Source organism: Culex pipiens, chromosome 1 (genome assembly GCF_016801865.2).
Source record: "Culex pipiens pallens isolate TS chromosome 1, TS_CPP_V2, whole genome shotgun sequence".
NCBI classification, from domain to species: domain Eukaryota; kingdom Metazoa; phylum Arthropoda; class Insecta; order Diptera; family Culicidae; genus Culex; species Culex pipiens.
In genome coordinates this window covers 30,049,296-30,485,463 of record NC_068937.1, presented here as the reverse complement: position 1 = coordinate 30,485,463, position 436,168 = coordinate 30,049,296, and the positions used below count along the sequence as shown (strand labels likewise).

Below are 436,168 nucleotides of genomic sequence, written 5' to 3'. Positions count from 1 at the left end.
GAGTTTGATTGTTTCACTAGTTATTGTGGAGATAGTAGAGTTTCTGAAAAGGAGTCATGTAGAAATGACACGTTCAAAGACAAGATTGCATCGTAGAATGATGAACTGCACTCGACACCGAGCTTGAAACAGTTAACGTTATTTGCCATAACAGTCGTTTTTAAAGCATGATAGGTCAAAAAAAACGTTAGAGAGGATGAGAAGCGTTATGCTGTTTATGTTAGCGGAATGGTTCTATGAATTGGTGTTGTTGTAAATTTAATAAAGGTTGATGAGTCAAGCATTTAGCAATGTAAACAGTTAAAGGCAAGTATGCCGTTACAAGTTGGCTGACAAGCTTCGCAGCACAGAGCAGGAGGTCTATAATGTGATTAAAATGGCACGATGAAGGTTCAATAAAAATAAGGTTACAATTATTGAAGGAGCTCTTGCTGAATTAGAAATAAATGAGATGCGGCGAGCATGTTATGATATGTGATTTTGATCTTAACAAATGTAACGACTATATGCAGTAACTCAGGATTTGTGAACAAATTTTGCCAAATTTATGTAGAATGTGCGAATGAATAACGGAATAGATGTTGCAACAGTTGGAACAACTGAGTACTGAAGTTTCAACACTTATTTTGTGAAGGGGATGAAGGTTTTGGTAACTTTTCGTAAACAAGCTCGAGAAGGATGAACAATTGTAATATCAGTGAATGTGAAGGATCAGTGGAAGCAACACACATTTAGTGTCTTTTGTGTGAGTAACCGAAGTTCACGCGTGGAATGTTGTTTGGAAAATTGATTTTGACTTCTAGTGATTATAGTTGTTTATTGTAGAAGATGCAATGCATAGATTGTTTTGAAGCCCACAGATTGTTTGACAGATTGTAGATTCTTCTCACAACCACTATACATCACATTAATGCTTATGCTTATGCTAGACGGTTAGCCCAACGTGATTTGAAATAAAAAAAAAGTTTCAGCTTGTCAACTGAGGAAGTGCTTCTGATACGAGAGTTTACAGACAGCTGGCTAACAATTATGTTTAGCTATGGTTTTGTTAACTAGTTTTGCGTCATTGATACATGCCGTGACTTGATTATGAATGCAATAATGAATGCAATATTTGAGTGTATTTTCCGTTTCCCTGGAAGGTACACGACATTTCAGAATGTGCCGTAGACATTGTTGCCAGATGCTTTTTCTATTTCACAGAAGCAGAAAATCACGAAGTAAAAACAAAAGCGCGGTATGGGATTTGAAACGCGCATTTGTCGAAAGTGCGGCTCGCCATTCGAGGCTGGTTTGCCGCGTGTCTTTTTGGGCAAAACGGTCAATATCAAAATAGAAAAAAAATCTCTGGAGAGTTAACTATATTGCTATCGATAATAGTTGCCAATGAAAAGATTTTTTTATGGTTTGGTTGGGTTTCTTAATGATTTGAGAGACATGATCGTTTTGGCAGTTTAATTCTTCCAATCATGTTTTGTTGGTTAAAGATTTGGTTGAGAGAAGAACGTAGAACGTCACTTTTTGTGACATTCGTACTCCGATTTTAGACAAACTCTTTAATGAATTTAGTTTAAACGTCCTAGTCAAAATGCTGCCCGCATCGGACGTTTATCGAGACATTTACTAGACATCTATCGGTAATGAACTTTTGGCTAATTTAGTTTTGCCAACGAGACATCTCATAGACATCTACGAGCCCGTCGTGACTGAAGTAGAGCATAAAAAAAGGATTAATTCGAGCTGGATTTTGCTTGAAGGTAGTCAAAGAATTTAACATAAAAAAAAATCGTGTTGGAGAGAAGTGTACAGGATTACAATGACTGTTTGTTTGCTTATTAGATTTTGAATTGAAAGGAAATGTGAAGAATAGTTTATAAGTTGTTAGTATTGCCAAGAGTATTGCCCTTATTTCTAGCCAAACAATTATAGTCCTTTGTTATAGTCTTCTTTATTTAGTTTTACAATATATCCCTGAAGCAAGTTCGTGGAGAGTGTGATAATGTTATATTTTTGAAGGTACGTTCAAGAATAGAGTCATCTGTAGATTTGACAGTTATTTGTTTTTTATTAAGGTAAGATGGGGGTGTAGGGTCCTATGCGATGCAAGTCACCGAACTTGTATTTATATTTCACCACACCTTGCATGCATATTGCGTTTGCATCACACCTTGCGTGCAAGCCTTTGTGTTCGATTCTGACTTAAGAGCGCGTGGTTATTTAGTCGAGAGAAAGCCACCGGCCGGAGCGGACAGGGAACGACGACGCGAACCGATGGTTAGCGGGCGGACGGGTGGAAGGCCATCGGTGACAATCGGAGTGAGCACAGGAAATCTAGGACACTACACCTGCAGCTCTTCCTAGTCCAGCGAAAAAAACATCGCTAATTCTAGCGAAGCTGATCCAACAAACAGAGAAGATTTTCACTAAACCAGTAGATTTTCAAACGGAATCAAACAATTAAGACAGCTTCTGGGTATATACAACCGCATCGACTCCATAAACAACTTCCAATCATAATTATAAAAAAATACAATCTCGCCTTCAACTTTCCTAAGATTTCTTGACTCCAACTCCAGGTTCCCAATAATCAAAATTTGTCACTGTCGCAAAAAAAAAACAATTTTTAATGATCGATAACAATACTCTCTACTTTTGGGGAACAGTAAATTGGTTCCACTTTGACAGTTCAAAATTGAGGCCGTTTTGCGAACCACTATTCAGCACCCAGGTTGGTACTAGCAATGGTGGCCGACAGCTATAAAGTCCACTTCGTTTTTATGAGCCCTTGAGTAATATGTGTGTTTTTTTGTATTCCGGAACTTAACGAAATCAGACGAAATTTGTGTCCAAACCCATCATATCACATATCACCCATTGTTGGAAAAGAGTGAGGAAGGCACCAACCACATAGGTGGATTAAGTTAGTTTTTTTTTAAAGAAATAATGCAACCATCGTAAATCTAATCTAATCTAATCGAACACAAGCGCAGCCAGTCCGAAGAAAGCATCCTGGAAGAACTTGCGGTTAGATTACGCCCCAAGTCCTTTCTTGTCAATATTAATAATTGCAGTACATCCGAGTTACCCCGAAAATGTATAGCAAAAATTAAAGCGGCCAGGCCTACTGCGTTGCATTAACCGCAGAGACAGATTCTGTGAACGGATCACATTTCACAGAATCATCAGGGGAGGAAGGATGCGTGGACATACCGTACCAAACGCTCCGAATCAGTTAGGTGTAATGTGTAAGTGTAAATTGGCAAATTATTATATTTTCAGGGGGGAAGGGGAAATGGGAAAATTGGGTTTGGAAAATCGGGATTGGGGAATGAAAAAGTGGGAAAAGGGGAGGAGGGTTTATTTAATTTATAATATTATAATATAGGGAAATATAATCAAATATCAAATAATGATGGAAAGCTCTCACCAAGAAACAGCAAATCTTCAAAAACACAGCCAGGTGGTGGTGGTGTCCCGATAGTCTGACCCCAGGATCTTGACAGGACACAGGCCGGTCGGATGAAGTGGAAGCGTTCCTTTAGCACCGAATATGTCAACTCCCAACAAATATTTTCGGATGTTTCGCTGGTTTAAATTGCACATCCAGGATGGTTGAATAGACTCTACCACAGTCTCTTGAAAAAGCATTCGCCATATCCTCCGTAAATGGATTTGATGGCGATCAGTTCCGCTCAGGTAACGGCCTCCTCCAGCTTGGTTAAGCCCTTCCACTTACTTTTCGTGTTCCTAATCCTTGGCAGTTCCGAACGATTTATTGAATTTTCGACGAAATTCACTTCGACAGCGACAATTAGAAACAAAATTCCCTTTCAGCACAAAAAATCCTTATAAAAGAATGCATATAAAGGGAAAAACCAAAATTTGGCAAAAATGACGCGGAGTGAAAAAGTGTTCCCAAGAAATAATGCAACCATCGTAAATTTTATAAATTCAAGTGAATATTGTAAGATCAGTTTCTAACTGGACTCGGTCGTTGGAAACGACCGTCGCGACGCGTCGGCTCAACGACCGACGAAATAGGCGGCGGGCCAGATGCGGGCATAAAATTGTCAAAACCTCTCCCCCTCACTTCCTCTTACCATCCAGCTGCAGTTTGTTGACAAACAAACGGAGCACGCGGTCGCATGATAGTCAGAATTAGGAATTTGGTTAAAAATGAAACTTTTTTCAAGAAAAATAATATTTTTCCGACCGAATAAAAAAAAATGCGAGCATGTTCAGACAATTATTCCTGATTGATTCCTGATGTCAGAGAATTGATTAAAAATCAAAATTTTAATCCGTAATTTTTCTATGAATTGAACTTTTTCACTGCAATTGGGAACCCCTAGGTCTATCCACGACCGTTTCCAATGACCGTGAAAAGATGCCAGAAAATCCAGCTACCAGCTAAATTCACAATAAAAAACATTAAGAAATATCACAAAAAATATATACACACTTAAAAATATATTTTTTTAGGTGACGAATGATCACTTTTTGGTAAAAGTCACCTCAATAGATATAAGTTGTACACAACTAACTTTGAAAAATATTTGTAACCCTTAATGCAAAAAAAATGACAAGCCAACATTTTTTCGACGGATCAACTATGGTCCTCTTGGAACGAGCTGTCATGCAAGAAGGACCGTGAAGTTATTTTTTCAAAATTGATTTAAAAATCCATATTAAATCCTTTGTGGTTGTACAAAGGGTCATTGTACTCAGAAAAATAAGTTTTATCACTGTAAAAAATAATATCACAAATATAAGTTTCATTTAAGGACCCAATTGTTAAGACCGGTTTAAAAAGATCAGCGTTGTTAAATGGTAAGGTTATCGCCGATAATTTAATCGTCTAGCGATTACAATAATGTTATACTTATTGCCAGAACGCTAACAATCGAAGTGTCATTATAGTTATCAAAACATGATTTTAGAGTAAAATACTAAAAAAAAAAATAAGCGTGGTTCTCGGATGTATTAAAAACAAAAGTATTTAATTTTGAACGCATCAACCGGAATGATTTTCTCTGGAATGATTTTCTCAATGAACATGATTACAAATCGGAAAACGGAATGCATTTTCGGATTCTTCGGACAATTTTTCACTAGGAGAAGGTAAACGAAGTAATAAATAATAAAAATGGTGTGTTTTTGAAACATAATTAAATAAAATTTCCAAATTTGAGGGCATTTTAAGTAGAATAAATTTCATACAAATTGTGAAAATTTTTGATTCGTGCTTCAAATTTAGTTTGTAATGCAATATAATTTTACAAACAAAAATATTTTAAACAAATTTCAGGCGAAATTCTGACTTTTAAATAATTTTACCTAAAATTTATATGTATTTTGTTAAAAAGCTTATAAACTTAGTTAACTAAATATAAACATTGTTTTTTTTTTGTTAAAACTATATCAGCAACCTTAGCGATGGTACATTCGACGCAAAAATAAAATTTGAACACCTTTAACCTGATTTTAACAACAAAAACTATGACTATCAAAGTCACCCCGGTATTCAAAATAAAAAATTTCAACGCAACTATTTTTTTAAACACTATTGAAAAAACTTTTTTTCAAAAATAGTGCATGGACCTTGTGTGGCCTACCCTAGTACATGTTTTAAAAATAATAGTCTTGACCCTTACCAGATGGAAAATATTCAAAAAAAATAAAATCCTACCAATGTCACCCCGGTTTACGGTGCTCCAATTTTGATCTGATGTTAGCTCGAATTTCAATCAATTTATTGATTTATTTTTCACTTTAAATCTCTACTTCTAAAAAGTTTTCTTAAATCCGTCTTGCAGATTTCTTAAAGGTTTTGATCCCGGGAACATTTTTGTACAACATCGCAAAGTGCTAGGAATTAATCCCGAAAAGATACAGGTTTCAATTTTTTGACCATGTTTTGAAATATTTCCTAAAAAAACAAAAAAATCTAAAAACAGCTAGGATCAATTCCTAGCGCTTTGCGATCTTCTACAAAGATGTTCCCCAGATCAAAAGCTATAAGAAAAAAAATTTATAGGGTTTTGGGAAATTTTCTCTAAGAAGATGTAAAAAGCGAACATTCCTCATAGTAGAATTTTCTGGGGTCATAGTATTGTAAAGTTCCGGTTGATGTGCTCGAAATTAAACACTTTTGTCTTTTTCATATATTCGTGAATCACGCTTATACCCAAATTGCTTGTTACGAAAATTTAAGTATTTAAAATAGGTATTTTGTAAAATTATATAAATTTTGCAATAAAAACTCCAATGTAGTGAAAATCTGTACGCATTTCACATTATATGTTCCCATATTGCAAATAAAAAAAACTATTTTAGAAAAATGCGGTATTTTGTCGTAATTTGAGTATTTTATCAAATAACTCAAATGTATCAAAAATCTTTATAACATTCACGTCGATTGACATCCATATTGCAAATTATGAAAATCAAAGTTTTTTTTTTTAATTTCTGAATCAAATGTATGATGAAATAACTGAACTATTCACCACTTTATTATTTATTTTACGGTTATATCATAAATTAGGAATAATCTAAATACCAACAACTAATTATGTTTTTAGAATGACAAATAGAAAGTTTAAATGTCATTCTAAATATAAGTTTCAGGTCTTAAAAAACTTGTGATAAAATTCAATGTATTGAATAAATTTAAGTTTGAAATAAACGAACATAAAAATTGTATTAAATCATAATTAAATTCTAAAACCAATTTGCATTGTTTAATCACAGATTCAATTATAAAAAAAATGGTTTACAGCCAAAAGAAAATATTTATTTCAATATTTTACTCTAGTTTTGAAATTTTAATCAGTATTGAAATGATAGAAATTTATTTGAATACGAAGATTCCTCGTCAACCAGCAGGATTCAAATCAAAAGTGCTCTGATTTAGCTCAAATTTGGATAGGAGTTCCTTAATCAAAATAATTATAGTCCTATTTTCTTTTTTCTTATTTTTATGGTTCTAGCTGAAAGAGGGTTGTCTTCAAAACTGAGTTTTCCAACGATTTTTACATAAAACAAATTTAAAAAATCATATCTTTGAAAATATTGAATCAATTTAAATTCACCACATTGCAAAAGAAAGGTGATTATTTTGGCTTTAAATGAATAATACTAAGATTAAAAAAAAATCCATAGGTGCAAATGAAAACACTCTCAAGCTATGTTTTTTTATGAATTTCAGGATGTTTAAGGTATCTCCAAAAATGGCAAATAACAATCAACAGGATTTCGAGATATTTTTTGAAAAATTATAGGATTTCGGATCATTGATTGAACTTTTAGCACCATGCGGCTCCACTTTCCAGCTAAATGTACTGGAAATTCATTTTTATGGAGAAGCATGGTAGTTTTGGCTCGATTGTAATACCAAGATACAGTAAATTTTAGAGTAAATTTTCAAACCAATTTGCCCAATAAAGCAATTGAAAATTTAATCTAGAATAAAAATTTTAGGATCTTTGTTCTGGAAACTCCTAAGAGATACCCCTGGCTCGATTCTTTAGGCAAAAATAAGTAATGACGACGAAATTATCTTCTCCTTTTCTTGTTCTTCCCGTTCTCCCATATGTCTTCAAAAAATGTGAAGACCCTGGTTTTTTTTTGTTTTAAAAGAAACCTAAAAAGCAAATTTCAAAAATGTTGTATTTCAAATAAGAATACTATAGGGTGGTCCAAATCTGGGTTCCCCACACACAGTAAAAAAATCATGGTAATATAACGATTCGAAATCCGGACACTTAGTAGCATATCATTTTTGTCATAGCTGGCAAAAAATTATGTAATAAGTTGGAAATGTAGAAACATCATTAGGATGTAGTATAAACAGTCAGTTTCAAGAAAATGCATGCAAAATATGTCTTTTCTAACAATTTTTCATCAGAATTTTAAAATTAAAATGACTTGTTGTGCTTCGAATCCCGGACACTGTTAAAAGCTGATTCGAAATCCGGACACTTTTGCTTCGAATTCCGGACACTCGATTTTACTTATGAATCGCACAAATTTGGACTGAAATGTTAGTGAATGGCATTCTTTAGGTCTCAAATAAGCTGTTTACATCAAAACAATCGATAGTTTATATAAAAATTTGCTAGAATTTAAGGAAATCGAAACCATAAATTTCTGCTTTGCCTTCCCGGTGCTTCGAACGCCTATGAAATATTTCAAGTGAAATGTTTCAATTTTTTGGTAAACTTATAATTTTATTGTATTTAATTGTTTTGGCCAGGGCTGCGGAGTCGGGTCATATTTCAAACGACTCCGACTCCGACTCCGACTCCGGCTTTCTCAGATTAGCCGACTCCGACTCCGACTCCGGCTCCGGCTTTCAACAAATGATTGGCTCCGACTCCGACTCCGACTCCGGCCTACCAACTCTAGCCGACTCCGACTCCGACTCCGACTCCAGCTTTCAAGAAATGGTTGGCTCCGACTCCAACTCCGACTCCACATATTTTTAAACGTTTCAAAAGTTAGTTAACTTTTATTTTTAAAACATTGATAAATAAGATTATTTAAATGCTCTCTAAGCGTCGTGTTTCCTCAAGGAAAATAAGTTCGAATCACAAAACGCAAAAAAAGTTTCTAGGTTACAAATTTCATACATTATGGAAACAGAAATCAAAAAATATCTTAAGTTTTGAAGCCATTTTGAGAAGAACAGTTTTGTAAGTAAATTTGGATTTATTTACTTAACCTCAAATTTGCAATTAATTTATTCAAAGCTAATAAATTTAATGAATAATGAATAATTAAAAGAAACCTGGCCTTAAAGATCGATTGAACAGTTAGTCAGTTGTCTTTATTAACGAATGAACTTGCGCCTCCATCAAAATATATGAAAAAAACATAAAATAGAATAAAAAACAAATATCCAAGTAAAATATTTTCTAGGTCACGTATATTTATTTTTTTAAAGGTACATTGATTTGCAATGATAAGCACCTTCTGTCATATTGGCGTGGGACATACAGTATGAGAAAATTTAGTACCGGTTGATGATATTTGTATTTTGTTTTTTTTTTTTAAATCATAGGTATTTGAAAAATAAATTAAAATCTTATATTTTTTTCTATACATTTTATATTAGTTCCTTTTTGTATCGAAATCTTGAGTTTGTTCAACGCTAATTTGCAACGACATCAAAAAAGTTTATCTAAGATCAACATCAACATTCAATGATTATTTCAAAATTAGTTGCAACTTATTTTGATAGTTTTTGTTATTTTCAATTATTTTAAATGCAACACATGTACTCAGTTATAAACAAAATGCGCATGTTGAGGTCCAAGTAATAGATTGTTATAATCGTTGATTATTTGTTAGAAGAGTTATACTGTCATAGACACTTTTTCGATTTCCAAAAACAGTGATCACTATTTTTAACCTTTTTATGTACCTCGTATTTTTTTCCTGAAAAAAAGATTAATTTAAAACCTCCAAGACATTCACTATCAGGTTAAAAAATGACTGTGTGTGTACTTTTGTTTAGAAAGAACTGGATGAAATTTGGTCAAATTTGAATTGAAAAGGCACATAAATCTAGGCAAAAGGAAGCAGCCAAGAATCAATTGGATATGTCTGACTAGAGGAACTATACTCTTTCTCAGCCTATTTCTATTATCGGCCTATCAGCACTTTGATCATGAATTACAGCTTTCATAAAGTGCTTTTGACTGTTCCAAAGTAATAAATAGCTCAAATAAAAGTGAGCAAGCAACTGTCCATTGTTGATACATCTCAAAATGTTGATTTAATAGCGGAAAACGGCAAAAGTGATGAGAATTGGTCGATCGGCTTAGAGTGATTAAAATGGGTATATTTCCCCTACATAACTAATATTTTTTATTATTTTTTGAGTTATGATACTACATACTTGCGTAAGAGGTTATCATTTAGTGATTATAGTGAAATAACACAATTAGAGCTTTCCAATCACAATAAAAGCTTCAAAAACATAATGGCTTCTGATAAATCTCTTAAAAAATGACGATGCAGTGCATGCGACGCAAAAAACAATTAAAAATATAAGAAGTTTTGCAAATTAAGCTGTTTTATTGGAAATACTGAACAATAAAAAAAATTTTTGTTGAATTTAAGATAACTCCGACTCCGACTCCGGGTTATCAGAAATGTTCGGCTCCGACTCCGACTCCGACTCCAGCTCTTAAAATTTAGCCGACTCCGGCTCCGACTCCGACTCCAGCTGTTCGAGATTTGACGACTCCGACTCCGACTCCGACTCCAGGTCCCCAAAAAGACCCGACTCCACCGACTCCGGCTCCGACTCCGACTCCGACTCCACAGCCCTGGTTTTGGCATTAAATACAGCGTTCGAACAAATTTTAAATAAAAGTTGCTGTTGAAATTCATCAAATAACACAGTTTCGACATTCACAATGCGAACTTATATCCAAATAATTGATAAAAAAAGATGAAGTGTCCGGGTTTCGAAGGGTCCGGGAATTCGATTCATGACGTTAACATCTGGGAAGGGCTACATCTTTTATGTCAGAAAAAATGTGTAATTTTACCTATGAAAATATGTAATTTTACCACTTTTCTGGTGGAATATCACTTTTTCAGTCCAAAATGAGGTAAAATTACATCATATTCAAACTTCCAAAATTACACCTTCCAAATTTACACAATTTTTTACTGTGTAGTGCTATCCCCCAAAGTCATGAATTGACTTATTTCTAGGCTAAATTGCAAATTCAAGCTCGGCCAAAATTCTCAAAATTTCACACGTTGAAGTTAAGTTATCAACTGACTTTTGAGTTTAAACTTAAATCCAAATAAATAAAAATAAAGAATTCCAAAGTAGAATTCCATCAAATTCCACGTTTTCAGTGCCGTTTTCTCATCAGCATGTGGCAAACTAGCGCACCCTGTCCCCCCTTCTTCCCCCCCTCCCCTCGCAACTCGTAGGCGATTTTAAATTATTCAGCAGATTTATGAACACCTGCCACCTGCCTGCGTTCCATCATCCTTCAGTCCGCCCCTCATCAGACGGCGGCGAGACCCGGAATCGAAGTTTGTATCACGATGTCTGCCAGCCACGCCCGGCTCTGCCTTTTTGACTTTTTGAAATATGTGCATAAATGGTTCACAGGAGCAGCGGCAGCTTTCATATTTATGAAGAATGCATTGAATATAACGGGCCAGGGCGTTTTCTTTTGCCCGGGGTTGGTCTTTTCCCGGTGTCCGTTCATTTCGAGAGTTTCTGCAGGTGGTAGTTCTGGGCCGGGACTTGATTTGAGCTGCAGCAACTAAATCAAGGCGCAACCCTGCGACAAACAACATCAAATAATTTATTCTAATTGGAGGAGAGATGCAATTAGAAGAGCATTGTGGAATTCGGGACTTTGTTACGATTCGGTAGCAAAAAAGATACAATTTGCAAAATTTTCAAAGACATTGAAACAATAGAAAAGATGATTGTCTGAAACGGAGTCAAAAGTTTAAATTACTTAAAGTGAAGCCGTCAATCATTTTCAAAGAAAATTGATCACTAATTACTTTGTGTTTAGTTAAATTATACGAATTTGTGCACCATAGAGAAATTCTCTGAGATTTCGGTCATTCGATTTTTTATTTGTGTTTTTTAATCCGGCTGACACTTTTTTGGTGCCTTCGGTATGCCCAAAGAAGCCATTTTGCATCATTAGTTTGTCCATATAATTTTCCATACAAATTTGGCAGCTGTCCATTAGGGTGCCCAGAAAAAATTACCCCCTGCTCCACAAGCGGAAAACGGGTTTTTGGGTTATTTTAAGCATCTGTGCAAATTTTGATCGGCAATGGTTGAGATTAACCCATTGATAACCGAGTCTAAAGTTAGTGAAAAACAAGTTTTTCATACAAATATTACTTTTTTAAATCGCTAATAACTTTTCAGGATCGAGTTTTACAGCTTTGGTATGTTCTACAAAGTTGTAGAGCATTAAATTTCCAATGAGAATCTCACTTTTGGGAATATTTTGATGAAAGAAGCGCACCGTGCAGACCAAACCGTAAGAAAATTGAGTTTTCCATACATTTTTTCGATTTTTCCCATACAAACTTCACCTTTGAGTATCAATGAGTAAACGTTGACTCATATTTGGCCCAGAGTCCTAAAATAGCTCAAGGAACAATATTCAGCTTGTGGAGCGAGGTTTTGAGAAAAAGTCCCATATTCTGGGCACCCTACTGTCCATACAAAAATGATGTATGAAAATTCAAAAATCTGTATCTTTTGAAGGAATTTTTTGATCGATTTGGTGTTTTCGGCAAAGTTGTAGGTATGGATACGGACTACACTGGAAAAAATGATACACGGTTAAAAAAATTTGGTGATTTTTTTATTTAACTTTTTATCACTAAAACTTGATTTGCAAAAAAACACCATTTTTATTTTTTGATATGTTTTAGAGGACATCAAATGCCAACTTTTCAGAAATTTCCAGGTTGTGCATAAAATCATTGACCGAGTTATAAATTTTTTAATCAATACTTATTTTTTCAAAAAATGGACATTTTGGTCGCAAAAATTTTTCAACTTCATTTTTCGATGTAAAATTGAATTTGCAATCAAAAAGTATAATTGTGAAATTTTGATAAAGTGCACCGTTTTCAAGTTATAGCCATTTTTATGTAACTTTTTTCAAAATAGTCACAGTTTTTAATTTTTTTAAATTAGTGCACATGTTTGCCTACCTTTGAAATTTTTTTTTGAAAAGCTGAGAAAATTCCCTATATTTTGCATCTTCGGACTTTGTTGATACGACCTTTAGTTGCTGAGATATTGCAATGCAAAGGTTTAAAACCAGGAAAATGGATGTTTTCTAAGTCTCACCCAAACAGCCCACCATTTTTCAATGTCGATATCTCAGCAACTAATGGTCCGATTTTCAATGTTAAAATATGAAACATTTGTGAAATTTTCCGATCTTTTCGAAAACAATATTTTCAAAATTTTCAAATCAAGATTAACATTTCAAAAGGGCCAAACATTCAATATTACGCAAATACAAATACAAAAAAATCGAATGACCGAAATCCTAGAGAACTCTACTCTACTATTTTTTTTCAAAAAATCGAAATATTTGTCGAAATATTGGCTTTATATTGAATGTTTGGCCAAATGGTAGGTTGTTTAGGTGAGACTTAAAAATCATCAATTTTTCTGTATTTAATTTTTTGCATGGCAATGTTTCAATAGCAATATTATTATTTTTTTATTTACTTTATGGCAATATTTCAGCAACTAAGGATCGTATCAACAAAGTTCGAAAAAGCAAATTATAGAGAATTTTATCAGCTTTTTAAAAATATTTTTTTTAGATTGGGCAAACAAGGGCACTAATTTAAAAAAATGAATAACTGCGACTATTTTCAAAAAAGTTACCTAAAAATGGCTATAAATTGAAAATGGTGAACTCTATCAAATTTCCCAATAGTACTTTTTGATTGCAAATTCGATTTTACATCAAAACATGAAGTTGAAAATTTTTTCGACAAATATTTAAATTTTCTTGAAAAAATCAGTATTGATTAAAAAAAATAACTCAGTCAAAGATTTTTTGCGCATTCTGGATATTTCTAAAAAGTTGGCAAAAGATATCAGAAAATGAAAAAAAATAAAAATAGTGTTTTTTTGCAAATCAAGTTTTAGTGATAAAAAGTTAAATAAAAAAATCACCAAATTTTATTTTACTGTGTATCATTTTTTACAGTGTAGTCCTTATCGATACCTACAACTTTGCCCAAGACACCAAATCGATCAAAAAAATTCCTTAAAAAGATACAGATATTTGAATTTTCACATATCATTTTTGTATGGACAGCTGCCAAATTTGTATGGAAAATTATATAGACAAACTAATGATGCAAAGTGGTTTCTTTGGGCATACCAAAGGCACCAAAAAAGTTTCAGCCGGATTAAAAAATACAAAAATTATAATTAAACAAAGAAGACCGATTTCGTAGCGAATTTCTCCATAATAAATAAGCATTTGCCCTTGAAATAATTTGATAATTGAATGTTCAGTTGAAATATTTTGGACGTTGTCCTTTTCTTTGAAAAAACAAATAAGAAAAGTTTTAAAATAAAAAAAAAACATCAAATGAAGCTTAATTGTTCCAACAAATAAAGCTTAATTAAAATCATAATTCATACGCTAATTAAATAATATCTCTCTGCTCATTGCTTACCAATTTGCTCAAAAAACTCTCGAAAGCTAAAAAGAGCATCAAAGAGTTTATCTTCAGTAACTGAGATTTAAGTCCGTTTCTCTCAAATTTCTTCTCCGTTCTCTCGCTCTCACTCATGAAAATTCTCATAATAACATATTCCACTCTCGAGCAGTTTTTCGTCAATTCACGTTTACGTTTTGTTGTTTGGAATGAAATTCCCACCGCGAAGGCCAAGTGTATGTTTTGGTTGTCGGGAATTTTTCGAGAGAATGGCAGCAGTAAAAAAATATTTCTGCAATGTAACCAAACACAGATGTTCATTAGGGTGACAGGGGAATTTTTAAGTTTATGCACTTTTGCTTTTCGTCCTTTGTCAAAATTGTGTAATGTGGAGCTTTTTTTCAATTTGAAACTCGATTCTAGATATTTTTGAAACTTTTGCTTGTCACCCTAATATTGCCACAAATATTTGCCTTAATGGAGGAAAAAATAAGAATTAAGAAAAGTGCGCGCAAAAATGCCATCGACCGCAAACTTATTTTTGGAAGCAACCAATTGTTTACTTTTTCCGCCCAAAACTTTTCTCAAAAAGCTACAAAACATCTTCAAAAAGATGCCACAGATTTTGACATCGTAATCAGCAGTTCTGCCACGTGACTTGAAAATTTAGACGAAAAAAAAACTTTTTCCCTTCAACATTCCCACCACGTGACGGCAATGATTTTTCAACTCGATGAATTCGGCTTTCGCCGAAAATAATTAATCGCTCGGAGCCTAGAGGCAGATTGCGCGGTGACTGTCACGCACCCGCGGGAAAAGTTTTCGCACCAACGCCGGAAGCAAATTTCACGATCGGTTTGCTTTTGCGATTGCGAGTGCTGGGGGAGGAGGCGCTTTGAAGATTTTGGGCGTGAAAGTTTTTCTCCTGACAAGGATGATTGAGCGGAAAAGAGCGACGAGTTAGCGATTGAAACAGTTGTCTCATGCTGAGTGAACGGGGGGAAAAGACAGCTTGAAGAAATCGTCGTATCTTGAGATTTGTCTACCAATGAAGATGATTTGGATATTTGCTCTATTTTGAGTTAAAAAAATAGGTTGGTACAAATATTTTTAAAAGATTTTGTTTTTGTCAGGGTCCACAATTTTTTTTTCAAAAATTTTCAAAATGTCAATTAAATGTTACGCAAACAGCTGAAATCAATTTCATGTTTGAGTTTATTAAAAAATCTATTGAAATTTTTTAAAACTTTCGACCGGTGCGATACGGACCCTTTGTTACGATTCGGCAGCAAAAAAAAGCAAAATACTGATACAATTTGCAACATTATCAAAGAGATTGAAGCATCTGAAAAGACTTTGTCTGAAACGGAGTCAAAATTTAAAAACACTTGATATGAAGCAGTTTGATGGTACCGCAAAAAGTTTTTTTTTCGCAACATATTTTGCAATTTTTGATACTTTTTGTTGTTTCTAGGTGTTTTCTAACCTTCTATTAATATTTCATTGACTTAGAAAATTAGTGATCTGATTCTACATGAAAAAAATAAACGATATATTTCATATATTTCGATTTTTTCAATAATTCCAATGAAGTATTCAATAAATGTCCAAATTAAGCTGAATATTTCAAAATGTCTTGAAAATTATAAACATAAATATCAAGAAATCAACCGATTTCTTTGACAATTGCACAAATAGCACGATTTTATCACAAATGGCAATTTTCTATAAAACTTTAATATAGTTTAATTTGTTTAACTTTTGAGCAACTCTCCACAAAATACCGGAAATCTTTATTTTTTAATTTTCTGATTGATATAATGTATTTGCACAATGGTAGGCTAGCATAGCATAGCATAGCATAACGGGTCTGCACCGCGCTGTAGGGCAGGGGTGCTCAAAGTTTTTGAACGGCGGGCCAAATTGGAAGCTCAAATGAGCTGGCGGGCCAAAGGAGAAAAGTTCAAAAAAATAATGAAAAAATTTCAATTAATAAAATTGAAAAAAAAAAAACGTCTGTCGGTTGAAGCTTTTTTTTTAAATTAAAGGTAATTTAAGAACATTTTCGTTATTTTATATTTGTTATTCAATTGGTTTAATTTCATTAAAATCAGAAAATCAAAAAAATGCAAAACAAATATTATTCATCCGATTTTCATTGCAACTTTCGTGCCTCAACAATCAATGAAATCAATACAATAAATCGTGATTTCCCAAATATTCTGAGAATTAAAAGGTATTTAGTTGAATGCACTTCTATTTCATCTGACTTTGTTTTGATTATTTTCTTAAGTTTATTCGAGAAGGGGTCACACAAACTTTTGGAAAATGCGTAGTTTTTTTTTTAAAATATTGTTTAACTTTAACGATAAATCGTGGCTTAAAGATTTTTCAATAAAATTTCAATAAATTTAATTCTGGTTTAATCAGATGTTAGGTACTCAGATTCATAACCCACACGTTATGAGTTCAAATCACGCGGTGGAAGGTTCTAAGTGCGAAATAAGTTTGAGATCCAGATAATAACAAGTCGTACGTAATGATTTTTGAATAATTATATACCTATGTTTTAATTCTTTACAGTTTCCTGCTTTAATCAAATTCAAATTCAAATTCGAACGTTTCCAAAAATGTTTGATGAAAATTTGGCAAAATTTATTTTTTTAATCACATTTAAACGAGTTACTTACATTGTTTCAATAAGAAAGATTGCTCAACTCAATATTTGTTTCATATAATCGGAATCATAGTATGAAATCATTAATTTTGTATTAAAAAAAATTAAAATCACTTACAAATGCGTCAAAGGGCCATTTTACATGATCATTCAAAATGGGTCCGCGGGCCACCAAAAATCACCTCGCGGGCCACGTTTGGCCCGCGGGCCATACTTTGGTCACCCCTGGTAGGGGGTGCCACAATGGTCAATTCAATATTCTTAGACAATTTGATTGCTGCCCGGTACAACCAAAAATATCTGAGAACGTAATATATTTGCAAAATGGTAGGTTTCACAGAAAATGAATATCTCGATTTTCATATATTTTTTTAAATCAATTTCACAAAATCCGTATTTAATTTAAAAACCCGCAAATTTTGAGCCAGAAAGATGTGCAGACCAACTTTTTGCCATTGAGTAATGATTTAAAAAAAAAATGGAAGATTAACTCAAAGTTTTTTTTTTGGTTTTTATGTAAAGTTTGCAATCAAAAATTAGTTTTCAGAAATTTTCAAAAAAGTGCGACGTTTTCGAGGTATATAATTGCAAAAAGTTCGTTTCTAACTAAAAAATTCAGTTTATGGGTGTGCATTTCTAGAAATATTTTTTTTCGAAAGGTTCAGATGACACAAAATGGCTTCTTTGGTAATATGGAAGTCCCCCAAACTGTTAAAATGTTTAAATGTTAAATGTTTCGAAGGTTTTTAACGATAAAATTTTCGAATTTGTCGGACGATAGTTTTGTTTAAAGTCTTCTTGATGCTTTCACTAACAATGTATTATTTAATAATGTAGTGAGTTTCAAACAAGGTTTCAAAGCATAAACCAAAACAAATCACATTTTCGCTTGTGTGCTATCTTGTGATACGTCCTATCTTTTTACAGTAGACGAGTCACAATATAGCACATAAGCGACGATATTTTATCGGAAATACTCAAATATTTATGATTTGCAATATGGGTATCAATCGATTTGAAATTTGGCATGCATCTCTACTATTTTAGATTTCTTTTGTTAAATACAAAAAAAAATGACAAAAAAGCTTAATTTTTGAAAATGCTCAAATTTTCATAATTTGCAATATGGGTATCAAACGATTTAAAATTTTGCATACTTTTTCACTGATTTAATTGATTGAAATACTAAAATTAAAAAAAAAACTTTTTTTAAGAACAGTCCAGACTAGTTTGCCTGGACCAAATGGTTTTTCTCCAAACTTTATATGGAGGATTAGTGTGGTTCGGTTCTCCTACATATTGCATGCAATTTTTGGGTTGTATTCAAGAGCGACGAACCTTAATTCTCCAAACAAACTTTGGAGAAAACCCATTCGACCTAGACAAACTATTTTTGAAAAAATTAAAATGCACGTGATTCTGGGTATACCAAACATAATGCTTCCCCTCGAGTTGAGCCTCCGCAGTAATTTTTTGTCATTTTTTGTAGGTCAGTGTAATCGAATTCGGAACGAAAAATATGTTTCAGGTTTTCTTATATTTTCTTAGACATAACATCAAACATGAATTCGGCGACCCAATTTTAATCGAATTTGGCTGGTTGCCTTAAAAATAACCAAATGCATTTTCTTCAATATTTCATCACTTCATATTTCATCAGCTTGAAAATCTAAAATAAGACAACGAAAAAAAATTTTTTTTTTCGTTGTTCGATTATCCGAAGTAAACATTTTCCGAGGCCTTCGGATAATCGAGTCTGAACTGTACAGAAATTTTTATAGTTCGCAATATGGTTTTTAAACGATTCGATGTTTCGAAAATTCGAAAGTTCTTGAAAATATATCAAAAACCCCGATTTAATCCCACCTGGTGTGAGATAGAGCCTTTCTTACTAAAGAATATAACAATGGTAGAACTTTTTTCAATTCATAACATCGACTTTGTTTATTTATAACGTCAGCACAAAAGAAAGTCTTATGATGAAAGCAATGTATTATAAATGATATGATTTCCAAAGGAAATAAAAAACGCAATTTTCACCAAAAGAATATTTTCAATCGTACAATATGTTTGTAAGTTTGTAATCAAACAAGCGTTTATGACAAACGCGATCATAGCAAGCTTCCCATGCGCCAGTGACAACGCACACCGCGGTTTTGGTTTTTTAGCTTCGGTACGAGCCCTTTTGTGTGTTGGTATTGTCCGTTTTTTTCAAAGGTACACGCCGCGCGGCATTTCAGAATGCGATTTTTTGCCCGCGAGCGAGAAGAAGCACTAGTTGGCAACGAAAAAAAACAACAACACAACGCTTGAAGTTATACCTCTACACCATCGCCTCTTTAGCACAAGGCGCCGTGTGCGGTGAGCGCGAGTGTGGAGAGGAAAGGAATATAAGTTCTCTCCCTCGCTCGCTTGCGATCAAAGCTTTCCTTTTTCACCCAACAACAAGAAGCAAGCCAAGAACTTTCGAAGAAGATCCCCACTTTCTAAAAAGATCCCCACTCTCTAAAAGCTCTTTCAAATTCACCTCAATGTTTCTCAAGATTTAAATCTTTTGCCTCTGATCTAGATAAAAAAATTAGTTAGGACACAAACCTCTAGACCACCACACAACAAAAATAAATGACAGAATTTAAATCGCATAATGGTCTCATGTCGCAGGTTTCAAAACAAATACTGGACAGTTATGCATATAATGATAATACTAAAGAGCCGAAAAATATACGATATCTATAGTAGCAAATGAAAATCGATAGGGCACCCAACACATATTAGAGTATATTGGATCCCAATAACAAGACGCGCCAGCAGTACGCGCCAGCATTAGAAGCTCAACTTGACAACTTGTCGACTTGGCGACGATGCGTCTAAAATCGATGCAGTGTGATTTTTTGACGATTTTTCCGAAGAAAATTCATGCTTTATCGACATATTTACGAAGATGGAAATGACGCCCTGCCTTAAAGTAAAACCTATACCTTTCTTTAGTAAGAAAGGCAAAAAGTAAATCGTTCTAAAAATTGATCGGGATTGCCGATCGATGTCGAATTTGTTTCAGATGCTCACTCATGGTCTGTACTATGAATGTAGCAAGAAATTTCGAATAAAATCAGAAATGAAAAATGTTGGCGAAGCTCATTAGGTGGGCTTTTACCTTTTTTTAGAGATTTTTTTTCTTATGGTAGGTCAATCAAACGGCTCTAACTCCAGAACCCGATTATGGATCTGGATGAAAATTTGGGAGGTTGCAGAGCTCGAAAAATGCAATTTTTGAGATAAATAAAAGATATGAAAATGAAAAATTTTGACCATATTTTCATTTGAAAACTGTGTATTTTGTTGAAAAGTCTGGCCGCATCCGAAAACAGATGGATATTTCGAAATTCGGTCTCAAAATGACCTTTGTGCAGCACACCAGCTTTCAAATGCACTTGGTACAATCAAAATCGAAAATAGGGGAGCCGAGGACTACGCGACACAAAATTTGGCAAAAATTTTACCACACACGGACATCACTCGAACTCCACGGAATTTATTTTCTCAAAATTCGAGGGTTGGAGATAGGCGAGTTCTGTCAAGGTGAATCGATAGAGCGTCTAAAATCGATGCAGTGTGATTTTTTGACGATTTTTCCGAAGAAAATTCATGCTGAATCGACATATTTACGAAGATGAAAATGACGTCCAGCCTTAAAGGAAAACCTATACCTTTCTTTAGTAAGAATGGCAAAAAAATGATTTATTTGTTTAATAATTTTCTCCTTTTTTGGTTCTTCCGTTCAGGTCAGGATCGAAGATCATTAAAAGTTCCTTTTTTTAATATTCAATGCCTTTGTTTTTTTCCTCAAAAACATTAAAAAGTGAATAAACGATCTCCATGACTACATTGTATTTCATTACGCCTGAATGCTTGCAAAAATCTTAATAAAAGCTTTTAAAAGATAGTATTTAAAATAAAAGCGCCTGTGGTCGAAAAGCAAGGATTTGATTGGGTGTTGATTTACTGTCAGTAAATCAGTTAGTCAGTTTGAGTCAGCAAATCATTCGGTTTGAGTCAGTCAGTCAGTAAGTCAGTCAGCCAAGTAAGAGTTTCTTGAAAGCTTCTAAAATCACCGCCAGCTTCCCTCAGTTGTCGATCATTACCGTCAAGTGACAACCTGCCCCCACTCTTAAACGATACCATTTGTCAAGCCACACTCCTGCAGCTGTCAAAACCACCCACGCCGAGCTCCTCCAGCTTTGACTGCAACGGTGCAGTAATTATAATGCAAATCTGGATGCCACCCCAAAATCCGGAAACCGCTGGCGACGGCAACCATAAGTTAGAATTATAATGGTGTCACACAGAGCGAACGACGAGAACAGAACCCCTAGAGAAGTAGCAGTCGGTTCCCGCTTCCGGCCAGACAGTCGACAGCCGGAAGTGGCACAGTAATTAGTTCACCACACCGGTCTTCTGGTCGCTTTTCTGACAAGGTGATGCAGTTAAAGGTGGGAACAATCGAGTTGCATGCGAGAATGTTGCGTGCAAGTTTGAGCTGTCATCAAGAAAGGTTCTCGCAAACATTTTTTTTGCAAGATCGTTCGACCCTACACGTGCCACCTTCACTCTTAATTATCTTGACCTTAGTCAACGTGCAAGTTAGAGAGGTCTAATTTATTCATGGAACTGGTTCCAGGAGTTCCGGAGCCGAAAAAGTATTTCTCTCTCGGAAGGTGACATTCGCAAACGGAACGCACCAGCAGAGGGACTAAATTAAAGAGCTGCCATTAAATTTCATTATATTTAGACATCATTCTTCATTGCGATCGCCCTGGAAACAAAAACAAGGGTTTGGAGACTCGTGTCAGCGCAACTTTCCGTTGACACACGGCGGGAAAAATGTTGTACACACGTCCGCGCCGTGTTTTTCCGCCATGAAGGGTGGGGAGTTGGGCCGGGGGGTCGTAAATCAAATTGTTAGCCTCTTCCGGGCACGGAATTTGATTCATTTTGGAGGGTTGAGCAGCGCCTTAATCTGGGAACCATTTTTCATGTCACCGGGAGGCTGGAATGTGACAAACAAGGGAGTTCATTAGGGAATGGTTATAAATTTGGATTAAAAGTTTACTGCCGTCGAGCCTGCGACGTTTCGGATGAGTTTATACCAGTTTTTATACAACGCGAGCTGTCATCCTAAATCTTTGACAGTGCGCCTCAAGGCCAATTTCGTTTGCGTCATTCTCTTTTGTGTCGTCTTTCGCACCAAATTGATTCCAAGCAAGAGCTATCTTTGACTCTGATGGTAAAGTTACGGGTCTTACTTCTGCATGGGCATGACTTAGCTTCAATTCCCATTGGTAACTACTTAAAAAGTTTATTTTTGTGACAACCTTCATTGAAAACAAACATTATCTACCCTAAATTAACCCAAATCACGACCCGTCCAACTATCCCTTCCCCCAACATTTCCCAGATTTTCAACGCTATCCAATTACTGGATCAAGCTGAAAGATTATCTGTTTGCTTTCGTTTTAACTTTGTCCCCACCCGACTTGTCTCTGCCCAAATTCGACCCCGATTCCCGCCTCTTTAGTGCCCTCGATGAAAAATCCATCAGAGCACAGGCCGACGACGTGACTTCCCAGCCTGATTGCCTTCTTTCACTGACTCTATAGTACGGCGCACGAAGGCATGTCCTTTGAACAACAACAACATCGCCCTAGACACACAGTCAGGACGTCCAGTCTACGACAGCACTTGAAGGCCTCCTTGCTTCAGGTTTTTTCTTTCGTCTTTTTTCGCTACGAATCAACAAGAAACAACGCCAAGTGAAATAAATCTGATTGAAAATCACCGAGTCCTGATTAATGTCTGGCTCGGCCTCATTATACGCAATTTCATTACCGGGGAAGAGGCGCTCTCCTTCGACGGTCCTGGGCGGTGATTTTGAGAGGCTTCTTTCGTTTTTTTTTACCGTGAAGTAGGAGATGACAGCTAGATCAGTCACGGACCGAGTGAAATTAAATTTACTGGCGATTTTGTCGTAATCATGTTTTTAAAGTGTTTCTAGGCGACACGGGCGATTGGGATCAATTTGGGTTCGATTAAATAAGTTTGTTTGTACTTGAAAAGTAGACTGAAATCACAACATCAGCTAAAGCAAACAAGGAGTTGTCCTTAAGTGACATAGCCTTGCAAAAAAAAAAAACTTGAGGTTAAATTTAATAGCTGCAGTTTTTATTATCAATTCACGTCTTCTGAATATTCAAAATTAGGCTATGCCATTTTGAAATATTGATAAATGTGGTAAAGATTAAATTTTTAGAACACTTCCAGAGTTTTTTTTTAAGGTTCTAAACCAAATTTTCAATTTTTGCTTTTTAGGTGTTTTTGAATACCAAGGCGGTGCTAAAACACCCAAAAAGCAAAAAATGAAAATTTGGTTTATAGGACCTTATCAACAAAAAACTCTAGACTTGTAATGCAATAGAACAGGGTTGCCAGATTAATCTTTCAAACCTTTCGCCCCTTTTCTAACCGACATATTTCGTTGCATTTTTGCTTGCCAGATATTTCCCGATTTTAAATCGTCACTGGAAAGATTTTTTTTTTTTCAAAACATAAAAACCTACATTAAATGGTTCCAAAAAAGTCTCTAAGGATCTTTTATAAAAAAAGAAATCAAACAATAAAAAGCTGAGGTATTAAAGATTCAAATTTTTTTTTCTTAAGGGTTGCCAGATAAATCTGGCATCGAAAAAAAAATTTTGATCGAAAATCGTAAAATAAAATTCTGCGTTACCTTTATGGATAAGCTAAAATGAAAAACCGAATATATAAAAAGTGAAAATATAAAATTGTTTACACATTTGCAGTGTTGCAAATGAGTGATAGAAAAGCTATCAATTGATTATCTCTGCACCAAAAACATCCGAGAGTATAGCGGCTGTCACTATAGCTTGTGAGATCTCTTCTTGTGTCTCGTGATTCCCAGCGATGTCATTCTCTCTCTATCACTCCTCCCCTTTTCCTCGACTATGCGCTCTCACCGCTGAGTCTCTCAATCTCTCCGAAAACTGCAATGAGAGAACGCGAGATGGCGATTAGGAGCCGACCACGCATGACGTCCCGTTAAACTGCGTTTGCGAAATTGGTGTTGTGGCGGCTTTTGTGGTTAAACCAAGGGGTTGGAAACTCTTAGAGCTATAATTATTACGTTAACCAGTATATCAAAATATATGTTAGTATACTTATTATTTCCTTTGCATATCGCCAGTATACTTACCAATATACTGAGAGTATCTTAATATACTAACAGTTTATTGCTTTTAGGTTAGTATACTAACAAGTATACTGGAATATCGTTAGTATACTCAGTATTCCTAAGTTATATTAGAGTTTCCAGCCCCTTGGGTTAAACGCTGTTGCGGTAGGATGATCGTGGAAGCGGGAATGAGAGAGAAAAGGAAAATGTCAATCGCGAGTGGGTAAACACGAAAACGTGTTCGGCTATGTTCGGCGCTGAGAGTTTCAATGAGGAGAGAAGAGCAGTTGTATTTGAGGCATGATTATTCAGGCGGGATAATTGTAGTTGCTGAGAGCTGATATTTTGATATTTTAACAACCCTGCACATTTGTGGTAATTACTTTGAGGATAGTGGCTTATCAGATTTTTCCCGATTTTTTGCCAGATTGTTTTCGGTTCAGAACTGGTAACCCTGCTTACAATGTTCATATTTTTTAAGCACAGAAAACAATTTTGTTTTAAATATTTGGCCATAAAATTATACTTTCATCACTGAATTCAGTTGAATTTATAAAATTCTGCATTTTTATTTTTTTTTAGTAAGTTCAATATTCAATTATTTAAATGGAAATAAAATGAAATTGATTTTTATCAAACAAATATTTGCAATAATGACCAAACTCGGTCATAACTTATTCCGGTAAAAAAGTAACTTTTTCCATTAAACATTACATTATTAAAAAATGAAAATAACATTGAGAAAACAAAAGTTTTCCTGGAATTCAAATCTGATTCTTAATTAATTGTGATAAATTTTAAAATTGGGAAAATACGAATTTAGTAGAATATAGTGAGCAATTGCACACAGGTTTAAAATCCGGTAAAAATTAACGAAAAATAAACTCTATTTAATTTACAAAAATATAATTCTAATATCAGTAACTTATAATATTAAAAAGTTTACTTTCAATCGTTTCATTTGAAAACCTCAGATTAAAATAAATAATAAATAACAATAAATTAATGATTTAAATAATGAATGCAATAAATTTGGGATATCAATTTTAAATCAATTGTTTCCCATTTGTCTCTATATCAATTGAGTTAATAAGTTTTATAAAGCTTAGCAACACAGCAAATTTTAATGCATTTTTTGTGCTTCCTTATTTGCCAAATTTGTTTTATTGGCCAGTATAAGAAGTCATTTGAAAATGAATGCTTTTAGTTTTAACAAGTTAGTAGAAATTCAACAAATCACAAATGTTTAAATTTTTGAATGCTGATTGCTGATATTTAAACATATTATTTTGCGAAAGATTGATTGTTGTCATTGTTATCCAGAATATAACATTTTATTGAAACCCCTTAACTCTCATCTTCAGTCAAGGAAAATTTCAATTTAATTTGTTTCAAGTCGAAGTTCAGGGAAGACAAAATCTTCAAAAAATATTTGCAAAGCACTTATTGATAATTAACAGACTTGTTTTGCTAGAAAATGAATATATATATATATATATATATATATATTGTTCATTTAAATTTCGCAGCTGCTAATATTTTTAGATGTTTTTGTCTAAAATGTTTTAAGAGCTACACTAATTTGATATTAATTAGGGTTAGTGAATTTTCACGATTTCGCGGACATCATAAAATTCGTGAAATTTTGAAATTTTCGTGAAATTCTGTGAAATTTAAATAATTTAATTAAAAATTGCAAGATTTAGCAAATATTTTATCCACTTTTTATGCCTTTAATTATAATATTTTTCCAGAGTTATACCAACTATTTGAAGAATTGAAAGGGAAAAATAAATTACAACAAAATGGTAACATTATCAACTCAGTATTGAACGTGATAAAAACTTGGATGAAGTAAATAAGAATCAGTAAAATTAAGAAAAATCGGATTCATATAGCTGATTTTGGCTTTGTTAACTTTTTTGTTCATGCATAATCGGTATGTTTAACGTCATGATTCGAATTCCCGGACGCTTCGAAACCCGGACACTTCATCTTGTTTTTTCAATTATTTGGATATAAGTTCACATTATGAATATCAAAACTGTGTTATTTGATGAATTCCAACATCAAATCCATTGTTTGAACGCTGAAGTTAATGCCAAAACAATTAAATACAATAAAATTATAAGTTTACCAAAAATGCGAAACATTTCACTTGAAATATTTCATAGGCGTTCGAAGCACCGAAAAACAAAAGCAGAAATTTATGGTTTCGATTTCCTCAAATTCTAGCAAATTTTTATATAAACTATCGATTGTTTTGATGTTAACAGCTTATTTGAGACCTAAAGAATGCCATCCACTAACATTTCAGTCCAAATTTGTGCGATTCATAAGCAAAATCGAGTGTCCGGAATTCGAAGCAAAAGTGTCCGGATTTCGAATCAGCTTTTATCAGTGTCCGGGATTCGAAGCACAACAAGTCATTTTTGTTTTAAAATTCTGATGAAAAATTGTAAGAAAAGACATATTTTGCATGCATTTTCTTGAAACTGACTGTTAATACTGCATCCTGATGATATTTCTACATTTCCAACTTATTACATGATTTTTTGCCAGCTATAACAAAAATGATATGCTACTAAGTGTCCGGATTTCGAATCATGGCGTTATTCATAATAATTCATAATATTTTTTTTCATCAATATTTTTTCTAATTGTCGTATTGTAATTGGTTTTTAAAAGACTGCTCAGCTTGTTTCAAATGCATTTGATTTAACAACAATAAATAGCAAACATTCTTGTCAAATTAGCATTAACTGGTCAACTCTCGATGAGCCGATATAAATTGTTTTTTTTTTTCAAGCAAATAAATAAACATATACATTAAATATATATTTAAGTTTTTTTAATAATCATTAAAGAAGGTCAAACGTATTCAAACATAGTTTTTTATGAGTGTCAATTTAAAATTGATGAAGAAATATTATAGTTAATTGAAGAATAATAAATAATTACGAATAAAAAGTGCTTTCTGTAATTTGAACTTAAAAGTTATTAACCCTTTTTTCACGTTTCGTGAATTTTCCTTGAAATTTAGAGTTTTTGAATTATGATCTCCGTGAAAATTGCAATTTTAAAGGTGAAAAATCACTAAGCCTGATTATTTCCTACAATTTTGCTTCGAAGTCATTGAAGAACCAATGGTTGCTGTGATAAGGCCTCTGAAAGAAAAGCAAGGGATATCTCAGAAAATATGCGTTCATTTTCAATGTCAAAAAATGAAATTAACCAAACATATCCAAAAATGGGAATTTTCTAAAAAAAATATTTTGTTCATTTTTTTTTTGCATAAAAAAAGCTTTTCCCGGCAAACTTCGTCCCTCCCTTTTTTGGTTTCTTGACGTTTTAGCTTGTTAGCTTATGTGATCAAAATTTGATTTTACGCAACCTTTCCTATACAATCTGCTGATTTTCCGGAATCGGTTCCAGAGTGGCCAAAGCTGTCACTTTTTGGCGTAAGAACCTTCCTTGGACTTATACGAACCCAACGCAACAAAAAGCACCTCGATCCGACGCTCCGTTTTGAACTGATTCGCGTTCGAACAAAACCATCGAAATTTTTTATATATATAGATGTTGAAAAACCAGGCCAAAAAAAATATCTAAATTTAACAACAAACTTTAAAATTTTAATATTTTTTTATTAAAGTCAAAACCAAAAAACAATCTAAAATCCCTATTCATTTGTAGTGTACAAAAAAATCGCAGAAAAAACTTGCAATAAATTGGAATATCCCTTAAATTGTTTTGGCTTCGTTTTCTATGGACTTATTTTATTTTGTTGTCATGTTTTTTTTCTTTTTATGGATAAAATTTTAATGAATTTAATTTTCAATCCTCTCACCGCTTATCCTGATCGCGAAAATTTTATTCTCTTCTCTTTTTCAAAAATCTCTCCTTCTTTTTTCTCACATTTCTCACAAATTCACGCTCCCACGATCCCGCGCACGAAATCCCTCACTCAAGACCACGGTGGTCGTGCTGAGCACGTCGCGCACGGGGCACTCTCAGTTCGATGCCGGGTTTCGTGAACTGTGCCGTTTCCGAGGCGTGCGTGCGTGCGTGACGTGACGTGACGTGTCGCGGGGCCCTCCAGGCTCAATTGGAATTTAATTAGCTCTCGATAGCCGGTGCTGGTCGTCGCGTGCCAATCCACTCCAGCTGCATTCCAAAATTTTGGCCTAGATTAACCCTCCCACGTCGGCGATGCGATCCGGATTCCATCCCGGACACCGGCCATCGACTGCAACGAGCGAATAATTGGAATATTTCCGTTGGGTTTTTTTTTGCATGAAAGTGTGTGGTTTTAGAGGCGAAACCAGGTCAGTAAACTGGGTTGCAACGTTAAAGTAGGTAAATTTAAGCTTAAACAAAATTTCTCAAATATTACATTTTTGTAACTCAGTCACTCAGATTTATTTAAAGAAACATTCAGAACTAAATCTTTCGAAATTTGAGTTAAAGTTTTGCACGAGGCCATTTTTTGGCAATTTTGCAACCTAGTGTACAAAAGGAGTTCACGATTTAAATCAGCCAGTGTGGGTGAAATTCTAAGGTAACTTTTCAAAAGGACGTAACCACAAAAGCAAACAAACATTTCATCACGTTCACAAATATTAATGTTTTTACTGAGTGACAGCGGTTTGATCTGTTTGTTTACATCCAAGGTTACGCCCTCTTGAAAATTGCCAGCTGAATTAATTCAAACTGCTCCTACGCACGAGTAGAATCGAATCAAAACATTCAGCCAAACCCGCGAAGGTGGTTCCGAGAAGCGCATCCAAGTAGACTAGTCTGGCGATTGCTTTGATCAGTGATTGAAAGTGATTTTCACTCTGACGCATCGAAATTGACCGCGATGACAGACAACTTTTGTGGGGTTCGAAAATTGATTGATGTTTACTTTGTTGTTGTTGTTTACACTGCAATCTGCGTCAAAATGCACACTGTGACGTCACGCAATGCTTTCACTTGCATGTCAAAACAGTAGTGCAACAATCCGGCGGCGTTCCTAACCTCAAAAAATACGTCGACCTCCCTGAACCGGACGCGTTGGCCCCGATCCAAGCAGGCCGAAACGTCGTCGTCGTTTGTAGCGAAAATAAAGTAGGCGAGCCGAGAAAAATCTAACCCCCAAAAATAACCATTGGCGATTTTCCCTGCCACTGCAGCAGTGGGTCTTTCCGCCCGACGGACAGATTTGTATTGTGTGTGTGTGTTTGTGTATATTTTTGCGCTAAAATTAGATGATAACAAAAACGCGCGCGTGAAAGAACACGCACACACACATGCGCGCTTTTGATGGTGGGCGAAATGAATGAATGGAAGTTTCTCACCTTGGTTGGGGGACGGCACGAATATTTGTTTCTAACAAATAGATTCGACAAAACAAGTTTTTTTTTCCTGGTTCGGAAAATTATGGCGCACTTAACATTGTTTCTCCTCAATTACCAGATGACGAGTGACACCTGGCTTCCGACAGAGGTGGCAACGGCTTCTTCAAAGGTTGTTGGAAATTCGAAACATTGTTTTACTGTTTTTGTGGTCAAATCATAGACGCTGACCAACCTTGTGACCTTGTCAAAAATTGGCCGGTAGAACTTACTGTAACAGGTCATATTTTTTTTTATTTCATGAAATTTAATACATCGCATGTTAACTAGGCTCAAATTAGCCAATCGGGGCCGGCATTTACAAAGCGGATTCAGTGGCAGTTTCATTCTCAACTTAACGTTAACATATTAAGGTTAATGTTAACATTCCATAGGTCGCCTCCCTAAGGTGTCGTCGTGATAAGGTCCAGTTTGTGACGATACACTACCTTCCCTTTACTAGGCAATCGATTCCAGAAGGGAAAAGATCGCCAGTTGTGTTGGTCCGAGCCGGGATTTGAACCCCGATCTACCGCTTACGAGGCGGAAGCGTTACCACTGGGCTACGTGGCTCGGTCAAATTGCATGACTCTAAACGTTCCAAAAATTATAGCTTCGTGAAGTTTGATACTTCGCATATTTCGGAATTGTCCACCGGTAATCAGTTCCAGAGTGGATGCCATGATGAACGTTAGTACGACCTGAATTATCATAATTTTCAATTTGATAAAGTTTGATGTTGCTTATAACGTTATAACGTGATTTCTTGCATTTCCTGGGAGTTTCCGCCAGTGACCACCGGTAATTGGTTCCAGAACATGACGAGTTTCCAGTGATTATTAATGGAGTAAATCCAAAGAATTCCAAAACTCTACTAGATTACAAGAAATACGAAATTGTGAATTGATTATTCAACATGAAGATAAATATACACCCAAAACTGGCAGCGCTAGTCCGAGAGAATGATGGTCTCGAGTCGAGAGAATAGTGGTACCATTCACGGACGCAGAGAACACAGCTCGAGATGGGCGATAGAACTATTCTCTCGAGGTTCATTTGCAAAAAAAGTTCATCCGTCAAACAAAAAACCAAAAGTGTCGACAACGGGAATCGAACCAGAGACCTTTGACAAACCAATCCAATGACTTAGCTGCCTCGGCCACCACAGCTTGGTGACCAAGGAGAAGTCAGAAGTCGATGTATGACACTTGTTGGAGATTTATTGATTCAACTAACGAATGAACTCATTTGTTATGATGGTGTGAGTTGGTACCATTATTCTATCGATTTTGGCACTGAGCCCTCAATAAATTTTGAGAGAACGATTATCTCGACGGTATACCGTCAGTGAGGGTGACATTGGGTCTGGGGGTGAGATTGGGTCAAAGTGATTTTTTACGGATTTTACAATTTCTCAGTTTTTTTTTTCTCAATGAAACTAAATTCTGTTAAAAGGGTTGTGTAGTGGACATGACACGGATGACTAAGCAGAAAAAATCTCGCTCCTTGAAAAAATCCTGTCATTTTGGTAGCTGTCTAAATTTCAATTACATTTTTGGCTTAAAATGACCTCTTGGAAAATCAACTTTTCAATATTTTTGTTGGAATTGCTCGAAAAGTACCTAAATGTTTGAAAATCTCTACTTCAAACATTGTAGCATGTCAATACGATTCCCTCGAACAAGAAACACTGTTGAATGGCTTGTTTTTACCATATCTTTGTATTTATTTGACCCAATGTCACCCCCTCTAAGGGGTGAGATTGGGTCAATTTTCAAACGATTGGCATTTAAGGTAGAGTTCATCAAATTCCACCATATTTTGGGAAAATGTTAGTAAACTATCTAAGAACAATTCTACGTTAAAAGATTTTCGATGTTATCTAATTTTTTTTGTTATTAAGAATTTACGAGAGATGTATCGTTTTTTGACCCATAGTCACCCCTACTGACGGTATGTCTTTTTTAAAGTTCAAAATTCATAGTCATTTTTAAAAGAAAAAAATATATAAAAAATATAAAAATTGAAATTGCAGGCCATGGATTCAACATTTGAATGTAAAAAAAGATTTAAGATGCATTTTACACAATTCCAGTTGTTTAGCAATCATTCCTTTTCAAAATATCTTAGTATTGACGTAAAATTTTTTTTTTCGCGAAAAAAGACCTTTTGCAGTTCTGTACATTGGAATGTCACAAAAAATCAAATATTGTCAAGCGAAACCAAACATGCTAAATATGATTATAAACGTATGGAAAATGCATTTCTAATTGTTTTAAGGTGAAGCCGTTGATCATTTTCGAAGAAAATTGATCATCACTCTAAAATTCTCTGTATTGAATTCAATGTAACGAATTTCTGCACCAAAATGAATAAGCATGTGCCGGTTGTTGCCTTCTTGGAACCACTGAAAGAATTTTTGGTCTAAATCAAATATGTTTCAAAATTTATATAATTTTGTGGTACAATCATTGACGTCCTAGTTGACAATCATTGATTAATGACGATTTCCATAACTTTGCAAGGAATGGGATAATCGTTACCAAAAGGAATCAGCATGTGTAGGGCACTATTCTAAACAACTTGTAGAAGAAATTTTGTCAAAATATTGATAGCGACGCAAAATTTATATCTTTCAACGAAAAATCATGGCAATGATGGAAGTCTTCACGTTAATTTGATAAGACTACTTTTTCATTTATTATTTTGAAGTTTTCTGAAAAAAATCTGCCCCCTGATTTTTAGATCCGATTTAGAAAAGGAGCATTGCAAGTTATTTACAACAGCCTAATATGAAAAAAATCGATTACAAATATTTAAATAAAAAAAAAAACATTCAATTTCAAGTTTCATTCAAGTTAATGTTTCCGGCCCATTTGCAAAATTTGGCGAGATTTTTAAAATAACGTAATGAAAATATTTTGCATTTGAGAAAAAGTTAAATAATTCAATTTGCTCAATTTTTATTTTTTACAATGTTTGATTTTCTAAGTCTAAAAGGATGAACTGTAGAATATTTTCTCACAGCAATTCCATTTCAAAAGAGCCTAAACCGAAAAAAAAGTTTTCCGATCGGGCTCAAATTTTTTCTGGGGGTTCCTTGGCCAGATATAGATGTTATGATACCAAAAGTTGCGTCTTTCAATTACGAAACATCTATAGGTCATCGCTGAAATTTTAAAGTTATCGCAGTTTTAGTGAAAAAAGTTGAAAATTTTCCGATTTCGTCATTTTTCCGTTTTTGCGCGTGGCGCGTCGAAAAACTCAGTTTTTATTTTCAAAAAATCATATCTCCGAAACGTACGGTTCGACATCGCCAATTTTTTGATATGTTATGTGAAATTTTCCGAGGAATCCGATAAAAATACATTCAGACATAGGCTCTTTGGTCCAGACACGGTCAATACGCCATTTTAAGTTTTCATGCGACTTTTTCAAATGTTAAGCTATATTTTTGAATCTTTTGACTATTTTTCCCAAATAGCAAACTCATCATCTTTCTTTTGCGTCTAAGACAGCTAAAATCGGATGAAATGGCGCGGAGATATGATTTTTTGAAAAAAGAGGTTTTTGCGAAAAATGACGAAAATTGCCATTTTTCGAACCACCCTAGCAAGATGTAGGTCACCCTAATGGCCAAACAAAAAAATACGGGTCTAATTATTTTGGCCAAGGAACCTCCAGAAAAAATTTGAGCCCGATCGGAAACTTTTTTTTCGGTTTAGGCTCTTTTGAAATGGAATTGCTGCTCAGCTATATGTTTTCAGAAATAGGAATAACTGGACACTTTATCAATTTAAAATTTGATTTGGCTTTTTAAATTTTTCAAAGTACAAAAATTTTTTTTTTAAAAAATAGGTCAATTTTTTCCTGTTCTTAATTCTCTGTACTAGAACTTTTTTTTTGAAGTTTATGTCCCATGTCTTTGGCAGAGATCATAGGAGGGGAAGGAGCAAAAGATAAATAACAAAATTTCAGAGTATGACTTCAAAATTTTTAAGAAAAAAATGATTTGAGTTGTATTAAATATACAAGATAACAGCTGGATGGCTACATTACATTAAAAATTTACTTACACAAAAAAAATATTAACTCTTGCTGCTTTTCTTGATAAATTTGGGTAGCTTATCGACTGAGGAAATCATTTAGTGACGGTTTTCGGCTTGCAGTTAACTATTTTTTTTGAAAAATGTTTTAAAAATTGAAATGATCCCCAGCGAATAAAAAAGGAAAGCCGTTTCTGATTAGATCGCTTCCAACTATTGGTAGGTTGTAATGAGGCCTAATTGTGACCAGAAAATTCCAACCAACTCTACAACTTATATTTGAATTTTGTGGAGAAACATAAGTTTAGATTTTTTTTTCCAAGAATTTTCAATTAGTTTATTTAATCTTCCGACCTTCAGCCGTTTCAATTTTTTTATAACAAAACTGAATCATGCACAATTTTAATTTGTTAGCCGTTATACAACAAATGCACATAAAAACAGTTTTAAATATTTTTACTTCAAATGCAAATTAGTTGTAAACACCAAAATTATGAGAATATACAGTGGACTCTCTCGTTGTCGATATTGAAGGGACCGTCGAGAGCGGGAGTTATCAAATTATAGAACGAAAAATCAAAGCAATCTATTTGAAGGGACTGAAAAATTTATTGACAGCTGGAGCAATATTGATATCGAGAAGATCGACAGCCAGAGAGTCCACTGTATTCATTTTATAGCTTGACCCTAGTAACATTTTTAAGAGGCAGTATTTGTAAATATTGCTCGGTTTGTTCTAGAGGTCGTATCGAGGAGCTCCGATTTGGATGAAACTTTCAGCGTTTGTTTGTCTATACATGAGATGAACTCATGCCAAATATGAGCCCTCTACGACAAAGGGAAGTGGGGTAAAACGGGCTTTGAAGTTTGAGGTCCAAAAAACCAAAAAAATCTTAAAATTGCTCGCATTTCCGTAAAACTTTATCAATTCCAACTCTCTTAGATGCATTCGAAAGGTCTTTTGAAGCACTTCAAAATGTGCCATAGACATCCAGGATTGGTTCGACTTTTTCTCTTAGCTTTTGCAAATTACTGTCAAAAATTGATTTTTTTAAAACCTTAATATCTTTTTCCAACAGCCTCCAACACCCATACTCCCGTAGGTCAAAAGATAGGTAATTACATGGACTATAAGCCTACGGTGTTAACTTTTTGGCCAATCGCAGTTTTTCTCATAGTTTTTCGATTTTTCTAGAACAAACATTTTACAACGTTAGTTTTTGCCCTGTAGGCCAAGAAGACGGCACTTTTTGGTCTCAATTTTGTCATATTCGGAATCCTCGGACAATTTCACGTAAGTTAGAAGTATTGGAGTAGTAAATTTGATTGGAAAAATTGCCATTTAGAATGAATTAAAATATTTTTTAACAATTTGTTGGATTAGGGGTAAAACAGGTTTTCGCCTACTTGATACAGCATTTGACGTATTCATCACAGGGGAAATAAGATCCATTTCTTTTTTCAAAAATGTTTTATTTAATTATTTTTTAAATCCAATTTACAACCCCAATACTACTAACTTACGTGAAATTGTCCGAGGATTCCGAATATGACAAAATTGAGACCAAAAAGTGCCGCTATGGCGGCCTACAGGGCAAAAACTAACGTTGTAAAATGTTTGTTCTAGAAAAATCGAAAAACTATGAGAAAAACTGCGATTGGCCAAAAAGTTAACACCATAGGCTTATAGTCCATGTAATTACCTATCTTTTGACCTATGGGAGTATGGGTGTTGGAGGCTGTTGGAAAAAGATATTAAGGTTTTAAAAAAATCCATTTTTGACAGTAATTTGCAAAAGCTAAGAGAAAAAGTCGAACCAATCCTGGATGTCTATGGCACATTTTGAAGTGCTTCAAAAGACCTTTCGAATGCATCTAAGAGAGTTGGAATTGATAAAGTTTTACGGAAATGCGAGCAATTTTAAGATTTTTTTGGTTTTTTGGACCTCAAACTTCAAAGCCCGTTTTACCCCACTTCCCTTTGTCGTAGAGGGCTCATATTTGGCATGAGTTCATCTCATGTATAGACAAACAAACGCTGAAAGTTTCATCCAAATCGGAGCACCTCGATACGACCTGTTACACATTGGTGAAAAACTCGCTCTTAAGCTAACAGGTTTTATGATGGGTATTAACGCCCTCATACAACATACAACATAAAATGTTAAAAACAAGTGAAAAATATGTATTCCGTATTGATTTGATTTTTTAGTGTATGTATGTATGTATGTATGATCCCCATACCCGCAGGCAACTTGGTCCTGGAACACATGTGAGCGCTAGGTGAACAATTCGATCATCTTTTACTCCGTAATCTGTACACCCACGTGCATAAGTTTTTTTGCACGAATTTTAATGCTACAAATACCGGCGCATAAGATAAAATGGTTTCCCTATTCCCTCCCCAAGCGCCGGAAATTTGTAGCGGGTGTAGGGACACTTTGCATAGACGCCCTTGCTCCCATCACGTCACTGAGGGTATGGAGCGACGAGAAATTAATAAGCATGCCCCCCCAGTCGAACCTTCATTAGAGAAGCAGGCAATCCACAACTCACAGCGAACGACCGAGGGAACACCCTACCGCGTATATAATAATAACGTGTTTTATGTATTATAAAGGAAAGCTCTCACCAAATGACGAAGTCTTCACATGTGGATAAGCTTCAAAATTGCCAATCACGAAGTCTTCAACGTTAATCCTTATAAAACTTGGATATCTTTGGATACACATTCTTGAGTTGCTATTAAAAATAAAATAAAAACAGCATTAAACAAACAAATGCAGATAAAAACGAACATTACATTCTGAAGTTAGTTGAAATTGCAGAGAGGCTGAATTTTTTGGATAAATATTATGGAACTGACCTAGTTTTATGCAAGGAATTAACTATTTTAAATGGATAATCAATAAAATTAAATTTTCAATAATCACGTAAATAAATAAGGTACAGGTACACTTTAGTAAAAAAAAACAATAATTTATACAAAAAAATGCAAAAGGATTATTTTTTTAGTCGTTCATTAGTACAAAGATGGATAGGAAAAGTAATTATTTACAAAATGGAATCGCAAAAGTTTTTAAAGTTTATAATCAGAAACTTTGAACAGAAATTTGTGTCAAACCATGAAAATCATAAAACACAAACAAAACATTTAAAATGCCTCAACTTATTCTTTAATATTTGATGAATTCATCGAGCAGCATACATTTTCTGAATAAATTACTCTGTGCATTTTTAATATTTATATTGAATATTAAACAAAAAAATAAAGTAAATATGATTTTCTTTACTGTCACTAATATTCTTAAATCTTTTTTAATTGTGTAAACGTCATTTTTTAACTTAGAAAATCTATGAAATATAAAAAAAATATATTTTTTTGTAATAAGGTGTAACTTGAACTTGAAAATTAATCATTTCAACTAACAATATTCAACAAACAGAACAAATGTTGAATTTATGAATTATTTTCGTTGAATGAAGTTGAATTTTCATTCATTAATATTAATTCAGTTCTCTTAAGGATCATTGCATTTTATCAATTAATTTATCAATTAAAATTTTAGCAGCATGTTCCTGAGCAAAATTAAATTACATGAGAAAAGGAACAAACTCACCGGGAAGGTTCAATCCATGCAGTCCCATTTTTCAATTCCAGGGAGAAAAGTAGCAGATTTGGACCCTTTCTTGATTTTCTTCTGATGGTGCCAATGAAATTCCAACAATCCACAGCGCTGAGGTGGGGAGGGTGCAGGGAATCTTGATCTTCCGAAAATCATCTCGAACTGGAACCACAATTTCGTCAAATCCAAGCATCTTCAGTACAACGGAGTCTTGATTCAGGAACAAATCCGGTATTCCAGAACAGGAACCATCACTTCCCGAAAACCGAAATTACAATTCAACGAAAGGGTTACAAAACGCGGAAGTGCCAGATTTTTTAACTGAAGCAAAACACGAAAAAACTCAAAATTTTTCCCGTATTGATTTGATTTTTTAGTCAATTAAAAAAAAATAACATTTAAAATGTTTTATACGAATACAAGCCTTACCTGACAAACTTCGTTTTGTCTTTTTTTGTTTCTTGACGTATAAATTGTTTGCTTATTCAGCCTCCTGTGATCAAAATTTGGGTTTACGTACATTTTCCCATACAATCTGCCGATGCTCCGGAATCGGTTCCAGAGTGTCGAATTTTTTTATATACATGATGATGAAGATAGAAGATAAAATATAGTTTACACACTAAGAAAATTTGAATATTACGTTTAACGAATGTAAAAAAAACAAAAATGTAAATAAGATAATGATGTGAACTTACATTCTATTTGACGCGAAATGTCAAAATTTATAGTGGAAATCTCAAGCACAACTTGTGATGTGATAATTAATCAATTTTGACCTAATTTTACATTTTATTTAATGCACATAACTGGAGGGTATTTGAGGATGTAACTTTAAATGTAATGTAATGTAATGTAATGTTACGCGTTTTTTCTTACACGTCAAAACGTCAGCCACAAAGTCGTCCATCTTTGGCATCGAGAAGTTTTTTTCTCTGAAGGGCTCAAACAATGTTTGGAATTTGAAGACCAAGACGGCATAATGAAAATTGCTAACAAAGGTATGTTTTATTGTTTGCGGTCGGATCCCGACGGAAATTGCAGCTGCTGTGCTTATTTTTCTTTCTGGATGTCGATTTTTATCCCGAAGAGCTGTCGTGGTGGAACCAAAAATGGGACGTTCTCAGCAGCCAAAAAAGCTGCTCCAAAGCGGCGGCGGGCTAAGAAACTAGAAGGTTTTCTCGGTCGTGACGGTATCCAATTGGGTTTGGTGAAGTGGAATGAATAGTCAGGAAGAGTCAGTGTTGTTCTTTAAAAGTGATTCGCTATTTTGTGAAATTATTGAAAACAACCAAATTTTGATTCTTGAAATTTTGATGATTATTGTATCGTGTAATTGACAATCTGAAGTATATTTACGTCTTTTTGACGCTCTACATATGTGCATCATATTAAACGGAATATTACACGATTTTTTGCAGTGTGTAGTTATTGGCCTCAATCGAGCACAAAAGGATGTGATTCATGTAATAGCTTTTCTTGTGATCTTTCGTTTGATGTATTGACCGACTGTAAATTTTAAAGTTTTATATCAAATTTTCAAAGAAAAACATTGATCCTTTAAATCCACTAATTCGGAACACTTTTTTCTTACAGATGTTAACAAACTTTGGTTCTCTCCAGGAGTACATTTTTTTACAAAATAATTACTTTACACACTGAAAGTTATGTTTTATGAATGGTCTGTTAAGTTTTTTTGTGTGAAAATATCAGTTAAATTCAGGTGTTCCACGATTGTGGGAGGCACAATAACATCCCACAATTATGGAAATGACAATTTGGACGCAGTGTTTGGCTGCTCTGAATAAAATAGTCTTGAAATGCAGTTTTTTGTTATAAAAGTACTACTTTTACTTGTGAAATAGCAAGAAAATATCCAAATAAAGGTCATTGAATTGTGGGATGACTGTGAGACCTTTTTTTTAAAAAAAAGATCTAAGAATGTTGATTTCGAGTGCTGTGTGCATTTTAAGTATAATGACCCTTATTTTCGGTAATTTTCAAAAGAAAATGAAGTTATTTTCTTTCAAAATAAGACACATTTTATAGAGCAATTCCACCTCAAATCAAGAATTTTTCTGGTACTTTTGTACCCGACCCTCTCCGATTTCAATGAAACTTTTTAGACAGGTTTAGGTTTCTACCACACTGAAAAAAATATTCCCTTTTCAGTTATTAATAATGTAATTAAGCTTATATCTGTAAGCCCTTACATCCAAATGAAGGCTGTCAAATGCAAACTTATGGGAAATTGGACGAGCTTTCCGGTAAAAATATTTACGAGACTGAAAAACCAAGTCTGTCATATAGAAATTGCCAAAACCCATCAAAAAACCTATATTTTCATCATTTTTTTTTTTAAAACCGCTGTATCTTCCCAAGGATTGGACATAGGACAATGGTCAATATGGAGACTTTTATGTAAAATTGTCTGGGGAATCGATTCCCACTATCGGTTTTTGAAAATTTTGACGTTTAGACCACTTTAAAAAAAAAACAGTTTTAGTAAATGATTTTTGTATTTTTTTAGAAGAGACATACCATCCTGCATTTTTCGTCAGTCTTTTGGTAACATCTTAGGCTATTCCCTCAAAAATTTTGAACTAAAAAAAATCGTGACAACACCTTTAAATTTATGTTTTAGACTTAAAAATCGAAAAAACTCATAGAAGTGGCGTGTATTTTTGTTTCAGTGTATTTTTTTCAGAAAGCCCGTCCAATTTCCTACAAGTTTGTCTTTGACCACTTTTTGATACGATGCAACGGCTTCGAGATACAGTAATTTTTAAATTGCAAAATACAAAAAATATTTAAATACCTTACGCCCTTCTCAAATGTTATTTTCGAGTACTATTGGCTCCATATACACAAAAATGGCTTATATAGGCCTAGGATAACATGTCTAAAAAGTTTCATTGAAATCGGAGAGGGTCGGGTACAAAAGTTCCAGAAAAATTCCTGATTTGAGCTGGAATTGCTCTATACTTTACTAGTTACGCACAGTTGACGTTTGCTGGGGTAGTCGAAAAATGTTCACAAATCACTTTGTGCATTGGACAATGCTTCAAGTTAGTACTTTGTTGTTGTTGTTGTTGATTTTATTAGGGGAACTTTAACCCTATGGGTCAAAGACACAAACCAACAGGTCGATTTTTATTGAAGACATACAAACAAAGCTTATTTTTACACAACAATGAACAAAAAACCTTCATTTTCATTCAATTCTTCTAACTAACTACAAAGTCCACACCTCGCAGATCATCTCAATGACATAATCCTGAAAAATGCAAATAACACCTTTCCGCACCTCATTTCTCACTGTCCCGCCATGCTCCGAACGTGGTTCCAACGGGTAATTAAATTTTCATTTGGCAAGCAAGATTTTTGCTCCCGGCCGGCCTCGACCATCATCACCATCTGCTTCTGCTGTTCTTGCTCTCTGTTGTTTAACTCTGGTGACATCAGAACCACGACATTTTCGAAGGTTAATGAATCACGACTGTAGTGGCGTGTCTAGCGTGCCACCGCCAAACATATATTTTCTATTTTCGTCCCACCCCGATTATTAGTTAGCCTGCAAGTTCATTACCGCGAGACTAACGAACGCGACATTGTTGTTGTTTTGCAGGTCGAGATGTCGTCGTCTTCGTACGCGAGCGGAACGCCACTGGGAAGTTCCAGCAGTCCGCGGGACGGGAACAACAACTTCATGGACGGCGCCGAGAACATGCTCAAGCTGGCGCTGAAGAAGCCCAAGGCCTGGAAGTGGGAGCTCACGACGTCCAGCTCGTCGCCGGGGATCGACTTTCCGAAGATCCAGCTGTTTGACAGCCGTACTGGGGAGCTGATGATCCAGGTCGACAAGCCGGACTGCGTGGTGAAGAGCGAGCAGCTGGAGGCGGGGTCGGAGCGATCGCGGAGTTCGCAGGGTGACGGAGGGAAGAAGAGCGGGAAAGATCAGCGGTATCGGAGGTCACGAAGCTCGTGCATTCGGGAGAAGGTGGCGACCTCCGGGGAGTATCTGAGTGATGTGTTTGAGCAGTTGCAGAACAAGGGACTGGGGTACAAGCTGGCGACGAGTGCGTCGCAGTATCGAGTGCAGGAAGAAGAGGAAGAGGATCGTTCGCTGCAGAAGAGTAAATCCGCTAATGAGGTGAACGGGGTGAAGAAGAAGATCCGCAAGTCGACGTCCAGTCGATCGAGTTCGATACTAGGAAGAATCAGTGAGTTTTACAAGAGTTCTACGGAAGAAGAACCTGTCGTGGTGTCGCCACCGCCTCCAACTCCACCTCCAGCGATTCCGGAGATTACGGTAGTGGAGGAACCTCCCGCGCCGGAACCCCCCAAGAACAAGATATACAAGCTGGTTCGCAGCAACGCCGGCACGCTCATAGTCCGCGAGGAGTCCTTCCACACTAACCGGAGTCTGCGACGCCGCAAGCTGGAAAGCGAAACCACGATCCCGGAAGACGAACCCCACACAGAACAGCGCGTCAACCTGCCGGTGGACATTCCGACGCCCAGCTACGACACCACGATCAACGAGATCGACAAGCTCATTTCCAAGGTCATGCTCTCGCACACGCTCCAGTCGGTCGAGGAACCGCCGAAGCACTCGTCACCGGTTCGGATCAAGCAGAACGAGGCGAAAAAGCGGCGATCGCGAAGATCGGCGAGCGTCGGCAGTGCTGCCAGCAGAAGTGCCAGTGGGGGAAGCCGACGAGGAAGAAAGAACTCGCCACGTGTGACGGTACTGCCGGGAAGTTCCTCTTCGGAGGAGGATGCCGTTTCGCTGGCGGAAAGCCGGTTCGGATCGCTGAAGCGCCGGGGACGGCCCAAGTACAGGAGGCCGGCGGCAGTAGCAGCGGAGGAGAACGCCGTGGAGCGGAGCAACGGGCAGGAAACAAACGGTGAGTGGTGTTGTTCACCATTCGTAGCTGTTTGGAATGCATTGTAGTAAAACTGGTGTAAATATTGGATGGATTAATCTGTAACTAATCTGATTGTTGTAAAAATGTATAAAAAGAAACTTGCAAATTATCCAGCAAACAAAAGTTCCCTTCCAGACAATAACCCAACTTTCCAACCAGTTTGATGAAATCTCCCAGCCCTTAATCCGTATTACATTCCCGAGCTCAAACTGCACTCTCTTTTTTCTCTGCACCCTGTTGTTGTAAGTGGTACTTATTTCCTTGCATCAAAACTTTAATAGGAATTCCCGGTGACTTCCCCTCCGGAGCAGCCCCTGATGAGAGTATCATCAGCTGCTGCTTCCATCCGGGACACGACCTGCGGGACGAGCTGTGGAGTAGTTATTACGAAGAAATGCGATGGAATGCTTTCACAGTCTGGGATAATTTCTGTCGAGTGCAGCTTGGGTATCCCACCAACCCCGACAGATCCGAAAGTTTTTAATGAACTGAATCAGTCTGGTGGCGATATGCAAAAAATATAGCATGGGTATTTCTTTTTTACTAGCATTTTCTTGGTTAGGATATTCAACTCAATAACTCTATATAAATGTTAATTTACGATTGCAAACGCAAGATGTCATGCCATGTTAAAATTTTCAAGAGACTTTTCCAAAAAAAAATAAATACTAAACACTAAAAACTAAAAATTAAAAACTTAAAACTAAAATCTAAAAACTTTAAAAACTTAAAAACTTTAAAAACTTTAAAAACTTTAAAAACTTTAAAAACTTTAAAAACTTTAAAAACTTTAAAAACTTTAAAAACTTTAAAAACTTTAAAAACTTTAAAAACTTTAAAAACTTTAAAAACTTTAAAAACTTTAAAAACTTTAAAAACTTTAAAAACTTTAAAAACATTAAAAACTTTAAAAACTTTAAAAACTTTAAAAACTTTAAAAACTTTAAAAACTTTAAAAACTTTAAAAACTTTAAAAACTTTAAAAACTTTAAAAACTTTAAAAACTTTAAAAACTTTAAAAACTTTAAAAACTTTAAAAACTTTAAAAACTTTAAAAACTTTAAAAACTTTAAAAACTTTAAAAACTTTAAAAACTTTAAAAACTTTAAAAACTTTAAAAACTTTAAAAACTTTAAAAACTTTAAAAACTTTAAAAACTTTAAAAACTTTAAAAACTTTAAAAACTTTAAAAACTTTAAAAACTTTAAAAACTTTAAAAACTTTAAAAACTTTAAAAACTTTAAAAACTTTAAAAACTTTAAAAACTTCAAAAACTTTAAAAACTTTAAAAACTTTAAAAACTTTAAAAACTTTAAAAACTTTAAAAACTTTAAAAACTTTAAAAACTTTAAAAACTTTAAAAACTTTAAAAACTTTAAAAACTTTAAAAACTTTAAAAACTTTAAAACTTTTAAAACTTTTAAAACTTTAAAAACTTTAAAAACTTTAAAAACTTTCAAAACTTTTTAAAACTTGAATAAATTAAAAAAAAATAACAATTTGAAATGACTTGAAAACTTGAAAAAACAAATAAAAAGGAAAAACTTGAAAAAATTGGAAAAACTTAAAGAAACTTCAAAAGATAGGAAAAACATGTAAAAACTTGAAAAACCTGAAAAAACTTGAAAAAACATAATAAAATTGAAATCAATTGAAAAACTCGCAAAAAATTAAAAAATTGGCAAAAATGGAAAAACTTGGAAAAATTTTGAGAAACTTGGAGAAACTTGGAGAAACATGAAAAAACTTTCAAAAACTTTAAAAAACTTGAAAAAATTTGAAAAAACTTGAAAAAACTTGAAAAAACTGTTAAAACATCAAAAAACTTGTAAAAACTAGAAAAAACTTAAAACAACTTTTAATTTTTTTTAAACTTGATAAAAAGGAAAAAAATAAAAAAAAATTAAAAAACTTTAAAAAATTGGAAAAACTTGAAAAAACTTTATAAAATTGTTTTTTTTAATTGGGAAAACATGAAAAAACTTTTAAAAACTTGATAAAATTGATTGTTTTTAAATTGGGAGAACATGAGAAAACTTTATAAAATTGAAAAAAATTTAAAAAACTTGAAAAAACTTGAAAAAACTTCAAAAAACTTCAAAAAATAGGAAAAAAGTGTAAAAACTTGAAAAACTTTTTAAAACTTGATAAAATTGAAATAAATTGAAAAAATTGGAAAAAATGGAAAAAATTGGATAAAAGAAAAGGAAAAAATTGGAAACACTTGAAAAAACTTGAAAAAACTTGAAAAAACTTGAAATAACTTGAAAAAACTTTAAAAAACCTAAAAAATTTAATGATAAAATGGAAAAAATGAAAATATTGGAAAAAGCTTGAAAAACTTGAAAAAAGACTTTTGAAAACTTGATAAAATTGAAATAAATTGGAAAAAAAAACTTGAAAAAAATTTAAAAACCATGAAAAAACTTGAACAACTTGAAAAAACTTAAAAAACTTGAAAAAACATAAATTGATTAAATTGATTTTTTTTTAAATTGGAAATAATTGAAAAAAACTTGAAAAAATTCAAAAAAAAAATGAAAAAAACTTGAAAAAACTTGAAAAACATGAACAAACTTGAAAAAAACGGGATTTTTTTTTATACTTGAAGAAACTTGAAAAAACCTGAAAAAAAAACTTGAAAAAACTTGATCAAATTGAAAAAAAGTATAAAAATTGAAATTACGAGCCATGGTTTTAAAATTTTAATGAAAAAAGTCTTTAGAAATGCATTATACACCTGTCCAGTTTTTTTGCCATCATTAGTTTCCAAAATATCTAAGTATTCACAAAAATTTATTGTTTTGCGAAAAATATTTTTTTTGTGGTGCTGTACATTGGAATTTCATAAAAATGCAAAACAAGCCCAAACATGCTAAATATGATTTTCAATGCAAAAATGCATTTTAGCTTGTTTTCAGTTGATTAGACTCCTAATTTCATAGATTTTGAAGTTTTTGGAAAAATATTTTTTTTTGCAATTCCGTCGTGAAACTACTTACTTTTCCTGTCATTCTTGAACGACGAAATAGCCTACTTTTCTGTACCAAAAATAACAGAATCGAATAGCAACACTTTTCAAAATAAATGCTGAAAAGTTCTACTTTTCAGCACTGAAATGGGTGCTGAAAAGTTGAACTTTTCAGCACTTGTTTCGAAAAGTAACACTTTTCAACATTTTCTTGATTTAAACGATTTATTGACAAAATTCATGAAAATTTGACTTAAAATTTCACTCAATGGGTGTTTTTCGGAATTGCAAAAAATGTTGTATGGAACTCGTTGCAAAACTTGATTTTTTCAGCACTCTTCGTATTTATCCAACTCGGTGAACCTCGTTGGATAAATGTACGACTCGTGCTGAAAAAATCCTCTTTTTGCAACTTGTTGCATAAACTACTATTTTGCCCCCTGATTTTTCAGACCAATTAATTTGAAAAATATTTGCAACGGCCTAAAATTGAAAAAAAAACTTGAAAACATTGGAAATAACTCGAAAAACTTGAACTAACTTGAGGAAACATGAAAAAACCTGAAAAAAATTAAAAAACCTGAAAAAATTGAAAAAACTTAAAACAAACTTCAAAAACTTGAAAAAAGTTGAAAAAAAATGAAAAAACTTGAAAAAAATTGAAAAAAATGAAAAAACTTTTAAAAGAATCATGAAAAACTGGAACATTTGACAAAATTGAGCCTTACTAAACTCTTAATAAAACTTGAAAAAACTAAAAAAATTGAAAAAACTTGAAAAAACTTGTGAAAATTAAAAAAAAAACAAAAAAATTGAAAAAAAAACTTTAAAAAATATCATGAAAAATGAAAAAAACTCGAAAAAACTTGAACTAACTTGAAAAAACATGGAAAAACTTGAAAAAAAATAAAAAATTAAAAAAACTCAAACAAACTTTAAAAACATGAAAAAAGTTGAAAAAAAAATTAAAAAAAAAATAAAAAATTGAAAAAACTAAAAAAAAAATGAGAAAACTTTTAAAATAATTATGAAAAACTGGAACTCTTGACAATATTGAACTAAACTAAACTCTTTTTAAAACTTGAAAAAAAATTGAAAAACTTGAACAAACTTGAAAAAGCTCGAAAAAACTTGAAAAAACTTGAATTTTTTTTTCTAAAAAACACCTTCAAAATCTTTATAAAAAATCTTCAAAAACTCAATCATGGAAAAACTTAAAAAAAACTTCCTGAAAAAACCTTCAAAAACTTTATAGAAAACCTTCAAAAACTTAAAAATCTTTAAAAACTTAAATATCTTTAAAAACATAAAAAAAAATCTTTTAAACTTATAAATCCCAAAATTTGAATATCTTGATAAAAAAATCTAAAAACTTAAATACCACTAACTAAACAAATAATTTTGAATGTTTTTGAGGTTTTAGCTTATTTTGTTTAAGTTTCTGCTGTCATTATGTAAAAAACATTTTTCATGGGAATCTCAAATATCACCAATATAATTTTTCATACATTTTGGATCAAAAAAATTGACGTTAAAATCTTTGAAGCGGTGATATTTTTTTAAAATTAATTATACTTTATTGAATCTTTCTCATAACAAAAGTGGTCAGCTCTTCAGGTTTAGTTTGCTTTTCGTGATTCCAACGCTGTTCATTTTAATAACATTAAAAGTATATGATTCATTATTTTTGTAACACTAGGTACAATGAGAATTTTTTTATGAAAAGCAGTGGTATTTATTTCGAACAAAATTAAAATCCTTCGTTTCAATAAAGTAACGGATTCGAGTGGAAGGAATGACATTCTCCATAAAATCTGTAATTCACAGACAAAAAAAGGCAAGTCCTTAAAAAAATTCAAAAATCTGTATCACAGGCTCTTTTAAATTACTTATTATTCAAAATTTCAATTCTTTAGCTAAATAGTGACAAACAGACGAAAAATAAGATACAGAGGAAATAAAACTCTAATTCCGGCCATTGGCCACTAAATGTTTAGACCAATTCGTTAAACTTTTTGTTGAAGCAAATGACACTACACTAGTCGTTATGCCACTGCTTGATCACCTGGAAGAATGCATCCTATTCTCGTCCTAAACTCCCTCCCAACTGTCACTTTCCATCTCGTCATCTCGTCACTGGTGGGCCAAGTTTTCCCCCGAGTGATGGTCCTCCAAGAACGGCGCATGCAGAGGGGTAAACCGGACAAAGTTACGAGACACGGAAGCATGACATAAATAATTTATCTCAGGACCTCTCCACTTGCCCTTCCCCTGTGTGAGTATCAAGAAAGTGGGTTGTTTGGTAGAATCATCGTCGCCCCTCCTTCCTCTCTCTCTGACTTCCAGGAAAGTCAATGAAATGTAAATGAAATCGGCCAAGAGCAGTTCCCAGGAATCGACCAGCAGCTTGGTCGTCAGCTGGGTGGGGCAAAATGACGATGATGAGGATACACTCTTCGCCAAATTTGTGGCCGTGATTGAGGACACAATTTGATTTGCGCATTTTTGATGAGGAGACAAATGTTGGCGGCGGTGGGGTAAATTTATTTGATTTTGTGGCAAGATTTATTTTACTGTGTAGGAAAATGGAGGAAGATTCTCACTCGGAACAAGCTCGGTCAGCATGTGAACATGAGCAATTTACAAGTGCTGGCTGGCGCAGAGGATGGTGCGAGAACTTTGCCGAGATGAACGTAAAGTATGAAATGTTACCCTCTTGAGAGTGGAATAACAGTGTTGGTTGCAAATTACTTCGATTCTAACAAGATTGCTGGTGAATCACAGTCTGATAGGAGGTTAACGGAATGCTAAGGCTGGTGCTATCTTATCTTCAGGGTTGCCAAGTCATAATTGAAAAAATCTGGCCCAGTTCAGAAAAAAAATCTGCCAAAATCTGGAAACGAAAATTAAACAATTTTCAATAGGGAAGAGAAGAAAGGATATGAATTTATTCTAAAAATTGAAGTATTCAGATGGTAAATATTTTTATCGGTCCTAAAAAGGTTGGATTTACGTTTTCAATGAAATAAATTCTTACCAAATTTTGAGATTTTTTGCTAAATCATGCCAAAATCTGGCACAGATCATGATTAATCTTTATTGTGGCTAACTCTTGAAAAATCTGGCATTCCCAGATTTATCTACTGCATCGAAACATTATTGGAGTAAACAAGTGAATAGATGCAAAATAATATTTTTTATCACATATTATCAGCATTTTCAAACATGCTTAAATATTCATTGAAGTTTACGTGGCTCCTCCATTGCCTTGAAGGGCTCTAGTGCTAAAAACATTTTTTTTGTCAGAAAAACTTTCAATATTTCAATATAAATAAGCGTGCAATCGACGATTTTTTTCGAAAAAGCACTTGAGCAGTTCTCTACGGAATCGGTCGTTTTTCTTTCATTTTAATTTTTGTATTTTTTAATCCGGCTGAAACTTTTTTGGTGCCTTCGGTATGCCCAAAGAAGCCATTTTGCATCATTAGTTTGTCCATATAATTTTCCATACAAATTTGGCAGCTGGCCATACAAAAATGATATGTGAAAATTCAAAAATCTGTATATTTTGAAGGAATTTTTTGATCGATTTGGTCTTCGGCAAAGTTGTAGGTATGGATATGGACTACACTGAAAAAAATGATACACGGTAAAAAAAAATTTGGTGATTTTTTATTTAACTTTTTGTCACTAAAACTTGATTTGCAAAAAAACACTATTTTTATTTTTTTTATTTTCTGATATGTTTTAGAGGACATCAAATGCCAACTTTTCAGAAATTTCCAGAATGGGCAAAAAATCTTTGACCGAGTTATGATTTTTTGAATCAATACAGATTTTTTCAAAAATTCGAAATATTGGTCGCAAAAATTTTTCAACTTCATTTTTCGATGTAAAATCGAATTTGCAATCAAAAAGTACTCTAGTGAATTTTTGATTAAGTGCACCGTTTTCAAGTTATAACCATTTTTAGGTAACTTTTTTGAAAATAGTCGTAGTTTTTCATTTTTAAAAATTAGTGCCCATGTTTGCCCACCTTTGAAAAAAATAATTTTGAAAAGCTGAGAAAATTCTCTATATTTTGCTTTTTCGGACTTTGTTGATACGACCCTTAGTTGCTAAGATATTGCCATGCAAAGGTTTAAAAACAAGAAAATTGATGTTTTCTAAGTCTCACCCAAACAACCCACCAGTTTCTAATGTCGATATCTCAGCAACTAATGATCCGATTTACAATGTTAAAATATGAAACATTCGTGAAATTTTCCGATCTTTTCGAAAAAAATATTTTCAAAATTTTTCAATCAAGGCTAACATTTTAAAAAGACCAAAAATTCAATATTACGCCCTTTTGATATGTTAGTCTTGATTTAAAATTTTTGAAAATATTTTAAAGATTGGATAATTTCACGAATGTTTCATATTTTAACATTGAAAATCGGACCATAAGTTGCTGAGATATCGACATTAAACAATTGTGGGTTGTTTGGGTGAGACTTAGAAAACATCAATTTTCTTGTTTTAAAACCTTTGCATGGCAATATCTTAGCAACTAAGGGTCGTATCAACAAAGTCCAAAAAAAGCAAAATATAGAAAATTTTCTCAGCTTTTTTAAATTATTTTTTGCAAAGGTATTATTATTATATTTTTGTATGGACAGCTGCCAAATTTGTATAGAAAATTATGTGGACAAACTAATGATGCAAAATGGCTTCTTTGGGCATACCGAAGGCACCAAAAAAGTTTCAGCCGGATTAAAAAATACAGAAAAAATCGAATGACCGAAATCTCAGAGAATTGCTCACTTTCCTGTGTTGATAATTATTTTTAACATGATTGAACCAGTTCAAAAATATTTTGAAGTTTTATAAAATTCTAATACTAGTTCTGTTTCCACCAGTCAAAACAAAATTCATGCCATTTCAATAACAAATATTGTTAAAATAACAAAAATATTAACAAAGTTTTGTTCGAAGAATAACTCAAAATGTTGTTAGTCTGTTATTAAAATAACAATCCATCCTCTTGAATATTGATTGATTTTCGTTTCCGTTTGAATAAAAGTTTGAACATTTGACTTAACTTTATTTTACGTGAATTGAAAAATTGATGAATAAAATTTCACAGCATTTCATTCGCCATATTAGCTCATACCCCAGAATAACCATTCCCCAGAAACCTTTCTTGTTTTTGTTTGATTAGAAGAGTACACTTTTATAAAAATAATTTAACTCAGATTTACTTTTCTTTTCGGTACCATTAAATCATCAAGTCCCTTATATTAAATCTTAAAATTTTCTAATCTTTTAACCCTCTACTGCCTAAATGTTTTTTTCAATGAAAAATGTTTTTTTATGCGAAGTTTTAGATCGAAGTCCGCCTAGAGGCGGGGTTTGGTTGTAAAGGGTTTACAAAAATGAGTGAATCTTTATGAATAACATAATTCTCCTTTAAACTTATTCTTAATTTTTATCATTCAAAGCTTAGTATTGTGAGAAGTATTGTAAAATGCATTGTTAAAACGGTTTGGGACCTGTGCATCAAAATTTCACAAAACTTCAAAATATTTTTTAGACTGTTTCAATCATACTCAAAGTGATTATCAACTCAGGGAAATGCATTTTAAATTGTCTATTTCATTGAAAATTAGAAGTTTTAATGGAAAAATATTTATTTTGCCCACTGTAGTAAAAAAAATGTTTTTTTCCGTTTTCACCTTTTGGGACCATCCATAAACCACGTGGACACTTTTTTGGTAATCTTTTACCCCCCCTCCCCCCCTTCGTGGACAATTGTCCATACAAAAAAAAACTTTTTTGTATGGATCGTGGACAATCACCATACCCCCCCCCCCCCCTAAAGTGTCCACGTGGTTTATGGATGGTCCCTTTTCACTTTTTGTGTTTTTGCAAAAAAATCCAGTTTTTATTTTCAAAAAATCATATCTCGGGATCCTGTTAATGCACACCTCCCATTTTTTAGTATGAAAAAAAAAGTGAAATTGTCCAAGGAATCCGATAAAAATATTTCAGACATAGGTTTTTGAGCCAGACACCGCCAAAAAGACGTTTTAAACTTCAATTCAACCTTTTATTATGTTAGGCTAGGATTTTCGATCTTCAAACTATTTTTCCTAGAAAGACAAACTTATCACCTTTCATTTGCGTCCAGGACAACTGAAATCGGTTGAAATGGCGTGGAGCTTTTTTTGCCAAAAAATGACGAAAATGGCAATTTTTGGGACCACCCTAGCACGGTGTAGATCACCCTGACGGCCAATCAAAAAAAAAATACGGATCTAATTATTAAGGAATCCCTGGAAAGAAGTTTTTTTCAGTTTAGTCTCTTTTCAAATGGAATTGCTGTATATATATTAAATTTTACCAATTTTCAGTTATGCAACTCTAAACCTAAGGTAATTTTACAATTGGACGTAACTTTGAGCGTTTTTCAAGCAAAGTTACGGCCTTTTCAAGAAAAAACTCAGAAATGTAACTCTGGAGCACTATTTGAAAAGGGCCGATAAGCATTTCACAAAATTCAAAGTGTAACAACAAGTACTGACATCTTCAGCTACCTTCCAACACTGTGGCGTTTGTTTTAAAAATAGTTGCCTGTTGTCTTGGAACATGCCAAACAGTTCCAGCTGTCAAAATACTTATGCGCCTTTTTTAAATGTTGCTCCAGCACTGTGGTACAACATAAAATTCTGGTGAAAAAATGTGTTAATTAAATTGTTAATAAATCAAAAACAAAATTGAGCAATTCACTATTCTTGGACATAAAATTGGAAAATAACGTAAAAGTTTGAAAAAATATTTGTTCATTCATTGTTGGATATTTTATGTAATGCCATAGCAAGTGTATAAATAAAATATTTGAGAAGAAATATAAATTGAAAAATATTGTAATACCGATTTTTAAGTTAATAAACAAACAATATTCTTCGTAATACTGAATTTAAAGTTGGTTCACAGCAAACAAGAATCGAAATAATTTCAAGCAAAACAATGTAAATTGGCAAATATCACAGTGTAAACAAAGTGTCTATCTTTCTCAAGTCAGTTAAGCAGGATAGGCCCAATTACATTGTTTTGCTTAATTTGACAGTTGACAAGTTGACAGAAAACTTGAAACAAACAAGGAAACACAAATTAAAGAAGCCAAATGGTTTTTAAAATTGATATTTATTAACATTCCACCAAAACCATACAATTTCCATAAATTCCTCCCCAGCTACAAGCCAATTTCCACGCTGCAAACCCAAATCTAGTTCCGTTGCATCATCAGCGTTATTGTTGGTTCCGTTCCGTTCGCTCCGTTCTCCCTAAAACCTTCCATCATCAGCTGGAGTGGTAGAAGTTCAGGTTCGAACACGGCAGAATTTATGCTCGCACACGCCTGCTGCCTCACAAAAACCGTAACACCGAAACTGTCACGCTTGTCTGATTCTCCACCCAAGCAAGCCACACTACCTTCTGTGTAAAGTAGGGAATGATATTGTTATTGCTCTCACTCTCTCACACAGTACAGTACCTCGGCCAACTTGGATAACTTCACCGACGACGAGCGCCGTTATCACCGTTTCTCTGTTTTGCTCGCCGGCTTCGTCGCGGAGAACGTACTCACCAGCAGACCGTATCGCACCCGAAGTTCTGCTGGCTCGAAAGTGATCTAAAAGTCGGAACTCACCAACACTAGCGCGCAGCGTTGTTAGGTTAGGTTCGTTTTGTTTTGTTTGCTGCTTGACGCGTTGTCTAGGTTCTGGGGCCGCGTGGGTTCCCCCCGGAAGGCGCCGCCATCGATGGGTGGCTCTCGCGTGTGGCAGGTGTGAGTGCCCGTGTGAGCCCTTCCGAAGGGGCCAGCCCCGACTTGGGACAGTTCGTTCGGGACTTTTGACGTGGTCGGTCGCAGTAGTGTCGCGTGCTATTACCGGTTTGTTCTATCGTCTACACTTCTATTGTTTCAAGTGGTGATCTAGTGTGCGTGGTAGGTTCGTACTCAACCAGCACGGTTTCGGCTAATCGTAGCGTGCTTGGATTTTCGTGGTTCTAGCCGGTCGGAGTCGGAGAGAGTTCTATGAACGGCTGACCTAGAGAGCTTCCGTTACGCAACGCGGTCACGCTCCGTTGGTATCGATTCGCGGCGGGGTCCCTGGCCCTGGCTGGTGGGCGTGCGAGGTCGGTTCGAGGATTTCACCGGTCGTCGTCGTCGTGACAGACGAAAGCGTGTGTTGAAGCAAATTTATAATGAGCTTAGTGCGCGGCGCTGCACTAAAACGGCATATGGGGCTGATTTAGTGCTAAATGTGTGAAAAATGGAAATCAATTCGGCAAATCAAGCTGTGTGTGTGTGGCATGCTATTGATCAGTGTGTGGTGGCCTTTTGCATCAAATTAGAGTGAAATGGAAAATCGGCGAATTAAATGTTGGCAATTTAATACCCGGAGTGTGAAGTTTGAAAAAGTGCATCGCTTTTCGCGTTGTGTTCAATAAAATGCTGACGGCGAACAACAATTTTTCGAACGAGCAGGGTTCTGTCGGTCCAAGTTTTGTGAATTATTAGTTTTGGTTCAACGAGGGGGGAATAAAGAGAGAGGGAGAAGGCGAGGTGGTTTTGTAAGAGTGAAAAGAGTGAAGGGGAAGGGAGAGAGGAGTGTGTTTTTAATTCGTTTGTTTGTTGGAGACATGAAGGCGTGACATCTGGCCGGTGGATTTTTCGTCGTCGTTGTCGTCTGAGTGGAGATTGTTGGAGTTTTACAGTTTTTTTTTGTTGTTTTCTGCTGAGTGGAACGATTTTGTGCAAGTTTCGCGGGAGATTGGTGCAGTTTGCAGTGGAGCTAAAAGTAAGTTTTTATCGTTGCTATTTGGGAGTTTTGGAAGTCGAATTGACACAAAATAAATTTATAAGTTGGATAAAATCTGAGGAAAATTTGCAGGATTTCTTAATCGTTCATCTTTCACAAGATAGTCTTTAAACTTGCTATAAACACTAATAGTTGAAAATAAGAAATGTTTCATTTTTTTCTTATATTGATTTAAAATTGAAACAATCCAAAAGGCATTTTGCATCAATGCGTTTTTAAGATTTTAACATTGAAACAAAAAATTGGGAAAAACACCATATTTTGTCATTCATGGTCATGGTTCAATTGTATAGCTAGAAAAAAAGTTGAATTTCGCTTGGTCGGTCAAGTTGGGATATTTAGCGTTTGAATAACCCTGAGATTTTTTCAGCGTTTGTAGTGCTAGATCTCCCCTTCGAATGCAATCTGGCGCATAAAATGTGGGCTACGATTTAAAGGAATTAGAAGCCTAATCAAGTGACAACAAATCGAAATGCATTTTCCTGCGTGTAAGATCATATTTAGCATGTATCCCAAGCAACATTTTAGGCTTTATCAAAGCTGTCACAACCGCTATAAAACCTATCAGCCAAAACCAACATTAAAACCACTTAGTCGTAACAGCCTCCCCAGAACCCCGATAAACCTCTGTTAAAACCCAAAAGAACCTCCGCAACAGGTTGTAACGGCCTATTTATAAAACCTACAAAGGAGTTCAAGGCTTTTCAACTGATTTTTAACAACATCCTCAAAGCCTTGATAAAACCTAGTCAGGAGTTAAGGAAAAATGACATTTCATACGTCTTCAAACGTCTTATGTCAAATAGGTTTTATTTTGGCAAAAAATAAGTCTTTGGCTTGCCAAATATTAAAACGGAGATGGTTTGCAAAAATGGCGGATATTGGAGGTAATAAAAATAATTTGAAAGCTTATTTCACGCAATTGGTGGCTCAAATTCAGCTGCGGTTTAAATTTTATTGATAAATGTAGGGGAGATAGAGCCAAAAAAATCAACTCGTTTCATAAAAAAATCATTATTTGTAGTCATGGTTTTTAAAGTTAAAAAATATTGCATTGCAATTCTTTGAAAAAATGCACAAATTATTTATAAACATCTGTCGCCATATTAATTATATCATTAATTCAGCACAAATGAGTGTTTTCGTCAAATTTAAATCAAATTTCTCAGTTCTTTATATTTTCAACCAAGATGGTGATCAATTACATTCAATCAGACCACGCGTTTTGCGCCATATTTATGCATTGCTAATTAGGGCATCTCCAACGCGGGTAGCAAACATCGAAGCAAATCAAATTTGCACCCGACGTCAACCCCACCGCGGTACCTGTCGCGGTAGCAAATTTGCTCTCAGTTCTTCGAGATTTCACTTTGCTACCCGCTTTTCAGCCTGTTTGCTACCGCATCAAATAGAATTATGCACGGAAAAATCGAATCAAGCTAGAAAAATTCGAATCCAGCACGGAAAAAAATAAAAAAAAAAAAATTTAAAAAAAAATAAAATTTAAAAAATTTCAAAAAAATCTAAAATTTCAAAAATTTTAAAAATTTTGAAAATTTCAAAAATTTCAAAGAATTCAAAAATTTTAAACATTTTAAAAATTTCAAAAATTTCAAAAAATTCAAGAATCTTAAAAATTTCAAAAATTTTAAAAATTTCAAAAATTTCAAAAATTTCAAAAATTTCAAAAATTTAAAAAATTCAAAAATTTTAAAAATTTTAAAAATTTCAAAAAATTCAAAATTTTTAAAAATATTAAAAATTTCAAAAATTTCAAAAAATTCAAAATTTTTAAAAATTTCAAAAATTTCAAAATTTTCAAAAATTTTAAAAGTTTTAAAAGTTTCAAAAATTTCAAACATTTCAAACATTTCAAAAATTTCAAAAATTTCAAAAGTTTCAAAAATTTCAATTATTTAAAAAATCTAAAAACAAATAAAAATTTCAAAAATTTAACCAGTAATCAAATCTGGAGTTTTTTTTAAAAGGGTCCAATAAACCAAATTTCGAGTTTTTGCCTTTTGGGCGTTTTTGAAACCGCCTTGAGTCAGGGGTATTAAAAAACATTTCGGTAATTCGGTAATTTCAGAATAAAACAAATAAAAAATCCATCAATTTGAAAACAAAATTTTAAAATTTAGAATTTTTGACTTTTTTTTTCAAAATCAAATCAAATTATTCGCTCTACAGCATTGCCTTGGCGTTCTCGATTGCGAGATTCCTACTCGAAACTAGGTGTCCGAAGGATTGGTTGTTGAGGCAACTGCAAACCTCTTTTTACACCTTAGCTTCCATCAACCCCGGGATTCGATGGATTGTTAGTCCAACTGCCTACCAGCGACTCCACCGAGGCAGGACCCAGGGAGACGACTCCTACACCTGGACTGAGCTAACGACCTAACCTTTTAGGTTAGACCGGGGCCAACATTTACTTCCCCATCCGACGGAAGGCGTAGTCAGACAAATCTCGTCTCGAAAAATGCCACCGGGACCGTCTGGGATCGAACCCAAGCCGACTGGGTGAGAGGCAACCACGCTTACCCCTACACCACGGTTCCCGGCTTTTTTTTATTTTTTTAAATTTTGGTACAATTTGATTTTTTGAATTTTGGGATTTTTGAAATCCAGTTTTTTTTTAATTTTTGTTCATGTTTGCTCTCCCCAACCAGAGCAGACATCCAAAAATCTCCAAAACACGCACTCGAAACTTTGCTCCCGGCTTGCCGGTACTTGTCGGGTATCAGAAAATGAGTACCCGACAGGTACCGACACATATTTTTCTTCTACAGATGAACTTGAGATCAAATTAGGTACCTGCTTTGCTACGCGCGGTGGGAGACTCGGGGGCAAACTCGAGAGCAAATTTAGTGCGAATCAAAGCGGGTAGCAAATGGTTGAACTTTCAACATTTTCAAAAATGAAATCTTTTGAAATTTTCAAAAGGATTAAAATGTTTTATAAACTATTAGCATTTCTAGGCATGAATCAACACATAATTATTGATTTTGAAGGTAAACGAGAGCAAAAAATGATAAAAACTCATATTTGCCCCCCGCGGTGGGATTGTTTCGGTGGCAAATTTGCTATCCTAGTGATGGGGATGACGGAGTTTTTTCAAGGTGGCAAATTTGATCTCGGTATTCATGAGCCGGGTGCAAATTTGATTTGCACCCCAGCGGTGGAGATGCCCTTAGCCGCGTTAAAAGCTTTGTCAGGAGCTTGTGGTTTTAATTGAGCTTTTTGCATGCCTAATGGCACTTGACAGCTAAAACACCCTTGGTTTTATAGAAGCAAGCGATAAAACCGTTTGGCATGACATTACCATTGGGTTTTCAAGACTCTCTTGAAGCTTTCATAAAACCTTATCAAAACCCATTTAGCTTTTATTGTCACAAGGTTTTATGTCCGAGGCATAAAACCCTGTTAGAACCTATTAATTAGCTCTTGCTTATTGGTTGCTGTGAATGCCCAAATAAAACTATTAAGCAATCAAGATGCTACCATAAAACCTTAATGAAACTAGGTGTTGGCTAGTTGGTTTAAAAACGTTACTTGGGATGGGATCGATCAAAAATATTTTCAATATTTGTGGAAATTTTCGGCGAAAAAAATCTCTTCAATAGGGGAAGGTGGGGCAAGACGACCATATGGGGCAAGAGGAACAATCGCTCCTACGGCCGTAATTTTTACAATTTTGATTATTTCCAGTATGAGGAATTGTTGCTAGCAATGCAATTAGCTGATTCTATTACCACATAACCGTCAAAATGACGTAAACGCCACGGGGCATAAGATTTAATGAAGTTTTTTTCAAAACCTCTGTTTTCTTATAATATTTGGAAAGTACAAAATAAGGCTTAGGGTTCGTTTTAAGGCTCATTTTATCAAAATGCTATTTTTCCTAGATCAGTAGTGTCCCTACAAATGACATGCCACTATTACAAAGTATGATTTAACTTTTGGTTATTTTTGTTGAGAGCTTTTAAAAAATCTTGTTCAGGTGGGGCAAGTGTACCATATGGATTTTTAGTATGGAAAAATTACGAATTGCTGCAAGAACATATTTTATTGGGAAATAAATACATGAAAGTACTTAAGAACTGATAAACAATCGTTAAAAAAAATTGTTCATACAAAGTATAGTGATATTACTAAAATTTACTATTTATCATCGAAGTAGTATTTTTTTTCGCAAAAAAGAGTAAATTTTTTAGTAAAATATTATTATTTAATCTAAAAATGAAGAAACCATTCAAATACATTATAATCTGATGTATCTAAGTGATAACAGTTCAATTGTTAGCAAATTAACATGTTTTTTCATGCATTGTTCCTCTTGCCCCAACGGGTTGTTCGTCTTGTCCCACTAGTGGAGTAGAACGTACGGAAAATCAAAATTTTAAAATCAATTTTTCACATTAAAAAACAGGATTTTTTAAAAACTTGTTTTAACAAAGTCTTAGTCAAGACCTAGAATAAGATGATTATAATAAAATCCGACAGATTTTTTAACTTTTAATGGGTTATAACGAGCATTTCCTTAGCTTGTTACACTTGCCCCACTTTCCCCTACTGGGAAATATTTTTTTATAATTTTCAGCCATTTTATGATGTTATTTCCGATATTCAATAATAGTAGGCCAATATGATCTATACAATTTCAGCGTATTTAAAGAATATGCATTTCGAAATAACGATGGATTTTGCTGCTGATGACTGTTAAGTATCTCTGGGCCAATTTTCAGAAGGTTTGCTGATGTAGTTCTCGAGATACAGCCAACTTAAAATATTATTTCCGGCTTTTGTTAAGAACATCATTAAAATCTATGCAATTTCAGTATTTCAAAGAATATGCATCTCAAGATAATTATGGATTTGGCTTCATATGATTAGCAAGTATCTCTGGGTCTTGTTTTAGAAGCTTTGCTGATGTAATTTTCGAGATGCAGCCATTTTAAGATGTTATATCCGATTTTCAACGAGAAAAGGTCGGAAATAACATTTAAAATGGCTGTATCTCGAGAACTACATCAGCAAAGCTTCTAAAACATGACCCAGAGATACTTGCCTGTCATCAGAAGCAAAATCCATCATTATCACGAAATGCCAAAATTATATCTGTATCATGAAAGACAACTCCTACACCTAGAATGACCTTATGACTTGACATCGGGACATTTAACTTCTCCATCCAAAGTACCTCGACTCGACTCAAGAAACGCTTAACGGGGTCGATTGAGATTGAACCCAGGCCAACTGGGCCACGCTTACCTCTATGAAAACAAACAAAAAAAAACCGGGGAAGTTTCCGTTTTTTGGTTTGCGAACTTTGATTCAACGAATTTCTCCATTCGAAAAGCTTTCGAATGTGCAAAATTATTCTAAACTATGATTTATTGCAAGCTTTTAGATCGAAACCCGTTAATATGCATTAGACGTGATCCTACTAATAAAAAACCGAAGCACTAAAAAATGCATACAAAGACAAACAAAAGAAGTTAAATAAATTGTAGAACAAAACTTCTTCAAAGTATTTTCTAATCACGAGATAAATATCGTTAAAGTTTGTTTCGTAAAAAAATTATTCTGATAGATTCTAGGCCCAGTGAAAAAAAAATTCTAACCCAAAAATGATGAGCTCCTCGTCACAGTGTCCTGATGCAAACAATGATCGAGCTCGAGCTGTCATAGCCCCGCAAAATATGTTGGCTGACATATCGGGTGGTTTATCAAAAAAAAAAAAAAAAAAAAAAAAACACTTGCTATAAAGGGATAGCAAAATCTGATGCAAAAAAACCCCCAGCTGCCTTGTGAACATACTTTGAATGTGTTTGTTGGTAAATTTTTGACTAGAAAACTTTTGACCTAATCTAATCTAATCTAATCTAACACAAACTCAACCAGTCCAATGGAAGCATGCTTGTGATTAGATTACGCCCCAAGCACTTTTCTTGTCAATATTAATATTTGCAATACATCCGAGAACACCCGAAAATGTAATGCAAAAATAAAAGCGGCCAGCCCTACTGCGTTGTGTTTACCGCGGAGAGGATTCTGTGAACGGATCACATTTCACAGAATCTACAGGGGAGGAAGGATGCGTGGACATACCGTACCTAACGCTCCGAATCAGTTAGGTGTGGTGTGTTAGTGTAAATTTGGCAGATAATTATATTTTTAGGGGGGAAGTAGAGTTGGACAAAATGGGATTAAGGAATGTGCAAGTGAGGAAGGGGTTGGAGGGCTATTTACTTTATGGTTTAATAATGAAGGGGAATATAATCATTAAGCAAATAATAATGGGAAGCTCTCACCAAGAATCAGAAAATCTTCAAATCTTCAAAAGAAACAGCCAAATGTGTCCAAATCGGCAGCTCCTGAGTTCTTATCCTGATCAAAAGCCGCATCGAATCAGCTAAGATCTCCTCGTCATCTGCGCGGTTCAGGCTCTATCCAAGGTAAGCTACATCTTCCCGGACATGCAGCTAAGCAGCAACAGCTCCTGGTTCTGCAACTTTTACACTACAACTCACAAGTCGAACAGAACAAGCCGATAAGACTTTTTCCTATTTGCAGACCTTTTGAAATGATGAACTTTGAAAATTGAAACAATAGTTTCAGAGATATCAAAATCCAAAATGAATTCTTTTGACTTAGGAGATACAAGGACGAAGAAAAAAGTCGATTCACAAAACGGAGAGAACTACTTAATTAATAACTTTCATAGTATAACCACAGTATACTGATATCTGCCTTTAAAAAAAAGTTTTTTCATCATTCATTATCCAACGAGCCTCTGCCGGAGTTTATAAATCAACTACTATAAAAAAAAACAACTTTTTGCAGGATTGATTGAAAATCCACATTATTTTGAAGCTCATTATTCGCTAATGAAAACGAACCGTCGCAGTTCGTTTTGCACCGCTCTGATAAATAACAAGATTAACATGCCACAATGTTTTTTTTCCCCAGCCCTCCGCACACAACTACTAATTGATGATTTGCAAATTACCGGTTAATGAACACTGCCGAAATTTACGCAGAATTAATTCCCACAACAGAGTGCGCGAAAATTCGACTACTCTTATTGGCAGATGCGTATGTGTGTTTATGTAATCAAATGAGGACTCGTGTCTTCTCTGCTACACAACTTGTTTGTGGTGGTTTATCTGAGGGTATAATTAAGTGATAAATGATATTTTCCCGCGCGCGCTTTAGTTCTGAGCATGTTCATAATGTGGTACAGTCGAACCCCGATAGTTGGACTGCTTATTAGGTTGTGTTCCAGATTATGCCAAACAATCCCAGTGTGCCTGTACTTGTGCTGTAATTTGTTGTTTCCAAGCTGCGAATGTGTGTGTTTGTGACCCACTATAAATCAGTGTAATTTGTCAGAGTGTGTTTGTGTGTGTGCGCGTTTGTGTGAAAGTCTTCGTCGAACAAGCTTCGCAAGGGAGTATCTTGTCCCCCTGATGAACGTGTGATTAATTATTGCGTGATATACTTTTTCCTCCCACAGTCAGATGAGAGTCGGGAGGAAGTTGTTTGTCGAACCGGGATTCCGAGATTTCTGGATTTCCTAGTTTTCCCCATGGATAATTTCTGAACGGGATTGTCAACAAACAAGCGGCAACTTCCCTTCTGCGTCAATCAACGCTACTCAGCTCCCATCCGGATCTGGGAATGAGTGCGAGTTACTGATGGGAGATTGATAGCTTTTCAATGAAACAATATGTGCTTTGTTGATAAAATAAGCCAACTTTGCATTGCTCGGTGTAAATATTGACTGAACACTAAACGAGTCCGTGTGCGGCGTGTGTTTGATCCTGTCAGTTAGCAGGGATTATTGTTTATCTCTGATGCATGGTGGATACTCATTTTTATAATTTCAAATTATCGAGCATAGTTAACATTTACGCCAGTTTATATTTTGTGTATGCGATGTTTGAGTTTAGTGACAAGTGAATAACAACATATTTATTTTTTATTGTATTGAGCAATTCTCTACGAAATCGGTCTTTTTTAAAGAATATAAATTTTTGCATTTTTTAATCCGCCTGAAACTTTTTTGGTGCCTTCAGTATGCCCAAAGAAGCCATTTTGCATCATTACTTTGTCCATATAATTTTCCTTACAAATTTGTCAGCTGTCCATACAAAAATGATGTATGAAAATTCAAAAATTTGTGTCTTTTGAAGGAATTTTTTGATCGATTTGGTGTCTTCGGCAAAGTTGTAGGTATGGATATGGACTACACTGAAAAAAAAATTATTCACTGTAAAAAAAAATTGGTGATTTTTTATTTCACTTGTTGTCACTAAAACTTGATTTGCTAAAAAACACTATTTTCAATTTTTTATGTATATGTTTTAGAGGACATCAAATGCCAACTTTTCAGAAATTTCAAGAATGGGCAAAAAATCTTTGAAAAAGTTATGATTTTTTAATGCATACTAATTTTTTTAAAAAATCGAAATATCGGTCGCAAAATTTTTCAACTTTTTCGATGTAAAATCAAATTTGCCATCAAAAAGTATATCAGTGAAATTTTGATAAAGTGCACCGTTTTCTAGTTAAATCCATTTTTAGGTGACTTTTTTGAAAATAGTCGCAGTTTTTCAATTTTTTAAAATAAGGGCACATGTTTGCCCACCTTTGAAAAAAAAAATATTTTTGAAAAGCTGAGAAAATTCTATATATTTTGCTTTTTCGGACTTTGTTAATACGACCCTTAGTTGCTGAGATATTGCCATGCAAGTTTTTAAAATCATTAAATATGAAGTTTTGTAAGTCTCACCCAAAACAACCCACCATTTTCTAATGTCGATATCTCAGCAACTAATGGTCCGATTTACAATATTAAAACATGAAACATTCGTAAAATTTTCCGATCTTTTCGAAAAAAATGTTTTCAAAAATTTTAAACCAAGACAAACATTTCAAAAGGGCCAGAAATTCAATATTACGCCCTTTTAAATGGTTGTCTTGGCTTAAAAATTTTGAAAATGTTTTTTTCGAAAAGATCAGAAAATTTCACGAATGTTTCATATTTTAACATTGTAAATCGGACCATTAGTTGCTGAGATATCGACATTAGAAAATGGTGGGTTGTTTGGGTGAGACTTAGAAAACATCATTTTTACTGTTTTTAAACACTTGCATGGCAATATCTCAGCAACTAAGGGTCGTATCAACAAAGTTCAGAAAAGCAAAATATAGAGAATTTTTTCAGCTATTCAAAAATATTTTTTTCAAAAGTGGGTAAACATGTGCACTAATTTTGAAAATTGAAAAACCGCGACTATTTTCAAAAAAGTCACCTAAAATGGATTTAGTTTGAAAACGGAGCACTTTATCAAAATTTCACTAAAATTCTTTTCGATTGCAAATTTGATTTTAAATCGAAAAATGAAGTTGAAAAATTTTTGCGACCAATTTTTCGATTTTTTTAAAAAATCAGTAATGATTAAAAAATTTATAACTCACCCAAAGATTTTTTGCACAACCTGGAAATTTCTGAAAAAATGGCATTTGATGTCCTCTAAAACATATCAAAAAATTAAAAAATTAAAAATAGTGTTTTTTTGCAAATCAAGTTTTAGTGACAAAAAGTGAAATAAAAAATCATCTATTTTTTTACCGTGTATCATATTTTTTCAGTGTAGTCCATATCCATACCTACAACTTTGCCGAAGACACCAAATCGATCAAAAAATTCCTTCAAAAGATACTAATTTTTGAATTTTCATACATCATTTTTGTATGGACAGCTGACAAATTTGTATGGAAAATTATATGGACAAAGTAATGATGCAAAATGGCTTCTTCAGGCATACTGAAGGCACCAAAAAAGTTTCAGTCGGATTAAAAAATACAAAAAAATTGAATGACGGAAATCTGAGAGAACTGCTATATTGCAAATTAATACAATGGTAATATCTGATTCAGACTAAATTTTAAATTAAACACAAATAAAAAATCAAATTATTCGCTCTAAAGCATTGCCTTGGCGCTCTCGATTGCGAGATTCCTACTCGAGACTAGGTGTCTGACCAACTGTTTGAAAATGATCACTAGGGTTAGTGAAATTTCACGTTTTCGCGGACAGCGTGAAATCCGTGATATTTTGCTTTTTCCGCGAAATCCCATGAAATTGTATGTTTGTGTGAAACTGTAACGATATTTCTCAAAATAATTTATCAAACTCAAATTGGAATGAAAATAATCTTAATAATTACTGCAAAGTTATGCGGTTTAATTACTAATATAAGGTTAGTGATTTTTAATGATTTTGAGTAAAAAACAACAAAATAATAAATATTTGATCCAAAAAGGCTATTTAAGTTAATTTTATTATTTTTCAATTGAAATGCTTGATATGAATCATTTGAAGAATGTTTTTTTCAGTTTTTAAGAAAATAACTAAATTTAGTAATATTTTGAGTCGTTGTAATACACAGTCCTGTTTAATTTTAACAATATATGATTATTTGAGATGCTTTTTTTTTGTTTTCTGTTCTCATTTTGAATTAAAAAAAAAAACGATTTCGTTAAAAATCATATTATTTTTGACTATTGATTTTAAATTAAGTTTTTGATAAGAGAGATGTAATCATTAAAAAAATATTTTAAATGGGCTAACTCTCGCAAAAAATTCAAATAATTTTACTCATTTTGGCTGAACAAGATTGTTTAATCATTCTTTGATATGAAATTTAATAAAATGCAAATCAACAAAAAAAAAATTATTTTCAAAATTCACATTGAAAAAAATCAGTTCAGTAAATGAGAAAACGCATACCCTACATTTTGTTTCAAAAAACATAAATAGCTCATCAGTAAATCAGGTGGAAACTTTTTTGAAAATAAGGAGAATTTCGTTTTTGTGTCACGTTCAAATAATGTGATTTTTTTTAGTTTTTTGAAGAAAAATATATACTGAAGCATGACAAGTAGTTTCTGTGATTAAAACATAAGTTTTTCAGAGTTATTTTAACATTTTTCATGTTCCGCGAAATTTGCGTGAAATTTGGTGTTTTGAAATTGAGATCCCCGTGAAATTTAATTAAAAAAAAGTAATACTAAAAAACCCATGTTTAAGAATTATTCTGACAAAAAAGTTAAAGTGGAGCCTAACATTTCAAAAGGTCACATAACTTTTGTAGTTGGTCGTCATCGATCATGGCCATTCATGGTCACCCGCGACAGACACGGACGACGAAACAAAGAGAAACGCAAAAAGTAACTTTTTCAAAACTTTTTTTCGTAAAATCGCGATAACTCGTGATGTTTATAAGCAAACCCCTTATGTCTACATATCAAAATTTTTGTAATTGTTTGTTCTACAACTTTGTAGAACATTGTTACACTCTAAAAAATAACCCTGCAAGGTTAGAAAAAACACGAAATTTTAAAATGAAAAATTTTGTTCTAAATGAAAAAATGACCCTTCTGGGACAATGTAGATTCGAAAAGTACATTAAATTTCCCATAAAATGACATGTTCCAAAATTTTTTACAGTCAAGTAACGGAAAATGGGAGAATTTTTAAAACTTTTTTAGTGTTTTTTTTCGATGAAAAATACGTCTATTCGGAATTCTGAGTACGCCATCAAATCGGGCGTCTAATTTTACATAAAAGTCCCTTTGACACCAAATTTCTATCTCATCACCGTTTCAGGCTGCAAATTGTTGAAAACACCTCTTTTTTCGCATGTTCAAAAATGGAAGGGGTCGTACCGCCCCTCCGTCACGAGATATCAAAAAACGGACCTCGGTTTCGTGATCAGGGACAAAAGTTACCCCTTAGGACAATGTTTCACGCAAATCGAAGAGGGGTCGGGGCAACTTTTCCCGATTTCGTGTGAGTTGGTAGAGAATTACCCACATTTATTTCTTTTTAGAAAAAAAAAAATCGAGTTTTTCAATCAACCTGAATATTTTAAGAGACGATATCTTGAAATGTATTAGTCCGCTTATCAATGTTCAATTTAGTCACTCGAAAAATATATTTTAAATATTTAATATTTAAAAACAATTGAAGTGAAGGTTTAAAATATTAAAATTGTTTTTTTTTAGCAAATTTGATTTTAAAATAAAAATATGGCTTTTTGGTGAACACATCTTTTTCGATAGCAAATTTAGTTTTGTTCATCAATTTTTTTTTATGATTTTGTTAACATTTTAAATATATTTTATTTATTTTTATTTTTTTGAAAAAATCAAAAATACCTTTGTGAATTTAAGTTATAAAAAATACTTTTCAGAGCGAAATTTTGTTTTGGGCTGAGATTTACACGAAATCATCGTATGACACGAAATCGATCACAAAATATTCGTGCATTTTTTTAAATGTTTAATTTTTTAAATATTATAATGTCTGGAGTATCTTGTATTGCATCGTTTACAACAAAAATAAGTCTGAAAACTTAAAATTCAGTTCTTTGATTTGAATTTTGATATCAAGACTAACATTTTGAATGGGCGTAAAATCGAAGGTTTGGCCCTTTCGAAATGTTGGTCTAGATTCCAAAATTTTCAAAATATTTTTTTCCGTAAGAATCATAAAATTTCATAAATTTTGTTATTTTCAACATTGAAAATTGGACGATTAGTTGCCGAAATATTGGCATGAAACTTTAGGGAAAGTTTGAATGAAATTCGAAAAATCTGTATCGTCTTAGGTACTATACGATTGCAAACTTTATATTACATTTAAATGCGAAGTAATTTTTTTTTACTGGAATTTCTTTTTTCTCAAAAAAAAAACATTTTTATTTAAATCATAACACGGCGGCAAACTATTGTCCATACTATTCTATAGTTAAAAAGTTGCGGTTTTTTGTCCCCTAAGAGATTTTTGGAAATTAAATTTTAATAAAAAAATAATATAAAAATCGGGTTTTTTTTTATTTTTTCTGAATAGTCCTCATCAATACCTAAGACTTTGTCAAAGTCGCCAAATTGATCTGAAAATTCCTTCAAGAGTTTTACGGATTTTTGTATATTTACATAGCATTGAGTAGCCACCCTGTCAAAATCAGACTAAATGTATATCAACTGTACAAACTGTTTGTAAATGCTAATGAAAATGTGATTTCAATCGATACTCTCAAACTAGCTATAGATAAAGTTCGTGTGTTTACTGTACAAATAGATCGATGTGTAACACAACGCGCGTGTGTGCTAATTCGTTTGATCAACCCCTAGTTGCCGTGGCTGCATGCAAAATGTACGTTACTAAACATCACTGACCTCTGGCCTTCCTTCCCCCCCTGTGGAGCCTGCCTGACCTGAAATCCATCTTCCTTTATCCACAGCCCACCAGAATCAGCCCCAGCGAACCTCCTCACTGCGCATCGAAGAATGCTCCAGCACGCTTTCCAAATCTTCTTCCTCCGGAACTTCCCGCTCTAGAAGCAAATCTTCATCGACTTCCATTTCCACGCTGTCACCTCCTTCGGATGTCGGAGAGCCCATCAACGCGGAGTCCGCTGAAAATCCCGCAACACACCAAGCTGCGATCGCCACCCTGCCGGAAGTGCACTACGAGCGGTTGAACTCCATCGAGCAGACGGCACAAGTCACGGAGATCCTGAACCCTCGAGGAAGCTCGTCGGCACCAGCTCCAGCTCCTGAACCTCCTCGAACCAGATCCAAACTCCACCCGGACAACTTCTTCAACTCCTACCTCGCCGAACTGCGATCGCTTTCCGCAGCAACTTCCACAATTTCAACGGAGTTACCGCGCCGTAACCACCTTGCGACTTCGCAATCGGCCTCCTCCCTCGTTCCGCCGGTGAAGCAGCAAAAGCAGTACGGAAGGCGCCACCATCGCTCCAGCTATCTGCAGCTGTTGCCATAAATTATCGCGGGGAAGACTGCTTTTCTTTTGTTTTCTCCAGGAGAAGACACACACACCGTCGTCTTGGGGAGTTTAATTTATTTTATTGGGCTTCCGCTTTGGAAATTTGTCGCCGGAAAAAGGGCGCTCGCGCGCATGAATCAGCGAGGTTTGGAAGTTTATGAATGTGACATATATATGTTTGCCCGAAATTGGAGGATTCGTGCGATGGCACCAAGCTAATTGAGATATTTTATTTCTGTTTAATGTAGCAAATTCGACATTTATGAAGCTTATGTAATAAAGAGTCCAATTTTGGTTAAATAATAAAGCATGATGACAGTAAAAAATTGTGAAAATGTTATGATTTGCATTATTTAAGGTACACCAACAGACATTTCTGTTTACACTTAACTTAGAAATTGTGGGCTTTAAAAACTATAGTTTTGAGCAATTCTCTGCCATTTTGGTCACTCTTTTGGTACCTTCGGTAAGCCCAAAGAAGCCATTTTGCATCATTATTTGTGTGTTTTAGAGGACATCAAATGCCAACTTTTCAGAAATTTCCAGGTTGTGTAAAAATTTTTTGACCGAGTTATGAATTTTTCAATCAATACTGATTTTTTTAATTTTTTTTTTCGAAAAGATCGGAAAATTTCACGAATGTTTCATGGTTCAACATTGTAAATCGGACCATTAGTTGCTGAGATATCGACATTAGAAAATGGTGGGTTGTTTGGGCGAGACTTAGAAAACCTCAAAATGCATAAATGAACAATATATAGAATTTTCTCAGCTTTTCAAAAATATTTTTTTCAAAAGTGGGCAAACATGTGCACTAATTTAAAAAAAATGAAAAACTGCGACTATTTTCAAAAAAGTCACCTAAAAATGGATTTAACTTGAAAACGGTGCACTTTATAAAAATACTAAAATACTTTTTGATTGAAAATTTAATTTTAAATAGAAAAATGAAGTTGAAAATTTTTTGCGGTCAATACTTCGATTTTTTGAAAAAAATAAAAAAAAATCAAACCATCCACATTAACGACCCCCGGGTCTTTTGTGGTCTCTATTGCAAGTTTCTGCTCGAACCTAGGAGTCCGAAGGCTTGAATGGGGAGAGCACCCAAACCTCTTTTACTCCAAGGAACCTTCCACCCCAGTGTTTGAACTGACGACCTTCGGATTGCGAGTCCAACCGCCGCCAGCGATTCCACCGGAGTAGGCTTGGTTTGGTTTGTTGTTTGTACTTATGGCATGGAGACGACTCCTACATCTGGAATGACTTAACGGCCTAACAACCAAGGCCGGGACCGACATTTTACTTCCTCATCCGATGGAAGGTTGCAGCAGATGGGAATCGAACCCAGAATCATCCGCTTACAAAGCGGACAGCGTAACCATTCGGCCACGCACTGCCACTAAAAAAATACATAAATTCAAATTAAAAAGTAGACCGATTTCGTGGAGAATTGATCTTTGTAAGTTTTTCATAACTTTTGTTTAGAGATCAATGTTTTTGAGGTAAAAAATATGGATATTATATCTTTGGAGACTAAAGTTCAGGAGTGTAATCTTCTGATAACCTACAGTTTGGACTTAAAAATTTGGGACTAGATCGCAACTTTTGAGCCATAGATGGACAAAAATTTTGTCGCAAAGATATGATTTTTTTGAAAAACAACTTGTGGTATCTTATCGAACGCAACATTTGACTAAAATGTAAAACAGAATTTCCAATCGCAAAAAAACTTTCAAATTTTATTTGTAATTTTATGGTTCAAATAGTAATATTTATTTGAGATTTTTTCTGAAATTTTCGTTTTGGACACTCAAAATCGAACAATTAAATGCTGAGATACTCTAAATCAAAATACATTATTTTGTAAAAAAAAACACATAAAAACAGTTAAAAAAATTTGAATTTCCCATATTTCAAATTCTAAAAGTTTGAGTATTTTCGAGAAAATACTAAAACGAAACTATTGGCACTACGCCCCCCGGGGCATGGCCTTCCTCTAACGTGGGATTTCTGCTCCAGCGCCTCTGACGAGACAGGAGAAACCGGGACCGACTTTTTACTTCACCATCCGATAGAAGCTCAGTGGATAAGGCGGGAATCGAACCCGCGTCTCATAGCATCATCGGGATCGGCAGCCGAAGCCGCTACCCCTGCGCCACGAGACCCACTATAATACTATATTTTGTGAAAATTTAAGTATTTCATTCAAAAAACTCTAAAACAGTTGAAATACATGCAAATTTTCGTATCATTTTATACCCATATGAGCAACTCTCTACGAAATCTGCCGATTTCGACCATTTTTATTTTTTGTATTTTTTTATTTGACTTAAACTTTGTGGGGGCCTTCCCTATGACCAAATAAGCCATTTTGCGTCATTGGTTCACCCATACAAGTCTCCATACAAAAATGGTATGTAAATATTCAAACAGCTGTAACTTTTGAGTGAGTTTTCTGATCAATTTGGTGCCTTGGGCAAAAATGTAGGTATTTTTTTGTCCTTGGATGGCCCACCTCTAACCCATACACAGTTTTTGTAGCATGGAAGGTTTACGAGCAGATATCTTTCGATAATTCGTCGTTCGTGTTTTGAGAGTGTCCTTTAATCTTAACTCTACTTCCGTGTATGCCCATCCTTATCTCTCGTATCTTATCTCAAGGCGCTCTTACAAATCCTATGTCGAGTCTTTTATTAATCAGATTGCAGCACTTTATCCATTTTGGGTATTGGAACCATTTGCTATTCCACACGCATATGAGCACATAGGGTTAAACCGCGGTATTGTTGAGGACTTTTGAGAAAAAAAGGTACACGGAAAAAAAATTTGCAGATTTTTTTATCAACTTTTTTTTCACTAAAACTCAATTTCCCAAATTACGTATTTTTTGATTTTAGAGATTTTTTTATATGTTTTAGGGGACAAAAATCAGCAAGTTTTGAGCCATAGAAAAACATGGTCAAGAAATCTGCCGCCGAGTTATGAATTTTTGAAAAAACAGTGATTTTCGGAAAAAATCGAAGTTTTATGCAAAAACAAGTTTGACATTACTTTTCAAAGCAAAATTGAATTTGCAATCGAAAAGTACTTCACAGATTTTTTTTATAAAGGGCTCCGTTTTCAAGATATAGTCACCGAAAGTTTGATTTTAGCGAAATATTTGCAGTTTTTCAATTTTTAACAATAGTGACCATGAGTGACCATTTCTAAAAATACTTTTTTTTGAAAAAATCAGAAAATTTGCTATAAAATTGTCTAAAAGACATTGAAGATTGGACCTCTGGTTGCTGAAATACAGCGGCTAAAAGAAACACGAAAATTGAAGTTTTCTAAGTCTCACCCAATCAGCCCACCATTTTCTAATGACGATATCTCAGCAATTAATGGTCCGATTTTCAATGTTAATACATGAAACAATCGTGAACAACATTCCGATCTCTTCGAAAAAAATATTTTGAAATTTTTTAAATCAAGACTAGCATTTTAAATGGGCGTAATATTCAATATTTGGCCCTTTTAAAATGTTAGTCTTGATTTAAAAAAATTCAAAATATCAATAGATCTAAATCTCCCAATCTTAAGCTTCCATATCATTAGCTTCCAAATCTAAAGTCTCCAAATCCTTATTTTTCAAATTTTAAGTCTCCAATGGCATACATGTTTGAAGACCGAAAATCTGGATGATTGAGATGAACAAGCTTAAATTTGTTTAGATTTATTATTAGAGACTGAGAAATATAAGAGATATATAAATTTGTAAAATCAAGTTTCAGATAACATCAAATATATCTCCCAAGACTTATTTTTTTTTTAAATTCAGGATCATAAGTCTATGTGGAGTTTTAATACTTGTGTAGATTTGATGTTTCGTAGACTTCACGGTTGACGTGGTTTTGCCTTGATGATCTACCATAATCAATAGGAATTTTATCAAATTTCGGAAAACAAACTGGTGCTCGACATCGTCTAGCCAAACACCTAGGACGTGCGTCCTCTCTCCACACCCGACACTAGAGCTATTCGCGTGCACGAGTTGTATTAAGTACGCCATAAAGTAGACCGCGCCAGAAGCCGTTAAAAGAGTCGTCGTCGTCGTCGTCATCGTTCTAACCTAGCCCGCGGGATGACGCTGCTGCCGTTGGTGGTGCTGGTAATCGTCGTCATCATTATCATCATAATCATCCAGCCATCAAGAGTCTCCCCTCCCCATGCTTCCGAAAAATACCCGGACAAGGCGCCTTTTGGCGCAGAAGAGTTCACGCAAAGAGATATCACGTCCCCCTCTCTGGTTTTCCAGACTTTGTAGGACCTGTCGGTTGTTGTTGATCTGTGCGAGTGCCAGAGGCACGTGTGAGTGTGATTTTTGTGTGAATCGTCATGTTCAGAGTCGTTTGTTAGAGTAGTTTGGGGAACGTGGCGTAAATTGCAGCAATTAAGGCGCACTACCCGCGCGCGCGCCATCTATTGCCGGGAGTCGCAACTAGCGTGTGGTGTGATTAAAAATGCGCCTCTGCCGCGCTTTGATTTGGTCTTTTGCTCTCTTTGATTGTGTGAGGCAGTAGCACACATACACACAACTGTGAAATTGTTGAGCGTTTAAGAGCTTGAGTGCGTTGATGGCTTTTGATGCAGTTAAGGAGCGACGCCGAGTGAGTCTGAAGAGGTTAATTGTTGGGAAGCTGGATTTGTTTTCAGTCTTTGAAAATTTTCATAATTTTCATAATTGAATCAGACAAAATGATACTTGGAAATTTCCACTGAAATTTGCCTTTCAAATCTGCACCTCTTCAGTTGTACTAAAAGGCTTACCATAAAATACAAGCAAAACATCTTGTTTTTCTCTTCCTGACTCAGAATTTTCTTTGGCATCTTTCAATGAAGCCCACGGCATCGTCGTCGTCGTACACGAAGCCATCCAATATTCAACCAATTTTCGTTCGACCTGGGCTTTCTTGCTCCCACTCCCGTACCTGGATCATATCACAGTCATTGGCTCCGAGGTTTCGAATTGGAAGGAAGTAATCTCTCCTGAGATCCGACACATTCACCCTCGCACACACCTTGTTTTGCAGCAGCACCGTACAGCGCGAACGCACGTGACTTTGGTTTTTCCCACCCCCCCCCAAAACCACCCATTCGCAGCGACTTTTCCATTACCCTTTCCAACGTTGTGAGCGAAAAAAAACATATTCAATAAAGCCATTCGAGAATCTCCCGATCAACCCATTCACACATACGGCACACTTACAAAAATACCAGCATCACATAAACACACACACACACACACACCACCACCAACAACGTACAATAAAGTCAAATAACAAACAATCTTCCGGGCGTGCAAAACTTTCTCACCTTTGGCTGGGTGGGGAGGGGAGGTTGGGGAAAAAATGGCTGTACCAGTGCGCCAAATTCAATATTCACCTTTCCCCCTTGGAAGTGGGCTCTTACTGGTTGTTACACACTGCTTTATCCTTTAAGGGTCCAATGAACTGTTTTTTTTTAAATTTATTGTCACACAAATTCTGCGTTTTTTGAGAGCATATATTTTTCAAAATTGACTTTAATTAATTAAGGTTTGCTGATAAAAATCCAGGAGCTTTATAAATTTTCTGCTTGTTTTTATTTTTATTTTTTTGCATCAAGATAAACCAAATAAACTAAAATTAAATATAAATACACATTCGAGAAGTCATCTTTTTTCCCAACAGCACACAAAGAAAAGATGGAAACTTTCAAATATATTTGCAAAGGCATGATTGTTCAAAAAACGAATTCAAAGTTCAGCTAATTTGTGAAAGGAAACTTTCAAAAATGTTGAAAATAAAATCTATTTTTGTTTTGTGCTAATTTATATTTCTAGAATATTTTATTATTATTTTGGATTTTTCACTCAAAATGTATCTTTTTTTGTAAACTTATCTCCTGAAAATACAATTTTTTTCGAAATATTTGGTATTTTATGGGAACGAGAGAATACGTGATTTATTCCAAATACATTATAAATAAGCATGTGATTTTTCTTGATAAAATTTTAAATTTCGCTGAATGCCAATCACAAAACATCACGAAACCCTAAAACTGCTTATAATAAATTTGAACTGTTTTTTTTTCAAAGAAATTAGTCTTAAACAAAACTTATTTACAAAATGACAATATTCTGGGACACAAAATATTCACTACACAACATTTTGATAAGTTCAAAATTTGAATTAAATTTTTTTTTTGAGGTTTCAGTAATCCAAAATACCAGAATAGTATGTCGAAATATCTTCAAAATGGAGCACATCTAAAACTATTTATTTGTTAAAAAATAAATAAAGTAAATTAGTTGAATGGCAATTTTCTGTTTCGGGACCATCCATAAACCACGTGGATACTTTTTTGAAATCTCAGCCCTCCCTTTCCCCTCGTCGTGGACAATTTCCATACAAAACAAATCTTTTTTGTATGAAGCGTGGGCAATCGCTGCCCCCCCCCCCCCTCTCCCCTAAGGTGTCCACGTGGCTTATGGATTGTCTCTAGGTTATCTTTAGAATAAGGAAATTTTACTTGGCAGCCACCGAACAGTAAGTCATTGTGACCTTTCAGTTTGACAGAAATGCTGTTTCCTGACTTTTAGGCAATGGGGTTGTTTCACTGCCGAATTTCAGCAAAAAGTTATTTACCTATTTTGCATAAAAGGCAGTCCAAATGTGGTACGTATTTTTGTTTAAATTATCATGAAATTGATAGAAATTCACAATTCTTTTATCAAAGATTTCATGATTTGAAGATACCAAAAAGAATGATCATTTTATTTTGAAATTATTCATTGACTTTTTCTCTTAAAAACACATTATTTTCTTAAGGTTTATATCAAAAACTTGAACTTCCAAAATACGTAAATTTATGATTTAATTATTTCATGTTTTATTGCGAATGATTTTTCACAAAAAAAAAAACACAAAAATCTGAAATTCATTTTTACTTTGAAAAGCTTGACATTAATTAAAAAAAAGTTTTGCAATGTTTTTATAAAGCTGTTTTTAGGACATAAAATAATCACTTCAATTTTTTTATTAGTTCAATATTTCAATCAACCGTATTGAAATCTATTCTTACTATCACGCTTAGGAGGCGGATTCTTGTCGCTACGATAAGAACGATACACATTATAAGGTGTTACGTCGATTCCGTTTTTCCGTATTGAAATCTACGGCCATCTAAATTTTCAAGAGATTTCAGATTTTCAAAAAACCAGAACAATATGCCAAAATATCTTCAAAATGAAACTCAACTGCAACTGTTTAGTTTATTGCAAATTTTATTTCATGTCTTTGACTAAACAAAAATTTTTGTGTCTAAAATCGTGGTTTAAAAGCACTGAAACCAATTTGTTTAAAGATTTTTATTTTGAAATTTCGCGATATTTCGCGGTTTTGACAAAATAACACCTCATAGAGAATTTTTTTTCGTGGATTTCACGACATGGCAAACATTCACATTTCACTAGTTTCAAATTAAAGGATTATTGTGAAAAAAAGATCATTGTTTTTTTTTTTTAATTTTTTTAATAAGGCCGTTGCAAATATTGTTTGAAGTTTATGTACCTCGACTCTGACCAATGTCAAGAAGATGGGGGAGGGGGGGGGACCTGCCATTTGAGATTGTTTTCAGTTGATTAGACTTCTATTTCCATTGAAATGTGAAAACGTTTTTTGAAAAAATATTACTTTGTTAGTGATTTATTTTATAAAAAAAAACTTTTTGAATTGTTTCAAAACTAAAGCAAGTTTCAGGTTGATTTTTTGAACTGTGTTCAAATTTTCACAAGTCAATGATGATGATGATGGTAGTTTGGCCAATTTGAAAGTGATAATGTATTGCTCCAGCTTGAATTCACAGTACAGGTTTTATAATCCGAAATAATCGGATGAATCTCAATTCGTATAAATAAAAAACTTCGGATAATCTAATCACATAGATGACATTCTCGTTGCCTTTATGCACAAATATAACACCAAAAAATCTTGGATGTGAATGTGGTCGTTTCTTATTTGTCATTTTCTTTGAATATTCACTTTTACCGAGTTTTTGCATGTTTTTGATTTTTGAACATGATTTTCAAAATAATTGCTTTTCACTAATCGTTTTTTGTGAGTTAAAAAAAAATTAAAACGTGAACAGCTTTGAAATAAACAAAATAAAAACTGAGTTTTCGCATTCACTTTAAAACATTTTTACAATGCAATTATTTTTTTTTTCAATGTTTTTGTTTTTGACTCTGGCAGTTAAGGTGGCACGGCACGGCTATCAGACCGTTTAGAGACAAAATGATTAAAGGCAATATGAGCTTGGCATTTCGGTCAACTAGGTTTCCTATACTGATGAGCTACATCATTTGGAGTGTAATATTGCATAAGATAAACTAAAATGCAACATTTTTTACACACCGGTGTTTGTACGCAGTTGAGGTACATTGTTATGTGAGCAATTCAAACAATATTAAAAAAAAAATTAAATCAAGACTAACCTTTCAATAGGGCGTAATATCGAATGTTTGGGCCTTTTGAAATGTTAGTCTTGATAAAAAAAATAAAAATATTGTTTTCGAAAAGATTGGAAAATTTTATGAATTTTTCATGTTTTAACATTGAAAATCGGACCATTGCTTAGATATCGACATTAGAAAATGGTGTGTTGTTTGGGTGGGACTTAAAAACATCAATTTTCCTGTTTTTAAACCTTTGCATGGCAATATCTCAGCAACTAAGGGTTGAATCAACAAAGTTCAAAGAAGCAAAGTTTAGAGAATTTTCTCAGCTCTTCAAAAATATTTTTTTTTCAAAAGTAGGAAAAATGGGCACTAATTTAAAAAAAAATAAAAACTGCGACTTTTTTGAAAAAAGTTACCTCAAAATGGCTATAACTTGAAAACGATGCACTTTATCAAAATTACTTTTTACTTTTTGAAGTACTTTTAGATTGCAAATTTGATTTTACACCAAAAATGAAGTTGACAAATTGTTGCGACCGGTATTTCAATTTTTTGAAAAAAAACAGTATTGATTCAAAAATTCATATCTTGGTCAAAGATTTTTTGCCTATTCTGGAAATTTCTGAAAAGTTGGCATTTTATGTTCCCTAAAACAAATCAAAAAAAGATAAAAATAGTGTTTTTTTGCAAATCAAGATTTAGTGACAAAAAGTTTAATTAGCGGAATGCAGACTGACTTTGCCGAAGACACCAAATCGATCAAAAAATTCCTTCTAAAGATATAGATTTTTGAATGATCACATATCATTTTTGTATGGGCAGCTGCCAAATTTGTATGAAAAATTATATGGACAAACTAATGATGCAAAAAGGCTTCTTTGTGCAAACCGAAGGCACCAAAAAAGTTTCAGTCGGATTAAAAAATACAAAAAAATCGAATGACCGAAATCACAGATAATTGCTCATGTGCAGTATAATTCTTGGATTAGTTTTCAAAAGGATGTACACCATTACCTCCAACACAAACATTTCCAAACAAAAATTCATTTGTTTTCACGACATTTGAAGAACGTGTAGGGGAAATATACCATTTCCAATCAAACACCTATCTTCGTCATATGAAGAGTTTGATACTCGAAAGCTCTAAAAATACTATTTAGGCTATAAACTTTCCAGCAACAGCACCGCCTCGAGTAAGCACGCAAATGTATGCTACTTACTGGCCAAAAAATCAAATTTAATGCACTTTTGATCATAATTTCTATTTTGCGAGACTTTTTCTCATCATTTTGTTGGCACGCACAGTGAATATCGCCAAAATCAACTTTTCACTTTCGCTTACTTTTTCACGGCACTTTCAATACTAAACTGCCCCCAACTTTCGGCAACATGTTCTTTTGCACATTAGTTAGTCACTCACTTGAAAAATAATCACGAAACATGTAAATAATTAGCAAGCGCCATAAAAAAAACAAACGCGCCAAGTCGTTTGACGTTTGACTTTTGACGACCCATTCCAATCGAAGGCTGAAGAAAACCGAGCGAGAAGCTAATGCAAATAAGGAACAAAAGGTTGCCACCAACACCACCAGCAGCGCCTGTTGGAGTGAGCCAGTGATGCCAGGAAACTTTCTCTATAGGTAAATGCCACTTTTCGTGAGTGTTCGCTTTTAAAAAATTTCATCAATTTTGGCAAATAGAAAAATGGGTGTTGCCCAATTCATTCTCGTTTGATTAGAATACATTTGGGAAATATTTTTTTTCAAATGCTTTTAAAAAGAATAGAATAACTCTACTCGTTGGTGTACTTGGTTTTAGTTAATTTCAAGGAACACTCCAGATTATCCAGCATCTTATTCTTAAAGATTACTTAAAATGTATCATTCAAGGGCCACCAAAGGGTTACGAAGATTTCCCAAATGCCCCCATCTTTGCAAGTTTTGTTGGAACGATACTACTTTCCACCCTTCATGCCTGTGGATGCGAGATTCAATCAGAAGGGCTGGTAAGGAGGGGGAAGCTTTCATCATCAGCCAAAGCTTCCGGAGCCAACTTACGGACCTTCTACCAAGGTGTTGCGTAATGTTTGTTTGTGCCTGCCTGGCTGGACCGAACGACTCTGCTGTGGGTGCTGGGCCAGGGCGCAAAAGCAATCATACAGGACGATGAATATTTCAGCAGCGCCAGGATTTCCGCCAATCACTCGCTGGATTGGCATGCTGCTGGACTATTGCTTACTCGACGAGAAGTGGCTTTTGTTTGGGGGTGTGGGATTCGTCAGGACTTGGGACTGCTCTGTTGAGCTGTCAGACCGTGGCAGGTTTGGGTTTTGCTGGTGGTGGTCTAGTCAGTGAGAGGTGCTTTTGGAGAACATTTTCTGCTGTGAAAGGTATTTACGAGGGAGGCTTTGAGAAAATTTCAAGTCAGGATTGATGTAGTGCCATCAGAGTTACGATGTTATGGAAATATTCTCGAATAAAGACTATGAATGCCTTCTCTCTGTTCATAAACACCATCTCAAACCGACACTGGATCCCTCAGCGTTAAGCTGACTCTAATTATCTTGCAAATAAAGCAATGATGAGGTGGAAAATTTCATTACGTGACCAAATTGAATTAAGTTCATGTCGTCTGGACGGTCTGTCCACCCGGCCAAAGCCAAATGGGATAAAGTTTGCCAGTCTGCCATCATCCGACCGACAGTGATTACCATATCAACTCAATTAAGGTTAAATGGTTATTACTAGTTTGCGGTGGACCTGCTGCACTGCTGGGGCGACCCTCGCTTTAAGTGCAACGGTCGGAGAAGAATAAAAAGCGCACATAAATCGATACCGTTTCGTGGGATTTCACGCAAACCAAAAACTAATGGCTTTTCCCCGAGAGTCTCGCAAATTTCTTCTTCACACAAAAGAGTGGGAACATTTGCGCTCGAAGAACCTCGGCAAGAGATCTCTCCTCCTTGTCCAACAGAATAACACCTGTCGACAGGGGTTTTTTTGCTTCCTTTCTTGCAAGCAAGGTAGGATTACAAGCCGGCATGACGTTTTACATTTTCCACAGAGTTTGCGCTGCATGGCTTCTTGGCGAAGAAAAGTCTGGAAAACAACCCAAGCAAATGGACTTAAATTCTCTGTTGTATTGTATTATTAAATTTCATAATGAAAAAGAATTACACTCTAGAAAAATATTGTTTTTTTACATGTAAAACCCAATTACTAATTTTAAATGACGATAACGCCCGATTTTCAATATCAAAAAATTAAAGTGCCGGAAATTTTGCGACCCCTCGAATAAACATCATTTTAAAAATTTTAAATGAATTTCGAACATCTCCAATGTTCGAGTGGATTTTATAATTCTGGGGAAACATTTGAAAAGAGCGTATAAGTATTTTGACAGCCAAAACTATTTTGCAAATTCCGAACCAACAGGTAACTATTTAACAAAAAACGCAGTGTTTAAAGGTAGCTGAGATTTTTATGCAACAAGTTGCAAAAAGAGGATTTCTTCAGCACGAGTCGTACATTTATCCAACGAGGTTCACCGAGTTGGATAAATACGAAGAGTGCTGAAAAAAATCAAGTTTTGCAACGAGTTCCATACAACATTTTTTGCAATTCCGAAAAACACCCATTGAGTGAAATTTTAAGTAAAACTTTTAAGTATTTTGTTAATAAATCGTTTAAATAAAAAAAATGTTGAAAAGTGTTACTTTTCGAAACAAGTGCTGAAAAGTTCAACTTTTCAGCACCCATTTCAGTGCTGAAAAGTAGAACTTTTCAGCATTTATTTTGAAAAGTGTTGCTATTCGATTCTGTTATTTTTGGTACAGAAAAGTAGGCTATTTCGTCGTTCAATAATGACAGGAAAAGTAAGTAGTTTCACGACGGAATTGCAAAAATGCTTATTTGCGCTTTTCTCGGGTTAAATTTGAATCTAGAATTTTGAAATATTTTATTTTTTTTTGTTGACATTGAAACATGATTTATATTAGCTAAGTTATCGTAACTTAAAAATCCAAACTTTGATATTTTTAAGCAAATTGGTCACGGTAAAAGAAGTCACGCTATTCGAAAACGGTGTCGTAATTATGTAGAGTATATTCAACATTGTTATATGACCCATTCTCACCCCAGAACCAATGTCACCCCTGATGACGGTACTTTTCGAATTTCCATCCACAAAGTAAAAAATATGTTTGGCCGACTTTTTTGCAGGTTTTTTTTCACAAATCATATTGGAAAATTGGCAACACTGTCAAATGAATTTTGACCAACTTGTGCCACTGCAAAAGATGTCATTTTTGGTCATCTAAACCTTGATCTGGGTAATTCTCTACCAACTCACACGAAATCGGGAAAAGTTGCCCCGACCCCTCTTCGATTTGCGTGAAACTTTGTCATAAGGGGTAACTTTTGTCCCTGATCACGAATCCGAGGTCCGTTTTTTGATATCTCGTGACGGAGGGGCGGTACGACCCCTTCCATTTTTGAACATGCGAAAAAAGAGGTGTTTTCAATAATTTGCTGCCTGAAACGGTGATGAGATAGAAATTTGGTTTCAAAGGGACTTTTTATTAGACGCCCGATTTGATGGCGTACTCAGAATTCCGAAAAAAACGTATTTTTTATCGAAAAAAACACTAAAAAAGTTTTGAAAACTCTCCTATTAACCGTTACTCGATTGGAAAAAAAATTGGAACATGTCATTTTTTGGGAAATTCAATGTACTTTTCGAATCTACATTGACCCATTTAGAACAAAAATTCATTTTAAAATTTCTTGTTTCTTCTAACTTTGCAGGGTTATTCTTTAGAGTGAATCAATGTTCTACAAAGTTGTAGAGCAGACATGTTCCAAAAAAAAAAAATCAGTCGAGTAACGGTGAATGGGAGAGTTTTTAAAACTTTTTTAGCGTTTTTTTGGTGAAAAATACGTTTTTCAGAATTCTGAGTACGCCATCAAATCGGGCATCTAATTTTACATAAAAGTACCTTTGATACCAAATTTCTATCTCATAACTGTTTAAGGCTATAAATTACAGAATTACCCATCTGAGAAAAAGTCCAATTTAGAAAAAATGTGTACAGTCATGCCTCGGTTTAGCACCGCATATGGGGGATGCAAAATCGATGCGTGCATAATTGAGGCACAGAGCTTTTGAGACATTGGCTATAATCGAATCGAATCATGTAAACATAAAAAATAGTGTTTTGGAATCGGAATGGTGGCAACTATCCTGTATTTTGAAAATGCAATTTTTTACTCTAAAAAAACCTCAAAATATTTGTTATTGCAATACGGGTATCAATTGATCGTGTTTTTTCATACGTTTCGAATGTCATAATTTTTTTTGAAAATACTAAAAAGAATTCACAAAACTACGTATTTTCGAAAAAATACTCAAAATTTCACTTTTTCACAATATGGGTATCAAGTGATCGGAATTTTTTCATACATTTCGAATGTTATAACATTCTTTTTTTAATACTCAAAATTTTCACAAAACTACGTATTTAAAAAAAACAATCAAAATTTCAATTGGGTAACAAATGATAAGATTTTTCTCAAATATTTCGATTGTAATAAATATTGAAACTTTGAAATTTTGATTATGGGTCATTCCACCTGAAGTGTGCAAGAAAAAATGCAAATTTGAAAATTACCATCTCCAATTATGCTCAAATTTGGCAGAGCTGTTGAGACTATCAAAACATGAAAAAATGCCGAATTTCATCCAAATCGGACCACCCCCTCCATTTTTGTACCCTCCCAAAAAATCGACTTTTTGGCGATTTTTGAGCAAAACCCCTATCTCCAAACGACGATAACTCAGGAACCGCAAATCATAGAGGGTCGATCTTAGACTCAATTTTGAAGGAAATTGGACGTAGAATGCATTTCCGTGATCAAAATTTAGATTAAAATATGTTTTCTACCTGTATTGCGCAATTGAAAACTTTCAATGGCCGTATCTCAAAACAGCCCTATTTATTTTTTAAATTTGACCTCACCATCGTATTCCCCGGCCAATTTTACATAAGAATCACATATCGACAGAAAGGAATATGTTTCGTTCCAGCGATATCGAATTTTAAAGTTTTAAGTATTTGAGATTACCTTAATTAGCTCACGGCGTGTTTTCTAGAACAATCTTATCAGGAAAAAATAGTCATCGCTACATTCAAATGTGTCTTATAGGAAATTTTCTCAGCTTTCCAATGCTTCTAAGAGCGAAATGTTTCATCGGGAAATTCCTGAGATATCTCTATTTTATTGTTTTTGGTTTTAAATTCCTTTATTATTTATTGGAAACTTTATACAAACAGTTCAGGAAACTTGTCAAATGATGTGTTTCATGTGTCTTTTACTCATCAAAATGTGCAGAATAAGACAAAAAAAACTTTGTAGAAGGTTGCAAACCGCTAATCATTTTGCAAATCATGTTTTGTCTAAGTTTTTGAATATATGGGATTTATTCAGAAATTAAAATCATAAAACAGAGTAAAAATATATTTTGTACAAGAATTATTTGATAATAACATAATTTTTGTGTACAAATAACACGTGTCTACTCTGATTTAGCTTGTTCAACCGAAACTATGGCAGGTTTGTGATTGTTAATGGTATTATTGAATTTTAATGAATAAATTTGAGAGTCTTATAAACTTCTAAAATATTGCTAATCATTTAATCATTTAATACAAAAAAAAACTAAAAAAATCATTTCATACTAATGAAAAGTATTTCTCCTAAAGCTCGCAACAGTAATTTGCAGTTTAATTTCTAGTATTAAACATGTTTTGTATCCATGCAACTGTTTAGTGTTTGATTAAGGAAATATTATATTTATTCATAAAAATCTTGTAATACCCTATCAAACTCAAACCTGTAGAAATTTCGGTTGTATCAGCTAATTCCAAGCTGGATCAGAGCAGACCGGTGTTATTTGTACACATCAATTATATTATAATCTATTTGTTCTTTTAAAAATAATATTTCAATACGATTTTATTATTTTAATATTTGAATAAATCCCACATATCCAAAAATTCGGTTAAAACTTAATTTTCAAAATGTTTAGCGGTTTGCAACCTTCTACAAAGTTGTTTCTTGTCTTATTCTGCACATTTTGATGAGTAAAAGACACATGAAACACATATTTTGACAAGTTTCCTGGACTGTTATTTAAAAGTGTCCAATTAATAATCAAGGATTTTAAAAGAAAAAACTTAAAATAGAGATATCTCAGAAATTTCCCGATGAAACATTTCGCTCTTAGAAGCATTGGAAAGCTGTGAAAATTTCCTATAAGACACATTTGAAAGTAGTGATGACTATTTTTTCTCCTTAAGGTTGCCCAGAAAACACGCCGTGAGCTACACTCGCAGCATCTGCTAGAAGCACTCAGTCGTGCTGATCAATAATTACTACCTGGTTATTTATTGAAATAAGATTTCATCCCAAATAATCATTAGCAAATTAGGCAAAAATTGAATGTACACCTCTGTAGGAAACTGCTGCATAATCTTAAATTTAAAAAAAATATACAGTGAATTTGTATGCTAGCCCACAGGACAGAGCAAGAACGACACGCAATACAGGGCAGAATGGAATTCCCGCAGAGCTAGCAGGAAATTGATACATTCTCGTGTTAAAAATGAATTAACATGAATAAAACTCTCTTGAAGCATTAAGGAGGAGGATTTCTGGAAAGAATAAAACTGAAAAATGTAAGAAAATCGCAAAAATTAATCTGATTTAAAATCTGATTAAGATCGAATTCAGTTGTGTTGATTCGACACCGTCTGAACAATATTATTTTTCTTTTGTTTGTCAATCTTTTCGAAATCTTGGAAGACGATACAGCTGCTGTCCACATGTATCAGAAGTATATGGCTTTGTTTTTGAAATTAAATGTACCAGAATTGAAAAAAAATCATCAATTATTCAGATGAAACTGGCTAACAATATAAAAATCGGTTTAATATGATCAATCTCTCAAACCAAAAGGCAGATATTGGGGGTTTTGCTGAATGGCACTATTTCGCTACCGCACATGGCAAAAGCTCTAGAGCCCATGAGAATTATTTCATCTACTACAGCCAGCTCTACATTTGTTCTCGCTTCATATAAAAGAAGAAATAAAAGGAATGATTTGATAAAATGGAAAGAAATGAGGAATAAGGAAAAATATAAAAATTATAGATAAATAATAATAAATTTTTGAAAATTGTATTTCAAAAACTCTGTAGCACTTGCAAATGAATATTAAAAGTTTAAATTTTACTTCATATGGTTCAAAGACACTGAGATCAGGATAAACAGTGCATTTAAAACTACCCAATACATATTCCTTAAACCAAAATAGATTGTTCAAGGTATTGATTATCTCAAAATCGTATAAAATTATAAAAATAATTCATCTTACAGAACACCAGGCAGTAATTATTGATCAGCACGACTGAGTGCTTCTAGCAGATGCGGCGAGTGTAGCTGATGTAGGTAATCTCAAATACTCAAAACTTTAAAATTCGATATCTCTGGAACAAAAAATATTCCTTTCTGTCGATTAGTGATTCTTATGTGAAATTGGCCGGGGAATACGATGGTGAGGTCAAATCAAAAAAATAAATAGGGCTGTTTTGAGATACGGCCATTTAAAGTTTTCAATTGCGCAATACAGGTAGACAAAATAAATTAATCTAAATTTTGATCACGGAAATGGATTCTACGTCCAATTTCCTTCAAAATTGAGTCCAAGACCGACCCTCTAAGATTTGTGGTTCCTGAGTTATCGTCGTTTGAAGAAAGGGGTTTCGCTCAAAAATCTCCAAAAAGTCGATTTTTTGGGAGGGTACAAAAATGGAGGGGGTGGTCCGATTTGGATGAAATTCGGCATTTTTTCATGTTTTGATAGTCTCAACAGCTCTGCCAAATTTGAGCAGAATCTGAGATGGTAATTTTCAAATGCTGTTCCGCTTCAGATGGAATGACCCATACTGTTTTGAAAATATGTAGTTTTGTGGAAATTTTGAGTATTTTCAAATAAAAATTGTTATAGCTGTCGAAATTATTAAACAAATTTCGATCATTTGATACCCGTATTGTGAAATACTGACATTTTGAGTGTTTTTTCCAAATCATGTAGTTTTGTAAAAATTTTGAATAATTTCAAAAAAATAAAATTCGTTATTTTGTGAAATTGATTTGGTTTTTCGAAAAATCTTGTTATTATATTCGGAATTTATAAAAAAATCTGATCGTTTGATACCCAATGTAAAAAAATAATTTTTTGAGTATTTTTTCAAAAATGAACGTAGTTTTGTGAAAATTTTAGTATTTTCAAAAAATTATGTTATAACATTAGAAATGTTTGAAAAAATACCGATCGTTTGATGCCCATATTGTAAAAAACTAAAATTTTGAATATTTTTTTTTCAAAAATACGTAGTTTTGTGACCATTTTCAGTATGTTCAAAAAAAATTGTATGACATTCCAAATGTATGACAAAAACACGATCATTTGATACCCATATTGCAATAAAAAATAGTTAGGTTTTTTAAGAGTAAAAATTGCATTTTTTAAATACAGGAAAAATACGAATTTTGTAAAGGTACAGTCATCTCACATATTCGGAACACCCACAAATTCGGAACACTTTTATGATAATTTGTCAATAGCATGCCAAAAGTAGCTTGTCTGTCGTCCTTACTATTTTTAGAACCTTTATTTATACATTATCTTGCTATTTCACTAGTAAAAGTAGTACTTTTTGAACAAAAAACTTCTTAACAAGAATATTTTGTCCAGAGTAGCAAAACACTGCCTCCAGATGGCCTGTTTCATAATTGTGGGATGTTATTGTGCCTCCCACTATTGTGGAACACCTGAATTTAACTGATATTTTCAGAAAAAAGCCATCAAACCATGAATAAAACATCATTAAGCTTGAGTTTCATTGGTTTCAGTGTGAGAAGTCATTATTTGGTAATAAATATGTACTCTTGGAGAGATCCAAAGTTTGTTTACATTCGTAAGAAAAAAGTGTTCCGAATTTGTGGATTTCAAGGGTCAAAGTAATTCTTCAAAAACTTCATATAAAAGTAAAAATTTGCAGATGTTCGATACAGCATTCGAAAGATCGCAAGAAAAGCTTTCAAATGAAGGTAAAAGCGAATCATTAAGTTCAATTATCGATTTGCTATGATTTTTTGAACATTGGCCGATCTGGAAATCGTTCCGAATATGTGGGATGACTGTACCAAAAATTTTTCAGCCGGATTAAAAAATACAAAATTTGAAATTGAAGAAAAAATACCGTTTTCGTAGAGAATTGCTCATTTATCTTGTTTAGTTTATGTTTGTTTTTGGTAGTATTTGGCTTATTCTAACACCTCCTGTAGTTACATTTGGCCTTTCTAACTTTTTTTTTATGTTTTTACAGTCACTGTAATAGAATGGCACCATTATCATTTAAAATGTAAAAAAATGTGTAGAGGCATAGTCTCAGGCTTTTTGTCACTTAAAATATAGGAAATGTTAGAAAAAAACACAGCGAAAGTTAACCTCTAATAATGACATTTCCAAAAACATTTACAAAGTCACATTAAACAAGTCCAAACCTGAAATTTTCTAAAATTTTAAAAGTTCTTCTTTCCAATGTTTTTTAAAGATCAAAATTGGTTAAAAAACGGATTTTTGGTTGGGTTGTAAATGGGTCAAATCAATACACCCAATTCATTTCAGCCCCGGAAAGAACGGTAAAAAATCAAGCTTGAGAACCATGCGAAATGTGTGGACGCTTTGCATAGTAGGTCCAAAATAGGGCCATATACCCTAAGTATTTTTGCCTTGTATCCTTTTCTGCCGTTTAAATTTTCTGCCATTTAAATTTTCTGCCATTTGACTCATTCTGCCGTTTGACCATTTCTGGCAAATAATTTTCTGGCGAATGACTTTTTCTGCCAAAAGAAAATTCTGGAGTTTGATTTTCTGGCATTTGACTTTTTCTGGCGTTTGGTGTTCTGGAAAACAACATTCTGGCGAATGACATTCGGGCCTTCGGCCCGACCCCGATTTTTGGCACCTCTGAAGATATGATGTTATGGGGAGGACTTGTTAAATTCTTCTGTCACCGTGCCTTCCAAGCAGCGTTGCTGTGAAATGGGGGTCTGATAAGCTATGAAGTGCAACTTTTTTTATTTTGAATTTATTCAGTCAATTTGATAACTTAACAAAGATTTCTCAGAGAATCGCTAAAAAAACAAACTCGGTACTTTCCCTGCATGTACATTTATGCTGTACTCCTCGATATTGCAAACTTCACGTTGACTTCTCATATTCCCGGCGACTCCAGAAGCTCGTCTTCTCCGAATCATCTCTGAACGAAACCACCATCGAGGTTGACGGCGGGATTAAACGTACAGCAAACCTTCCGAGAAGGAACATACGACTAGGGGTGGTGTGGTTTTTTTCAGAGCTTCTCTCACTTGAGAAACCAGCATTCTGGGCAAATGTTTGCTGTGTTGGGTTCAAGTTTTTCTTTGTTTGCTAACTTGCATCGGATCAACACAATATTGTACTGTGCAAACAAAGATGCTGATGGACTCGAGTGTTTGCCAGGTTTGCACGAAAATTAAATTTGAAAATATTGACTTTGAGCAACTGTTTGCTGCAGGGGTTTTTTGTTGGCTCTTGTATTTTTCTCTAAAGATTTTCAAGTATTTTGTTTAACTTTTGAATCATTTTTCTTTGCTATTTCTAAAAATCCACTAGTACCAGGCATTCAAATATTCTATCACCACACCTCGGTCTGATTCCATTTGAAATTTTCATCCTCTCAAACAAGGAAACCAACCCCCTCAAAACATAAAAGGACTCACCGTCACAAATCCCGCAAACCGGTTGCGGTGGGTCAGTGTGTCCCTTTCTCTGTCCCAGGGGAAGAGGAAACTCAAAGTAACAACACACCGAAGGGAGGGGTGAGGCAGGGCCAACATGACATTGCACCTGGCCTGAACTTTGCGGTAAATCCCTGTTCTTGCGATTCCTTCCACACTCCCGGAGGGGATTCCCACCGACATTGTGAAGCTTTTCGTTGAAAGCTCGAGGCGGAGAGGAGCAACAGCTTCTTGGACATTGGGATACCTTTGAAGGGGAAGGGGTCGCCTTTGGAAGCTTTGAGGGGAGTTGGGTTGGTCTTTGCATCACTTTATATTGTCGTAATTTTTGGGGTGAAATTGCGTTGGGTGTGTTTCCATAACATTCTGAGGTCGTCTGTTTTGATTCAAGCAGTTGAAATTCATACACCCAACTGGCGGTCGCATGATTGTGATACATGGCGGCATGAAAGTATATTAGAATCTGCATGAAATCTGTCCTCATGCATTTTTTGCGATATAGGGGTATGACATTTTTGCCCGTTACCGACAATTATCGACATTACCGACGGCTGATTGATTGTATTGCAGAAAAAAAATCTTAACAGAACGAGGATTGAACCATCAACTTTTAGGTTGCTAATCCGACACGCTACCACTGCGCCAAAGACGCTTGATGAATTGTTAGGGACAAAGCGCGAACATAATGTTCTCTCTGGAGTGTTGCTCGGGGACGCGCCAGCTTTATATGTGTTGGTGAGATTTGCAGATCGCTGACATGTTTACACGCGGGCAAAATTGAGCTATGAGCTTGCTGCAAAAAATGTTATAAAATGTAACATTTTCTGTAGCAAATCTCCTGCTGCAGATTTTGAGATATATATTTCTTTTGGGTGTATAAGGAAAAATATTTCATGCAGTTTTAATTAATGTAATGTTTGTATCTTTTGAAAGTTGTGAAGAATTGCTTAAGGTAGTTCAAAAATCCTACAAAAAATAAATACTTTTCAAATGCATTAAAAACTATAAATAACTGTTAAAAAACCACCCAAAAAATTAATCTCCTCACAACTATTAAGAAATATTGGAACTCATTCTAAACCATTTTAATATATTAAAATCTGTACAAATTTCTTAATAAACTTTTTGAGACCATTCAACTCTATTAAAAAACAACCAAACTGTTTAAAAATATGCAAGTCCATCCAAAACAGTTATCTGTTCAAAGCATTTAATAACCAATCAAAACTTGTCAAAACTTAGGAAAAGATTCAACTGTTGAATACAATCGAAAGCTTCTGAAACCTGTTCAATTTTATTTAAAAGTTGGTTTCAAATTCATCAAAATTATTCAAAGTTCAGCAAAACTATTCAAACTGACTGTTCAAAACTATTCAAATAACATTCAAAGTTGTTTAAAACAATTCACAGCCACTCAAAACAGTTCAAAATTATTAATTTTTATTAAAACCCATTGAAAACAGTCAGTTAAAAATTATTCATTGTATTTATAACGTTTCAACACAAACAAAAAAAATCTACTCAAAACCATTCAAAACTATTGAAACTGATTAGAAACATTTAAAAAAACTATCATCAATTGTAATTTTTTTTAATGAACTATTTAAGGTCATTTAAAACCTATTAAAAACCATTCAAGCTGTTGAAAACTATTCAATCCCATCCTTAACCTTTCAAAACTGATCAAAATTATTCAAAAATTCTCCAAAAACTTTAAAAAATATAGCAAAGTATTCAACTGTTCAATACTATCCAGAACTATTGTAACTCATTCAAAACTTTTTTAAATCGTTCAAAAATATGCAGAACTATTAAAGCCCATTGAAACAGTGTAAAAATAGTTTAAATATTTAAAAAATGTGAGGAACTTAAACAACCATTAAACAACTGTTCATAATTATTCAGAAGTGTTAAATAAAAAAAAATGTTCAAATCTCTTCACAACTATTCAAACTTATCGAGAACTATTGAAACCCATTCAAAACTGTTTCAATGAAATAAAAATTAAAACTGTTAAAAACCATTCAATTTTCAATTCAATTTGTGTTTTTATTAGGATTTTGCAGTTCTGTTCCAGGAGGTCAATTCATAAGCCTTTGCAGGGAGATACATATTTCTATGTTTAGATTTTGCTAGCTGGGTGCTTTTTTGGGAAAAATAAATTTTGAGAAAACCCTAGATCTAAAAACAATTCAAATGATTGAAATTCGTTCAAAATTGTTAAAAAATATTAAAAATATTATTATTATTCAAATTTTATTTTCTGTTCAAAACAATTCAGAACTTTTGCAATTAATTCAAATATATTTTAGAACTCCTGAAACATGTATCAAATCTTTTTTTCTTCAAGATCTATTTAAGATTATTGAAAAACTATTAAAAATCATTCAAGCTACCGTCATCAGGGGTGAAATTGGGTCTGGGGGTGAGATTGGGTCAAACAAAAATGCAGAAATTTGTATGACCCAATCTCAACCCCTAGACCCAATGTCATCCCTGATGACGGTATTGAAAACTATTGAAAACCATCAAGAACTGTTTGAATCTGATCAGAACCGTTCAAAACTGTCCAAAACTTTTCAAAACCAAGGTCGTTAATCGATTGAATTATCGTCGATAATTTTATCATCTAACGATAACGATAATGGTTATAGTTATCGTAATTCCGATAATTCTATCCGATAACGGACGATGACTCATTTTTAAAATCTTTCTTAAATTGGCTTAATCCATCAATATCATGTTAAATTTTCAATCCATTTGCTTATAATGATTTTTTTGGTAATGTAGTAAGTTTCAATGCATAAATACAATAAAATACAAAATACCGTATTTTTTTAAGTACTCAAATTTTCATAATTTGCAATATGGGTATCAACGAAGCAAAGGAGAATGGGCAAATTTGTATGGGAGCTGGTCCAAGGATGTACACGAACGGGACCAACTTTGTTCGAAAGATCTCGCCGAGACATGAAAAAAAGTCTTCTGGACCAACTCTCTAAACCCCGGGGTTCAAAAGTTACATGCTGTTGAAGTTTCATTTTTCATCATTTTTGGTTAAAATGTACAAAAAAACGATTTTTTGCTATTTCTAAAATCATTTATAAAATCTCTGTTTCATTATGGATTTCGATTTTCTTGACTTCATTCGACGCGTATCAGCAAAAACTATTAGTTCTGATATGTCTTAGCATGATTGAAACATGATTTCTCTTGTTTTTATGCGTTTGAACCCTTTGTGCAAGAGGCATCACATAGAAACAAGTCGGAACTTCAAGGTTTTGAAACCAGATCCGACCCAGACTGCTTCAGTGAGTATGGAAGGCTTCAGTGCAATGTTGTAACAACTCATTGGGATGGTATGAGTCCTCCGAGAATTCCATGAAGTTAAGACCGGTGAGTCTACCGCCGTAACAAGCAAGATGTCGGCGGTTTTTGACCACGGATCAAACCCGCATGGCTTCAGTGAGTATGGTAGACTACTATGCTGATGTGTTGGAGTGTCCTGGGTTCTCCTAGGACTCCCTGGAGTTAAGATCTGTGGGTCTACTACCGTAACAATCCAAATGTCGACCGGTTTTGACAACGGAACATACCCGCATAGCTTCAGTGAGTGCGGTAGACTACTTTGCTAATGTGTTAGGATGTCTTGGGTCATCCAAGGACTCCCTGGAGTTATGATCTGTGGAGCTACAGCCGTAACAAGCAAGAGGTCGTCGGTTTTTGACCCCGGAACATACACGCATAGCTTCAGACAGTTTGGTAGACTGCTTTGTTAATTTCTTGGGATGTCTTTGGTCATCCTAGGACTCCCTGGAGTTTAGATATTTGGGTCACTGTAACAAGAAAAAGGTTGATGATTTTTAACCGCGCATCATAACCGCAAAGATTCAGTGAGTATGGCAGACTGTATTGCTGTTATATTGGGATGTTCTGGACCATTCCAGGGAGTCCTTGTAACAGCCGTAGACCTACAGATCATAACTCCAGGAAGTCCATGGATGACCCAGGACATCCTAACACATTAGCAAAGTAGTCTACCACACTCACTGAAGCTATGCGGGTATGTTCCGTTGTCAAAACCGGTCGACATTTTGCTTGTTACGGTAGTAGACCCACAGATCTTAACTCCAGGGAGTCTTAGGAGAACCCAGGACACTCCAACAAATCAGCATAGTAGTCTACCATACTCATTGAAGCCATGCGGGTATGATCCGTGGTCAAAAACCGCCGACATCTTGCTTGTTACGGCGGTAGACTCACCGGTCTTAACTCCAAGGAGTTCTCGGATGACTCAGACCATCCCAATAAGTTGTTACAACATTGCACTGAAGCCTTCCATACTCACTGAAGCAGTCTGGGTCGGATCCGGTTTCAAAACCTTGAAGTTTCGACTTGTTTCTATGGGATGCCTCTTGCACAAATGGTTCAAACGGATAAAAACAAGAGAAATCATGTTTCAATCATGCTAAGACATATCAGAACTCATAGTTTTTGCTGATACGCGTCGAATGAAGACAAGAAAATCGAAATCCATAATGAAACAAAGATTTTATAAATAATTTTAGAAATAGCAAAAAATCGATTTTTTGTACATTTTAACCAAAAATGCTCAAACTTCAACAGCATGTAACTTTTGAACCCCGGGGTTTAGAGAGTTGGTCCAGAAGACTTTTTTTCATGTCTCGCCGAGATCTTTCGAAAAAAGTTGGTCCCGTTCGTGTACATTCTTGGACCAAATTTGCCCATTCTCCTTTTTACTGTTGTAGATTTTTCTGAATGAAATACTAAAATTTTCACAAAATACCGTAACTTATCGAAAATACTCAAATTTCTATAATTCGCATACGATTTGAAATGTTGCTTGGATTTTCACAGTTTAAGAGTTTTTTGAGTATTTCCTTCAAAAAAAAAAAAAAACTCTAAAACAGAGAAAATGCAGATAAAATGTCGAATCGTTTGACACCCATTTTGCGAATTATAGAAATTAGAGTACTTTCGACAAAATACGGTATTTTGTGAAAATTTGAGTATTTCATTCAAAAATCTCTTAAACAGTGAAAATGCATGCAAAATTTCGAGTTGTTTGACACCTATATTGCGAATTATAGAAATTTGAGTATTTTTGAGATAATACGGTTTTTTTGTGAAAATTTTAGTATGTCATTCGAAAATCTTCATAACAGTGAAGATGCATGCAAAATTTCAAACTGTTTGATAGCCAGATTGCGAATTATAATAAAAATTAGTATTTTCAAGGAAATAAGGTTTCTTTTTTAATTTTAGGTATTTCATTTAAAAAAAAACTCTAAAAAATTAAAATGCCTGCGAAATTTCAAATCGCTTGATATCTATCCATATTGCGAATTATATATTTTTTTAGTATTTTTGAGAAAATACGGTATTTTGTGAAAAGTTTGCTATTACATATAACAACTTTTAAACCCATATTGCGAATGATAAAAATTTGAATATTTTCGAGAAAATACGGTATTTTGTGATTTTTAAAGTATTTTTACTTTGAAACTTATCATATTATCAAAAAAAATATTTTCTAAACGGAAGCTTGAAAATTTCAAATAATTTGGTTGGATTCAGTAAATTTTAGAAATATATTAAACATAAGTATCGTCCGTTATCACCGATAGATTTATCGGAATAACGATAATGATAACGAAATAACTGTCGAGAGCTGTCGTTATCGAACCTCGATTATTTTATCGTTCACACCCATAGTCAAAACTATGCAAAATATTCAACTGTTCAAAACTATCGAGAATGATGAAACCAAAATTGTTCAAAATTAATTAAAATTATAAAAAAAATTTAATACTATTGAAAACCTTTCAAAACCATTCGAAACTATTCAGAACTACTTAAAACGTTCAAAACTGTTCAAAACTATCCAAAATTATTTGAAGCTTTTCCAAACTATTCAAAGTAGTATCAGTTTATTTTTTCAAACACTTGAATGCTGTTCAAAACCTTACAACCAACCTTTCAAGAGTGAAATAATGAATTCAAAATTAATTGCTAAAAATTAATTGTTCAAAACTATTCAGAACTATTGAAACTCATTCAAAACTAGTCACAACCATTCGAAACTATCCATAACTTTTGAAACCTATTCAAAACTTAAATACTATACAAAAAAAAAACACACATTTGAAAATCATGAAAAGGCGTACGATTTTATTTAAATTCTGCAATAATATTCAAAACTGTACAATAGTATTAAAAATTGCTTTAAACTATTCAAAGTGCTGTAAAATTTGAAATTTTGGGGTTTGTTCTTGAAAAATAGTAACAAATTCAATAATAAACAATTCTTTCTCTGGAATTGTTTAGTATTGATGACGAAATATAAATAACCATATAATATAAAGTAAAACAATGGTTGCTGTTTATTCAGAAAATACCACCCAAAAACCAGTTTTCCACCATAAAAATGAACAGTTGTTTTCCTCGAACAAGAAATCCCGGGCAGAGTTAGTGATACATCTCCCGTTTTCCAATCCAGCTGCCGTCCATCCAGCCGTGATGCCGACAAGTGATGGCAGCATGATTGTCAGGTTTCGGAAACTCAGCTAGAGATGTTTTCCCCCGGAACAGGACAGGCGTGTTCCGGATCGGAGCATCGGATGATTGAAAGTGAATCTCGATCTCGTTGTTCAAACGTCTTCAAGGGAGGGTTTCGAAGGCTGATTGTGAATAATTGATTTCCTGTGGAGATTCAATAACCTTCCAAGAAATTAAAAAAAAATATACGAAAAAATAAAAAAACAGAATTGAATAAAAAATGGAAAAAACAGAAGAACAGAAGAACAGAAAAAAAAGAAAAACAGAAGAACAGAAGAACAGAAGAACAGAAGAACAGAAGAACAGAAGAACAGAAGAACAGAAGAACAGAAAAAAGTAGAAGAAAAAGAGAACAAAAAAATAGGAGAACAGTTTTTTAAGAAAAGAAGTAAATAATTAAAAACACAAACAGAATGAAACTAATATCAGAAGAAAAGAAAAAATATTTTTGAATGTTCTGTAACATAAATGACTAACTAATAACCCTTTGATCGTACAACAAATTCAATAGTCAACCCCCTAAATGTCACACGTCACGGCGTGTTTTCTGGGCAACCTTAAGGAGAAAAAATAGTCATCGCTACTTTCAAAAGTGTCTTATAGGAAATTTTCTCAGCTTTCCAATGCTTCTAAGAGCGAAATGTTTCATCGGGAAATTTCTGAGATATCTCAATTTTAATTAATTTGTTTTAAAATCCCTAATCATTCATTGGAAACTTTTAAATAACAGTCCAGGAAACTTGTCAAATAATGTGTTTCATGTGTCATTTACTCATCAAAATGTGCAAAGATAAGACAATAAACAACTTTGTAGAAGGTTGTAAATCGCTAAACATTTTGAAAATGAAGTTTTAACCGATTTTTTAATATATGGGATTTATTCAGAAATTAAAATCATAAAACCGCATTAAAATATCATTTTTACAAGAACAAATAGATTATTACATAATTGTTGTGTACAAATAACACCGGTCTGCTCTGATTCAGCTTGGAATTAGCTGCTACAACCGAATTTTTTACAGGTTTGAGATTGATAGGGTATTACAAGATTTTTATGAATAAATATCATATTTCCTTAATCAAACATTAACCAGTTGCATAGATACAAAACATGTTTAATACTCGAAATTTAACTGCAAACTACTGTTGCAGGCTTTAGGAGAAATACTTTTCATTAGTATGAAATGATTGTTTTAGTTTTTTGTATCAAATGATTAAGGAATTACTAATATTTTAGAAGTTTATTAGACTCTCATCTTAAATCTCATCTCTAAAAAAATAAATATTTCTTGATTTTTGTTCTAATAGTTTCGAAAAGGTTTTTGTTTGATTCTTTTTGTAAACATAATATTAAAAAAAACAAGTTTGTGACAGTGTTTTCAGCATTCTGAATTGGAAGACTCGAGTTTTATTGCTACTTTTAAGTGCATTTTCAACAGGAAATATTTTGTAAAATTTTATCTTTATTTTATACTCATGAAAATATGACTTTTGAAGCTTGCAACAGTAATATGTAGTACATTTTCGATTTTAAATCATATTTGTATTTATGTTCCTGGTTAATGTTTGCGTTCGTTCTACAAAGTTGTTTCTTACCTTATTTTGCACATTTTGATGAGTAAATGACACTGGAAACACATCATTTGATAAGTTTTCTGAACTGGTAGTACAAAATTTCCAATAAATAATAAAGGAATTTAAACCAAAAAACTTAAAATAGAGATATCTCAGAAATTTCCCGATGAAACATTTCGCTCTTAGAAGCATTGGAAAGCTGAGAAAATTTCCTATAAGACACATTTGAAAGTAGCGATGACTATTTTTTCCTGAAAAGTTTGTTCTAGAAAACACGCCGTGACGTGTGCAACTATCGTTCGATCTCAATCGTTTTAGTGTTATTTGCAGTATTATGTACACCTATTGCCGATAATGGGACTTGAAATTCACACTCCCCGTCCTACTCAAATGCGTAAAAACCCCACTCCAAAAAGGCTGGATAGGCTGTAAAGTGGCAAATGGGGAAAAAGCAGGGTGTCAACCACCTAGGAAAAAAAAAATGGAGGAAAAAGCCATTTGATGCAATTTATTTTTACGCAACCTCGAACGCGTGAAGCAATTTGTCCTGGTGGTGGCGGCCGCGACAATCCTCGACTACCCAGCACAGTTTAACCCTCTGGGACGCAAAACATGCAGCACGTACACACACATGCACGGTCCAAATTACCAACCAACTCACCCAACTCGAAATTCTGCAAAAGGTGGCACGTGGCGCGTTCACTAATGCCGTTATTAAATTGATGAGCTGGGTCAGGTGATTCGGCGTTCCCAGCTGGAAAAAGGACACTGGGATAAATTTGAGTTTTAGTTTTACAGGATAAAATGTTGGTTTTTCAAGTTATAAAATAATTCAAATTTCAATTATTTAGATTTTTTTGAAACATTTTCTAAATAAAAAAAAACAAGATTTGTCACAGTGTCTTTTAAAATAAAGGTAGCATACCGTGCAAATGAGTGTTTCCAAAAATCAAGGCTCAAACAAGGCGAGGCGCGCGGAGGAGCACTGATTGTTCGGCAGGTGTTTTACGACCAAATTAGACTACACTCGAACACACTTTGCTGGGTCGCGTTGTTTGACACCGAATCGCGCTTGAAGCAGTTTGGTACATTGGTTAAAATGTGTTTCACTTTTAGCGAGCTGGTGCAGTCATTCCGGGGACAATGCGAAGTGAGCGGATTGCGCTGATGGTCGTATTGAGGAATACTGCAAATTAGGTATTATTTTGTGGTCTTTTCTGAAAATGTTGCAGCTTGGAGGGATTAAATTTCCCGAACGTAGAACAAACTCTAAATCATGACACCTGAAGCTTTTTTGAGACCATTCTTGCGTTGACGAAATTAAGATATAAGTTTTGAATGTTCTATCATTCAAAATACACGATATCTCAGTTTATCAACACACCAACGAGTGTAGAGAATTTGGAAATTGCACAATTTTAACATCTGTCTATTAGTTCCCGTGATCAGAATGAGCTCAAATTTGGAGTAAGTGCTCAAAAAATGAAGTTGATCCGATTAATATTTTTAAAGATATCGTCAAATAAGTGAGTGTCGGTCAAAATCGTACGAAAATGTCAATAACTTTGAAACGATAACAGGAAGCTAAGTTTTTCAGCATCTGAAAGTAGACATTCTGTACACCAGCAATTTGAATTTTGAGTTAGGTTTGAGCAATCGTGCAATGTCACATACGTTTGACCAGTACTGTAAATACTAAAAATGCAAAAAGAAAAACATAAAACAAGAGCAAAAAATGACGAGGAATTATATATGCGAAAAACAAATTACGTCTTTGGGTAAATTTTGCGATCCACTGAGCAGTGTTGCCAAATTTTAGAATATTTTTTTTAAGTATTTCTTAATGATGTAAAGTAATTTTTTGAATGAAAAATACGCAGTTTTCACCTTGTTTGAAAATATTATTTCGGAAAATTCCCTCGAATTTGCTTCAAAAATATTAACACTAACGCTTAACTTAACTTAACTCAGAATTGAAAAGGCCCAAAATATTATTTTTTAATTATTTTTTTAAAACTGCAACAATTCAATTCACTAAAAATAATCTTATTAGTAGAAAATCAATTCACAATTTTGTATTGCTTGTAACCTAATGTAAATTTGAAGTTTCTTTCAATTATGGTTTACATTATAATTCATTTTGATGTAAATAGCTATTGGTGGAAACGCTAACTTGGGTAACATTTAACTTTTTCCGAGTTCAAAGATGCTATTCTACATCAGAGCAATTCTCTACCAAAACCGGAATTTTTTATTTGGCTCAAACTTTGTGGGGGTCTTCCCTATGACCAAAGAAGCTATTTTGTGTCATTCGTTCACCCATACAAGTCTCCATACAATTTTGGCTGCTGTCCATACAAAAATGGTACGTACATATTCAAACAGCTGAACTTTTGAGTGAATTTTCTGATCAATTTGGTGTCTTCGGCAAAGATGTAGGTATTGTTGAGGACTATTGAGAAAAAATGGGTACACGGAAAAAAATGGCAGATTTTTTAATCAACTTTTTTTTTCAAAAACTCAGTTTCCCAAAATACGTTTTTTTATTTTCGAGATTTTTTGATATGTTTTAAAGGACAACAACCCGCAACTTTGGAGCCATAGAGAAGTATGGTCAAAAAATCTGTCGCCAAGTTATAAATTTTTGAAAAAATAGTGATTTTTGGAAAAAAAAATAGAAATTTTATGCAAAAACGTAATTTTCTAATGTAAAGTTGAATTTCCAATCGAAAAGTACTCTACAAATTTTTTGATAAAGGGCTCTGTTTTCAAGATATATCCACCGAAAGTTTGATTTTAGCGAAATATTTGCAGTTTTTCGTTTTTTAAAATTAGTGACCATGAGTGACCATTTCTAAAAATATTTTTTTAAGTTTAGAAAATTTGCTATAAAATTGTCAAAGGAACATTAAAGATTGGACCTCTGGTTGCTGAGATACAGCGGCTTAAAGAAAAAAAAACGAGAAAATTGAAGTTTTCTAAGTCTTACCCAAACAACCCACCATTTTATAATGTCGATATCTCCGCAACTAATGGTCCGATTTTCAATGTTAAAACATGAAACATTCGTTCCGATCTTTTCGAAAAAAAATATTTTGAAAAATTAAATAAATCAAAAGTAGCATTTTAAATGTGCGTAATATTCAATGTTTGGCCCTTTTAAAATATTAGTCTTGATTTAAAATTTTACAAAATATGTTTACTATGTTCCATGTTTTAACATTGAAAATTGGACCATAAACAGCAAATTTTCTAAACTTAAAAAAAATATTTTTAGAAATGGTCACTCATGGTCACTATTTTTAAAAATCGAAAAACTGCAAATATTTCGCTAAAATCAAACTTTCGGTGGATATATCTTGAAAATGGAGCCGTTAATTAAAAAATGTGTAAAGTACTTTTCGATTGGAAATTCAATTTTACATTAAAAAAATACTTCCAATTTGTTTTTGCATGAAATTTAATTTTTTTTTTCCAAAAATCACTATTTTTTCAAAAATTCATAACTCGGCGGCAGATTTTTTGACCAAGTTTCTCTATGGCTCAAAAGTTGCGAGTTTTTGTCCCCTAAAACATATAAAAAAATTTCGAAAATCAAAAAATATATATTTTATGAAATTGTGTGTTTGTAAAAAAAAGTTAATTAAAAAATCTGATTTTTTTTCCGTGTACCTATTTTTTCTCAACAGTCCTCAACAATGTCTACAACTTTGCCGAAGACACCAAATTGATCAGAAAATTCACTCAAAAGTTAGAGCTGTTTAAATATTTACGTACCATTTTTTTATGGACAGCTGCCGAAATTGTATGGAGGCTAGTATGGGTGAACGAATGACACAAAATAGCTTCTTTGGTCATAGAGAAGACCCCCACAAAGTTTGAGCCAAATAAAAAAATACAAAAAATAAAAATGGTCGAAATCGGACCACAGGTTTTTTTTAACTTCGAAATATTGTAATCCTTGAGTAATTTTTCAAAAGGACGTAACATTGGATGAAAACGTCTAATATTACGTTCTTTTGTAAAATTACCTTAAATTTGATTGCGTGGCATGTGATTAATAGTAGGACCAACCAAAAAAAATCAAATTATTCGCTCTACAGATTCCTACTCGAAACTAGGTGTTCGAAGGCTTGATTGTTGAGGCAATTGCAAACCTCTTTTTACACCTTAGCTTCCATCCACCCCGGGATTCGAACTGACGACCTTTGGATTGTTAGTCCAACTGCCTACCAGCGACTCCACCGAGGCAGGGACCCAGGGAGACGACTCCTACACCTGGACTGAGCTAATGACCTAACCTTTTTTAGGTTAGTCCGGGACCAACATTTACTTCCCTTCCGACGGAAGGCGTGATCAGACAAATCTCGTCTCGAAAAATGCCACCGGGACCGTCTGGGATCGAACCCAGGACGACTGGGTGAAAGGCAATCACGCTTACCCCTACACCACGGTCCCGGCAGTAGGACCAACCAATGTTTGTGTAATTGTTACGTCATTTGTGGATGGTTCAAAATGTTATAACAAAAAGCCAAACATCCGATTATTGATTATAAGCAATTCCAGCTCAAAACAGGAATTTTTTAGGTACTTTTTGTTAGACCCTCTCCAATTCAATGAAACTTTGTAGAGATGTTATCCAATGCTTATATAAGCCGTTTTTGTGTAAATGGAGCCACTCGAATATGACATTCGAATATGACAATTGAAAAGGGCGTAAGTATTTTAAATATTTTTGTAATTCGGAATTAAATATTTCTATACCTCGAAATCGTTGCATCGTATCAAAAACTGGTCAAAGACAAACTTGTAGGAAATTTGACTGGCTTTCCGAAAAAAATACACTGAACGGAAAAAAAATACGTCACTTTAATGAGATTTTTATGTTTTAAAGTCAAATTTGAAGGTGGGCCCATTATTTTTTTTTCGTTCAAAAAGTGTGAAGTGTGAAAGTAGCCTAAGATGTTACGAAAAGATTCACGAGAAATGTAGCATGGAGCAACTCTCCAAAAAAAAACAAAAATCATTTATTGAAACGTCAAAATTTTCAAAAACCGAATACGAGAATCACTGCTCTGGACAATTTTACATAAAAGTCTCCATAATGACCATTGTCCTAAGTCAAATCCTTGTGAAGTTAGAGCGGTTTTATGAATAAAAATGTTGAAAAAATTGTTTTTTTTTTTGTTGGTTTTTGACAATTTCTATATGACGGACTTGATTTTTCAGTCTCGTAAATATTTTTACCGGAAAGCTCGTCCAATTTCCCATAAAATTGTTTTTGACCACATTTCAATTGGAAGTATGGGCTCACAGATATAAGCTAATTGCATTACTCATAACTGAAAACAGAGTTTTTTTTTCAGTGTAGTTCAATGGATGGTAGTAACCTGGATATTAAATAAGCTTGAATCATAAAAAATGAGTTATTTCGGAAAGGGGTCCAAGACAATCTTATGGGAAATTGGACAAGCTTTCCGGTAAAAATATTTAAGAGACTGAAAAATCAAGTCCGTCATATAAAAATTGTCGAAATCCATAAAAAAAATTTTTTCAGCATTTCTATTTTTAAAACCGCTGTAACTTCACAAGGATTGGGCTTAGAACAGTGGTCATTATGGAGACTTTTATTTAAAATTGTATGGAGAATCGATTCCCGTATTCGGTTTTTCAAAATGTTGACTTAAAAAAAAAACAGTTTCAATAAAATGTTTTTGTGTTTCTTTAGGAGATTTGCTCCATCCCGCATTTCTCGTGAGTCTTTATGTAACATCTTAGGCTATTTTCACAAAAAAATTGAACGAAAAAAAATCGTGGGCTCACCTTCAAATTTGACGTATAAACTTAAAAATCAGAACAACTCATAAAAGTGACGTGTATTTTTCTTTCAGTGTATTAGCATTTTGCATTCTTATTGAACAGCTGATATGTGAAATGTTGCTTGTTCTGATGCGTAATTTGTGAATTGTTTTGGACAACAAAAGACAACAAAATGTCCTGTTGAGAATCTCGACTTAAAAATATCAGTTTTTTTTGTAGAGACTTACGACTTTTTATGGATGGTTATTAACTGTTATTTCAAAACAAATTAGTTTCAAGAACAGATTTGATGCATTTTTCGTAAATTTATTCTTAAAAATTAAAATTACAAAGAAATCGATATAAATTTCTCTGGGAAAATTGCAATTTCTGACACAAATTCGCAAATAATTGTGTGATAATGCTCTCAATAAGTTCAAAAGATGGGTGGAAAAACGCGAACCAAAAAAAAATCAAGTTTAAATTTAGCTCGCCCATAAATCGCTCAGCCGTCTAGACTTGCAGGAGGCAAATTGGGGAAGCCAAAACAGGGGCCTGCCAATAAAAAAACAAATTGCCTGGTTATTTACCAAATCGTCCTAGAGGTCGCGGGGTCTTTCTTGTGACGACACCGGTGTTGCGCGGTTGCAGAGTTTGAGGAGCATATAAAACCTTATAAACAACCGTATAAATGTCGAATAAAAAACAATTCGTACTTCTACGGTGTGGTTTTGTTGCTGCTGAAGAGTTCAATAAAGTTAGACTAAACACACTCACACATACACAACATTATAAATTCGCAAACAGACGATAAACTTTTGCACGAAGCAATACATCAAACTCGTGTGGTTTTCGGCGTGAGTAAGGGAGTCGATTTGGTAGGGATATCGACGAAACGGTTTGTTGGAACGTGGTTTCGTAGACTACGATAAGGCGTTCCGATGTGCAGCAATTTTGGTGGTTTCGAGTTGAACGGTTCGACGGAAGGAAGAAGAAAAAGTTCTTAGAAAACTCAATTTTGGATCGACTTCTAGTCGGCATTGTTTAGATGGAGCCATAGATATTTGTAAAGTGTTTAAAAAAGTTGAAATTTTTGCTTTCTTCTGCTGTTCAAAATACAATTGGATCATCGAAAGAAACGAATTCTTCAAATATGTCGATTTCAAAATTCAAATTCCCCTCAGAATCATTCTTCCACAGTTCTGCCTTGTCCTGCCGAAACCATCGCCACATATGCAGACTTGTTTGATTTGCCATATTTACGTTTCAGTTCACCACGACCGGTTCGAATTTTCAGATTTTATGAATTCCAAGCACATTCGACCGGGGACGGACCAAGAGGTCGTCAGAACAAAAGTGAAGGAAAAAAACTATTCCCAATCGAAAGCCTCCTGCCAGTAGGTACTTCAACTTTTATGTCACCCCGATGTCAAGCTAACAGACTCGACTCTGCCTTGTTTGGCCTCACTAGGGTAGTTTGCCAACTGTGGAAGGTTCGATCATTTTTGTTGTTTTTGGTACAGAAATTGACGAAGCTTTCCATATTTTTTCGGGGTTAAAACTGTGATGAAAATTCTGGTCACGCACATGCGACAAGCTTACCTAGTGTTGACATTTTTGGGCTTTTTTTTGCTAGTAGGGTCGACTTCCTGCAGCAGTTCAATAAAATTTAAGTGATTTTTGGTGGTTTGATTCCGCGAGAAGATTATTGTCGACGTTTAGTGAAAATAAACTCGATAAAACAAACTCACTGCAATTCAATTTTCATTGAGTTGAACAAATTTTCCTTACCTTTCGCGATTTCATCGACCCAACAGCAAACCGTACCAAACTTCTCCCAAACTACAATTCCAGCCCACCAGAAGTAATTGTTTCCCCCCGGAACCCAAGTGCCCCCTAAACAAACCAAACGTAATCAGTAGGCTTAGTGATTTTTCACGCTCGAAAATTGCAAATTTCACGGGGACCTCAATTACAAAACACCAAATTTCACGCAAATTTCGCGGAACGTGTAAAAAGTTAAAATAACTCTGAAAATCTTATGTTTTAATCACAAAAACTACTTTTCATGCTTTATTATATATAAATCTTCAATAAACAAAAAAAATCTTTCATAAATTTGAACGTGACACAGAAAAAATCTCCTAATATTAAAAAAAAAACTTCCACCTAGTTTATGGATGAGTTGTATATATATTTTGAAATAAAATGCAAGGTATGCGTATTCTCATTTATTGAACTGCTATTTTTTAATATTCGACTTATGAAGTTAAAAAGTTATCACTGATTAGCTTCAATTTATTGAATTTCATATCAAAGCAAGATTTAACAAGCTTGTCCAGTCAAAATGAGTGAAATAATTTGATTTGTGCTAAATATTACCAGTTTTTTATTATGTTTTCATCTCCCTTTTCAAAATTTCAATTTTATATCAAAAGTAAAAAATAATATAATTTGTATCGAAATCCAAATTTTTAATTCAAAATTAAAACAAAAACAAAAAAATAGTATATTTTTAAACTTTCACGGGAATCATCCACCCAAATAACCAAATATCGTTAAAATTAAACAGGACTCAGAAAAAAACTGTAATTTTTTTTAAGTTGATTTCAATGCTTTCATTTTATTTTGAATAAAACAAAGCATGATTCTTTTAATTTCTTTTGAAACTATACCTTTCAAATAAAATAGCAGTAAAATTGTTATTACAGCGAATGAAAATATTACTAAACTAAGTAAGTTTCTAAAAACACTGAAAAATCTGAACAATTCTTTAAATGGTTCATATCAAGCTTTTCAATTGAAAACTAATAAATTTTACTTAGAAAATCTGTGTGGATGAAATATTTACTATGTTGTTTTTTTGAACTTCAAACATGATTTCAGGAAATTGATAAATATCGCGAATTTCACGCCGTCGACGAAATCGTCAAAAATCACTAACCCTATGTTAGTAATTGAACAAGTGTATTCACTCACTTAATTCTACAGTAGTTCATAAGATCATGTTATATATTATTTATATTATTATTTATCATGATAAATTATTTTGAGAAAAATCGTTACAGTTTCTCACAAACATAAAATTTCACGGGATTTCGCGGAAAAGGCCAAATTTCACGGATTTCACGCTGTCCGCGAAATCGTGAAATTTCACTTACCCTAGTAATCAGCATGCAAAGCAGAGTCGGCTACATCGAAATTGCTTCATTTATCAAGGATCTACAGTGAGCGTGGTGGTGCGTACCCTCCAGGGAAAAATAAAGAATCGACCCAGTGCTTTGCATTAGGACTACAAGTCAAGACCCGGTGGCTCTAACCTCTCGGGGAGAAAGTCCTGATTCGTTGAAGTTTGCGGTAGTGAGGCTTCCTTTTTGAGGTTAGATTCAGGCAGCGTTTGGGGGTCGTGTAACGTGGACTTCATTTTATCGATAAAGCTTCCTGATGATGGTTGTAGTACGGAGTTGAGTTACTCAAAGACTCGTGTTGCGAAAAACAAACAGTAGTTTTCTGATTAAATATATTCGGATTTTTTTTTACTTGAGACAGTTATTTGAAAATTGCTCCATTTGACCTATTAACAAGGGTGACCAAAGTATGGCCTGCGGGCCAAATGTGGTCTGTGAGGTGATTTGGAATACTCATGTAAAATGGCCCTTTGACCAATCTAAAAAAGTAATTTGTAATTCTAAAAATTATGATTTAGTTCAAGCATTTTTTATGAAGCTTTGTACAAATATTTTGTAGTTTGATTGAGCGTTTAAACAGAATGCTTATCTGAGTTCAGAGCAGTTCTCTCAGCTTTCGGTCATTCGTTTTGCCTTCCTCTCCTTACTGAGGAAAGGCTATAAAATCACTCGAAAAAGGAACTTCTTAATTCGACCTCGTACCTTCACGTATCGACTCAGAATCAAATTCTGAACAAATGTCTGTGCGTGTGTATGTCTGTAAGTCCGTGCACCGAAAAAAATGCACTCGATTATCTCCGGACTGGCTGAACCGATTTGGGCCGTTCTGGTCTCATTCGATCCGTCTTAGGGATCCACAAGACCTATATTAACTATTATGAAGTTTTGTTAAGTATTTCAAAAGTTATGCTAAAAAACAATTCTGGCTAAAGTTTGAAAGATTGCAAAAAGGGTGGTTTTTGTAAGAAAACCCGTCTGATCATACATTTTTAGAAAGGTATTTGAAAGACCTTGCTAATGAGCCCAATACATTGAAGATCTGATAACCCTATCAAAAGTTATGAGCACCTAAGTGTCATTTGTACACATTTCAGTGGCCGGATCTCAAATATTTTGATGAAAAAGTTGTTCGGATCTATCCGGAGATCTGGCTCCCAGGATTTTGTTGATTTGAAACTTCCGGGAAAAATGAACAGATATATTTTTTACCGCCTTAAGGCTTAAAAAACTTTAAAGTAGTATAACTATTGAAAGTGAACAATTTTCATGAAACAGCCCCGTAGGTGCTGTTCTAATATTACGTCCAATGATTTTTGGGATTCTAGACCCCATACTCCATGTAGATATGTTGTAAAAAGTAAAATTTAGATAAAATGTGTAGGTTTGACATTCTTACCACAGAAACAAATATGTACATAATTGTGAGGAAGGCACCAACCACCATCGGTGGATTAAGTAACGTTTTATTAGTATTTTTTAATCCGACTGAAACTTTTTTGGTGCCATTTGAAGCCATTTTGCATCATAAGTTTGTCTTTATAATTTTCCATACAAATTTGGCAGATGTTCATTAGGATGTAACAAAAATGACTTTTTGGCGGGCATCCAAGGGTTTGTTCCGGTGGGCATACTAAGCCCAAATCCAAAATATGAGCTTGTTTGGACGTAACAGGAGCTGGCGCTTTGCATTTGAATTTTAAATGGGATTTTTCGAAAATTCGGCCCCGACAAAAAAGATATGCGTCACGCCTCGCGACGCCATTTGATTTTGCCGGGGTCGATTTTTCGAAAAAAAATCCAATCTTTGAAGGTCTGTACTGAGCTCCAGTGTGCTCCAAACTTCAATGTTATGTATACCAAAAGATGCGCAAGAATCTGGCCTACACGCCAATGATGTTGAAAATAAACGCTTTAGTAGCCAAAATGCCACAACATGTGACATTTTGAAAAAAAAATCTTTTTTTAAGGATTAAATCCCATTTAAAATTCAAATGCAATGCGCCAGCTCCTGTTATGTCCAATCAAGCTCATATTTTGGATTTGGGCTTAGTATGCCCACCGGAACAAACCCTTGGATGCCCGCCAAAAAGTCATTTTTGTTACACTCTAATGTTCATACTAAAATGATGTATGAAAATTAAAAAATCTGTATCTTTTGAAGGAATTTTTTGATTGATTTAGTGTCTTCGGCAAAGTTGTAGGTATGGATACAGACTACACTGAAAAAAAATGATGCGTGGTAAAAAACAATTGATGATTTTTATTTTCACTTTTTGTCACTAAAACTTGATTTGCATAAAAACACTATTTTTAATTTTTATTTATTTTTTCATATGTTTAAGAGGTTATTAAATGCCAACTTTTCAGAAAATTCCAGAATGGGCAAAAAATCTTTGACGGAGTTTTGATTTTTTGAGTCAATACAGATATTTTCAAAATATCTAAAATTGGTCGTAAAAATGTTTCAACTTCATTTTTCGATGTAAAATCGTATTTGCAATCAAAAGAACTTCAGTAATTTTTTGATAAAATGCACCGTTTTTAAGTCATAGCCAATTTAAGGTAACTTTTTTGATAAAAGTTTCAGTTTTTCATGTTTTTTAATAAGTGCCCATGTTTGCCCACCTTTGAAATAGTAGTTTATGCAACAAGTTGCAAAAAGAGATTTTTTTCAGCACGAGTCGTACATTTATCCAACGAGGTTCACCGAGTTGGATAAATACGAAGAGTGCTGAAAAAATCAAGATTTGCAACGAGTTTCATACAACATTTTTTGCAATTCCAAAAAACACACACTGAGTGAAATTTTATGTCAAATTTTCATGTATTTTGTCAATAAATCGTTTAAATAAAAAAAAAATGAAAAGTGTTACTTTTCGAAACAAGTGCTGAAAAGTTCAACTTTTCAGCACACATTTGAGTGCTGAAAAGTAGAACTTTTCAGCATTTATTTTGAAAAGTGTTGCCATTCGATCCTGTTATTTTTGGTACAGAAAAGTAGGCTATTTCGTCGTTCAAGAATGACAGGGAAAGTAAGTAGTTTCACGACGGAATTGCAAAAAAAATATTTTTTAAAAGCTGAGAAAATTTTCTATATTTTGCTTTTTTGAACTTTGTGATACGACCCTTAGTTGCTGAGATATTGCCATGCAAGTGTTTAAAAACAGGAAAATTGATGTTTTCTAAGTCTCACCCAAACAACCCACCATTTTCTTATGTCGATATCTCAGCAACTAATGGTCCGATTTACAATGTTAAAATATGAAACATTCGTGAAATTTTCCGATCTTTTCGAAAACAATATTTTCAAAAATGTAAAATCAAGACTAAAAATTCAAACGTGCCAAACATTTAATAAATTAAATAAAATATTCAATAATAAATTCAATACGCCCTTTTGAAATGTTAGTCTTGATTTATAATTTTAGAAAATATTTTTTTCGAAAAGATCGGAAAATTTTACGAAAATAAAAAAATAAAAATATTGTTTTCGAAAAAAACGAAAAATTTCACGAATGTTTCATATTTCAATTTTGTAAATCGGACCATTTGTTGAGATATTGAAATGAGAAAATGGTGGGTTGTTTGGATGAGACTTAAAAAAACATCAATTTTACTGTTTTTTAACCTTTGCATGGCAATATCTCAGCAACTAAGGGTCGTATCAATAAAGTTCTAAAAAGCAAAATCTAGATAATTTTCTCAGCTTTTCAAAAATTATTTTTTCCAAAGTGGGCAAACATGGGCACTAATTTAAAAAAATTAAAAACTGTGACTATTTTCAAAAAAGTTACCTAAAAATTTAATATTTTGAAAATGGTGCACTTTATTAAAAATTCACTCAAGTACTTTTTATTGACAAATTCGATTTAACATCGAAAAATGAAATAGTAAAATTTTTGCGACCGATGTATCGTTTGTTTAAAAAAATCTGTATTGATTCAAAAAATCATAACTCGGGCAATGATTTTTTGCCCATTCTGAAAATTTCTGAAAGTTGGCCTGTGATGTCCTCTAAAACACATCATAAAAATAAAATAAATAAAAATAGTGTTTTTTGCAAATCAAGTTTTAGTAACAAAAAGTGAAAATAAAAATCACCAATTTTTTTTATACCGTGTTTCATTTTTTTCAGTGTAGTCCGTATCCATACCTACAACATTGCCGAAGACACCAAATCGATCAAAAAAATCCTTCAAAAGATACAAATTTTTGAATATTTACAAACCATTTTTGTATGGACAGCTGCCAAATTTGTATGGAAAATTATATGGACAAACTAATGATGCAAAATGGCTTCTTTGGGCATACCGAAGACACCAAAAAAGTTTCAGCCGGATTAAAAAATACAAAACAAAATCGAATGACCGAAATCTCAGAGAATTGCTCCCCTTTTACACAGAGTTCACACACACTACCAAACGTTTGTTTTGATAGTTTGCGTGAGCGCCATATTAAAAGTGACAGTTCGTCACTTTTTCGTTTGGCTTTGACCAACCAACGGGGTACAAACTTAAAAAAGGGTCAAACGAAAAAGTGACCAACCACCGGGGGTTGAGTGTATTTTACTTTGTTTTTTAAGTGTCTAAGTATTTATCATTTAAAGCCCAACTAATTGCTTTTCTTTTGAAACGTGGCGAGCTTAAATTGGTTTAACCGTTTAGGTGATATGATTTGTTTTAAAAATGTTTCGCCTAGGACCACCCTAGTCACCAAGGTCTAATTACTCCCATGCCAAATTTTAGCCAAATCTAAGCACTTTTGATTTTGAGCATGTTGGTTAATCGTGGAATTGCTGTATGATGAGGATTAAACATAAATGCAAATTTCAACCTCTTGAACGGTTTAAGCTTTCTTAAATTTCAATCCAAAAGCATCAATTTCATGAAATGTCCGCACATCTACGAAAATCTGCCAATATCCATCCTTTCGGCTCAGCAAAGAAATGTGTCCTCTCGACGACACCGAATCTGGGCCATCATCATCGACGACGCTCAATGGGCTCCACAGAAAAAATCCATCGACGAGGAGGAGGACGACGACGAAAAGGACCTCCAGAAATCGATTCCAACCATTTGTCCTTTTGTTTTTTTTTCGTGCTCTTATTTCCAGAATGTGTGTAAAACTGTCTGCGAGAGGAGGCTGAAAAACGGCCCCCGATTTTAAATCGTACGTTTTACGGTCATCCTTGTGGACCCATTTTTCCGACGTTTTTTCTAGACCAAAGTGGCTGACAGAAGGCACCTCGTTTTTCACATCTTTTTTTGTCAAGACTACTTTCTTCGAATGTCCTTTTTCTTCGAAGCTCTGATGACCATTTGAGAGGCAGTTTTTCCGGTGCTCGAGCTTAGTGTTGTGGATAATTTATCTGCTATTGATTGTGCTGTGTTCTTTTCAATTTTCGAAGCAAAAAAAAAATAACTTGAAAAACTTTCGACGTTCGTTAAGAGTTTATTGAAAAATTCAATTGTCGCCCTGGTCGAATTTTCGGCAGATTTTTTTTTGTGTATCGCCGGCTGCAGGACGTCACAGGACAGACCTTTTAATTATAAATGGTTTTCCTCAAGTTCTGCGAGTGACACGTTGAGGCGGGGGAGACAAAACTGGGTGTGTCAGAAGGCGTAAATTTAATGAAATTATCACTTGTTCTCACTTTTTGTTTCTCCCTTGCAGGGATCAATTCACTTTTAAAATATTTTTTTCTGATTTCAAAAAAAATCGTAAAAATACGGCATTGTTTTTTTTACTTTATGATAAAAATCATAACATTTATTAAAATATTAGGATGAAAGTAAAACTAATCGAATTTTTTGACAGTGTTCAGACAAGCACCCGGAAAAAGTCCCTTTTGTTGTGTGCTGACGTCGTCGACAATAATGGTGGCTTCTATTGTCTGCGAGATCGGCGTCGTCTGCGGCAAAAAGGGGGTGTGAACTCCACAGGACTTTCACCACCAGCAGAGGGGCTTCAACGTTAGCGAAAGCCATCCCCCACTTTGATGCAAGAAGTACCCGGTCGGCCGGTTGTTGGTTAGCGGAATAAAATAGGTTATGTTTTAGGAAATAATAAAAAAAAAGTTCGGGACGATGGACACATTCCGTAATGTTGAAATTTTGTATTTATGTAATAACGTTTTGTTTTAAAACCTTTTACTAAGAATCGAGTTTTGTTTTTTGAATATAGATTTAAATATTTTTTTTAACTTAACATTGTGAAACAAACATCGATAAATGAATTTAATTTAGATTTTCGAATTATATAGAAACAGTAAACAAAGAAGGTGTATTTCAGGACACGATTTATTTTCATTATTTATTTATTTATTTGATACCTGCTTTTTGATTCAAGTTGTATAGGCGTGATTAAAAAATAATTTTAATGTGAAAATGTGTGTATTTACCTTAAAAATGTGTAAATTTCCATCTTCTATACAAATCACTTTAGCACAAATGTAGATGACAAAAAATATCAATGGGTTTTAAAACATGGAATTATTGAACTACCCAAGTAACATTTTAGGCTTTATCAAAGCTGTCACAACCACCATAAAACCTATCAGCCAAAACCAACATTAAAACCATTAAGTCGTAACAGCCTCCCCAGAACCCAGATAAACCTCTGTTAAAACAGAAAAGGACCTACGCAAAAGGTTGTCTCGGCCTATTTATAAAACCTACATAGGAGTTCAAGGATTTACAACTGAATCTTAACAACATCCTCAATGCCAAGATAAAACCATTGTTAAAACCTAGTCAGAAGTTAAGGAAAAATGAAATTTCATACGTCTTCAAAAAAAAGTCTTTGTCTTGCCAAATGATAAAACGGAGATGGTTTGCAAAAATGGCGATGATAAATAATAGATGTTGGAGGTAATCAAAATAATTTGAGTGCTTATTTCTCGCAATTGGTGGCTCAAATTCATCTGCGGTTTAAATTTTATTGATAAATGTAGGGGAGATAGAGCCAAAAAAATCAACTCGTTTCATAAAAAATCATTATTTGTAATCATAGTTTTTCATGTTGAAAAATATTTTTTGCAATTCCGTCGTGAAACTACTTACTTTTCCTGTCATTCTTGAACGACGAAATAGCCTACTTTTCTGTACCAAAAATAACAGAATCGAATAGCAACACTTTTCAAAATAAATGCACTCAAATGGGTGCTGAAAAGTTGAACTTTTCAGCACTTGTTTCGAAAAGTAACACTTTTCAACATTTTTCTGATTTAAACGATTTATTGACAAAAAAAAATATGAAAATTTGTCATAAAATTTCACTCAGTGTGTGTTTTTTGGAATTGCAAAAAATGTTGTATGGAACTCGTTGCAAAACTTGATTTTTTCAGCACTCTTCGTATTTATCCAACTCGGTGAACCTCGTTGGATAAATGTACGACTCGTGCTGAAAAAATCCTCTTTTTGTTACTTGTTGCATAAACTACTATTATTGCAATTCATTGAAACAAATGTTTAAATTAATTATAAACATCAATAGCTATATTAATTGAAAAAAATTTCTCAGTTCTCCATTTTTTTAAACCAAGATGGCGGTCAATCACATTCAATCAGAACACTACACTGAACAGAAAAAAAATCATGGTAATATTACATCTGAGAAGGGGTACATCTTTTATATCAGAAAAAAGGTGTAAGTTTAACTCTGGAAATGTGTAATTTTACCTCTTTTCTGGTGTAATGCCACTTTTTCAGAATAAATTGAGGTAAAATTACATCATTAAAGAGGTAATATTCAACCTTCCAAAATTAAAGCTTCCAAATTTACATTATTTTTTTCTGTGTGAAAAAGAATGAAACAAGGTCATAAAAATTGTGATTTTTTATTTAACTTTTTGTTACTAAAACTTGATTTACAAAAAATACTATTTTTATTTTTTTTTTTCATTTTCTGATATGTTTTGGAGGACATCAAATGGCAACTTTTCAGAAATTTTCAGAATAGGCAAAAATCCATTGACCGAGTTATGAATTTTTTAATCCACACAATATTTTTTTTCAAAAAATCGAAATTTTGGTCGCAAAAATTTTCAACTTCATTTTTCGATGTAAAATCAAATTTGCAATCAAAAAGTACTTAAGTACAGTTTTGATGAAGTGCACCGTTTTCAAGTTAAATAAATTTTTAGGTTAGGTTTTCATTGCCATGCAAAGGTTTAAAAACAAGAAAATTGATGTTTTCCAAATCTCACCCTCATTTCAAAAGGGCTCAGCATTCAATATTACCCCCTTTTAAAATGTTAGTCTTGTTTTAAAAAAAAATTAATATTTTTTTTTTCGAAACAATCGGAAAATTTCACGAATTAGTTGCTGAGATATCGACATTAGAAAATGATGGGTTGTTTGGAAAACATAAATTTTCATGTTTTTATACATTTGCATGGCAATATCTCAGCAACTAAGGGTCGTATCAATAAATTTCAAAATGCAAAATATAGAGAATTATCTCAGCTTTTCAAAAATATTTTTGTCAAAAGTGAGCAAAAATGAAAAACTGCGACTATTTCCAAAAAAGTCACCTAAAGATGGCTATAACTTGAAAACGGTGCACTTTATCAAAAATTCAGTAAAGTACTTTTTGATTGCATATTTGATTTTACATCAAAAAATGAAGTTGAAAAATTTTTGCTACCAATATTTCGATTTTTTGAAAAAAATAGTGTTGATTCGAAAATTCATAACTCGGTCAAAGATTTTTGGCACAACCTGGAAATTTGGAATTGGAATGTTTTAGTGATAAAAAGTTAAATAAAAAAGTCACCAAATTTTTTTTACCGTGTATTATTTTTTTCCAGTGTAGTCCGTATCCATACCTACAACTTTGCCGAAGACACCAAATCGATCAAAAATTCCTTCAAAAGATACAGAGTTTTAAATTTTCATGCACAATTCTTGTATGAACAGGTTCCAAATTTGTATGGAAAATTATATGGTTATCTAACGATACAAAATGGCTTCTTAGAGTTAACCAAAGGTTCCAAAAATGTTTCAGCCGGATTAAAAAATACAAAAATTAAAATTTAAGAAAAAATACCGTTTTCGAAGCGAATTGCTCTATTGACAATTGTCCAAGAAGGGGGGGAATTACCCCTCAGACAAATCTAGATCAATTTTTTGTCAAAGGGGGTGCACGGGAACCCCGACCCCTTGGTACCACCGGTGGTAATGATATTGCTATTTTGTTGTTTCACATTGATATGATTTTTTACAAATTTTTTAAATAAAAAATAACCCATTATTGTGACGCAAATTTGGAAGCTATTTCAGTATTATTTACTATTTCATTTTTTACTTTTTTACCTTTTGAAAGGACTGAAATATAAAATTTGGTGCTTTTGGTAAATTTTTACGCGTTTTTTCCTGTTTTTTACGCTATTCAAAATCATTAAATTTTCCTTACAAAGTTTGTTCAAAAACAATTAATCTGTCATACACCATAGCTTAAAAAATGGAATGGATTGTTTGACCCTTTTGAAATGTTAGTCTTTATTCCAAAAATTTCAAAAATCAAATTGGAGATTGTCAAATTGTTTAATCAATCTTTTATTTTTCAACATTGAAAAGTGGACCATTAGTTGCTGAGATATTGGCATTAGAAAATGTGAGAATTTTCGGATGAGACTAAAAATCATTTCAGTTCAAATTAAAATTTAAGTTGCTATATTTTGAAAATGGTTCACTTTATCAAAAAATCTGTTGAGTAATTATCGATTATAAACCCGAGCAGACGGTAATAACTTTGGAATAAAATTTTTTGATAATTGAAAATAATAGGATAATAACATTTTAGGTTATTAAAAACAAGTTTTGTTATTCGTCGTTATGATTTTTTTTTGTTATTGGACTGTTTTTGTAATAACAGACTAATAACATTTTTAGTTATTCTTCGAACAAATCTCTGTTATTATTTTTTGCTATTTTAACAACTAATCCGATCATCCCAATAACAGTTGGAGTTTTTCTTCCATAACAAAAAATGTTATTCCAAAGATGTTTCGGCTTTCAATCAATTTCAATCCAATAACAAATTTTGTTATGATAACATATCCTGTTATTAAACCCTTATGCAAAAATTGATTTTTAAAGAAGATTCCATAGCACTTTTTGTTATTTTAACAGTATTTGTTTTTGAAATGGCATGAATTTTGTTATTACAGTCTTCACAAGAATTTAGTTTTACAATGAAAACTGGTGTTTTTTGACTCAAATTTTTATTTTTCCTAAAAAACACAATATTTCAATAAATTGCAGCTCCACGGCAACAGTTTTGCCCATACTTTTAACATATCAAATCAAAATTAAAAACCTAAAAAATTGATTTCAAAATTGGCAAATAAAATTTTACGTATCCATATTTTTCTGAATTATCGAATTATTTACGTACCATTTTTGCAAGGACAGTAGGGTGACAAGAAAATTTTTAAATTTTGGATACTCTTAAGAGATACTTCCTGGCTCGATTCTTAAGGTGAAAATAAGACTTTTTTTTAGCGAAATCGGTTTAGGTTTATTTTTTCACAGTTACTTATTTTTGCCTGAGAAATCGAATCAGGGGGATTCATGGAGTCGATTTTTTCTATTGTCACCCTAATGGACAGCTGCCAAAATTGTATGGAGCCTTGTATGGGTGGACCAAACTCGAAAAATGGCTTCTTTAGTCAAAGGAAAGGGCCCACAAAGTTTGAACCAAATTAAAAAATATAAATAAAATCCATTTCTGGTTTTGGTGAGAATTGCTCATGTGCTTTATTGTACAAATCTTGCAAGCGTTCTCAGAGAACTGTTTACAGAGAAATGCCAAAATATCCCAACAGTTTATATTTGATTGCTGATTTTTAAACGAATATCGTTTCCTAATTTAAACCACAAAACACATTTTCAAACTCCCTTAACACGTACTACCTCGACATTCAATTTTCAACCTTTAACGGCGTCTCCTCCTCCTCGCCAAAATCCCGGAACCTACGACGCACCAAAAGGCTTTTTATCAAACGCGTCGCGTACCCCCCGGCCATTCCAGTCACGTACTCCATGTCTGGCCGTCCGTCCCCCGTTCGATACCTGTTCCCAACCCGATATAGTTTTGGCACAGATAGTCCTTTGTTGTTGTGCGGCTTCTTCGCAGAACACACACGTACTAATCGAACACTTGCTTTGCCATGTGTTTATTGGTGTATCACCTTCCCTTAAGGAAGAGGTGAAGGAGGGGAGGGGGATCAGGGGGCGGTGTCAGACACGTGGGCTTGTGTTATCTTGTTGGAGTTGGGAAGCCTCTGTACAAATTGAAGAAGGCACTAAGTGAGTACTTAGAACTTGGGACAATTTTTGAGATGTCTTAGAAACTGTTGGAAACTTCTGTGTAACATTTATGTTACTTCTATTCAACAAAACATAGAAAACTTATAAAACTTTGAAAAAAGTGAAATTTTGAAAACCCAAAAATTGCAGCCTCCAAAACTGTTGATTTCCTGTTACAATAGTTTTGTTAGACTTGTTGAACAAAAGTTACACAAGTGTTTCAGTGAGATATTTCATTTTTTTGCGCTTCCTGAGGAATTGAGGCTCCCCAACCGGGACCACCTCGCTCCCTGACGTGTCCGACTTGGTGTTGTCAACTCGTAAATTGCCTGTGCCGTGTGGAATGCTCAGCGGTGGCACATTCCAGACCAGAAGGCCCGGGTCCTGACACCAGGTTCGGTGACCAGCCCGGAGGGCAGGGGAAGATTTATAAACACAGGACACAGAAAAGGAGTTGCTGCCGTCTTGTCTTCTGCGCTCCTTAAGCTTTATTGTGAACCCAGCTTAACGGCCTTTCCGCTTGTTATCGATGACCAGAATTTGCTCGCTTTGTCCAAGACTTCCGGAGCGATTCGTGCGAGGTCTTTGGATGTCCGGAAAGAAGCAGTTAATGTGGCGATCCAGTGATATATCAATTGGAATTGGCGTTTAACTTTAGGAGGGGCTTTTCACACTCTCGGTCATTTGGGCTATTAGCACAAACAAGCTGTAATTGGTAGAATTAAATTGTACCAAGAAACGAAACTTGTTCGTAAATGGTAAACATTTTTGTTTCAAATAGCATCCATAATACCAAGTAGTTCAACCTGCAGCAATATCCGAATGTCTGTCACACTTTCACCAGGTGTAACAGCATTTTCGAAACATCTGCCCCAGACAGGATGACCACCAGAAAATGGCATCGTTCCACCTTCTTTTTTCCCGGAAATGTCCCACCCAACGTTGCCAGATTATTTTATGGGAAATCTGTATTTTCTTAAAAATTAATCTGTATTTTATCTGTATCATGTCTAATTCGAAGCCATAGAAGATTTTTTTTAAACTTTTCACAACAGATTTAAGCTTTTTAATCATATTAAAGCATAATTCAATTGCTAAATTATAGAAATTTTCAAAATAAATCATTTTTAAAAAATCTGTATATACAGATTTTTGTGATTTTTGGGATCAAAAAATCTGTATAATACAGATTTATCTGTATATTTGGCATGGCTGGTCCCACCATCAATTGTAATTTCCTGTTTTGGTCTGCTTCACAGCTGGCGCTGTGCAAAGTTCAACCCAAACTAGGATGAGGATTTTTTTTTGTAAAAAAGAGACACCAGGAAAACAACACTATTTGTCTGTTTTCCGGGTTGCGAAAAATCTCACATATGTGAATTTTTAAACACGCAAAAAAATATGTTTGATGGTGGTTTAGACTCAAAACTTTACATGAGAAATAATAATCTTCCTAAACAACAGATTGAACTGCCCACTATTCGCCTCTCATACGTTCCAATATCTGCCAAATAGTCATAAACATGGCAATGTACGCTCTCCTCTGCAAGCTTTGAAAGCTCCGCAAAAAAAGGAGCTCCATCGTCCATTTTACTTTGGATGACTATTCCCCCCCCCCTTCACTTCAACACATGAACGGTCATTTGGCCATTACTTTCGGACCCGCTTTGGGAAGCGGGCGACGGCCAGCAGCTTTGGGCCTTATCTCGACCTCGTCAGGCGGACGCGAGCTGCTGTCGATTGGACAGGACTTGTCGTCAGTCGTTGAATGTTATTGCTCCTGCGTCAGGATTTTTTTTTAGTTTTGAGAAGAAAACTTTGCTTGAAAGGGGAAACTAGCAGTGGCGGTTAACTGTCAATGTTGGTTTTCAGTTAAATTTTTATGTGCGACTGGTTTGGTCAAAATCGGTTCAGCCAGTGCTGAGAAAACTGAGTGACATTATTGGTCACATACACACACACATACACACACACATACACACACACATACACACAGACATTTGTTCAGTTTTCGATTCTGAGTCGATATGTATACATCAAGGTGGGTTTTCGAGCTTTAAATAAAAAGTTCAATTTTAGAGCAGGATTATAGCCTTACCTCAGTGAGGAAGGCAAAAAGGTGAACAATATCAACACAATTTCGCTTCGTTTGATACCCATATTGCATATTATGAAAATTTGAGTACTTTTGAAAAAAATACGGTATTTTGTGAACGATTTGGAGTATTCATACTTTGAAACTTACTACATTTTCGAAAAATATATTCTCAATGAGAATATTGAAAATATAATATAATATGATTGAATAATTTAGATTTTAGAAAGATTTGAAAAACGAGTTGTCGTACATCATCGGCGATAAGATTATCGCCGATAGAATCATCAAAATGGCGATAACAATAGAATTATCGTTATCGAGCATCGATGATTTTATCGTTCACAACCTTGTGTAAAAATGACTTTGCAAAGTTACATAAAACACGAAATTATTAAAAAAAAACTTGGTTACTTGGTTAATTTCAAAAGAACATTGAGTTTTCACGAGTTTTTATAGGTAATTTTTTTCTCTCGAAATTCGCTTTTTTCTAGATTTTAGGTTTTACCTGCTTTCCTTTTTCCATTTAGGTTGGTCATACTAAATGAATACCGTAAAATGGGGTGACTTTAATAGCCCGGGGTGACTTTGATAGGTTTTTAAAATGCCCATCAAATTAATTGTTTAGATATTTGAGAATTATGAGTATGCAAGCATTAAGGGAGCTTATTAACGAACACATAAGCAAAAATGTGACTGTTATATCAAAATTAGTGGCCAAATCAAATTTCTATCAATGTCACCCCGGGCTATCAAAGTCACCCCAGTTTACGGTATGTTAGTATTCGGCCCGTATCTTGTGAAAAACAAATTCTGATCAATTTGATGCCTTCGGTAAACTCGGACATAACATTTGAAAAATATTTGCAGCGGCCTAAGTTGATTTCAAGAAAAAAACTTTAAAAATACAATTTGCCCCAGATGCCGGTAGTTACTTTTCCCGTCATTCTTGAATGAAAAAACGGGATATATGCGTTTATCATATCGATTCATCAACGGTCTGATGGCCAAGCGGGCTACGGCGCCAGTCCGTACTGTTGGTGCTGGGTTTGAATCCCATCGGTAGCAACTTTTTTTTGTGTTTAAAAAAATTATACATGCTGTGTGTAGTATTTAGTGTCTTTTTTCCACACAACCATATTAAACCCTAATGTTTTTGCTGTGTAGTTTGTGCAACAAGTGGCAAAAATTAGATTTATCCAGCACGAGTTGTATATTTGTCTAAAGAGGTTCACCAAATTGGATAAATATGACGAGTGCTGGAAAAATCATGTTTTGCAGCGAGTTGCATACACAGATTTTTGCAGTTCCGAACAACATGAATGAAATTTTAAGTCCATTAGCAGTGTTCACGGATATATTCCCTGAAAATTTGAACTTATTTCTTTAAGGTTAAGATGGAATTTCAATCAACTGAATGATTTATTTTGCACTTTTTAACTTTTCTTCTAGATTTCTTATAGGTTTTGATCCTCACTTTTGTCTTTTTCATACATCGGTGAACCACGTTAATGTCCATGCGTCAAAACAATGTTGAAAAGTATTACTTTTCGAAACAGGTGCTGAAAATTTTAATTTTGTACCACCCGTTGGATTGCTTAAACTTCCAGTAAAAAATATTTTTTAAAGCTTACTTGAAGCTTGAAAATATTGATGGTTGAATATTACCTGTTAGTTGATGTAATTTTTCAACAACATTAGCTGAATAAGTTTGATGACACATAGAATGATGACAAATTACATATTTTCAGTGGTATTTTTAAACATTTTTTTTGACACAAAATCTGTCAACTTTAACAAATGTAATATTTATTACCTTGATTTTTGAACTGTGTAACGTCATGATTCGAATTCCCAGACGCTTCGAATCCGGACACCTCATCTTGTTTTATCAATTATTTGGATATAAGTTCACATTATGAATGTCAAAACTTTGTTACTTGATGAATTCTAACATCAACTTTCATTTAAAGCTTGTTTGAACGCTGTAGTTAATGTCAAAACAATTAAATAAAATAAAATAATAAGTTTACCAAAACTGTGAAACATTTCACGTGAAATATTTCATAGGCGTCCGAAGCACCGGGAAGACAAAGCAGAAATTTATGGTTTTGATTTTATTAAATTCCTGCTAATTTTTATATAAAATATCGATTGTTCTGATGTAAACAGCTTATTTGAGACTTAAAGAATGCAATTCACTAACATTTCAGTCAAAATTTGTGCGATTCATTAGCAAAAACGAGTGTCCGGAATTCAAAGCAAAAGTGTCCGGATTTCGAATCAGCTTTTAACAGTGTCCGGGAATCGAAGCATAACAAGTCATATTAATTTTCAAATCCTGAAAAAAATTGTTAGAAAAGACATATTTTGCATGCATTTTCTTAAAACTGACTGTTTATACTACATCCTGATGATATTTCTTCATTTCCAACTTATTACATGATTTTTTGTCAGCTAAAACGAAAATGATATGCTTCTAACGTCATGATTCGAAATCCGGACACTTAGTAGCATATCATTTTTGTTATAGCTGGCAAAAAATCATGTTATAAGTTAGAAATGTAGAAATATCATCAGGTTGTAGTATAAACAGTCAATTTAAAGAGAATGCATGCAAAATATGTCTTTTCTAACAATTTTTCCTCAGAATTTCCAAATCGAAATGACTTGTTGTGCTTCGAATCCCGGACACTGTTAAAAGCTGATTCGAAATCCGGACACTTTTGATTCGAATTCCGGACACTCGATTTTACTTAAGGATCGCACAAATTTTGGCCGAAATTTTAATGAATGTAATTTTTTAGGTCTCAAATAAGATGTTAACATCAAAACAATCGGTATTTTGTATAAAAAATTGCCAGAATTTAAGAAAATCAGAACCAAAAATTTCTGCTTTGCTTTCCCGGTGCTTCGAATGCCTATGAAATATTTCAGCAAAAATGTTTCACAGTTTTGGTAATCACATGATTTAATTTAATTTAATTGTTTTAGCATTGCCCACAGCGTCCAAACATATTTGAAATGAAAGTTGATGTTAGAATTCATCAAATAACACAGTTTAGACAATAATTATGCCCACTTATATCTACTTATTTGTTAAAACAAGATGAAGTGTACGGGTTTCGAAGCGTCCGGGAATTCGAAGCATGACGTTAAGTGTCTGGATTTCGAATCATGACGTTACCGCTTAAATCGAAAATGACTTATTTTTTTCTAAATGAAATGCAATGTTCTGATTCATAGTCATTTTTTAATTATCGAAAATTCTTCATTTTTTTCTTTTTAAGAATAATTCATCACGAAAATAGAGTCCTTAAAAAATATTTTCGAAAAACTTTCTACACCGTCTTTTTTTGCCCTGTAGACCAACAAGACGGCACTTTTTCGGCCCACTGTTGACATATTCGAAATCCTCGGGAATTTACACGTAAGTTCGAATTATTGGACATGATTGAATTTTCAATTGAATTCGAAATTGAGTTCAGATTGAGTACACATTGTCCAATATTTGATGTAGAGCGATGTTTGAGAGATTGTTACTCCATAATTTGTAATAATTTTAAATTTAAATGTCTCACCTTTGCATTTATTTTTTTTGATTTTGACAAAGAACTTTGTCCTAAGGTTTTTATACGTGGTGTCAATCCAAAATTTTCGCGAAGCGAAAACGTTACGTGACGAATTCCCCTCTCGGCAAATTTCCCCTCTTTTTGGTGCACGCTGGTTGGATGAACGAACGTTTCCCAATCAGTCAATCGAGAGACGTGAGATTGATGTATCTAAAATCACCCCCACTCCACCTCATAATTTTCGGATCGTCGACGAGCCAACAAAACTCGGCTCGGTCGGTCCCGAAAATTCATTCTATTGCTGGACGTCGACGAGAACACATCAGAAGCAGATGGCCTGGAGGTCCGGGAGCAGATGGATTGGAGGCAAGGACCAGCTAAAACATGCCGGTCGCGTGAGTCGATCATTGGAACTGGCCACCACCTGGAGTGGCCGGAGGCCCCGCGGATGTTCCGATGGGGGGACATTTTCCGGACCGTAAGAGTTGGGGCAATATGGGTATTAAACTTTATGGTTTTTGATACCGGACATGAAATTTGACATTTTGGCAGTAGTGGCCACAATCCGGAGTGGCCGGAGGCCCCGGGGATGTTCCGATAAGGGGACATTTGCGGAACCATAAGAGTTGGGGCAATATGGGTATCAAACTTTATGGTTTTTGATACTGGACATGAAATTTAACATTTTGGCAGTAGTGGCCACCACCTGGAGTGGCCGGAGGCCCCGGGGATGTTCCGATAAGGGGACATTTGCGGAACCATAAGAGTTGGGGCAATATGGGTATCAAACTTTAGGGATTTTGATACTGGACATGAAATTTGACATTTCGGCAGTAGTGGCCACAATCCGGAATGGCCGGAGGCCCCGCGGATGTTCCGATGGGGGGACATTTGCCGGACCGTAAGAGTTGGGGCAATATGGGTATTAAACTTTATGGTTTTTGATACCGGACATGAAATTTGACATTTTGGCAGTAGTGGCCACAATCCGGAGTGGCCGGAGGCCCCGGGGATGTTCCGATAAGGGGACATTTGCGGAACCATAAGAGTTGGGGCAATATGGGTATCAAACTTTATGGTTTTTGATACCGGACATGAAATTTGACATTTTGGCAGTAGTGGCCACAATCCGGAGTGGCCGGAGGCCCCGCGGATGTTCCGATAAGGGGACATTTGCGGAACCATAAGAGTTGGGGCAATATGGGTATCAAACTTTATGGTTTTTGATACCGGACATGAAATTTAACATTTTGGCAGTAGTGGCCACCACCTGGAGTGGCCGGAGGCCCCGGGGATGTTCCGATAAGGGGACATTTGCGGAACCATAAGAGTTGGGGCAATATGGGTATCAAACTTTAGGGATTTTGATACTGGACATGAAATTTGACATTTCGGCAGTAGTGGCCACAATCCGGAATGGCCGGAGGCCCCGCGGATGTTCCGATGGGGGGACATTTGCCGGACCGTAAGAGTTGGGGCAATATGGGTATTAAACTTTATGGTTTTTGATACCGGACATGAAATTTGACATTTTGGCAGTAGTGGCCACAATCCGGAGTGGCCGGAGGCCCCGGGGATGTTCCGATAAGGGGACATTTGCGGAACCATAAGAGTTGGGGCAATATGGGTATCAAACTTTAGGGATTTTGATACTGGACATGAAATTTGACATTTCGGCAGTAGTGGCCACAATCCGGAATGGCCGGAGGCCCCGCGGATGTTCCGATGGGGGGACATTTGCCGGACCGTAAGAGTTGGGGCAATATGGGTATTAAACTTTATGGTTTTTGATACCGGACATGAAATTTGACATTTTGGCAGTAGTGGCCACAATCCGGAGTGGCCGGAGGCCCCGGGGATGTTCCGATAAGGGGACATTTGCGGAACCATAAGAGTTGGGGCAATATGGGTATCAAACTTTAGGGATTTTGATACTGGACATGAAATTTGACATTTCGGCAGTAGTGGCCACAATCCGGAATGGCCGGAGGCCCCGCGGATGTTCCGATGGGGGGACATTTGCCGGACCGTAAGAGTTGGGGCAATATGGGTATCAAACTTTATGGTTTTTGATACCGGACATGAAATTTGACATTTTGGCAGTAGTGGCCACAATCCGGAGTGGCCGGAGGCCCCGGGGATGTTCCGATAAGGGGACATTTGCGGAACCATAAGAGTTGGGGCAATATGGGTATCAAACTTTATGGTTTTTGATACCGGACATGAAATTTGACATTTTGGCAGTAGTGGCCACAATCCGGAGTGGCCGGAGGCCCCGCGGATGTTCCGATAAGGGGACATTTGCGGAACCATAAGAGTTGGGGCAATATGGGTATCAAACTTTATGGTTTTTGATACCGGACATGAAATTTAACATTTTGGCAGTAGTGGCCACCACCTGGAGTGGCCGGAGGCCCCGGGGATGTTCCGATAAGGGGACATTTGCGGAACCATAAGAGTTGGGGCAATATGGGTATCAAACTTTAGGGATTTTGATACTGGACATGAAATTTGACATTTCGGCAGTAGTGGCCACAATCCGGAATGGCCGGAGGCCCCGCGGATGTTCCGATGGGGGGACATTTGTCGGACCGTAAGAGTTGGGGCAATATGGGTATTAAACTTTATGGTTTTTGATACCGGACATGAAATTTGACATTTTGGCAGTAGTGGCCACAATCCGGAGTGGCCGGAGGCCCCGCGGATGTTCCGATGGGGGGATATTTGACGAACCGTAAGAGTTGGGGCAATATGGGTATCAAACTTTATGGTTTTTGATACCGGACATGAAATTTGACATTTTGGCAGTAGTGGCCACAATCCGGAGTGGCCGGAGGCCCCGCGGATGTTCTGATGGGGGGATATTTGACGAACCGTAAGAGTTGGGGCAATATGGGTATTAAACTTTATGGTTTTTGATACCGGACATGAAATTTGACATTTCGGCAGTAGTGGCCACAATCCGGAGTGGCCGGATGCCCCGCGGAAGTTCCGATGAGGGGACATTTTCCGAACCGTAAGAGTTGGGGCAATATGGGTATCAAACTTTATGGTTTTTGCATTTGCCGGACCGTAAGAGTTGGGGCAATATGGGTATCAAACTTTATGGTTTTTGATACTGGACATGAAATTTGATATTTTGGCAGTAGTGGCCACAATCCGGAGTGGCCGGAGGTCCCGCGGATGTTCCGATGGGGGGACATTTGCCGAACCATAAGAGTTGGGGCAATATGGGTATCAAACTTTATGATTTTTGATACTGGACATAAAAATTTGCATTTGGCCATTATCTGAAATTAAGCAGTTAAAATATATTGCTTATTAGGCAGGAAGTAATAAATAGATAACTGCGATGCACATTTTGTTGTGCCACTGCGAAAATCTGTTTCTGGAAATTTAAAATAACTATCTCGTAATCATTAAGAGCACTGTAAGGGTAGTTTTTAGTGTCTGCTGTTCAAATTTCCTTTACTGCCGCCGATTGCTTGCAACAGCCTTGCAAAAACATTCCCGCATCTTGGTAACTTTCGAGTGGTGAAGGAAAGTAAATTGATTTCACTTCGATTTCTATTTCAGCTCCACTTGCAATTTCCGTCCCCTTAGTTCGATAGGACGGTTATTATAAGAGGGGAATTTGGACCGGACATTCTAATCGAAAATTTCAACAATCATCTTGCAAAGTTCTTTGTCATACCGGTCATGTGTAACATAACCAGCTGCACCTTTTTTTCAAAATTTGTAAAAAGGCTTTATTTGATTAAATGTAGAATAAACGTTATACAAAGTATTCTAAAAAGTTTAGATTCCACGGTTCAAGTTTTCCCAATGCAGTTTTTTATTACTTTTTTTTAAATAATTGTTATTGTTTAATTCATATTTGTTTTTCTTATCTGTCTAGCTGACTTAATTATATTACAAGTAACCCTCCAAATCATATCCACAATAAACGCCAAACATTGTCCCACTTGGCCATCACTTAGCGGTCCTCTGCGAATCTCAAACGACAAAACAATTCCGTGTATGATCGCGCGCGAGTAGGTGGTCGGTGTTTAATCGAGAGGAAATTCCATAAAACACAAACAGGGGGCCCACACAACGGCTTTCCACCCACAGCTCGATGACCACCCACTGGGGAGCCATAAAGCGTTATTGGAGGGAACGAGACACAGAGAGATACTGTTGGTACTGAATTGTTTTGCTGTTAGGGAACTCCCAAACTTGGCCATTTGTTGAACCGGCTGGGTTGCGCGGGGGGGGGGGACACCACGGGACATTTGATTCAATTGGCCAGAAATTGGTGGCTAGTTATTCGTTTGGAGCGATTTGTTAGGAAAGAGTCATGGGGAGGAATTGATTGCAGAGGGTTTTTTCTGAGTTATCGAGTTTCATGAGTTTTATTTTGTAGATTACAAACTTGTTTATAGTATTCTCTAGGAGTCTAAGATTCGATTTTTTATCTATAAAATAAACAAATATATAAAAATATTACAACAAAAATATGAAATATCACAAATACATAAAGAAAACTTCAACCATAAATTTTCCGTGAAAAATTGCGACCCCTTCGATTGCATTGAATATTGGATCGAATTCCATCGCTGTTTGCCGGCTTCCAATAAAACTGTCGAATTCACTTCATTAACTTCGCCCCTGCTGAAGCCCTCACCCCGATATCGATGTAAATTTCGTGTAATATTTCATTTTAAATTCCCGAGCATAAATTCTTCTGCTTTTCCATCTGTCCCAACCTCCCCAGGGGATAAAGCTCCCATATTGTTCACCCCGAACCCCTCTCTCTCTCTGGGTTCCCATGATCGATCGCCAGGCACCCTCCATTTTTTATTGCCCTACTTCTGTGTTTGGTTGTCCTGTCGAATTACAGCAGCTGTCAGGTCGATTCCGACTGAGAGGTGACATTTTTCGCAATTGGGAAATCGTTTTTTTTTTTGGAGTCGAATTATTTGATTGGAATTTTTGTTGTTTTTTTTTATTTCCATGACAAAAATACTTCTCTTATTCTGCTATGTGAATTAATCAACTTTTTAATCTTCCTACAATTCAACGATATCATTAGGAGTCAATTCACAGTTCCGCGAACAGCATCAACTTGGGTGGCACTCCACCTTAAAGTGACTTCCACAGAACATCTTCTCTCTAGATTTAATTTCGATTGGGCGAAAGTTTAATTTCCGGCGAAAAAGCCTTCTTGCCGAAGCACACTTGCTCACTTTTCTAAAAGTGTTCCCTCTTTTTTTTTCTTTCTCTTGTTCCAGGTAGGTCGTCTATTCTACGTTAGTTTTCCAACACCGTTCTGACTAGTGCCGTCATCAGGACAGTCACCACCACCGGACAGGATCGGACTTCTTCCACTACTACAAGGTAGGTGTGACACGAGAAGATCGGGTTGGCCGGGGTTTCGTGGGTGGAGGGGGAAAACATTGGAATTTACTGGATTATTTGTAGGGCGGCAAGCAGTGAAGAAGAAAACACAAATGATAAATTTTGTTTTTTGGTCACATTTTTGACAACTGAGCAATTTTCTACGAAATCGGTCTTGTTTATTTCCATACAAATTTAAAATTCTGTATCCTTTGATGAAATTTTTTGGTCAATTTGGTGTCTTGGGCAAAGTTGTAGATATGCATAAGGGCTACACTGAAAAAATGATACACGGTAAAAAATGGTGATTTTTTATTTCACTTTTTGTCACTAAAACAAGATTCGCATGAAAAAAAAAATACCTGAAACTTTGCCGAAGACACCTAATCGATCAAAAAAATTCTTCAAAAGATACAGATTATTGAATTTTCATATATCATTTTTGAATGGACAGCTGCCAAATTTGTATCGAAAATTATATGCACAAACTAATGATGCAAAATGTATTTTTTTTTAAATACAAAAATGTAGAAACTTTGCAATTTTTGATAGTTCAGTCGGCTCTCTGGCTGGCGATCTTCTCGATATCAATATTGCTCCAGCTGTCGAAAGATTTTTCACTCTCATTAAGTAGCATGCTTAATTTTCGTTCTATACTTTAATACCTCCCGCTCTCGACGGTTCCTTCATTATTGACAACGAGAGAGTCCACTGTCAAATACCTGCAATGATGTACAAAGCATTTTGTGATAATTTTCGCCAAAAATTTCAAAAATCAAACTTGAATTTGAAAATAAAATAAAATTTATTTGTTTTGCCCCTGTCCCTTGCCTTGATCAAAAAAAAAAGAAGAGGGGAGCAACTCTCTACGAAATCGGCCGATTTCGACCATTATTTTTTGTATTTTTTGATTTGCCTCAAACTTTGTGGGGGCCTTCCCTATGACCAAATAAGCTATTTTGTGTCATTGGTTCACCCATACAAGTCTCCATACAATTTTGGCTGCTGTCCATACAAAAATGGTATGAAAATATTCAAACAGCTGTAACTTTTGAGTGAATTTTCTAATCAATTTGGTGTCTTCGGCAAAGTTGTAGGTATTGTTGAGGACAAATGAGAAAAAAAAGGTACACGGAAAATAAAATTTGCAGATTTTTTTAATCAACTTTTTTTTCACTAAAACTCAATTTCCCAAAATACGTATTTTTTGATTTTCGAGATTTTTTGATATGTTTTAGGGGACTGAAATCCACAACTTTTGAGCTATCGAGAAACATGGTCAAAAAATCTGCCGCCAAGTTATGAATTTTTGAAAAATAGTGATTTTTGGAAAAAAATCCAAATTTCATGCAAAAACAAATTTGAAGTTATTTTTTAATGCAAAATTGAATTTGCAATCGAAAACTACTCTACAATTTTTTTGATAAAGGGCTTCGTTTTCAAGATATAGCCACCGAAAGTTTGATTTTAGCAAAATATTTACAGTTTTTTGATCCTTAAAAATAGTGACCATGAGCGACCATTTCTAAAAATATTTTTTTTTTGAAAGGTTCAGAAAATTTGCTATAAAATTGTCTAAGAGACATTGAAGATTGGACTTCGGGTTGCTGAGATACAGCCGCTTTAAGAAAAAGAAACACGAAAATTGAAGTTTTCTAAGTCTCACCAAAACAACCCACCATTTTCTAATGACGATATCTCAGCAACTAATGGTCCGATTTTCAATGTTAAAATATGAAACATTCGTGAAATTTTCCGATCTTTTCGAAAAAAATATTTTGAAAAAAAAAATTAATCAAGACAGACATTTTAAAAGGGCGTAATATTCATTGTTTGGCCCTTTTAAAATGTTAGTCTTGATTTATTTTTTTTCAAAATATTTTTTTCGAAAAGATCGGAAAATTTTACGAATGTTTCATGTATTAACATTGAAAATCGGACCATTAGTTGCTGAGATATCGACATCAGACATCGATTGATCAGAAAATTCACTCAAAAGTTACAGCTGTTTGAATATTTACATACCATTTTTGTATGGACAGCAGCCAAAATTGTATGGAGACTTGTATGGGTGAACCAATGCCGCAAAATAGCTTATTTGGTCACAGGGAAGGCCCCCACAAAGTTTGAGTCAAATCAAAAAATACAAATAAAATCCATTTCCGGTTTTGGTAGAGAATTGCTAAGGAGTTTTTTTACCTGTCTAAATTCATTGATATTTTGGCATTTTTTCACTTAAGCGTAACTGTAATAATAAAAAAATCCTTTTTATGATACTTTTTGTTTAGAAATATTGAAATTTGGGCTTGAAATTTAAAATTTGTTATTTTTTTTTTGTTTTTATCATGATTTATTTGTGCTATGCTTGATAATATGTAATGATCAAGCATTATAATTGTAAGGATATTGTTTTTACAAAGAAAAAAAAACTGCTTTTGCGATTTTTTGCTATCGACTAAAATTTTGAATCGATTATTTGTGCAAGGAAGTCTTTTAATTTTTTTTTATGGTAAATGCCAACCCATTTTTTTCTTCAGATTATGGCTAGCACTTGATGCGGGCTTAAATCATAACAAAAGACTCATTTGAATAGACAGCAGTGATATTGTCATGTCTAGAATAAGTTGAGGAAAATGCAAAAAGGTTAATTTTTTTGTAGCAATTGTACAATGTCCCATCCCTGAGGGTTCTGGAGCACAAAAACTTCTTAGCATGGGGGCTCCCAACGATAAATTGTCTAAACAAACAGGACCGTGAGCGGGGGATCCCCACGTTTCTTCCTCCCCTGCAGATTCAGAACAATTTTGCTGTTTAAACATTCGTGTTCAAACTCAATCCAATTCAACGAATTATCTTTGCGGTTAACTTTACACAGTTGGCCTGGCCGCTTTAACGTTTGTGATGTTTCAACGCAATCTAATGCAATGGGGCACTGCAAATGTTTATAATGCCCTCGAAAGACTGGTTGCGCTAGGGTTAGATTAGATTAGATTAGATTAGAAAAGGTTTATTTTTTTTGTAACCGCATATCGATTAGAAATGGAAAATAATTGGGTGGGAGCAGAAACATTTTTCAATATATTTTTGCACAGCAAAGGAAAAAATATTAAATTTTCTCAGCATTATTAAGAAACAAAAAAATAGTTCGCAAACAGTGTACTCCATGTATTTTTAAAACTTTTCAAAAATCACTACCTTTTCAAAAAAAAATAACTTAGGTAAGGTTTACCATGCACAATATCACAAATAATATCACTTTTAGTTCACTGATAAAAAGTAAAGTTATTTGAAAATATGTCTTTTTTTTTCTTAATAGTCGTGATCAATGCTTGAAAAGAAATCTGTCACAAAATGAAACTGCTCGATATTTGATAGAACTTTCTGTCACCGATCATTTCCGAAAACGAAATTTGAGCGCTGACCCAAAGCGCCTATCATGACTGACATTGCTTGGCGACGGTTGGTGAACGTAAACACAGAGACGAAACGACGACAAATAAGCACCACCCGAACGAGACAGCGTGCTCTTTCTCTCGTTTTCGCCTCTCTCTTCCTTGTGTTTGCTGCGTGGTGACAGAAATCGCTTGAAAGCGACCATTGGAGAGATGATCGGAATCTCGGTAGAATGTCAAACGATCGTGCTCTGAGCGAATGTGCTTCTAGAGAGAAGTCACTGACTGTGTAAGTGACTTTGCGTAGCACTCACCCGTTTGTGTGTGATACGATCGAAAGTAGAATTTCAAATTCAGATTGTCGTGGTGACATTGGTCCTGGTCACATTCATTTGTATTTCCAAATGAATGATGCAAAATTTCATCCAAATAAAAAACAATATTGGGATAGCTTGAAAAAAAAAATCGAAAACCAAAACTGTTCAATCCATTAACAACAACCACGGTGTCTTCGAAAAAGTTGTTCCATTTAAAGAAGATTCTTCATCTAAAAATTGATAAGGATCAGATAATATATTGAACCTCTGTAGGTAAAAATCTGATTCTCCATGTATTTTGACGATTTTCCCCATACAAACTTCAAGGAAAGTGGTCAGAATGAGCTCAAATTTGGAATTTAGCCTGATAATCTTTTAATATCTGAGCCAGAGAATGGTAAATCTTTACTCTGGCTGACTTTTGAAAAATATGGAAATGTCAAAAAATCAAGTAAACCTTTCATTCAATTGAAATGTAAATTTTCGTGTACAGCAATCTTTTCGAGTGCTGCCATTTCTTCAAAGTAAACAATTTACAGGGTTGCCAGAACAACACATTTCACGATTCTTCGGATAAGTTTTCTAATATCTATTGAAAACACAAAGTTAGACAATTTTGAATGTTATTTTCTGAAAAATAAAAAATAGGTTCACAAAAAAAATCTATTTAAACCAAGTTATAAACCATTTTATAAACTTTCTGAACATTAAACAATTTTGTTTTAAATTGTGCACTAAGGTTTCTCATCACTGACTGCCCTGTTTTCCTGCAAACACTGTCCCGGAATTGCCTTGGCTCGTTCGGTACGTGTTCGAGTGGTTAATCCTTGATGGGAGGATTGAAACCCAGCATGGTTGAAAAACGGGCAAAAAATCCATCCCACACTCCTCCCAACACAACCAGCTAAGAAAATGCTAATCCCTCAACCGAGTCCTGCAGGAGGTCCTCCGACAACTTTACAAGGAATGAATCAATTTTCCCTGTGTTTTTTTATTCATCTCTCTTGATGTTGATGGCAAAACATGCCGGGATCTGGACCACAACCGCAATGCTCTCTCTCTGACTTTGGATGAGTTTTGAGCGGTCGGTGCTTGTTAAACGATTTCGAGATTTTCTCATTGAACCACAGAGCTTGAGGTCTATCTTTTTGCGAAACTTGTGATGTCCGGTGGTGGGCTTTGAAGGGAACAACCAAGGGGGGTGTGTGGTTTCCCACTGTTCCCGGAATGTCGGTTTTCATTTCGTTTTCATGTGTTTGGGAAAGTTGGACGGGATGGGAATTGACAGTTCAGTTGGACGAGTTGACATTGGACGAGCGAAGATGGAATTTATGTTGGATAAATGAGTTTTTGACATTCTCACATTTTTTTTTACGGAAAAGAATCGAAAGATGAGAGATGAGAGATGAGAGATGAGTGATGAGAGATGAGAGATGAGAGATGAGAGATGAGAGATGAGAGATGAGAGATGAGAGATGAGAGATGAGAGATGAGAGATGAGAGATGAGAGATGAGAGATGAGAGATGAGAGATGAGAGATGAGAGATGAGAGATGAGAGATGAGAGATGAGAGATGAGAGATGAGAGATGAGAGATGAGAGATGAGAGATGAGAGATGAGAGATGAGAGATGAGAGATGAGAGATGAGAGATGAGAGATGAGAGATGAGAGATGAGAGATGAGAGATGAGAGATGAGAGATGAGAGATGAGAGATGAGAGATGAGAGATGAGAGATGAGAGATGAGAGATGAGAGATGAGAGATGAGAGATGAGAGATGAGAGATGAGAGATGAGAGATGAGAGATGAGACATGAGAGATGAGAGATGAGAGATGAGAGATGAGACATGAGAGATGAGAGATGAGAGATGAGAGATGAGAGATGAGAGATGAGAGATGAGAGATGAGAGATGAGAGATGAGAGATGAGAGATGAGAGATGAGAGATGAGAGATGAGAGATGAGAGATGAGAGATGAGAGATGAGAGATGAGAGATGAGAGATGAGAGATGAGAGATGAGAGATGAGAGATGAGAGATGAGAGATGAGAGATGAGAGATGAGAGATGAGAGATGAGAGATGAGAGATGAGAGATGAGAGATGAGAGATGAGAGATGAGAGATGAGAGATGAGAGATGAGAGATGAGAGATGAGAGATGAGAGATGAGAGATGAGAGATGAGAGATGAGAGATGAGAGATGAGAGATGAGAGATGAGAGATGAGAGATGAGAGATGAGAGATGAGAGATGAGAGATGAGAGATGAGAGATGAGAGATGAGAGATGAGAGATGAGAGATGAGAGATGAGAGATGAGAGATGAGAGATGAGAGATGAGAGATGAGAGATGAGAGATGAGAGATGAGAGATGAGAGATGAGAGATGAGAGATGAGAGATGAGAGATGAGAGATGAAAGATGAGAGATGAGAGATGGCAGCTGACAGATGATAAATGAGAGATGGCGATTCATCATCAAGGCTTAAACAAAACCATTTGCTTTGCATCCAAAATAAATTCATGAATTACAACCAATCAGAAAAAAAACATCACAATTTTTCCTCATCACACAAAAAAACGTGATGAATGTTAACAAGAGATAATCTCTGCGGGATCGTCGGGGCCAACCAACCAAGCTGGCTGCTCTTTTTTGACAAATGTATCCATTTTATTTATTTCTCTCGCGCCGTGTCCAACACGGCAAAGTGCTCAATTTAAATTTCATACACACCATTCCTGCTGCTGCTCGTTACTCGCTGTAATGAACCCAAGCCCGTTCTCTTCAATATTTGCATATTTGTATAATTTATGGAGCAAAAATGTAATATTGTGACACGTGTACTCACGCGTGTAGTGCAAATAGAGGGGAACGGGCAATGTACCAAAAAGAAAAAAAAAAAGGGTTAAAACCAATTCGTTACATTTTCCCGCATCTGCTTTGGATATCTCACAAAGTTTTCGGGGTGGGGTGGGTAAATTTGTTTCAATAATAATTTTTGAGTAATGTGCGACCGTGATAGCGTGGATGTAAACGGGGTTTTGAAACAATATAAAAACGTAGCTTGGAACTTTAATCGAAAATGGGTTTGCGAAAAAAGAGAGAGAGCAAATTGAAACAACTGTTAGTGTGTGTGTGTTTATTTGATCTTGCTTACATGGTTGTTGATGGAATAGAGCAAAGAGTAATTTTTATGCAAAATGCACTGGTGGAAAAATAAAAGAAATGCTCATTACATTGAACATTTATGTTTTTGGTTATTTTAGAACAAGTCTACATTATCTATCTAGTCCTTTTTTATATATATTTATTGACTCATATTTTCAAACTACTTTCAGACATTCTGGCCATTTTATATTTTTTCACTTTTATTTTTTTAATTTCTAGCCTTCGGTGATTGATAACATAAAAACAAATTATTATTTGATGATCTATCACCTCAGAAAATATTCGTCTTGACACAAATAAAATATTTGCTTTAAAACATATTTTCGATTTTTTTTATGTTGGTATCAAAGTGTATATAAAAATGCGTTCGCATTGCAATTTCATTTGTGCTCTTTAAAATTATTTAGAAAACGAATAAATAACATATTTTTTTAAGGTTCTTACATTAGAAAAAAAGCTATCTCATTTTCATGCAATGCAAACATTTAACAAAACCAAACAAAGAAAAGATAAATGCAAGGATGAAAATTCCACATCTTTTCCATTATAATATGGTTTGCACTTAGAACCCATTTTGCCCGTGGATCTGTTTAGGTATGATTCTATAAAATGGCCTATTGGGCCTGTTGGCGATATTTCACAAAGTTGATCTTTTGCACTATGCTAGCTGAGATTCCTTTCCAGATTGTAAAAGAGAGCATACAGGTATCGAAACATTATTTACTTCCAAAAATCACAAAAATATCTAAGTTTTCATAAAATTATTTTTTGATCAAAAGTAAAAAAAACATATTTAAGAGAAAATCAGGCTAATTTCTACAGTTTTACTTCTTTTTACGATAAGTGTTCCCAAAATTCAAAATTTAGCATTTTCTAAGAATATCGGCCACTGATTATTTATTGTATTTTTTTATTTTAGTAACACACTAAGGGGTCCTTTTCAAGGATCGAAAAAGGCCATTTTCATAAGAGTTTGTTCAAGTTTTCGGTAAAATTGTTATCATGGACAAAAATACTAGTTTATTATTCCACTTTTGAACACAAAAAATCGCACAAACACTATTTTTGAAATTTGTTATTATTGATATGATTCAGAGGATCAAAAAAGGCAACTTTTGAACAATAGCCCAGCAAAGGAAAAAGTTATAATCCTAATTGAATTTTTAATTTATCAATTGAATTATTCCTAAGTTTGTTTTTTACCGGAAAATGTGCAATTTTCGAACTTTTCAATAGTTCCCATGGCTGCCTGAAAATATAATTTTTTGAATAAAATATGACAAAAATGTTTTCATAATTATCGTTTGCAAACTTTTAAAACTTTCAATATTTTTTCATTTCAGTCTAGCTCAGTATGGTTAAATACCATTACATCAGTATTTGATTGTTATTTTTCAATAAGCAAAAAAATAAAAAAGCTTTAACCTTTCAATGTCATCCCGAAAATTATTGTCATCCCCGTTTATATGGCTTTTTAAACATATTTTTTTTGTTTTGATAAAAAAGGCTCTGCACATCGTGACTTTCTCAAGCATAGGGAAATATTTACCCAAATACTATACTTTTCAACAGTATAAATCGACTGTTTGGTGAACATTAATGTTTCGGGAATTTCAAGACCAGATTTGCCGCAGCAAATGGAAACATTAAAAATTGTTTCTGCATTACATCAGAATCTCTGAGTTAATTAAAACCATATTTAATAAAAATTGAGATCATTTAACCCTATACCAACCATTTTTTTTCCAAATTTTTTTTCCCGTGTTCAGAGGTCATTTTGAGCAACTTTTGTTTTTCGGAAAACTTTATTTCTCTTGTATTATATTTTACTTGTTTCATTTATAGTATTTTTATTTGCATTTATCTTGTAAAATACATGTTTAAAAACACAAGTAAAACTTCCAACCCATATTTTTTCTAAAATTTGAAAAGTTCTTCTTTCTAATACTTTTTAAAGATCGAAGCCCGCCAAGCGGCTTGTAGAGGGTTAGTTGACTGCAATTGTTTTTTTTTGCTTTATTTAATCAGAAAAATCCAGATACAAACATTAATAATCATTTTTGAATTTTCTTTTTTTGCCAACAATATCAATGAAAATTCTCTTAATGTAATATAACATCCTTGCATTTATCAATAACTTTCATTTCAATTTCACTGAATTATCTTTGAAAAAAAAAATCAATCATTTTTTTCTGAGTGCACTTTTCCCTTCCTCCCAAGCTGCCAAAGGGTTATGGATAGAATAAATAATGTAACCGATGGAGTCTATGAGCCGGGCCAACCCCGTTCTTTGCTGCAGCTGCATTCTGTCGCTCCCGACCCAACGGAAGCACACTTCACTGAACAGGAAGGGGTTTGGAGGAAATGGAGGATGTTTGGTGAAAATAAATATTCACTACCCCCTGCAGGCGGGAGGTAGCTGGTGGGACTGGAATCCCCAATAACTGTGCACCAACCACACCACACCATCCAAGCCCGGATTGTAAACCATAAATGCTCCATGCTGCAGCTGGAGCTCCACTTGGTCGTAGAGAATAAAAGTGCACTGAGGGAAAAAACAGGTGGAAATTTTGCTTTTCGTTTCTTTTTTACGATAGAGTTAAAAATTATTCAAAAACGATTACAATTACGAATTTTTCAGTGCATTTTTTTAACCTCTTTCCTGTATGGCAATCGGAGGGGCTTTGCATGAAAATTATTTCCTCCCACCTCCTCAATGTTTGATTGTTGTTTTTGTTGCATAGATGTTTATATTGGCAAGATTTTGCTCGCGTGTGACTGTGTGTGTGCTTGTTGCCCTCAGCTGGAATATTGTTTTATGTTTTCAGTCTGGAAAGGGCAAACATATCGAACAACAAAAAATTATGGTTCTCAAACCAAGGAAAAATGCAATCGGATGCTTTGCAGGATTGTCACGTTCGCCGGAAAAAAATGAAAAGGCAGGAAAAGCTGGGAAATCATTCGACCTGGAAAACCTGTTGTTAGACGATTGGGGACCCTTTCCTAGAATTTTCTTGACAAGGAATAAAATTGTAAAATTATTTGTCACAATTCCCAAAACTCTTTAAATAGCGAAAACCACACTAAAAAAACATTTGCGGTATTCTTATTGCCTTCCTCATGAGCAAATCAAAAGTTGAAAACTTTTCAGCAAATACTCAATTTTATTCCCAGCTCGGGAGTAGTGGTTGCTTTTTCCAACAAAAAAAGAGGTTTTTCCCGCCTTCCCCTCCGAAACAACTTCAAAAACGTTTGCAAAAGGTGCAGATTAGGCAGTGCAAATAAATATTTCCCTCGCTTTCACCCACTGACTGACTGACTGGCGCAGTTTGGTTTCCACACGGATTAAATTTCTGAGAAAATGCGGAAGTCAAATGAAAATCCATCTCCCTAATTCAGAGCTGGAAGAGCTGTTTGTGAAGCGCTCGTGATATGTTGTAGTGGGAATGTTGCTTTGTGAAAGAAATGCTCTGTGGAAATTATTTCAGCGAGAACTGTTTTGACGAGTTGTTTGCAAGTTTCTACAAAAAATCTCAAAAAGAATTTGAATCGTTATTCTAAATCTAAATAAAATCATAAAATCATAAAATCATAAAATCATAAAATCATAAAATCATAAAATCATAAAATCATAAAATCATAAAATCATAAAATCATAAAATCATAAAATCATAAAATCATAAACTCATAAAATCATAAACTCATAAAATCATAAAATCATAAAATCATAAAATCATAAAATCATAAAATCATAAAATCATAAAATCATAAAATCATAAAATCATAAAATCATAAAATCATAAAATCATAAAATCATAAAATCATAAAATCATAAAATCATAAAATCATAAAATCATAAAATCATAAAATCATAAAATCATAAAATCATAAAATCATAAAATCATAAAATCATAAAATCATAAAATCATAAAATCATAAAATCATAAAATCATAAAATCATAAAATCATAAAATCATAAAATCATAAAATCATAAAATCATAAAATCATAAAATCATAAAATCATAAAATCATAAAATCATAAAATCATAAAATCATAAAATCATAAAATCATAAAATCATAAACTCATAAAATCATAAACTCATAAAATCATAAAATCATAAAATCATAAAATCATAAAATCATAAAATCATAAAATCATAAAATCATAAAATCATAAAATCATAAAATCATAAAATCATAAAATCATAAAATCATAAAATCATAAAATCATAAAATCATAAAATCATAAAATCATAAAATCATAAAATCATAAAATCATAAAATCATAAAATCATAAAATCATAAAATCATAAAATCATAAAATCATAAAATCATAAAATCATAAAATCATAAAATCATAAAATCATAAAATCATAAAATCATAAAATCATAAAATCATAAAATCATAAAATCATAAAATCATAAAATCATAAAATCATAAAATCATAAAATCATAAAATCATAAAAACATAAAATCATAAAATCATAAAATCATAAAATCATAAAATCATAAAATCATAAAATCATAAAATCATAAAATCATAAAATCATAAAATCATAAAATCATAAAATCATAAAATCATAAAATCATAAAATCATAAAATCATAAAATCATAAAATCATAAATTTTGGTCATTAGAACAATATTTTGGATTAATCCTCCTCAAATAAATGTTTACAGTGATGGTATGTCAATCAAGGTTGTTAACGATAAAATTATCGAGGCTCAATATCGATAGTTCTATCGTCGATAATGGACGATAACTCATTTTCAAAATCTTTCTCAATCGATTAATTCAACAATATCATGTTAAATTTTTAATGCTTACACTAAGAATAATTTTTGAAAAACTATTAAATTTCAAAAGAAGCAATATTTAATTTAATATTTGCTTTTTACATTAATAGGGTTTTTTGTTTCACAAATTGCCGTATTCTTTCGAAAATACAAAATTTTCATAATATGTAATATAGGTATCTAACGAACAGAAATTTTGTATGCTTTTTCAATTTATTAGAGGTTTTTTTTTAAATTACTAGAATTTTCACAAATCACCGTATTTTTTTAAATTCTCAAATTTTTAAAATATGCAATATGGGTATCAAACGACACACAATTTTTTATTTTGCATGAAGCATGCAAAATTTTGATTCGTTTGGTACCCATATTGCATATTATGAAAATTTGAGTATTTTTAAAAAATACGGTAATTTAAGAAAATGCCAGCATTTTTCAAAAAACACAAATAAATTGCAAAGCATTCAATATTTCTGTTCGTTCGATACATATAGGGGAACTGGGGGTAAGACGGCCAGGCGGGGTAAGACGGCCACCCCACTGTTTTACTAAGTATACTAATGAATATTACTAAAATGTTTAGCAATACTGTTCCTCATGCTAAATAATGCATAAGGAGTCACCTTTGCCAAAAATATTGTTTGAAATAGTATAAAAATAGCTCAAAATAAACAAATAATTTTTGAACTTGAAACTGGATGTAATTTTCATGAATTACAACTTAGGCATTTTTGTTAGATAACAATATGTTTTCCTGTCTTTAAATATTTTTTCATGTTAAATTGAAGTTTTCCCTAGATTATGTCCCTCGAAAAAGTTTAGAAAATGCGATGAGCTATTTACAAAAATTGTTTTAAAAAATAATTTATTTGGGGGCAAGACGGCCACCTCCTCCGGGGGTAAGACGGCCACCCGTAATTTGTAGATTTTAATTGATATAGGTTATATTTTTGACGGTTTTTGACTATTAAGACATATTTGTAGATAAGGAAAAGCATTTTCAAAAAAACTATCCATTTTTAATCAAAATCAAACATTCTTTACTGTGATATAGCAAAACTCATTGAATAGTATGAAATCCTATCAAACTTTTCATAAAAATCGCTAATTTAATATTGTTTACACAATTTTGATTTACTTATTCTAATCAAAATACACAAACTAATTATTTTGCATCAAATTGTGTTTGTTTTGTAGTAAAAATTCACAGTTTTTCATAAAATGTGGTCGCAATAATATGAAATTCACTGAGCCAAAATATGAAAATTTTTAAACAGCATTTTTCTTCACATTTGAAACCAAAATAGTTATGATGTTCAGAGAAGTCTGTTCAACAAACCTTGTAGGAATTTGGGTGGATTTAGCAAAGTTATTAAGTTAATTTATAGCACTGGCCGTCTTACCCCACATGGGTGGCCGTCTTACCCCGCGTATTTCATATATATACGATTTCAATTATTTTTTAAAAATTCCTGAAAAGTATTGAAAATTGGTTTTTAGACTAACTAATTTATGTCATTTCTATAATGGACTAGTAGTAGAACAATATGTACGTAATTTGAGATCAAAATAATCTGTTGTGTAAATTTTATTAGACTTCTCCCTTAGGGTGGCCGTCTTACCCCCATCTCCCCTATTACATATTATGACAATTTGAGTTTTTTCGAAAAATACGGAAATTTCTTAAAATTTTGGAGTTAAAAAAACTTCAATGTAAGGAGAAAAAGCTTTCCAAATTTCGCTTCGTTTGATACTCATATTGCATATTTTAAAAATTTGAGTATTTTCGAAAAAATACGGTAATTTGTGAAAATTTTAGTATTTAAAAAAATATCTCTTATAAATTAAACAAATATATTTAAAAAAAATTGTTGGAAAATTTCAAATCGTTTGATACCTATATTGCAAATTATGCAAATTTGAGTACTTTCGAAAAATACGGTATTATGTGAAAATTTTAGCATTTTTCAAAAATATTTTAGGCCGTTGCAAATATTTTTCAATGTTCCCTTCCCTTCAAAATCGTCTGAAAAATCAAGGGGCAAAAAAAATATTTTTTTTTCAAAAAACTTTAAAATTTTAATGAAAATAGAAGTCGAATGAACTAAAAACAATTTGAAATGCATTTTCCTGCGTCAAAAATCATATTTAGCATGTCTGGGATCCATCAAAACAATTTTTTTTTTGTAAAATTCCGTTGTACAGTACTGCAAAAAGTTTTTTTTTGGCGAAAAAAAAATTCGTCAATGCACAGAAAAAAAAAATTATGGTAATATTCATCAGGAAATGGTGACAGATTTTGTGGCAAAATAAATGATAAACTTTACCCCAGAAAATGATGAATTTTTATCAGTTTTTGATGAATATTCATCAGGTTCACATTTTTACACATTTTTTATGTAATATTACACAAATAAAGAGGTAATATTCAACCTACCAAATTTTCAACATTCCAAAATTCAACTTTTTTTTTTCTGTGTACTTCGATATTATGAAAACTAATGATTGCAAAAAAACTGGACAGGTGTAAAATGAAATTTTAAACACTTTTTTCATTCAAATGGCTTGAAATTTCAATTTTTAAATTTTTAGTTTTTTTTTTTTTTTTTTTTTTTAGTTTATTGTTTATTCGTCAAGCTTATGTAGACTACTTACAATTTTCTTACATACTAGATATTATTTCTATTGTACAGATTTTTTCGTAGTTCCGGTTTAGACATGTCGAAATGTATGTACTGTGAATTTTCATTATAAAAGCGCATCATTTGATTTAATGGCGAATTTTTTAAATAATTTGTCGTGTATGCAGTTATTCTAAAAAGTGGTGAATTTCTAAGAGTACGGCTTGGTTCATGAATACTATTGCGTATTACTGAAAATAATGCTGCTGACTGTATGCGTTGAGAAATAATGTCGTTGATGAAAGAGAGCATGGCAAATTTACGACGTTCTTGTAATGATTGTATGTTTATGAGCATGCAGCGTGCTTCATACGATGGGAGAGGAAATGCAGTCCAGTTAAGTTTACGTAGTGCGTACAGTAAGAATTGTTTTTGGACAGATTCAATACGTGCTTGGTGTACGGCATAGTATGGATTCCAGACGATACTACAGTATTCCAAGAGTGGCCTGACATACGTTATATAGAGTAATTTAATAGTATACGGGTCCTGGAAGTTGAATGCAAAGCGCTTTATAAAGCCTAATGTACTTTTTGCCTTGTTTATTATTGTGTTATAGTGTTCTACAAAAGTTAGTTGTGAGTCTAGGATGACACCTAGATCACGTACTACTTTGCATTTTTCTACTGGTTGGTTTCCTAATAATACTGTTATGTTTGGTGTTTCATGTTTTCTGCTGAAGGCAATGGAATTACATTTCTTTACATTCAATTGGAGTAGGCTTTTACTACACCATGTGTAGAAAAGATTAATTTCGTTTTGGAATACATGACTGTCATTGGCATTTCCTATTTCCATATACAATTTCATGTCGTCTGCATATACAAGTACGTTAATTTTTTTAAGAATGAAGGAAATGTCGTTTACATACAAGATGAAAAGAAGAGGTCCTAGATGGGATCCTTGCGGAACCCCAGAGGTGACGTGAATTGATTCCGATAGTACATTTTGGAAGCGAACAATTTGTTCGCGCTTAGTCAAATATGACTTAAGCCATTCCAAAAGATTCGGTTGAATTCCAATTTTCTGCAGTTTGAAGATTAATAATGGTATGTCGATTCTGTCAAATGCCTTACTAAAGTCTGTGTAAATTGCTTCTACGAAATTGCGATTATGCATTGCATTCAGTGTAAAATTTACAAATTCTAAAAGGTTGGTGCTAGTAGAGCGGCCTTTAAAAAAGCCGTTCTGTTTACATGTGATGCGGTTTTTTACTTGCTGAAAGATTTTTTCATTTATAATAGATTCGAAAAGTTTTGGAATGCAAGACAAAAGGGCAATTCCGCGATAATTACGTATGTCTGATTTTGGGCCTGACTTGAAAATAGGCACCAAAAAAGACTTTTTCCATGTTTGTGGGAATTTTCCTGTATTTATTGACATGTTGAAAAGATGATGCAGTGGATATGTCAATTCTTCTGCAAGGTTCTTTAGGAATGCAGGTGCTATTCCGTCGGGTCCTGGTCCTTTTGATGAGTCTAAGTCCTTCAATGCCTGGCGTACTTCCGTTTCTGACAAAGAATTGACTGAGACGTCATTTGGAAATTCCGGTATATATGAAAAGTAGTCGCGGTCGCGGTCTTCTTCGGAAAATGAGGTGTATACTTCTTTGAAAAATTTTGAAAAAAGATTGCAAATTTCTTTTGAGTTACTGCCTACATTTTCGTCCAGTTGCATTTGCGATGGGAAGTTACTACTTTTGGATTTGGATTTTACGTAATTAAAGAAATTTTTCGGGCATGATTTGACTTCAGATTCGACTTTACTATTATATTCTTCGTTGGCAGAATTGAGTGCCGAAAAAAAATGGTCGGAAATATTCAGATAATTCAGAAGATTTGTGTCATTTGTATTGTTTCTGTATAGTTTGTAGGCTTTTTGTTTTCTATTTTTTAAATTTCTTAGTTGTGGAGTGAACCACACTGGGTATTTATTGCCTGTGTTATTACGTCGTCTTCTTCTAGTAGGTACGGTTTCAGATGTTATAGTGTTAATTTCCGTATAGAATTTTCCTACTAATTCGTCGACATTTCCTTCATTATTAAATAAATTTTGCCAGTCAATTGCAAGTAGTTTACGTTTGGCTTCTACAAAGTTTGTTTTATTGTATTCCAGGACTTCTTCATATTCCCAGTCAATGGGCAAAGTGTTTTTATGGACATAAATAGAATATTCAATTGCTGTATGGAAGACTTCATTCTTCCAAAGGGGGGTTACAGATTCTTGTACATGAAAGTCTTCAATACAGTTAGTGAATAAAAGGTCTAAAAATGAATTTCTTTGGTTTTTTACATGATTGATTTGGAAAAGTCCATAATTTGCAATATTGTCAAAGAGAAAATGCAAAGTTTCATTTTCCCCAATGACTGGGAGAAGAATTGCTTCATTTTCTTGGTCAGATATAAATTCGACTTTGCTTTGATTAAAGTCGCCATAAATGTGAAGTTTTACTTCCGGTTCCATTTTTGATGTTATGATTTCTACTGTTTTAAAGAATAGTTCATACGACTGTTTATTTGCATGGTCCGGCGGAAAGTATACTGATGCAAAAATGTGTACTTGGCCTGCAATAGTGGCTTTGGCCCAGACTTGTTCAAATTGAAAATGTTTTTCAGTTACAATTTCTTTTGGATTAAGTCTGGCATTTATGGCTAAGAGGACGCCGCCTCCTGACTTTTTCTGACTGAGATTTAAATTTCTATTGCCTAGGAATACAAAATAATTGTTTCCAAAAATTTCTTCAGGGTGGACGCTTTCGTCCCAGTTAGTTTCAGTTCCAAGAATAATGTCGAAAGAATGTGAGAGAATGTTTAAAGAAATTTCCTTCATTTTGCCTGGGCTTTTCATGCGATTGAAATTCTGACAATAAATTAGAATTTCATTCGCATTCTGTTGTTCCGTTGAAGAAATTTTTGGAGACATACTTAAATTATTAATAGTACTTACTGCCTCTTGCGAGGGTGTCATTTCTTCTTCCGTGTTAGAAGGCGTCAATGCTTGTAAAAATTCGACGATGTAGTCGGCAGGTAAAATTTGTTGGCGGCTTCGCGCGAATGCTGCAGGTATTGAAGTCTTCTAGTTGTTACATATTTCCTGTAGGTTTCCAGGTCGGTGAGGGTTTGCTTAGGTGAAATTCCAATTGTTGAGTTGTATTCCATGAAGATGTTCATAAGATGTTCAGGTTCAGTAGGCAGGCCATTGGATGCAAAAAAGACATGCATGCTGGTTAGTGTTAGTCCGTCTATGCAGACGTCCGGTTTTTGGTCCTTCAGATACGCCAAGTATAGTCTGAGATTGTCATAGACTTTAATTTCGCGGAGTCTGGCCAGCAGGAAACGGCCATCGCCGACTGCAGACTGTTCAGTTAGGCGTACTATGGGCGGCTTCATTGGGTCCAGACAGAACATACTGTCTGTTACTTCAGGAGTTTGTGATGACGTTTTTGCTGGCTGCGGCGTGGTGGCGTTTAGAGGTGGGACGATTGGCGTTTTTTCCTTCCGGTAGGGGTTGATGGTTTCCCCTTTTCGGAAGTTGATGAAGTTTGAATTCGATGTAGTTGGAGGTTGGCCAGAAAATTCGACCCTTGCCTGGTCTAGAAGTTCCTTGTCGGACAATTTGGTTGACGAATGAGTGAAAAAGTTGCTGCTACTTGCGTTGTCCTGGTCGAATTGATTGTCCTTTAAGTTAAAATGTGGCGTACTTGGGTTTCGGCCTGCGTCAGAGTTGCAGTTGGTCTGGTGCTGTTGCCGACGAAGATGTTGATGTGATTGTTGTTGCTGCAGGTGTTGCTGTTGCCGGCGTTGCTGATGATGTTGTTGTGATTGTTGTTGTTGCTGGTGCTGAATTTGTTGACGATGTTTTCGGTTGCGGCGACGTGCTTTTTCGGCTTCCTTTTCCTGAAGACGGCGAGTCCGCTGCCTGGCGTCGAAGTCGGTCCAGTCTGGCTTCCAAATTTTTTTGCTGCCGATAAGTCGCCAGCCAGATTCGATTTCCAGTACGGTTTGTTCGTTTAATTCTTCTGCCAGTGATTTTTGCCGGACTTCAATTTCATTGTCTTGCAGTTTATTGATGGATGAAGTGAGGGCCCTCACTTCATCGTGGACGGCTAAAATTATGTCCGAGGGGCATTTTTCTGCTGAGGCAATTGTTTTAATTATGTCATCCCGGTGGGATGACGTAATTTCCTGGATACGGCAGAATGATTCAGCGAGTTTTTGATTCTGGTCCGAGGTGGTGTCTTCAAATGCTTTTCTGACTTCGTTTAAGGGGAAGTCCATTGCCGGTGCCTGTGTTAATACTGCCGAAAGTATTCGACTTGCGATTTCTGCAGATTTCTTAATTTCTTCCTGCAGGCCTATGATTTTATTATGCAGTTCATTAAGGGCTTCTTGGTTTGTCTTGTCATTGGTCTTGATGTGAGTCAAGATCATATGACTGCCTTCTAAATGATGCTGCATTATTTTTCTAATGTCGATTTCCATATGTAGGTTATTTCGACAAAGGCTGCATATAGGAAGTACATGTAGTTGCAAGTCGTCTTCGGAGTCACGCTTGACCCCAATACAGGCTGCGTGAAATTTTCGATTACAAATGCCCGTACAGTTCCAGAGGTGTTGTTGGTCGAAGGGTGAAGAGCACGTCGGCACATAGCACTGCATTTTGCTTACGTTTGTTAATAAGTGCACACGCGACGCGCGACAAAAAAAATAAATATGTTTACGTTTACGTTTGTGGACTGGGTCAGTGAAGGTAAATAAAAATAAAGTGTAGAGCGAATTAAAAAACGCGTCCGTCCGGTAAAAAGACTCAACTGCAACTCATTATTAATCATTATTATTATCGATAGACGATAATACTATCGACGATAATTTTACCGATTAAAAACCTTGAAGTCAATCTGTGACAGCAAACTTCAATTGGAAAAGCTTGAAAAATGATCTTGTTCCTCACAAAAAGCTCACTTCTTCCCCCCCAACAAATGTCATCCCGTAGCCCAGATTCCAAACAAATTACCTCCGTCATTGCACTAAGCTTCCCCGACACATAGTACCTATACTTCTGTTTTGGGGGGCGTTGTAGCCTGTCACGAAAATCGCCATAAATCGTGCTCCATCACAGGATTCGAGTGACAAAGAGCAACAACAAAAAAAAAGAAGAAAATCTCAACTCACACACACACACACATCAACAAACACCGAACCCAAAGTGAATGTGTCACTCGTCCTCCCACGTGACCACGTCTTTGTCCAGCGATGACCGACCGGCTGTGTTCGAGCGAAAGACCATCATCCATCCATCGTCGGGGGATGCGATTACGTAATGTAATCTGATCTCAGCTCGGGAGGGAAAAAATCTAAACGAGGAAAAAAAATCGTGCTACAGAACGGTCAAAAGAGCATACTCATCTGAATATATTGCATGCAATGGGCGGTAGGGTGGTACCTTGCACGTGCAAGTCTTGTCCCGTAGTGTAATACCGCCTTGACTGGATTTTTTTCAATTTATCTTCAAACTTGTCTTAAGTAAGTTTCAATTTTAAAACATCAATTCTCTACAAAAAAAATATTCGGACCGCCCTAATCAACTACGTTGGAAGCAGGACTAAGCCCAGTAACATCGAACCAGTGATACGAGCTTGGTATTCGTTAGTGCAGCGCAGCATTAGCAGGAGAGGTCATGGCATAATTTCGGACTGGAGCAAAGAGGCTTCCGCCGTGGCGTCACAGGATTTCGGTGTGTGACAATGGTGTGTTTGTGTGTGTCTGTACTTCCTTCCGTCTGTCCCAAGAAGGACAATGACCACGGTGACGGTGGTGATGATGATGGATAGAGCGCGTCACTGGTGTTTCAGTAGGTCATTCTTTGTAAGGAGGAGTCTTTTTTTGGGATAGTCTGAATGTTCAATTTTGTTTCTTTTTATTTCGAAGATTAGGTTCATTCATCGATGCTTAAATCTAATGTTTACAGACTTACAAAAATCTGAAAAAAAAACATATTTGAGAAAAAAAAAATCACACTGGCAACCCTGCTTAAATTTACCATTATTTCAGTTAAATTTTCAAAACTTTTTCTAGACAGAATGTTGACAATTTAGATGCAAATTACTTTGTGACACATCTTCTGTACTTTCTGAAAGGTATTCGGATGAACTTTCCGATGAGTCATAAATAGGGCTAGTGATTTTCACGGCAATAATTTTGGAATTACGTGGCATGCAAATTTAATAACATTGGATTTTCACGGCAATTTCACGGTACTTAAATTCTGCCTAAAACTAACACAAAATGTGTGTTTTCAACAATGATTGTGTACAGGAAAATTACTTTAAAAATTGTAGTTGTTTAAGGTACAAAATTTAACCCCCTGACACAAAATATTCATGACAGTAAAATGATGAGCTCAATTTTGTGAAATTTTGCTGCATTTTGAATAACAAGATTTACGTTTCAGCAATCCTATTTTTACAGAGATATTAGAAACTATACTTCTTTAAATATCTTAAAACCCAAGATGCATTTCATAAGGGCGAAAGCGAATATAAGGTCGGCAACAAGGGTACTGATTGCTCCAAAACGAGTCATTCACTCGCGACCTCAAATTGAAAGCGACACTGCTCTGACCGTTTTCTACCGTTAGTCGCTTCCACAGCAATCGTTACAGAATACTCTCTCTTTGCTCTCCCTCTAACTTCAAACAGGTAGTAAAGCGAATGGTTCAGAGAGACCGATTGCATTTTGTCGCTCAGTCGTTGAGTCAAAATAGTTCGCGATCGGCTTTGTTTTACTCCATCATTAAACTGCTTATAATCTATGTTTTAAAAAAGCAATTTCCATCATTCCAAATACAAATTTACGGCAAACTGTGATAGTGCTGGCCAAAAGAGCGCCGATCTGGTATACTTTTAGACTCTCTCCTCTCTGAACGTATTCGTGTGTGACTCGGGTCGACGGACGGAGTGGGCAAAGAAATTCACAAAGTATTTGTGTCGCTGTGAGAAGCGATTGAGCATGTCACTGGCAGCCTGAGTGTAGTGTTCGCTCGCGACAAGTTGTGAGCTCCATTCGGCAAAGATTCGCTCGGCGATGAGTAAGTAATTTCGAGACATTTTATTTTAAATCTCACTTTAAGACACACAACTTAATTTTTTTTATATATTGTCGATTATCAAAATTCATCGAGATAAAAAAAACTCACTTTGGGCAACCAAGCATTTTCTTTGCAGCTCAATTTTGTCATCGTAAAATGCTATAAAGTGATATGAGCACTCACTCAACCATTCGCGAGCAAACACGACTCGCTAGCTGTCAGCGTCTTAGTCAATCGCTTCAAACAATGATACAAATACTTCGAAAATTTGTCTTTGTCTTGAACAGAGTCAGAAAAAATATGCTCAGAGAGGAGAGAATCTAACAAAATAGCAGTGTGGCACTCTTTTGACCTCAATTAGAATGTTGCGTAAAAAAAATCAAAATAATGTTGATAACATTGTTTTAAGCTATTTCTAAAATAGTCAACGCAAAGCCGATCGCAGATTATTTTGAGTCAGCTTTAAGCGACAAAGCGCATTCAGTCTCGCTGTAAGCTGTTTGACCCGATATAAGTGAGAGGGAGGGCCAAAGAGAAAGCTTTTTTCCGTAGCGAGTCAGTGTGGAAGTGACAAACGGTAGGAGAGGATCAGAGCAGTTTTGCGTAGCGTTCGATTTGTGCTCACGACTGAAAGGTCTGTTTTGAGCAATCAGGACTTTTGGATATAATGGGTGATCCAAGGTGATGGTGATGACAACTGAAAAGAATTTAGTATTTTATATTAAAAATACAATAATTTGCATTTTTTTTTGATAAATATATTGCAAATAAAAAAAAAACAGAGTAATTCCAAAACAATTTGTGTTAATTTGAACATTTTATAACATAAACTAAAAACTAGTGGAGACTAATACTATGTTTTACTTCGTTATTCAAATAACTTTTTTAGATTGTATTTTCAAAAAATACGGCATTTTGTGGAAATTCGAGTCATTTAGGTCAGCAACACAAATTTAGTATGAATTTATAAAAAAAATAGAAATGTATTAAACCCAAAATTCGAATTGAGCCATTCTCAAAGAAATCAGTCTTTTTTTAATTTTAATTTTTGTATTTTTTAATCTGACTGAAACTTTTTTTTGGTGCCTTCGGTATGCCCAAAGGAGCCATTTTGCATCATTAGTTTGTCCATATAATTTTCCATACAAATTTGGTAGTTGTCCTTACAACAATGATAGATGAAAATTCAAAAATCTGTATCTTTTGAAGGAAGTTTTTGATCGACTTGGTGTCTTCAGCAAAGTTGTAGTTTTGGATAAAGACTATATTGAAAAAAAAAAAAAAATTATACACGTAAAAAAATTGGTGATTTTTCATTTAATTTTTTGTCACTAAATTTTGATTTGCATAGAAACACTATTTTTAATTTTTTTAATTTTTTGATATGTTTTAGAGGACATGAAATGCCAACTTTTCAGAAATTTCCAGGTTGTGCAAAAAATCTTTGACAGAGTTATGAATTTTTGGAATCAATACTGGTTTTTAAAAAAAATCCAAATATTGGTATCAAAAAATTTCCACCAAATATTTCGATTTTTTGAAAAAAAATAGTATTGATTCAAAAACTAACTTAATCCACCTATGTGGTTGTTTCCTTCCTCACGTTTTACTAACATTTGGTGATATGATGGGTTTGGACACAAATTCTTTCTATCTTCTATATATATATCCAAAATTTCGACGGTTTTGTTGGAACGCGAATCAATTCAACACGGAACGTCCGATCGAGATGCTCTTTGTTGCGTTGGGTTCGTATGGTAAGTTCGTGAGTCCAAGGAAGGTTCTTACGCCAAAAAGTTACAACTTTGGCCACTCTGGAACCGATTCCGGAAAATTTGCCGATTGTATGGGAAAGGATAAAATCAAGTTTTGATCACAGGAGGCTGAATTAGCAAAAAAGTCAAAAACGTCAACAAACGAATAAAGGCAGAACGAAGTTTGTCAGGAAAGGCTTGTTTCTCAATAAAGAAATACATAAATGTCACTTAAGCGGTCATAACTTGAGATTGAGCGTTGTCAGATCTTCAATGTTTTGGACTCATTAGAAAAATCTTTTGATTAGCTAACCAACGATCGGTCGGAAGAAGGATCCGGACATAGTTTACATACATTTAAGTGAGATCCGGCAACAAAAAAGTACACAAATATCACTTAAGTGCTCATAACTTGAGACAGGGATGCCAGATCTTAAATGTATTGGACTCATTGGAAAGGTCTTTCGATTACCTATCCAACGATGGGTTGGATGATGGATCCGGACATAGTTTACATACATTTAAGTGAGATCCGGCATCAAAAAAAGTACATAAATATCACTTAAGTGGTCATAACTTGAGACAGGGTTGCCAGATCTTCAATGTTTTGGACTCATTGGAAAGGTCTTTTGATTAACTATCCAACGATGGATTGGATGATGGATCCGGACATAGTTTACATACATTTAAGTGAGATCCAGCATCAAAAAAGTACATAAATATCACTTAAGTGGTCATAACTTGAGACAGGGTTGCCAGATCTTCAATGTCTTGGACTCATTGGAAAGGTCTTTCAATTACCTATCCAACTAGGGTTGAATGATGGATCTTGATATAGTTTACATACATTTAAGTGAGATCCGGCTTCAAAAAAGTACATAAATATCACTTAAGTGGTCATAACTAGAGACAGGGTTGCCAGATCTTCAATGTTTTGGACTCATTGGAAAGGTCTTTTGATTAACTATCCAACGATGGGTCGGATGATGGATCCGGACATAGTTTACATACATTTAAGTGAGATCCGGCATCAAAAAAGTACATAAATATCACTTAAGTGGTCATAACTTGAGACAGGGTTGCCAGATCTTCAATGTTTTGGACTCATTGGAAAGGTCTTTTGATTAACTATCCAACGATGGATTGGATGATGGATCCGGACATAGTTTACATACATTTAAGTGAGATCCGGCATCAAAAAAGTACATAAATATCACTTAAGTGGTCATAACTTGAGACAGGGTTGCCAGATCTTCAATGTTTTGGACTCATTAGAAAGGTCTTTTGATTACCTATGCAACGATGGGTTGAATGATGAATTCGGACATAGTTTACATACATTTAAGTGAGATCCGGCTTCAAAAAAGTACATAAATATCACTTAAGTGGTCATAACTAGAGACAGGGTTGCCAGATCTTCAATGTTTTGGACTCATTGGAAAGGTCTTTCGATTACCTATCCAACGATGAGTTGGATGATGGATCCGGACATAGTTTACATACGTTTAAGTGAGATCCGGCAACAAAAAAGTACACAAATATCACTTAAGTGCTCATAACTTGAGACAGGGTTGCCAGATCTTCAATGTATTGGACTCATTGGAAAGGTCTTTCGATTACCTATCCAACGATGGGTTGGATGATGGATCCGGATATAGTTTACATACATTTAAGTGAGATCCGGCATCAAAAAAGTACATAAATATCACTTAAGTGGTCATAACTTGAGACAGGGTTGCCAGATCTTCAATGTATTGGACTCATTAGAAAGGTCTTTTGATTACCTATGCAACGATGGGTTGAATGATGAATTCGGACATAGTTTACATACATTTAAGTGAGATCCGGCATCAAAAAAGTACATAAATATCACTTAAGTGGTCATAACTCGAGACAGGTGAACGGCCCGAGCGGTTTAGGCTTTCAGGATTTTTGTGATATTTACTTGTAGAGTCAAAACAGATCAGTAAACATCACTTATCTGTATATTACACTTTTTGAAGATTACATTTTTGCGGTAACACTTTCAACTTCTACGCGCACGATCACATCACTCAACTTTTTGTTGCTGATTTCGTTAAGACTTTCGTCGAGCCAATTCTCTACGTCGAAGCCAGACTTGTCCTCCAGACCTCTTCGCCGAGCCATGCCAGACCCGAACTCCTAAGTCCCGGGTGGACTCTTCACGGCGGCTAAGTCCCGGCGGACTCTTCACAGCGGCTAAGTCCCGGCGGACTCTTCACAGCGGCTAAGTCCCGGCGGACTCTTCACAGCGGCTAAGTCCCGGCGGACTCTTCACAGCGGCTAAGTCCCGGCGGACTGCGGCCTCCACCGCTAAGTCCGGCTGGACTGGGGCCTCTGCTACTGGTGGCTGCTGGCGGGTCCGGCTGGTCTGGGGCTTCTTCAGGATCTGGAACTGGACTGGGCTTGAACTGGCTGGAACTGACTGGAACTGACTGGAACTAACTGGAACTAACTGCCCTCCTCAAGAATTTTGGGGTTTTTATAGTCAGTCCCCGAAAACTCTACTAAATTTTGTTCTACTAAAAGTGGTCCGTTTCGATGAGAAGCATCGATGAACCTCATGAATTAAATTATGCAGACCTCTGCAATTCTTCATGACTCTCCGTATGGTGTAGTGAGTACACCTCAAAATCGGAAGTCATGGGTTCGAACCATTGTCGTGAAACTTTAAATTATGTTATTGGAATATCAAAATTATGTTCCTAAAACATTCTCAAAATGTTGGTCAATAATGAGAAGGTCGAATTCTCCATTGAACAAACATGCCAATGAATTTGGTTAAGCCACACCCTCAATTTCCCCTGTGTAATAACATCGCACATTCATAATTGAAAGCTTAACCATTTTTTTGATTGCCTAACAATTGGCGAAATTTAATAAAGGGCTTTTCAGGTGAGGATGACTCATGATCCACACCTGTACATAAGCTTAATTATTTGTCGCGCAACGCGAGTCGACGGGTAAAATTATTTATGCTTGCGTAAGCGCGCATGGTCAGAACTGTGGTGAGGATCGAAAAATGGACAAATTTAATGATTTAAATTTGAGGTCGCTGCATTCCCCCACACTTACCAGCTAGATGTTTGTATTCTTGAAAAGCATTAAGAACATCTATCGAAAGTTATTTGTTGGTTGGAAGAATATTCCCAAAATTAATAATTTGATTTGTGAAAAAAGTACTTTGCAAAAAATCATAAAAAAAATATAAAAGGCTGGCTATAAAAAACTGATTTAAAAAAACATTGGGTCGGTTAAACTCCCCCACACTTATCAGCTAGATGATCGTCTGAAAGAAATGATCATCTATGAAAGAATATTGTCGGGTGTAGTGATCGCGCGGTTTACAATTTGTTTTTCTTGTGCTTTCTTGTAAATTGTTTTATAATTATAATTGCTCTTTTGAAAATAAATTTTTTTTTCATTACTCTTTTGATCTTCTGTCCTGTTAAATTACCTGAATTACCGTTTTGAACTTCTCTATTAAAATATTTTCGTTGAAACTGATTTAAATAAACTTGCATTTGAAATTAATTTTTATTATTTATCCTAAAAAAATCATTGCATTTTTCCCACTGTAAGCAAAATTTGTTGTTGTTGTAGAACTGTGTTGATCGGCTGGTTGTTATCGTCGTCGTCTTCCATCAAAATCGTCTTTATCGTGAGGCTATTCATTCCACAGTGACTTGGTCAATTGATCAGTTTTCGAGGCTAAGGTGTTGAATTTCGTCGATTAGTGCAATTGTCGTTTCCATCATGAATTATGCTTCATAACCCAGCTGTGAGTTGACTATGGTCAGTTTTGAGAGTGCATTGACAGTTTTGAGAGTTCATTGACTTCTCATTTGGAATTGATCGTAAATCCAATATTTTTTTCAAAATTGGACTTTTCCAGTTGCTTTGCATCTTTGACATTCTCAAATTATTTACATCGGTTGGTGTAATTTTTTTTTCAAATGTTTAGAACATGTTGTTTGTCCAAAATTGTCTTTTCGTGTAATTTGCAACTTTGGCTTTTGTAAATTAATGACATCGGATGATGTTATCATTTGTTTATCATGATCTTCTTCTTTTCAATAGTTTCAGACGTGCAGTATGATCTCAACTTGCATTTTTGTTCCATAATTGATGTTTCGCATTTCAATCATCTTTACTTCGCTTAATTCCACATTTCGATTTAGTAATTTGTTTTACGTGAATGTTTCGTTACTAAACTTGCGTTTTAATTCGACTTGATCCTCATTGATATGACCTTTTACAACAACATCAACACCGTTACCTGTCCAACCTCCCGCATGACTTTGCCACTCACCATCTTGCCATCACAAACTTCTGCATACGAACGCGTAGAACTTCTCAGCATACGAACGCGTCGATCATCCTTGTGTCTCTGCCATACTTCAGTTTTTTAGTTTTGTTTCTCCCACACAAATTTCTTACTTGTTTTCTTCGCATGAATACTATTTTATAATTTTCAGGAATCTATCATTTAATTTATGTGCAAAATTGAATTTAAAATTTACTTACAATTTTATAAATCTTGTTGATATTTTTAAATGAAATCAGTTCTATTATTTTTAATACAAAAAGAAATCAGTTCTAATTGACTATTTTTTTTTTATACTTGAATAAAAAAAAATTACTCTATAAAGTTTTTCATTGATCTATACATCCTATCATCTTGTCATTGCAATACTGCGCATGTTAGAATATCCTTTCTGTTATATCAACTTTTTATGAAACTTGTCTGTCACTTTGTGTTTTCAAATTTGTCAAATCCATTCAATCAATTTGTTTATTTGAGCAATTCGCAATAAAATGCTGAATCATTATGATTTTTTTTTTATCCCTCTGAATTTTATCAGTTTAAAGGTGTTTTTCCCCTTGAAGCATTATTTTATCCCTTGATTTTCCCTTGAAGCGTTATTTATCCATTCCCTTTAATTTTCATTTGACTATCCCCGTAAAGTGCAAATGTTTTGAAATGTTTTTAACATATTGAATCCCCCCATGGATTACAACTGTTTGAAGCTTTATTCGACATAAAACTCTCCCCATAGAGTACAATTGTCTACTTTTTAATCCCTTTGGCGTTGCTTTATCAGTTTATGTATCCCTAGATCGGAACTTATACCGTTCTTTCCGGTCTTTTTAGATTCCCCACGATGTACTCACAAATTTTACCCTTTCTTGAGCTGTAGTCCATATTCGTCTTTGCAAGCGTCCTTGCTGATATTGTTGTCTTCTTGATTGTTTTCCAATGGTTTCCTGTAAATCCTTCGTATTAGCGTATAAAAATCTGAAAATATATTCTTAATCCATTGTTAAGTAAATTATAAAACACAAGTTTACATTCAACATTCATTCTGGGTGGCCTTCCCTTGTCCAATTATTCTCACACACACTCTTACTTGCATACATGTTGTTTTGAAACATTTAATAATCACACCATCTTCATTTGCTTGTCGTTGAAATTTCGTTATTGTTCAGTCCGTTTGATTTGTTTTTATTTGTAGTTAAAAATTGCGTCATTGTTTTTCTAATACCCTGTTAACCCATTTTAGCTCAATCAAGTATGTTCCCAAAATTGCAACCCAACAGCTTCTTAATTGTTTTAACGTGTTTCATTACTGCTTCGTTATTATTTTTTATATTTGATCATAATCGCTTCACGAGTTTTAAAAAAAAAATGTATTAGCTCAGTACTGGTATTTTTCTTAATCTGTTTCTTGTTTAAACCCCATCAATTCAATCATTTATAAAAATTATCTTTCATCCCCAATTCATAACATTCTTGTTTGCGCATTTTTCTGATAATAATCATTCATATTTTGTTTAACTCAACATTAATTCATTTATCATATCAAATCAATCATATATTCTTTTTTTTCATGTTTATTTTTCTATATAAAAAAAATCGGTATTTGTAACACATTTGTTTTGATTCATTTAGTTCTCTTGATAACAATCGTTTTTTTTCTAATTCATCAATCATATCAATTCAATAAGTTTTATATTATTATTTTTTTTTTGTTCAATATACATAAATAATCCCGTGTATAAAATAAATATTTTCGTTCATTGTAGTATTTTGTTAATAGTCGTTTTTAATGATACTAAGTCATTCATTTCATTCATCGTAATTTATTATTTAATTTTATTTAATTGTACTGTAATTGTCATTTAAAAATATTTTATCTAGTATTGGAGCATTTAATTTTAAGGTATTTTCAATATAAATTGTTAAAAAAATGTTAAATGTATTTTTATACGGGTATATTCTGAACTATCATTTAGTGTTATGTTAATCATTATATTTTCTTAGTCTATTATTATGTACATCTTCAAATTTGTTTCCATTTTTAATAGTGGTCGTTTGATCGCTGTTAAATTTAACGATATCATAAGGGCCTCGCCACTTATTTTGTAACTTTTGACCAATTCCTGTCTGTACCATTTGTACCAAAACTCTATCTCCCCACATTGGTACCCAATCATTTGTCTTTTTGTCATAAATTTCCTTTCTTTTTTCTTTTGACAATATTAAGTTGTTTCTAGCAGTTTCATGAGCATCCTTGAATATATCTTTCATTGAACAAATATAGTCGTCATAATTTAAATCTGAATCATTGATTTTATAAATTGTGCTTGGTATAGTAGCTTTTCTTCCATACAAAAGTTCATAGGGAGAATATCCAGTTGATGAATTTTCTGTAGTGTTGTATTCAAACATAAAATATGGTATTAATTCATCCCAACATTGTGGATCTTTGCCAATAAAATTTCGTAAATAAACTTTCAACTCTCTATTTGATCTCTCTACTAAATTAGCTTGAGGATGATATGCACTTGTAACAATCTTTTTAATGTGTAATATTTTGCATGTGTGTTGCAATAATTTGCTTACAAAGTTTGTACCTCGATCGGTTACAACTTCTTTAGGAGCACCAAATTTACAAACAAAGTTTTCGACAAAAGTTCTAGCAACAGTAGTACTTTCTTGGTTTTCCATGGGAGCTACAATCAAAAATCTTGTTAAATCATCTTGTATCACAAGTCCACAATTGTTTCCATTATTAGAAATTGGTAACATAACCACATCCATATAAATTTTATCAAAGGGTTCATACGATGTTGTCGTAATTTTCATTGGCATCTTATTTGCTGGCCATATTTTATTCTTTTGACAAGAATCACATTGCTTTACATAATTCAAAACATCTCTTCGCATATTTTCCCATGTAAATAGAGGACTCATTCTTTTTATCATTCGTTTACCTCCGACGTGACCACCCAACGGTGCGTCGTGAAAATCGTTAAGCACTTGATCTCTGTCTTCTGGCTTTACATAAATTCGTTCATTTTCTGTTGCATATAGTGTAAATGACTTTGAAAGTTTCATTGCAAAAAATCGTAATAAGTTTAGTTCCAACTCTGTTTTAAATATTCTATGAGAAATAATTTGTATAACTGATGCATCTTTAGCAAAATCAGGATAATCTTTAAAGCTTTCAAATAAACCATCGAAAAATTCTTCATTCTTAACTGCTGAACGATATGTTCCATTCAAAATTAAACCCCAAATTTTCTTTTGCGGGAATACAAATATATTTTCTTTGGTGTAATCCTTAATACCATGTGGAAGGTCAATGTATTTACTCAATTCTTTGTGTACCGTAACACTGTTTAATATCATAAATGTAGCTTCGGCTTGTTCAAATGGTATAATATTTTTAGAAAATTTTAAAACGTTAAAATCGATATCTGTATCTTGGAAATCCTTGTAGGTAAATGTTTTATCGTTGCTATCATCGTCATTATCTAAATTTATGTCAATTTGTTGAAGTCCATTCATATTATTATTCCAATTAGTATTGTTTCTAGATGAATTCTGTCTGTTTGGAGTATTTGTTGAGTTTTGATTATCTGAAATATTTTGTCTATTTTGTTTTGCTTGTTGACGAGTTGTAATTGCTACTAATTTTGATGCTTGTTTATCATCTGCATGATCTTCATCATTATTTAAACGTGAGAGAAAATCTGCAACCACATTTTCCTTTCCTTGCTTGTAACGAATTTCACATCCAATGCCTTGGATTTTTAAACGAAGCTTTGTCAACGTTGGTGAAGTTTCCTTCAAATGCCATAGAGCTACCAATGGTCTATGATCTGTGTAAACGATAAAATCTTGGTTATAAATAAAATGTTTGAAGTGGTCTACTGCCCAAACAATAGCAAGTAGTTCCTTCTCAATAGTAAAATAGTTTCTTTCAGCCCCGATAAGCGCACGACTTGCGTAAGCGATGGGGTGATCATTTGACTTCTCATTAGTAAGAACTGCTCCGATAGCATAATCGCTAGCATCAGTTGTCAAAACAAATTTGTCATTATAGTTCGGTCTAACTAAAACTGGTTCTGAAATTAAATAGTTCTGTAATTCTTCAAAAGCATTTTCACATTCTTCTGTCCAAATAAATTTCACATTTTTCTTTAATAATGCATTAAGTGGCTTACGTTTATCTGCAATGTTTGGAATAAATTTTCCATAAAAATTAACAGTTCCCAAAAATGATCTCACATTTTTAATCGTCTGCGGCCTTTTCATGTTTTTGATTGTATCAATATTTTCACTAGTTGGTCGAATACCTTCTTCACTAATAATATGACCTAAATATCTGACTTCTTTGTGTAAAATTTTACATTTTGATGGTTCAACTTTTAAATTATGTTCATGTAATGCATTCAAAACTTTATATAAATTTTCATTGTGTTCTTCGATAGTTCTACCGAATACAATAATATCATCCAAGTATACAAACGCATTAACTGGTTGTAATTCGTAAATAAGTGTGAATGTAAATTTTTGAAATGTTGATGGACTATTTTTCAGTCCCATTGGCATTCTTAAAAATTCATAATGTCCTAGAAATGTTGAAAAAGCGGTTTTCGCAGCATCCTTCGGGTTAATTGGGATTTGATAAAATCCTGATTTCAAGTCAATGGTTGAGAAATATCGAGCTTCTCCAATACTGTCCAAAATTTCGCTAATAAGCGGTATAGGATACACAAATGGTTTAGTAATTGTATTTAGGTCTCGAAAATCCACTACAATTCTGTAGCGTTTGTTGCCTTCGGCGTCTAAGTCTTTCTTTGGGATGCATAATACCGGTGCATTCCACGGACTTTTACTTGGGCGTATTATCCCTAATTTTAGCATTTCTTCCACTTGTTCTTCTACGTGTTTCTTGGTAGCTTCAGGAAATCTATATTGTCTTTTATTAATTGGAATTTCAGTTGTTGTTTCTATATCGTGCATGGTTAAATTGGTATAAGTCAACTCGTCACCCTCTAAATAAAATATTTCATTGAAATCATGTAAAATATTATTAATTTCTTGATTGATATCACCTTTCAAGTGGTCTGTTTTAACCAATTCATAAATTTTTCTCATTCTGTCGTTGCCTGTAAGTTTCTCATGCTTCATGTTTTCAATCACATCATAATCCCGATCGTTTTCTAAATTCATCTCTTTTGGGTAATCTTGGTTATCATCATCAATTTCGATTTGATCGTCATAATACTCATCAATGCACGGTTGGATTCTGCCATTGCAGCCATTGTCATTATCATAATTATTATTTCCATTATTTTCATCGTAATTTGTATTAAAATTGTCATAACTATTTGCTTCAATACCTGCCATATTTACTTTGTTTATATTTTCAATGTCATTGATTCTAAATAAATTGGTCATTTCATGATTATTATATTGCATATTATTTGTGTCAGGCGTTCGTAAAACTATGTTGTCGAAACTTTGACTAATATATAAGGTGTATTTCTTTAGAAAATGTGCTCCAAGAATTGCATCATCAGCGAAATGCTTCAAAATGTAGAACTTTTCCTCGTATTTTGAATTTCCTATCAATAAAATCATATTTACAGATCCTACTGTATCTTCTGCTATTCCATGAACCCCTCTAATGGAAATTCTATCGTTGAAATCAATGTTAGTTAAACGCATATTACTAACCACATCCCATCTTACAAAATTGTTACATGATGCGGAGTCAATTATAAATTTGTGAAATTTTGTTGGCCTTGCCAATGTAGCAATATTTGCATAAAATATTGAATCATTATTGAAATTGATTTTTAATGTTTCATGTGGTGGAATGTATTCGTTAAATTGCATTTTAAAATTATTTGGAATTTGATTTTTATTGCGTCGACTATTTGTATAAGTTCGTTTAAAAGTGCTCTTTGCAGTATTCGTTTTATAACATTCATAAAATTTGTTAGCTTGATAATTATTTCTTTGATAAAAATTTGTATTTTTATTGTATCTGAAATTTCTGTTTTTTCTGTCAAAATTAAGGTTTGAATTTGCTGTACTAGCAAGTAATCTTTGCTCGAGAGTTCTTAAAGACTCTCGATCAATTCGTTCATTTTCTAAAAATTCTAGCAAATTTTCCAGCTTCATCTGACGGTTATTCGTGGCAATTTCTTTGATTTCATTATTTATAATTCCAACTATAAAGTGGCTTTTTAAGCAATAAGCTGTATATGAATTTTCGTTGTAACTTTGATCAATTTTTATGATTTCGTATTTTATGTCAAGAACTCTTCCTGCATATGATTTAAATGATTCATCCCGTCCTTGTTTCAGAGTTTCAATTTGTTCAATTATACTACCAAAAGTAGTTTTGATACCAAACTCTCTAATTAAATTTGCCTTGGTTTCTTCCCAAGTGCTTGCATAAATTCGGTTAATACGTGCTGCTGCTTTAAATTTTAGTTTCATAAAAACAATATTTAAAAATTTACTCTGATCTTCGCCTTCAGGAATTTGATCAGCATAATAATCTATTAATATTAAAAATTGCTCCAGTGAGTCTAATGACCCATCAAATTCTGGAATAAGCTGGATTAAATCCGTCATCTCCAAATTCGCCATCTTTAACGGTGCACATCAACAAGAGCTTTTGCACCAAGATTTTTGTTACAGATATTTTAGTATTTTCGAAACTACGGGAACTATCGATATAATGTTTTATTCATCCCCTAAAGTACTGTCTACTAAGTGATTTACAACAAAATTTGCCTGTTTTTACAATCAGATTTGTGCAGGATTGGGTCCGTAAGTTAGTCAATTTTGGCATAAGAAGACAACAACTTCCTTGGTTGCTGTGCGTGTTTTTAACTATTTACATCAAATTTCGGTATAACTTTTGTTTACTCACCCTAAACTGCCAGTTTTCCATGGTCGTCTTCTTGTGTGTCCGATGCGGCCGAATTTCGTCTCCAGTTGATCCAGATGATCTCGTCATTGTTGAATCCCTAGTGTTGTCCATCGTTGGCCGGTTTTGAAATTTTCGATGCTTCTGCCATTGGTCGAGCCCGTGTTGGTTCCATCTCGTAATGCTGCACATTTGCTTCCATCTTAGAACTCCTCACATAACATTTTTTTCAATTTAACGTTTTTTTTTTCACTATTTTAACTGTTTGTTACTTCGCGACATCATTTTGTTCATTAACTGCACACATAGTCACATTTTCAACTCTCGGTTTTGTCCAATCATAATGGCGTGTCCAAACACACAAAGCGTTGCTTTCCGCTAGTCACCACCTGAACGGCCCGAGCGGTTTAGGTTTTCAGGATTTTTGTGTGATATTTTGAAAATAGAGTCAAAACAGATCAGTAAACATCACTTATCTGTATATTACACTTTTTGAAGATTACATTTTTGCGGTAACACTTTCAACTTCTACGCGCACGATCACATCACTCAACTTTTTGTTGCTGATTTCGTTAAGACTTTCGTCGAGCCAATTCTCTACGTCGAAGCCAGACTTGTCCTCCAGACCTCTTCGCCGAGCCATGCCAGACCCGAACTCCTAAGTCCCGGGTGGACTCTTCACGGCGGCTAAGTCCCGGCGGACTCTTCACAGCGGCTAAGTCCCGGCGGACTCTTCACAGCGGCTAAGTCCCGGCGGACTCTTCACAGCGGCTAAGTCCCGGCGGACTCTTCACAGCGGCTAAGTCCCGGCGGACTGCGGCCTCCACCGCTAAGTCCGGCTGGACTGGGGCCTCTGCTACTGGTGGCTGCTGGCGGGTCCGGCTGGTCTGGGGCTTCTTCAGGATCTGGAACTGGACTGGGCTTGAACTGGCTGGAACTGACTGGAACTGACTGGAACTAACTGGAACTAACTGCCCTCCTCAAGAATTTTGGGGTTTTTATAGTCAGTCCCCGAAAACTCTACTAAATTTTGTTCTACTAAAAGTGGTCCGTTTCGATGAGAAGCATCGATGAACCTCATGAATTAAATTATGCAGACCTCTGCAATTCTTCATGACTCTCCGTATGGTGTAGTGAGTACACCTCAAAATCGGAAGTCATGGGTTCGAACCATTGTCGTGAAACTTTAAATTATGTTATTGGAATATCAAAATTATGTTCCTAAAACATTCTCAAAATGTTGGTCAATAATGAGAAGGTCGAATTCTCCATTGAACAAACATGCCAATGAATTTGGTTAAGCCACACCCTCAATTTCCCCTGTGTAATAACATCGCACATTCATAATTGAAAGCTTAACCATTTTTTTGATTGCCTAACAATTGGCGAAATTTAATAAAGGGCTTTTCAGGTGAGGATGACTCATGATCCACACCTGTACATAAGCTTAATTATTTGTCGCGCAACGCGAGTCGACGGGTAAAATTATTTATGCTTGCGTAAGCGCGCATGGTCAGAACTGTGGTGAGGATCGAAAAATGGACAAATTTAATGATTTAAATTTGAGGTCGCTGCACAGGGTTGCCAGATCTTCAATGTTTTGAACTCATTGGAAAGGTCTTTCGATTACCTATCCAACGATGAGTTGGATGATGGATCCGGACATAGTTTACATACGTTTAAGTGAGATCCGGCATCAAAAACGTAAATAAATATCACTTAAGTGGTCATAACTTGAGACAGGGTTGCCAGAACTTCAATATTTTGGACTCGTTGGAAAGGTCTTTTGATAACCTAACCAACGATGGGTCGGGTGATGGGTCTGGACATAGTTTACATGCATTTATGTGAGATCCGATTCGCAACTCTGACGCTTTTTTAATACGTAACTTTTGAACTACTTATCGGATCTTCAAACAATTCAATAGTGCAGTATGGGGCACCAAACCGGATGGAATGCAACTAATTTGACTCAAATCGGATCAGCCAGTGCCGAGAAAACTTGGCAAGAATTTTGAGCACCAAGGAGAATACGCACACACATACACACACACACACACAGACATTTGTTCAGTTTTCGATTCTGAGTCGATAGGTATACATGAATATAGGTCTACGAGCTGTTTTTCAAAAGTTCATTTTTCGAGCAGGATTATAGCCTTACCTCAGTGAGGAAGGCAAAATTCACAACTCGTTCAATGTTTTTTTACACAACCTGAAAATTTCTAAAAAGATGGCATTTTATGTCCTCTTAAACATATCAAAAAATAAAAATTGTGTTTTTGTTTGCAAATAAAGTTTTGTTTTTTGGCTTTAGTTGATGTTTTTCGGTGAGAAATGAAACAAATTTCTTCTTCTTCTTTACGTTTCGGCCTACTTCTTGGTTTCGGACACGATCCAGACACTCCAGCAGGAGTAGCATGGCCTGGAATAGTTTTTGTGTCTGAAGATGGCCGAAACCAAGAAGTAGGCCGAAACGTAACGAAGAAGAAGAAATTTGTTTCATTTCTCACCGAAAAACATCAACTAAAGCCAAAAAACAAAAATTCTCGGTGACCCAAACTTTCAAAAATCAAGTTTTGAGTGACAAAAAGTTAAATTAAAAATCCCGTAATTTTTTACCGTAAATCATTTTTTTTAGTGTAAAACTTATCCATACCTACAACTTTGCCGAAGACACCAAGTCGATCAAAAAATTCCTTCAAAAGATACAGATTTTTGAATTTTCATCTATCATTTTTGTATGGACAGCTGCCAAAATTGTATGGAAAATTATAAGCATAAGCATAAGCATAGGTGCCCACCCGCAGTTGCTACTCCGTTATTGACCAGGACCTCCAGAAGTTACATCCACGAGCCGTGGAAGATAAGTGGGAGCTATCTTTCCTCGCTTCGCAACTTCTCAAAGGCCCCTATCATGCTGATCAATACCGGTGCCGGCCACGACCAGTGTTAGGGTCACGGGGAAGTGGATGGGAATGTTAGTCCGATACTTGAGTGATAGAGACCGCCCAATCGACTGCATCTCCGACAAAGTATCACATGAGTTTTGAGGGGGTTAGTAGATGGGTATGAGGTCAGGATTCACGAGTGGCAGTGATGTGACCATGAGCATTTTGTTTATCGGTTGAAATTTTAAATCTTAGGCAGCCGGCTGCGGAAAGATAGATAATTGATTATTTAAAAAGTTTTTTTATCGAACGCGTGCCAGCCGAGCAGTAGTGCTATGGGCTGGACTTATCAGTATATTTTTACAATTTAGATAACGCGAGCAAATTTCAAAAATAGTAAATAAATGACGCTTTACTCTTCATAAAATCGATCGATGCCAGTTGGAATAAATTTTTACGATCATTTACGATGAAAATTATCGCGAAAAGAACAGGACTGCGCGTCCCCTGAAGCACTGCACTTATGATGTCCAATAAGTTATAATAACCAATCACCCCATGCACACAAACAGCGACATAAAAGAAATTAAAATGAGCATGCAAAAACAAGACAGCGCGTCCGCGTGGTCAGCGCACTAATGATGCCATTATTTAATTATACAGTCGACTCTCTGGTTGTCAATATCCAAGGGACCGTCGAGGAAGAGAATAATCAGTTTACAGAACGATGCAAAATGATTGAAAATATGTTTTTCTTGGTACCCAGCTATGGGAGAGAATCATGGCAACGTCCAGCAAACAAAAACAAATAAATGTCAAACACCCTTCAAAGCTTTGTTTCGCAAAGAAAAATGTCTATGCAAGCCATGAGATAGTGACAATATTGACAACCGGAAGAGATTTTTAAAGCAAACAGAATCCAAGGGACCGTCGAGGAAGAGATCCTTCAAGCAAGAGAAAATATCGAGGAATAAAGCCAATCGAAGTATGCAGTTTGAAGGGACTGAAGAATTCATCGATAGATGGATCAATATTGATATCGAGAAGATCGACAGCCAGAGAGTCGACTGTAATAACCACTCACCCAAGCACACAAACAGCGACATAAAAGAAATGAAAATGAGCATGCAAAAACAAGACAGCGCGTCCGCGTGGTCAGCGCACTAATCAGCTGCCAAAATGGTATGGAAAATTATATGGACAAACTAATGATGCAAAATAGCTTTTTTGGGCATACCGAATTACAAAAAAAATGGAATTACCGAAATCTGAGAGAAATACAAATTATTAAAAAACTACTTGTGGATAATCTTATAAGCTTGCGACATTATCAAAAATAGTTAACTCTGAAAATAAATTGTTCGAAATTTTTATAAAAAAAAAAAATACTTTCATTATTAATTGCGGTAACGATAAAAGTATCGTTCCGTTGAACGATTGACACCTTGAATTTATTGCGTGTTTGCAGATAGCCAGCTGAAGCCAGGTTTTTGGAAAAGTCATTTTAAAGTGAGAAAAGCAACATTACTTCAAGTGGAATTCACCAGCAAACGCTTTCTCTATTGAATAATCTTAAACGCAATTCTCCAAGCATGCACGAAATCTTACCAACCGGGATCAAGCATGGTGCCAGCCACTATCCGTCCCGTACACACTTCAAGCTTCACAACCCCGGTCCTGATTTGACTTTCATATGGACAGCACCAGGCGAGGGAACCGGGGTCCTTGGCCGGCGAGTACTACAAACCCATACGCCACTTGCAGGCCAGGCACTGCTCATAAAGTGGAGCAGCAGCAGCAGCAGTGGTGGCAGCCGTTCGGAGTCCGGAATTCCCTTCGCCCATAAAGCAGACGACTTTCGACTTACGGAGGGGGGCCAACCGGGCACGATGGCAAGGTGCCGGGGGTGGCGAATCATACGTCATAAAATTTAACGACCTCTTTTTGCCTGCTAGGACTTCTTTTGATTTTCCGATGGCTTGACTTTGAAAGGACTTTCGAAGTGCACGCAAAACAAAAATAAGGCAAAAAATAGTTTTTTTTATTTAACAAAAAAATGATTTAAAGCAACTTCACGATTTTGTTGACTTAAAATTGTGTTGAAAATGTTTTATGCAATTTTCAGCGTGTAAACCTAGTACACTTGGCCCGCCAAGTCAACACTGATTTGGTCGCCGAATTGCGATTCAATCGAGATATGACACCGCCATGGCCATCCGAAGCGCCCGGGTGAAACACTCTCAATGGAGTGGAAAAATTTATGGCATTTCTGGTGAGGGAGGGCGGGGGGAGCTTTCACGAGCAAGATCTGTTGAAAGCTGGAAGAAATGTTCGATATCCCGGAATGGCCTAGAACTGCTTTCGAGAGCTTTTGGTCCGTCTGATGTTCAAATATTCAACACGAGCTTGACCGGAAAGGATCGGGAACTTACGGCGAAAAGATGCAGGCTAGAATAGTGATTATTCGAGAAATGGTTGCTGGCATTGATGAAGTTCAGGAAGTTGCTAACAGCTTGGGCTACGAAAATCGGGTTTAATGTGCTTGAACCAGCGAATCGAAAATTTTGTAAAATTCTTTGATTTAAAACGATGCTCAAGTTGTTGAAATTGCAGAGGTCGTGTAGGTTGTTGATGTTGCTTTTGTTGCGGTTATTCAGTTTGTTGAGGTTTTTGCGGTTATTGAGATTGTTGAGTTGTTTTGGTTGTTGTGGTTGTTGAGATTATTCAGGTTGTTGAGGTTGTTGAAATTGTTGAGATTGTAGAGGTTGTTGAGGTTATTGAGGTTATTAAAGTTGTTGAGGTTATTCAAGCTGTTGAGGTTTTTTAGGTTGTTGAGGTTGTTGAGGTTATTCAGGTTGTTGAGGTTGTTGAAATTGTTTTGATTGTAGAGGTTGTTGAGGTTATTGAGGTTATTAAAGTTGTTGAAGTTATTCAAGCTGTTGAGGTTGTTGAAATTGTTGAAGTTATTGAGGTTATTGAAGTTGTTGAGGTTGTTGAGTTTGTTGCGGTTATTGAGATTGTTGAGGTTGTTTTGGTTATTGAAGTTGTTGAGGTTGTTGAGATGGTTGAGGTTGTTGAAATTGTTCAGGTTGTTGAGGTTGTTGAGGTTGTTGAAATTGTTGAGATTGTAGAGGTTGTTGAGGTTGTTGAGGTTGTTGAGGTTATTAAAGTTGTTGAGGTTATTCAAGTTGTTGAGTTTATTCAAGTTGTTGAGTTTATTCAAGTTGTTGAGTTTATTCAAGTTGTTGAGGTTATTCAAGTTGTTGAGGTTATTCAAGTTGTTGAGGTTTTAGAGGTTGTTCAGGTTGTTTAGGTTGTTGAAATTGTTGAGATTATAGAGATTGTTGAGGTCATTCAGGATTTTGAGGTTGTTGAAATTGTTGAGGTTATTGAGGTTATTGAAGTTGTTGAGATTATTCAGGTTGTTGAGGTTGTTGAGGTTATTGAGGTTATTGAAGCTATTGAGATTGTTCAGGCTGTTGAGGTTATTCAGGTTGTTGAGGTTGTTGTAATTGTTGAGATTGTAGAGGTTGTTGAGGTTGTTGAGGTTGTTGAGGTTATTGAGGTTATTAAAGTTGTTGAAGTTATTCAAGCTGTTGAGGTTTTTTAGGTTGTTGAGGTTGTTGAGGTTATTGAGGTTATTGAAGTTGTTGAGGTCGTTGAGATGGTTGAGGTTGTTGAGATTATTCAGGTTGTTGAGGTTGTTGAGGTTATTCAGGTTGTTGAGGTTGTTGAAATTGTTGAAGTTATTGAGGTTATTGAAGTTGTTGAGGTTGTTGAGTTTGTTGCGGTTATTGAGATTGTTGAGGTTGTTTTGGTTATTGAAGTTGTTGAGGTTGTTGAGATGGTTGAGGTTGTTGAAATTGTTCAGGTTGTTGAGGTTATTCAGGTTGTTGAGGTTGTTGAAATTGTTGAGATTGTAGAGGTTGTTAAGGTTGTTGAGGTTGTTGAGGTTATTAAAGTTGTTGAGGTTATTCAAGTTGTTGAGTTTATTCAAGTTGTTGAGTTTATTCAAGTTGTTGAGGTTATTCAAGTTGTTGAGGTTATTCAAGTTGTTGAGGTTTTAGAGGTTGTTCAGGTTGTTTAGGTTGTTGAAATTGTTGAGATTATAGAGGTTGTTGAGGTCATTCAGGATGTTGAGGTTGTTGAAATTGTTGAGGTTATTGAAGATATTGAAGTTGTTGAGATTATTCAGGTTGTTGAGGTTGTTGAGGTTATTGAGGTTATTGAAGTTGTTGAGATTGTTCAGGCTGTTGAGGTTATTCAGGTTGTTGAGGTTGTTGTAATTGTTGAGATTGTAGAGGTTGTTGAGGTTGTTGAGGTTGTTGAGGTTATTGAGGTTATTAAAGTTGTTGAGTTTATTCAAGTTGTTGAGGTTATTCAAGTTGTTGAGGTTATTCAAGTTGTTGAGGTTTTTGAGGTTATTCAGGTTGTTGAGATTGTTGAAATTGTTGAGATTGTAGAGGTTGTTGAGGTTGTTGAGATTATTTAGATTGTTGAGGTTATTCAGGTTGTTGAGGTTGTTGTAATTGTTGAGATTGTAGAGGTTGTTGAGGTTGTTGAGGTTATTGAGGTTATTAAAGTTGTTGAGGTTTTTAAGGTTATTCAGGTTGTTGAGATTGTTGAAATTGTTGAGATTGTAGAGGTTGTTGAGGTTATTGAGGTTATTCAAGTTGTTGAGGTTGTTGTGGTTGTTGAAATTGTTGAGGATGTTGAGGTTATTGAGGTTATTGAAGTTGTTGAGGTTGTTGAGGTTTTGAAGACTTTTGCGGTTTTTGAGGTGTTGAGGTTGTTTAGGCTGTTGAGGTTAATAGGTTCGTCGAGGTTGTTGAGTTCTTAAGTTTGTTAAGTTATCTCGATCCTTATTTGAAATTCATTACAAAAAACTGTTCCCCAACACCCTCCCTCCCCGCCAAAATTCCCACAACGCCCGTTATCACTCAAATTAGATCTCCGCTCAGGATAAACAATAAAAATTATGCCGCAAAAATTGCCTCATAAATGGTTTACTCGTTAAATCAAGATAAGCGGCAAGTTGGTAGCAGTAGCAGTGTGGCATGTAGCCAGCAAATATTTTCCTCCCACAGGCCACCCGTCCCTGCTTCCGATTCGTTCCCTAAAAGCAGAGTAATGTGCCAGTAAAACAAGGCTCATAATCATCAAGTCAAGTCGTGGTATTTTTGCCCGAGTCACGAAGGCTTTTTGCCAAGTTTTTCGGGGTTGGGGTTGGGGTTGTTGAGACTTACACACACATGGTTCATTTATTTTTGTGTACATTCCGGGGATTGGAACTACCAGGAGGGAAATTAGGTTACCACAAGGGAGGTTTTACTTTCCTTTTTTGTTCTGGAACTCCATCATTTACATCATCACAAGGTCGATTTATTGTTTTGAGGAAGTTTATTGGATTCTGCTTGTGACAGAAATGAGAAATTGAATTTCTTATATTTCGTGAAAATGGCTTCACAAGATTCTTAAAGCAACAATTTTCCAACTGTGCTCACTTTGTTAGACGCTGCTCCTTTAGCAGGCCATCTGTTGGCGTTCTTGTGAACTTGTTGAGGGCAACATAGTTGGAAGTCCTCCGGGTCGCTATCCCCCAACTACATGGGACCATGCTGCACCACTTCAGTGCACCATTTCACGCTGGCCACTTCTGCCGACTACGACGTTCACAGATGACATCCGATGTGGTGGGTGTGTGCGGAGCGGGCTCTTTTGATGGATGTTGGCCATCCGTTGTGGATGACGAGCTATGTGAAGTTATGGTCATGGGAATGAAGGCCTGCACGATGAGGAAGACATATCTGTAATGGCATTTTTCCGATGGACTTGGCGATGACTTAAGGTCCAAGTAGCAGTTGATTTTTTTTAGACGGTATGTCCACGCATTCTTCCTCCCCTGTAGATTCTGTGAAATGTGATCCATTCTCAGAATTCTCTCTGCGGTAAACACAACGAAGTAGGGCTGGCCGCTTTAATTTTTGTGATGCATTTTGGGGTATTCTCTGATTTACTGCGTTTGTGTTAGATTAGATTGTTTATTTTCAAATCCTGTAGTTTTTTGTCTATGTTTGCTATAATTTTCACTGTTCTTTAATTTTCTTTGAAATTCCTAAACCTTATATTGTTTTAAAATTTTGAGGTTCTTATGACAATGTTATTCCTGTTTTGTTTTATTTGTTTATCTCTTTTCAAAATTCAATTTTTATTTTTCAATCAATTTTCATGTGCTGTATTTATTTCATTCAAGAAGTTGTGTTTCTTTCTAATTATTTTTTAACCTTCCTACGGTAGTGGGGTCCTTTTCGGCTTTTTGAAATTGAAATTTGCCATATTTTTTATATTTATATGTTACAGCCTTGAAATTTTCTGAAATGCGAACAACCCTTAGGGAAGCGTCAATAAGAAAAGTTAGTTTAAAGCTATTGGGGTCCTTTTCTACCCCAAAATTTATAAAATCGCTAAAAAAAATCTAGATTATTTCCGGTTCTTAGCGTAGGGTGCCCCCTTTCCGAATCTGACCAGGAAAACCGGATGTGGTCACCGGGAATCGGCTTCAACCGGAAAAAAGACCTTTTTGAGACCTCAACTATGACGACCTGTATCTCCGACAAAATTTCAACCAATTAGGACGGTCCGGGTGTCATACTTTGACAATAAATATTAATATCAGGGTCAGGTGCCCTACCACTTCCGGATAACCGGAACATCCGGAAAGTACATTTTTTACTGTTTTTCACGTATATACGATGCCATCACACTCATGATAGTTGAAACAGATCTATTAAACTTACTAAAAGCACTGAACACGACTGCCAAAACCACTCTGGAGTGTTACTGGCCACTTCCGGCAAACCTGGAACCGGTTCCCGGGCATCCAATCAACGGTCAACTTGACTTTTTTTTTTGGTGAAAACCCATCATTTTGCACATCAAACTTCCGTTTTTTCGCTGATCCATCCTGGCCAATTTGGAACCGGTTACCGGTGGACCCTTTAGGACACTTCCAGAATATGAGAGAAACCCCATCATCCGACATATCAAACTTCATGAAATTGAAAGATACGTCAATCTACGGTCATGCCGTTGTTTGCTAACCCATCCTGGTCAATTTGTAACCGGTTACCGGTGGCTCCTTGGGGACACTTCCGGTGTGTAAGATATAAAAAAAAAATTCTCAAGTTCTGTTAGCTTTTGTTTTATTTTTGCTGGAATTTTTTTTTTATAAATATTCACTGTATTTCAAAATTTTTTGCCAAACCTTATTATGGTTTTTTTATTTATTAGGCCGTTGCAAATATTTTGCAAAGTTTATGTCACCCCCCTTCAAAATCGGTTCGAAAAATCAGGGGACAAAAAATATTTTTTCAATAGACTTCAAAATTTTAAAGAAAATAAAAGGCTAACCAACTGAAAACAATTAGAAATGCATTTTCCTGCGTTTTAAATAATATTTAGCATGTCTGGGATCGATCAAAAATATTTTCAATTTTTGTGGAATTCCAATGTACAGCACCGCAAAAAGTTTTTTTTTCGGCGAAAAAAAAATCTCTTCAATACTTGGATATTTTGAAAACTAATGATTGCAAAACAACTGGGCAGGTGTAAAATACACTTTAAAATACTTTTTTTTTCATTCAAATGTTGAGACCATGGCTTGTTATTTCATTTTTTTCTGTGATTTGTAACTTGCAACCGTGAAAAGATAGAAATTTGGTGTCAAAGGGACTTTTGTGTAAAATTAGACGCCCAATTTGATGGCGTACTCAAAATTCCGAAAAAACGTATTTTTCATCAAAAAAAGTTAAAAAATAGTTTTAAAATCGCTGCCATTTCCCGTTACTCAACTGTCAAAAATCGTGAGACATGTCATTTTATGGGAAATTTAATGTTCATTTCGAATCTGAAATAATTTTTCATTTTAATATTGTTTTGTATCGACACTAACGACATGTCTCCGATTTTTACTTTAGGGACGACATTCGAAAGAAACGACGACTGTTGGTATCCAACTGATCCACGAAGCGAAAAAAAATCACCGGGCTCCAGGCGGGACTTGAACCCGCAGCCTCCTCATTAGTACTGAGACGCACTGCCAATTGTACCACTGAGGCCCTTGAGATTCTAGATGTCTCAAGCCACCTTAGTGCTACGTGTGACAATTTGGTATCTTTTCCAGCCTGAGAACAGTAGACTTAGATCGCTTTGTGTTCAGTCGGTATCGTCATCATCGTCGTCTCTTTCTGGCGAATGCCGCTGAGCAGGAAGAGTGAGACGCCTGGAGCCCGGTGATTTTTTTCGCTTCGTGGATCAGTTGGATACCAACAGTCGTCGTTTCTTTCGAATGTCGTCCCTAAAGTTTTCATTTTAAAATTACGTGTTTTTTCTAACTTTGTAGGGTTACATTCTAGAGTGTAACAATGTTCTACAAAGTTGTAGAGCAGATAAAAACAAAAATTTGGACATGTAGAATTAAGGGGTTTGCATGTATTCTTTACGAGTTATCAGAATTTTACCAAAAAGTTTTTGAAAAAGTTATTATTTTGACCATTTTTGACCAGTCTTTTGAATTTTTAACCCCAAAAACGTGTGCTTTTGATAGTATTATTTTTGGAATGTTCAGCTGATTTTGCATAAGAATGACCCCTTGGACGATTTTTGTGACTCGTGCATTGCGAGAATCAGATTTTTTTTCAAAATAAATATTTCTGTGGTTAGTGAGTGTATCCGGTTTGTTTGTTTTTTTTTTCGAAAAATCCCCACATACAAGCAGTGCACAAGCCACAACAATCGTCCAAGGGGTCATTCTTATGCAAAATCAGCTGAACATTCCAAAAATAATACTTTCAAAAGCACACGATTGAATTTTTGGGGTTGAACATTCGGAAAACTGGTCAAAAATGGTCAAAATCATAACCTTCTGAAAAAATTTTATTGTAAAATTCTGATAACTCGTAAAGAATGCATGCAAACACCTTAATTCTACATATCCAAATAATTGTTTTTATCTGCTCTACAACTTTGTTGAACATTGTTACACTCTAGAATGTAACCCTACAAAGTTAGAAAAACACGTAATTTCAAAATGAAAAATTATTTCAGATTCGAAAAGAACATTAAATTTCCCATAAAATGACATGTCTCACGATTTTTGACAGTTGAGTAACGGGAAATGGCAGCGATTTTAAAACAAGTTTTTAACTTTTTTTGATGAAAAATACGTTTTTTTCGGAATTTTGAGTACGCCATCAAATCGGACGTCTAATTTTACACAAAAGTCCCTTTGACACCAAATTTCTATCTTTTCACGGTTGCGAGCTACAATTCACAGTGTCTTAGTAAAAAACAGAAAAATGAAAGGGGTCGTACCGCCTCACCGTCACGAAATATCGAAAAATGGACCTCGGATTCGTGATCAGGAACCAAAATAACCCCTTAGAGCAAAGTTTCACGCAAATCGAAGAGGGGTCGGGGCAACTTTTTCCGATTTCGTGTGAGTTGGTGGAGAATTACCCATTTGATTTTTTTCCTTTATTCAATCTGAATCAATGTCGGAATTTTCATCAAAATGTAATACTCAATTTTCATCTGAACTCTAACTAATTTTCAGTTCAGTTTCAGTTCAGTTTCCAGTCGCAGCTTCCTTTTCGAATCAGCTAATTGAATCAAACGGGGGAAAACGAAGAATAAGATATGTCATACATTATCATTTCACTAGCAATCAGCTGAACAATGTCAATCGCAGGACAAAAAAAGAGAGGGAAATCATCAATCATCCGGAGAGGAAAACTAAATGTGCACTATTATTCAAATTTCATTTCACCACACAATGGAAATGGGAATCGCTGAAAAGGAAAGTTCCAGGGTAAAACGTGCAATTGTGACCATTTTCCTGATTTGAGCAGCAGCAATTGTAGTTAAGTGATCAAACTTAGACTCTTCTACCCTAGAACTTGTGACAGCTGAAGGCAGAATCATCCCAAGTAGTAAAAAATACAGAAAAATCTCCCCGCTCTATCCGGTACGATGCTCGTCGTCAGCGTCGTCATAAATCATGTGACATCTATATTTTTGTCCCCCCAAAAACAACCCTGTGTCCTGTGTCCCGAGGACTTGCGAGTACAACGTCCCTGGAAGCAATACATCTTTTTCACAGCGAACCAACCAACTTCTAGCCGGGCGAACTAGCAGCTTATTTAAAACACCGCCAGGCGGCAGCACTGAGCGGCGAGTTTCACCACACAAGTCCAGTTTGCTTGAGGGAGTGAAAGAGAGATGGAGCACATGTAGTGTCTGATGGCTAGTGATTTATGCGATTTGATTTCTGAGCTCGCCTTGTTCGGGATAAGGACTTCGTGGGGACATCGTGGGTGTGACATTGTCCAGTTGGACGGAAAATGCAACTGACTTTAAGGGCTGGGGTTGCCAGAAATTCAAGTTAAAATAATCCTTATTTGCTGCTGACATTTATATCCGGACGCAACTCTCTGCACTTAAAAAAATCAAAATAAAAATTAAGTGCGTAAATATTCACTTTAAAAAAATCTCTAAAATTAATCAATATAAACTTGCGAAAACAAAATCTGACATTTTCAACTGTTACCAAAATAACAAGATGGCACTAACTGGCAACACTGCCTCTTCTCGTTTTCCACTAGACATCAAACATATCGTTTTTAGGACCCTCTGGGCTTTCCTCGCCAAGTTTCTCAGTAGGGGTGTATGTGCGAAAGCGAGTAATGGGTTGGAATAGAGTTTCCTGTCCTCACTTTGAGAAAATTCCGCTGGTGTAAGCGAATAAAAATGCGAAATTTCAAAGTTATTCGAAGCAAAGGTTATTTTAAACGGGAAAATGGCATTTTTGATGTCGATTTTAATTTTTGCTATGTTTGTATGGGGATATCTTAAAGTTTGTGGTTTTCAAAAGAGTCTCACCCAGTAATAAATTGTGTAAATTTGGAAGGCGTTATTTTATCATTACCAGGGTGAGTTTTGAAAAATTCTGAAGATCCACCGTGACCTCCGACACTAATTTTCGTTTTTCTCCAAATTGAAACAAAATTTCGTTTATTTTTAATTTAGAGCACGTTGAAGGGCGTGTAAATGAACAATCTCAAGCATTTTTGAATATTTTGTTTCGTAAGTAGGTCGAGTACCGTTGCAAAAAGAGCTTTTTTACCAATGGCTCTTATGTCTTTTTGTAAACTAATTCGAGATTGCCTCTATTATGATGCAATTTTACCTCAATTTAGACTGAAAAAGCGGTATCATTACACATTATCAGAGGTAATAGTAGTTTATGCAACAAGTTGCAAAAAGAGGATTTTTTCAGCACGAGTCGTACATTTATCCAACAAGGTTCACCGAGTTGGATAAATACGAAGAGTGCGGAAAATATCAAGTTTTGCAACGAGTTCCATACAAAATTTTTTGCAATTCCAAAAAACGCACACTGAGTGAAATTTTATGTCAAATTTTCATGTATTTTGTCAATAAATCGTTTAAATCAAAAAAATGTTGAAAAGTGTTACTTCTCGAAACAAGTGCTGAAAAGTTCAACTTTTCAGCACCCATTTGAGTGCTGAAAAGTAGAACTTATCAGCATTTATTTTGAAAAGTGTTGCTATTCGATTCTGTTATGTTTGGTACAGAAAAGTAGGCTATTTCGTCGTTTAAGAATGACAGGAAAAGTAAGTAGTTTCAAGACGGAATTGCAAAAACATATTTTTTTTACCCTTTCCCAGATGGAATATTACTATGATTTGTTATGTGAATGCCATGCATAAAGAATCAATGGAAATATTTACTACCATGATTTTTTTTATTTCTCTTTTATTTTTATTCTGTGTTTTTTTGGTATTAAATTGATATTACCGTTAACCGGGGTGACTTTGATAGAATTTCAATTTGTTTTTAGAATATTTTCCAATAGGTAAGGTTTTTCTCAAGATTATTATTTTTTAAACATGTACTGGGGAAGACCACACAAAGTCCATACACTATTTTGGCAAGAAAGTTTTTTTAATAATGTTTAGAAAAATAGTTTCGTTAATAATTCTTAGTTTTAATTCCGGAGTGACTTTGATAGTCAAAGTTTTTCTTGCTAAAATTATATATAAGATGTTCAAACTACCACTAAAGTAGCTGATATAGTCTTTAAGAAAAAAAAATCAATGTTTATATCTAGTTAACTAAGTTCATAAGCTTTTTAACTAAACATATTTAAATTTTAGGTAAAAATTGTAAAAAGTCGGAATTTTGCCTGAAATATTTATAAAACTCGTTTTGTTTATAAAATTATACTGAATTCGAAGCACGAATCACAAGTTTTCACATTTTACATGAAATTTGTTCAACTGACATTGCCTATAGATTTGGAGATTTTTTTTAAATTTTGTTTCAAAAACACATATATTTATCATTTATAAACTTATTTAACCTTCTCCTAGTAGACCAATGAATTCGTAATTGAAAGACGCAACTTTTGGTACCCAGACATGTATAGATCATCGCTGAAATTTTTAAGTTATCGCAGTTTTAGTCAAAAAAGTTGATATTTTGCCGATTTCGTCATTTTCCTGTTTTTGCGCGTGGCGCGTCGAAAAACTCAGTTTTTAATTTCAAAAAATCATATCTTGTAAACGTACGGTTCGACATCGCCAATTTTTTGATATTTTATGTGAAATTTTCCGAGGAATCCGATAAAAATATTTTCAGACATAGGCTCTTTGGTCCAGACACGGTCAAAACGCCATTTTAAGTTTTCATACGACTTTTTCAATAGTTAAGCTAGATTTTTGGAACTTCTTACTATTTTTCTCAAATAGCCAAACTCATCACCTTTCTTTTGCGTCTAAGACAGCAAAAATCGGATGAATTGGCGCGGAGATATGATTTTTCGAAAAAAGTGGTTTTTGCGAAAAATGACGAAAATTGCCATTTTTCGAACCACCCTAGCACGATGTAGGTCACCCTAATGGCCAAACAAAAAAATACGGGTCTAATTATTTTGGCCTAGGAACCCTCAAAAAAATTTTGAGCCCGATCGGAGAACTTTTTTTTCGGTTTAGGCTCTTTTCAAATGGAATTGCTGTATAAATATGTTATGATTCTGTTTTGTAATTGAATTGAGTTGAATTTTTTTATTTCTGTTTTATTGTTTTGTCATCTTTTGAAAATAATGGTTCAGTTTTATCAGACAGAATATTGACACTGAACCGGGCTCTCGAGTATCTCTTCATTTTGTTTGGTTTGTTTTCCTTTTCATTTTATTTAGTGTGGTATTGGTTTAAAAAGAAATAATCAACTTAAGATTGTTTTTCGTTATTTTTATATTTCGATTTCTGGAGTTTTTTTTTTAAAAGGTCCAATAAATCAAATTTCCAGTTTTCGCGTTTTGGTTGTTTTTGAAACCGCCCTGAGTCAGGGGTATCAAAAAACACTCATAATTCATAAACTGATTTTCACAGATTTAATTTTTTTTTTTAATTTAGTTAACCAAGGTCATAAGTTTTTTAACAAAATACATATAAATTTTAGGTAAAATTGTTAAAAAAAAAGTGCGATTGTCCAGTTTGGTGAAAACTGCGACTGGACATATTAATAAACAACTGCTGGTTGCCTAGTTTTAGGAAATTTTGTTGTCTAAAGTGCGAGGGAAAAGTGCGGGCCAAATCCAAGTTACAGTGCAAGGATCAATAAATATATTTCTTTTATATGAACAATTCTCTACGAAATATCTCAGCAACTAAAGGTCGTATCAACAAAGTCCGAAGAAGCAAAATATAGAGAATTTTCTCAGCTTTTCAGAAATATTTTTTTTAATAGTGGGCAAACATGGGAACTTATTTAAAAAAATGAAAAACTGCGACTATTTCGAAAAAAAATAACATAAAAATGGCTATAACTTGAAAACGGTGCACTATATCAAAATTTCACTAAAGTGCTTTTTGATTGCAAATTCAATTTTACATCGAAAAATAAAGTTGAAAATTTTTTGCGACCAAAATTTCGATTTTTTGAAAAAATCAGTATTGTTTAAAAAAAATCATAACTCGGTCAATGATTTTTTGCACAACCTGAAAATTTCTGAAAAGTTGGCATTTTATGCCCTCTAAAAAATATAATAAAAAATTAAAAATAGTTTTTTTTTGCAAATCAAGTTTTAGTGATAAAAAGTTAAATAAAAAAATCACCAATTTTTTTTACCGTGTATCATTTTTTCCAGTGTAGTCCGTATCCATACCTACAACTTTGCCGAAGACACCAAATCGATCAAAAAATTCCTTCAAAAGATACAGATTTTTTGAATTTTCATACATCATTTTTGTATGGCCAGCTGCCAAATTTGTATGGAAAATTATATGGACAAACCAATGATGCAAAATGGCTTCTTTGGGCATACCGAAGGCACCAAAAAAGTTTCAGTCAGATTAAAAAATACAAACATTAAAATTGAAGAAAAAAGACCGATTTCGTAGAGAATTGCTCAACTGTAATATCTTTTTTCCAAATATTCTCAAATGCTTCAATATATTGTACATTTCTACAATGTATTTTAAAATTTTGCTTTTTTCGACAAAGTTGCTTTTTCGTTGAAAGATATTCATTCAAATGGAAATCGTGGAGGAGTTTGCATCTGCCTGCAAGGAGGACTACAAAATAAACCCCAACCACCCAATTTCGCTGTTTCGCCCCCTCAATAAAATTGTGCTGAATTTATGTGGGAATGCATTTCTTTGGCGAAATTCTCGCCATTACTTTTGCTAGCTCAAAAGAATGCAACCGAAATGCGGCGAGTTGTGCATCTGTTGCAAAATTTCCCCTTTAGCAGTTTGCAATAAAATCTCCGCTCGCATCATTATTTCCAACCAAGGATTTTCCATTTTTCAAGGCTCCTTACCAAAACGAGGGAAAAAATCTGGAGGAAGAAGGGTGGCAACTTTTGGGAAATAACGGAAATTACGACTAACGGCCAAAGTTTGCACATTAAGCAGAAGGTTAACTAGGGTTGTGGAGGTGGGTGGTGAACGTTCGGTATCAATTTGTTCCGATTCTGGGCACGGCCCCCGGGGAAAGATGGATTGGTGTTTAAAGTATTTCAGAGTATTAAGAAGAAGCGTTGAAATTACGATAATGAGCGAAAGTTATCGGTGACCGTCCATTACGGAACTGATCAGCCGGAAACGAAGTTGGATATTTTTGCAAAAAGTTAAGATTGATTTGGAATGGATGTGCTATCTGCACTGACTGATTGTTGAATTTTTATAACATTTTTCTTTATTAATTTACTGCTATAAAAAAATAGCAAATAAACCATAATATTTAATTTTTGGTTATATTCTTTCAATTTTTTTTAAAAATCATATGCAAATAAAAATGAAATATTAATGTAAATCTTCGTCTTTTCCAGGTACGTTAAAATTATGCTTTCGATGTAAGTACAAAAGCTTATTTTCTACATTTTTAAACCCATCAATTTTGCAATCCCCAATTCCAGCTCAACAATTCTACCCTTCCTGTCCTGATCCGTTTAATCAAAATTCCATTTACATTTAATGGATTCGCCCGTAATCCTTTAACTTTAAACCCCACCAACAACGGTCACCAACCCGAACCAGAAGCCAATACGCCAGATTGATTTCCCTATCCCGTTATTTTTTTTCTCGTCCTGATCCTTCCGGGTCTGAAATCCGGCTACTTAAACGACTGAAACCAGCTGTGGATTCGACCATCCAGAAACAAAAAAAGGAAACGTTACGAAAACCTTTTGTTTTCCGATGGAATTATGGCCAAAAAAGGCAAATCAATCGTTGGACTTTTTGAAAAACGAAATCTTGAAAAGTGTGACTGAACAAACTGAAAAAAAGTTAAAAATAAATAATAACAGAGCCGAGGGAAAACAAAAACGAAAAAAAAGGCTGCCCATTTTTCCTCTCACCGTGAATAGCTTATTATTGTGCGATATTCCCCCGGCTGAAAGCTCCGACCCCGGTTCGGTGCACTTTTTTTTTCTTATTTTCTTTGTTGTTCCTTCAAGAAAAGCCAAAGAAAAGCGTTTTTCTCAGGCATGGGTGAAAAGTTTTCGCAGTTTGTGGAGGGCCCACTTTAAGGCTTCAATAATGATGCGATATTATTTGAGAAAAAAAGAAAGCAGAAAATTTTCAAGACCTTTTGTCAGACTAATTTTCCCGCTTTGTTTGCCCTCCACTCGTTGGCCTTTGTTGAAGTTCAAACTGCCCCCCTTCCAAAAAACTGGTCCTGGGGCCGTCATTACTGCATCGTTATGGTTTTGACTTGTCCGCGACGACACGTGTTGTTGTTTGCCTTCGTCATTATGTGTCGCCGGAGACTTTTTTTTGAGAAAAATAGTGACTGGAAGCAGCAAATTCTATATCAATTTGGCGCTTACGTCGCTTTGCAAAATTATGGCTGGACCAGAGTGACTCAAGAACATCTGTCATTTTTCAAGTTTCAAAGCAAAACGAAGAGCTCATAGATCAACTTTTTAGAATAATTTCTTAAATAAACTTTTTCTTAATTTAATTTCTTAATTAAACTTTTAAGAATAATTTCAGCTTAAGGGCCCCGTTTCATGGCCAAAATAATGACCCCGACGAAATTGGTCAAAATTATACCATAGTTCTAGTCAATTTTAGCAAATTCCTTTAGGGGTATATCAAATATTTAAAAAGATCAGCTTTCAAAATTTCAACTTTTTAGAATAATTTTAGCTTAAGGACCCCATTTCATGGCTAAAATAATGACCCGACGAAAATGGTCAAAATTATCCCATAGTTCTAGCCAATATTAGCATAGTCCTTTAGGGGGTATGTCAAATAATTTAAAAAAAAACAACTTCCAAATTTTCAACTTTTTAGAATAATTTTAGCTTAAGGACCCCATTTCATGGCCAAAATAGTGACCCCGACGAATTTGGACAAAATTATACCAAAGAACTAAACATATTTAACAAAAGAAAAAATAATAACAGATTGTGTTATGGACACTCAAAAACTTTTCCATTTGTGCGATTTATGGTAATTTTATTTCTAAGTCAGAATACCAAACGAATAACAAATCTTGTTATTAGGAGAGTTTTTGAAATGTATAACATTTCCTCTTATTAGCGTGTTATTAAATATTCTCAATATAATACCACTTCAATACCAAATCTTGTTATTTTATCAGAAACTGTTATTATTTTTTCTCCTTGAAGTTGAAGTTCAGGATAAAATAATAACACTTTTTGTTATTTTAACAGGATTTGTTATTGAAATATTCTTAATTTTGTTATTACCGTGTGCCCGGGAAGCTTTCGACGGCTTTACAAATTCTTAAGTAAGTTTGATGTTCACAACGCTAAGCAATATGTCAATAACATATTATTTGGAGAGCTTTTTGAAAGTTAAGTGAAGCTTCAGAATGCTTCAAAAGGAGACAAAGGTAAATGTTGGTCGTCGTTGATCATGGCCGTTCATGGTCACCCTCGACAGACACGGACGACGAACAAAGAGAAACGCATAAAGTAACTTTTTCAAAACTTTTTTTTCGTAAAATCACGATAACTCGTGATGTTTTTGAGCAAACTCCTTATGTCTATATATTAATTTTTTTGTAATTGTCTGCTCTACAACTTTGTACACTATTGTTACACTCTAAAAAATAACCCTGCAAAGTTAGAAAAAACATGAAATTTTAAAATGAAAAATTTTGATCTAAATGAAAAAATTACCCTTCAGGGTCAATGTAGATTTGAAAAGAACATTAAATTTCCCTCAAAATGACATGTTCCAAAAAAATTTACAGTCGGGTAACGGAAAATGGGAGTATTTTTTAAACCTTTTTAGTGTTTTTTTCGATGAAAAATACGTTTTTTCGGAATTCTGAGTACGCCATCAAATCGGGCGTCTAATGTTACATAAAAGTCCCTTTGACACCAAATTTCTATCTCATCACCGTTTCAGGCTGCAAATTATTGAAAACACTTCTTTTTTCACATGTTCAAAAATGGAAGGGGTCGCACCACCCCTCCGTCACGACATATCAAAAAACGGATTCGTGATCAGGGACAAAAGTTACCCCTTAGGACAAAGTTTCACGCAAATCGAAGAGGGGTCGGGACAACTTTTTCCGATTTCGTGTGAGTTGGTACAGAATTACCCCTAGGTATAAGTTGTTTTTTTTTAAATTTTTTGTTATTTTTTAACATTTCTGTTAATTCAAAATAATAGAAAACTCAAAATGGCAGTTTTTTAACCGATATTGTTGAATTTATTGTTTCAGGTCTTTGGAAAAAATGTACTTGTGTTTTCAACAAAATTTTAATGTTTTGTTTCTATAATGGTGGCAAGTAAACTGAACAATTTATGTCACGGTGTAATTTTATCTTTTTAAAAACTAATTGTGGCTAATGAAAAAAACATTAAGAGCCAGAATTTCAACATTTCATTGAAAAAATGTAAGAAAATGTTTTAAGCATCCATAAAGTTAAACGGCAATCATAATTTTCAAAAAAAATTAAGTTTCGACTAAAAATATTTTTAGCGAAAAAACATTTATTCATCCAAAATTCATTTATTGAAAACAATTTGAATTTTAATGAATTTTGGATGAATAAATGTTTTTTCGCTAAAAATATTTTTAGTCGAAATTTAATTTTTTTTTGAAAATAATGATTGCCGTTTAACTTTAAAGAATTTTGCTCAAATAATTCTAAACGCTGAGGAATTAATTTTTAAATGATTTCAGATTCCACTTAAATTTCCCTTAATTTTTTGAAGTTTTTATAAAAATATTTTGCTTCTGGTTTTTCGAGATAAATTTTTATCGATGGGGGAGGGAAAGGTAAGTCGACAAAAGAACGTTTTATAATTATTTCCAATTTCATGAACGGATGTTCATGATTTTGGGAAATCTGTTTTCTCCGTGTAGTTAGGCCGTTGCAAATATTTTTAAAAGTTTAGGCCCCCCACCCCCTTCAAAGTTGGCCTGAAAAATCAGGGGGCAAAAAAAAAATTTCGAAAAACTTCAAAATTTTAATGAAAATTAAAGTTTAACCAACTTAAAACCAGTTAAAATGCATTTCCCGCGTTTATAATCATATTTAGCATGTTTGAACTCCTTTGAAAATATTTTAAATTTTCATGAAATACCAATGTCCCACAAAAAAAAATGACTCGATATTTTCAAAACTAATAATTGGAAAGCAACTGTACGCCTGTTAAAAGCATTTTAAAACACTTTTTTCACCCAAATGTTGAAACCTAGGCTTGAAATTTCAATTTTTATATTTATTAATACAAAAAAGTGGGGCTCTAACTGTTTTCTATTTAGAGTTATGACAGTTTCCGTAAAAAAGTCTAAGCAAAAAATGTTCACGTGTAGTGGACCCTTAAAGCAAAAGCTTTTTGTAATGATTTTGTGTTAAAAAAAAGTGTGATTCTACAACTGGTGAAATTATCATAATTTTCTATTAAATTGTTTAAAAAATTATTAAGGAAACGAATACTCAATGGTGATCCATCCGATTTTCAACCATTCAAAATTCATTTTTTTTTTACTGTGTACAGTCAAACTTCTTTTTACGTGAATTTTGGTTCTTGCGTAAAATAAATCGCGTAAATTAATTCGCGCTATTTTGAATTGCTCGCGAAAAAAGAGTTTTCAGTATTGTTTAGTTTTATAAAGTATTATATTTTTTAGTAATAATAATGTAATTCCAGGTTATTCAAAATAGTTTCAGTGACCTACGCTGTATATTCTACAGCAGGTTTGGATGTTCTGGGTTATCCAAGAACTTCCGGAAGTAATGAACTGATTATCTACCTGTTCAAGAAGGGTCTGTACCAGTGTATCCACCATCGTTATAATTGCAGGTAGCTTCCGTGACCTACGATGGTTACCTTGTGATCTGTTAGAATGTACGAGGTCATCCAAGAACTCCCAGAAGTTATGGCCTGGATATCTACCTGATCAACGGGGGTCTATATGGCTATATTAACCATCGGTTTAGCTTCAGGTAGCTTCAGTGGACCACGATGGACATCCTGTGGCATGTTGGATTGTTTTGAGTTATCCAGAAACTCCCGGAAGTTACCTTCACACTTAGGAGACCCGGGAGGCGGTGTCTTGTCGCAAAAAGAACGATACACGCCTGTGGATCCGTTGACGAAACCGCATGGTTTAAGAGGGCCACATTATAAGGTAGGGGAACTATACCCTTTCTCAGCCTATTTCTATTATCGGCCTATCAGCACTTTGATCATGAATTACAGCTTTCATAAAGTGTTTTTGACTGTTCCAAAGTAATAAATATCTCAAATAAAAGTGAGCAAGCAACTCTCCATTGTTGATACATCTGAAAATGTTGATTTATTAGCGGAAACAGCAAAAGTGATGAGAATTGGTCGAATGGCTTAGTGTGATTAAAATGGGTATATTTCCCCTATTACGTCGATTCCGTTCCCGGAAGTTATGCCCAGGATATCTGCCTGATCAACGGGGGTCTGTATGGCTATATGAACCATCGGTATAGCTTCAGGTAAATTCCGTGGACCACGATGGACATTCTGTGGCATGTTTTGGGTCATCCAGGAACTCCTGGAAGTCCTGGCCTGAATATTTTCCCGATCAACGATTAAATGTACCATTGGAATTAGCATTCGCATTTGAGGAGGAGTTCCTGGATGTCTCAACATAATCTAACATGTCGCAAATTGTCCATCGTGGTCCACTGAAGCTACCTGCAGGTATACCGATGAATAATATAGCCATATAGACCCCCGTTGATCAGTTCGATATCCAGGCCATGACTTCCGGGAGTTCCTGGATGACCCAAAACAATCCAACATGCAGCAGAGTGTCCATCGTGGTCTACTGAAGCTACCTGAAGCTATATCGATGGTGAATACACCGGTACAAACACCCGTTGAACAGATAAATCAGAACATCCCAATATGATGCAGAGTATCCGTAGGTCACCGAAGCTACTGATGGTAAAAACCCTGATTTTGGTCCCCGTTGAACAGGAAGATATGACCATAAAGGTTAAGAATTCCGACAGTTTAAGGTGAAGCTGTTGATCATTTTCGAAGAAAATTGATCATCACTATAAAATATTCTGTATAAAATTTAATTTAACGAATTTCAGCTCCAAAAAGAATCAGCATGTGCCGGTTGTTGCCTTCTTGAAGCCACTGAAGGAATTTTTTATCTAAATCAATTGTGCTTCAAAATTTATATAGTTTTGTGGCACAGTCATTGACGTCCTAGTTGGCAATCATTGATTAATGACGATTTCCACAACTTTACAAGGAATGGGATAATCGTTACCAAAAGGAATCAGCATGTGTAGGGCACTATTCTAAACAACTTGTTGAAGGAATTTTGTCAAAATATTGAAAGCGACGCAAAATTTATACCTTTGAGCGAAAAATCATGACAATGATGGAAGTCTTCACGTTAAAATCGGACTGCGTTATTTTGAATTTTTCGCGTAAAAAAACCGCGTAAAAAAAAATTCGCGCAAAAGGAGGTCGCGTAAAAAGAGGTTTGACAGTACTGAACATGCCTATGTTAAATAATAATAGGAAGTTTTTAATAATATTTACAATTTTGACGCCTGATTAGCTTTTCAATTAATTTAGTCGATTTTATAGTTCCAACCAGCCGTGCCAGATATACAGATAAATCTATATTTTCCATATTATTCGACCCCAAAAATCAAAAAAATCTGTGTATACAGATTTTTAAATGATTATATTTAAATTTTTTAACAATGTAGTAATTGAATTATGCTTTAATATGATTAAAAATCTTAAATCTGCTGTTAAAAATTTGAAAAATGTCTTCTATGGCTTCGAATTTAATATGATACAGATAAAATACAGATTCACTCTAATTTGGCGATTCTTTTTCAATCGCTCTCTTCCTCTTCCCAAAACTGAAATGTCACTTCCCAAATCCACGTGAAGGTCCCCGTCGTCTTTCCGTAAAAAAACCCCGGTTATCCCTGTGAAGCCCTCTTCACCCCGATTTTTTCCCCCTTGGAAGCGCTCCAGGATGCTTTTTCATCCCATCTCGTTTTTGTTTTTTGGAAGGAAGGAAGCTCGTTGAAGCGGGTGGATAAGGATGCTTCCCCACATTCTGACAGGTGCTGTCAGTTTGAAGCGTGGAAGTGGAAAGTGCATTTGAGGTTTGTTTTATTCTTTTTGTTTGTTTCGGTTCTGTGAAAAGGTCTTACCCCTGTCATGCGGATTGAATGATCTCGGGGGAGAATTTTTGAGATAGGTTTGAAATTTAAGAAAATTAAGACTTGCATTTTGAAAGGCCTTTTAATTAAACACGACACGGTGACCGACTTCTTCTCCGTCTCGGGAAATAAATTAATTACATGCTTCCCCGTTTCCATTCCATTAAGGTCTAATTTGGTTATCATTTTCCCGTTAGCCGGGAAAAACTCTCCAAGCTAAACAAAAATCAGCCCAATGAATGCAAATTATACGCCCCCTGCCCCCTCACAAAGTCCAAACCCCCAACTTTGCTCGCGCGTTGATTCTTCCTGCCTTCCATTCGTCATGATTCGTTTCTTGCCAAATATGCTCTTCTCCTGGGTTGCTTGCTGTTTCACACCTGAATGCTTCCACCTTCCAGCTCTTTTGGGGCGAGGTTTTGTTTCAAGCTCAATTAGCTGGTGAGTTGGCTGCCGTTATAATTTAGTGTGCAAAATATAATAATAAAATAATATTGTTAGTGCGAGGGAAATGTGCCAGGAAGTTCATGAAAAGAAACAACGTAAACTGGAAACACTTCAATACACAATCAAAATCCTTCTGTTTTTTTTTTGTTTTTCTGTTTTCTGTTGTTCTGATTTTATGATTTTATGATTTTATGATTTTATGATTTTATGATTTTATTATTTTATGATTTTATGATTTTATGATTTTATGATTTTATGATTTTATGATTTTATGATTTTATGATTTTATGATTTTATGATTTTATGATTTTATGATTTTATGATTTTATGATTTTATGATTTTATGATTTTATGATTTTATGATTTTATGATTTTATGATTTTATGATTTTATGATTTTATGATTTTATGATTTTATGATTTTATGATTTTATGATTTTATGATTTTATGATTTGATGATTTTATGATTTTATGATTTTATGATTTTATGATTTTATGATTTTATGATTTTATGATTTTATGATTTTATGATTTTATGATTTTATGATTTTATGATTTTATGATTTTATGATTTTATGATTTTATGATTTTATGATTTTATGATTTTATGATTTTATGATTTTATGATTTTATGATTTTATGATTTTATGATTTTATGATTTTATGATTTTATGATTTTATGATTTTATGATTTTATGATTTTATGATTTTATGATTTTATGATTTTATGATTTTATGATTTTATGATTTTATGATTTTATGATTTTATGATTTTATGATTTTATGATTTTATGATTTTATGATTTTATGATTTTATGATTTTATGATTTTATGATTTTATGATTTTATGATTTTATGATTTTATGATTTTATGATTTTATGATTTTATGATTTTATGATTTTATGATTTTATGATTTTATGATTTTATGATTTTATGATTTTATGATTTTATGATTTTATGATTTTATGATTTTATGATTTTATGATTTTATGATTTTATGATTTTATGATTTTATGATTTTATGATTTTATGATTTTATGATTTTATGATTTTATGATTTTATGATTTTATGATTTTATGATTTTATGATTTTATGATTTTATGATTTTATGATTTTATGATTTTATGATTTTATGATTTTATGGTTTTATGATTTTATGATTTTATGATTTTATGATTTTATGATTTTATGATTTTATGATTTTATGATTTTATGATTTTATGATTTTATGATTTTATGATTTTATGATTTTATGTTCTTTTTTGATTGGTTTGTTCTTTTTTCAATCAAAATTTTTTGATTTAAATTCTTTTAGCACCATCCAACTCAACTTTAAATTTCACCTTCAACAAAACATGGCAACTCTCTTCAACTTTCTTTTCGGCCAAACTTCAAGCCGTATTCCTAGAGCTTTATTTTTGTTCTTCCAACGAAAACCAAACAAAAAAATCAAACAAAACAAAGTTTCTGTTTAGCAAACGTGTTCCGCACAGATCACGAAGCAGCAACATCAGCAGCAGCAGCTCTCAAACTTTGGGTGGAAAAAGTGAAACCGAAACCGAATTTGGAAGATGTGTGGTAAAAGTTTCCACCAGAAAAAAGTAAAGGCCTGCACGATGAAAAGGGTTTTGGCGGAAAAAGGAAATCAATAAAAATAGCAACAACAGACTGGCTGGTCAGGCATTTCAGAAAGTGGAAAATAAACTTTGAGATGTTTTTTTTTTGGATGTGGAAAAAGATGAAAGAGGTTTTGGAGTTCTGACTGATGCAAAAGAATTTGAGTTTGGGAATTTCAAGAATATTCCTCAATTTGAGGAAGGTATTTTTTGTCTGAGCTTATCACAAAACACATTAAGTTGAGATTGTAGAAATAAATTTTCCCCAATAACATTCCAGAAGAAAGCGGCATTCAACAGCGATCGGCAACAATGTCTCCCTAATGGCTTCCCAAACGATCGCTCATTCTTTCTCGCTGATTTTCCCCATGCATTGAAACGCTTTATTTATTGGCTTCAATAATAATGCCCATAAATATCGCGACGACTATAAAGCGGCACCCGAGGCAGGCATTATAAAAAGACTGTTCCCCACGTAAACAAGTCACATTATTTGGCGACGCGAAATTTTCTATTCAAAAACGGGGAAAAATTTGCGAAGGTGCAAATATCTTGATGTGAACGTGTGTAAACACACACTCCTTCTGCTCGCACACACTCAATTGAATGTTTAATGTAGCACGAACAATATCGCAGTGGCGAAAATTTGCACCAAATTGAGCCCAAAGTGAACATTCAAGAAGCCTTCCTTATCGGTGTAGGTGCACTGTAACAAATCTAGAAGAAAAAAGGTAGAAAAAAAACAGAAGAACAAAAAAATAAACACTTAAAAACAATAGAAAAAAAAATAAAAGAACGAAAAAGAAGAAAACAGAAGAACAGAAGAACAGAAGAACAGAAGAACAGAAGAACAGAAGAACAGAAGAACAGAAGAACAGAAGAACAGAAGAACAGAAGAACAGAAGAACAGAAGAACAGAAGAACAGAAGAACAGAAGAACAGAAGAACAGAAGAACAGAAGAACAGAAGAACAGAAGAACAGAAGAACAGAAGAACAGAAGAACAGAAGAACAGAAGTACAGAAGAACAGAAGAACAGAAATACAGAAATTCAGAAGAATTGAAAAATAGAAACACAGAAGATTAGAAAAAAATAGGAAAAAACAATCTTTCAACAATTCTTTCAGTGCCACTTTCCCGTAAAACACGAATTTTCCCCTCAATTTTCCAGCACTTTTCCCCGCTGCAGCAGCAGCACTTCAAACGAAATTCACCCACTCGAAAAAAAACTGTTCGGGGTAATAAAAGGCACTGAAAAATTCATATAAGATATTCACTTGAAGCGCGCGCTGCCTGTGACAACACCCACGTGGCATGTGTGTGTGTGTGTGACTCGAGGAAATTCAATTTTCGCGCTTTGGCAGATTTTTTTCTTTTGTGCCCAAAATTTTGCCTTGCGGGAACGCCGACGACGAATGTCAGCAGTTTGCTTTGGCAAGTGCCGAGATTTTCGCAAGTTTATGTGAGGATGTTCGAGTGTGTGTGTGTGTGTGTGTGTGTGTGTGTGTGTGTGTGTGTGTGTGTGTGTGTGTGTGTGTGTGTGTGCTGAATAAATGTTGAAAATTGTCCTCGCGTTGACAACGTGCGATTTTTGTGGATAGAAACACAGAGTCAAAACACACAAACTTTGAAAAAATGTTTGCATCAACCTTATGTAATTGCATTTTTTTGCAAGTCTTTGTCCCTCCTCCCCCTTCTCTACCTTCAAAATTTCCACAAAAGACCAGGGAACAAAAAAAGTTACAAAAATTTAAATTTTCAGTGAAAAGATTTGTACAATCAGAATGCTTTGTTTAACAGTTATTAATTATTTCATTATTTTGAGGTACCAGATTGTATAAAGACGCAAAAGTGTAGTAGAGCAATTATCAACGAAATCGGTCTTTTTTCTTCAATTTTAATTTTTTTATTTTTTTATCCGACTGAAACTTTTTTGGTGCCTTCGGTATGCCCAAAGAAGCCATTTTGCATCATTAGTTTGTCCATATTATTTTCCATACAAATTTGGCAGCTGTCCATACAAAAATGATGTTTGAAAATTCAAAAATCTGTATCTTTTGAAGGAATTTTTTGATCGATTTGGTGTCTTCGGCAAAGTTGTAGGTATGGATACAGACTACACTGAAAAAAAATGATACACAGTAAAAAAAATTGGTGATTTTTTTATTTAACTTTTTATCACTAAAACTTGATTTGCAAAAAAAACACTATTTTTAATTTTTTTTTATATGTTTTAGAGGACATAAAATGACAACTTTTCAGAAATTTTCAGGTTGTGCAAAAAAATCTTTGAGCGAGTTATGAATTTTTTAATCAATACTGATTTTTTCAAAACATCGAAATATTGGTCGCAAAAATTTTTCAACTTCATTTTTCGATGTAAAATCAAATTTGCAATCGAAAAGTACTTCAGTAAAATTTTGATAAAGTGCACCGTTTTCAAGTTAAATCCATATTTAGGTGACTTTTTTTCAAAATAGTCGCAATTTTTCATTTTTTAAAATTAGTGCACATGTTTGCACACTTTTAGAAAAAATATTTTTGAAAAGCTGAGAAAATTCTCTATATTTTGCTTCTTGAGACTTTGTTGATACGACCATTAGTTGCTGAGATATTGCAATGCAAAGGTTTAATTGATGTTTTCTAAGTCTCACCCAAACAACCCACCATTTTTCAATGTCGATATCTCAGCAACTAATGGTCCGATTTTCAATGTTGAAATATGAAATATTTGTGAAATTTTCCGATCTTTTCGAAAACAATATTTTCAAAATTTTCAAATCAAGACAAACATTTCAAAAGGGCCAAACATTCAATATTAAGCCCTTTTAAAATGTTAGTCTTGGTTTAAAATTTATGAAAATATTGTTTTCGAAAAGATCGGAAAATTTCACAAATGTTTCATATATTAACATTGAAAATCGGACCATTACTTGCTGAGATATCGACAATAAAAAATGGTGGGCTGTTTGGGTGAGACTTAGAAAACATCAATTTTCCTGTTTTTAAACCTTTGCATTGCAATATCTCAGCAACTAAAGGTCGTATCAACAAAGTCCCAAGAAGCAAAATATAGAGAATTTTCTCAGCTTTTCAAATATATTTTTGTCAAAAGTGTGCAAACATGTGCACTAATTTAAAATAAATGAAAAATTGCGACTATTTTGAAAAAAGTCACCTAAATATGGATTTAACTTGAAAACGGTGCACTTTATCAAAATTTCACTAAAGTACTTTTTGATTGCAAATTTGATTTTACATCGAAAAATGAAGTTGAAAAATTTTTGCTACCAATATTTCGATTTCTCGAAAAAATCAGTATTTATTAAAAAAATAATAACTCTGTCAAAGATTTTTTGAACAACCTGGAAATTTCCGAAAAGTTGGCATTTTATGTCCTCTAAAACATATAAAAAAAATAAAATAAATAAAAATAGTGTTTTTTTGCAAATCAAGTTTTAGTAATAAAAACTTAAATAAAAAAATCACCAATTTTTTTTTACAGTGTATCATATTTTTTCAGTGTAGTCCATATCCATACCTACAACTTTGCCGAAGACATCAAATCGATCAAAAAATTCCTTCAAAAGATACAGATTTTTGAATTTTCATGCATCATTTTTGTATGGACAGCTGCCAAATTTGTATGGAAAATTTTACGGACAAACTAATGATGCAAAATGGCTTCTTTGGGCATACCGAAGGCACCAAAAAAGTTTCAGTCGGATTAAAAAATACAAAAAAAATCGAATGACCGAAATCCTAAAGCTGCTCAGTAATAAAATATTTTCATAAATTCATTAATATTAAGCGATTTTTTTAAAGTAGCATATCTGTTTTATTTAATAAATAGAGCTTTTTGTGAAACTTTTTGCTTAAATTTTTTGAAAATCGGGTTTGGAAATTGAATACAGTCACTTCGGATAATCGAAACACGAAAAAAATATGTTTTTCGCTGTCCAATATTTGATTGTCAAGCTACCCATAAAATGCTCTAAAATGATTTAGAAATTTTTTAATCGTAGATGGCCGGGCTGAAATATTGAAAAAAAAAATGCATTTTTTTTATTTAAAAGGCTATCAATATTCAAACTTGACTGAAATGGGGTCGCATAATTTAATTTGTCTTTTTTAAAACTAGTGATTTTTTAAAAGTTTTTTAAATTTCCTGAAAAATCCAAAAATAAAAAATAAATTATAATACTTAAAACTTTTGCTTAAAAAATCTGAAATCCGGTTTTTAAAATTTAGTTTTTTTTGCTCAAAAATTTTATATATAATTCGTACTAGCCTTATGCTTTCTTGTTTTTAACTAGTAATTTTTAAAAAGTTTCTAAAATTTCCTGAAAAATCAAAAAAATATTTTTGGATTTAAAACTGACTTTGGTAACAAAGAGTTCTTATGTTTTTTTTTAAAAAAGTTGCACCGTTTTAGAATTTGACTCATTTTTTGCTTAAAATTTCAAAAATTGCATTTTTGAAAAAAAAAACTTTTTCATTTCTGTTCATCTCTGAAAAAAAAACCATATTTGTAGAGCTCAAAACTGCTCAACATTTTTTTAGTTTGTAGTTTTTCTAAGTCGTACCCATTCTGCCCTAAATATTGATCGATTATATCTTGGAAGCTATTGAAAAAATTTCGGATTTAGTGTAAAAAGTGAAATTCGTGTGAAAATTACGACTTACATTTCCAAATCTGTAAATATTACAAAAAAAGTTAAGACAATTTCCCACAAGTTTAACTTTACTTGAATTTTTGGGTGGCCCCATCATGGCCCCCATGTGATCTTCCAATATTTGCCATTATTTCAAGATTTTAAAAAAAAACATTCGAATTTGTATGGAAATGGGTTAAAAATACTTAACTATTCTTTAAAAATAGAACTGATTGTTTGGACTAATTTGAAGGCAAACATTTTTTTTTTTGCTAGACAGGGATATATCTTGTTCTTCATAATGCAAATTGACGAAAATTATTATATCATTTACTAGGTTCTTGTATTTATTTGTATAAGTAATTTTTGACTTTTAACTATTCCTATGTGCTTTTTCCACTGGTAAAATTGTTACAAATGAATCATGTACAAAAGAAAAAATATATGACATTAATTCCAACTAAACTCAACATCAAATCCAATTAGCACACAATCCTAATTGAATGGAAGTTAAACTTTGCGGTTTCCCCCCCAGGTACTGTTGAACGGTTTGAGAGTCTCCAAACAAAACTCCAACCGTAAACATTCGTAACCACAGCGAGTCCCTCTTGGACTGGTCAGCTGGTGGCGCTGATGGTCCTCGGTGGGATTAGAGCACTGGACCACTTCCCAACACGAGGGAAAAGGGATAATCCTGGCCCACTCCCCAGCAAAAACAAACAAAACTCTCACACCAAATGGTGGGTGTGTGGTCAAAATGGCTAATTACTATTCATTAGCTACCGCACGGGAGTTGCTACCGGTGGAAAATTCCTTTCCATGGAACTCCACTCTCTCGGTGGTATTTTGTGGAAGGTTCTGAGTAGGTGGCCACCCACTTGACTAATTTTGGGGAATCCTTTCGCCCGCCGGGATCGATACAGATCGTTGCTGGCTAATGAATTTCAATTTAGCTGATTAGAATCTACGGTTTGCGTGGGAGGAGGTTGAAGTTAGAGCTTCCTAGGAATATTGGAAAGAGTATTCATAGGTCATTGCAGCTTTTCTGTTTATTTAATTCAATAAAGACAAAAAAAAAACTCTCGGATCATTTAAAATAAACAATTCAAATAATGTAAAATTACATTGAAAATGTGTAAACTTACACTTTTCCATGTGTAATTTTACATGTTCTACGTAAATTTACGTAAAATTACATCGAAGTAGAGATAACCATTGAATACACTTATAATTATTTTCAACACTAATTTCGATTCAAAAAAGAGTTTTTCTTATAAAATAATTATAAAATCACTCATAACTTGACGATTATCTCCGGTTCAACTGGGACATATCGCTGCTTCTGATATTTTTGATAGCGTCTTTTAATATACCTTTTTTCCCGGCATCGTACACGTGTTGTCGAAACCATACTTGATGAACTTTTCGCAGAAGATTGTGAGCTATTTGATGCCTTTCATAATCCTCCTCCCCGAAAAAGCTCCCGCATCGAGTCAATCAAAAAGTTCTCGGAACCAAGTTTATTTTCTATTTCGCTCACACTGTGCACTGTTAGGTTTATCGAATGATCTTTTCCAAGAAAAGAAAGAAGAAAAAACCGTCATAGCTCACAACCCAGGCCAAACCCACCCCGTGGTAGGAAATAGTTCTGATGCGGGCTTTGCGATTAGTTTTCCTCTCTCTCTCTCTGGACTACTTTGGCAACCATTTACACTCCAGCAGTGACCGCCGTCTCACCATGGTGTCTCAAAGTTGTCGTGTGGCGCCACCTAGCTTTTTTTATTCACTTGGACAATCTAACTTCTAGGGACCCGCCCAAAGTCAGTTCCGAGCCTACTTTGCCATTAGAACTTCATAAATATAATATGCCTTCTCACAGGCCGCGTCCCGCGTCATAGGTCACTGGTCTAAGTCCCCTTAACAGAGCCAGGCCAAGTGCCATACCAAGTTTCGTCCCGAGGTGGGATAATGGCTTGCCCAGGGGGGTAGGAATTGTGGAGGGTAGGTTAAAGTTGTCTGTTATAAATCAACTAAAAACTAAAACCTCCAACTTCCAATTTCCAACTTCCAATTTTTAATTTCCAACTTACAACTTCCAATTTCCAATTTCCAATTTCCAACTTCCAACTTCCAATTTCCAATTTCCAACTACCAATTTCGAACTTCCAATTTCCAACTTCCAACTTAAAATTTCTAACTTCCAATTTCCAATTCCAATTTCCAACTTTCAACTTCCAACTTCCAACTTCCAACTTCCAACTTCCAACTTCCAACTTCCAACTTCCAACTTCCAATTTCCAATTTCCAACTTCCAATTTCCAATTTCCAATTTCCAACTTCCAATTTCCAGTTTCCAATTTCGAACTTCCTATTTCCAACTTCCAACTTCCAATTTCCAATTTCCAATTTCCAATTTACAATTTCCAATTTCCAATTTCCAATTTCCAATTTCCAACTTCCAATTTTCTACTTCCAATTTCCAATTTCTAACTTCCAACTTCCAAATTCCAATTTCCAATTTGCAATTTCCAATTTCCAATTTCCAATTTCCAACTTCCAACTTCCAGCTTCCAATTTCCAACTTCCAATTTCTAATTTCCAACTTCCAACTTCCTATTTCCAACTTCCAATTTCCAATTTCCAACTTCCAAATTCCAAATTCCAATTTCCAATTTGCAATTTCCAATTTCCAATTTCCAATTTCCAATTTCCAATTTCCAATTTCCAATTTCCAATTTCCAATTTCCAATTTCCAATTACCAATTTACAAATTTCCAACTTCCTATGTCCAACTTCCAATTTCCAATTTTCAACATCCAATTTCCAATTTCCAATTTTCAATTTCCAATTTCCAACTTCCAATTTCCAACTTCCAATTTCCAACTTCCAATTTCCAATTTCCTACTTCCAATTTACAATTTTCAACTTCCAATTTCCAATTTCCAATTTCCAACTTCCAATTTTCATGTTCCAATTAACAATTTCCAACTTCCAATTTCTAATTTCCAACTTCTAATTTCCTATTTTAAAATTTCGATTTCCAACTTCCAATTTCTAAATTTCTGACTTCCAATTTCCAATTTCCAACTTCCAACTTCCGATTTCCAACTTCCAATTTCCAATTTTCAACTTCCATCTTCTAATTTCCAACTTCCAATTTCCAATTTGCAACTTCCAAATTCCAATTTCCAATTTACAACTTTCGATTTCCAATTTCCAACTTCCAATTTCCAATTTCCAATGTGCAACTTCCAACTTCCAATTTCCAATTTCCATTTCCAACTTCCAACTTCCTATTTCCAACTTCCAATATTCTATTTTCAATTTCCAATTTCCAATTTCCAAATTTCCAATTTCCAATTTCCAATTTCCAATTTCCAATTTCCAATTTCCAATATCCAATTTCCAATTTCCAATTTCCAATTTCCAATTTCCAACTTCCAGCTTCCAATTTCCTACTTCTAATTTCCAATTTCCAACTTCCAACTTCCAATTTCCAATTTCCAACTTCCAAATTCCAAATTCCAAATTCCAATTTCCAATTTCCAATTTGCAATTTCCAATTTCCAATTTCCAATTTACAATTTACAATTTACAATTTCCAATTTCCAATTACCAATTTCCAATTTCCAATTTTCAACTTCCTATGTCCAACTTCCAATTTCCAATTTCCAACTTTCAATTTCCAATTTCCAATTTCCAATTTCCAATTTCCAATTTCCAATTTCCAACTTCCAATTTCCAACTTCCAATTTCCAATTTCCTACTTCCAATTTACAATTTTCAACTTCCAATTTCCAATTTCCAATTTCCAACTTCCAATTTTCATGTTCCAATTAACAATTTCCAACTTCCAATTTCTAATTTCCAACTTCTAATTTTCTATTTTAAAATTTCGATTTCCAACTTCCAATTTCTAAATTTCTGACTTCCAATTTCCAATTTCCAACTTCCAACTTCCGATTTCCAACTTCCAATTTCCAATTTTCAACTTCCATCTTCTAATTTCCAACTTCCAATTTCCAATTTGCAACTTCCAAATTCCAATTTCCAATTTACAACTTTCGATTTCCAATTTCCAACTTCCAATTTCCAATTTCCAATGTGCAACTTCCAACTTCCAATTTCCAATTTCCATTTCCAACTTCCAACTTCCTATTTTCAACTTCCAATATTCTATTTTCAATTTCCAATTTCCAATTTCCAAATTTCCAATTTCCAATTTCCAATTTCCAATATCCAATTTCCAATTTCCAATTTCCAATTTCCAATTTCCAACTTCCAGCTTCCAATTTCCTACTTCTAATTTCCAATTTCCAACTTCCAACTTCCAATTTCCAATTTCCAACTTCCAAATTCCAAATTCCAAATTCCAATTTCCAATTTCCAATTTGCAATTTCCAATTTCCAATTTCCAATTTACAATTTACAATTTCCAATTTCCAATTACCAATTTCCAATTTCCAATTTCCAACTTCCAACTTCCTATGTCCAACTTCCAATTTCCAATTTCCAACTTTCAATTTCCAATTTCCAATTTCCAATTTCCAATTTCCAATTTCCAATTTCCAATTTCCAACTTCCAATTTCCAACTTCCAATTTCCAATTTCCTACTTCCAATTTACAATTGTCAACTTCCAATTTCCAATTTCCAATTTCCAACTTCCAATTTTCATGTTCCAATTAACAATTTCCAACTTCCAATTTCTAATTTCCAACTTCTAATTTCCTATTTTAAAATTTCGATTTCCAACTTCCAATTTCAAAATTTCTGACTTCCAATTTCCAATTTCCAATTTCCAATTTCCAACTTCCAACTTCCGATTTCCAACTTCCAATTTCCAATTTCCAACTTCTAACTTACAGTTTCCAATATCCAATTTCCAATTTTCAACTTCCATCTTCCAATTTTCAACTTTCGATTTCCAATTTCCAACTTCCAATTTCCAATTTCCAATTTCCAAATTCCAACTTCCAATTTTCAATTTCCAATAACCAATTTCCAATTTCGAACTTCCAATTTACAATTTCCAATTTTCAATTTCTAATTTCCAATTTCCTATTTGCAATTTCCAACTTCCAACTTCAAATTTCCAATTACCAACTTCCAACTTCCAATTGTCAATTTTCAACTTCCAATTTCCAATTTCCAATTTCGAACTTCCAACTTAAAACAATTTCCAACTTTCAACATTCCAACTTCAAATTTTAATTATTATTTTGTAATTGGACAAAAACACGTTGACTTACCTTTCTAGCAAAACGCCAAGTTTCTACGAAAGCACTGCACAAAAATGTGAACTTCATATTTGACCAGCGAGGAGTCTATTTGGAAACCAAAATGTCTCTCTTCTAATAGCAAAAAAAATAGCAAAACTGCAACATAAAGAAAGAAAAGGCCAAAAGAAAATCGACACCAAAGCGAGCGAAACGAAAATCGAGCCGGCCAAGTGGCACGGAGATAAGAGTCATTTTGCTCTTGGGATAGGTCATGAGAGAGTGCTCGCTTTTATGGCTCACTTGAAGCGCTAAAAGGCCATGCACAACTACTCAGCTTTGAAAAAAGTCGTGAGAATGGCTCAGTTTTCAAGTCGTTTTATTTCACTCTGGTGTTCTGGAGGAAAAAAAATATCTATTTTTATCATTTTTAAAGCATTTTTTCAGGGACACCCTCGTTTGCCACTTTGTATACGCACTTAGTCATACTGCTTAATAGTGCCTTTGACTTTGATATTGGATTCGAAAATAACTCGCGTGAGTTGGGTGCAAACACACACACACTCACAGAAATAGCTAACGAGTGTGCTAAAAATGAATTTTGCCATCATCATGTTGCACTTGAATGTAAAGTAAAAGACCAGCAACAACCACCACCATAGCGCACTGCCACTTGGGTCATAATTCTCTCTGCATGCCGTCAGCTGAGCCAAAGGTTTTGCTGTTGTTGTTGTTGCTGAGTCAACTTGTCAACCGTGGTTGTTCTTGTTACTCAAATGTGTTTGGATTGGCAATTGGGTTGACGGTGTTTTAGGTTTGTTATTGTATGATGTTCAAGCGCAAATATTTTTATCAAATTTCATAATTTTCCAAGCGTTACTTTGTCCAAAATAGCCGTTTTTAAAGCTATTCCATATAAAAGGTAAACTTTAACTTTTAATAATGCCCTAAACATAAGATAAGACACTTGAGGTAGTCTTAGTCAAGTTAGGGTGGTTCCAAAAACTTTAATATTCTTGAAAATGCTAACAAAAAAAATATAATGCAGTCATTCCAAGTCAAACAGGAAGGATCCAAATCAAAAATGTTCCAATCAGGCAATTTTTTTTTTCATGGGAATTCCTTGGGGTAAATTATATCCGTCCTTTTTTTTGTGACGATTAGAGTGCTCCTATCTAAAATAGAGTGTCCCAAAAAAATCCTTTTTGTCCATTTTCGCGATACAACATCCAACTTCCAATTTCCAATTTCCAACTTCCAACTGAGAACTTCCAATTTCCAATTTCCAACTTCCAACTTCCGATTTCCAACTTCCAATTTCCAATTTCCAATTTCCAACTTCCAACTTCCAACTTCCAACTTCCAACTTCCAATTTCCAATTTCCAACTTCCAACTTCCAACTTCCGATTTCCAACTTCCAACTTCCAATTTCCAATTTTCAACTTCCAATTTCCATTTCCAACTTCCAAATTCCGATTTCCAACTTCCAATTTCCAATTTCCAACTTCCAACTTCCAACTTCCAACTTCCAACTTCCAATTTCCAATTTCCAACTTCCAACTTCCAACTTCCAACTTCCAACTCCCATCTTCCAACTTCCAACTTCCAATTTCCAACTTCCAACTTCCAACTTCCAATTTCCAACTTCCAACTTCCATTTTCCAACTTCCAATTTCCAATTTCCAACTTCCAACTTCCAACTTCCAACTTCCAACTTCAAACTTCCAACTTTCAACTTCCAATTTCCAATTTTCAACTTCCAACTTCCAACTTCCAATTTCCAACTTCCAACTTCCAACTTCCAACTTCCAATTTCCAACTTCCAACTTCCAATTTCCATTTTCCAACTTCCAACTTCCAATTTCCAATTTCCAACTTCCAACCATCCATTACATTTTCGCAAAAAATATATCGCAAAAACTCATATCTCCAGATCGGCTGACAAAAACGTAAAAATGACGAAAACGGGTAAAAGTCAACTTTTTCCACAAAAACTTCGATAACTTTGAAATTCAAGCGATGACTTATGCTTTTAAGGCACTTAAATCATACTTCAAAATCATATTAGGCTGGTAAAAATTTTAATAAAAGTTTTTGTCAAAGTTGGTCTGCAAAATCAGGGATCAAAAAATATTATTTCAAAAAACTTCAAAATGTCAATGAAAATTTACGTGCAATTAGCTGAAATCAATTGAAAATGCATTCCCCTGAGTTTAGAATCATTTTTAGTATGTTTGGGTTTATTCAAAACAGTTTGCAATTTTTGAAAATTTTCGAAAAAGAAGTTTTTTTTTCGTTCTAATTTTTATTTTTGTCAAATCTTACATTTTTTGAAAACTTATTGCCAAACAACTGAGCTAGTGTAAAATTCATTTTAAAAAAACACCTTTTCATTCTTATTTTGAGAATATGGCTTGTTATTTCAATGTTAATTTTTTTTTGCAAAATGCAGCAACGAGTGAATTTTTGTAAATTTTAAATTAGATTTAAAATTAAAATTAATATTTTTAAAGGCTGAAAATTTTTAAGATTGAAAACATAAAAAAAAATACTTCTTTTCGATATAATTTTACCATAATGCATATGGAATATGTAAAATTACAGTAAAAAGATAAAAAATTACATGTCATTAGAGGTTTCTTTCACAAAAAAAACTCTCAATATTCCTTGATTACCAATATAACCATTGATTGTGTGTAAAATTACACAAGTTGCAGGTGATTTTTGACTTTTTTTAATACAAAAAATCAGTCCACATTCCCCCATGAAATTAACATAAACCTTTAATAAAGTGTAAACAAGAGAAAATCCAACAAATAGTAATGAAAAAATAAACGTCTTTATTGACAAACGTTTATTTTTTGGTAAAATTGTAATAAAGGTGAGAATTTTACCTCAATTCAATTAGTTAAAAAGTTTTGTTTATGAAAATATCGATTTATATTGCATTTTCAACTGAGACTTAAAACTATCAGTCAGGTTTACGGTACGAAATGTTCATATAGGAAAAATGTGGACCGTTTTTGTGGATCAGAAAAAAAAGATGTAAATTTACATAATTTTCATGTAATTGTTATAAGCAATGTTTTGTAAAATTACACCATCAGATTATACATCTTCAAATATTAGTTTAAGTATAGAACCCGTCACGGCTTGAAAGAATAAAGAATATTTAAATTTTAAAAATAATAATTTATACAGTTACCAATTAATATTATTGTAGCATCCCTATAATTTTAAACCTCTTTTTATAAGACTATTGAAAATTAGATTTCAAAGTTTGGGGGCCAGCCTAAAACTGATTTTTTTAGAAGCAAGAGCTTTTATTATGTTATATGATATTTATTAACAGTATTTATTATTTTACAAACTTTTTTGATAGCAAATATTTGTATTGTCAAAGCATGATACTAACCCAATTATTTTTTTTTTCTATTTACAGGTAATAAAGTTTCAACTTTGCGTCAATTGGGGAAGTGGATTCTGTACACAGTCAAGTAAGAAATTAGATTTAATTATATAAAATTTAAGTCCAATAAATTTGGGAATATGAAAAAAGATTATTATTAGAAACAAGGCAAACACTTCAAAATGTGTATATCTTTTGTTGACATAAACAAAACCGTTTAATAACATTGGCTGATATTTTGATAAATTTTTAAGTACACAGAAAAAAAAATGATGGTAATATTCATCAGGAAATTGTGACAGATTTTGTGTCAAAAAAATTATTAATTTTACCTCTGAATATGATGATTTTTCATCAGTTTTTGATGAATATTCATCAGGTTCACATTAAAAAAAAAATATGTGTATTACTCAAAAAAGAGGTATTATTCAACTTACCAAATTTTCAACATTCCAAAATTCAACTTTTTTTTGCGTTTCATAAACCACGTGGAAACATTAAGATGGTTCCTAGCTTGAATTAAAAAACATCCTTAAACATTAAATCTCAACCTTGTTTTTACAATAAATAAGAATAATAACTTAATTTGTAGAAAACTAACAACCGCTCCCAACCCTATTGCACAAAAAAAAACAAACATTTTCGCTTAAAAACACAAACTGACACACACACACACAGTTTGCACTGCGCGAAATGTAGTGCATTTTTGCAGCTTGTCCCGTTTTGTTTTCGCGTTCGCTCTCATTTTCACCCTCTCGTCTCCACCTTCTCCACTTGCTCACGGGTGCTCCCAGTTTTCATCACCTTCGGAAATCACCTCCGCTGTAGGAGCGAGAGAAAGAGGGAGAAACAGACACACAGTGTGGGTGGATTGTAACGTGTGACTTAGTGGTGCAAAAAAAAAGAGAAAAAGAGAGAGAGAGAGAGACAAAGAGAGAAAAGGCGAAAAAAATGTTTAAACAAATTGAAGGAAATTAAAAAAAATTCGGAAGTTTGCATACTTTAATGATTTTTTTTTAAATTTTGCACAGTATTAAAAAAAATAAAAAAAAATGTACTCCAAAAATCATTTAAAAAAAGGCAGGACTGTAAACAAAGTTTGATAAATTCGGCCAAAGATGTTGTTCAACTCTTGACTTTTTTTTGATAAGGTCCTATAAACAAATGTAAACATTGAGTGTATCCCTTTCACACCTTATGTCAAAGTCGATCGGAGTAAGCGGGATACACTCAATGTTTACATTTGTTTATAGGACCTTATCAAAAAAAAGTCAAGAACTGTAAAGAAGCGTAAATTGCATATTTCAGCTACTTTTGAATTTGCGAAAAATAAAGTTTTTTATTGTTTAATTGTTTAATTGTTTAATTGTATAATTGTTTAATTGTTTAATTGTTTAATTGTTTAATTGTTTAATTGTTTAATTGTTTAATTGTTTAATTGTTTAATTGTTTAATTGTTTAATTGTTTAATTGTTTAATTGTTTAATTGTTTAATTGTTTAATTGTTTAATTGTTTAATTGTTTAATTGTTTAATTGTTTAATTGTTTAATTGTTTAATTGTTTAATTGTTTAATTGTTTAATTGTTTAATTGTTTAATTGTTTAATTGTTTAATTGTTTAATTGTTTAATTGTTTAATTGTTTAATTGTTCAATTGTTTAATTGTTTAATTGTTTAATTGTTTAATTGTTTAATTGTTTAATTGTTTAATTGTTTAATTGTTTAATTGTTTAATTGTTTAATTGTTTAATTGTTTAATTGTTTAATTGTTTAATTGTTTAATTGTTTAATTGTTTAATTGTTTAATTGTTCAATTGTTTAATTGTTTAATTGTTTAATTGTTTAATTGTTTAATTGTTTAATTGTTTAATTGTTTAATTGTTTAATTGTTTAATTGTTTAATTGTTTAATTGTTTAATTGTTTAATTGTTTAATTGTTTAATTGTTTGATTGTTTAATTGTTTTCAAAACTCAAACCACTTTACGGTCTTCGGCAAACTAAAACCGCGCATACTTTACCGCTGTTTATTTGCCATGCAGTTTTACAATAGTGGAGCAGCAAGAAGAAAAACGAGAGTCTTCGCCGTCGGTTCCGAAGAAAGAGCTCTAATTTTCGTGCTCCCGAACACGACGACGATTAAGCCACCTTCGCAGAGTCGTAAAGCCGGCTCTGAGCCGAAGAAAAAGAAGAAGCCGAAGACGAAGAGAGTGTTTAGAGTGCGCGCGGCAAACCGGGCAAGAAACAGTTAGACCGCTTACACCGTCCGGAACAGGTCGGTCGCGAGCGCTCGCGTTCAGTGTGTCGAAAAAGCCGAACAAGAACAAAAGCAACAAAACAAAAAGTCGGAGTCGTGAGTCACGTTCGGGTTGCTTCGATCTCGCGCGGGTGCATCGCGGCTGCGTAAGCTTGTTTCGTGTTTTGGGATTTGATTTGTTTGTTTTGTTTTCTACGTTTGAAAAGAACTTTTCAGCGGTAGCGCAATCGGTAGAAGGCCGTGAAATATTTGCTTTTTTATCGCGGTCTGGTGAGTCAAACTGTCAAAGTGCGGAACGACGATGGGTGACGAGGGGTGGCACGGGTGCGAGAACTTGGTGGCATTTGAGGATTTTTGTTATTTGGTGGACCCCTCGGTAAAGAACGCACTGTAACGAGTGATGCGTTCAGTTTGCGGCTCGGAGTTTGCGGGTTTATGCAATCGGAACTGACCCTGCAAGTCCCGGAACGAAACAATTGTTTTATCCAAAAGATTTTGACGTTTGGACGTCGGCCATTGCCAGATTACAACTCGGAACTAGGTGTCCGAAGGCTTGATTGTTGAGGCAATTGCAAACCTCTTTTTACACTTAAGCTTCCCATCTACCCTGGGATTCGAACTGACGACCTTTGGATTGTGAGCCCAACTGTAGGTTAGAATTCAAAACCTAAATACCTGGCTGCGACAGGGTGACCACAAAAATGTTTACATCTGAAATGGACCGGCAAAGTGCTGTTTTGGAATGCTGTGTGTTACCGTGTGCTTTGATTCTTAACGACACAGGGCCCGCATCGGATTTGCACCCAAACAAATTTCCACCGACGAACGACGACGACGACTGATTGATGAAACTGCGTGCGGTTTAGGTTTTGCGGCGGAACTGAATTCGATGGATGGTTTCCATCCACTTTGAGAAGGAGGGGGGCTTAGAATTTCAGAATGACCCAGATTTTATCGAATGGGGTTTTATGGTGATTTGCGCAACTGTTGTAAGAGCTACATTTGTTCAAGAGTTAAATTTATAGTCAAGAAGATTTTTTAAATTTTCAGTTTTAAGAATGTTGATTCCCCATTTGGAAAATTTATTTAATATTAATACTATCCCATTAAACCCAACCCTTGGGTCAAAATCGATCAGGAATCAAAATTATACCACCTGCCAAATCCTTTGATCTCCTTCCGCAACTGGTCACTGATCCGTAACCGCGTCCAGGCCGACCACCGTCAGGATCCAATATTTCCGGAAACAATATCCACTTTCCGAATTTCTCCTCCCAAAAATAAAAGGGCAAAAAAAACTTCGTCAAAGCCAGATATCCCAGTGACGAAAAAACCTTTATTCCGAAAAGTGGGCAAAAGCAATCAATTTCTGCCTTTTTTATTAGTTTTCCAACACGCTACACTCACTCCCCCATCGGAGCCGGGCAGAAAATCCTAACCGAACTGTTGGGCGACCTTTATCGACTCCGCTGGATGGCGACGGGTTTCCGTTGATTACTTTTTGATTCAGAAATCGAGCAGTTATGCTGACAGTAAAAAATCATTAGAGAAATTTGATTTGGTTAAAAATCACACTCGAAATTGCATTATCTTAGACAGAACTATTTTTGAATTTGTTTAAATTGAATAATAATCAAAAAAGGAAAAAGAAACTAAAGTTCTCCGATAAGGCTCAAATTTTTTCTGGGGGTTTCTTGGCCAAAATAATTAGACCCGTGTTTTTTTTGGGCCATTAGGGTGCCCTACATCGTGTTAGGGTGGCTCGAAAAATGGCAATTGTCGTCATTTTTCGCAAAAAAAACACTTTTTTCAAAAAGCATGCTCCGTGCCATTTCATCCGATCTTAGATGTCTTAGACGCAAAAGAAAGGTGATAAGTTTGGGTATTTGGGAAAAATGGTAAAAAGTTTCAACAATTCAAAAAGTCGTATGAAAACTTAAAATGGCGTTTTGACCGTGCCTGGACCAAAGATCCTATGTCTGAAAATATTGTTATCGGATTCCTTGGAAAATTTCACATAACATATCAAAAAGTTGGCGATGTCGAACCGTACGTTTCCAAGACATAATTTTTTGAAAATAAAAACTAAGTTTTTCGACGAGCCACGCGCAAAAATAGGAAAATGACGAAAAAGAGAAAAAAAAACAACGTAATCGCAGTTATCGCAGTTTTAGTGTAAAAAGTTGATTTTTGCCAATTTCGTCATTTTCTTGTTTTTGCGGGTGGCGCGTCGAAAAACTCAGTTTTTATTTTCAAAAAATCATATCTCGGAAACGTACGGTTCGACATCGCCAATTTTTTTAATATATGATGTGAAATTTCTTCTTACAACGCCATTTTAGGCTTTCATACGATTTTTTCAAATGTTAAGCTAGATTTTTGAAACTTCTAACTATTTTTACCAAATAGCCAAACTAATCACCATTCTTTTGCGTCTAAGACAGTCTAAGACATCGGATGAAATGACGCGGAGTATGATTTTTTGAAAAAAGAGGTTTTTGCGAAAAATGACAAAAATTGCCATTTTTCGAACCACCCTAGCACGATGTAGGTCACCCTAATGGGCAAACAAAAAAATACAAAAAAATAATGCGACAAGATAGCACGACATCGATGAAATGAACAAATCTTGGTTTTAGTAATATTTTTGTGAGCTTTTTTTTCAAAAACAATTCTTTACATGTTGTTATAAAGAAAATCGGATTTTAAATAAGTTTTTTTAATCAATCTTTTTTTCATGTATGTGATATTTCGTGGATCGCCAGTTCATATCATTTTTCATACAAATTTGCCAACTGTCGATATAGAAATGGGTTGTAAAAATTAAAAATCTGTAACTTCTGAAGGAATTTTATGATCGATTTGGGCAAAGTTGTTGGTGATTTTTATAATCACTTTTTGTCGCAAAAAAAAAATTCAAAAAAACTTTTTTTCTTTTTTTATATGACTCAAAGGAAATCAAATGCCATCTTTTCAGAAAATTCTAGAAAGGACAAACATCTTTGACAAAGTTATGTTTTTTTTTTATTTTAGTCAACGAAAAATATATACAACACATTAATTGGCATTATTTTTATGTTTAATTTAAATTTAAAATCAAATAATATTCCAGTTGATTTTCAAGTTTTCGTCTATTGTATAGAATCCTCTTTTTTTTAATAAAGTCGCATTTGTTTTTAATTTTCGGAAAAAGTGCCCGTTTGGGCGTCTGGTTGTTGAGATATGGCCATAAAAAGATGAAATAAAAAACAGAAGAAATGAGATTTTCTCAGTGTTGCCCAATTAGCAGTCGGTTTTTGATCACTGATGTCTCTGGAACTAATGCAATGTTCAATTTTTGTTATGTTATTAAAAACGTTACTTAATCCACCGGAAGGTGGTTGCTGCCTTCCTCCTAAAAGCCTTGCAACCACACACTACGAAAGCTTTGGCTAACGCTTACTTAGTAAAGACACTATACATCTGAGTGCTGCCATCTAGGTATGATAAATTTAATGAACCATTTGAAAGCACTGCAGTGTTTGTGTGCGTGCACTGAGCGTAAAGTTCCGACAGCTATCCGCCGGAGCTTTCAAATTATGTAAATAATGACCCTTTTTAGTATCAACCAAAACAGTTTTTCGAACATATCTTTTAAAGTACTGCACCAAGCCGGATGAAATTTAAAAAAGACTTAAAGAACCTGAAGGCAAATCCAAAAACATAGATCCGGACAAAATCGGTCGAGCCAGTTCCGAGAAAAGTGAGTGAGAAAAAAAATTCTACGTCCATCCACACGCACAGACATTTGCTCAGAATTTGATTCTGAGTCGATATGTATACGTAAAGGTATATCTGGGAGGCTTATTTAAAAAGTTCAATTTTTGAGTGATTTTATAGCCTTGCCTCAGTGAGGTGAGGAAGGCAAAAAGAGATTAAAATTTCATAGAATTTCATTTCATTTTAATCGATTGTAGCTCTTTATGACAAAAATTAAAGAATATTAGTTAGACTTTCATGGAAAAATAGTAAAAAATTGGTACGGAATTTTAAAGTTTCATACGACCTTTTCAAATATAAGGCAGGTATTTTCGGTTCTCAAATCATTTTTTCTTGAAAGCTCATTGACTCAATTTTATTAAAATTTGAGTTTCGTCCAAAAGATTTAAAATCAGTTTGAACGACGAGGAATTGTTATTTTTGGAACCACTCTAACTTGGCAGAAACCAATGCAAAGTAGAAAATAAGTTTCTTATTATATAGGCAGAGGAATTCCCTTACTTATTTTGAGGGAATTTTCTGATCAATTTGGTGTTTTCAGCAAAGTGTTAGGTATTGTTGAGGACTATTGAGAAAAAAATGGTAGGGTAGGGTAGTCATCAATGAGACACTTTTGGTTTTTAACATCCAACGATTTTTGTATTTTTTTTCTCAGCATGTTTTAATGAGCTTTTTGTTGCAATTTCTTTTTTTTAATGTGTTCTAACATTGACCAAAATATGAGATCGATCCGACCTCTACAGTCAGAGCTATCCAACTGTCTCATTGTAGACGCACTTGGCAGGAACAATGAGACAGGTGGGGAATAATGAGACACTCTACGAAAATCAATACTTTTCTTGTAAAACATCATGTTTTGGTATTGTTCCATTGCAGGTGACTTGCCTTGAACATTTTAAAGCAATTTTGCCAACTTGAAACTTCAAGTAACAAAAGTTATACTAAAAAGTATTTAAATTTAGTAAAAACCATTTATTTATACCAAATAACTTTATATTTTTGGCTAAATGAAGTCAAAACTCAATAAATATGCCAAAAATCACTTCCAATTCATGTTTTCAAGGATTTCCCTAGATTTTGAAAAGTTTAATGTAAAAAAAATCAAAGTGTCTCATTGTTACCCATGGGCTGAAAAGAGTGGGGAACAATGAGACAGCCCTGGATTCTGGGTATATTCTTAATTTTGGTCAAATCTAATGAAAGACCATTGTAGCCCAACTCATGCCCTATGAAATGACGAAAGAAATTTGGAGAAATATTTGTTTTTGTTTTATTGGCAGCTTATGGGCGAAACTTTGCAAGGGAGCGTTCATAACCAAAGCCACTATTATGGCAGACGTGTATCGTGTAGACACACCTTTCCCCAAAATATGAGCCTGTTTGGTTGAAACTACGACTTGTGAGAGCCATTTTATCATTGTTCCCCGTGTCTCATTGATGACTACTCTACCCTACACGAAAAAAAAGCCGATCTTCAAATTGAATTTTTTCACTAAAACTAAATTTCCCAAAAAACATACTTTTTGGATTTTCGAGATTTTTTGATATATTTTAGGGAACAAAAACCCGCAACTTTTAAGCCATAGAGAAGTATGGTCTAAAAATCTGCCGCCGAGTTATGATTTTTTGAAAAAATAGCGATTTTTGGACAAAATCGAAATTTCATGCAAAAACAAAATTAAATCAAATTATTCGCTCTACAGCATTGCCTTGGCGTTCTCGATTGCGAGATTCCTTTTCGAAACTAGGTGTCCGAAGGCTTGATTGTTGAGGCAATTGCAAACCTATTTTTACACCTTAGCTTTCATCTACCCCGGGATTCGAACTGACGACCTTTGGATTGTTAGTCCAACTGCCTACCAGCGACTCCACCGAGACAGGACCCAGGGAGACGACTCCTACACCTGGACTGAGCTAACGACCTAACCTTTAGGTTAGACCGGGGCCAACATTTACTTCCCCATCCGACGGAAGGCGTGATCAGACAAATCTCGTCTCGAAAAATGCCACCGGGACCGTCTGGGATCGAACCCAGGCCGACTGGGTGGGAGGCAATCACGCTTATCCCTACACCACGGTCCCGGCTCATGCAAAAACAAATTTGACTTAATTTTTTTATGCCAAATAGAATTTGCAATGGAAAAGTACTTTTTTTTTATTTTTTGGTAAAAGGCTCCGTTTTCAAGATATAGCCACCGAAATTTTGATTTTAGCGAAATATTTGCAGTTTTTCGATTTTTAAAAATGGTAGCCATGAGTGACTATTTCTAGAACTGTTTTTTTAAAGTTCAGAAAATTTGATATAAAATTGTCAAAGAGACATTGAAAATTTGACATTTCGTTGCTGAGATACAGCAGCTTAAAGAAAAAGAAACAGGAAAATTGAAGTTTTCTAAGTCTCACCCAAACAACCCTCTATTTCCTAATGTCGATATCTCAGCAACTAAAAATTTTGCCCTTCGGTTTTTTCGGTTCATTTTTCGGTAATTTTTTTTTATAAAATTTCAATGTTTTTTCCAAAAATCAAAAGTTGCGGTTTTTGTCCCCTGAAACATATTAAAAATCTCGAAATTAAAAAAAAAGAAAGGGAAATTGAGTTTTTGTGGAAAAAGTCAATTAAAAAATCATCTAATTTTTTCCGTTTACATATTTTTTTCTAAATAGTCTTCAACAATAGCTACAACTTTGCTCAAAACACCAAATCTATGCAAAAATTCCTTGAAAAGTTGACGATTTTCGAATATTTACGTACCATTTTTGTATGGACAGCTGCCAAAATTGTATGGAGACTTGTATGGGTGAACCTATGACATAAAATGGTTTTTGGTCATAGGGAAGGCCTCCACAAAGTTTGAGCCAAATAAAAAAAATACAAATTAAATCCATTTCCGATCTGGTAGAGAATTGCTAATGAGAACTGTTTGATTCTAACTAAACACAAATTGAATTGAATTTAAAAACAATTCATTTGTAACTTTAAGCATTTTTCCTGATACAAAGTGTAAACTAAAAGGACATCGTTATTCAAACAACTATTATATAAGAAAAGTAAAATTTATTTGAAAATACATTTGACTCAAAAAGGTTTTTTAAATAATACAGCTTAAATTGCGAATATTTTTTTAATTCTCCAAATCTTTTTTTAAATAATACAGCTTAAATTGCGAATATTTTTTTAATTCTCCAAATCTTTTTTTAAAAAATGAGTAATCAGGGATGTAAAATGTTCACAGCTATGGTAACAGAGTTTGACGAGTTTGTATGGGTGAACCTATGACATAAAATGGTTTTTGGTCATAGGGAAGGCCTCCACAAAGTTTGAGCCAAATAAAAAAAATACAAATTAAATCCATTTCCGATCTGGTAGAGAATTGCTAATGAGAACTGTTTGATTCTAACTAAACACAAATTGAATTGAATTTAAAAACAATTCATTTGTAACTTTAAGCATTTTTCCTGATACAAAGTGTAAACTAAAAGGACATCGTTATTCAAACAACTATTATATAAGAAAAGTAAAATTTATTTGAAAATACATTTGACTCAAAAAGGTTTTTTAAATAATACAGCTTAAATTGCGAATATTTTTTTAATTCTCCAAATCTTTTTTTAAAAAATGAGTAATCAGGGATGTAAAATGTTCACAGCTATGGTAACAGAGTTTGACGACTTGCGTTTTTGCCTTCCTCACCTCAATGAGGAAAGGCTATAAAATCACTCGAAATATGAACTTCTTTATTAGACCTCGTAGACCCACCTTCACGTATACCTATCGACTCAGAATCAAATTCTGAAAAAATGTATGTGCGTGTGTATGTCTGTAAGTCCGTGCACCGAAAAATATGCACACGATTATCTCCGGATTGGCTGAACCGATTTTGACCGTTTTGGTCTCATTCGATCCGTCTTGGGGTCCCACAAGACCCTAGTTAATATTATGAAGTTTTGTAAAGTACTTCAAAAGTTATGCTAAAAAAAAGATTTCGAATAATGTCCGGAAGATGGCAAAAAGGGTGGTTTTTGTAAGAAAACCCGTCATGCTATATATTGTTAGAAAGGTATTTGAAAGACCTTTTCAACGCGTTCAAAAGATTGAAGATCTGGCAACCCCATCAAAAGTTATGAGCACTTAAGTGTTGTTTATGTACTTTTTGGAGGCCGGATCTCAAATATTTTGATGAAAACGTTGTCCGGATCTATCATGCGACCTGTCTTTGTATAGGTAATCAAAAGACCTTTCCAATGAGCCCAAAACGTTGAAGATCTGACAACCCTATCAAAAGTTATAAGCGCTTAAGTGTTATTTATACACTTTTTTTAGGCCGGATCTCAGATATTTGGATAAAAATAAGTCTTATTTATACTTTTTTTGAGGCTCTGTAGTGTATTAACTTTATGAATGTAAGGAAGGCACCACCCACCTAAAGGTGGATTAAGCAACGTTTTTTATTTCAAAATTCCTAAATCACCAACGAATTGAATTGTTAAAGCTTCTCAATTCAATTCCGAAAAAATCCTTTATCGACAGAAAGCTTTCCCTTCCCCTTCCCTCTCTCTCTTTTCTCTAACACCAACCACAACCAGCATAAATGAATAACAAAAAGCTCGCGAAAAGCCCCCTTCTGGCAGTACCAAGCCTACTGTTTTGTCGAAAAACCCCGAAAAGTGCGAGCGCGGAAATAATTCAATCAATAGAAATAATAAAACAGCAAATTGGCAATCCGTTTGGGTGGGTTTTCCTGTTGCCTTCCCTCGTCGCCATCGTTCACATGGATTTTTGTGTAGTTGATCTTTTTTTTTTCAACGTAAAATTGAGAGAGTTGTTTTTGTTGGTTTTCATTGATTTACTCTCTAGTGGCTGGCAGAAGCAACAGCAGTTGTGGGTAGTGAATTTTAGAGGAAGTTAGTGAAGTGTGAAGAGAATTGGTGGTGAAAAACAGAAAAAAAAATCGAATAAAAAATTAGCTGAAAATTCGACACGTGCAGGCAAATAAATCAATTGCAGAAAGGAGGAAAAAAAGAGCTGAAGTCGGGAAATTGAATTAAATAAACTAGAAAACGAAAGTGGAGTGTTTTTGCTGTTGGTTTTGGTTTGGCAAATAGCAACGGAAACAACACATTTCGCGGCGTTTAGTGGGATTTGTTGTTACACATCTGGAGCGCGGTTGGCTGTTGTCGAGGAGAGCTGTTGCTGCTGCAAATAAAACAAGTGTTGATCTGCAGTTTAAGTCAACAACAGCGGAAAAGCGGAAACCTTCGATGAAATCATGGGTAAATATGAGCAAACTTGTTGAAAGAAACTTAAGCAAAACCCGGGCAGACGGTAATAACAAAATCAATAATATTTCAATAACAAATCCTGTTAAAATAACAAAAAGTGTTATTATTTTATCCTAAAGTTCAACATAAAGAAGAACAAATAATTACAGTTTCTGATAAAATAACAAAATTTGGTATTGAAGTGATATTATATTGAAAATGTTTAATAACACGCTAACAAGAGGAAATGTTATACATTTCAAAAAATCTCCTAATAACAAAATTTGTTATTCGTTCGGTATACTGACTTAGGAATAAAATTACCATAAATCGCACAAATGGAAAAGTTTCTAAGTGTCCATAACACAATCTGTTATTATTTTTTCTTTTGTTAGATATGTTTAGATCTTTGGGATAATTTTGTCTAATTTCGTCGGGGTCCATTATCTTGGCCATGAAATGGGGTCCTTAAGCTAAAATTATTTTAAAAAGTTGAAATTTTGGAAGCTGATTTTTTTAATTATTTGATATACTCCCTAAGGGACTTTGCTAAAATTGGCTAGAACTATGGGATAATTATGACCAATTTCGTCGGGGTCATTATTTTGGCCATGAAATGGGGTCCTTAAGCTAAAATTATTCTTAAAAGTTGTAATTTCGAAAGTTGATTTTTTTTAATTATTTGATATACCCCCTAAAGGACTTTGTTTAAAATGGTTAGAACTTTGGGATAATTTCGACCAATTTCGTCTGGGTCATTATTTTGGCCATGAAATGGGGTCCTTAAACTAAAATTATTCTAAAAAGTTGAAATTTTAAAAGTTGATTTTTCTAATTATTTGATATACCCCCTAAAGGACTTTGTTTAAAATGGTTAGAACTTTGGGATAATTTTGACCAATTTCGTCAGGGTCATTATTTTGGCCATGAAATGGGGTCCTTAAGCTAAAATTATTCTTAAAAGTTGAAATTTTGAGAGTTGATTTTTTTAATTATTTGATATACCCCCTAAGGGATTTTACTAAAATTGGCTAGAACTATGAAATAATTTTGACCAATTTCATCGGGGTCATTTATTTCACCATGAAATGGGGTTTCAAGCTAAAATTAATCCGATAAAATTTACTTTTGAGAGTTAATTTTTTTATATTCCCTAACGGAATTGATTTATTTATTGAGAATTTTTGAAGTGTGAATAACAAAAACTGTTATTATTTTCACAGAGCCAGGAAGTTGGAGCTGACGTTGAAGTTCGAGCTGGAGTGAGATCTCGGAGACTGCATCGGATTCAGCAAATTTTCAGCAACTTTTACTTGGAGTCGGAGTCTCTGAAGTCGGGTATTTTTGGAGAGCTGAAGTCGTCGTTGACGTCATATCCTGCATCCAGAGTCGGAGTTGTCTTCAAGTATGGATTCAAAGTCGCTTGGAGGTACCCAACTCTGCAGCCCTGACTAGTACAGAGGAGTTATGGCAACTGCAGGTTTATTTGCAAATTACAAATAAACCAAAACAATAACTTTTTTTGTTATGGAGACATACCAGTTCAATAACATTTTTTGTTATTATGCTGCTCCACCTCTCCGCACAAAATAACAAATCTTGTTATTCCTTCATGATTCCTTCTGTGTTATTGGTTTGTTATTGCAATAACAACATAATAACAGTTTAAGTTATTCTTCGAACAAATCTTTGTTATTGATTTTTGTTATTTTAACAACTAATCCGATCATCCCAATAACATATTTCGATCTTCTCACAATATCAAAAACTGACCTTCCCAAGTTATTTCCGTCTGCTCGGGAAGAGTGATTTTTTCTATTTTTTCGAAAAATGTCCAATCCCGAGCAGACGGAAATAACTTGGGAATAACATTTTTTGATATTTGAAAATACTAGGCCAATAACATTTTATATTATGTATAACAAGATTTGTTATTCGTCGTTTTGATTTTTTTGTTATTGGATTGTTATTGTAATAACAGTAACTCTTTTAGTTATCCTTCTAACAATTTTTTGTTATTATTTTTGGTTATTTTAACAACTAATCCGATCATCCCAATAACAGTTTGTGGTATTCTTCCATAACAAAAAATGTTATTCCAAAGTTGTTTTGGCTTTCAACCAATATCAGACCAATAACAAATTTTGTTATGATAACATAAACTGTTATTGAACCCTTATACACTTTCTGTTATTTTAACAATATTTGTTATTGAAATGGCATGAATTTTGTTATTACCGTCTGCCCGGGATATGACCTCAAAAATAAGTCATAAACCAAGTCTAAACTTTGTCATAATTTCACTGCCGGCCACTAGTCACAAATCTGAGCGCACTAAATCTCTTCCTAACAAACAGTATCGTGTTACAAAATGCATTAAAGTGCTTCGAAACGAAGTGTTGCATACCTTCAGGGGGGTGGAACCGAGCAGGGCAGTAACCGGAGCCACTGAAATTGAACTGCGAAGCACCGACTTCAAAGACGAGTTGGCGTGCTGTGAACTGAGCTTGTTTCCTCTTTTTTTCTCTCTTTTTCTTTAATCGGTTTAAAGGAACTTGCACTAGTTAGTTCGGTTCAGTCCGGGAGAGTGCATTTCTAAGAGAGGTGTGGGAGTACGAGTTAATTAGTGCATTTTGGGGGGTGAGTTGCAGATGTGGTTTTCGGATTTGGAAATTGCTCAGAGTGCACAGACATGGGAGTTTGCAAAGTTCCCACGCTATACACGTGGTAAACTTTGCCAATTATTTTGAAGCTAATATGTTTTGTAGTTGTTTCCAATTTATAGTGTGTAAGTTGTTGCTAAGCAAGTTTAATCGCGATTTTGCTTTTAAATTCTGATTTTCAAAAAAAGTTGCAACTCGTCATCGTTCATAAACAAAATTGCAATTTTTTAACCAGTCCTTGATCCAATTAATTCAAAACTACCATAAATTCCACTCCTCCCAGTTTCAACAGGCAATTTTCATCATCCCCCAAAAACTAACGATAACTGGCAGGGCTCCGCTCACTCGCTACTCCACCGCCACCGCGAACCGGATGACGTGATTTAGAGTGGAAAACTTTTCCCCCGGTGCACACACGGTGCACTCACACGGATGTGTCAGAAGTGCCTCTCTCTCTCTCCTCCACAAACTACCCGCGGAAGCGCTAAATTGAGAGATTAAATGCTTTTTCGCGCCCACCAGCAGCGATTTCGGTGAAGTTAAATTAATCTTTCAAGTGTTAGTTTTAGCTTCAGGAGAATTTTTGAAATTTTCCATGGAAAAAAAGTTTAATTTTGAATTATGCAATTCCATTTGCCCAACGAGGTTAACGAACGTTTCATAGAAAAATCCTATCGTATTTGGGTAATCGGGAAAAGTTGCCCCGACCCCTCTTCGATTTGCGCGAAACTTTGTCCTAAGGGGTAACTTTTGTCCCTGATCACAAATTCGAGGTCCGTTTTTTAGATATCTTGTGACGGAGGGGCGGTACGACCCCTCCCAGAGGTGTTTTTCAATAATTTGCAGCCTGAAACGTTGATGAAATAAAAATTAGGTGTCATAGAGACTTTTATGTAAAATTGGACACCAGATTTGATGGCGTACACAGTAAAAAATTGTGTAAATTTGTATGGTGTTATTTTGAAAGGTTGAATATAACCTCTTTTATGATGTAATTTTACCTCAATTTAGGCTGAAAAAGTGACATTACATTAGTAAAGATATAAAATTACACATTTTCAAAGGTAAAATTACACATTTTTCTAACATAAAAGACTGCGCGTCCCCACTACCAGCGCACTAAACTGAACAACACTCAAAATTTTTTTTTGTAAATTCAAAAGCCAAAAATATAAAAATCTAAAATGTCATGTCAATGTCAATTTGAAAATATCCTTCAAGTTTCATGCGTTCTAAAAGTTTGTTAAAGTTATAGCATTTAAAAATATTTAAAAATTGTAAAAAAGTAGCAGCCCAAAGAATACAAAATCTAAAACAAACACAAAAATCATAGTTCCAATGATTTTAAAAATAAGGATTCTAAATAGAGCAATTCCAGCCCAGAACAGGATTTTTTTAGGTACTTTTTTCTCGACCTTCTCCAATTTCAATGAAACTTTGTAGACATGTTATCCTAGGCATATATAAGCCATTGTATATGGAGCCAGTTACACTCGATAATGACATTTGAGAAGGGCGTAAGTGTTTTAAATATTTTTGTAATTCGTAATTGAAATATTGCTGTATCTCGAAGCCGTTGCATCGTATCAAAAAGTGGTCAAAGACAAACTTGTAGGAAATTTGACGGGCTTTCCGAAAAAAATACACTGAAAGAAAATAACACTCCACATTCATGATATTTTTTGATTTTTTAGTTTAAAAATCAAATTTGAAGGTGAGCCCACGATTTTTTTTGGTTTAAAATTTTTGTGAAAATAGCCTAAGATGTTACAAAAAGATTCACGAAAAATGCAGGATGGAGCAACTCACCTTAAAAAAATACAAAAATCATTTACTGAAACTGTTTTTTTGAAAAGTGCTCTAAACACCAAAATTTTCAAAAACCGAATATGGGAATCGAATCTCCAGACAATTTTACATAAAAGTCTCGATATTGACCACTGTCCTAAGTCCAATCGTTGTGAAGTTACAGCGGTTTTAAAAATAAAAATGCTGAAAAAATTGTTTTTTTTTTTATGGTTTTTGACAATATCTATATGACAGACTTGATTTTACAGTCTCAAAAATATATTTGCCGAAAAGCTCGTCCAATTTCCCATAAGTTTGTCTTTGACCACATTTCAATTGGATGTATGGGCTTACAGATATAATATATATAAGATATATTTGTATTTTTTTAGGTGAGTTGCTCCATCCTGCATTTTTCGTGAATCTTTTTGTAACATCTTAGGCTATTTTCTCAAAAATTTTGAACGGAAAAAAATCGTGGGCTCACCTTCAAATTTGACTTTTAAACTGAAAAATCAAAAAATCTCATAAAATTTGAGTGTTTTTTTCTTTCAGTGTATTTTTTTCGGAAAGCCCGTCAAATTTCCTACTTTGACCTCTTTTGACCACTTTTTGATACGATGCAACGGCTTCGAGGTACAGCAATATTTGAATTACGAAATACAAAAATATTTAAAACACTTACGCCCTTCTCAAATGTCACTATCAAGTGCAACTGGATCCATACACACAAAAATTAGTTATAGAAGCGTAGGATAACATGTCTACAAAGTTTCATTGAAATCAGAGAGGGTCGGGAACAACCGATTCCCTATTTGACATAGAATTGCTCAATATTGTTTGAAAATTATAAAAAACTTGTGAAATTCTATTTATTTATAAAATTTATAAAGCTCAGTAAAAAGTCAATTTTCAAAATTTAAAATTTTGCAAATATTCTGGCAATAACTTTGAACAAAATCTAAATTCTTAGTTCTTAAGTCAAAAGCGCTTAAAAAATTCAGGGTGCATTTTTTCATCCAGAGTTTCAAATGAAATTTAGGGAAGATTGCTGAAATCAATTTAAAATGCATTCCTACTCAACTGTTCTTCGCATGTTTCAGTTAGTTTTTAATCTACGGCACATTACAATTTTTTTATAACTTTTTTCGTCGAATCTGTCATTTTTTGAAAACTAATGATTGCAAATATACTGCATAAGTGTAATGCATCTAACAATAATTTGTGTGATTAAAATATCGAAATTCTAGTTTGTAAATTATTTCTTAGTACTAGATATTTTTAAAATCCTACCTACTTCAGAAAATTTAACATTGAAATGTTAAAAGAATTTAAAATAGAAAGAAAATCTAGTAAAATGTCATGCTAGTTCAATTGTTTTGCCACTATCAGTTTTTCAAATATCAGCAAACATTGTCATCGGCCAAATTAAATTGTTTTGCTAGAAATAAATTTCGGAGTTTTTTTCAAACCAGGTTTCTTAAAACTGTTCAATTTCTAAGAATCTTTAAAAGTATGGAAATTTGAGTTTAATTTTTTAATTTAAAAAAATCAGAAAAAAATCCAAAAGTTTTGAAAGTTTGAAAAAAAATTAATGATGGAGCATACTTTGGCATTTACCCAATATTTGATCTTTTAAAAGATTTTATAAATTTTAAAAAAATATTATGCAACTTTTTTTTAATTTTAAAGTTTTGAAAAATCTTGAAAATTCAGAATAAAATTAAGTTTTCAAGACATTTTTTTTGTTGTTTTTTTTTAAGTTAAAATCGATGATATTAACAAAAATTAGTACGATAATACAAAATATTCTTACAATATATTCTTCTATATTCTTGTTTTATTTTTTCCTTCATGAGCTTCTTTAAAGTTTTTCAAAAAACACAGACTCACAAAAAAAACTATCAATGATGGATGTTTTGAAATGCTCTCTATTTTTTTTTTATCGACTTCCTGTTTTATTTATTTTTTTTAAATCTCTTATTTTTCATCAACATCTCCTTTAAAATTCTTTTACCAAAGTTTCAAAAATAAATCATTTTAGCGTAATTCCATGTTCACGTTAAAAGTGAAATATCACAAAAGTTCCGAGTCGATCCTTTTTCTGTGCCATCAATGCCTACAAGTAGGATACAACTTTTCCGAAAACACCAAGTCGATCAGAGAATCTTCTTTTTTTTCATTCCTCTACAACCAAATCCCGCCTCTAGTCGGGCTTCGATCTAAAAATTCGCCAAAAATCAATTTTTCAACCAATGTTAGATCTTTAAAAAGCCTAAGAAAAGAAGAACTCTTCAAATTTTTGAAAATTTTAAAGTTGGAAGTTTGGCTTGTTTTATGTGAATTTGTCAATGTTTTTAAAAATGTAATTTTTAAGGGGTCAACTTGAACTGTGTTTATTACTAACATTTTCTTATATTTGAGGTAAAAGGAAGTATGCAGTATTATTTTTAGTGTCCCAAACTATGCCTAAAAAAAATAAAATTTGGGCTGTATTTTGATTAGTGATAAAGTTGATCAGTACAATTTTTAGAAATGACGAAATCGGTTTATTTTATAAATATTTTTTTTAAATTTTAATAATTTGAAAGTGTGTTAAACAAAAGTAATCGTTTAAAAAGGTTAAAAAAAAGGTTTTGAAAAGATTTCTATTAAATTTTTATCGGCATCAAGTTTTTTTCTTTTTCAAAAACCGGCATTTTCACCAACTCTGCCAAATGATTTCAAAAAATTTTAAATTTCGACCGGGATTTGATCCCTAAACCTTTCTTATAGTAAGACTGAAGTTTGTAAGCTCAAAGATGACGAAAAAGTTAGGCTCAATTAGTGAAGAAAAATGTCCAAACTCCAGTTGGCTTAATTTATGCAGTTGTCAAATGCCGGACAAGTCATTTTTTTTGTAATTCCAAGATCGTTCGCGCAAATTCCATAATTGAAACTAATCGCCCGACGCTACGAATCATCAAAGTACATATTACGTCAGATTAATCGTCATAATCTCCGCACCTTCAAAAGATATTACCCCATTTGTAACTAATCCCCATCATTCGTGTGACAGCTTGTACTAATACCACCTGCACCGGTTAAAGTTTTCAGCATCCGTTAATTATCGCCTCATCGGGTGTGTGTGGCAAGTGTTGCCAGCTTCACGATTACGTTTTTTTTTTTGTTGCATTACGGAAAGTTCAAAGTTGGCCCCTTTTTAATTGGGGCGATTAGGGTGGTTCGCTATCCTCCTCTGTCAGCTTTATTTGAGGTTATAAAATCGCTTTCCAGTCAAAATTTCTACCGAATTGGGGTTCAATCTTTCCGTGGTTGAGGTGGCCGGCAGCACTTTCCTGTGATAATTGGTTCGTTGTTTGCCCAAAAGGGCGTCAAATTGGATCACGATAAACTGGTGGAGGGTGTAGTAGACGGGGGGGATGTTGGTGGAAAATACCCTGATTGCATCCTTCGGCGTGGCCCGTTATAACCCCTTTAATTAGCGCAGATATTGTGATGAGCGTGCTTTTCGCCTCAAGTTGAATTAAGGATGGTGGAGGGGGAAAAAGTGCTGGAAAGTCCCTTAGAGAAAATTAATTATGGCGGTTGATGGATCTGGAGATCTCCTTGAGCGACGCAGATGGGGTGATGAGGGACGCTTCGCGGTTCGTTGCGTTCTTAAGCAGGGACCGTTTTATTTATTGACAAACACTTTACGTTGGTTAGTGAAGCATGTCTTTGAAAAGAAAAAAAGTTGTTGAATTACGACGACAATTGCGCAGTTAATTGGAAAGCTTTAATGTCAAGGTATATGGTCTTTTCAACAATTTAAAGCTTTTTTTGAGTAAATTTTGATGAAAATTCCAAAAACACTTTATTCAAGCACTTCTCGACACGATTGAGCAGCTCTCAAAAGCCCCCACTGATTGGTTTGGCTAATTTCCCCGTCCCCCGCATCAACACCAGCAACCTCAAAACCCGCGATGACCACCGGCGGATTTACGGCAAACCAGCGCGATTCCATCGTCATCCCAGCACGCAACCGCGCCGGCACCACGCACCATCATAAATAACCTCAATTTTCCAACGGCTTCATCGTGTGGTGGTGCGTTATTTTTTTCTCACTCTCTCGATTTTCCACCCAGCTATTGCCGAGCTAGGAAGGAAGAGATTTTCCCTCCGGCACAGGCTCAGGCGCAAAAATCGTAAATTCTAGCACAAACACCAGTCGGAAGTGTAGTTTCTCTACCTACTAGAAAGAGGAAGGAGACTGAATGAAATTTCGTCGGTTGTGTGGCGTTCTGACAGATTTCACAAAAAAAAGTGTTTTTAAAAAACCATTCAAATCAAACTGAAGCGTTTGGTACGGTATGTCCACGCATCCTCCTCCGCTGTAGATTCTGTGAAATTTGATTCTGTTTTAGAATCCTCTCAGCGGTTAACAAGATGCAGTAGGGCTGGCTGATATGGAGACTAACAATCGAATGCCAAAAGGTCGAATTTGGATCTTTGTTTTGCAATTATGTTGCGGCTTATTTTACGAGTTTTTTATTCTTTTAAACTTGTACAGTTCTATTAATATTTTTTCTATTTTTTCGAACAATTATGTTGTTGGACACAAAGCGTTATTCTCATGGGTTCAAAAAAATTTATCAACCAAAAAAAAGTGCCGGTATCGAGACTCGAACCCAAGACCTTTGACATATCGAATCCGCGCCTTTGCCGTAACGGCTACCGCAGTTCGATGACTATGAGATGGTCATTTGCCAATATAAGCCACTTAATAATGGGATGAACTGTATCAATGATCAAATGAACAAATGAATTTTATGTAGAGCTATTCTCTCGACTTTCTATTGTGGGTGTATATTATGTGTGTTTATTAATGTTTGAACATGACTAATAAAGGGTAATTCAAAAAAGGCCAATGCAAAATTTATTAAACGTTTTTGTGACCTCGACTCCCTTCGAAATTTCTTTAGAATAAATCAAGGGGCAAAACAGTAAGTGTTGCATAAAATTATAATTTTTATTGAAAAAACATGTACTGTCGATCATGCTATTAAGAATACATTGTATCATAGTTATTTTGTATTTTTTTTCTTCAATTTTGTTCTTTTTAAATTTTTGAATTTTGAAATCATATATCGGAAAAACGATGAAACTGAGAACAAAAAATCATGTATTCTTTTTTTTTAAATTTGTTGAAAGTAGCACAGCTGTCATAAAGTACAAAATATTTGTTTAAAAAAATTTGAAAGTAAGGTTGTAAGGTTAGGGTGAAATTAGATTTTTTGTTGCACCCGTCTTGACCAAAGCCGAGGGACAAACTCTTTGAAATAAATATGTATAAGCGTGATGATAAACATTTAATTATGGAGATTTTTAATTCCTTAAAATGAAGGAATTTTATGAGCTTTTTTTCTATTTTTAGTAATATTTTTTCGCAGTTTTTTTCCATTTTCAAATTATGAGGAGGTTTTCTAATAGTTTTATGAGAAATAGTTTTATTCAAACAGTTTTAAAACGAAAGAAAAATCTCGTTTTTTATATGACATTTTATCAATTAAAGTTAAATTCTCGAAATAAGTATTTTTTATTTCTCGAGATGTTTCAATATGATTAAGTAGAATAAAAAAGGCATCTTTTACCCTGGATTTGAGGGATGGTTCAAAATCTTGTACCTACCGGATTAATTACTTTGAATTTTTTAATAAAGTACACCGTTTTCAAATAATTCGCATCTTAGAGTATTTTTTTGAAAAAAAAAATGAAAATGAATAAAAAAGTTGCAATACAAAAATACTGCACGTAAGAAAAACAGTGTCATAAAATTAGTCCACAATTTTCAACTCGCGATGTATTGGAAAATTTTGTTTCGATTATCAATGTAAAAAAAATGTAAAATCTAGGATAACATTCTGAAAGGTCTTAAAACATTTATTTTGGACATTTTCGGAAATTGGGCTACATTTTCAAATTTCTTTGAACAAAATTCTTTAAAATAAAAAAAAGCAGAACGTTTTTCAAACGTTTCATTTTCAACATTAAAAATCGATCCAAACGTTTTCGAGATATTGCGAGTTGAAAAATGAGGGTTAAAAAGGCAACAAAGTCAAAAAAATGTTTCCCAGTTTTTCGAAAAACTTTTTTAATGGGGTTGGGTTTCCATCATAAAATATTTTTGAATTGCAAAAAAAAAAACATTGTTTTTTTTTTCAAAATAAATCTCCTTAAAATGCCTTTCACTAGGAAACAGTGCATTTTATTAAAATTGTAAAAAGTCATTTTATATTGCAAATTTATCTTTGCACTGAAAAATAATTTTTGAAATTTTGTTTGAAAATTTACCAAAACCTACCTTTTTTTTCAAAAAATCATATCGACGATACCGGATTTTGCACCATCCTAAACTCTAGCGCAAATGTTGCCTTTTTAATCTACTAAGAAAAATAATTATACAGTCCAGTTTCGATTATCCGAAGTTTCGACTATCTGAAGGTTTGTATGTAATTTCGGATAACCGAATCATGAACAAAAAAAATCGTGTTTTTTAATCTTCTTACTTTTAACATAAAATTCAAGTTCGGCGACCTATTTTAGTCAATTTTCAATGGTTGACAAATTATTAAATTAAATAGTGCATTTTTTCAATAATGCATCCCCGGCATTTTTGCCGCCTTCTTGGATTAAAAAAATCGAAATCACTCTAGAGTAGTTAAGGGGTCAGATTTAGGCTCAACAATCAAAAATAAGACAACGAAAAAATTTTTTTTTCGTGATTCGATTATCCGAAATAAAATTTTACCAAGGCCTTCGGATAATCGAGTCTAGACTGTATGATAACTTTTGTTGATAAAATGTAAAAAACACGTTATTTTTTCCGTTGAACTACTTATTTTTCTATAAGAGTTAGGTTTTGAATTTCCCGGGAAATGTTTTTTTTTAATTCCCGGGATCCCGAGATATTTTTGAAATAGTTTAAAAAAAAAAATTTAAATACATTTGTAGAGTTTTTAAAGCTGGAAATCATAGAATAAGTTGATCTTCATGAACTGGTGATAATCTCCACTACAATTTAATCTTGAAATCAATCGAAAATATCAAAGTCAATATGGTTTTAACAGCTGTCCCAATTCATTATATTTGCCCTGATTTGCCCCGGATGCCAGTATCTTTACGGAAAAAAAGTAAATTCCTGAAATCGTGAATTGTGTATTTTCATGTGTATAGTGCAAATGCACCATGCTCATGAAAAAAATCTTTTATTTTCCTAAATTCATGAACACTGTTCACGATTTCCGGAATTGTTTTTTTTTTCTTTGTAAGGAAAACATATGAAAGTTTATTTGGAAAAAAAAATGTTGAACATAAATATAATACCGAACCTTTAGAAAATATTAAGAATATAATTAAAGAGCTAGACAACTTGTGGATCTTAACACGAACATTTTAACAATTTTCTTTAATAAGCCAAATTTGTGCAATTTAAGTGCTTTAAAATTGTATCGATTACTAAGTATTCAACTGTTCCACTATTTTCACAATCAAATCTGAATTTTTTTTACCAAAACATGCATTTTTCATTCAATTTCGGGTTAACCGGGACAAAATTTATAAGATCCCGGGATTCGGAATTTTCCCGGGAAGGACGCACTACAAAATAGCTATTTAGACATTTACCATATTTTTTTACATTTTAATTACAGTTAGATGTACTAGAATTTTAATAGTTTAAATAACTGTTTTTGTATTTTAGAAAGATACCATTTTTTTTTCGCGGCATTTGCTTCCGAAGAGCACAACGGAGACCACATGTGTGCCCGGGTATGAATTATGAGGGGCCAGCGTGCCACGTCTGTATTGGCTCCGTACAAATTTGAAACTGAAGATCATGAATCACTCAGGGCATGTTCGGCCCAGCTGGCTGGGAAAATTGTTTTCTCGTGAAACGACGTTGCTTGATTTATTGGAAATTACAAATAGTTTACCATTATTTCATTGTTTGATAGATTCCATGTAAAATTAGTCTGCAAACGCACATTGAATTTCCAACTCACCGTGCTAATTATCGAATTTATCCAACACCTATAGAAATCAGTCATATATATTATATTTCATTACTATCCTACGCTATAATAAGCCCAAAACCGCAACCAATCCCGCGTTTAAAATAACACAACAAAGCACTGCATGATTGTCGTCCCATAAGCGGATTATGTGATGATTCAGTCAAACTCAATTAAATTTAATTAATTCGATGGAGTTTTAGCATACTTGATAACCACCTGCGCAAAAATTGCTCTAATTAACAAATGGGTACTTTTTGAGGCAATTGTTTTGCAGTTAATTTTCAACACTTTTTGAGTAAAAAAAAATTAAAAAAAAAACGAGAGGAAAACGTTCGGCAATGTCCGAGTACCTTTCCTGGAAGAGCTGGCAAGCCGTAAATTTAATCACTTTCTCCGCTGCAGTTGGTTGGCCCGTGCGTGACACAATCGAGCTTAACTCACACAAGCCTACGTAAAACCTACCCAAAAAAAGTACTTCTCGAATGAAATGATTGGTTAAATAATCCTAGAAAAAAAAAAACTGGAATTGTTTTTGTTTTTTCTTCTGATTTCACACATTGACGTGTTGGGTGGGAAAAACTGGGATTTTTCCACCCCCAAAATGGGAACCAGTTGGTGTTGATGGTGGTAATAATAAAGCAAATTTGCGCAACAAATGCGCCAAACGGAATAAAAAATTGGTGCCAGAATGATTTTACTTTTATTATTGCTTCAATTGCATTTCATTTCCTGTGCGTGGGCGCGTTGTTTGGCAAATTAAGCCCGGTATTAATTTGAAACATTGGGTAAGCGAGCCCTTAATTTTATTTGGGAGTGTGTAACATGTAAAACCAGGGATTTTAAAATCACACTTGTTTTTATATTTCGAGTCTATTTGAGGATTGCCTTTGCTTTATATTACTTATTCAATGTCGGTGAATAAATTCTTTTGGTTTAACATATTTTCAGTTCATTCCGAACATAATCCAGCACTTTAACCTTGATTTTTAGGTACCGCTAACCTGAGTGACATTGATAACTGAAGAGATTCTGATAGTTTAATTTTTTAATTTTTTCTAAATTAAAAGTGCAAATTACCATTACGAACGTAATGTTATGGAATTATTATAATGTTGGTAAAGAAGTTTTCAAAGCATTTCACGAAGAAGTTTAAATTGTTAGTTAACGATGATTACGTAAAGTACAGAAAACGAAGTTGACTTTTTAGCTGTCGGCCACCATTGCTAGCACCAACCACTAGTGTCTTCCTTTTTATCTACAAGGACTTCGCCGCCCTGGGCTCCTAAGTGTATGAAAGTATGGCACGGAGCGACGGCGCCGAATACCCATATTCACACAAAGAATTTTAGAGCGCCCGCCGCGGGATTCGAACCGGCGACCTCTGGATTGTGAGTCCAGTGCGCGGTCCGATTGATCCACACGGACCAAAAAAAGCGTAAAGTACAGTCAAGATTCAATTATCCAAATGCCTTGGCAGAATTTCTCTTCGGATAATCGAATTACGAAAAAAAATTGTTTCGTTGTTTTATTTTTGATTGTTGACCTTACGTATGACCTCTAAACTACTCTAAAGTGATTTAGAATTTTAAAATCCTAGATGGTGGCTAAAATGACCGTGATGAAATATTAAAAAAAAGCATTTTTAATTTAATAGGCAATCAAACATTCAAATTTGACTCAATTGGGGTCGCAGAATTCAAATTTGATGCTAAAAATAAGAAAATTTAAAAAATACGATTTTGTTTTTGCTCTTGATTTGATTATCTGAAGTCCCATCCAAACCTTCGGATAATCGAAACTTCGGATAATCGAGTCTGGACTGTATTGATAAATTGGATAAATTTAATAATCACAAAGTTTGTTGATTTTCTCATAAAAATGTGTATGATCGAGAAATAAATTGCATTTTTAGACTATTTATGGAGTTTGATGTCTCCACTGTCGAGTTACGCTTCGATTTTTTTTTCATGGTTATCATTTCCCATCGCTTTATTATAGTGCAATTTTCTGTAAAAGTAATCTTTTAATTGTTTCTTACATGTGGAAGTTGTTCAAAAATTTAATAACTTTAAAATTAAATCAATGAAGAAAAACAGACACTAATGTAGCAATTCAATACTGTTAAGACTCAAATTAAAAAAAAAAACAGTTTTAAAAATTTCTGAATTCAAAACATCATAAATTTAAAATTTAGAAATTTTTTTTTAGTTTAACATTTTAAGTTTTCTTAATTCATAATTTCTGTAATTCTTACATTAATTGATTTTAATGTTCTTAAATTGTTAAAATCTCATTATTTTTTTTATTAGGTGCTAAAGAAATATATTTAATCTTTCAATACTTAAATTCTAAAGCGCCGCCATTTTTGCCATCATCTTAGATCAGTCAACTTTGGAGCATTTTTGGCGTCATTTTTGGTTAGAGAAATTTGAGAAAAATAACAATTCGTGTTTTGATTAACTTGGCTTGACTGAAACTTGGCCAGGACTTTGGATATTCGAGTCCTACACACTTCTCAGTTGTCTATTTTGAAACTTTTAGTTTTAATCATTTTTGAGCCTTAAATTCTGGATTTATTTTTCAAATTTGACTGTTCGAATTGTGATTTAAAGGAATGTATTTTTTATAAATCATAAATATTTGTTTTACGTATTTAATTTTTTCACATTGCAGTTTTTTTGAATTTAGAATATTTTAAAAAAATGAATTTTGAAATTTAAAAATAATTTCTAAACATAGAATTTAAAAATTAACCGCTTTTCAGTTTACGTATTTTAAATTTCTGAATATCTGATTTTTTGAATTTTCCTGCCTAATGATCAATGTTTCGATTTTTCCCTTGTGTTTACTTTACTTATTTTTGCCGATTTTAGCGTGACGTATTATATGGATGATGCCTTGGCCGTCTCTTAGGCGCTTTAATATGGATTTTGCTGTTTCTTCTGAGCTCCGTACTGAGCTTTAGGTTAATTAAGTCAAATTTGAGGATTCTCACTAAATAATCAGAAAAATTAAAAAAATCTGATTTTTAAGCGTCATTCTTGAAAATTTTTAAACATTAAGTATCACAAAGAGCTTTACAATTATAAAGATGCCAAAATATAGCAAAATATCAATAAATATATTAACATATTCGTTTTTTTATAGTTTTACATCTTTTTATATCTTTTTGGTCTCAGAATTCAAATTTAGTTAAAAGCCTAAAATATCCCTATTTCATTTAGAAAATCTAAAAATAACCGTTTCATAATGTATTCTAAACAAATGTTTACATCGACTGAAAAAGTTTTTACGTGAAAAAGTATATTTCTAGCAATTATTTTTTGTTTGCCTATAGAGGATTTGCAGCAAAGCCAAAAAACACATGCGCTACCTATGAACAAGTAGCGTAAACCTATGATTTTTCGAAAAAATGTGTTTTTACCTTCAAAATCAACATTTTTATAAAACTTATTCCGGATTCGGATGAGAAAAATTATTTCCAACAATTTGGTGTACAACATTCCAATATTTGTTTGATTTTTCTATGAGAAAATTGTAAATTTAGTAAAAGATAGTTATTTGGACTATTAGGCAACAAAGTCTGTCAAAAATCAATAGAAATTGTTGAATATACGTTAACACATCTGTTATCAAATATATAAATGCTTATTTCGTTGATATATACCAGGAAACTAATTTTTTCGTGTTCCAAAACATGTTTTTTAAAGAAAAAGTTCACAAAATTTTGCGCGCCCAAAAATTGATGTTCATTACTTTAAAGCAAAAATTTTTTCTCGTCTTTTGCAATTAGTTTCATTAGGATTGATGCAGGATATAATGAGAAATAAGCGATTTTGTTCTTCAATCCAGCAGAAAGGAATACGATTTTTGGCAAGTAACCTCATTTTGGCGCCACCTACATTTGAAACACAGTCGCGCTGCAAAACCTCAATTGATGCTAGCGATTTTTTTTAATTTTCGGAAAAACAATAAAATTTGTAGCGATGTATTTTTGAGCTTCTCTCTTTTGTTTTATAACATCATTAGACTTGATTGTCTTCAGATTGTTTACAAACAACGATGTTTGACGTTTGAACTGAAATTCTTTCCGATAATCTTGACGCTCTTTTTTCGTTATTTCGCACAAGAGAGAAAAAAGCTCTCTTGAATTTCTCACTCAGTGAGAGCGCAATGAAATTGTTTTGACGAAGATTCATCCCCCTTCACTGGAAATGATAATAAGGAAGTGCAATGTAAGCACGTAACCACAAAGTAAACTTTATGGCAAGAAACGGCGAAAAATGAGCGCAAAATAATGAGCGATTTTCTCAAAACAAACACTCGCTAATAAATCACCCAACCTAATAAAACAATCACAGAACCAACCGAAAGTGCACCAATACTTTCGCGAGTTGCGCAACCTTGGCGCTAAAAAAAACACAAAACTAATAAATATGTTTTCGCTCAAGATGCAGCAGCGTCGTGTTCCCAAGCCAAAATTCCGATACTGTGTTGTTCCATTAGACACACAGTACTCTTACATCGAAGAAAAACAATAACAAAAGGGGTTAAAAAAGCCCTAATAAAACCATCAACTCAACAGAAGCGTTTGTTGGTGAGAGAGAGGAGAGATCACCGATCGCGCGCATCACTCAAGAGAGTGAGAGAGCGGGAACAAAAGAATGCTGTTTGAAAAACAATGAAACTGAAAGTTTTCACGCCGCCGGCGTATGATGCTAATTATTTTTCTCACACATGTGATACCTAGAAGAAAAGAAGAAACAAAAAGTGGTGTTGGAGAAGAAAGAGACGCAACAAAAAAGAGAGGTTGTAACTAATTCTGCATGAATGGGCCGAGCTTTGCGATTTAGGAAGTGAATTTTAAAGTGCACACATAATCATCACACGAGAGTGAGTGAGTGTGCGAGTTAAGATGAGATAATCTCGTGAGAATTTGCGCGTGAAAGATCGCGACTTCAACGAGTGAAGAGGTAGTGCAGCTTGGCAATTGTCAAACGCAGGGAAAGTGTCAAAGGAGGCTGTCAACAATGTTGTTGTTGTCTTTCACTTTCTCCAGGAACCAATCATAACAAATCATTGACCTTGTCATCACTTTCATACACTCAAAAATCAATTAAGAATGATGTTTTCATCAATTTTACAGTTAGCTTGATTGCACCATAAAACTTATTTTTTTCAGTGTTTACAAACACTGTTCATCAACGAAAAACGACAACAATCCTAATGACATTCGAAGTTTTCTTTCAAAGGATGGAAAAAATCATTGTCCTCATCCGTTTTGACATTTGACGTTTAACCTGTCAAAAGTGCTAAACATTAATTAAAATTTCACCTTTGTAAACAACAATAACCCCTCTGCAATTAACTATAATCACCACAAGGGAGCAATAAAAGGTGAAAATGTAATGTAAACAACACTTGCCGGGATGTGCACCTTTGCTGTTTGTTTTTGTCTTGTGACTTTTGACAGGTAATAATGACAGAGAGAGAGAGGTGGGCGAAAGTTGGCGTGGGTGATGAAAGCTCACGCTCCACCACGGCTCACTGGACACTGCTGGGGCACTTATTACCGGCACTATGTTGCGAGGGAAGTTGGGGAGGTGTAATTAACGCGCGCGCAAATTGCTGCGGCTAAGTTGGTCGGACGTGCGGGTAAACTTAAATGGTGTTGGTTTTATGGGCTTTTGGGTGAGAGAAATTTTGAGGAAATATTTTTCTGAAAATGGAGTATATTTTATCAGTTTAAAATGTTCGAAAATCAGTGGGCATACAATCTGGAATCAACTGAAAACTGCACAAAATATGTTGCAAAACTTTTCTTTTGTTTAAAATTATGATCAAATTACATTGGAATTTGCTACCGCAAATGGTGAAGAAAAAAATGAGAACTACATTTTGTTGTACTTTTTCTTCCAAAATAAGCCTGGAACTTTAAATTAAGATATTTTAAATCCCTCAATTTCAACCTCCAACTTCAAAACACTGAAGAGCGATTTTCCACGAATCCCGAAAATTTCATTTTATTTTATTGGTGTTTTTTTGTTGTCTTAGGCAATGCTGTATGTATTGAAGAGGACTGTTAAAAAAAGTATATTAACAGAAAAAAATAGTTGCCAATTTTTAAATTAGTTTTTTTCACAGAGCATCAATTTATTTTTTTTTAAGTATTATGTACTATACTTTTAAACGAAAAATCGAATTTTCAATCGAAAAGTTCTTTACAAATTGTTGATGAAATAGACCGTTTTTGAGATATGGCCACTTAAAGTTTAATTTTATCTATAACTTTGCAGTTTTTAGATTTTTTTTTTAAATTAGTGACCATAACTGACCGCTTCAAAAAAAAAAAACATTTTTTTTTATTGAAAATATCAAAAATTCTTAAAATTGTGCCCAAGAAGCATTGAAGATTGAAGCTCTGTTTGCTGTGATACAGCGGATTTAAGAAAAAAAAAACAAACAGGAAATTTCACCCAAACAGCCCCCCATTTTTTACGCTAGTATTTCAGCAAGTAATGTTCCAATTTTCAGAAAAAAAATAATTGCCGATTTTTAAATATTTTTTTTTTCACAGGGCATCAATTTCCCCATCTTTTTTTTAATTTTTTAAAACACTTTTTAATGCAAAATCGAAAATTTCTTTTCAAGAATGTTGATGAAGTACACCGTTTTTGAGATATGGCCAGGAAAAGTTCAATTTAATCTATAACTTCGCAGCTTTTCGATTTTGAAAAAAAAAATGAGAAGATTCTGAAAACATGACATACATTTAAAAATTGATATTAATTCAATATAATGCTCATTTGAAATGCAAGTCTTGTTCTTTTTTGCCTTTCTTACTAAAGAAAGGTATAGTGTTTGCTTTTGGCTCCGACTCCAATTCAAGCTTCGTTCTCAAATCATTTCTCGAGAAATATAAATTCGAAAAATTTGCAAAAAATCATGGACGATCGATTTTCGACGCCCGATCGATTGACAATGACAGAATTGGTCTACCTCCAATATCCGAATTATGGCGCTTAATTTACTGTAGAGCACGCGTGACGTCCGTGTGTGGTAAAAAAGTGCTCAATTTTGTGGTAGGGGGTTTCTCAGAGCCCACATTATGGATTTAAGCTCTCTTGGGCGCATTTGAAAGGGGATGTGCTGAACCTGAACCAGTTCCATACCAAATTTGAATTTATCCATTTTTTATGGGAACTCGGAGTGTGTTTTCACTAAATCAGGCGATTTTCAAATGAAAATTCGGTCGAAAATTGAAGTATTGAAATCGTTTATTTATCCAAAAAATTGCATTTTTCCAGCCTTACATCCTCCCAAATTTTCATCCACGTCGGTAATGTGGTTCTTGATTTACAGCTTGTGGACTAATTCACTGTGAGGGGGAAAAACCCCTAAAAAAGGTAAAAACCAACTTTCACCAAATGCCAAAACTATTCCTTTGGCATTTTATCTAATTTTTTTTCTCCACATCATAATTTAGACCATACTCGATGATCTGAAACAAATTTGACCTCATTCGGGTTTACCGTTCTGATTTTAGAAAATTTCCATTTTTGCCTTTCTTACTAAAGAAAGGTATAGTGTTTGCTTTTGGCTCCGACTCCAATTCAAGCTTCGTTCTCAAATCATTTCTCGAGAAATATAAATTCGAAAAATTTGCAAAAAATCATGGACAATCGATTTTCGTCGCCTCGTCGCCTCGTCGACAAGTTGTCAAGTTGAGCTTCACATGCAGACGCGAGCAATGCTGGCGCGTAATGCTGGCGCGAATAGAGTTTTGATACTAGATTACCCCCTTTTAGTGCAAGTTGCTTTATCGATTGCTCGTTCATCACATATCGCCTATCATTATTTTCTATGCTAAGCTTCAGTGAACGCAAACTTGACGCAAGCAGCTATCTGTTCTGAAGCCTCATGCCCATTCTTTTGCCTTTTTTTTTTGTTTTGCTCATTCTCTGATCGAACTCTGAGCGAACGAATTTCTGGGAAACGTCTAAGCTTCCCATGTGCCAGTGACAACGCACATCGCGGGTTTGGTTTTCTAGCTTCGGTACTAGCCTTTTTGTGTATTAGTATTTTTGTGCATCGTACCAGCGCACCAAGGTGGTGTATTCGGTACGTTTGCGTTTGTCGTAGTGAAGTCCCACCGAGCGCTCAGCCGTTGTATGCTTCCCAATCCCAAAAACGCCTAAATGCATACTACATACTCATGCATACTTATTGAAAGCTCACAATTTTGCATAACGCCTAAATGACAGTTTAGTGAATTACAGTAGGCGTTTCAAAGCTTTCAAGAACATTTATGCGGCTTTACCGTTACATCGTTGTTTACAACACGGAAAATTCTCGGGTGTTGAAACACTTTCTGCTAGTCATTTTGTAACCACTTTAACGCATTGGAGCAAGACGGAATTATTTTGTTTTCTCGTTAATTCTTGATATTTTGAAAAGTGCAAAAAAAAAACACTCAGAGAATACGAACAATTTAGCGATATGCAGAAAACATTACGAACATCGCAAATTGTGAGCTAATTCTCTGTCTCAAAAACAATGTGTTCTGATTTAAAAAATCGAAAATGCTTGTGTGCGAGCACAGCTTACAACCGGCCATGGCAAATGGGGCAAAAACCAGCGCTTTTCAGTTATATGAAAAAATATGGTTGAGTTTCGAATTGTATTATGAATGGACCATTCTTTATTTTGCTATTTCTTTGAAAAAAAAATCAACTGCCGTTAACTTCCTTTTGTAAGAAAGGCTCTATCTCACCCCAGGTGGGATTAAATCGGGTTTGTTCTTTATTGTGTTTAAGATTTCGAATAAATCACAATTTTTAATCCAATTTGATTCAATTTGATTAAATCTCTTCTAAATTATTTCTTTTATTTCTATTATATGACATGACTAAAAAGCTTAAATTTTTTTTGAAGCTGTCTAATAAACGAAACGAAAACAAATAAAATGATACCAGTCAATGTAAAATTTTGGATACGTTAATTTCGTGTTTTATTTAAAACATATTTGAGTAATTATCTTTAACGGTGCACATCAATAAGAGCTATTGCACCAAGTTTTTTGTTAAATACATTTAAGTATCTTCAAAATCACGGGAACTATCGATATGATTTTTTATTCATCCTGAAAAAAAAAAAAACTATATTTCCCGTAGTTTTGAGGATACTAAAAAGTCTGTAGCAATAATTTGGGTGCAAAAGTTCTGTTTGATGTGCACCCTTAAACAGCTGTCTTAATTCGTTAAATTAGTCCTGATTTTCCCCAAATGCCGGTGTTTGATGGTAAATAAATAATCATGATATTTTTTTTCAAATTTTGAATCATAAATATAAGTAAATATAACACTTAGTTTTTTATATATTTAAAATTAAAAAGAAAATATTTGAAGGCAATTTCTGGATCCCTAAATAAGAATTTTATCAATTCTTCCCTAATAAGTATAACATATGCTGATATACCTCGAATACAATATTCAATGCTTTAACACTCTTATCGATTAATAAGTATTCAATTGTTTAAATTTTCCAGAACCAAAACTGAATTTCCAGACCAAAATTTATTTTTTTCTCCAATTTCGGAAATTCCTAGCACAAAATATGAACAAATCCCGGGATTCAGAAATTCTCGGTTTTGGAAAAATCCCGGGAATTCCCGTGACAAAATTCCACACACATGCACACATATTTTCGATTGCAACTGCACTTAAAATAATTTTGGTTTAGATTTCTAGATTACATTTTCAAAAGGTCATATCTTCATAGGAAACCCATGACTCATAGGTTGTTTTGAAAATTTACTCTTGATTTATATTTAAAAAAAAATATTATTCGAATAATCCGAGCTTGGCGGTAAATTATTTGTCGCAATTCACTATCACTCAAAAATTGCGGGTTTTAGGTCCCCTGAAACATTAAAATAATAAAATTTAAAAAAAATGCGGATTTTGGCAAATTGATTTTTGTAAAAATATGTGAAATTAAAAAATTGGCTTTATATTCCATGTGCGTACTTTTTCTGTATAGTCCTCATCAATACTTACAACTTTGTCGAAGATACCAAATCGATTAGAAAATTCCTTTAAAATATACAGATTTTCGAAGATTTGCGTACCTTTATGGAAGGACAGCTGTCAAAATTGTATGGATTGAAGACTGTTATGGACACAAAATGACGTCTTCGGTTTTAGGAAAGTCTCAAAAAAGTTTGAGCCAAAATCGGCCGATTTCGTAAAGAACTGCTCTAAATTTTTAGATATGGTAGAAATATTTTTACAATTTTGATTAAACTAATAATTTTAAACATTTTACAGTACATATGCGAACATTTTCGAAGTTTCATTTTCGATAAGCGAGCTTGGTCTGTGTTGATTTTTTTTTTAATTTAATTTTATTTTAAGTTTACTTTTTTTCTCTATGTGCTAAATTTTAGTATAAACTTCCTTGTCAGATATAGTTAATTTACACCGTATTCTTCAGAAGCTATTCGTAAAACGATCTTTTGATCAGGATTGTGCAAATCTTAAATAACATACAATTTAGAATTTTCAGACAACAGACAACAAGGTACAGATTTTTTAAAGCATCAGATTAAAACAGATTTTTTATTAGAAACCTGCCTAAATTATAAAATAAGTTGTATGAAGACTGTATGCTTAAAGAAATAAGGATGCAAAAATAATATTCATTCTAAGGTTGATCTAGAAAAATTAAAAAAAAAATTAAGGAAATAAAAATCAACAGCTGAAAACTGCAATCTACCAAACTTCCTTTTTCCCACCAACGCTCCGTCGCATGTTCAGCTTATATTTTTCCAACCCGTCACCTCATCAATCCGTCATTAATTCACTTCCCACTTGTTTTATTTTTATCATTTCAATTTTCCTACCCACTTTTTGTTTCCGCCAAACAAAAACGCTGCCCTCCCACATGTGCTGTGTGTGTTGTATGTTATCCAAAACCCGAATCAAACCCTATTTGCAAAACAACAACCCACCTCCCTCTTTTTGCACCGTTCACCCGTTCACACGAGAACCTAATCCCCCTCATCTTGATGGCCCCCCGAAAAGTGAGTAATCACCCCCGCGTCACATTTTCCCACCCGTATGGGTGCACGAAGAGAGACAAAAACATGAAATTGTTACGAAAAGTCGTAATTTCTAATTAATTTCAATTTAATTTTGTTACTATTTTCAGCAACACAAATTTTAAGCTAAATTTTAAGTTTTGTAAAATTTTCTGAAATTGTACTTTTTTCCGTGAAATTTTCTCAATTTCTTCCCTCCGTGTCTCACGAAACCAAACAAACGCTAATTTTTGTACATTATTTTGCTGCCGTTTTTTTTTTGTTCATTTTGCTTCCGCTGTCGTTTGTGGGTGGCCCCAATGGGTGCCCTCCCCCAACCTGCCCCTTCTCACGAGGGGTGCCCAAATGGGCTGCACGAAAGCCAACTGTATTAATATGGTAATAAAAATTGTGCTCACGCGAGCCCTTAAGTTTCAACGGAATGAACACGACCGAAAAAAGTTGTCTCGAGGAAACTTGGACAAAACAGCAAAAAAAAACACAATTCTCGCCGAAGGAAGTTTATAAATTTGGACTACTTTTTCATAATTATCCCCATTCCCGTCGTCGTCGTCGACGACGAGATTGTGGAAAGCATGTCGTGCGGTGGTTCACCAGTTGGAAGTTGTTATTTCTTTCTTTCATGAATACTTAACGAAACTGGAACTACATGTTATTTGCTTCCGGTTTTTGTTGCCATTGCACAAAAAAATTCACAGTAAAAAATGTGTAAATTTGGAAAGTGTAATTTTGGAAGGTTGAACTTACCTCTTTAATGATGTAATTTTACCTCAATTTAGACTGAAAAAGTGACATTACACCAGAAAAGAAGCAAAATTACACCCTTTCAGAGGTAAAATTACACATTTTTCTGACATAAAAGATTTCCCAAGTAACAATTTAAGTTTTAAAACGATCTAGAAGAGATTATTAAGAGTCGTTGGCCAAAAATGGTTATAAAACATTTTAGTTCTACATGCTGTATTAAACACGAGTTAAAGCTGAGTTAAGTGCAAAGTGGACTATTTTAGGAGGTTATGAAGATCAATTTTCAAGGATGTTTTAAAACGATATAATCTAGCAGATAAGTTTTAGCAATGTCTTCAAAGACTCTTGCTGAATTAAATAAATCTTGTGTAAATGATAAATGGTTTTGGAGTATCCTGGAAGACTTCTTAGCGACTGTAATAAATCAAGATATAAATGGAACAGCTCTTGAAGAAAACCAAACGTGCCTTAACTAGATCTTATTGAATTCAAAAATATTATCATCAAAACCATTCTGTCTTATGGTGTACCCTACTTGATAAACAAGTATTAGAAAATTATACAAGACAAAAATTTACAAGGAAAATGCTATATTGAAAAATAAAACATGCATAATTTAGTGAACATATCCAAAAAGTTCATGCCATTAAAAAATGATCGAATAATTTTTCAAGATGCCTCGAAAAAATACTGCTCGCCTTGTTGAATCTTTAAATAACCTACAAGATTTTCATGCCAAAATACGTTTAATTTCTGATATCTCTCAAATATTCAACATGGCTGCGATTTTTTGCCCAATTTCTTGCCTCTCAATATGGCGAAAATCGTTAAACCATTCTTTTCTTGATTAAAACCATGTTAAATGTAATTATTCTAAGCATGCTCTTGGTGGGGACTTCTGAAGAACTGTAGGAATTGTGAAAGACTTGATATTGCTTTAACCAAGGCTAAATCACACGTTGCACTGGCCGTAGCGCATGCTTGTATCGATGGTGGAAAATAGATCCGGGTAGTGAAAATTTCTGGACCAACACGGGAAAAGGGTGGACAAAAATTTCGACTGTGTAGCTAATTTTCAGGTTCACATTACTCGGACACTCAAACAACAGCAATCCTCTCCAGCTTTCTTCCGCAAAGGGGATTTAGATGAGTAGTTACCTGTTGTCTAAGAACTTTAATAATAATTGTTCCAAATTTGCATGCGCCCTTTTTGATTGTTGCTGTAGATTTGATCATAATTTTCTCTCTAAATAAATAAACACAATAATAGCTCTGTTTTTTATTCATATAACATTAACAATACTGCGGAAAAACATACTACATGACAAAACGTATTCCAAAGTGTCAATTATTTGGTTTGGCTTTATTTCGTCACATATTCTATATTTCACTTTATCATGAACATGATCATGGTTTTCGTCACTTTTTCTTTATTTCACATACACATTTACAACGTTTGTCATAGGTTTCATCCGCCACAGAAAAAATAATCACAAATAACACTTTTTATTCTCTTATTAATCGATCACCTAACCTCTAAACTGCACTGAACAAACTGAGCGTAGCAATACATGCAACAAAATATTCATGGTTTTAATTAAGCCATTTCTAAAACTGAAGAGTTTTAATCTTATCTTCAGGAAGCCGTTGTGAATTTAAAACATTCTTGAACAAATCAACTTATTCTTGGACAAGAAAATGCCGTTTTGGAAGTTGAAATAGTTAATTTGAACGCTAGTCAAGTTAATAATTTAAAAAAAAAAACACATTTGCTGCCTCGTTAGTTTTCATCCAATGATGGATTACGAATCAGCATAGACATTGCACAACACTAATTTTCTTCAATCCTCAGAAAAAATCACAAACTAGAGACGGCATGGTTCGACTGCTCCTTGAATAATTTTAACCGCAAACAAATCACTTTTCGCTTTAAATGGTTTTCACAGAGATAGCAACAATAATGGTAACGGAATTTTTATTTCATAATCTGTAAATTCACACAAAATGTCTCCTGCAACTGCGCTGCTGCTGCTGCTCCATGATTGAAATGTTGCTTTTGACAGCTAAAGTCCTACGGTTTTGGAACATGCAACTACTAGCACAATTGGTTTTAAGATGGTTTTATTTGAGTCACTAGAAGAATGCTTGAAAATCTTATTTAAACTAATAAATAAAACTGTTCCGACAGTCTTGAAAACCTACTAGAAAAGTTTTCAAGATATCTTGAAAGAAAAGCGATGATAGAACTTGATAGGATAATTCAAAGTTGTTATAAAACTTGGTAACATTTTCCAAAGCTTTAATAAAACTTGTGAAGAGTATTAGGCAAATCGTTTGTTACTTGGGTTACCCCTTGTCAGATGCAATATTACCATGTTTTTTTTTTTTTGCTGTGTTTTGTGAAGTTCTTAAAAAAGAAAAGAATTATTAGAATTTGTTAATATTTAGTAAAATTCATTCAAAGTTTTTCACATTTGATCTCTAAAATTCTCCATGGTTACACTTCAAAGGAAATCCCTTTCCTTCTCTAAAAATCTAAAAAAAATTAGAAAAAATCGCAACCTCCAAACTTTGTCCATTTCCAGGAGCAACCAACAGCAAAACAACCAAAATCGGAAAAAAAAATCTGCCGAAATCAACGCAATACAGCTAAACACAAAGGATTCTTTTGAAATCAGCCTTTTTAGGAGACCATTGAGCTAGAAATCCAACGATGAGCCTTACACGAATCGAAAGGAGCAACGCAAAAAACGGTGAAATGGCACTTTGGAAAGCAATTCAGGTCAAAACGTACCAATTTTCGGTCGACCACTTTGAACCAATCGAAAGGAGACTGAAATTGTGACAGAAATTGTGACTGAAATTGCAACTCAAATTGTGACTGAAATTTTGACGGAAATTGTGACAGAAATTGAGACTGAAATTTTTTCAGAAATTGTGACTGAAATTTTGTCAGAAATTGTGACTGAAATTTTGGCAGAAATTGTGACTAAAATTAAGACTGAAATTGCGACAGAAATTGTAACTGAAATTGCGATAGAAATTGTGACAAAAATTATGACTGAAATTGCGACTGAAATTGTATCCGAAATTGTAACTGAAATTTTGACTGAAATTGCGACTGAAATTGTGACAGAAATTGTAACTGAAATTGCGATAGAAATTGTGACAGAAATTTTGACAGAAATTGCGACAGAAATTGTAACTGAAATTGCGATAGAAATTGTGACAGAAATTATGACTAAAATAGCGACTGAAATTGTACCCGAAATTGTAACTGAAATTGCAAATGAAATTGTGACAGAAATTGTAACTGAAATTGCGACCGAAATTGTGACAGAAATTTTGACAAAAATTTTGACAGAAATTGTAACTGAAATTGCGATAGAAATTGTGACAGAAATTTTGACAGAAATTTTGACAGAAATTGTAACTGAAATTGCGATAGAAATTGTAACAGAAATTTTGACAGAAATTGTGACTGAAATTGCTACTAAATTGAAATTGCGACAGAAATTGTGACAGAAATTTTGATAGGAATTATGACTGAAGTGGCGACTGAATGTGACAGAAATTGTGACAGAAAATGGGACTAAAAACTAATGTAATGTAATTGCGACTGATATTGTGACAGAATTTGTGACTGAAATTGTGACATAAATTATGACAGATTTTGTGACAGAAATTGTAACTGAAATTGCGACCGAAATTGTGGCTAAAACTGCGACTAAAATTTTTACTGAAATTAAGAATGAAATTGTGACAGAAATTTTAACTGAAATTGCGACAGAAATTTTGACAGAAATTGTGACTGAAATTGCGACCGAAATTGTGACTAAAATTGCGACAGAAAATGGGACCAAAATTGAGACTGTAATTGCGACTGATATTGTGACAGAATTTGTGACTGAAATTGTTTCATAAATTATGACAGAATTTGTGACTTAAATTATGATTAAAATTGTGACTGAAATTTTTGATTAAAATGTGACCGAAATTGTGACTAAAATTGCAACTGAAATTTTTACTGAAATTGCGAATGAAATTGTGACAGAAATTGTAACTGAAATTGACACAGAAATTGTGACAGAAATTGTGACAGAAATTGTGACTGAAATTGCGACTGAAATTGCGACTGAAATTGTGACAGAAATTGTGCCAGAAAATGTGACAGAAAATAGGACTAAAATTGAGACTAAAATTGCGACTGAAATTGCGAATGAAATGAAACTGAACTGAAACTGAACTGAAACTGAAACTGAAACTGAACTGAAACTGAACTGAAACTGAACTGAAACTGAACTGAAACTGAACTGTAACTGAACTGAAACTGAACTGAAACTGAACTGAAACTGAACTGAAACTGAACTGAAACTGAACTGAAACTGAACTGAAACTGAACTGAAACTGAACTGAAACTGAACTGAAACTGAACTAAAACTGAACTGAAACTGAGCATGAGCATGAGCATGAGCATGAGAGACCACCCATGGTTGTCCTTCTCCGTTGCTGAACAGGACCGAAATATCCTATCAATACAACTGACCATACGCTTAAACGATCTAATGGTGTTTCCCTTATCAACAGCATGTATGAATGCGTAGAAAAGATAAAACATCAAGATCATTAAAACTAGATCTGAAGCAAATAGGTTATAGTCATTGGCCACCAACGGCGCCCGCCATGTCAGTTTGTAGATCTCGGGGGGATTGGGACGGGAATGTTAGTTAGCACAGGTTGCTACAAAGGGTGGGTTCTATACGATATCCACACCCCCACGTGTGCCGGAAAACTACTTCTACTTGGGATTTTGTTAGTGGGAAAGGGTAATGGCCAGGATTCATCATAAAGGATGATGATGCGACCCAATAATCAATAAATTTTGTTTAATGATGTGATGTATTATGCATTCTCAAGGCAAACAGTCGAAGGATGCGGATGAGATTATTCCCGGTTATTTGGTGTTGAGTTTAGCATAAATGATTCAATCTTAGACAGCCGGCTGTGGAAAGATAAAACCAAATAAAATGCGAAAACGCGAAACCGCTCGGACCGAAAAACACACACAATCGGGGGAAAAAAAAGACGGAAACGGCAACGAAAATCCGGCTTGCTGACCGCGACGCGAACCGTTCAAATTCTCCAAAGCAACTGTCAAACATCCCGAAATCACCCGGGTCGAAATACACACACAATCGGGGGGGGGGGGGGGGGAAACAGAGACGGAAACGGCAACGAAAATCCGGCTTGCTGACCGCGACGCGAACCGTTCAAATTCTCCAAAGCAACTCTGAACTAAAACTGAACTGAAACTGAAACTTTTAATTTTTAGTTTTTAGTTTTTAGTTTTTAGTTTTTAGTTTTTAGTTTTTAGTTTTTAGTTTTTAGTTTTTAGTTTTTAGTTTTTAGTTTTTAGTTTTTAGTTTTTAGTTTTTAGTTTTTAGTTTTTAGTTTTTAGTTTTTAGTTTTTAGTTTTTTAGTTTTTTAGTTTTTAGTTTTTAGTTTTTAGTTTTTAGTTTTTAGTTTTTAGTTTTTAGTTTTTAGTTTTTAGTTTTTAGTTTTTAGTTTTTAGTTTTTTGTTTTTAGTTTTTAGTTTTTAGTTTTTAGTTTTTAGTTTTTAGTTTTTAGTTTTTAGTTTTTAGTTTTTAGTTTTTAGTTTTTAGTTTTTAGTTTTTAGTTTTTAGTTTTTAGTTTTTAGTTTTTAGTTTTTAGTTTTTAGTTTTTAGTTTTTAGTTTTTAGTTTTTAGTTTTTAGTTTGATCATAAATGATAAATGATAAATGAGAAATGAGAAATGAGAAATGAGAATTGTGAATTGAGAATTGAGAAATGAGAAATGAGAAATGAGAAATGAGAAATGAGAAATAAGAAATGAGAAATGAGAAATGAGAAATGAGAAATGAGAAATGAGAAATGAGAAATGAGAAATGAGAAATGAGAAATGAGAAATGAGAAATGAGAAATGAGAAATTAGAAATGAGAAATGAGAAATGAGAAATGAGAAATGAGAAATGAGAAATGAGAAATAAGAAATGAGAAATGGGTAATTCTCTACCAACTCACACGAAATCGGGAAAAGTTGCCCCGACCCCTCTTCGATTTGCGTGAAACTTTGTCCTAAGAGGTAACTTTTGTCTATGATCACGAATCCGAGGTCCGTTTTTTGATATCTCGTGACGGAGGGGCGGTACGACCCCTTCCATTTTTGAACATGCGAAAAAAGAGGTGTTTTTCAATAATTTGCAGCCATGAAACGTTGATGAGATAGAAATTTGGTGTCAAAGGGACTTTTATGTAAAATTAGACACCCAATTTGATGGCGTACTCAGAATTCCGAAAAAAACGTATTTTTCATCGAAAAAAACACTAAAAAAGTTTTAAAAATTCTCCCATTTTCCGTTACTCGACTGTAAAAATTTTTGGAACATGTCATTTTATGGGAAATTTAATGTACTTTTCGAATCTACAATGACCCAGAAGGGTCATTTTTTCATCTAGAACAAAAATTTTCATTTTAAAATTTCGTGTTTTTTCTAACTTTGCAGGGTTATTTTTTAGAGTGTAACAATGTTCTACAAAGTTATAAAACAGACAATTACAAACATTTTGATATATAGACAAGAGGGGTTTGCTTATAAACATTACGAGTTATCGCGATTTTACGAAAAAAAGTTTTGAAAAAGTTACTTTTTGCGTTTCTCTTTGTTTCGTCGTCCGTGTCTGTCGCGGGTGACCATGAACGGCCATGATCGATGACGACCAACTTTTTCAAAACTGTTTTTTCGTAAAATCGCGATAACTCGTGATGTTTATGAGCAAACCCCTTATGTCTGTATATCAAAATTTTTGTAATTGTCTGCTCTACAACTTTGTAGAACATTGTTACACTCTAAAAAATAACCCTGCAAAGTTAGAAAAAACACGAAATTTTAAAATGAAAAATTTTGTTCTAAATGAAAAAATGACCCTTCTGGGTCAATGTAGATTCGAAAAGTACATTAAATTTCCCATAAAATGACATGTTCCAAAAAAATTTACAGTCGAGTAACGGAAAATGGGAGAATTTTTAAAACTCTTTTAGTGTATTTTTCGATGAAAAATACGTTTTTCCGGAATTCTGAGTACGCCATCAAATCGGGCGTCTAATTTTACATAAAAGTCCCTTTGACACCAAATTTCTATCTCATCACCGTTTCAGGCTGTAAATTATTGAAAAACACCTCTTTTTTCGCATGTTCAAAAATGGAAGGGGTCGTACCGCCCCTCCGTCACGAGATATCAAAAAACGGACCTCGGATTCGTGATCAGGGACAAAAGTTACCCATTAGGACAAAGTTTCACGCAAATCGAAGAGGGGTCGGGGCAACTGCTGTATGAGTTGGCGGAGAATTACCCAAATGAGATTTGAGATTTGAGAAATGAGATTTGAGAAATGAGAAATGAGAAATGAGAAATGATAAATGTTAAGAAAACTCCTCTTTTAGACAGAAACTGATCGTACCACCCTACTTTTCCGGCCTGCTAATGACGGATGCTGGTACAGACGGCGTTGGCACGTGGTTCCGGCATCGATTACGCTGATGCCAAAGCTTTTGAAGTTCCGCTCAAAGGAAACTCGAGTGGAGCTAATCCTCCCCCGTTTTCTCTCACAAACCAAACTAAATGTTACGCTTTTCGGCGTTTCACGACGTGGCTTTCAAGAAAAGGGAAAATTTAACTTTGTGAAAAGTGTTTAAACTTGGTAAATTTAGAAGGATTAGCGAGGCTGGCAGTTTGCGAAGCAAAGTTGATTGAAAATTCTCTTCGCGGAAGAATTGACGGATCCTAGCCCGAGAAACTAACGTAAATCTGCTAATGAGAATCGAACCGCTGTCAAGGGCTCCGCAAACTTGGGTGGAGCTATTCGCAGATGCGTGAAATTGTAATCCCACTTCTTTGCCTTCGATAAGTGGAACACAAAAAGCTCTCACTTTTCGCGTGGAAACTAATCCAACTTTTTCTTTCTTCCTTTCAGGACCATCAACCGGTAAGGAGATGATGACTTTTCCCTTTGCAGCACAAGAGTAAGTTTGTTTGCAGCAAAGAAAAGTGGGGAATATTAAATGTGGAGAATAATCTTTTCTACGAGTTTTTTTTTCTTTCTTTCGATATGGCATGCAAAAAGGGCGGAATTTTCCTGTCCAGTTCATCAAGTTCTCACCTTGGGTGGAACGAGAGCTTTGCATCTCTAAAGGAGTGCTAACGACTTTTGCATCCTTTCAGGTGGAATTATCTCCACTCATCTGTGTTTTGTGCCGAGGTAACGAAGTTTGTTCTATTAGATGAGAAACATTTGCTTTGTTGAGGTTTTGTGAGTTGAAATTTTAATTTGTTTTTTTTTTTTTCATTTTGAAAAGGAATTCATCTAAATTTAAAGCTTGGATAAACTCCAAAGTCCTTCAGTTTATGCAACACACAGAGACACACTCATTATCCGGGAAAAGTCCCATCCATTCGACGAATGTGTTTCAGAAGCATCCACTTCCGGTTTCCGGAAACAGCAGCATCAGCAACACCCACACATGCTTTACATTTCACTCACACCAATCATTAAAATCAACATTTCAAGCACAATATTGATTCTTGCTTTCGCCTGCAATTTTCCCACCCCCATCGCCGCCCCTTTACTTGCCGGGATTTTCCGTGCAACCGATTGAATGTAAATACTAAGGAGAGGAGGATGCACTTTCCCAGCTTTTCCAGCTCCCTTTCAAAGTGTTGTGTGTTTTGAATCGTTGTGCCATAGCCCGGCTCCATTTCTCCGGGTGGAAGATGAAACTTGTGCTGTTTCGCAAAGGTTTCTTGAAATAATCGTTTCTGTGAACTTTGCAGTTCCCTCTGAAAGGGGGCTTCTTAACCCTTGGCAATCCAATATCTCTAATTAAAAAAAATAAATTTAAAAACCATAAACAAAAAAAATTAAAGCAAATCTCATTTATTTTTATTTTTAATTGTGCATTTAAGGGTTAATGGGAGCCAGGACGGCTGGCTACCAGGGAACTCTGTTGTTCTGTGTCTTGTGAAGCTGCAAATAAGCAAAACCCGGACGACTCCACAAACACTTATTCTCACACACAGACAGACCGACTCGTAATGAAATGAGCAAATTGTGCATCTCAGCGGAATGTTGTACAGCAGCTCTGGAAGTTCCGGATCGTGGGGACACTTGACAGAAGACGGTTCTCGTGACACACACGCTGCAGATTACGACTCGCAAAACTGTTGCTAGTTACTGCTGATGTAGTTACGACGAAGACGACGATGTCGACTGCTTAGAGTAGGAGATGTACTATTTAATTACCTTGTATTGGATTTGCAAAGTTGCGTTGAGCATTTTACAGGCGAAACGATGCTGAATCACATCTGAAAATGTTTGTATCATGTGTGGCGAAATTGTACTTGTGATAATGTAATTATCGAGGAACTCAATCAATGGCATGATAGGAGCAGTTATTTACCTCCTGTACCCACCGACTGTACTCGGTAATCACTTAAATTTTAAAGTTACTGCAGATCTTTGGTCCAGGCACCGTCAAAACAGCATTTTAAAGTTTCATACAACGTTTTCAAATGTTAGGCCAACTAATCACCTTTCATTTGCGTCCAAGACTAATACAATCAGTTAAAATTACACGGAGTTATGATTTTTTGAAAAAAAAACTTTTTTTTCGAAAATAGACGAAAATAGGCAAAAAAAATAAGGACCTAATTAGAGAACCCCCAGTAAAACAACAGACTTCATTAAATAAATTTTTGCCAAGTTCATTGTCATATTGGTCATGTGTAACATAACCACCCGCACCTTTGTTATTCAGATGATTATTTTCATTTCATGACATTTAAATTCTACAAAATGGTTTTTAAAATACTAAGGTGAAGGCACATCAATCAAGGTACTCGTCGTGGTAGCGAACTTGCTCTCAATAATTCATAATTCTACACAGTAAAAAATAATGTAAATTTGGAAGCTGTAATTTTGGAAGGTTGAATATTACCTCTTTTTTATGTAATTTTACCTCAATTTAGACTGAAAAAGTTACGTTTCACCTGAAAAGTGGTAAAATTACACATTTCCAGAGGTAAAATTATACCTTTTTTCTGACATAAAAGATTTTTTTTCTGTTTACTCTGCTTCCGGTTTGATGCCGCGATTAAATGAGTGTTGCACGTTAAAATCTAAAAGTATTAAAATTGCAATTGAAGACATAAAAATTAAAAATATAAGATTCAATTTTTTTAAATAAAATAATTAAATTTAAAACCTAAAATCAAAAAAAATCAAACTCAAAATAAAGAATTTAATAGGAAGTTCAAATTCTTCTATCAAATTCTAATCAAATGTTTTGAATGTTATCCCATTTCTGCTAAAAAAAAGTAATCAAATTCTTTTGATATTACAGTATTATTCTATGAAAAATATATTCCACTCTATTTTATTTAATTGAAAATTTATTTAAATTATGTTAAAATTCTAATCAAATTATATTGAAAGTCGTTTTAGCTTCTGTAAAATTACTTTTCAAAATATATTCAATTTTAAAAATAAAGTAAGATTGAACTTTTAAAATAAAAATATAAAAATCGATTAGCAAAAAAAAACAAATTCATAATTAAAAATTTAACATCTAATTCAATGTAATTTCCATTCAAAATCTTCTCTCCAAATGTTATTTAAATTCAATTCCATTTCTGCTTAAAAAATAAATTCTATTGAAATTGCATCAGAATTTTATTGAAATTCTATTCCAATCTATTTTTATTTATTTAAAATTTTATTTAAATTATTTTTAAAATCAGTTCAAATTATATTCAAATCCTTTTAAGCTAATTTTGAATTTAATTAAAAATATATTCAAATTCAATTTCATTTTTTCATTTTTTCAATCTATTTCAATTCTGTTCAAATTTTGTTCAAATTTTAGTGAAACTCTGTTAAATTGTGTCCAAATTCTTTTAAATTGGATCCAAATTAAAGTGAAATTAAATTTAAGTTCTATTCAAATTTAGTTCTAATTTAATCAAATTCTCACTAAATTTTATTCAAATTGTAAAGAAAATAAGTTCATTTGGATTTTTTTTTTAAATATTTGGACTGATTTCATTGAACATTATCGATTTTTCAAAGCTTTCTGATCTTTAATATTTTCAAGATTGTCCCTATTCCGAACATTTTTTTTATTGAATGCATAAATATGCCATAATTCAACAGTATGTGTTGCTCGAAAAACAATTAAATTTGCCAAACATTTGTTTTTGTTTACTCTTAACATTTCCAGAACATTATTGTAATTTAATCTGTTAGCACAAGTGCTTGCAAGTTTGCAAAAAATAATCCATTTGCTGAACAATTAAAAAGTATTTGTCTAATTAAGTGTCTAATTGAAGCAACAACATCATCATTTATTTTAAGTTATAAGTTAGTCAAAGTTATACCGCTTTAAAAATCATGTTAATTGTAATGATCAAACAGGAACAAAATATTTTGAAAGGACATTAAAGTTATCAAAACATTAAACGCTTAATTTTTTTATTTTATTTTTTCGCTGATCCATAAACACAAATCATTTTCATTACATAAATTTGCTAAAATCTTTCAAACGAAAAATTTTTAGTTAACGAGAAAAAAACCTCAAAAATCATATCATCACTTTAAAATAATTGTTTATAAATATTATGGAAACCTGTTGAGGAAGCAAGCTCAGCCCTTATGATTTTTTTTAATATAAATTTTTGTTTTTGTTTGCTCTACAGGTTTGTAAATTATTTCTCAATCTCAAAAAACAATCCTCCAAGGTAACAAAAATAATTTAAATCAAAATGTTATTCCAAATGAAAAAAAAAATCTTGGTTATTGCAGATCTGTATAGAACATTCAATTACCCTGATCCTTTTTAGGCCTGACTTTTTTTGAAAACATTTTTTAAAGTTAATGATGGGAAAAGGATTCTTAGGAACAGGCGCAAATTATAGGCTTGTTTGGATATTTTTTATTTTTGGGTCATATATGACCCGTTAGGTCTGAAAGGGTTAAGTGAGACGAGATTTTACAGTTAGGCGGAGAGGGGGTAATATGCACCCCTGGGGCAAAATGCACCCCCTGCTTTTCTCGATATTTGGAAGAATTTTCCGGGGAAAATCATAGAAATTGGAAGCTAAACATTGCTAAACCATGCTGGAAAAATTTGAGCATCGCATAAAAAAAACAGATTAAGTTATTTCCAAAACTTTAAAATGTTGTGTTTTCATCTAATTTTCATTGAACTTTCATTATGATTTTTGGACAATATAAAGAGCATTTATTGATATTGTAAGTGTAGAGGTTTATAGTTTTTGCCATAATCTTCATTATTCTGTAGATAGATGAGTCCAAAAACATCAAAAAATGCATTTTTAATTAAATTTCCTGCAAAAAGCGTGGTCGGGGCAAAATGCACCGCTGTAAAGCTCCTTTGTAAAAACAGCGGTGTCATCTAGTGGTGACTAGTGAAAACTGCTTTTACCCGGTGCATTTTGCCCCGTTGTTGTAGTGCATTTTGCCCCAATGTTGCGGTGCATATTGCCCCGCATGGTTGTTTGAAATGAATCAAAAATGTTTTTAGAAATTTGATATTTTCGAACAATTTTGTGTTTTTTAAAGACTTTTTTCACATGGATGTTGAAGAATAATAGTTGTTTTAGAACATCGAACAAAATTCTTCCACAGTAATGCTGTAATGGTTGAAAAATCACAGTTTTCCCTTAGGGGGTGCATATTACCCCCTCTCCCCCTAATAGAAAACAATTAGGGTCCCACTTTTTGTATAAGGTCCTGTAGAAATGTTATGCAAAGTTGACAAGACCTAAACTGTTCTGAATGTTTCAATGGTTTCTTCAAAAAGCGAAAATTAAACTTGCGAAAATAGCAATTTTTATATTTTTTAAAGTTTATGTCTTGATACTTTGATATTTTGAAAACTAATGATTGCTAAACAACTGGGCTGGTTTAAAATGTATTTTCAAACACCTTTTTCATTGAAATGTTGAAACCATGGCTTGCAATTTCAATTTTTGTATTTTTTTGCCCCCCCCCCCTTAAATTTTCAGTCTTATTTGAGGTAATATTAAATATTAAAAGAGATTATTTTTAATGTTACATCTTCCGAATTAACACAATTTTTTAATGTGTTGTAAGGAGAGAATGACGTCACGTTCATTATGCATAAAAAAGCTAATTAAAAGATACTGTTTATGAAGGAGGAAACAAGAGTCAGAAATATTTTTTTTGCGTTACATCATAAGTTATCATAACGCAAAAAATGTATTTTGTTGTGATTCATAACAAAATAATCCTTTAAAATTAAATAAAAATGAAAATATTTTTTCTTTACTTAGGCCGTTGCAAATATTTTTGAAAGTTTATGTCGCCCCCCCCTTAAAAATTGGTCTGAAAAATCAGGGGACAAAAAAAAATTTTTACAAAAACTTCAAAATGTTCATGAAAATAGAAATCTAATCTACTGAAAACAATCAAAAACTAAGTCGTATCAGGGTGTCAAATTTCTAGCGCGAAAATACATGGGACTTTCATCTTCGGCACTTGAGTGCCCATTTACTTCACCTGTTCGCCCTGAATAGGTCAAATCACACACCCCACACCAAACCGTTTGCCTATTGCGCGCCTAAAAGCATTGAAAACCAATCTGCCAGAAATAACACAGTGTTCGGGTGCTACAAAAACAGCCCTTTCGGCCACCAAAATACCTCTCCAAAAACTAGCTTCGACGCATTCCTCTCCGGCATACCGTGCTATGAACTCGCGAGGACATTCCCCAAAAGTGGTCCGGTCTTCCTCCAAAGTCCACAGAGAAAGAGGTGTTCGCGTGAAAAGCCCCACGCCTTTTTGCGATTCTTGCCAGCCTGAGGGGTTGGGGTTTTGCAGTCGAAATCAGAACCCGCTTGGTATTGGGCAGATAGGTCAACCGACCTGGCTCGGCGTGGACCTGCACATGGTCGTCGTCGTCGATCAACGTCAAGCTAACTGATTGTTGGTGCAGAGGACTTGCCGTCCGGTCGACGCGTAGAGCGCGTTTGACGAAGAATCAGAACTACGGTATTTGGACGAGCTGCCCCCCTCCGGGTGGCAAATAGTTTCGAAGGTAATGTGTCGAGTTGGTGAATTGTTGGCATAATTGTCTTTTTTGAAAATTTTTCGATTTTAATTTGTTGTACAAGGAATGAGAGCAGATTGCAAAGTTTAAGTTCAACTGAAAGGGTTGCCAGAAAAAAAAACAAGCTGGAAAAGTATTTCAAATAACTTTCCAACAATGTGCAGAAAGACGTCCACACTTGATAATGTTTTATCAATTTCAGCTAAGATTCGATATCATGCGACAGGGTTGCCAGGTATCAAAATTTTAAGTTAAGTGGTTTTTAAATACAACTATTTTTGGAAGTCACATTCAACATTGAAACCATCTGGAATTCAAAAGTTATGAAAATTTTACTTTAGTGCTCATAAGTATATACAGGGTTGCCAGATTTTCAATATTTTGTCTCCAAAGATCTTAATTTTTTGCATAATTTTGAAAATCATCGAAAACTTAATAAATTCTTACGGAGCATATTCTTATTACTTATTCAACAATTGTCTTTTTGAGTTATTTAAAAAAAAAATTGAAACTATTGTGAAAAGACTGCATACCATCGTCACTTTCCGATTGCAGTTTCGGACCCCGTGGCCACTGACAACGATGACGCCTCCGCCATCATCACCAACCAAACCCGCGTCGCTCGGGAGGGCGTTTCTGTTTGCCAAGGAATAAATCAGCACTATTATTTAAGTTTAGTGCAAATAAATGGAACTGTCAGCGACAGATTGTGCGAGCACTGAGTGCTGCTTTCACGCTTTCAGCAGATAGACGGGGCAAATTGAGCCAATTCAACAAGAAACGCAGAAATTGAACTTTGGCGCGCACTTTTCGGAGATGACAAACAAACCGGGTTCCACCACTTGCACTTCCGGGACATTAAACGATTTTAGAGCATATCTCATGGCCACGCCACGTTGGTGGGGACCGATTTGTTTGTGATTCAACGCTCCTCTCTTCCGCTGAGTTTGATTTGTTTACCGAGCACGGTTGTTTCCGGTTAGTTTTCAGAGGAGGAAAACAAATCTTCTTGAGTGGCTTCCGGCGGAAATGATTCAGCGTGACAGGATAGTTTTGATTAAGTACACTTATTTTTAATTGTTTTTAGTTTGCAACTGACATAAAATGTTCGGTAAATTATTATCACTCGTTCAAAAAATAAACAGTTCTTTTTTATTTACACATAAATAAAACTTAAAATAAAGTTTTACCAGGCCAAAATTGAAAATATGTTTTGCATATTTTTATCAATTTTATGTAATATTACACTCAGAAATATGTATTTCGCACAAGGGTGATGTGCATGTTTTTGCATTGTAAAAATCGGATTTTTTGCTGTGTTATTAAAATTTACGAATGATAGTCAATCTTTGAATTGAGCAATTCTCTACCAAAACCGGAAATGGATTTTATTTGTATTTTTTTATTTGGCTCAAACTTTGTAGGGGCCTTCCCTATGACCAAATAAGATATTTTGTGTCATTGGTTAACCCATACAAGTCTCCATACAATTTTGGCGGCTGTCCATACAAAAATGGTTCGTAAATATTCAAACAGCTGTAACTTTTGAGTGAATTTTCTGATTAATTTGGTGTCTTCGGCAAAGTTGTAAGTATTGTTGAGGACTATTGAGAGAAAAAAATAGGCACACGGAAAAAAATTGCCGATTTTTTTATTTACTTTTTTCAACAAAAACTCAATTTTCCAAAATATATATTTTTTTATTGTCGAAATATTTTGATATAATTAAGGGGACAACAACCCGCAACTTTTGAGCCATAGAGATAAATTTACATCTGGGAATGGGTTCATCTTTTCTGCCAAAACAATTCCAAAATATGTACCCATTCCAAGATGAAATTTTACCTCAGAAAATGTGTAATAAAGTCGACTTTCTGGCTGTCGATCTTATCGACCTAGATATTGCTCCAGCTGTCAATAAATTGGTTAGTCCCTTCAAGTAGCAAGCTTCGATTTTTCATTCTATACTTTGATACCCCTGCTCTCGACGGTCCCTTCAATATCGACAACGAGAGAGTCCACTGTTTTACACATTTTGCTTATTTTTACCTTTTATAATGTGTAATTAAAATTTTGCAGAATATTTGAAGTAATTTTTCATAATTAATGAAGTATTATTTAACCTTCCAATTTTTCAACATTTTCAAATTTAAACTTTTTTTTGCTTTACTTCCATATTTATACTTATTACAGTGCAGCTTGCTAGAAAAAAAAAACATAAAAAGTTTAAACTTACCGGAGACATACACAGTATGAATACACAGTTATAAATAAAATCTGGGGATAGTTACCGTAAACCGGGGTGACTTTGATAGGATTTCAATTTGTTTTTAGAATATTTTCCAACAGGTAAGGTTTTTCTCAAGATTACTATTTTTAAAACATGTACTGGGGTAGACTACACAAAGTCCATGCACTATTTCGGAAAAAAGGTTTTTTCAATAATGTTTAGTAAAATAGTGACGTTAAAAATTCTTAGTTTTAATTCCGGGGTGACTTTGATAGTCATAGTTTTTCTTGTTAAAATCATATTTTAGATGTTCAAACTTTATTTGTACGCTAAATGTACCATAACTAAAGTAGCTGATATAGTTTTTAAGAAAAAAAAACAATGTTTATGTTTAGTTAACTAAGTGTATAAGCTTTTTTTTTTTTTTTTTTTTTTTTTTTTTTTTTTTTTTTTTTTGGTTCACTCGTACCCTTTGTCGTGTTCGGTCCGTTCGTTTTAGCGTCTTCGAATTAAGTGATTTTTTTTGGGTGTTCTTCGCGTGATTATCCATGCATTTTTGGTTTCGTTTGTTCGGCTTACTCCGGACAGTGTTGTGATGGCGGAGTTTATCTGATTTCCGGCCGCGGAAGCTGTGAAATCTTTGGTTTTGGGGCGAATCAATCCGGCATTTTTGCAACTCCGATGACATCGTTTGCTGCGGGCATGTGTCTGTGTTAGTGCGATGCAGTGAATAAAACTGAGTCGGAAAGAGAGAGCTGAGAAATAATCTGACAGCATCACTCGTTGAGTTCATTTCAAGGCTGTCAGTGTATTGGTGTGTGTCAGTGGCATGACAAAGTGCGAGGGGAAAGCGACTACAGCGCTTCACGACGGTTTACATGTGTACGAAAGAGAGGGTAGAAATTATGTGCGGAAGAGAAGAAAAAAATGCACACAAGCATGGTGATGAAGGTTTGTGTGAGGAAGAGAGTGATACCACCCTAAAGATGTGTGTGCCGAGAATCGACCACGAGGTTATGCGAGCTCATGGCTTTCTACCTAAGGTACTCGCGATTGAGTGTGTAGTAGTGCGGTTGTCAAAATCGTTATCTCTGACTCTCTCACTCCACTGACACTGACATTGTTTATGTTTTGATTTTCCTGGCACGGTCCATTGTTCGTTTGTTATTGTTTTGGTTTTAGTGGCACGGAGTCATGCACTCACACTAATGCAAAGGAAGATCGCGAGTACCTATGATATACAGCCTTGATGCGAGCTGTTGCGATGCGTTGACGTAGTTATCCTTCAAATGACGTCATACAGCCGACTTTCCCGTCAGTTCCGAGCTACGTTGCTGGCTTGGGACGTGACGAGTGAAAAGACGGCAGAACCTGCTAGGACGACAATGGATTTGGACGGCGCAGGGAGAACTCGCTTTAGCTCGTTTTGTGCCACAGTTTTGCCCCGTTTCGTGTTAGCATGCGGGGTGGCAACGATGGATTTGGTTTACACATAACGAATTCGGTGAGCCCGTTCTGGATCAGTGTTTGTGTTGGTAAATTTATGTAGCATGGATGCGATTGGGTGAATGTGATAGTATGTGTTTACAAAAGAGCTTTTGACCAAATTTTAACTTAAATTTTTGTGGGATAACAGACAGAGTTATGACAGTTTTGTTGATGTGAAAAGGTTGGCTTCATTTAAAATGAGTGTTAAAAAATTGTGCATAGTGTACCCAATTTTTAAAGGTCGCGAATTTGCTTATCTTTTAGTTTTTTAGTTTTGGTTGAATATTTGGTTATTTAATAATTCAGTTTTTTTCCGTGCTGATCGTTACCAGAATGAATGCCAATATTTTTATAACTTTTCTAAAAATTGTGTAAGTTTAAATGAAAACGTGTTACTATTCAGATGTTGCGTACGAAGTATTTTTCAACAAGTATTGATGGATTGTTTAGTCTTGAGGCAGCTTAATGGTTCCATATTTTCAAGGCTTTTCGTAATTTTCAAACCCGTTGTAGTATTAGCATAAAACTGAAAGTTGCTGATCTCCAAATCGAGGAAGCATCAATGTGTGTGTGAGTGAGTGAGTGAGTGATTGTGTTTTGCCTGTATATTTTTCAGCTTATAATAATTTAATTATTGTATTGATTTGAAGAAAATAATTTAAATATGCTGATTAATCCCATTACACTAAAAATAATTGTTAACTAAGTATGCTTTTTGAACCGGTCGTTTAAATGAAACATCTAAATCCTACATACAAAATAAAACAAATGAGTGAATAATGAAGGTTTACTCGTGATCGCTGTAAGAGTTTAAAATCAAAATATCAATTATGCGTTAAATCATTTACAACCTCGAATTTCGCTTAAACATATAATAATTTAAAGGAAAATATAAACTTCTCTCTACTCTTACAGTTGATAGAATGAGTTTAACAACAGACATGTTAAAACTGTGATTAATCAGCATTGCTTTTATCTGAGAAAATGGTTGGTTTAGTAATACGTAATTTAGTCAATTTAATCATGCACGGCTTCGTCGCGTTGTTTCTGCCGTGGTTTAAAATATAAAAAATATAAATCATGCATCTTTAACACTATACAATCACAAGTATAAGTTTAACAATAAAAAAAACTAACTCTACTTGATTCGCCCGCAATACCTTTCGGGGTATATCCTAGGGTTCTACCTCTCCTACTAAAATTGAGTCCAAAACCTCCCTACAAACATCTATACCACTAAGGTGACGTAGGGGTCCCTGCGCACTTTAGATAGGTGTTTACTAACATTCCTTCATTTCCCTGAGGATAGCTTGGACCCGGCGTGGACCCCCTTATGCCCTGGGCTGTATTACACACTCATCAAAAGATGAAGACATGGTATCTCCCGTGTTGGATTATTGTTCCGGATGAGGGTCTAACACAACCAGACCAAACAGTGGGATAAGCGTTGTGGAGCCTTCCGGTGGTGGGGCGTCCTCCAAATGCTAATGCTAATGCTAAGTGTATAAGCTTTTTATTAAAATACATATAAATTTTAGGTAAAATTGTTAAAAAGTCGGAATTTTGCCTAAAATTTGTTAAAACTAGTTTTGTTTATAAAATTATCGATTTATATTGCATTTATACAAAGCACGAATCACAAGTTATCACATTTTAAATGAAATTTGTTCAACTGAAATTGCCTATAAATTTGGAGATTTATTTAAATTGTGTTTCAAAAACACATATTATTTATTATTTACAATTTTGTTTAACCTTCTCCTAGTGGAAAATTGTCCAAAGAATCCGAAAATGCATTCCGTTTTTCGATTAAAAATCATGTTCATTGAGAAAATCATGACACTTTGAGAAGTTTAAAAAAATGACTTTCATCAACATTTTCTTAACTATAGTTAACTAACTTTTTAAACTTGTCAAAATTTTATGAAAAGTTCTTCTTGAGGTACTTTGAACACTTCTCTACCACGGTCAGTATGTTCCTAAACCATTTCTTACTTATTTTAATTGTACTCTTCATTTTGCGGAAAAATCGCAAACCTTGAGTCACCACGGTTATCAAAGTCACCCCGTTTTACGGTAATTCTCTACCAAAACCGGAAATGGATTTTATTTGTATTTTTTTATTTGGCTCAAACTTTGTAGGGGCCTTCCCTATGACTAAATAAGATATTTTGTGTCATTGGTTCACCCATACAAGTCCATACAATTTTGGCAGCTGTCCTTACAAAAATGGTACTTACATATTCAAACAGCTGTAACTTTTGAGTGAATTTTCTGATCAATTTGGTGTCTTCGGCAAAGTTGTAAGTATTGTTGAGGACTATTGAGAGAAAAAATAGGCACACGGAAAAAAATTGCCGATTTTTTTATTTTCTTTTTTCTACAAAAACTCAATTTTCCAAAATATATATTTTTTGATTATCGAGATTTTTTTATATAATTAAGGGGACAACAACCCGCAACTTTTGAGCCATAGAGCAGTATGGTCAAAAAATCTTCCGCCGAGTTATGATTTTTTAAATAGTGATGTTTGGAAAAAAATCGAAATTACATGCACACAAATTTTACCAAATTTTTTAAAGTAAAATTGAATTTGCAATCGGAAAGTTTTAACGAGCTATAATTTTAGCGAAATATTTGCAGTTTTTCAATTTTTAAAAATAGTGACCATGAGTGACCATTTCTGAAAATGTTTTTTTTTCGAATAGTTCAGAAAATTTGCTATAAAATTGTCGGAGAGACATTGAAGATTGAACCTCTGGTTCCTGAGATAGGTACTGCGGCTTAAAGAAAAAGAAACAGGAAAATTGAAGTTTTCCCAGTCTCACCCAAACAATCCTCCATTTTCTAATGTCGATATCACATCTAATGGTCCGATTTTCAATGTTAAAACATGAAACATTCATGAAATTTTTTGATCTTTTCGAAAACAACACTTTAAAAAAAATTTGAATCAAGACTAACATTTCAAAAGGGTCAAGTTGTAGTTGCTGAGATATCGACATAAGAAAATGGTGAGTTGTTTGGGTGAGACTTGGAAAACTTAAATTTTCCTGGTTCTTTTTCTTTAAGCCGCTGTATGTCAGCAACCAGAGGTCCAATCTTCCCAAGCGAGGGATAAGACACAGTAACCTCTTGGTAAAAAAAGGAAAAATGTGTAAAATTTCACATTTTCTGAGATAAATTTACATCTGGGAATGGGTTAATCTTTTCTGCCAAAATAATTCCAAAATATGTACCCATTCCAAGATGTAATTTTACCTCAGAAAATGTGTAATACAGTCGACTTTCTGGCTGTCGATCTTCTCGACCTAGATATTGCTCCAGCTGTCAATAAATTGGTTAGTCCCTTCAAGTAGCATGCTTTGATTTTTCATTCTATACTTTGATACCCCCTGCTCTCGACGGTCCCTTCAATATCGACAACGAGAGAGTCCACTGTTTTGCACATTTTGCTTATTTTTACCTTTTATAATGTGTAATTAAAATTTTCCACAATATTTCGATTTACAACACCTTCAAATTTTATTTTTTTTACTTTAGTTCCATATTTATACGTATTACAGTGCAGCTTGCTAGAAAAAAAAAACATAAAAAGTTTTAACTTACCGTAGACATACACAGTATGAATACACGGTTATATAAAAAAAATCTGGGAAAAGTTAAATCATTTATTTCAGAATATTTATTATCAATTATCAATGTTTTCACAAATACAGTTAACTACAAAGCAAAAAAAAGTAGTAATCCAGCTGCGTGTAAAAGGTCTGGATGTAAAATAATTTTTTCTATGTAATATTACACCCTGAAATATGTAGACCATCAGTATGGGAAACCAACTTGACCGAAATGTCAAGCTCATATATGCGTTTATCCTTTCCATTCTTCATCGGTCTGATAGCCGAGCGGGCTAAAACGCCAGTCCTTCCTGTTGGTGCTGGGTTTGAATCACGTCGGTTGCAACTTTTTTTGTGTTTCCAAAAATTGTACATGCTACGTGTAATATTAAGTGTCTTTTTTGACGAAGGTTATGTGCATGCTTTTGCATGCGATTTTACCATCCGGTTTTTTGCTGCGTAACTTTTGATACTTTTTCAAAAATGGTTGAAATCGACTTCCTAGGTTCTTTGAACACCGAGCTCAGTAATCATTCCGTTTGTATTTTTTTTTATTTTCCAAATATAATCTTCAACCCATCAATGCCACCCCGGCTATCAAAGCCACTCTAGTATACGGTGTTTACAACTCGTTTTTTTAGTTGAACACAGTTGTAAAAATCATGATAATATTGCACAGTGAAAAAAAATAATTTACGGTGGAAAGTTTTCTCGGTTTCGATGAAATTTTACGTGGAATACTTCGAAAAGATGTAAATTTACACATTTTTTTGGTATGAAGAAGACATGTGTAAAGTTACATATTTTTAACGTATTCCTCAAATATTGTTGTAACATTACATCGTACATTTTACCAAAAATTGTTTAACCCTCTACAACTTAACCACGCCTTTAAACGGGCTTCGATCTAAAAAATCGCCATAAAACAATCTTTCCAACCGATTTTTGATCTTTAAAAAGCATTGGAAAGAAGAACTTTTAAAATTTAAGAAAATTTCAGGGTTGGAAGTTAACTTGTTTTATGTGACTTTGCCAATGTTTAAAAAATATCATTTTTTTAGGGGTCAACTTTGGCCGTGTTTTTTACTAACATTTACTTTATTTTCAGTAAAAAGAAGTATGCAGTAATTTTTGTAGTGTCCCAGACTATGCCTCTACGCATTTTTTTTTGCAATTTAAATGATGATGGTGCCATTCTATAGCAGAAAATGTGAGAAACATGCAAAAAATTGAAAAAGTGACTGTAAAAACGTGAAAAAAAATAGAAAGGTAAAATGTAATTATATTAGGTGGTAGAATAGGCCAAATACTACCAAAAACAAACATAAACTAAACAAGATAAATGAACATTAAAATACTAAAAATAAAACAAGAAAAACATGAAACAAGAGAAGTAAAGTTTTTCGTAGAACAAAAGTTGCTCAAAATGATTTTCTGAATACGGGAAAAATAAATATCTTCGAAAAAAAAAATTTTGGCAGTAGAGGGTTAGTGAGTGCATCTGGGTATGGGAACAGATTTGGAAACAACAAAATATGTAGAATTGCTTCGAAAAATGTGGAAATCTGTATCTTTTTATGTGTAATTGCAATTTTCCCAGATGTTGCTTATTTCATTAAGGTGACTTTAACCATATTTAATTTAATTATTCGTCACCTATTTTCAACAAGAATCTAAGTAAAATTGACAACGTTGCAAAATAGGTTATATTTTATCAACAAAAAGTCAACCGCCCAAAATTAAGCTTAAAACGATGATCTAGAGGTTTGTTCAAATATTACGTCCAGTGGTTTTCGGGATTTTCAGAGCCCCCTCCCTTTTCCTTTTACTTAAACACGGCCTGTCACAAAACTCCAGTTCTGAAACTTAGTTCTGATATTCATTTCCATATCTATCAGCACATATTGTGTACAGTGCTTAAGGTTTGTACAACATTATTTTGTATATCCCCTTTTTGACAATTATTTGTTGTGTGTACTGTTATCAACAACCAATTTTAATGCTTTACAAAAATACTATTGGTGGAAAAATCAAGAAAAAGAATGAGCAATTCAATCTTCGTGGTTTTTTTTGGAACACAATGAATTCATAAAATGTTGCTTCATTTGACCTTTTTAATCTTCCCACAAAGTGACCCACGAACCAAGCTCCGTTTTCCCATTTAATATTCCCCTCTCCCCTCCTGCACCCCCACTCTCCAGACACCACAAAACTGTCACGCAAAGCCATAACCAGTTACCAACCACCCATCAGAGTCCATAACTAATCATCCCGTCCAAAGTGCTCTCTGCCCGCTGCTACTGCACTATACTAGCACTATAGAGTGCCATCCAACCAGTTATTGTCCATTGTCCACACTCAAGTTATCTCCGGTTCCGGCTATTCCAGCTCGCCGCTGCACCAAATGTGATTAAATGTCACCCCGACAGAAAAAGCGCAAGCTCTCTCGGCTGACAGGAGAAAAAAACTGACACCATGTCGTCATGTCATCGGCTAAACTATGACTACAAAAGTGCTAAAAATATAGGTATTATAGCAGGAAGAGTGGAGAAAAGAGAGTGATTCCCCATCCCCTTCCCAGCTTGACGGGGACGCTTTAGTAAGCGCGATTAGCAACAAGGTCTCTAAACTAAGGTTGGCAACATGTTGATTTTATTGGTTTTGGCGAAACTGTCAGTGTCAGTAATCTGTCAGATTGACCAGTCTTGTCAAGGTACAGTGACTTTGCTGAAGGTTAGACACTTTCAATGGATTTGATTTTTTTTTCTAACCTTACAAATTTTGTAACCTTGCAAGTCATCTGTCATTGAGGTAAACACACTGAAAAAAATACTTTTAAATTTAAATATAATTATTTGGATTATTTTGAAGTCAAATTGAGCTATAAAAAGTTTCGCACAAAAATTCTCAAAACATCAAATTTTGACAGTTCTTTTCCAACACACCACATGTCACACCATGTTCAAACACGTGATAACCAGCAATGATAACAACCCGAACCCATCATCCGTCACTCGCCAGAAGTTTGGTCAACCCGGCCAAAAGTCCGGTTTGCACACATCACTGCAACTAACGGGTTAATGCAGTTGACAGCGCGAAGGTGGGAGGTAGGGATGAATCCCCCCCCCCCTCACTCAAAAGTTCCCGGGAAAACATCACCGCCCCTTTTGTTGAACCAATTTCGAACCCCACTTTGTAAGCTGTCATGTTCATGTGGCAATTTTGGGGGATGATTTATGAGGTGAGCTGGAAGGCGATAAAATATTTGACGCGCGACCGTGGGAGGCGAGTGCCATGACGACACTCGACAAGGGGGAGGGGAAAGGATAAACATTGCAATGGGGGAGGTTGGGGTGAAACGGGACAGCATAACAGCGTGTAGCTGCTGCATAAACAAGTGTTCTGAGGGAAGGGAGAGGGAAAGCGGTGGGAAAATGTGAGGAAAAAGCTTGAAAAGGGTAAAATTTGAAGTTTTAAAGTTTTCAAAATAGATTCACTAATAAAATTGAATACTTATTTCTATAAGAAAAATAATTTAATATATAGTACTGGTTTATAAACATAGTAGAAAACGATCAATTAAAATGTTGATAATCATTTTTTTAGAAAAAAAAAATTTAAAATAAAAATTTAGAAAAAATGGGCGTTAGAAGTTTAACTATACTAACACGTTTTCCATGGAAGTCGTGCAGTTTTAAATAAAAGTAAAAATCTCGAATTTTATGGAATCATCACAGCTATTTATGGAACTTTTAATTGTCAGATGTCTAATTTCAATTTCAAGTAAAAATTATATGACAATTCAAAAAATATTCTGGTAATCTGGGAACACTGCAAAACTATATATTTTTATTTAACTGAGAACCGCAATACAAACTGGGCAATAAGCATACTTCAAATTTAAACATCGAAATGGTTGGTCGTCAGAAAAAGTTTCAAAAGACTACTGTTTTTTATACTTCTAAATCTTCTTAAAATTGTTCTTGCAATTTTAAATTTAGTCTTATTTATACATAAAATAAAATAAAATTTCAAAATGTGTAGATTATGAAAAAAATTAAGGAATTTTTCAAATTGATTATTCTGGATTTTTTAATGACTTTAAAAAAATCATTCAAATGTGAATGACTTGAACTTGAATCGCATTTATGAAAAGTAGACGTATTTTTTTGGGCAAAATTGGCAACACTGCCTCATGATAAGTGAAAATTGTTTTTTTTTTTATTCTAAACTTATTTTTATTAGGTCCTCTTAGGTGCTACAACCAGGTTAGGACCGAGGATCGATCAACTTCTTATATAATAATACACTTCAAAAACAACTCCTTAGACTCCATACTTGGAAATCTAAGTGAAAAGTAAAAGCTATTGAAAATAATTCAATAAAAGGATGTAAATGTAAAAATCACCAAAAATCAAAAACAGTTCATTAAACTGCAACAAAGTTCACGAGAGAGAAAAGGTTAAAAAAATAATAATCGAATACTTAAAATATTCAAATATTCAAATATTCAAATTTTCAAATATTCAAATATTCAAATATTCAAATATTCAAATATTCAAATATTCAAATATTCAAATATTCAAATATTCAAATATTCAAATATTCAAATATTCAAATATTCAAATATTCAAATATTCAAATATTCAAATATTCAAATATTCAAATATTCAAATATTCAAATATTCAAATATTCAAATATTCAAATATTCAAATATTCAAATATTCAAATATTCAAATATTCAAATATTCAAATATTCAAATATTAAAATATTCAAATATTCAAATATTCAAATATTCAAATATTCAAATATTCAAATATTCAAATATTCAAATATTCAAATATTCAAATGTTCAAATATTCAAATATTCAAATATTCAAATATTCAAATATTCAAATATTCAAATATTCAAATATTCTAATGTTCAAATATTCAAATATTCAAATATTCAAATATTCAAATATTGAATATATGAATATTTGAATATTTGAATATTTGAATATTTGAATATTTGAATATTTGAAATATATTTCAAATATCAAATATTCAAATATTCTAATATTCAAATATTAAAATAGGTAATAATACCCGTTTTGCCAAATCATTTGTAAAAAAAATTACATATTGTAATACTTGAGTATTGAAAAATTTTCATATGAAATGCTAAAATTTTCATATATTTAAATGCTGAAATATTTAAAGTTTTAAATTGAGGAATATTTAAAGAATTCAATGATTTTTTAATTTTAAAGAGGTTCAAATAGACTGAAAGAAACTCAAATAAATTCAAAAAATCAAGGAGACTCAAACATATTGAAAAAGGTACAAAGAGTTTCCAAAAAAATGTAAATGTTTCAAATAGATACAAAAAGTTCCAAAGATTAAGACAGATTAAGAAATTCAAAGAAATTTATAGGAATTCAAAGAGATTCAAAAAGATTGACAGATATTGAAACAGATTGAAAAAGATTGAAAAAGATTTAAAGAGATTCTGAGAGATTAAAAAGATTCAAAGAGATTGAAAGAATCATCAACTCAAACGTCGTTCCTTAACCTAATAAAAAGTGTTATACTAACAGGCTATCGTTTCCAATTAATTACAAATTACAATTACAAAGAAATTGAAAAAAAGAGTCATAGATATTCAAAAAATTCAAAGAAATTCAAAGGGATTCAACGAGATTCAAAGATATTCAAAGATATTCAATGATATTCAAAGATATTCAAAGATATTCAAAGATATTCAAAGATATTCAAAGATATTCAAAGATATTCAAAGATATTCAAAGATATTTAAAGATATTCAAAGATATTCAAAGATATTCAAAGATATTCAAAGATATTCAATGATATTCAAAGCGATTGAAAGAATCATCATCTCAAACGTCTTTCCTTAACTTGATACAAAGCGTTTCCAGTAAATTACAAATTACAACTACAAAGAAATTGAAAAAAGATTCAAAAAGATTCAGAGAAATTCAAAAAACTCAAAGAGATTCAAAGAGATTCAAAGAGATTCAAAAAAAAATCAAATATATTCAAAAATATTCAACGAGATTCAAAATGATTCAAAGAGATTCAGAGAGATCCAAAAAGATTCAAAGATATTCAAATAAATTTTAAAATGATCTTAAAAAAGATTCAAAGAGATTGAATGAAATTGAAAAAGATTTCAAAAGATTCAGATGGATTCAAAAAGATTTAAAGAGATGCAAAGAGATCCTAAAAGAACCAAAGAGATCCAAAAATATTCAAAAAGTTTCAAAGATATTCAAAAATATTTAAGATTATTAATATAAAATTAAATTCAAAGAAATTGAATGAAACTGAAAAAGACTCAAAAAGATTCAGATGGATTCAAAAAGATTCAAAGGGATCCAAAGAGATCCAAAAAGATTCAAAAAGATTTAAAGAAATTCAAAGGGATAAAAAGAGATTCAAAGACATTGATAGAGATTCAGAAAGATTCAAAAAGATTCAAAGATATTTAAGGAGATTCAAAATGATTCGATGAGATTCTTAGGAATTCAATGGGATTTAAATTCAAAATTTTTATTTAATCAAATTCAAAATGATTGTACGAAAATTAATCAAAAATATTAAAATTTAATAAATGAGACGTTTAAAATCTTATTTTTATTATATTTCTTCAATTTAGACCCAACTTTACCCTACCGTTTCAATGCAATCTCGATGCACTTTCTGCGTGCACATTAAGCTGGGCACCACTTTTGACAGTTCACAAAACCCTCCTTTCCTCGTCATACTTGCCCTTTTTAAATCAACCTCCCCATAAAATTTACTTCCAAAAAGTGTGTGTGAGTGTGTGTGAATGATGGAACCATAAAAGCTTTGCAGTCCATTTGTAGGACCCCTCGGCAGGTTCAAATTTATGGTGCACTGCGTTGCACCTTTCGACAGCTTGATGGACAACGAATCAATAATTTTGACTTGCTGGCCAACCTGCACCGGCTGAGGTGCAGACCCTTAAACGGAAGTGCTGCCAAAATCAAATTTAATGAAGATTGCAACCAAATTTGGGCGACATTCCGGTCCCTTCTCCCAGTTTTTTTTTTTCGTAATTTTTTTATTTCGTTTTTACTCCCACGTGATGAAATTAACCAAGAATAAAAAAAAGAAGAGTGGGTAAAAGTCAGGGAAAGTGGCAGCTATGGATTGACGAAGGTAGTTACAGGGAGAAAAGAAGTTTTTTTCGGCTATGTTCTGAGAAAGCAGTTTTGCCTTCTGAGAATGCTTTGAAAGTCGATTTGAGGTGGTGTTGGGAGCAAAAACATGAAAAGAGATTTTTCTTTTCAGAAAAATAACTGTTTTGGTAACACTTTTGGAATGGGGTTTCCTTTCCCCATGATTCAGAAAGATATTTAGGAAGAATTAATTGAACCGATTCCTGGAAGTATTAACATTGAGCAAGAAATAAAATGTTTAAAGAAGTGAAGAAGTGAAGAAGTGAAGAAGTGAAGAAGTGAAGAAGTGAAGAAGTGAAGAAGTGAAGAAGTGAAGAAGTGAAGAAGTGAAGAAGTGAAGAAGTGAAGAAGTGAAGAAGTGAAGAAGTGAAGAAGTGAAGAAGTGAAGAAGTGAAGAAGTGAAGAAGTGAAAAGTGAAGAAATAGACAAGTTCATAAGCAAAAAGCTGGAAAAATCAGACAAAACCAATAAAAATAAAACAAGTCTGCTGATCCCTTCAAATTTGTATCAAGCTCAGCAAAAAAAAAAGAAACTGACAGCAAACGACCAAAACGACATAGTCGCCATTATTCGACTCGATTAATTTCGATTGAGCTTTCATTCAACCACACACACACACAATACACCAGCAAGTGCAAAATAATTGCCCAATATGAGGGTGCTCGGAACTGTTACTGTCTGTCCAGTGTGTTGTGTGTGTATGTGTGCGTGCTCAAAATAGTTCGTTATAGAATGACACGAGAAAAATTGCGCTCTCCTATCGCGATATGATAGTCTAGTAGGGTAAATGCAGCAATTTCTGACAGTTCTGAAAAGTTTAATCAAAATTACTGACATAAACACTACATTGATCATATTTAAACCAACTCTAAAAAAAATCCCCAAAAAAACAACAAATAAAAAATGCGCCCAAAATTGGTTCACTTACCCTCTAGCAGAAACCGGACGACCCTTACGCTCTGTCTCTCTATCGCCTGATGGCAGTTCATGTTTGATGGCTGGTACCCGTTGTGAGGAAATTAAAACGATGCATTTGTAGAAATTGGAATCGATTGTGGGTTTCGTGCGAAGCACGATTGCGTTTTGTGTGACATGAAAAAGGAGAGGAGCGTCAATAAAAGGTGCTACGAAAATGACAAAATGAGAATGATGAGAAAGAATAGAAAGAAAAGAAAAATTAAAAAAATTACAAAAATGAGATGAGAAAGATGAGAAAGATGAGAAAAATGAGAAAGATAAGAAAGATGAGAAAGATGAGAAAGATGAGAAAAATGAGAAAGATGAGAACGATGATAAAAATGATAAACATGAGAAAGATCACAAAGATGAGAAAGATGAGAAAGATGAGAAAGAAGAGAAAGATGAGAAAGATGAGAAAGATGAGAAAGATGAGAAAGATGAGAAAGATGAGAAAGATGAGAAAAATGAGAAAGATGAGAACGATGATAAAAATGATAAACATGAGAAAGATCACAAAGATGAAAAAGATGAGAAGATAAGAAAGATGAGAAAGATGAGAAATATTAAAAAGATGAAAAAAAATATTAAATTAGAAAAATATTTAAAAAAATTAAATTAAGACAAAATAGAAAAATAAAAACGAAACGAAAACGAAACTATTGGCACTACGCCCCCCGGGGCATGGCCTTCCTCTAACGTGGGATTTCTGCTCCAGCGCCTCTGACGAGACAGGAGAAACCGGGACCGACGTTTTACTTCACCATCCGATAGAAGCTCAGTGGATAAGGCGGGAATCGAACCCGCGTCTCATAGCATCATCGGGATCGGCAGCCGAAGCCGCTACCCCTGCGCCACGAGACCCACCCAGAGAAAAATAAGTAAAATTTAAAAAATTGGAAAAATTAGAACAATTTCGGAAAAAAATAAAAATTAAAGAAAATTTAAAGTTTAAAAAAGAGGAATATTTTAAAATACTAGAAAATTTAGAAAAAAGAAAATTAGAAAAATTAGAAGAAAATAGAAAAATTAGCAAAATTAGAAAAATAGAAAAATTAACAAAATATGAAAAAAAATGAAAAATTAAAAAATTAAAAAAAAATAAGAAATGAAAACAAAGTTCAAAAAAAGGAAAAATTAAAAAAAAATGATGATGAGATGAGAGATGAGAGATGAAAGATGAGAGATGAGAGATGAGAGATGAGAGATGAGAGATGAGAGATGAGAGATGAGAGATGAGAGATGAGAGATGAGAGATGAGAGATGAGAGATGAGAGATGAGAGATGAGAGATGAGAGATGAGAGATGAGAGATGAGAGATGAGAGATGAGAGATGAGAGATGAGAGATGAGAGATGAGAGATGAGAGATGAGAGATGAGAGATGAGAGATGAGAGATGAGAGATGAGAGATGAGAGATGAGAGATGAGAGATGAGAGATGAGAGATGAGAGATGAGAAATGAGAAATGAGAAATGAGAAATGAGAAATGAGAAATGAGAAATGAGAAATGAGAAATGAGAAATGAGAAATGAGAAATGAGAAATGAGAAATGAGAAATGAGAAATGAGAAATGAGAAATGAGAAATGAGAAATGAGGAATGAGAGTTGAGAGATGAGAATAATATTGAATGACTGAGATAATTTTTTTAGAAAAATGATTTCAAGTCACAACTCACGGACGACCCCCACCGATTCTTCAGACCACAATCCGTCATTTTGCACGTCCTGCCACAAGAAACATGAATGCGAGCTGAGCTGGCCACAAAAGCTGGAACCATGACTGTCATATGACTGTTGACATTCGATAGCAAGGCTCGAGCGTGCGCGCCGCCAATGACAAATCGTTGACGCCCGGTGGTCGCGGTTGGCGGCCTCATCTGCTCCGTGACGCATTACCTGTTCCGGAACCACCGAAAAGAGCCGACCGGCCGGTGTTTTGCGACTGTTCGAAGGTTGTGGTTTTTGCGGGAAGAGGTTGCACTAGTTGAGTATTGGCGTTCACCTGACGATATTGGGACGAATTTGAACCTGATGTGCACGTGGTCAAATATGGGGGGTCGTATTCCGTGGATTGAGTTGGCAACACTGAAAAATTATAAATTATTAAAGGCAAATTTTCTATAAATATTTTAAATGTTAGGTAAGATTTATGTTCCAAATAAGAAGAAATTAAAACAAATAATAATGACTTCAAAATATGCCAACTCTATTTTTCCAGTGTTGCCAGCTCACCATGTATAAAGTGGCACTCCGAACCAGACCAGATGAGGATGATGATGATGCACAGTGGTTCAAAAGCCTGTTTTGACGAACTTAATTGATTAGAGCAAAAAGTAAGCATTTTCGTGCTTCGACATGTTCTACAACTTTGTTCAGCGTTGTCATGGCCTACTTTTGATGAAATTTGTTTTTCAAAATACTCATCACAGTAGGCTATGGAATTTCTAACTTTTGACAGTTAAGAGATAGAGCTTTGGTGTCTTGGGCAAAGTTGTAGGGCTGAAAATTTCCACAAACTTTGTCGAAGACGCCAAAGCTCTATCTTTGCGTTGAATACCAGTTTTGGAACCTTTTTCATAAATCCCTGCCAAAAAACAGTTTTTTGACTAAAACTATGTTGAACTTTGATTTTAGACGATTACAATGTTCAGAAGAGTTGTCAGTAATATCAAAACAAACAACTTTGTCGAAGACGCCAAATTGATAGGAGCTATATGTGATGAGTTATAACAAGATTTCGTGATACTTGGGCTAGTTTTCGAGCTCGGTATACAAAGCCTCGAGCAAATTTGGGCAAAAACCCATACAATAGGCTTCAAGTATGACTATTCCACTACAAAATGTCGGGTGAATCATTCGTCCGAAGGTTTACGGTCATAGATTTCCGAGCATTTGAATTTATTTTATTTTTGATGACTATTTAAATGCATTTAGGACACTTTTAAGGCACATAAGCCATTTTTGCGATTTATTCGGACACACGAGGCGTGTAGGCCAGACTCTTGTGAAAATTTTGATGTATTAGAAGTAGGCCAGACTCTTGTGAAAATTTTGATGTATTAGAAGTCTGTTTTTGAGGCTATCCAGTGTTTTTTTGGGAATATCTTCGAGAAAAAATTCCTTCCAAAAGAGCTAATCGGCGAATCGAGACATCTAGTCAACGTCATAACGTTAGTGCTGCAAAGACAGTAATTTATTTGAAACATTCATATTATTAATTAGCCAATAGGTTCCAAAGATAGACTTCCAATACATCAAAATTTTCACAAGAGTCTGGCCTACACGCCTCGTGTGTCAGGAATAAATCGCAAAAATGGCTTATGTGCCTTAAAAGTGTCCTAAATGCATTTAAATAGTCATCAAAAATAAAATAAATTCAAATGCTCGGAAATCTATGACCTTCGGACGAATGATTCACCCGACATTTTGTAGTGAAATAGTCATACTTGAAGCCTATTGTATGGGTTTTTGCCCAAATTTGCCCGAGGCTTTGTATACCGAGCTCGAAAACTAGCCCAAGTATCACGAAATCTTGTTATAACTCATCACATATAGCTCCTATCAATTTGGCGTCTTCGACAAAGTTGTTTGTTTTGATATTACTGACAACTCTTCTGAACATTGTAATCGTCTAAAATCAATGTTCAACATAGTTTTAGTCAAAAAACTGTTTTTTGGCAGGGATTTATGAAAAAGGTTCCAAAACTGGTATTCAACGCAAAGATAGAGCTTTGGCGTCTTCGACAAAGTTTGTGGAAATTTTCAGCCCTACAACTTTGCCGAAGACACCAAAGCTCTATCTCTTAACTGTCAAAAGTTAAAAAATCCAGTCTGCTGTGATGAGTATTTTGAAAAACAAATTTCATCAAAAGTTGGCCATGACAACGCTGAACAAAGTTGTAGAACATGTCGAAGCACGAAAATGCTTAATTTTTGCTCTAATCAATTAAGTTCGTCAAAACAGGCTTTTGAACCACTGCACAGTGGGGCCAAACCCGCTGCTAATCCCATGAAATTGATTACGAGAAAGGCCGCAGGTTTTTAGATCCCAAAAAAAGTGATCTTTATGTAAAAAAACCTGATAAATCGAATGGTGATGACCCCATCCACCGGAGACCACGGGAACAGGTCCATTTTGCCCCTTTTCCCCCTAAAAATCAATTTTCTTATACTATTTGATCTGTACAGCAAAAGGCCGCAGGTTTTTTGACCTCAAAAATAGTGTTCTATACGTAAAAAAGCCTGATGAATCGAATGGTGATGACCCCATCCACCGGAGACCACGGGAACAGGTCTATTTTGCCCCGTTTCCCCTAAAAATCAATTTTCTTGTACTATTTGATTTGTACAAAAAAAGGCCGCAGGTTTTTTGACCTCAAAAATAGTGTTCTATACGTAAAAAAGACTTATGAATCGAATGGTGATGACCCCATCCACCGGAGACCACGGGAACAGGTCTATTTTGCCCCTTTTCCCCTAAAAATCAATTTTCTTATACTATTTGATCTGTACAGAAAAAGGCCGCAGGTTTTTTGACCTCAAAAATAGTGTTTTATACGTAAAAAAGCCTGATGAATCGAATGGTGATGACCCCATCCACCGGAGACCACGGGAACAGGTCTATTTTGCCCCTTTTCCCCTAACAATCAATTTTCTTATACTACTTGATCTGTACAGAAAAAGGCCGCAGGTTTTTTGACTTCAAAAATAGTGTTCTATACGTAAAAAAGCCTGTTGAATCGAATGGTGAAGACCCAATCTACCGGAGACCACGGGAACAGGTCTATTTTGCCCCTTTCCCCCCTAAAAATCAATTTTCTTATACTATTTGATCTGTACAGAAAAAGGCCGCAGGTTTTTTGACCTCAAAAATAGTGTTCTATACGTAAAAAAGCCTGATGAATCGAATGGTGATGACCCCATCCACCGGAGACCACGGGAACAGGTCCATTTTGCCCCTTTTCCCCCTAAAAATCAATTTTCTTATACTATTTGATCTGTACAGAAAAAGGCCGCAGGTTTTTTGACCTCAAAAATAGTGTTCTATACGTAAAAAAGTCTGATGAATCGAATGGTGATGACCCCATCCACCGGAGACCACGGGAACAGGTCCATTTTGCCCCTTTTCCCCCTAAAAATCAATTTTCTTATACTATTTGATCTGTACAGAAAAAGGCCGCAGGTTTTTTGACCTCAAAAATAGTGTTTTATACGTAAAAAAGCCTGATGAATCGAATGGTGATGACCCCATCCACCGGAGACCACGGGAACAGGTCTATTTTGCCCCTTTTCCCCTAAAAATCAATTTTCTTATACTATTTGATCTGTACAGAAAAAGGCCGCAGGTTTTTTGACCTCAAAAATAGTGTTTTATACGTAAAAAAGCCTGATGAATCGAATGGTGATGACCCCATCCACCGGAGACCACGGGAACAGGTATATTTTGCCCCTTTTCCCCTAAAAATCAATTTTCTTATACTACTTGATCTGTACAGAAAAAGGCCGCAGGTTTTTTGACTTCAAAAATAGTGTTTTATACGTAAAAAAGCCTGTTGAATCGAATGGTGAAGACCCAATCCACCGGAGACCACGGGAACAGGTCTATTTTGCCCCTTTTCCCCTAAAAATAAATTTTCTTATACTATTTAATCTGTACAGAAAAAGGCCGCAGGTTTTTTGACCTCAAAAATAGTGTTTTATACGTAAAAAAGTCTGATGAATCGAATGGTGATGACCCCATCCACCGGAGACCACGGGAACAGGTCTATTTTGCCCCGTTTCCCCTAAAAATCAATTTTCTTATACTATTTGATTTGTACAAAAAAAGGCCGCAGGTTTTTTGACCCAAACAAATGATTTTTTTTAATTTTTGAAAAATCAATAAATGATTGCCTAACATTCCTGCGACCTCAGGAAGGTGCCAATTGCCCCTTAAAGTAAATTTATTGAAGTAAATTTTCTTAAATATTTTTTTTTATCTATGAATAATATTTGTACCTGCCCAAAATAAATTCGTAAATTCTTAAATTCTCAAATTCTTAAATTCTTAAATTCTTAAATTCTTAAATTCTTAAATTCTTAAATTCTTAAATTCTTAAATTCTTAAATTCTTAAATTCTTAAATTCTTAAATTCTTAAATTCTTAAATTCTTAAATTCTTAAATTCTTAAATTCTTAAATTCTTAAATTCTTAAATTCTTAAATTCTTAAATTCTTAAATTCTTAAATTCTTAAATTCTTAAATTCTTTAATTCTTAAATTCTTAAATTCTTAAATTCTTAAATTCTTAAATTCTTAAATTCTTAAATTCTTAAATTCTTAAATTCTTAAATTCTTAAATTCTTAAATTCTTAAATTCTTAAATTCTTAAATTCTTAAATTCTTAAATTCTTAAATTCTTAAATTCTTAAATTCTTAAATTCTTAAATTCTTAAATTCTTAAATTCTTAAATTCTTAAATTCTTAAATTCTTAAATTCTTAAATTCTTAAATTCTTAAATTCTTAAATTCTTAAATTCTTAAATTCTTAAATTCTTAAATTCTTAAATTCTTAAATTCTTAAATTCTTAAATTCTTAAATTCTTAAATTCTTAAATTCTTAAATTCTTAAATTCTTAAATTCTTAAATTCTTAAATTCTTAAATTCTTAAATTCTTAAATTCTTAAATTCTTAAATTCTTAAATTCTTAAATTCTTAAATTCTTAAATTCTTAAATTCTTAAATTCTTAAATTCTTAAATTCTTAAATTCTTAAATTCTTAAATTCTTAAATTCTTAAATTCTTAAATTCTTAAATTCTTAAATTCTTAAATTCTTAAATTCTTAAATTCTTAAATTCTTAAATTCTTAAATTCTTAAATTCTTAAATTCTTAAATTCTTAAATTCTTAAATTCTTAAATTCTTAAATTCTTAAATTCTTAAATTCTTAAATTCTTAAATTCTTAAATTCTTAAATTCTTAAATTCTTAAATTCTTAAATTCTTTCAATTTTTTCAATTCAATTCGGTTTTATTGGTGAATTATCAATATACAATAAGTTCTTTTGAAATACATAACAGAGTTTTGGAGTTCCTTTCAGCTGTGTGTTACATCATAATCCATTTTGGAACAATTGTTGCTTGTAGTTAAGGGGTTAGCGAAAGTAAGAAAAAGATAAGAAAAAAAACTTACTAAAATTGCAAGGGAAAGGGGATAGAAATAGAGAAAGCTTAAAACTAGAAAATTCTTAAATTCTTAAATTCTTAAATTCTTAAATTCTTAAATTCTTAAATTCTTAAATTCTTAAATTCTTAAATTCTTAAATTCTTAAATTCTTAAATTCTTAAATTCTTAAATTCTTAAATTCTTAAATTCTTAAATTCTTAAATTCTTAAATTCTTAAATTCTTAAATTCTTAAATTCTTAAATTCTTAAATTCTTAAATTCTTAAATTCTTAAATTCTTAAATTCTTAAATTCTTAAATTCTTAAATTCTTAAATTCTTAAATTCTTAAATTCTTAAATTCTTAAATTCTTAAATTCTTAAATTCTTAAATTCTTAAATTCTTAAATTCTTAAATTCTTAAATTCTTAAATTCTTAAATTCTTAAATTCTTAAATTCTTAAATTCTTAAATTCTTAAATTCTTAAATTCTTAAATTCTTAAATTCTTAAATTCTTAAATTCTTAAATTCTTAAATTCTTAAATTCTTAAATTCTTTCAATTTTTTCAATTCAATTCGGTTTTATTGGTGAATTATCAATATACAATAAGTTCTTTTGAAATACATAACAGAGTTTTGGAGTTCCTTTCAGCTGTGTGTTACATCATAATCCATTTTGGAACAATTGTTGCTTGTAGTTAAGGGGTTAGCGAAAGTAAGAAAAAGATAAGAAAAAAAACTTACTAAAATTGCAAGGGAAAGGGGATAGAAATAGAGAAAGCTTAAAACTAGAAAATTCTTAAATTCTTAAATTCTTAAATTCTTAAATTCTTAAATTCTTAAATTCTTAAATTCTTAAATTCTTAAATTCTTAAATTCTTAAATTCTTAAATTCTTAAATTCTTAAATTCTTAAATTCTTAAATTCTTAAATTCTTAAATTCTTAAATTCTTAAATTCTTAAATTCTTAAATTCTTAAATTCTTAAATTCTTAAATTCTTAAATTCTTAAATTCTTAAATTCTTAAATTCTTAAATTCTTAAATTCTTAAATTCTTAAATTCTTAAATTCTTAAATTCTTAAATTCTTAAATTCTTAAATTCTTAAATTCTTAAATTCTTAAATTCTTAAATTCTTAAATTCTTAAATTCTTAAATTCTTAAATTCTTAAATTCTTAAATTCTTAAATTCTTAAATTCTTAAATTCTTAAATTCTTAAATTCTTAAATTCTTAAATTCTTAAATTCTTAAATTCTTAAATTCTTAAATTCTTAAATTCTTAAATTCTTAAATTCTTAAATTCTTAAATTCTTAAATTCTTAAATTCTTAAATTCTTAAATTCTTAAATTCTTAAATTCTTAAATTCTTAAATTCTTAAATTCTTAAATTCTTAAATTCTTAAATTCTTAAATTCTTAAATTCTTAAATTCTTAAATTCTTAAATTCTTAAATTCTTAAATTCTTAAATTCTTAAATTCTTAAATTATTAAATTCTTAAATTCTTAAATTCTTAAATTCTTAAATTCTTAAATTCTTAAATTCTTAAATTCTTAAATTCTTAAATTCTTAAATTCTTAAATTCTTAAATTCTTAAATTCTTAAATTCTTAAATTCTTTAATTCTTAAATTCTTAAATTCTTAAATTCTTAAATTCTTAAATTCTTAAATTCTTAAATTCTTAAATTCTTAAATTCTTAAATTCTTAAATTCTTAAATTCTTAAATTCTTAAATTCTTAAATTCTTAAATTCTTAAATTCTTAAATTCTTAAATTCTTAAATTCTTAAATTCTTAAATTCTTAAATTCTTAAATTCTTAAATTCTTAAATTCTTAAATTCTTAAATTCTTAAATTCTTAAATTCTTAAATTCTTAAATTCTTAAATTCTTAAATTCTTAAATTCTTAAATTCTTAAATTCTTAAATTCTTAAATTCTTAAATTCTTAAATTCTTAAATTCTTAAATTCTTAAATTCTTAAATTCTTAAATTCTTAAATTCTTAAATTCTTAAATTCTTAAATTCTTAAATTCTTAAGTTTTCTTAAATTCTTGAATTCTTAAATTTAACCTGCAGCCTTTTCTATACAGATCATCAAATAGTACAAGAAAATTGATTTTTAGGGGAAAAGGGGCAAAATAGACCTGTTCCCGTAGTCTCCGGTGGATGGGGTCATCACCATTCGATTCATCAGACTTTTTTACGTATAGAACACTATTTTTGAGGTCAAAAAACCTGCGGCCTTTTTCTGTACAAATCAAATAGTATAAGAAAATTGATTTTTAGGGGGAAAAGGGGCAAAATGGACCTGTTCCCGTGGTCTCCGGTGGATGGGGTCATCACCATTCGATTCATCAGGCTTTTTTACGTATAAAACACTATTTTTGAGGTCAAAAAACCTGCGGCCTTTTTCTGTACAGATCAAATAGTATAAGAAAATTGATTTTTAGGGGGGAAAGGGGCAAAATAGACCTGTTCCCGTGGTCTCCGGTGGATGGGGTCATCACCATTCGATTCATAAGTCTTTTTTACGTATAGAACACTATTTTTGAGGTCAAAAAACCTGCGGCCTTTTTTTGTACAAATCAAATAGTACAAGAAAATTGATTTATAGGGGAAACGGGGCAAAATAGACCTGTTTCCGTGGTCTCCGGTGGATGGGGTCATCACCATTCGATTCATCAGGCTTTTTTACGTATAGAACACTATTTTTGAGGTCAAAAAACCTGCGGCCTTTTTCTGTACAGATCAAATAGTATAAGAAAATTGATTTTTAGGGGGAAAAGGGGCAAAATGGACCTGTTCCCGTGGTCTCCGGTGGATGGGGTCATCACCATTCGATTTATCAGGTTTTTTTTACATAAAGATCACTTTTTTTGGGATCTAAAAACCTGCGGCCTTTCTCGTAATCAATTTCATGGGATTAGCAGCGGGTTTGGCCCCACTGTGCACTGTGTGATGCGATCGACGACGGGTATCGGTTTGATACGCAACAGCGAATGTCATTGAATTTTCCACCTGACTGACTAGTTTGAGCGCTCGCTCGCGGTTTTGTGCCGGAAAAGTGTAGTCCAAAGAACACAGCGCTCTATGCGGGACTGGAGAGTTCGTTATCGACGTGGGGGTGGGGTTCCGTCCGATTGGACATTCCATTTTTAATGAACGAGTTTTTTTTCGTTGTTGCTCTTTGGCGATTGATTGAGAGGAATGGTGAAGTTTGACTGCAAATAAGACAGAAATTCAAAAAAAAATCTTCAAAAAAATAATAATTTTGAAATTTGCCAAATAAACATTGTCATCAAAAATTAAAAATCCATACATTAAAATTTGCACATTTCACAAAATTTTGCACTCATTGTTTACCTCATTATTAATGAATTGCAGAGCAGTATCAACTTTGCATTCTTTCATTATGCACAGAATATGTAAAAGCTCGTTGTTGTTTTGTGTTACATTGTTAGTCAAAAGGGGGAGGGCGGTGCATTGAGTTCTGCACCCGATAGCAGTCGCGTGCACACGTGTTGATTCAGCGTGCATAAATCATTGAAGGTTTTTTTGCCTGAAATGATGCGTTTGGGTGAGACAAACAGTGCTGGAACGGAAGTTTGGTTCCATGAATGAGTGGCATTGTTTGACGATGATTGTTTTTTTTTTTTCGAATTGTTTGGCATGGATCAATAACTGTTCAAGTAAATAACAATCAGATGGATTATTTTAAAATGACCCCCTGCTCCACAAGCTGAAAACGGGTTTTCAGGTTATTTTAAGCATCTGTGCAAATTTTGAGAGAAATTGGTTTTGATTAACCCATAAATACCCGAGCTTAAGGTTGGTGATTTTTTTTTATACAAAAATAAACTTTTTATAAAGCTTATAACTTTTCAGGATCGAGTTCTACAGCTTTGGTATGTTCTACTATGTTGTAGAACATTAAATTTTGAGTAAGAATCTCACTTTTGGGAATATTTGGATGGAAGTAGCGCACCGTGCAGACCAAACCGTAAGAAAATTGGGTTTTCCATACATTCTTTCGATTTTCCCAAACAAATTTCACCTTCGAGGATCAATGGGTAAATGTTGACCGAATTTGCTCATATTTGGCCCAGAGTCCTAAAATAGCTCAAGGAACAATATTCTGCTTGTGGAGCGAGGTTTTGAGAAAAAGTTCCATATTCTGGGCACCCTAGTGCTCACTCATATCTCGTTGAAACAGAAGTGATAGAAAAACCAATTTACAGTGAAACCATTTTTAGTTATTTTATTTTTATCATTTTTTTTTCAGATTATAGGGGAAATTTTCGTATGTTTGGCAGTTTAAGCATCCGCTCCTAGCTCCATCCAATTAGCTGATTTTCACTATTGAAACAACTTATTTTGTAAATCGGTTCATCGAAATTTGCTTGCTCAGCTCGTTTTGAGCTATTTTAATTTCAATTGAAAATGCTTTTAATGAACTGTAATTTAACGTCTAAGTGTCGATATGGCAACTTTAGAGCCCGATGGAGATAGATGCTGTTCCCATATTTTCCAATTTAAGAATTTGTTGATTTAGAAAAAAGATTTGTTGTCTTAGAGGCAAAATTTTAAGAAATATTTTAATCCTCGTAAAAAAAATCATGGGTGGTGAAAAAAATTACTATGTACTGAAAAAAAAAAGAAAAATTACATTTATTTGAGAAAATTTACCAAAAGTGTGTACCTGAAACTCAAACATGGTTCACTTTTGGAGAAAAATGCAAATTTGCAAATTTTATTTTTCATTAAAATAAATCGTATTTTTTTACTGTAATTTTGAGATTTTTTGAGATTTTGCTTAAATTACTGCTTTTTCAAAAAATATGAATATTTAATTTGGGCGGTCAAATTTGGCTTCACTTTATACAGCTAAAGAGCTTTCTAGTGATGGCTTTTTTGCCATCTGAAACATTTTTCAAAAAATATCTAGAGATGATAAATTCAATCAATTTGATTGTTGTGTTAGAATATTTGGACTGTGTGTGTTTTTATCCACCCGCCCCCCTTCGAAATTTTATCAATAAGGTAGGGGCCAAAAAATTAATTACCATTTAAATTTGGATTGGAAAAACTTGTACAATTTATTGTAAACTATTTTAATTACGCTGTAAAACGTAAATTCTTGTATTTTTAATCAAACAAATCATGTTTGGACTTTTTGCTGATTAAGAATTTTGGGACCAAAGATCGGAAAAAAACAAAAAAAATAAGAACAAAATAATTTCCATAAATTCTTTAATATTTTGCAAATTTTCGGCAATAGTACTTTAATATCGATAGTAACGCATAAAGTATTTTTTAAACTTTTTGCTTAAAATTTTTAAATTTTAAATTTAGTTTTTTTTGCCCCTTCCTCGACTTTGACTAGAGCCGACGGACAAAAACATTAAATTAAATTTGTACCAGCCTTGAACATTCCTACAAATGATTAATCTATCAATTTTAAAATTATTATTTTTTATTGTAACTCTTTTGGAATATGATAGCCATAAAAAAATAATCGGCTTTTTACATTTTGCTTGATGTACAAAAATGTTTTGAGTTAAAAAAATCAGTAAAAGTTTTCTAATACTTTTAAAACAAACTGTACGAGTTCTTACTTAGACCCATTCATATTATATAAAAAATTAGTTATTCTTTCGTTTGTTGATTTTTAATCTCCGAATCTCGAAATTATTGTTTGCATTATTTGAACTTACTTAGATAAACAATGGTTTTTTAGTGGTTGAGTATTAATATTATTATTTTTTTGAAAAACATATTATTGGAATCATCAATTGTCGAATATTTCATCATTCTTTTATGCAAAAAGTTACTAGTTGAATGTTTGTTCTGGTTAATTTTTCGCAACTCCATGGTTGATTATTTAAAAAAAAGGGAAAAATAAATAAAAAGATTGTAAAATGAATAAAAATAGCAGTTCCACATTAAAAGAGCACAAACCAACACAAATGTGCTTAGATCGGGCTGAAAATTGGACTGGTGGTTCCTTGGCCGAAATAATTTGACCCATATTTTTTGTTTGACCCTCAGAGTGACCCACCGTGTAAGGTCCAAAACATTGCTATTTTCGTCGTTTTTCGTAAAAAAAACCAAATATCCAAAAAATCAAAACTTTGCCCCATTCCAACCGCTCTTGATCATAAATTAAAGATCTTTAGTTGGGCTTTTGAGGGATAACATTTTGGGGTTAAAAAATCTTCCTAACATTTGAAAAAGCTGTATGAAAATTTTAAATGCCTTTTTTGGTGTCTGGACCAAACAGTTGATATTTGGAATCATTTTTATCGGATTCTTCGGTAAATTAAACGTAAGATAGTGGAAAATAAAAAAAATGTCTACTCCTACAGTATGATTTTCTGAAAATAAAAGCGTGGGTTACTGAGACCGGAAAATGTTGAAAACGGGGAAAAAACAACTTATCATTTAAGAGTTAAAATCGGTTAAAACGGAGCGAAATTATGACGCGTTGAAAAAAAAATGCGAAAATCGACGAAAATGGCAAATTTTCGGACAACCCAAACACTTTGTAGGTGGAAATAATTTTCAACTAGGGGAAATATACCCTTTCCAATCAAACACCTATCTTCGTCATATGAAGAGTTTGAGGCTCGAATAAAGCTCCAAAAATACTATTCACTTACCAGTAGAGGGTGACGATTCTCGAGATTTTCAATTTCCCGGGAATCGAGAGTTGAATTTGGTCATTTCCCGGGAATTCCCGGGACCCGGGAGTTTTTTTTTACTATGCCAATAGTGGCAATAATTTAAAGGGAAAAGCAAAAAAATTGTTTTTTTCTTTAAATGAAATTTCTTACAATGTTTTCATACTTATTCTATGAAACGTTATTTTAAGTATCCTTATTATTTGGAGGAACTATGTGTACCTTTTGATTTTTTTTTTCTTAATCTGCAAATACGAGATCGTTTCTTGAGCTTTTCGGGACTCAACATTTTAGTTTAACATGTTTACAAATAATATATAATTTCCCTGTATCGAGATTTTTGCAATATGATAAATAACGACTTAAACAACTTTTTTTTCCTTTTTAATGTCAATTATAAATATTCATTGAAGAAAAATTTACAGTTATCCGGAAAACCCGAATGTTCACAATTGGCGGACATTAACTTTACAAAGATCGCCAGAGTTTTTTCCCCGAAAATATAATCCTAGAGTTTTTTTTTTTTTTTTGAAAAGGTCCTATAAAAGACAATAGCTTATAGGACCCTCTCAAAAAATGTCTAGAATCTAATATTGTGGGTAACGTGAAACACAAAAAGACTTATTAACATCAAAAATGGAAATTACCTTGATACAGCCAAATTAACTAAGGGACTAAAAAAACAGACTATGAGGATTGCTATGCTCGAGAATAAGCTTTCTCCTTTTAGAAATAATAAATAAAAAAAAATTCAAAAAAATTAGATTTTATATCTGGGATGTAACTGCTATGTATACTTTAAGGTAAAGGCTTCTTTCAGTTATAATTATTGGAATTTAAAATTTACACTTTCTGAATAAGAAGATTAGAGAAGAACTTGAACATCGAACATTTCACATACAATGTTCGAAACAATTTAGAATTCTCCAAATAATTTTCTGATAAGTTTATGTAATTTTGCTTCGATATTTGTATGTTTAAAATTTCCCGGGAGTCTCGACCGAATTTCCCGGGATTCGAGAGTTCAAAAAATGGTCGATTTCCCGGGATTTTTTTCCCGGGAATTCCCGCCCGTCACCCTCTACTTACCAGCAACAGCACCGCCTCAAGTAAGCACACAAATTTATGCCATTTTCTGTCCAAAAAGATCAAATTTAATTAACTTTTGATCATAATTTCTATTTTAACTGCCTAACGAAAGCCGCCATCAATATCTTTTCACTTGCGCTAACGATTTCAAAGCGCTTAAGATATAAAATTGCTTCCAACTACCGGCAACATGTTCTTTTGCACATTTGTTAGTCACTCACTTGAAAAATAATCCCGAAACATGTAAATTATTTGAAAGCGACATCAAAAAAACAAACGCGCCAAGTCTTTTGACGTTTCAATTTTGAAGACCCATTCCAATCGAAGGCTGAAGAAAACCGAGCGAGAAGCGAAGGCAAATAAAGAACAAAGGGTGGCCATCAACACCACCAGCAGCGCCTGTTGGAGTGATGCCAGGACACTTTCCCTATAAATGCTACTTTTCGTGAGTGTTCGCTTAAAATTTCATCAATTTTGGCAACACTAAGCAGACTCAATGCACTCGACTGTTTAGAATGCATTTAAGAATTTTTGTTTTAAATGCTTGTAAAAGGAATAGCATAACTTTTAATAAAAGTGAAAATAAACAGAAATGTTCACAAAAAGTTGCTCTACTCGTTGGTGTACTTGGTTTTAGTTAATTTCAAGGAACACTCCAGATTACCCAGCATCATTCAAACACGACCGCTATTAGGCTTAAAATGGGTATATTTCCCCTAAATTATTAAATATCGGCTTCCAAACAGGTTACGAATTTTACCTCAATGGGCATAACTTATGACTGAAAAAAAATCAATTCTTGAAATCTTGAATTGTGTTCATGAATTCAAGAACCATGAAAGATTTTTTTCATGAGTATGGTGCATTTGCACTATAAACGTGAATATATTACTTCGTGGTTCTCAAATTCATGACGCAATTCACGATTTAGGGTTTTGACTCTTTTCCGACAGATCTTTTAATATTGTTACACATTGGAATGGTTTCTCAATTAGCTAACCAACAATGGGTCGCATCTTTTTTTATCAAAGTTATAAGGATATGGCACCAAACAATTGTATGCTAATTAATTAAGTGGGTATATCTTTAGGTGGGGTTGCCAGATCATTAGAAGTTTAGTTTTGTTTGGGAAAATCTTTATAAAAAACCTATTCAACAACAATTTTATGTCCCAGATTTATTTTTGTTTTTAATTATTGAGATGCAACATCTAAAAGATTGTAATTATCACTCACTTCAGCACCAAATAATTTGCCTAATCTACCATTCACTTAAATCGCTAATTTCTCCATTCTCTCTCTCCCCTCTCTACCTTCCAGGTGATCAAATCATCGCCAACAGTCTCCAGTCATCATCGTCGTCACCATCCCCACCGCCAACGGTCGTGCTTCCAAGCAACAATCGGGACAAGTGTCACCATCGACGCCTGCACCAAACCAGCAGTCCCGACCTCATCGATGTCACTGGCAGTGGCAGTGCTGCCAGCAGGGGTGACGGCAAAAGTAGTGCCCCCAGCATTGTAAGTGGTTGCTACAAATTGCACTCGCAGAGCAGCGAAGTAGAAGGGCAAGCGGGAAAGAAGAAGCAGAAGAAGAAGAACAAAACCGCATCCTCGACGACGTCGGCGTCGTCTTCGTTTCTCGCGGCGTCGGTCGCAGCAACCGATCAGGTGAGAATTGAGTTGGGTGAGAGTGTTGTAAAAGTGAATCAAAGTCAACGTCAAAGTGGGTGAATCACAGAGCTAGTTTGCAAGCGATTTCTATTTTTGTTTGATTTGTGTGTCAATCATGTTGAATTTGGTTAGGAATGTGAAGCTTAAGGAATTCTTCACCTGTTGCATGAGCTCTTTTGGCAACTTTGTATAAATGAATACTTTGAACTAGCTCTGTGGTTTCTGTCCCACAAGTATTTTGAAACTTGGACTTTCCCATAATTTCGCTGCCGGCCTTAAAAGCTCAAAACAAAACCTTAAATCTCGATTAAATATTCAAAAGGCCCTATCTGCATAGGAAACCCATGACGGATAGGTTGTTTTGAAAATTTAATCTAGAAATAACTCAAAAGTTAAATCGACCACTTAACTTCCGGTTGATCCTCTCTAAACCCTCAACACTCGATTAAGTCCCACCATAAAGTTCAATTCTAATTAGGTTCTCCCCTTCTTTCCTCCAACAGGTCCTCCTGAAACTAGTCCAACGGTTGGCGTCGCTGCGCAGCAGCAACAACAACCCCAAGAAGAAGAGCAAAAAGAAGAAACACTCGACGGATTCGGCCGGAAGTGGCGCCGGTGACACCGCCCAGTGCAAAAAGCCCCGCTGCGATACCCAAAGTGGCCAAAGTGGCAATTACCATGTTATTGAGGCTGAAGAAGGGGAAGAAGACGCAGCTTCAAGTGGCCATCCAGGCGCGAAAGTGATTAGTGCTGCTGGCGGTGGGCAAATTGATTGCATAACCTTCGGGGGAAAACGGGAGCAGGTAGAGGAGGAAGAAGAAGAAGCCGCCGTTGATTGTGATCTAGTGTTTTGTGAGGTGGAAAAGGCAGCTGCGTCAGGGGAAATCCAAGCAGGTGGTGATGATGAGATTTTCCCCGAGGAGGAGTTCGAGTGCGTCCACGGTTACTGTGATGGGGTGGGATGTGATGGGCTAAGTTTTGTTGTGGGCATTGTGGAAGAGGAAGAGCTAAGAGGAAGAAGACAGGAACAAGGTGTTGACGCGGAGGAGGAAGGAAGCTGCAGCATGGGGGCCAACGTGTCGCGACACCACGAGAAGGGACTCACGGGACGGAGGGCGCAGTCGACTGGTGAGTTGGTGAAACGCCTTTTTTAAGTTTTCCTTATGAAGGAAGGCAATGAAACCAAGAGTAAATTTTTAACCTAATTCAACAAACCCATTAGAAACTAACAATCAATTAAAAAAAGAACCGAAAATCTTACATTAAAAATAATCATGTTTTCACGATTTTCCTCTGCACAAATTAATAGTTTTACAAATATGCAAATATTTTTTGAACTTTATGCCAAAATCGGAAGATTAGGTGAAAATTATAAGAAATCGCAGGCAATTGCAAATGCAAATAGTTTCCATATAAATTTTGAAGTTTTTTTTTATAATATCATTTTCGAACCAATGTTTGAAGGGTATAGGAGGCGACATAGACTAAAATTGATGAAAATGTAATGGATGCAATAAGAAATTTGGTTTCTGAATTCAGCTTGAAATTTGCTGTTTTTTTTTTATATTTAAAATCGCGAATTTAAGAAAAAAGTCTCACAAAATGCTAATTATATGATTGAAACACTTTTTGGACAGTCATGTTATTGTCCAAATATGCAAAATATCAATTATTTAATTTAAGAATCATTTTTTCCCCAAAGTTCGATTTAATAATTCTTAAAAAAGGACAATCGATGTCGCATTAGGGTGACAAGAAAAAAATAAAATTTTGGAAAACCTTAAGAGATACATACCCCCTGGCTTGATTCTTTAGGTAAAAATAATTTTGAGCCGAATCGGTTTAGGGTTAAGGGTCGCTTATTATCGTTGAAGTTTGTATGGGAAAATTCAAAAAAAAATTATGGAAAAATTCCTCCAAAAGGTGGCGGTAAATGTGTCGGATCATCAACTTCAACGATAAAAAGCGACCCTTAACCCTTAACCGATTTCGCTCAAAATTTTCACAGTTACTTATTTTTGCCTAAGGAATCGAATCAGGGGATATCCCTGATGTCGTTTTTTTATTGTCACCCTAAGGTTGCATTATTTTGCGGCCCCTCGATCTGTTGAACAAATTGTATAATAAAATTAACTTACACAGAAAAAAATCAATTCTCGTAATTGTGAATTAAGTTCACGAATGTGAGAATCATGAAGGAATTTATTCATGAGTATGGTGCATTTGCTCTATAAACGTGAATATATTCCTTCGTGGTTCTCGCATTCGTGAATTTAATTCACGATTTTGAGAATTGATTTTTTTTCCGTGTAGGCCGATTTTAAAATAATTAAAAAACAAATTAATTTTAAAAAATGAAATGATTTAGTCAGTAGAATTATCTGGAAAATCATTTTATGAAGAAATAACATTTGAAATTTCATTATCCCATAGCATATTTTTAAGAGTGTAATGCTTAGTTATAAAAGGTGATGAGATCTGTGCTTATATTAATTTTTAAAGTTTTATCACCCTAACCGAAATATTGCCAAAAATTCAGGATGCAAACAATACTGTAAAACTTGTAGAATCGATTGTGCTTAAAAAATATATTTAAAACGTTCATTTATCTTTGTTTACTAAATGAAAAAATGGGATAAATAATGGGATTACAGTTCTAGAAAAGCCGCGTAAACCCTTAGGGAGAAAATATTTTTATGAAATTTTACACATTTTGCTTTGTTTGAAGAAGTATATTTGTTAACGTGCAGAATTTTATGATTCTAATCTTTTTCAAAGACATGAATTAAGTATTGTTTTTTTTTGTTTTGGGCACAGGAATATGGAAATCTAATTTGTAATGGCTTTTAAATTTCTACTAAATGTGAGAACTTGGTGAGAACGATTCGCTCTTTTAATTTTTTTTGTGATTTCTATTTTTGAAAATATTGATTTTCAACAATATCATCGAATTAAAAAAATAGTAATCCTAGACATTCAATATCGATTGATAACAGGGTGCCATCTTCGGAAAAATACAGGAAAAAGTCGGGAAATTAATTCCACCGGAAGAACGGGAAAAAATATGTTTATCCTCAATGAACCTGTTTTTGAAATTTCAAAACAAAAAACACCAAAAAAGGCTAGTTTTTTTCATCAAATTTTGGTATCAATAATAGTTCATCTAGTGGGAGGTTGACTGTGCGACGGTTGGTCAAGTTTGTTGTGTTTCGAGCTCAATACTTTTCCATCGTTTTTTTAGTGATTTTGTACACATAGTGTGGAAAAATAGTGCGAATCTATTGGAGAAGAAGTTTTTGCAGTTCAGGAGCGTGAAGTTCTGAGAAAATTTCAGCAATCTGGATCAAAAAGCGAAGATTTTGTGTTTGACTAGTGCTGTTTTCAGTGGCCGCCATGATGCAAACAAAAAATATTCGTTTACTGCGGCACGAAGAGTTCAGATTCAAACACTGCGGTACACGGGCGACGAGTGCCACGTTCCTTGAGGGTTGTGTTGTCAAATCATGACAGTTTGAGAATGCAGAATTTTCTGCTCCTCACGGGAAAAAGAGAGATGTTGAAGAAGTGCTTAAAATTGCGAAAAAATAATTGGGTTCTAAAAATTAGTTTCGTTTGTGATTTTATTACACGATAAAGTTTTTTTTACGCATAACTAGTTTTTTTTTTTGAGCAAAAATGTTAAACGGAAAAAATAAATCAAAGTGTGTTGTGGTCAAAAGGAAGAAAAATTAGAAGAGTGCCAATTTGTTTGAATTCTAGTTATGCGCGAGAAAATTTCGGTTGTGTTTATGTCACAAGTAAGGTTGTCACCCGTGAAAATAATTTTCTGTTAAATGCGAGTAAGGAAGAGTCCGAAGAATCGACGGGGAATTTTATCTAGCGGATGGCAGTCTGGTGAACCTGGTGTGGAACCGGAATCGTATTTTCACACAGCGAGTGCGTCGGGGAGAGTGAGAGGGTTGTGTTTTTATCCGCGAAGAGGTTGCTAGACGTTTGACGTGTTCGATAAATGAAAGGGTCAAGCTTTCCTGCTAGACTTGTGGAGGTGAGATGGTTGAACGATGGACTGGTCCACAGCAGAGTTGGCGTACTGGCTCCTCCAATGTTTTTTGCTCGTCGGCAGAGAATTGCACATCACCAGTTGACCGGATAACCTGCAGAACTCGGGTGAGATCTTTCCTTTTTGATGTGGTCGTAGAATCTATCTAGCAGTGTATGAGTGTGTTTGACTGTGTCGATGAATGAATTGAATGGCAAAGGAAAGCGACGCTTTGTTTGTATATGTGGGAAAGCAAAATGACAGCTCGAATTCTGTCCACATGCCACAGTTGATTCGTGTCGCCAGGATTAGATTTTGTTTGCAAGTTTACAGATACCTAAAGTCGGTTGCATTTCGTCGGGAAAATTTGCGCTCTGGATTTTTGAATTGTTTTTTTTTTTTGCGTTCTTTTATTAGATATACATATTTATTGTAGTTATTGAAAAATATTAAATATGCTGATCAATCCCATTACACAAAAATTTAAATTTTAACTAAGTATGCTTTTGAATCGGTCGTTTAACTATAACTTCTAAATCTTACATTTCAATAAATAAAACAAACAAATAAATATTTTTTGTCTCCTCCGCATCGCTGTAAAAGTTTAAAATCAAGATTCTAATTATGCGCTAAATCATTTATAACCTCGAATTTCGATTAAACACATAATAATTTAAAGGAAAATGTAAACTTCTCGTTACTTTTACAGTCGATAGCTTGTGTTTAATAGCAGATATTTTAAAACTGTGATTAATCAGCATTGCTTTTACCGGAGAAAATTATTGGTTTAGTAATACAACATTCGTGTATTCATGCACGGCTTCGTCGCGTTATGTCTGCCGTTGCTTTAAATAGAATATTTATAAATCATGCATCTTTTACACTGTGCAATCTGTACTGTTTAATAATAAAAAAACTAACTCTACTTGATTCGCCCGCAATACCTTTCGAGGTATATCCTAGGGTTCTACCTCTCCTACTAACATTGAGTCCAAAACCTCCCTACAAACATCTATACCACTAAGGTGACGCAGGGATCCTTGCGCACTTTAGATAGGAGTTTACTAACATTCCTTCCGTTCCCCAAAGGATAGCTTGGACCCGGCGAGGACCCCCTTATGCCCTGGGCTGTATTACACACTCATCAAAAGATGAAGACATGGTATCTCCCGTGTTGGATTATTGTTCCGGATGAGGGTCTAACACAACCACACCAAACAGTGGAATAAGCGTTGAGGAGCCATCCGTGGATAGGGCGTCCTAAAATGCTAATGCTAATGCTAATGCTAATGCTAATAATAGTTCATCTAGTAATATCGAAACAACATTTTTTCATCAATTCAACTAAAAGTATTTTCTATATTTTAAAACATAAATTCAGAGTTGGTCAAAATTCACTATAACTTCTACTTTAAAAAAAAATCTTTTTATGTAAACAATCCCTTTAACCCTCTACAACCCAACCCCGCCTCTAGACGGGCTTCGATTTAAAAAATCGCCAAAAATCAATTTTTCAACCAATTTTTGATCTTCAAAAAGCATTGGAAAGAAGAACTTTTAAAATTTTGGAAAATTTTAGGGTTGGAAGTTTGACTTGTTTTATGTGACTTTGCCAATGTTTTTAAAAATGTCATTTTTTTAGGGGTCAACTTTGCCTGTGTTTTTTACTAACATTTCCTATATTTTAAGTAAGAAGAAGTATGCAGTAATTTTTCTAGTGCCCCAGACTATGCCTCTACGCATTTATTTACAATTTAAATGATAATGGTTCCATTTTATAGCAGAAAATGTGAAAAACATGCAAAAAATTGAAAAAGTTACTGTAAAAACATGAAAAAATTAGATAGGCAAAATGTAATGATAGGAGGTGGTAGAGTAGGCCAAATACTACCAAAAACAAACATAAACTAAACAAGAAAAATGCAAATTAAAATACTAAAAATGAAACAAGAAAAACATAAAACAAGAGAAGTAAAGTTTTTCGTAGAACAAAAGTTGCTCAAAATGACCTCCTGAACACGGGAAAAATAAAAATTTTCGAAAAAAAAATTTGGGCAGTAGAGGGTTAAGGTGGATACAAAATTAAATCGCAAATTGAGTTCTTGATGATTTTAAATTTGATGTTTTATCTGGGAAAAATAACAAATTTTTATTTTATATTTTATGTTTTCGAAAAATTATGAAATGAAAAATGGAAAAACTTTTTTTTTTGTAGAATTCCTATCAAAACTTACATCATCCAATAACAAAAACAACAAAAATTAACGGATTCTTGGATGAATAGTTTTTCTTGAATTTTTTTTTATTTGTCTTTTTTTCTTCTCAAATTTTAAATTTTAATAGTTCAATTGGAAATCAAAATTACTTGAAAAACTTCCTGATAGACATTTCCTACTTTCCCTAATAATTTGCATAATTCTCTAAAACGAATCGATTTTGTATTGATTTTGCGTTTGGAAATTGAAAGGCATTCAGAAGAAAAGTCCCAAGCTTTATGTAAAATATGGGTATTGTATTAAAAACCAATCAAAAAGGCTTCGTTCGCAAACAGTGCTGAAATATATTATATATTCTAAGAGATTAAAATTTCAAGTTTGTTTTTTTAGTTTGATGTTAAATCTTTCCGGCAAATTCCTTTCTGTTTCGGGAGAAAGTCGAGAAAAATCCGGGCATTTTAAAATCCTAATCTTGTGGCCACCTTATTTGAACACTTTAAAAAAATATTTTCGAAATATTCAGTACAGAATTAAGCATCCATCTGGATCTGGAAAATGGTAAAAATAATTAAAAAGAAAGGAGATTTTTTAAACTTTTTGATATTTTTTCAGAAAAAACATGAATAGGCCCTATTTTAAAAATGACTCCAAAATTTAAAAAAAAATGAATTCTTTTATTTGGAAAAGTTCAAATGAAGTATTTGAGCCTTTTCAATATGTTATTCTTGATTCTAAAAAAAAAGAAAACATTTATATGGAAATGTGCCGAATATTTCACAAAAGTTTGTTTACATTGAAATTCAATCAATAATTTTCGGGACACTGAGAAAAAAATACAAAATTTAAACTTCTAGAGGCTGCACTTAGTTAAAAACATGGTAGAAAATGTCTCAGCTCTTCGAAAATATTTTTTGCTGGAAGTGTTCAGGAAGTATTTTTGAATTGTAAAAAACTGAAATTTTTTCGAAATATTACCCCTCAACATTTCAATATCTTGAAAACGGCGCACTTTGTCAAATAATGTGTCAGCTAATTTTTGATTGCAATTTTAGTTTTGTTTCTAAAACTGATTTTCAAAATTTTGTTTGACATTATTTTAGATTTTTTTTAAACAAAATTATAAAATTAAAAATTGATTATCCAAAACATTCATTCTCCTCAAATCTTGGTTTGAAATCTCATGAGTCCCTGCCTGTTTTTAATTATTTTCAACAAAAATACCTTCTATTTGTATCCTTTATCAAACAAAAAAGGCAGTCAATAAACTTCTCCATTCATCTCACACATGTTTTTACAGCATTTTTTTTTTCGAGGGGGTGGACTGTTTTAATTAAAATTTACTTCTCCTGCCAACGCGCGCTCTCCACTCCTTATATCATTTATATTTTGAGGGGGACGTAAAATTACACGATTGGAGGAACGGTGGAGGTTTGTTCTGTTTGGCCTTTTTTGTGGCTCTAGGAAATCGAGGACCCTGCAGCGGAGCCTTACGCATACAAACAGTTAAATTTTCGAGCAAACACGTTATTTAAAGGTAGCAAGGTGGGACAGGGTACAAAAAATCGATTTGAGATCCATTTAATTACTGAACACGCCGGTGAGTTGGAGGGGGGAGCACACCGACAGCACCCACAAAACCCAACCTGGGGTAAACTTTGACAGCAGCCGGAGCGTGTAATTAATATCCACGTTTATTTTGGTGTTTTACGGTGTGGGAGGGGGGTTGAGGAGGATTCGTTGAATTACGAAACAGTAAAAATGTAATTTAATTTGGGCTGGTTTACTCATGTGATCCGATTTTAACTTTGTTTCCATTTGTACTCTTTGTTTGGATGAAATATCAGGTGGCTCCCTGATATGAAGTTTAATCATGATTTCGCTAGCTTTTTGGTTTGTTTAGCATCCATTTTTCCCCAATAATGAACATATATTTTTGGAAAAGATCTTCGTACCTGTGTACAACAAATTAGTGTTGTTGTATTTTTTAAAGCTTTATCACCCAAATTATTTTTACCACTTAATTGTTGACAGATTTGTTTAGAAAAAAACTTGAATTACCTAAAAAATAATTTTCCAAATAAATTGAAAATGTTTTCATCCAAAATTTTCTAAGCGTTTCAATTTTAAATTTGGGTAAACGTCATATTTCATTTTTTTTTTAATTTTTCATTCCCTTGAAAACAGATAAATTCGATACTTCTCTCACATGTCTTGAGTGGGTTGATAATTTGAAGCTCTTAGCTCACTTCTTTTTTATGTAAATTTACATGAATCAATATGTATTAATGAAATTACATAAAAAGATATGTAAATTTCACAAATTTCTCATGTAAACCATCTTTCAGACAGATTTAGTATTGTAGTGTCCAGATAAAATTATCAATAATAATTAACCGTGTTCGGTAAAACCGATTGAATATGATCGGGATGAACTCGCAACGATCGAGTGAGATCGGGAACGATCGTGCGAGGTCGTGCAGGTATAAAAAGGCATTTTTATTTATTAAAAGATTGATTCGAATCTAGCCGTCAGCGAGTACGGAGACAGTATAATTCGATATTTAACTTAATCCTAAATCCGAGTCTTAAAACTATTTCCTAATCCCTATTTAAACTTATAAGAAGTTTACGCGAGTGAGTAAGTATATTAAAAGTGGCGACGAGTGAAAACGTTGAAAACGCGGAACGCGTCGTGCAGTGATTTATGGTTTAACGCAATTTGTGGTTGCAGATTTTAGGCGGAGAGGTTCAAACGGATCTAATTAGTCCAGAGTGAACAGACGTGAGTATTAAGTGACCTGCGAGAACCGTAGATAGTCTGTAGTTAGCGATCTTAAACAGCTATTGCACGGAGATTCCTCGATTAAGCGCATATTGAAATTTTTGTGAAAACCCATCTCTTCATACCGATCACGTGATTAGCAGACTCCATTTTGTAACAAATCTTTTGTTCTATTCACAGCCGCACACACGCACCAGCCGTCCCAAGCCGATCATCCTCGCGATCATCCTTTTGTTCGCGGCGTGAGATCGCGGTAATCCGGCGGTGAGCAGGCTTGACGCGGTGAGGATCGCTAATCCAGATCGCGAGAGGAGCGAGATTTGACAAGTGAGGCGTGAGTGAGGAATCAGGGCGGCGAGGCCAGACGATTTGCTCACGGTCGGCGAGAAGCACCAACCGACCGCGCGGACACGTGTCATCAGCAGCATTAACCCAAGAGTTCAGCCAAAGCTACGGTTACACTCCTGCGGTTACTGTAAGTAGAAAACTTGATTTTTTTTGCCCCAAGATGTCGTCTGTTCCCGGCATGATCGGTTCTATCGATCATTACCATCGAAGCAAGTCTTTTGCTAATTATGTTGAGCGATTTGAAGTAATGTGCAAACTCAACAAGGTGGCTTCAGATGCAGATAAGTTGTCGTGGTTTATCTCTGTGAGTGGCGAGGACGTTTTTGATGAAATTAAATTGATTTTTCCTAAGCAAGAAATTGAAAAACTTGAATTTAAGGAAGTTGTTAAGCAGCTGAAAGGCAGGTTTGATAAAGCTGTGCCAGCTATGATGTATCGATTTGATTTTTACAACCGTTTTCAACTTCTTAATGAAAGTTCTGAGAATTTTGTGCTCTCAGTAAAACTTCTCGCTGAAGATTGCAACTTCAATGCATTTAAAGATGAGGCTCTTCGCGACAAACTCGTTATGGGCATTAAAGACAAACGTTTGCAACATAAACTGCTAGAAGAAGAAGATTTAAGCTTGGCGCAGGTTGAAAAGATGGTAATCAACACGGAGAGGGCTGAAAAACGGGCTCAACAAATGGGTGAAAATCGTGTGGAACATGTTGGTGCTACTGCTAGTGTTCTAGCTGTTCATCAGCGATTGGGACCAAAAGTTAATTCTTGTTCGGGGAGATATCGTTCACGCAGCAGGAGTCGTGATCGTGGTCATGAGCGCAGAGGACGTGACATGGATCGCAGAGGCCGAGAAGTGAGTCGTGAGAGGCGAGATTACGATCGCAGATCTCACAATCGTAATCACAGCTACGATCGCAGCCGCAGCCGTGAACAAAATTACTACAACAATGCGATTTGTAATTATTGCAAAAGAAAGGGACATATTAAGCGTTTTTGTGATTTGCTCGCGGGTAAACAAGTTAAAAGGGTGAATTTTGTTGAAGAGGATACTCCTGAAACTAAACCGGTTTTTGACAAATTCAACAGAATCAGAATCAACAACTCTGAGGATGATGAAAGTGAGATGCAGTGCATGAAAATTGGGGATGAGAAGACCTTAAGTGAGCCGTGTTTAGTGGATGTTCGAGTTCATGACAAATTTTTGGAAATGGAAGTTGACACAGGGTCAGCAGTTGCTGTTATTAGCCAACATTTGTACGAGCAACATTTCAATGTAATTCCTCTTAAATCTTGCAATAAACGCTTGGTTGTGGTTAATGGTTCGGGTTTGGAGGTGCTTGGACAGATTTCTGTTGAAATTGGGTTGAATAAGCGAACCGAGACCGGAAATTTGGTTGTTTTGAGGTGTTTGAAGAACTTTACACCACTTTTAGGCAGAGATTGGCTTGACATGTTCTATCCTGGCTGGAAAACTCAGTTTTTACCGGCAAATATCATTGGAAATTTGGATTACAAATCAACTGACACAGTTTTAGGTAATCTGAAACTGAAATACAACAAAGTGTTCTCTAAAGACTTTACTGAACCAATTACAGGGTACCAAGCTGATCTGACCTTTAAATCAGAACAACCAATTTTCAAGAAGGCGTATCAAGTTCCGTACAAGATCAAAGACAAATTTAATGAGCATTTGGACATGTTGGAGCGACAGGGAGTGATCACACCGATCAAGGCGAGCGAGTGGGCTTCGCCAGTTATTGCGATTGTGAAAAAGGATGGGGATTTACGCATGGTAATAGATTGCAAAGTTTCTTTAAATAAAATACTGATTCCCAACACTTATCCTCTACCCCTTGCTCAAGATGTATTTGCTTCATTGGCTGATTCACAAATATTTTGTTCTTTGGACTTGACGGGCGCTTACACTCAGTTAGAGTTGTCGCAACGTTCAAGAAAATTTGTTGTAATTAACACACCTAAAGGTTTATACACCTACAACCGCCTTCCCCAGGGTGCAAGTCCAAGTGCATCAGAATTTCAACAAATTATGGACCAGATCCTGAGAGGATTAGAAAGAGTGTGTTGTTATCTTGACGATGTTCTTATTGCTGGAAGAACTTATGAAGAATGTTTGGACAAGTTGGAGCAAGTCTTGCAAAGGCTCTCCGATGCTAATATTTCTGTAAATTTTAAGAAGTGTAAGTTCTTTGTGACATCTTTGCCATATCTTGGTCATATTATTTCTGACAAAGGTATTTTACCCTCACCTGAAAAAATTTCTACAATTGCCAAGGCAAAAGTTCCACAGAACGTGACTGAACTCAAAGCGTATTTGGGACTAATAAACTACTATAACAAATTTGTACCAAATTTATCAGAAAAATTGCGACATCTGTACAATCTTTTACAGAAAAATGTCAAATTTGAGTGGTCAAAAAACTGTGACGAAGCTTTCAATGAAAGTAAAAATTGCCTACTAAACGCTAAACTTCTAACTTTTTACGACCCTAGAAAACCATTAGTAGTTGTGACTGACGCTTCTTCTTATGGTTTAGGAGGAGTTTTGGCACAAATGATGAATGGAGCAGAGAAACCCGTTTGCTTCACATCTTTTTCATTGAACTCTGCGCAGAAACGTTATCCAATTTTGCATTTAGAAGCTTTGGCTTTGGTATGTGTTATCAAAAAGTTTCATAAGTTCTTATTTGGTCAAAATTTTAAAGTATTCACTGATCACAAACCCCTTATTGGCATATTTGGGAAAGAAGGCAAAAATTCTCTTTTTGTAACCAGAATCCAACGTTATATTTTGGAGTTGTCCATATATGACTTTGAGATTGAGTATCGACCTGGTTCAAAAATGGCGAACGCAGATTTTTGCAGCCGTTTTCCCCTGGACCAAAAAGTGCCTACTAGTTTGGATCAGGAGTACATCAACAGCCTGAACTACACAAATGAATTTCCGATTGATTTTACGCTTGTTTCTAAAGAAACAGAGAACGATAAGTTCTTGAAAGAAATTTTGAATTTTGTCACAATCGGTTGGCCAAAAACTATACCAAATCAGTTCAGAGATTTTTCTTCGCAGAGGGAAAAGTTGGAAGTCATTGATGGTGTTTTGCTGTTAGAAGATCGAGCGGTAATTCCAAGCAGTTTGAGAGAGAAGATTTTACAATTATTACACCTGAATCACGGAGGAATGGTGAAAATGAAGAAGTTAGCCAGAAGGACAGTTTACTGGCCAGGCTTAAATTCAGACATTGAAGACTTTGTTAAAAGTTGTGAATCTTGCTCTCAGATGGAAGTTGTGAGGAAGCCGGAAGCTTCGGGGTCCTGGATTCCTACCACAAGACCGTTCAGTCGTTTGCATGCAGATTTTTTCTTCTTCCAAGGAAATACTTTCTTATTGATTGTTGACAGCAATACTAAATGGTTGGAAGTTGAATGGATGCGTTTTGGCACTAATGCAAGACTTGTTAACAAGAAATTTGCGGCAATGTTCACACGCTTTGGTTTACCGGATGTAATTGTTACAGACGGTGGCCCACCTTTTAATTCCACGGAATTTACTGGTTTTTTGGAACAACAAGGCATAAAAGTTCTTAAAAGCCCGCCGTACAATCCTGCCAGCAACGGCCAGGCTGAAAGAATGGTGAGAGTTGTCAAAGATGTGCTAAAGAAATTTTTAATTGATAACAAAACGAAATCTCTTGAGATGGATGAAAAGCTTAATCTGTTTCTAATTAACTATAGAAATGGTTCCTTAAACTCTGAAGGTTTGTTTCCTTCTGAAAGAGTTTTCAAATATACACCAAAGACCTTGTTAGATTTGATTAATCCAACTAAAACTTACAAACACAATCTGGCTGAACCTCCAGCACAACGATGTGTCGTTGACACTGAAAAACTTGATCCTCCAAATGAATTGGATAAAATTGAGGCAGGGGATAAGCTGTTGTATAAAAATAGTCACGATACCTTCCCAAAGTGGGTCGAAGCACAGTTTATTAAAAAAGTGTCTAAAAATGTCTTCCAGATTCAAATTGGGCGACACGTGGCTACGGCGCACAGACATCAGCTGAAGGCGTTGCACGTTCCCAAACGTGGGTCCGCGAAGATGTGTTTTGCGGCCAACAGTTACAAACGCAACTTCTCCTCAATCGATGACGATGGAGGATTACTCGGGCATTCGAGGGATTACGCGGTGTATCGTAAGCAGAGAAAGGTTGACAACGAATCCCGCAGTCCTGTTAGAACGAGGTCGAGGGCCAGATTGGAGAACCAGCAGGGACACAATTAGCAGATCTACCTTTGCGTTCAGGTGCAAGTTCTAAGAAATGCACAGTCGAACCAATCATCATGAAAAATACATTTTTGCGCTGAATTAAAGTGAATTTGAAATTATATTTCTTTCTGATATTGTTAACAGTGTAGTATATAAGCAGTGAAATGAAATTAAGTTTATATTCTCGATAAATATGAAATCAAATACAAATTAGAAAGAATTTGCTTTAGAGGGAAGATCTTGTAGTGTCCAGATAAAATTATCAATAATAATTAACCGTGTTCGGTAAAACCGATTGAATATGATCGGGATGAACTCGCAACGATCGAGTGAGATCGGGAACGATCGTGCGAGGTCGTGCAGGTATAAAAAGGCATTTTTATTTATTAAAAGATTGATTCGAATCTAGCCGTCAGCGAGTACGGAGACAGTATAATTCGATATTTAACTTAATCCTAAATCCGAGTCTTAAAACTATTTCCTAATCCCTATTTAAACTTATAAGAAGTTTACGCGAGTGAGTAAGTATATTAAAAGTATAAGAACAAAATGTTGAATTTTTCATCTGAAGCTGTGCAAAATGAAATCTGCGAGGTGTTTTATGGATTACTTTTTGGATAACCTCAAAATGTTTCATAATTTTCCAAGCGTGCTCTCTCAAAATATATTTAAATTCATAATATTATTTTTGCAATTCCGTCGTGAAACTACTTACATTTCCTGTCATTCTTGAACGACAAAATAGCCTACTTTTCTGTACCAAAAATAACAGAATCGAATAGCAACACTTTTCAAAATAAATGCTGAAAAGTTCTACTTTTCAGCACTGAAATGGGTGCTGAAAAGTTGAACTTTTCAGCACTTGTTTCGAAAAGTAACACTTTTCAACATTTTTTTGATTTAAACGATTTATTGAAAAAATACATGAAAATTTGACTCAAAATTTCACTCAATGAATGTTTTTCGGAATTGCAAAAAATGTTGTATGGAATTCGTTGCAAAACTTGATTTTTGGATAAATGTACGACTCGTGCTGAAAAAATCCTCTTTTTGCAACTTGTTGCATAAACTACTATTTCACGCGTCTTTCCAGTGATTAATTCTGTGCGAAACAGGCATTTTCCAACTTGTATAGTTTAACACTTATTTTTGGCATTTTCAAATGTTGGGGTAAGATTATTAACCCTCTACAACCCAACCCTGCCTTTAGACGGGCTTCGATTTAAAAAATCGCCAAAAATCCATTTTTCAACCAATTTTTGATCTTTAAAAAGCATTGGAAAGAAGAACTCTTGAAATTTTAGAAAATTTATGGGTTGGAAGTTTTACTTGTTTTATGTGACTTTGCCAATGTTTTTAAAAATGTTATTTTTTAGGGGTCAACTTGTACTGTGTTTTTTACTAACATTTCTTATATTTCAAGTTAAATGAAGTATGCAGTAATTTTGGTAGTGTCCCAGACTATGCCTCTACGCATTTTTTTACAATTTAAATGATCAAAGTGCCATTCTATAGCAGAAAATGTGAAAAACAAGCAAAAAATTGAAAAAGTCGATGTAAAAACGTGAAAAAATTAGATAGGCAAAATGTAATGATAGGAGGTGGTAGAATAGACCAAATACTACCAAAAACAAACATAAACTAAACAAGATAAATGCAAATTAAAATACTAAAAATAAAACAAGAAAAACATAAAACAAGAGAAGTAAAGTTTTTCGTAGTACAAAAGTTGCTCAAAATGACCTCGTAAACACAGGAAAAATAAAAAAATTAGAAAAAAAAAATTTGGGCAGTAGAGGGTTAATTTTGAAATAATTTTCAAAGAAAAGAACACATAATTTCACCAAATTTTTTCGCATAATTTTCATATTTAACTTTAGAAATCGGACCATTAATTTCCAAGATATCGGCGATCACCAAACGAGGACATTAATTAAGCTACACTTAAAAAAATATAATTTTCCTGTCTTTTTTTCAACCAAATTTTGAAAAATTGATAAACTTTGAAATTTTTTTTCCTAAAAGTGGCCATAACTTGAAAACTGTGCACTTTATCAAAATTTCACAAGATTACTTTTTGATCGCAAATTTTATTTTAAATTGATAAATGAAATATATTTTTTCCTTTTTTCAGATTTAAGAATTTTTTCTATTCATATTTCTGCATTATTTTGTAAAAACGGCATTTAATGTCCTCTTAAAATATCAAAAATTTAAAAAAAAAACTTTAAAAAGAGTTTAATTGGCAATCAATTTTTATTGAGAAAAAGTAAGTTTAAAAAAGATCAAAAGCTTTTTTCCGTGCATCATTTTTTTTTCAGTACAGTTTTCTATTCAACTTTGTCAAAGACACAAAATCGATCAAAAAACTCCTTCAAAAGATATAGATTTTTGAATTTTGACACACCATTTGCATATTTGCCAAATTGTATGATAAATATTATGGTCAAACTAATGGTTCAAAATCGCTTCTTTGGACATACGGAACTCACCCTAAAATGTCAGCCAGATTGAAAATGCAAAGAAACGGAGAGATTTTTATTAAAATCTTCTTTTTTATCCATCTTAACATGTGCAAAAAAATACATAAGAAAACATGTAAGTTTTACCGGCTACTCATGTAAAATTACATGTTGTGTATTTTTTCTTCAGAAAATGAGTGAAATTGCAATGTGTGATTTCCTTTTTTTTATGAATTACATAACATGTGCAAGGTGAAATTTTCGACTTCTGCCATGTAATTTGGGGTTATAGATAAACATTAAATCCTTTACAATTGCATAAAAAGAATGTAAATTTATGTCCTCAAATTTTAAACTCGCCTTATGTTTCTTCCCTGAAACGTGAGAAAATTACCAGAAAAAATCGAAAACGCCAGGAAAACACAGCCCGACACTGTCTTTGTCGCAAACATCCTCCATTCCGAAACGGGGGTTATTCAAGTGGTGTAGAGTTTCCTGTATTTTTTGCTGGTGTCCTCGCCAGCTGAATTCCAACCTGGTGTGTCTGACCTGCCTTTCGAATGCAAAGGAAGCAACGACTACGACGACGACACCCCCGGGAGCCGTAAATTACAGGAGTTAAATTGGTATTAAAGGATTAATACGCGCGAGATTTCCCCGAAAGAAGGGGAAGCTGGCAGTTTAAAAGAGAAAGAGCAAGCATTTTCGAGGGCATGAAATGGGAAGCGTTTAATTTCATTGGGTTCACTCTGTGAAAGTCGATGCGATTTTAAGTTGGTGCGTTTTAAGATTGTTTGGCTTGAACTTGAAGTTATTTCCTTGATTTGTTGAGGTTGTTGAGGTTGTTGAGGTTGTTGAGGTTATTGAGGTTGTTGAGGTTGTTGAGGTTATTGAGGTTGTTGAGGTTATTGAGGTTATTGAGGTTATTGAGGTTGTTGAGGTTATTGAGGTTGTTGAGGTTATTGAGGTTATTGAGGTTGTTGAGGTTATTGAGGTTGTTGAGGTTGTTGAAGTTGTTGAGGTTGTTCAGGTTGTTCAGGTTATTGAGGTTATTGAGATTGTTGAGGTTGTTGATTTGTTTGGTATTGATATTTTTTTTGCTTACATATTCTTTTACTTTCACATTTCAATCATTTGCGTCAAGACAATCCTAAGGTTTAACCAAAAATTGATTTTCAATCAGCCTTAAATTACTTTCGCAACAACTCAAGACAATTTAATCCCTCTTCTTCAGTTTGCCTGTTCAAATTTGTCTTAAACAGCTTTCGATTCCAAATGAGAAAAAAAAAGATCCAAATCCCATCATTGCACGCTCTTCAAACATTCACAGCCCACAAATCTTTAGCGGAATAAATCCCAAATCCGCCACCAGCCAGCTCCCGTTGACAATTCTCCAAATTCCCCTGCGGCGTCGGACGCTGGAATCGATCGCAACGAAATAAATTTACATAAATCTCATAAGATTATGCTCGTCCCCTCTTCCCCCCTTTCTCCCTCGCGAGCTTTCAGGAAAATCCGCCAAGCCACCCGGGGAAAATCACACCCAGAGGGCACCGGAAAATCCCTCCCAGTGAAACCGATTCAACAAAAAAAAAAAGGCAGAAATCTGCCAATCGTCCTCCCCCAGGGCAGAGTGGCTACTTTACTCGACGATCGTTTTTCCTTCAATTCCTGGGGGGTTTTCCAGCAAAAAAAAATCAGTTATTTATATTTATTCCACCTGGGAAACGGAAAACACGCGCTTGTAAAAGGTGAAATTTCCCAACACAATCGAGGCTTTTCCCTCTTTTGGGAAAATCGTGGAAAACGAAAATCACCCGAATAAATGAATGCACAATTTAGAAATGCGAAATAAAGACCTAATTGGGTAGAAGGCAAAAAGAAGAAGCGGAAAAAGACTTTCTTCCTCTTTTGTGTCGAAGACTACACCAAGATTATCTGCTGCTGCTGCTGGTGGAAAATTGAGGCTTTTCCGAGCGTGGGAAATCTGATGGTCGTTAAATATTTTATCACTGCTTATCGAGAGAGAGAGAGAGAAAAGGCGAAGGCCCTTCCAGGATTTTTGCCTCTCGAAAGGACAAATAAGACAGCTTGTGACTGTCGCTTTTTATTTCGAGGAGGGTGACAATGGCCATTCAAGCAGCGCACAGTGGTTCAAAAGGCTGTTTTGACGAACTTAATTGATTAGAGCAAACAGTAATCATTTTCGTGCTTTGACATGTTCTACAACTTTGTTCAGCGTTGTCATGGCCTACTTTTGGTGAAATTTGTTATTCAAAATACTCATCACAGCAGGCTATGGAATTTCTAACTTTTGACAGTTAAGAGATAGAGCTTTGGTGTCTTCGGCAAAGTTGTAGGGCTGAAAATTTCCATTAACTTTGTCGAAGACGCCAAAGCTCTATCTTTGCGTTGAATACCAGTTTTGGAACCTTTTTCATAAATCCCTGCCAAAAAACAGTTTTTTGACAAAAACTATGTTGAAATTTGATTTTAGACGACTACAATGTTCAGAAGAGTTGTCAGTAATATCAAAACAAACAACTTTGTCGAAGACACCAAATTGATAGGAGCTATATGTGATGAGTTATAGCAAGATTTCGTGTTAATTTATCTAGTTTTCGAGCTCGGTATACAACGCCTCGGGCAAATTTGGGCAAAAACCCATACAATAGGCTTCAAGTATAACTATTCCACAACAAAATGTCGGGTGAATCATTCGTCCGAAGGTTTACGGTCATAGATTTCCGAGCAATTTAATTTATTTTATTTTTGATGAATATTTAATTGCATTTAGGACACTTTTAAGGCACATGAGCCATTTTTGCGATTTATTTGGACACACGAGGCGTGTAGGCCAGACTCTTGTGAAAATTTTGATGTATTGGAAGTCTATTTTTGGAACCTATTGGCTAATAAATAATATGAATGTTTGAAATAATTTACTGTCTTTGCAACACTAACGTTATGACGTTGACTAGATGTCTAGATTCGCCGATTAAGTCTTTTGGAAGGGATTTTTTTTTTCAAAGTTATTTCCAAAAATACACTGGATAGCCTCAAAAATAGACTTCCAATACATCAAAATGTTCACAAGAGTCTGACCTACACGCCTCGTGTGTCCAAATAAATCGCAAAAATGGCTCATGTGCCTTAAAAGTGTCCTAAATGCAATTAAATATTCATCAAAAATAAAATAAATTAAATTGCTCGGAAATCTAGGGGAACAGCATCTAATTCCAGCGTGCCTCTAATGTTGGCAGGTCAGAACTTTGACATTCAATTAAAGCTAATTAAAAGCGTTTTCAACTGAACTCGAGTGATAAATAGCTCAATAAGAAGTGAGCAAGCAAGTTTCTATCAAAAGTTTTGCAAAATAAGTTGTTTAAATAGTGAAAATCAGCAAATTGGATGGAGTTAGGAGCGAGTGCTTGACCTGCCAAACATACGAGAATTTCCCCTATGACCGTAAACCTTCGGACGAATGATTCATCCGACATTTTGTAGTAGAATAGTTATACTTGAAGCCTATTGTATGGGTTTTTGCCCAAATTTGCCCGAGGCTTTGTACACCGAGCTCGAAAACTAGATAAATTATCACGAAATCTTGCTATAACTTATCACATATAGCTCCTATCAATTTGGCGTCTTCGACAAAGTTGTTTGTTTTGATGTTACTGACAACTGTTCTGAACATTGTAATCGTCTTAAATCAAATTTCAACATAATTTTAGTCAAAAAACTGTTTTTTGGCAGGGATTTATGAAAAAGGTTCCAAAACTGGTATTCAACGCAAAGATAGAGCTTTGGCGTCTTCGACAAAGTTAATGGAAATTTTCAGCCCTACAACTTTGCCGAAGACACCAAAGCTCTATCTCTTAACTGTCAAAAGTTAGAAATTCCATAGCCTGCTGTGATGAGTATTTTGAATAACAAATTTCACCAAAAGTAGGCCATGACAACGCTGAACAAAGTTGTAGAACATGTCAAAGCACGAAAATGCTTATTTTTTGCTCTAATCAATTAAGTTCGTCAAAACAGCATTTTGAACCACTGTGCAGCGGGGCTTGACAATGAGACGTGGCAATTTTTGGGATCAGAAGCTTTGGAGCGATTTAGGGTTTGTTGGGGGAGTTCAGAATCTGAAAAGTCAATTATTAAAATGAGAAATGAGGAAGAGAATCATCACAGGAATATTAAAATGTCATTTATCATTTTACGCACATTTTCATCTCTCATATCTCATATCTCATATCTCATATCTCATATCTCATATCTCATATCTCATATCTCATATCTCATATCTCATATCTCATATCTCATATCTCATATCTCATATCTCATATCTCATATCTCATATCTCATCTCTCATCTCTCATCTCTCATCTCTCATCTCTCATCTCTCATCTCTCATCTCTCATCTCTCATCTCTCATCTCTCATCTCTCATCTCTCATCTCTTCTCTCATCTCTCAATTCAGTTTCAGTTCAGTTTCAGTTCAGTTTCAGTTCAGTTTCAGTTCAGTTTCAGTTCAGTTTCAGTTCAGTTTCAGTTCAGTTTCAGTTCAGTTTCAGTTCAGTTTCAGTTCAGTTTCAGTTCAGTTTCAGTTCAGTTTCAGTTCAGTTTCAGTTCAGTTTCAGTTTCAGTTCAGTTTCAGTTCAGTTTCAGTTCAGTTTCAGTTCAGTTTCAGTTCAGTTTCAGTTCAGTTTCAGTTCAGTTTCAGTTCAGTTTCAGTTCAGTTTCAGTTCAGTTTCAGTTCAGTTTCAGTTCAGTTTCAGTTCAGTTTCAGTTTCAGTTCAGTTTCAGTTCAGTTTCAGTTCAGTTTCAGTTCAGTTTCAGTTCAGTTTCAGTTCAGTTTCAGTTCAGTTTCAGTTCAGTTTCAGTTCAGTTTCAGTTCAGTTTCAGTTCAGTTTCAGTTCAGTTTCAGTTCAGTTTCAGTTCAGTTTCAGTTCAGTTTCAGTTCAGTTTCAGTTCAGTTTCAGTTCAGTTTCAGTTCAGTTTCAGTTCAGTTTCAGTTCAGTTTGTGATTTCAAAAATCTCCAAAAACTAACACGTGTTGGGGACACGTTCCAAATCTGGCCACTCACCAAAGTCCCCAGCTGGTTCCGAGAGTCCTTCCATTATCCTGACCGGCAGCAAATCGAATCAAATCAAAACTTTTTCGAACCACTCTCCAGCGCTTGCTGTGACTTTTTCAAGTTCAACTTTTTTTGTCCTTCTAGACAAAAAAAAAACTTTCGTTTTATCAATTTTGCTCCGTTTCTCATTTTCACACGTACTTCCCCCTTGGTGGCACGGAGGGAAAACCGAAATTCCGACCCTCGCAGATATAATAACGGAGCTCCGTTATCAGCTGCGCCGGTGTGTCCGCGCAAGGAATTCAATTTCAGGACGCGCGCTGAGACTGCTCGTTGAAAAATTGATGATCTCGGTAATGAACTGCCAGGAGGTGGGTGAGCACTCGTAAAGGAGAGACGATGAAAAAAACGAAGTGAGAATGGAATGGTGGCGAGAATTGTGAAACAAAACTCTGACAATGGAGTCACAGACAAAAAGATTAGACTTTACATGATTTTGCCAAACACAAAAAACGACTAAAAATTTCTGGACTGGGAGCGATTCTAACGGTATGTCCACGCATCCTTCCCTCCCCGTTGATTCTTGGAAATTTGATCTGTTCGCAGAATCCACTCTGCGGCAAACACAACGCAGTAGGGCTGGCCGATTTAATTTTTGCAATACATTTTCACTTAAGAAGACTTAAGAAAACTGTTAAACAGCTCCACCGCTTGTTGTTGTGGGAGTTTTCGGAACTAATTTGCATTTAAAATTACCATTTTTTCAGATCGATAATTTTGAAATTTCGTGTTCTGTCTGCTTGTCTGTGATGCACGTTTGTGGACTACGCCGCTGCCGCTGCAAATGGGGAAAGTTTTGGCAAAGATTTGAGTGTTATCCGACGATGAAGATTAATTTTTGATTGCAATTTCAGGAGGAATTATGGCGATTGCCTGTGATGAGATTGTCAATGTTTTAAGTGGTTTTCGGATGCAAAGCTTGTAAAATAAAGGTTAATCGTTTGTAAAGATGCAGTCGCAAAATAACTATTGGACTTTTATGATTCTGAAGCAAAAAAAAAAGACTTTTTTTCCCATAATTTCGTAGCCAGCTTACTTACAATAATATTTGTAAAAATGGAAACATTTCACAATCAAATGACAAAAAGATAAAAGACATGAGGAAAAAAGACCATAGGTCAAAAGACAATTTTTTAAACCAACTGTCTAGAATTCTCAGAATAAGTTGATTTGATAATATAACTACGGAAACAAAAACAAAAACAAAAACAAAAACAAAAACAAAAACAAAACCAAAAACAAAAACAAAAACAAAAACAAAAACAAAAACAAAAACAAAAACAAAAACAAAAACAAAAACAAAAACAAAAACAAAAACAAAAACAAAAACAAAAACAAAAACAAAAACAAAAACAAAAACAAAAACAAAAACAAAAACAAAAACAAAAACAAAAACAAAAACAAAAACAAAAACAAAAACAAAAACAAAAAACAAAAACAAAAACAAAAACAAAAACAAAAACAAAAACAGAGAAGGCAGAGAAGGCAGAGAAGGCAGAGAAGCAGAGAAGCGCAGAGAAGCAGAGAAGCGCAGAGAAGCAGAGAAGCGCAGAGAAGCAGATAAGCGCAGAGAAGCAGAGAAGCGCAGAGAAGCAGAGAAGCGCAGAGAAGCAGAGAAGCGCAGAGAAGCAGAGAAGCGCAGAGAAGCGCAGAGAAGCGCAGAGAAGCGCAGAGAAGCGCAGAGAAGCAGAGAAGCGCAGAGAAGCAGAGAAGCGCAGAGAAGCAGAGAAGCAGATAAGCGCAGAGAAGCAGAGAAGCGCAGAGAAGCAGAGAAGCGCAGAGAAGCAGAGAAGCGCAGAGAAGCAGAGAAGCAGAGAAGCGCAGAGAAGCAGAGACGCGCAGAGAAGCAGAGAAGCGCAGAGAAGCAGAGAAGCGCAGAGAAGCAGAGAAGCGCAGAGAAGCAGAGAAGCAGATAAGCGTAGAGAAGCAGAGAAGCAGATAAGCGCAGAGAAGCAGAGAAGCGCAGAGAAGCAGAGAAGCGCAGAGAAGCAGAGAAGCGCAGAGAAGCAGAGAAGCAGAGAAGCGCAGAGAAGCAGAGAAGCGCAGAGAAGCAGAGAAGCGCAGAGAAGCAGAGAAGTGCAGAGAAGCATAGAAGCGCAGAGAAGCAGTGAAGCAGAAAGCAGAAGCTGATAGGCAGAAAAAATATGATAATTTTAAATGTTTTGGAATTTTAATGTAAAGCAAATTTATTTTTTTAAATTTATCGTGAACAAGAGCGTAACAGTTTTTATCTAAAAATTTAAATTTTGTAGGCTACAGTATACAGTTCTTCCTCCTCAAAGTTTACCCGGAAAATGTTCTCAACCTGATACCATCTCCATGAACCACCACTCTCAGAAGTCACGATAAGCCGGCACTTTCAATTAACCGTGGGACCGGTCGGTGTGGGCTAATCTTAATAACATCTTGGGTGTATATCTAACTTTCTCTTCGCCTTCGGGAGATGTTCTGTACACGGCAGCAGCTTCGCCTTAAAGTATGCAAACGTTGCTTTCAGCGCGCCCCGGAATGGTGGAATTCCGTGAAAAAGGTGAAACGGTGCCCGCGTGTAAAGTTAGTTTCAGCAACTGCCGCAAGGAAATTGCTCTCCGCAAAGCGGTTGAGTTGAGGATGAGCGTGGGTTAGAGTAATGGAATTTTTCGGTGTAAATAACTGTTGGGGAGTGAAATTCTTGCGAAATTCATAGTGAAGAACCACCACTCGTGTCTCCACTGATAAATTGTTGATGTTTTTTTTTTCTTCCTGGGCCAAGTTTACCCTTTTCACCTTCGGTAATTGATCAAGAAGGGACCGGTCATAAACCTTTTTTGACCAAGCTGTGGTGGTTCGGCCCCTCCAGGGAGGATAAGAGAGAGCACACTTGGTAAATCATTATTTGCTTAGGATCGAATTCGGAAGATTCAAGCTGAGCTAAGGGTGAACATTTGTTATTTTTTCGGCCACTTTGTCACCACCTTTTTCGGGGTTGTCCGGTTTTTGATCTCTTGGAGGATAAAGTTTTTGTTTTGATAGCCGAGAGATGATTGTTACATTTTAAAGATAAAATCTCATTTATGTTTTGTCGTGTATTTTTTACATATTTTCCCTCCCCTTAATGTTCCCTCTCAAGCTCTCAAAAAAGCATAAAATTAATTCAGATACAGCAAATAAATCACTTGAAAGCAACAGGACTTTCAACAGTGGCAACAGTCGACATTTTGTATAATCGTTAAGGCACAAACACACACACACACAGACGATACACGCAACGTCGACAAAAATCCACACAAGGGCGGAAACAAAACAAATAACGACGACATCCGACATTCTTCAACCCATGATAAAAGAGTTCGCGAAAATCCTTTGGCTCTTGACGAAAAACGCCGGTTTTGTCGGGCGCAAAAATGTCAAGCCTGTTGCCAGTTTCGGGGTTGGCTTCTTCAGTTTTTTTCCCTTTTACATGATTGTGCACAGTTTGTAAATGGTTTGTAAATTTACATGTAATTTAATGTAAAATTTTGGTATGCTTTTTTATGTTATTTAGTTCCCTAGTTTGAAATTATGATATTATGGTATTTAATTGTAAACTACAAATTTTACAGAGATATCATGTAAAATTACATGATTTTCTTGTTTGCACCTTCGGTTGAATCCTTCAACAAAGGCTCTCACAATAATTTAAGAATATTATTCCTGTGAGTTTCCATGCAGACTACAAAGGACGAGAAGAGCTTTCTGGCCCTAAAAGAATGACATTTTCCATCAACCAACTAAGAAAAAAACTCCTGACGCAGAAGAATCCGGAAAACGACATGATTGTCATGTGCATCCTCTGCCTCAATTCTTTCTCATCGTTCTTTCAAGCTGACATGCTTCTGAAAGCTTGTTTTTTTTCTTTCTCGCTCTCGTTTGAGAACCGAACAAGGAAGAACAAACTTGTGCAGCACACAACAATAACAACAACAACACGGCAGACTTAATTTAATTAAAAACAACGCCTAACGAGCATGAAAATTTACGATTATAAATTCTGCTCCTCCGTGTAAAGCTTCTAGCTGTCATCTTCGTTGGAGTGTAGGTGGGGGTGGCAAAACATCTCCTACTTTTGGTTTAAGGGAGAGCGCTGGTGGTGGCGTTATGGCAAAGTATACTTTTTTCCTTCAACTTTGAAAGTCACACGTTCCTCGGTGATTTTGGTTTGCTTTTGGGGTGGGCGTTTTCTGATTCCGAGGACCTAAACAAATATTTAAATTGAATGTCGGCGCGATTTCTATTCCGAGGGGGATTTTGTGTTGGTGACCTTAACGATGAATTGATTTGTAACTTTTTTGTCGGAAAAAACTGAAAATGTCTTTATTTAGTGGGTAGATTATAAAATAGCGATAATTTCTCGGTTCAGACAAAACTGCTTCGTTTGGCATTAAAGGTTTTCAATTCGAAAAATATTAATCAAAATCTACATACAGGACATAAACCTAAGAAACAGGGACAAAAGCTTTGATTTTGGTGGAAACAAGATGTAGACAAAGGATAGTTTTTTTTTTATATTTCACACAGACTTTAGATGGACCGGAAATGGATTTGTTTCTATTTTTTTTATTTGGCTCAAACTTTTTGGGGGCCTTCTCTATGACCAAACAAGAGACTTTGTGTAACTTTTCGAGGAATTTAATGATTGATTGAAGGTGTCTTCGGCAATGTTATAAGTATAGGTGAGAAATATTTGGGAAAAATTGGCATGCGGACAGAAAAATTTGCTGATTTTTAACGATGCACATCAACCAGAACTCTTGCACCCAGTTTTTTTTACAGACATATTAGTACCTTCAAAACTACGGGTACTATCGACATATTTTTTATTCATCCCCTGAAGTACTGTCCACTGAGTAATTAACATCAAAGTTTGATTAATTTTACATTCCCGTTATTGCAGGATTGGCTCCGTAAATTTGACCATTTTTGAATAAGAAGACAACGTCTTTCTTTGCTGTGCATCCTTAAATCAACTTTTTAAACAAAAAAAAACAAATTCCTTGCTTCCTTTTTTTCAATTTTTTTTATTTGACAAAAACCCACAATATACGAGCGTTAGATAAGTATGGCCAAATATTTTAAATGTAAATCATACCCTTTTTTTTTGCTGCAATTTTAATGTTAAATCAAATTTGCAGTCGAAAAGTAAAGATATTTTTAAACATTTTCATCAAGTGCACCGTTTTTGAGTTATAGCCACTTAAAGTTTAAATCAATTCAATTTGGTTTTATTTGTGAATAATCAAGTTATAATGAGTTCATTTAGGTACATAACAGAGTTTTGGTGTTCCTTTCAGCTGTGTTTTACATCGTAATTCAATCGAAAACATTATTACTTATAATTATGGAATAGACAAGAGTAAGAAAAAGTTTTCAAAAAACTTACAGAAAGTGCAATGGGAAAAGGATAGATAAAGAAAAAGCTTAAAACTAGATTTAACGTTTAATTTTTACTAATAATTCGCAGTTTTTGGATTAAAAAAAAATGTTTATGAGTTTATAAAAAATATATCAAAAAGTTCAGAAAGCTTCCTGAAATTTCGTCTAAGAAACATTGAAGGTTGGTTGAAAAAAATAACAAAAGGGAAAATTAAAGTTTTTAAAGTCTCACCCAAACCATCCTCCATTTTTTTTAAATATCAACAAATTTGTAAAGTTTTCTAATCCTTTCGATGAATATATTTTGAAAATATCAAAATATTGGAATCAAGATTAATAAAGGCGAATTATTGGATATTTGGGCCTGACATTTTTAAATTTTAAAAGTGTCCCTCTCTGAAAATCATATTTTAAGAGAGCTGTCATTTTTTTTTTCTTTCTTAATCCGACCTTTGTATGCTGAAATATGGCTTGTAAAAACTTAAAAATGAGTTTTGCCTTCCTCACTGAGGTAAGGCTATAATCCTGCTCGAAAATTGAACTTTTAAAAAAAAGCTCGTAGACCTATATTCATGTATACCTATAGACTCAGAATCGAAAACTGAACAAATGTCTGTGTGTGTGTATGTGTGTGTGTGTGTATGTATGTATGTGTTCAAAATTCTTGCCAAGTTTTCTCAGCACTGGCTGGACCGATTTTGATCAAACCGGTTGGATTCGACTTGGTTTAGGGTCCCATACATCGCTATTGAATTGTTTGAAGTTTCGATAAGTAGTTCAAAAGTTACATATAAAAATGTGTTTTCACATTTATCCGGATCTCACTTATATGCATGAAAACTATGTCCGGATCCATCATCCGACCCATCGTTGGTTAGGTAATCGAAAACCCTTTCCAACGAGTCCACAACATTGAAGATCTGGCAACCCTGTCTCGAGATATAGCCACTTAAGTGATATTTATGTAGTTTTTGGAAGCCGGATCTCACTTAAATGTATGTAAACTATGTCCGGATTCACCATCCGACCCATCGTTGGTTAGGTTTTCAAAAAACCTTTCCAACGAGTCCAAAACATTGAAGATCTGGCAACCCTGTCTCGAGATATGGCCACTTAAGCAACATTTATGTACTTTTTGGAATCCGGAACTCACTTAAATGTATGTAAACTATGTCCGGATCCATCATCCGACCCATCGTTGGTTAGGTTATCAAAAAACCTTTCCAACGAGTCCAAAACATTGAAGATCTGGCAACCCTGTCTCGAGATATAGCCACTTAAATGATATTTATGTAGTTTTTGGAAGCCGGATCTCACTTAAATGTATGTAAACTATGTCCGGATTCACCATCCGACCCATCGTTGGTTAGGTTTTCAAAAAACCTTTCCAACGAGTGTAAAACATTGAAGATCTGGCAACCCTGTCTCGCGATATGGCCACTTAAGTAACATTTATGTACTTTTTGGAATCCGGAACTCACTTAAATGTATGTAAACTATGTCCGGATCCACCATCCGACCCATCGTTGGTTAGGTTATAAAAAAACCTTTCCAACGAGTCCAAAACATTGAAGATCTGGCAACCCTGTCTCGAGATATAGCCACTTAAGTGATATTTATGTAGTTTTTGGAAGCTGGATCTCACTTAAATGTATGTAAACTATGTCCGGATTCACCATCCGACCCATCGTTGGTTAGGTTTTCAAAAAACCTTTCCAACGAGTGTAAAACATTGAAGATCTGGCAACCCTGTCTCGCGATATGGCCACTTAAGTAACATTTATGTACTTTTTGGAATCCGGAACTCACTTAAATGTATGTAAAATATGTCCGGATCCACCATCCGACCCATCGTTGGTTAGGTTATCAAAAAACCTTTCCAACGAGTCCAAAACATTGAAGATCTGGCAACCCTGTCTCGAGATATAGCCACTTAAGTGATATTTATGTAGTTTTTGGAAGCCGGATCTCACTTAAATGTATGTAAACTATGTCCGGATCCACCATCCGACCCATCGTTGGTTAGGTTATCAAAAAACCTTTCCAACGAGTCCAAAACATTGAAGATCTGGCAACCCTGTCTCGAGATATGGCCACATAAGTGATTATATGTAGTTTTTGGAAGCCGGATCTTACTTAAATGTATGTTAACTATGTCCGGATCCACCATCCGACCCATCGTTGGTTAGGTTATCAAAAAACCTTTCCAACGAGTCCAAAACATTGAAGATCTGGCAACCCTGTCTCGAGATATAGCCACATAAGTGATATTTATGTAGTTTTTGGAAGCCGGATCTCACTTAAATGTATGTAAACTATGTCCGGATTCACCATCCGACCCATCGTTGGTTAGGTTTTCAAAAAACCTTTCCAACGAGTGTAAAACATTGAAGATCTGGCAACCCTGTCTCGCGATATGGCCACTTAAGTAACATTTATGTACTTTTTGGAATCCGGAACTCACTTAAATGTATGTAAAATATGTCCGGATCCACCATCCGACCCATCGTTGGTTAGGTTATCAAAAAACCTTTCCAACGAGTCCAAAACATTGAAGATCTGGCAACCCTGTCTCGAGATATAGCCACTTAAGTGATATTTATGTACTTTTTGGAATCCGGAACTCACTTAAATGTATGTAAACTATGTCCGGATCCACCATCCGACCCATCGTTGGTTAGGTTATCAAAAAACCTTTCCAACGAGTCCAAAACATTGAAGATCTGGCAACCCTGTCTCGAGATATGGCCACATAAGTGATTATATGTAGTTTTTGGAAGCCGGATCTTACTTAAATGTATGTAAACTATGTCCGGATCCACCATCCGACCCATCGTTGGTTAGGTTATCAAAAAACCTTTCCAACGAGTCCAAAACATTGAAGATCTGGCAACCCTGTCTCGAGATATAGCCACTTAAGTGATATTTATGTAGTTTTTGGAAGCCGGATCTCACTTAAATGTATGTAAACTATGTCCGGATTCACCATCCGACCCATCGTTGGTTAGGTTTTCAAAAAACCTTTCCAACGAGTTCAAAACATTGAAGATCTGGCAACCCTGTCTCGAGATATAGCCACTTAAGTGATATTTATGTACTTTTTGGAATCCGGAACTCACTTAAATGTATGTAAACTATGTCCGGATCCACCATCCGACCCATCGTTGGTTAGGTTTTCAAAAAACCTTTCCAACGAGTGTAAAACATTGAAGATCTGGCAACCCTGTCTCGCGATATGGCCACTTAAGTAACATTTATGTACTTTTTGGAATCCGGAACTCACTTAAATGTATGTAAAATATGTCCGGATCCACCATCCGACCCATCGTTGGTTAGGTTATCAAAAAACCTTTCCAACGAGTCCAAAACATTGAAGATCTGGCAACCCTGTCTCGAGATATAGCCACTTAAGTGATATTTATGTAGTTTTTGGAAGCCGGATCTCACTTAAATGTATGTAAACTATGTCCGGATTCACCATCCGACCCATCGTTGGTTAGGTTTTCAAAAAACCTTTCCAACGAGTGTAAAACATTGAAGATCTGGCAACCCTGTCTCGCGATATGGCCACTTAAGTAACATTTATGTACTTTTTGGAATCCGGAACTCACTTAAATGTATGTAAAATATGTCCGGATCCACCATCCGACCCATCGTTGGTTAGGTTATCAAAAAACCTTTCCAACGAGTCCAAAACATTGAAGATCTGGCAACCCTGTCTCGAGATATAGCCACTTAAGTGATATTTATGTAGTTTTTGGAAGCCGGATCTCACTTAAATGTATGTAAACTATGTCCGGATTCACCATCCGACCCATCGTTGGTTAGGTTTTCAAAAAACCTTTCCAACGAGTCCAAAGCATTGAAGATCTGGCAACCCTGTCTCGAGATATGGCCACATAAGTGATATTGATGCACTTTTTTGAAGCCGGATCCCACTTAAATGTATGTAAACGATGTCCGGATCCATCATCTGACCCATCGTTGGTTAGGTAATCGAAAAACCTTTCTAACGAGCTCACAACATTGTTGATCTGGCAACCTTGTCTCGAGTTATGATTGCTTAAGTTATATGTGTGTACGTATTTTTCTGGATCTAAAAAAAAGCTGAAATATGTGTCCAAACCACTCTTATCACCCATTGTTGGTAAAAAGTGAGGAAGGCATCAACCACGTAGGTGGATTAAGTTAGTTTTTCTTTATGTTATAATCATGAAAACTTTTGGTACGATTTTCAAAGGTAATGTTTTCGTGTAAAAAATTTGTGTGTTAAATTTTTATCCTTAAAAAATAACAAATTTCCAGAGAACGACTTACATTTTCAGTGATGGACAAAGATATATATTTTTTCGAGTACCATCCATGAACCACGTGGACACCTTAGGGGTTTGGCGATTGTCCACGCTGGGGGGGTTTCTATCTCCAAAAAAGTGTCTACGTGGTTTATGGATAGTCCAATGAAGAAAAACTAGAAAAGAATGCTATTATTTGAATAAAGTCCAAAGGGAGGGGTTCATAAACCACGTGGACACTTTAAGGGGGGGGGGGGTTTGGGCGATTGTCGATTGTCCACGTTCCATACAAAAAAGATTTTTTTTTTGTATGAACAGTTGTTCGCGAGGAGGGGGAGGGGGGTTCGACATTTCCAAAAAAGTGTCCACGTGGTTAATGGATGGTCCCAAATTGGTAAGAATTGATAAAAATAGGACAATCAACTTATCGGCCAAATTTTTTAAAGAAAAAAAAATGCAGGAAGACCTGGAATTTTTCAAGCATTTTCAAGTAGACATCAAATATTTTTAGTCAAAACGAATGAAACTTAAAAAAAAGTGCAAGCTCACTCATGATTTTTTGGACAATAACAATGTTAAGCTTGTTAAGATAAGATCAAGATTAAGTTAAGGGCTAAAGAAAAGGGAGTTTTTTATATAATTGATTTATTTATTTTTTAAATGAGGCGATTCAATCTTATACTAAGTTTTGCTGCAATAATTCCTGGCAAACCGGTTTGTTTGTTGGTTCAATTTAATTTTTTTATACATAAATGACAAAAAGTCAGACAAAACTAACTTTTTAGTAAAGAACGATTGCAGTATGATCAAATATTATGTTACAATGTAGGATAGTTTAACTCAAACATGTGAGGCAACCCCACCCTAACGGAATTTGAAAATTGTCTTGAAATCTATGAGGGCAAATTCAAACTAAGCGGACAAAATTTCATGGAAAAAAACATATAGTTGAACAATTTTCGAATTTCATTAGGGTGGTACCACACGCTTTTCTCTTGAAAACTTGACATTTTCAAATATAAATACCTCGAATTACAAAAAATAGTTTTAGATCTTCCGCTTCGAATGCAACCCTGTGCATAAAATTTGGCATACAGTTTTACGAGATATTAGAGTTTTTAAAATTGATTTTTTTTACCTTAAGTCAGCATTAACTTTTGACTAACTTTTTCAAAATCATTTTTTTGAGCTCTAAAAGTGCTTCGAACATCACCTTTCTCCAAAACCTGAACAAAAATTGCTACGTTTAAAAGTCTGATTTTTGCTTTTGATAAAGTAAGTCATAGATGGCGTAAATTGCTAGATCAATTTTGATATTTTCGATTAAGTTGCTTGGAATGACAATCCCAAAAAAAAATATAAAGGTAAAAAAATCCAAAAATATTCAAGGAAACTTAGATTTTTTGAAGCACGCTAATCGTGAACCACCCTGATTTTCAGCAGGTACAACTAGAAAACAGCACATATATTAAGTAAAACATTATTTAAATTGCAATGAAATTAAGCAATATGCTCCGATTTTGCTCAAACTTGACATGGGAATTCTTGGCCAAAATAATCAGTTTTTATCTAAAATGGGGTGTTCTGAAAATTGAATTTTTCGACGATTTTCGAAAAAAAAACGCACTTGAAATTTAATTGAATTTAGCATTCGTTACAGACACGTGCTGGTTCGACGTGAAATCGCTGCCCTCTGACCTTGAAATTTCTTTACCCAAAGAGAAACTTCTAGGCACCATTTCGTATGGGCGTGTCCAGATCACCAGGCTCACAGAATTAAGTTGAAAGATACCCTCAGGGCCCGAGGAAGACCACCAGAAATCCCGATGCGAGACGCGTTATCTCAACTAGACCTTGATGTTCTCTATCCGATCTATCAGTTCCTCGTAGATTCCAAAATATCCATTTAGTTTTCTTCCAGTTAGTTTTCCTTCAGTTAGTTTTCCTTCAGTTAGTATAACTCGCCTTCACACAAAGCCGTCGTTTCTGGATTGCACCGGAAGCAAAGCAAGAACGCCCCAGCAGCTGGACACCGAGTTGCGGCTGAGGACACAAGCAAAGGCCAGCAGAGCCAACCAAGACCCCTACACAATCCCCCTTCCCATCCCACGCCTTGTCTTTAACATCAATCCCTTCCCTACTAACCCCGAGTAGGCCGCGGGTAATCGGCTCCCCTCCCACTAACATTTACACACAAGATCCTCTGTAATTATTAAGCCAAATGTAATTACAAAAGCCGACTCGGTCCTAACCAGGTCCCAGTACCGAAAAGGACCTAATAAAAATAATTTTATGAAAAAAAAAAAAAAAACTTCTAGGCAACGTACAAAATTAAGATTATGTGAAACCGTCCCACATGTCGCTTAACCTTTATTGCCACACTGAGAACCCACGCGTTCTCTACCCTCCGAATGTAATCACTTCGTGTGGCGTCCTTTCCACACTTGGCCAACGCCGACGACAGGGACAAGTCATTCCCCCACCTTCTCAGGTGGGTCCACGTGACAGCTGTCACCTGCCATTCACCGTGAGAGAAGCACAAAAAATCTCACGAAATTGCCTCCGAGGTACAACTTGCCCTTGTCTCTACCGTGTTGGTGGCACACTTGAAGTGAGTAGGTTACTCGCCCGAAAAAAAAAGAAAGAACTTGAAATAAAAGGAAAAGCACCAGAAAAAAAACAATCAGCTTGAGGCAAGAAAAGCTTCTTATTTTTTGGTTGAGGAGAAACAGAAGAAGGTGTTTCCTGTAGGATGTGTAGGAAGGAGCAAAAAAACAAGGCAGTATAAAGCATTTTAGAACCAGAAGTTGCCAAATGACCATTATTAAGAAAACTCCACACGTGTGCTTCTTTCCGCAAGATGTGAGGAAAACTCGGGATTTTCCACAGTCCTCGTAACAATTTGATGGCAGCTTTTATTGCGAGTATTCCTTCCCTCCCAATTTATAGCCCCAAACAGTAATTAAACAAAATAATGAAAATCCTTTTAAACTTCCTTTTCTTCTCTCTCGTCTTTTTTTTTAATTTCAGACAATCTCAAATCGGACCAGAACTCCCCGTACCACCAGTACAACCACTACGGTGGGAAAAACAACAACACCGTCAGTAGCAACAACAACAACAACAATAACAACCACCCGAAACAGCTGAAATCCGTGCCACCGGATCTTACCCCTGGAGAGGAGTTCCTTGGGAGTGGCAGTGGCAGCGGGACCGAACCGGACGAGCAGCTTCTCGAGCAGCAGCAGCAGCAGCAGCAATTTTTGGCTTCCAACGGAATTAATCCGCACGATAGGAACAAGTTCTGTGGCAGCTTGCCGAACCATTTGGACGCGGACGATGCGTGCGAGGCGATTTTCAAGCAGAATGGTGAGTGATGAAAAAAGGATTTTTTTTCTCGAAAAATGATTTGATTTGACTCGAAGTCTTGGAAATAGTTGATGCAAATGGGAAGAGGCAACTTTTGGTTTTGGTTGGAAATTAGGGTGGTTCACGATTAGAATGTTTGAAAAAATCTAATTTTAACGGTGAAAAAAATCTGCTGAGCAATTATCTGAGATTTCGGTCATTCGATTTTTTTTGTATTTTTTAATCCGGCTGAAACTTTTTTTGGTGCCTTCGGTATGCCCAAAGAAGCCATTTTGCATCATTAGTTTGTTAGTTTTTATTAGTTTTTATGAACATTCAAAAATCTTTATCTTTTGAAGGAATTTTTTGATCGATTTGTCTTCGGCAAAGTTGTAGGTATTGATAGGGACTACTCTGAAAAAATGATACACTGTAAACATTTTTTTGGTGATTTTTTATTTCAGTTTTTGTCACTAAAACTTGATTTGCAAAAAAAAAAAAGATATTTTTAATATTTTTCATTCTCTGATATGTTTTAGGGGACATCAAATGCCAACTTTTCAGAAATTTCCAGAACTGGCAAAAAATCTTTGATCGAGCCCGAATTTTTGAATCATTACTGATTTTTTTTTTTAAATCCAAATATTGGTCGCACAAATTTTTCAACTTCATTTTTCAATGTAAAATCGAATTTGCAATTAAAAAGTACTTTAGTGAAATTTTGATTAAGTGCGCAGTTTTTATGTTCTAACCATTTATAGATAACTTTTTTGAAAACAGTCACAGTTATTCATTTTTTAAAATTAGTGCGCATGTTTACCCACTTTTGAAAAAAAAAATTAAAAGCTAAGAAAATTCTCTGTATTTTGCTTTTTTGGACTTTGTTGATACGACCCTTAGTTGCTGAGATATTGTCATGCAAAGATTAAAAAACAGGAAAATTTATGTTTATTAATTCCAAAATATAAAAAAATTAAATTACGAGCCATGGTATAATTTGACCACTTTTTTACCAATCCAGTTGTCTTGCAATCATTGGTTCTGAAAATATCTAAGTATTGTCTTTTTTGCAATACTGTGCTTCGAAATTTCACAAAAATTCAAAATATTTATAACGAGCACAAACATGCTAAATATGGTTAATTTTGAACGGAAGGGTGCGATGCTACAGGAACTTTAAAAAACGGCCTAAATAACAAGAAATACTGACGATTCTTGCAATTTTGACTATTTCAATTATAGGGATTCTGGTTCTACATTCTAGTATCTTAAGCTTACGATTTAGTCTTATCATACGAGTATGTTTTATGATTTTGTTTGAAGATTAATTTTGCTTTTAAAATATATAAATCATATTCGATTTACACTGCCTAAAAACTAGAAAATAATTGAAAATAGTTTTTAAAATATGTTTTTAAGGCTCTGGAAGGCACCATTCCAGATCGGCCATTTGGCGGCCATCTTTCTTTTAGAAAAACATTCAAATCTTGATTCAGAAGTTTTCAATCAAAAAATGGTTATCTTTGTGTTTTTTGTAGAAGCATTTTGCATATCGTGATTATTTTTTCATTTAAATTTACTATTTCTGAACCCTGAATTCAGGACCATCATTGACGGTCATTGCCCCAGAAGTGAAGGACACTTTTTACGACCTTAATTCAAAATCAAGTTTAAAATTACAAAAAAAAATACATAAACTAATTTAATTTTTTTCCAATAAATCAATGACAAAACATTTTGTGTAAAAAATTATATTACTTCAATGAAAAATTTAGAACGATAGTTAATCTTTAATAAAATATTTTTCAAAAATGATCTAATTTGAATCGAATACAATTTTTTAAAAAATAATAAATTTGAAGTACCTAACTTGATATATTGACTGACGCTGCAATTCTTGTCTAGTTCGTACAAGAGTGACATCGACGAATGGTTTTTTTTTTTTTGCTTTTTTCTATTTTGTTGCAAAAGAAGAAGTTTGCATCTCTATGAAAATGTGATCTAATACTGACTTAATTTTTTGATGTTTTAGATACCTAGAACAAATAGAACAAGTTTTTATAACAAATTTGAATTTTTTTTAATAAAACTCAAAAACACCTTACATTTTTTTTTGCATTTGCAGTTAGTTTTTTAAGGAGTGTGTTTTTATGAAAATAAAATCTTGTTTTAATGAATTTTCTGCAAAGTTGTAACTTTTTTCAATCTTAACGTTTAATTCATTTGAATTGTATTAAAAATTAATAATTTCGATTACATGAATATATGAATGTAATTTTAACGCATTTTTTTGTAAAGGTATGAATACCTACACAAAAATTGGAAAAAAGTTCATGGACATTGTTTAGCCAACTCCGGTACATGTTTCAAGAATATGATTTAGCCGGTATAATAACATTTTAAAAATTGATTGAAATTCTATCAGTGTCACACTGGTTTACAATACCTCCTTAAGTTTTATTTTTTTTAAATCAACCTCAGCATTTGAAATGGCCCCTAAAATCACTTAATTTTGACCATATTAAATGTTAGGGTTGATTTGAAAATTATGAAAATATTTTTCTTCGATCGGAAAATTCCACAATAATTTCACTCTTTGACATTAAAAATAGGACGCATATTTGCTGAGTTATCGTCTTTAAACAAATTTTCGCTATTTTGGTGGTGTAGAGATACCTTCTTTTTTCCTGTTCACTTTTATTTCAGAGGCTTCAAACAAAATGCATAGGAAATTTTTCTGATCTTGTCGATTTTTGATAATGTGATCAAGCTTGGTCATGACTTCTACAGATAAAATAGTCCATGATTTTTTTGTAGATTTTTCCAATGATTTGATTACGAAGGTTGATCTTTAGTTGGAGCCAAAAGCAAATCCTATACCTTTCTTCAGTAAGAAAGGCAAAATCAGTCATGTTATTAAGGGACCATCCAGAAACCACGTGGACACTTTTTTGAAATCTCAGACCCCCGACCCCTCCCCCCGTCGTGGCCAACTTCCATACAAAACAATTCTGTTTTGTATGGAGTGTGGACAATTGCTGACCCTCCTCCTCCCCCGTCCCCCGCCTCAGGGTGTCCACGTGGTTTATGGATGGTCTCTGTTGCGACGAACGCGTCCCTCGTACGCCCCCTGTATCACGTCAGTGTCATTGTTTGTTATTGTTTACGTGGTGCCCGTGCTGTCGCTTGGCAATCAGTCAAAAGTTGAAAACTTCTTGAGCAAGCGGGAGCACGGGCGCAGCTCGGACATCGAGGGATTCGTCCGGCTGTGAAAAAACACCGAAGATGTAAGTTTATTGTTATTTGTGAATGTGTCGTTAATTAATAAACGATTTTAGTTTTATAGCGAGTGGAAAAAAGGTGTTTTATTTTGACCACTCCGCTCAAAGAACCGGTGCCCGGTTCGACCTCCCCCCGCTTCTCAACAGTCTCTAATAAACAAAAATAATTTTAGGTGGCTATAACTTGAAAACTTTGCACGATATTGAAATTTTTATAAAGTACTTTTCGTTTGCAAATTTGATATTTTTCATCTGAAAATTAATACAAAAATATGTTTTACATTTTTATAAAATTATGAGTTTTTTTTTATTGGTATTGATTTCAAATTAATATTGACCATCTTGTGCCATAGCTCAAAGGATATGTGGCATCATTTGTCATTTAAGAAATAAAAAAGACAAAAGACAGAAATGAGAATTTTAAAAAAGGTTTTTTTTTGGTGCGTAATTCAATCTTCGGGTTTAAAGTCCAACTAAAAAAAGCGTATTTTCTAGAGTGTAACTATTCTTAGAGAATTGCTGTTATAAATTTTGCAGTAAATTTCCTGTAATTTTGTATGCCAAAAAAACGTTTTTGATATTTTTTCTTATCCCGAGATATTTGACGCTCTGAGAAAAATTACAAAATTCAATAATTTAAGCGAAAAACAATAATTATGCCATATTTCTCAAAATACATTGAAGCAAAACAAAATCTAATTTGTTTTTTGTTATCTGTTGTTAAAAGTTAGGCCAATAAGCTCTTTGAATTTCATTGCAAAATAAGAATTTTTTGTTCGACAGTATAAAACAAACTCCACGGCATGAAATGTCAACTTTTTTTTGAATATGTCTCAGAATATGAAATTTGTCAAATCCATTGTTAATCTTTAATTATAGTCTACACTTTTTGGTGGCTCACGATGTTTCACATTTAAAGTTTGATAAACATGTTTCAATGTTTGTCTAGATCCAATTGATGCAATCAATCCCACAAAAAAATAAAAATAAATATTGAAAAACTATTTTTTGCCTTAAACTTCAATTAATTTCTTTTTTATGTTTACAAATGCCATAATTCATCAATTAAATTTAAGTCTTAATTTTAAACATTTTTCAAACCAACATCAGATTTTTTTTATCGATTTTTAATTCCAACGAAATCTAAATCTAAATAAATTGCAACATTCTTCTTTAAAAAAATGATACAGTGCTGCCAACTCTCTTGTCACAGCAATTTTCGTGAAAAACTGAAGCTCGTTCCTATCATCTCGCTCCAAAATTGTCCTGGAAACATGTAAATTTGTAATCAAATTGGAAAGCAAAAGCGCTCCTCCGCTGACAAGTGTGTGCGTGGGATAAAATTTGCAATCTATGTGTGAATATTTCTGTGTCTGTGTGTGCTCTCCATCGCACTAATTGGGATTTATTTGTCGACGAGTTTGGTGCGAGAACACAAATTGGCTGCCCGGATCTGGAACGAGGCCAACGTGTCGCCCGTTTGCCGTGGATTATTTTCGGATTGAATGAATTTTTAATCGGGAAGTGGCGCGCCGTGCCACTGATTTTCCTTGTTTGATAGTGCTGCTGTTGTTTTTATTATATCAGAGCCTAACGAAGTGATTATGGTATTGCGGAATTATGAGCTGTAAAAGTGGACAAATTGAGCATTTAGTCTCGATCGAGAGATTTGGTAATTTTGTGCCAATTTGTGTGATGCTTGAGAGTCAAATTCAAGAAGCTAAAGTTTCAATTTTATTAAAAATCCTAGAAATGAAAAATTCCGCAATTACGAGCGATCCTTTGAAGTCCAAACCCGGAGAACACCCTTCAGAAAAGCAATTTGGAAGTCGTCCTGGCCAAATTCTTCAACTGCCCCTCTCTCATGGTATTCACGGGCAATGCAGTTTATCTGTCTTGTCCAGGCCGAGAATTCAATTTGCCCCACGACTCTGGACTCTGGTCACAGTTAAATTCCGCCTACATGTGCGCACACATACCGACACACACACCCAGTCTTATCCATCTGCATACAAAACGGCTGGCGAGTCGAAAACCAAGAGCAAATATTTGCTCTTTTGGGGGTTCTTCTTCTTGCTCCCTCCCAGGACGACTTTGGGGGCTGGTGGCCACACACCACCACAGGCATAAATCCCAGTGTCCTTAAACCACCACCGGCGTCATTGTTGAAAGTTCTCTCTAGCCACCTCAGGGGAGGAGGGGGCCAAAAGGGGTAAAGTGGGCAACGTTGTCATGTTTTTTGTACCTTCTCTAGGGTGGTTCCAAATTTTGACAGGTGCAGGTGGCGGTCGTTACGGGTGAAATGAACCTAAGTTGAGTAAAGAAACTGAGCAAATTGTTAAACATTGTGGTGTTTTTTTTTTTTTTTTGTGAGGAAATGAACTTATGAAGGACCGGTTTACCTTTAATCGTTTAGGGAAAAGGTAGCAGAGAGCGATGATGAGCGTTTCCATGTCAAAAATCGTTCAAAATCAGAAGATTTGGTCAATCGAATAAAAATTCTATGCTGTCAAACTGATAAAATCCAATAAATGTGAATAATTTCCGATTATAAATAATTTTTAATAAAGTATTCAAACAATTATAATTAAATTATTATGACTAAAATTCTTTGTAAATAATTTCCCTTAAACCAAAGGGGGCATTTTGCATCATTCTTTGTTGATTTGCAATGCTTCATACATTGTTAGCAGCTATCCATACAAAAAATAAGTCAAGAGAAAGTTTATTATTGTCAACTTATGATCTTTGGCAACAGAAAAATCAAGTTGCATTTTTAAAAAGTTTGTTTGATTTTTGCATTAGAAAATGAAATTGAGCAAAAAAACGTTTTTTTTTTTCATTTTTAAATTGGAGCATTTTCTTCAAGAACGAGCGATTTTTTTGAAAATTAAATTTTGGTATTTTTTTTTAATTTGTATGAAACTTTATGTTCAAATGTGCACGGATTTTCTGATGCCATTGATTTTTTTCGTTCGAAAAGTTAAAAGTGGTTACGGATCTAATCAGTGAATAGTTTAAAGAACAGTTCTCGATAGTTCTGATCGCATGCCAAGATCCTGGGCGGATGATTTACCAACTGCTTAATTTGGTGCTCCTTTCCGGTTATCATCTCGGTCAACATTAGCCAGCAGCAACAGGAGAAGACATTCGTCGTTGGAAGCGGTTCAAGTCATAGAGGATGAAATCTTTACAATGAAAGCCAGAAGTTCGTGTTTCAAAATTTCTCAAAAACTAAAATGGACCAGGACCTGATTCCAATTTGGTGAGCCCGTTCTGATTTGATTCTTATAATATTACTGCATTTCAAATTACTGATATATACCAACCAATGCCCACTACTTCATTCGTCGGTGAAGTATCCATTCAAACCCTTTCCCCTTCCAAATCCGGATATCTTGGAGGTCGTCTAAGTTCTTAGGCATCTCTATAGGGTATCCAATCATCACATCCCTCCCCAACTTCCCCCGTTGATCGTGAGGAGTCGACCAAAAGGACAAATGAATGGTGATGTGTCATTCGGCACATTCCTGACGCATTTATTTTCCTTATCGGCGCCAACCTAGCTATTGCGAGCTTTATGCTCGGCTAGAGTACGGTCAACCAAGCTAAGCTAAGCTAAGCTAAGCTAAGCTAAATGTGCACGGATTTTCTGATAGATTTGGTGTCTTCGGCAAAGTTTGAGGTATTGCTTAGGGCATCTAAGGAAAAAAATAAATATGCAAATTAAAAGTTTTTTTTTATTTGATTTTTTACATTTTTTTTCGCAAAAATAACCATTTTGAAAAAGCTTAGTTTTGAATCTGTGTAAGATGACAAAATTGCCATCTCTTGAGCTGATCAAAATTTATTTGGCAGTGTTGCCAATTTTTCTAAAAAATCATGAGTTTTGAAAAACGTGCAAAACAAAAGTCGTTCTACTTAATTTTTTTTACTTTCAAAAGCCATGACTAAGCTCTGAACATTCTTTTTTTCGAAAATATCCGTTCAATTTGCCGAAAATATATTGAAGATTGGACGCGGTTTTCTCTGCATCACCAAAATAGCGTTCAATAACAATTAATTATGTAAATAAACGATTCTCCGAGCTAATTTGCGTTTTTTGAATATTTTGTAAATATTTTTATTCGAATTCTCGGAAAATTTTACAATGCTTTCTTCGAACGCACGTTAGCTAATAAAAATGTCAACTATTTTTTAGTGAAAGTAGGAAGAACTTAGTTTTTTTTAGTTATTTTCTTCCGGATGCTGTCCAATTTCTTTAATTTTTTTAGGATTAAACAAGCTTGGCAATTAAAAAAGATACGTCATCATCATTTTTTTTTTGTAGATGTATTGACATTTATGTAAATCAGTATTTCTCAACCTTTTTCGTTCCATTCCCCCCTTGAGTAATTTGAATGAACTTTACTCCCCCCTCCCCAGTTTGAACTTATTGATATCGATGCACCAATATAACAATTTATTTTAAAAAATGCAGTTTTCATACCAAGAGCTAATGAATCATGCACACAAAAAAAGGATGTCTGTGTAAATTCAATACCAACAAAGTTTTTTTTACAAAATCCATTTTTTTAAATGGGTAAAATTCAAAACCTTACGAAAAGTAAAAAAAAATACTTTTTCTAAATAAATGAAGAAAAAAATAAAACAGCAAATCCTGTTTGAAAGCATGCAAACATTCAGAGTATAATTTATTTTATATTTTTTTAAAGCTGTCATCAATTCTTAAATATTAGAAATTTTTTTTTTTAAAAAAAAGGTCCAATAAACAAAATTTTCCCTTTAAGCTTTTTGGGTGTTTTTCAATTCCTTGACTAAAATTGGTTCTTAAAACATCCAAGCAAAAAAAAAAGTTGGATCTTTCCAAGAAAATAATTCAGAATTGTACAACCCGCAAAACCTTTCATAATTATTTTTTTTAATATTCTCAAAAAATATAAACAAAATTCAAAAACTTTCAGATTATTTAAAATATTCCAAATTTGGTCAGAAGCATAAACACAAAACTCACTGAAATTTATAAAAAATAATGCTTTTCTAATAATCGAAAGCACTTTTCGTGATCGAACTAAATTCAAGAATTATAGAAAATTATTTTTTAAACATTTTAAGAGCTGCTCATGAACGAGACAATTTTAAAACTTGTAGAAATGAAAAAAAATGTATGTGTTTGAAATTGTGAAAATAACAGAAATAATATTGATTAACTGCTTATGTGAAAATTAAGGGAAACAAAATATCGAAAAAAAATTTCAAAGGCCTTTATTTTGTTTGAATTTTTTGATTTTGAAGTTTTTTTTTCCAATTCGACTCTTTGACAGATGCAAATTAGAAAAAATAAATAAATTACTGTTTTTATGCAAACTTGTTGGAAGACAATTCATTTCTTTTGCATCTTCATTTCACCGCAAGAATGGAAAAATTCCCCACACTGAGTAAAGAAATGATCGATTTGACGTTTAAAAATGAAGTCATTTTTTTTTTGTTTTTTTTTTGCATTTTTTATTTTTTTTCAAAAATCATGATATTTTTGAAAAATTGGCAACACTGCCAAATGAATTAAATAAACTTGTTCCATTGCTTTGAAGATGGAAGTTTTTGTCATCTGAAGCATATCCAACTTTTTTTTTCAAATTAGATTATTTTGTGAAAAGTCGAATTAATAAGAAACGGGTACATTTTTTTAGAGCATAGATATTTTTTCTGAGAAGTCCCAAAAATTTTGAAAAAATCTGCAAATTAAATATCTTTGGTAACAGAAAAGCTACACAGAAAGTTTCATTCAATTAGAAAAGAATCAATAAATAATCCTTCAATTTTCTTCAATTTAGTTAATTTAAAAAACTTGTCTTCTAAGTGATGCTTACGTCACACAGTCTGTTCAGTTAAAAAATATTAGTTTTGTATGTCAACTGCTGTAATAAAGCATTGCAATTTTTTTTGAATAATTAACATCACGTAAGTGGCTAAAATTGTTTTGTTAATTATAATATTGAGATTAATAATATTGAGATTTCATATAGATTAATATGAATTTGATATTATGATGTTATTTTCGCTGCAAACTTTTTTTAGTTGTTTTTTAGAGAGAAATTGGTGAAAAAATTTCTATACTTTAAGATGATGAGAACATTATATGTGGAAACCCTTGCTGTGATTTAATGTGACATACTGAGCAATTTGAACTTATTTTTGAATTTTTTAGTACAAAATATGACATTTTCTATGAAAATAGGCAATTTTTCAGTAAATCGAAAATCGCGACCAGTAAATGTTTGTTTTTTTTTTTTATTTTTTCGTTACATGAAAACTATGTAACTGAGGTAAGGAAGGTTTTATCGTGTTTTTTGGGACACCCTTATATTTATTCATACGTGAAGAAGAAAGGTCTAGGAGGCTTATTCATGAAGTTAATTTTTCGAGTTATTTTATTGCTTTTCCTCAGTGAAGAAGACAAAACTTAAGAACTTCTTTCTAATTGGTTTAACATAGGCTTTTTGGATAGTTGTGAGATTGAAGCCCGATTTGAAAAATATAAAATAGCGTATTTAAAGCATTCAACTAAAAATGGCAGATATTCTGACTGAATAGATAAATGTTTTGTCAGGGTTTGCCAAACTTTCAAAGTTTATGATTAATTGGACGGACTTTCAATCATTAGTATTAGTTGGCCTGTAAAAAGTTCATTAAATTTCTCTGAAGTGGTTTCATCTCATGCCAGGGTTGCCAGATGTTCAAAAATATGACTCGTTGGAAAGGTATTTGCAATATCTAACCAAATATGACGGCCCTAGGAGGAATTTCTAAAGAGATCACGACATTCATCTAAGAAAAAATCGTATTTTTTTTGCTAAGATTCAAAATTTAAGACAGGGTTGCCAGATCTTCCACAGATTGTTTAATCTTTATTAAAGTTCAAGTTTCATCATATTTAGAGAGTTTTTAATGTCAGAAAATGAAATTATATTTATTCGTGACTTCTAATGGAACCGCTCCTCAGATAACTCCAAAAGCGACTAAAATGTCCCAGCACAAAGCAGACCAGAGTACAAACAGACAAAGATTCCAACCTGGTCATTGTCGTCGTCGTCTTTGGTCCTCCGGAGGAAGCTGTCCACCATATCGTCCTGTTTCGTCCAATTTGAGGGTGAAGGGGGTGGGGTCCGTTGAGATGGGATTTGAATACACCAGACCGGAACGAGGAGGTCCCGGAAAAGGCCAGGGGGTAAAGGTAGGTAAAGCGATAGGCTTCACCAAGAGTACGGTCATGATGTTATTGCAGTGATTATTTTCCTTGAGTTTATTAAATTAAGAGCACTTGAGCACATGTTTGCCGAGGAGGTGGAGGAAGAGTAGCAGGGGTTCTCAGGGGGTCTTCAACGACGACGGAGAGTGTATTTCAGCCCCGAAGGAGGAACGATAATTAGGGAGTCGTTTTGGGGGAAGGTCTGTCTTTGAGGGTTATTGGGTTGTGTTCATTTCTGCTGGAGCAGGAGGAAGAATGATGAAGTCGGAAGCTGTCAAATGAAATGGAGCTTTGGATGATTTAATTGCTCAACACAACAATGAGCTAATCTGTTTTGGAGAGGATCTGGGTCAGATTTGCTTTGGATGAAATGAATTTGAAGAACGTTGGGAATTAAAAAGTGACGTTCACTAGGTCAAAATGCTTCAAAATGTTTGCAAAATTATCATTTATCTCAAATTTGAAATTTGAATAATCCTCGTCTACCGTACGATCTGCCATGTTTCCACTAATTCTATTATCCTAAACTACCCTTTGCTTCCACAATTCAGCACCCCAAACCCTTAAACCATCGCACAACGGAACCACCACCCATGAAACAAAATGCAAATTATCTCATCCTGTCTGGCAAACCTTCCCATATCCTCTCCTTGGTGTCCCCAAAATCCCGGCAAGTTGTTTATTATCTGTCGAGGGACCCACACTCTCTGTGTTTACCCACACGTGTATCCGTCCGGTCGACGGACGTGGATGACCCCTTCTCTGGATCCCTGCTGCCACCACTTCCAATTCCTACGCCCAGTCCTTGGTCGCCAATTCCGGTAGACCGTTTATTTGGCAAATGTGTGGCCAACCTGGGTCAGCCGGGAGGACCTGGATGTTTTGGGAGTGATTCTTTGGAAAATGTTTAAAAAATATTGTGCTCTTATTAAAAAATACCAAATTATTATTTAGTTACAACATTTCAAAAATAACCTGAATATTTACAAGGAAGCATGGCTTAAAAGTGGCATTTCTGAGAAAAACTTTTTTTTTATTTTTTTTATCTCATCTCAACAGTCATTGGTCAAAAAACAAATTGTGGATGTGCTACAATAGGTCGATAGATAAGGTCGAAAGGACCAAACAAATGCCAAAAGTACGAAAGTTTTTAAAGTCGAAATTGCAAAAATGAAAAAAGTCTGTATTACATTTCTTCAGGTTTTTTGCTCTAAAATTACGTTTTAGGCCAGTTTTGAACAAGCTGTATTTTTTTAAGGAGCGAGAGCATAATACTCTCTTCGGCAAAGTTGTAGAGCACCTTCCAGAGCATCCGAATACGAATCCGGTTTTAATATAGCGTGAAACGTGATTTTTATAAAAATCAAAAATTAAAAAATTGGTTTTTCTCATACAAACTCCCATAGAAAATTGAATCGTTTTGCGCAAAGTGAGGACTAAACCAATCGTTCCCAAATTTTGGGGAGTTGTTCAGGACCCAAAAGGATCTGAAAAATTGCTGTGCTCGAAAATCGATTTTGATATTACACCCTAATTTGACAACCTTTCAGAAGTCGCGTGTTTTGGCATTTCATACAAATGTCCTTACAAAGGTGTACAAAGTACACGAACGTGACTGCCGGTGGGAAAATGAAAAGTATTACAAAATGCTTTATACATCATTAATGTTAAAGTTTGAAAAATATCAATGAATTTAGGATTTTTTTTTGTTGTTGTGTAATCCCAAAATTCAAAATTTGTAAATAGATTAAAAAGTCATTATTTCATTCAAAATACTTAACTAAGCATTCTGCAATGAATTCTGAACAGTTAGCAATCGATTTTTCGAGTTTTTTCAACAAAAATGTCAATTTAAGTCAATAATTTTTTTTGCACCCTGATTGTGCAGGGAAATTTGTGCACCCTGTTGTGCAGGGAGGGACAAAAACTTGAAATAAAATTTGCAATAGCCTAATATAATTGTGTAAACAAACATATCAAAAGTACAAAAAATTATTGATAAATATTAATTTATAACAAGGTTTTTTTTTAACAAACCATACGATTATTAAATCAACGGACTTTTTTGACATATATATTTTAAGGCTGATAATATTTTACAGAATACTATAATTTCAAAAAAAAATTTTTAAATATTTTTTTAATTTTCCAAGGATTTAATCTGATGAGTAATTCTCGCTGAAAGTGGACCACTATTTACACAAGGTGCTCAAAAATCAAAAGCAATGCACTTTTCCAATAGCCCCCACCAAGTTATGAATGAAACCATGTTTGGTTGGTTGAATTTGTCCTCACCTCGGCGCCACAAAGCTAAAACATTTTTTTAAATTGGTAATTTTTTGACTTAGACGCGTCTACAAAATTGCTGATAACTTTGCAAAACTTCAACGAACCCTTGATGTTTAGGGGTGTTTTGGAAAGGAAATGAGCAGAGCTTTCAAATGAACTTGTCAGAAAAATACCGTTCCATACATTTTTTAGCCACAAAACACCAATGTATTTTTAAAAGTCATTTTTGAAGGCCGGCGCCCCGCTTTATCGGAAAACTGACAAATCCATTCGAAAGCTGAGACGATTTCACATAAAGGTCCAATAAATCTAAGGTGTATGTTCCTCCTATCTTTTTTAATCTAATTTTGATTCTGAGAGCGCAGCGCTCCGTTCGTATTTCGGGCGCCCAAAATGTTGCATTAGCTTGCCCCAATTTAAGATTTTGTCAAACAATATAGGTGCTCACTTTTTAAATGATAGTTTATTATCCAAGGATCAAGATGTACTATCGATAATTGACCAATATTTAAGTTTTTGGGTTCTGCCAGGCAATTTAATGTCGAAAAGTTGTTTTTGTTTACTTTTTTTTGTTGTTAAATGCTTATTTACAATTGGGTGGACATTTTTACAGAAAAACTAATGAATGTAGCATGTAGGAAATTTCACCACGAACATTTTTCTCGAGGAGAAAACGTAATTTCGATACTCCAACGCAAAGATATTTGAGTTTTAGTGAGAGAAAAAGTGCCAAATTTCGAGCCACACCCAAAAGTTATTTGCGGTAATATGCTGTAATTTTAATCGCTAGTAAATTCGGTCATATTTCATCTTTTGCTCACTTTTAATTGATGTTTTATTCACGGATTTTTTTATGGAGAATGTTTTTTTCAAGTTCTGATTGTTTTGAGAATGTCAGAAAACCTCGTTTTGTGATTTGGCTGGTTCCAATGTAAACTTAAAAATAAATGAAAACTTTAGATTTTTTAGGATTTTTTTTTATGATTTTGTGGAACGATTGTATATGTCTAAATTGACAGTCATTAATTAATGACGATTTCCATAACTTTGCAAGGAATAGAAAAATTGCTTCCAACCATTTCACTACATGCAAATAACATTTAGGCGTGGCTCAAATATCACTGTTCACTGTTTATCTGAAATTTGATTGCAGATCCGAATTCAGCGACCTAAATAACTATAAGGATCCATACTTTGGTTTCCAAAACATATGCCGCATGTAAATAATAGGCCGTGCTTGTTAATTCTGGGAAATCTGTAAAATTGGCATTATTTTTTCTCACTAAAACTCAAATATCTTTGCGTTGGAGTATCGAAATTACGTTTTCTCCTCGAGAAAAATGTTCGTGGTGAAATTTCCTACATGCTACATTCATTAGTTTTTCTGTAAAAATGTCCACCCAATTGTAAATAAGCATTTAACAACAAAAAAAGTAAACAAAAACAACTTTTCGACATTAAATTGCCTGGCAGAACCCAAAAACTTAAATATTGGTCAATTATCGATAGTGCATCTTGATCCTTGGATAATAAACTATCATTTAAAAAGTGAGCACCTATATTGTTTGACAAAATCTTAAATTGGGGCAAGCTAATGCAACATTTTGGGCGCCTGAAATACGAACGGAGCGCTGCGCTCTCAGAATCAAAATTAGATTAAAAAAGATAGGAGGAACATACACCTTAGATTTATTGGACCTTTATGTGAAATCGTCTCAGCTTTCGAATGGATTTGTCAGTTTTTCGATAAAGCGGGGCGCCGGCCTTCAAAAATGACTTTTAAAAATACATTGGTGTTTTGTGGCTAAAAAATGTATGGAACGGTGTTTTTCTGACAAGTTCATTCGAAAGCTCTGCTCATTTCCTTTCCAGAACACCCCTAAACATCAAGGGTTCGTTGAAGTTTTGCAAAGTTATCAGCAATTTTGTAGACGCGTCTAAGTCAAAAAATTACCAATTTAAAAAAATGTTTTAGCTTTGTGGCGCCGAGGTGAGGACAAATTCAACCAACCAAACATGGTTTCATTCATAACTTGGTGGGGGCTATTGGAAAAGTGCATTGCTTTTGATTTTTGAGCACCTTGTGTAAATAGTGGTCCACTTTCAGCGAGAATTACTCATATGTTTCTCAAATTACTATAGGGTTCGTTAAAAAACACAACGAAACAAGTTAAAGGGGAACTAGCGACTTTGTAGTGCTGTATGCATTAAAATTTGTATGGAAATTTTATTCAAAAAAGCCAAATTTTGTGTAATAAATACAAATTTCTAAGTGTTACATTGAGTTCGTAAATTAAAAAAAAAAAACTGTATCTTGAGATGGGATTTCCTGATCGATTTGGTGAAAATGTGCACCGTTTTGGAGTTTTAGACATTTTTAATTTATAATCTTGAGAAATTTTAGCATTGTTCGTTTTTTTTTTATACTTTGTGAAGAAAATCCAACCACGAAAAAAATATATATGAAAAGCTGAAAAATTGTCTACAATTTTCTCTCTGAGACATTGAAAATCGGACAGTAATTTTCAGAAAGAATTCGAATCGATGAAAATTAGTTTTTTAAGTGTCAACTAATTAGCCTGTACTTTTCAACTGATGCTATCTCGATTTTTTTTAAAAGAGCCGTTAAGAAATTCTTAACGGCTCTTTTAAAAAAAATTCTGCTGATATTTTCTCAGAATATTTATACGTTTATTTAAACAGTTATGAAAAACTGGGAGTTTCATCCGAAGTTTTATTTAAATTCTTTGAGAGGTAAAAATAAAAATGAAAATTCAACATTGATAAATTTGAGATTGAAATTTCACCGTTAATTTGATAAAATTATCGATAAAATATTTCTCAACAAGCGAGGGGTGAGAATAATCTCAAAATCTTAAAATATGATCTAAATTTAGAAATGAGGAAAATTGTCATTTTTTATTTGTATTTAATTTATTTTATAATTTTGAAATTATTATTATAATCGAAAAGATCAGAAAATTTCACAAAGGTTTCCATTGTTATCAGGTAGGCGTGGCTGAATGGTTACGCTGTTCGCTTTGTAAGCGGATGGTTCTGGGTTCGATTCCCATCTGCTCCTATCGAGAAATTATGGAAAGAAGGAATTCTGAACACTTGAATATGAACGAAAAGTTCATTAGCTCGCGGCGGGGTTCGATCCCCCGTCCTTTGGGTCAGCAGACAAAAATGCTAACCACCAGACCATCGAGGCTTAGTTGACTAGAAGGATTAAGAATGCTATAAGAATCCAAGAATCTTGATTGGAATCTGTGTACCTAAGAACAGGAAATGCAATATTGAATGTAAGTTGAATTCAAGGACACATACTGGTTGCATAATTTTTACGCGAAAATTGAACTTTCAACACGACCAGAATTCACCACAAAAAGTTTGGTGAACCGAAAGCTTCCAAAAATGAATCCAAGAACATACGAAGAATTAAGGACTATAAATAGATTTGACCGGCCGCATCACTTACCACGGTGAATCCTGGCTTCACACCCATCTTACTAACACCCTCAAACCTCACGTGATACTTTGTCGAAGACGCAGCCGATTTAGCGGTCTTCATCACTCAAGTATCGGACTAAAATTCCTTCCCCGTGTCTTACCACTGGTCGTGGCCGGCGCTGTGATTGGCTAGCATGATAGGGACATTTGAAAGTTGCGAAGTGGTGATGATTGGTTCCTACTCTTCATCTGTGGTCCACGGAGCAATTCTTGGAGGTCCTGGTCAATAATAGAGTAGCAACTACGGGTAGACACCAATAATAAATAATAATAAAAATTTATTTTATAATTTTGAAATTATTATTATTATAATCGAAAAGATCAGAAAATTTCACAAAGGTTTCCATTGTTATCAGATCAATCCAATATTTATTGAAATAACTTGAAATTGTCAATGGCTTTTTTTGAATTTTTTTTTGGTGATATTTTCTCGAATATTTATAAGTTTATTTAAACAGTTATGAGAAACTGAGAGTTTCATCCAAAGTTAGATTTAAGTTCTCTAAAAGGTTGAAAATAAAAATGAAAATTCAGCAGTGATAAATTTGAGGTTAAAATTTCACTGTTATATTTGATAAAAATATCGAAAAAAATAACCTCAAAGAGTGAGAGGGGTTGAGGTTGAGATTTTCAAAAAAAAAAGTGTCCACTTAGTTTACGGATGATCCCGTGCAGAAAAATACATTTGCCTTCCGGTTCTGGTCAAGGTTGAGCTCGAGGGGAAGGCAAAAATAAAAACAAAACTATACATTCGCTTACTTTTTCAAAAGGTCCTATTTGCATAGGAAACCTATGGCGCGATGGCTGTTTTGAAAAATTTATCTAGATTGTTTCAAGGCTAATTTTCCAAATTTTGATGCAAAAAGTATCATTAAATGCTACTCAATAATGACAGAATATCATAGAATTCATAAACATATTTTTTCCCCGATCTATGGTTCCAAAATTTTTAATTTGTTATAAGTACAAAGGTGTCCTATTATATTTAAACAACAATAAACAACTTGTACAAATCCTTCTTAACAATTAACAATCTAGTTTTTTTTAATGAAAATTTGATTTGTTCAAGTTTCTTGAATGCAAATTCCAAATTTTCAGAAATAACTTCTTTTACTGTACACAATGATTTTTTGCACACATATTGAATGGGGGTGAAATTACATCTTTTTTAGTTTCATCCCAACTTAAAGACACAAAATGAAACATCCAAAAATTGTGTCCTATTGGACCAAAATTTGGTTTCTGCTGACCACGAACTTTGTTCGCCAAAAATTGAGATTTTTTGGTGCCATGAATATCAAATGAGGTTAGAAAAAAAAGCATAGCACAAGAATATCCTGGACAGTTTTGCCTTATCTGGTATTTCATTAAATTGTGGAAACACGATAGCAGCAGCACTTGGTGGGTGGCCCGTTTAAATGCGCACGATTTATTAGCAATATTGGCCCGTTCATGTAACACACTCGAAAGCCGGAAACGGTTCCAGCGTGTGAAATGGATGGAAAATTGCTTTACGATGCCCGGTGCTATTAAATTTCAAAATTTCAATAGGCCATTCAGCAGCACAGAACAAACAGCCGACCGAGCGGTTCCGGATTGACATAATTATACGCCTGAATCGCGGCTAATCATCGGCCCTTTCCCCGTGCGTTGACTGTGAACATCAACAACCAGCGCGGCGGCGGTCCACCAACCAGCCGGGACAGTTTCAACAACCAATTAAACTTTGACCAACATACGTGTCCCGATGCTGGCGAGAGTCGATTAGATTAGGGTGGTTCAGTTTTGAGTTTTGTCGACTTCTTCGAAGTCACGTCTGAGTGAAGTGCACGTCAAGTGCGCCAACTGCGAGGGTAAAAACGCAGCATTACTTCCGAATTTCCAAATTTCCAAATTTTCAAATTTCCAAATTTCCAAATTTCCAAATACCCAAATTTCCAAATTTCCAAATTTCCAAATTTCCAAATTTCCAAATTTTCAAATTTCCAAATTTCCAAATTTTCAAATTTCCAAATTTCCAAATTTCCGAATTTCCAAATTTCCAAATTTCCAAATTTCCAAGTTTCCAAATTTTCATATTTCCAAATTTCCAAATTTCCAAATTTGAAAATTTCCAAATTTTTAAATTTCCAAATTTTTAAATTTCCAAATTCCCAAATTTTTCAAATTTCCAAATTTTCAAATTTTTAAATTTCCAAATTTCCAAATTTCCAAATTTCCAAATTTCCAAATTTCCAAATTTCCAAATTTCCAAACTTCCAAATTTCCAAATTTCCAAATTACCAAATTTTGAAATTTCCAAATTTTCAAATTTCCAAATTTCCAAATTTCCAAATTTCCGAATTTCCGAATTTCCAAATTTCCAAATTTCCAAATTTCCAAATTTCCAAATTTCCAAATTTCCAAATTTCCAAATTTCCAAATTTCCAAATTTCCAAATTTCCAATCTTTCAAATTTCCCAATTTCCAAATTTTCAAAATGCGCCAACTGCGGGGGTAAAAACGCAGCATTACTTCCGAAATTCTAAATTTCCAAATTTCCAAATTTGAAAATTTCCAAATTTCCAAATTTTCAAATTTCCAAATTCCCAAATTTTCCAAATTTCCAAATTTCCAAAATTTCAAAATGCTCCAACTGCGGGGGTAAAAACGCAGCATTACTTCCGAAATTCCAAATTTCCAAATTTCCAAATTTGAAAATTTCCAAATTTCCAAATTTCCAAATTTCCAAATTTCCAAATTTCCAAATTTCCAAATTTTTAAATTTCCAAATTTCCAAATTTTCAAATTTTCAAATTTCCAAATTTCCAAATTTCTAAATTTTCAAATTTCCAAATTTTCAAATTTTCAAATTTTCAAATTTCCAAATTTTTAAATCTCCAAATTTTAAATTTCTAATTTCCAAATTTCCAAATTTTCAAATTTCCAAATTTCCAATCTTTCAATTTTCTCAATTTCCAAATTTTCAAAATGCGCCAACTGCGGGGGTAAAAACGCAGCATAACTTCCGACTGCTTCGCAGTCACATCCTAATCCCTCGGCACTCGATATCTCGATAACCAGCTGGGGTCCAGTCGCGCACTATTGTTCGAGTCAATAATTAATTTCCAATCCTGGCGAACCTAACCCCTATCATCCGGTACTGGTGGCGGTGGTTCAGCCGGGCACATCACACGGATCATCAGCCGCGGCCGTTTCACGTAACGCGGCCATTATGGTCGTCCACGGCTATACGGGATATTATATTCTATGATGATGGCATGTCCGGCGAGAAAGGGTCGTTTGATAATTATTGACCGAATTGATCCGCGGTTGGCTTTTGTGTGTGCGATGGAATGGGAATTAATACGGTTTAAATTTGATATTCGCGGAATGACGCTGGAATTGGATCACTTTGCATTTGGATTGTGGTTTGCAAATTGATATTGCTGAACACTTCTTAAATGAATTGGTTTGTGTCCTTGCTAAACATTATGTCAAAAGTGACCTAAAATTAAGACTAGTGCAAGGTTGGTGTCTCGACTTCATTGATCGACTATGTTGGTGAGTGTCTTCGCTAGGACAAGCTCCTGTTCGAATCTTCCTCTATGTCTAGGCGGGGCCCGATAATGTCCAATGACCTCGAAATTTGGGCGCCAGGTTCTTTTCCATTCTGAATCAGGTCATTCGAAGCAGCGAGACGACTTAATATCCTAATATCAAACTATACTTTCTCATAATTTTATTGCCGGTCAGCAGGGTTCTTAGTCGAGACATAAACCAACCTCACTCTACGGTATAAAACAGCGACTTCAACAAAACTCACCTAGATACGAACAGCAGCGCAAACTTTCAGTCGTATTCTGCAAATTTAATTACCCACGCCAAGCCATTGACTTTTACTGACAAACAACAACAGGGGGGTGCACAAACAAACAAACCCCGCACAAACACACCCAACTAACTCATCAGCGTATTCGCGTCCCATTTGCCTCGACAAACGACAACAATAAACAACCAGATTTTCTAACCCTTCTCTCTTCCCCCATTGCCTGTTTGTTATTGCAGAGTTTCTCCAAACGCACCTGAAAAACGTCCTCGCCAGTCACCAGCAGCAGCAGCCGGAATATGTGACGGTCGCATCGTCCGGAACGTCAAATGTGACCGGCGGCGGCGGCGGCCATCAACCGATGGCTGGGTCGTCATCGTCGTCCCAACCACCTCCGTACCATCAGCAGAGCTCGCCATTTTACTCCAGCAGCAGTGGGAAAGGGTCCACCATTTCGTCGACCGCCCTCGGCAGCAGCACATTCCGGTCCGGGTCGGTCAGCGGGGGAGGTAGGTTTGATGAAACGATTGGGGAAGGGTTTGTGTCTTGGCTAAAAGGCAATTGAAAAGTTTGCAAACTTGAAATTTTTCTGATCGTCTTGGTCAACACCAACTGGAATATTTTCCAAGTATTCAAAATATTTCAGTACAAAAACGCTACCCAAGTTGGATCTTAAAATTTAAGTGATATAAATTTAATTCTACCAAATTTCCTTATTTCCAAATTTCCAAATTTCTTGGTTTCCGAATTTTCAAATTTTTTAAATTTTTAATTTCCCAATTTCATAATTTTCTAATTTCCTATTTTAAAAATTAACAAATTTTCAATTTCCAAAATTTTCAAATTTTAAAGTGTCCCGATTTCCATGTTTCAAATTAAAATTTTCCAATTCCAATTTATTTTAATTTTAAAATTTACAAATTTTGATTTCCAAATAACCAAATTTAAAAATTTCCGAATTATAAAATTCTAATTTTAATATTCTAATTTTTAAATTTCCTAATATTCAAATTTCCGAATTGTCAAATTTCTTTATTCCAAAATTTTTGATTTTCCATTTTTTCAATTTTCCAATTTACTATTTTAAAACTTACCAATTTCCAATTTCCAAAATTATTAAATTTCCAGATTTCCAAATTTTCATATTATAATTTTACAATTCCATTTTTTTATATTTCCAATTTTCAAAATTTTGAAACTTCGAAATTTCCCGATTTCCAAATTTCCAAATTTCTTAGTCTCAAAATTTTTAAATTTCCCAATTTCCAAATTTCTATATTTTCAAACATCTAATTTTCCAATTTTCTAAATTTCTAATCTTCCAGTTTTCCAAAATTCAAAATTTCCAAATTTCCAAATTTTTAGATTTCTAAAATTTTAAATTTCAAATTTCCATACTCCAATTTTCCAACTATCCGAATTTCCAAATTTCCTGATTTCCAAATTTTCAAATTTCTAATTTCCCATTTTTTTTAATTTTCCAATTTCCTATTTTTAAAATTTACATATTTTAAATTCCAAAAAATTTCAAATTTTTGAATTTCCAGAATTCCAAGTTTTTAAATTCTTATTTTCCAATATTTGTTTTAAATTTCTAAATTTTTTAGATTTCTAAATTTACAAATTTCTAAATTTACAAATTTTACAATTTAAAAATTGCTAAACTTACAAATTTACAAATTTCCAAGTATTCAAATTTGAAAATTCTAATTTTCCAATTCTAATGTTTAAATTACAAATTTCCAAATATTCCATTTTCTGAATTTCATACTTTCCGAATTATCAAATTTCTTAGTTAATTTTTTTTCTTATTTCCATTTTTCAGTTTTCCAATTAACTATTTTTAAAACTTACAATTTTCAAATTTCCAAAAATTTTAAATTGCCAGATTTCAAAATTTTTAAATCCTAGTCTTACAATTCCAATTTTTTAAATTTCCAAATTTGGAAATTTGCTAATTTCCCAATTTCCAAATTTCCAAATTTTTTAGTTTAAAATTTTTCAAATTTTCAAACTTCTGTATTTTAAAACCCGCCCGTGTGGATCCGTCCCGCCCGTGTGGATCAATCGGACCGCGCACTGGACTCACAATCCGGAGGTCGCTGGTTCGAATCCCGCGGCGGGCGCTCTAAAATTCTTTGTGTAAATATGGGTATTCGGCGCCGTCGCTCCGTGCCATACTTTCAAACACTTAGGAGCCCAGGGCGGCGAAGTCCTTGTAGTTAAAAAGGAAGACACAAGGAAGTGGTTGGTACTAGCAATGGTGGCCGACAGTTATAAAGTCAACTTCGTTTTCGTATTTTAAAACATCTAATTTTCCTAGTTTTCAAATTTCAAAATTTTTATATTTCTAAATTTTTTAAATTAAAAATTTCCAAATTTCCAAGTTCAATATTTCCAAAATTCCAAATTTCCAAATTTTTATATTTCTAAATTTTTTAAATTTCAAATTTCCAAGTTCCAAAGTTTCAAATTTCCAAATTCCAAATTTTTATATTTCTGATTTCTAAAATTTAAAATTTCCGAATTTCCAAATCCCAAATATCCTATTATTAAAATTAAAAATCCCAATTTCCAAAATTTAAAATTTCCCGATTTCTAAGTTTTCAAATTCTAATTTTCCAATTCCAATTTTTTTTTTAATTTCTAAATTTACAAATGTCCAAATTTCAAAATTTCAAAATTTAAAAATTTCCACATTCATAAATTTTTAAATTTACTAATTACCAAATTTCCATGTTTCCGAATTTTTAAGTTTAATTTTCGAATTCAAATTTTCAAATTTCTAAATTTCCAAATTTTCAAATTTGAAAATTTCCTGATTTCCAAATATTCAAATTTCTAATTTCCCATTTTTTATTTTCCAATTTCCTGTTTTTAAAATTTACAAATTTCCAATTTCCCAAATTTTAAAATTTTCCGATTTCCAGATTTCCAAGATTTCAAATTCTCATGTTCCAATTCCAATTTTTTAAATTTCAAAATATACAAATTTCCAAATTTACAAATTACTAAATTTACTAATTTTTTAATTAACAAATCTCCAAATTTCTAAATTTCCGGGTTTTAAAATTCAAATTTTTCAATTCAAATTTTTAAATTTCCAAATATTCAAATTTCCAAATTTCCTGATTTCCAAATTTTCTGATTTCCGAATTTAAAAATTTCTTATTTCCCCATTTTTTTTTATGTCCTATTTTTAAAGTTAACAAATTTCCAATTTCAAAATTTTTTAAATTTTTAAATTTCCAGATTTCCAAGTTTGTAATTTTCAAATTCCATTTTTTTCAATTTTAAAATTTCCAAATTTCCAAATTAACAAGTGTTAAAATTTCCAAATTTCTGAATTTTAAAATTTTAATATTTGAATTTCCAATTTTTTTAACTATCAAATTTTCTTATTCCAAAATTTATAATTTTCCTTTTTTAATTTTCCAATTTACTATTTTTAAACCTACAAATTTTTAATTTCCAAAATTTTTATGTTTCCAGATTTCCAAATTTTCAATTTCTAATTTTACAATTTCAATTTTTTAAATTTCCAATTTTCCAAATTTGGAAATTTCCAAAATTCCGAAAGTTCAGAATTTCCAAATTTTCTTAGTTTCAAAATTTACAAATTTCCCAATTTCCAAATTTTTATATTTTCAAACTTCTAATTTTCCAAATTTATATATTTCTAAACTTCCAAATTTCCAAAATTCCAAATTTCCAAATTTTCAAATTTCTAAATTACAAATGCCATAAAAAGGAAAGAGCAGTTTTTGTGATTTGGGGTTGGGTTTGGGTTTTGCGTCCTAATGAAATATTTGGTTTAAATTTACCGAAAGTGATTAAATGATTTCAACCCTCTAATTTTAAATCTACCAGATAAACGGCTTATGCCTGCGATGTTTTTATTTAATGGTAAATTTGAGAGAAATCACATTTCAAACTCAGTCTAAATGATTGAATCCTTGAAAAATGCTATTTTAGGTGAAATCAGATTGAATCTCTATACGTCGATTTCGATCAATTGAGGATGCGAAGAATCTGGTTCAAAATCGATGCTATTGGTATATACCAGTGGTTCTCAACCTTTTACGTTGCATTCCCCCCTTGGCTGATTTGCAAGAACTTCATTCCCCCCTCCTTTATTTAAAGCTTATTTAATTGGTGAAAATGTATAAATAACATAATTTTGGATTTAGATTTAGATTAATGTTTCAAATAAAATCTTGAAAATTTTGAATTAGTGATCGCGAAATAAAATGATTTCTTTGTTATTTTTAATTTGTCTGAATCAACCTACAACAACTAAAAGCCAGAAAAATTTAAAATAAAGCTGAACGGGTAATAAGAAATAAATTCTTTTATCTAAAAAAAAACGTAAAACAGATTATCAAAAAAGTGTCCACGTAGTTTATGGATGGTACCTAAAGAGCAGCTCAGATTAAACGACAGCAAAATGAAACTTCCAGATATCTTTAAAAAAAATCTTTTTGAAGTATTTTTAAGAATTGACAATTTTATTTTGTGATTCATATAAAAACATGAAATATTGCTAAGAAAGTATCAGAAAATGATTTATTTTGGCGAACACGTTCAGACCTTCAATTTTATTTGCATAGTCATTCCTCCCCAAGAAAGTCTAAATTCCCCCCCCAGGGGGGAATTCCTCACTGGTTGAGAAACACTGGTATATACGGATATTATGATATATTGATGATTTGTGATTTCTCTGGTTCCATCATTCCCTTGCATTCATCAGCCATTATGTCTGTTCAGTCTAATGTTATAATAAGTAGGAAATACTTCAATGTTTAATATAATCAAAATAAATATTTAAATTGGGTAATTCTCCGCCAACTCACACAGCAGTTGCCCCGACCCCTCTTCGATTTGCGTGAAACTTTGTCCTTAGGGGTAACTTTTGTCCCTGATCACGAATCCGAGGTCCGTTTTTTGATATCTCGTGACGGAGGGGCGGTACAACCCCTTCCATTTTTGAACATGCGAAAAAAGAGGTGTTTTTCAATAATTTGCAGCCTGAAACGGTGATGAGATAGAAATTTGGTGTCAAAGGGACTTTTATGTAAAATTAGACGCCCGATTTGATGGCGTACTCAGAATTCGGAAAAAACGTATTTTTCATCGAAAAAAACACTAAAAAAAATTTAAAAATTCTCTCATTTTTCGTTACTCGACTGTAATTTTTTTTGGAACATGTCATTTTATGGGAAATTTAAAGTACTTTTCGAATCTACATTTACCCAGAAGGGTCATTTTTTCATTTAGAACAAAATTTTTCATTTTAAAATATCGTGTGTTTTCTAACTTTGCAGGGTTATTTTTTTAGAGTATAATAATGTTGTACAAAGTTGTAGAACAGACAATTACAAAAATTTTAATATATAGACATAAGGGGTTTGCTTATAAACATCACGAGTTATCGCGATTTTACGAAAAAAAGTTTTGAAAAAGTTGGTCGTCATCGATCATGGCCGTTCATGGTCACCCGCGACAGACACAGACGACGAAACAAAGAGAAACGCAAAAAGTAACTTTTTCAAAACTTTTTTTCGTAAAATCGCGATAACTCTTGATGTTTATAAGCAAACCCCTTATGTCTATATATATTTTTTTTTGTAATTGTCTGCTCTACAACTTTGTAGAACATTGTTACACTCTAAAAAATAACCCTGCAAAGTTAGAAATAACACGAAATTTTAAAATGAAAAATTTTGTTCTAAATGAAAAAATGACCCTTCTGGGTCAATGTAGATTCGAAAAGTACTTTAAATTTTCCATAAAATGTCATGTTCCAAAAAATTTTACAGTCGAGTAACGGAAAATGGGAGAATTTTTAAAACTTTTTTAGTGTTTTTTTCGATGAAAAATACGTTTTTTCCGAATTCTGAGTACGCCATCAAATCGGGCGTCTAATTTTACAAAAAAGTCCCTTTGACACCAAATTTCTATCTCATCACCGTTTCAGGCTGCAAATTATTGAAAAACACCTCTTTTTTCGCATGTTCAAAAATGGTAGGGGTCGTACCGCCCCTCCGTCACGAGATATCAAAAAACGGACCTCGGATTCGTGATCAGGGACAAAAGTTACCCCTTAGGACAAAGTTTCACGCAATTCGAAGAGGGGTCGGGGCAACTTTTCCCGATTTCGTGTGAGTTGGTAGAGAATTACCCTATTAGTTTTTCACCAAAAACTGTTATGTTAATGTAAAAATCCACTACCTTAAATATCATTCACACACTTCAATCACCGATCGGATAAAAACCACTCCGTCAAGAGTGCTCCGCTCGACTGACGTTGATTAAAAATGCAACAATACTCTGACGGTTATCCTTCATCCTGACATCCAATATTTCAATAACCCATCCAAGCGTGAATATGTTTGCTCAGTTCGTGCAAATTCAGTGCCAGAGAAGCACAGCGAGTGACTGGATTTATCATTTATCGAAATGCGAAAAATTGCAAATGATAGTGTCCTGTCACCAATAATAGAGTTTTACCCTGTGTACGTGAGAAAGTCAGTGAAAGAGAGAGAGAGAGAAAGAGTGCCAATCCTTTCGGAACGAGCTGAAGGACGATAAATTGATTGCATTAGCACTTTTGTTTTTTTTTGTTTTGCTCGATATCAGCATTTCCAAGAACAAAAGAGTGCAGTCCTTTGGACGAGGATAACGAGTAATAAGTGGGGAGGGGAGAAAAAAAAGTTGAGTACTCTTTCACATATAAATTTAATCATATTTCATAGTGCAATGCTGATCAAAGGCAATGCCTCTCCCCCCTTAATCAACGCCATCTGCATAGCAGTATAGTGGGAAATGCATCACTACTCGAGTTCAATTTGTGCTCTTGTAAAAATGCTTGAGACAACTAGGGTAGACCACCCTATTCTGCTTATATTCGAAAATGACTACGAAAAGGGTAAAGGTCCCAGTAATTAAACAATTTCCAAAAGAAAAATCGTGAAAAAGTTCCCTCAATTGGGCCACCTACCATAATCCGCACTATTTGCCTGATTGCTTGGTTGTCGTCAACTATTTTATTAGAAAGAAAGTCGAAGAGTTGTGACGATGGGCCAGCTCACTGCAGCTGAACTGATTTGAGTGGAAAAATCTTCCAAGGAGGAAAAACGAGGATGCGAAAAATGAGCTGGATTGCATCGCAGTGATTGAATTGCACCTCCCGGCAGAGATTGCGACGTGGCTGTTAGGGTAATTGAGGAGTACATTGATGGTGGAGAACTTGAGGAGATGAAAAATGCACTGCAGGTTTGTTAAACTGCCTCAAATAAAAAAAAATAATGAGAAATAATTATTTAGAAAATGCTTATGATATGAAATTGAGATTGGAATTTAAGATTAGGATTAATACTAGGAACTTGGACTTAGATTTAGAATTAAGATTTATGTTTCAAGATTAGGATTAAGTATTGGGGATTAAGAATTAAGAATTCAAGATTAAGGAATATAACTTAGGATTCAGGAAACAGGATTCACTATTCGGATAAGGAAAACAATTTGAAAAAATGAATTAGGGATAAAGATTGAGGATTAGGTTTTAGGGTTTAGGATTAGGATTTAGGATTTAGGATTTAGGATTTAGGAATTAGGATTTAAGATATAGGATTTAGGATTTTGGATTTAGGATTTAGGAATTAGGATTTAGGATCTAGGATTTAGGATTTAGGATTTAGGACAGGGGTGCCCAAAGTTTTTGGATGGCGGGCCAAATTCTAAGCTCAAATGAGCTTGCGGGTCAAATGTGAAAAATTGCTAATTTGAACAATTTAATTAAGTTTTTACAATCTATTAAATTGAAAATTACATTTATCAGTTGATTTTTTTTTTCTATTTCGTGTATTTTTTACATTTTTGTCGTTTTCTAATATGAGAACAAAAAAAATGACCAACTTCAGCAGTTTTGTTCAAAGAAAACTTCGAATCAATTGGTTCTAATTTATTAAAATCAACAAAACCAAAAAAATGCAAAAACAATATTATCCGTAAGATTTTCATTGCAATTTGCATGCCTCAACAAACATGAAAATCTTAAGAAATATGTTTTAATTGTGTAATAAGTTTAAATACTGGTCTAAATACGGACTGGTCAATGTTGAAGGGTGGTTGAACATTGTGTGGATGAAGACAATCGTAATTTCACAAATATATTGATAATGAAAAAAATGTATTTATAATGATGAATCGTTGCAAGAGGATTTCTCAACAATTATTATTCTGATTTCAACAAAATATTAATAAATTTTTGTCTGCCTGAATCAGAATTTAGTCAATAAGATTCATAATCAAAATGTCATGAGTTTGAATCCTGACGTGAAAATTTTCTAAGTGCAAAATAAGTTTGAGGACCAGCCCATAATAAAATGGTCCGTTAAAATTTTTAAATTAGTGTAGAATAGCTAGTTGTTTGATATTTTTTCTGTTTCGTACTTAAGTGAAATTTGAATGTTTTATAACCCATTTCCAATAATCTTTGATGAAAATTTTGACGAAATAACAATTTTCAATTACATTTAAGCTTTTGGGATTAAAGCATGGATAAACCATTTCTTTTATATTACCAAAGAAATAATATTTTAGAAAAAGCTCAAACTAAACCTGTTTTTTAAGAATTATAAATTTAATTTACATATGGGTCAAAGGGCCATTTTACATGACCTTTCAAAATGGGTCCGCGGGCCACAAAAAATCATCTCGCGGGCCACGTTTGGTCCGCGGGCCATACTTTGGTCACCCCTGATTTAGGATTTAGGACAAAGGATTTAGGATTTAGGATTTAGGATAAAGGATTTAGGATTTAGGATTTAAGATTCAAGATTTAAGATTTAAGATTTAAGATTTAAGATTTAAGATTTAAGATTTAAGATTTAGGATTTAGGATTTAAGATTTAGAATTTAGGATTTAAGGTTTTAGGATTTAGGATTTAAGGTTTAGGAATTAGGATTTAAGGTTTTAGGATTTAGGATTTAAGGTTTAGGAATTAGGATTTAAGATTTAGGATTTAGGATATAGGATTTAGGATCTAGGATTTAGGATTTAGGATTTAGGATTTAGGATTTAGGATTTAGGATTTAAGATTTAGTATTAGAATTAAGGATTTAGGATTTAAAATTTTAGATTAGGATTTAGAATTTAGGATTTAGGATTAGGATTTCGGATTAGGATTTCGGATTAGGATCTGGATTTGATTTCTAGGTTCGAGCAGAAACTTGCAATAGAGACCACAAAAGACCTGGGGGTCGTTAAAGTGGATGGTTTGATTTGATATATTTTTTTATTTGATCTTGGATTAGTATTTATGTTTAGGCTGTAGGATTAGGATTTAGGATTAGGATGTTTGATTTGTGACTGGGAATTGTGGTTAGGATTCAGGCCGAGGATTAAAGAATATAGCATTAGGATATAAGATTCGGAATTTAGATTTAGGATTCGGATTTAGAGATCAACATTTGGGAATTGGGATTAGGATTTAGGGTTAGGATTTAAGGCTTGGGTCAGAGAAAATCAGCATTTTAAATTTTAAGTGAAAAACAATAGACTTCAAAGAATAATTTTGCGATTTAACTATAAATGAATGCATTTCCAAACACCTTTTTCGAAGCACTCAAACTTTTAACGAACCACGTCAACGTCACCAAACTTCCACTTTTTAATTATTCATCAATTGATTATTGACGCCAAAAGTTTGCCCGAACCACCCCTTTCTCCAACTCTCCCAACGATTGATGGCGCTGATCGAGATGTGGCACGTGCTTCATTATTCAGCGATGAGGAGCCTCCAAGAGTGAGTGACGCGGTAATTCAACTTGAGCGGCTCCGGAACGGAAGTTTGCTTTAGTGTTTTCCGGAATATCCGGCACCGGGTGAGGAAGAGAGAGAGGAGTGTGTATTGTTTGCACTTTGAGAGCGCGAGAGAGGCTTCCTTAAAGCGGTTTCGCGAAAGTGGTTTGCACTAATTGAGCTCGTTAAAGATAGATTACCGAACCAGTTTGAAGTTTCATCGCTGGGGGTTTAGTTTTTGGGAGAAGTTTTTTGATGGAAATAAGTATCAAATTGGGGGGAAGCTTACGATATGGCTTGGTTGCTAATTTTTTAGGAATTAGGAGTATTTTTTTTAAATTAGTAGTATGCTTTAGGATTGGGATCTAGGATTATTATTTAGGATAAGTATTTAGGATAAGGATTAAGGGTTTAGGATTTTGGATTTAAGGTTTAGGAATTGGGATTTAGGATTTAGGATTTAAGATTTAGGATTTAGGAATTAGGATTTAGGATGTAGAATTCAGGATTTTGGATTTAAAATTTAGGATTTAGGATTTAGGGTTGAGGATTTAGGATTAGGATTTATGATTCTGAATTTAGGATTTAAGGTTAGGATTAAGATTGGAATTTATGATTTAGGATTTAGGGTTTATGAATCAGGAATTAGGAATTAGGATCTACGATTTAAGATTCAGGATTTAGGATTTAGAATTTAGGATTTAGGATTTAAGGTTTAGGAATTAGGATTTAGGATTTAAGATTTAGGATTTAGGATATAGGATTTAGGATTTAGGATTTAAGGTTTAGGAATTAGGATTTAAGATTTAGGATTTAAGATTCAGGATTTTAAATTTAGGATTTAGGGCTAGGATTAAGATTGGAATTAAGGATTTAGGATTTGGATTCAGGATCAGGATTCAGGATTAGGGCTTAGATTAAGGATTTGTTATTTAAGATGTAGGATTTAGGAAGTAAGATTTATGATTTGGATTTAAGATTGGGATTTAGGATTAGCATTGAGATTAGAATAAGAATAAGCATTTAGGGGTTAGAACAGACTAGCTACCAGATTTCGAATTTCAAATTGCCACTTTTCCTCGTTTTCGCTCGATACCAAGAGGAATCGTCCAGGAATGTTTTACAATCAAATCAATATTTTATTTTCTAACCCGAGTATCAAAATACTTTTTAAAAGCATAAATTTGGTATATTTTAATTTCTAAGGATAGCTTTCCAAACGTTTTAAATCATTTGCATTCTAAATAATTATTCTTGAAAATTTCACCCCAGAAAAAAATAAATTAAAATTACAAACTTAGGTTGGAAATATTTTTGGAAGTTTATGTCGCCGCCTTCAAGATCATTCCGAAAAATCAAGGGCAAAAAATTGTTTTTAAAAAACATCAGAATTTTTACAGAAAAAAAAGTCCAATCCAAGGTTGTTAACGATAAAATTATCGAGGCTCGATAATGATAACGATTATGTGTTTCTTGGCTACGTAGCTCGGTTTAAATGCATTCAAAATTTCGGTTTAAATGCATTCAAAATTTCGCTTCGTTTGATACCCATATTGTGTGTTTTTTTTTAATTTGAGTATTTTCAAAAAATAAGGTAATTTGTGAAAATTTCAGTATTTTCCAAAAACAAAACTCTCATAAATTGAAAAAGCATTAAAAAAATAATTCGTTTGATACCCATATTGCGAATAATAAAAATTTGATTATTTCGAAAAAATACAGTAATTTGTGAAAATTTTAGCACTTCAAAAAAACTGTAATATCTCAAACGTTCGACAGTGCGAGGCGTAAGAACCGCGGGGAAACCTGCAGGGACTTTCTTTGCATTAAGAGCTATCCAAGGTGTGGTAGACTGCGAGGAGCAGTAACCAGCTCGGAGCTCGAAATAAAGTAGACAAGTCGCCTTGATGTTCCAGCCGAAAAGACTGATTTTTGTTTATTTGAACTCGGGTATTTATACTAGTCAAATTTGTTGCATCACATGTAATTTGAGTGGTGACACTTACGTGCTACAGTATAGACTTCTGGAGTTGGCTTGTACTGGGTTGAACCCTTGCGCTGGCTCAGCAGGAGTCAGCGTCCCGGCCAATTGTCGATGAACCGAAATATGGTTCGAAAAAGGCTATACGCAAGCATCAGCAATTATGCTTGCGCCAAGTGGTTCTAACTGTGTGTGGGCTCTACAGCCAGGCAGGGTTTGTGTTTTGAAAGACAAAACCTGGTCTTGTTGTGCGAGGTCCGGGCATGGTAATACAAATGGAAAATAAGTGTGAATGGGTATGTTGGGAATGCAGTGGTGTTCAGACTATTACAAAACTAATAAATTGAAAAAGCATACACAATTCCAGTTCGTTTGATACCCATATTGCAAATTAATAAAAAAATGAGTATTTTTGAAAAATACAGTGTCTTGTGAACAATTCGAGTACATATTTATACTTTGAAACTAAGGCCGTTGCAAATATTTTTCAAAATTTATGTCGCTCCTCCACCCACTCCTCCACAAAATCAGGGGACAAAAGAAATATCTTTTCAAAAAAGTTTAAAATTTCCATGAAAATAGAAGTCTAATCAACTGAAAACATTCTCAAATGCATTTTTCTGCATTGATAATCATATTTAGCAAGTTTGGGCTTGTTCAAAAATGTTTTAAATTTTTATGAAATTCCAATGTACAGCAACACAAAATTTTTATTTTCCCCAAAAAATATTTTTTTTGGCAATACTTAGATATTTTGTAAACTAATGATGGCAAGACAACTAGACAGGTGTATAATGCATTTTAAAATACCTTTTCATCAAAATGTTGAAACCATGGCTCGTAATTTAAATTTTTATGCTTTTTACTTTTTTTGCCCCTTTGGACTTTGGTCACAGTCGAGGGACATAAACTTCAAAAAATATTTGCAACGGCCTAACTATATTTTCAAAAAAAAAATCTTAATGAAGGAATGAACATTTAACATGGTATGGTTGAATTAATCGATTTTAGAAAGATTTAAAAAATGAATCATCGTCCATTATCGGCGAGAAGATTATCACCGATATAATTATCGAAATAAAGATAACCATTATCGTTATCGTCAGACGATAATATTATCAACGATAATTTCAGCGATTATCAATCTTGGTCCAATCAACTAAAAGCAATTTGAAATGCAAATTACCTGTATTGAAAATTATATTAACATGTTTGGACTCAATAAAAATATTTTGAAATTTTGTGAAATTTCGAGAAAAAACATTTTTTGACGATTCTTGGATATTTTGAAAACTGACGATTGCAAAATAGCTGGGCATTCATAAGTTATTACCATGGCTAGTATTTTCTTATACAAACTTTTAAAAATATATTTTTTGAACCTATCCGAAAATTTTCTGAAAAATTATACATTAAAATTATGAAAATAGTGTTAACTCAAGAAACTTTTAATAATCTTTTTTTATGACATTATAATCAAAATGCTTATCACTTTTTGACTTTAAAAAAATTCAAAATAATTATTTAAAAACAATTTAAGTATCAACCTTTTCAGATATTTTAAAGGTAAAAAAAATGAAAATATAACATGAATGATTTTCCAAAAAAAAAAACTGCTTTTTTTCTTATTTTTTCAAAGTTTTTAAGATCAATTGATTTGACTTTTTTTTTTAAAATTGATTAACCCTCTACTGCCCAAATTTTTTTTCGAAAGTTTTTATTTTTCCCGTGTTTAGGAGGTCATTTTGAGCAACTTTTGTTCTACGAAAAACTTTACTTCTCTTGTTTCATGTTTTTCTTGTTTCATTTTTAGTATTTTAATTTGCATTTATCTTGTTAAGTTTATGTTTGTTTTTGGTAGTATTTGGTCTACTCTACCAAATCCTTTCATTACATTTTGCCTATCTAATTTTTTCATGTTTTTACAGTCAGTTTTTCAATTTTTTGCATGTTTCTCCCATTTTCTGCTATAAAATGGAACCATTATCATTGAAATTGTAAATAAATGCGTAGAGGTATAGTCTGGTGCAATAGAAAAATTACTGCATACTTCTTTTAACTTAAAATATAGGAAATGTTAGTAAAAAACACAGCCAAAGTTGACCCCAAAAAAATTACATTTTTAAAAACATTGGCAAAGTCACATAAAACAAGTCAAACTTCCAACCCTAAAATTTCAGAAGATCAAAAATTGGTTGAAAAATGGATTTTTGGCGATTTTTTAAATCGAAGCCCGTCTAGAGGCGGGGTTGGGTTGTAGAGGGTTAAAATAGTACAGCAGGATTAAAGCGTGGCAAAACCTTGACTCCATAAAAAAAAATAACACAACACAAACTTTCTTCTCATCCAGCCTGCAGTTTCTTGCAGCACAAAACTTTGTTCCGCAAACAAATAATCCCCACTTTGTTCCACCCGCCCCAAAGTCACCAAAGATATAATATTTTCATGAAACGCCCAAACTTTTCCCCCTCGAACATTGCTCGCTACAAAACGTTCCAGCATTGTCTCACAAGGTGGTGGTTCTAAGCCCCCACGGAAAGCCAACAGAGGTTGGTTGGTCCCTTTCCGCCGGTCATAAAGCCCACTTCACACCAACTGTCACGACGACAGCGGCCAAAGAACAAGTGGTGGCGTGTGTGTGGGTGTGTGTGCACTTGCTTAATTTATTTAGAGCTCAGCTGGAAGCTCGAAGAAGCAAGAACTTTTTTCTGGTGTTATTTGGGCAAGGGGGGGGGGCATTCCGAGCAAGTTTTCGGCATTATTTGCTGCTTTGTGGGAGTTGTCACTTTTGTTGGGGTGAGTTTGAGCCAACCCCTCTCTCTCTCCAAGATGATGATGATGCAACGGATCTAACCAGGGTTCTTCTAATTCGTTCTAGTTTCACTTCCCTTGAATGGTTTTTGTCCCTTTTTGTGGGTTGCGGGAAACTCTCAAGTGAAAAGTTGCATCTTCGCTCAGCAAAAGCCCTTATCGAAGGCGATGCACCAGCACCACCGGTTTTTTGGTGGCTCGAAACCTGCATCTATGGGCTCTTCTCATGCACATGCACACCACACCCCACATTTGGTTAAATATTGTATCACAAAGTTGGAAATTAATGCATGTGCCCTGTGCTGCAGAGAGATGTTGTTGTTTGCCACCGAGTTTAGAGCGCATGTTTGTGTGTTTTTCAGGGGATGCAATTTTGACTTTGCGAAGGACTCGAGTTCGAGTTGGTAACATAACATATTTTGTTTTATTTTTTATTTTTGCTGGCTTTGAACAAACATAATTAAGCTTAATTTTGACAAAAAAAACTTCTAGCACATTTAATTTAGGAATAAACTAAATTGCAAAAAGACCAAAACAAAACTTAAAATGAATATTCACTGTTAATTCTGTATTTTTTTTCCTGACCCAAGGTGATTTCAAAAACACCCAACAAGCAAAAAACTGCAAATTAAGTGTATTGGACCTTTACAAAAACCCGATTTCTTTTTTCGAACAATTTGGTGCTCTCGGCCAAGTTGTAGATATGAATGAGGACTTTACCGAAAAAAAAAAAATAATACATAGAAAACTACTTTTCGTAAATTTTTCAAATAACTTTATGATTTCCACTAGCGCGTTCAACCCGGGAAATTCGGGTCAAAATTTCCGGGATTTTTTCCAAGACCGGGAATTCCCAAATCCAAGATTTTTTTAAAATTTTGTCCCGATGTTTCCATAATTTAAAAATAAAAAAAAATGTTTACAGACCCGCAACTCTATGTATTTTTTTATATTTTTAATTTGAATAAAAATATCGTTATCTGATATCTGAAGTTTAACATTGACTAGATATTATTTTATTTGTTGGCATTTCTTATTATTGAGGCATTGAAAAAAAGCATTTCTGTCATTTCATTGAAAAATAATAAAAATAAAAGAAGAATAATTTCAAAAGACTTATTTATTGTTCATTCGTTCATTCATTCAAAATCCAAAGCACCTATTTAGATGAAGGAGAATTCTTAAAACAGTTTTCCCGTTTCAAGATTCAAAACCCGTGAAAATTGGACGCCATAATTCGCACAAAAAAAAACACAGATTTTATTTATTTATTTTTGTTTGTTTTGAAAAACAGTTATTTTAAAACAAACAAAACTCCATCTTTTAAGAAAGTTCTAGAAAGGGCAAAAAATCTTTGGCCAAGTTATGATTTTTTTTAACAGTGATTTTGAAAAATCTAAAGCAAATGTAAAAAAAAGTTTATCTAAATTTTTTTAATGAAAAATCAAATTTGTAACTTAGAAGTATTTTAGTGAAATTTAGATAACGACCACCGTTTTCCAATTTTAACAATTTTTAGGTAACTGTTTCGAAAAAAGTCGCAGTTTTTCAAATTTGAAACATAATGCCCATGTTTGCAAAATTTTGATATTTTGAGAAAATTTCCAACATTTTTTAAAAACTTTGTAAATTGGCCTTTGGTTGCTAGATATGGAAAATGAGATTCTCTGAGTATTGCCTAATCAACACTCGTTTTTTGATCACCGAGATCTCGGGATCATTGTTTAAAAAAGTGTAATTTTCAGTTCTTTTCAAAGTAAGTTGTCCAGAAGTTTTAAAATAAACGTTTGTAAATGTTAAAAATAAGTGATCCTAGCCCATTTAAAGTGTTATTTTTGATTAGGCTGGTACAAATTTTATTTGAAGTTTTTGTCACCAATGGAAGATCAATACCTTTTAATACCAGTGATAAAAAGTTCTACTGTTCTACTGATTTGAACGCTTAGTTTACTTGACACATGGATGTTTGACATAATATTCCATTCAAAAAGCATTTTTCGTGATTGCAAAATAGTAGTTTATGCAACAAGTTGCAAAAAGAAGATTTTTTCAGCACGAGTTGTACATTTATCCAACGAGGTTTACCGAGTTGGATAAATACGACGAGTGCTGAAAAAATCAAGTTTTGCAACGAGTTGCTTACAACATTTTTTGCAATTCCGAAAAACGCTTATTTAATGGAATTTTATGTCAAACATTCATCGTTCGACCAACCCTACAGCCGGTAACAACAAAGTTTTCGGTGCTCCACAGTTTTTCCGAAAATTACGTCGTAAATTCGAAGTGATTGTCCGCGAACATCTCCCCCGGGATGCCTAAACCCGGCCGGGGACGCGGGAACTCGAGTGTGGCCTCGAGGCAGTCCCGAAGCACTTCAACTGGCCGTGTGAAAAAAGGTGCCAAGACGAACAACGCCGCCATCCTAACCTCACCAGCGGGCCAAGATGGAATCAACTCTAATCTGCTCCATGCCAACACCAACATCCGCCCAATTGTACCGGTACGTAGCCCCGTTCGTACAAGAGGCATGTTGAGCAAAGGTGGCCAGAAGAACCAGGTTCCCTCCGGCAGTAATTCTGGAACGCAGCAGCAGCAGCAATCCACAACTGTAAACATCCCTACGAGAAACACGTACACTCCGCTCAGTGACGAAGAACAAGAGGGAGATGACAATGACGACATCAGCATCAGCAGCGTTGATGACGGTGACGACGACGACGACGACGGCTCAACAAGCAAGTCGAAGAAACGGAGCGGCGCTACTACTACGGCGGCGAAGGAAAAAAGACCTCCGCCGATATTCGTCATCGACACAATAGCCGACAGCGTGGACGAGCTATTGGAAGGGCAAGAATACAGCTTGAAGATTGGTAAGACTGCAGTGCAGATCATTACTTTGAGCAAGAAGAATTTCGATAAAGTGCAAATGGTCCTGAAATTGCACAATGTGAAATTTTATACGTTTGACCTTGCTCAAAATGTTCCTGTAAAAATCGTTTTGCAAGGCTATCAAGATCGACCAATTGAAGATCTGACCCAACACCTTGCTGACGTTGGTGTGCATCCGCGAGACATCAAAGTGCTCTCGCGTACGACTACGGTTACAGGTACCCATGTGTTGTACCTGTTGTACTTTGATCGTGGTGCTGTAAAAATTCAGGACCTCCGACGGAACAAGACTCTGGATGGATTCTGGGTTACCTGGAGATTCTACTCCAAGAATCCGGCAGATACAGCACAATGTCATCGTTGCCAGCGCTTTGGCCACGGTTCTCGCCACTGTAACCTGCCACCAAAGTGTGTGAAGTGCGGTGAAGAACACTTTACCGAGAGGTGTACTTTGCCCCGCAAGACGAGCTTGGGCGATAACGACAACGCTCAAAAACATAAGTCCCTTGTGAAGTGCGCCAACTGCCAAGGTAACCACACGGCAAACTATCGTGGGTGTGCCGCAAGGAAAAACTACATCGAGGAGCAAGAGAAAAAGAAGCAGAAATCTGCTGCATCGAAGCAACCTCTGCAGTCTACGAGAGCTACGCCTGTACCTAAACCAACGGTTCCACCAGGGTGGGGCCGCTCATACGCAAGTGTGACTGCTGCTGGGAGTGGCACTGCTGCAGAACAAGATGCCGTCACCGGCGAAAATCTATTCACCTTGCCAGAGTTCTTCTCCCTGGCTGGTGAGATGATGACCCGCTTTCGAACCTGCCGGAACAAGGCGGAACAATTTCTGGCTCTTAGCGAGCTAATGATGAAATACATCTACCACCCGTGAGCTGCATTCGACGTCAAAAGACATCAATCACCTGTGATCTAGTTTTTAAGTTTTCCTTTTTCTATCCCCCTTTCTATAACAATTCTAGTAGGTTTTTTTGTTGAAATTTTTCCTGCTCTTGATTAATCCCTTTTGCTCGTTCTAATAGTATCACTAAGTATAAATTTTGAATTCATAGCTGAAAGGAACTCCAAAACTCTATTTAGGTATATAAGAGAAACAAATTGTTTATTGATAACTGAATGAATAAAAACTGAATTGAATTGAAAAAAATTGAATGTCAAACATTCATGTGTTTAGTAAAGTCATCGTTCAAAACAAAACAATATTGAAAAATGTTACTTTTCGATACTAGTGCTGAAAAGTTCAACTTTTCAGCACCCATTTCAGTGCTGAAAAGTAGAACTTTTCAGCACTGTTGTTGAAAGGTATTAATTTTCCATTCTGTTATTTTTGGTAGGGAAAAGTAGGCCGTTTCGTTTCTCCAGAAGGGCAGGAAAAGTTGACAGTTTCACAGTGGAATTGCAAAAATGATTTTTTTAGCACTCGACGTATTTATCGACTTGTGCTGAAAAAAAATCTTCTTTTTTGCGGCTTGTTGCATTAATTTCTATTATTGAAAAGAGGCGAAAATTTGTCTCCCCCGTTCCATCAATACTTCCTCAAAAATCGAAAAGCAGCAATATTTTTATAAATAAAAAAAAATCCTGTAATAAAATTGTACAATCGATTTGAACTTTTAAGAAAATTTTACAAAATATTTTTTTTTCCAAATTTTAATTTTTAATCTAATCTAATCTAATCTAATCGAACATAAGCGCAGCCAGTGCGAAGAAACCATCCTGGAAGAACTTGCGGTTAGATTACGCCCCAAGTCCTTTCTTGTCAATATTAATAATTGCAGTCCATCCGAGTTACCTCCGAAAATGTATAGCAAAAATTAAAGCGGCCAGGCCTACTGCGTTGCATTAACCGCAGAGACAGATTCTGTGAACGGATCACATTTCACAGAATAATCAGGGGAGGAAGGATGCGTGGACATACCGTACCAAACGCTCCGAATCAGTTAGGTGTGGTGTGTAAGTGTAAATTGGCAAATTATTATATTTTTATGGGGGAAGGGGAAATGGGAAAATTGGGGTTGGAAAATCGGGATTGGGGAATGGAAAAGTGGGAAAAGGGGAGGAGGGTTTATTTAATTTATAATATTATAATATAGGGGAATATAATCAAATAATGATGGAAAGCTCTCACCAAGAAACAGCAAATCTTCAAAAACACAGCCAGGTGGTGTCCCGATAGTCTGACCCCAGGATCTTGACAGGACACAGGCCGGTCGGATGAAGTGGAAGCGTTCCTTTAGCACCGAATATGTCAACTCCCAACAAATATTTCTGGATGTTTCGCTGGTTCAAATTGCACATCCAGGATGATTGAATAGACTCTACCACAGTCTCTTAAAAAGGCATCCGCCATATCCTCCTATTGATTTGATGGCGATCAGTTCCGCTCAGGTAACGGCCTCCTCCAGCTTGGTTAAGCCCTTCCACTTGCTTTTCGTGTTCCTGATCCTTGGCAGTTCCGAACGATTTATTGAATTTTCAACGAAATTCACTTCGACAGCGACAATTAGAAACAAAATTCCCTTTCAGCACAAAAAATCCTTATAAAAGAATGTATATGAACAAAAAAAAAATTGGCAAAAATGACGCGGAGTGAAAAACTTTTCCAACCGTCAGCACCGCTTGCTACGATCGATCTCTTTTTGCAAATTTTAATTTTTAGGATTAAAAATGACGAGAAAATTAGATATTTTTTCAAGATGTGTTCTGCAACTTTTTTATCCAACTTTTTTACCAGTATCATAACTTATTAATGTATAAGGTGTTTTGTTATACTTTCAAAATTTAGTTAAAATTGTTGGGCAGACCTGGCTTAAAGAGATATGTTAATTAAGTTTATTTGAAAAAATAAAATTCAAGATATCTTAGCACCCATAGTTCCCAAAAATATTACTTTTTTTCTGAAATTAATTCTAGAAAAGTCTACAATTGTACAAGTTTTTTTCATTTAAACAAAGATTTTCTATATTGTATTTTTTTTTAATTTGGATAAAACTTTGTCTATCAATTCTTTGTTTCCAAATAAGCAAGGGGTAGGCGTGGCTGAATGGTTACGCTGTTCGCTTTGTAAGCGGAAGGTTCTGGGTTCGATTCCCATCTGCTCCTTTCGAGAAATTATGGAAAGAAGGAATTCTGAACACTTGAATATGAACGAAAAATTCATTAGCTCGCGGCGGGGTTCGATCCCCCGTCCTTTGGATCAGCAGACAAAAATGCTAACCACCAGACCATCGAGGCTTAGTTGTCCAGAAGGATTAAGAATGCTATAAGAATCCAAGAAACTTGATTGGAATCTGTGTGAACCTAAGAACAGGAAAAATGCAAAATTGAATGCAAGTTGAATTCAAGGACACTTACTGGTTGCATAATTGTTAGGCGAATGTTGAACTTTCAACACGACCAGAATTCATCACAAAAAGCTTGGTGAACCGAATTGGAAAGCTTCCAAAAAATGAATCCAAGAACATACGAAGAATTAAGGACTATAAATAGATTTGACCGGCCGCATCACTTACCACGGTGAATCCTGGCTTCACACCCATCTTACTAACACCCTCAAACCTCACGTGATACTTTGTCGAAGACGCAGCCGATTTAACGGTCTTCATCACTCAAGTATCGGACTAAAATTCCTATCCACTTCCCCCGTGTCTTACCACTGGTCGTGGCCGGCGCTGTGATTGACTAGCATGATAGGGACATTTGAAAGTTGCGAAGTGATGATGATTGGTTCCTACTCTTCATCTGTGGTCCACGGAGCAATTCTTGGAGGTCCTGGTCAATAACAGAGTAGCAACTACGGGTAGACCAATGCTATGCTATGCAATTCTTTGTTTCCAAATAAGCCATTTTGCATCGTTAGTTTCTCCGGATATGCACTTACAAAAGTTCCTAGCAAACTGATGGACTTCGTATTTTTCAGAAAAAATGTACATGGAAAAGATTTTTTTCTGGATTTCTCTTAAAACTCATCATATAATTTTTTGTAATGTTAATCATGAGTTTGAAATGCCGAAAATATATTTTTTTGCGATTCCGTCGTTAAGCAACGGCCTTCTTTTCTCTACCAAAAATTACAGAATGAAAAATAATACCAGTGCTTAAATGGGTGTAGTATCATTTTTCAATATTTTCTTTTTGTTCTGAACGATGTGAAAATTGGCTAGACACTGAACACATTCTCAATACTCACCGATGACTTCTTCGATATTCCAGATAGATGTTCTTGATCGAGTTGCCTTGGAGAATTTGAACGGTGCGCGTCGCGGTCATCTCGCAGGATTTTCGATGCCTTTTTCGTCTTTGTTGTCCCCCCGATTGGGTGTGTATTTCGGTCCGGGCGGTTTCGCGTTTTCGCATTTTATTTGGTTTTATCTTTCCACAGCCGTCTGTCTAAGATTCAATCATTTATGCTAAACTTAACATCAAATAACCGGGAATAGTCTCATCCGCATCCTCCGAATGTTTGCCTTGAGAATGCATAATACATCACACCATTAAACAAAATTTATTGATTATTGGGTCGCATCATCATCCTCTATGTTGAATCCTGGCCATTACCCTTACCCACTAACAAAATCCCAAGTAGAAGTAGTTTTCCGGCACACGTGGGGGTGTGGATATCGTATAGAACCCACCCTTTGTAGCAACCTGTGCTAACTAACATTCCCGCCCCAATCCCCCGAGATCTACAAACTGACATGGTGGGCGCCGTTGGTGGCCAACGACTGTTACCTATTTGCTCCAGATCTAGTTTTAATGATCTTGATGTTTTATCTTTTCAGCGCATTCATACATGCTGTTGATAAGGGAAACACCATTAGATCGTTCCAGCGTATGACCGGTTGTATTGATAGGATATTACGGTCCTGTTCAGCAACGGAGAAGGACAACCATGGGTGGTCTCTCATGCTCATGCACCATATCCCATTCAAAAGGCGTTTATCAGAATTAAAACAATGTTGTCAACTTTTTGCAAAACTTGATTTTGTCAGCACTCGTCGTATTTATCCAACTCGTTAAACCTTATTGGATAAATGTACGACTCGTGCTGAATAAATTTTCTTTTTGCAACTACTTTGCATAAACTGCTATTTTTGAAGAAATGTCAAACTTTCAAAAGGGTTAAATTTTTGAACATTGGACATTTAACATCGGATCAACAGTTTCCATGATATCGTCGATTGTTCAATAACGGTTAATTGGGTGCACCACTTAGAAATTTGTATCTTTCCTATTTTTCATTTCAACGTGGCGTTTTATCTCAGCACCCAAAATCGATTTGAAAATAAAAATTGTAGACACTTTTCTCAGCTTTAAGCGGATTTTTTTTTTTTTCAAAGATAGACAAAGACGGACACAGTTTTCAAATGTTGAAAAAAGATTTATTTTTCGAAAAAAGAACTTAAAACTGCATGCACTCAATCGAAATTTCACAAAAGCGCTTTACGATTGCATATTTAGTTTACATCCGAAAATGACTGTTGAAAAAAAATTCTAGTGTTTTCCAAAACTTTCGAAACCTTTCAGTCCATTGAAAGCTGGTTCTGTTCATCGACCCTTCCCGCCTATCACTCTGTTCTATTGCCATTTGCCTATTGATCTATGAATGCCAATTTTTAAGCTGTAGTTATAGTAATTAAATAATAACTTTCACAAGTTATGACTTAAATTCTGTGATTTTGAAGATACTTTTGAAAGAAAAAAACACTGGGAATTTTTATGAAGAAATGTGTATTTTTCTGATATTTTAATCAAACGAATATATTTCAAGTTTATAAATTTTCATGTACATTTTTTATTAAAAATTGGTTATTTTTAATTTTTAAGATTGTTTCTTCTGTTGTGCATTCTCTGAAAAAAATCAATTCATCGTTAGGTGTAACTACTAACAATACGCTTCAATATATTTGAATTGAACATACTTCCAGGCGAATTTACATTGCTCATGCTCCATGTTACAAGACACCCATAATTTAAATTTATGGCTTGGACAAAATAATTTTTTTTTTCTCGACTTATATCCAATTCTAATGGGAAATTGCTTTGACGAAGCTTTTGCGGCGAACACTAAAACGCGTTTTTTCGGAAACTTGATTGGGCATAATAGTCAAATTTTCAATTTTGGGCAGAACATAACAAGTTCATGTACAGATAAATTCTATATTATCACAAACTTAAACGCAAATTTATTTGTTTCTACCCCTTAATTTCACGAATTCAAAAGTTTATCTTTCACCACTCGGGCCGCCCCGTCCAGAACGTGACTTCCTCGGGTGTGCCTGGCCCATACGGTGAATGCTTCTCCAAAGCTTCTCCACTATACCACCATACTCAAATAACCTTATCCTTATCGAAGGCGAAGCCACCTTGAAACTTGCCAACATGTTCGTGTCTGCCAACACCGGCAAACTTGACTTTCTGGTGTGACTACACGACGAAAGGAGAAACTTTCTTCCCCGTCTCCGAAAGCCCCCAAAGAAGCTACAAAAATCAAATTAAGGATCAACTTCTTCGGAATCCTTCTCCGGAGATTAGTGCAAGAAGCCGAACTGAGCTAATGAATATCGGTTGCAAACTTTTTCTAATTAGAGTGTGGTTGAGTTAATCGATTCCCCGTTTGCATTTCGATCTCGTTCCAGAACGTCCGGATATTCAGCTGAAGCTTCCGCTGCACCGGATGTGCCCGTCGATGGACACCGGATACGATCAGGGCTACGGCAGTGAACGATCGCCGGAGGACGAGCTGCCGCCGCCACTGCTGCTGATGCACGAGGCCCAGTACAACGAGATACTGGCCACGTCCCAGCTGACCCAGCAGCCGCCGGCCAGCGTCATCGAGCCGGACGACCTGCAGCGGTTCTGGAACTACGAGAAGGCCGCGGCCAGTTTGATCGCCAGCGGCGAGTACAGCTTCATTACCAAAGGTGAGTGAGGTGGGCTGGAATTGCGGCTGAAACTGCGACTGAAACTGAACTGAAACTGAACTGAAATTGTGACTGAAATTGTGACTGAAATTATGACTGAAATTGTGACTGAAAGTTTGACAGAATTTGTGACTGAAATTGTGACTGAAGTTTGACAGAAATTGTTACTGAAATTGTGACTGAAATTGTGACTGAAATTGTGACTGAAATTGTAACTGAAATTGTGACTGAAATTGTGACTGAAATTATGACTGAAATTGTGACTGAAAGTTTGAAAGAAATTATGATTTAAATTGGGACAGAAATTGTGACTGAAATTGTGACTGAAATTGAGACTGAAAGTTTGACAGAATTTGTGACTGAAAGTTTGACAGAATTTGTGACTGAAATTGTGACTGAAGTTTGACAGAAATTGTTACTGAAATTGTGACTGAAATTGTGACTGAAATTGTGACTGAAATTGTAACTGAAATTGTGACTGAAATTGTGACTGAAATTGTGACTAAAATTGTGACTGAAATTGTGACTGAAATTGTGACTGAAATTGTAACTGAAATTGTGACTGAAATTATGACAGAAATTGTGGCTGAAAATGTGACTGAAATTGTGACTAAAATTGTGACTGAAATTGTGACAGAAATTGTGACTAATTGAGTTTGACAGAGCTTGACAAAGTTTGACAAAATTTTGACATGGTTTGACAGCGTTTGTCAAAGTTTGTTTAATTAAGACAAAATTAACTTTTTTTTCAAAATTTGACAAAATTTAAATAAAAAACAAACAAAATTTAAAAAAAAAATTGACAAAAGTTTAACAAATGTTTGACAAAAAAGTTTGACAAAAGTTTGACGAAAGTTTGACAGAGTTTGGTTAAGTTAGACAATATAAGACAAAATTTGACAAAATTTTACAAATTTTTACAAAATTTGAAAAAAAAACTTAATTTGACAAAGTTTGTAAACTTTTGACAAGGTTAGATAAAGTAAAACAAAATTTGACGAAATTAAAAAAAAAAACAAACAAAATTTGACAAAAGTTTCACAGAAGTTTAACAAAAGTTTGACGAAAGTTTGACAGAGTTTGTTTAAGTTATACAAAATAAGATAAAATTTTACAAAATTTGACAAAATTTGAAAAAATTTGAAGGAAAATAACTAAATTTGACAAAGTTTGTAAAATTTTGACAAGGTTAGACAAAGTAAAACAAAATTTGCCAAAATTTGAAAAAAACTTAAACAAAATTTGACAAAAGTTTGACAAAAATTCGACAGAAGTTTGACAAAATTTGACAAAAGTTTGAAAGAAGTTTGACAGAGTTTGTCAAAGTTAGACAAAGTAAAATAAATTTTAACAAAATTTGACACAATTTGAAAAAAACAAAATTTGTCAAAAAAAAATTGACAACTTTTGTAAAAGTTTGACAAAAATTGACGAAATTTTGTAAAAGTTTGATAAAAATTGACGAAATTTTGACAAGGTTAGACAAATTAAGACAAAATTTGACAAAATTTGAAAAAAAAACAAACAAAATTTGACAAAAAAAAAATTACAAAGTTTGGCAGAAGTTTGCCAAAAGTTCGACAGAGTTTGTCAAAGTTAGACTAAGTAAGAAAAAAATGACAAAATTTGAAAAAAATAATTTTTGACAAAGTTTGTAAAAGTTAGAAAAAAAATGACAAAATTGAAAAAACAAACAAAATTCGACGAAAGTTTGACAAAAATTTTACAAAAGTTTGACAGAAGTTTGACAAAAGTTTGACGAAAGTTTGACAGAGTTTGACAACATTTTGACAAGCTTGATAAAATAAGACAAAATTTGACAAAATTTGAAAAAAAAAACACAAGCAAAATTTGATAAAAAAATGACAAAAGTTTGACTAATTTTGACAAAAATTCGACAAGGTTTGACAGAGTTTGTCAAAGTAAGACAAAGTAAGATAAAATTTTAAAAAAATTGAAAAAACAAAATTTGACAAAGTTTGTAAAAGTTTCACAAAGTTTGAGTTAGACAAAGTAAGAAAAAATTTGATAAAATTAAAAAAAAACAAAATTTGACAAAGTTTGTAAAAGTTTGACAAAGTTTGACAACATTTTGACAAGCTTGATAAAATAAGACAAAATTTGACAAAATTTGAAAAAAACACAAACAAAATTTGATAAAAAATTGACAAAAGTTTGACTAATTTTGACAAAAATTCGACAAGGTTTGACAGAGTTTGTCAAAGTAAGACAAAGAAAGATAAAATTTTAAAAAAATTGAAAAAAACAAAATTTGACAAAGTTTGTAAAAGTTTTACAAAGTTTGACAAAATTTTGACAAGGTTAGACAAAGTAAGTCAAAATTTGAAAAAAAACTGACAAAGTTTGACAATGTTTGACAAAAGTTTGACAAAAGTTTGACAACAGTTTGACAACAGTTTGACAAAAGTTTGACATAAGTTTGACAACAGTTTGACATAAGTTTGACAAAATTTGACTAAATTTTACTAAATTTGACTAAATTTTACAAAATTTTACAAAATTTGACAAAATTTGACAAAATTTTACAAAATATTGACAAAAAATTTACAGAAGTTTGACAAAAGTTCGACAAAAGTTTAACAAAAGTTAAACAAAAGTTAGACAAAGTTTGGCAAGGTTTGACAGAGTTTACAAAATGTTATAAATTTGGAAAAAATAAAACAAACAAGATTAGACAAAGTTTGTAAAAGTTTGATAAAGTGTTTGACAAAAGTTTGACAAGGTTTAACAGAGTTTGATCAAGTTTGACAAAGTTTGACAATAATTATGTTTTACATAATAAAATAAAAAACAAATTTTGTCAAATACCTAAGGCCGATGCAAATATTTAAAAAAGTTTTTGTCCCTCGGCCCTGGCCGAGGTCAAGGGGGGGGGGCAAAAAAATAAAAAAATATAAAAATTTAAATAACAAGCCATAGTTTTCACATTTAAATGAAAAAAGTGTTTTAAAATGCATTTTACACTAGTTCAGTTGTTTTGCAATCATTAGTTTTCAAAAAATCTAAGATCTGACAAAAACAAAAATTGTATCGAAAAAAAAGATTTTGCATCGAAAATTTTCAAAAAAATCTTAAGATTTTTTAATAAACCCAAACATGCTAAAAATGATTTTAAACGCAGAAGAATGTATTTTAATTTGATTTCAGCTGGTTGCACTTGAATTTTCATTGAAATTTTGAAGTTTATTGTAAAAATATTTTTTTTGCCCCCTGATTTTTCGGGCCGATTTTGAAGGGGGGGGGGGGTGACAAAAACTTTTAAAAATATTTGTACCAGCCTAATAGGGAAAAACTAAAGTGCTAGAATCAAATGAACAGTTCATATGACATGAAAAGATTCCCAAATCAAAACGGAACACAAAGCCAAATCGTCAATTTTCATCAGTTCACTGACCTGCACAACTGATTCACAAAGGATTCCCATTTCCCAGCTTGTACTATCAGGCCCGGAAGCTGTCAGTTGAGCTTTTCTTTCCACATTTTCCCCTGCAGACCCCGTCCAACTTCCAACAGCTGGACAGTTTTCAATTGAACTAAACCTTCCCCCAGGACATCATCCTGGCCCCAGAAACCAACCAACCAATTGTGTATGTCCTCCTTGGGCTGTCCCTCCTCCCCTTAGGTCAAACTACACACACCCGGAATAGTTTTACACCGGCATTGGCAAAAACCTGAAAATCGAACGAAAGAAGCCGACCCCAACTCTCAACTGGGAAGGAAAAGGAAATTTTCCGCCTGTCCAGATCTATCTGGGCATGAAATGAATCTCCGGGTTCGGCGCAAAAGTTCGACTTTTGTCCCGCTTTGGGGAGACCATTTTCTAACCCTTTATGTTGGGTTAAAGGGGTCGAATAAATTTTTAAATTAGATTTTTTTTTTAAATTTATACAAAAATTATACAATTGAATTATTTTTTAGGTTAAAAAATTCTTTTAATGTAACCCCTTAAGAAAAAAACAACAAAAATAGACCATTTCGGGGATCCTTTCTTCTTTCCCTCAGAGGAGAGGTGAAGGGGGACCATGTTTGCTTTAAATTGTCATCAGCTACCTGTCAGACGGTGACGGTGGAGTTGCACCCTTTTCAGACACAAAAATGGATTGGATCCATTATATTGTTACAGTGTTACTTTCTTTTTTTTGTCCGGAACGACAAGGGTTCTAAACGGGTAGGCTAGGCAGACATTCGTCACACACCCACCCGAACCCGCACAATGTGGTCGTTGTCGCATTTGCTGGTGGTTTGCTTTGATGTTGAGGGCTTTTGATTGTGCGGGTACTTGATTGATGGACAGAAGTTTTTTTTTCGGAATTTGAAGAAAGTTTATGGCTGCAAAGGCAAGCATTTGAATATTTAAGAAAAAAATCTAGAAATTCGTAGATTTTGTTTAAAACCTTTGCTAAATTTACCTTTGAAAATATACAAAGTAAAAAAAATCATGGAAATATTACATCTGGGAAGGGGTACATCTTCTATGTCAGAAACAATGTGTAATTTTTCATCTGAAAATGTGTAATCTTACCACTTTTCTGGTGTAACTTTTTCAGTCTTAATTGAGGTAAAATTGCATCATAAAATAGGTAATATTCAACCTTCCAAAATTATTCCTTCTAAATTTACACAATTTTTTACTGTTAAGTTAATTAAAAAAAGAGTTTTAAAAAAAAATGACATAAGTTAATTCAAAATTAATTTGAAATTAGTTTTCATTTTACTTCGATATTGAATTTAAAGAAAAAGATTACTATAGTCGGTTAAGTTTGTTCACATGCAAAATTTGCCAATATTTGACACCGATGCTGTACATTTATGAGAGAATTTATTAGTTATATTTTTAGTAATTTGGGCAACAATTATCTAGAGTGTAACAATATTTGCAATTAAATTTTTTATGCATCATTGTGAATCTGAAAATTTAAAAATACAGTAAATTGAGAAATGCTTTGAGCAAAATACAAAAGGAAATAATTTTAAAAATAATTTCATTTCATTTCATTTCATTTATTGGATTGTTTTGGCAAAAACATAAGTGCAGTAATTATCCTAAGCTGAGATATGGGGTACCTTTCAACAGCTGACTAATTCAAACGGTGTTAGAGTTTACTGGTACACGGGAGAAAAATTGAGCAGGGGAAGGAAAAAAGTTACAAAATAACCTTCGAAATTGCTAATAGATAGGGGATATTTTAAAAATAATGAATTTCATGGAAATTAATTTAATTTGCACCTTTTTGTCTGAATTTTGTAGATGAATCATGGAAGTTTAAAAAAAACTATCTCGAAAGTACTTAAAAAACATAGCAAAAACATCGACAGAAGTTATCTTGAAGCCTGATGTTATCTTACATAAATTAAACTGAAGTAAACTTACAGAAATTGACCTAAAGTTAACTTACAGAAAACTTTAGTTATCTTTCAGAAATTTACTTGAAATTATCTTGCAGAAATTAATCTAAAGTTGCCATGTAGAAATAAATAAATGAGTATTTTCGAGAAAATACGGTATTTTGAGAAAATTTTTGTATTTCATTCAAAAAACTCCAAAACAGTTGAAATACATCCAAAATTTCGTATCGTTTGATACCTATATTGCGAATTATAAAAAATTGAGTATTTTGGAGAAAATACGGTATTTTGTGAAAATCTGAGTATTTCATTCAAAAAACTCTTAAACAGTTAAAATGCATGTAAAATGTTGAATCGTTTGATACCCATTTGCGAATTATAAAAAATTGAGTATTTTGGAGAAAATACGGTATTTTGTGAAAATCTGAGTATTTCATTCAAAAAACTCTTAAACAGTTAAAATGCATGTAAAATGTTGAATCGTTTGATACCCATTTGCGAATTATAAAAAAATTGAGTATTTTGGAGAAAATACGGTATTTTGTGAAAATCTGAGTATTTCATTCAAAAAACTCTAAAACCGTGAAAATGCACGCAAAATGTTGAATCGTTTGATACCCATATTGCGAAATATAAAAAATGAGTATTTTCGAGAAAATATGGTATTTTGTGAAAATTCAAGTATTTCATTCAAAAAAATCTTAAAAAGTTGAAATACATGCAAAATTTTTAATCGTTTGATACCTATATTGCGAATTATGAAAATTTGAGTATTTTCGAGAAAATACGGTATTTTGTGAAAATCTGAGTATTTCATTCAAAAAACTCTAAAACAGTGAAAATGCATGCAAAATGTTGAATCGTTTGATACCCAAATTGCAAATTATAAAAATTTGAGTATTTTCGAGAAAATTTTAGTATTTCATCCAAAAAACTCTAAAACAGTAAAAATGCATGCAAAATTTCGAATAGTTTGATAAAAATTTGAGTACTTTAAAACAAATACGGTATTTTGTGATTTTTTGTAGTATTTATACCTTGAAACTTACCATATTATCAAAAAAATATTTACTTAGAAAATTCAACTTAATTTGGTTGGTTTGAGTCAATTTTAAAATACTATTAAATATAAGTTATCGCCGATAGAATTATCGGAATAATGATAACGATAACGATAGATCGTCCCGACGATAACGATAACCATTATCGTTATCGTTAGACGATAATATTATCGACGATAATGCTATCGATAAAGTAACTTGGTAATTACAATCTTGGTAAAAATATGAAAAATTGTAAAAAAACAATGGTAAAATTTTGAAAACCCATGCAGGAATATAATTTTAGAAAATAAAAAAAAATGTGAAATTTGAGTTTTTTTTAGCAATAATAACTCTTTTTACAAAATTCCTTCGTAATTTTTTTTTCTAAGCCTTCGTATTGCACAATAGTATTGTTAAATGTTTCCCCTTGACTCAAACGAAATTAAATTTCTCATCACTTCGACTGAAAAGTGCTCCAAAACAACAGAAATTTCTCTCCAATTCAGGCAGTAAAATGCTTCCCCCAACGTTCACATCCATCCCTTCTGGCAGACGAGAGCATTTATTCAAATAAAACTGCTACTGCTCCACTACCAGCAGCAATTCCACCCCCGCCAGAACCGAAAGATGAAAAGTGGAACTGCCTCGCCAGTCAGCCCTTTTTCCTTTTTTCGTGTGCATTTCCTTACACCGCCAGAGAAGAAAAGGTCCTTTGAAGCGCTTCTTGCTGTTCTTGTTGAGACGGATGAAGAGCAGTGAATTTGGGTTGTTTCGTTAACTCGTCTTTTGCGGAATGAGCATTGACGCGTGGAAAGCACGTCGGCGGATATCTTAGTTTAGTTAGATCTAGTTTGATTAAATTTATGATAACGTGTTAAAAGCTTTGTAATTGTTGTTCAGACTGCATCGCATAGAATTACTCCTTCCAATGGCATCGACGCTTGGAAGGCACGCCGGCTGTGATATTTGCAAATTTTGTTCTTGTTTTGTTCTAAAAAATGTATCTTACTTATTCACTTTTGTTGACTATGTTGACATGTTTAAAAAACAAAACCCTTTTCACAGCATTTCCACTCGGAAGGCACACAGACGAAAACGACTTAAATTGCTAGAAAGATTCCCAAAACACTTTCAAGTAAATCGATTCGCCCGAACTGTTTTGTCCTTACACTTTCCGCGCACTTTACGTTGTGTCTATTATTCATGGTCGGGCCAAGAGATGGGAAAATGTTTTCGGAACCCCGCGAAAAAAGCAGCGAAATGCAAAGTGTAATAAAAACGAACGACCGGCTGCATTCGAGGGGGGGAAAAATGACAACAAAAATTGTAGTCGAATGCGGGAGCAGACATTTTTCCGAAATAAAACGCGCGGAGCATTATTTATTATCGCAAAGTGGGTGGTTGTTTTTGTTAATAAAGCATGACGGGCGTGAGGGAGGTGGATTGACTTTTCCGGAGGGAAAATTTTCGCACAGTTTTTCGCGGAAAATAAAATTGAATTAGGAATTCATGACACCTGGTGGAAACAGCTGGCACTGACCTAAATTTGAATTGTCTTTGTTTTTAAATTTATTTATTTGTTGAAGAAATCCTTCAAATAAACAAAATTTTAACCGTCATCAAACTGGGCACACAAATTATTCATGGTTGCGAAATGCTTCGTCTGCTTCAAAATTTGAAGTGACTGCGGCGAGCCTTTCGAGCTTTATTGGGCTGTTTTGTTTCTGGTCTCTTTGGGCAGCACTTGAAGATATTTTCCCACGCCGAATTTATGGGCTGAGCAAATTGTCATTCGAGTGGAGGTTGCTGCTGGTTTATTGCGGAAAGAGAGCAGTCGCGAGCAGCGCGAATTACCTAATTAATTTTGAAGTACGATTTTCATAGCTCATTGAGTTTTGGAGCACAATGGATTGGGCGAAATGGAGCAGCAAATTGTAGACATACTTTGCATTGAAATTTATTGAATTTTAGTGAATTTATTTCATTGTTCTTCGTTAAAAAAAATATTGGCACATTTTAGGCTAAAATATTAGGTTTTTAGATATTTTCTAAAGAAGATGTTGTGAAATTTCTCATGAAAATAACTTCCCCATAAAAAATAGAAATGCGGGTAATTCTTTTTTTCGTAAAATCACGATAACTCGTGATGGTTACAAGCAAACCCTTTATGTTTATATGTTTATTTTTTGTAATTTTGTCTGCTCTACAATTAAATAGAACTATGTCACAAAAAAAGTAAAAAAAACGCGAAATTTTAAAATGAAAAAAAAATGTTCCAAATGAAAATATGACCATTTTGGGTTATTGCAGAATCGAAAACTACATTAAATTTTCATTAAATTTACATGTTTCAATTTTTTTACAGTCTAGTAACGAAAAATGGCTGAATTTTTAAAACCATTTTTATTTTTATTTTTTCGATGAAAAAGACGTTTTTTCTGGAGTTCTGAGTACGCCATCAAATCGGGCGAATAATTTTAAATAAATTCTCTTTGACACCAAATTTCTATCTCATCACCATTTCAGGCTGCTTATTGAAAAACACGTATTTTTTCGAATGTTCAAAAATGGAAGGGGTCGTACGGTCGTACTATCACATCGCCACAAGATATTAAAAAAGGACCTCGGACTCGTGATTAGGGACATAAATTACCACATAGAATAAAGTTTCACGCAAATCGAAGAGGGGTCGGAACAACCGCTGTTTGAGTTGGCGTAGATTTACCCAAATAATTTTAAAAAAATCAACAAATACCATATTTTTCGAAAATACACAATTTTTTATTACTCGCAATATGGGTATCGAACAAAGCGAAATTGTGTATGCATTTTCACTTTATTAGAGTTATTTGTTGTAAAATACTAAAATTTACACAAAATACCGTATTTTTTTTCGAAAGTACTAAAAAATTTGTTATAATTTTCAATATGGATATCAATCGAAGCGACATTTTGTATGCATTTCCACCGGTTTTTGTTTTTTACATAAATTTAGCAAAATTGAAGTAAAAAATGCATTTTTTTCGAAAATTCTCAAATTCTTATGAAAAATACTATAGTTTTAGGATCAGGTATTCTGTAAAATTTTAGTATGTTTCAAAAAAACTATAATAAAGTGAAAATTTATACGAAATTTGATTTCGTTTGATACCCATATTGTAAATTGTATTAATTTGAGTGTTCTCGAAAAATTACGGTAATTTGTGAAAATTTGAGTATTTTACAAAAGACTCCAGTAATTTGAAAATGCATTCAAAATTTCGCTTCGTTTGGTATCCATATTGCGAATTATGAAAATTTGAGTATTTTCAAAAACATGATATTTTACCAACATTTCCAGAGTTTGTTTTTTTTTTTTGAAAAGGTCATATAAGCTATTGTATTTTATATGTTTATAGGACCTAATCAAAATAAAGTCGTGATTTTAACATTTTAGCAGCCAAGCGTGGGACATGTATTTTTATTTTTTTATTTTTGAGTTTTACGGACCAAGTTGCATTGCTCCATATCACAAAGTTTTGGAAACCGGGCAACATTGATTCTTTCATCCGAGAAAAAAAAATGGATGACTGGGCCAAATATAACAAATATTATTTAACTCCATGTGGAAACAAATGCATTTTTTTTTACTAATTTTAAAGTGCTTAAAAAAAACTTTCAACGATCAAAAAATATGCAATTTTTTTAAATTGTCAAACAAATAGTCAATAATTTTCAACGACATTATCGAAATTCATGTTGGTAGAAAATAAGTTAGTAATTCTATATAATTTTGCAGTTTTGCCTCATTTAGTACAGTTCGGGCTAATCATTCAAAATGAGCCTGTGAGTATGCAAAAATCTTTTCTTTGAGATGGGAATTTCTGATCGATTTTGTGTTTTCGGCAAAGTTCTAGTTTTTGATTGGGACTTTTCAGAAAAAAAGAAGTACCTAGAAAAAACAGATTATTTTAATTTGACTTTAAACAGTTACAAATTGAATTCCCAAAATCTGCATATAAAATTTTAAATTTTTATTTGTTTAATCTTTTATGCTAGAGTTAGGATCAGGGTTGCCAGGTTGTCAGATAAATCTAGGATTGCCCGATTTTTCAAGTGTTTGTGTTTATTGTTTATTGCCGAGCTTCCGTGGCCGTGAGGTTACGGGTTTCGCCTTGTAAGCGGAAGGTGATGGGTTCGATTCCTGCCTGGTTCGGCAAAGTCAGATCCCTTAAAAGAGTAAATATGCTCACTGGGAATACTGACCGGTAGGGGATGGGTTTCGACTAGCGGCGTGCTGGGTTTCCAATCCAGAGGTCGTGAGTTCGATTCTCGTACCGGGATGATGAAGTTTTTTTTTATTTTTGATTCAAATAAACGTATTAATTGAAAATTAAATAAAAATAGAATGTGTTTTTCAAAAAAAAATTAGAAAACTCAAAATTTTTGAGGTCATAAAATCAGTTGTACCATCTGAATTCTACAAAATTTTGAAACAATTCATTTTCTCCCTCCCCTATGGCTTCATCCATAAAGTACGTCACGCAAAAATCAGCCAAAATTTGACCCCCTCCCCCCCTTTGTCACGCTTTTCCTATACTTATAACATGCAGTGTCACACTTGCTCAGACCCCCCCCTCCCCCCCCTAGAGCGTGACATAATTTATGGATGACGCCTATCATTCAATTTTTTAAATTTTTGTCTGCCAGATTTTTCCAGATTTTGTATCGATACTTTGCCAGATTTTTCAAATTTTGATCTGGTAAGCCTGGTTAGGATGGTGAAAAATTATAAAAAAGAGATGATTTTTTTTTAATATGAGTTTGAGATAAATTCTTAAATATTGCTGAAAATTTTTAAGGTTCAAATTATGAATCGAAAATGACTTGTTTTTAAATGCCGTTTTGAAGTTGTAGCCATTTCATGGGTTTTTTTTTCTCGAAAAATGTTCAAATTTTCGCTATTGAAAAATGCTTTATAAAGGAAAAGCACCCCGGCATAAAATATTCCCGAAAATTTGAGAAAATTTCCCATGATTTCATATATATTTTTCTTTGGAAGTCGGACAACTGATTGCTGAGACATACCTTAATATTATAAATATTTTGGGGAAAAAGGGTTTCTCAGTGTCATCTAAATAGCCATTATTTCCAACTTTCAATATCTCCGATTGATTTTGTTACGATTGTTTTGATTTTGAATGTCAAAAAGTAAAACTTTTGCGAATTTTGCTCTTTTCAAAAATTTTAAATTTCACGAAAGTTTTACGTTGTTAAATTGAAAGTCGATAAAAAGCTTCTGAGACAGCGCGCATTGGAAAATTAGGGCTAGCTAAATGACACTTTTTTAGACTTGAATATAAAAATTAAGTTGAAAAGCTTAAATTTGACTGAAAAAAAAAAGTAATGTGAAGGATGGAATAAAATTTTATGATGAAATTTAACCTCATTTTTGCAGAAACAGTACATTTACAAAAATTTTGATGAAAATTTAAACCTTGCTTAAGCAAATTTCCTACTTTTTTCTTATACTAATTCTGTTCACATTCCTTAATGTAATATTATGTACCATGATTTTTGTTGTTGTGTAATCTTTTGTAATCTTATTTCATAAAATTCAATAAAAGTCCAAATTGGAACAGGGTAGGGATAAGATTTGAGTTTCTTCTATACAAGTAAAATATGATGCGGGTTCGCAACGACTGATTATTTTGAATCTTTCTGGTTTTGCGAGCAGTCTTACGAAAAAGAAAAACAGTTTTTTTGAAGTAGAAAAAATCTGTTTTTCTTTTTAGATAAGACTGCTCGCCAAAACCAGAAAGAGTAAAATTGGATTTAAAACAATTATGTAGAAGCACATGGTTGCAAAACATTATTTAAAAGTGATTTCCTTAACGCTACAAGAAATAAAAATAAACAAACTTTAAAATTAATCAACTAAAGTCAAAGTTCAAACCTAACCAAAAAAGCATCAATCCGTAACTCAACCTAATTAAAATAACAACAAATGTAAGTCAAATTGCTCACCCCAAATCTACCTGACCTGACGAATCACCCAAATTGGGCTAGTTTCCATCGGCATCACTCAAGGGCGCGCACTGCACACACGGAGAAAAAAGAGTTCCCAAAACCATGAACAAGCGTTCATGAAAATGGGAACCTCGAACAAAGTGTTCAAATTCCATGGTACGATTTTGAAAAACCCATCTTCATGAACGCTTGTTCACGATTTTGGGAACTATTTTTTCTCCGTGTAGCAGTCAAAAAGGGACCCAAACTCGTAATTACACTTTTCCCGACAGTAGCTACTTCAACTCCAAACAAGAGAGACAATCTGTGCCGGTGGTCCAACTTTTTGGCAATCATCATGAACGCAGCAAAAAGGACGCATCCTCTCGGTCTCCTCTCGTTAAGGGCAATTTACTTCAAGTACGGTCCAGCGTCAATCCGGTTGGTTGCGTCATTTTTGTCAATTTTGGTCCCTCTTTTTGATTGAAATTTCAAAAAAAAAGAAACAAGAACGGTCCTTGTTAATTGCACAATTACAGTGCAATGTTTTTTTTTCGGGGCAATTTTCGCCGACAAAATCTTCCAACAATTAACTCAATCTTGCTCTTCTTCTTCATTTTCAGATTCCGTGTTCCTGGTGCAGGTACCGAAGGGGACGCGCGGCCTGGGTCTGTCCGTGTCCGGCGGGTCGGACTCGAGTGCGCCCTTCCCCGGCCTGATACGCATCAAAAGACTGTTTCCCCACCAGGCGGCGTGGGCCACCGGGATGCTGCAGCCCGGGGACATCCTGCTCGAGGCGAACGGCATCCCGCTGACCGGGCTGACCAATTACGTGAGTAGTTTGGAGCTTGTTTTTTTTTGGTTTCAGTATTCGAAAGAAAACTAATTCTTTCAATTATTTCGACCTAACGTAAACCAATAAAGCTGTTGTCTCGACACCCTTAGATTTTCGTGAAGAAGTAAATCTAGAGTTTTTTTAAAGGTCCTATAAACATATGGGAGACAATAGCTTATAGGACCTTTTCAAAAAAAAACTCTTGAAATGTTTCCCTGGTTCTAAGAACTAGTTTTTCTAGAGTTGGTCACAGATTGTATCGAGTTGCCCTGATTCGGATGAAACTTACAGCGTTCCAACACGAGAATGAGTTCATCCAAATAGCCATATAAGCGAAAAAGAAAAATGAGGAAAAATGGAAAAAATTAACATTAAAATTTAAAGACAGATAAACATAAAAAATCTTAAAATAACTCGCATTTTTGTAAAACTTGAGGCAATTTAATTCTTTTTTTTGCATTTGGAAAGGTTCTTCGAAGCAATTCAAAATGTTTCATTAAGATCATGGAATGGTTTCACTTTTTCTCATTGCTTGTGCAAATTACTGTAAACAACGGATAATTTCATATTTCCTTTTCGTAACAGCCTCCAACACCATTCCTCTTTTAAGTCAAAAGTAAAAAAATAACTTTTGGCCGACGGAGAGTTTTTACATAAGGGTCATTCCACCTGAAGTGTGCAAGAAAAAATGCAAATTTGAAAATTACCATCTCCGATTCTGCTCAAATTTGGCAGAGCTGTTGAGACTATCAAAACATGCAAAAATCCCGAATTTCATCCAAATCGGACCACCCCTCCCATTTTTGTACCCTCCCAAAAAATCGACTTTTTGGCGATTTTTGAGCGAAACCCCTATCTTCAAACGACGATAACTCAGGAACCACACATCTTAGAGGGTCGGTCTTAGACTCAATTTTGAAGGAAATTGGACGTAGAATCCATTTCTGTGATCAAAATTTAGATTAAAATATGTTTTCTACCTGTATTGCGCAATTGAAAACTTTAAATGGCCGTATCTCAAAACAGCCCTATTTATTTTTTGAATTTGACCTCACCATCGTATTCCCCGTCCAATTTTACATAAGAATCACTTATCGACAGAAAGGAATATGTTTCGTTCCAGAGATATCGAATTTTAAAGTTTTGAGTATTTGAGATTACCTAAATTAGCTACACTCGCCGCCTCTGCTAGAAGCACTAAGTCGTGCTGATTAATAACTGCTACCTGCTTTTATTGAAATAAGATTTCATCAAAAATAATCATTAGCAAAATAGGCAAATATTGAATGTACACCACTGTAGGAAACTGCTGTATAATCTTAAATTAAAAAATAGTACCTATACAGTGAATTTGTGTGCTAGCCCAATGGATAGCCCAAGAATGGAATTCCCGCAGAGCTAGCAGGAAATTGCAATTGATCTTGTAAGTAACACTTAAGAAAAAGTGTACGATACATTATCGTGTTAAAAATTATGAATTAACATGAATAAAACTCTCGTGAAGCATGATTAAGGAGGAGGATTTCTGGAAAGTATAAAACTGAAAAGAAAAATGTAAGAAAATCACAAAGATTAATCTGATTTATTAATTGATGAAGATCAAATTCAGTTGTGTTGATTTCGACACCGTCCGAACAATAATCTTTTTTTTTGTTTGTCAATCATTTAGAAATCTTGAAAGACGATAAAGCTGCTGTCCACATGTAGCAGAATTGAAAAAAATCATCAATTATTCAGATGAAACTGGCTCACAATATCAAAATCGGTTTAATATGATCAACCTTTCAAACCGTAAGGCAGATTTCGGGGTTTTTGCTGAATGGCACTATTTCGCTACCGCACATGGCATTAGCCCTAGACCCCATGAGAGTTATTTCATCTACCACAGCCAGCTCTACATTTGTTCTCACTTCAAATAAAAGAAATAATTTGATAAAGTGGGAAGAAATGAGGAATAAGGAAAAATATAAAAAAAATAGTTTTTTTTTGAAAATTGTATTGTAAAAACTCTGTAGCATTTGCAAATAAATATTGAAAGTTTAAATTTTACTTAATATGGTTTAATGACACTGATATCATGAAGATCAGTGCATTGAAAATTACCCAATAAATATTCCTTAAACAAAAAATAGATTGTTCAAGGTATTGATTATCTCAAAATTGTATAAAATTATAAAAATAATTCATCTTACAGAATACCAGGTAGTAGTTATTCATCAGCACGACTTAGTGCTTCTAGTAGAGGCGGCGAGTGTAGCTAATTTAGGTAATCTCAAATACCCAAAACTTTAAAATTCGATATCTCTGGAACGAAACATATTCCTTTCTGTCGATAAGTGATTCTTATGTAAAATCGGACGGGAAATACGATGGTGAGGTCAAATTTTAAAAATAAATAGGGCTGTTTTGAGATACGGCCATTTAAAGTTTTCAATTGCGCAATACAGGTAGAAAACATATTTTAATCTAAATTTTGATCACAGAAATGGATTCTACGTCCAATTTCCTTTAAAATTGACTCTAAGACCGACCCTCTAAGATTTGTGGTTCCTGAGCAATCGCCGTTTGAAGATAGGGGTTTCGCTCAAAAATCGCCAAAAAGTCGATTTTTTGGGAGGGTACAAAAATGGGAGGGGTGGTCCGATTTGGATGAAATTCGGGATTTTTGCATGTTTTGCTAGTCTCAACAACTCTGCCAAATTTGAGCAGAATCGGAGATGGTAATTTTCAAGTGCTGTTCCGCTTCAGATGGAATGACCCATAAGTACACGCACGGAAATTATGTTAGTTTGAATCAACAAACCTGTTTGTTAGAAACACATATCTTGGTTTATGAAAGCAACAAACCAATTTAATAAATTTAACAATCGCATATTATTGATTCCACAAACATTTTGTCAGTTTGGCAAACATGTTTGTTGCCTTTGATTTGATTTTTCTCAACGTGTACTGAAAATTTTGAGTGTATATTTTTCACCCTCACTGAATTATAAAGATGGCCGAAGTGAAAAAGGACGCGAAATGTTTTCTTTGTACGGCTTTAAAAAAATAATGCCGAAGAATGTGGCAAGGTCGTAAGTATTTATTATCTTCAGCATTGAATGTTGACAATAATGTGTTTTTCTTGTTTAACCAATTTGTGATTGTCGCGAATCAAATATAGGATTACTGGTCCAGTTCCGGCGAAGCTTCCTGGTTTCCTGCTGTTATCAGGTTAGAGGTCTTTTTTTATTTTAACAAAATGTTACTTTGATCAAATAATGCCACATTGAACTATGCTCAAGGATGTTTATTCTAAAATATTTGCATATTTTTTCATTATTTTTCTCACATTAGATGACGTGACACCATGGAGTGAGTGGAGGATTTTCTTGGCTGCAGGTGCTGGACAAAAGTGTTATTAGTGGAATATCGAGTGATTATTTTCTTTAAATTTTAATGTAAAATGCTTACTGTGCAAAAAATAAATAAATAGAACATAAACAAACAACACTGTCTTTAAAATAAAGAATAAGACAAGAAGAAGAAAAACGTGTTAAACCAGATTATCAGTTTAATAAAATAGTTTATTCATTCGATAAACATGTTTGTTGAACCATCCCTCATGATAGTTGATAGATTGAAAATGTCATTTTGGGCCATAACAAACATGTTTGTTGGATCGACAAAAATTGTTGGTTTGATTTGGACAAACATGTTTGCAGGCCCTGAGATGACTATCATGTTTGTGGAGTACACCCAACATTTTGCTAGGTTTACAATCAGATTTTTCTGCGTGTAAAAGATGGTCTGTAACAAACTTTTAACACCTTAAACTATTAGCCTGAATCAGTGCGAAAATCGGCGACGCTGACACGAATTTTTGAGATTCATTCACTGAACCGCAAAACTGTGACATAAACAAACCCGGCGCAGTCGTGAGTGCCCTAGCTCATTGAGCAGCTGCAATGCGAGGCAGTTGCCGACCAACGCTCATTCGACGTTGCACGCACACACATAAAGAAACAAGTTTTTACACGAAAAGTTCGTATTTATGCGTGAAAATGTAATTTCGAATATAAGTTATGGTTGTTTTAAGAGCTTTGCACAGTCTACAACCATTCAATTGTTACGGTTTTCCGAGGCAGCGTGCGCTTCTGGATTGGCAAAATCAATGGGACGACGACACCAAGGGACGTTGGATGTATTCCATACGACCTAAGGTGCAAAGAAAAGCCTGGTTCAAGGGAATGGACTTGACGCGTGGACTCATCAGAACGATGTCCCGCCTTATGTCGAACCATTACTCGTCCAAGGCTCATCTGTACCGTATCAACATGAGTGATACGAACCTTTGCGACTGTGGGCAGGGTTATCAGGACATCGACCATCTCGTATGGGCGTGTCCAGATCACCATGTTCACAGAATTAAGCTGAAAGATACCCTCAGGGCCCGAGGAAGACCACCAGAAATCCCGATGCGAGACGCGTTATCTCAACTAGACCTTGATGTTCTCTATCCGATCTATCAGTTCCTCTTAGATTCCAAAATATCTATTTAGTTTTTCTTCCAGTTAGATTTCCTTCAGTTAGTTTTCCTTCTATTAGTATAACTCGCCTTCGCACAAAGCCGTCGTTTCTGGTTGCACCGGAAGCAAAGCAAGATCGCCCCAGCAGCTGGACACCGAGTTGCGGCTGAGGACAAAACGCAAAGGCCAGCAGAGCCAACCAAGACCCCTACACAATCCCCCTTCCCTTCCCACGCCTTGTCTTTAACATCAATCCCTTTCCTACTAACCCCGAGTAGGCCGCGGGTAATCGGCTTCCCTCCCACTAACATTTACACACAAGATCCTCTGTAATTATTAAGTCAAATGTAATTACAAAAGCCGACTCGGTCCTAACCAGGTCCCAGTACCGAAAAGGACCTAATAAAAATAATTTTATGAAAAAAAAAAAAAAAAAAAAAAACCATTCAATTGTTTGAAAATAGTCAAAATAGTGTTTAAAGAGAATTTTACGAGTCAGCCATATGACACGAATTGAGTGAGTGTAGCTCATTTTTTCACGTCTCTCATTCTCCAGCAGCCGACCGGCACAAGTCAGGCGGCAGTGGTTGAATAGACACAGTAGGCCTGCAGACACATGCTAGCAGTGAACTGACATTTTGGTTTGCTTCATGTGTACACGGTGGGTAAGAAGGGGATTATTATGCAACTTGCATGCACCTCGGAAATTCCTCCGGGAGGTTGTTGGGGGGACTATTCTGGGTCAGAAAAATCGATTCCCAAAATATTCTGTCGGTGAAAACTGATTTTATTTCGATTTGAAGTTATAAACCCTAATATATCACCTAAAACCTCAACAATACGTCTAAAATCTCGGTCTAACTCTGGACAAAGAAGTTAATTTTCATCAAGATATCAATTCTTCGTTCCCAAAATATATTCCTGACATAGTACACCTTAAATCGGTCCATTACTTGAGTCCCAGCGTCATCAGGAGGTGTAAAATAGTGTTATTTAAAAAAAAAATATTTTCAATTTGCTCTGGTACATCAACTGTCATGTCTGAATTCAAAAACTAATGTTGTAGCATTGTTGAAAACAAAATGAAGAACAATTTTGCAGAATAAAGTATGACATTTTATCCATTTTCAGTAAAGTTATGTCTGTTTTATTGGGGAAATTGCTGCCAATTTTCAAAATTCTTCGATATTTAACTCATTCCTGTTATAAACAGCTACTACGATCATACTCAGTAGAATGTAACAAAAATTACATTTTGGCGGTCAGTCAGGGGCTGGTTCCGGTGGGCGTACTGAGCTCAAATCCCAAATATGAGCTTGATTGAACTTAATAGGAGCTGTCGCTTTGCATTTGAACTTGAAATAGGATTCAACTCGTAAAAAACATGTTTTTCAAAAATGTAGATTTTTTAGGCACTTTGGCCACTGAAGCGTTTATTTTCAACATCATTGGCGTGTAGGCCAGATCCTTGCGCATGTTTTGGTATATATAACATTGAAGTTTTGAGCAAAATGAAATGGCGCGTCGCTTATCTTTTCTGCTGATCCGTTTTTTCGAAAAACCTGAGGGGGCCTGAGCTCCAGAGTGCATCAATTCAATGTTATATATACCAAAACATGCCTACACGACAATGATGTTGAAAATAAACGCTTCAGTGGCCAAAGTGCCTAAAAAATCTACATTTTTGAAAAACATGTTTTTTACGAGTTGAATCCTTTTTCAAGTTCAAATGCAAAGGGACAGCTCCTATTAAGTTCAATCAAGCTCATATTTGGGATTTGAGCTCAGTACGCCCACCGGAACCAGCCCCTGACTGACCGCCAAAATGTAATTTTTGTTACATTCTACTGAGTATGATCGTAGTAGCTGTTTATAACAGGAATGAGTTAAATATCGAAGAATTTTGAAAATTGGCAGCAATTTCCCCAATAAAACAGACATAACTTTACTGAAAATGGATAAAATGTCATACTTTATTCTGCAAAATTGTTCTTCATTTTGTTTTCAACAATGCTACAACATTAGTTTTTAAATTCAGACATGACAGTTGATGTACCAGAGCAAATTGAAAATATTTTTTTTTTAAAATAACACTATTTTACACCTCCTGATGACGCTGGGACTCAAGTAATGGACCGATTTAAGGTGTACTATGTCAGGAATATATTTTGGAAACGAAGAATTGATATCTTGATGAAAATTAACTTCTTTGTCCAGAGTTAGACCGAGATTTTAGACGTATTGTTGAGGTTTTAGGTGATATATTAGGGTTTATAACTTCAAATCGAAATAAAATCAGTTTTCACCGACAGAATATTTTGGGAATCGATTTTTCTGACTCAGAATAGTCCCCCCAACAACCTCCCGGAGGAATTTCCGAGGTGCAAGCAAGTTGCATAATAATCCCCTTCTTACCCACCGTGGTGTACGCTGGGTTGGAAACTTTTTGCAGGCCTGAGCCTGATAGCATTTTTTGTCTAGATTTTGACATATTCTGATTCCTTGGGAAGTCGCGAGAAGGTTTTTTCTAATTGATTTTTAGATACATGGAACAAATTTGCGGTTTTGTCAATTAAGTTTTCTTCATAAAAAAATAACTTTTGACAATTTTAACTCTTTGATTTTTTATTTGTTGTAATGATGTAGTCGACAAAATATAACGGAAGTTTTGTTTTTCGCCAAGTTATGAGTTATTAAAAATAGTAAATTTTTGAAAGTACCGAAAATTCCTTCGAAATAAAAACAAGAATCATTTTAGATGTAATGTTTTATTTTTTATTTTTTGACAAAATGCACTGTTTTTGAATTCAAGCCAATTTTGCGTTAGAATTTTCAGAAAAAAAAAATTAAACGGTATCACATTGTATGTCTTGGAAAAAAATAATTAAAAAACTCAAATAGAATTTAAAAAATCTGTAAATATGCTTTCCAAATGGTTGAGGAAATTGAGAAAACAGTTTTTAACATTAAAGCTAGGAGAAAATAAGTTTTCGTAACTTTTTTTTGCATGGCTCACGCTTAAAAATTGAAATAATCACGGAGACCATAATTCCAAAACACTAAATTTCAGGAAAATTATCACGTAACGTATTTTTTTAAATAACCTTTAAAATCTTTTGTTGAAATAACAGAACGTACTTACTAACATTTTAAATTGGCGTAATATTCAATGTTGGTCCTTTTAAAATGTTAGTCTTGATTTAAAAAATTTCAAAATATTTTTTTCGAAAAGATCGGAAAATTTCACGAATGTTTCATGTATTAACATTGAAAATCGGACCATTAGTTGCTGAGATATCGTCATTAGAAAATGGTGGGTTATTTTGGTGAGATTAAGAAAACTTCAATTTTCGTGTTTCTTTTTCTTAAAGCGGCTCTATCTCAGCAACCCGAGGTCCAATCTTCAATGTCTCTTAGACAATTTTATAGCAAATTTTCTGAACTTTTAAAAAAGAAATATTTTTAGAATTGGTCACTTATGGTCACTATTTTTAAAAATTGAAAAACTGCAAATATTTCGCTAAAATCAAACTTTCGGTAGCTATATCTTGAAAACGTAGCCCTTTATCAAAAAATCTGTAAAGTATTTTTCGATTGCGAATTCAATTTTGCATTGAAAAATAATGTCAAACTTGTTTTTGCATGAAACTTCGATTTTTTCCAAAAATCACTGTTTTTTTCAAAAATTCATAACTCGGCGGCAGATTTTTTGACCATGTTTCTCTATGGCTCAAAAGTTGCGGATTTTTGTCCCCTAAAACATATCAAAAAATCTCGAAAATCAAAAAATACATATTTTAGGAAATTGAGTTTTTGTAAAAAAAAGTTGATTTAAAAATCTGCAAAAAAAAATTCGTGTACCTATTTTTTTTCTCAATGGTCCTCAACAATACCTGCAACTTTGCCGAAGACACCAAATTGATCAGAAAATTCACTCAAAAGTTACAGCTGTTTGAATATTTACATACCATTTTTGTATGGACAGCAGCCAAAATTGTATGGAGACTTGTATGGGTGAACCAATGACGCAAAATAGCTTCATTGGTCATAGGAAAGGCCCCCACAAAGTTTAAGTCAAATAAAAAAATACAAAAAATAAAAATGGTCGAAATCGGCCGATTTCGTAGAGAGTTGCTCATATTACACCCTAATGTTGCATATTTTGAGAATACGTTGTTTTGATAAAGAAACAGCTCTCATGAACAAAGAGTACGGAGACTTGTATGGAAAACCAATGACATAAAATAGCTTGTTTGGGCATAATGAATGGATGGACTTGAAGTTTCCTAAATTTGCTTTAAATTTTGATGTAAATGTGTATCTTGAGAAGTTAAGTTGAGAAAAAAGTAACACGAAAAATATTACTCGTCTCTCGACTCTGCCCAAAGTTATTGACCATTCTTTTTTTTTTAAAAAAAAAGGTGTTTTAAAATGTATAATACACCTGTCCGGTTGGTTTCTAATCATTAGTTTCCAAAATATCTTAGATTTTACGTTTTTGCTAAAACATGTTTACATGTTTTTGCGGTGTTGTACATCGGAATTTCATGAAAATTCAAATAGTAGTTTATGCAACAAGTTGCAAAAAGAGAATTTTTCCGCACGAGTCGTACATTTATCCAACGAGGTTCACCGAGTAGTAGTTTCAGTTAGTTAGTAAGTTGTTTCACGACGGAATTGCAAAAATAATTTTATACGAGCCCGAACATGCTGAATATGATCATCAATGCAGAAAAATGATTTTCAGATTGTTTTTAGCTGATTAGATTTCGATTTCCATTACAATTTTGAAGTTTTTTTTTTATAATTGTTTTACTTTTACTTATTTTTTGAACCACATTTTATCATAATCCTTGAAAAATATTTGCAACGGTCGAACTTGAGAAAAATTCCAAGTCATGTTGATCGATTCAAGATATTTGTCCCTATTTTAGGTGTAAATGCAAGATATTTGTCCCTATTTTAGGTGTAGTACCTATTTTGGGTCTACCAAACTTAATTCAACGAAATCTGGCATAAATCTGCCTCTTGAGAATAGAGTTATCTACGTGCGCATGTATTGCGTGTACGTACACGATGGATTTCTAGGTTAAAATTTGTACCCGCCAGCAAAAACAAATGGTAAGATAGTGTGCGTGAGATCGGGCTTAGATAGCTCTATGATTGACTGTGACAGTGTGTGGACAGGGTTTAAAATGGATTTTTAATTTTATTTTTTTTTTCAATGACTGAAACGTTTTTTTTTATATTAAAATTCCTTTTCCCATAACATTCAGTAATTTTTCCTCACAACATGATCATACAAAACAATTTGCTCATAGCCAGCAGCTTCGACCTCCATCCTGGTGGTGTTCGTCCCAAAGTGACCTCCAATCGGATCCGGATAGATATTCTTCCGGTCATACATGTTCCGAAATATAATACCCCGCACTGGATCGCAAAGAACTTGATAGTTCTTCGAGTCCCGCTTGAACACCTTGTTCGTCCTGGAGTTGTAGTAGGACAGATCGAACCTGGTCGGACACAGCACTTGTTCACCCGCGAAGAAGGTCTTCCAATCGAATGGGTTGTCCTTGCTGCTGCTGCGCCGCAGTGCCTGCTCGTAGTCAATGTACCCGGAAATTTCCGCATTTTTCCGACAATGCCGCACGAAGATGATGGTCGAAAGCATCCCAAGCCGGTTGGGCCTTTCACGGACGGCGAGTTCACGCAGGAACGCGTCCGAAGTTACGAGCCCTCGGCTGAAGTAGGCGTTTGGATCTTGCGTCGCCCGGAAGTAGTCGCCAATTTCATTGCGGCGGCTTTCGAAGGCGGCTTTGGTGAGGGATCTGTAGCCGGTTTGGTACAGCCGCAGTCCGTTCTGCTTGTGGCCGAGGTAGCGCAGGTCCTGGGTTGTGACGAGACTTTGGAGGTAGTCCTCGTAGGTGGAAAATTCCAGCAGACGCACTTCGTCCTTTGACAGCTGCATTTCTCCTGGCATAAAAAGCCCAGTTAACTAGATTGCATTTTTGTTTCCTCCCACTAAGCTAATCTTCTCTTCCTCCCCTCACAGGAAGCCCTGGAGGTGCTCCGGACCGCGCCCAACTACGTCACGCTGACCGTGTGCCGGCCCCAGGACGAACAGTACCGGAAGCTGTCCCCGCCGAGCGAACCGCCCCGGCCACCGCTGCGGAATCCCCTCTCCAGTGAGCCCGCGTCCCAGCTGCAGTCGCCCCAACTTTCGTCCTGCTCGTCATCCTCGTCAAACATTGCGGCTGCTGCTGCCACCTCCAACAACAACAACCTTGGACAGCAGCAGCAGCTGTTGCACTTCCAGCAGATGCAGCAGCAGCTTAGTCAGTACAACAACAACAACAACAGTCAGCAACAGATGATGCCATATTACTATCCTCAGCAACAGCAGCAGTATATGTTTCCACCGCAGACGCTGGCTTTTGCCCCGGCCTCGGCGGCGGATCCCAGCCAGAGTGGTTTCAGTGGGGTAAGTTATAATCTCCAAGTTAAGCTCCTCTACGGCGGCGACCGACGGAGGATTTTCCCTAACTGGGTCATTTCGAAAGGTTAGATGTTAAGTTAATCCAAGGATTATTCACGGTAGGCTCTGGGATCTTTGTTGTGATTCTCTAAATTTTAGGATTCCCGGGAATCGAGACTTTGCCCTTTCTTCAAGAATTCCAGGGAACCCTGGAAATACTATTAAACGGCCCTTATTCGCATTACAGTCTCAAATTGCATTTTCAATACTGTTGAATTCAGGACGGTTTGATAAATAAGGTTAAATTTAGATTTTTTGGTTATCATGTTAAGGTGTAATAACAAAATCTATTTTTTCCAGCACAGCAATTTTTCAGTTTATTTTGAGGTCCTAAACAACTACCCAAAGTTTGAGATCGATTGGTTCAGTCCTCACTTTGCGCAAAACGAATTAATTTTCCATATAAATTTGTATGGGAAAAATCTGGTAAAATCATTTTTTTTTATTTTGATAATTAAAAATTCCACGTTTTAAGCTACCGTGAACTGGGGTGACTTTGATAGCCCGGGGTGACATTGATAGAAATTTGATTTGGCCACTAATTTTGATACATCCAATGTAACAGTCACATTTATGCATATATGTTCGATAATAAGCTATCCCTCAATGCTTACATACTCAAAATTCTCAAAAATGTTTGGATATCAATTTGACAGGCATTTGAAAAACCTATCAAAGTCACCCCGGGCTATCAAAGTCACCCCAGTTTACGGTATATTAAAACCGGACTCATATTCGGATGGTCTGGAATGTGCTCTACAACTTTCCCGAAGAGAGTATGGTGCTAACATGCTCTTATAAAAAGATACAGCGTGTTCAAAACTCGTCTAAAACGTATTTTTTGCTCGAAAATCAATTTTTAGACGAGTTTTGAGGACGCTGTATCTTTTTATAAGAGCATGTTAGCACCATACTCTCTTCGGGAAAGTTGTAGAGCACATTCCAGACCATCCGAATATGAAACCGGTTTTGATATAGCTTGAAACGTGGATTTTTGAAATATCAAAATCCAAAAAATAGGTTATTTCCATACAAATTCCCAAAGAAAATAGAATCGCTTTGCGCATAGTGAAGACTAAACCAATCGTTCCCAAACTTTGGGGAGTTGTTTAGGACCCCAAAAGGAACTGAAAAATTGCTGTGCTGGAATATCGTCCATACAAAATGTAGTGTTATTATGAAAATTTACCAGTTACCTTATAAATCATTTATTTTTCTAGAATAAAACGATCAAAATATTGTTTCATACATTTCGAAAATTATAACACACATTTTTTGAAAATACTCAAAATTTTCACAAAACTACGTATATTCTGAAAATAAAGTTTTTGACTATATGTGTATCAAATGATCGGGATTTGTTTATACATTTTGAAAGTTACAACACATTTTTTTTATAATATTCGATAATATAAATATTAGGATGTAACAAAAATGACTTTTTGGCGGGCATTCAAGGGTTTGTTCCGGTGGGCATACTGAGCCCAAATCCCAAATATGAGCTTGATTGGACGTAACAGGAGCTGGCGCTCCGCCCTTCAATTTTAAATGGGATTTAACCCGTAAAAATACTTTTTTTTTCAAAAAAGTCTATTTTTGAGGCTTTTTGGCCACCAATGCGTTTACCAAAAACATCACTGGCGTGTAGGCCAGATCCTTGGGCATCTTTTGGTATACATAACATTGAAGTTTGGAGCACCCTGGAGCTCGGTACAGACCTTCAAAGTTTGGCATTTTTTCGAAAAATCGGCCCCGGCAAAATCAAATGGCGTCTCGGGCGTCGCGAGGTGCGACGCATATCTTTTTTGCCGGGGACGATTTTTCGAAAAAATGCCAAACTTTGAAGGTCTGTACCGAGCTCCAGGGTGCTCCAAACTTCAATGTTATATATACCAAAAGATGCCCAAGGATCTGACCTACACGCCAGTGATGTTTTTGGTGAACGCATTGGTGGCCAAAGTGCCTCAAAAATAGTCATTTTTGAAAAAAAGTTTTTTTACGGGTTAAATCCCATTTAAATTTGAAGGGCGGAGCGCCAGCTCCTGTTACGTTTAATCAAGCTCATATTTGGGATTTGGGCTCAGTATGCCCACCGGAACAAACCCTTGAATGCCCGCCAAAAAGTCAATTTTGTTACACTCTAATAAATATAATAAAAACCTATTTTTTCAGCATTTTCAAAAAAAAAATTGTCGAGATGTATGAAAAATTCCCTATCATTTTATACCCATTTTGAAAAAAAAAAACAGAATTTTAGTGTTTTTTTTTTTAAAGACGTAGTTTTGTAAAAATTTCAAGTGTTTTCTAAAAATTATGTTATTCCTTCTGAAATGTATCAAAAAAATCCCGATCATTTGATACCCATTGTATTAAAAAAAAATTAGTATTTTTTAGAAATTTTGTAATTTTGCATGAATTTTTTTTTTTAAATGCATGAAAAATTCCGATCATTGATACACATATTGAAAAATACCTGAAATTTTGAATATATTTTCGAAAATACGTAGTTTTGTGAAAATTTTTAGCGTTTTCAAAAAAAATGTGTTATTACTTTACAGTGTATGAAAATATCCCGATCATTTGATACCCATATTGTGAAAAACTTAAATTTTTAGTATTTTTTCCGAGAATACGTAGTTTTGTGAAAATTCTGAGATTGATTTTTTACTGCTAAGAAAAAAGTTCCTTAACTTTCTAGTGGAGCACTGATGCACGACACCAAATTTTAAAATTTTGCATGGCTTCAAAGTTTGTGGACCAAAGTAAAGCTATTCTAGATGTATTAGGCCAACATTTACCCATTTGGTACATTGGTACATTTAGTAAAAATTGTAATTTAGAATAAAGTTATTTTGTTTAAAGAGTCAATCACCCAAAACTAAGTCTTATCTGGAAAATTTAAAAAGCAGCAGAAAAACCATATTTTTAAGTGGAGCGAATCGGAACTACATCTAACAAAAAATGTTCTACAAATATTTATTTTTAGAAAGCAAAAAAATGGCCAAAACAGCTGACTCGGTTAAGTTTATTGGAGAGTGAAAAATATAAAATTTCTGGTGTTTTCACGGAATGTATCATCCACAAAGCATTTTTTGAGGATTTTTGACACCCGCACCCCCTGCTTCTTAAAAATCCTTCATCTCTCCCTTTTCAGAATACACTGTAAAACATTTACTTTTGCATTTTAAATAAATGGGGCACTTGTATCTCTACTTTGTGGAAATATTTCTGCAACATCTACGAATTTTTTCTAGCATCCTTCTATAAACCCTCAGCCCGAAAAAAGGATCAAACGTAATACTAAATGAATTTACGAAATCGTTAGAAGAAAGACTCGGAGAAAGTATGTGTTTTTCTTGAACTCATGTTAATTAAACACTTTTGTGATTTGTTTTAAGACATTTTACTTGAATAAAAAGTTTGAGAGGCGATGTAATAACTGTTGTATTATTCTTCAGAGTGGACAAATCACTTTGCACTCTTCCACAAAGTTGTTCCCTGGAAAAAGGAAGGGTTATATAAATCAAATAAAAACAAGGTGCTCAAAATTCACTATCAATAGCTGTATTGGGTAATTTTGTCTAGATTTTCTTTGAATTATTATAAGAATTTGTAGTCAAATAGATTAGTTGATGACGATACGAATTTTGATCTTAACTCAACAAAAATGTCTAAAATTTAGAGTTGACTGTTGCTGCAAATATGCTTAGTAAGCGTAGTGCACTTCCCCGCTGTATGAAAAACACATAACTCTGGTGAAGCCACTTATGAGCTGGATATTAGCTTCCCTACACCACTGTTGCACCGGTTTAATGCCAGGCACGAACCATGTATAACGCCAGACCATGTCCGTATTATAACAAACGCGTTGCAAATTATATCCCATTCAGCTGGAAAATTATAAACTATCACATTCGCCGCTTCATTCCCACCGCACCATAAGCCAGAATAATTTCATTACGCGGGGCGGTGAATGCTAATGTTGGCATTTGGAATTCGAAAACGCTTAAATTGTGATTTTCCATTTGAATTCTGCACACACAAACTCACACTCTAAAAGCCATTACTCAGCTTAAAACACTGCTGCTAGAAAAGGTGCAAAACAGCTAGTTTTAAATATATAGTTTAAAGAAAAAGGCATGCAAATTGATTGTCCCCCAAGGACCACTAAGAGAAGTGAAAAAAAAGAAAATCTTTCCAACTTCATTGGAGCCATTCGAGCGTGAGACGATTTTTATTTTTCGTTTGAGGGAGCAAATGTTGCAAGACAAGGGAAAGGGAGCTACGGTGTGTTTGTCTAGCCCCATAACTTGGCAGTAAAATTGCCATTTATCTTGTGAGCTTGAGTTGACCCACTTTTTGGTAGGTTTTTTTTTCGTGGAAAAGTTAAATGTTTGCTTCCACCAAATTTTGTTGTTTTTTTTCATTTTTTTAAGCTGGTAAAATTGTTGCAGTTAAAATACATATAAGTAACAAAAGTTTAGCAAAGATGTAATAATTTTGAGAAAAAATTAACAGAATAAAACTAATATTGAAAATATTACAGATAGGAATATTAAAAAAAAATCAGAGATAATTCATAATTTTGCCTCAGAAAAAACAGCCAAAATCATAAAATAACTCATATTACACCAGCAAAGTAGCAAAATAATCCTCCAGGCTCGATGTTGCACCACATTACATAAATTATACCTCAATTGCTATGAAATTAAAAATAGAAACTGTGGGATGTTTGATAAAAGGTCGAATGACTCAAGGGCAAAAGGACAAAAGTTCAATTAGAAAGTTTGTAAATTTAGAGATATTTTAGTATTGTATCCAAATTGATAATTTTGCTCATGAAACATTTTTAATTATTTTTTTCATTCTTTAAAATTTGAGCACTACTTTGAAAAGATTGATATTGTTTTTTTGTAATTAAAATATTTTTGCATATTTCTTCAAAACAATTTCTGTGCCATTTTTTGTAAAGGACGTATGTATTATTGTATAGTTTTTTTAGTTTTATTCTTGTTTCTAAAATGCTTTTGTGAGATTTTTATTCTCTCACAAATGATTTTTTGAATTCTTATACAAGTTTGACGTTTTTTTGTTGAATAAAATCATATTTAAATATTCTTTTAAGATAATTTTGAGTCCGAACATATTGCAGATAACATTAATTTCTTTCAAAACAAATTACTCATGTTTTTGTAATTTTTTTTGTTTGAATATTGGACATTAGAATTGGACATTTATGCAAACAAAAGGGAAAAAAATCTTTAAAATATTGGATGAGATTTTTTCATTTGAAATATATTTTAATACTTTAAAAATAAATAATTCTTTTTTCTAAAAAGCAATATTTTTAAAATTTCATACCCGGAGGGCCTTTCCTTCCAATATCGGCCCGAAAAATCAGGGGGCGATTTTTCACGAAAACCTTAAAATTTTTTAATGGAGGTGACTGAAAAAAATGAAAATTTTTCTGCGTTGATTATGTTATTTAGCAGCATGTTCGGGATCGTTTGAAAATATTTTGATTTTTTCCTTTTTAGGAAAACTCAGATAAGTTTTCATCTAATGCATTTTACAACACTTTTTTCATTGAAATGTTAAAACCATATTTAAATGTTTAGTAAGAAATATAAGCAGGTTGAATTTAAAAGTATTTTAAAGAATTTTATGTTCTTTTAAAAAGTGGATTCTTTTCCTGCAATATTTCTGTCAATTTTACATACTTTTCGAATGTACTTTAATTCTGTCTGGAATGTGTTGGTAAATTTCTGACTAGAAAGCCTTATACAGAGACGGCTGAACAAAAAATAATTTATTGTGACTCTTTTTTCTTTTTTTTACACTACTGAATAATCTTGACTTTTTTTTTTTTTTTTTTGACTTGCACCTCCGTGTAAGCACGAGAGCAAGCAGCAGTGAAGTGCTCAGTGCTCCATCGTTTTTTCGATTTTTTTCGCCGTAAATTACCGTGATTACCCGCGAGTTTGCTCCTGCAGCATGCCAAAGGCCGGCCGTGGCCGTGGCAGTTCGAGTGCGGCCTCGAAAAACCCGCGAAGTTCGTCTACCGGCCGTGTCCAAAAAGGTAAACAAACCAACGCCGTGTCGACCGCCATCGCGCAGGGGAGCGTGAGCGCAGAAGGCATCGACAAAAAGTTACTACATCCCGGATATGTTCCAAGATCACCAGTGCGAACCCGTTCCGGTACTTCCGGTGCCACGACCAACACGTCAACATCCGCCAACATTCCCATCAGGAACGAGTTCCAGATGCTGAGCGACGACGAAGAAAACAACAACAACAACACCGACGGTAGCAGCACTACCGACGACGACGACGACGATCGTCGTGCACGGAAAAAAGTGCCGACACCAAAAACGAACAATTCTCCAAAGGAACGTAGACCACCTCCAATTTTTGTTTTGGACACGTTGGTGGACGATATTGACGAGTTGCTGGAAGGCCTCGGATATTGTCTGAAAATCGGTAAGTCGTCAGTGCAAGTCTACACATTTGACAACAAGAACTTCGACCTGGTTGTGGAGAAATTGAAGGGTAAAAACTTCAAGTTCTACACATTCGACCCCGTGCAGAAGACAGCCGTTAAGGTCGTCTTGCAGGGGTACCAAGACCGCCCGATCTCCGACCTCAAGAAGGACCTCTCGGGTGCTGGAATAACGCCGCGTGACATAAAAGTCCTCTCGCGGAAGACAACAGTCACAGGTACACACACACTGTACCTATTGTACTTCGACCGCGGCACCGTCAAAATTCAAGACCTGCGACGAACTAAGGCGTTGGACGGGTTTTGGGTAAACTGGCGGTTCGACTCAAAGTACCCGTCGGACGCAGCACAATGCCACCGTTGCCAGAAATTCGGCCACGGCTCGCGGAACTGCAACCTCCCGCCCCGCTGTGTAAAGTGCGGTGAAACACACCTCTCTGAGGCGTGTGCACTGCCGTGCAAGGCGGACCTGGGGGACAAGGCAGAGCAAACCAAGGCGCGCATCAAGTGCGCCAACTGTGGAGGTAACCATACCAGCAACTACCGTGGATGCAGTGCACGAAAAAATTACCTCGAGGAGCAGGAAAAGAGGAAGAAGAAAGCAGCAGCGTCCCACCCTCCTCAGCGAAGTACGAGCGTACCCGTGCCGGCTGCTGGGCAGCGTACGGTTCCCGCGGACAACTCAGCATTCCCCCCTGGCTGGGGGCGATCGTTTGCCAGCGTGGTTGCTGCCGGTAGCGGCAATGCGGCCCAGCAAGAAGTCACCGGGGAAGATCTCTTCACCCTGCCAGAGTTCTTTGCTCTCGCGGGGGAGATGATGTCGAGGTTTCGGAGCTGCCGTAACAAGGCAGAGCAATTTCTAGCCCTTGGGGAGCTGATGATCAAGCACTTCTACAAAGGATAAAATACTGTGATGTAGTTATAAGCTTTTTCTCTTTCTTTCCCCTTTCCTTAGCAATTTTAGCAAGTTTTTTTTTTAATTTTTCTTGCTCTTGTTAGTGCCATAGTTATAGAAATAATTGTTCCAAAATGGATTATGGTGCAACACACAGCTGAAAGAAACTCCAAAACTCTGTCATGAACTGCAAAAGAACTGATTGTATCTTGATTATTCAGCAATAAAACCGAATTGAATTGAATTTTTTTGACTTGTGACTTTATGCTCAATGGGGACCGGTGTGCGAGAAGTCGAATGTGCATTACACGTCGTCGCTTTGCTTGGAAAAAAAATGCGAAAAATTAGTGAAAATTTGGCTGTACTCAAACCAAATTGGTGTCATTCGTTTCACAACGATGTTATCCATCCGGAGGTGGTAAAGTTTAGTTGAAAAAAGTGTTTTTATAGTGATTTTTAATAAATTAGTTTTCGATTTCGGTCGCGGTGTTTGACATTTCGAAGGAGGAAAAAAAGAGAGTGAGAGTGAGAGCGAAAACACACATGTTCCTTGGACAAGAGCGAGCAGCGGTGAAGGGTACTCTCTGAGTGCATATTTGGTTGGAAGATGACACCGCCGGCTGAATATTTGCTTGCACCCTTACCAAAAATCATGATTTTTTGAGTTCCAAATCCCACTTTTCATACGATTTTTTCAGTTCAACCCATATAACCATTTTTATGGTTGTAGTACCTGAACTCAAAAAATCGTATGAAAAGTGGGATTTGGAACTCAAAAAGTCATGATTTTTGGTAAGGGTGTGGGTTTTACACAGTGTTTACAATAAAAGTGTTTGTAATTGTTTAGAGTGGGTTTAGCTGTGTTCTAGGTTCGAGGAATCGATTCTGTTTATTCCTCGTCCCGTCTGGGAGTCTGGGAACGTGTGTGAAAAGGAGAGGGAGAGTGAGAGGCCAAAACGGACGAACGTCACACCCTTACCAAAAATCATGATTTTTTGAGTTCCAAATCCCACTTTTCATACGATTTTTCGAGTTCAGGTACTACAACCATAAAAATGGTTATATGGGTTGAACTGAAAAATTCGTATGAAAAGTGGGATTTGGAACTCAAAAAATCATGATTTTTGGTAAGGGTGCACAAGCGTCACGTCACCAGTGTGTTTTCTGTCGATTCACAAACTTTTTGTATTTGTGGCAGATTTCTGCTGCTTAGGGGAGAGGAGTGTATTTTGTATTAGAAATTGGGATAGTCAAAGAATGTGTTATTTGTGCAATGAAAAAAAGAAAAAAATCAATCTGGTGAACGACGTGCTCTGCCTTTTTTCATGAGAAAAGTGGGAATGTGATTAAAGGGTCGAGATAGAAAATTCCAAATTTTGGTTTAACATTACGATAGAACGGCGAGCAGTCTCCAGTCTTCAAAACCCGGGTGAGCTCGTTCCTTGATTACATCTCAAGCATGTGTGTGTGTGTGTGGCTGTTTTCATTATATTGATAACTTTCAAAAATAATTTCAAGTCGAATTTAAAAATCTTATAAGAGTGTATAAGAGTGTGAATGAGTTTATCTGTTCTTTTTTCATATTTAGCCCCAAAAATATTTAAAACCGCGTAAAATTTACAAAATCGGTCGATAAATCCAAATCTTATTGAAAATAATCGTTATAGGGTCATTATTTAATAATTAAGTATACGCGTTCTTGATCATTTTGCTGTCGTTTCGTTAGTCTGTCAACTGTACCAGTAGATTGAAACAACCCAAATAATGTGTCAAATTTTCACGGTGAAAAACTCATTTTTATAGAATCGTTTATCGTAAGACACGCTGACATTTAGGATAGACCATTAGCACGCGTTTTTGAATTTTTTGACTCGATTGTGAGTAGCGGGACCTCGCGGTTACTCTTTAACGTGTTTTTCGGAGCCCTTTTACTTGATATTTTATTTTTCATAAGTCCTTCTTTTATCATCGTGGATTGGAAGGCACGCCGCCGGTTTAGTTCGATTAAGTTATTGTTTTAATTTCATTACAATCGGTTACGTGATGTTCTGTTTTCTTTTCGTTTATATTCGTTGATCGTTATAATTTATTCCAACAGGCAGATTTAGTATTAACTCATCATACTATCGATTTTATGAAGAGTAAAGCGTCTGTCATTTATTATTTTTGAAATTTACTCGCGTAATCTAAATTGTACAAACAGTAAAAATATACTGATAAGTCCAGCCCATAGCACTACTGCTCGGTTGGCACGCGTTCGATTTAAAAAACTTTTTAAATAATCAATTATTTGTCTTTCCGCAGCCGGCTGCCTAAGATTTAAAATTTTCAACCGATAAACAAAATGCTCATGGTCACATCACTGCCACTCGTGAATCCTGACCTCATACCTATCTACTAACCCCCTCAAAACTCATGTGATACTTTGTCGGAGAAGCAGTCGATTGGGCGGTCTCTATCACTCAAGTATCGGACTAACATTCCCATCCACTTCCCCGTGACTCTACCACTGGTCGTGGCCGGCGCCGGTATTGATCAGCATGATAGGGGCCTTTGAGAAGTTGCGAAGCGAGGAAAGATAGCACCCACTCATCTTCCACGGCTCGTGGATGTAACTTCTGGAGGTCCTGGTCAATAACGTAGTAGCAACTGCGGGTGGGCACCTATGCTTATGCTTATGCTTTTCGAATGTACTTTAATTCTGTCTAAAGATGTTATTTTCTAGTAATATTTTTGAGAGTTTAATTTTTTTTAGCGTATTTGATTTTGCTTTATGAAAATATTTTTAATAATTTTTTTGTCCAAATTTTTTATGCTTTCCAAAAACACTTTTTTTTAAATAATCATATCTCCTGAACCAGATTTGCTCTACTTTGGCCACCAAATATCTGAAAAGATGTCTTTTTTACTCCCCCTTTTTTTTTGAATCAGAATATCAAAAAATACGTACATTGGAAATTTAATCTTTAGTGGTTAAGTGAATCCGATTTTTTTTCCTTGCACCTATTCATTCCGAAAAGTCCTAATCATAACCTGCAACTTTGCCGAAGACACCAAATCGACCAGAAAATCGCTTCTCAAGATACAGAATTTCATTCATTTACATACCGTAAACTGGGGTGACTTTGATAGGTTTTTCAAATGCCTGTCAAATTAATATCTAAACATTTTTGAGAATTTTGAGTATGTAAGCTTTAAGGGATAGCTTATTATCGAACATATATGCAAAAATGTGACTGTTACATTGGATGTATCAACATTAGTGGCCAAATCAAATTTCTATCAATGTCACCCCGGGCTATCTAAGTCACCCCAGTTTACGGTACCCATTTTATATGACCAGCCCTCAAAACTGTATGGAGACTTTTAAGAAAAAAAAAAAACAAATGATGCAAAATGACTTCTTTTGACACAGGGAATGCATGGACAAAGTTTCATCCAACCAAAACTAACTTTATTTTCTGGCATCATCTCACGGTCACTGGAAACGGTCGTGGATAGACCTAGACTGCCGCTCGAAGCTAGTCCGTCCCATATGTAATTTCGTCAATTTAGAGGTAATGTTGCAGTTTGGTTCGAAATCATGTAAACTATCAGAAAACCCAATAAAATTTAATACTTTGTTCTAGAAAACCGAAGAAAACTCACTTTTTTGTAAAATTCTAACACGTAGCCTTATGGGCGGGACAAATTTGACATTAGAGGTTCCCAATCGGAGTGAAAAAGTTCGATTAATACAGTCATGCCTCGGTTTTGCACGCCTCGGTTTTGCACTGCCCCGGTTTTGCACCGTTCAGCTGCCTCGGTTAAGCACGGCCCAGTGCTTAACTGAAGCACAGAGCTTACGGGTTTTTGGCTATATGGGAGACATTGGCTTTAATCTTATGAAAAATCATGCAAACATCAAAAAATTATAGTGTTTTGGAATCGGGATGATGTCAGTTATCCATTAAAATTATTATTTCATGAAAATTTTCACAAAAATACGTATTTTTCCTGTATTTTGAAAATGCATTTTTTTTTTCTCTAAGGAATCCAAAAATATATTGTTATTGCAATATGGGTATCGAATGATCAGGTTTTTTCATACATTTCGGATGTAATAACAACATTTTTAGAAAATACTCCAAATTTTCACTAAACCATGTTTTTTCGAAAAAAATACTCAAAATTTCAATTTTTACAATATGGGTATCAAACGATCGAGATTTTTTCATACATTTCGAATGTAAAAACAATATTCTTTGAAAATACTCAAAATTTTCACAAAACTACGTATTTCCGAAAAAATACTCAAAATTTCCGTTTTTACAATGTGGGTATCAAACGATCGGGATTTTTTCAAACATTTCGAATGTAATAACAACATTTTTTGAAAATACTGAAAATTTTCACAAAACTACGAATTTTTGAAAAAATACTCAAATTTCCGTTTTTACAATGTGGGTATCAAACGATCGAGATTTTTTCATACATTTCGAATGTAATAACAACATTTTTTGAAAATACTGAAAATTTTCACAAAACTACGTATTTTTGAAAAACTTCTCAAAATTTCAGTTTTTACAATATGGGTATCAAATAATCGGGATACCTCTTGTAAAAAACGGAAATTTTGAGTATTTTTTCAAAAATACGTAGTTTTGTGAAAATTTTGAGTATTTTCAAAAAAATGTTGGTATACAATCGAAATGTATGAAAAATCCCGATCGTTTGATACCCATATTGTAAAAATTGAAATTTTGAGTATTTTTTCAAAAAAACGTAGTTTTGTGAAAATTTGGAGTATTTTCTAAAAATGTTGTTATTACATCAAAAATGTATGAAAAAAACTGATCATTTGATACCCATATTGCAATAACAATATATTTTTGGTTTCTTTAGAGAAAAAAATGCATTTTCGAAATACAGGAAAAAAACGTATTTTTGTGAAAACTTTCATGAAATAATAATTTTAATGGATAAGTGACATCATCCCGATTCCAAAACACTATAATTTTTTGATGTTTGCATGATTTTTCGTACGATTAAAGCCAATGTCTCCTATATAGCCAAAATCCCATAAGCTCTGTGCCTCGGTTATGCACGCCTCGGTTTTGCATCCCCCATATGCGGTGCTAAACCGAGGCACGACTGTAGTTGTTTAATTACTTCTCCGGCATCAGGCACAATTGTTTGAACATGGTCGCACTTTTTTTAAATTCAGTCGGAAAAATATTATTTTACTTGAAAAAAGTTTCATTTTTAACCACATGATCACTCCTAGTTCTGGCTCGATGCCACCATCATGCGACCGCGTGCTCCGTTTGTTTGTCAACAAAGCTGCATGTTGGATGGTGAGACGAAGTGAGGGGGGAGAGGTTTTGACATTGTTATGCCCTCATCTGACCCACCGCTTATTGCGGCGTTCGTTGAGCCGACGCTCGTTTCCAACGACCGAGTCCAGTAAGGAACTGATCGTACAATATCATTCGTACTTATGTCCTCTCGATCTTAAGTCTTCCGACCTTTTATAATACATTCAAACAGTGAATTTTAATTTGCCGGTAATAAAACCATGAAATCCATGATCTCTCTTTGATTATCTTGAAACTTTGTTTTAAGAGGTAATTTTGGTTCCTGATCACGAATTCATGGTCCATTTTTTAAATCCCGCGTCCGAGGGACGGTACAACCCCTTTCCACTTTTAAATATTCGAAATAAAACGCGTTATTTTATTTCCCGGAATCCCGTGAAATTTTAAACTACAAATTACAATTACCGGGAATTTCAAAATCCTTGAAAAAAAATTGTTATTTTGACTTACCAACCTCTTATCTCTTTTTTCATCCATCCAGGAATTCGAAATCATCCTCACCAAGCAGCAGGGCTCGCTCGGGTTCACCCTGCGCAAGGAAGACGAATCCGTGCTCGGACACTACGTGCGTGCCCTCGTGCGCGATCCCGCCCTCAACGACGGCCGCATCCGACCCGGCGACAAAATCGTCGCCGTCAACGACATCCCCATCTCGTCGATGACCCACGAGGAGGCCGTCATCTTCCTGCGACAGTCGGCGGAGGTGGTCAAACTGCGCCTCTACCGGGACCAAGCCCAGACTCCACTTTCGGCACAGAGTCCCACCTTTGGCCGGAGGACGGTCACGACGGACGGCGAGGAATCTACGCCGTGTCACGGAACGACCAAGCCCAAACCAAATCTCCGACCGGAAGCGTTAAACCTGCTCACGGACATTGCCCACCGGAAGCAATCCGCGACGACGACGACGGCGAGTAATTCCGGCGGAGGTTCCACAAGCTCCTCGGTCAAATCCAGCAACGCGTCCCCACGCAGGTTACGGCGAGGTCTGCAAGGTCAGAACTCCAAGCGCTCGTACGACAATCATGGCTTCCAAGAAACGTGCAGCAACTACTCCGACTCGGAAACGTCCACGATCGTGAGTCATCAGCAGATGGTGGTGGCGGCGATTCCGGGATCCGGCGTTTACCACAGCGCATCGTGTCGATCGTGTCGTGGGGCGGGCACGACGGTGATGAGCCAGCAGCAGCAGGTTCAGCTGAGCAGTCTGGATGACCAATACTACTGTGATGAAGAAATTGAGAGCTTGTACGATGAGGAGGATGAGGAGGGAGGCGATGGGGCGCAGAAGAGAAGGCCCAACTTTCTGGATTTGGCCGGGGAGGGTGGGAGTACGCCGATGTCGTCGCGGAAGCCGAGATTTCAGTTTTCGGGTAAGAGAAGTGTTCTTCTAGCTCAAAAAACTTGCAAAACAATACTTTGCAGTTGATGAATGTTTTTGTTAAAAAAAGCAGTAAGAACACAATATTTTAGGGAACGTTCTTTTATTACTTAACGCAGTTGGGGGGGAGGGGTGGTTGGAGGCCGTGTTACGCTCCATACATTTTTTTTTAATTTGTATGGAAATATTTTTACGATCCCATTTTTTTCGTTACGTAATAAAAGAACGCCCCCTTACTGGATTACAACATTATTCGCAGATCTACAATCTAAATTTAATGTCGACGATTCAATCAGCACAGAATCCCAGGGTTGTCATTTTAGTCGGAAAAAAATACAAAAAATAAATCGAGTATAAGCGATTTTCTTACTAGATAAAAAAAATCAAAGTTGTAGAACATACTTAGGCTTTATCCATAAAGTTCGTCACGCTTAAATCTGACAATTTACCCCTCCCCGGGTTTTCTGAAAAAATGCACTGAACGAAAAATACAAGCAAATTTTATGACATTTGAAGATATTTTAGTTTATAAATTAAATTTTAAGAAGATGTCACGAGATTTTCGTTCAAAATTTTTGAGGAAAAAGCAAAAGATACAAAATTAATTAACTAAACCAAGTCTAGAGTTTTTTTTTAATAGGTCCTATAAACATATGAAAGACTATAGTTTTTAGGACCTTTGAAAAAAAATTACGTTAAAGCCTCCATATTGACCATTGGTTAAGTCCAATCCTTGTGAAGTTACAGCGTTTTTTTGAAGAAAACAAATGTTGAAAATACAGAGGTTTTGGCAATTTTTATACGACGGACTTGAATTTTCAATATATTATTACTAGAAAGCTCGTCTGATTTTCCAAAAGTTTGCCTTTGACCAGTTTTTACTTTTCATCGCAATGATTGGCCAATTTACGATAATTTTTACTAGAGGTGGGCAAAACCACTCTTTTATAGAAGTCGCTCAATTTCATTCGCTCATTTAAAAGAGCGGCTCTTTTAAACGGCTCTTTCGCTCTATTTCAAAATTTTGATGAACAGGCTTTTTAAGAATGGTGAGATTTTTTATGTTTTTTAATTGCTTTTTTTAATGGTCTTTGCAGTATTTATGTCAAGATTCAAGATCAAGACACGAACCTAAACGTTCTAATAAATAATTTGCACCCAAACTTAAATCTAGGCTTTTGTCAAGAAATGCAATTAAATTAACTAAATTGCGTTGTTCAATTTTGGCAGAAATAAACGCAATTATCGGGAAATATCCCCTCTTTAACCTACCGTTTTTTAATCCTAAAGTACTTGAAATACGCCGTTGGACAACTTTGAGATTATTTTTTTACAAGCATTGAAATATTAAAAATTGCATTTTCTACAATTTGTTGGAAATTCATTGCATTATACTTATATATAAACTTGAAAATAGATACAAGTTCAAAATCATTCCATCTTGGAACGGTTCTTTCATAAGACCGGAGTTTCAAAAAAGGGCTCTTTTTTGTGAGCTATGGTTCGTTCGCTCTTTATAGTGAACCGGCTCTTTGAGCGGCTCGCTCATTTTTGCCCACCTCTATTTTATACACATATTGCTTTTTTTTGAAAATAAGAAAATTTCGTGGATTTTCTAAAAAATGCGGTTACAATCAATATTAATGCAATACTATATTACTATTCTAAAAAATGTAGACTAGTGAAAGTAATAAATAAAATAATACTTATAAAAAACTGTTGAAATCATGAGAAATTCCACATAATGTGTAACGAAAATTACAAAAAAAAATAACATTTAAGTATTTTTTTCGAAATTGAGAAAATTTTGAGCAAATTCAAAAAATGCTATTTCTATCGATATCTATGAGATAGTTGTGATCATTTGGTATCTATATTGCAAAAAAAAAAAAATTACCGTACCAGTATTTAAAAAAATACATGTAATATGAGGGTTTATTTTTTTTTAAATTCGTAGTTTTGTGAAACTTCTGAGTAATTTCTAAAAATACAATTGCTAACGATATCTATGAGAAAATTGTGATCAATTGATACCCATATGAAAATTTGAGTTTATTTTTCGAAAACACGTAGTTTTGCTTTTGAAAACTTTGGGAAATGTTCGATCTTTTGATATCCATATTGCTAAAACTTAAAATTGTAGTATTTTTATCGAAAAACGAAGCTTTGTGAAAAAGTTCAGTATTTGAAAAAAAACTATTGAAATCTTGAGATTTTTTTCCATCATTTTATACCAGTATTACAAAAGAAAAATAGTACTTTTTTCGAAAATGCGTCGTTTAGTCAAAATTTTGTGTTTTTTCTAAAAAAATCTGATCATTTGCTACCCACATTGTAAAAAGTTAGAGTTGTGTTTTTCATTTGAAAATATGTTTATTTATGAAACGATTAATGTCAAAAAATGTTGTTGAAATCTTTGAGAAATACCCAATTGTTTGACACCGATATTGTAAAAACATAAAATTTTCTATTTTTTTCAAAACATGCAGTTTTGTGATAATTTTGAGAACTTTAAATAAAAATGTGTTAAATATCAATATATTTTAGCAAGTTTTTTTTTTTAATTTTTGTTGCTCTTGTTAGTGCCATAGTTATAGAAATAATTGTTCCAAAATGGATTATGTACAACACACAGCTGAAAGGAACTCCAAAACTCTGTTATGAATTGCAAAAGAACTGATTGTATCTTGATTATTCACCAATAAAACCGAATTGAATTGAATATCAATATATATATATGAGTTATTTAAGATTTTTTCTCACTCACAATACAATATGTAATATAAAATTTGAGTTTATTTTCGAAAATACGTAAATTCGTGGAAATTTTGAGTTTTCAAAATAAAACTATTGAAATCAATGAGAAATTTCACATGATAAATCGCTTCTGATTACATTACAGCTTTAATTTTTATATTCAAACACTTCACCAGTTTTTCAACAAGCCTTTTTTATGCAGTTTCCAAATAAAAAAAATGGCAGATTTGGAACTATAAATATAAAAGAAAACGCAAAAGTTTGAGCTTTTTTTTATTTAAAATCATTGTCAAAATTTTTAAAATAACGATGAACAAGTTTCATCTAATGTGAGGAAAATACGACAAAATATGTTAATATTTTAATAATAAATCTTGTGTTTTATTAAATTGGTTTTAAATACAATACATGTTGAAACAGATATACTAAGCATTTGCAATGTATCATAATTTTCTATTACTATCAATAAGTGTAAAAAACTGCTTTTATTGAAGTTTTTCCTTAATTTTACAAATTTCGCATTTGCTGAAGTTTAGGAAAACAAAAAAAAATGTTTACAATTATTTTAACTGATTCTACTTTTGATGAATTTTACGTTATGGATTTTCTTCGCTTTGGAGATATTTTAGCTAATTAATTTTCTAAAATAAAATTTAAGTAGCATTTAGCATAAATTAAACTGACGGAAATTTTTCAATTTCGAGGATGCGTAGTTTTGTGAAATTTGAGTATTTCTCGTTTTCGTTTAAATAAAATATTACTACTTAAAATTATAAGAATTGTATAAAAAGTTTTCTGATATTTTTTAAAATTTGATTGCATGCAATCTTTTAAAACACCCAGCCCGTTGCATTTGTAAAATACATGAAAATATACGTATTTTTGTGAAAATATTCAAGTAATTTAAATTTTAATAGATTGCAGATCCCGATTCCAAAACATTATAATTGTTTTATGTTTGCGATTTTAGTTGTAACCTTAAGCTAAAACAAATCCGGATTTCTTTTTTTTAAACTGTTCAATTAATCAAATTTTCAGTTTTTGATTTTTGGGTGTTTTTGTATAACACTAAATCATGGCGGGCCAAAAAAATTAAAATTTAGTTCATTGGACCCTAAAAAAAACAACAATTCTAAGTTAAAAACATTGAAATATTTTAAAATTTTGCGATTAGGATCTTGTTAGAGTTGTAATTCAGTCATTAAGGCTCTTATTTTCAATTTACACAGCTTTTACGTCATACCACACGAATTATTATTCTAAAACTGTCCTCTCTCTTTCTCCCCCCTTCAAAACAGTGGCCAACACGAACGCGTACGAGCTCAACAACCTGGACAACGATGCGCTGGACGCGCCGACGATGTACGCCCTCAAGGGCAGCACCGATCCGACTGTGGCCGCTTCCGGTTCCGGCAGCAGCGACCGGGACCAGTTTATGAGCCTGCCGTGCGAAACGTTCCTGGTGGCGTGCAAAACCGAACAGGACCTGAACGCGGACTCGACCGACGCGATCTACGTGAAGCACTTTGCCCACAAATCGCCACTTTATTCGTCGGTGAATGTTCCGTTGAAGGAGAACGTGAGCGAGGTGGTGGACGCGGTGGAGAAGGGAGGTGAGTGGGATGATTTTAAGGTGACAGTTTGACTTGATTTGTCGAGTTGTAGACTTGGAGAGTTGTGGACTTGAAGACTTGTAAACTTGAAGACTTGTAGACTTGGAGACTCGGAGACTTGTAGATTTGAAGACTTGAAGACTTTTAGACTTGAAAACTTGAAAACTTGAAGACTTGTAGACTTGAAGACTTGAAGACTTGTAGACTTGAAGACCTGAAGACTTGAAGACTTGAAGACTTGAAGACTTGAAGACTTGAAGACTTGTAGACTTGAAGACCTGAAGACTTGAAGACTTGAAGACTTGTAGACTTGAAGACCTGAAGACTTGAAGACTTGAAGACTTGAAGACTTGAAGACTTGAAGACTTGAAGACTTGAAGACTTGAAGACTTGTAGACTTGAAGACTTGAAGACTTGTAGACTTGAAGACCTGAAGACCTGAAGACTTGAAGACTTGAAGACTTGAAGACTTGAAGACTTGAAGACTTGTAGACTTGAAGACCTGAAGACTTGAAGACTTGAAGACTTGTAGACTTGAAGACCTGAAGACTTGAAGACTTGAAGACTTGAAGACTTGAAGACTTGAAGACTTGAAGACTTGAAGACTTGAAGACTTGAAGACTTGAAGACTTGAAGACTTGAAGACTTGAAGACTTGAAGACTTGTAAACTTGGAAACTTGAAGACTTGAAGACTTGAAGACTTGAAGATTTGGAGACTTGAAGACTTGAAGACTTGAAGACTTGAAGACTTGAAGACTTGAAGACTTGAAGACTTGTAGACTTGAAGACTTGAAGACTTGAAGACTTGAAGACTTGAAGACTTGAAGACTTGAAGACTTGAAGACTTGTAAACTTGGAAACTTGAAGACTTGAAGACTTGAAGACTTGAAGACTTGAAGACTTGAAGACTTGAAGACTTGAAGACTTGAAGACTTGAAGACTTGTAAACTTGGAAACTTGAAGACTTGAAGACTTGAAGACTTGAAGACTTGAAGACTTGAAGACTTGAAGACTTGAAGACTTGTAAACTTGGAAACTTGAAGACTTGAAGACTTGAAGACTTGAAGATTTGGAGACTTGAAGACTTGAAGACTTGAAGACTTGAAGACTTGGAGACTTGAAGACTTGAAGACTTGAAGACTTGGAGACTTGAAGACCTGAAGACTTGAAGACTTGAAGACTTGAAGACTTGAATACTTGAAGACTTGAAGACTTGAAGACTTGAAGACTTGAAGACTTGAAGACTTGAAGACTTGAAGACTTGAAGACTTGAAGACTTGAAGACTTGAAGACTTGAAGACTTGAAGACTTGAAGACTTGTAAACTTGGAAACTTGAAGACTTGAAGACTTGAAGACTTGAAGACTTGAAGACTTGAAGACTTGAAGACTTGAAGACTTGGAGACTTGAAGACTTGAAGACTTGAAAACTTGAAGACTTGAAGACTTGAAGACTTGAAGACTTGAAGACTTGGAGACTTGGAGACTTGAAGACTTGAAGACTTGAAGACTTGAAGACTTGGAGACTTGGAGACTTGAAGACTTGTACACTACTCTTCTTTACTCAAGATTGACAAACTGGCAACACTGATTGACAGTAATTAGTTAATATTTCCCCCTGCCATTATCACAACCTCAAAAAACAACTCTTGGAAGTGCTCAATTTTTGCTTGTCACTTTGATTTAAGAAAGAGAGCACCACGAAATTGTGTGCGATCATGTAATTATCGTCCGATTCAATCGGTCTCCTCAACGAGCAAGAGAAAGAAAAAGGAAAGCTCAGCAAAAGAAGAAGGACAACTTTTCGGCCAAAGTTTCCCATCGAACAGAGAGGAGAAGACGCCCAACCCGGAAATTGGCGAATATTCTGCTTGGCTGGCCTCTATCTCAATTTCACTTTGTTGTAGCTGGGACCATTTCCCAGGGAACTATACATGCTAAGGTTGAACAATTTGAGGATGGAACAAGAGCGGTTGGAGGGAATCACCCGGAAGTGTGAAAACTTTGCACAATTTCTCGCAAGATAAGAGTCGACATCATTTAAATAAATTTACAATTCCCACGGTAGCAGTTTTCTTGTCGGATTTTAAGGAGGAAGGAAAATTCAAGGTGGTGGGGGCCAGATCAGAATAAAACTTTTTATCGTGTCTTTTGAGGGGAAAGCGACTCGGATAGTTTCCACACAAAAAGGAGAGAAGAAGGATGAATCGATTCTTTGGGGAAAAGTTTCACTCTTTTCTGAGAATGCACAAAAAAAGGATTCCCAAAACTTTTTGATTCAAAGCCTGACTGAATCTGGAAACACTGGCAAATGATTCAAAGAAAGTGGAACTTACAGCGCCAGGAGGAGCGACCCATTGCCGGTGACCGGAAACCATGAAATACTTTTTAACGAGTTTATTTGAAAAGGTTGATTCGACCGAACCGAACAGAAACTGTGTGCCTGTGGGCGACGAAGGAGAAAAATTGGAAACTTTTGGGGACTGGGAAATTGCTGGGCTCCATCGGCCATGAAGCTACAGTCGACTCCTACCATGGGTAAAATGGGAGAAATACAATCGAGAGTCTGGCATTGACACTGATTGCTTTAATTGGTTCGGCAAAGAATGGATTGGTTTATCCGTTTGGCAACCGATTTGGGGAAGCAAACTTGAACTTTGCGGAGGGATTTGCTTTCTACTTGTGTCATTTTTGCATGACTTAATTCTATTTGCAAAAACTCGAGGTTGTCAACTCTTTATTCAATTGAATCTTTTGAATTTTTTGACAAATGTATGTAATAAGGCGATAAGGGAAAGAAGAAAACTGTGATTTTTCAGTCAAAACAGCAATTCTGTGGAAAAGTTTGAATTTATCTTTTAAAACAACTTTTACTTAACGTCATCCTCTTAAATCTTGAAAACCATCATCACAACCTAGCAGGGCAGTATGAACCCTATGAACCACATCAGCATTCGTGATTAAAAGCTCCATAATTCCGACAGATGGCGCAAAGCATCGAAGAATGGCGACTCAAATTTTCTCTGTTCGGTTATAAAGAAAAGCAAACTTAAAATTGAATTTACAGCTCTTAGAACAACTTTTGAGAAAAAATTCAAATAGTACGAGTGTAAACTTTTTGCCCTCAATAAATTAACGCAATAAAAAAGATTTTGAAAAAAAATAATTATGAGAAAAAATATTGTTTAAAATGATAGAGAATTTGCAGCAAAGCTAAAAGACGCGTGTCGCCACCTATGAACAAATAGCGTAAACCTATGATTTTTAGAAAAAATGTGTTTTTTCCTTCCTAATCAACATTTTTATAAAACTTATGCCGGATTCGGATGAGAAAAATTATTTCCAACAATTTGGTGTATAACTTTCCAATATTTGTTTGATTTTTCTATGAGAAAACTGTAGATTTAGAAAAAGATAGTAATTTGGACTATTTGGCAAGAAAGTCTGTCAAAAATCAATACAAATTGTTGAATATACGTTAACACATCTGTTATCAACTATATAACGGTTTATTTCATTGATATATACGGGGAAACTCATTTTTTCGTGTTCCAAAACATGTTTTTTAAAGAAAAAGGTCACAAATTGTTGCGCGCCCAAAAGTTGATGTTCATTATTTTAAAGCAAAAAATTTTTCTCGTCTTTTGCAACTAGTTTCATGAAGATTGATGCAGGGAATCATGAGAAATAAGCGATTTTGTTCTTTAATCGACAGAAAGGCATACGACTTTAGGCAAGTAACCTCATTTTGGCGCCACCTACATTTGAAACGCAGTCGCACTGCAAAACCTCAATAGAGCATCAAAAGTTAACAAAGTATCTGCTCGAATTTTTGCTCAAAAGTTGTTTTGAACGCTGGAATTTAACAAAACAGAATTCGCATACATAACCTCAAAGGGCAAAAATTCCAATCGACATCCTTCGCTCTGTTCTGCTACTCAACACTAGGTGTCCCATATCGTTTAGCTTATGAATGCCAATATGAACCACAACATTGGAGTCAAATGCACCGCTTAAATTCGGTTTTTACTAGTAACCACTAGATGCAACTGTTGTTCCTACACAGAATCGTCACAGCGGTTTGTTTTGGCTCAGCCCCATTAATTACCAAAAAAAATATTTTTTAAAAACTATTTATTTAATTTTTGTTCTCATATTTCTACAATGGACAAACCGTAAGAATCAACACTAACAGCATAAAAAAGATGCAAGTGATTATGCCACACATGACCAATGTGACAAAGATCTTTGCAAAAAGCTCTTGAAATGAAATCTTTTTTAAGGCAATGCAAATTTGATTTGATTTTTGTCGGAAATTCTCCCAAAAAAAGGAACCACAATTTATATTTTTAAATAAATAAAAAAACACATTTCAAACATGTATAATTGACTGAAAACTATATTAAAAACATTGTATAAGGCTAGTACAGAGTTCGGAAGAAACGTAAAACTCCAAATAAAAAACGCTCTGGAAACGGTCTAGGTACGGCGCTTGTTTGAAATATGTTTTGATGAAAATTCAAATAATTGGATTTGCTTTTTTGAATGCGACTGAAATTAACAATTGTTGAAATAACATTGTTTTTGATATAATAATATTGAAAATTCTAAATTGGGTCCTAAAGCCCTATGTAAATTTTTATGTAAAACGGTAAAAATCACGATTAAAAGCCTTTTCTGATCACTTTTTTTTCATTTTAATGCAAAAAAATCAAATGGACAAGACAACATTTTTTCGATGGATCAACGCTTGGAACGAGCTGGACCTATTCTGTCAAGAAGGGTCATGAAGTTATTTTTTTATTGATTTTAAAATCCATTTTAAATGCTTTGCGGTCGAACAAGAGGTCATTGTACTCAGAAAAATAAGTTTTATCGTTGGGAACAATAATATCCCAAATTTAAGCTTAAATTTAGGACCCTATTGCCTTCAAAATCTAAAAACGCAGAACCTTAAAATGCCAAAAATTAAAAAAAAAATGTTTTTTGTTCAAAATTAAAGAAAATTGGAAAAAGCCAATAACAATAATTTAGATTTCTGAAAAAAAAATAAAATTCAAAATTTGATAAGTTATTAGAAATACAATAATACAAACATTCAAAAAATTAAAACTAAAAAATTCTAAGGTTTAAAAAAATAAGAAAAAAATGATCAGGAATTTAAAAATTCAAAATCACAAATACAGTTCTGACTCGATTATCCGAAACCTCGATTATCCAAAGTTTTGATTATCCGAAGTACGATTATCCGAAGGTTAGTATGGGACTTCGAATAATCAAATCACGAACAAAAAAACTCTCACTTGTTTTACTTTAAATATCAAATTTGAGTTCTGCAACCTTATTTTTGTCAACTTTGAATTGTTGAATGGCTTGTATTTTTTCAATACTTCATCACCGCCATTTTGTCCGCCATCTTGGATTTAAAAACTTTAAATCATTTTAGAGTAGTTAAGGGTCACTTAAGCTCAACAATAAAAAAAAAGAAAACGAAAAAAAAGTCTTTGATTCAATTATCCGAAGTAAAATTAATCAAGTCGGATAATCAAGTTAAAAAGTTTACTAAAATTTTAAAAAAAATAATTTCTAAAATTCAAGAATTTCAAAACAATTTAAATAATTACAATTTTAATATTTGGAAATTGAAATGCAAAAATTTTAAACTAAAAAAATAAAAAATAAATGGAAACTTCGACATTCAAAAATAAAAAAATGCAAAATTTTTAGATCGAAAATCCGCCAATTCAAATATGTAAAAATTAAAAACAAAAAAAAATTCCTTAATTCTGACTTTCTGAAATTTTGGAATTAAAAGAATTAAAAATAAAGGGTTGAATTATATGAAGACCTCACCCCAATTTAATTCCGGATAATCGGAAAAAGATTTATTTTTATTTCTCTCAAAATTTGGATCTCTATCCTAAAATAAGACTATAAAAATGTCCCAAAATTATCTGATTTTCTGTTATCTTTAAAAAAATGAAATTTAAAAATAATAAACTTAAGAACTTTATTTAATAATAAGGAAGTTTGAGAAATTTGAAAATTTATAAATTATGAACAAGTTTTTTTACGTTTCTAAAATTTGATGTTTCGATTTACTGAATTCACTTAGATGTAAGGGCATTTCTCCCATGAATGAGCAAATTTGTTTGATTTTTTTTATTTAGATAAAATTTGGTGTGACTTTGTATCACCAAAGAAGACATTTGGCATCAATACTTCGTCCATACAAGTCTCCATATAACTTGGGCAGCTTTTAGAAGACAAAAATGATTTTTTTTTAGGTGTAGCAAAAGTTGGTCAAAATTCATTTTTCGAAAAAAAACTTTTCTCTGGAAACCACAAAAATAATATGTTTTGTTATTTTTATTTAGATCTAAAATTTAAATTCTTCACGCAAAAATACAAAAAAATTGATATTGTGCACCGTTTTTAGTTTTTTTTTACCTGTATATGTTAAGACCATGTTAAAAAAATCACGGAAATCAGAAAATTTGCTTCAAAATTAGTTTTTTTCTACATCCCCTAAACAATGTGAAATTCAAGTAACGATAACTAAGCAACTATGCAACAGATTTTCAATGCCGAAAAATATTACCATCGAGAATAAAATTATTTTCTATTTCCGACCACATCAAATGTTATAGTTGATTTCACAATTCTGATTTTTTTTCGAGAGATCGAACCGTTTTACGATGCTTTAATTGTTAACATTGAAATTGGATGTTAATTGTTGAAATATCGTTATCACACACCCAACCGGCGGTCGCATGATTCTGATGCATGGCGGCATGAAAATATATAAGAATCTGCATGAAATCTGTCCTCATGCATTTTTTTGCGATATAGGGGTATGACATTTTTGCCCGTTGCCGACAATTATCGACATTACCGACGGCTATTTGGTTGTATTGAACAAAAAAATCTTACCAGAACGAGGATTGAACCATCAACTTCTTGGTTGTTGATCCGACACGCTACCACCGCGCCATGGACGCTTGATGAATTGAGAGGGACAGAGCACCAACACATTCTTCTCTCTGAAGTTTTGCTCGGGGACGCGCTAGCATTATATGTGTTGGTGAGAACTGCAGATCGCTGACATGTTTACACGCGGGCAAAAATGAGCTATGAGCTTGCTGCAAAAACTGTTATAAAATGTAACATTTTCTGCAGCAAATCCACTGTTGCAGATTCCGATATATATTGTTCCTTAGGGTGCAGTTTTAGAAAATCAAGATCTTTTTGAAAAATAGACAACATTCCCGTTTGAATTTATCCAACTTATGTCATAAGCTAAAAATGAGTATTTTCAAAAAAGCTTATTCTAAGCAAATTTTTTTTTTGGGAAAAGCCGAATAAAAAATGGGTATCCTTTTTAAGGTTATTTTTTAATGTCCTGAGCAATACCTATAACTTTGCCGAAGACACCATATCGATCCGTTCAAAAATAATAAAAAATCTTAAATGTATTTTCTCTCTATCCTCCCTCCCCCAGGCAAAAAGAGCCTCATGAAGTGGAAGGGCGCCACCCTGACGTCGGACGAGGACGACGAAAGCACGGCCAGCCCCGCCCAGCACCAATCCATGGACGGGTCGTCCCCCTCGCTAACGGGGTCGTCCTTCCCCACCAGCTCGACGCCGGACGCCGAATCGAGCCTGGCGGCAACGTTCGGAACGACCACCGGCAGCACCACCACGCCGACCACCGAGCGGGAACTGGACACGGCCAACGACGACGGCGGCGGCCTGGACGGTGACGGGAATAAGGTTGGAATCACTTATAAACTCTTTGAAAAAAATGTGAACAATTTTGTGATTGACAGATTTTCACCGTCGAGCTGAACAAGGGCTGGAACAGCCGGCTCGGGTTCAGCCTGAAGCAGGATCCGGACAGCAGGCGGCCGGCGATCAGTGCGATCTACAGCGAGAGTGTCGCCGCCAAGGACGGACGGCTGCGGGTCGGCGATCAGCTGCTGACGGTGAGTTTTGACCAGTCTTCCCGAAACGCGCGCACGCCGTACACGCCGTACAAGTTTTCAGTGCAGATGAACCTCAAACACACCAGGCTACCATGTTCGAGTTCTCCCCGCACGGCGCACTCAAGTTTACACGCGGTGTAAACACGGGGTGCACACCTCGGGTACAACGCCGTGCGAGCGAAGAGCGTATAAAGAGACGAAAAAATGACTGCTTCTCACTCTCTCTATGGTAAACACTGTAGCGTGACTGCAGCGGAGAATGAAACACCACTTTACAGCAGAGGGAGCGTGAGGGAAATATTTTTGTCTCTTTTTTGCGTCGTCGGCCTGCACGGGGTTTGTACCCGAGGTGCAAGGTTCGGTTTAAACTTGAGGTTCGTGTACGGGTACAGCCTGTACACGGCAGAGTTTAGGTTTGCTTGTACGCGTGCACACGCGGTGCTGGTGTTTGATCGAGTACAGAAAACAGAGAACGCGGTTGAACGCGGTGCACGGGGATCACTGGTTTTGACGTTTATCTAGCATGCCATGCAAAATTACCTCTACCCTTGTATCTATGACAACAACATGACAACAAATAACAAACAATCCGCAGGTCAACGACGAATCGGTGGAATCGATGTCCACCGGCCAGGTGATCGACCTGCTCCGCATCATTCGGGGCTCAATCTGTCTGCGGTTGGTTCGCATCGCCGTCCATCCGACCATCGACGCGGACATCATCCTCGAGGAGCAGCAGCCCAACCATTCCGAACAGCCAGAGTGTGGCGAAAACGTCGACCAAATCGAAGGGGAAACGGTCCAAGAGTAAGAAGAAGACTTTTGTAGAATTCCAGGTTGAACGCTCTCGTGAAAAAATAAGGTAAGCGAAAATTTGTCCCGAATTGTAGTGAAATCGTTTGGTTAACAAAACTGTGAGCAAGTCGAAATTAGTCAAAATAATATATTGAAAATAAAATATCTTTGAAAGTTTAAATCGAGCACTGTCGAAGGCGACTTCTTCCCTAAAACAATTAAACTTAAAAAAAAAATATCGAGAGCGACTAACAAAACAGGAGTACTTATACGAAAAGATAATTCATAATTCCACGACATTTAACGTAATGATCGAAATGCATTTGTTGTTTGATTAAGAAAGTAAACCTAGCTAAATAAATAAATTGAAGAGAAAAGCAAGAAATGAAAATAGTGTAGCGAAATTCGAAGTGATTTTAATCGAGTAAATAAATACCAAAAACAAAAATAAAGTTTATAAAACAAAAAAGCGAGCAAAGCGAAAACGAAAAGTTGTAAAATGAGTAAAAACAAACAAAAACCGATAAAATTTTATCACACGAAAAGTTAGCACGTTTCAATTGTAAGAAGAAAAAAATATTACCAAAACAATTAGCGAATATGGAAGGATTAAATCTGTCTGCCAGCCAGCGAAGAGTCTAATAAACAAATTAAACATTTATGAATAAAAAAAAGTCAAGTATTTATAGAAAAAAAGTGTAAAATAACGTGTTTTTTTAATGGGATTTGACGAATATCACAGCCAGCCGTTTACAGCCGAATGATTGTGGTAAGTACAAAGTAGTTCGGGAAGTATTTGTAACGTTTCTCAATTGTTATCAATTCTTCAGTTTTTTTGAAAATTATGAAATTTCAAATCTTCATTTAAAAATCGGGTTTGAACATATTTTGATAGTTTTTCCTTCCTAAATTGAATTGGTCATCATTTTGCTGTTTAAAAAAATCTGAATAAGTACAAGCTAAAATTAAAGCATAGAAAATTCCTCCAAATTCTGCCTATCTTAAGGTGAACCGGAACGCCAGTTCTGCCCATAATTGAAAATTCGGCTATTATGCCAAATCAAGTATTCCGAGAAAAACGCGTTTTAGTGTTTGTCACAAAATCTCCGTCAAGGCAATTTCCCATAAGAGTGGCATATTAGCCGTTTGGTTTTTGGCATCGGCAGCCAAGTCTAAACACTATTTCAGTGAAATTCAAGTTCCAGGAGATGCGTTGGAACATCCTCTACCGCCTGGTGCTAATATCTCGTTTTTGCCAAAAGTGGATATTAGCCGTTTTTTCAATGGTGGGCAGAGTTCTTGTACAACTTCCGTTCAACTGAAATCAATTTCAGTTCTCGACAGGTTGCTTGCAATCTTTTTATTTATCATCTACAGCAAACAAAACTTGTTAAAGCTACAGCGTTTTCCTTAAAGGTGCTTCCAATAACTCGAGTCGAGATTGCAATATGGCGCTGCCTTCCCGTTTCACCTTACAAATTTCAATATTTTTCTTTTTGCATGAACTTTGATGATTTTTCCTAAAGCTTATGTTTTGAAGTTATGTTGAATCACCAAATCTTCTAAATACAGTTTTGATGTTAAATCGAATTTACAATTGAGTGCTGAAAAGCTCATATTTTCATTTACTAAGTTTACTCATTTTCTATTTAAAACATGTAAACACAACTATCAACTTAAAAATTTAGTTAGTAATTTTCTGCAATTTTGCATACTTTTCCAAGATTTTTAATTTTATGCATTTGATTTAGATTTCTGATTCTTCGGCAGAGCTGTAAGAAAAAAAATCCTGATTTTTAATAAACTTTTTATTACAAAAAAAAATCAAAATACAGTCAGCAGACCAAAACCCGAAGTCAAGCATTATGACTTTAGGTCCTAAAAATAGTAGGGTCAACAGAAAAGATGCATTTGGCATGCTATTGACAAATTATCTCAAAAGTATTCCGAATTTGTGGGTGTTCCGAATATGTGGGATGACTGTACGCATTTTTAGGTGATTTATTTTACTTATTTTTTTTTGAATTTTTTTGGAATGGGCTAAAATCACTTATTAAGATGAGACTAACCTTGCCACATTCGGTGATTATTTTCAGTGTTTGATTTTTTATTGAAGGTTGAAGATACCGTAAATCAAAATCCCTTTCGATCAATAGCTGTACACTTCTTGGAGAGCATTTGGTGATAATATGAACAAAAAAATAAAAAAATATAAATATTAAAATAACAAGCCATAAACACAAAGATTTGACGTTTTGCTATACTTAACAAACACTACAAGATGCTTTAACCCGATTTTGGAAACTCGCTTCCGTTTCCCGGATATCGCAATACACACTTGTGACATAGACCAATTTATCATCAAAATGATCGTGCACACTTGTGACACGTCATACATGTTGTTGGAAAATGTGGAAAATTTTTCTTGTTTTTCACAAATTTATGTTGATACACATTTTCTGAAGGCAATGCAATCTTTTGTTTTTGAAAATATACTGATTAAGTCGGTTAAACTATTGATTTAAGCCTATTTTAGTTTGTATGGGAATTCTGTGCACACTTGTGACACGTAGTACAATTTTACTTTCGAAACACACTTGTGACACGTGCTTTTCAGATTTTTGATTACATAATTTACTGTATCTTTTAACTGGTGCAACCAAATTAGTTGAAACTTGGAGCGTTTGTTAAGCGATAGTATACGAACCGATTGCATAAAAAAGTTTTGCTATACCAATCATAGTTTTGAAAATATTTATCATCAAAGTTTAAAAATCGATTTTCTCGAAAAGTACTAAATGGTCGTTGTCACAAGATAGCACACAGCTGACGACATAATTTTTAGTCTTCAAGCGGAATCGTCGTCGACTTTCTTCGCCTTATTATCACTGAACCACGGCGCGATATTGTTCTCACATTTTTTGAGCTTCAACGACCGATTGTTATTCACGCACTTATAAAAATACTTGTTCTGTTTCGCGGCTTTGTGAAAAATACACGTGTGTTGGCTGATACAATGACTTTTTCGGTCATCGTATGCTCGCAAGGTAAATGAAATAGAAAAAGAGAAAAAATGGGATAAGTACAATCTAAAATAAAATTGAACACAGAAAGAAAGAATACAGAAACCTTATTTTGCAACTAGACAGAACTACCAACTTGTAACGAGAAGTTTACAAGAAAACAACTGAAGTTGTGAAATATGGGACAAGACAAACAAACTTGAATAGTTAATATATATAATAAAACAGATGGAACGTACCTTTAATCATATTAATAACAGTTATGCCCAAATTTCTTACCATTTTTTTTCAGCAGTTACATTTCTACAATAATGTATTGCGATTCCAAGTTTGAAGAATAGAGTAGTTAAAGTTTGTGAGGTAAGGGACAAGTTATAGCAATAGCAAAATAAATAGATGGATAGATTTTACTAAATTTTATCTTAAAATAATAGGAAAAATCTAGCTTGTTTTGAAAATAGCCAATGCACCAATTGCAAACATACAGCATTTCACGTTCACACCGTATGGAGTAAGTGTGATAAACTATATGTCCACATTCGGAGCATCACCTTTTTCAAAATACAGGAAATGATAGAAGGAAGACCCCATTATGTAGAACGGAAGGCCTCTGCAACACTTAGAACAGTCTGAGTTACTCAGATCAGACATCCTCTGAAATAAGAGAGAAAGACAAATATTAAAATTGTGGTATTATCACTAAATCCTATCATCCTTTCACCCCCCAAGACATGGTCTATCCTTCGTGCCTTCGTGTCTTGGGTGATGGCGAATTCTACCTAGAATTCACAACAGGACCCCCCTCGGCTCCAGTTTACAACATGACAGCGACGAGAACACAGCCGAATGGGAGTTGACAGTATCAAATGCATGCTATACCCTTTGCTTTGCTGGATACTTACTAATAGCAAAGGGCCAGAGTCCTGCGACTCTCAGCAATCGTGAATACTGCCCATTTGCCACAACAAGCCATAAACACAAAAACTTCAGATAAAATTTGTACCAGCCTAAATCATAGACAAAAACGATAATTTGGTTTGTTATTTTAGAAAAATTGATTACTGGAAAATGATTGTAAAAAACATTATGCAAGGCACAAAATACCAAGGGGTGATACAAAATGTCCAGTGCGCAAATTTATAATAAGTTCAAACTTGTTTTGTTTTAACTTATTTTTATCCGCTATATTTACGACTAATCTTTCTCAATTTATTAAGATTTTAATAATTTAAACCCCAAAATGATATCAGTAAAAGAAGTGACATAAAATTAGTTTGTTTGGATCGTTTTCAGGAAAAGGGAAATTTTAGGTTTAGGCAAAATAACAGTAAAAACATTTATTTTAACTATCAGTGTTCATGAATCCGGCAAATTATTTGAACTAAATCAAAAACTTAATTTTTTTTCCTTGCGTTTACACAATATGTTTATCGCAATCTAATTATTTTTTAATAGAGATGTAAAAATAAAATGCTCCAGCTGCACGTTTTCTTTCATTGATGTTTTGAATGACGTAACATGCTCAAACACATTTCTAGAGTTTTATTTTTTTTTTTAAATCCTATGAACAAAATTGGAATTTTTTGCCTTTTGAGCGTTTTTGTATACCCCTGACTAAAGGCGGTTTTAAAAGCACCCAAAAAGATAAAATTTAATATTTTGTTTATGACCCTTAAAAAAACTCTAGATTTAATTAATCATGACATCTTACAATCTAAGCTAGTTTCGCAGGAAATTGCAGTGGATTATCTGCATTTAAAATACATTGTACTGAACAATATCATCAAAAAATACTATTTTTTGTGACAGCTGCTACAAACACTTGTTATCTTATGGTTTGTTCAACTGTTTGAACTCCAAAATGAAAAAAAAAATCGAATTTGAATGCAACGATTGTTTCTAATTTCTCGGATTACTAGGCTTCTACGAAATCGTGAGAACTCACTAGCCCTAGTCTTTTGAATGGTATTTTGAGGCATTTTTGAAGAGGCGCCAAAGACATTGGAAAAAGGTGATATTCTTGTTAAAAGAACTATTAGCTTAAACTTAGTATTCTATTGCTTGAATTTTCAAAAATTGATTACTTCAAATCTAAATGCTGCTTTTTTGGCTTTTTTTAATGCCAAAATATGCTGGAGTTGAAGAACAGATGCACAGGTAGTCCTGAACTTTGCATTTCCATGTTGTCGGAGAAATGATTCGAAAAAAATATCTATCTTCAATCAACAAACAGTTTCCAAATGGTCATCCTAAACAATAAGGGGTGAGTTTTTTTGCAACTCACATGTTACACGATACAGAAGACCGGCCATTGGCTACGGCTCCCGCCTCATAAGCGGAAGGTTCCGGGTTCGATTCCCGACCGGTCTCCTTGAAATTATTCGACTATAATTGAACTTTGAATATGAACAAAAAACGCATGGAATCAGGTGGGATAAGAACTCACACCTTTGGATTGGAAGTCGGATGCTCTAGCCATTCGGCCACCGAGGGGTTGACACCCCTTGAGTGAATTAATCCGTAGTGGTGAAATAATGTCACAAGGTCATTTACTAAATAATACAACAATCCCTCTCCCAACGATTCCCCTACACACACCACACACCATATTCTATAAATAACTCGAAGTGGTTGGTACGGTATGTCCCCACTTCTTCTTCTTCTTCCCCTGATGATTCCATGAAATGTGGGTTCCGTTCATAGAATCTGTCTCTTGCGGTTAATGCAACGCAATAGGCCGGGCCGCTTTAGTGAGTGTAATACATTTCGGGGGTTCTCGAAAGTACTACAATCATTAATAATGACAAGAAAGAACTTGAGGCGTAATCTAACCATAAGTTCTTCCCGGATGCTTTCTTCGGACTGGCTGCGCTTGTGTTCGATTAGATTAGATTAGATTAGAACTCACATGTTACACGATACAGGGCTGACAATTTATCTCCAAGGTTAAACAAAAACTAGAGAGGATGCATGCAATTGTAAGGATAAAACTACTAAACCGCTGTGAGGAAATAGGGGTTAGCATGAGCTAAAAATTATGACCCACAATGTAATTTGTAAGTTGTTTGCAGCCAGCACACACACACTAGTAACGATCTCATTCGTATTCATTTATTCCTATCTGTTTGTGGTTGGATAGTTTGTCTTTTCAGTTTGATAGAGGGAAAGGATGAGCTTTTTTGAACGAGGAAGAGTCTCATTTTGTACTAGCAATAGTTGAACTTTTGTTAAATTATTAGAGGATTTGAGTGGTTAATATTTCATGGACTCCGTTTTCCGTGAAATTTCCCAAATAAAACATACTGATGACCGCACAAATTTGAGCTCATAAGTTATTAAAAACCGTTGCAACAGTTGGAAACACCCGGCATAATTTAGCTCCTCCACACAAAACTCTCATAAAATAAATCAGCAAAGCTTAACGCGCGTGGCCCTTCACTGCAGACCTCAACAGAAAAGCCAAAAATATGAACTGCCATAACTTGCTCCGCCACCACCAACGAAGCTTACAACCACACATCAGAATGAAAGCGGAAGACCCGGTCCTGTCCCGTCGTCGTCGCCGGAAGCTCATCTAAATTCGCTTGTTGTTCACCCTCATTTACATCGTCGTGCCCAGCAGAACACAACAACAACAGCGCACAACTCAAAATGCTTTAAATTTTTAACAAACTTGTACAGCAGGGGGGGGAGACATTTTCGAACCCCGCCACAATCGTGTCAGCAAAAGAGTGCTCACTTCCTGCTGGTGATGCCAAGAGGACGAAACTTTCGGTCCTTGGACGGTGATCAGGGGTCCACTTTCAGGGTGCAAACTCAATTAGCATATAAATATAACGGCATGCTGGCAACACTGGCATTGGAAAGTTTGCCCTTACGATGGGTGGTGGTGCGTTTTTCCTTCTTCAAGAGGTAGGCATCAGGGAAAACGTGGAAAAGTGAGCGGAAACCTGAATGCATTGATTTTTTACACTTACTTGGGTCATTCTACTTAAGTTTGGAGTATCAGGATTTTTACATAGGCTGTGATTTTTATAATTTTAAACTTTTTTTTTGCACTGTCAGTTGACGTCCTAGATCGTTTGAGGTCCAAATCGACCGTTTGTCATAAAACGTAAATCTTTCCCTACTCTCCTAAGCAGCGGTTCTCAAACTGTTCTATTACTGGGGTGACTAGTGCGTCCATCCTAGGAATTCCCGGGACGAAATTCCCGGGAATTCAAGAATCCCGGATTTTTTTTATAATTTGTTCCGTGAATTCCCGAAATAGAAAATTAAAGTAATTTTTTTTGTCAGGAAATTCAGATTTGGTTGTGAAAATAGATAACAAGTTGAATACTTAGTAAATTGTAAGAATTTTAAAGCATTTACATTTATATTCGACACATATCAGCATTAATTTGGCTTATTCGGGATTTTTTCAAATTTTAGTTTACAGATCCGCAAAATTCTTAGCGCTAAAAATATTTTCATTTAATTTCATATTTTTATAAAAGACTTGGTGTTATATTTCTGTTTATTTATGATGATAAATTAAAAAAAAAATCATATAAAAAAAAACTTTTTTTTCGTAAAATCGCGGTAACTCGTGATGTTTACAAGCAAACCCCTTATGTCTATATATCAAAATTTTTGTAATTGTCTGCTCTACAACTTTGTAGAACATTGTAACACTCTAAAAAATAACCCTGCAAAGTTAGAAAAAACACGAAATTTTAAAATGAAAATTTTTGTTCTAAATGAAAAAATGACCCTTCTGGGTCAATGTAGATTCGAAAAGTACATTAAATTTCCCATAAAATGACATGTTCCAAAAATTTTTACAGTCGAGTAACGGAAAATGGGAGAATTTTTAAAACTTTTTTAGTGTTTTTTTTTCGATGAAAAATACGTTTTTTTTCGGAATTCTGAGTACGCCATCAAATCGGGCGTCTAATTTTACATAAAAGTCCCTTTGACACCAAATTTCTATCTCATCACCGTTTCAGGCTGCAAATTATTGAAAAACACCTCTTTTTTCGCATGTTCAAAAATGGAAGGGGTCGTATCGCCCCTCCGTCACGAGATATCAAAAAACGGACCTCGGATTCGTGATCAGGGACAAAAGTTACGCCTTAGGACAAAGTTTCACGCAAATCGAAGAGGGGTCGGGGCAACTTTTCCCGATTTCGTGTCAGTTGGTAGAGAATTACCCTATCAAATTATTTTTCATGAAAACACCGGAATCTGGGGCAAATCAGAACGAATGTAACGAATTAAGACAGCTATTTAAGCCATTTTTTTGCATAATGTTTTGAATGACTTCGGTTTAAACAAGAACAGAACAGAACACAGCCAAAATTTACATTCTTTTGATCAATATAGTGTTTGACAGACTTTTGTTTTGCATTGCTATTCTTTGTTGACATAGATATTTTTTGAAACTGACAAAAATACACATTAAAAGATTTGTTATTTGCTAAAATTGCTATCAACAAGTACTTTGTTAAAGCGCGCCATTTTCAAGTTACATGTAACTATTTTCAATATTTTTTTTAAATATAGAAAAAGTCCAACCATTTTCACTCGGAAAAAACGAAAAGTTGAGAAATTACTCTACTTTTTTTTAACTATTTTAATTCATTCTTTCATTGATGTGGTATGGGCCACGACTTATAATAAAATACCATGAATTATATTATGTGATATTTTTTAGTAAAATACATGATTACCAAATATTGAATATAATTTAAACTTAAATAGGAGAAATTTAAAAATAGAATCCATAATTTCCAAGATACCAACAATTGAAATTTGAGGCTGAATGAGTAACACTTGAAAAAACGTTGCTTAATCCACCTTTAGGTGGGTGGTGCCTTCCTCACATTCATAAAATGAATACACTAAAAAGCCTAAAAAAAGTGTATAAATAACACTTGTTTTCAACAAAATATCTGAGATCCGGCCTAAAAAAAGTGTAATAAAAAAAAACAAAAGTACTCATAACTTTTGATAGGGTTGTCAGATTTTCAATCTTTTGGACTCTTTGGAAAGATCTTTTGATTACCCATTCAACAATAGGTCGCATGGTAGAACCGGACAATGTTTTCATCAAAATATGTGTATAAATAACACTTAAGTGGTTATAACTTTTGATAGGGTTGTCAAATCTTCCACGTTTTAAGCTCGTTCGAAAGGTCTTTAAAATACCTAAAATGTATAGCATGACGGGTTTTGTTAGAAAACCACCCTTTTTACAATCTTCCGAAGTTTAAATAAAATTGTTTTATAAGCATAACTTTTTAAGTACTTTTCGAAACTTCATAATATTAACTAGGGTCTTGTGGGACAGATCGAATGAGACCAAAACGGTCCAAATCGGTTCAGCCAGTCCAGAGATAATCGTGTGCATATTTTTCGGTGCAGGGACTTACAGACATACACACGCACAGACATTTGTTCAGAATTTGATTCTGAGTCGATAGGTATACGTAAAGGTGGGTCTACGAGGTCGAAAAAAGACGTTCATTTTTTGAGTGATTTTATAGCCTTCATTGAGGTGAGGAAGACAAAAATCGTGTTTCTTAAATTAATTTTAGTTTTGCTAAATTTATAATTAGTGAAAAGTTGTATAAACAATTTCCAAAATATAAAACATTAGAAATTTTTACCAACCATACGTCTTTTTTACAGAGGAGATAGTTGGCACTATTTGTAAATTTCAAACAAACTATAATAGAAAAAAAACTAAAAATTCAAAATTGGAGCAATTTCAGTAAAAATCATTTATTAAAAAAAATTAACGATTGCATTTTTTTCATTTTTTTTATTCAAAATAGATCTGTGGGTATTGTCGATAGTTTCAAAAAAAATCTTTTTTTAAACATAGCTTGGCCAATAGCGTGGTGCACGGTTATATTAAAACGACAAAAGTGTTCAATTTCATTTGAATCAACCGGAATTTTAAAGTACTATGAACCAAGAAGCTAGCCTGAAAATTTGAGCTTATTTGGTAATGGTTTAGTTGCTCCAGTTTTGATCTGAAGTTATCATGGAATATCAATGAATTTACAATGGAGAATTGTAACTTTTTACATCTTCTTATAGAAAATTTCCCAAAACCCTTTCAAAATTTCCTATTCATAAGTTTCTTATAGGTTTTGATCCGGGAAACATATTTGTAGAACATTGCAAAGCGCTAGGAATTGATCCCGAAAAGATTCAGGATGTTTTTTGGAGTTTACTTTTTTGGCAAAAATGCAAAACATGCTAAATTAACCTTTATCGATTCTGGATCAACTCCTAGCGCTTTGCGATGTTCTAAAAATATATACGGATCAAAACCTATAAGAAATCTCTTGGATGATAATATTTTATCGGGTTGAGGAAAATTTTCTAGAAGAAGAGCTAAAAAGTGAAAAATAAATCAATTAAATTTATTGAAATTCCATTCTAATTAACAGATCAAAACTGGAGCAACTAAACCTTAACCAAATAAGCTCAAATTTTCAGGATAGCTTCTGGGGTTATAGAACTTTAAAATTCCGGTTGATGCAAACGAAATTGAACACTTTTGTCTTTGTCATGGGTAATTCTCCGCCAACTCACACAGCAGTTGCCCCGACCCCTCTTAGATTTGCGTGAAACTTTGTCCTAAGGGGTAACTTTTGTCCCTGATCACGAATCCAAGGTCCGTTTTTTGATATCTCGTGACGGAGGGGCGGTACGACCCCTTCCATTTTTGAACATGCGAAAAAAGAGGTGTTTTTCAATAATTTGCAGCCTGAAACGGTGATGAGATAGAAATTTGGTGTCAAAGGGACTTTTATGTAAAATTAGACGCCCGATTTGATGGCGTACTCAGAATTCCGAAAAAACGTATTTTTCATTGAAATAAACACTAAAAAAGTTTTAAAAATTCTCCCATTTTCCGTTACTCGACTGTAAAAATTTTTGGAACATGTCATTTTATGGGAAATTTAATGTACTTTTCGAATCTACATTGACCCAGAAGGGTCATTTTTTCATTTAGAACAAAATTTTTCATTTTAAAATTTCGTGTTTTTTCTAACTTTGCAGGGTTATTTTTTAGAGTGTAACAATGTTCTACAAAGTTGTAGAGCAGACAATTACAAAAAATTTGATATGTAGTTATAAGGGGTTTACTTATAAACATCACGAGTTATCGCGATTTTACGAAAAAAAGTTTTGAAAAAGTTGGTCGTCATCGACCATGGCCGTTCATGGTCACCCGCGACAGACACGGACGACAAAACAAAGAGAAACGCAAAAAGTAACTTTTTCAAAACTTTTTGCCTTCCTCACCTCACTGAGGCAAGGCTATAAAATCACTCATTTTTCGTAAAATCGCGATAACTCGTGATGTTTACAAGCAAACCCATTATGTCTATATATCAAAATTTTTGTAATTGTCTGCTCTACAACTTTGTAGAACATTGTTACACTCTAAAAAATAACCCTGCAAAGTTAGAAAAAACACGAAATTTTAAGATGAAAAATTTTGTTCTAAATGAAAAAATGACCCTTCTGGGTCAATGTAGATTCGAAAAGTAGATTAAATTTCCCATAAAATGACATGTTCCAAAATTTTTTACAGTCGAGTAACGGAAAATGGGAGAATTTTTAAAACTTTTTTAGTGTTTTTTTCGATGAAAAATACGTTTTTTCGGAATTCTGAGTACGCCATCAAATCGGGCGTCTAATTTTACATAAAAGTCCCTTTGACACCAAATTTATATCTCATCATCGTTTCAGGCTGCAAATTATTGAAAAACACCTCTTTTTTCGCATGTTCAAAAATGGAAGGGGTCGTACCACCCCTCCGTCACGAGATATCAAAAAACGGACCTCGGATTCGTGATCAGGGACAAAAGTTACCCCTTAGGACAAAGTTTCACGCAAATCGAAGAGGGGTCGGGGCAACTTTTCCCGATTTCGTGTGAGTTGGTAGAGAATTACCCCATATATCCGTGAACCACCCTATTGGCCAACAACAATTCGTCCGTCAATCACTGCAATTACCTAAAATGTTGGCACTATTAGTAGAATTATTATAAAATCATGCAGTTAAACAAAATAGCAAATTTGTTCATTAGAAAACGATAGACAAAGTTTTATTGCCATGGATGACGCCAAAATGGGTTGAAATATCGAAAGTATATTTTAATGCAGGGTTAGCAAATAATACGTCATAATTATTTTAACATGGAATAATGATTTATTGAATAGATTGCAAATGTTAACTACAAATCAAAACAAATCAAATCACCAAACTCATCCATTTTCTCTCCTGGTACCGGAAAAGACGGAATTGACGTAACACCTTATAATATGGCCCTCTTAAATCTTGCGGTTTCGTCAACGGATCCACAGGCGTGTATCGTTCTTTTTGCGACAAGACTTCGCCTCCCGGGTCTCCTAAGTGTGAATGTATGGCACGGGGAGAGGGCACCGAATACCTGTATTAACACTTAGAATTTTTGCGTCTGCCTCGGGATTCGAACCGGCGACCTCTGGATTGTGAGTCCAGTGCGCGGTCCGATTGATCCACACAGGCATCCTCTCCTGGTACCAGGTAAGGACAAAGCGGGCTTTCGTAATTGCATGTTTTATAGCTTAAAGTAATTACAGAGGATATTTAGAGTCTAAGGTTAATGAAGGATCCGATTATCCGTGGCTTGCTTGGGTAATCACTTTGAACTATAGCACCGACCAAAAAAATTTTGCGCCGGCTCAACCCGAGGGGAAGCATGAGGTTTGGGGTCCCCAGAAACACATGTACTTTGATTTTTATCAACAAATATTTAGACAGGTCCGAATGGTTTTTCTCCCAAGTTTGCATGGAGAATTCGTACTCCCACATATTACATGCAATTTTTGCTTGGATGCAACATCGACGAACCGCCCTAATTCTCCATAACATACGACACTGTATAAATTTTACACTTCTTAGGCCACTTCAATGCATAAGTATGAATGATTCAGAAGTTACAAGCCTTACCCGACAAACTTCGTTCTGCCTTTTTTTCGTTTGTTGACGTTTTTAACATTTTTGCTTATTCAGCCTCCTGTGATCAAAATTTGATTTTACGTAATTTTTCCAATACAATCTGCAGATTTTCCGGAATCGGTTCCAGAGTTGCCAAAGTTGTTACTTATTGACGTAAGAACCTTCCTTGGACTTATACGAACCCAACGCAACAAAGAGCACCTCGATCCGGCATTCCGTGTTGAATTGATTCGCGTTCGAACAAAACCGTCGAAATTTGTTATATATAAGTTACGGAAATTGTCAAACTCAACACTTTGGAGTAATTAATTAAAAGAAACCCACCCTTTCATAATGGACGTTTTATAACTTATATAGAGATAGATAATGTTTTCGATTGAATTACGATATAAAACACAGCTGAAAGGAACACCAAAACTCTGTTATGTACCTAAATGAACTCATTGTAACTTGATTATTCACAAATAAAACCAAATTGAAAAAAATAAAAATTAATTTTCTAGACCTTGCGATTTTTTTACAAACTTTACTCACATTTTTTAATTTGTTTAACTAGGCCTAATGTGCATACACTCAATCCCCGATGGTTTGACACCAACTGTTGTCAAACGAACGGGGTCACGTTTTAGTTTGACACCCCTTTTACATGGAGTTCACACAAACTACCAAACGTTTGTTTTGATAGTCTGCGTGAGCGCCGTGTAAAAAGTGACAGTTCGTCACTTTTTGTTTCACTTTGACCAACCAACGGGGTACAAACTAAAAAGTGTCAAACGAAAAAGTGAAGTTGAGTGTACTTTTGAACAATAGTGTCTGACAGAGTTTGTATTAGTGTTACTATACTATTCATTTTTGAAATAGATATTCATTGAAACTGCCAAAAATACATATTAAAAGAGTTCTAAAACAGCTTTTTGATTTATGATTGCCATGAACAGGTGCATGTTAAATTTTGATAAATTGCGCTGTTTTCAAAAAAACATCTGGACCAGGAAGAGCAGCAGGATTCCAAAATCAGCCAGGGAATTTATCTGCGATAACGCAGAATGACACTCTCGCCGCAGTTCGTTGACACCCGTAAAAAAGAAAAACACCTTCTAACCGATCGAAACTTGAAAACACACACAATTTTACAGCAAAAAAGTCAAAACCTAGACAAAATAAAACACATACCACTGATTATAAAACAGCTCATTTATCAGTAAGTAAAAAGTCATGGTTGTGCTTGAACAGCCTCCTGCTTTGTAGATGTGAACAAAGTGGGATCATTCGAAAATCACGTTACGCATTCTCTCTATTCATCACCCAGCTAATAACTGTTTTCAATTATTTTGTATGAATAAAAAAACAAAGTCCAACCTTTTTCACTCTCAAAAAAACGAAGAATTGAGAAATTACTCTACTTTTTTCTTTTTTGAACATTTTTGATTCAATTTTTCATTGCTGAGGTACAGGCCACGGCTTATATCAAAAGATTATGATTTCAAAATTTTTAAGTTGATTTAAACGTAAATATAAGAAATTTTAAAATGGGATCCATAATTTCCAAGATACCAACAATTGAAAATTTGGGATTAAATGAGGGTAACACTTGTAAAAAAAATCATGTTTCGAAAATTAATTTTAGTTTTGCAAAAAAAAAATCAGTGAATGGTCAGATAAACAATTTTTATTCGACATTTGATCTCAAAAAGAGTCGAAAGTCAATATTTTCCACAATTGCCAAGTAGTTGCCCCTTTTAAAGCTGATTAAAAAAAATATTTAAATGCAGCAGCAAAAAATACGCCATGATTATTTTAACATGAAATGATGATTTTATTGAAAACATTGCCAATGTAAACTACAAATCAAATCACCAAACTCATATTATTTACTTTCCGATGCTAGGACCAGGTAAGGACAAAGTGGGCTGTCTTAATTAATTGTTCTTATAGCTTAAAGTAATTACAGAGGATATTTAGAGTCTACGGTTAATGAAGAAGCCGATTATCCGCGGCTTGCTCGGGTAACACCGGCCAACAAAATTTCTGCGTAGATTCAACTCGGGGGAAGCATGAAGTTTGGGCGTCCCCAAAAACACGTGCACATTGATTTTTTTCACAAATATTTAGACACTTTACTCCCACATATTACATGCAATTTTTGCTTGGATGCAACAGCGCAAACCGCCCTAATTCTCCATAACATACGACACTGTATAATTTTTACACTTCTTATGCCACTTCAATACATAAGTATGAATGATTCAGAAGTTATGAAATAAAGAAAAATCGAAGGGTTAAAATTACTACAAAATGAATCCAGCTTGAAAGCATGCATGCCAATAGTGGACTTAACTCCCTCACCCACACACTTACTGTGGCCCAAAGCTGGTTTATCCTTTTCCTCCGAAAAGCTCCCTCATGATGGGTTCACCAAATGCGGAAAAAGGGCTGCAAATGGCGCTTGGGTGATAGTTTTCCGGGGGAGGATATTTGAAAGCGATTTACATCTCATTACACTTTCAAAACTCGAGCAAACACCCACCCACCCACACCACACACTCTGGCACATTACACATTCACCACGCGCGAGCATGACTCTTTGGGCCCCGGAAAAAGGCAACGTTTTGTGCAAATTTTATACATCTGTGAGTTTGTGTGTGAGTGTGAGTGCGGTGAATGTGAAAATCACGCACTTGCTTCGTCATTCGGAGTTTGGTTTTGAATTTTGATTGAAAGTCCGTGCCGTCTGACCCGAACGAGAACCCAGAGAACCCAGTCTGGTGGGCGTTGGTGGAATTTGTAATATTGTTAAATTGATTTGTTTTGCGCTGGTGGGCATAGATTTGAGTGTGTGTGTGTGTGATTTCGCCGGAATCCGAGTGTGAGAATATGTGCGTCGAAATCTGTTGATGAGATTTAATTTTGCTTTGTTAGCTGGAATTGTAATGGGATTTGAAGTTTAATTGAAATTGGCTGGAAGTGTTTTAATTATAAATTGTGATTTGAAGCAGAACCAAAGTTGGGAGCAAGAATTGAAACAAGCTGAAATATTTCACAAAACTAAATAAATATAGGTTTTTTTTTTCTTTACTGTTCTGGTTTTTTTCTGTTCTTCTGATATTTTCTTTTTAAACTTTGCTTCCAATTCTCTTCATATTCTTCACAAGTCCACACAAAAAGGATTTTCCACTCGGTAACCTCAATTTGAAGCGTTTCCTGCTCAATCAAACCAACCGAATGATGTTTTGGAGATGCTCCCAAAGTGGCGCTTTCCGGTTCAATCTTCATCTGCGGAGGACTGACTTGCTGTTAGAAATTTAAATCCGCAAATCATGTGAGAAAAATTTGTTAGCAAAAGCACGGAATAGTAATTATTCAATTTTTATTTTTTTAAACATTCCGCAGATCTTGATCCAAAGCATTTCAATCACTTGAAAACTAAAGCAAAATTTATGAAAATCATTTTTTTTCCGTGCACCTTTCAAAATCCCCTTCGCAAGAAATTGCCTCTGACCACACCCCGGAAGGGTTTCATAAACCGAAGTAAATAATTTATTTGCCCATCGAGGACCAGATCCCGAAGAGAACGACGCATCGAGGATACCGGTTTTATCGGTCCTTTCCGGCGTGCTTATTGTATGGCGCACGACCCTCACTGCTATTTTTTTTCTGGTGGAACCTTCTTTAAAATATTTGGTTTTTTGGGGTTCGTTGTTGTTTTGGCTCCCAAGTGATTTGACGTCGACCTTGCGTTGAACCCAGATAATAATGAAGTTTGCGGTACAATTTGATTATGGTTGATGGGCGCCAGAGGGATCGAAAGAATTTGTGGGTCGTTTGTGGGTTTTAAAATGTAATTTGAACCTGGGAAAAAAATTATATGGTAGAGACTGCTTTTTTCATATTTACCGTCATCTGTGGCGAATTGGGACAGCTGAATTTTGCCAGATTCTTGCTCTATATTTTGATATTTTTGATTGATTCCGGATTGAACAGATAATTATCAACTAAATTTGTAAATCTATTTTCTAATTTAAAGCCTTCAAATGATTTAAAAACTATGGTATAATATATTATCCCTATTCAGACTGTAGTCCCGTTTCGCCCAGTTGACGGTATAAATCTCTGCATTGCTGGTTCCTCCATCAGAAGTTATCGCAAACAAATTATTTTTTTATTCAAATATATTTTTGCCTAGTGTTTTCCAAGTTTTCGCATATAAAACTCAACAGTTTGTTTTTGAAAGTATTTTTATCGATAAGTGTATCAAGTGTTGCATAACGCATGATCTTTTGAACGTATTTTTTATATTTTTAGATTCAACTTTGAAATAGTAGTTTATGCAACTCCAACCATTCTTTCAAATGAGAAAAGAAAGGAGAACTCGATGATAAATTTCCTGAAAGAAACCAGTTTGTACAACAAATTTGAACCTTTTTTCCAAGACATGAATGCCACAAAAGTGGTAAAATGTCTTTAATAAAAAACAAGTTGCAAAATGAAGATTTTTTCAGTGAGAGTCGTACATTTATCCTATGAGGTTCACCGAGTTGGATAAATACGACGAGTGATGAAAAAATCAAGTTTTGCAACGAGTTCCATACAACTTTTTTTGGAATTCCGAAAAACACCCATTGAGTGAAATTTTATGTAAAATTTTCATGTATTTTGTCAATAAATCGTTCAAATAAAAAAATGTTGAAAAGTGTTACTTTTCGAAACAAGTGCTGAAAAGTTCAACTTTTCAGCACCCATTTCAGTGCTGAAAAGTAGAACTTTTCAGCATTTATTTCGAAAAGTGTTGCTATTCGATTCTGTTATTTTTGGTACAGAAAAGTAGGCTATTTCATCGTTCAATAATGACAGGAAAAGTAAGTAGTTTCACGACGGATTTTTCTCTTTTCTTTAAATTTTTCTCATTATTTGAAATAACATGCTTCACACCTAAACTCCCAAGCTCGAGAAAAGGGGGAATTTCCATACATATTCCCCCTTTTTCTCAAGCTCGGGAGTTTAGGTGTTAATATTGGAAACTGTTTAAATTAGTATTTTTCAAAGAAGCATAAGAAATATACGGGCAAATTTTCATTCAAATGCTAAAAAAAATTGATCAAAAAGAACAATGATCGGTCACTCATAAACCGTCGTAAATTTTTCTCTAACCAATTTTTACCTTTTTAAATAGATTTTTTTCTTTTTGGCAAATGTCTCCAAAAATATTAAAATATTAAAAGTTATGTGATTTTCTTTATTAAAATAATTTAAATTTTATTTAAGTATTTTGAAAAAAATATACAAAACTGCTTAATATTTTTTTGAGCAGGTTTGTCGTTTGAATTTAATTTCAGGTTTCTAGTTTTCAAAAAAAATCAATGTACAAATGTATTTTTTCCATAAAATTTTGATAAAACTACTGATTTTGAAACATTTTTTAAAAAACAATCAAACCAACATGTTAAAAGTAACAATTGGAATGTGAATACATTTTTGGAATAACAGAAAAATAAAATATCTATAAAAAAAAACCTACAGGAAAAATATGTTTTCAATTATATTCTGTTTCACTGGACGAAATTATTTGACACGCTGATGCAAAATCAAATTATTGTTTTCGTTGCGCTCCCTCATTCTTAAACATAATCCATAAAATCAGGGAGCAAAACAAACAGTTCTCACATTAAAGCAAAAATAACAAAATGGCATGAAATTTAATTGAAAAAACATGAATTCCAAAACATAATATAACATAACATAACATAACATAACATAACATAACATAACATAACATAACATAACATAACATAACATAACATAACATAACATAACATAACATAACATAACATAACATAACATAACATAACATAACATAACATAACATAACATAACATAACATAACATAACATAACATAACATAACATAACATAACATAACATAACATAACATAACATAACATAACATAACATAACATAACATAACATAACATAACATAACATAACATAACATAACATAACATAACATAACTACTGGCATCATGTTCAAAGCCTTTTGTGGTACAGAGAAACCTCTTTTTACGCGGTGGCGTTACGCTTTTTGTTTTGTAGATTTCTCTTAAACCATACAATATTTTTGCAAGCTTCAAAAAGCGTTTTGTAGATCTGAACAAAACCTACAAATTGCTTTGAAAAGATTGCAAAAATGTTGCGTCGTTCCAGAGAAATCTAAAAATTAGAAAAACGTAACGCACCGCGTAAAAAGAGGTTTCACTGTACTCATTTTTAAAAATCAACTTGAGATTTGAATATAATTTGATAAATGAATGATTTGATGATTTATTTATGTGATAATTTGTTGATTTGATGATTCGTTGATACGTTTATTTAAAAATGTGTTGATTTGTTTACGTAAAAATTTGCTGATTTGTTGATTTCGTCGTTGTCGTGCTATCTTGTCGCACGTGCATTTTGCTCAAAATTGAGCCATTTTGTGCAGCTTTCAATACCTCAGCTGTTGATCTTCACAGATCCCCAAAATCGGATTTCAATCTTGAGATATTCAATAAAAACCGAAAAACTCAGTGCATTGTTATCACTCTTCATATGAAAGATGCTTCCATCTTGTCGTGCTATCTTGACACACCCTTATTTGTTTATTTGTTTATTAAAATCATCCGACAACTTGTGGTCTTAATGATAAAACTTAACTTAACTAAAGACAAATGCTAACAACATGAAACACAAAAACAGATTAAAGCTGGTGAGAGTACCAGAGTCGGGCTCGTTGTTGAAACTGCGGGGTGGAGATGTTGGGATCGTACAGGTGGGAAAATACGTTGAATCGGCTACACATGAAACGAACTGGTTCGTGCTGTCCATAGTTGGTGTTGCGGTGAGCAAGTTGTAGATATTGGCGTTGACGAAGTGGCCGAGCAGGTGTGTAGATTTGAATTTGAGCGCGAATCCAAGGAGTGTCAACTTCACCGGCCAGTACTTTGGCAACAAACGTTGCTTGTGAGACGTGCCGCCTCCGCTCGAGAGTCTCTAGCTGCAAGACACGACAACGTTCTTCGTACGTGTTCCAACCGGCAGGATTCCTTGCACGGCGAAGGGCAAGCCGGGTGAATTTTCGCTGAACTGATTCAATTTTAGCAGTCCAGGTGCTCTGGTACGGACACCACACTACGGAGCAGAACTCAAGGATGGATCTTACCAGCGCGCAGTATAATGAACGTAAGCACGCGACATCTCGGAAGTCATCAGCGATCCTAAAGATGAATCCAAGCTGTCGATTGGCTCTGGACACGATGTCATGGAGGTGGATAGTGAAACACAATTTGCTATCAAGGGTAACGCCCAGGTCACGTACTTGGGTTACCCGAGCAAGAGTGTTTCCGGCGATGGCATAGTCGAAGACCACGGGTTTGAGTTTACGGTGGAAAGAGATTGTGCTACACTTTTCTATGCTGATCGTCAGGAAGTTACGCACGCACCATTCGTTAAAGTGGTTTAACTGTCTTTGCAGAGCTGAGCAGTTCAAAACGCTTCTAACAACGGTGAAGATTTTGACATCATCAGCGTAAAACAACCGGCACCCTTCGCTTAGCAGCATCGACAGTTCGTTGGCGAAAAGTATGAACAGTAACGGACCTAAATTACTGCCTTGAGGAACGCCAGAGAGACTTATGAACATGTCTGACTCAGAGTTCCCAATCTTGACTCGCAGAATCCGGTTGGTGAGGTAAGACTTCAGCCAACGAACGAGACTGGCGGAGACTCCGAGTCTTTCCAGTCGTTTTAGCAAAACTCCGTGGTCAACCCGATCGAACGCCGCCTTCAAGTCTGTGTACACTGCGTCGACTTGAGCTCCAGCATCCATTTCTTGAAGACAATGTGACACGAATTGAGCAAGATTCGTGACAACAGAGCGTTTAGGGTAGAAGCCATGCTGATCCGTGGAAATGTAGTTTTTGCAAGAGTCAAACAGTACATTATTGACCAGAATTTCGAAAACCTTCGAACAAGCCGAGAGAGAGGTGATTCCACGGTAATTTTTGACGCTGCTTTTGTCACCTTTCTTGTGCACCGGGAACATAAAAGAGGCTTTCCACTTATCCGGGAAGGTGCTTTGCCGCAAAGATAGGTTGAACAGGCAGGTCAAGGGGGAAAGGAGTGCACCAGAACATCGTTTGATAACCG

At 34.4% G+C, this 436,168-nt stretch overlaps 5 protein-coding genes and 1 long non-coding RNA gene across 6 annotated transcripts; 4 read left to right on the top strand and 2 right to left on the bottom strand.

The window, feature by feature from the left end:
• Positions 1-28,129: 28,129 nt before the first annotated feature.
• Positions 28,130-68,160, top strand: LOC128092476 (uncharacterized). Its single transcript, XM_052706358.1, has 3 exons — positions 28,130-28,456; positions 40,807-42,088; positions 67,267-68,160. Exons 2-3 carry the CDS (start codon positions 40,813-40,815, stop codon positions 67,809-67,811), a joined length of 1,821 nt encoding a protein of 606 aa, XP_052562318.1. The 5' UTR covers positions 28,130-28,456; positions 40,807-40,812; the 3' UTR covers positions 67,812-68,160.
• On the top strand, positions 53,667-415,182 carry LOC120421204 (uncharacterized). The gene is made up of 15 exons (XM_052706357.1): positions 53,667-53,926; positions 127,593-127,698; positions 246,283-246,294; positions 284,184-284,533; positions 285,040-285,664; positions 318,523-318,861; positions 339,220-339,489; positions 363,117-363,401; positions 376,423-376,631; positions 387,195-387,623; positions 400,911-401,802; positions 405,866-406,180; positions 413,681-413,952; positions 414,009-414,164; positions 414,760-415,182. The coding sequence occupies exons 5-15, from the start codon at positions 285,601-285,603 to the stop codon at positions 414,973-414,975; spliced, it is 3,447 nt and encodes a 1,148-aa protein (XP_052562317.1). The 5' UTR covers positions 53,667-53,926; positions 127,593-127,698; positions 246,283-246,294; positions 284,184-284,533; positions 285,040-285,600; the 3' UTR covers positions 414,976-415,182.
• LOC128093833 (putative uncharacterized protein DDB_G0286901) lies at positions 169,104-170,657 on the bottom strand. Its single transcript, XM_052711666.1, has 2 exons — positions 170,545-170,657; positions 169,104-169,803 (listed from the first exon to the last, which is right to left on the bottom strand). Exons 1-2 carry the CDS (start codon positions 170,655-170,657, stop codon positions 169,104-169,106), a joined length of 813 nt encoding a protein of 270 aa, XP_052567626.1.
• On the top strand, positions 295,226-298,573 carry LOC120421206 (uncharacterized). The gene is made up of 2 exons (XM_039584410.2): positions 295,226-295,716; positions 297,961-298,573. The coding sequence occupies exons 1-2, from the start codon at positions 295,375-295,377 to the stop codon at positions 298,222-298,224; spliced, it is 606 nt and encodes a 201-aa protein (XP_039440344.1). The 5' UTR covers positions 295,226-295,374; the 3' UTR covers positions 298,225-298,573.
• LOC120421208 (uncharacterized) lies at positions 379,406-380,382 on the top strand. The gene is made up of 3 exons (XR_005605955.2): positions 379,406-379,708; positions 379,798-379,847; positions 379,971-380,382. It is a non-coding gene; the product is annotated as an uncharacterized LOC120421208 (long non-coding RNA).
• LOC120421205 (cilia- and flagella-associated protein 299-like) lies at positions 386,382-387,139 on the bottom strand. The gene has a single exon (XM_039584409.1). The coding sequence runs from the start codon at positions 387,120-387,122 to the stop codon at positions 386,415-386,417; it is 708 nt and encodes a 235-aa protein (XP_039440343.1). The 5' UTR covers positions 387,123-387,139; the 3' UTR covers positions 386,382-386,414.
• Positions 415,183-436,168: the final 20,986 nt, after the last annotated feature.

Excerpts from the sequence above, each read along its gene's own strand:
- LOC128092476 (XM_052706358.1), top strand. The coding sequence starts at position 40,813 with ATGTCGTCGTCTTCGTACGCGAGCGGAACGCCACTGGGAAGTTCCAGC. Across the intron at positions 42,089-67,266 it reads CAACGGGCAGGAAACAAACG|CCCACCAGAATCAGCCCCAG; the intron begins GTGAGTGGTGTT and ends CTTTATCCACAG.
- LOC128093833 (XM_052711666.1), bottom strand. The coding sequence starts at position 170,657 with ATGGTCCCATGTAGTTGGGGGATAGCGACCCGGAGGACTTCCAACTAT. Across the intron at positions 169,804-170,544 it reads AAGGAGCAGCGTCTAACAAA|TCTTCAAAACCTCAACAACC; the intron begins GTGAGCACAGTT and ends AAACCGCAAAAG.
- LOC120421204 (XM_052706357.1), top strand. The coding sequence starts at position 285,601 with ATGGGGGCCAACGTGTCGCGACACCACGAGAAGGGACTCACGGGACGG. Across the intron at positions 406,181-413,680 it reads GGACGCGGTGGAGAAGGGAG|GCAAAAAGAGCCTCATGAAG; the intron begins GTGAGTGGGATG and ends TCCCTCCCCCAG. Across the intron at positions 414,165-414,759 it reads TCGGCGATCAGCTGCTGACG|GTCAACGACGAATCGGTGGA; the intron begins GTGAGTTTTGAC and ends AACAATCCGCAG.
- LOC120421206 (XM_039584410.2), top strand. The coding sequence starts at position 295,375 with ATGTTCTATCCTGGCTGGAAAACTCAGTTTTTACCGGCAAATATCATT. Across the intron at positions 295,717-297,960 it reads AGGATGGGGATTTACGCATG|ATTCAAATTGGGCGACACGT; the intron begins GTAATAGATTGC and ends AATGTCTTCCAG.
- LOC120421205 (XM_039584409.1), bottom strand. The coding sequence starts at position 387,122 with ATGCCAGGAGAAATGCAGCTGTCAAAGGACGAAGTGCGTCTGCTGGAA.